Source organism: Drosophila elegans, unplaced genomic scaffold (genome assembly GCF_018152505.1).
Source record: "Drosophila elegans isolate 14027-0461.03 unplaced genomic scaffold, ASM1815250v1 contig_208, whole genome shotgun sequence".
NCBI classification, from domain to species: Eukaryota; Metazoa; Arthropoda; class Insecta; order Diptera; family Drosophilidae; genus Drosophila; species Drosophila elegans.
Genome location: NW_024545578.1, coordinates 4,560,379 through 5,061,836, shown reverse-complemented (window position 1 = coordinate 5,061,836; position 501,458 = coordinate 4,560,379). Strand labels below are relative to the sequence as shown.

Below are 501,458 nucleotides of genomic sequence, written 5' to 3'. Positions count from 1 at the left end.
CGCGATCTTTGAGTGATTCTCAAGAGGCGGAGCACAAAAACTCACCGAAAACCACTCAACTTGAAAAGAGAGAGAAAAAGATTGCACTCTAATAAGAGAATCGTGGGCATCTGCAGATAAAAAGTAACCCCCGAGTGGAAACAGGGAAGCCAATGTCCTACGTCCCTCATTCCCCCTCCAATTTGTTTTGTTTTGCTTTGCTTTTTATCCCTGATTTTAACCCTTTTCGTCAGCATAATTCTGCCCAGCTGAAAGAAAACGAAAGCGTTCAACACTCGGGTGGTCTTCGGGCGAACTTCGGGTGGATTCGTGGCTTGGCTTCGGCCGCTTCTGAAAAAGGGTTCCCGAGATGTCCGTTCTGGGGTTCGAGAACAGAAGTTCCTCTGGCCTCGAGCTGAGCGGATCGCAAGAGATCGTTGAAAACTACCGCGCATCTCGTTATTGCATTCTTCTGTTACATTCTCCTGCGAGAAAATATAACTATTAATAATATCTAGTGTAGTTAAGCGTAGCTTGTAGTACTCACCCGATCCACGATCCTCGATCCTTGATCTTTGATTCCCGATCCTAGTTTGCATGCATTTCGTATTGGTTCTGTGTGTTTGTGCCTGGTTTTTGTTCGTCTATCGTACAAGTCGCGTACATTTAATTCGGCATTGTGTACAATTAACTTGTGACCGAAATGGAGGCCAATTCGAATCCCACCACTCCCACGACGGCGGTGGCCACCACCACATCCACATCCAGTCCATCGCCAGCTGCCAGCACCAGCAGCAAAGGACACAGTCAAGCCGCCTCCAGTTGCTCCGCATCCGCATCTGTATCCGCATCTGCATCCGCATCCGCCACACAGTCACAACTGCTGACCACCAGTTTAGAAATGGCCAAGGCGGAAGATCTGTACAACCTGTCTTTGGCCAGTGGATTATCCGAGGGCCAGAGATCGTTGTCAGGTGCTCCGTCGGCCTCATCCAGTCCCATTATGAGTCCGCAGGGCAAGATCTTCGGAAGGAATGCGAATGGAACAAGTGAGTAGCATATATAATAATATCAGTGTTTATTTAAAAGGGTTAAGAAAAGGGTTCCCAAGTTCAAAACAAATCATTATCAAATAGGGATTAAGAAGTACAAAAAAATTAACTATAACATTAGGTACAGTTCTGGACAGAAATTTAAGTACAATTTTTGTTTTGGTAAGCAATAGATTTTATGATGGTTAAATCAGGGCATAGTAATCCAATTATTGAATAATGTTGTGGTTAGAATTAAAAGGTTAAAAAAGGAATTTCTTAAACCAATTTAAGCTTAGAATTCTAAAAGTGCCAACCAATATAAGCACCAGTTGGGTTTCCAGTGGCTTAGTCCGTTTTTGGTTTACAGAAAACAAAAAGCCGATGTTAATTGCACTTTGATATCTACATCAAAGATACAACGATTTCTAAGGACATATTTTTTTTAAATATTATACATTTTTTAAATTGTTTTATGTAGGTACCAAAATGTATTCATGCAGTTTTGAATTTAATCAAGCTTCATAAGCTCATTTTTGGAAGTGGCTTCAATTATATGATAGATTTTTTAGAGCAAGCCTAACAAAAATATTAACTTAAGGTCTCTGCTCAAAATGCTGGGCATACTTTAGACCTTAAAAAAATCCACCACCATTTGATGACTGTAATGCATTTCCATTCAGGTTTCAAAGACAACCATATAAACCAAATATATACGTTATTAAGCAGTGCAGATGTATCCTAAAATTCAACTGTTATTGTGCCCAATCCTGATCCTTCGACCGCATCAAATCCTTTATAAAGCTTCCCTGCAACCAAACAAATCTCCTCCAGCCACATGCTGCAATTTTCGCGCTCTTTTCTCGAGCTTCCATTGTTTGTCACCATTATGTAACGGAAAACGCTTGGAACCCAAGAAGCTTGTCCCTGTGTTCTAAGGTTCCTTCTCCTCTGACAACAAAGGCTGCTGAATTGTTGCCTTTGCTGGGCAATTTAATTTCTTAAAAAAATAGCGGATCCTGTTCCGGTTTCCATTTCCTTGGTGCCCAATTGCTCGGGGTGTCTTGTTTTGCATAACTGCTCAAGGTCTGGGATTTCTTTTAGGCCGCAATGGCAGACTTCATCCAATGAGGTGTGCCCAAGACCCAGGTAAGATGCCTTTTCCTAGGCAGCCGTTAGATCAACCGCGTGATGATAGGTTCTGTCTTAGGGGTGACAGGCAAAAACTTGGAATTGAAGCGGAAAAAAAACTCACCCCAAGCGATGAGGGTAGTAAAATATTTCCATAAATCTCGGTTTGGAAAGAGAGTCGACCAACGAGAAGAGTTCTCGTTGGAAAAATGTTCAACCTCCGGAAAAAAATGTCGCCACACAGGAAAAAATATTATTAATAGGGTGAGATTTGACTCAAAAGGTTTTTTTATTTACCTAAAATTGTTCACCTTTTCAATAAAAGTATTGGATTATTTTAACATATAATTTATAAAAATGTCACAATTTCATGAAATATTCTATCTTTGTACTAGTAACCGAAATAATATATTCCTTTTTATAATTGTTGGAAAGCCCACATGAAAACGAAGTTAATAATATGTAAACAGGGACTTTAATCATCTTAAATTTATTAGATTAAGATCGTAATGAGCCCTAAATGCAATGCATTTTAAAATTGAATAGGCATTATTCTTTCGCTGTGCAGGTTATGGTTATGGTCCGTCTGCTGGGGCCATTGGCCATTGGCACGTACGGGCCAAGTTATTGCCACCAATGGAATTTTGATCGACAAGAATTTGGTCGTTGAAAAAGTTGGCTTTTAATTTATCGTTGTATATGAGAAATAGTTTCGGTTACTTGCCCATTGCCGATGACGAGTTATAGGGTAGTAGGAAGGGGGAAAGGGGAAAAGGAGGACTCAGACCCAGAACCCAGTCAGTCCCGAGTCCCAGGTTCCAGGTTCCGATTCCAGGTCCAACTCTTCTCCAAGTCAAAGTCTGCAAAGTCCGGCGTCTACTTTTTGCCCATAATCGAAGCGATCGCACGATTGACTGCTCCGCTCCATACGCACACATTAGCCCCCTCACAAACACAAGGGCACTCACACGCATATTCTGAATGCACTCGAAAAAAATTTGTTAATTTTAAAAAAAAGAACTAACAAAAGTACGATACGCGCATATAGCTATAACCTCCCTTATTTCTTATTTAATAAAACAAACAAAACAAATAAACACTTTGAGATGGTTTATAAATAGAAAAGTTTTATAGCCATTTTTAATCTGATAAGAAAACAATTCCTAAGGCGCCGAATAATTAAATTTATTTACTTAAATAGAACAATTTGAAAACAAATGAAATAAATAAAATAAAATATATTTATCTGATCCCATAATTGCCAAAAGACGAAATATTTTTTCTGCGTGCCGATCCTGCTGCCTGTTCGCGGTTTTCCGTTTTCTGCTCCTGGCTGCTTGGGCAGCTGCTTGGTATGTGGCGTCGAATGTCATTATTGCTGCCAAGTGCCAACTAAAAAGTTACTGCAGTTAATTTTTTGTCCATCTTTACCATTTGCCGTTCGCATAAAAACAGCATATTTAGCAAATGACAACAACAGCAGCGGTCCAAGCATTGGTAGTGGGCAAAAAAAAGTAAAAAAAACCCGCAAATTAAATAAATAAAAAATCAGCAACAATCCGCAGAAGCAGCGGAGCTGGAGCAGCCACAACAAAGTGTCCCCAGTTCCCGAACCCTCCACCTCCTACCGATCCTCCGATCTGGCGATCTTTCGATCCTCCCTGCCCGGCATTATTTGTGTATTGAAATCACGTCTCATTTATTTATTGCTGCCACCGTATGCCCCTCGCACTCGATTCTCGATCCTCTTTCCCCAGACTCCCGACTTACGCAGGTTTGCGTTAAATACCCAAGTTAAGATGAGGGAGTGCGACGACAAGTGGTCGCATAGAAAAGAAGAACATTAACCCTCCAGAGGGCATTTTATGATAGGTTATATTATTAGTTCTTAAAACAAAAAAATACCAAAAGTAGTAAGACAATTTTAAACATCCCAGACTCTATTCTCCATAAACTAAATATAAAAACTTAAAACTAAAAAAAAAAAAAAATTATAAAAAAAATTATTTTCCTTACACCTTTTATGAGCTTTACCATTTGGGGTGTCAGTTTATTTTAAACCTTATTTAGGGAGTAAAGGTAAATACTTTTTAGACTTTTCCCGTAAATTGTATAACAAACTTTCACCAAGGCTTACAAGTGGCAAAAAAAAAACTTTACAATCTACTAAAACGAGTTAAACTTACAACCTCGTCACTTGTTTACTAGATTAAGCCGGCATTTATAATTACTTTTAAGTCTCTAATACAGTTGACACTAATTTCACAACTTTCAAGTCCAAGTGAGTGGCCTGATATTTCAGTTTTCAAACTATTTATGATATACCCAATTAAGCGGCTAAGAATGCGAATTATTCTTGGGCCCGGGCCATAAATCGTAACAACCCCATGGCGCGGAGCGTGGGTTAATGGCGCGAAGTGCTCTGCGCATCCTTGGTGTTGGACGTTACGTTGGTGGATGCGCTCTGTGGCTTTCAGTAGTTGGCCAAAGGCAGCGAAAAATAAATAAAAAAAAAAAACAGAAATACAAACAAACCAGTGGAGGATGGCCATCGATGTACGCGGCTTTTTCTGCCCAGAGTTTGTTATAATTTAGCTCGGCCAGCTAGCTAGCTCGTTTTTCTATTAATTAAAGCCGGCTGGAGACGATGATGTCGCCGCCGCCTGAAATATTCTCACATAATTATTTACGATTTGACATAATCATCATCCTCGTCATCGGCGTCGTCCATTTAGAGCTGTGCTGCCATAACAGTAACAGCCTCGTCGATCGGGGGATTCATTAGTATGAGCAATAAATCGCTGCCTAGTCTTGTATGATTTCCTCTGAATTTCGTTGTATTCTATATAAATATATATTTCACACGATCTTTCCATTTTTTTTTTTTGGCCAAAAATCGAAAGTGATAAAACCAAAAAAAAAAAAAAAATGGAATAGAAGTAGAATAGAAACCAGATTAAAATGATCCTGGCAATCCTTGACGACGTCTTGCCGCATGCGTGACGTATTTCTAACGAGTTTCGCCGACTCAAATCGGATCGTATCGTATGGGATCCTTGTGGTCCCTTCGCAAAAGGGGTTGAACCACCATGCTTATGCAGATGAGTTGGTTCCCAGCTCTTGCCTCATCCTTTTTGTATGCTTTTCGAGTTTTTTTTTTTTTGCTTTTCGCTGGCTCTGAAGGAAAAAAGGGTTCAGGGTCCAGACGTCCGTCGAGTTTTTTTCTTTTTTTTTTTTTGGGTAAAAAGCGAATTTAATTAAAATTTTTTTCTTATAGCCTGACAGCATTGTGAGAACGTCGCAGGCCAGAACTTAATAAATATCATTTTTTTTTTTAGCGAAAGTTTTTTAGGCCTGTTCTTGACTGTGTTTTTTTCTGTCGTGTCTTTTTCAGTGATCACCACATCGCGACCGGGCAACGAGGCGGAGGTGCAACTCTACCGGGTGCTCCAGCGGGCCAGTCTGCTGGCCTACTACGATACACTGCTCGAAATGGGCGGCGACGATGTGCAGCAGCTGTACGACGCCGGCGAGGAGGAGTTCCTCGAGATCATGGCCCTGGTGGGCATGGCCTCCAAGCCGCTCCACGTCCGCCGTCTGCAGAAGGCGCTGCACGAGTGGGCCAACAATCCGGGCCTCTTCCAGGGTCCCCTGCTGCCACACTTGGGTAAGGATCATATTTGCACTATAAGGGTTTGCTCTTGGAGCCATCCAGTCTATACAAAAAAAGACTTAAGATATCTTTCGCAAATAAAAACATATAAAAGTTTTATTCTTATCATTAATGTATGTACTTACATTTTTACTAATTTTTTAATGCTCGTATTATGCTTGTTCTTAAAAGATTAATTTAAAAAAAAATACTTAAATAACTTGACAATTTATAGTTATCAAATCTGAGTATTAGTTACTTAAAAGTTTTTATGATATCTTTTGATCAAAACCTTTCTCTTACTTTCAATTTTACTATTGTGTTTCTATATTATTATTGTACTAATATATATTCAAAAATATACAACTTTTCAAAAAAAAAAGAAAAATATTTTAGGAAACTTCTTAATTTTTAAAAATTGTATATTATTTTTGTTCATTTAATCCTTGCTTCTCTTGAGAATATTTTTATTAACAATTTGCTATTTACAGGTCTTTGCGAAACGCCACCCAAGCCGGCGTTGGTCTTCAATCCGGACACCACTCCCGCCCTGCCCCGCCAGAAGTTTCCCTCTTTCAATGCCTCCTCCGGTTCCAGCTTCCAGCCCTCGCCGGTTCCACCGGCTGCCCCACTGCCCACTTCCGCATCCACTGTTCCGGCATCCACGGCGGCTCTGATCACCCAGATCAGTTGTCCCTCGGTGCCGTCGGTGGCCATGCCCCTGGTCCTGCCCCCCACCAACCCGCTGACGAGTAGTCCGCATGCCGTCGTTAACAATTGTAGCCTACCGGCTAGCACCGCCCACCAGGTGTCCTCCAGTTCGCCCCAGCTCACTCCCGTCCTCACCGAGATGCAGATCCAGCGGATAACGATGTGCGCGGACAAGATCGGGAGGCAGCTGCCGCAGCGGGAGCCGCGAGCCCAGACCACCAGGAAGCGGACCACCCGGGAACTGGAGCAGGTGATCGCCATGGGGGAACAGGATCCGCGGCGCATGGACGAGATCCGTAAGTACTCGGCCATCTATGGGCGATTCGATTGCAAGAGGCGGCCGGAGAAGCCGCTCACTCTGCACGAGGTGTGCGTCAATGAGGCGGCTGCCCAGTTGTGCCGCAATCCCCAGACCATCTGGCTGCTCACCCGTCGCGATGAGCTCTTCCCCCTGGCCCGGCAGATCGTCAAGGATGCCGGCTTTGGCCATTCCGCCAGCATTGCCCGGTACGGTGGTCTGCTCACCCAGCTGCCCAGCTCACAGGGATCGGGTGGATTGGGGGGCGGAGGACGTGGTCCTGGCGACACCGACTGCGAGTCCAGTGACGCCGCCACTGTGCCGTCCAAGCGGCAGCGACTCTCCTCCACGGAGGCCAACCAGCTGCCACTTGACTTGAACAGGGTAAGGAAGCTAGATCCCGTAGAGCCGTAGGTTCATCGCCCATGGTGCAGTGCTTCCGCTACAGCTACAGCTACAGCTTTGCTTCAGAGTCCTCCGGACTCCGGAGGAGCTCCCTGTTAACCCAAAAATTTGCCTTGCAGCTTTCGCGATCGCCAGAACACAATATACTAATCCTGGTCGAGAGGTTCTTTTCAGAATATCTTGACCTGTGGAAGGGGATCCAAGTTCAAATTATAGTATTGTTTCCGTAGATATCTAGTCTCTTACTTATATATAATCCTAAAGTTACTAAACTAATGTAGAGCTATATTATCCTAAATTTACTAAACTAATGTAGAGCTATTCTTACACATAAATTTCTCCTCAATTTCTATTTCAAACTTCTATAGATTAACTACATGGTCTTAAAGGCCCTTTAAAGTAATATACAAAAAATAATAGAAAAATCTGAAGAAATCATCACAATTTCTTAAAGATTTTGTAGTCATTTATTAAAACGTAAAATATACAAAACTAATCCCTTAGTATTTAAAACTAATTTACTAATTTGGTATTATTAGCATGATTTTAATATATTCTTATATGGTTGTGTTTCCAGTACTGTTTTTGTTGATATTTGATATTTGATATATTTACTAACCCTTAATTTACCTTTAACAACTAACCCCTAACTCTAAATTATAGTTGAATTTTTAAAATTTTTTAAAATCAAGTTATTTAGTCAGTATTCGTTTTGCAATATATTCTTGTACCTTTTCCCATTGTTGAGTCAATAAATAAATCCTACAAAATTTGCCAAAACCAACGATCCACGTGTCTTCTTCCTTGGCCTCCAAAAACACATCTTTCCACGCATATCTGCCTTCTTGCCTCGCTTAGCTTCCATTTGGCTTCCACTTGGCTTCCTTCAGAACGAGAGACTCTAATCCCTGATCTTGTTGATAAATCCCACCAATAAATAAAGGAAGCTGTCGAGGACTCGCGCTACAATCTGTTTGCCATGTACCAAAAGTTTGCCAAGCCGCCGTTCGACCTTACGGAAATTGCCAAGTTCTCGTGAGTATGAAGATCAAACAATTACATATATGCCAATGTTTATAAATTTATTAGCTTGATTCAAGCCTTACAAATACATATTTGAATTTAAATGAACTTGTGCTCTATAGTTACACTCTTAAAACCCCTAATAACCAAAATCTGTTGCAAAGTTTTTTAGTACTTTTTAACTAAATGTCCTAAAAGAGCGTCTTAATACTCTTTACGTTAGTTTGATGTTAAATTTCTATCCATTAAATGTGTATTTTGATACCAGCAATCTAAAACTTCAAAAATAAATTTGACGTGTTCTTTAATATAAAGCACAACATTATATCTATATTATATTTGATAATCACAGCTAAAAATTAAGTATTTAAAATTTTCTGCAATAAAAAAGTACAACCAAATGATCTGAATATTGTTAATTGTTAATTCCACTAAAATTATTTTTAAATTCCTTTTTTTCCAGACTTGGCAAGGCGGCTGACTATGAGGACAATGATTCGCGCTTCTCGTTCAGCAACTCCAGTTCGCCGACCATGCCAGTGAGTATGTGTTGGAGCTCTTGGAGGGCACTTCGTTGCCCGGGAAAAGCCTAAGGATTAAAGAAAATTTGTGTTTCCCCCACAGACGCCCTGCAATGGAATGGAAAGTGAGCGATCGCCCAGTTCCCCGCAGATGGAGCCCTCATCGCCGCCCCGTGAATCCGTGGACTTGAGTGGCACCTCCTCCAATCCAGCTCTCAGTGGGGTTCAGGTCATATCCGCGGCGGGGGACAACATCATTGCGGTGGCCAATCCCGCCCTGGCACTCAGTCCCACTTTGAACGAGGTGCTGTCGCTCAAGAGGAACGCCGCTTCACCAGAGGCCTAGCTGGAGAGGATCGGGTGGATGGGGCGGGGGAGGGCCATAAGTAGTGGCAGATTTGGATACCCAAATCGTTTCAATTCCAGTGCAATTCAATAAGTTTAGATGCGTCTAAGTAAGAATTTGTTTAAGAAGCATTAAGTCAAATAGTTTGTAGTCTCTGTGATCTATTCTAAACACTGTAATAAAATCATTATTTATCCATCAATAAAAAGTTCTAATATTGTTAACAACAAAATTCTAAAACTGTTTTATTTATTTATGCGTTAATTTGTGTACAGTTAAAAAACTACATATGGAACAACAGATAAGAAAGTGCATTTTTAGTTTTAAGCTGTATTTTACTATAAATTACTATGAACGGCACGCTGCAATTGAAAATGGTTTTGTAGTCAAACAATTTAAATACCTGACTGAAGCGGTCCGAACGAACGTTAAATCAATTTTCGACACTACATTTTATATCAGAAATTTTGTATGTTGGTGCGATCGTCACGAATTTTTTATTTCGTTAAGGCCTGTTTAATATTAAAATTGAATTCTGATAATTCTCTAGATAAAACAGGTATAGATCAAATTTTTATTACAATCTTTAAGATGTCTAAAAGTTCTGCATACAACAATTTTACAAAACAATAAAGAAAGAAAGACATGTTGAAGAGAAAGCGATAATTTATTTTAAATAATATAACCAAATGGATATGTACTTAAGAGCTATAAAATAAAGTCTTATTTAACTCCTGCCTCACACAAAAGAAAACGAGCAGTTAAATATAACGTGGCGAAGAACAAAACCAGACAATTGCCCTCATTGATCATGGCAAATTGAAAGATCATCGAGATCATAGATCACAATTGCACCCATTGATATGATGACGGATTGTGTTTACATTTGCGATTGTGGGCAATTCCTTTGTGCGCCCTTTTGACGCCGCCAAAAAGGTAAGATCCTGGCAAAACTCCCTCCGATCCTTGCGAACCCTTGCGAATATTTTCGGGATTTCGACGATAAAGATGTCTAAGCTGGGAATCGGGTAATGAGGAAATTAACACCCTTGTGTGGCATCGGCTTTGGTATGCAAATGTTTGCCAAAATCCTGGGGCATGCAAATTTACTTGCCATTATTGATGATGATGATGATGATGATCGGATCGATATACTTTCGCTGTTGTGATTGCATATTAATTGTTATAAGATCAGAGAATGACATTTCGGGGTATGCAGTTTAATGAACTCTCTCTCTCTCGGTTTATGAGCACTAAATCATCTGCCAGATGCGATTTGAATCTTAAAGGAAGGCCGACCATGTGGCCACAAATGCGCGGGAGGCGTTTTGACTACAAAAAGGATTCGTCTTGCTTTGTACTACGGCATTTGATTTGTTCATCTGCTGCGTGGAGCAAGAAAGAGAATAGAAAAGAAAGCGAGTGAGATTGGGGGAAAGTAACCCTTTGTTCTGCTTCAGGAGATGGCGCCCTAGTGATACCTTGAACATTGGACTACTTCTGTCCCTGAGGTATGCAAATCCGCTTGTGGCTGCCGCAGCAATTAAAATGCAGTTCATGTCCAGGGACGCAAGCTGCCTTCTTTCCCCGCATTTACATAACACATAACCCTGCCTGCACCCAAGACGCGATCATTACCAGAATGATTGATGGGCGTCTTGCGCTTGATTTGCATAAGATGCTGTAACCCTAAAAGGGATCTTGCTGCTGCCGTTGGGCAGGCATCGCATTCAGGGATTAGACATCCTGAGAACAAAGCAAGGAGTGTCAATATTTGCACTCAAGATAGCCAACGCTCAGTACTGGCATTAGAAATAGTTGAGGCTAATATAGAATATCTACTGGCCAAATGTAATATTGTTTAAGCCAATGAAATGTAAGATTTAATTGGAATTTTGTATTTGATTTGTTTTGCGGTGATCAAAGTTGTAGTGAAGGGGATCATCTTTAACAGTTAGATATATAAATTAATATTTTGTCAAAGATTTTATAAAAATATGAATGTTTGCCCAATTGGGAAATTAAATTTTGTATTTGCAAATACCCAAAAAGTAAAGGTCATTGTTTGGTTTTAAAAAAACCCCATTTATTTTATCAAAAAGGCTAAATTTGAATTTTTTAAATAGGTATGAACATTTTTAGAAAAATAGTAGTTTTTAAGTTATTTTGGTATACGCAACGGGTTCTTTATTTTTAAGGATTTTATCTTTGTCAATTTTCTTTGAATCGACTTGAAATTTTAAATAGTTTTATTTCAAAAATATGCAAACAAAAAATATAATAACTTTTAACTTTATTTTCAAATCAATTTAAAAAAAAGAGAAATGAAAAACCAAAAAAATGCTTTTAATTATTTTATTTATAAGGTTTAAAGCTAGCTTATTTTTAAGTTCATGGAAGCCCATTGTGTTGGTTTTAGAATATCAATCGTTTTATTCCGACTACAGATTTATTTTGATAAGATTAGTTTGGCTTAAGATGGCAACTTAGGGCGTCTGCTGGACCTGGCTGATGATCCAGTCCATGAAGTACTGTGTGCTGGAGTAAACCCCTGGCACATTCGGACGGGCACAGCCGATGCCGTAGGACACCACGCCGATCAGGTAGAAGTGCTGTCTGCCCTCGTACGGTTCCGGCACCATCAGTGGTCCGCCGGAGTCGCCCTGGCACGTATCCTTGCCGCCGGTCAAAACTCCGGCGCAGATGACGGCGCTGTCGAACTGATCGGCCGAGAAGTAGCGCTTCTCCTTCGCATAACTCTGCTGGCACACCGCATTGTCGTAGACGGGAATCTGGAGTTCATTGAGCACGGTGGCCGACTGACCGCCCTCCATTGTCCTGCCCCATCCGGCGACGAAGGGCATGTAGTCCACGTAGGACTTCTGGCGCAGAGCGGCCGTGTGCGGCAGGCAGATGGGCGAGATCTTGCTGGTGAACTCCACATTACGCTCCAAGTACAGGATGGCCATGTCACTGCGTCCATTTTTACGATTGTACTCAGGATGGGCCACGTACTGAAGGGAAAAATTTTAGGTTATTCCAACAAAAAAGTAATTTTAAAGCTCATGTATTTTATAGGGCATTAAAAAAAATCAAAAAAAGCAATAATCAATTATAACAGCAATTAAAAAAAAAACCTTTAAAGATTTTAGATCTCATATAATTTTAAGGAATACAAATAAATATTTGGAACATTATAAATACGATTTCAAAAATCTCCTTTAAGCTTTGTTTATTTTCATTTACTTGTAAATGACTTCGATGTTTGTTAGTTCTTAATAAAATTTGGTATTTAAGGTAGAATGTGGAATGTATTCTTTTCAGTTTAAAAGTCTTATTGCTTTTTGGGCTTAGAACGACTTTCTTAATGCAAAACGAATTTAAATTTTTTAGTTACAATACAATTGACTGACTTTTTCAATTTACAATATTTAATTATAAAAAAAAATCTGTAATTTTCTTTTGGAACGTGAAATATAAAAACAAAATATATATTTTAAAATTCTCAAACTATGACTTACCCTAGCAATCTTAATATCCACATGGGGAGTCTCCGTGTTCGTGGACAGATCATGTTCTCCCAAACGCACAAATTGCCTGGAAATGAAAAAAGGATCAGACTAAAACATAGATCATTGAGAAAAAAATATGCACTCACAGATCACCCCTGATGCAATGGGCCGCAGTGAGTACGTGTCTGGCGGTGATCAGGGTTCCGCCGCACTTGAACGGCGACGAGGAGGCGTCATCATATCCAAGTAGTGCTATCCATGGCCACGCCCCTTTGCGGCTCACCTCACCGCCCACGATCTTCTTGTAGTAGCCGACCGTATAGCCACATCCCTCCTCCACATTCAACAGCCGACGAGGCACTTCGTCCGAGTTCTTGATCAGAACGGGAGGCGGAGTGGTGACCGTCTGTCCGTTGGGACAGCACACCCGGGTGCCCTGGTTGCCACAAATCACTCTGGAGGCACGCAGGAAATTGGAAAAGGTCTCATCCCGCTGCTTTACCAGCAGTTCATTCAACAGCGAAGCACATTCCTTGAGTTCTAAATGGGTTAAGAATATTTAATAAGTTACGCGTGAGAACAAATGTACACAGAAAATTTGTTTAAAAAATTTGGAAAAATTCAGATAAATCTACTTTAAGTGTAATTTGGCTTTTTCTCTGTTAATCCTTATCTTGAATTATCTTAAAATTTTATCCTTAAAAGATTAATATTCGAAGTATATTAAAATCGAATTCTAGTTCAAATCAAATAATTGATTTTTTTTTTGTGTTACTTAGTTAACTAATTTTATAATAAAAATAACTCCAGAGAACAATCGTGATTTGGTTGGCGCCATCTGCCGAACTGCAGGGTCAACACTACAAGCTAAGAGCGAGAAGTAAATGTCAAATGTATTATAACTTCCAAAATAATGATTCGATTTCTATAATTTTTGGTGCATCGATAGCTATTGACCGAATGACCACATATCGCCTAATAACCGGCCTATGCCGTTTCTTAGTTTCACATGACAAAGTAGACACAACTAGAATCTGCATGTTAATTACAAAGACCTGACTTATAAAGTTAGATCACAAGATGGACATTGAATGAGATCAAGAACATATAATTATATATATTTTTCTGTACGTGTTGCACAATTCAATATACACTTTTACTATTCAAATAACGGGTTTAAACATAGAGTACTTTCCAAAAAAAAACTGGTTACTACTTATGAAAAGTGTACGTGTTTGGTACTTGTTTTCTCGAATAATAAGTAATTTTAGTTAAACCAAATGATATTTGAAATAAAAACTTAAAGTCATAAAGTTGATAACCAAAACGTGTATGCATATATTGATAAAAAAAACTCTCTACCTTTAAATTTAACTTTGTGCAAATAAAGAAAACTCACCCACACAATTTCCGGGTTTGGTGTCTGGTCCTCGGCACAAGGGTCCCCGTTGATCCACCAGTGGCGCCGATGAGGTGATCGGTAGAGAAGCTGGAGTGGTCGTCGTGGTCGAGGTGGTCGTCGTAGTTGTTCTCGGGATAGTTATCAGAAAGTCATTATCGTTCACTTCGGGCGGAGGCGGTGGCGCTGTGGGAAAGAAGGGGTTCGGAGGTCGCTCTGTGACCTGGTCATATCTGGGTTCAGTGCAGCAGATCTACGTAGGAGACAGGCAGGGCAAAGCTTAGAAAGGATGGAAAGTGAGGGGAGGAGGATGTGTCCCTACCACCGGATCCCCGTTGATGTTGCGGGTGCCACAGCTGCGCTGCAGGGCGATCACATAGCGCTGGGCCCGATCCCTGTTGGTGGTCCTGAAGATGTTCACCACCTGGGGGCAGTAGGTCAGGGTCACGCAACTTCCATAGTAGTTCTCGGGGGTGATGCAGTTCTGGCGAACTTGACAGAAACAAAAAGTTGGCTCACTTTATTAACTTTCCTCGTACAGTTTTTGCATACATTTAATAATTACTTCAATTGGTTTTTGGATCGAATTATAATTAACTCATTTCTAATAAAAACATTAAACTTAACTTTTGTTAGAGACAATTATAATTTAACAACATTTTATTTAAATTAATTAAATGTATAAATCTTCAATTTAATTTGATTGTCTTAAAAAATGTCCATTCCTTTTTCATGAGTGATAAACGATTTAACAAATGGTCAAACCTTAAGATGAATCACTTATAGTAATGGGGGATTTAATTATGTTCTTCACACCTCTAACAAAGCCAAAACTCTACAATGAGCAAGAACACATAAACCTACACTAAAATCCGCACTGTCAAAGCAGTAATTCTCTATTGTTATACTCAAAAGCCTCAAAAAAATATATACAAAATGATTTTGTCTTTGTTTAAAATGGTTTTTTAAAATTCAAAGCAATTTTGTAGTCATACTTTGTATGTGCTTTGTTTATGTTGGCTTGAATGCCATAAATGGTGGCCGAACCTAACAAAACAAAAACGCTTTCCAATGGGATGCATGTTAAAGTATTGAGAAGCAGGCAAAAAGTCAAAGTAATTAGTATTAATTAAGAAAGATTTACATTGACATTACAACTATATAAAAATGTCTAAGAACTTTCTACTTTGTAATGACAACGAAATAAACTCTAAGAGAAAACTCTATTTTAACAATCACTTGTGTAAGTCCCAAAGTTTTTAGATTGGCGTAACGGCGGGTGCTGGTCAAGCCAGTTATTGGCGTCTATAGCTCAAAAATGACGAGTACCGGTCACTCCCGATAAAGGGAACGCCCCGCGGGTAATAAACACCTGATCGAGTCGGTGTCCGAGACGAAGTCCGACCTTGGTGACTGGTTTTGCTGAACTGGAATTGAACTCGAACACAATGGGCCAACAAATTTGGCTGTTCACAACACGGGATTATTCATTATTTGGCAGCGCTAATACAAATTGCCGCCTTTGGCCGGCTGTCAAATCGAAAGACTTAGGCAACGAACTTGCCATTGAACTTGAAGATTTTGTTATATTTGTACCATCTGGGTTAAACTCATTTAAATGCGTGTTGATGTGTAGTTTATGGATTTGATTAAACTCCGAGATGCGTTGTTAATGGAACTGGTTTGTTGTTTGCTTAGACTTAAGTCGTAAACGTTCTACACAGATATTAGATAGAAATAGATATGGCGAAGCGGAAAGCTCTCGACTAATTAAGTGGCTCTGACTACCTTGCCGGCGCTGGTTGAACTGGGCATCGGTGGGTCTGGAGAGGAGTACGAGGGGCAGGAGTGTAATCACAGCACTAACACAGCACATCGACTTCATGGCGAGATCGATCTATTATATTTTTGTTCACTTATATATTTGTTCACTTATAATATGTATATATATATTTATCCGAGATATCGAGAACGGCGCGTTCTTCACCGTCCGGCGGGCGTTATCAAACTGAAAATTTTGGAGAAACGGAGAACCGGAGCCGCGGAAGCTTCTTCGGAGATTGCCGTGTGCGTCTTTTGTGGTGGCCTGCGTGACCAAAGCGTTCGCGTCTTCGATTCGGCTGAGCGAGCGGCATCCAGAGCCGAGCTTTATATGCAGCTTTCTCATCGGATCTGCCGATCTATAGCTCTCTCGTACACTGATAATAAATTGAATAATATAAATTAATACCTGCACCCAAAAAAAACATGAAAGATTAGTTTAAATAGGGGTATCTTGAAAACAAACTGCAGGCAGTATTAAACAATTAGTTTTAATTCAATAACTATTGATTAACAATAATTTCATTTCTATACCGAAGTGGCTAAATTATTTTTAAACCACATAAAATTTACTCTGCTACTTGCGTGGTATTAATTAATACTCATCTTATTGAAAATAAAATACTCATCTTATTGGTGGAAAATAAAGGATTTAAATTTGGTCCTTGGGTATGGCTATATGATATCTATTATATTTATGTTGAATATGGTTTTAATTTTAATTAAACATTTCATATTAAAAGGGTTCTACTTATTCCATAGGTATTATACTTAATTTAATTGAGTATAAAATTTTGCTATCAGTGTACGCTCTCTGGCCGTGAAAATGGATGCAATAGAGAGCATTCAGATGGGGTTCACAGCGGTGATTGCCTTCCAAGCACATTAATTAAGGTGGAAAAGGCACCGAATTCCCACATCAGATTAGGAAATGATTTTCCCAAGCAAGCCAGTCCGAAAATGGCAACAAATATTTATTTATTTTCATAGCAGCCTAATAACATGCATCAGTGGATTTGGTAATGGTATAGGACACAACCTGGCATTTGTTTCGGAATAGGGAATTTTCAATTTAGGCGTGAGTCAAATGCGGCGCCAAAATGTTGACCTCGGGCTGCTCTCAATTTGTCATAGATCCAGTCCCGAGAATTCTGTGACTCAATTAGACGCTCGTCTAAACAAGAATGATAAATGCCATTAATCAAGGTAAATTAAAACGGATCCCGTTGACATGTCAATTGGGAATCACTTAGCCAACTGACCAAAGACGCCGGCCACATTCTATCGCAAATTCTATTTCTGTGTCATGATTAGCAATCTGAAATACTCTCATACTTTTAAATTGCATTCGTATGCGAGTACCGTAAAAAGCTTTCGCTGATTATATAGATAGCAGCCTCCCATAAAGCATACGTAATTATTGGAATCACAGTGAGGATCAGTGGCATTTAAATCGCTTAAAATTAATTTTACCTAATATTTAATCGTAACCAAAGGCTTAAAGTCTTAATTATAATAATTACTATTTTTTGATAGAGATAACAAGTCAAACAAATAATAATTATAACTAAACAAAATATATTAAACATTTAATTTTAATTTATTTTAATATAGACTATAATAATTACGTTCTCTGCTTTTTATTCAAAAATAAATATTGAGACAGTCTAAGATTACTTTAGAGATTATATATTGTATTATTTCAGACTGGGAGGGAGAGTTCGACACGTGACGCCATATCTGTGTGCATAATGCATCTGATGTGAGATCACAGTTAGCACACACTTAGTTTACCCCACTAAATCTCCGCCGATTGGTTGTGTATTCCATATATTTATCTGAGATCGGGGGGCACTCAACCTGATTAGAATTCCGGGGAGCCGTCGCCGAAAGCCAATTGGCATGCGATCGATGCAACCGCTGGGGCATAATACCAGCGATCGTTCTACTATAATGACTAATACGGATCACTTGGCCATGCAATTCAGGTAGAAACAGCAGGGGGTCGAAGTGAAGTGCGGGAAATTCCAGACCCTGAAGACGAAGAATTGCTCTTTTTAGGTTCCGGCTCGACAGTTTCATTTATCAATGTATAATATCGCGAACTTGATACTTTGTAGGAAATGTTCAATAAGCGTGACATCGAATTGGGTAAATAAAGCTATAAGTTAGGTGATATTATTAAGCAATGTGATAATTATAGTTGTGATAAGCAAAGCTTTTTTACCAAAAACACGTTTTTAATCACATCTCTTAGGTATTTGCTTTGATAATTATCTACATTTTAATCATATTATTCTAATGACATTTAATTGTTTTGTAATTGATTAAATGGGAAATAAATAGCTGGGAAAGCACAATCAATATTGTGAAGTGTATTCAAAGTAAACACACAAGATTAACAAATGCTTACATTAATATTTATTATATAATTTGAACAATCAATTTTAATCAAACCCATATTAAGTAACACAACATTGATAATTATTTGTTGATGGCAATAAAGAGTTATCAATTAAAACATTTTTAACTACATTTATCAGTTTTAAATAATATAAGAAATGATGTCAAAGTCAAGTATTTAATTAATGGCAAAAAAAGGTATTTATTAAAATTATATTATAAGATAAGAATTGATGTAATAGTTTGATTTATTTTTATGGTGAAAACAAGTCTCACAAAAAACTCCCTTACACGGCAATTAAATTCAATGGATTGCAAATTAAATCAAACAAGAACATAAAAACATGAAATTTATTGAGGAAATTCCGGTGGGTATGTGTGTTTGGGATTTAGGATTTTAATGCAAGTGTTTGTTAAGTGCTCTCAATCTTGGATGACACATCAAAGATAGACGTCCAATTTGACATGTGTCATGTTCTAAGCCAACGAGAGGTGTTTTTTGATCCAAGGAACATAGGAGGCGACTCTTGTGTAGACCCCGGGAAAATTGGGACGAGCACACTCGTAGCCAAAGGAAACCAGTCCAAGTAAGTAGAACCTATACCCATTGGCCTCCAGCTGAAAGAATTGACAAAAGAGGGGTTACAAAATATACCATAAAATTTAAAAATTCTTATCTGCAAGTCATCGACATTTTTCGTAAACCAACGAAATCATATTTGCGTCACGAAAATGGACAATTAGCGGGCGGTATTCACCAGCAAACCACCTTGGAGACAGAGCTCAAGACTGGGCCAAAACAGGTTGGATGACTCACAGACCGCAGAAGAGATTGTAACTGACCTGGGGCATCATGAGTGGTCCACCGGAATCCCCTTGGCAGGCATCCACACTCGAACTGCCCGCACACAGCACCTGCGAAAAGGATTTATTAGGTCTGCCATGTTCGCCTTCTCTCGGGGATTCCCCCTTCGATTTTGGGATGACAAGCTTACCTTGTCGCTGAACTGGACGAACTGGAAGACGGACTTGTAGCTCTGCTCGCAGCTCTGACGGGACACTATTGGCACCTGGGCATCCCGCAGCACCTGTGAAGTGGGTCCCTGGTGCTTCACTGCACCCCAGCCGGCCACAAAGGGATTCATTCCCACGAAGTCCTGCTGCAGGAATTTCGCCGAATCGGGCAGACAAATGGGGGCTATGTTACCTGGGCATTACAGAAACATTAGGCATTGATAAGGTATTGTAAAATAAATAATTTTGTTATTAAATTAAACTGAAAAATATGTTTATCAATATAATAATGTTGTAAAATGTAATATCATTTTTCTTTTCACATTTTTTGTTTTTTTAAGATTTAAAATGTACACATGTACATTTAAAAATGTACACATTTTTAATTCTTTTACTTTAAATCCCATTTTCTCATATTATTTTAACTGGATTTTTTTATGGCTCGGTTTCGGAAAATAAGTAGAGCGTATTTTACCTGGCAAAGATGATCCCACTCCATTTAGCTCAATCAACGCTATATCATTTGATATAGAATTGAGATTAAAGTGCTCGTGAACCACAGTTCTTCGGATGCGGTAGTCCATTGCACCTGGTTCAATGGATTTGGAGAGGTCATGAGCTCCCAATCTAACCAAAGTCAACATCGGATTGATGCAGTGCGCCGAGGTGACGACATAATGCGAATGGATCAAACTGCCACCGCAGAGAAACTTAAGTGCATTCCGATTGGACTCCTCAAAGTAACCCAAGGCAGCTATCCAGGGATAGGCTCCTGAAGGGGATTAATGATTAAATAAGTGGGAGAAAGGTAAAAAAGCATATGGATAAATATTTAACTAAATTTAAATAATTAGTAATTACCTCTCCTGGCTTCCATTCCACCCACCACCCGATTGGAAGTGGCACCACTAATGCCACAAACAGTAGCCAATCGTGGAGTATTCTGTGGTGCTGGAGGAGGAGGAGGTGGATTAAAACTGGGGCTCACCACCGGATTTAGGGGCGGAGTTGGCTGGAAAACCATGGGAGTGACAGTGGGGCCACCACTTAGCGGTGAGAAATGAAAGAAGCCAAAGGGTGCAGTGGTGGTCAGCAGCAGATCCTTCCTGCTCCTGGCATTACCACTTCGATCCGAGGCACAGCATACCTAAACGCAAAAGAAATCTTTACTTTGTTAGCCTCATCTTAAATGTTAGACGTTCTTGCTTTAATTTTTTCACAATTTTGACGATTTGAATTAAGGAGTCTTAGCTTAAAAATAGTTAATTTATTTGTCAATGTAAATTTAGATGTCTTTATTTAAAAATATTTTATAATTCTATCGTTCTAGAAATAGTAAACCAATTAGCAATAAGTTAAAAATGTTTAAGTTAAAACCCAATGTTCAAAAACAATCATAATTAAATAGGTTATCATTTGAATGATAACTTTTCTTTACATAAGCCAATTATAAATTTATAAAATCATCATAAACAATTGTTTAAGTGCAATTTAATGCGTAGTTTATTTTAAATAGTTTTCTAATGAGCAAAAAAATATGAAATTCTATAAATAAGTTTAAATAAAAACTTTAACAATTATGATAATATTTTCAATCAATTAAATCGGACAAAAGTAAGAACCAAAATAGATCTAGGGGATTACCATGAAAGTGGAGCCATCGAAGCTACATATGGACTGGCCCAGAAAGGTGTGGAACTCGTTGCCCTGCCCCTGCCCCTGACCCTGATACTCCTCCATGAGCTGGGGGCAGGAGGTGAGGGGCAGGCAGTTTCCAGGCCGGGATCTGGCATCTTGGCAGGATTGGGCTGTAAAATAAGCATGTGATTGGGCGGGTAAGGAATGCTCTTAAACCAGTTTAGATTTGCCAATTCGATTTGCTTTGGATTTCGTGATCGTTTTTATTTTTGTTGACTAATTTTGCGTATATTTGTGTGTGTAAATGCAAGGATTTAGGGATAGGTTGTGATGTTGCTAGTTTTTGTTATTTGACGGGGTGATTTTAGTAGAGTATCCGGCGTTTACGGCGACGACGTCGCCGGCGTCCGCCATTCAGCGGCATGAAAACCATCATGTCCGAACCGATCTGAGGTCCCGTGGAGGAGCCCAGCGGGGTGTTCTGCTGCTGGCGAGGATCGATGCAGGGGCAGTTGGGCAGCGGACGTGCTCCGCCGGGCAGGCAAACCAAGGGCTGCGACGGACACGTGGGCACTGGCACCGGCACGGGCAGAGTGGTGCCAGCGGTGCTCAGGGTGGTCAATCCCGTGGTGGAGGAGGTTGTGCTGCTGGTAGTAGAAGTAGTAGTAGTACTGGTGGTACTACTCGTGGTCGTGATCAGTGGTGGCGTCACCGGCGGCGGCTGGGGATTTGGCGGCGTGGGCTGGAACGTCGGTATCACTGCAGGTGTGGACGGAAGAGCGGGTTGGTTCGGTATTAGTGGACCAATCGGCTGGAGCGGCTGCAGCGGCGGCGGCAGGGCGTAGATGGGATAGTAACCTGGCGGATACAGCGGACACCAGCCCTTCATGCTGGCCAGGTAGGACAGGAATGGCCAGAAGTACACCTTCACACAGAACTCGTCCAGCAGCACCATCTCCAATCCGTATCCGTTTATCCGTGCTTTCTGCTCGGCCACCAGGTGGCAACTGTCCACAAAACTCAGCTTTTTCGGCCAATTGCAGGCACCTTGGCCAAGTGGAGCACGGCGGCCCATAATGATTATAATTCAATTGTATTTTAGTGGGGCACAATTATCCAAAAGAGTCGTCTGAAAAGCCCAAGCCCAGGAGCGGATCAAAGGTTTGTGGAGGGGTCGAAATAAAGCTTTATAAAAATATATTATCCCATCACTGTCGTAAAAGTGGCTAGATAGTTATAGTATGTCATAAATCTAACTTTTGTTGTATAGATAATTGATAACAATAAAAGTAAAACAACGCAAAAGAAAATTTAGAAAATTATATATTTGAAAATTTTAAATTTTTAAACTATATTTCTTGCCATTTATATTGAGTTCTGTACTAAAAAATTACTATATTAGTAATAATATGGTAAAAGAGTATATAATAAAATAAAACTTTTTTTAATTTTGTTCTATTTGAGCTACTAGACAACCTATCATTTGATTCCATTTTAATAATAAATCATAAAATTATTGATTTATGACTCACACAAAATTGTAACTTTTTTAAATAACAAGTTAAAGGATAATTAGTCTAAAAAAACAATGAAACACCAAAGTGCAACAAATGAAAATATTTGACGGATGTCAATGACTAACCTTATCATCAAATGCAAAACAAATTAAAATCATCAGCGAAAAAAACCGAATTAAGCATATTTTATGACCAATTACTCATATTATAAAGCGTTGACTTTATTGTAGCACAGAATTTAATGATCACCGGGAAATGCACACTTCAAAAAAACTAAATTTAATGCCAGTGCATTATTCAAAGCCTTAATTGCAGTTGAAACGAATTCACACCGAAATGCATCGTTAATTCCCGGGGGGAATTAAAATAACTGGGCCAGTGGCGCTTGAAGTGCGATTAAAATCATTTGGGGAGGTCTATTTGAATCATTTGCTGGGTGTTAGATGAATGATGTGGGGATTTGTTTATGTTGACACATTTTAAATGAAATGACACGATCACATAACTCAAACAGATCTATTGGCACGATCATGGTGTATTTTTAGGCCCAATGGAAATTAAATAAAGAATTCACACAACTTACACTTGACGGGCGTGAAAATGGAAAGGCACACAAGAATTATAAGAAATTTATGAACTTTTTGGGAGCCAGAGATCGCACACATTCTGATCCAATGAACTTCGCCGACGAACTGAAGCCGTGGGCCACTGACACTCCTCAACTTAAGCGCCAATGGAGTGGGTGTCATCCAATGATTTAATTGCGGCAATTTTCGAAATCATATTTAATTTAATTGACACTAGCCACTAGTCACCTATTTTTTTGAGGTATGAACTTGAAAAGTTGAAGCACCCCATTAAGGTCAAAATTCCCCTTTTGCTGGCAGATGGGAATACATTTTGGATGCGCTTATTTATTGTTGGGAAAGAAAAGTTCCATTAAATCTAAATGCCGACTACGACTACCTTGATAACGTGCTGTGTATATGCATATATATGGTATATATATATGGGTACATATAGATAGTGTATGTGTGTGCGTGCTAGACATCGTCCGAGATCCGAATCGGAATCAGGATCAGGATCTGAATGGGATATAGGTTACTCCTACTCGCGGTGCTTGCAGTCGAGGAACAGCTGGGCCTGGGATTGCACGAAGCGAAAGATCTCGAGCAGCATTTCGTTGGAGGTCTTGCAGTTGCCCTGCTGCGACTCGAAAAAGGATCCAGGACCTGATCCGCCAGCGGAACGCTTTCCCCAGTCCGGCGAGAAAGTCAGCTAATATAAAACATACGAGTATATGAAAAATAGGGTTTTATATGCATTAAATCACTCTACTCACCTGACACTGAACACAAGCCAGGAGAAGGAAAAGCACGGCTGCAACGAGGACTTCGCTCTTGGGATTCATTCTGAGTTCTATGCTGCTTCCTTCTCGGTTTAGCCTGCTTTTATACCCCTTCAGATGCGAAAAAATAATCATCTGGCAGTTAATTAAAACCACACTTCTAGGGATTCCTTTTATAATTAGTCCTGTATTCAATTCCAATCGGCAGGCAATCGAATTTGCGTCATTAAAACATTCATCTAAGTGGAAGCGTTTGTGATTCTCCATGTGTTTATTAGAATTGCGCATATGTTTAATATTAAATATAATTATATATTTATTTATATACCATTAAATAAGTTCGTTAAATTAAGCAGTGTATAAGAGTTAAACGAGATTGCGGCTTAAGCAACTGTTGCAATACATTTGGCGAACAATAAACCATAGAATTCGACTGGGGACATGTACAAAAATATCGTTAAGTGAGTTTGCGAGTTGTGCGCCTGGCAGCTGACTATATATAGTACAAAAATGTTGTGTGCGGGTGTGTGTGAAAAATACAGAGATGGATGTGTGTGTGTTTTTTTTTTAGTTTTCTACGCGCGAGAACGAGGCACTCAATTTGTTACAACAAAATCGGATTGTAAGCAGTTTATATATGTATACGTTTATATTAGTAGTAAATAACAATACAAATTACAATAACACATTATTACGTTTTGGCTTAATCGAAACAAACGTTCTGGGTTTAGTTATTGCATTATAAAAACAAATGGCCTGCGAGCCACGATTGGTAATAATCATAGAAAACATTCGTCCTTAATTGTTGTCGTTGATCAACAAATAATATTACAAAAATATATGTAGAAATATATATATATAAATATACATACATATATATATTTATATATTTATATATGTATATATATGTTATCCGTGTGAATCTGTTGTATATATCTAACTATGTTTCGTGTTTCTGTTTGCATGTGGCGTTGTTTAGTTTTTAGTTTTGAGTTTTTAGTTTTGAGTTTCTAGTTTTAAGTTTCTTCGTAGCTATTTGAAAGTGGCGAAGCTTATTCGATTCGTTCGTTGAATGCGGCATGCACCTGGGCAGGTAAGAAATGCACTTCGTTTGGGCTCGTTGACACGTTTTGCGCGCTGGTTTGCGGTTACTGGTTTCGGCTTTCGGCTTTCGGGTTTCTGGTTTACTGGTTTATCGTCTTCTCAACGGAATTCAAAGCTCAGTCGACGCGTGTTTTTTTCACAAAAAATTTGGTGTTATACTCGTTAAATGTTGGCTCCTGCATCCGCTGCGGCATCCAGGAGATTGTCTGTGACGTGACCCATCCGCTTACATCAGGCAGCACTTCCTCTTGCCCTTCTTCTTGTACGACTGCTCGATGAAGGGGCGCTCGGCGATCTGGAATTTGCGCACGATCCGCACCAGCTCGTGGAAGGCCTGGTCGACATTGATCCGCAGCTTGGCACTGCACTCGATGTAGGGCATCATCAGGGTGCGGCTGGTGTTCTGCGCCTCCTCCAAGGACACCTGCTGCTGCTGCTTCAGGTCGCACTTGTTGCCCACCATCAGCATGGGGAACTCGTCGCGGTCCTTGACGCGCAGAATCTGGCGCTGGAACTTGGGGATCTCATCGAAGCTGGAATGATCGTTGAGCGCGAAGACGAGCAGGAAGCCCTCGCCGGAGCGCATATATTGCTCCCGCATGGCACTGAACTCCTCCTGACCGGCCGTGTCCAAAACTGGGTTATTACAGAGATTAGTAAAGTTTTTTGGAAGGGATAATTTTAGAGTACTCACTGTCCAATTTGGCTGGCACATCGTCAATGACGCACATCTTCGTGTACGAGTCTTCAATGGTGGGATCATAGTCCGTGACGAAGTAGCTCTGCAAGATAAAGTATTATTATATTTTGGTTTGAGATATGCTATATTAAGATTATAAGACGGGGTGCGTTTATCATTCCGCCTTTGATTTGTTTACACACGTCACTTTTATTATCATCCACATCCACTATGCTCTATATATCTTCGGGAAAGGCTACAGCTCTACGGCTCTACAGCTCGACAGAATATACACGAAAGATGTGCAGATGACGCAAATGACTAAAAATAAATGGAAACGGGCGGGCATTGTGGTCGTGACCATGGCACACACGCTCGGAATCGATCGGCACACACCCAGAAAACTGGGGGCTCTTACTCCCTGGCTTTCTTGACCACTTGGATCTCCAGCTCCCCAAAATGGAGATACACACGGGGGTGTGGCCCCCGACGACAACGACGTCGAAGACGAAGACGATGATGTTGATGATGATGATCTCTGCTCGAAACTATGCACACGCATGTCCAAACACAGACGCACAGAAATCGGTCGCTTGTTGCTTGTTTGTTGCTCTGGCCAAAACAAGGGACGCCCCGCCCCCCGCCCCGCTCCACAGACTGATCCGCCCCTGTTGATGGCGACGTCACCAGGGTGTCGGGTGCTCCTGGGGCCTCACCTGGATGAATTGTATCGTTATCGCTGACTTTCCCACGCCGCCGCCGCCGACCACCACCAATTTGTACGTTTGCATCTGCATTCCGAGTTTATTTCGACCAGTTGGCCAACTAAAAATTCTTTTATTTTCCTCCTCCACTGATGCAGTGTGACCAGCTACGGGTTACTAAAAAATATACCACCAACATATATGTATAAGCAAGGACTCAAACCACGGATTTAAATTCAAATCGGAATTTTTATTTGGCTTTATTGTATTTGCTTAAATCAGACATCGCAAAATACAGCTAAAAAACTGTATGGCGAATGTATAATACAAATTCACTCCATTATTCCATTTTCATTGTAAGCAAAACTTATTTTTCCAAAATTGATTTAAAAAACATAAACTAAGGCCAGCATATATTAATGTTCCTAAATAATAAATTAGAATTTATGTTTCCAATTAGAAAACGTTAGTAATGCAACACTTGAGTTGCTTGATATTAAATTTTTGATTTTTACTTAGCAAATGTAATTATAAACGTAATAATAAAACTTTTTGAATTTAATGTTGGGCAAAGATAAAATATTCTTATTTGAATTTAAGAAAATAACCCGCCCCACCCTCTGTTAACTTAACAGGGGTCGACAAAATATACCGACTTATTGGTAAATGTTATAATCGACTCTACGCACCCTGGCCACACTGTGGTATAGTCATCAAACGAAAAAAATACAGAAAATTGGCCAAGGAATAGATAAAATTCTTTAGGACAAGAAAAGACACGGAAAACGAAAAAGACAAGTCCAGTGAATCATATATTAACGCTTTGTGTGTTCATAATCGAGTTGCCTTTGCGCCCGTGACCAATAAAACGCAGTGAAAATGGCCTTGAAAGTGCTGGTGGGCCAGAAGCTGATGAACGAGGTGGTGAAGTACAAGCCTCCAGCCCCCAAAAAGCAGGGCGTTACGTCGACGGCGGCTGCGGGGGCGGGTGGCATGGAATGGAGGGTCCTAGTTGTGGACAAGCTGGGAATGCGCATGGTCTCGGCGTGCACCAAAATGCACGAGATCAGCGCCGAGGGCATCACCCTGGTGGAGGACATCAACAAGAAGCGGGAGCCACTGCCCACCATGGATGCGATTTACTTGATCACCCCCTCGGATGAGTCAGTGCGTGGGTTGATCCGCGACTTCGAGAATCCGGCCAGGCCCATGTATCGCTACGCCCACGTCTTCTTCACGGAGGTCTGTCCCGAGGAGCTGTTCAACGATTTGTGCAAATCGTGTGCTGCCGGGAAGATCAAGACGCTGAAGGAGATCAACATCGCATTCTTGCCCTACGAATGCCAGGTATTTTCGCTGGACTCACCGGACACCTTCCAGTGCCTGTACTCGCCAGCATTTGCCTCCATCAGGAGCAAGCACATCGAGCGCATTGCCGAGCAAATAGCCACTTTGTGTGCCACTCTGGGGGAATACCCCAATGTGCGTTATCGCAGCGATTGGGACAGGAACATTGATCTGGCTGCATCGGTGCAGCAGAAGCTGGATGCCTACAAGGCCGATGATGCCACCATGGGCGAGGGTCCGGAGAAGGCCCGCTCCCAGTTGCTGATCCTGGATCGCGGCTTCGACTGTGTGTCGCCACTGCTGCACGAGCTGACGCTTCAGGCCATGGCCTACGATTTGCTACCCATTGTGAACGACGTCTATCGCTATACACCCGGTCCGAATCAGCCCGATAAGGAGGTGCTGCTCGACGAGAACGACGACTTGTGGGTGGAGCTGCGCCACGAGCACATCGCTGTCGTCTCCACCCAGGTGACTCAGAACCTGAAGAAGTTCACCGACTCGAAGCGCATGGGCTCGGCCGACAAGTCGTCGATGCGCGATCTGTCGCAGATGATCAAGAAGATGCCGCAGTACCAGAAGGAGCTGTCCAAGTACTCCACCCACTTGCATTTGGCCGAGGACTGCATGAAGTCGTACCAGAACTACGTGGACAAGCTGTGCCGCGTGGAGCAGGATCTGGCCATGGGCACGGACGCCGAGGGCGAGAAGATCAAGGATCATATGCGCAACATTGTGCCCATCTTGCTGGATGCCAATGTCTCGAACTACGACAAAGTTCGCATTATTGCCCTCTATGTGATGATCAAGAACGGAATATCGGAGGAGAACCTAACGAAGCTCTTCACCCACGCCCAGCTGTCGCCCAAGGATCAGGATATGGTGCGTAATCTTAGTTGCTTGGGCATCAATGTCATTGCAGATTCGCGCAAGAAGGTGTACTCGGTGCCGCGCAAGGAGCGCACCACCGAGAGCACCTATCAGATGTCGCGCTGGACCCCGGTCATTAAGGACATCATGGAGGACTGCATAGAGGACAAGCTGGACTCGCGCCACTTCCCCTTCCTCGAGGGCAGGGCCCAGAACACCAACTACCATGCCCCGACCAGTGCCCGCTATGGCCACTGGCACAAGGACAAGGGACAGGCGCAGGTGAAGAACGTGCCCCGACTCATCGTCTTCATCGTGGGCGGCGTCAGCATGTCCGAGATGAGGTGTGCCTACGAGGTGACCAGTGCGGTGCGCAACTGGGAGGTCCTCGTCGGCTCCTCGCACGTCCTCTCGCCCGAAATCTTTCTCAGCGACTTGGGCAGTCTCTCGAAGGAGGACTAAATACTTATTGGATCATTATCTTGTTAACGATTTTGTCACATTTATCGTGTTGTCGTAAAAATAGTTTGTTATTCCTTACCGAAGGTTCAAAATGATTCCTTAAGAAATTATTATACTAATTACATATTGCAATATAAATATTAAAATACAAGACATAAATTATATACGCATTACATAATATATTAAACAATTATATAGTATTTTATTCTTAGCCGAATATAAATAAATATTAACTTCAATAATACGAGTAGTATTATTTCAATTAAGCCCCTATACTGGCTCTTATACTGTAGCATGATAACTAGAAAAAAGAAAAAGAAAAACTGGACACGAATATCACAGCACCATATAATATTCACCTCGGATTACTTCAACCATTGAATAAATTTCCGAACTTAGTCAAATCGATCAAATTATGGATGAGCCTGTGTGAAATTATATACATATTCGGCCAATTGACATCAGAAAATATTTAAATGTTAACATTAAAGATAAAACACTAAACCAAATTGTCTAAAAACCATAAAGATTTCAAAAACGTATGATATTTTGAAAGTGGTTCAATAAAAATATGTATTTGATATAATTCGAACTATATTTAAATGCAAGTTCAAATTTTTTGCACCCGAGGCATCTGAATGTATTGTAATTTCGTCAATACCCAATAAAGCTTATCAAAAAAAATTAACAAATTGTTTCCAAATTAACTTGAACATTTTTAATTTTATTATTCAGAAAAATATATTCGCTTCTTATCAAAACGTTAAGTTCATTTTAATCCGAAGAACAGTATTTTGAAAAATATTAAATAAAACATAAAAACTAATAGATTTATTATTTATTTATTAAAACATTTTTTAATAAAAATCATATTTTGTTGAGAAAACCATTTTTGAAAACTTTGAAATGATACAAAAAACTAACGATTTCTTTCCAAAGATTTGTAAAATTAACTATTTGAAAAATCTCTAATGTTCTAAGCTAAAGGTTAGTTTTTAATTTTTAATCAGACTGCTTAAACAACTTATTTTAAAATGAGTCATAAACATGTTTCAAAATATATATAATAAACGTTAAAATACTTGATAAAAAATCGATGAAAAGTTTAAAATCATAAAAGTGAAAAATACCAACCATTCGTATTTTGGCGCCCATAGTACGGTCACACTGCAGTCCCACGCCATCGCTTAAATTTGTTTGGTTTGTCTCTGCGAATTTCTGATAATTGCACGAAAATGCCGGAAGAACCCGAAATTGCCGTAGACGACAAGCGTAGTCACTTGCCATGGATTGAAAAGTACCGCCCGGTGAAGTTCAAGGAGATTGTGGGCAACGAGGATACAGTGGCGCGATTATCCGTCTTCGCCACACAAGGAAATGCACCCAATATAATCATAGCTGTGAGTTCTGAAGGATTAAAACTCGGTTAGGGAGTAATAATTTTGGCTTATAGGGACCGCCAGGCGTGGGCAAGACCACCACGATCCAGTGTCTGGCGAGGATTCTCCTGGGAGACAGCTACAAAGAGGCTGTGCTCGAGCTGAATGCCTCCAATGAGCGAGGAATCGATGTGGTGCGCAACAAGATCAAGATGTTTGCCCAGCAAAAGGTGACATTGCCGCGCGGCCGGCACAAGATCGTGATACTGGACGAGGCGGACAGCATGACGGAGGGTGCCCAGCAGGCGCTGCGCCGCACCATGGAGATCTACAGCAGCACCACGCGCTTCGCCCTGGCCTGCAACACCAGCGAGAAGATCATCGAGCCCATCCAATCGCGCTGCGCCATGTTGCGGTTCACCAAGCTATCCGATGCCCAGGTTCTGGCCAAGCTCATCGAGGTGACCAAGTGGGAGAAGCTCAACTACACGGAGGACGGACTGGAGGCCATTGTCTTCACCGCCCAAGGAGATATGCGACAGGGGCTGAATAATCTGCAGTCCACCGCCCAGGGATTCGGCGATATCAATGCGGAGAACGTGTTCAAGGTCTGCGATGAGCCGCATCCCAAGCTCCTGGAGGAGATGATCCAACATTGTGCCGCCAACGATATCCACAAGGCCTACAAGATTCTGGCCAAGCTATGGAAGCTGGGATACTCGCCGGAGGACATCATTGGCAACATATTCCGCGTCTGCAAGCGCGTCAACATCGATGAGCATCTGAAGCTGGACTTCATCCGGGAGATTGGCATCACCCACATGAAGATTGTCGACGGCATCAATTCCCTGCTGCAGCTCACCGCCCTTCTGGCCAAACTATGCATAGCTGCCGAGAAGCATTAAGTTTTATTTACAGCTTATATAGGGTCCTTAGATTAAGGTCGTTACTGAATAAATTACTGGAAGGATTTTTGGCTAAGGCGTTTACCTGGTACCCGGTACACAATAATAAACATATATTGGATAATCCAGAACTATTTTTAGGAAGTAAATTAAATAAGTGGAGCAATACAAGAGCCTGCAAAATTGTACCTAACTTTTAAATTAAAAGGTACCACATTAGTCAACAGCGTAGCAGACTGTTGACAACCCTGGTAGAGTATTCAGAATATACCACCCAAATAACGGTACTGTACAATGGATAACTTAACTAGTAAATTAAATCAAAAATGTTATTAAATAATATAATTTAATTCAACAATACAAAACTTTAAAATCATTTGAAAAAATGGTATATTACTAGTATTTTCATTAAATAAAAAAGTATTTTCCCATGAGCTCGTAGCATGGTATATTTCCACACCCCCAAGTTGGTCACACTGTTTGCAGCGCTAAGTAAAGTGAATATGGCGAGTCTTGGGGGTCAACACGAAAATATTTCGAATAATCCAGAAGGTACGCATTGAAAACAGTCCCCAGCGAGTGCGAAATCAAAGGATAAAGCCCGGCGCTTTGTCGGCGATCGAAAATCGGCTAGGATATACGCGTTTTCGGTACATTTTACATGGCCAAAAAGTGCTGGTCGACTGCGCAGCAAAACGGCACTCACACCACGGCCAAAAAAAAAAAACCAAACGGAGTGAAAAAAAAGAAAGAAAAAAAGCGAGAGAAAAAGAAAAGTCTGCCCCCTCAAATGGGTGAATGTTTCGGTTTCCCCCGATTCGGAGTTTTGAGTTTATAAATAAGTTCCAGTCTGACATAAAAAAGCGAGAAGGAAACATACATTTTCCCCTATTTCTCTATGTCTCTCGCTTCGTCATCGCAGCTGCGCTCTGTTTGTGTGTGTGTGTGTGTGTGTGTGTTTTTGTGTTCCCCCTCCCCACGCTTTTTCGCCTTTTGCCGTTTTCCTTTGCCAAATTGATTTTCCCCACAAGTCGAGTCCCCGTGTAAAACTCCGGAAAATCCCGAAACGCACTTCTCACCTGCCCCCATTTTTCGTAATTCTTTGCAGTGGAAAACACATCCAAGCGATCCGAAAGTCGCGAGGGCAGTGCCGAGCGAAAAGGTAAGCCTATCTATTGGGACTATCTATTATCTCGTCGGGGGTTACATAAAATCGGGCTATATCTATATGCACTTTACACATATGAAATCACTTGAATATCAAACTCCAGCCCACGCACTCGCACCTGAAAAGATTTCAAACTGCAGCGCCGGCGCAACTTTGCATTGGTTCGCCCAGGTGGGCGGTCAAATCGGCGCTAAAGAAGACGACTCTCAAGGTAGTTGGCATTCCGTTTCTCTGGTCTTTGAAAGATCGAAAGCCACGCCCCATTCCGATCCGCCCCCAAGACGAATGCTCCAAATACCAGTCGCATGATCTCACTAACAAATAAGACCCATAAGCCACCTTATCGCGATTTTAACCCCCCGAATACCCCTGTCACTGGTCTATTACAGGTCTAGAAATCAAAAGAAATCTTAGTTTTGCTCATTTGTAAATCTTCTTATCTATTTTCCTTGGTAAAACTGGCAAAGCCGCGTATCCATAGTGCAAACACATTGGCTATTTTTAACATAGACTCATTGCTGGAGCATAAATATGAAATATAAGAGTTCTTTGACCTTTGTAAGTTTGCTCTTACATTGCAATTTTCAAAAATCCTTGTTAGGTTTCTATTTAAATTTAGTCAACTTAACTTACAAGAGTGACACCTTCATAACTTTTTGGACTTAAGTGCATTTTATTTACTTTAAAAATTAGAGGAATTCTTTATTTAAAATTTATTTCCAACTGAATTAGTATAAAGTTGTTAATTACCTTATTATGAGAATATTTATCACTACCCTAATAAAGTATTCTGTTTTAATTTTTATGTAAACTAATGTCCAAAAAGATTTGTTAAATGGTAAAAAATAGTTGCCAACTTTTAACAGTTTAAGAGCTATTTTGTGCCAGACGAAAAAAAAATGCAATAAATTTGATTTTCCCAAAAAAGGAAAGAAAACGCACAGGCAAGCACAAGAAAAAAAATACAAAATTGATTTTCTCAAACGAAAATTCAATGCAAAATAATTGGCTTTCCAAAAATTAAACCAACAGGGGGTTTAAATCCACAAAAATTTGACTGCGACCTTGGCCGCTGATAATTTTTTCATAAGCTCCAAATTTTCGCACCTGTAACGAACGATGAGATTGACTTGCAGTCGTGTTCCTTTGTAGTCTCACTTACGTCATGGAATTCCAAAAATATCTTAACCGATAAGGCGATAAGAACCGGTTCCCAGTTCGATTATGCAGACTTTCGCATTCAACCGCATGCTAACAATATTATTATTATTATTGTTTATTTTTGCATTTTTCCTCCCCAATGTCATTTCAATAGAACAAAATGTGCGCTTGCATCTGCTATTTGCTTTCTATTTTTTTTTTTTGCACATAGGCAAATTTCATGCGGGGGCGGCGGCTCTTATTGTCCGTGTATTTGTGCCATTTGTTATTGTTGCTGCTAGTTTGTCAATTGACCCACAAAATGTGAGCGTACATCTCGTCGATGACGTCAGGCCACCTCTTGTAAATAACTTGCCGGCAAAGTCGAAAAATGGGGTATATTAAGTAGATATTTATTGATTTTTGTTTTTCGGCCACAGGTAGCAACAACTGCGAAATATATTCCCACTTTTATTTGCCTGCGAACCGTAACTTGTTTATCCAAATTTAATTTATTCCCTTATATGTGCGAATCTCTATTAATTTGATACGCTTTTAGCGTCCAAAGACCGCGAGGAGAAGCTGAAATATGCCCGCGATCGACAAAATGAGGAGCGGCACCGGAAGATCGAGGAGCTGCGCGCCCAGGCGGAGGCCGCCCAGCGGTATCGCGAACAGAAGGAGGAGGAGCGCCGGCGACGGATCGAGGAGATCCGCATCCGGGACACAGAGAAGCGCCACCAGGTGGAGGAGCGCAAAAAGGCCATCTTCGAGGCCGAAAAGGAGCGTCGCGAGTATATTCTCAAAAAGAATCAGGTGCGATTGCCAATTAAATATGAACAAACTCTTGTTATAATGAATATTTTACACTTAAAGGAACGCGAATCCCGGATAGAAGTCAAAAGGCGGGACAGAAACTCCATCGGCTTCGCTTTTGGCTCCTCGACTCCCCGCCTGCTGGATGTGCCCGCGGATTATGGTCTGGTATCGCCCAGTGCCTTTTGGGGTCAGCGGAGGTGAGACCCCAATGAAAGTTATCTCAGCACAAAGCCAACAGCCCACACAAAACACACATATTTGCTTTTTTAGCCATTCATGTGAACTAGTATTATGAACGATTTTATCTGTGCTTTGTGTTGCACATGACTAATTATCGCTGTACTTCGATTGACATGCTAAATTATAGCCTAGAATTTATTATTTAATTTGTTTTTTTATCAGTATTTCAATGACAAAATTGTTTACTAAAATTAAGCAAATGCAATTTGTCATAATAATAATAACTTAGTAGTTGCGAATTAATATATAATACAAATCAATTAAATAGAAAGTATTAAAATTAGTGTAGCATGTTATGTTATCAATATTTGGTTATTATTTCCTATCAAGTTAGTTAAAATTTCACTATGATTAGACAATATTTTGATTAGAGCTATGTATTATTTGTTCTAAAAGTACCTAAATCACAGCTTTGAATAACAAAGTATAGGATAGCAAATCTATTTAATCGATTTGTATAAGTAATTTTCAATTTTCCCCTCCAGATCCACATCTATATCGAACGTAGCGGGCGCCTCGCTCTCACGTCGAAGTTCAGAGCGTGAACTTGCCGACAGTGGTGCTAAGAAGCGTGCCTCCTCCTCGACGGACAGACAAGATGGTGAGTCCCGATGCCTCCGGCGGCACTTCAGTCACCCCCGAGAACAGATTTACACTCTATACACTTGAGAACACTCCACACTCGCCGAGACACCAGACACACATAATGAGATTTAATTTTACTTTGCAGTTATCGTTATCGTTACCTTAGACACTCGTAACTCTTGTAATTGACAGACCTCAGTTATTGTTTATACATGTGCCCCGCAATTTAGAGATTTCTATAAACTCCCCACCCCCCCAAACTATGTTATCTCCCACTGTGCCCAGATGGTGTACATGTGAACTACTTTTATTGTATTGTTGCAAACCCCTGGCACCCACAGACTTCCCTCACGGCACAATCACTTTATATTTCCTTTTTTAAATTTTGTTTTCCAATATGATTTGCACCCAAAACGCAAACGCCAACAGCAATCACACCTCTGTAACGTTCACTTCTCTCTCTATCTCTGAAAAAACAAATCGAAATACTACCGACTTCACACAGATCACCGACGCAAGTCTTCCTCCATGTACGAGGTGTTCAATTGGGGCTATTCCAATGACGAGCCGCCAAAGCGGTTCTCGCTCTCCATCGCCGGCAGCGAGATAAATATCGATGGGCCGGCCAATCCCAATACGCCGCCCACTTCCAACAAACAAACAGCCAACGCGCACAGACCTACAAATCTCACAACAACCACAGCAACAAGCACCTCAACTGCAGGCCACAACAACTTTAACAACCATAACTCGTATCGTAAGGGTGAGGGCTCTTCTTCTACTCCTCTCAGCTCCTGCTCCTCCTCGTTCTTAACTACTCTCGTTCTGACCACGATTATTGTTTTGCCGTAACCCCAAATGCAACCCCTAACCCTAACCCTATACCCCCCCGTAATTGTATTTGTAATCGTAACCCCCGCCGTAAGCTCTTAACTCGTTGTCTCTTACCCCTAACCCAAACCAACCATTGGCATGTCTTTTGCCCCTCAGTTTTGCATGATGTTTTTACGCCCTCCAGATTGTACAGATTCCAGCGCTCTTTGTTGAACCTAACCCCTCGAAAGCAGCATCGGTCGTCTATTGAGAATTCAACGTAGATCCCCAACAGCATGGTTTTTTTTTTTTGGTACTGAAAGTGTTTACACTGGACTTAGGATTCGTAATTTTCTATGAAAAATAAACTATCAAAATTAGAAATCAATATTTTCTTTGTAAGATAAACTATCAATATCATAATTCAATCTGTATAAAAGTAAAATAAAGTCAAACATTCATTAAAAAGTTTGTCAAAAAGATATAACTATAAAAAAACTTTTCATAGATAATATTTATAAGAATAAATAATAGTTTGAGTTTGATCTAAAATAAAAACAATTATTAAATAATTTAAAACAATAATAATTAATTTACAACCCCATTTATTAGATCAAATTATGATAGTTATCATCAAATTTACAGAACTTTTAAGCAAATAAAATGAGATTCCAGTGTAAACACTTTCCGAATTTTAGCTATTTTCGCTTTTGGTTTCTCTCGTTCCTAGTCCTTAAGTTATTTTTTATAATTTTATGGCCGAAATCGCAAGTGAATCATTTCGGCAGTTGCATCTAAAAATCGAATATCAAAATCCAAAATCATGTACAAAACAAAAACCAACAACCCCCAAACCGAATATTGCAGAAGATAGTTGCGTTGACACATCACCCATGGTGTTCCGAAGCGTTTACCGCAGGAAAACGGACCTCATGCCGACAATACCCAGCCCCCGAGACGGGCACTATGGTTCGCGCAGCTCCCTGAGCACCACGCCGGCCAGAACCCCAGGTAAGATGCCCCCACTACGATCCACCTCCACATCGCACCCCAAATAGCAATCATGCCCATCCAGCGATCAGCTTCATCGTCCAGCTACGCATCATCAGCTCTTCATTCGACATCCTTCCATTCAATTAGTTGCGTTTCCTTTTGGTTTAGCCCATTCCGGACCCGGACCAACAGTTGCCCCTAGCCTTAGTAGCCCCTTTGACTTTATTCCGTCGATTCCCGGGTTCGTTCTTTGCTGCTTGGGCAGAGAGAAAGTGAGAAAAAAAAAGAAAGGGAACACACACACACACACTCTCCTCCAGGCACCTGCAACACCAGAACTTTCGTACACGCACACGGAACACACTGTACAAACTCACACCAGCCACTTAAACACACCTTCTTAAAGCACACCCACTAGTACACACCATTTTGTAGCCCAGTTTGTACACATATTTTTGTGACGTCTATCTGTAACTGCAGTTGCGTTTGAAATAGTAGGGTTAATTTGTTATGATTTTAAGATATTGTGTAGATCCTTATTGGTATTAGCTTTCTTTTGCCAAGAAATACAATTTAAATTTCGTTAATATCCAAATACTTAATTTTCTTGGAAAAAAATATATATTTTAAACAAATTTTTAAGGTTAACTAACTTTCAAGATAATTTGAAAATATTTAGTGATATCAGCCTGTCTTTTCCAAGAATTAAATCTTAAATTTCTTAACTTAATTGGTTTTGAAATTTTAAAAATATATTTTTACTAAATATTCATAGTACAACTTTGTTTCAAAATAATTCAATGCTATAATCTTACTTTTCCCAAGAATTAAATCTTAAATTTCTTTAATATCTAAATACCTAATTGGTTTTTAAATTGGAAAAATATATTTAAAAACAACTTTGTAGGGTACAACTATATTTCAAAACAATTTCCATGATTCTTATTGCTATTGGCTTACTTTTCCCAATATTACTTAAATAACAAAAAATATAGAATTAAAACAATTTTGCAAATCAAACCTTTAAATAAGTGTAGTAGTTTATCATTTTTGAAAACCACCCATTATTATTATTTTGAGCGCAACTGTGTGTAGATAAGCATAGCTCCCTAAGGATCCGCAGCCAGAGCCAGGCTCGAAAAGATTCACGAAACCAATTTCAACTTTCAACTGAACCGCAGGACGGGCGTACTCGATGAACCGCTTGGACCAGCTGGCGCAGCCGATTCGGCGGAACGGGGAGCACATGCGGGCCATCCTGGAGCGGGAGCGGCGCGAGCGGGAGCTGGAGATGCTGGACGAGACCGCCTCGCTGGGCGGCGGTGGGCGACGCGGCGCGGCGGCGTCTCGAGCCCGTCGGGCGGGAAGCGCCGGTAGCGGCAGCTCCACTGCCGCCGGCATCATGTCCCGCAGCATGACCCATCTGGCCGGAGGAGGAGGAGGAGGTGGCCAGCGGGAACGCGGAAAGTACTCGCTGGGCGGCGGAATCTCGACCAGCTTCCGACCGCTGGCCAGCGGAGCCGGCGGTCAGCGGGACTCCACCAGTAAGAGCATGACACAGATTAGCAGTTGGTCGGTTTATGGCAGCACAGCACCACCCAACCACCAAATGCACCACTACCTGCGACAGTCCACACTCGGCCTGCAAACTGCGGCAACTAAGAAATACCTCCAGTCATCATTTGCCTCAGCCTCAGCCTCATCCTTCAACTCTGCATCCTTACGCGCGAACTGGGCGACTGGGCGTGGCCAGCAGCAGCAATATGCGATCTCTACTAACCCCCACCGTTTTCTCGATCTCGATCCCAACTCATTGTTGCTCATGAACTCTGCTAGTTTGTTAGTGAATGCAGGTGTGTGCGATTAACAAACAAAAACCAAAATTAAACATCTCGAACTACCAACAAAAACAAAAAAACCAAAAAAACCACCAATCCAAAAACACACTAGCACCACTACACACAACACACACTAAATCTAAAATCTAAATCCGGATAGCATTGTAGCCATCTTACCCATTTTCGCGATTACTTATCGATAGCCACCCACTACAAACCACAAGAACAACAATGCGCGCACCACAATTGGCTAACTTGAACTTTCACCACACTCCAAAAAACTACACAACCACACTACACACACGTACACCCGCATAGGCTTTGGTTTCCCCGTAGATCGATCCACAGAAGACATACGAAGAACGACCGATCGAGGTTGTCTTTAGTTCATTTGAGCAGCAATTTGTGATCCACTTTTCATTGCATTCGGTTTTAAGATCTTATATCCTTTAAAATCAATTCAATTTCCAATCGCAAGTCCATTTATGTAATAATAATATTAACAGTGCGTCTTGGAACCACTAGATAATTAAGAAAGGCAAAAACCAGAGAATTTAAACTTTAAAAGTTCCTAAAACTAAAATTCATATTTGAGAGAAAACCCTTTTTTTACCAAAACTAAACAGTTGATAATTTTAAAAACTATAAAGTTGAAACTTAAATGGCATATTATTATAACATTTTTCAAATAATTTTATATCCAAAAATTATATTTTTTATCTATTTAGTTAAATTAAATAAGGTTTATTGCCAAATGAAGTATAGAAAGTACTTTTATACATTTTATTTTATTAGATCTACGAAACAAACATTTCTTTTAAACCATATCAAGATATTAGCACCAAAACGCACTGTAGTTGTCAAAATTCCTTGTCATTTGGTGACTTCCTTTCATCACATTATCATAATAGATCATTGTTGGGGATTCCCTGGTCCATATTGTTGGCTGCCTGTCGCCGTCTGTCGGTCGTTTAGTTCGTATGTATCCACAAATACACTATTTTATATCGGTTTTTATTCCATGGTGAAGTGAAACATTCATTTTTTGTTACTTTCATTATGATTTATATTTATTTTACATTTTAGCCATCATATAACATTAAAAACACATATAAGCATAAGTATTATTGGGGCTCCTTTGAGCCTGGGTTTATCTCATCCTGGTAATAGGTATATGTTGTTTGGCCCCTTGGTTTATTTTGTGTCTCCTCTTCATTATGTGCGCTCGCTATGTGTTAGAATAATTGGAATCTATCTTGTCTGTTGGTACTTTGGTTAACTTGTGTCCCACACTTGGTTTTGTGTTTACTCCTTGTGTTTCCCTCCCCCCCTGCAATAATGGTATACTCTGGTGACGGTCACTACTCACGTACGCTTTATTTGGTGCTCCACATAAGCTCATCCATATTGACACCCCCCCTAAAAAAAAAACCCTTGAAAACCCTCATCCCTTAACGGTTCTAATCTAAACTTGATTCTGTAGGCTCGCGATCGGGAAATGCCACGCCCGGCGGACACTTTAACAGCTCAAGGCCCGGCAGCGCCATGTCCACATCGACAAACATGTCCACATCCGGGCTGGTGCCCAGGCGACCGGCCACGGCGCCCCGGAAACCGAGGCCCGCTAGCATCGCCGGAACGGGCATGTCCCTCGAGGGTAAGTCTCCTTGAAAGTACTTTAAATAAACCAACTAACAATCAGCTTTTAACCCCGCAGAGATCAACAAACTGAAGAGGGATCAAAAGCCACCCGTGAAGACGACAGCCGCCTCGCCATCCGCACAAACGACACCCAAACGAACTGCAAACCTGATGTCCACCTCCCTGATCGTGACCTCCAGCTCATCGCGGCTGAGCAGTGCCGAGAAGAAGACGCCTTCAAAGCGGGTAAGATTAGACACTTCAAGGATGAAACCCAATGGAATCCCATTAAATCTGTTTTAACATGCACAGGAACCTCCGGTGCCCAAGGCGGCATCCGCTTCCAAGGCTCTGCCAAGTCGCACGGCCAGTTCGGAGCGCATCAGCCGGCTCAGCAAGGAGCCGAAAACCAAGGACAACTCTGCGATGACCAGGTCCATGATTGTCACCAGCAGCAGTTCCACTACAACCACCACAAAAGCGGCTCCTGCACCGGCACCGGCACCCGTACCCGCACCCATTTCCGCCCCTGCTCCCGAGCAGAATGGCGTGGCCAAGGAGGTGCTGCCTGAGAAGACGCCCGCAGAGGAGCCAGTTCCTGAGGCAGCACCAGTTCCTATCGAGGCACCTGTTGCCGTTCCTTCGGTGAGCAAGGCCGAGAAGGAGGCTCTGAACTCGGAGAAAACGGAAGAAGTGGTGCGCCAGGTGGAGGAGGAGCAAACTTTATTAGTGGAACCCGTGCCGGAGGAGGCCTTGATAGCCTCAATTAATGTAGAGGAAAAGTCGGACGAGGGCACCGAAAAGGAGACAGCCAAGGCCCAGGAGCAGGCTGCGCCCAAGAAACCGTCGCGCAGCAAGGAGAACTCCGAGGTGCGGGAACTGACGCCGCCGGAGGGCGCCGATCTGATGACCGCATCGATGATGGCCAAGAAGATCACGACCGAGGAGGAGGCCAAGGCCGCTTTGGCCGAGAGACGACGCCTGGCCCGCGAGGAGGCCGAACGACAGGCGGAATTAGAGCGCCAACGACTGGAGGCTGAACGCCTGGCAGAGATCAAGGCCCAGGAGGAGGAGGCCGAGCGCCAGCGCCTGTTCGAGGAGGAGTCCACTCGCCTGGCCGAGGAACAGCGCCGCGGCGAGGAGGAGCGTCTGCGCAAGGCCATCGAGGTAAGAGGAGTTGACGCCCATCCACGAACAAAGGCAACTAATTACTTACGATTTTTGCCTGTAGGAAGCCCAGCAGCGCGAGGAGGAGGAGAAACGCAAGCGCGAGGATGAGGAGAAGCAGCGTGTGGAGCGCGAGGAGGCCGAGAAGAAGGCCAAGGAGGAGGCGGAGAAGCAGCGCGTCGAGGTGGCCGAGCGGCTCAAGCGGGAGGAGAAGGAGCGCGAGGAGCGCCGCAAGCGGGTGGAGGCCATCATGCTGCGCACCCGCAAGGGAGGTGCTGCCACCACACCCTCCAAGGTAAGGATTTACATTTTCTTTTCCAATATTGGTTAAAAAAAAAATGGATTTTACCTTACTCTCTCTTTTGCCAATGAATTAGTTCAATCTGAAGAGACTTTGAGTTAGATAAGATGGAACCATAAAAGTTTAAAAACTAAATTTAGCATTTCAAAAATACACAAGTTTGTCATTAGTACAAAAAAAAAACAAATGTGACAAATGGAACCGTAATAAGTGTTCGTTTTATTTCAAATTATATTTATTTTAATTATATTATTCAAGAATTATTGTTGTTTCAAGCAAGAAAATTAAAATCATAAAGCAATAAATATATTTCATCAAAAAAAAAAAAACAAAATATATAAATCAAAAGGAATGCGTTTTGATGATTTTTATTTGTTTTTGCTTAAAATAAAACTCCGACTTTCATCAACATATTTTTGATTATTATTTAAATACTTAAAATAATTATTGTATTCAATATTATATAATTAAAAATCTTGTATAAAAATTTATGGAGTGTATGACTTTTAAGTGACTAATTTTTTAATTTAAAAAAACACATAAATAATCATCATTTGCAGTCCCTGGCAATATTTACTTTTTTTTCATGATTCAGCTGAGTTGTTAATAAAATATTTTTGTACAAGTGTTTTGGGATGGCAACTTGCAAAGTGTATGCCAAAACCCATAATACAAATATTGTATAACAATATCAGCTAATGTCGCAACTATTAATTTAAATTTATTCTTCGATTTCATTACTTAAACAAAACAATTTGTTTACAGGACGCTAACGACAAGGCCGCTCCTGCCGCATCAGCTCCGGAGAACAATAGCAGCAGCAACAGCAGCGTCAGTGGCAGCAGCAACAACTCGGCGGAGGGCTCGCCCAGCACTGCGGATTCCACGCCAGCGCCCACGGCCACGGAAACGGAAACGGAAACGGTGCAGGAGCCACCCAACAGCCAGGCGATGTACGAGCAGTCGGTGCTAGACAAGGAGAACTCGCTGATCAACAGCTTCTCCACAATGATCATCGATGAGAACGCCAAGAACCTGCAGCAGGTGAGCAACGGCAAGTTGCTGGTGGACTTCGAGGGCACCAATACTGTGAATACTGTACCGGCAGTGGCCAATGGCAATGGTCACATCGAGAATGTCAACAACAAGAAGTGAGTAGCGGGATTGGTCTTCGTTTTATGTTGTGTATTAACATGGCTGTTCATTTTCAGTGACATCAATCTGCTGCAGGACGCAGTTGCTCCGGTCGCCACCCAACTGATTGACCTGAGCATCGAGTCACAAGATCTACACCTGAACAATAATAACAGCTTGCTGACGAGCACAGCGGCAACCACCACGCTAGTCACTGCTGATAGTCACGAGAATAAAGGTACTTCTTAGATCATTTATTTCACCAAATAGTCCACTAATTTTATATTATTTTTTATTGCACTCAGATATATCGCTGCTGTGAATTGGATGAGGAAAGCAAAACTAATTGTTTTCTAAACCTAAATCTTGATATAGCTAAATGTGTGTGGAGTTGGAGTATTTATTTATAGGATGAGATCTATATAGGAATGCGAGTGGAGAGTGCGACAAATTATGGTTACTAAAAAAACAGGAAAACATAAAAGCTTATAAAAACCTATATATTTAAACGTACACATTATATAGATAGATCTGAATCAGAATCAGAGAGAACGGGGATAGGAATGAGACCGATCCCAAGCGAATCGTGACGGAGCAGCTGCAAGTTAAAATTAGTTAAGAACTAAGACAAACCCTAAATGAGAAAGCGTGAGAGATGGAGGAGATCCTCCCCAGAGTTCGGGGATCGTTTGCGAAGCAATTCAATATCAAAGAAATCTATTTGTGAAGCACTACAACTAAGCTAAAAGAAAAGGAAAAGGAACATTTGATGCAATTTTCGACTCGATTCGATTCGATGCGATGCGTTTCGATCTAATTTAATTACAAACTCGCTTCAAAAGTTGAAAGTGCATGCTTACATTGAGTATAACTTGAGCCAGAGAGCAGGATATAATCGCCTGCGTCGACGTCAATGCAGCGTATATAATTGAAAATTATATAAAAATTAGTAGAGACAAACCCCTAGTTTAAACAACAATGCGAGATTCTACGGGGCACCAGATCAAATTATGTGTGCCGGGCCCCCAAGCGAGCAATAAACGTAATCGAACATGAAGATAAAGATAAAGATGAAGACGAAGACGCGGTATCCACATACCATTAACCCCATCCACATCTACAGCGCCTCACTGCTAGGAGGGCATCCGCTCCCCCCTTTATTTTTTTCCCAACTTTGCACAGTTGTTCTGTAAGTTAAGTTTACTACGTTGAGCCAACGAATCGTGAGGTATTATTTATTAAAAACAAAAACGAAACAAACGAAAAAAAAATAGGAAAAAAAAATGAGAGGAAAGGAAATTCAATTGAAATTATTTGCTGATACTGTTTGCAGTTAGTCGAGCAGATATAGGTAGCCTGTAAACAAAATAAACAATTATATACACCCACTGTAATCACAGATGTCAGTGCTTGATATACACATCTAGTGGAAATGGCAGTACCATGCTGTACTTGTTTGTAGTAGGAGTCCAAAATCTGATTATGCTTATGTCACCTTTTATTATAGTAAAGTTCTCTGTATATTATCTATTTTGCGTCTACGTATATATTTTTTGGTAAACAATTTTTTATATATATACACATTTATATTTGTAATTTGTATTTATCCATGTGCAAAAATAAATTATGATGATTATTTTTTAAAGAGTCGTTCACCTCGAAGCATGCATAACAGATTGTAAAAAATAAATCGATTTATATAAAGATATATATAAAAAATCATCCCCATAGTCTACGAAACTCACACACCCACTTGTATCTGAGCGAAAGGGCCTTAACAGTTAGTAGGATGCATGATCGATGCAGATCGATTATAGAACGTTAGCAGACAGAATCGGAAGGAACACATACATTTTCGAGCGTTTCGCATGCGAAAACCGTTAATAGATTAATATATTATAATGGCAATATGTGTATGCAACTAATACGCCCTAACTTCTAGTTAATTACTGCTTTCCTATGTTATAAACCTAATGGCGATATAATCAAAACAAAAGACAAGCCCACATAAAACCAATGTGTATGCTACCCAACATAACAAAATCCTTTAAAGATCAAGCTGAATTATGTATTTTTAATATTAAATATCACACAACCCACACAAAAGAAACGAACACGACAAACAGAACAACAAATTATACAAGCAATTCCCCCTATTTATTTAGAACCACACTGAAGCACTTAAGAAATTCGCTTCTTATCGTAAAACCACAATTGCATAATTTATACGATTAAACAAAATATATATTTATGTGAATAAACTGTAACTAATTCTCAAGGCAAACCTCTGAAACCTCTGCGATTTGCTAACTTTCTGGCTTCCAGAAAGTCCCTGAAAATGTCATGGTCATTTGAATGGAATGCTGCTGCAATACCCTCTCGATAAGGCGGAACAATAGTAAGCAACAAATGGAATTTTACTCTGGCGAAACTTTATCTTATCGTTTAGTTAGTACCTACACTCAAAAAATTAACCTGAATGGAGGTAAATGTGATGTTATGCCTGTCAAATGAACAACGAATCCTCCAGGAACAATATTAAAAATCTCGAAATACAAAAAAAAACAACAGAAAAGTTTCCAAACTTAAAAAAAAACATTTAACCGACAAGCCATTTTCTCAAAATTTTCCCCAAATCAAATTTCAAGAGCGAATTGTAGCTTAATTTAAAACGATATACCGAATCTTACAGACTCGTTGTCATTACATTTTTTTTTAATTATTAACGGATTTTTGTTTCTACGCAATGAAGTTGCTCAAGGACTTAAGTACTTTTTTTCAGTGTACAATAGTTTAGGCTTCCGATTTTATTTTTGAAAACAACTGCCGTTAAAAAAAGCGCTATGACATCATCAGTTCCATCACATAAAAACAGCTGACGCTGATAAGCCACACAAATACAGAGCAAGAGCGCAGCTTGGAGCTTTTATGCTCTCCCCCTCCTTTTCGTTCTCTCCCTCTCTCCAGTGTTGGGGAACTCTTAGGTACGTACCAAGATACAAAGCTGACTAAATATATGTTTTTTTATGCACCTTTTGTATCTTTTTATTCGAAAAGGGATTTCTATCTAGAAAGATGATGTCCTAGCTATTATATAACATAGTATTTTAATAGATAATATATGTTTTTTTTGATATGACAGTTCGGTTCAATTTATTTTTACCTCGGCTAGGTACAATGTGCCGGTTCTCTACCCAACACTGTTTCTCGCAGAGCTGTTGCGAGGTTTCCTCGGTCTCCCCGATTTCGACGCCTTTCAAAACGCAGTAAGCTCTCGTTGCGAACGGACGTATCTCAAATAACTTGGCTTTAACCCTTGCGCTCCCTCCGTTTCATTCCGCGGCAAAACATTCCAGTGGACAGTGGTGCATTTAAGCCATTCGAGCCCAAGACCAACCTACATTTTAGCTCCCTGCAAACCCGTTTCTCCAGCAAATAACAAAAATGGCATCCAACCGAGCTGCTAAGTCTGGTTTCGCCGCCGAGGCCCAGCGCAAAGTAAGTACAACAAAAAAAAACACCCAAAAAAACAAAAAAGTAAAACCAAACAAAACAACACAATAAACAAATTGCCCCCAAAAATCCGCTTTGCATGGGGGTTCGAGTGAGTTTGGAAGCTGCATTGACTTTATTTGGCGCTACGACGCCAAGTTTTTATCTGCTCGCGCCAAATGCCAAAAAATTAGCTATAAATGGTCTTGAAATTGCCAGCGTCTAACAAGGAATGACCTCATTTCGTTGATAAGTCGAACGAACAAGTATATATGTATGTATAGTATGTAAAGATATATACACATGTGTGATGCATGCGTAATTTGAAAGCTTGAAGATGATTTAGGTGATTTTAAGGCATTGTCAGTGCAGGTGATTCAGTTCGAACTAGGGAGACACAGATGTGCCTTAATAAATCAAAACATTTGTTGTCAAAAACAAACAGCTATAGAAATTTCGAGTTCTGTATAATGTCTTGGTGAACATTAGATCTTTTAATGATGAACTCATATCCATAGTTATCATAAATAGTGGATGATCTAAAAACCTTTCATTAAACGAATAATAAGAAATACTCTATATTCGGGACAATTCCAGTAGTCTAGCTTTCCCCTTTTGTAAATTGACAACATTAGTTCCGTCCATTAGCAGCACTTTGCATTTAATGCACTCATACAAATGCATCGGTTTTTTTTTGTTTTGTGGGGGGGTACTTGTAGTACTCGTACCCTTCGACAATTTCGCCCTCGTCAAGTCGGGGTTACGCAATTCAAGTCGCCCCTGGGCAAGCCAGAGTGAAATTGTATATGTCGCCGGCAAAGGGGATTAAGTGCAGTCCAACAACATCAACAACAACTACAGTTACAACATTGCCCAAACAAAAAACGAAATAAAAATGGGTAACAAAAATGGGTTTACCATATCCGAAGTTTTATATACCCTTGATGGGTTTACCATGTTTTACTGTTTTACCATGCAAAAATATTTGGGTTTTGTTTTTCTTGTGCTTGCTTATCTGAAAGTTTGCTACCCGGATTTTATTTTCTTGAGTCAGCCATTTACTAAAAGACCTTGTTTATCGGTATTATCTACACTGGTTCATTTTTAAAGTACACTTGGGCTTAAAATAATAGTATACGGTTAAAGTTGCTTATATACAAGCTAAATTTAAATTGTAAATAAAATAATTTCATATTAAATCGCTATTGTTTCTGAATTTTTTTTTTACAAATCATACTATTTTGAAACCTACTTAAATTTTGACCTTAGCTTTACGTTTGTTGCGAATAGGGATAGGAAGAACCTTGGCATAGGGTATAGTATACAAAATAGAGAATAAGAATCGAGTGTTTTTCAGTTTCCGCGATGCCTGAAAGCGCAGCTGCTGGTGCGACTTCAAACCGCGATCAAATGGCTCCCCAGGAGCAAATGGCGATGATGTCATCCCACCAGCTGCCTTTGCTTGGTCCTCCTCGTTTCCTCCCCGATCCACCAAACTTATAGCGTCTTTAGTTTTGAGCAATTTTGAATGAGTTGCCGGTCTCTCAGGGAATCGCTCATTTTTAGTGGGGGTTCGAGTTTGGGTTTGTGTTCGGGTGCACGGGTGTACGGGTGACAGGAGGAAGAAGCGATAGCAGCACCTTTTCCAACACAAGCACTTTAAACTGAGTATGTGGCGTAAGCAAACAGCAAAACAAAAGTGAGGTAAAAACGTAAGAAAACAAAATTGTTGTTTGCCCCTTTGGGTTCTCTATATGTTAGCTTGAATGCTTGCGTGTGTGCTTTTCCCGACTTTAACGGCGGCAGTCACCGACAAATGGTCATGGATCTCAAATTTCGGCCAAGGGATCAGTTGCCCATTTAGTTTAGTTTAGCAACCCTTCCATCAGATCGCCAGACCACCTTAATTACGGACCCACTTTTCCAACTCAAACCTCCACCTGACCACCCATTGTTCTAGTTATAAAGGTTTCAAATTACTCAAAATATTTATACCATGTTGTAAACAAATATTTAAGAAGTAACTTTAAAGCTTAGAAAGATAAATTCTTTTTAGTACATGTTTGAAAACTAAAGCGGAGAATTAAAAATAAAAGATTTTAGGTATCAACTTGAATAAGCAAAGTTTGAATATTTAAAAACTTTTTAAAACTAAAAACTGGGCTCTAAAAAGTGAGATTTATTTAAAATCTTGTTATTTATCAACTTATTTTTTAAAATTATTTAAAAGTAGACTTAGTTTTAGTACCTAAAACCTGTATGTTAATAGATTTTACTTTAAAATTTTAATAAGTAAAATGTGTTCCAGTAATTACAAAAAGTTCGACTCTTAAAAGTCTGGCTGTAATTGTAATCTTGTCCGATTCCCCTCATGTTCACTGCTGTATCTCAGCCATTGGAACATTGGCCACGTACTAATCACCTGGCCGCTTTTGGAGCTAAGAATCCACACTCAATTAGCGTGAATATATAAAAGTGCCGTGTACATTTGTATATCCGCAGCACGCAACGTAGCCACCGCCACCTCTCGCTATATCTATATAGGCATAGGTATAGGTATTCTCTATCAGTGCGGGCGACACGTAAATGGAACACTTGGCCCACATGAACTCCGTACTCGTAGTTGTAGCTGAAGTCGTAGCCGAACTCGTACTCCCCTGCCAGATGGGGATCGGAAAATAACCGCCTGAAAGCCCCGTTGACGAACCCCCCTACAAAAAATAACACTTGTTGGCCGTCAGTCACCGTCATTTTTAGATAAGCCATAAAAAGTCGCGGGAGGAGGTCGACGACAACAACGGTTTTATCATAAATCAAATGTTGTTTTGGATTTCCGGTGAAACTTCCAGTACCGAAAACACCTCGACAAATAACTAGTAAATGGAATTCTCTCTCACTTTACTATATGTGTCACCCCCAAACGCCGCCAGAAAAGGCACTCGCGGATCAGGGCTTACAACTCACTCAACCTGGCCATAAACCAGACTTCAAAATCATATAATTGACCTCGTTACATTTTTGCGGATTTTGTTTATGTTTTCGCTGTGGCATTTTTGTCGTTTTTCCATTTATTTACCCACCCGAAAGATATTGGTCAGCAATTGTCATGGATCATGACACATCGCGAAAGAAAGCGAAATCGAATTCGGTTGGTAGTGAATAATCGCCAGATCTGACCATTCCAATGGATTGATTTTTAAAGCCATGCTTACGCAATTGAGTGAAGTGGAGTGGAGTGGAGTGGAGTTTGTGTTTGCGATGCGTCAACTTCTGCCAGCGCGATCCCTTTCAAAGCACACATTTAACTAATCATCACCATCTACGCTAAAATATTGCCAAAGTTCAAATCCAAGCCATAACGATGCCATGACATCATCGGCTTCAAAAAGCCATCAGCCAAGCAAAACGTGCCCCTGTCTCTTTTCTCTGGTATCCTACAATGGATTATTATGCAATGATCATCAGTCTGGGTTCCTCGCGGGTTTTAAGCTAAATTTATACAGATATACTCGTCGGATGGGCGGAAACTTCCGTCAAATTTGCGCCTGGGATTTATTTTGAAGCAAGAAACGTTTGTAGAATTTTAGAACTACTAATTTTTGCAAATTATTTCTAAAATATAAATTTATATTGATTTTTTAAAAATTTCCTTTAAAGGGATTTTTAAAATATTTTTTATATAACACTGTTGTAGATATTTATTGAAAAACGTCAAGTAAATGATGATAATTCCTACTTGACGTTTTTCAATAAATATCTATAACAGTGTTATATAAAAAATATTTTTATTTCTAGAAGGATAATTATTTTTCAAACCTCGAATTTGTAATATTCTAGACTACTTGTAGAATTGGTTATAAAGCTGTTTCAAACTATATCCATATACCCTATCATTAGTAACTATTTTCAAAGTACCGAAAAAAACTTCCATTACTCTTTGATCTTTAATTTGGCGTGAACTGAGAATCACTAATAGAATTCTTGGAACTCTCACTCAATTGTGAAGACTGAATCATGATAAATAAATAAATAGTTATGTGGTACCCAAACATTTTCACTTTTCAAGTGGCGTAGGTGTGAATTAAATTGAGTTAACGTGGGTAGGCCCTCTCCCAAGATATTTTTTATTTGAAGTTTGGGTTTGTGCTGACCCACAGTTTTTTTTTGGTCTTTTGGAAAGCGGAGAGGAGTATGCGGGAAGTTTGTTCAGCCAGTGTCTAATTTTAATTTTAATTTCTCTAAAAGCCAAACCTTGGCTTGGCTTAGCATGTCTCGGCCACTAATGCGCATTGCGTGTGGAATGCCATCCACCCAGAACGTACTTGAAAAAAAAAAAAGAAGAGACCCAACCCCATATTTCATTGTACATCATAAGCTGGGAAATTAATTAGGTTCTTTTGAGGCTACTGAGCATTTCATTGTCACGCCGTTTTGTAATCGTGGTTAATTCATCAAGTGACCCATAGACCCAAAAAAATGTACTCAGGAAAAACATAAGGAAACCGTTAAACAGACATCATTTCTAACGGCCAACGATGAGCAATTTCAAAGTTCCGCTTCTAATTATTATTTTTCATGTTTTTTGTGCGCCTATCAACCGGCGGCTTTCAACTGGAATTCCTCACTCTCGATAAGGCAGCACGTTCTAGCCAGCTGTACATATGTTTTTCAGAAAAATATATATATGAAAATATTATGTACTGCTGTACTTTTGCCCCGGCATTCGATCGTCGTTGAATTTCGAGTCGAACTTATAGCGCTAAACCAAACAAAAAACACAAATGAAGCTCGCTGACTTGCTGCTGACTCATTAAAACAGCAAATTTATTTTTAGCAAATATTTTAATAAGCGATCCATCCTTCATTGCTTCAAAGAAAAGACAATAACTTGGCTATTCTCCATCATTTTTCATTTAGTTCCGAACATTGTTTGTCTGCCGAGCAGAGACCACCAACTGTCAAATTTGTTTTGGATTTTGGTTTGGCGAGATTTTCGCTTCGAAAAACGTGTAAGAAACGATCGGAATTCATTAGGCTCTGAACGGCTTTTGGTTTACGATATTATGTATGAGAATAGTATGCATAAACTGGCCGCAGAATCCCATAAACATATTTAATTCTAATCGAAATTTATTCATCTGCCCCGAGGGTGTCAATTTATGTGCCATCGTCAGGGGCTCTAAGTTATGATCATCAACTTGTGGCTGCGGATTCCCTGATTCTCCAACGGAATGTCAATCAGAGTTGCTTTTATTAATGGTCTCACGCCTCTCGACGGTTTTCTCCCCGAATTCGATGATGAATGATGCTGTTATTTCGGTTCCATTCTTTTCTCTTTTCAAACTCTAATGAACTGACCGCTGCTGTTAAGTGGTAGACCGTTATGGCCGAAAATTCGGACAAAGCAATTTGGCCAACGGTCGATTGCAATTATTGATAATCTTTAGTTTCTGTGATAAAGCCATTTCCAACTGATTTCCATATTCTGCGCTTCTATTTCGCATATCTCGATGAGAGATCTACGGTTTTTATTGGGCTCGAACAGCGAAAAGGTCGTAAATTGTAATGTTTCGATAAGCCTCGACTACCGCTGATGAAAAGGGAGAGTTGAAATTAGATGGTGTGGGATAATAGAAGTACACATAATGTGTGCAAAGTGCATTCACCTTCATTTCAGCACACACACAATCACGGAGAAAGCTTCTGGTTGTGGTCTGTATTTCACTTTTTTACTGCATTGCTCCTCCAACTCCTCCGCCCCTTCAGTTGCCTTCAATTTACGAGTTTGCATTTCCCCACGGCCAGCGATAAGGAGTGGAATACAACTCAATTGGCGACAATCGTTCCATTTGTTTTCTCTGAGATCATTCGTTTTAATAGACCTGCCAGTCAGAACAAAAATCACACAAATACTAAAAAGTAATACAATTGTGGGTAAAATTTTAGTGCTGCTGACTGATTATTGATAGTGGAAAAACGTCAGTTGTGCTATTAATAAATATTCTATCAATAGACTAATTTAATGACTTATAAAAAAACACTCAGCAAAATAAGAGAAATATAGACACAAAATAAAAGAAAAAACAAACAAATAAAAGCTAGATAACTTTATCCTTGCTAGCTTTATAAAAACAAACATAAAATGTTTTTTTAAATGTCAAAAAAACACTTCAAGATTTTATAGAATATAGTATTAAACGTTACATACAATTTAACTTAATATCTTAGCTAAAACAAAGCATTCTTTTAATTTAATTAAATTTGGCTTAAATTATAACAAGTTTTTAAACCTCAACTCATATAATTTTAACCGCCATTGTCTATAGTACTTGAACTTTCTTCTAAAATGGCAGCTAATCTAAAATCCGTTAGCGACAGCAATTCAATTCAATCAAATAAAACTAATAAATACGTGTTAAGTGAGTCGCTGCGATATGACCCAAAGTTTGCTAAACATTTTGATTTTGATTTTGATTTTTATTGGCAAGCCGAATGGAAACCCAACACGCAACGCTTTTGCGGTTTGTTTAGGGACTCCGGCTTTTGTGGTTTTGTTGGTTTTTTTTTTGCCAATCGAGTGGAAATGGCAATAGAAGCTAGCTGCTCAACAAGTGGCTTTTGGTCTATGGCCAAAATCGGTGCGAAGGACGCCCAAGCGGCCGGCAAACTTAAGGCCAAATATGGTCAAGACGCTCAGATATAAATATATACATAGTAGAACAGCCTCCCAGTCGAAGCTATCGGCATTGGCAAATATGGTTACTTACTATGCGGCATGAGAACATTTGAACGTGACTGACTTTTATAATTCAAGCAAATCGAATAATGGGGAGTGGCTGGCTGGCTGGCTGGTGATCAGGGAGAAATTAGAAATGAGACTGAGAGCCACAATCTTATCCTTATCGGAACTTGAAATATAACCGCCCAATTGTCACGAGGGAAATGGTGGAGAGAGTTGTGTTTTTATAACCAATTAATGATAAGTCTGCTATCAGCAATATATCATGAGATAAGCGGGAGGAAATGGTCTGTACTTGATTTAACCCCCGATTGGGGCGCGCTTCAGTCTACCAAGTGCAGCAGCCAGTGCCAGATTAGCCAAAAATGTACCAGTCCAAGGTTATTTTACCCCACCATAACATATAGTAAAACTAAAACTAATCGTTAACCATTTACCCCCCTTTTTCCAGATCAACTCAAAGTACAGCGAGGAGCTGGCCCAGGAGTCCCTGGAGTGGATCAAGGCCGTCACCGAGGAGCCCATCAACACATCCGGCGACACCGACAACTTCTTCGAGGTGCTCAAGGATGGCGTCATCCTGTGCAAACTGGCCAATGCCCTCCAGCCAGGCGCCATCAAGAAGATCAACGAGAGCAAGATGGCCTTCAAGTGCATGGAGAACATCTCGGCCTTCCTCGCGTGCGCCAAGAACTTCGGAGTGCCCACCCAGGAGACCTTCCAGAGCGTCGACCTCTGGGAGCGCCAGAACCTCAACTCGGTGGTTATCTGCCTGCAGTCGCTGGGTCGCAAGGTGAGCTGATAACTCCTGTTTACATTGAAGATTGGGAAACAAATTTGCATTTTATAAGTAAAACAATGCATTTTGTTTTCTTAACAAACCGATGAAATTTACGATACTGATACTATATATTGCAAATATCCGTTAAATACGAATATATTTTTTTTGTTTGCATTTAAATAAAATATATTAAATATCCGTTTTTTATTATTATTATAAACTTGTTAAACTTATTAAACTTGCTATCTAATAACCAAATTTAAAAGATTTAAAAAAAATAATTCGATGTATTTTAAAGAATTTAATTTAAAAAAAAATGTATGCTGATATTTCTTTAAAAAGTAAGGCTAAAGACAACTAATTTAATATTCATTCCTTTGGAAATATGTTTAATGATTATGAAATGCAATGCACTACACAAATATTAACTTATCCATGACCGGTTTTGAACCCTTATCCCATGCCTAGAAAAAGTTGATAAGTAAAGCTCATAAAAACTCGTTTGGTTCTTCTCATAATCAATTCTATTTTTAATGATATAAATAACTAAGCATTACAGAAGTATTTATTTATTACTGAAAGGTTTTAACTCTTTTCTCTTGGTTAATAATTTTTAAAATACTTTTGTGAAAATATATTAATATATCGTATGTTTCTGCAGGCCTCCAACTTCAACAAGCCATCGATTGGCCCCAAGGAGGCCGACAAGAACGTGCGCAACTTCAGCGATGAGCAGCTGCGCGCCGGCGCCAATGTCATCTCCCTGCAGTACGGATCGAACAAGGGCGCCACCCAGTCCGGAATCAACTTCGGCAACACCAGGCACATGTAGATTTGCATCCTGGATCCAGGATCGTCCGCCCATCCTCCGCTCTCAGACATTCCGCAATAAAAGACCAAACCAAAACGCCAACATCTTCCGCAGCCGCTTTTGGGTTCCACACTTTTTCACGTTTTGAGCTTGATTTGGGAAAGAGACCCGAAATGATATGATACGGATATATATTTATGATACCAATTTGTATTTGTATTCCAATTGACCAGGCGTATGCTGTTATGTAATAACATAAATTACTTTAATTTAATATTATTAAGTACTCGTACATACGGATCTTAGGATGATTTATTCTATTTTCAACATTTGCATTTGTCACACAATCATTTTGAATAGTTTCGTTCTATACTATCATATAAAGAAACCGCACTCAGATTCTGTGCCATCGAAGACAGTTGAAAAATTGTCCCAATGCAAAGTGAGATAATAAGTGATCAACGGATCGAAAACGAAATTAATTGTGTTTAATGAAAGTGTCTTCTATCGCGTAGAGTAACGATTACAACGTTGTTTCGAACTAACCACCTGAATATCAATCAAAAACACCGAGCATTTAAAGCAATGTATTTACAGACAGAGAAAATATATGTATTACACACACTTTTGAATGATCTATTTTAAATAATGTCCCCTGTTGAAAATAAATAATTATTCTATTAACATATATGGTCGTTTTTATGATTTTGGTTGAGTATTCAAATGGATATCTGGGTGGTAAATTAAAAATTTTGAAAACCTTTTTAAAATAAGGGGGAATATTGACTATTACAATTTTGATTTGATAGTAAATATACCTTTAGATCAATTAAAATATGTTTGAAAAAGATTATATACTTTCATGTTTTAAATAAATGCTTATAACTTTAATAAAAAAAAAGTTCAATTCAAAAATAATTAATTATTTAAATAAAATAAGTATATCATTTTATTTTCGAAAAAGTTCGATATGGACCAACTTTTTCCCACTTTCCGACCAGTCTTTTTAATTAAATGCTTTTAAATAAAAAAAAATATTGCCAAATTTTATAAAACGCATTCAAGAAATTTCCTTTTTTTGACCATATCGGTTTTATAAACGAAGTTATGAGCTCAATGCCCCCTCGCTACACCCATGAATCAGTATTATTTCTACAGTTAATTGGTATATTTCCACATAGCACTGAAGTATGTTTTTGCAGTATATTTCTAGACCTTCCATTTGGCGGCAAATTCAAAAGGCAACTTCGTTTTTGTAACAATTACATATAATTTATTTGATTTCAAAACAAATTAATTGTTGCATGCGCTGACATTCATAACCTTTCGCGGTCATTTTTTCGAACGATTCGATTTCGCTTGTAAATAAAATTTCCCGGGGCATTTAAAAATATGCAGACATCGAATAACAATTATAAAATAATTTTATACGATTTCGCTTATATAAAATAGAACATATTGTACAGTCGTTGACAATGTGTGTGGTTTGCATGCATGCATTCACCTAGGAGTATTTTGATAAAGATTCGAGACTTTGTTGGCTAATTATAGACGAATATTCAGCAATTAAAACTAAAGCAATTATATTCGAGGCATTCTAATACATGGTTGTTGTTATGGTTGTTGTTGTTGTTGTTGCTTTCTTGTTTGTGAGTTTAGCCTGCGTTTGTGGACTGCAGCAGTAGTTCGGCGGCGACCTCCAAGCTCCAGTTGGTCTGCTGCAGGGCCTGTTCGCACTGGGGTCGCCCAGCCACGCCCAGTCGCGCCAACTGATCGATCTTGTAGTGCCTCGTGGCCAGGGCCACATCGCCGCTGGCCGCTCGCAGGGCATTGCGCACATCCTGCTCCACCGCCGAGCTGCCCAGCTCGTGCATCAGTTGCTGCAGCTTCTCCTGCTCGCGTCCGTAGTCCGAAGGCACCGGAGCGTACAGCTGATGGGCACCCTCCAGCTGCTGCTGTTGCTGCATCCGCATCTTCTCCATCCGCCGTTGGATCTGCTGGGCGGAGAGGGGCGGTGGCGCCAGTGGAGCAGGTCGCGTGGGCCGCAGGTAATCATCCTGGGTCACCTCATCGTACAGTACGGCGCCACTGCCGTTCGGCACTTGACCGTAGTAGGTGGATCCCGCTGTGCTGGCGGCCACTGCATCGTACAGAGAACCGGAGGAGGCGTATGCATTGTTCTTGGGTGCCACCACCCTATTCGATATAGCCACAAACGAATGGTTTGACTCCTGATGATGATTCTGATAGATCTGCTCTTCTGGCTGCTCCGGCGGTGGCTGCGCATAGTACTCGGAGGAGGTGGAGGCCACCTGCTCGTACCAGATGCGGTTTACGACGCTCTGAGTTGTGGCTGCCGCCGCTGCGGCTGTCGCCTCCAAATTGTTTTGCTTGGGCGAGGCCGTCGACGAGGGACTGGAATGATTCGAGTGGCCTGTGCCGCCGGCGGCCACTCCGTTCTTGAGGGGCGTGAGGTTCTGTTTGTACACCATGTCCTTGCTGGCATACATCTGCGTGGAGTTGCGTTGGTACTCCTCCTGCGCCCGGTTCTGTCCATTGCTGTACATGTCCTTCTCCAGTTCGGCAATGAAGGATTTGTCCAGCAGCTTTCCATCTGCAGGAGGAGCCGCATTCAGCTCCAAAGCTTGGCTACTCATGGTGTCATGTCGTTCCAGGGCAAGATTACTCAGATTTAGCTGCATTGCCGCTGACTCCAGGGCAGGTATGTTCTCCTTGTTCGAGTTGGAGCCACCAAAAAGGCTCTTCCTGACCGAAGGACTGTTGTAGACGGGCGCTGGTGGTGGAGGAGGAACTGCCTCGAGGGATTGATTGAAATTCGAGTAGAGTGCCACGGCAGTCTCCAGATTTGTGGTGTCGAAGGGATCCCGCTCCCTTGCAGGCGTCGCCAGCTGCTGTTGCTGAAGGTCTCGCTTCTGGACAAACTCCATGGTGTTCGAGTAAGTGGGTGGCATCTGATACGGAGGCGGTTGAAGGCGACCAGGCGATGCTTGGATGTTGGCCGGATCAAAGTCGAATTGCGGCTGCTCGTTGTAGTAAGTGGGGGACGCATTCAGTTCCCCCGATCCACTGGATTCGGCCAATGTGGGCACATCTATGGGGGCATCCAGCAGGCAAAAGGAACTGTCCGCCTGCAGAGATGAACTATCGCCTGCTCCTTCGGCTGCGCCGGGTGCTCCACCACCACCGCCCAAAGGTCGCATTTCGGGCGAAATGTCGATGAGGATGCCCTCCTGCAACTGAAACTGCGGCGGCGGAGGACGCTGTGGACCCACCACGGCTCCCTTGTGCTTCACCGCATTGCGTCGCTGGAGTCCTGCCGCCGCGGCCGCCTCGTTGACCAGTTTGTTGTAGGCGAACTGCTTGCTAGACGTCGACTTGCGCTCCTTGGCGTGCGGCTGGTTGGCCAGCGAGGCGCACTTCCGCTGCCGATCCTCACCGTTCACCATGGCAGCCGCCCCGCCCCAGCAGAAGCCAAAGGGCGAGGATGACGTGGAACCGTTGGCCATGCTGCTCCGCATCGCCACATCCCCGACAGCACCCACTTTTCGCTGCTCCAGCAGATTCCGCGGAAAGATTCCAATGTCGAAGGTGCGCTGGTTCTGGCCCTTGATCAGCTTCAGCTCGTGGCGGCCATCGATGATGGCAATGGTGTCGCCGGGCTCTATCTGGAGGCCCTTGGACTCGTGGTGGCTGCGGCAGGCTCGCATTACAGGTGGTGACATGCTGGCCAGATATTCTCTGTATAATAAGTAACAAAATTAGCATTCAACTATAACATATATCTAAAGCTTAGAAAACCTACTTGAGAGCGGCGAAAGTGGGTCGCTCTGCGGGCGTCTTGTCCCAGCACTGGAGCATCATGGCGTAGACGTCCGGTGGACAGGCGTCCGGCTGATGCAGTCGCTCTCCCTCGCGATCGATCTTGCGCAGGATCTGTGAGCCATTCAAACCCACCCAGGGATCCTCGCCGAAGCTGAACATCTCCCACAGCGTCACGCCAAACATCCAGGTGTCCGAGGCGTGCGAGAACTGCCGGAAGCGTAGCGATTCCGGAGCGCACCAGGGAAACGGCACCTTCTTGTGCTCGGACATCACATAGCAGTCGTCCTCCTGCGGCAGGGCGCGCATCAGGCCAAAGTCGCCGATCTTGATCTTGTTGCCGGCGGCGAGCAGGACATTGCGGCAGGCGAGATCGCGATGCAGGAAACGCTTCTGCTCCAGATAGGCCATGCCAGTCACAATCTGCACCGACCAGTTCCAGATGATGGTCAGCGAGGTGTGGCGGCACTGCTTGCGCAGCGTGTCCAGCAGCGATCCCCGTTCCGCCAGCTCGGTGATCATCATCATGGGCTGCGACAGCACCACGCCGTACAGCCGCACCAGATTGGCGTGATCCAGGGCGTGCATGGCCTGAACCTCGCGAAAGAAGTCGTCGATGATGCCCGGCTGGGTGAGATTGTCCGACTTGAGCACCTTGACGGCCACCGGGATGACCTTGCCCGCCGGCGAGGCACTCCACTCGCCACGTCGCACCACGCCGAAGGATCCGTCGCCCAGCTTCAGACCCATGGTGATGTCCTTTTCGTGGATGAGGCAGGTCAGCTGGGTGCCATTGCCCTGGTTGGATTCCCGGGCGGAGGAGGATTGCTTCTTGGACGAGGGCTGCTTGCCGCCACCGATCAGCTTGGACAGGATGTTCTTGCGCCACTGGTGGGCCTTCTTTTTGCGCACCGCCTCCATCAGCCGGCGAATGGCCGGTTTGCCCAGGCCACAGCGCTCCAGGTCATCGGGCAGCACGTAGTCGAAGTGCGCCAGCCGGGTCACCTGCAGATCGTCGAGAATCCTGTCCAGAAACTGCTCCAGCTGCACCTCGCGCAGCAGATCCTCCAGCCAGGCCGTCTCGCCACTGAGGCCACCGCCACCGCCACCGCCATCTGCCGCCAAAGTGGAGGTCATATCCTGGAAGAGCACACAACGAAACCCAGTCAGTTGAAGGCAATCTCGAAAACATACTGATCGGTGAATGAACTGTGGCCACGGCTACTCCTACTCGGTCAGTAGCGCGATCACGTAATCCCCGCGCTGAGCGATAAAAAATGCTAAGGGGGCAACGAAAGTGTGCAACATTTATGGGCACAAATAAGCAATTCCACATGTTGCCATTCATAACGGGTGACGCAAAGAATTCAGTGATTTATGACGACATTCAGCATTTATGGTACTAAAAGTTAAGTCTACTGGGTTATATATATTGATTAGAAATTGATAAACCAATTCCCTAATAAATTCAGTCTGATCCATATAAAAAAAAAAAAAATTTTTTTAACCTAAAAGAATTTTAATGTAAAAATGTAGACCTCGGATTTTTAATCTTTTTATGGTTTCGTTATCAATAAATTTATATTTTTATAGTCCATGCTTCTCAGAAAAAATCGAACATAGATAAGAAATCCCAGAGTAAACCAAAGTTTTTAGAACCAAATGATTATCAAGCGAATAGCAATAACTTTAACATTCCTAGAACTTTATCATGACCGTTTTTCCGCTTATTTGGCCAGCGGATGTGAGCGGATTAAAGGCTAAACTATTTACTTAATTTTATGAACTTCGACAAAGCAGTAGGCTATTTTGAGCAATACTTGTTGAACATCTGGCTGTTTCCAAGAGGGGCCAATGCACACAAATGTGGATTTGTGTAAATATGTCCCCACATGACGTCACGTTTTCTTGGCAATCCACGTAAACGCGTTGCGTCACCTTGTAAACCCCCAAACGAGATGAAATGGTTGTTAAAATATGATGGGGGGAAATTGAGGGGATCTCAGAAGGCGGCTTGAACTCTGGCGCGTGCTAAAGTGGAGTTTATTTATAGAGCGCAATAGAAGGTGAGCCGATGGGAGACTTAAAATGAAACCGATATGCATGCCCCTAGGAGTCCTGCATGATAATGTCTATTGTTAACAAGCGAATAATAGAAATTACACTTTGCGGCGACAGTTTGACTAATTATTGGGGCGGAAACGGATGCGAGAGGCAGACAGTGATGGCGAAAAGAGACAAAGCAACGCCCAGTTGAGAGCAGGTTATCAGCTGTGTAATTAGATACAGTCAAACGTCCATAACTAACCATCTGTCGTTAAAAAGATATTTCAAAAATGGTGACTCCGAGGTACACAAATAACCCAGGTACAAACACTTTCCTGTTGCATTGTATATGGCGATTTGAATACAGTCGAACTTCCTCAACTCAAACAAAACAGAATTGCTATGGCGTTTAAGGATTTTAATTTGTTCCCCCTTTTCCCCGTTATTGAACTTATCTTCAAATATTCCACTGTCTATAATCAAATTATGAGAAAAAAGAATTGGTGCCATTAAATATTTACACAAATAACGAGAAAGGGTTTGAGTTTTCAAGGATCTAGTTTTAATTATGCCATGTATGGATCAAATATTTAAATTACAATTCCTCAAAAAAATTTTTTTTTAATTATGAACAGATACATTTTAAACCTTTGTTTTGTATCCAAAGATAGTTTTGTAAGAAAACAAGATTTGTATCTAGAAGATATTTTAAAATATGAATGAATATATTTTAGTGAAGCTACAATACAATTAAATGTATGATATAAGATATTTTATTTATCATCTTGCAGTTACATTTAAATATGATCAGATCAATAAGTTCACTGAAAACTCATACCTTTAATATATTTAAAATTTTATTTATGCCATTATAATTTTATTTATGCCAGATTTTGTCCCGCAACTTAAGTTGTAAATATTAAAATTATTATCTTTTCAATATGTACAACTATGAATGCCAATAGTTTAGGGCGATTTAATCAGGTGGGGGGTTCCACTGTATGACAACTATCCCACCCTGAAATCAGTGAAGGGGCTAGTCCGTTTGATGTGTTTTTTCAACATTTGTTTAATTTTCCCGGGGTATTCAAAAGGGCTTTACTTTATACTCACCAAATTTTAAGAGGTTATTGTTCCGTTTACAACTTTACAGCTGCTGCTGCTGCGATGCTGGCAGCGCTGCTTCTGCTACTGCTTCCGTCGACGTCGCTGCACTTGGATGAACTTGCCAAGTTGGAAGATACTTCCTGTCTGGATGCGAACAGGTTGGTCAGACAAAAGATGATGCGACGGTGGCAAAATGGAAGTGGATATGGAGATTTCGTGGCTTAAAGATGCGAAATTCGATATGCGAGGGCCAGCCGTAGTCGTTTGCACGTGTATGTGTGTGTGTGAGCGCTTTGTTTACACTCGCCAAATGAGCAGCTGTCTGCTGGGTTTTTGGATTCGCTGGCGAGAGGTAAGCGGTCCCCTCATGACGCCGCCACTTTAATATTAATTTATAGTGCACACACAAAAACAATGAATATATTTGCTTTCAACAACGCCAGCAAACCCCCCTCCGCCCCCGCCCCCTCTGTCGTCACAGGTTTTTGCACAATTTCACACAGACACGCGTTCGCTGCGAATGTATTTGTGAAATGCACGCAGAAACAGCGACGCAAATCGCAGGTGCCACGAAAACAGGTAAAAACGTAATTCTTTTTGCTTAAATTCACTTGATTCGTTAATTTGTCTACGTTTACTTTGTTGTTCGCGGAAAGCGGGGCTTAAACAATAAAGAGCGTTTAATTTGCGATTGAATTTGAAAACAGAGGTGGGGAAACAACGATGTTTTTAAAATATTGATAATCGATATCGTGGTGTAATCGATGATTTTCCATCTTTAGCGGGTCATTGCTAGTCTTGGATCAAGTCTTCGCTAACTGCGGAGTGAGTCCCCGCTACATTATGTTACGAACGCTTCTAACGGACTTTTTCTTCCGTTTCGTTTTAAATTCGATTTAAAAATTGTGTTCTGTTATCAAAATTTAAGTATAATTTATAATTGTAATTTTATTTGGTGGTTGAAAAAAAAAAAAACAATAATGAATTTAATATTTCTAATAGTACTTAAATAACAATACCTATTTGTAAGTCAAAAGAAGACCTTTTTCTTAATTCAAAGGCGATCATTTTAAAATATAAATAAATATTAATCATCCTAATTTCTGTTTTGAACTTAATTTAAAAATAACTTTTATTCTATCGGAGGAATGATTCAAATTAAAGAATTTTTGAATTTTGTTTCCATTTTTAAAGCAAGCCCTTTAAGAACAAAGCTTATTTTGCATTAGTCACAATTTATTTACACCCGCATTTTTCTTCCATAAGAGTCACCAAAGTGGTTTCTTAAGCAACTATTTACATTTGTTACAAATAAGCAACATTCCTTCTGTGTTACCCCTCCCTTTTAAGACTCTTTTTATGAAACTAACAAATAAAGAGTTAAGACATTTCTTATGTAGAAAATAAAATATAAATAAAAATATGCAGTTGTTTGTTACACAAAAAATATTTTTTTTAAATGTTTGTTATCATACATTTTTAAAAAATATTTTTTGTATAACAAGTCCTCTAAAAACAAACATTTGACTGATTATTTGTTTGTCATTCCTTTTTCAGCCACATCCGGAATGTTTCACTTCTTAGGAGACAGTGTCACCGTGCTTAAATTAAATTAAATTGAAGATTTCGCAAGGCATTGCGTGAGAAGTTGCCCCATTCAGAGGCACATAACTCTACGATCCGATGTGGCCATCAATCAACGGTATGGAACGCGGAGCTTCCTATAATCTCGAATCCCCATATAGCGACGAATGAGTCGTGCTCGGGTGCTTATCAATTCAATTGAGTGCGCTGTTATTAATAACAATACCCGTGCTTTATATTAAACGCCCGAGAATATTGCAGCAACGCCCCTCTGGAGGCTTATAACCCTTTTAAAAATTGGATGAGTAATCCCCTAGGGCGCGCGAGATCGGGTTACCAGCTGCCAATTGGAATGCAAAGAAACGCACCATCGTTTACGATCATTAAAAACATATAAAATAATTTATTCTGCTTATTAATTTGTTTAATAAATATACAATATGTAAAACTGCGGGTTAGTCGCGCCCAAGTCCGCACAAGTGTGGTACAAAAAGGACTTAAGTAGTGTAAACTTTAACGCTGTGTTAGAAAAACAGACAACACAGAGAACACAGGACATTGACTTGGACTTGTTTTGGGTTAAGATTGCTCTGGCGAAGGCACAACATCGTTATCATAATCGTTATCAGCGTGCTGATTGCTATTAGTCTAGAATTCCACTTATACACACAACGCTTACGCTTTCGATTAGGGTGCTTCGACTGACTGGGTTGATACAAATTGGAGGTAATCGTTGGACAATTTCAAGCAACTTTCGTTTTAAAATCAAGTTAATTATTGGCCTAGATTTTTACAGCACAAATACCAATACTTGGATGTATTCCAAGTTTACCTAATACTTTTAATAGCTGTTCTGGCTGCCATAAAGTAAATTATTCTTTAACGTAAATGCCGGCAATGAGAACACAAAAATAATTTTCAAAGTAGATACAAATTTAAGCTACAATATAAACCAGAACAGAAAGAAGACCTTGTTAAGTTTTTAGTATTGAGGAAGCTTCAACTGGTGTTGCTTAGCATAGTCCGCTGATTACTTTTCAACCCATAAATCAACGCACCCTACTTTAGGTAAATATAGATAAAAGTGCAGAGCATGCGACGAGGTTTGTGCTTGGCACTCGTAAGACTCCACTCCACTCCTCCAGATTCCGGTATTCGGTAATCCGTTTACGACCAGCCGCCCGTCAGCTTGTGGAACATCTCCTCGTTCAACGTCTGGTTGTTCTCCTTGGAGCGCATGGACATGAATATGTAGCCGCCGATGAACTCGTGCACCACCTTGCAGTCCGCCGACTGGACGGAGAAGATGATGTTCTCGTCCTGCAGCTGGATCATCATGCACTTGATGCCCCAGTTGACGTTCCAGGCCTTCATGGTGTTGTAGCGCCAGGTCTTGATGTGATCGCCGGTGGCGAGGTCCATGCGCATGATCCGGTTGTTGGCCACGCCCAACAGCTCCTCCTTCTTGTGGCCGTCGAACTTGATGACGAACAGGGTGACGCCGAAGTCGGGCAGTGATTGCCAGGCCTGGATGTACTTCATCTTGGCCTCCATCAGTGGCAGCTGACGCACATTGGCGTGCGCCTCCAAAATCCTCTGCACTGCCTTGCTCGAAAGTTTGCGCATCATCTTGGGCGATAGGTAGTCCATGGGCTCCACACTCCGGGGATTGACGGTGAGCGGAGCTCCCTGGGCGGGTTTCTGCATCTGGAGCAGCGAGCGAATGCTGCTCACCTCGCTGTCGTAGGAGCTGTCGGCCAGGGAGCGACCCTTGGCGGCCAGGCGACAGGCGGCCATCCACTTGGCGTACTGCTCCTCGTTCTCGCATCTCACCCAGACCTCGCTGTTCGGCCCATTGCGGCCCTCTGGCGGCACCTCCAGTCGGATGGCAAACTTTCCCTGGGCCAGATTCACGTCGGGCGTCACCTCGCAGCCCCGCAAATTGATGCTGATGCTGGGTGCTCCTCGTCGCGACTCCTCCTGCGATTTGTACAGGTGCAGATGCAGATCCCTGTAGGTGAAGAAGTAGCGCTTGTATCCCTTGAGGGTGAACCGCTGCGGCTTCAGGAATTTCAGATAATCCGACAGCTCTGGTATCCTGGTAATGTTGCCCTGATCCTTGCCACCGCCCGGACCTTCGAGCGTGATCTGCAGCTCGTTGAGAGCCGAGTCGATGTCGTCCTCGCCGCCAGTCTCCTGACTGGAGGTGTCGATGCCAGAATCGATGCCTGGCGGATGCAGATCCGTCTGGTGGTTAACCTGGAACTGCAGGGCGGCGAACATGAGGGTCTCCTCCTCGGTGGCATCCAGTTCCTCGTTGAGAATGCTCCATTTGGCCTGCTCGTACAGCTGATTGATCCTCACCTGGTCGTACTTGGGGTTCAGATCGAAGAAGGTGTAGTATTTGAAGCGCAGACAGAGGGTGTCGTACTCCCTAACTCCCTGCTCCATGATGGAAAGCGACGAGTCCAACCAGCCCACATTGAGGCGCGCCTTCTCCACTCGAGACTTGGGTCGCACCAGGCGAGCTCTCACATCCGGACTGGGTGACCTGGGCGACATGGCCAGGTTCTCCTGGAGGTCACCGAAACTGGAGTTGGAATCGTAGCTGGCATAGCCCGTGGAGTTGTGCTTCCAGGTGCCCGTCGGCGAGCTAATGGGCGTGCCCGGCGCAGTGGCTGCCCGCCGGGGAGTGGTGGCATACGGTGAGGCCGGAGCGCACAGCAGATTGCCATTGTGCGAGCGATCCAGACTGCCGTTGCTGCCGTTGTAGGCGCCTGTGATCGGGACAAATGAGTTGGTGTCCGCCGCTGGCTGCAAATAGGACACGCCATTCGCCTCCGCCACTGGAATCTTGCGTTGCGGCAACTTGGAGAAGTTCTTCTTGAGATGCTCCGGTTCCAGGGGTTTGCACAGCGACAATTCCTCGGGATAGCGTATGTCCAGATCCTTGCACAGACTGACAACGGCTCCAAAAGTTTTGGCCGAGAAGTTGACACGGTAGTCGAGATAGCGAAGATCGGGCATCTGGACCCTCAGTGTTTTGTGCATGGGTGTGAAGTGCAGAAAGGAGTCTGACTGGACTCCGGCCTGGTCCAGAGTGGATCGTGTCCTGGTCAGCCAGACATTCTTGGCGGGCCACCATAAGGCGTGATCGGACCAATCCTTGGGCATCTCCGGATCCACCAGTTGCAGCATTACGCCGCCAATATGCTGATCGCCCTTCACCCTGAGCGTCTTCTCCACCTGCAGGTCCGTGATTAGGATCCGCAGGTTCCACGTATTCTCGCCCACATGAATCATCTCGCCAATAAAAACTGTTCGGATGCGCGGGCGTCTGTTGTGTCCAAAGGCGAAACTATAACTGCGAGTTATATCTGTGTGTATATATGGCACAATCAGAGTCTAAAATTGCCCTCAAACGATGACGTAATCCAACTTACGTTCAGCGCGCCGCCGTTTTTGCAACCAAGTTTTTTTTTTTCGTATTCGAGGGGGCTTCCGGAGTGGGGGGGGAATGAGGAGGTGGCTGTCTTATATAGGCCCTTATCTCGCCAGATGTTTGCACGGAAACAGAAACGCCAGCGGAACCAGAAAACAACAGTTCCAACAGCAAGCCAAGTAATCCAGATCAAATCGGATGGGGGCGGGGGGTGTGGAGGGATCACTCGATTAATACACGCCCAAGGTTATGATTTTAATGGGTTGCTGTTGCTGCTGCTGTCGCTGCTTGGGATATGACGAGATGTTTTGTTTTCTCCGATCTCGCGCAATTCGCAGCGTCGCTTTTCCTCGCACGTCAACACACCGACCAACACTAATGCACGCGCTATAAAATGCGATGCAAATTTTCACAAAACAACACGTCGCGGGCGACGAAACAAAGCGAGAAACGATAGAGAGAAAATAATTTATAAATAAATCAGCACGATTTAGAGGTGGAAGCATTGAGGCCAATCGATGTCATCGATACTACTGAAATCTATCGATCTTAATCCATCTCTAACGAGTTTAGATCACGTAAATTATACTAAAATATTGGTATATACCAAAACCAAAAGTTTACGTATTGGTGGTTTCGGCACTAAAAATATGAATTAATTTGAAAATTCAAAATTTAAATTGAAGATTTCTTATGTAAATAATTAAATGAAAGTTAATTTACTAGCGCTTCCTACTAACGTGACTTTTTTATATTCTGTTATTATGTAAGTTTGATTATTTATAAAAATAATTTAAAGTTTACTATATTATTTTACGCTTAAGTTGTATTGGTTTTGTAACGTATCCCTTCAGTTGTTTATTTCAAAATTAGTTGTATATACTTATATAATAGTAAAGGTAAGCTTCTGTAATGTTCCTACTTGAATTATTTTTGTAGTCAGAAAACTTAATCAATGTTATAAGTTTATTTTACTGCATTATAACTTACATTTATTTTTATTTTATGCGCCAGATTTTCTTTATTTTTATCAGTTTATTTTTAAAACAGCCACTAGTTGAATAATTTCAAATATGTTTACCAAATAGTAACAGTGGTAAATACCAAAACTGCTTCGATGGTGCTTTCCTTTTCGCCTGCAAGGTCACACTGGTGGCAAATCTGTGAAACCGAAAAATATTACTATTCTGCTTTTTTATAATTCTGCTTCTTTTAACTAGTTAATCTTAAAGATTATCAATTAAAAGTAATATATAATACAAATAATAACTATGTAATGACATACACACACGCACCTTCACAAAACAAAAAAACAAAACTGGTTGACCGCCCACGCTCTCTTTCGCTCTCTCCTCTCTTCCTCTTCACACCGCATTCGTAAACAAAGACAATGAAAGCTCCAGTTGGACGGCAGAAAGGCCCCAAAGCGCCCAGATTGTTTCTCGCCGTCGAGCCGAGCGCACGTACCATCGAAAAAAACACAATTACTAATAGTATATAATAGTGCAGTATTGTGTAAAACACGCGCGTCTCTGCTGTCTCGCTCTGGCTCACACCTATACACTCTCGCGTGCTTACATCTACACTTGCATACATACCTTTGGGAGAGAGATACGAAAAAAGGTGCATGGAAAATCGGAAAATCGGAACTGAAAAAGTCTGAATTTTGTTTAATCTCAGTTAGCTTTACATTCGGTTGTCAGTTTGAAATGGAAAGTGTCGGCATACAGTGTTCAGTTGGTGTAAACGTGTAGCAAGTAAGCCGATAAAACACACCCACTAATCCACGAAAAACGGGCAAAACGGAAACATCTGGGCGCGCGAAAAAATCGATCCAGACGATGTGAAATTGGCCAAAAATTTCTCGTACCTCCCAGTGCAAGCAACAATTTTTGGCAAAAACAACAATACTTCGAGCATGAAATAAAGAAACAAGATACAGATAAAGATAGTGCTGGTACAACGGCCAGTTACGTTTGGATATAGTAAAAATAAAAACAAAAGCGCGGCGCAACAACCCGAGATTAGTCATCCGTGCAGGAGATACGCTTTACATAGCGGCAGATACTACGAGATACAAGATATAAAATACCAGATACCAGATACAATAGGAAAACGGCAATCTTGAAGCGGCTAAAAACTTGGAAGCGTTAAGACCTACATAAGTGCAACAAATTATCAAGCGGTTGATAAACCCGAATCCAAAGGAACTTGAAAACCTGGAGGCCTACGTAATTACATACAAATTACAGCAAAAATAAGGCAACGCCTACGACACGCCAGTGATTACAATAACAACAATACAAAAAAAAAAACATTATTTACCTAGCCAGCGTAACCTGTTGTTGTAGTTATTGTTGTATTGCATTTGCTGCTCACCTCTCGCCATCTAAAATTGGGCATTCACAAGCGGCTTAAATACGTGGTTAACCATCAGCCATCAACCATCGGCGGTATTTTATACACATATAGACGGAATCTGCAAGTGGCACACCTGTGGCCACGGGTCAGTTGAACACCAGTTGGACGACCAGTTGGAGCAACAGCAAAAGCAACAGCAACAGCATCACCATCGCAACGGCCATCACAATTACAATCACAATCAAAATCACAATCACAGACAATGTCGAGACTAACCGAGGAAATGGTGATTGCGCGGGCCAAGCAGTCCGATCTGTCCCTGATCAAAAAGTTAAATTGCTGGTAAGTACTTGGTCTAGAACACCAGGAAAAATGATTTCGAAAACCTTAAAATCTTCAAATTTAAAAAAGAATTTGTTGCAGAACTAGTTAAAATTTAATTTCAAACTTATGTACACATATATTTTGCTTCGACTTCGTTTTTTAAAATTTGTTTCGATTAGTCACCACTCAAACAAAAATGTTAAATGAGTAATTGTTATTGTTTGTGTTTTATACAAACAAATAAATAATGTACATTAATCATTTCTTAAACTTTATATAAATTTTATAATTTTATACCACGAAATAGGTTAAACATTTTTTTTTGTTGGAGAACGTAGACATTGAGGCTATTTGAAATATATTTATTTTCATCTATGGTTTTTTCATGTAAGCCCATATATGTAAAGTTAATTTGGTTAATAATAATACAAATAATAATAAATTGTTTAACAAATAATTTCATATTATTTTTATCGATGCCATTATCGTGATGAATCAATAACTTTTACCCCACTGTACATTAAATCGATGTTCGATCTAATTTCCGCCCGTGCATTGATCTATTGCTAATCGTGCCGGGGCAGGTGCAGTCAGTCGTAGTGAAAGCTTCGATCTGTATAGGTCTACGATCTGGGGTCTGGGGTCTAGGAGATCTGCCCACTTTGCTGCTTACTTCTACTGCGCCGGCTGCTTTCACTCGACCCAAATCCGGGGGCAATCTTCTAACCAGTTTAGAAGTGTCCACTTTGGAGCGAGTCACGATTCCCTGGGCTGGAAAAACACGCGCCCCTCCAAAGAAAAACGCTTGGAAAAGCGTGAAAAGCAGTTGAGCTACTTTTCGAGATGGGCCCCCCCTCAAACTCTTGACCCATCTGCGATAAGAGCGCGTGATGACTTCAAAGGGGGCTCCACTGTACATTTATCTTTATTAAAATACCATCCATTCTCTGTTTATTTCAGGGGCAGTGATCTCAGCGATGTGTCCATCATCAAACGAATGCGTGGAGTGGAGGTTTTGGCTCTAAGGTAAGTCGCTAGTCGTGGAATAAATCTCATATAAGGATCATCGCGATTATCATTTCCTGACCCGTGCTCTGATTGATCCAAAGTCGTCGTCGGGTTGCCTGCCAAGAAAGCGGGAAAGATACATTTAACCGCTGAGATATTTGCTTTCAAGTGATGTCATCGCCCCATCATTAGGCAAGCTGAAATACGAGAAATACTTTGGCACGCTCAAGCGCGTAATTAATGCAAAAAGCAGCGGCAACAGCGGCCACAGAAAACTACACAAAATATAGTAAGCTAAAAGTCGTGGGAGCTCCAAAATTGGCAATAGCAACTGGCCGCGTACTTTTCCAAGTCGCGTAGGCCATTGCGTAGGGGCAGATACTGTAGTTATGACTCGTATCTGCCAGATACTTTCGTCTGTGCCCCTCGATGAAGTACAATCTCGTACTTGTTACTTGTACTTGTTGTACTTGCATGTCGCTTGATAACTTTGCATGCGCTGCTGCTGCTGTTTTTTGCTGCTGATTTTGCCTTAAAAGGCGACAATCATTTTGACTGCCAAGGTCGCCGAAATCGATTCGCCGCCAAACTTCACCGTCATCTGCTGGCAATATGCTGACAACTCTCGACTCTCTGACGATTCGTTTAATTATGCATATGGCAGAGATATGGGAGGAGGTGTACACAAGAGCTTGTGGCCTTAAAAGGAGCGAACTTGGGGCGATTTGCCAATGAACTTGGGGGGAAGAGAACCGTGAGAATAGCTGTTCGGAACAGGAAATAAAAATGTGGGTATGGGCGAATCAGTTGTTTCCAAAGAAATTATCAAAGGAAACAAATTCTTAACAGGAAACAATAATTATTGTATAGGATATATATATACCAAGTCATAAGAAGTAATCAGGTTTGGCAAAGAATTAATATGAGAATTATCAAAAAGATAAATCATAAATAGCTAATAAATTCTTAAAATCGAATAAAAGAAAGACATTTCTGTCTTAAGCTCAGTAGGTCTAAAAGATTAAATATATTACAAGAGTAAAGAGCTCAAAATTATTTTATGTTAGATCAGAACAGGAAAGACGTGGTCTTAGAAATTAATCCTATTGTGAGCCAATCTTGATTAAAAGCAAAAGTGCTCCTTTTATGGCAGCTTGTTTTTTGGCATTTTGTTGGCCCTTTTGGCTCTTACTTAAAAGGCCTTGAAATAAGATGACTCACATAAATAAAAGACAGAAAATATAGCATGTTTATTTAAAAAGACCTATACAAAGAATTACTTTGTCATTACTTTCAATTTCTTTAAAAGCAATTAAGATTTTTTGACTTTAGTTGCTGTTGTCAAAATGATAACACGAATTCTGCCTAAAGAAATGGGGAGCAAACATCAATTAACTTGATTTAATTTTAGACGAGCCACAAATGATATAAAAATAGAAGCAATAAAATGCGAGCTCTTCTTTTATTGGCTTTTCTAGATATATACCTCTTCAAATCCATTATATCTACTGCTCTTAAGAGTCTTGTCTTTTCATTTCTGTTATCAGGAAGCTATTACCGCAATCGAGACTACGCAACTGTCGTAGAGCTTTATCAGCCGATAGATAATGGCACCAGTTTTCTATATACAAAAGTGAATGAACAAATTGATATGGCAAGCGTGTAATCCAGAGGGCAATAACTTCTCGTAGAGGGCTGCTCTGCTTGCATTACTTTACTTGGGCTTTACATTATACAACGAAAACCTTTTCAGTCTCAACTCGTTGGGCATTAGTTTTACGTGGGGTCCTCTCAACTTTGTTTTGTGCTTTTTTGTTTGTTGTGCTAGGCCTGGAGTAGTGTACGGAATAAATGAGCCATAAATCAGTTTGCTTAACAATGATTCAGGTAAAATGCGTTGGCGTAGTCTCCATTTCTTGGGTGTATATTCGCCCCTTATTACCATTCCGTTTCCTTTGCCTTATGAGTGTGCATATTGATTTGACTTGCGTGCTGTTAGCACTTTTCTTTTTTACTTCCCCAACGAGCCATCAATGGAATATCCACTCAGTAGTACTCAAGTGCTGGGTAACCTTGACTCTTTAGGGGAACTTTGATTATGTATATTTGAGGTGGAGGGCCACTCATTATTGGCCCTACTCTCGATTGGCCTGATTTATTTGTCGAACTATTAATAGGGGAAGCGGGGCCACAAATTCCAGATACCAGACATTCACTGAGGCAACGCACTCGTGTGCCATTTAGCGATCTTCCTGGCTAAGTTTAGACAGTTGTTTCTGTCGTACCCGCCGCCCTGCATGGGAAAACAATGTTTCTAGTATCAACACTGGGAGAAAAACGACTGGAATGTGTCATTAAACTCGAGATTTATTGATAGAAAATAGCACTGAAAGTTTAATTTACTTTATGACAATTAAAATCAGAATAGTGGCACTGTTCAGATCTTTGTTCTACGGATTTCTTATATTGTATAGTTGTTGATAGATAAATAGCCCAGAAGATTTTATTTACTTTATGACAATGTGTATTATAATAATGGTTTAATCAGATCTTTACTGTTAGACAGATTTCATTCAGCATTTGTTGTGTGATAAATACATTTTACTGCAACTCAAAGCTTTTATGTTTATTGTAAATTTTATATCAAAACTTCAAATAAAGAAGTAATGCAAAATTTATTAAATTATAATAACCTTCTTTGAATGTTTTTTAAATTACCTTTTTTTTTTAAATCAATGATTTTTTTTTTGTTATTTCGTAGTTTGTTTTCCCTCAGTGTGGCAAAATATCTTTCCTTTACTTATTCATTTAGGCAGCCGCCAAACAAGGCACGCTTTTGGCCATCGGCAATTGGCCACTTCAGACGGTAATTAGCGTTGTTAGGAGCCGAGGTGCTAAGCGGGGAATCGCCCGGAACACCAGTCCAAACCTGACCTAGACGCAGACAAATGATGACAATCAGCTTTTCCCCCTGCCGAGCATCTTTAACTGTTATTTGTGGGCAATTCTGCGAAGAATCCGACGAGTTAATGACCGCACGCATCTGGCGGAGAATCTTTTGTGTTGTTTTGAGCATGATTCACGGCAGTTAGTTGTGCTGGCGCCTTTGTCGCCTCCAAGAGAAAGTTTCTTGAACCTAAAAGTTGTATGTTTTTCTGGTTTTCTGCAGTGTCAACAAGATCAGCACACTATCGCCTTTCGAGGAATGCAACAAACTGCAGGAACTGTATCTGCGCAAAAACAACATCTCGGACATCAACGAGATCGCCTATCTGCAGAACCTGCCGGCCCTCAGGTATCTCTGGCTGGAGGAAAATCCCTGTTGCGATCGAGCTGGCGCCAAGTGAGTAACTCTTATATAGCGTTCAAATTATTTAAATATATATATTTTACTTTAAAAGGCAAACGATTCTTAAGATACCATTAAATAGCTACAAATATAACCTTTTTAAAAGTGATTTATTTTCTCAGTTTTGATACATTTGTTACGAAAACCTTTGTTGTTGGAAACCTTCTACTTGATTTATTGCAATATTCATTAGCTTTAAAACGTGATTTTGTCCACAAAAGCTTTAAACTGTAAATCGTGTAAAATCAAATTATTTTTTTCACTTTTTAATGTATTTTAAAGAAGTTTTTTGGTGATCATTATATCTTGATATCATTTTGATTTTTATTTAGACAAATGGCAATGCCCCTATAAATTGTATTGTTAATTTCAAAACTAAAAAAGTATTTTATGTATTTTTCCGAGTCTTTAGAGCTCAAGGGCTTATATAAAATGTAAGTCGATCTGACTATATTTATTTGAAATTACATTTTTATGGGAGTTTTAAATAACTCATAATGTTTTTAAAATTACTTTGAGGTATAGTTAGAGAAGTGGCAATGCCCCTTTTAAATTCTGTTGCTAGTTTAACAAATAGCACTTACCATATATGTACATTTATCCGAGTCTGCGGTTGTTGTGCTAGCGAAGCCCCTAATGATCGATCTCGCCTCTGTCTAACCTCAATTGCAGCTATCGGGCGGTCGTGTTACGCGCTTTGCCCAACCTGAAGAAACTTGACAATGTGGAGGTCACACAGGAGGAGTTGGACGACGCCCTGCGTGGAGGAGGCGGTGGCGCCGCTCCGGAGGACGAGGTGTACGAGGATGCCTACCAGCAGCAGCAGCAGCAGACGGCGCGTACATCGCCGCAACAGATGCCGCAGCAGCAACAGCAACAACACAACTACCCGCAACACTCGCCGCCGTCGCAGCAGCAGCAGCAGCAGCAGCAGCAACAGCAATATCACCACCAGCAACATCAGCAACCGCAGCAGCAACAGTCGCAGCAGCAGCGCCGCAGCTCCAGTCCCATGAAAGAGGTAAATGGCTCCCATTGTCTGCGATTTGTGGATTTTCCCACACCACGCCCTGGTTTTTAGCGGCTATAATCTCCCGCCTTCGTAATGAACTCTCGTAATCAACTCTCGCCCCTCGTTTTGGTCTATTTCTGTTCCCTCCCCCAAACCCAAACACAAACCCAAACCCATTCCCATTAACTCGGCATTTTGGTAACAAGCCGCCGCAGTTGGCCAGTCCGCTGGTCAACAACAGCAGCGAAGGAAACATCAGCCACAGTGCCAGCGATCTCTACCACGTGCAGACGGCTCAGCCTTTAAAAGGTTCTCAGCCACCCACGCCCACCAAGGTAATGGATGGCCACAAAGTTAGGTGGAGTTTAGAGATCACTCAGCTTACAAATATTTAAAGATACCTGGCATATTCCGTATTGTTGTTTAATTGCAACCAGTATTTTCCCAGATTTTTATATTATTTAATTTAGACATACGGAGAAGTTTAGAGATCACTCAATTAAAAAATGTATAAATCAACCTACCATGTTCCGAATTATTGCAATCAAATTAAGTTTTTCCTAGATTTTTACTATTGTTTAGTTCTGAAGAATTTTTGTTATAAAAATTTACCTACATATTTTGTTTACAAAAAGTTTATTTAATCTATGTAAGCCAATATTTCTAATTACACAATACAATTATTCTAGATTTATTTTGTATTTAATTCTGAAGCGTACCGTAAAATTGTAGATCATTTTTTCAACTTAAAAGTTTTTTTTTCAAATTAATTAACAGAAGGGTAATTTCCAAAAATTTAATTATAGATAGGAAAAATAATTTTCCATGACCTTTTGCATAAATTCTTTTAAAATATATGTTTGCAGAAGTGCTGTCCATGAAATTACTTACATTTTCCGATGTTTAATTATTTTGTTATCTTTATTTTGCTTAAACCCTTTTTTGTGTTCCGAGTAGTTAATACATTTTTCGTTTCGCTGAGAGTTAATAGCCTTCATCATCATAAATTACAGGCTCTCAGAAGATCTGATATCACACTCCTCCCCCCTCTTTAACAAAAATGCCCACTAATCTCGTTTCGGCCTTCCCCCAGGAACCCGTGCATCCGCCATCGCCCATGTATAACACCATAACCAAAGAGCAGCGCACCTCCTACCACCAATACGATGTAAGATCCACTGCCCCTTCACCGCCAGAGAATACTAAACAACACCCTAATAGCCCCACGCATCCCACATGACAGAATTGAGCTTGTTGTCGGGCCCACTTTCGAGGGCCCTATTTTCGAGATTCGAGTTTTGAGGTTCGAGAGATTCGAGGGTGTGGGCCTGTCACACTCGAATGGAAAATGGAGGAGAGGGTGGCTATTCCGGGGGAAGAGGGACAGTCACGCGATGGCTTCGACATGTTTAAGGTTCTCCTATTTTCCCGCTGCTTGTCCAATAAGCCATTGTCTGTTTGCCGGCTTTTGTGGGTTAAGTCAGTCAGTTGACTTTGGAATCAAGTGCAGAGAAATAGATGGGAACTGGGGGACGAACAATAATTGCCAAAGAGGCCCAAAACAAAAGTCCAAAATGAACCATATAAAATGGGTCATTACGTATTCATACACGGCAGGAAAATGGTTAACATGTTTGCTGGGAATAATCAGAAAATAGATTAACTGATTAAAATATTTTCCATTGAGAAACCACTTAGACTTCAATTGCTTTGTTTTACTTCATAAATGTTTTATTAAATTCTGAGAACATTTTAATATAATTTTAATAACTTGCTTTTACTATAGTAAAATATTTTGTTTAATAGTGAAAGCATTTTAATATAACTTTATTTACCTTAGTTTGCCACATAAAAACTTCATTAAATGGTGAAAACATTTTAATAAAGTCAATTTGGTTGATTTTCTATTGTTAAAGAAAGAAATTCTATTGCTTTACTTTTGTTGACCATATTTTCATGTCTTATTTTCCATTAAGAAATCAGTTAGACACTTATTACCTTATTTTACTACCAAAATATTCCAATAGAAATCTAATTAGCTTACTTTACCAATCAAATATGTATTCAACTTTGAGAACCTTTTAAGAAAGTAAATTGGGTTGACTTTGTACTGTTAAAAAAAGGAGTTTCTTTTGCTTTTGTATAGATTACTATTTTTTCAAGTGTATTATTCTTTTCTAATTGTATTTTAAGTGGTAGTATTTTCTGTGTGTCTCTAGAGAAAGGGCTAGTCCCTCCGAAAACCACTGAACCAGTGTGAAATTGCCCCCTACTCTCCGAATGGCTTGCTGAGCAATTTGTCATGTGTGGATTGCCCTGGGGAACGTGTGTGGGGTGATATCAACTCGTGTCTAACGTTTCTAATCTGCTGCCTTTCTCACCAACCATGCACCGCTCCCAAAAAAAAAAAAAAAACCCAACTAAAATGCAAACCGCACAACTAACGAAATCACTACCAAACCACCGGACTCGACGAGCAGCGCTCGCCGGGATCCGACCAGGAGAGTAGTCCGCAGACCTACAGGGAGGTGCGGCCCACGCCGCTCCCGCCCAGCATTTCCGCGCACTCGATGAAGGTAAGCCCGGCCATCCGGTGTGGAGGCGAAAGCGTGGATCGCTGGGTCTGGATGAGGGTCTGGATGAGGGTGAAGCTATCTAATTGTGGTATTCCCGCACAGGAATACTACCAGTCGGACCGGCCCGCCTACCCGGCGCACTACCGCCACAGCCAGACGGACCTCACCGAGTGGGAGGAGCACCAGCAGGCGCCGCAGGTGCACCACAATCCCTACGGCAGCCAGATGCAGTTGCACCACCAGCAGCGGCGCAGCGCGGGACCGGAGACGACTGCCTACCGGAATGGCAGTGCCCGGGAGAACGGCGGCGAATGGGATCCGGAGGACAGGCCCAGGTCGAGGTGAGGTCATCGCTCGGGGGTCAGCGGTCAGCGGTGCCAATTAGCATATCGTGGTTTCCGTTTATTTTATCATGGGCAAACAGAGTGCGACATATCGCAGATAGCCAGGCAGTGTTCGTGTTTACTTTAAATGTTTACTTCATTTATTTGTCAATGGGTTACACGCGCTTTGTGACAGGAATTTTAAACAAATTCCATGGATTTATATTTAATCGTTAACACATATTGTTATGTATATTGCATCAGCAAAAGGGACTGATGTTGATATCTATAGTCTTGTTTTTGAAATATTATTTCTTTATAGCACTGATTAAATGAAGTGCATTTGGAGCATTTAATTTATATATATTTGTTTACAGGTATTGTTGTGTTAAATGCATTAGCATTGTATTCAAGTTTATTTATTGCTTTTATAGCACATTCTAGTCTTTATGTTTTATATTGTTAATAAGTGTATAGCAATGTTATTAGGCGAACAATTTTAGTGTTGCCTACCAACGGAATTTGTTATTATTAACTATCGCGTTAATATTAAACCATTATTTGCAAGTTGATAAACAAAAATCGATTATCACTTAGTATCTAAGTGTCTTAATTAAATTGTTTAATACTTTAAACTAATTAACGTATTTCTTTTGCAGGCGACCCGAGGGTCGTTATAGTGACTCGACCACGACGCTGTCGGCCTCCGTGATGAATCACTACTCGGGCTACCATCGCAGACCCGTTAATAGGGTGAGTGTATATGGAATGTGACACACCGTCGATAAGCTCGATCGATAACTGAATCATATCCCTTCTTCGCAGAACTCGAATCTGCTGTCCGCCACTCTTTGCTTGGTGAAGGAGTTGGATTACGCCAGTCTGGAGGTGCTGGAACACGCTGTGCGATGTCGCATCGATGAGATGGCGGGCGAATGATGAAGACGGCTCTCTAATCGCATGTCGATTAGCTAATCCAACACACAAATGACCAGAGAAAACACTTAAAAGACAAGCAGCCAAAGCTGCAGATCAGAGGAGATCTGAGGAGACAAGGAAAAAACTGATATTATACTAACGTCTTAAGCAACAAACAAAAACAAATCAGATACTTAACGAGGATAACGATTCATACTTGCCAATTGTAAACTGTCATAGTGTAACTAGCAACATTTTGTAAGCATTTTTGTCACGTAACGAACTTTGCTAACGGAATCAAAAAAAGAAAAAGAAGCAGAAACGTAGGAGATAATCGCTGGATGGATGGAAGTTGATTTATTAACTAACGCTTAGATTGATTTCCGCCTATTGATCCCAGATCCCGTTCAGTTGATCCCCGATCGAGCACAGGCCACAAAAAAAAAACTAGCCTTCTTTAGTACTTAACTCGCGAAGATCGAAACTAACGAACTAATGACGCCCAAGGCGCCAAGCACAATGTATCTTCCTTGTTTTTCTTTGTAAGATTAGTTGAAATTTACACCCATGACTTTGTTAAATAATTGTACACGAAAGCAATTAACGCTAAACCCTAATTTTAATACACTTACCTATAATGCAATGAACACGTCCAGTTTATGTTTGCCGTTCTCTATTTAACGATTACGTTGGAAACTACTATGCGAAAAATAAACAAATTAACAGTAGCTAGAAGTTGGGTATGTTTTTGTTGAAGCGGGAATCTGTTTGATTTAGCTGTTTTCAATATTCAGGAACTCATTTTGACAATAGTGTAAATTTTCAATATTGTAAGGGCTACGGCTATCGAGTTTGCTCATATATTGAATGTGTTGGCAATCAGAAGTCAAGTTTTTCAATTCGAAGCTCTTAAAAGTTAACAATTTTAAATTAATTTAACCACCCAGAAGAGTAGTCATAAAAGTTCTTTATTAGATCCTTAAATCTAACTGCTGATCGATCCATTCCTGGAACATGGCTACATTTGTATAGGTTGCCCGGACGATTTCCGTACCACAACCGATGCCCCAGTTGACAATGCCGGCCTGTTGGAAGCGAGCCGGGTACTCCGCCATGGAACAGAACACGCAACGCCTAACACATCACCGATGCAGGGATCCTTGTCCACTTCACCGCCGTCGCAGATGAGACTGGAGTGCATCTCGAGTAAAGTATTGTATATACCACACAATGTATATGTATCAAGACAAAAATTTAACATTTAAGTTTGGACGACAATTAACAAATGTTAAATCGGTATAAATCGTTTTTAAAAATCTGCCGAATAAAAATAAATAAATAATTGTACGTCACTTTAGCGCGGTTTAATTTGAAATACTGCTTGAAGCAGTTCAAGCGGTTATGGACCGCTTCCAACACTTTAAGCAGTGCATTGGATTACAATATTATGGAACGACCAACAATTTAATCAAAACAAAGAAATTATAATCTCAGAATTCAGAGCTTCCGCATCCTGGAAACCCTTTTGCCCAATAAAACAATTAGATGAATTTTTTTTTTGTTTAGAGGGGCTTTACAACATTTAACGTATATAAGATAATAATGCCTTTATTTGGTTGTGTAGTTGTTTGCTTGGTTATTTGTTGTGAAATTGCCTTTAAAACTATTTGTTGTGTTATTTTTTTGACTATGACAACGGACATTACCGGTTACGATAATGCCCGGCCACAGGATCGAACTCAAATAAAAACGAAACTGCGAAACGGTATTATCGGTTCGAAACGGTTTTCGACTCGGTTATCGTAATTGATGATGATGTGTCTGTTGGTTATAAATATTATGGATATTATTCCGGCATAATCCGTCTGATTCTTTCGGTTCGTTTTGGCCGTTGTATTCATGGCAGAAACGCAACGCCTAACACATATACATATACATAAATGTAAAGTGCATTTCGTATATTATGTTTTTTTTACTGAGTGATTAACTTGCTACACATCGATATACATACTGAAGCCGCATTAGGTTATCAATGAATGTGCTCTGAAAATTGCCTTAAACATTGCGATATTCTCTGTAATAACTTTGGTGCAATACATATATGTACGATATATTTTTGATTTGTTATATATTTTGATAAGTGCGCGGTTAATATTAGCAATAGAGTACTGGTATATAGACACTGAGTATGCGAACTTTCTTGCCTGCTATTCTCCTCCTAAGTTATAGGTAATTATTGTCAGTCACAGCGTCGCGTTTGTCACAACAACGTGTGCTTTTTCCATTGACTATATCTTCGAATTCGAAAATGGTATTGTTATTATTATTATTATTATATAATAGAAAATCTTAGAGACTAATGGCAGATGGCGAGATGTTGTTGCCGCTGCCGCAACGCATGTCTTCCAGAATGCGTTTTGCTGAAATTGTCTTCCATTTCATACAATGCGAAAAAATGTCTTCCAAACACACAGATAATATGCATATGATACCTCATATGCGATTATTTATGCTGAACAATATGACACCTAGATAGTATTATAATAATTATAAATTATACGGGTCTGGTAGATCCAGTATGGCCCGTCTGAGTTTCTGATTTGCAATCGCAACTCATTGTGTGTGGTGGATATATATAGACCAATTACAATTTTGTTAGTAAGTACATGTATATTGTTATATGTTTAATGGCCGTAACCAACACTAAACTCTTGGTTGGCTAATTGTGTGGCCTAATTGCGACTCTCATAATTGATGCTGATTAAAATGTATCAACGCTTTTGATTCGCCAATAACTTGTAAGCCAAAACAAAGGAAATTCTTTGGATACCAACTTCTTGTTTTCGCCTCATGATGTTAGTTAAATTGATATGCTGATTCCATCGAACCATGTGTTAATGCTAAAAAATGAGTGGCTTGTGGGTAGTTGTATACCACGATATGTTGTGTACTTTGATATTAGTTGGCTGTTGTTGTTGTTATCTGCTTAGACCAATTCCTTGACTAATCACTTAAAATTGGGTTGTGTCCTCCACGGAGGACTTTGGATCCCCTTTGGCTAGGGATCCTCGTCCTCCGAGTTGGCGCACTGGAAGCCCTGTGTGATTCTGTTGTTTTCGAGGGGGGCAGATCCCCCCTTCGCTTACTTTTCTATATAGTTATTTTAATTGAAATTAGTTACAAATTAATTGATTCGCATAGGGAATTTTTTGCTTCTCTCCTTCTCCTCCTCATATATATTCTTCTCTTTATATCTTTTTTTTTGTGATTTTCCTATAGTTTTTTTTTTATCATTACAGTATTGAACTAAACTTTTGTAACAAGATTTTTGATATCGGCTACATGGAATACCATTTTCATATGGGATACCACTATTTAGACAACACTAGCACTAAACTGAAGTCCAAAAACAAAGAACAACAAAACGTAAATAACGTCATATAATTCTCGATCTATATATAATGGGTTTGTGATTTAGCACCTCCATCGGGAGCGATCCCCTCAGGAAGGTGGGGATCGCTCAGCTGAAGAACGGCGATAAATCACAGTTGCACAAAGACCCGCCATCGCCAGTCTTGCAGAGCACCTTGCACACTTCGTTCCAGTCCGGAGCCAGAGTGGTGGCATCCGTATCTAGCCCGGCTACAACAGGAGGTACGGAAGCTGCGTCGACCGTTCTCTGTATGATGTTCGTCTCAGAACTGGGACCGTGTGCTGGATCTCCCTGCTGTACACTGGCCATCGTCTCCTCCTTCCTGTCCTCCATCCGGACATCCTTCTGCTCCTTCTCCTCCTGCTCCTTCTGCCTCCTGCGCACCTCCTGCTGGCAGGGACTGCAACCGGGCAGGCGGCGATCTCGCTGCTCGCAGAAGCTCGAGCAGACCAAGTCGCCCACAACACCTGCAATAAAATATTAAATGGAAGTGTATGAAATATTTGTCATATGAAATATTATTCACACAATGTTTAAAGAAACAGTTCAGACAGAAGTCAAGATTGAAGAGACTTGACTATCTATTTTTATATAAATTGTTATATAATAATTCAATAGTAAATCAAATTTAATCTATCAGTACACACAAATGTTTGGGTTAAATCTACTAGACTTGACTATCTATCCATATACAAATTTTGATCAAATTCAAGGCCAATTGGTTTATAACAAAGACAGAATAATAAATAATTCAATTTGACGATCTATTTATGTATATATATAAAATTCTAAGTTATTCAATTTATTTAATTTTAAACAAGAGCTTAGACAGATTATATGGATTGGATAACATTGACTCGATTTTACTTTCTATTCATATGTAAATTTGTATATTAACATGTTATCAACTTTGTGTGCAATAAATAAGCGGTTAATAATATTCGAGAAAAAATTATTAGGCATAATAATTATTCCAATAATATTTCAATTGTTTAAGGTTTGCATTCCTTTTCCAAAATAGTATATATTTGAGAATAAGTAAGCTTCAACTAAAAGCTTAATATATTTACACCACTTTTTGGGCGCTACGATTTTTTAAGTTCTAAATCTAGAAAATAATTTTTTGTTTTAATTTTTTTTTTCTACTCACCCCTAGGCAGTCCACACAGTTGCCGGCACTTGGCCACTTCAAACTCCGGTCTCAGGATTGGATTTTTGGCCCCATCAGGCGTTGAGGCAACGCCCAGGCCAGCTCTGAAAGGATCAACAGGATAATGCTAATTAACCGACTATATAGGAATCCTTTAGAAAAGCACAGACATTTTAATAAATTGTTTTAAGCAAAAAGAGGACTTTAAACATGCTCATTTTATTGTAATGGTTAAAGTGATCTTAATTGTTTAAAGCAAGTTAAAAAACATTTAATATTTTTGATCATTTCTAAAGTGTACAATGCGCGGTTCAAGAAAAATTAAATAAATGATAAGTTTTAATCAAAATTCTCGTTCTCCAAAATGCCAATGATCTTTGCAAAAGATCTTTTTGATTTTGGAATTTTTTTTGTTTCGGGCTTATCTCATTAATTCACGTAAAGGTATAAGTGTGTTCAATGTTTTGAGTACCACTATAAATAAAAGCAAACTTAAAATGCATTGTTTTCTATTAATATTATTGTTTTTGACTGGCGCCAATTTTTTAGTTAATTTTTTTTTACTTTTTCACGTTAGCACAGTAATTAAGTTCATTTTGATAACAGTTTATAGGTTAAATTTTCACACTTGAAAGAATTTAGTACGCACGACGTGATAAACAAAAACAGATATAGTCACCATCAGGAATTTGTATTATTTTTGCCTGACACGCGATTACGGAAAAACCCTTGATAGGAAAACACTTGAAAAGCCGACGCATTTCGCAAATGATTTCTCATGGCCATCGACACACTTTTTGTTTTAGTTTTGTGTTGTCATCATTATTTCGTATTTTTTGGACAACAGCGTTACACTGGCAGAAAACACTTGAGTCACTTGAGGCTCCAAACTCACTTTACATGGCTAATTGCAAGTGTTTTGGATTGCTGTTTATCCGAAACTTACCCGCAGAGCTCTTTACACAGCAAACTCCAATCCTGAACTGCGCTGATGGTTTGGCCGTCTTCAAGGATTTTGACTGCGGTTCGCGATGGCAGCGCAGCATCCCCCAAACCATCGTCCTTCGGGACCGGCGATGACGTCACTGTCTGCGCCGACGCAGAAAGGATGAGGACACTGACCAATGGCAGGGCGAGAATCAATCCATTTCCCCACATTTTTCTCTGTCTCTTTTCCACACGCTTTCCCATCGCTGGGCTGAAAAGAGAGGGCAGGATTACAAGATTGGGGGATGGGCATATTGGGGCGCATTATCCTTGGGGGACTGGGCCAAAATGGAGGCTGTGTTTGGCCCCTTACAATAGGAGCAATTGTGCTCGAAATGCAATTATCGCGCTCTCGAAAATAGGCAGCAAAAAGCAAACTACGGGGGATTTCCCCCGTGGGGCCTAATCCCTACACCATTGTTATCCCGAGTATTTGCTATCCGAATTTCATGCGCTTGATTTGCCAAACCCAAAAGGGTTATGCAATCGCCTGTCTCTCAACTAAAGTTCCTAGAATATCCAGGCATCCGGGTAACGCTTTTGAAAGTCCATGTTCGTCTAAAATACTTGACAAAAATACCTGAGCTAACCAACCTGCTGGAATCCTGTTTTGTCAGCATAATGACAGGCTAAGCAGACAGCGGGAGTCTCCCGAAAAACTCCCTGTTTTGGCAGGCGGAAAAATGTTTATGTTTATGGCCCTCGGGCGAAGAGCATTCTCTGGTCCTCTGGTCCTCTGGTTGTTCGCAGTTGAGAGTCGAGTGCGAAAGAGGACGCTTCGCCCAGGCCGAATTTAACTCCCACTCTGAATTAACTTCCCGACCATCTAATTCCACACATCTACCCATCCGTGGGTGGCCCCACGCTCCAAACATTTTCGCCTATCTGGGTTACAGGGCCTACTTGCGCTACGTGCAATCACAGCCAGGTGAGCATCCCACTTTCTGCTCAATAGTTTGTTTCATTGCACGATTCCGTTCGCTTCCTATACCCTTCCAAAAGGTACACGTGATTTTTCTACTCTTAAGTTCTTTAAACAAATAACAATAGTAAGTGCTACTCTTCTTTTATAAAGCAAACCAAAAGTGTTATTAAAAAAAACGTTATTTTAACTAGTTGGTTATATAAAAAAGTTTTTTTATTAAAATATTTTAAATTTGAATTGATGATTTTTGTTGTCTTTTAGAGGCATTGTATTACTTTAAATTGATAACTTATAAGTGTATAAATCCATTAGAAAGAGATCTTTTTTTACAAAACATTGAATAATTTTCCTATATCCATGTATCCATAATAATGTTGACTAAAATGTTAGTTGTTTTTATAGGAATATATGGCTTTGTTTAAAAATACAAACTCTCAAAATAAATTTAAATTAACCGAGAAAATGCTAACCAATATTTACTAATTTCATTTCTTTCATATTAATAAATGAAATATTTTTTCGAAGAATAAAGTATTTTAAGCGATCGTAAGTTAAGAAAATATCTATAGAAACTAAGGATATTTCAGGGTACTTAAAGCATCGGTCACAAAATTGTTTAAACTTATCCTCTTTGTTGTCCATGTAAGCTGCTGTATCCGTTTCCCTTTACAACTTACTGTGCTTTTCAAAAGTTCGACTCAATTAAATCCGATTGTGCGCTACACCTGCTCCTCTTGAAATGCTTAAACTCTTAACTCGGCTGGATTTATATAAAGCTGTCCGATCCAAATGGTAGCAGTTGGTGAACTGAGCCTCTGGCCCCAACGAAAGCCTCTGCCAGAATCCCACTGGCTAATAATAAAGGCTTTTGATGGCCTTATCTGCCGGTGTCATAGATTCAAGTGCGAATCAGTGGATATGCTATCGCAGATTTCCACAGCCATATGCCCAGGGCCCACATTTTCGGTCTGGGTTTGGCCAAAAATATGCGATAAGTTCAGACGGAGTGCCTAATTATTATTGGTAGCACATGCCGCTGAGTGGCTCCAGATAAGCACCGACTTTATTTCGCCATATTCAGTCAGTCTAAATACCATAAATACCTGGCTATCAAAAATATTTGTCTGACACTTGTGATGGATGAGCTTTGTTAAAGGGTTCATTTCAGGTGGGTTTAATGAAATCAGCGAAAATGTTGATCACGTGATTTTAAAGTTAAACGGAGTTACACTTAATCGTCATCGATTCTGTTTTCGTTGGCAATCTCTTCTACATTTTTTTTATATCTTTAAATGATATATTATTTAATTATTTTAAAAATATAAATTTGCTTGCAATTTTTAATAACAGAAGCTCAATTATATTTAAAACTTTTTATTTCCTTGCCGTTTTTTGTGTTGATGTATTATTATTGCTTCAATTTAAGGAAAACATACTTAATAGTAACGATAATGAAATCATTAAAAACAGTTGTTGCCCCATTAAAAGCTATAATTTTTAATTGGATTTCTCTTTTGTATATGAGCAAATGGCTTATTTAACTCTTAATTACAATTTATGAAATGGTGATGGGGTCGTTTTAAAACTGTTATTGCCTTTTTGCCTTCTTTATAATGTATACTGCCGCATATAAACGCTTTTAAAGTCTTGTTAAATAAGCACCTACTTCATTTTATAAATCTTGCAAAATTTGCGTTAAATAAAAGATTGATCACAAGGTTTTCCAACAGAGTTATTGCTACTGTAATGTCCCCCTTAAGTTGCAATCAGTTACATCGAAAGACACTTTTCAAGTGCCAAAGCCTTCGAAACGAATATGCTGACGCAGAGGATCCTGTACAAGGACTGAGTACCAAGGACCGAGGACCAAGGACCAAGAACCAAGACATCCTGGGCCAGCTGCTCCATGTCAGATAAGAGTGTGAGAGGCTCTGTGTTCGTGGGAAGTTTTTTTTACTGTTCTCGTTGTTTCAGCTCCTCCGGTTTGATGTACGTCATTTTAGTCCCCATCTCCTTTGGTTTTCATCTTTTTCCCAGTTACATAACATTCCTATATGCGTTCCGACCCTCAAAAGTATGCTATGAAAAGCGTTCTATTAGAAATGATGCAATTTCACTTCGAGATACATATCTTATTCGCACATACATGGCTCCTAGCTTTGACCCAAATTTCGTTTTGCTCTATATACTAGGTTCTATGTTTTGGGTTCTACATATGTAATGTATATATATAGGGAAAACTGGGGGAAATGGAAGCAATTATGTATTTCTTTTCGCTGTCATTCGACAGGAACTCTCATAAAAAGTTGTGGGTCATTGTAAATGTCAGTAACAGTGACAAAATTAGTTTGTTAATTAGCTTTTCATTTGGTCGCCCCTTCGCAATCTTTATTTCCTTTAGAGCCCATTTTATTTTTTTTTTGTAGTATTTTCCAGTCTTGCGCACATATTTTATGGCTGTGTGTGTATCTGTTGGATACTTTGGGGCGAAAGTGTAAGCCACGCCCACGCCATTTGGCTCAACAAAGATGGTTGCCGAAAAATCAATGACGTCACCCAGAGAATTTCCCGCATTTTCCTCTGTCCTCTGTCCTCTGCCGTGTTGTCCGTGTATTGTGTTGAAGGTTATGCAAGAGTTGGTGGCAGCAGCCATTTTGTGGGGCTGAAAAGCTTCGTAGGCAGCCCAGTCGGATGCTGCTGCTCATAGCTCCGCAGATCGTCAGCGAGTGTAGGCTGCTCAGTTCCCTAAGTTTTCCACTCAGTGAAAGTAACCAAATATATATATATATATATATTATATATAAAATATATATTTTAAATTCAGAAAATTAAAGTCCGTTTAATCAGTGAGTTACAGGCTCCGTCCCGCGAGTGTTTTCAGTGTTTTGTTGCTTGAAGGAACTCTGTAAGTTGTCGCTAATTTAGACCACAAACGTAGTATCGCAGCTCCATCTTAGAGATACATTTCGATACATTTCGTCCTCGTCCACATTCCTCTAGTTCTTTTTGTTCAAAAGGCAACGTCGGTGATTCGTCGCCCCCAGCACACAGTCAAAGTGAATTATCTAAAGCAGTATATCGACGATATCCGCAGGATTATCGGTAAGAGTCTCACAGATTATAGTCTGACTTTCGTTGCATAAGTTACGTACTGTCCAAGGTTTTCGCCATTAACAGCAGCTGTCGCGCTGTCTGTATCCCTATGTAAATTCCATATTAATATATATATATATATATATATATATATGTATACAGTCGCAGGAAATTGGCTTAACACTGCGCAATAGCAGATGGCGCCAAAAATGGGAAAGGAGGGTCCCTGAAATCAGTGTATATACACAGTATATAGAAGATATATACCTCCCACTTGGAATCTGCCCTTCAGTTGTCCTTGTACCCTGAAACCCCAACCAAACAAACCCCACAAACCCCAACTCCCCATTCCATTTTCCACTCTGTTTATTTGCACGCCCATTGCATTTTCACACCATTTGTTTGTTTGTCTTGGTTATGCAATTTGTGTGTGTGTGTGTGTGTGAGTGGGTGGGTGTAAATATGTGTGGTGGGGGGCTTTTCCTCGCAAAGGACTTATGTAACACCTGCTTTGGGGCCCTCAGGTTTCGGTCGATTGCATAACATTGACTCACTTCATTTGGCCGAGCTCCATTGTTTCTAACTAAGCTGAGTCTTAACTTTGGGATTATCCCTAGTAATTGATATACTATTCTTATTTTTTATTCCTTGCAGAGGAGAAAATGTCGCTCAATCCGAACGGGTATAAACTGTCCGAAAGGACGGGCAAGCTGACGGCGTATGGTAAGTACTTCATTTAATTTATTCAAACTATATAACTTTAAAAAATGGGAAACAGGAATGACGAAATTTATTTAAACAAGTTAGTTAGAAAAAAATCTTGTTAGGCAAGTAAATATTTTTATTTTCAATATATGAAAATTATAAAAAATCGAATGAATGAATGAACGAAATCGTGATTGTAATCAATAAAATGGCAAATTTTCTTTTATTTAAAAAAGTCATTATAAATATTCTTTTAGATAATAAAATTAATACACTTGACGCATTTAAATTATTAGTTTACTTCTACTTTTTTTCAAGAAAACATTTAGCGCTATTTCTTAATGAGCCATTATTTTAATATACTTGGCTTGTAAACTATGAATACGAAAATTATTTTGTTTTATTATACTGTGGTCAAAAAGATTTACTATTTTACTTTTAAACGAGCTCAGAACATAAAAATGCTTCAAGAAAATAGTAATATTTTGGGCTTTTATAATATGACTAAGGAAATATTTTATTTAAATTATTCTACTGATGCACATTGTAAATGAATAATAAACATCACCTGTGAAAATGTGCAATAATTTATCAATAGGTAATTAGCTTTCAAGGTTTTAGCCTTTTTGTCATAATCATAAATTGTACACGTACAAGCGATAAATTTTAGTTGATAACCAAGATTTATACTGCGAATGTCTTGCTCAAGCCTGTCACATTCCTGCACAAGAAACATATTTTGCGAACATGCTTCCGAAGGGGCATTACTTCGCTATGCCTAGGTACGTGTAATAATCCTGGCAAATATTGGTCCTTCGCATAGTTGCACTCGAATCGCTTTTGGCTGGGCAAATAATAAACGAGTGCTTAACTGACACGGCCAGGGACACGAACAGAAAGTGGGCAAACTGGAATCTGGAGTCTGCTGGCAAGGACATGGACAAGCAGTGGGCTGTCCAGGACACTCATGTCCTTGATAAATGGCCACTGCACTCCGAAGCTCCTTTGCACTCGATTCGTTGCTGTTTCGTGTGTGTTGCCGTTGAAGCGTGAAACTGGCGACTGTTGTCCTGTAACAGATTTTCATCGACAAACACGAAACAAACAGACAGAAAGTCAAACAAATCCACCACCAGAAAAGGTGGCAGGACTTTCCCCGAGGCGGCAGACGCGTGCCTCAAATTGAAAGGCCAACAAACATAAACCGTTTAGTCACAGGATATTGCTCACGCTCGATTCCAGGACTCGTGTGTGACGGCTGTTCCTAATGCTCCTTCGCAGCAGCACTCGCAGGACTCACATTTCGACTGCCTTTGACACTGAGCACCCACTGAAGCAGTCGGGCACATTAAAATTGTATTTAACTTCTTGGCCGTAAACTCGAGGAATTTTTGAGCTTGCTACAATTTATACTCCACCACCAAAAAAGTAACTCTCCTTCGCAAAATGGTAATCATGCGCAACGTTAAGTTTCCAATTGATTTCCAGCGGGTCTCGAATGGGGAGCTGCTCCCATTTGCTCGGTGGCTTAGTGGCCACTGCTGCTGATGCTTAAACAAAGCCCCAGTAATTAATTGCAGCCACCGCAGAAGTAAAATGCCAAGGACAGTAAAGGATGTTTATGTATAGTAAAACCCAATGGGGTGCACTTGGAAAATCTGGCTAGTTGGATAATAATCTTAGCTTGATATACAGCATTTTAATCCTAAGTTTTCTGGTTTAAAATTTAAATGGTGCGCAACAAAGAATGATTTTTTTTGTTTATACATAAACCATATGACGTTTATGAGTCTTCTTATTCTGAAAAATTCGTTTAATTGTATCTTATATAGTGTATAATATTACACCTTTCTTTGAAATAAAAAGGATTTTTATTATGCCAGTTTTTTGTAAGGTTTTTAAAAACAACACTTTGAAAAATCGTACGCAAATATTAATTTAAATATTTTAAATAAATACTGCTCATCTTTAAATAATTGAACGATAAAAAAAGTTTACTTGTAAACTAAAATAGATTTATAATCAGAAAGTCACCAAAAATGTCAACATAATTTTACTTTGGGTCATGATTTTTTTGATTGAGATTTATATATATAAAAATATTTCTTGCTGGTAAACTGTAGGTAATGGTTATATAAGAAACAAAAAATTATAATTTTATGAATACAGCTCACTAAAACCGTTACCATAAGTTCTTAATTAAAAAATAAAGAATTCTACTCGACTTTCTCAGTGAACGACTGTTAAGGTCCAAAATAATAATTGAATTCTCAGTTTGCCCATGAAAAATTTCGACTTACCTTGTCTCAAAGCCAGTCATCTCTTTTTTACGACACTGCCCCCCCACAAATCATGGCAATAATAATAGCCATATATCACGATAAGAGAGGAAAAACCATTTTTCCTGTCAGCAGCGGGGCACGCTTTTCATATTTACCGATAAGGTATTCTCATTTGGTTTTTTCCGCACCCTCTTTATTTTTTTTTTTTCCTATCCAGATCTCATGCCCACCACAGTGACCGCTGGACCGGAGACACGGGAGTTCCTGCTGAAGGTAATCGATGTGCTTCTGGACTTTGTGAAGGCCACCAACGACCGCAACGAGAAGGTCCTGGACTTCCACCATCCCGAGGACATGAAGCGACTCCTGGATCTGGATGTTCCTGATCGCGCCTTGCCACTGCAGCAGCTTATCGAGGATTGTGCCACCACGCTGAAGTATCAAGTCAAGACGGGTGAGTCAAGGTTTATTTATATCTTATATTCTATAAAATAATACAAAATTATTGAAGTGGATTTAATTTAAAAAAATTAACAGATTTCAAAAAATGGAAATAGACAATAAAATATTAAAAACAATTTTACTCTAAAATGATTTTTTTAGGCAATAATAATAGCAACTAAAACAATGCTTAAATGTAAAATAAATTATTATTGTAACCTAATTCCGGTTATAAATTTCAAAGGTGCTATAAATTCAATAACTTTAATCAAACTGCAATTATTATTATTTTGTTTATTTGTTTATTTTTTTTTTTTGTTTAAATTTAGTTTCTGCTGGTGATAAACAAATTTTAAAATAATTATGGCTTACAATAGTCCTGTCACAATAAGTAAAAACAAAATCTCAACTTTTAAAGCTGGTATGAATATTCAAAGGTGATCTAAGCTTTATAATTTCCAACCTTATCGTCACCCCGTAATGTTTGCTCAGTTGGGGATTAATCAAATTTGTCCCTGCTTAGCATATGCTTTTTGTCCGTGGCATATTTTTTTAAGGCAAAAGGGCAGGACGCGTGCCTCTGGACCTTGCGGTCGTATTAGAACACAAAGTGTGCAGCCTTCTAGATAAGCACATTAGCATATTGATGGCACTCGGGGAGATACACGGAGTACACAGCAACATCAACAGCAACAGCAGACATCAGACAACAGACAATGCCATTTTATGGCCCATTGAGCTGCGGCCCCGGCTTGTTTACACCTTTCAAAAACACTCGCCTCGGGGTCTGTAATCGCAATCCCCCTGCGATTCAGCCTGCCATCAATCATAAATCAGGCAAAGGGTTCTTTGTGTGCGCGGATTTAGCAGCCAAAAGTCATTCGCACGTTTCACTTTTAACTTTTTCATACCCACTACTTGATAATCAGAGGAGAATATTAGATGGTATAAAAATTGGTAACTCCAATTAAAGAAGATTTTATATGTTATATTTTTATTTCAAGTTCAAGTTTTTAAGATACTATATTTGGTATATAAATTTATATTATTAACAGTTTCTAGTTATACAAAAATAATTTAAAACAAAAAAATTTGATATAAATTATTTCAGATGATCAGAAATATATTAATTGCCAAAATAATATTTCTTGGCCAATACAAATAATCGAGTTATCTAAAAAATCATAGTTTGGAATATCTATGGTATCTCAAAGTCGAAAAGTTATATCATAGTTTTCTCCAGCTTGTTTTGAATGTCCTTACTGATTTGATTTCATTGAAAATTAATGCGAGAGGCAGTCTGTCCCCAGTCGTCCGTGGCTGTCTTTTGTCCTCCGATGTTTGTGCAGTCCACGCACGTGACCGCAATTGTGTTTGGAGTATCGATAATAAGCGTATTTACTAGAGCCACCCCACACCACCCACTCCACCGCAGAAACACCACCCACCCCCGGAAACTGCGGCCTTGTCTCGGAAGCAGGCGTTGCTTTCCTTGGCAGGAAATGAGGATGCTGCTGTTTATCCTTCTGCTCCCCATTTGGCTTGCCAAAAATTGAATTAAAACTCAACGCAATCAGAAGAGCCACTGAATAAGCTCAGATTGCATGGGAAACTTTTGGGAAAGAAGGAATAAAAATAACGTAATTAGGATGCGAGTCGCATGTTACATGATGGGAAGTTCAAGTTTTGGTTCAAGTTTCTGTTAGTTTTTCTATTGCAAGTTCAGTGCTAAAAGGAAACATAATTAAAATAAACTCACAAAATGGCTGCAAAGTTATAACGAAAATCTCATTAAAATGCCATTATATGGTAAACATTTGTGTTAGGAAAGTTTGGTTAATAAGTTTCTAATAAGGTGGAAGAAGATTTGGCAATTACAAATATTTATATTTTGTGTGTTTAAAAATTAAACAGAAGTATTAAATATTATTTAAAATATGATCACAAGCAAACCAATTTCCTCTCCAAAAGATAGTGCTGTCAAGCTGTTTTTCCGCACTTGCCTTCCCTGCAGACCCGATAAGAGTCCCATTTATGATCCGTAATCTCACATAATGCGCGCCCTGTCAGACTGGCAACCCGATACGACGGATACGACTTCCTTCTCCGAGGACTCCATAAAAACGAGGGGAGCTTTAATCAAAATCCGTTGTTATTTTCTGACTCGCTGCATTCCTGATCCTTTGATGCGAATGAATGGCTGCCGGGACGAGGGTGACTCCGCTCGAATCGAGTCCTTCCAACGAGCATATCCTGGCCACATGCGCAAATTGAAATGTTTGGATGCCGACGCTCTGTCAACTGGCATACAGAACAAAAAATGTTGGCAAAAACTGGTAGCTATTAACTGAATAAAAAAAGGTTTAGTAAACGATAAACATGTTTTTAAACATTTTATTTTAATAGGTTCTGAATATTGAGTTAAAATAATGCAAAACTGGTAAAGAAAAACCTTGTAAATCAAAATATTTTGTACTGAATTTCAACATTTATTAATTTTCATTCATTTTTTTAACAATTTCTTTCGACTATTTTTGGAACTGATCTTGATAACTGAAAATAATACAATTTTTAACTAAAATAAAATGCATTCAAGTCAATATTAACTCATGCAATTTGATATTCATTGTATTTAATATGTGATCAGTATCGTTTAATACACAAAGATTTCTCTCCGTGCATATGTATTTTATATCTGTGGGTGGATTTAGCCTTGTGGGCAATGGGATTTTAATCACACGACTTATGGCACTCAAGATGTGAACTGACAGACGCCGAAGGGTTCAAAGTGGAACAGGGAGGGGAAATGTACAAAATTCGAGGAGTTGGACAGCTTCCTGATGGTGACTGAAAGCATTTTGTGATTCTTCGTGGGAGTTTTGCCCCAGTCTCCACAGATAGCACCCCCAAAATCGAAGCTCGGCAAGTCGCAATTAGCTACAATAAATGAGCAATTTATAGAGATCAGCAGGAGCAGGGGCTCAAGGATTACAGGGCTAAACTTGTTGAGCAGGGGAAACGGATTTTCAGAGCAGACTATCCTCCATCGATTGGCCAACAGGACCTTGTACCGTCTGCCCTTGAACATATGCACTTCCGGCCGTCTTCCTTCGTCCTCCTTTTATTCCTATACATTTTTCCCTTCGAGGCCAGTCAGCCGTATTTCGGCTCGGCCTTTGTTTCAGTTGCCACTGCCCTCGAAAATATATTTTTAATAAAAACAAAAAACACTGACAGAAAGCTGCTGGATGGAGGGAGGTTGATGGGCGAAGGAAGCACAGCTGCCGCCAGACACATCTGCTGTCAGCTTAGAAAAACTCGGAAAAGCGAGAAAAGTCCCAGTGACTTGAAGAGACAGCCGTTGCTAAATGGAAAGCATTTTCAGCTACATTAGGCAAGCACATACAGAATGTCACAAGTATTGGTTCCGTCTAAAAGTGTTAATTAAAAAGAGGAGCTTAACTTTGAAAGAGGTCTTTGTAGAAGAAAATTAAAAAAATTATGCAGATAAACTTGAAGTTTTTTCAAGTTTTTTACAATATGAGAAAAGAAAAAGAAACAAACGTTTAAAAATTATATTTTTATAGAATTTAAATCAGAATTTCGTGTATGTATCTTCAATGACTTGGAAACATGTTATATTTAAAATTAAATTTTTAAGTGAGATGCAAACCACAACTTCGTAAAAAATAAGTTTAATGTGGCTTATGTTGGGGCTTACTTTCAGAATTTTAAATGTGTTTCGAAATTTTAAAAGCAAATAATATAAACATTAGTGATTTACCTAAAAGCCTCTAAAAATTAAGAAGTGGTTTTTGACTTACAAATTTATATTTTATATTTTCATTGTAATTTTCAGGACATCCCCACTTCTTCAACCAACTGTCCAATGGTCTGGACCTGATCTCGATGGCCGGCGAGTGGCTGACGGCCACGGCCAATACCAACATGTTTACCTACGAGATTGCGCCCGTTTTCATCCTGATGGAGAATGTGGTGCTGACCAAGATGCGCGAGATTATCGGCTGGTCAGGTGGCGACTCCATTCTGGCCCCCGGAGGTTCCATCTCCAACCTGTATGCCTTCTTGGCGGCGCGCCACAAGATGTTCCCCAACTACAAGGAGCACGGCTCGGTGGGATTGCCCGGCACTCTGGTGATGTTCACCTCGGATCAGTGCCATTACTCGATTAAATCCTGTGCTGCCGTCTGCGGACTGGGAACCGATCACTGCATTGTGGTGCCCTCGGACGAGCACGGCAAGATGATCACCTCGGAGCTGGAGCGTCTGATCCTGGAGCGTAAGGCCAAGGGTGACATCCCCTTCTTTGTCAACGCCACTGCCGGCACCACGGTCCTTGGAGCCTTCGATGATATCAATACGATTGCAGATATCTGCCAGAAATACAACTGCTGGATGCACGTTGATGTGAGTATCTTCGAAAAAATTGAAAAAGACTTAGAATTTTCAAGAAATTTAAAGTTTATTAAATTTTAAATTTATAATATTAATCTCAAGATATAATAATTTTATTCTTATTTTTTAAAGGCTGCTTGGGGCGGTGGTTTGTTGATGTCGCGCAAGCATCGTCATCCCAGATTCTCTGGTGTTGAGCGGTAAGTTACAGAGTATATTACATAATTACTTTTATATCTATGTAGATTTTAAGATATTTTTAAGAGAGTAAAAGACCTAATTCATATTTTTTTAGGAATTCTATTGACAAGTGTCCTATTTAAAATGTTCACGAAAATCCATACATCCCTTTCTAAAAACACTTTAAAATTTATTCATTTTAAATTTGGTAATATATAAATTAGTATAATTTTCTAATGTAAATTTAAGTCAAGATATGGCGAAGTTTTTTATAAAAATTGTTTAAACGTTTTTGGAAAGTATTTGAAATTAAGAAAAATATATATACATTTTATATTATATATTTTTTTGGTAGTTGAACTTTGTAAATAAATTTTTTTTTAATTTATTTTCTTAGTTTAAGTGTATTCTTAGCTTTCTTAGCCTTCATAAAAAGAGTGTATTCCCTTAAGCTAACAATTCTTCGCAGTTTCTTTGAGTACTTTTGAAGTGCCTTAAAAACCCCTTCGAAAACCTTATCTTTTGTCGCAAGCAATTGTTGCTCTCATTCATCATCGTTCTTGACATGAACTTTGTGCCTTGGGCGCCCTCATCTTCCGGCCAGTCAAAACAAAAATTGAAATCTCTAGTCGTGTTGGGTTGGGTAAATTTAAATCTAAATGCTCCCAAATGGCCCGCATTGCTCAGTCACCCTCCCTCTTGGAAAAGCGATTCGAGTTGAACATGTGGGAAAAATCTCAATTTGTCATTTAGTGCCTCCATCAGGTGTTCAGAGCTTACAGGGATTACAAGGCACAAGCCGAGTGCATTTTGGCCCGAACAAACAAATGAACAAAGTGGATTTCTACTGTGGCCCCTTCCAGAAGCAATCCATCTAGTCCAGAGGGGTGTTTTGGATGGGCATTACTTACACAACAATTACGCCAAACAATGAATGTGAGGGCAAGTCAGGAGTACGGATTCATCCCCGGTTGAGGAATTTTTAATTTTAAAGTCGCAACCTGAAATGCACTTTACTCCATCTCCGTCTCCATCTCCAGTCCATATCCACATCTTTAATTCCGCTCAGTCTTCAGGAAGCTTAGGCAAATGCGGCAAGTGCAGCTGTCGCTGTATCGACAGCTTGCGGTCAAGCAGCAGACTCCATAAACACTTTCAAATTGATTGCCCTCCATGGCTGGATATCCGGATATCCATCCATCACCCAGCCGTTCGCCTTCAATTAGTTTGAATGGATCCTAAGCCACGAATTGCTGTGGCATGCAAATCGAGGTCCTTAATTGAAAGGCTCTCAGCGCGAATTAATCATTAAAATGCCCATACAGCTGACATTTTGCGGCCTACGAAGGCTTACGCAACTCTGATTAATGGTACTTCGATGGAGGCTTCGCCAGAGGCTCTTAAATCCGCTGAGTTTCGTTTCCGGAAGCAAACTTAAAACAATCGAACCAAAATCTCATCTTAAAAGTTTAACTTCACATGCTGCTGCTCAATCAAATACGTATTGGATGAGAAAAAGGTGTAGACTATAAGATACCTTACTAAAACACGAATTAAAATCTGGTTAAGTTTAATTATAATAATTTTGTTTTCTTTTCAAAATGTTATTTTATTTATAAAAAATATTAATATATTAATTTTTTTATAAGATAAAAAAAAGTAATGATAAGATAAAAATACCTAAATAAATAAATAAACTTATTTAGTAAATGGACTCAAAACTTTTTCAAAATATTATTGTATAGGGGCTTTAATAATTGTCAATAATTTATATAGGTAAAATATTTATTAGATTTCTTTTGAAGAATTGAATTTCGAAATATGTAAGTTATTGTTGTATTTAGTTATTGTGTTTTGCAATAATTTATAAACAATACCCTATCAAAAGTGTGATTTCTATCCAATCAATATACCCCTTTTTTCAAAGCAAAAACGGTGTATAAAAAAGTGAAGCATACTTCCAGGCACTCCATAAGGATCATGTTTATAGACACCCACTCACGCACACTCTCAAGGACACTCTCACTCACACACACACACTGCGCCCACATAACTGTAAATAGCTCCCCCAGGGATGTTTAACTGTCAACCCTCCGAAGGCCCACGGGGGTTGTCCTCGCCGCTCTTTTGAATTCAATTAAAGTGCTGCGGCCTGAAATTGCCACAATTTATGGCACTTGCCAGGACCTTCCTTATATCCCTCCCCCTTTTTTCAGCTCTTGTCACACAGCGGGGGTTGGATTTAATGTTTTTAAGGGGATGGGGCTTGCACCGCACTGCGGCAGATTAGTGTTAATTGTTTGTAATTCGTAATTGAATGTCCATTTAACGCTATGATTTGACTCTTGCAGTGCCGATTCGGTCACCTGGAATCCCCACAAGCTCATGGGAGCCCTGCTTCAATGCTCCACGATCCATTTCAAGGAGGATGTAAGTATACTCATCTATAGATAGATCCTTAGCATAAAAAAAATATTATAAACAGTTTTCGTGTTCAAATCTGAATATGTTAGTAATAAGGATTATTTATTTAATATTTAATATTTAATTTGCATTTGAGAAAACAAGTATTTTAGATTAAGAGCTTGTTTATCATAGAGTATATATATTTTATTTGAATATTTAACATTCGACTTTAGGTTTTAAAGGTTTTTTGTTATTAACGTTATATAAATTGTATAAAGATTGAATGCCACTGAAATATTTCTGTTGTAAAATGTGTGGTTGGCAGACTCTACATTTTGTTTAATTTGTTGGCAGCTCACAATTGCTCAACTCAGTATTTGGCAAGTGGTAAACGAATATGGTTTCTGCAAGTTCAAAGTTAAAATAAAAGGCCAGCCTGTCATGGAAGTTAAAAGTTCATCGCTCCACCACTGCCATCCTGCAACCAAGTGAAACAAATTCGAGGCATACCTCTATCCCAACCCCATGGTTTAAATTCCTTTTCCACTGCCCCGTTTACCCCTGGGTTTGCCCAACATTCTTCTGGATGCACATCGAACAATGTTTGTGTAAAGAATTCCAATTGTACTCCGAACAATTCCTTGTTGTTCGTCCTGCCAAACAGGAGCAAAATGGCCAAGGGTAGTCGTAGCCCCGTCGTAGTCGCACACACAATGCGTAATGAAATCTTTGACGAGCACGGGCCGCATTTGGCTGAGTCACCCTGACTTTTTTACATCCCGTGCAATATGTTACCATCGGTCACAGTTGCGTCTTTTGGCAGGCGGAATTTTAATTAAAATTTCAACTTGACTTATGGACAGAGCTATACAGCTATCGAGCTAAAGAGAGAGAGAGTGAGATATTTCATCCCGAATCGATGTCCTTATTCCGCAGGGCCTCCTCATCAGCTGCAACCAGATGTCGGCGGAGTATCTGTTCATGACCGACAAGCAGTACGACATTAGCTACGACACCGGGGACAAGGTGATCCAGTGCGGCCGCCACAACGACATCTTCAAGCTGTGGCTCCAGTGGCGGGCCAAGGGCACCGAGGGCTTCGAGCAGCAGCAGGACCGCCTCATGGAGCTGGTCCAGTACCAGCTGAAGCGCATCCGGGAGCAGTCCGATCGCTTCCACCTCATCCTCGAGCCCGAGTGCGTCAATGTCTCCTTCTGGTATGTGCCCAAGCGGCTGAGAGGAGTACCACACGACGCCAAGAAGGAGGTGGAGCTTGGAAAGGTAAGACAAGTATTTCAAGAAACTTCTGAGAAAAAAATGATAAGTAAAATCAAAAAAATGTTATTTAAACGAATGATAGCATTTATTCCATTTCGTTTCAAATTTCATAAATCTAAAAAGTAATGTAATAAATTTTCTGTTTTTATTTTATTTACTCAATAAAAATTTATCTTACCATTGATCAATTAATTCTACTAAAAAATTGAGAATTTACCGTTCTGAGCAAAAACTACGTTCAATTAGATAGATCAATCAAATTTGTGCTTTTTTTAAAACCAATAATAGCATTTAAGAGTATAAATACATTACATTTTGTATAACATTAGTAATCTTATTCTTTAAAAATATAGTAATAAATTGACAATGTGATAATAAAGATATAAAGTTTTTATTCTAAACTTTCTCCTAATATTTCTATATTATCCTTGCAGATCTGCCCCATCATCAAGGGCCGCATGATGCAGAAGGGCACGCTGATGGTGGGCTATCAGCCCGACGATCGGCGACCCAACTTCTTCCGCTCGATCATCTCATCGGCGGCGGTCAACGAGGCGGATGTGGACTTTATGCTGGATGAGATCCATCGTCTGGGCGACGACTTGTAAGGGGTTTCAGTGCGGCTTGCATTGGATTGGTAATGAGACGTGGCACAACCAAGAAGTATCGTTAAGGTAAAAGCATATCAGGAGACCGCAATGAAAGACCCGGAAAGTTAAGAGACGGGGATCGATGAAATCCCGCTTATCATCAGAGTTCAATGTTGAATGTACATTTGTTTGTATCTATAACGTGTTGCTAGATGTTCCTTTACGATTTCTCATCCCGTTATCCGTTAACCGTTATTCGTTAACCGTCGTTATCCGTTCGTCCCGGAGTTGACAAAAAAAAATTTGAAAACTATGTATAACCGTGGCGTTTCATTTCCGTTCGTTGGCAACTATATCTAAATCGAAGGGCACAGAGAGGAGTCTATAAGTAATATTTGAATATCTATATGTATACCGCAAATAATGATAGAGAATTCAGAGCATAGAAGCCACCGCTCCACACACGCACCACCAAAAAACACGGAACAGTCCCAGCCCCAAACTCAATAAAACTACGAAATATATACGATATAGACACTGTTGGAACGCTATCTTAACATATCAGGAGAAGATGAAAGAGATTCGAGGACTTTAGTTCAATTCGTTGAGTTTTGCTTTGTTTGCAAATAGTGAAATAATAGTAAATGTTTTCATATATCTATGGCCATGCGTACCTTTATAAAAAACGAGATCGAAAGAGACCTGTGCTTGTTAATTGTATAGACAAAACCAAAGATATGGGGATCTAAGCTCCAGATCCCATTTAGTCCATGTATCGAACTGTGCTATATATAGAGACATGAATACGTATAATCGAATTAGTTGGAGTTTAGTTTCCAGCAAAGGGCTGACAAATATATATATGAATGTCCGGTGTCAATTAAAACTCAATTACGAATGTTGGAAGATTCTGTTTTCAGTTAAGATCGATTCGGTTATTGGCCCAGGTTGGAATGGAAAGATCCCCCCAATCAGAAGAACACAATCAGACATATTACATTCTACCTGTGCACAAAACACGTTTGTCAATTCAGCAAAACTAAAAGATTAATGGTATAAAAATAAATTAAACATATATTGTATTTTAAAGCGTGTTATCTAAGTTTATCCAGCATCACGCTCATTTTATGTATGTATAAATTAATGTATATGTATTTGCAGAGATCCAAATCAAAACCAGAACAAGAATTATTCCAACATCTATATAAAAGCAAATGAATATATTATATATATAAACATATGGGTAAATAAAAGTAACCAAAGCGCAATCTGTGTGTTTCTCTTTATAAGGTTTCAAATGCTCTTTTGCTTTGGGGGCTTGGTTTCGCTAAGAGAAGTGAGAGATCTTGGGGTCTGGAGAAGCTATATAAAGCGGATCGCGGTGTGCAAACCCCTCAGTTGTTATCTAGCTCACTCTGGCTCCGCGCACACTTTTTACGGTTCTCTGCGTTAGTTTATTGATCCGCACCCACCTACCCAAGTTGTTCACTTTGAGTGCTTTTAAAATGTCCCAGAGTTTTGTGCCAGTGCCGGCGGGAAGTGATTTTCCCCTGGAAAATCTGCCCTATGCTGTCTTCTCAACTGAAAACAATGTGAGTGAATATGATGTCAAATAAACTGTCAAGAGTGTTAAAAATGAGCTTATTGTTTTCAAACAAAACACAGTAATAAAAGAAACATTAGGCTTAAATTGTTAAAACAAAATTTAATAGACTCTAGGTTTTTCTTGACTTGTATTACATTCCATGTGACTTGGAAATCGTTCCACATGTTCTAGAAATCAACTCTAGATCAGAAACCGCTTTGAGGCATAGCATTTGCATACATCATCCAACACAAACTAGTTTGTTTACGAAAACAATATGCTAATCCAATCTTTAATAACCCAGCAACTAGCTCTGATAAGGCCCCCATATCATACCATATCGTATCTGTATATCGTAATTGCTGTTTTTCTTGCCACCACCCATAGAAAGTTCACCGTCTTTGTGTGGCCATTGGTGAGCATGTCCTGGACCTGAAAGCAGTCGCGCAGCTGTACCCTTTCCAAGTTCAGAAAAGTCTGCAGGCGGAAACTTTGAATGAGCTTATGGGATTGGACTTTGAAGCTTGGGATGTGGTGAGGACACAGACTCAGAAGCTTTTGGTCCAGGGTTCCGAATTGGATCAGAATGTGGACTTGAAGGCGGTGTGAGTATGGTTTGGTATGGGGCTATAAAATGTAATAGTATAATATATATTTCACCTGTCATTTTAGTGCCATTGTACCTCAGACGGAGATTAAACTGCATTTGCCTGCTCAGATTGGTGACTATACCGACTTTTACTCATCCATCCATCATGCCACCAATGTGGGCATCATGTTCCGAGGACCGGACAATGCCCTCATGCCCAACTGGCGTCATCTGCCGGTGGGTTATCATGGTCGTGCTAGCTCCGTGGTGGTCTCCGGAACTCCCATCCGTCGTCCACTGGGACAAACTCTGCCCGAGGGAGCGGAGAAGCCAGTCTTTGGAGCCTGCAGACTGCTGGACTTTGAGTTGGAGATGGCCTTCTTTATCGGAGGTAAAGGCAATCAGTTGGGAGAACCCATTCGCGTCGATGAGGCCTGGAAGAATGTTTTTGGATTTACATTGATGAACGATTGGAGTGCCAGGGACATCCAGAAGTGGGAGTATGTTCCGTTGGGTCCATTCACAGCCAAGAATCTGGGAACCACCATCTCTCCCTGGGTGGTGCCTACAGCTGCCCTGAAACCTTTCCTACTGGACAACTTCCCCCAGGATCCCGAGGTTCTGCCCTATCTGCGCCAGAGCATTCCATTCAACTTTGATATCAACCTGGAGGTTTCTTTGAAGCGTAAGTCGGAGAACGGTAATTGAACGGATTTATTCTAATATACATCCTATGCTTGAAGCTTCCGACCAGAACGAATCGCTCATCTCGAAGTCCAACTTCAAGCATCTTTACTGGACGCCACTGCAGCAAATCGCTCATCATACGGTCACCGGTTGCAATCTGCGTCCAGGTGATCTGATGGCATCGGGAACAATCTCCGGCGAGACTCCAGACTCTTATGGATCACTTCTAGAGCTCTGCTGGAAGGGCACCAAGACTGTGGAGCTTCCGGGTGGCAAGACGAGGAAGTTCCTCCAGGACTTCGACGAGGTCATCATCCGGGGTCATTGCGAGAAGAACGGACTGCGAATTGGATTTGGGGAGTGCGTTGGACAAGTGATACCCGCCCATCCTGTGCCGGAGTAGGTTTTTTGTATAATGAGTCTCCTTGAATAAAGAAATTTTAAAGCAGATTATAAAATTTCTTGGGCTAATTTTAAAGTTAATAATTACGTATGTTATATATTAAAAAAAAAAAAAAAATAGAAAATACCATTTCAAAAATTTCGACAAATAATTCAAAATTCAATTCTTATTTTTGGAGCATACTTTTTAGGTTTATTGAAGCGTATACGTAATATTATTATTTTTCTCAGTGCACTTTTATAAGTTAATACGCTCAACAAGTGCTCGAAGCTGGCTCTCCCGCTGCCTCTGATTTGCTACCTCTCTTTCAGCTGCTCTACTCTCTTGCTCCAATCGCTCTCTCCTCCATTCCATGTAGTTTCGTAAATACACGCATGCCACTGCTTCTTCATCAGCCCCAAATTGAGCGCCAGCAGCGCAGTCGGCGTCGCAGTGGAGCAGAAAGTGAGAGAGCAGAGCAAAGAAGAGAGAGCACCGAAACCAAAATCGCATTCATTTCTCGAAAGTCGGCGGGCGAAGGTGGCGAAAAATCAAACGGCAAAACGGCAAAAGCAGTGGCCCGCCTATCGTGCAAACTTGTTTAAAGTGCCATAAAAAAGCCACAAAAAAAACAGAGAAATATAAAAAAGAGCAGACGCGACTGGCGCCGGTGCCCCAATAATAAATTTTCCGGCGAGTGTGCAACTTTTTTCTGTGTTTTTTAAAAAACCAGTAATACAATTAAACTGCAAGTGCAGTGCTGAAAATGCCCTGAATTAAGTGTAAGTGTGTATTTAAAAGCTGTCCAAAATAGTGCATATAAGTGCAAATGTTTCCGCAAACAACGCTGGAAAATGTCTTGGAAAAATCAATTTTTTACTCCACTCTGCGCAAGTACACACACACAAATACGCAGGCTAGCAGAAGGGCAGACGGTGGGCCACCCACCCTGGCAGAAAACACTGTCTGCACACAGTCGACATGCACTAAAAAAAACATTAACCACTTTTCTGGGATAGAAAAGAAATGAAAATTCAATCCTTCGGATCCTATTAGACGATTATATAAGTCTCTAGTTGCTTCTATAGTTTTTCTGTCCATATAGATTCAATTTGATCATTGTTAAGGATCAAGTTTATAATAAAACTTTTTTATGTTAATCGCTAGTCTCCATTTAATAATATCCTATGACTAAGGTCTTGAATATTTGTATGTACAAAAAAAAAATAAACAAAATCATTTTTGAAATGATAAATTTTAAGCCCGTCATCAAAACTCCCCCAATTTTTTCCTTGTGCACAAAAAAGTCAACAAGAGACCTCCGAGCCCATTCCCATTCACATTCCCTTAACCATTGTTGTTCTTGCTGTTACCCGTCTGCTTGCACTTTTGTGTTTTTGCATTGATTTTCTACATCTTTTTTTTTTTTGCGAGTGCCGCAGTTTTTCCAAATGCAGCTGTAGAACGAAGATGAATCCCGAATCGCTTGGGCTGCAGTTGGCATTCTTGTAGGGATGGGAATGGGGATGGGGATGGGGACATGGACAAATGCACACGCAGCACGCAAAAAGTTAATCAGGCCCCAAAGGCCAACAACAAATGCAGGGGAACACAAAGCACCAACAGCGAAAGAGGAGAATGAGTTTCGATGACATTTTCATGCACTTTACGAAATGATTTAATTAGAATCGATCTTAAATAATTGATTTGAGGATTGGATACTTAACATTTATTTTTACTTTATATCTTTGTTAGGTATTTATTTGGTTATATTTCCAGAAATTCTATATGTACAATGCTCTTTAATTTTGGTTGTCGTTTCGAAATCGACTGTTTTTGTAATAAATGTTGTTTAGTGTTTTCAAGTTCTTCAACACGCATTGTTGTAATATTTTATTGCTCATTAAATAAATAAAATTATTAAAATATTTCCACTTGGGCTTGCTGGTCTTTCAGCTATGCCCTACCACATGTAAGGTATCAAGCAGTATTTGCAATTAACTGGCGCCGTTGGCTATCGTGCGAGAGCGCCCGGCGGGTCCCTCTCCCCCTGCCCTGCGGTTCGCCCCCTTCTGCGGGGCACTTGAGACAGCGTCAGTAGAACCTGTTTTGGCGCGACAGAGTCTCCGCTCTCTTTCTTCTCGGACTCTCTTCTGCGCATGTGCCAAAAGTGGAGAAAGGCGAAGAAAACAGAAACAAAAGTTGAGGGGCGGAGGGAGCAGAGATAGCGCCTCTTAAAATTATATTGGTGGAATAAATTTGAGTATTATGAAATCCATGTAGGTGTGTAGTTATGTATATTGAAGCTAGTGCATCATTTATCGTATTCGGAACTGTTTTGCAGGGATCGCAGCCTGCGACGCAGCTTCCGCTTTTCCATTGTTTTAAGGCGCTCTTCAGTATTCCTTGGCAAGCACTTCTGGTCGAGAATCTCTAATTGCCTGTTTATCCCTTGCAAGACAACCCCGATCTGCTTTGCACGCAAATCCTGATCAGTGACGGTTTCATCCACTTCTGGAAATACAAAATTTGATTCCAAATTTTCTTCTGGGTTGTCAAGTGGCGACTTCTCGTTAGAATCGCCTGCGATGTCCTGTTTCTTGCTAGCACGAGGATACGTCTGCTTGTAAATGTAGAAAATAACAATCACAGGCAGCCAGGCCCAAGGCAAAAGCCACCACACTATGCCAATCATATTGAAATAGGGTTATTTTGGTTTTTTTTTAGTAAGACGCTTATACTTGAGTACAATACCGAAACGAAAAACGAAATAAAAATGTTACTTCTGATAAGTAACACAAAGTGTACTTGTAATTAAGATTTTGGCAACCGTTTAACAATTTATCAATATAATTTAATATAAAAACCTAATGTTACTTTTCTTTTAACATTAGGAAACGTTTATGTTTTGTTTTCAAAAGTATATATATAAGTTGTTCCAAATGTACAATATTACTGTCTGTATAATAGTTCACTATTATTTCAAGCATCCAATATCCAAATTTTATAAATTACACAAGGACTACTTCAATTTAGCTGCGAAAGAAATGTTTTGAAAATGTATGGGAAAAATATGCGATCCTAGAATTAATAATCACTTCACGACCCATCTCTAGTTGAAAACGTTATCAATAAAATGCAAAAGAGTGAGATACACCCTTTTTCTTTGATTCTTAATTCATTAAAAAAATAAATTCATGAATTGAAAGCGCCATAAATAAGTGCTGTAGATAGCACACGCAGATTTTATTGTCGTGTGATAAGTGTATCCTGGTGTGTCTGATAAAATGCTTATCTTGGTTTAAATTTCATGCCTCGTCACACACATTAACCCAAATTTCGCAAATGCAAATTCGTTACCAGCACATTTCTTATTTGCTTGTGTATGAGACATATTCACTTACGTACGTGCCCTATAATTAGAGAGGATTAGAGCGTAATAAGTTAGACCCAGACACATAATTAATGCTGGCAAAATTTTCTAATCAGCTTTCAAGGGGAAAAGTTGGAGGAGGCGAGACTTAGGAAATGCGTGTTTAAATACCTCTAACTTGAGGGGTATATAAGGTATAGAGTAATGTGAAGATAAAGTGGGTCTAATTTACAACAGATATTTTAATACTGTTGGAGATGATTATTTATATATTTTATATTTTAAAATATTATTTTATATTTTAAAATTTTAAAATACAATATAAATTGATCCACTCCATTTTTGTTCTACTTGACATGGGTATTAACCAGTCGAGATCCTCTTGGTTGCACTCGAAGCACAACTGAAATGAATTTGCTTATTCTGGCGGCGCCTGGTTCCAAATGGGTTCCAAAGTGCAACAGTTCCCCGGAGACTTGGAGTGGGTGGGTGCTCGTAGCTTCCCCATGTTATTCCCCGTAGTTCCCCCGACCCCCTGTGATCCATAGAGACTTCGACGGAGACACTTCGTGATCGGTTCTGTTCGTCTTTGGGGTTGGGATTGGTGTTGGTGGAATTGTGCGAGTATTTGGGTCTGGCCATTATCGTCGGCAGTTGTGGCAGTTGATAAAGTCGCTGAGCTTGCGAATTGTCATCATCGCCTTTTGATACGCAAACGGAACGTGAGAGTAATGACGAGTGTGTCGCAGACTATTGATAATACTTGCTATTCATTAAGAAGGCAAGAAGTCCAAGATTTATAAACATTTACGATCTTTTAGCAATTTCAGGTTGTACAAAATGCCGTAACATTGGCTAGCAGTTGGGCAATCAAAGTGAGCCAGTTAATATCATCTAGAAGTTCGTCTATTGAAGAATTACAGACATGAATTGGGTTATCTATAGCTGGCCTTGGCTACTTTTGGCCCTGATCTCACTGGGCAGTGCATGTGAGTACTTCTTAGACTATGCTTATCAATGGAATATTTATGAATCAAATTGTATTTGAATTTGTATTAGCACCTGTTCCCAGTCGCCAGTATAGCTGTATGAGCTTCCAGGAGAATGACAACTACCTGCATGATGATGATGGCGATCAGGACTCGAGTGGCGAAGTGCAGGAGCAGCAGATTGAGTCCACTCCGGTGCCCAGCGAACCACATAGACGCACCTGCTCCGATGGCTATACCTTTTGCTTTACCCTCTGGAACCAGTCGCCCAATGGCACCAGAGTTGTCAAGCAGGGTGAGTTTTAGGGATTTTATTAAATCATAATTTAGATACTTATTCCTGGGTGTGAATCCCTTTTTCTCAGGTTGCTGGAAGGACAATACTGATCGCCCCTCGATCTGCAGCCAGTCGGAGTGCACTAGTTCGGCACCCACCACCACCACCAGTTCGTTGTACTACTGCTGCTGTTCGGGGGATGTGTGCAATGCCCAGTACGCCGTGGTGGAACCTGCTCCCCTGGAACTGGGCTCCAATGAAGCGAGGAATTCGATTACAAATCGGGCCACTGCCAAGCAGCATCAATCCTTTTTGGCCAGCACAATGCTGGGCTTGGCCGGCGTCCTCACAGCCCTCATGATTGGCATCTTCCTGGCCGTTCAGTACTGCCGGACAGCCAAGGAGAAACCGGAGCCGGAGGAGTCGCCTCTGGCGCCATCGGGCCCTGGCTACAGCTCCAATCTTCGCAATGTGGACAACATGAATTTGATCGGCATGCTGGGCAGTGGCAAGTATGGCACTGTGATGAAGGGACTGCTCCACGATCAGGAGGTGGCAGTCAAGATCTATCCCGAGGAGCATCACCAGTACTATGTGAACGAGAGGAACATCTACGCACTGCCTCTGATGGAATGTCCAGCGCTATTGAGTTATTTTGGTATGTTAATTGATCCTGGGGGTTTTTTTTTAGTTAAGAATACTTATATAATATATATAATTTATTTTGTCATGTTTAATCCACCTTAAAGGCTACGATGAACGCTGCACGATGGACGGACGGATGGAATACCAGCTGGTACTTTCGCTGGCTCCCCTGGGATGCCTCCAGGATTGGCTGATAGCCAACACCTTGACCTTCAGCCAATGCTGTGGCATGCTGCGATCCATTACACGTGGTATTTCCCACCTGCACACGGAACTCCGGCTGGGGGATCAGCACAAGCCATGTGTGGCCCATCGCGACATCAATACCCGGAACGTGCTCGTCCAGGCGGATCTGAGCTGTTGTATTGCAGATTTTGGCTTTGCCTTGAAGGTGTTTGGTTCCAAGTACGAGTACAAGGGCGAGGTGGCCATGGCCGAGACGAAGAGCATCAATGAGGTGGGCACCTTGCGCTACATGGCTCCCGAATTGCTGGAGGGAGCTGTAAATCTACGAGATTGCGAGACATCACTGAAACAAATGGATGTTTATGCCCTGGGACTGGTGCTCTGGGAGGTTTCCACCCGCTGCTCGGATTTCTATGCCCCCGGACAAGTGACGCCACCGTACAAGGCGCCCTACGAGCAGGAGGTGGGCTCCCATCCCAGTTTCGACCAGATGCAGGCACTGGTGGTGCGGCACAAGGCGCGTCCTCTGTTTCCCGCTGGCTGGGGCGGTGGTGCAGCCGCCAAAGTGGTGCGTGATACCTGCGAGGACTGTTGGGACCATGATGCGGATGCCAGGTTGACCTCGCTGTGCGCCGAGGAGCGGATGCAGGAGATGTCGGGTCTGAGGCCAAGAGCCCAGGCTCAACCCGCCAGTCCATTGCTGAACACAAACAATCTGGTGGCCACCACCAATGCCGAACAGGTAGGGAAAATGTACCACAAATGTCTTACAAATAACTAATATTTCTCTTACTTTGCAGACCCTAAATGTCATAACCACAACGACAACGGCGGCTGCAGTGCATCACCAGATGAGCTCGGATGCCAGCGGACTCATACAGCCACCGCCCAATCAGCAGTTGCCTCTGGCCGCCCTGGAGCGGGAGAAGAACCACCTGAGCTACCCGCAACAGCAATTGCAACCGTATCAGGGCCGGAATCCCTGCCAGGAACGCAACCTGGCTCCCCTGCCACTGCGAACGCCCCCTGTGCTCGTGGAGCGCAGCAAGAAGCACAGTTTCCAGACACAGCCGCAGGAGAACTCTCTATCCTGCCTGGAGCACGATGTGAGTGTGGAGGAGCTGATAGCCAGCCATCACAATCACCAGCAGCAGCAGCAGCAGCATCATCATCAGAAGAACACGATTGTCACCGCGAGTGGGAATAGCAATTCCAACTTGGGTCAGGGATTTCCCAAGCAGCAGAACACGGACCACAAGCTAAGGGGATGGCATGGCGTTCGAGCTTTGATCCACAAGAAGCTCTTCCGCAAGGAGCATGCCGAGGAGCTGTGCCGCCAGTTGCAGTTGGGCGAGGAGAAGTCCAATCTGGTGACGGCCCTGCGGCGACCCAACAACCTGGACTTGAGTCCACGACTGGTGGACAAGCCCATGCCCACGGTTCAGCTGCGGAGTGCCGAGCAGCGGACGGGCACTCCGGCCCACATTGTGCCACGCTCGCTGTCCAGCAGCCTGATCAAGCACATCAACGGCAGCACCAACAACAACTCCATCCAGAGCCATGGCAGCGAACTGCAGACCCTCAGCCGTCCGGCTCCGAAGCGAAGACCCGGCCACCTGCGCACCAATTCCCTGATGGCCACCACCACCACCAGCGGCACGGGTCAGGGTCCGCCGCCCACGGAGCAGCAGATGCGCCGCCAGCACAGCCTGGAGGTGTTCCGCGAGGTCTTCAGCGGTCGGGGGAGCAGCGAGCGGTTGAGGGATCCCAGCGAGCGGGTGAAAACGCCCGGCGATGTGCCAGCATCCGTGAGGAAGGCCAGGGCCAGCAAGACCCTGAGCCTGTACGACGATCGGATGATGGACTCCTCCCTGCTCAACATCCTCTAGCATGAGGAGGTTCTGCTGCTGGAGCTATAAACTGAGCGCTGGCAGCAGGACTTGCAACCGCACCCATATCTCATCCTTCATCGAACACATATTCAACGATAGCCATGGGGCAGAAGACTCGAATCGCTTCCTGGAAAAGTCTTCTCACAAATCAGCAAAGAACTCAAGGGCTGTTTTGGTTTTCTCTTTAAATTCATTTCGAATTCAAATCAAAGATAATCTTTTACTTGATATATTTTATATCTATGAAGATTCATAAATAATTTAGGCACAAAGATGTATTAAAAAATTAACAAAACTTTGTTTTTTAAAACGAACTATTTGAAATCGAAAGAATTTACTGAATTTAAAAGCCCAAAACAGGCCCCACAAACATTTATTTTTCGAACATTGCAGAAGTGGAGTTCAAAGTATGTGTATATCTAGATGTATTTTTTCACCAATCATCCTAGCGTGTAGTGCGGCAAACAACCAAAGTCCTTATAGGTTAGATCAGACTAGAATCGTACGTGTATCAGTATATAGCCCCCACACACATAAATATATATATTTTTGACTTGAACTTGAACTTGGACGAGAGCGAAACACAGGTAGTAGTCTATATAGTTTATATATGAATGGTTTTCACTCGAGTTGAGCTTAGGGCAAGCGGGGAAAACAGGAGCAAAGGGGCTTAGTCGGACCACTTTTATAGAGCCATATATAGTAACGATCTGCATTAGGAGTATATCTTCAACTAAGCATTGTACTGGAATATTTAGTCATTACATAATTACACATTTAAGCCCCGGAATGGGTTGTCATTATACTGCAAAACGTGTATACAAACAAAAGAGCACAAAATACTCGAAGGAAAATATCTGGTTAACAAATTATAAATTCTTTTTTTTTGGGATGACATCCCAAGACACATGCTCAAGTATTCGGCAACCCTATCTAGTATACCCCATTTGGAAGAATTTTCGATGAATGCCTTTTTGTCGTTCTCTTTAGTACTTAGACCAAAACACCCGCAGCCTTTCAATCACATTAAATGCAAGTCTAGTTATATATAATTTACACTTACTATAATTATAAACTAATTTAATATAATTAATAAACGAATTATTTAAAAGTGATACACAAGTCTGTTGTCTCTCAGTCTCTTTCCTCTGGTATCTATTATATCTAAAACTTATTCGGTACGCGATCGCAGCTCAATCAGCACTGGAGCATCAGGTTTATTTATTAGCAGGGTCTTGACATCCAGCTCTGCCTCAGATCCGCTCCAAATCAATTCGTATTCACGCAGCAGCTAAAATATGGAATAAATAATGTGCCATAAGTTACACACCGCAAAGTGTTGATCCGTTTTTGATTTCTCACCCTGAGGAGCAGTATGTGCATATTCTGCTCGGCCAAACGACGGGCAATGCAGGCCCGCATTCCATGGCCAAAGGGTAAAACTAGATAGGGATTTAGGGCGCTCCGGTGCTGGAGCCACCGATCCGGCTGAAAGCGAAGCGGATCCCGGAAGTGCTGTTCCAAGCGGCAGGCCACCATGTTTTGGGTCACCACAGTGGTCTGGTAAAAAATTATTTATTATATTAGTTTTGTATTTAAATAATATTCAGAAATACACTGATAAAATAATGGAACAGTAAAAAAAATTATCTGAGCATCGAATCCAAAATGTTATAATTAATATTTAAATTTAAAAACCTTTGGATTTGATTGGGATATGCTACTCATTTATCTGTGAAACAAACTGCTTAATCAAATTAAAAATTTATAAGGCTTAGGGAAGTTTAACTAATTTTTTTTTTGAAACTTAAAAATGTTTATCTATATTTTCACTGTTGAAATAGAAGTTGTTTTGGTATCTCAAATAAGCAAATATTGTGTAACTAATCTGCTGTAAGTGCAAAACTTACCCCCTTGGGAACAAAGTAACCACTGAAGACCGCATCCTGGTTAAGTATTCTACCCACTCCCACGGCGATGGGATTCAAGCGCAGGGATTCCTTGAGGACAGCCCTCGTATATGTGATGTCCGTTCTGAGGGCATCCATAGACAGCTGCTCCTTGGGATTGGGAAGCACTCTTTTGGCCTCCTCGTAGAGTCGCTGTTGGACCTCCGGATTCCGGGCCACGTGATAGAGCAGGAATGCCGAGGCATAGGAGGTGGTATCGATGCCAGCCAAGAGCAAATCGGCAGCGGTGCCGACCACATCGCTACGATCCAGCTCTGGATTCTTAAGGTAAGCCGAGATCAGTGAGGGTCCCACTGAGCCGTTCTTTATGTTCTCCTCCAGCAGTTCCAGGGCCACGCCCTCCATGTAGAATTGGGCCTGGCTCAGTTTCCGATAGCTGGGGGTCTCCAGGAAGCGCCATAGTTGAAGACCTTGATCGGTGGGCAGGATGCAGCTATTGGTGGTCTCCGCTGCGTCCATCAAGCGGGTGGATCGGGACCTAGGATCTTGCTCCTCGGGAGAAAACGACTGCAGACGGGCTCCAAAAACTAGCAGGCAGGTTACTAAAATATAATATTTATTAAAAATATTTAATATAAATTTATACAATCCCTAGCATAAGCTTACAAATATTTTTCAGAACTTTAAACTACTTTCCATACCAACGAATCCTGAAGTAAGTCTTGAGTCTATTTAATATATTGAGCAGTACATGTTAGCACTTTGACTTACAAAACTAAACTGATTTTATCATTGATCCTCGAACAGTATTTATAGAAGCAACTGGGTTGAGTTTGAATTACAAAAACGTAATAGAATATTTATTAAACAAATTTTGATAAATTCAATCCTTTATAAAATCACAATTTTGAAGTCACCAGTTAGTTGTAACATATTTGGAAAAATATGTAAATTAAAATAGTGCCATTATCATAAAGTTGGGAACGGTACTTTAACAAAAAAACCTTGTCCAAGAAATTCAAATGAACGGGAAATTGCCACATTCGAATATTTGCTTTTCAAATACTTGCTTGAATATTTCATTTATTTTGATGATGATGATCTGTACTCACATTCCAAATTCAATCGGGTGAGTTTGGGCAGCATGTCGATGGCATCTCGCTCCCGCGACTCTTGTAGGAATCTGAGGAACTCCTTGGACACTCCATCCACTTGGCAGACGAAGTTCCTCACACTTTTCGGGGCACTCAGCTCCTTTTGCAGCTGGGCACGCAGACGCCACCATTCGGGACCATTGGTGGGCAGCAAGCCGGTGGTCTTGTAGACATCCGGTCGATTTTTACGATACTGGGCCAATGCAAGGTGACTCCTTCGCTGCGGGCAATCCCGCTCGTTGAGCAGCGATGCGATGTCCCGGGGATCGTAAAGCCATACTATATCCTGGCCGGGCACGATGGTCTCCCTGACGATTGCACCATATTTCTCGTACTTATCCTGTCCGGCTTGGTGCAACTTCAGCCAGGAATACGATCCGATTCCGGGCAAGTAGTTGTAGAGGTTGCCCATGCCCAGAGGTCCTCGTGGTCCGGGAATCGCTTGAAAGGGCTTGGCAAAGGTGCACTGCCTCGAAGTGCAGCTAATCTTCAACAGTTTGGTCAGCATTTTTTTTTCTCTCGGTTATATATTCTTTTCGCGGCAAATTCTACAAATGCACTGAAGGCTACGTGGGCTCGAAGGTATTTATTGCTGGCTCAGCATTTTGGCAAAAGACAAAAAAAACGCACTCGGGACTGAAGATCGTGACTACCTGTGGTGAATCTGTATCCGATGGACTTACCTGAAATGCCATTCTCTTAGGTAGTTTTCACTCTTTGCTATTTAAGAGAGTCAAAAAGAATGAAGTGTATGGAATAGTATACTTTTGGGATGCTTAAGAAAATGTATATGTTAATGATATATTTGTACAAAATATTAAATAAATTAAATTCTTTGCTTTAAAAAGAATTTAATCGAAATCAAAAATATCTTAAGCAGTAAAAGATTTCTAGAAAACCTAAGCTTTTTTTGATATACAAAAAAACATTAGTTTTTACTTTAAAGCAAATACCAAATGATTTTGTACTGAATAATGAGATTTATTAAAAATGTCTTAAAATTCTTTTAAACCTTGGTACCAACCAGATTTAATATATCAACAAATAATGATGAGCAAGCTTAAAATTTTGCCTTACATGATTTCTCAACTTATTATTCGATTAGCATTTTAATGGACTTTTATCCGAATTTGGAAGCCCCGCAAGAAATTTCATACAATTTAAATGTAGTTTAGTAGGTTAAATGCCCGAAAAGGAGTTAAGCCAAATGAATATGTCAATGTTGTGAAGATTGTTTAATTTTATTTATTGGCAGTCTTTCTTTGGCATTGTGTTCTACATGGAAATAGTGAGAATATAAAGCAATTTGATTAGTCATATTTTTTCTCCAGCGAAGGCTTTTCTTCCTCTTGGAGTAGAAGCTCCTTCTCCCTTTCGAATATCTCATCTTTTAAATCTTTAACCGAATCGGTGGCAGATTCTTTAAGTGTAATATTCGTTGGTGCGCAACTCTTGGAAATTTTCTTTAGCTTTTTGCGCTTTTTAGGCACCTCACTTTTGGATTCCTCATCCAGAATAGGATCCTGCTGACCCTTGGACCCCCTGGTGAATAGGACTATGACCAAGTGACCTACGTTTACGGCCACAGCCAGGATGATAAGGACTGGAATCACAATCACATCCACGGAATGGGCCACAATGAAGTTCTGGGCTAGGGCCTCAGTCTGGGCAAAATCCTTGTAGAAGCGAGGTTCGGCGATCAGTTGTTCGGCATGCCATACTGCCAATTCTAGAGGGGATTGCGGACGGGTCCGGAATTTCAACTGAGCCTGGTAGAGGGCACTGCTGATTGATTCATCATTCAGGACTTGCTTTAGAGCGATAGCCAGGGACTTCTTATTGAATCCGCTGGCCTGAACCACCACTCCTAACTTGCGTTCCAATACTCGCTGGGCATTCTGCAGAAAACCAGCATATATAATTAAATATTATAAATTGTTTAGATTTTTTTAGGTTAACTCACATTAAACTCCTCCAGTTTGAGGGGTAGCACAACCACGGGCACACCATTATGAACAGCCTCCTGCAGACTGAAACTATCACCATGGTTCAGGAAGCCCTTTAGAGATGACAAACCTATACATTTAACAGAGAAATTATTTTAAATCCTTATAAATGTTGCTAGCCTTGAAAGCCTTACCTAATATATCCTGCTGCAGTGACTGATCCACATGAAGTGTTATTAAATTAGAAATATCGGCTGGGATCTGCTCCAGCTGCTCCACATTCCAAATGAACCCACAGTTGGGATTGTTAAGTATCATCTCGGTTACAGCCTTAATTCCCTGGCCATTCATATACTCAATATAGGGCATGTTTATGTATACAATGCCATCGCTGAATTTCTCAGTGAATTCCTGTATATAAGTGGGCAGAGGATCGACCTTGCTTTTGATGTGGAGACCACCCACTTCGATTACGCCTGGTGGAAGATTTTGAACGTAGTCCAAGGTTGGATGTGTGTTAAGCAGTACCAGTTGTAAAGTGGGAAAGGCATTTTCGTTGGTCACCAGGCCATTGAGCACTGGCCGAACGATCACGAAGCGAATGCTGGGTATTATGATAAAAACAACTACTTTAAAGACATGATATAATCGGATTAGATAAAGAACTCACAGTGGCTCTGCATAGAACATAATGTGATTGTGTAGGCGATTCCAGAAGCCCATCTTCTTGGGCACTTGGCTGATATAATGTGGTGTCCTGGCCGGGTTAATCGTGTTCTCCGCCTGAATCAGGGAGATCAGATCCGGGGTGAGTTTGCCGGCACTCAGCCCGAGAATCGGTTTGGAACGCCATATGGGAACCGCGTCCATCAGACACTCTATTCCGTGGGTGATGTCGGTGATTATCAGATCAAAGTCCACGGCCAGTTGGGCGGTCAACTCGGGCATCATGCTATTCATGGCATTCGAGTTGAGGACGGCACGACAGCTGCCCAAAAGGACCTCGTACCACACCAGCAGCTGCTTGAGGGTCACCATCTCCTGGTACTCCTTGGTGTCCTCGCGGATGAAGTGCTTCTTCATCACATCGTAATCGTTGGGCAGGTGGTAGTACAACAGACCATCCACCTGCTTCTTTGGCTCCGGATTGGGAGCGGTACTAATCACCAGCAATGTATGACCTTTGGCCACCAGGGCATCAAAGAGGGGCTTCGACCAACCGGGATTATTGTGCTTCGCGGTGCTCACCAGGCACAGGATATTTGCCGCCTCCGAGGGGCACAAACTGCCCAAAAAGAGGAACAACGGGAGCAAAATCAAGCCCTTCATCGCTCCACTTTCTTCCCACAACTGATTCACTTTTTAACGTTGTTTGGGAAGCTCTTCGCGATAAGATTCGCCGGGTTATGTGTTTGTCGCGCTGATAAGGTTTCAATCGGGTTTGTGTTCCCAACGATATCGGTGTGATTATGAAGTATCGAAACCGAACAGTGTCACCGAACTGAAGCTTTGCGCACAGGCTGCTTTAAATTGTAACTTTTATAGGGAAATGAATAACTGATCAGAGTCCAAAAAATATTACACGGAAAATTATGAGTACAAATGGAAATATTCTTGTTTTAAGGAATATTACATGTTTTGGATAGCTGCAAGCATATATAATCTTAAACTTGGAGAAGTTTACTACTTTTCTAAAAAAATCAGTATTTTGCCAGAAAAATTGAAAAAATTTGCATACCTCTTTGAACTCCAATTTAACATCGATTTTCTGAAAATTTAATTGAATTTCCCTTTTTTAACAAAACAAAACACATCAAATGTGGATGTTTTTCATTTAAATAATTATTTTTATTATTTTCAAACTTCTTAACACTACACAAAATAATCGTTCGCACTACTTGGCTAAAATTTCCAGGCAACGGGTGTTCATTCCTACCAAATGAACAGCTATTGGCCAAGAAAGGCTATCTTTTAATCGGTTTAATTACGCTAAGGGGCGAAAGGGGAGTTTCTTGGGATGAACAGAGGACTTTGATATATTATTTACTTTTCGTTAATATGGCAAGATTAATACGTGAAACGATTTCTCCCCAATCACTTGCACAATTTCATTTGTTTTGGCAGTGAGTACCCCTAAAATACCTATGCTAAGCGCTAATTGCACATAGTTTCGATTTATAAATAATGTTACATTTAGATGTGATTAAGCATTAAATTAATTAACACAGATGTCGTTTTCTTTGTGTGTGCGTGCAGAAGAGAAAGGATAGAAGTGGGTTCTTGAGAAGGTGAAGATTTAAGCGTGGTAATATGTACAGGTTAATCGTAAGAGGGGGACTTCCCCTGGCTGAGGTTCTACGGTTAGTTTTGGTGCCTCATTGAGTGAGTCGGGAGTCGGGTTAAGTGCAGCACCTGCATTAGCATGGGTCGATTTCTGGACTACAGGGTATCAAGTTCTAACAGATCTTTTGAATAATTCCAGTAGCTTTTCCAATGAAACTATAGTTCTTATATTGAAAATTCTAATAAAATTCTAATGAATGTTGAATAAATAAACATCCACTTTAACTATTACATCTTGCATCTTTCTTTTAAGATTTCAATGGATATTTTAATTGGTTCAGTTTCTAACAAATTGATAAAAAGTAAAAATTTGATAATTATATTAAAAACTTTCATTACTTTTCCTTTGAAACTATTATCTCAGATCTTTGAGAATTTCTAATAAATATTAAATATTTACATGCATTTAAAATAATTCTATTTTAAAATAATTTTCTTTGAAGACTGGAATGAATATTTCAATGTTTTCAGTTTCTAATAATTTGATTAAAAGTATGCGTAATCACGATTCAAAAAAATCATATCAAATCTATAGATTCCAAAGGTAATTTCCCTAGATCCTCAGCTAGTATGATCCCCATAACTGTTTGCCCCAGAGATCGACCCACACTAACCTCCATCAATGATCCTGTTCCCTTATCTCTATTCGTTGACCAGCTGCGCTGGACCCGGAGCATCGTAGGGCGCTCCATTGGCGCCCACAAACTGATTGTTGTTCCGATGGACGAATCCCCGCCCAGGAGCTGCATTGTAGTAGACCACCCGCCGGATGCCGAAGGGATCCACGTAGCCGAAGCTGCCCGCCCGCTTGCCGTCCGCCGGATTGGTCTCCTCCTCGTGATACTGCTTGGGCAGCACGTAGCGGAAGCCATTGCGCGTGGTGCCCACGCCATCGTACTCGGAGGCGGCCAATCCCTCCAGATGGTTGCCCTGGACTGGCCTTGGCCGGAGGCGCCTTCGGTAGCCATGGGCGGAGGGCAGGGGCGGGAGCAGAGCCGCCTCCAGCGAGTTGACCTCCAGTGGCGACTGCGGCGGAGGATAGTACCCGTATCCGGTGCTGGAGGAACTGGCCGGCGGGGCAAACTGATAGGGAGCAGGGGCGACAAAGGGCTGCGGCGAGGAGTAGCCATACAGATCCCCTCCAGAAATGGGTGCTGGGGTACTGGAAACAATGGCTATGGGAGCAGGAGTTGGACGCGGACGCAGGCGTCGCCTGTGGGCACTCAAAGGCGGCAGCATGTCCAGCGAAGGTGGTCTGGCCGTGGTGGAACTTATAACCGATCCAAATTGGCCATGGCCAAAAGAGCGATCCGCCTCGGCATCGTACACATTGATGGCATTCAGTTCCAAGTCCTGGACAGGCTCAGCATTGGGGTGAATATCCACCAGCGGATTAAGGGGCGTGGCTGGCAGAGGCGACAAAAGCTGACCGCTGGCCCGAGGCAATTCATCCGGATAGTGATCGAATCCGAGTTGTGATTGCGGCAAAATTTTGGCAGCCTGTTCGGGTGGCAAGTAATTCAGTTTTCCCACGCCCGAGTCCACAATGTCCAGAAGAGATGACTGTACGGGAGCGGGAGTGGTGGTGGATGTGGTGCTGGATATGTAGCCATAGTTGGGACGCTGATAGCTGCCCAAACTGTTGGCCGAAGATCCTGAGGAGCCGCCATGGACCAAGACCCCCGATTGCGCAGGAGCTGCCTTGGTGGATTTAATGGCATCCTAAACAAAATAATAATATAATATAATTTATGGATTGAAAAATATTTTCAAAATAACTAAAATAATTCTTACCAAAGATTTGTATTAAAATAAATAAATTGGCAAATAGAGCTCTTAAGGCCCCTAAAGGTTAAAGTTCTTAGCCGTTTATATCATATTAATTTAAATTTTCATGCTGTGAACCATTTTTTAAGAGAGTGTTTGGAGTTTCTACTTAATTGTTTTAATAGAATTATTTTCAATTGGAATTATTTATTTAATTATTTGTTATCATTGTTTCTAAATTATTACTTGTTGAAAACTATAAAAGGTTTCAAAATTATCAAACCTAAAGCAAAATTAAGTTATCTGAACAATAAAATCGAGTAATACATTATGTAAAAGCTTTTAATATGCTTAAAAGCCACTGATTGTATCTGACTGTTATTATTTTTTAAGATTTCGAATTTGTATCCATTTTTTGTGTATTTTATTTTACCTCAACAGCTCTTCCAAGGCCCACATAAATGGTCTTGGACTTGAGTATCCTGTATCCCTCCTTGTCGGCTATGTAGTCCTTCTGGCGCAGATAGCCCGCTGCATCGATCCAGGCCTCAGTGCCTGTAGAAATAAATATAGCAATTAAGAGGTTCAATGAACTCTCTATCCGTAAATGCATTTAATCACTCACCGATGACGGTGCCATCCTGCAGCCGCTTCTCCTTGCGGAACTGACCGCTGTCCGTTTGGAAGCGGAAGTACCGCTCCGGTCCCTCGTCCGTCTGGATGTGGTATTGATTCGCACTTGGAGTCTGGCTGCCAGAAACAACCGCTGCCAGGGCCACCAGAGCCAGCTGAAAAGCAAAGGAAAGTGTCTATAAGTTGTGGGGAGGATTGGGATTGGGTATTTCTAACTAATCACATCCGCCGGCAGCTGCCCCAAACCAAAACAGGCAGTCGTCAAATCAGTTACCGGCTTTCCGGTGGGGCAACTCTGGTGCATAAAGCAAAATTACACGAGTATTATATTTATTTATAGTCAAATAATTAAAATCCCCTTAAACGGTTATTTGGTAATTTCCCACAATTGGTTTTCGGTAAAAACAAAATAGTTGTTTTAACAAATCTCTAATAAAAAATAGTATTGCATGAAAAAGAATGCAATGAATCATTAAATCTCAATATAAGAAGGTACACATTAATTTAGAAAGATATTCAATAAATCTGAAGCTATACACGACTGCTGTAATTTCTAATCAATCAATAAAAATTATAAATTTGTTCAACATGTATATTTTATGCCAAACAAATGATTGTATTAATTATTTGAATAAAAAAACTAAACAAGTTTTTAATAAAATTATAAATAAAAAAATAATATTATTAAAAAAAAAGAACATTTTCATTTTCAATAATTATGGTTTTTTTTGTTTGTCGTAATGTTGCCTCTTTCTCCTCCACTATTTCCCACAGTGTGTGGCACCTTTCAGAGTCAAGGTGACACTGGCCAAAGAGGAATCAATGGCACAAGATGCGGTTGTGCAACATTTCAGCAGGCCGCGTGCGGAAATGCAGTATGTGAAAGTGTTTTCCACAGCAGCAGCAGCAGCAGCAGCTGAATTAATAAAAACAGTGGCCTATCGAACCGGTTCACGTGGCGTATGCGTAATGCAGATGACTCGATTTGGCTTTACTTGGGGGATTGGCATTACCATTACTCGGCTTTGTCCGCATTCATGGTTAAGGTTGGAGCTCGAACAATAATACTTCTGGCAATTATTCTAATGTATGAGCCACCCGCACGTTTAATCATTTACGCTTCAATTACTTTCAGCATTCCGTCATAAATTTCCATTGCCTCGAAGGAGGGGTTTTTTTGGTGTGGGTGGAGCAGCTCTCTGAGCCAAGTCTACTGGCCAATTTCGGCTGCCGCTGACATTTTTATTTTAATTTCGTGCTCGTTACTCGCTTATTATACGAGTATGTACGTCTTGGCTCGACGCAATTTATGGCGCTTTAATTAATTGCTGTTGAGACACTTTTCGGAATAATAAAAATAATTGAACCGCAAAGAATGAACTTCCTTTAAAGTGGGATTTTTGTTAGCCTCTCTTTATGATATTGTATAAATGCATATAATATAATTGATTTATGGCTTTACCTGTCACCTAACTAAACTTAGCTATTAATCAAATGTTAAGGAGTCACAAATTACATCACCACAGAAATGCACTTTCTCATTTTTCCCACACAAGTACTTTTTTGGGAACAGATCAACAAAATATTTATGACAATTATTAAAAATTAAAATGACATCACTAAGAGTTTTTTGAAACATAATACTTTGAACTTAAAAAGAAAAAATGCATTAGTCATGGATACAAAAATTATTGTTTTGGAATGTTTAAAACAAATGATATAAACGGAACATGAAATAAATATGTCACAATTACCATAAGGTTATTAAACTCCAAAAAATTTGGAATATACTATTTTAAACCTTTTCATAACTAACAAACAATTTCTTGCTCTGAAATTATTATCTCCCAAAGCTAATTGAATTTCCACCCAAAAACCAATGACATAATCTAACAAAATACAACCCTCCACTCCCCAAAAAAAAAATCGTTGCAAATTGCCGTCCATTTGTGAGATATTCGCGTGTCCGAGTCGAAGTGCCCATAACTGCGAGTATCTACAAGCTCCGTGCGAGCAGATGGAGATTTATTGGATCGGCTAACGCAACGAAATAAACTGCGAGCAAATTATTGCGACTGTTTCCGCTGTGTTTGGCCAAAACGAGAGTAAAAGTGGCCACCGGCGGGGCCGAACTCTCAATGAAATTTGTTGGCCCGATTTGGGAGCTGGGGCTGCCAGTTTAACCAACCGGTTGGACTCTGCAACATATGTTGCCGATGCATTTGCTGTTGCCGCCGCTGCGGCTGCTGCTGCAAAGTCTTTGGTTACGTGAGAATCGAATGAGATGACTCCCGACGAGGCGAACTCCTTTTGGGCGCGATCAAAAGTGGAAAATCACGTTTTCCTTGGCGCGCAATTTTGTTTACTTTATAGTCAGTCGTTAGTTGCTCCGTCTGCCCGACGAAACGGTAACAAAAAACAAGAAAAACGTAAAGAGTTTCTTTCTGTTGCGCAACCACCGCCCCCGCAGCCTCTTCGTCCACTTTATGGAGCCCCTTTTGTAACTTACGCAACCTAAAATTGCTCGGCTGACCCCAAAAAATGGAGTTGAACAAAGAACTCTGCAAAATGCTAGAAACAAAGCAATCATAATTCCCCATTGTTGGTGACCTTCGCCCGATCACAGTTCACTTTTTAATTAAAACCCACTTCAATTACGATCACAGTTCGCTCCAAATTTACCAGAGATGATAAATGAAGCGAGGAAATTGTACATGATTTTTTTGTTTGCCTGCATTCTGAGCACGAACAAAGAGCTAATGAAGCCCATAGCCTTTCAAATCGATCCCATGCCCGAATCATGTGGATCGTATTTGTTTTTTGGCTCAGTTGGGTTGGTTCCGATTTGCTGGTTTTTAATCTTTTTCGGGGAGTGTTTTTGCATACTCGCTGGGGAGTGCATGTTGTGATGGATTTCCATTTGGCTATTTCCACGTATTCCATTTGATTATGCAGCTACTTCCGCCTGGGGGATGGGTGCCATGAATCATAAAGGCTTCAAAGCCCACAGAAATCGACTGAGGAAAATCTAGTTCAAGTGTTGAATGTCCAGCAACCGAAAGCCATGCCGATTTGCGGCCAAATCAGCTTCGAATAAATAATTTGTAAGACGAGTAGCATGATTCATGTGGCAAGAAAAGCCACAGAAATTGAGAGTGGGAAATCTAGTTGAAGCTGAAAATATTAGCCTACAGCTTTAGAGGAAAAACTAAGATGATTCATTCTTAGCAAATGTATTTTTTTCGTTTCTGAGAAAAACGGTTTAAGTCATATGCAAATTATATTTTTAAAGCCAAAAGTACCCAAAATGGAAACTCTAGTTCAAAAGACTTTGAATCAAAATTGAGAACAACAAAGATGATTCATATAAACAAAGTCCCCCGCAAGCGCAAAACATGGTTCTTGGCTAGCAAATAATGTAAAATTCAACTTTATTCCGAATCAAATTTTATTAAATACGACTAAAAAATGTAAAACAAGATACCACACAAATTAAAAATATATTATACATTTTTTTCAAATAATAAAAACTTTGTTCCAGGTCATTATTTTTATAAGAAAATGTAAGTAAAAAACAAAAGACTTAAGACACAAACTTGCAGGATTAAAGTTGAAAAAATAACTCTTTGAGTTAATTTATTATGCGATTTAGCAGATATAAAAGATATTAAGATATAACATATACAATTTTATTTTACAAATATCATTAAAAATAATAAAAATAAACATTATAAATTTGACAACATAATTTTATATAAAATTAAAAATGAAAAGACTTAAGACACAAACTTGCATGATTGATGTAGAAAAAATAAATCTTTTGAGTCAATTAATTTTTTTGATTAAGCACTAAATTTATTGAGATATAAAAACTATTATTCAGCAAACTTTTATATAATGCCAAAATTGTATTAAATAATTACAAGTCACAAACATCATGTCAATAAGCTCCGTCAATGGGTATTGTATCGGTATTAAAGCCCCTCAGCTGCTAACCGAAGCAAATAATAATTTCTAATTGCTCAAGTTCCACAAACACGGCAGCCGCGCAAAACATGAAACCCTATATTCAGCTAATGAAACATTTCATTAGGCACAATCAATTCCAAGAATGTGACCCGCCAACGGCAACCGGCAAATATTGAATTACACTGAGAGCAGCCGAAAGATATTCGAGTGGCTCACGGAGTGAACACACCCACTCGGATATTTCCGAACGGGGCAAATTGGAGGGGAATTCTGACTGACAGCTCGCTGTCAGATTTCGAGCAAAGCCCGCAGATTTTTTGGCGGTGGGAAGTAGCTGACAAACAACAACAACAACAACAACATCGACGGTCTGCCGTACAAAATTGTATTAAGTTTCGTTAGTTGTTTGACTTTTCGTAACTTGCAAAAACAACTAAGCAACAAAAAACTATAAGAGTAAAAGCAAAAAAAAAAGTGTTTGCCTTTTTCGGTCAACGGTTTTTTGGCTGCGGCATTTCCTGTTTGTCTTGAAGCCCCACCAAAAAAAAAAAAAAACAGTACGAAAACTATATAGGAACATTGTAAGCAGTTATACAATCCACTTAATGGTGTCTATGAGCAGCAGCCATGCCTTCGGGCCAGGCTCCAACTATGGCTAAGTCGCGAGTGTGGGCTTTTAGAACCCGCCCCTGAATTGAATAACGAATAAATGCGACCACGCAGCAAGCTGCCTGTCTTGTTTGTCCCAGTCAAAAGCCACTCCATCCGATCGGTAGGGGTCTAAGTTGATAAATACTTGATTTACAGCCCCTAAATAACCCAGTTTTCTATCTACCGGACAGCTGCTGCCTGTTGCTAATCTCTATTTATAGAATTTATCAGACAACTGCACTTGAAGAATTTGCAAACTGAATCAGATCTCACTTTCGATCAAGTGATGACAATGTTTATAAATATGAGAAAGGTCGGAAGATCAATAAGATCAATTATAGTGCACTTTATATTATATTATTTAAACAGCATATATATATATATGTACGAAATTCAGTGTCAGCATTAGTAATAATTTAAAAGCATGAACATAAATAAAAAATAATAGTTACAAAACTAAAAGATACCTTTAAAAATTTATTTTGTATTTATTAACATATTGAATAGTTTAAAGTGTAATAAATTGTTTAGCATAAATTACCTACGTTATGTTTTTCACATTGTTTAAGAACTGTAAACTTCTTTTAATTTAATATTTATAACTCGTTTCATTAATTTTAAAGCTTAGAGAACCCTCTTAAAAATATAGCTTAAAATCATTTGAGAATTATTAAAATAATAGTTAACGATTAAAGTATACTCAAATCGACTCACTTAAATTCTTTGCATAACCGGCACTCATCTAAACCAGCTTTAACCGCAGCTTGCATTGCAATTTATTGCATCATTTCCAAGCTGCTGCTCTCCATATTTGTGGCACTCGGGGTGTGATAACTCGATTATGGGAGTGAGTGTTGCGTGAACGGGTGTTGTAATATTCGGTGTGTGTGGATGTGACATGTGAGTTTCCCAATAGTCACGCATAGAACCAAACAGAACGGAACAAAAACACCAGAATGGAATTGATAATTAAGCGGTAATCATGCAATTGACATGCATGGGGCGGCTGTCAAAACAAATGTTCATTATGAAGAGCCATAAACAATTATTGAGGCATAAATGGCCATATGCATATGCTTAATGCATGCCGCCCCAAACCCACCAAGGTCATCCAGAAGCGAGGCACGTGGGCGGACCACTCAGGGGCAGAGCTGTGAATTCAACTCAACCGAAAGCACAACAGCTGGCAACCGAAGCGGCGCCAAAAGTTTTCCACCAGGCGACACTTCCGACACTTTTCACTTTTATTGAGTTGACACATTTATTAAAGTTGCATAATGAGTTACACAATTGCATAGGCTGAATGGGAGCCAGACTAAATCAGTTGATTTTAATTTAGTTTTATGCTTGTTTCAGCTCTAAATAGCACCCACAATTCATTGTTAAACTTGCCATAATTGGAAAGCTGTAACAAGTCGTATAAAAAGATTAATTTATGGGTTCTGCAAGTTGATCTTTTTATAGATTTTAGCTGCAGTGGAAACTAAGCAATATGGGTTTCTATGCATGGAAAACTTCTCTACTAATTTAATTTTGGGTAAATCAAAATATATTATGAAATCGTAAAAATTACTTTGGTTTAGATTTAATAAAAATCTATTTATTTGATTTTGTTATGAAAAACTAAATAATTTGTTGATAAAACCACTATATCAATTATTAGATGTTTAAGAAGATTAATAACATTATAAGTTTAATAACAATTCGATAAAAGACAATAGAACTTATTATTTAGATCAATATTCTGTAAAAAACAAGCTTATCTATGAATAATTTAACAAAAAAAAGTGAATAAAGCAGATAAATAAGATAAAAAACTGAAATAAATATACTAATTCACTTTAAGAATGCCATTTATGGGTATTATTTTTCAAATGTTTTTTTATGATCCACAACTAAAAGTTGGATTATATTTTATAAGAATTTAAGATGGCTTAGTTGCCCAATAAATCAGTTGCTTAACAAGGTTCTTGGCCAGACATCGCCTGCTCTGGGCGTCTGCGGATCTTCCGATTCGGCTGCGCCCAATTTGTCGAGGCGTGAAAGAGCGGAACCGAGCGGAGTTTCTTTGAGTTGGTCGGCTGGTCGTTGGGTAATGCCCCATGATGAAGGTCGACATCTGGTGGCGGGGAGTTGAAGGAGAGGAAAAGTGTGGCCCGCTAACCAAGTGGAAAATCCACCTGATGTGGCACCAAACGGCGCCGCCAGCTTGTGATTCAAGCAGCCATCTCCGCCAGTTCGTGTCTTAAGTCTTTTGTATTTTTGCGTTGATTTTTTTTTTGGTTTTTGCTTCGCGCTTCGTCGCCAAAATTGTTTCCGCAATTTGGCACTGCACTTGGCAGTTGGCAGCTGTGGGAGCTGCTCTTTGGCTGCTCCAATTTGTCAGCCAAGGAACGACCGCCCCAGAAAACGGTGGCCAAAAAATCAAAAAAAAAGAAGCGAATCGAAATGCCCGGCTGACATTCGGCCCCAAAAGAGAGTGAAAGCTGCACGAGCACATTCGGTATCGCATTAAATTTCAGCTCAGCTGCCACTTCGATTCGACTTTTTCGACTTCGACATGGGCCAATGCAGCAGGCGCAGTTGTTCATTGCTCGCTCGTGTTTTAATTTCGTGTTGTATAAAGTGTTGTTTTTAACCCCCCCCACCCCCTCCTCGTCCCTAATTTTCATTGTCAGCGTGCGGGCATGCAACTTCTTCTCTGGAGTCCCCACCTCCCCTCTCCCCACTTAAATGCTAAGGCGTATTTCATAATTGCGCCTGAGCTGGGCCGCTGAAAAGCCACCGAGTGCCGAGAGTCCAGAGCCCGATGCACATATCAAGCAAGAAATTAATCATAGTAATTGCCGGCACTGAATTTGGCTTTTGTCTGCGCGCTGCGTGTAAATGAACTCCGGCGTAGAGCTGAGCTAACCAAAGCAAAGCCAAGCTAAACTAAACGCTGTGGGAAAAGCCGCATTTTTTGGCAGAGACATGGCCCTGCTCGGGCGCCATCTGTGTCAGCGTTATATGCAAAAATGCCAGCTATGTGTGATAATTGTTGTGTTTTACTTTCGAACTGATGCACTTGGGAAAATATTTATTAAACATAATTTGGCTCCTTATTTTTCAATTGGCTTTGTAAAGTGGTAGTTAGCATTTTAATCAATAAAAAACATTTCAGGTTTCTGACTAAACCTTTGGGTTTACTACTAAATTTTAAAAACCACAAACAATTTTCTAAAATGAGATTGTTTTTATTTAAATTTTTTCTTTAATTTATTAAATTTTTTTTTCTGAATTAATTAATTTTGTTAATGAGGATTCTCATTGAAAATCTGCTTATTCGTTTAATATGTTTTTTTTTGTTAATTCTGCAGCAATTAAAAATTAAAATGAATATTGATTTTAATTTTTTATTTTAAATTACTAAATGATAGAATATATTTAAAACTTTAATAAAATTTAAAAATTTATTAAGCCTTTTTGAAAAATAAAATGTGATTTAAATAGTTTTAATATATTCTAATTAAAAGTGATCAATTAGCTGCCGCTTTTCCGCTGTGTGAAGTTTCCATTGCCACTGGGTTGGGAAAATGTGAAAAAGGGCCAGGCCAGCCGGCTGACGGCTGACTTTGGCATACTTTCGATGCCAAGCGGATTGATTAGCATCTCTGCCCCGCTGCAGCTCCCTCATCTGCCATTCAACTGGCGTCCCATGCGTGGGACTCACTTATATTATTCGTTGGATATCTGTGCATATATTTCTTATTCTCCTCGATTAACTGGCGACATTGTTCCTCGCTCGCTGTCAGTTCTTGTGTGGGCAAAAGTGTCTCCGTTCGCAAGCGTGGTTGCCTCGTTTGCACTCTAACAACTGCAAAGTGTCAGAGTTACCAGTTACCAGCTTTATGCGCAGTCTGAAATTCGGGGCGTTACAGACAGAAGTGGGACAAGGAAATGGAATTTTGAGACGAAGGATTCTAATCCTACACTCAACATACATTTAAATAATGTTAATAGTAGTAGCCAGTTAAACCAGCAGTTAAAAAACTAATTTTTGCTCTCTAAAAGTATATATAAATGTAAAACAAAAATGTTTTGTAATAGAAATACTTCATTATAGGGAAAATAAAACTAAGGTGTACTTTAATTATATGTATCATCTTCAAAATTATCTTCAAAATTATTGAAAAAATAAAACATAAATAAATTAAGAATATATGTATAATTTTTCGGAAGTACCCACTACATTTTTTGGGAAAATTCAATTTAAAGTTCTGTAAATAAATATATCATCTTTCAGGTAGGATATTGGTCGCTCTATTAAAATATAAATCAAAAATGTTATGTAACTATATGGTATGTATTATCTTTCAAAAGTACCTAATAAATTATTAAAAAAAAACTTATCGGAAATTAAATTATCACTATAAACAATAACTTAAACTACTGTATATAAATGTATCATCTCTCAGGCAGGTACCTTGACTAAATTTTAAATTTTTACTAGCTGCACTCACATGAGTGACCTAATGGCTTAATTGCTATTGAGTCTCACCCAGAACATCTTCCCACATCACTCACTTGTGAGGTGACCCGCCACTTATGGCTGTGACCGCATTCGGATTCGTTTCCCATTCGACTGCAAAACAGCAGCTGTGTCTAATTTGTTAAGAAGGCCATTAAAAAAAACAGTGCAAAATTCTCTGGCGGCGTGTGAATCCCACTTATAGAATATATTGTAGAGTGGTCAGATAAATTAGCCACCTCGTCGGAACCAATAATAACAAAAGGAATTGGGTCAGTCTGTGGGATAGAAAGATATCTCGATGTGGCGGCGGAATGTGGCCCGAACAAAAAATTGCAGCATCATCGATGGTCGGTCACAGGGTTAAAAACAGTTTATGGGTAAATAATTTATGCGTGAAATGCAGAAAAACAACATGCGAATTAGCCGCCGGCAGAGGCGGGTTCCATTTGAAATGATATTTAATAATGGGTAATTGTGAAATGGAAAACATGAGAAACATTAATCGCCCGCCCATATATCAATCCATCTGGGAGAGTCTTGCATAATTATCGTAGGGCAACTAATCTGTTTTGGTAGTCTGGTCTTATATTTTATTTTTTTTTTTGCTTGGCCCAAAGCGAAGGTGAAGAAAAGTGCGAGACAAAATGGCAAAGACAATTTGAATTTATTTCTGTCACTCTGCCATGGCTCGTTTCTTTCGCTATCTCTCCTCTTTTTTTTTGGACCTGGCTATCTCCCTCAAGGTCGCATAAATAATAAAAGTAAAATGTGGCAAGTGATTCCACTGCGCTAATTAATTCAGTTGCGCTAATTTCGCCCTGCTCTGTTTTTGGTTACTCTGAGTGCCCTGGAATCGGGTGTGATATATTTATGCACACATTTGCAACAAAAGGGTAGGAGAAACTTGGACACATATATATATTACTTTAGTTTTACATTATTATTATTTTTCTTTGTTCAAGTATTAAGTTTTCAGAGTTAATTTAGTTGAACCACTAATTGGACTGAGCCAATGATAGTAATAAAAGCTATAAAAGTGTTAATAAAATATCTCTACAAAACTAATTTGAAACATGAATTTCTGAACATTTTTATTACGTTATTACTTTGGTTTGTTGGATCGTTAATTTATATTAATAAATAGATTTTCTTTACATATAATGATTAAAATATGCTTTCCATTTATACAATTTTATTTATAAATAAAATTTTAAGGTATTGTCATCTTCGTTTCCTGAGTTTTACCAAAAATGCTCTGTTATTTTGGGGTCTTTGTTTTCTGTTTTGGTTTTTTGATGCCGCAAAAGTGATTTGCATATACTTAGCCAGCTCTTTTTTTATCTCTTTCTTTTCTTCTCTAGAGATTTGCGTAATTGTGGTGTGCAGTTGGGTTTTTCTCCTTGGCTGTTTTGTTTTGATTTGTTGGCCCTTTCCGTAGTTCCCTTCGAAACTAACCAAATGTAAGGCCCACGTGCTGCTGCCCACTTATAACAAAAAATATAAAAAAGATACAAAGATACACGGAGTGAGTTGGAGTTCGAAGTATCTGAATAGACCATAATCATCTGAGTCATCATCATCGTAATAATCATTCAAGATGCCAGTGACCTTTGGCGGGCTCTTCATCTCTCTAGCTTCTTTTCGCTGATCAATATCTGGGGGAAGCCTCCATGTAATGCACGATTTTTGTCGAAACCGAATGATTGAGGCCTCCGAAAACAGTTAGGGCACATAGTTTTACCCCCCTTCTGTATTTGCCTGCTGACCGCTTCTATTCGTATTCAAATTTCTGGCCAAATTATCTCAAATATGGGTCAAAAACTACAGGTTTCTCGTTTCTCGCTGCGAAATATGTGTTAATCACTTCCCATGAATTATTCAATAAATTTTCGTATAAACACAGCGACAGATTTATAAAGGAAGGTGCGAGTGTGTGTTTTTTGATTTACAGGTGGCAATTAAGAAAAGTGTTGCCAAAACATAAGCGAACAATTTAGCAGGCGATTCTACACTGATTTTACGACTCTTAGAACATGTTTACAAGGCTACCAAATGTGTGGATTATGGAACCTCGCCAATCAAGGGTTACCCCATAGCCAGCTGGCTGTTTTTTAAATCAAAATTAGCGACAAGTTTGTAAGGGGGCCAATCATCTGCCGCCAAGTGCTTAATTAGTTGCGGGTTACTTAGTAGCCACTTAGGAGTTAATTGCTGTGGATAATTCCCCCTGACTTTGGCCAACCCGTAAAACAAACCGAACGATGCTCTTAAATCTTGTCCGCTTCACATAAATTTTGGGTCGAGGCCAGGCGGTTATCTATGGGAGTATGGATGAATTTACGACCCGTCTAAGGGTGATTTAAATTCAAGCCGAATGTCGGCTACAATGTGATGGGAAAACTCTGGCTGACATCATCGAAAAACATCAATACAAACTAAAGTGGTGACAACAAAAAACTGTATTCTTTCAATTCCCAAAAACAACATTCTTTTAAGCCATAACAGATTTCTCTTTCTCCTATAGATGTAAAAAAAAAACTATATTTATTGTTTGAATAAGAGTGGTGAGAGTTCTAAAAATTTGTTTAATATATAATTAATTTAATTTATATAAAATTGTTAATAAAAGCGCATAGCTAATAACAGGCAGGCATTTTTAATATTAAATACTTTATTAATTTCGTTAATTTATGAATTATTTAGTTGGGTATTAGGAGTTTTCCTAGCCCATCAGTTAGTGCTCAAAGGATTACGATTTTTTTTAGCTTACTTTCTCTTTGAAATTAAAATTAAATGGGGAAAAGATTTCTTATCTAACCCTTATTCATTCACAAATTGTGTACTTTAAAGTAGAACTTGATTTTGCATCTACATTTTATTTTATGTAGGTAAAAAAAGCAATACTGATATACAATATAGTATTTCAATTACTTAGCAGGCCATGACTTTGATTTCAGTAGTATATGAAAATAAATCGTATAAACAGATCATTGTACTAGCAGCATTCAAAGCGGTTGGATCTTAGATCGAATTGTAAACTAAATTAAAAACAAATATTTTTCTGTTTTCTATTTCATAAGGTAAATCTTAAGAAATTAAGAAATGTTTGTAAAACAAATAGAAAAGAAAAGGTTAAAATTGGAGTAAAAAGTTGATCAAAAATTAAGGAAAATTTAATGTTAACTAATATTACAAAGTCTATTTCACAGCCTAAGAAACCAATACTAAAGATCCCTACTCCTCAGCCTAAACATGCCGATGTCTCATGGGGATGGAAGCTTCCAGGGCGGCGGAGATCTGGCCAAGAACGAGTCAAACTCGCAGCAATCGGTGGGAGAAGCCAATGCATTTGCCGCCTGCCAGAAGCCACTTCTGGACGCCAACTCGCTGCCGGTGCGCCAGTACTTGGACCAGACAGTGGCCCCTATCCTGCTCCATGGACTGCAGGCCCTGGCCCGCGATCGACCCGATGATCCGGTCAGCTACCTGGCCACCTATCTCCTGAAGAACAAGAATCGCGCCCTGGAGGTCAATGTGGATGAGAGTTAGCCACTGTTCGCACTTTTATTGTAAAACGTTTGTCAAACACTCTGTTGTATGCCGATTTTCAATCCCCTGAATTTATAGTACTCTTTGTTTTGTGCACAACTTATCGCTGATTAAAAGCTGGCAGCCACTTACCAGCCACGATTTCATGGTGATTTCCCGGTGTTTTTCCTTTGGTGTTTTTTCTGTTTTTAATATTTTTCCGATTTAATTTGCAATTTATTTGCCGTTGGCTTTTCACGGCTCTGTACACACGCACAAGATTTTCCAAATTATATCTCGCTCAGCGGTTGCCAATTTTGGCAATCTTCATTATTGGCAATAAGCCCAGCGAGGCTTTCAATTAGTTCCAGCTCCAGCTGGTGTATGATTTGGATATTTAATATTATTATTATTTTTTTTAACACTTGCGATTGCAGCCCACGCTCGTTGCAGCAATATGCCTTTTGATCGCTTTTGAATTTGCGGTTTTGAGTTTCAGTTTTTCAAACTCGCGCTCGTGTGTCTGGTCGACTGCCTGGCTCGTTTGCCACTAAATTCGCAGCGCGCTTAGTTGACGGTTTAAAAACTTCAAATTCGAAACCGCTTCGGTTCAAAAGCGAGCGCCAAAGCTTCGGCTCTGGGTTCGTGTGTATTTTTTTAGTTTTTGTGAGTTCTGCTCTGGGCCCCCTCTCCATTTAATCTACTTTACGGGGCGTGTAAATCGGCTTACAAAGGCCCACCCGCAATTGTCACGCGCCAAAATCGAACTATAGCATACAATAATTGCATCTAATTGGTAGTTTGTTGGGGTCTAAAGATCACACAGTGCATCTCTGTTCCAAATCGAGTGATAAATACTTCAGGTGCTAAAGCGGCTCATTTTCGAAAGGGTTTTTAAGCGAGCGGCCTTGGCATGTTGGATCTTGAAGTGCGAAGCGGGTTCAAATCAAAGTGGAGTTAGATAACTTCACGTCTCGACAGTTTCCGATCAGTTGAACAAAAATTATTAAAATACCCCCCCAAGCAATATGCGAACAATTTTTATCGAGACAAATAAACACATCTAAAAATACAAAAAATACAAAAAAAAATCTCCAAGCAATTCGCAATTTGAGTCAGCGATTTTTGCTGGAAAAGTAAATATTTGATAGTCAAGGGAGAAAGGCCAAGTGCAAAGCTTTAGGTGATACCCTTCGCTCGAGGGAGAGGCATTATCTTATTAAAAGCGGAAGAGAAGGGGCTCTAGATTCCGTTCCCTATATCAATGATTCATTTCGGGGCTACCCACCTAATTAACACACATTAAATCGCCTACTTAATGGCTGCAACTTTGAAATTTAAGTGGAAACCGTTTTGTAAAAATAAATATATTTATTTTAAAGTGTTTACTTGAAAGTGTTTTATAGATTACTGTAAAAATATTCACAATTAAAATAGCTTCGTTTGTAATTTTATTTTAAAAGTTTCATATTTTTGCCAACTCAAATTACTATAAGAAAAAATAAAATGTTTAATCAATATCAAAACTTAAAAATATATTACATATTGTTATGCCGAATTCATTAACTTTCTTTAAATCAAGTTGACATAAGCATTAGGCGACAACATTTATTAAATGATTTAAAAGCTAGCTAATTGAAAAATTCTATTTAGTCTAGAATATCTAACTTCATAAATTATCTTCGATTGCGAAATTGTTTTCGATAAATTTGTAAAACTCTCAAATAGGGTATGCAGTCATATTAATAATCCATTAGAAGCCAAGAAAACAAAAAACAAACAAACCTAGAAACAAAACAACAACCCGCCAGCCCACACGGATAATAAAAGTCCGGCATATGATTTCTGGTGGCGTATCTATGGCCATCTGTATCTGAATCTGTATCTTTTTGCTCGCCTTGTGGCTCGAATTAATTAAAAAATCAAAGTCGTTGTAATTATTTGTCTCGACTGCAAAAAGTGTCTGCCACTCGATGGTATCTGTATCTGTATCTGGTATGGTATGGTATGGTATGGTATGAGCCACAAGACAACTGCTCTTAAGATCATAAGACCCGAAAGTGGAGTTGCAAATTGAACTTGCTTTATTTTGGCGCCAGAGCTGCCATTGTTGTTGGTAAATACCAACAAAAACCAAGTGCGTGGGCGACTCGGAGTCGCTTGTCTAATGGAGCACCGTACTCCAAGGCCTCGCAGTCAATTTTTCTGATTGACTGGCGCTTGATAGACCGATCATATCGAGCCTACTGACTATATAGATGCAGTGCTGACGTCACACGGCATATGAAATCATTTTCGAAATGTAGGGGATAGGGATAAATCAGCGAGCATTCCATGAATAATCATAGACGACCGACCGAACGAACGAACGAACACTAGATATACAATATATATTTGCCAGCTTGTTCAATAAACAAAGCCACACGGCGATTCAATTACCAATGCAGCTCACAGCGTCTGGACTTTGACTTTGACGACCCACTGTGCGTATGAGCGACGCGGAACAAAACTATTTTGAGTTTCGGTTTGGGGGTTTCGGATTATTTATGCGTTACATGCGAAACACAAAACCAAATTTGAATATTTCACATGACGCATACGGTTGACATGCGTGTCTACGACAAATGTCGCTCCAAACAGAAGCAGCCACGCCCCCCTCCCCAATTTTTAAGTACAGGAAGAAATATATTTAATTTGTGGTTACCTCACATAATCATTTTTAATGACAATATTTAATTATCTAGGAAAAAGTTTGGTTTTTCAAAAAAATATAACCTTTTGTTTAAGATATTAATGATAATAAGGGTGACATAAATGTAATTAGTTATTTTAAAAGACTTTATATTTAGCTTACATTACTTTAATTAATTTAAAATAAATCTTGGAAGAAAACAAAATCTTAGCTGAAAACACAGAAGATGAAGCACTTAATGGTTCAATACGCGTAAAAAGAAATGTAATTTGTTTTAAATTTAGTTTCTTGCATTTTAAACCATCTACTTTTTCTATGAAATATGTTAGTATTGACAAACAAAATCCAAAAATGTGTAAAAATGTAGTCTTTTTATTTTTTTTAGTGCACTTCATACCCCTCGAACCATTGACAATTGAAATGAAATTGATTGAAATGCGATTAGCAAAATGAATATCAAACTGCAGCTACAACAACAAAGACTTACTAACGCTATAAATGTTTTGTTTTGTCGAATTGAATTGAATTGAATTGAATAATCACACATATGGCGGCAGGTGCTGTAAAAAAACGGGGGGGGAAAATGATTTTGGCATATTTCAATTCGGCAAACTGTTCAGTAGGCCATTTTTATGGCCCCGACTTTGATTGTTTTTGGCCATTTTCCTGCAGAGTCACGAAATCTTTGGGGCGCTGTGACAATTTTATTTGTTTACTTTATATAATGCAATGAGATAATCAAGGCATTATGTCAGCCCAACTGGGCCAAGCTCGGCTCAGGTGTTTTTTTTTGTTGTTGGCAGTGGGAGAATTAGCACTAGATAAATCATATTTAGAGACAAGATCCATGGCTAAGCTATGATCTCAGCGATCGAACTGTGAAAGTTCTAGCTTTTTAGCTTAGACCCCCACGCAACGCCAGCATAAAATGGAGTGGACGATGGTGCTCCACTTCGGACACTTTGGAGCGCAGACCTACACTCAAAAAATAATTAGAAAAACAATCGCTATCTTTAAACTCAATCGATTAATTTCTTCCTACTTTTACAAATTCTTTATTTAATTTAAAAAACTGTTCCATTTTGTAGCAATAAAAAAGATTATTGTATTTTTCCAAAAACTAAATATGAAATTAAGTATGGTTACAAAATTACGTTGGTTTGTGGAAGTAAGTGCCTTTATGATTAGAAAGCAGTGAATTAAAATAAAGAAGAGGTTTTTAAATTTATGAAACTTTACAAAAAAAAACATTGATTTCAAAACTTATAATATATTTTGTTGATCCAAGCTTAAGAAAAAATATTTATTTTTTAATAGAAACATTTTTCTAAAACAAATCTGATTTTCTGAAACCAAGTATGATTTCCAATTTTTTTCCGACTGCAAGAACAGCATGACCTACGCTAATAGGGCAGAGAAAAATCTGTCGAAATTTTAAACTAATTTTAGCAGTTGCGACATCGCCAAAATATCGGAATCTCAGGCCAGCAGCAACAACAAAAGTTCGCTGAACTGCACAAAGGCTACAAACTATAATAATAAGACAAAGCCGGGCTTCATTAGTCCCGACAACAGCACACCATCACCATCACCATCACCATCATCGCCGAAGAAAGCAGCCGCTGAAGAAGATTGGCCGGCGGACAAAAAATGCACACAAATCAACGTTAGAATTTGGAATTCCAGTGGGAACAAAGCGGAGAAAGATGGAGAATTCAGCGAATTCCCGGTACACGGACGAGGTAAATTGACTTTTTATAGACAGTGACAACAATTAATTATATTTTAATATGCTGCGCAGCTTGGCTTATTAGTTTATAGTATCAACAATACAAATTAAAGAACCCCTCGGATCGATCGTATCGGTGGGGAATCCAAACGCAAACCCAAACCGAGAGTCGACCTCGAAGAAAGGCCGCCGCAGAAAGTCATCGAACTTTCTCCCTGTTCTTTCGCCGACTAATTTCTATATTAGGTGTCATGGTCCCCGGCTGTCGGTGGCTCAATTAATTACCCAAACAGCTGCGATCATTTATAACCCAGACGGCGGGTAGTCAATCTCCCCCACCCGATCTGTGATTTGTTACATTTTGTAAGGGGCTATATGTGCGGCTGGGCTCCCAAGGCGCAAGGTCGAACCAATTTGCCCGAAACACAATCACAAAGATCAGCAACTGAATTGCCGTGACAAGTGAACCTCTCCGGAGTTGGAAGCCCAAGAGGTTCTCCGGTAGAAAGAACATTATACAATCGCGTGAGTCTTCTCAGAGCTGCGAATCTTTGTTGCTTAATTCAGCTTTGTAAACGGTGACATGCGAACAGAATGGCTAGATGGATGGATCTTTGGATGGTGTGTGAGTGGTGGCGGTGCCTCTTAGCATCTTAGCATTTTAGCAGCCACTTTCCAGCGACTGAGCCGTAATTAATAGCAGCTTACGGGTTAGTCGCAAATTAGCCGCATGACACAGCATCGTAGGAGTCCAGAGACCGAGCCGAGACGGTTTCTCGTGGGCAGAACTGACCCCATCCGGGCAGAACTCTTAAGCTCTTTTGCCACTTCCCTTCCACTTTACAATCGATGGTCGATGGTTGAGTAAGTCGCCAACAGCTTCCGTTCGATTGGAGGCGTTGCGGTTGTCGAGTTTGAAGCGTGGGCGTTTGTTTAGCACTCCAAATTACTTGGAATACATAAAGTTTGAAATTGATTTAAGTCATAAATATGCTAATAAAAACAATTCAATTGTATTAAAACTAAATGGCTATGAAAGATTTAAGTGGAATAAGCCTAAATAATTGTATATCAAATTATAAAAAACAAGTTTTAGTTTTCAAATTTGCCATATTCTATAAGGATATCGAAATTTGATAGGCTAAGTACATTTTAAAATTATATTATTATTGTTTTTAAAAAGTATTTCAATGTTTCTTTTCCAATTTTACAAATAAATTTAACTTTAATGTTACATTTACTGCAAATGATTGATTGACTTTAAACATGAGTAATTAGTTTTATAAAAACAGCAACCAATAATTTTTAAAACTAATACTAATTTTCATAGGAATGGTATTAGCAAAAGCCAATCGAAACTTCAATAATGTTTATGGGTATTTATGGCATATTGTCAATATGCTGTTTATTCCAGAATTATCTCCTTGCTGCTTACTAAGTACTTGTATACATTTAAGACTCGCCATCCAGCCCGCTCCAAGCGCCGCTAGTTGAGGGGATTCGATGTCTTGGCGCTCTCCTGGCGGATGGCGTTGATCAGCTCGTAGTTGACCAGGAAGGTGAAGCGCAGTCCGGAGATTTCCACAGTGCAGTTGTGAGCCAGTCGGGCTTTGTTGCCCGACAGCAGCGGAGTGCTGTCTATGAAGATGGCCCTCTTGCCCTCGTTGGCAATGAAGAAGTCGCCGTTGCTGCGCAACTTGATTGTGCCCTGGCGTCGCGAGATCTTGGCAGCCGGTCCTTCGAGTCCCAGATCCACGTCCACCACACAGTCCTTGGCATCGCGCCCGAAGGTGATCTCCTTGGAGCGCATAAGGTAGCGCACATGGCGGCCGCACAGACAGGCCAGCGTCTGGTTGTCGAACTCGGAGGCGGCCGTCGGACTGAGAACGGAATCCACCAGAACGCCCCAGCGCGAGAGCTCGTTCTCCAGCAGGCGAATATCACGTTTGTTGCGGCGATCGGCCAGAGCCTTCTCCATTTCCAGAGCCTCATCGCGCGGCTCGTTCAAGTCGTGCTCGAAGATCTGATCCTCTGCATCCGAGAAGCTGAGTGGCTGCTGATCCGTGCCGAAAAGCGGCTTCACAGCCTGATCCGGCAGCAGGCTGTACTGCTTGAGGAGTAGCCAATGGTTGTGCAAGGATTTGGCAGTGCGGGCGCAGTAGAAGATGGAGGCGTTCTTGTCCAGCAGCTCCTGGAACTGCTCCAGCTTGGGTTGCTCCGACTGTATATGGGATTAAGTTATAGGTAAGTAATGGTTTTATTTACAAATGGAAGTAAATATAAACTCACGCTCTTGATGGTGCCCAATAGGTCCTCCTCCTGCACGCTGTACAAGGCCTTACGCTGAACGGACTCCACCAGCTCGGGATGCAGGTTCCTCATGGCGGACACGGCAATCCTGGACACAGCGGGCTCATACAATAGGGCATACCAACGTTGCTGAAGTTCCTGCAGCGTAAACTTGCAGGAGAACTTCACGCCGCGATGGATAATCCTCAGATCGTTGGTCTGCTGGATGCCAATGATGAGGGCCAGGTCATCGATGGGCTTCCAGCGGCCCAGATCCTTGGTGGCCATCTGGCCCATGGGACGTCCATTCCGGCGCTGCGATTTCTTGCTGGCCGGACGCACTGGACGCGAACGCCTGTCGCTGGTCGTGGGACGCTCCATAACGGGCGGTTTGGGATGATGCACTACGGCCGAAACGATGGGAGCAACGGGAAGGGGCGTGGCCAGGGGAGCGGGCGTGGTGGGCGTGGCCAGGGGCAGCAGCGAGGCAACGGTACTGGTACTGCTACCCGGATGCACCAGGGAATCCGCGGAACCCGGCGTTTGTGGCGCTTCCGGCGTGGAAATGGGTATGTTCAAGGGCGCTAACGTGGTATGTGGCACGCCCACCAAGGCGGGATAGTTCTGCGATGTGGTCCGTGGTCTGCTGCTGCGATTGGCGTCTGTTCCTCCGCGATTTGTGGGCACTGCGATGTTGTACTCGACTATTTCGTCATCAAAACGCTTCCTTTTGATCGTCCGCGATGAACTGTTCAATGGGCAACGTAAGGGTTAAATGATTACCATGCACTAATTAGGACAAAATGACAGTTGTGTTATCGGTTTACCTCCTTCGTTTCTGATCGTTTTGCAGTTCAATCGGTAGATTGTGAATCGGATTTCGTAGTGGTGTCGAAATTACAGTTGAAATGTTAGCTGTACTTCCTATTATTGTTGTTGCTGGTGTTGTTGTTGGTGCTGTAGGGGCAACGGTAGTTGTGGTTGTTGTTGCTGCCGACACGCCTGCTTGGATTAGTGTGCTCGCAGTTGCAGGGGGGTTAATATGAACTGCGGGGGGATTGGTGGCGGCAACGGGCACTGCATTTCCAGTGCCAACGGTAATTCTTGTTGCCTCCATGGCTTTAAAAGGCTTTAAACAGGCTAAAAATTAATTATTTTCGCGACGCACAACACACACAGTGTGACCGCAGCAGCAGGAAAAAAATATATCGCGCGCAGAGGGTTGCCAGACAGTCGGAATAAAGTGCCACTGGAAGAAAAACGTTTTTTTAATTTATTATTAATTGACTTTTCAGTCCGTCGCGGTACTAAGATAATCTTATTGATTAAAGTTAAATCGATTGTATAAGATATGATAATTAAAATATTTCTTATTTATAAATTTTGAACCAAACGGAGTGGCCACATAGCTCGTCAGACAGATGGTCCGCGAAACCCACGCTTACCAACACTTTCACCCACACACACGCAACGGTCTGGCAACCCTGGTGCTAGATCCCTCTCGACAGTGCAAAATTTGTTTACTGGCATTTTAATATCCTTAAATTTTGGGCCACAACGACTGACTCATCAATCAGAACCGATGCCCGGAGCAACCAGATGAGTGCCTGGACGAGCGGGCGACCGAAATTTCGCACTAGCCACTCGAATAACAAGGGAAACTATGAGGTAAATGGGTCTGAGCACACAAAAACAAAACAGTGGGTCTGACTGTATATATGACTAATCGATTTGCAGTTTGCACTACACGGAATCGGAATCTTCGCAGTCAGAGAGCAAAATGGACATCTCGGAGACGCCGACGGACTCCACGGGTGTCTCGCCGCTGGCGGACGATGCGGTGTCCACTGCTCCTGAAAAGAATATCCTGGAATTGGAGCAGGCAAAGGACCATCATGACAAGGTTGAGCTAGAGTTCAAGACGAGCTCCGCCCTGGACAATAGAATACTGCGTCCGGAGTTGCTCGCCCTGGACGCGATGCCACAACGACACACCATCGAGCGCACCCTGGCCAACAGTCATCCCCTCATGATGTCGCCCACAAACACGGACTCCGATTCCGAGCCCTTTCAGCTGAAGAAGCAGGAGAAAACGCCGCCGAGGAGCAACTTTCCGGACGTAGTGCCCGCCACGGAGACGGTGCAGGCGAAGAACTCCCTGAATCAGGCACGAAACAAGCCGCAGGATGCCAAGGTCAGCCTGCTGAGGGCCAACAGCCCGGACATCCTGAGCAGCGAGTCGGATGCGGATGTGTCCCAGTACTTGGCCGCCGTGGAGTCCAACTTTCAGTCAGTCTCCCTGATGCCCAATGGCACTGGCAAGAAGACTAACAAGCGTAGCACCACTCTCCCTGGCGGCGAGGACATATCCAGCTTGGATTCCATCTCCAATCACAGCTTCGATGACGACGAGGACATCGAGCACAATCTGGCCTCCTTGAGTCCCTCAAGCTCGCTTATCGATGGCTTGGACGGCGAGGATGACGACGACGATTGCGAGGGTCCGGAGCTACTGCCCGACCACGATGACGACCTGGAACTTGACCTGGAGTTCGGCCTGGCCACCACGCCCACACCCAATGCACCGGCATTGGGCACGGTTGCCTCCACTCTGCCACAATATACGGCTGCTGAGGAGAGACGTGACTCGCGGAACTGGCAAAAGATCACTCTGCCGGATGGACGCACCCGGGAGATCGATATGCGTGTTATAGAGCCCTACAAGCGTGTGCTGTCCCACGGGGGATATCTCAAATCTGGCGGCCAGAACGCCATAGTCATCTTTTGCGCCTGCCACCTGCCGGATAGGTCGAGGGCCGACTACAGCTATGTGATGGACAACCTGTTCCTCTACGTGGTCAAGACGCTGGAGCAGCTGGTCACCGATGACTATGTGCTGATCTATCTGCATGGCGGCTCTAACCGGAGGAATGTGCCGCCATTTCCCTGGCTCAAGAGGTGAGTTTGTTGCTGCCATTTATTCTTGGGAATCACTAATGGAGAGTTTGGCTGACAGATGCTACCAACTGCTGGATCGCCGGCTGCGTAAGAGCCTGAAGCACATGTATTTGGTGCATCCCACGTTCTGGATAAAGTCGCTGGTGTGGATGGCGCGGCCTTTTGTGAGGTTAGTTAATAACTATCTTGCTTAATTTTAGTTTAAATCGAATAATGTATCCCACAGCACAAAGTTCTGGCGCAAGCTGGTCTATGTGAAGTCCCTGGAGGAGCTGGGCCTGCACGTTTCCGTGGAGAAGGCGGCCATTCCGGAGAAGGTCAAGCAATACGACGCCAAGCGGCACTGAGGCCCCAGACTTGTTTCACTCAAAACGCTAATGCAAACGCAACGCATTCATGCCACACTCGCTACTCGAGCCTCTGCATTCCCCATCTTCAATACGGACTAGGACTAAGGCTAATCCTCCAACCGATTGTTTGCGCTCTCTCGCTATGCTTTAATTTAAGATCTCAATCTTTGTGATACTTTATGTTTGCCTTCTCTCAGTCGAGTCGAGTCGAGTCTAATCGAATTGAGTCCCAATCCTCTCCTGCATTTTTCCGGTGTGAAGCGTGAAGGCGTTCAGAAAAAAACATCGAACAAGTTTTTGTAGTTCTTTATTGGCAGTTGTAGAAATCGTATTAGTAGACACAGACTCATGTGCTAGGATCCTATATAGATATACACACAACAAACATACATAATGATACCATGTAGTTATCGTGTAGCTTCCGCTTCATATATATTTTGTAATGGAACAGACATACATATGCAACCAGAAACCACCAAACTTCCGATCATGTTACCTTTCTTTGTAGTGACAAAAAGAGTAAACACGAAGTTGCAACACCTAACTGAACTTAAACATAAGTAATTGAAAATCTTTAGCTGAATTTTGCATCCAATATCGCATTGTATTGTATATTCCAAGCGTTCCAAGCACTACACGACACATTCGCTGACACTGAGTGGTGACCCCATGCCAGTCGACAGAATAGGTGCCCCCATTTATCCCAAATCTCATCCTCATTATCAGAGTTAACCCAATTAGGCTGTAAGTGAACTAGCGACCATTCTTTGTGGAATCTACACAACGGACACACGTAGAATCTCTCTAGCGGATAATGTGACGTACAATTAGGCAATGTAACCGATTGATATTAAGAGCGACATTTTGTTGGTTTCCTTTTACCGCTTTAAACAAACAATAATAATAAAGTGCAAGATGATTTTTTATTTATTATGCAATAAATCTTATGAGTAATAGCTCTGATTGCAGTCCCACAAATCGTTGTCCTCATGAAATTGGATGAGTACGAGCTCGTAGGTGACAATGGTGCCAGCAACCTTTATGTTTTCACGGGATATCATACATAATATATAATATGTAAACGTTTCAGTAACTTACACTCAACACCAGTTTTCTTGTGAGGTGGAAAAACTTCATTCCACTCAAGGCCACCTCATCGCTGATTACCTCCTCCGAAAATCTCTTCACCTCCGGACACCAGGATTCTTTGGGAACACAGCGCAGATACCTCAAAGTTAACCGGGATTCGTCATGAACGTTGGAGGAGTACAGTGAAACCGCCAAAGTGCGGCCGATGAGAAAGATGAGTGAGAAATAGAAGTACACAGCATGTGCCACCGAGGGCATGGTGCTATGAAAATATATTACAATTAAGGATATTAACTTTCATCTTCAAAAAATCTCACTTTAAGCTGCGCAGCAACTGCACACAAATGAAATACAAATTATTGGAAAAGGAGACCATTGTTATAAGGGATATGGCATTGTCCATTTTGTCGCATAGAATGCATATATTCCTGTATTGAATGCGACGTTCCGACCAGTAAGTGGGTAACATATTCTGCAAGTAATCGTTAACTCTTTTTTTTTTAAATAACGCCCAAGAAGTTCCCTTACCATTCCCTTAAAATTTCGCAAATCATCGTTGAGCTGTTGAAATTTGGAGGCCAATCCAATGCTGACAATCATCACAAATATGTCCATATAGTTCCATATGAAGGTCGAATAGACATTCTGGAACTTGCCCCAAATAGCCAAAGGAGTGGAGTAGCTGGCCACAAAGAAGATCTCGTCGTTGGTGCGTAGAAAATAGTTCTGGATGGGATCAGCGGTGCGGTTGCAAAACGAGGCATAGTTTATGGCCGATACCATGCTCAGAATGTGCTCCGCTGGTATGGAAAAAAAGGTTATTAGTCCTCTAAATACAAAAAAAAAATTATTTAAAATCAAAAATTAAATTGCCCAAACCTTTGAAAAAAATTATTACCATGAAAGTAATAGTTTGCCTATACAATTTTAAAATACACAGAAAAATGGTAATGGTCCTAAAAATATTACTTCAACTATTTAAATCGTGTTTTAATTGTTTTCATAATTTATTTTATGTAGTTTTTGTTATTCTATTATTATTATAATAATTGGGATTGTAACGATATCGACTTTATAAAACAATTCAACGGCTCAAGAAATAAAAAAAAACGAAATAAATTAAAAAAAAATTGTTCCCATGGACTTAGTAGTTTATTTATAACATTTTTAAGTACACGAAAAATAAAAAATGAACTATTTTTGTTATTGATTTTACATAAGGCATTAAACTTACCAAAAGACAGCATCATTCCCACCAGCATGACCATTGAAATGGTGTGACCCATCTTCCACCTGGCCAACTGCGTCTTATACTGCGGCAGATCCTGCTCCACCGTGTGCCAGTACATCATTAGCTGGGGCCACTGCCTGGCCAGATTCAGAGCCACCATCAGCACCACCAGAACAGATCCCCGGAATATGATGGGCTTAACACTGTTGAAACTAATTGGGTTGTTAAGGACCTTAAACAACGATAGTCCAAAGTTGGCCAAGCTCGAGGCGATGAAAAGCAGAGAGAAGCAGGTGCGAATGCTACGCCACGAGAAGCTCAGATTCGATGGATGTTTACCCGTCACTCCCTTAACTGGCATCATGGCAAAGAACTGGGCCACGAGGAGCACCCTGCCCACTGCCTGGTGGAAGGTTCCATCGCTGAGGAATGCCTCCTTGGTGCTTCGCGATAGCTCTGTTTAAATTAAGTTACAGATTAGATTTTTTTTTAATTTCTTTAAATACTTGTTACTTACTGGGCAATTTACTCGGCACTTCGAATTCATTCTCCATATGATTTTTGTAAGTTTCGCAACTTTCTTGTAAGGCTTTCTTACGGGCACTTAAGCAAAATAACAATAGGTCAAAATAAATCTTTAAAAATTAAACTGCACTGTAGAATATGAAAAGTTCAAACCGGGAAATCAGAGTTTAAACAAGAAAGGAAACAGGTTTCAGCAAAAAGAAGATTATACTTGTATACCCTAGCTGTTACAAAAATAAAAATCTTAATAAAATGATTATATTGTTTTTCGATTTTTGTGATTGAAAGTTTAAGAACATGATATATGTTAAGATTTTTATACGCATTTTTCGAACGTTTCTATGTTGGCTATATAATATATTATTCCGATTTATATAAAAAGATAGCCATAACTCTAAAATAGTAAAAAATAGTAAAATAGTAAAACAATTTAAAAACATCAAAGTTTTTCTATTTTTTCTATGGGTATATATTACCTGGAATAGTACGACAACTTTTTAAAAATTTCTATTTAAATAGCTTTAAAACTGAAAGACTTATTTTGCGTCGAAAAGTACTGATGGATTATAAATGTAACCTTAACATCATTGCAAAGTTTATAATTATAATCCCCTCTGCAAAGGTTTATACCAGATGATTTTTTAACACTCTTTGAGCCTTAATCGCTGTAGTCATAGATTTTCCAAATAGATTCCAAAGTGTTTTGCACCCACCCACCTCTCGTGAACCAAATCCAGTTTCCTGACCTTCGTTTTCAACCGTCGCAATTTGCGCCCCATCTTGGGCAGGAATTTCATCCTGCGACCTGCTGATTCCACTCCCAAAGGCAAACTGCTCCAAAGGATTTGCCCGGCCAACTGAGCTGGCACACAGTGAGCTGGCCCAGTGACCATTAAAAACACCTGTTGTTTTGCACTTATCTATAATTAAGGTACAGCAACAATAAAAGCACATATTTTGCGGGCTTAGCCTTTTGTCCCTCCCACAAAGTTCAACTTTCAAAGCAGCCGGCCACCTTTTTAGCGCCGTTGAACTGCAGCAAAATTAATTCGTAGGTCACGATTGTACCAGCCACCTAGAGATATAAAATATATCTATAACTAGATATCATTGCAATTTTTGTTTTGGAACACAAACCGAAATGACTACGCCGCGTGTGAGACGAAAGAACTTCATGCCTGTCAGAGCCACATTGTCCATCTGAACTTCTTCCGAAAATCGTTTAAGCTGGTAAATTCGGGAATGATTATGCAGTTTTGGGTAATAATTATAGCTGTTTACCTCATCGCACCAATATTCTCTGGGAACCAGTCGAAAGATGACCAAAGGTCGCTTCGATTCATCATTGATACTGGAGCTATAAAGCAATAAGATGAGAGTACGACCAAGTAGATAGGCTAGGGAAAACCAGAAGTACAGGGTATGCATTATCGAAGGTTTAGCCCTGGAAAAAATGCATTTAAAATACTGATTAACAAAACGAATTTTTATATCATATAGTTCATTAATTAAATTAAAGTTAGCTAAGATAGTATTTACTGTAGACTGTATGGAAGAATATTACTCAAGAGAGTGTTACTCTTAGAATTTTAGAAAATATTTGTTAAACTAATTATAAATTATAAAACTTTAAGATTAGTTACTTACTGCATGCTCTTCAGGATTTTTCCACAAATAAAATACAGATTGTTGCTGAAGCAAAGTAAAGTAATGAGGGATATGGCATCGTCCACCTCCTCGCACAGTTTACAAAGATTCCGAAAGTTAATCCTGCACTGCATCCAATGGTCTACACTAGTGGGCTAAAACATGAATGTTTTTTTTAATTTATGGTTGACTTATCCTAACGAAGGCCTCACCAATCTGGCCTCCCTCATCATGTAATCATTTAGCTGCCGAAAACGAGCAGCTAAAGCCACACTAACAGCCATCACAAAGATATCATTAAAGTTCCAGGCAAAGGTACTCAATACATTGACAACCTTTCCCAGGAGCCCCAGGAAATGGGTGTAGTCCATAAAATAAAACACCGAGGAGAAGTTTAAGTACAGGAAACTGTCGATGGGATGACCCGGAAATCGGGGACAGTCGTTCACATAGTAGCCCATAGACAGCATGCTCATTATGTGTTCCACTTCGAAGTAAATAAATATATACTAAGCATATTAAATAAAAAATATTCCCTTACCCAAAGAACAAGTGGTGGCCACAAAGGTGATTATCTTGATCTGCTGAGCCAGAGATTTGCTTTCCTTGGGAAATTTAAGAGGTGGTAACTTAGCCTCCACCAACTGCCACTCCTGAGCAATTTTGGGCCACTTCCTGGCCAATTGCAAAAATGAAAACGAGATTAGGAAAATGGATAAATAGAAGACCAGAGTCTCCACGGAATCGAAATCGAATGATACATTCGTCACATAGGCCACCAAATAGCCGGAGGTTATTCCAAAACATAGGATGGTGACCAGGGCATAATAGGTTCGAATACCGAACCAAGTGAAGGTCAGATCATCAGCGAATTTGGAACCGATTCCTCGAACTGGCATTAACGCAAAGATTTGGGCGATGATGAGGACTGAAATATACAGTACATAATATCGGAACTAAGAATTATACAATTTTTAAAAATATTCTTGAAATAAAATAATGAAAATAAAAAAAATCTCCAATGAAAAAGGTTTACAAATATTTATTTCATTTAAATTCGTTGTTTTCCTTGTCCCCTTAAAATTACCTGGCTTGATGGCTTCTTGAAAAGAACCACTGTATTTGTAATCCTCTTTTCTGATCCGAAGAAACCAGGCTTTAACTGCGTTAAAAAAATTATAAATATAAATCTTAAGCAAATTTAAATACTTACTTAGAGAAAATTGAAATCGTCTTGAGGGATTGGAGACTACTTTGTACTTAATGATTCCCAGAGTGACACTAGAAATTGAAATTTAAATTTAAACTTAAATAAACTTTATTTCGAATCCACCCACTCGCTGCCAACGCGTGATCTTCGCCAGAATTTGATGCGAGCAATGCATCTCCGCGGCTTGACAGGATCCCCAGTGGTCCTGGCCATGTTCCGTGCTCGACTGTCAAGCAATCCTCCCCTGACAAAGGGTAAACCCACAAATTGCTACCGGTTACCACTAATTGATGGCCTCCATGCCAATTGTGCGCTTATCTGTGCATAATCTTGTGCAAATACGAAAAGTTGACAGCCCTCGAAAAGCTTATAAAGTATGTACAAAATGAAAATGTGAATGCTGAACGGAAATAGAAGAAGAAAATGTTCATGGAGGAGCCATTTGCAGCCGCAAATGCTTTTCTGCACCACGACACCTTGCATTTGTCGGAATAACACAAGTTTCTAGGCCGTTAAAACACCAGCCATCTAGAAAAAGTTGCATTATGTAAAGTATTTCAAAACATTTACAATACCCACTGCAAAAATGAGCCTTCTAGTCAAAAAAAGTATTCCTTTCCACTGAAAGCAAAGGTTTCATTCCGAAGCAAACCCTAAACACCTTTTACATATTTTTGTTTAACACCTCCTATTTAAATACCTTACCTATAGTGTAGAGCTGAAGGCCGTTGCTTAAAACCATCTTAGCTGAGAACACGAAATCGCCGATGACAAGAATGGACACCATCACGAAAAGCAGAATAACCTCATAATGCAGGATATTCTCATGCACGGACCGCTCCATCTGAAGTCCCTCGACAAACAAATGGCTCTTCAGCATGGACGTGATAATAGAGACACTTGCAACTAAACGCTTCGGACACGCTTTTTGTATTGATAGATAAAATCTGACAGGTGTGATTAATTGTGTGCCATTACAGAAGGTGCAAAAAAAAAAATATATATATATATGTAAAACTAGAACTAGGAAAATATGCTCTTGGAGGAGCCCACGCCGCCCTCGCAAAAGTTCTTTTGCACTTCGGAGCCGGCCATTTGGTTGATCAGCACCAGTTCGTAGACCATCAAAGTGGCAGCCATCTGTAATGGATTATATATTAAACAATAGTTATTTAATATTTTTACAAACTCACCGCAAATATCAAACGTCTAGTCAGTAGAAAGTACCCCTTGCCACTGAGGGCAAAATGATCTGAGAGAAAAATCTCATTAAGGCGCCTTAGCTCCACACTCCAAAACTCAGTGGGTATTTCATAAAGGGTATAAGATATTTTCCTGGCTTCTTGAGGAATAGAAGATGCAGCAAACATCATGTTTAGAACTCGAATAATGACATACGAGAGGCAAAACCAGAAATATAACTCATCCGCATAGTTGCCTTTGGATCTGAAATGGTAAAACATTGAAAATTAAAATGGGAATTTAAAATGTTAAATACAGAAACAGATTAATATCAGTCCAAATTATTATATGGAATTTAAAGTGTTATATTAACGTTTACATCATTAAAAGCATTAGCATACACAAAATCTTAGTGATAGGAAAAAATGTTTCTTACACGTATATACCTTAGAATAATATTTCAAAATATAAAAAAAATTATCAAAACTCACTGAAAACTGTGATATATCTGCACGCATATAAAGTACATGTTGTGGGCACAGGAAAGAACTATCAACCCAGATAATTCCTTGTCGTAAATCGCCAGAAGATCACTAAGATCCAAGAGATCAGAGCGTATCCTTTGCCAAAATTCATTTGGCATTTGGGTTTTTGCATGCTGTCGAATGCGCCAGTGCAACTGCTGGAATCTCATTTGCATACCGCGGCAGATGAGGATCAGGAAAATGTCCACAAAGTTCCACACAAAAGTCATCGATAGAGTAGTCCATTCAATGAAGGGTACCCACCAGGCGCTGAAGTGCATGACAAGGAATAGTTGCTGACGCTCCCTCTGGAAATAGTTTTGCCAAAAGTCCACCTTCAACTTGCACTCCACAATGGCCAGATGATTGTTGTAGAGGGCACTTCCCACATATGTGGAGTGCTCACAGAGGGCAAACACCAGGAGGCAGACGCCCCAAAGTCGGAGGCGTCTAGAGTAGCCACGCCCATACCTGCAATCGTAGGCGGGCTCCAGGAAGATCTGCTCACACTCCGCCGTCCGGCGGATGATGTATGGCCAACGGCGGGAAAGCAGCAGGAAAACCCCGAAGCAGAAAATGCAGATAACGCTGAAGCTAAGGGATCCTGGAAAACAAATGAAGTATATTATTAAAAATATTTTATATAATTCTGTTTTTATTATGTTTTTTTAATGGTCCGAAAAATATATTAAACGATAGAGAGAAATTCCCTTTTAATCAATTTAAAAATGCACCATATTAATGACGCAAGTTTATTTCAATAGAATTCTGTGAAAGAATATATAATAATTGTAAATTTAAATTATTATTTTAAATATCCTTGTAACTTAAAGGGGGAGGCATGATGAAAATATGTTATTATGGGTATGCTTTTCCAAATTGTGCAAAAGTTCATTAAAGATCAGTTTTCATTCGCCTCCAAAACTTAAACATTTAAATTTAGAAAATTTATTTATAAAATTTAAGTATTACTTTACTTGAAACTAGAGCCTGTTGACTTTGTATTCCAAATTTTAAATTAAACAAAAATTATAAGCAAAATATTACGATTTTATAAAATAGATATATAATGAAATAGTTGTTTGAGAATATCATTCTTCTTAAGAGCTTAAATACTTCAATTAAGGAAATTAAAATTTAAACAAATCATAGAATTGCAAACAAAAATTTTAGAACTAAATAAAGTAAACAAAATCATTTAAATCTCTAAAACTCAAAACTCACCTATGGTATAAATTTTCAGACCATGATCGAGCACAATTTTGGAGGATAAGGCGCAGTCCACAATTGAAAAACAGAAGAGGATGAGAGCAGCCAGAAAGGATGCAGAAATCCAGCGAAAACGAACTTTCTCCGGTCGCGAACTTGGCCAAATCCCCGAAACTGGCAACACGCCAAAGAACTGCGCTACAACCAAAACTGAAATGGGTAAAATTAATAAATTTTTTAATGTAAATTCTTATTGCCAATCTCACCAGGACCAATTCCATGCTGAAGTGTGTTTCTGGTGCCTCTTTGTCCCGACTGCTTCATGGCTGGGCTGTTTGATGGCAAATGCAAAAAAGGTCCTTTAAGTGCAAAGGACACACCATGAACAAGGGGGCGTATGCCAATCCATTTGCAGATTAGGATCTCGCGAATGCTGATTTGGTGCAGGTGCATGGGCGTGACACTTGTGACTAAATGTGCTTTTGAATTGTAATTTCGAGTGCTAAATTCCGTAATCTAAAACTCCCTGCAGTATTGAGTCTTTTGCCTGATGGAACCTTGGTTGATGACATCCGATATCATGAGCTCATAAGTGATAATTGTGGTGCCCATCTATGTTGTGATAAATATTGGAATAAATATTAAATTGTTAAGTTAAGAGTTTTAACCTACAGCCAGGACAAGTGAGCGGGTGAGGTAGAAGAATCCGCTGCCGGAAAGAGCTGTCATATCGTTGCCCAACTGCTCACTAAAGCGCTGAACCTGTATTAATTTAGATTTATATTTATAAGAATTTAGAATGGTTGGTAATACCCACTTCTATAGACCAAGCTCTGGAGGGCACATCCCTTAAAGCCGTGACAATCTTTCGCTCGTAATCATTTATCGAAGAGGCCACAAAAATAGTCAGCAAGGTGCGGACCACGGCAAAACCTAGGGAATACCAAAAGGCCACCATTACCAGAAAGTCCACTCCTATGTTTCTGTTACAAAATATATAACAAGAGTTGAATTTAAGTACTTACAAAACTTAAAAAGTTATTTAACTCACTTGAAGCTATTAAACAATTGAAAGCAAATAAAGGACATGTTATTGCCAAAGGCCAGGAGCACTAATGGCGCTATAGCAGCATCTAAAAGATGCACAAGTCGCTTTAAGGCCAGGTAATGTTCCCGAACTTCTGTCCAAAACACAGCTGGCATTACTTTCCTATGAACAGCAGCAATTCGACGATAGAGCTGATGAAATCTGGCAGCCAAGCCAATGCCAATGCACATGATAAAACAGTCGGTGAAGGAACGCGGATAGGCAATTGTCTGGTTAACCCACTAAAAAAATTTTTAAAAAACAGTTAACAAATTAAAAGGATTTTGTTTTTAAACTAAAAGTACCTCTAAAATGGGCAATAGCCAAATTTGGTAGGGCAGGATTATGTAGAGATGTGGACGCTCCCACTTGTAGATGCTCTCCAAGTAGGTAACATTGATTTTGCACTGGGTACGTTCCAAACTGCTTAGGTGAAATGAATTGAGCAGCAAAAGACAGTGTTCCACTGAAAGGAATGTTTAAACAGGGAATTTAAGAATTTTAAAACCTAAAAAATAATACTTATTCCGACGTTACAAATTAGTAAAGTCTTTGGAGAGACATTTCATATAAAACTAAAACAATGAAAAGCGCTTTTCTGTTTTATAAAGAGATTACACCCCTGGCAAGTCTCTCACTTTGAAAAAAAATAGCAAATTAACAAAAAGAAGACAAAAACAAAAAACCAGTAATAAATATTGTAATTATTATATAATAGCTAAGTTATAATCATAAAATATTTTAATTGTAAGTTCTTCCTATAAAAATGAATATTTTAAACTCACCCAAAGCAGATGACATGACTATGGCAAACACAACATAGATGCGTTTCTTCATCTTGTACTCCCCGTAGAATCGATAGGGAACCTTTAAGAATAGCTGCTCCACACTGCTCCAAATGCGCATAATCCTGGGCCATTGGAATGCCAGTCGCCAGAAGAAGAGGTGCTCCAAAAGACACACGATGTACAGCGAAAGGGTGCTGGAGGTGTGAAAGTTAATGGCCACCTTGATGACATAGTTGATGACGGTGCCGAATTCGCAAAGATTTAGGATTAAAATGAGGCAGGAGTAGAAAATGCGCGGGGAAAACCAACGAAATCGAATATCGGACACATCCAAAGCGCGGACATTGCTCACCGGCAGCAATCCATAGATTTGTGAAATAAAGAGAACTTTTTTAAAGCAGAATATTTCGATTTTAATTTGTAATTGTAGTAGGTTTTACAAACCTTTCGAGACCGCCCGATGGAATGTCTCGCCCTGCGGCATGGCCAAACTAAAACTAACCACTAACTGGCCCATCTGGCGTGCAGAAAGCCCCCCATATATAGCCGAGGGGGGCGTGGCGGCCTTAAACGATTTACCAACTATAGTAAGTATTTACAACTAATTGCGGCGCCTGTCACATTCAGCTGACATGACAAATGGCCAAAGGAGTGGGTTGTTAGTGCATTGTTGTGTTCATCAGGCGCACAGGGGCTGCAGTCCTTTGCGTCGATTGGGTTCATCGAATTGCAAAAGGACCAACTCGTAGGTGACAATGGTGCCAGCCATCTGAAAAGGGGTGTAAATGTTAAGGGGGAAACCAGAGGTGTGAACTTAAAGTAGCATTCTATCTACTCACTCCAAAGAGCAGGCGACGCGTGAGGAAGTAGAACTTCTTGCCGGAAAGGGCCACTGTCTGGGTAGTCATCTGAAATATCAGACGCTCCACCTCCACGCACCAGCTGCGACTCGAAACCCTCCGCAGGACCCCCAATCCCCGCCTGGATTCCTCATTGATGTCCGCCGCCGTGAGGAAAACAAAGGCCGTGCGTCCAATCAGATACAGAAGGGAGTACCAGAAGTACACATAGTTGATGGGCCAGCGAAGTTTGCTTGGGGGTTATAAATGGTTAATGTTTAATAAGTATTATAATTAAAATGCTGAAGATAACATCTGTTGAATAAATATTCTCTTTAATCTGGAATCAAACATTTAACCAGTGAAATGGTAAATAAAATATATTTGTTTGTTCGAATTACCAAGCTGGTTGAAGCATTAAATCAGAGATAGTAATAGTTATTACAGACTGATATATATTTTAAAAATCTTATTTAAATTTTAGTCATGACTTCCATTTTAAAAGTTTTTTATAACAACTAAAATAAAAGCTACAAAATAACTTTAGGAAGGTAAAAATGTTTTTTGTTCGAATTTTAAATAAATTTAGAAATCATATAACTGTTATTTTTATAGAAATAAAATAAATAGCTACCAAATAATTCTTGATTTAGAAGGTACAGTATTTTTTTAAATTTTTAGATGAATTTAAAAATTTTGTAGATTTTATGGTTTTTAATTTTCATTTAATTGAACAATATTTTTTAAGTAGACTTACTTGAAAACATTTAGCAGCTGGTAGCACACAAAGTATAGATTATTAACACACGAAAGCAATATTAGACTGGACATAGCACTGTCTACAAATTCCAGTAGTTCGCACATCTTGACATAATGCTCCCGAATTTGGATAAAAACCGATTCCGAGACCTCTTCATGTTCCAATTTTCGAATGCGAGCAGTTATTTGCTCAAATCGATAGGACAAACCCTTGCTAATCATCATGATAAAGAGGTCCATGTAGTTCCAAACAAAAGTGCAGGCTAAATTGATTAGCTAAGAAAATAATATCTATTAAATTATATATTTTGATATATTGCAGGAAGAACTTGCCAACATAAGAGCAGCTAAGATCGGACTATAAGGCAGTATTTCAAACACATAGTCGTAGTTTCTTTGTATGTAATTATCAAAATTGGCCACTTCGGTTATATTGGTGCATATATTTAAGCGGCGCTTATAACTCAGTATAGCCGATACCTGATATAGTGTGTGTTCACCTGAAAGTTTTATTTTATTTATCGATTAATATTTTAATATAATATAACGAAATATTCACCTAAGGACAGGCCAATAATGGCCAAGGCAGCCAACTGCACTCGACGTGAAAGATTTCTTTTGGGTAATTCATAAGGTGGTTTGGTGAAAACCATTTCCGTTTTGGTCCAGTAGCGTATAACTGCTGGCCATTTATTTGCCAGTCGAATGAATACCACATAGGCAGTCAAAACACAGCCAAAAAACACCAAACCCACTGAAAAGATTATTAAATACTTTAAATAAATACCTTTTATAATACTTATAAATTAAATCTCACCAAAATTTTTAGCCGTAATACCAATATTAACTAGGCGAGTAAACATGCCCAGAAATAATGTAGAAGTGGCCGTCATGAAGATCACGGTGACAAACATGGGCACAGATTTGTAGGCAAATCGAACGCGTCTTGGATTGGACTCCCGAATGCCCAATAAAGGCATTACGGCAAAACATTGGGCCAAAAGCATGACTCAAAGAGGGGATTGAAGCAATTAAAATATTTTCCAGTTTATTAATATTTTATTTTCAATAACCACTTACATGGATACACAGCTCTATGAAAGAGATCCAGTTTCGCATAGTTGGGCAGCCTCTCGCTGGCCAATATGTTAAATTCCATATTAGATTCCTCCATAAACTTGGGTGGTGGAGTTTCGGGCTTGGCCAAAATCTCCACTGATTTAATGGCATTACCCTTGCTGGGATTTCTACGAAAGTTCAATGTAGGTCCTTTCATGACGCTGGTCCTTTTTGCACTGACACGAAATGCGAAATTTGAGTAGGTCCAAAGCTTGTCATGGGCGGAATACTTAAGTTGAGCCACCGAAAGCCCCACAATGGTTTTGGCTGCACCGTGGTGACCGTTTGAAGTGCCACTAATTACGGGTTTTAGACTAAGCTAGTTGAAGGATGTAAACAATAATTAAGAGACACGACCTGGCTAAACGGAATAGGCGGAGGTCAGTATTGAGCAGCATGTCGAAGGCTGCGGATAGCATCCTGAAGCATCTGAAGGTGCAACGCCAGAAACAGCGGGCCATCCTCAAAATGAGATGGCGATGTGCCCAGGGAGGATTCGAGTTCGAGCAGCTGGACACCTTCTACAGAGCCATCAGGCCGTGTAAGTGAGCCAAGCAAAAAAAGAAAGGAGGGAAGTTTACTTTAAATAGATGTGTCTTAAAAATAAACTACAGACAGTATTAAAGTATAAGAATTAATTCAATACTAAATAATATAGCCGCTACACTTTTTAGCTTAAGACCTTATTTACATAAGTTATATTTTAATATTTTCGTGGCTTTAATTTAATTTTATTGAGTTATTTTTCGTACCCAATAATCATGTAAGAATACTTTAGTTTCCATGACATTGGGCGCAGGAACTATTTTAGGGAATCCATAAGCTTAAAACCTATTTTTGGTAGGCAAAGTAAGCCCAAAGGTCTTTTTTAACCCTTGTATGAATTAATCGTTGATAAAAAATAAATAATAAATATTACAAGAACAGTTTTTTTTCTTTCAGATCTTTGTGTGGCCCAGTTCTTTGGCATTATGCCTTTATCGAATCTTCTCAGTCGCAATCCGCAGGATGTTAAATTTAAAGTAAGGAGCATTAGCCTGGGAGTCACAGGACTATTTCTACTACTGGGTGGAATAAAGACCTTAGTTGGTGCCAATGTTATCTTCAATGCTGGACTCAATGCTAAGAATATGGGTTTGTTTTATCATTTTTATTTTAAATAATAATGTTCCCCTTTATAATCACTTAGTTGGTTTGGTCTTTCTAATTGTGGGCATTATCAACTGGTTGAATTTTGTTGGCTTTGCTCGATCCTGGTCGCATATAATGTTACCTTGGAGCTCTTTGGACATCCTGATGCTGTTTCCACCTTATAAACGTTGCAAGCGAAGTCTTCGGTCAAGAGTGAACCTCGTAGTGATTACAGTATTCTGTTTTGCCATAGGTAGTCATCTGCATTGTCCCACTTATTGTTTTTATTAATAACCTATTTTAGGAGACCATGTTCTTTACTATGCCTCTGGATATCGCAGCTATAGCATGCATATAAAGCAATGCCAAACAAATCACTCACGAATTACCTTTGAACACTATTTCGAGAAAGAGTTTTCGGACATAATGTTTCTGCTGCCCTACAACATGTTCTCCGTTTGCTATGGATTTGTAAGGAATTTTTCTAAGGTTTTAGTTTTTTATACATTTTAAAATAAGGTGGTTTTAATATTTTAGTGGCTAAATGGATCATTCACCTTTTTGTGGAACTTCACGGACATCTTTATTGTGATTACCAGTATTGGACTGGCTCAAAGGTTTCAGCAATTTGCTGATCGAGTTCTGGCTTTGGAGGGTCGTGTAAGATTCCTTTTAAAATATTAACTTTATATGTTTTGTTAGTAAAAACCTTTTCCTTTAGCATGTTCCAGATGCTCTTTGGTATGATATCCGACGTGATCACATACGCCTTTGTGAACTGACCAGTTTAGTGGATGACAGTATGTCGAATATTGTTTTCGTATCCTGTGCTAATAACGTATATGTCATCTGCAACCAGGCATTGGCTATTTTTACGTGAGATAAATAGTTAAATATATATTTATTAATACCATGAAGTAATGATAAATTTCTTATTTTAACCAGCAAACTGCGAACTCCCATTAATTACGTATATTTTTGGTATTCGCTGATATTTCTACTGGCCAGGACTAGCCTTGTTTTTATGACCGCCTCCAAAATACACGATACCTCGCTGTTGCCACTGAAATCCTTGTATTTGGTGCCCAATGGTCACTGGACTCAGGAGGTGCAAAGATTCGCCAATCAGCTGACCAGCGAGTTTGTGGGATTGTCCGGTTATCGTTTGTACTACTTGACAAGAAAAAGCCTTTTTGGAGTAATAAAAACTTAAATTTAAAGCTTATTAATATTTATATTTTCCATCCTCTATAGATGCTTGCCACCCTGGTGACCTATGAACTTATGCTACTGCAAATGGATGCAAAGAGCCCCAAGGATTTACGCTGCACTTAAGAAATTAACGAACAGCAAAGTAAACCATCAACCCTGATCAATTTACTAACGAAATAGAAATCTATAAATAACAAATCTTTATCTCATAAGAATAAAATGCATAGTTAGAACTTATTAACCACTTTTAAAACACCATAAATATATTTTTAAGCATTTTAGGGCTTTTGGTAGTTTACAAAACAAAAATAAATTTAGTAAGTAATTTGATTCAATTATATTTGAGTGTGTGAGTTCATCAAACCCACCCGATTTGGGTGCAACAGGAGGGTTACTGGTTATTAAATGGCCAAAAAGCTGCCGGATAATTGGCCATTTGAAGTATCATTTCAATTTTCGGCCCAGCTGTCATTCACAGAGGGCGAATCCACAAATGGGAGGGCAACCAAAGTCGTTTGCCATTAGTTTCAATTAATCTTACACATGTAGACAAACGTAATGTTTATGGCAACTCAACGACTTTGACAAGAAAAAGGTAAAGTTACCTAAAAGTAAGTAAAGTTACCAAAAAAGAGGAGAGATGGGGTAGGAAAAATAACCTAAAAAGTGGTACACTGATAAAAGAAAATTGGAGAAGTAACATTAAATATATTCATATTGAATTATATATTATTATATTTCATAATTAATTGAATATAAAATTAAAATATTAATAACAATGCATATAAAATGCTTGATTTAGTCTTAAAAACTTGTAATAAACGTACAAAGGTTTTTCTTTTTAAATTAAATTAAATATTGCATTTAAAATATCTATTCCAAAAAAAATCAAATAGATATAACAAAAAATGTTAGTTCCATAGTTAAAAAAAAACTAAGGGCAGCGAATGGACGAATTAAATTAAGCATAAAATAGTTAAGAAATGTAATATTTTCACATTTAAAATAACTAAAGAAAAAAATATTCTATTTAAATAAGAAATACATGGACTTACTACGTTTATTTTACGAGTGTAATGTACCCAACCAGAGGAGCAGAAATAGGCAAAGTTACCAAGTCGCAGCAATGCGAAATGGCTTTTCAATTTCAGGACTCAGCCTTTGACACTTTGCCAATTAACACTTTCCTGGTTACCAGCTACCATTTTTGTTTATGTTGGGGCCTTCGGGTTACTGCCAATCCTTTAGTGGGTTGGAGCGGCCCAGGAGGCAATTATCCTGTCAGGAAGTTTGGCGTACGCAGCCGAAGCAGGTAGCAAAACAAAATGCCAGCAAAAACAAAGAGAGGTTCATTTAACTGGCACTGCCGGCACCCCAAATTTCCGGCCTTTCGCACGTGAGTCAGTGGCAATGGCAACCCTTGTTTTGACCCTAATGTCATGGCAACCGCTCGGCAATTCGAAAGCCAAAACGGGAGAGTTGTGTGGAAAATCGGGGAAAATTTTCACTCAGAACGTGAGGAACCGCGGCGAAGTGAGGCCATGAGCCACCGGAATGAGCATGGAAATACCAGAAACCGTGTCCCTGCGCAAGTTCCGCGACTTCTCGGCCCGCCAGAAGCAGGAGCTCTACGAGACGCTCCTCGAGCTGGCCGAGTCCATCGAGGAGCTGCCCAAGAAGTCGCTGCGGAAGACCCTGGAGCTCACACTGGCCGTCTTGGAGTACAAGGGCGAGCAGGTGCAGCGGATGCAGGACCAGAGTGCTGGCGCTGGAGGATCCTCTGACCGCCGCCTGCAGGACGAGAATGAGAAGCTGAAGCGAATGCTGCAGAAGCTGGAGGACGAACGCGATGGCCAGAAAAGCAAGATAAAGGAGGTGCCCACTGGATTACATAAAATAGCAGAAGCAACTCATTTTAACCCTATATTTTCATTAGTTAGGGGAGGAAATCCGCCAGTTGGAGCTGCGTTTGAGGGAGGCAGCCCAGCAGGCCGAGGCCAGCGACAAGGACTCGTCCGATCCCTTGTCCGAGTTGGACAAACAGGAGCAGCTACTCCAGAACATCGACTCCAAGAACAAACACATCAAAAGGCTGCTCAAGGAAATTGAGGTGGGTTAGCTTTACCTTTGGAAATTAATTATTTAAATGATCAAGTAAACAAAATAAATATAATTTAAATCTTTTTAAATTTCCAAATAAAAATTTACAACTGTTTCAACTGTTGCTATTTAAGCTTTATGCTCTATGTTTTTAATAACACATTTTTAGTTAACTTGAGTAAAAGTTTGTACTTTATTATGTTTATAATTCTTTTTGAATTTGAATTTCTATTAATACACTTATTTAGTTTGAAGGTAATATATTTATTATATATAATGTTTTAAACTTTTGAAATACTTTGTATGTTTGTATATTTAAAAATTTTTTTAATACCTTTTTAGTTAAAATTAAGAAAAAGCTAATTAAAATTAGATTAATTTGAGCCATGTTTTGTATACTTGTTTTGTTTTATTATAGATCCATTTTTGCCTAAGTTAGTAATCTTAAAATAATTTAAATATTAATTTTTGTAACAATGGGTCATTCTAATTGATTTGAAACATTTTAAAACGTTATTTTACAAAAATTAGATATAAACCAATTAAAACATTTAACTGACTTTCTCTTTTAGTCACTCCAAAACCAAAACATAGCCCAATCCAAGACCATAGTGCTCCACGAACGAGAGCTGCAGAACATCAAGGCCAATCTTGTGCAGCTCAGCCAGGACATCACCAAAGTGGAGCAGGAGCGGAAGTCCCTCAAGCAAAAGGAGCAGCAGCAGAGCCTGGAGATCACTCGACTGGAGGGCAATGTGACCTTCCTGGAGGTGGAACGTGAAAAACAAGAGCTCGAAATGCGGCAGTTCCTGGACAAATACGAGACCAAGTCGCTGGGTTGGAGGCAGGCGCTCGAGGATCGGGACAGGGAGTTGGAACGCCTCAAGAAACAGCTGGAGGGCAAGAGCATCAGCTCAGTGCAGACCACTTCCTCCGGTAGTCACAGTCAACAGGAGGAGGAGCACGTAAAGCTAAGACATGTAAGTAGAATTTTCTTTTAGAAAAACAAAATTTTCAATTTTCTTGTTTCAAATTTGAATCAGAAATGGAATATTATAAAAATATTTCTAGCAGAAGTATAAACGTAAAAATAAAGCTTAGATCTTAATTTCTTTGATTTCATAAATTTAAATTACAAATTTGTAACTCGAAATCCAATTCCAATCCCGAACAGCTCCTGGAATCTCGGGAGCAGCTCATTGAGAAGCTGGAGGCGAGGCTCAAGGCGATGGCGGAGGAGATGGTCAGCTCCACCCGGGTGATGAACCAGTTGAGCCTTGAAAAGGAGCGATACCAGGATCCCGAGCAGCCGCGTCCCTGCTGTCAGATGATCGAGGAGCGGCTCCGAGTGGCCAATGCCCGCAATCTGGAGCTGTCGGCAATGCTGGAGGCCTCCGAGCAGGACAATGTCCTCAAATCGAAGCAGGCACTCCATGCCCTGAGTGCCCTGGAATGCTACAAAAAAGGTGAGGATGGCTTGGTGCCAGCACTGCGACGCTGTTCGGGATTGGAACAAAAGCTAGCAGGACGCGATAAGCAACTAAGGACCTACATCCAGGAGTTGAACTCCCTGCACGAAGTGGTGCAGGAAAACGAGCTGCTGCGAGCCCAACTCAAAATACCCAAAGATGTGGTCATTTTGGCCAAAAATGTGCATTCCAAACAGCGCAACAAGGACAAACAGATCGAGCGGTTGAGCCTTAAATTGCGAACCTCCGAGGAACTGCGTCTGCAACTGAAGCTGGACAAGAGTGAGCTGAGGTAAGTGGGTTTCTATTATATTTATTTCAGTTACAACTAATTTCTTTGGCCAGACGAAAGCTCCTGGAGCTGCAACAGGACCAGCCACAGCGCTTGGACGAATCCATGCAGGCGCCCAGCGAAGTGGGTGAAGTTCCCGCCAGTGTGGGAATTCCCCTGGAGAATTCCCCAAGACGTGGCCAGGGCGATGGAGCAGCCAGCTCGGAGATGCAAAACCGATACGATGAAGTCTTGGCCGAAAATGAGACACTGCGCTCCGGCATGTACGAGATTCTGGAGAAGTTAAGGGAGTACGATGGTGAGTTTAAATATAAAGTTATTTTTGCAATATAAAATCAATGTAAATAAGGAAATATATTTTTAAATAATACTAGGATATTTGAGCCATATATAAAAAGTAAACGTTGTTCTGAACAATTTTGTCAGTTATAAAAAGTTTCTTTGTTAATGTGTTATGTGAATTTACATCTCAAAGAATTTGTCGTTAAACTCGCGTATAAAAAGAATTTTTAATTTCTGTTTTTTATTGATCCATTAGTTTTTAAAAAAAAATATTTTTTAAGACAGAAAGAAAACATGATTTATTTTAAACTAAATAAGACTATTTTTGAATTTCTTCTCAACATTTATTTTTAGTGCCTTTTTTTGAGAGCACCTAATTAAGGTCTCTGTTTTTGAAATCTGTTAAACTCATTTTTTTTTTGTAAACTGCCCCCTTTTTCAGCCACTTCCGAGCACATAACCATCGACTCCGAGCTTCTGCGCCGTCTAATCGAAGCTCTTCCCAGTGGCACGGCCACTCCACAGCGCCTCCAGGGTCAGCTTCTGGAACTGAAGGCCCGGGAGGAGGCACTGCGTCAATTGCTGCAGCAGCAGAACTACAGCGACTCGGAAACGGGTGAATTGTCCTCCGTCCAAAGCCTTTGCGATGTGCCTGAAATGCCAGAGGAGCATGCCGAAGTGGAGGATACCCATATTAATACAGCCACAAGGCCAAGTTCTCCAACTGAAGCCACAGAGGGATTACGAAGACCTACCATTCCGGATTCCCCACCAGAACCCAGAGCTGAGGATCTGGCAGAACTCTCCATTCTTCGAAAGCATTACGAGGAACTGCGTCTTCACATGTCCGCCGATGGCAGTGAATTAATGAGGCAAAATCAACAGCTTCACGATAAATTAATAAGTTTGGAGTTGCAACTGGAAAAGCAAGGGAATTCCTATAGTTATATGAAAAGAGACTACGATCAATTGCTCACAGAGTCGAGAAAACAGGAACTAAGGTTTATAGAGGACAAGGCATCTTTAGCCATAAATATAGAGCAGCAAAAGAGTGAACTGTTAGCCACCAAGAACCAATTAGAGAAGGTCACAAGTAAAAATTTATATACCTACGAAGAGCAGCAAAAGTTGGAGCAACGCAATGCCATTTTGAGTATGCAACTTGGTCAGGCGGTGGAGCAAATGCTGGGCGAATTAAAACCCTTGGATATATGTGCCGAGTATGGCATTATCAAGGAAAACTATCAGTTGGATTATATCACAGCTGAGGACTTTGAAAAGCAACAACAGGAATTGGTCAATTGGCGGAGTAAACAGGAGGAACTGCAAAGGGAAACCAAACAGTTGGAGGGTCTTCTTCAGGTGGCCAACGAACAGGTTGGTTTTCTATCTAAAATATTTATTATTATTTACCTTTAATTTCTTGGTATTCCCTAGATTCACTCCCAGCAAAAGCTACTCAATGAGATCACCGATAACCACATTAATCTGCGTCATCTGGTGGCCGATCTTCAAAGTAGTTCCGATGAGAAACTTATGTTGGCCAAGGTTCAAAGGGATTTGGACAATGGTAAGTCTCTTTTTCTTTCTATATAATTTATTAGAATCAAATGGAGCTAAATTGTAATGATACTATGTAACTGAATTTGGCTTTGTGGTGATTAATTAATTAAGGTGAAAAGTTTTGCATATATAAATCAAACAGTTTGAGCAAAAAAAATAATAATAAAATATTAATTAATAGAAGGCCCCTATAAATCAAAAACAATTTTAAAATTTTTAATATTACTCGAGATTTTTTGGCCGAAAAAAGCCGATCGACTGGCTAAAGGGCCTAATGCCCAGAATTATATTAAGAAGTCCATCGTTTCTCTCCAACTGAACTGAAGAATAATATATATTGAAAATTTGTAAAAGTTATAATAAACTGGATTTTCCTTGGCATTGATAATAATATTTAATAAAATTATTTTAGTCAATAAATATATTATATTTAATAATAATATTTCAGTCAAAGCTGAGTGCTCTCGCTTGGAAACAGAGCGTGAGCAACTGCAGCAAAAGGCGGACTCCCTGCAAAGCCAACTCTTGGCCAGCGAGTTATCCTTGAAACAAACGCAACAGGACTTCCAGCAGGAGCGCTCCAATAGCGATATTAAGCACAAGTAAAAGTCAATAATATCTAAATAAACTAAATACATTTCTAAATTAATTTTTTATTAATTTGTTAGATTCCTCCAGCATTCCTTGTCTATGCTAAAAGATAAATATGCCAAATTTACGCCACTGGTCTTCCTCACCAACTTTGTGTTCGCCTACCAAAAGTTCCTACGCCGCTTGGAGGAGGAGGAAGTGCAGCAGCGTCTGGCAGATCACTCTGCCCTAATTGAGGAAGTAACCACGGTGGTTCAGGCCAAGATTGCACCCAACGAGGAGAGTTCCCAGCAGCTGGTGAAGCTCATTAAATCTGAAACGCAGACGAGACTCTTGGAACAGCGTTGTGAGATCCTGCAGACCAAACAGGAGGAGCTCCTGCGGGAACTGGGTGAATTGAGGCTACGACAAGCCACCGACACCGAGCATTGGAGTACCATTCAGGCTTTGTTCGGTGAGGGAGTAAGTCAAACCGAATCCAAGGTGGATGCAGAAACCAACACGGAAGCAGTGACTCCAATTCCGGCCATGAGGAGAGCCGCCCAACTGATAGACAGGCAATCCTCGCCCATTGGCTCACCGCTCAGGAAACATCCGCAATTGGATAGTGCCACTCAAACGCAGGAGGATACAGTGAAGCTCTCGGAAACGGCAGTCCAAACGAATGGCATTCTCAGCCAGCAGAACCAATCCGTTCAGACCGCCGATGCAGTGGAGGATAAGGAAACCAGGAGAGATTCCTTCCTAGAGTTGCAGAAAATGCAGGAAACGTAAGAGTACATAGAGCTACGGTCAATATAATAGTAGTTTTTCTAGCTTATGGAATGGATGTTCATTATACGAATACATTTTACAAAGTTTTAAAATTTTTTTTATTATTATTTTGACCGCAGCTGTAAGTCATACAAATTTGTAGACTATATTTATTAATGAACCATAATCTAAAATAGCCTCCTGGAAGCCAATCAACGCATCGAGGTCCTTGGCAAGCAGTTAGAGGCTTCCAGATCGGTGAGCCGCGAATCCGAGAGTCCTCACAGTGGAGTGGTGGAGAAGACCATACTCTCCTTCCACACTCTACTCCTCGAGAAGGATCAGTCCATACAGAAGTACCAGGATCTCCTGCAAACTGAAAGGGATCAGAGTCAACAGGCCATCAGTAAACAGGCGGCTGAAAACGAATCACTCAGGGCCACCGTAAACAACCTCAATTTTAATATCAAAACCAAGGATGCGGAGATTCAGGAGCTCAAAGGGAAGTTGGAACTGAAGACCAAGCCAGTTTTGGAGCGTACTCCAACCACAGACTCGAGTTCGAGTTCCGAAAACTCAGTTAATGAACTCACGGATGAGAAAATTGAGGAATTATTCGAGAGCAGCTCGGTGGAGAGGCCTCCAGAAGAGGTTGAAGTGCCTGTGGAAATTCCAGTTACTGAAGAGCCCGAAGGCGAGGAGGAAAAACAAGACACTGAGGAGCTCAAGGAACTGCCCACACTTCATAAGCAAATCAAGGATCTGAGGGACAAACTGGAGTACAATGAAAAGAGCCTGAAAACTAGAGAGGAAGAAGTGGAAATACTAAAGGACAAGTGAGTTTTCAAGTAGATCATAATATGAAATAATAATCCTTAATTTTGGAAATAGGCTAAAACTCTGCCAGGAGCGTGAAAAATCCGTGGAGAGCAATGTGAGTCCCGAATTGGATCAGCTACGCAACTTTTTGGATGAAAAAGATAGGCATATCAAGGATTTAATGGATACTCTTAAGAACTTCCATGTAAGTATGAGTTCATCTAGAGATAAAACATTAAGTATTTTCGAAACATATTAAGAGCTTTATAAGAAGCTAATTTACAAATTTTATTTTCGTACTTTCATATATAAATTAAATATATATAAGTTCATATATAAAACAAAGTGTCAAAATATTTAAAACACTGAATATGAAAAACATAAACAGCAAGTTTTAAATATTTGTTACGTGGAAAAAATGTTTCAAAAAAAGTTGTTAAATAAAAATAATGAAACCTACAATTAACGTTTTAGTCAACCAATTTAATATGTTTATAATCAGGTTTATGTTAAAAAAAATATGTTACAATCGAATACGTTCATACTAACCAATTAAATTTGTTTGAGGTAGTTTCAAGCAGTAAAATATTGGTTTTATTTATATTCTTTGGTTGTAATATTATAACTTTTTTTTACTTTGAAAATGATCCTCCAGGACGACCAGCAGCGCTATATCAGAGACACTTCCAACTTCTCGGAGGATCAGATAGCCAAGCTGGCAGCCGATCTCAATCGCACGGAGGCCACCAACAAGATCTACCACACCCAGATGGAGGCACTGCGTCGCCAGCTGGCCAATGTGACCCAAAGGGAGAAGCAGGCCCGGGATCTGAGTCAATCCCTGCGGCAGCAGTTACTCAAGCGACCAGTGGTGTCCATTAAAACGGAGTTGAATGCCCGGGTGAAGAACGAGAATCAGCAGAAGCGCATCCAGCAGCTGGAATCCGATCTGGACGAGGCACGTGGTCAGCTGCAGCGACAGCAAACCCTACTGGAGGCCAAGCGGACGAGGAGTGCCAACGAGGTCCAGCTGTGGGAAAAGCAGAAGAGGTATCAGCAACAGGCGGAGAAGACCAAGGCCAGGCTGGAGGAGACGGAGTTGGCCCTGGACAAGACGAGGGCACTCCTTCAAGCTGCTCGGACCACCATTGCCCGTTTGGAGAAGGACAAGCAGATACTCGAATCCAAGCTGGGCAGGAGTGGACCGGCGAGCAATGGCTCCACCAATAACCTCAAATGCTGCCGCACTCCATCCTGCCCGAATCTCCAGCATGTGGGTGTCAATAAGTTCACACCGTCGCCTTCGGAAAGTCCGGAAACCTATACGGGTCCCAGTAGCGAGTGCAGCTCTCCGGCTCATCATCCCCAGGCCCATGAGAGTGCCCATGACCACTTCTTCGACCAGAGCCAGGCGGATCTCATTGGGGCCCTCAAATCCCGCATTGAGTTGCAGCAGCGCAAGATCATCGCCATGGAACTGGAGGGCAGGGGCAGCAATGCCCTCACCACCGAGTTGGAGAAGATGCAGGAACGATGCCAGGCCATCGAGGCGCAGAACATCCGACTGGAGGCCCGGAATCTCCAGTTGCAATTGGACTCCGATCTTCTGCGGCAGGGAGACAGCAGCGATCGCTTGCAGAAGAGGATCAAGCACCTGGAGGAGTGAGTATTAAGTTGGGTTTTATGATTGGAGTTCTTTAAATATATCACATATAATGCACTTGCAGGAGTGAGTAGTAATCGGGGTTTTTTGAGCGTAGTTCCTTAAAAGATTGACAAGCACTTGGAGGAGTGATTATTAAACGGGATTTTATGATTGGAGTTTTTTTAAAAATCCATTTTTTAAGGGACTCATAAAATATATCACTTAAAATAAGAAAATTGAGTCTCTTTGGATGATCTATCCATATTCTTTAAGATTTAAAAATTTGTCATTTTTATTGTACTCTTTATTTGAGTTCAGTTTTTTTTACTCGAAAATAGTTTCTGTATTTCGTTTGCTCAACAAAGAACATTGTTTTTATTATACTTATAATATTATTATAAAAATATTTATTTGTAAAAGAAAACCTATAAACTTTTCCTGCATTGTGATTTGACTTGCAGTTGCTTATTCAAACTTTTATACCCATTTTCCTAGCTATATCCTTGCCCTGAAAGAGGAGATGGCTCGCAACGAATCCCGGCGAGAGTTGTGCAAATGCAGTGGCCTAAAAGTGAGTACCAATCAGGGCCAGTCGGCGGAACAGACGATCCTGTCGCTTCGCAACCTGGTTGAGAAACTGCGTTCGGAGAACAAGTTCTTGAAGGATGGCCGACGATCCACGGAGTCCAGGAGCTCCACGGATTCGACACCGGCAGAGGCGACGCGATTGCAGCAGCAAAATGCAGAGGCGCTGGAGAAGATAACCGCACTGCAGCAGGAGTTACAAAAGCGAACCAAGTGCAGTCAATGCGGTGGTCGCAGTAAGGTAAGTGCTAAATAATATAGCTAATATTATTTATAAATTTAAATGGCTATAATCTAAAACAAGGACGCCGCCAATGAGGAACTTAAGTTCATAAAGGAGCAGCTGCTAAAGAAAACGCAACTCCTGCAAAAGGCGAAAGTCCTGTTGACGCGTGCTGCCGCCAAGGAAAAAGTTTTGAGGGAACAGCTGGCCTTGTGGAAACGAAAGTGCTCCGAGCTGCAAAATGTGCCCGTGATCGATGAAATAAGCGAATAACCACTTTTGTATCATAAGATGAATGTTGTACAGCGAAAAGAAAAATAAAACTAATGTTTTTTTCACTTCTGGTGGTGTTTTAAACTTGGCGCCTCTTTACAGAGTTGCCAGATCGAACTATCGTTTGTCAGAGGTGGCAACTAACGTCTTTTTGAATTTCTTTATTTTTAAAATCACTGGTAATTATGAGTTCAAAAGAACTTAAATAATTTTGTATTTAATTTTAATAAACTAAAAAAACTGGTTAAACATCGTTTAGCTAACAAAATTATCATTTTAAAAGCATTTGTTTATTTCACTTCATTATGGCAAAAAAGTTTAGATAAAATTTATACTATTGAGAACTAAAGAATAACTATGAAATGATTAAAATTGAATATGACTTAAATAGATGTAGACAAAAATATTGAAAATGAGACAGTAAAACCCAACTTACTTTTTAAACCGTGACTTGATCACCAATCATCGCACATCTTTAGGCTTATCTATTATGCTGCGTAGGAGTACCCCTAATCGATTGGATTAAGCAACAATAAACACCGACAATCAAGAGTTAGTTAAATGAAAGTCTGATTGGACTTTGCATTTCATTCTTTTCGGAGCTCTGTGATCGCGATGTCGTACCAAGGATACCAGCAGCTACTTGTGGAGCAGCAAGGCAAGCTGCTCGTAGTGAAGTTCAACAATCCAAAAAAGAAGAACGCCATCAACAGGTTCACCTACCAGGAAATGACCCGGGTTCTGACCGAGGTCAACGATGATGAAAGCGTTAGCCTGGTGGTCTTCACCGGAGTTGGCGATATCTTTACGGCGGGAAATGACTTGACACAATCTGCAAACAGCGATGATCTCGATGCCTTCTTCAAACAGTCGAATGCGACATTTAAGGCCATGGTCTTGAGTTTTGTGAACTGTAAGAAGATAGTGTTTGCTTTGGTCAACGGACCGGCAATTGGAATTGGAGCCACCATTGTGGGATTGAGCGATGTGGCCTGGTGCTCAGAAACGGTGAGTTTTTATTGGGTTTCCTGGTATTTTAATATACTTATTCAGTAATTATTATTTCAGGCCTACTTTCACACCCCTTTCACCAAGTTGGGCCTTGTGCCCGAAGGTGGTTCCTCCTATATGCTGCCCTTGATCTTGGGCCGATCCAAGGCCTCGGAAACGCTGCTGCTAAGCGAACCCCTTTCCGCCCAAGAGGCCTATCAGTTCAACTTTGTTTCGCGTATTTTCAAGGCCAGCCAACTGGATTCTGTAGTGTGGCCCAAGCTGCGTCAATATTCCGAGTTACCCCAAAACTCTCTGCTACAAGGAAAACGCCTCGTCAAGGAGGGATTCCTGGAGAATCTCCTTAAGGCCAACGAAGCCGAGTGCAAGCAACTGCTACTGCAGTTTCAACATTCCGAATTCGCCCAGGCCATCATTGATTTCGCCAGCCGGAAAACCAAATCCAAGTTGTGATTAGTTGTTTAGTTATATTATGCTTGTGTAAATATAGCTCAGTATGTTTGTTTAAAAAGAGATCAAACAAATGAACCTCTTGCGATTAGATTAAAGGTATTATATGCTGTATTTTTAGACCTATCGCAATGGTTTAATCTTCTTGAATGTGCCAAAATATATGTACTTGGAAACCCATGCAAGAATGCCCCTGAGTGTGGACAAACAAACATTATCTTTGCAAATTATATCAGTTCGTTTAAACTGTGTTATACAAAGAGATTATAAAAGAAATGGTTTTGTTCAAGGCCACGATACTTGAGCTGTATATTTAAAAATATCTGTTATTTAATTCGTGTTTTATAGTGCATAACATAATATAAGACAGATAAGCATAAATTTCAAATAAAAGTCAACCATCTGGCAGCCCTGCCAAATTCCAGCCTCGATTTATCGGCGCGCCTATCGAGTTTTCCCGCTCACATCGCATTTTGAATTCAGTTGTCGCTCATTTATAGTTCACTTTATTATTGCATACATACGAGTATTCATTTATTAACATATCATTTCGTTCGTGTGTGTGTGAGTGTATGTATATAATATGTATATGACCGTATTGCACTTTATAATAGTTCAACATTGGAGTAGTTCCCACAGGAGTTCAAACACCTGCTGCAAAAGCTTCGTGATAATGAACTTGTAGTGACTTAGATTACGCTATGCTTTACATTCCTGTATCAACTAGATCTCGGCCAGATCATAACTCTGACATTGTGACATTCTGCTAGGGAAATTCGTTGGCCTTTATCTCTCTTTTCCGTTTTTCCGATTTTCCGATTTTCAGAGTTTCATTCCATATACTCCACCTTAATAGTACACTTAATCCTAGGCGTGCCTGCTCATGTACAAATTGTTGATAGACGTAGAAACATATCTATAATAGCCAGTTAGACTTAGGCTGCCTTTTTTTTTAGTTATTTCTAATAACTGCCCTATCCAATTCAGAATCTTTACAATTAATCAACAAAAAGTGCTACAGGTTAAACGATGTTATCTCAATTTGTTTACTCCCACTTAACCTACCGAAAGTAATCGGGAACCTTAGCTAATAAACTCCCCCCTTAAATTACTTAGCACTAGAAGTGCCACAAGCACCACCAGATGCCACCCCGTTTTCCTCATTCCACTCGCATCACCATGATGCAATTCGGCAAAGCTTTCGCCTGGAAAGATATAAATGATTATCTATAAGTTTATTTAAGTATACCCCACTCACCATTAAGAATGTGCACCACTATGGTAAAGTTCTGGAACTCGCTGATGGAGCATGTGTAGTTGCCAGAATCTGTTTTACTGATCTTAGCTATGGAAAGCGTCGAGTTGGCTCCATCCTCCATCAGTTCCGTTTTGACGCTAAAATCAGGTTTTTAATAACATTTTTTAATAATCTTGATACTTCTAAAATTTTTTGATTTAAAATGTTTGATCTTTAATATTCTCTTTTCAAGTTTCCAGTTTCATGTTTTTACCTCCAAGTTTTAATTTATACAACTTAGTCCAATTTCCATTTTAGATATGCTTTATAGAATTACTGTCTTTTCACAAATCGCACACTCACCTCACTCCCCCTCGAGTTACGTCATAGTTGAGGATGTTGTCGATGTGCTTCCAGAAAACCACAGAACTGGTCATGGCCACATTTCGCACCACACAAGACAGCTGCAGGGTGGAGTCGATCTCGTAGTATTTCTCCTGGAGCGGATCCCCCACCTCGTCCACTATCATCACCTTGGGAGCTAATTAAAGTCTTCTTTTGCCATTGTTCTTTTTTAATTTCAATGTTTAGATTTTACCATTCACATGCAGGTTGATTTGAATGACGCGGGGTGGATGGGTCGAGATCTGGCACTCATATATGGCCTCGTCGTCCTTCTTCACGTTGGTTATCTTCAGTCGCCAGTTGTTGGGGTACTGGAACTCGATTTTGTAGCGATTATCACCCGTATATGTGTGCATGCCCACTGTCAGCAGGTCCAGGGCATTATCCTCAGCCTGCGTATTGTGGCGCACCCAAGAGACCTAATATCGGAGGAGATTTTAAATAGATATATCTCTAAGTAGTTACAAATTTAGGAATCGGGTGCTACATTTTAAAGCAGGTTACATGATTCCTTATAACATGACTTAAAAATATTTTTGAAAAAAGTATTTGATTTGTACAAATTACTAGACTAGATACTTGGTTTCTTCCTATGTATATATTTGACTGTATATCAAATAACTTTTAATTTGATAATAGGTGTAAAGAAAACAAGCTAAGAAACGACATTTCTTAAAGGGCAGATATTAAGACGACATTAACAAATTTATAATAAAATTTTCTGTAAAATCTAAACAATTTTTCAACGGCATGGCTGACAAAATTCCTAAATTAGTTGCATTGAAAAGTTGCACCAAGTTTTGCGGGCTAACCGCAAGAACCACTTCCGTCTTTTGTGTCCAGCGACAGCGTCAGTTTTTTGCAGCTCTCTTGAAAACTAAAAATTTCACCAAACCAACTTTATCCAACATTATAGACATAGGGAAGGGTAAAAAGTTTTGTCTATTGAAAATAAAAAATCGTTTTTATTTTCCCCCTTTTCGCTTGAAACGCGAAGTGCCTTATATCTTATTATTCCTTAAATTACTTAATCCAAGTGCCAAACAACTTTTATATATTGTATAACAAAAAAATAAATAAATTGATAAAATTCCGTATTATTATAATCTTGGTACTTGGCGTTTCCCTATAATATTTTCAAACAGAGATAGAATCCGATAATTTGTTATATTAATTTTACATTATTTAATGGTTTAGTTAGAAAATGATACATGTTTGTTAGCAAATGACATTGGGTTTTTATTTCTTTGTATCTTTTAAAGAAAAAGTTACACAACTTAAACACAAAAAACTTAGAAAAAATGTATTTTAAGGAAATATAATAAATTAAGTTGCTTTTAAGCGAGAAGTCAAACTTACAGTCTTATCCTGCAGCAGGGAGATCCTGCAGTTTAGGTGGATGCTGGAGCCCGCCTGCACGGTGAGATTGGTGGCCTGGCCCAGTCGCTGCACATCCTCGAAGTGGGGTCCATACCTAAAGGTGGTCATCATGGAGATATATACACCCTGCTCTCTGAAGGATCAAGATTACCCATCCCAAAACTCACCTCTGATCATGATGGTGATGCTTGTTGGCCGAGGAGAACGTGTCGAAGATGTAGTTCAACATGGGGGCATCCGTTTTCTGGCCCTTGAACAGCGGATGCTTGCTGTCCACCTTAACGGCGGAGTTGCGGACATGACCAGTACTGCGGTTTCTCGCCGCCTCCGTGGGCGTGGCCAGGGCGGAGGACGAAGTGACGGTGGCCACTGTGGCCGGCACTAAGGCGTTTACATTCTGGCTGCCGATCTGCTGGAAGGAGTTCTTCCGCCCCGAAGAATCGGGCGCAACTGTGCCCGATCCCGACTGCAAGGATAACGATTCCAGATCGTGGGCCTTGGATGGGCTGTCCTGAGGATCGAGGATCGGCACCGAGGATGTCTGGCCCTGGGGGATTACATAATCCGAATCATCCGCAGCCTGACTGCTCCCATCAGCTGGAAAGGAGTTATCGATTTCCTTCGAATCTGGGTTTTGTGGTTGCCGGGGGGGAAGAAGAGAAAGTAGAAAGGAGATACGGCGAAAGTTGAGAATTGATGACTTGGCTCAACCATTCATGTGTGTAACTGTATCTGCATGTCCATATGTATATATGCTCATGTGTGCGGGGAAGTTTGTTTGTTCGTTGCGGGTACACTGAAACCCACCGGGACTAGACAAATGTTTTGGATTGCTTCAACCAAAAGTAAACAAGGAATTATTTTCTCGGTCATCGGTTGCATTGGTGTTTGTCAAAGTCAAATGTCTTTTCTGGCATATCTAAATTATGGCTTAAAGTTTAAATTTTTCAACGTGGCTGAAAAGTTTGACAGTCAAACTTCTCTAGCTTGGAATCTTTATGAGTCAAACTAGTTTAATTGGCCATAAAAGAATAAATACTGATAAAATCAACTCTATAACTTGTGGTCAGATAATATTTCCAGTTTTGGAAGTTCGACTGAATTTAAAATTATTTGAGATTTTAATTTGTTTTCTGGCTATTATGAACAAACCTTAATTATGTCAAGCAACATATTGTTTTTTTATTTACCATATAAGCTGTTTGATTTTAAGTAACTGCTTGGCCCTTGGTCTGAACTTATGTAGCTTGAGTGTATCCTGATTAATTATTATTATTTTATTTCCGTTTATATACGAATTTTTAACATAACTCTGAAAAATAATATAATGTAGTGGCTAAATGAAAGTCTAAAGGCAATTTAAGACAAAATAGTATCGTGTATCGTATTTGACATTTATCATTTTAAAAGTAAACAAAACAATTGATCAAAAGGTTGTCTACTTTGTTTTTATACAACCATAATACATAAAAAATTTAATTTTATAAGGCTTATAATTTCGTTTATTATTCTAATTTTATTGTTTTTTATATCATGTTATATTAATACTCCCTTAAATTATGCAAAGTTTAAGCTTTATAACATTCTAGTGAACATTATTGCAGAATTAACAATTTAATACAATTAAATTTTTAACCATGTATTCATACATTTATCTTATTAAAAATATTCTCACAGAGTGCTTAAAATTGATTAAAGTATATTAATTATCGCTTCAACAACACCACTTTCAATGTTTGCATAAAATGCGTTTAATTTAGCACGAATATTGAACATTAATAAACAACAGGTTTCGCTTGATGAGCTAATAATGTTGACATTGACCCATTTAAAAATCTTTGACTTGCACAAGCTTACGTTTTTGGAACTTGTTTTGTTCTACACCATGTTGTTTTAAGACCACTAAATATTCTTTAAGCTGATTTAAAATAAATAAAATATCGCCAATTAAGTGTCTGAATTGGGGTACATATTTCTAGGTACTAACATCTACAGTAGTTATACTTGTACATGTTTTTTAAGACACCTAAACATTTCTTAATTGTATGAAATATACATATAATTGAATTGAGCTACCTATTTCTAAGTACTAACAGCTTCAATCTTTTTTTAGACCTCTAAACTTTCCCTAAACTTATGTAAAATTTCACTAAAATAAAACCAATTAAATGCATACATATTTTTAGATACTAATACCTTCACATGTGTTTTTTTAAGACCCATAAACCTAAATATAATAAAAAATAACACCGATTAAATTCCTGAATTGAGATACATATATTTAAATACAAACACCTTTAATAGTCTACACATATTCTTTTAAGACCCCTAAACACTGTCTCAACTGGAGACACAAATTTGTATTAAGATTTAAATAACCCTAGTAATGTTGACCTCCTTTCTGCAATCACAGCTACATCAGTGTTTAAGAAATTTATCCCAATTAGAACATGTGGAATTGCACAATGTATATTTGAAACCGGTATCCAAAGACAATAATGACTGCCAACCGATTGAGTCAGCAGGATAATTGAAAACCAATTATATAATTATGCATTAACCGCATTTGAGGCTTGCAACTAGCAATTTTGCAATTATTTGTGCAGATGGGGCACCTACCGTACGTACTCCGTAACGTGGACACCCGGAGGGTGGCGGTGGCGGCAGTGGGCGTGGCAGCAGTCGCTTGCAGGGCAACCTTCGAGGTGTCCAAGTCGAGGTTGGATGGCTCCGGGTCCTGCGGAATCCTGTTAACTGTATCTGTGTCGTGGATGGTCTTGGCCTGGCAAACGAATCCCCAGCCCATGATCGTTGTGATGAGGAGGAGCAGCCTGATCAGGTTCAGGTTGTTTGTGGATGTGGATGTGGATGTGGGACATTCGAGGTGAAGGTCACCCGATGACAAGAACTTATTGCCTTCTATCGTTGATTTAGTTCTGGGTCGCGTTTTTTCAGCTGGTTCATTCAAACGCATTTTGCAATCTGGCGTAGTCGGCTCTAACTAACTGCATTGGACTCGATTTTTTTTTTTTCTTTTTATTTTTTTTCTTTTATTTTATTTTATTATATATTCCCTTTTTTTGGGGTCACCTATGGCATCGCACGCACTTTGGCCATTTGTTTTTTCGTTTTTCCCTTTTCGCAGTCACGTAAATATCAACTTGATTAATTCACATAAAGCAGGGACAGGATAAGGATATATCCTTATTGATTAACTTAATATGTGTGCTCTAGGAACGATCGTTAAGAAAACTTCACTTTTTTAATCCTTAAATGAATATATATTCGGGATTCACATAGTTTTGAGGACCCACACACACCGACTTATACACACCCGATTAAAATATGCACATGGAGGCGAGGACACACAGATTGAGATTGGATCGAGGAAACGGAAGTTGGGGAATGCATTTGGCAGCGAGGAGCTTCAATCCTCATGCATTCTTCAGTTGGACCGAAACGAAGGCAATTGCGAGTCGCTGGGACAACTGCATCACGTACAACAGACGACACCGATTTGGTCGAAATCGGAATATCGGATTTCGGCATCCGGCTCCTTGCGAAGAACGTCAACGCGATTGAAGACTTCGCCAATGACTGGCCATCCAAATCGCGGCAGGAACCCAGTTGTTGTTGATGTCCTGTTCGCAGCTCGACAGCCTTTCGTCCTGGCCGCTCGGCTTCCCCACAGGACGCTCTCTTTCGCTCAAACTGCGCAAGTCCTTCTTTCGTTAAGTTTTTACCCCTAAACGTGGTGTTCTTCTGCTTTTTGGTGGGTTCACCTTTCGGAGTTTGGTAGGGGAGTTCTGGGTGGTGAATTGGGTTCGGAAAAAGCAGTTTTAGGCGGTCACAAAACAAAATATTGGCATTTAAATCATAAAGCAACTCAATCAAGTTTGAAATAAAGCAAAAAGTCACTAGAAATATCCAATTCATTGGCAGTAGAAATATAATAATTCTCAAGAATATATTTAATGTTCTTTTTCCGGTTTACCGATACAGTAAGTTCAAGCAGTTTAAAATAAAAATTTAGCTGCCCTGTTTGATTTTGTTATCAGAATACAAATTACCAATTTAGTTTTCTTTTTTCGGTTTTATTCAGGTACTTAAGCAGTTTGATTACTTTATAAGAATTTCCGGTATATAAACATATTAAATATAAATTTTATTTTCAAAATTATATTTAGTCTTCATTTTCCGGCTTACCAATGCTGAAAATTAAAGCAGTTTGAGTACAAGAACATTCCATAAAATGTTTATAAATATTAACACATTTTATAAGAAATGTATAACAGACGGGGTTAAAAAAGTATAGAAGATATTTTGTATATGATTTTCTGGTCTACCACTTAAGCAGTTTAAGCAGTTTGAGTATAGGAACATTCCATAAAATAGTTATGAATACAAATTATAGCACTACCATAAAAATATAACAGATATGATTGAAGAAGTACAACAGAGGGCGCTAGTTATGTGGGTCACAGTAGAACCTGCCTTATTTTTTCCCTTTTCAGCTAATAATATAGGGGTAAAACAGGGTTCGCTCGCGAGAATTACCACTGTACATTTCGACCAATCTTCAACAGTGACTTGGTGGATAACATGAGGGATGATTGGCCTGTGTTATGGCTCTGGTTTTATTTTTTTTTTTAGACATTTCAAATGGACCTCGTCTTATCAGACGCGCGTGGAAGCTGCTCGTGTGCAGACGTCTCGCACAGCTGGCAAAATCGAGTGAATAATCAACTGCCTGCGGGAACAGGTGAAAACCTGTGAAAATTAATCACATTCTCGATTAGCTATCACCCCGGAGTCCATTGACTGGTGAGGCAGCTTTAAGCCAGAATGCTGGCCACACAGTTCAAGAGCCAGCGATGACATTTTGTTGGCTGTCCTACACTCCAAGTCGCGAAAATATATGCACACGCCAGTATACATACAGATACAGACGGAGCGAAGGCAAATCTGCTTTTAGGTCACACAAAAGGCTCTCCCAGCAGCAGCATTAAAGCAAAAGCAACAACCAACAGCAACAGAAACATTGACTTCGACGGGAGCAGCCAAGGAATTCCAAGAAACGAGCCACCAAGTAAGTCATCAAATGCCATCCTAGACTTCCTGGGCAAACAAAGTCCAGGAGCGTTTTCCCTTGAAATTCCCCTGATTTCAAGAATAATTTGAGCTTAATTTAAAGACTAATACTCGCGTACTTGGCTTATTGTAACCTGATAGGTACTTTGATATAACTTATGCATCAATTTGCCATTTCGGTAAATAAAGTTCATCTAGTCAAAGAATTCTAGAAGTGTTTAAATAAACGTATGAAAACTAGGATGGGATTTTTAAAAAACAGTAACAAAAGAACTTAAAACTAAGTTAAAACTTTTATTAAATACACAATAATTAAAATGCGTGTATTTCATAGTCTAGCAGTTGTAAATCAACATTAAATATTTTAACCGATGAATAACTAAGGCACAAAAGCAGAAATAAAACCACACAAATGCTTGAAATACTTGAAAAATAAAAAATGCATGAATGCAAAAATGTGGCATTTGGTTTGCATGCATGCTTAATTTTCCAAAGAATTTTTATCCTTGAAATCTGGGGCGTAGAGTGTGGTTTTAGTTCAAGTTTAAAATCCTTTAAAGTTTACATTTCCATGCCTTTGTCATTATGATGATTTTAGCTTAAGTATAAACCATAAGGCAGCACAATGGTTAAGGTTATTTTCTTAATTAGAAAATTGGTAATGTTACTATTCACTGCCATTTATTGTTTTGAGTTATCCTTTTTTATCGACTTCTAATTTGTTTTAATAAAAAAAATTAAAAACATGAAATCAATTCAGTTAAAATATTTAACTATTTAAGGATGTTAAACAGATTTGGAATATGAATAATAGAATCTAGCTAAAAATATATAAATATATACTGTAAATGTAAATGTATGTATTTGATATTGTATTTTGTGTTTATTATTTAAAATTGTTCCCAAGTTCATGAAAATATTATGGAAAAAACATTTTTTCTTTTATTTTTGCTATGGAAAGTTATAAAACTATGAATGGAAACTATTTCATTAGGCTCTCTGAGTTTTTCAAATACCAAACTAAGTTTTAGAAAATCAAAAAATTATAAATTTGATTTTTAATTGCAAGAGATTAATATTGAAGTTATTTTTCCCTGATATTGTTGAAAAATCCAGTGTGTGACCTGCAATCAACTCAAACGTTAGTTGAAGAATGCAATGGTTGTCTAAATTTAAGCAGCAGCAGATTCTCGAGGCAAGCGTGTCAAGTGCCACACTCGGCGAAAAAACGGGGGTTGAAGGCAAATGACGGGCCTTGTTATCAGACTTTCGTGCGTTTTGTTTGGCTTTAATTGCGGCTTTGGCCGACTCTGGGTCCTTGAAGGAGTGTCGGCCATTCTTCTGGCCATTCTTTGAGCCCCGTCACGCGGTTGTCAGCCGCTTCAGCTATTCTCGTAGTCGTTGGCATTGTGCCTTGGATTTTAATTGTTCGGCATTCGCAGGCTGCACCGGCGGGTCCACGTCCACGTCCTCCTCTCAGCTTCTGCCCCTCCTCCTCTGGCAGAGCAGGTGCTCTGGAGTCCACCTACTGTTTTGCAAACAGCCGTGAGCACCGCACATGGTGACCTTCCTCGGACAACAGGTGGGGAGGTGTTAGTGTCGAAGCGGTTTGGCTTGGCTAAAATGCCCACTTCTCCATTGCTTCATGTCTATTATAATAATTTTTTTCAGAATGTAAATTTAAAACAAGACCAGGATAACATTTACTTTAAAAGTTAGTTTTATGCTAAGTTCACTTAAAGAATTCATGCAAAGTTATCTGATGTTGATCTTACAAAAAAATAAATAATTGCCAATATAAAACGTAATAAAGGATTTATTTTCACTTCTTCGTAAACAAAAATTTGACACAAATAAATCTTACATTTATTTTATCTTATTTTAAGGCGTAGCTCTTATAAGTATAATCAACTATAAAGTAATTTTTAATTTTTTTTTGTTTTAATATTCCGCTTAAAGCATTTTTATATTTGAAAATGTATTTTTTGTATGTTATGTTCAAGTGACGATGAATTAACAAATATATTGCGATGGCTTTATTAATTAAAATACTTAATTATTCATATGTTAATTCAAAGTCAAGTGTAAGTTATTTATATTATTTGGATTTCAATTGTATATATTAAAAGTGTTCAACTTCATTACTTTAAGAAGTAAAGTTTTTAATAATATCTACATGTTATACATTGTATAAAACTCCAATAAACCATATAATATCTGCTTTCCAGAGCCAAAACTGATGACCACCGTTTTGGGCCAAAGGAATTGAGGAGGAGTCATCGCGATGCCATCCCGTCGCTCCGGTGGCGGAGGCACCACCAAGCGGAAGCACTCGCTGGGCAACCTGCGGCGGGCACATCCCGCATCGGGGGCCACGTGGAACGTGCAGGTGGTGCGGGGCAAGATGTCCTCGAAGTGCCTGTGGCACGCCTGCCGAGCCCTGATCCTGGGACTCACGCTGATGCTCCTGGGCGCGGGCATGGCCACCCTGGGCTACTATGCGGATCACCTGTCGATGGGATCGGAGTTGCGAGGCAATGTCACCGTTCGGGTGAAGAACGACCTAAAGGGCTTCCACCTGAACAACTTCGCGTACGTGGGCCCCATTGTCATGGGCTTCGGCGGCTTCATCGTGGTGGCCTCCTGCGTGATGACCTTCGAGGCGCGCGACTCCGCCGCCAAGGTCGTTCCAGCCCGATTGAGGGCCGGCGGAGGCGGCAGCACCAAGAATCCCTCGAGGAGCAACCAAGGCAGCTCCGCTTCACAGCGACGCGGGATGGGTGAGCATTTACGGGGATACTGAAAAGGGGGATTTCGAGTTGAAGTTTTTATATTAAGATATTGGAGTTTCAAAAATAAAATCAGGAGATTTAAATTCAATCAAACATAGAGTATTCTCATGATCTTCGTTGGATTCAGCTCCGAAACACCCCACAAATTAAAGAAACTCAATGTAAATGGTCCTTAATTGTTTAAAACTATTTCTATTGGCACCTTAAATCACCCTAAGAATTAAAGAAACTTAATGCCAACAAACTTAAAAATTTGCTTTTAAATGTATATAATTATTCTTGACATATATTAGCTTAAATGAATATTTATTTTGTTTTTATGAAGTAGATTGGGCCATAATTTAATATGAAACACAAGTAGACTCTTAAAAGAACGTAGTAAGTAGTTTATTAAAATATATGTTTACGGAATATATTTAAAATTTAAGCCATGGTAAACTCATATTCCATTAAAAAAATGGGACCCATTCTAAATCTGATATTTTTCACATAAAATAAAATATTAAAAACATTTTTAAGCTTTCTGAATGAAACTTGAAGTCAATAAGTTGATTTTATAGTTCATTTAAACGTAAAATAAAAACCCAAAGATTCAATATCCAGATAGTTATTTGTACTATGTCACTTTTTTTTGGGAGTGTAGGATTAACTAAATCTTTCTGACCTTCAGGTGCCCAGTACCAGTCAAGTCGTTGGGATCAGCACTTCGGGGTGTTCCGCTCCTCGCCGGGGGATCCCCACCAGCAGCCGCAGAGCGCCCTCATTTCGGCCACGCATCCGCATCCGCATGCACATCCGCACATCCAGCAGCAGCAGCAGCCGTTCGACCGCGAGGCCCTCACCGCCGAACTGGTGAAGTTCTCCAGGTCACTCAGGTACAATCGTGGTTAGATCACTGGGATCATTGGGAACATACTTACTTGGTTTTGTAAATATATATATCAAAATTCACTTATATACAATTGGCTATTTCTCGCTCTTACCGCCCGCTTCTCGCTTTCCGCATTTCGTTACCTGAAATCTGAAATTTGATAACTGAAATCTGATAACTGAAATCTGATAACTGATATCTGCCATCTGAAATCCGCATCCGCATCCCGCTTCCGCCAACCATCCAATGCAGTGCATCCAATCGCTTTTATCCCCGGTGGCGCCGCCTTTCGGGGGCTGGCTCCGCTCCGGATTTGTCCGGATCCGGATCTCATGTTCATGCCAACACCACCACCACCACCACCACCGACTCCACCACCAACACCACAAACCACTGCACCACTACTAATTACTGCAATTTGCTCTCACTGAACCGCTTGTCGCCGCTGGAATGGGAATTGCATTGCTCGCACCGCCGGCATCGTCGTCACCACCATCGCCACTCGAACCACTCGCACCACACGAATCACCACTCGAATCACCACCAAAAATCCTCAAGCAGCAGTGTGCGACGAGTGCGTCAAGTGCGTCCCGGTTCGGGATCGAATTCCAATCCCTCGGGAGGAGGAGGAGGAGGAGCAGGAGGAGCTGGCTCCTCGTCGTCGGCCCGCATCATTAGCAACTCCTCCAGCCTCATCCAGAGGGCCACCAGAGAGTGCTCCCTGCTCCAGCCGCCGGCCGCGAGTCGCGTCTACTGGCAGGCCTCCTCCTTCGACGGGGGCAGCCATCCGCCGCCCGGATCGGGCATCAGTTCCGGGGCGGAGAGGCGCAGTGAGCGGAACAAGCGATCGGACACCGCCAAGAGGCATGTCCTCGCTCGCCAGAGACCCATCGAACAGGAGGAGGCTCGCGATCACAGTCGAAGTCCTCTGGGACACAGGAGGTAAATTACATTTATAGCTCCAAAAATTATACTGGTAAAGCAAATAAGTAAATTAGTGAATTTATTCAAAAAACGGAATAATTAATTAATTTTTTTCTCATATGATTTTTATTCGAATAGATTTAAATATTTGAAAATTTAAATCTTTTAAAGCTTATATTGCAAATGGTCTCTGATATATGTACCATATCATCAAAACACCTAAATTAAAAAAAATTCCCAACATTATTGAATAAATAGCTAAACATTTCCCCATTGATTCAGTCATAGCATAAAATATTTTTTTTCTAAAACTAGGACATTCTGGTTATAGATGTGATTAACATGTTATATACAAATAGTACATTGAGTTTTAATTTTACATTCATTTTTAAAAATTAATTAAATATTTCCTAATACTTTAAATGAAATACCTTTAAATGTAAATCAAGCCCACACACTTTTTTCATGAAAAACGGAATTAGAAATAAACATTTTCCAAACAAGCGTTAAATATTATTCGATATAAAAAATATTTTAATTGTGATGCTAGAATGACTCTGATATAACTTTATAGACTTTTTTATAGAACTAAATAAAACTAGAGTGAAACTAAGTTAACTTATTCTTACAGAAACTCGACCATGTCGGACTCCTCGTATAGCGGCCGCTGGACGGCTCGCTGTGCGTCCATCGCCAGTCGAACATCTAGTATCGAATCCCGGCGTGTCCAAGTGGATCTCCATAGTCCCGAGGTGATGCCGAAATCGATACTGCGATCGCCCAAGCGATACAGTTCCGGGCCCTCAGCCACGCCCTCCGTGGAGAAAGAGTTTCGGTACTTCCTATTTGCATTTACAGTCATAAAAAATAATAATTTAAACAAAAAATTAAGTTTCTTATTTTTGAATCCAATTATTTCTTAATTAAAATTTTATTCAATCCAAACGCATGTTTTTTAGTTATTCAATGATTGCGACTTATTAAAAGAGACTTATTACAAGAGAGTATAATTTTACCCTTTAGTTATGTTTTATAATCTCTTCCATAATCTGAAACAACCCCGTTTTTTAAAACCTATCTTTTATGGCTTATCTATTTATGGCTTAGGAACCGTGATTTTACTTAAAGTGCTCTAATCTTTCTGGAATCAAACTGGCTTAACATGAATTTTTCTGTGTGTTTAAATTAGCATTTGTTTATTTTTTAATTTAATTATTTTTTTATTTTAAGACCCAAACTTTTTACCTTAAGTACTCCAATCTTTCTAGAAACAAAATGAATATAGTTTCCGGTCGAATTAATTTTTTCAAATGTGTTTAACCCAGTTTTTGTTTTACTAGATTCAAAATGTTATATATTTTTATTAAATAGAATAAACTCCCGGTTTGATATCCCTTGCAGTAGCCAGTTGTCTGTGTGCTCGGAGCCACCGCCGCCGGTGCGTCAGTTGTCGGGTCAGTCCAGCATGGAGCCGGCTGTGCCCGAGGAGAGTCTGGACCAGTCTGAGGAGCAGGAGACGACGACCTCGCAGCCCAAGACGTCCTACGAGGAGATCACCGAGCTGCAGCACCACACGAGCACTTTGCCGCCGAAGAAGGTGCGTCCTGGTTTCCTACCCCTCGCCCGCAGCGAGCAGGACGAACAGGATCAGAGGCCGGTGGCGGCGCCGCTCTACAGGAGCAACAGTTCCAGGCAGTTCTACAGACCCAAGAAGGAGGTGCCCAACGAGCGGGATGACTCCGTGTTCTACATACGATCCATGGAGCGGGGATTGGCCGGCAATGGTGGCAGTGCCAGTGCGGATGAGCAGATGTACGACTCCCTGAGGGTGATTAACGAGAGGAGGACCACTCTGCTGAAGGCCGACTCACAGAGCTCGCTGGGATCGGCGGAACGAAAGCTGAGCAGCTTTTCCCTCAAAATGCCCGAGATTACGGAGCGTGAGAACTCGATTGAGATCGAAATGGATGCGGACGAACCGCCGTTACGTGCTCCTCCTCCACCGCCACCTCCGATTCCGCCTTCTTCGCCACCGCCTCCTCCATCGACAGCCAAAATCCTGAACGAGGATTCCTAGGATCCAACGAGTTGAAACTTCACTTCATAGCGTTTAACCAGCAGCCATCGACAATTACTTTAGCAACTTGATTGATGTTTGTATATGTATTTTTGTGCGTGTGCGTGTCGTTTATTTTTATAACCCCTAGATCGTACCTAGATAAGTGTTATATATATACTACATATATTACATAAACCAGCAATAATATCTGTGTTGCCTCGGGCCTAAGCAATGAGCTAAAGAATCTTCAACGATGTCTATTAACTTGAATTACTGATGTTACTGTACAAATAACTGCAGTTGCGATGCGATAGAATGTTATTTTACTGAATTTTCTATTGTATTGCGCTATAATTCCCAACTGGTTAAGCAGCAAAAAAAATGTATTTTTGAAGTTATACAGTGTTACTTTTCTATACAGTTTTTTTTTAAAAATTTTTATTAAGTTTTCTAAACTAATGTTTTATTATTTATATGATATTTATTACGGTTTATTATAATTTTTAAAGTTATTTCATTTAAGAATGATTTCCAATCGTTTCGATCGCAGCTGTGAGCACTAGTCTTCCTATTGTTAGAATATGAGATATATCACGTTATTACTGGGCCTATAACTTGGGCCAATAAGTTCTTATGGGTGTATCGTTGTTATCAATACTATTTATCGGTTACTGTTAATGCTATTCTCAAAGAGGAAACGTAGTCACAACGATCTAAGTACGAGGGCGAGAGGACAAATAAAAGCCATACTTGTGCATACCCTGTAAAAAGTACAATCAGCTTATAGTAAAGACTGATTAGGCAACTTGATTTACTGAATTGGTCAACAGCGAAAATGGAAAATATGTCAATGAAAAGCAATCGGAACACAGATTAAGTTCGATACACATAATTAGTTTTACGCTCTCAGTGTTAATCCCCACATTAAAAGGTACCTATACGATTATATATCTGAGTGTTTATTTGTAAGCCAAGCAATTACATCGTTTCTTGTTCCATAAGTGTTGATAATCCCACATAAGCCCACAAATCAAAACGATGGAGATAGTTTAAATGGCAAGCCGAAATCGAAACCCTGTTGATGTGCAGCGAATTTTGTAATAATGTTCATTGCATGATTAATATTGCATAAATAAAATCAAACAATGTGTGTCTAAAGTATGGAGTTTTAATTTAGTTTTAAATATCATCGTTGAATACTTTGCAACATTTTTTTACTATTGAAATATTTTCTTAAATAAAATAAATTAACTTCTCTTTATTTTAATTTTCATTAACAATTATGATGATAGTAATGACTAAGAGTTTTTGAATTACGGTTTTAATTATTCAAATCGGAAAACTATTTCATATAGATCAATAGGAACCATTGAACACTTGAGCTAAAAATCATAAATACATACACATACACGCATATAAATCGAATTTAGATGTTTCAAAAAATAGCTTGGCAATATCTGCAAGGGTATGTAATCTTCGGCGGCTGAAGTGTGCTTGTTATGCTTTAGAAAGATGTCTACTATGCGTTGATAACGTTAACCCAGTGAATACACGTCTGGAAGTAAGCCATATAAAAATCTTTTATTTATGCTTACAATGTAGTTAATTTGTGAGACTGTTTGATTTTAACTAAACATAAGAGTCTGATTGACAAATATACCTAGCTTGGTAGTTCCATTTGGTGGTAGTGAGTATGCTTCCCCCATGAATGAAACTGACGCAGCTCAAGCCAAGTACATGGCAGTCTTCTGAACTCAAATCAATAAATGGTAATGGCTTGCCGGAGGCGTCAGATACGAAGACATCCTTTTTGTCCATATTGTTGATCCCCAGCCAGTATGCTTGATCGCTGTTCAGTTTCCCTTTAACTTTAACAAACTCATTGCGGCTTGAGAACGATGCTAAGTAGCCACCCATCTCACGGCATGAATTTTTAGCAGAATTCCAATCTTTGAAATTTGATCTCTCGATGTAGAAATGTCTGTATCCGATTAGTTCAAACTCTTTTCTATTTATTTCTCTGACCAGGCCATTGTTCTCCATTCTCGAATGTTGAGCCTCCAATTTATCCAGCCTCTCTATGGGTTGATTCAGCTGGGTTGTGCCATATTGATAAAGTTTCCAGTCCATAACTATATGCCAAGCCAAGAACAAAAAACACACCGCTAGAGTTCCGTAAGTAATAAAACTATCCAGCCAAAGCATTTTGACTGTTCCGAGCGTGTTCTCTGGAAGAACTAATTTAAAAAACTTGCGAATTGCCCTTCACAGATTGCTGATAAGCTTATCTAAAATTCCAGCATTTAAGATGTACATTGAAGCATTTTTGACACTAGTTTTATAGGTCTAAAAATGTAAGATTTTAAATAATAATAAACATAATTTTAGATTTTAAATAATATCTATAATAAATACATGATGCTTACATTTAATGTACGTAAGGTATAAACAAATTATAAAATTTATTAATGGGTACTTTTTGTTTGGCCTTTTAAAAATACATTTCACGCCAGAAAATTTAGCATATTTTTTGATTACAGGAAATTCATACAAGAACAGCTTTATACATATCTGAAGTTGTATGCGTACATGTTGAAAGGCTTTAAGATATAAGTATATATATTTTATAGAAAATTAAATGATTATCTTGTTCTACTGTACTTTTTAGTGAAGGAAAAGATTCCTGCTCTGCAGGGGATACTGTTTCGCTCGGACCGAAAACTATTTTGTAAAGCAATAAAAACAATCATGTTCCATTAATTTAATAATATTTAAAAATTTTTTTAATTACATACAGATTTCGAAAATTCCAGCTCTTTAGCCGTTTAAATTTGCCCGCCCAATTGCCGCGGCGCTGCCACCTGATCGATTTCGATGACTTGCCGGGCTGCCACCCAGACTAATCGATAGCATGCACCGCCAATTATCGCACTGTCATCGATGTGCGACAACCCTGGCAGCAGGAAAAGGTTCTTCGGCCGAAACGAAAAATAAAGAACAATAAAACGATTTGTGGGCCCGCAGCAAAAGGGATCGCCAGCGCCGTGCCAATCGGTGACCTCTCGCCCCCGTGCCCCGTGACCTGTGACCCCGCGAGCGTGCGTGTTTCAGTGTTAATTTGTTGGAGCACCAAAATTGGAGCAGGAGCAGGCAGCGTGTAAAAACTTGCGGAATTATCGTGGCACCGCGCGGAGAAAGAGAGAGTGAGAAGGGAGAGAGAGAAACCGAGCGAGCGAGCAAGAGAAGAGAGAGATTGCCGCACGCATAAAATATGATCAAATTGCAAAATTGATTTCAATTGGCCACTCAACAAAAGGTAAGTTCGATAAAGTCGTCTCCCCCACCCCTAGAATTCCCTCAAAAACATTGAAAAGCCCGGCACACTAATTTACATAAACCCAAAGACCCTGAAACTTGTGTATTTCCTAGAAAATACTTGAAATACTTAGCCTTTTTACTTCCAGCAAAGTTATTTTCCAATTTCTTTCATTGGCCTGCCTCTCCCTCTGTGTGTGTGAATGCGTTTGTGTGTGCGTATCAGTGTGTGTTGTGTTCGGCAGAGATGAGTAATGTTCGTCTGTTAAAAACCAACAAAAATAACTTTTCAAAAGCCTCCTACAAACAAATAACCCACTAAACTAATACATATTACTTTCTCCTACTTTTTCCCCTTACCTATATATCTATTTACGTAGTAAATCCAACAAATTAGCCCTTTGAACCTGTTACATTCGTGACCGATATTATCGGGTGCCGGCAAATCGTACCTATTGCTCATCTCTAGCGGGCGGCGTGTGGCACCATAGGAATTGACCAAAAACTATGATTTTAAATCGCCGGCTCCTCGTTTTGTTATGATTAATATGGTAGTTTTGATGTGTCGGACTAATAAACACCCCCATCCATTATCGCCATCCCCACTCCCCATCTCTTTTGCTCTGTTTATTTGATTTTCTTATTACACCGACAGCTGTGCGGCGTTGCCAGACTGGTTTGCGGCTGCGGCACGCGGAGTGGCGTGAAATGAAAATCGCATTTAATTAGAATTTAACCCGTGTCTGAAAACGGAGAAAATGTGCTCCGCCGCCCGCAGATGTGGCTAATTTGGATTTATATTTCCATTTTTTTGTATTTTTAGTTGTGCTTGTGTAGAAAATGAACACCTGGTGCGCTCCAACTGTGCTCCATATATAGTTTATTTAGTATTTATGCAGCATTTGTTACTTCCTATGATTATTTTTATTGCAGTACATAGTAATAGAAATAACTATAATGCTTAAATTTTGACCTTGATTTCCTTCTACTTACATCCTAGAATTGTTTTCAACTTTTTAAATATTTCTATAGGGCCCTTACTCTAAATCCCTTACTTTCTTTCATCCTAAAAACTCATATTTGGAACGACCTCAAATTTAAAACATTTAATATGGTAAAATATCTGTATAATCTGCAAAATTTATGTTACTCATTATTTATTCACACTTGGTATTATGGGTTGTTTAATACTTTGTATATTATAAATAAGTCGCCCTACCATAGTTATTAATTAGTTTTCGCTCTCTTCCTTAACAGCAAACAGCAAGTTCAATGTTTGGCGCCTGCTGCGACTCTTGAGACTCGTTTAAGCCACAAATAATACCAATCAGGACCTGAGCCAAGTTCCGAACTGAGGCTTTTTGGCCATGGCGCAGCAAACGCAGCCGCAGCAGCAGGCAGCGCCGCCCACGTCGACGGCGGCCACTACGGCGGCGGGATCTGGACACGGATCCGGAGCACCAGGTGGAGGAGGTGCAGCAGGAGCTGGTGGCGGAGCAGTCACGCCCATCTCAACGCCCTCGACGCCACAGCCGGCTGGAAGCAGCAACAGCAACAACAACAACAACAACAACCTGGTTTCACCCTCCGGGAATAACAATCTACTGACGCCCGTCCAGGCCTTCACACCGGCCGGACAGCCCGTGTACAATCCACCCGTATACATGTCCGCCCACGGAGGACATCCGCACGCCGGAGCCCACTATCCGGCCATGATCCCCGCTCCGACGCCCAGCAGCACTGTCTACGTGAACAACGTCACTGCCAATGTGAATCTGCATGGCTGGCCGCACACAGTGCCCGCCTATCTGCCGGCCGGAGGTCAGCACCATTACATCGGACACGGTGACATGCCGCAGGAGCAGGTGGGTAGCTGGGCGGGAACTTCGTTAGTACTTCCTTATAGCCGGGTGCTATTTGGAGCTGCTAGGCAGTTTAAGCAGTATAGCATATAAATTAAAAACTATAATTTATGCTATTTATAAATTAATTCAAATTAACATTGATTCTACTGGTAACAAGTAATTTTTAAACTAACAGAGAAACTATACAATCATCAATACTAACTCCGAAATGAATTATCCCTATAGGGCAACACCGTGATGCCGCATCTGCAGCCCTTGCCCATCAACTTGGCTCCCCAGGGAGGCTCTCCGAATCCGCACACTCCTGGTATGGGTGGACAACGGCCGCGGGGACGCGGACGTCAACGTGGAGGCGGTGGACCGCGACGCAATGACTACCATGGGCCACGTCATCTTCAGCAGCCGCAGCAGCAGCAGCTGATCACCCTGCCGCAGCAGCAGCAACTGCCGCCGCCGGACGGATCTAATCCCGGATTGCAGCTGCAGACCGACCAGATGGGTCAGCAGATGCCGCCGCCCGAGGCGCATATGCAGCACCTGCCGCAGTACTACGCCCATGCTCCACAAGCCTACGCCTATCCATATCCCTCGCCCTACTTTGCGCCACAGCATGCGAATCTGCAGCCTCCGCCGAATCCCACGGCTGCCCAACAAGCCACCGGATCACCGCTCTTCATCTCCGGTCCGGTGATGTACAATCCGGCGTGGTTCAATCCTGGCGGATATATCTATCCCATGATGCATCCGGCTGAGTACCAGTACGTGCCGGAAGATGCCGGCCAGTCTGGTGTGGATGAGCGGGTCGCCCAGCAGGACGGAGGAATGACCCAAATCTGGCATACGGCACCCATGTACGCCGAGGATTTCGAAGTGCTGCAGCAGCAGCAACAACAGCAGCAGCAGCAGCAACAGGTGGCACTACATCCCAATGGCGGAGTGGCCCATGTGGGCGACGAGCTCAACCACAACAGCTCCTCGCTGCCCTCGTCGGAAACGTCGAGCATGCTCAGTCCGAATTACCCCATCTACGATCCCCAGATGCACGAGATCCAGCACCAGATGGGTGTGATGCAGATCTTTGAGGATGGCCAGCTGGCAGCCCTGCAGCCGATTCATCCAGGAGCAGGTCCTATGCCGCAGGTGAGTGGAGCCCTTAAAACCAATTACTTTCACGGTTCTCAATGCTAAGTAGCAACTATGTTCTTAACAAATTAAATAATTATTTAAAACTATTTAACAAAGAAAAGAAAAGACTTACTAAAAAAATACTTTTTCCTATGAATTTGAATGCTGTAAATGGTTTGCCAAACCCTACATAACATGAGAAAACCGAAAAAGAGCTGATATTATCTTTTTTATCATTACAATATTAAACCCTTTCTTAATTTTTACAGTACGAAGACGAAATTGCTGAGTGCGGAGCTCCGCCGCCTGGCGCTATTCCCGTGGCCTGGACTGCTGCCATGCCCCTGCCACCGGAAGGCGTCCAGCCAGCTCTGCTGCCCCCGCCGCATCACATCTTGCAGCAGACATCGCCAGTGCTAATCGAACAGGCTCCCCCGCCGCAGCCCCCAACACCAACTCCGCCTCAACAGCAACAGCTACAGCAACATTCGCAAGCGCATCAGGAGCAAATGGGTGAGTGCTGCAGTGCACAATATTGATTAGTGATTCATTTGGGTATTGGAATTCATAATTCAAATGGATTGCACTTTGACTAATTTACTACTTTCCATTGTTATTGTTTGTAATCTCATTTCCCTCGGTGCCAGTTTATAAGAATTAATTATTCGTTCATTGAAGGAAAGCTGCTTCGACTTTGAACAGTAGTTGAATAATGCTTCAGATGAATCATCAGGCTTAGATTTATCTCCTTGTTTTGGGTCAATGACATTAGTTGATGTTTTAAGTTATTATAGTTTCAGCAATCTAGAAAATGGAAAATGTTTAGTTTACTATAGTTAGTTTCGAATTGGTTTATTAACTTAAACTATTTTCAAGAAAAGAAACTAAAGCTTTGATATATGGCATATTATTTATTAGATTTAATTTTCCGCCTATTTAATTTTGGCCAATATTTTGGTTAAAATAATTCTCCCTTGATGATTTATTCAGAATTAATAACTACTCATACATAATCTAAACTTAATTTGTTCGATTACCGCTGATAAGGTTTAATTGTTCAATCAGTTCGATACTCTTTCAAAGGGTATTATTCTTATAAAATGTAGCTTAAAATGATTTAATTTTATCCACGATTTTGCCTAAAATAATTCTCCCTTGATGATTTATTTCGAATTAATAACTATTCATATATATTAAGGTTTAATTGTTCAATCAGTTTGATACCCTTTCAAGGGGAAATACTCTTCTAAGCTTTAGCTTACAATTGTGCCACATTTTCTCGGCATCATGAAATAACTTTCGATTTATCTTGTTATTGTTTTGAAGCGAGGCCACGACTAGTCAAAGATAAATCCAAACAGAGTGGTTTGTGGACTTTCAACCGGACTGATGACCAGAGTATCTGGAGCTCGTGTTGCTCCACGCTTATTGTTGTTTTTTGGAATTTGTCATGGCGTGCCTTCGATTGCGTCGCCTGGCCATCGTGTTTATATGCAGTTTTTCGCTTACTTTTGCCTTTCCTCGCTCTCTTCTACTATATAATATTCTCCCTACTTGGCTTACACTCTTCTCAGGTGTCACATGATATATATGTATATATAGTCTCTGGGGAAGAACGTTGATGTCAACACATTTTGCCATAGTTTCTGGGCCTTAATTATTCGGCCTGCTTGTTGCCATGCCCTTGGCTTGCCTCCGATTGTTTTCGGTTGGGATTTCACTTTGGATGTGGGGTCTTTGGCTGGACTATCATCCGTTCACCCTTCGTGGAGCCGCCAACAGGTGTTGAGCTTGTTGACCACTTTGTTGTGCCCTCCACAACAGCAACACCCATCTCACCACCCATCCACCCACTCACCCTCTCTCTAATCAGCAGCACAAGTGGCTTTCGGTCAGCCCTTTGTTGTTATTATTTTTGTTTGCCCGTTTGGTGTGTGCATTGTTCACGCTTATCAATCGAACGGACGTCTCTGAGTGGAAATGCCGGAGTAGGCGTCTCGACCACTTGCATACTAATCGTAATTGAGTGTGTCATGTGGCCGGGGCAAGGGATTCATCTTAGCCAAGGGACAGAACATGTTCTATTAGCTGAATGTCGACTTAATTGCTTGACAAAGGCCAAATAGGCGGACTATTTGAAGATTCTATTTGAAATTTAAGCTATACTTGTAAAAAATTAAAATTGAATCAAAGGGTACCTAATTGACACACTGAAAAAAAAATAAAGAAATTATGATGGATTGGTTATCAATAAGGTTTATAAATAAATTGTTCTTGGGTGTTAAAAATAATGCGGAATTTTAGCCAATATATATAGTAATTGGATATATTTACTTTTGAATTATATTTATAAGACGGCTAACATCTGATATTTATGTAAGTAAAGATCAATGAGCCTGAGCAGAAGGGCTATTGATGTTTTCAATATAGTTCTAAAAATGATAAATTACGATGGATTGGCTTTTAATAAATTTGATTATTAAATTAATCTTTGGCTTTATAAATGATACCAAATAATAGCCAATAGACATTGTAATAGGATTCACATTTATAAGATCAAAGTCAAAAGGCTCAAATAGGATGATTTTGTAAGGGCATATTTAGATTAGAAAAGATGGGCTTTTGATGTTTTTATGCAGTGCTATTACTTTGATGTTGTGACAACTATAATTGATTTATGTACAGGCAATTATAAAGATTACTTCATAGAATTCACATAAAACTCAGCACACATAGCAGGTTACAAGGTTTTGATTGATTTATGGCTATTTGAGTGTTATTTTCTATTACCTCTTGCGTTTAAATGCACGTGGAACAGCTAGGAATATCACACGTAACAGAGAAGAGGTCTACTGATTGAGTTCCAGTTGGTTTTCTACCCGTTATCTGGTTTTCTACCCATGTCTGGGTTTTGGTTCAACGAGCTTCGTCTATCCGAGAGGTTTTTCTTTTATGGCTGTTTTCGAAGCACTTGGCATACAAACAGCAAGGCGATACTGCCAAGTGTTTGTCCAGAGACTAGATTGATAGGCGATATTATTCCCCCGGGTCGCCCACAATTAGTAATGTTGATTAGTGCAGTCATAACTCCCCCGTGGCCCATTGATTAGCCTAATCATATTTGGGGCGAGGGGTTTACGAGTAAGCACGCCATGATCTGATTTTCTGCGACATCGAAGGCATTTCAAAATCTGATACTGATAAACGCAATATTTTAAGTCCAAGGCGAGCTTTTGATCGATGGTTTTTAGAGCGCCACACGCTCCCCCTTGGAGATTATAATTGTGCCGAGGCTTTCACGAGTTTCCTCTTGATATAGGTACTTATTTAGTGCTTATTCAAATGGAAACGTAATCCGTAGAGTTCATGTTTGCTGTTCTGTTAACCGAACGTTGCGAAGGTCGTGAATAAAGTAATAATTTTAAAGGAAAAACAAAAAAAATAATTAAAGAAGATATAATGGCAAATAATAATAATATTCAAGATAATAAATATTTTAAATAATTTCTGAAAGCCATTTTAAATCCATAAAACTTTGTAGAACATAAAAACCCGCAATCCCCATAAATAGTCCCACAAAAACACTTTTGTTTCTTACAGTTTTTAAAATGTATGGCAATTTCTTTTATTTCTATTCTTGCTGCTTTTCTCATTCCTTCAACACTTATTGTTCTAAATGTTACTTTTGATGTGTTTCCCACTCGTTCACTTGTTGTTTGCCCTGTCCTTATGCGTATAACAGATTTAGAATATTTCTTGTGGTACAATATTGTTATATATAGTACTGTTAATTAGTTAGCCGCGTGAACAATTTCGTTTGTATTGAACTGCACTTCTGCCGTATTGCTTATGGTTCGTAGCTACTAGGCTATTTATTTGGATAGTTAAAAAACAGACACATACAAGCCTTAAAAATTCATTTACTCTTGGTTTTTCTGTTGCTGGACTTTAGTTTAGTAACTTACAAAAATGAGCCGTAAATTTGTATTTTGAGTTGCGCCATCTAAATGATTAGTGTAAAATTGAAAACAATTTTAGCTCTTAATGCGGTTCATTTGTGTTTTCGCCTTTGAGTTCTTTTTTTTTGTGTAGCGTTCCGTTTTTCTCGTTCTTCTTCCTTAAAAAATATACAATTTATTAGTTTCGAAATATAGTTGCTGCTGCTGCTGCTGCTGCTGCGCTTCGCTCATTAAGTTAATCGGGCCACTTCACTACTTAGCTACATTTTACAGTTTACACACACGCTATATATCGCTATATCTCTATGGTATGACACATTTATAACGGCTGGCCAACAACTATGTAGTAGTAGTAGTACACAATAATCTTTAATAGTAATCATAATGATAATCATAGTAATCGTAGGGTTTAACAAACAAATAATAATAATAGAAGTTACTTTACAATATTTTGTGGTTGCTGTATAACAGTTGCAATCTACCAACGATCGGTATCAGTTTTCGATCGGTATTTTATGAGCGTAGTATAATTTATATATAGCCAAAGGTTTTTTCTATATCTTATCGCAAGCTAAGCTGAGTTCTCCTGGTAGAAAAGTGAATTTTCCGCATCCCATCTTCTCCGCTGTTGCCTAGGCTTAAAGGTGTATATATATATATACCATATATATATATATGGCTTGGGGCTGGCTATATATATATCCATCCGCCTCCTTCTCTTTGTATATAGGTGTGCTCGATCTCTGATCTTCTCCTCCGCCTCCGCCTCCTCCTCTGCTGTATAAGTAAATAGAAAAATATCTCACCGGATCCTCTTGAGCGCTCCGCAATGCCCCGTAAATTCATCATCCGCAACCCGTTTAGAGTTTCGATTCGCTTGTCTTCTGGGGGAACTGCGGATGTCCCTCCTCCTGCTGCGGACTCGCCAGTGTCTTGATGATCTTGGGCACAATGGTGATGGGCTGATCCTCGTCCTCGTCCTCGGCATCCTCGCCCTGCTCCTCGTCGATGGGCGTGAGGGTCTCCGCATGCACGGGCGTCTCCTCGGCGGGGCTGCATCTCTTCAGGCAGGGCGCCAGGAAGCTGGTTAGAGTGGAGATCCCGAACAAGGCACCGGCCATGTAAAAAGGCAGGTCGTAGGTGTGCGTCATGTCGTAGATGGCACCCGCCAAGGGCGTGCCGATCAACGCGGCAAATCCTCTGAACAGGATCAGCAGTCCGAAGGCATTCGTGAGCTTGTCCAGGCCGAGCAGATCGACCAGGATAATTGACGTCAGCGAGATGTATCCCGAGATGGCCAGTCCAAAGAAAATGGACATGGTGATGTAGGCCGCATAGCTGTAGCACAATGGAGTCAATGTGACGGCTATCGTGGACACCAGAAGGCAGCAATTGTTGAGCAGCAGCGAGTTCACTTGTGGCAGATCCGCCACCCATCCGCAGAACACACGGCCCACGGTGTTGGTGATGCCAATGATGGATAGCAGCATGGCGGCATCGTTCTTGGGTATGTCGTGCTCCTTGGCCGCATCCACCAGGTAGACAAAGGGCACATACAGACCGGCCATGCCGAAGACGTTCGACACTCCAATGAGCATAAAGACTGGGTCCTTCAGCAGGCTCACATCCAGCATGGTGTTCACCACGGACTTCACGGAATCGGGAATGCCCAGGCAGGGACACAGGTCGTACTCCTCGCGGTGCTTCTCGGCCTCCGCCAGGGGATCCAGTTTGGCCACACTCTGCATACTCTTCTCGTACTTGGTCAGCGACAAAACCGAGTTCCTGTAGTTGGTTAGCGATTTCTGCGATTGATATTGCGGCAGATTCGTCACGGAGCCCGAGTAGAAGATATCCTTGCGGGACATGGGTCGCACCATCCGGCCGCTGCTGCCCGACTGACTGCCCTGCCTTTGCGATAGCGACAGCTTGGAGGAGACGAAATCCCCGCCAGCTCCGGCCTCCAAGTCGCCGCGAGATGAAGCCCGAATGGCGGCCAGCGAAGGTTGATAGCGCTCCGAGGCGGAGGTCTTCCTCACCCGCGTGAACGAAGGCACGGATCCGTTTTTGGGCAGACTCTGGTGATCGCCGGCCAGGAAGGCGGGCTGCGAGGCATTCCGTGTCATGGCATCTTGCGAGTGGTAAGGACTGTTCTCCGACTCGGAATTGCGATGCGGACGACGAGCGGATCGAGCGGATAACTGGCCATTGCTGTCACCGTTTGGAGGGGATTGTGCGCCATTCTGCCGATGAACATCAACCACTTTGGATTCGGTGATGGTGGGCAGGGTGGAAACGGGATGCAGTCCTCCACCGCCGCCGCCCGCCTGTTGGGCCAGCAGCTCCAGATTCAAGCTGGAATGAACGCCGGGATCCGCATTCAGTGGCATCTTTAGCTTGCGCTCCATGGTTCCGTCCGGTAGCTGCACCATGAAGTGCGAACCGGCAAAGGATCCCCGTTCCAGCTGCAACTGCTTCTCCTCGTACATGCGCTGCATCAGGGGCTTCTGCTTCTTCTTCTTGGGATAGGTCAGGGGTCGCATCATGGCGCCAAAGATGGCGCAGTTGAGGATGAGGCCCGCAAAGATGAGCAGGGCGTTCTTCCAGCCGTACTCCTCCAGCAGATAGGTGGCCAGTGGGGCAAAGGCGAAGGTGCCAAAGCCGGAGCCACACACGGCAATGCCCGTGGCCAGACTCCTTTTCGTTTCAAAGTAATAGCCCACGGCCACGACAGCCGGCAGATAGATCATGCCAAAGCCGAATCCTCCCATGAAACCATAGGTGGCCATCAGCATGCTCACGTTGCTGCTGAAGGTGCTCAGTACGAAGGCTATGCAGGCGATGATGCTCCCCGCTATGCAGACGGCTCGACATCCGTACTTGTTGGCCAGGGCGGAGACGATGGGTCCGGCACTGAGGTAAACTCCGGACAGGAGACTGCCCACCCAGGCCACCGTGCCCTTGCCCTCGTGGAAATAGGCCACAAACTCCTCCAGGAAGATGCCGAACGTGTACGCTATGCCGTCCACGATCATGTTGCACATGAAGCTGGCGAAGCAGATGACCCATCCGTATCCTCCGTCCGGCGGAGGCGGAAGTTCCCCGTACACACTCTCCTCATCCTCGTCCTCCTCCTCGTTGTCCTGATTGTCCTCGTCCTCGGGACTCTGTTCGGCTGTCAGTCGGGCGGCCTCCTCGCAGGCCAGCTCGCTGTCTGTCCTCTCGAATCTTCTCAAGCGGGCAGATGATGCGGAATTGCCGCCGCCGGCATTGCCAGGATTTGAACTGTTTATATCCACCATGGTGGCGGGTGGGTGGTGGTACGCTAAGGGTTAAGGTTTCCCAAGCACACACGCGGTTTTGGTGGAGTTGAAAATGTGGAGCGGGCTAAAACGGAGAGGAGGAGGAGGAACGTCCGCTTGGCGTCGCTGTCCGCGTGCGAATGCCGAAGCAAAAAGAGAGCCCAAGTTTATCTGGCACTCTCTTTGATTTTATTTTCTTTTCAGTTTTGCTGCTCTCCCTCGCTCTCCCACTGCAGTTGTGTGCTGCCCTGGTGTGCGTGTGTCAATTGTTATTGAGGTTTTGTTTTTGTTTTAGTTTGATAAATTCATAAATTCACAAGCGATAAAAGAGGCGTGGGCTGCCTGCCTGTATTTAAGTAAATATTAGATGATAGTTGCCTTTAGCCACGTAAATAAATACTTATTGCAGCTCCAGTTTTAGCTTAACTTTGTTTTGTGCTGGTTTTAGCTTAAACGTTACTGTTTGCTTTGCGGTTTTTTTGCCTTTGTGCTTTTTATTTTTCGGTTATTTCCGCTTTGTTTGTATATTTTTAACTTGCACTTGCAGCTGCAGCTGAGGTCACTAGAAAATGTTTGTTTTCCTTAGATTTTCTTAGATGTTTTCCTCCTTGCTTTTTCTTTCTTGCTTTTTACCCCCGTCTGACTTTGATTTTGCGTTTTGTGAATTTCCTCAGCTTTTTTTCGGGGGTGCTGCTGTACGTACGTGTATACGTCGTAATTGCGAATATGCAATTGTATAATTTTCCGATTTTCAGCTTTGAAATTCGATTGGAGAGAGTAGGGGGCTTAGGTGAGAGTGAGAAAGGGGGGAAGTGCGAAGCGTGTGATCGATAAAAAGAGCACACACACACACTCGCAGACACACACGCACACTACTTGATAACTTTTAGCTGCAGTTGCATTTTAGTGACATTTGATTTTTTTGCGGATCATGCGAAAAAATAACAATCACCGATTCGTATAAACCGACTTTTAATTCCCCGATTCTGTTCTGGACTGCTGCGCCGTTCGCTGCGAAATGCGAAATGAAAATGAAAATTCCTCGTAACGGCAGCAAAAAGCGACTGTTATACGATATACAAAGACAAATTCTAAATTTCTGTAAAAACACTCGGTCGCTCTCTTTCGCTCTTTCTCTCTCGTTGCATTTGAAGTTCAAGCTCACAGAGCGCAAGCTCCACTCGCGGTCTCTCGCTCGCTCCCTTGGCCCCTCAAAAAACAGCTGATTGAAACAAAAACAAATCCCAGAGAGACCGAGAGACCCCAGAGAGAGAGAGAGATATACTAGACAATCAACCCCTCTTTATTTGCCTAAGGGTTGTCTTTATGTCGTTTTTATTTTTATTCCCTCTTGTTTTCTTTGCTTTTTAAAAAAAGTAAAGCCTGAAAAACCGGTAACCGCCTTGCCACATGGTTACCATTCTAACTGCCCTATCATATAACAGTCGTATAACAGGACAAGAAATATCAAAGAGCGCCGAAACTGTTGCTCTTTGCTGGCGATTTAGGTTAAAGGTTAACTGTATTTCGCCCCCCGAAAGACTTTTACTTTTCAAAAACCCACGCTCTTTTGTACAGGACATCTTTTATCGTACTGAATATTCTGTTTCACTTTTCTCTATAAGAAGAATTCATTTAATTACAAAGCTTCTCATTTCCAATTCAATAATGGCATAATTTAGACTCTAGCTGTATTTAGTCTTTCAAGGTTTATACTTAAAACTTAAAAATTGAACATTTTAAACACAACATTTTGAAAGGCAACCCTTAACCTTTAAATCTTAAAAACCAAATTGGCACCACCCCACTTTCGTTTTAAAGTTCCACTTACAGAAGTCCCACTGTTTCTTGGAGTTAGTGTTTGAGTGAAAGTGTTATTTTTGTCTGCCGCCTTTTAGGCGCCGACAAATTGTATAATCCGCGCATTATCTTAACAGTTGGCTCACCTAAGTAATAAAATGCATTCGACACGCAGCTGATAAGAAGGCCTTTTGAGATATATTTTAGTGATTTTGTTTATCAACTTTGGTCGACTGTTGCCAGGTCGTAAAATCGTAAAAATGTGCTTTTTCGTCTTCTGGTTTATAACAGTTTTTCAGCTTGGTTAGCACATTTTTTTTTGTAGCTGTTTTGGTGATACGTCTTAAGAGATTGTTACCAATGTGCTCGAACCTTCTCTTTGGCACTCTCTTTTCTTCAGAGGGAGGGTTGTGTGCAGTAATTCTTCTTCTCGGGTGGTTGGTCAATGTCATTCATAAAAATTCCATGTCAAATACACGCAAACACATAGAGAAAAAAAGAAAACCATTGGCACACATACACTTACCCGGTATTGTGGGTCAACACTAGAGGGCGCCACTTGGCTCTTCCTCCGGTAATTTTCGCTTTTTTTTTTCTTTTCCGTTTCCCTTATTCAATTTGTTTGCCCTGTTATTAAAGCATTACGTGGGACTCAAATGACCAACGCCTCCAATCTTGGCCAACAATCTGTGTGTGTGCCTGCGAATTACGCTTAACTTGATTTAAACTTTAACTGAAATGTAATACGAAATAGCGGTAATCACAGCAAAACTGTTATACCGCAATGCGTGTGGCTAGAATTTTCATTAAAAATGCATGGGGCGCAAAGTGCAATGCAAACTGCACAAGAGTTTAGGAAAATGAGGAAGTAGTGGGACACCCGACACGTGGAAAAAGTTTTTTAGCTTGTTACTGCTGACGAGGGGGTGGGTATGAATGCAGGGGGCGGACTGATGGGCTTCCGCCAGGTGTCTTTGTGAATTAGCTGCCCCATTTAAAACAGAATTCTGCCCGCAGTCTGTGCCAAAAAATCAAATGCACCCATGTGAAATGGCAGTGAAAAAAGAGAGGTACATTGCGGAAAATTAATCAAAACGCTCAAAGTATTATATTTAAATTTAAAAATAACTAATTTATAAATTTTTTAACAGTGCTCTTTTAAAAAGGCAATAAAAATGTATGGTAAAATGTATATTTAAACTTAAACAGAGCAAAAGCTTTAAATATCCCAGCAAAATTTAAAAGATTAAAGCTTGCACTATTACAAGAAAATTAGTTTGTCAATGCTGTAATAAAAGTGCTTGTTACTTTTAGTATTCCACATTTTTACACTGTCACAGATGTTCACTTTGTGTAATGAATAAACTATCCTTGAACTATTCAATCTTTTGCGGAGAGAAAAGGGCCTTTGCAGAGACAGGAATATAAAAAGTCTTCTCCAGCTGGCCAAGAGCTTTCTTTATTTCTTTCTTTATTTCCTCGTTACTAAAAGGTTGAATGAACCAGTGATGACTCTTCAATTATTGCACCCCCACATCTTTTGCAGCACCCCATTAAGACCACCCAATCCCCCCCTCTTTCTTAGACCCCGCGCTTTCTTTGTTAATGAAAATGAAAATTGCGCATACGCCGTGTTGTGCAGTCAATGCTTTTCTCGCTTTGTTTGGCTGCTAAGCGTTTTTTTTTTTACGCTGACAACGCTTTCCTTGCCACTGCCATTGCTCCGACAGATACAGATACATGGGGACAGATACAAAAATACAGCTTGTAGAATATTGTGTTTTCAAAATGACGCAGTTCGCTGCTTCGACTGCCTGTGTTTTACCTTGTCGTTTTTTGCCCGCTCAACTTGTTGCGTGGCTTGGTATGCATCGCCTGTATTTTCCGATGAGCCTGGCCTCTGTATCTGTCAGATACATCGCGTATTTGGCATCTACAGTCGAACTTGGTCGAGAATCAGTCTGGCATTAAAAAAATGCTTTAAAGAAGGCTTTTCATGTTCAAATGCAATTTCATGAAACTTTAGTTTTGCTTAAAAATCAATTCAAAAAATATGTTTTCAGATTCCGAGTAAAACAATAAACTTTTATCTTATCTTTATTCCTTTTAATTTTATTTAATTTTTGTTAATATCAGCAATGATTTAAAGAAGTTCGACTGTATCCACATGTTCCACTGAAGCGAGCTCTCGTCCTTTTTAATCTGTTTCACGCATTTATATGTTAATGTAGGCAGTGGGGGGTATGCGAGTATAGGAAGTGGGCAAAAGGATACATTTCAACGTGTGTCCTTGAAAGCCTCGGCTGTCACTTCACCTTAACTTCTTTGCGTTTTTCGTAGCACCATCGATGTTTATCAGTTGATGCTTTAAAGCCACTTGGAAATAAACCGTCAACAGCCGCCCACTCGTAAATAATTCGGCGATAAGGTGGCGGTACCTTCTTAACCCCTCTATCCGCACTGAAAACTTTATAGTTTGTTTGTTTTTCTTCTGCGACGAAGGTCGCGTGGCTCATAGAATTATGCAATTTTCGTTCGCACTCAATTTCACTTATTGTTTTTAGCTTCTCCCCGCCCCCATTTGCTCGCTGCTTGTGTCTTCTCTGCTTTGGGTATTATTTATTGTAAATTGACACAAATGAATTCAATTGAATTGCTGCTACAATTCGTTTTTGGCCCTGTTGCCAGGCGGTGCAAACTGTGCCCATTCTTCTTTGTTTTGTATATGGCTTTGCATCCCGCAATTCCCCTTGTTTTACCCCATTCAATGATCCAACGCTTGAGCAGATTACTTATCAATTTCAATGGGGCAGCGACAATTAAAGCGCTGGGAACAAGCTTCACGATGAGAAACCCACTCGTTAAATCGCATACGGGTCAGTTCAATCAATGTTGAATGAAGGGAATGTGTGTGTGACTCACGTTACGCATACGCCTTGTGGGTCGTAAAATGAATAACGCTCCTTTGCACCTCATCCTGCCAATCCCGGATTTTTCTCCATTTACATGCAATTGCTTTTAAGGAACTGAAAATATAAATTTTCTACCCTGAATATCTTTTTTTTGAAGTCTAATTAGGCTGATACGTCATTCTTTGTTTTATTTAAACTGACCTACTTTTTTTTTAATATTATTTGTGTCTAATAAACTCTTCAGTGTCGCACTATATAATTTACTGTGCATATAAATCAATGATTCTACAAAGAAGTGCAAAGTTTGTATAACTAAAGTATATAAAAGACAATTCCACGCTATCTATATGTGCCATAAATGCATACATTGCAGTATTCTTTATACTGATTTCTTTGTTCTCCAAAATAAACTTTAACCACCCCGCACTTTGGTTTGCGTTTATTTTTGTTTGTGACTCAGTTGAGGATTAACAACTAATCAACAAAATGAATAATTTCTTGTGCTAGGGGCGTAGCCATAGAATTATATTACAAGATACACTTATATGCTGACTATTATTATTTTATTTCTTTTGTGGCCAGTTCTCTTTTGTTATTAATCAAAGAAAACTGGAATGCTTTTTGATTATTATTTGATCTTTTTATGGAATTTTTAATTCAAATTGTTTTTTTTTTTGGTAATTTATTTAATTGATACATTTTCTTAGGCCCATAACATTTGAATTGAATTTTGCTTTTGCCCTTACTTGGAGTTTTAATTTTACTTCTTTTCAACAATTAATGATTGTTTTTGTATGGTTAATGCTTTTAATATAAACTTAGGCCACTGGATTATGGTTTATTTTCTTTTAAAATCTTTAGAAGGTTGCATTTTATTTATTTTTCGTATTCATCAAATATTTTATATCTTGTTAATTGATTTGTGGTCTGTTTTACTATATTTAAAATTGTTGAAGCGCTGGGAGGGAAGTCTTCTATTTCTTTGCTTGTTGTTGATTCTCTCAATTAAAAAGCGCCCATATCGTGTTTACAATTTGTAGCTCTCTCGGATCGAATCGAATCGAAGCTCAATAAGCGTAAATTACTCATAGACCGGGTCTCGGTCCTCCCTGTTCCCCCAATTTCTGTTGCTAGCTAATAAAAAATTGAATAAAATCGCGCGTTCAATAACAGCAACAAATGAATAGTGGAAGATGGGGGGGAATGGCTCTAGGAATGCCCGTAAATGAACCAAAACTTGACCCATTTTCATTGGATGTTTGTTTTCAATTTAAGAAAAGGGAAAACAATTACAAAATCTAATTTAATATCTCCTAAAAGTTATGGTTACGGCCTAATGAAGTGCAATTTGAGACTGGAAAACAAATTCATTTGAATTAATGAAGCTTGGCGGGCAAACTGTTATACAGATGAAACCGAAAGCGGAATTTTTCAAGACGAGTCGGTTTTTTTTTCGAAAGGGGAAAATGGGGAATGGGGTGGGGGATTATTCTAATGAATTGACATTGTTTTGGACCACCCCTCGACCCCGACCCCGTTGATTTTTCATTTATCACATGGGACATGGTATAACAAATGGAAATTAAGTACAGTCTCACTGCGTTTCTGTTTCGGTTTCTCTTTGATATTGTTGTTGTTGTTGTCGTTGTTGTTGTTGTTGTTGCTGTGTCGTGCCTGACAATTTCCTTGTTTGCTTTTGTTGCTGCAGTCAACTTATTGCAATTTACCTGTGCACTCAGGTCTGTAATTATCCATCCAACCTTGTGACAGTGCCGATCTCTCTCTCTCCCTCTCGCTCGCTTTCCCACAATCCCAACTCTTGGCGTCCCGCTCTGTTGAATCGTTATGGCAACACGTTCGAAAAGCTGTTGTTATTGCACCCAAACTGACACCCTGGCACAGATTTGCCCCCCTTCTATATACATTTGTAACTATTTAAATGCATTAATCTTAGCAACATTTCCATACAATATTTGCACTCGATTTGCTCGATTTCACCTATATTTCTTGAATAACATTGCGCGCACACTTAGCTCTCTCGGCTTGTTAGTCGCTAATTGAAATTAATTAGCACACTCCAAAATTCCGGAGCGAGGGAAAAATTGAGGGGATGTCATTGTCATATGATGCTTTCAAATCGGGGGCCTCGCGGGGTGGAAATTCACCCGATAAATGGGCGTTTAGCACCGCCTACCAATGGCCAAATCAAGTGCTTCAACAGCACTTAGTTAGTGCCTCCCAGCTAATTCCCCGCCAAACATAAAACCCTTGTGTGTGGGGGTCATCAAAAGAAGTTGTTTAAATATATATTCGATATGCCTCCTGTTTTGGCACGTTTCAAATGCCGAATAGATATAAATAATAATGATAACAACAAGTACAGACTGCCCTGGGAAAGTTGTCTGGGAGCTGTGGAGATTGGATCGAGGAAAAATTCCCAGTTTTTAGGAAAATTCGTGAAGGGAATTTGTATTTAAGAAAGGAAAGCCGGAAAGGTATGTAAGCCATTGATGGAGGTTACATTTTTAATGGTTTAGATGTATTTCCGGTTACTCTTTAGGGTCAAATTTATCAGATATTATAAAACTAAACATAAAATATAAAATACTTTAAATAGGCGTGGCAAAAGAAATATGTTGCAACTCTCTTATTAATTTAACATTTTCGTAAATGTTTTTGTGTCGTAAAGCACACTTAATTGCAGAGTTCAATATTTAGAGAACATCAAGCAAGCTTAAATGCTTTTTAAAACAAATTTATTCGTTATGCAGCTTAAACATTGCAATTATTACAATTTTATCCGTTATGTACTGTAATATGCAATATTTTAGCTTATAACATAGCTTCCTAAACATGTTTCAAAATAATATTGGCATTTCCAGTACTTAGCCTACCCTAGATAACGATATTTCATTATTGTTTTCATAAAAAAAGTGCAAATTCTTGTCTCACGAAAAGTAAAGTACAATAAAATAATGTTGTAATTTGTAAACAATTTCAAAGAAAGCAATTTTTAGTGTATATATAATGGCAATAATAATCCCAACCCAGGGTCCATTGTTTTCCTTGTTGTTTAAGCTAGGCGCGATCTGTTTGAATTGAATCTGGGATGGGAGATCACATGGATATTGACTCTCAATCCTCTCTTTGTTGGCTTAACCTTGTTTCTACTCCACATTGCGGCCCTTATCGAATCGGGAATGGCCGTTTATCTTGTGCCCCATATCAGGGTCGAGTGCTTAGTTCAAACACCTAGCAACAGGCCAATCGAGTAGTGATTTAATAACAATTTGTCCCATCGAATGGCCGTCGAATGAGGTCTACTCTCAATTGCTCTCGGGTATTTTGTTTTTTTTGTCCCCTACTTCAGTTTGACATGGATTAGTTATGTTTTCTATTTGCACTGATAGCTGCAATCGATGGCCCGCTGCTTATCAGCACAAATAAAGCAGAAAAGCGGACATGAGAACAATGCCTGGGCAGTTATTCGACTATCTATCTACTATATATGTATTACCCCCTTTACATGCGATCGAAAAAGGGGGTATGCTCTCTTTTTGAATCTGCCTTGCCAAGATTAGCCGAGTTTATCCATGTTTACTGTGGATATTGTTTGTAGTAATTTTCCCAGTTCTTACAAAAATAACACATCAATTAAGAGTTTAATTAAGCATTAATTGCTTATGGCTCCCAAAAATTCCCTTTTCGTTCCGCACTCATTGCCATCCAGCAACATTCCCTCAGATCTCGTTGAAGTTATCAGCATTTAGCATCAATTGGCATCAATTATGATGATTTTGTAAATTAGTTTGCATGCGGCAATTGAATTTCTTCTCATATTTCAAAAGCAACTGCTGGAAAATGCTCATTTAGGGCCAAAGTAAAAGTTTTTATTGATTTTAATTTACCTTCTTGGTTTCGTTTTGCAGTTGAAAAGAGTTTGATAAACAACAACAACGAGGTGGTGGCCTTGGATGAAAAGTTGGCCAACGAGAAGCAGCAGCAAATTGAATTGGAGTTCCATCAGCAACAACAGGAGCAATTGCAGCAGCAGCAACAGCAACAGCAAGAACTGCATCAACAGCAGCTACAACAACAGCAGCAGCAGGAGTTACACCAGCAACATCATCAGCAACAGCAGCAACATCAACAATTACAGCCGCTTCAAATCGAAAAACCGCCAACAAAAGTGCCAAACCTTGTAGTAGCTACAGTGGCACCTCAACTGCAACAGCCACCACCGCAGCAGCAGCAGCAGCAACAGCATCAGCCAGCACCGCAGCAACATCAGCAGCAGCAAACATCGCCGGTTGTAGTGCCACAGCAGCAACAACCACAGCAACAGCAGACCAGCTACCATGAGCAACATCAGATGCCGCAGCAGCAGCAGCAACAACAACAACAACAGCCGCAGCCTCAGCGCAAGCCACCGCAGCAATACAATCAATCACAGCAGCAACAGGTGCGTCGCAAGTACTCCTCGGAGTACAGTCACCATCATCACCAGCACGGCAGCAGCGATACGGGCATCCAGACCACCAAGACCATGTCCTGGACCAATTCTGCTCAGCACAAGAAGTCCACACAATCGGTTTCGGTCACCGCTTCGCCCAACAATGTGAACAACGGATCGGCAGGAGTGAGTGTTGCTGCCAGTGGCACAGTGGGCAAATCCAACTACAGTCACACCACAAAGACGTTCACCAACCAGCAGCACTACCAGCAGCAGCAACAACACTACCAGAATCAGAACAACTACAACAACAACAACAACAGTGGTGGCAGCAGCAGCAATAATAGCAGCACCAGTTCGAACAGCAGCAACAATCAGCCGCAGGTGCGCACCTATGGCACCATGAAGGTGCCCTCATCGCCGGTGGCGAGTACAGCTCCCACGCTGGAGCGTAAGAACAGCCAACAGGGAGCAGCAGCCGCACCATCGGCAACAACAACCGCCGCTGCAACTGCAACGCCTGTGGCAATCACAACAGCAACTACCTCAACGGCCAGCATTACGGCTGCCCCAAATCAATTCCAACAGGAGACTAGCAACATAAGTGCACCACTAGCTGTACCACAGCGGCAACAACATCAGCCTGCACCACAGCAGCAACATGTGCCCACAGCAGCAACAGCAGCACCACCACCAACCAAATCTTACAGCAGCTATGCCACCAAGAAGCATCAGAGCTATGAAACCGTGGCCCTGAGCTCCGTGGTGGCCTCCAGTTCGTCAGCCAACCCGCAACCACCGCTGAATCTGGCCCCACCTGCACCACCAGCATCGCAGAGCAGCAGCGACAGTGCCCAGCTTTCGTGGGCCAGTCTCTTTGCCAGCAACAAGCCCGTGGCCAAGGTGGCGCCCTACGAGGCCAGCAAGCCACTGCAGCAGCAGCAGCAACAGCAACCACATCCAGTGCTCCAATTGGCTCCACCGCAGCCAGTCCAAGTGGCAGCTGCTGCTCCAGTTCTTCAGTTGGCACCGCCGCCGCCGCAGAGTTTGCCACCTCTGCCCACGGCTCACCAGCAATCGCAGTTGCCGGCTCCTGTGCCGGCGCCAACCACTCCGCTGTTCACCCCCGGAGCACTCTCCTATTCGGCGGCCTCTGCTCAGGCTGTTCCGGCGCCCAGTCCCGCCTCCGCTTCTGTTAAACCTTTGAAGCCGGAACCCCAGAGACCGGTGCAACAGCACCTGGACGAGTGGACCAACAAGTACGCCGAGTATCTGACGCGCCATAAGACCAACTTGGTGCCGATCAGTCTGCGTCCGCGGGGACTGACCAACAGGTCCAACTACTGCTACATCAACTCCATCCTGCAGGCCCTGCTCGGCTGCTCCCCGTTCTACAACCTGCTGCGCTCCATTCCCAAACAGGCCGCTGTCTTGAGCGAGGTCAAAACGCCCACTGTGAATGCCATGTAAGTACCTCATGGATGATCAATTGTAGTACTGACTATATATGTTTGTTCTGTTCATGTTATAAACTTTAATTCAATTCTTACTGTAAGCTAGGGATAGCAATCTAACTTCATACTTACTATAATAGGGCATACTTACTGTGATAGTGTTTTTGATGCATCCCTATGAGCAATAAGTTATGTTTATAGAGATTTATCTAATTATATTTACTAAATTTTCGTTTCTAACTCGTTGTAACACAAATATAGCGTTTTAAAAACATAGTATTTAGTAAGTTAGTTTTGGTTTAAGATATCTTCGAGGTAACCATTTCGTAAGAAAAAATTTCTTGGATTTGCATTTAATTTAATATCATATTTAACGTACAACAAATATTATAGGTGTTTAGGTAGACGTGTGTACCTTAATTTCCAATAGTTTTGATGTGTTCAACAGGCTTTTAAAAGTGTATATTTAAAAATTTATATTTAGCAAGCGTAGAGAGTAGGCACTTTGCTTTCGTTAAGATAAAATATAGGCAATTTGTTGTCTCTTACAAGTCTCACTTTGTTTTCCTGTGTAACTAAAGAAACCCAAGCCACAGGCAAGTCAACAGACACTTCGGCACCAATTGACAGCCGTCGTCTGTGTTACGTTCGTGGAAGATGAAATGCCACCAGCTCCGCCTGCATTCCTTGGCTTCCTCCGTTCTGGCGGAAGCTGCTGAGTGTTGGGGTTGGTGAAAGTGTTCTACTTTTAGGCAGAGGATCTCTCTTTTAATGGTTTTCCTTAGCCAAAGCAGGCACAAACAAGTTATTATTAAAATTTAACATTTTTTAAGGTTATTTTAGAGTTTTATATGCCTGAAAAAAGGGTTATGATCAATTTTCTTATTCAAAATTCCTTATTTTTTACCCCCTTTAGGATGTCTTTTATGACCAACTTTTCATCGCTGCCCAGCGGACTGCGGCTGCGTCTGAACAACCTCAACAAGGGACCCCAAAGCAAGGGCAAGGATGAGTTTGTGGGATCCGATCTGCAGTGCGACATGGCCTTTGAGCCCACAGAGATCTACAAGCTGTGGAACGACAGTCGCGAGGAGCATGTCGAAGGTCGCCAGGAGGATGCCGAGGAATTCCTGGGATATGTGCTCAACAAGCTCAACGATGAGATGCTAGAGGCTAGTACTTAATAATATTACATTTGAAAGTTAAGTGACTGTTTTTACTTGCAGGTGATTAAACTGATTGACAAACCCACATCCCAGCAAAATGGCCAGGAACCGCCGGAGCCAGAGGATGGCGGCGATGTCTGGCAGGTAAGCGAATGGTGTACTTATGATTTAATTTAAACTAATCCAATACCTCTTCCAACCAGATGATTTGCAACAATCGTAACAAGGGCAGTGTCACCCGGCAAACCGACTTTGGACGCACTCCCGTGAGCGATATATTCCGGGGAGAACTGCGTTCTCGGCTGCAACGCGAGGGAGAACACTCCACGGATGTGATTCAGCCTTTCTTTACGCTTCAACTGAACATCGAAGTGAGTTTCCTGAAATTCAGAATATTAGTTATGATAAGGAAGATATACCTTTAATGATTTACTTGTTTGAATAACCATTGTAACAGATTTTATTAATCAGAATCTTAGTTGAATAACTAACAGTTTACATATCAAAGAAGATAATTTGTTCTATAAAAGTCAAAGTAAACATAAACATAAAGTTTTCTGAAATTCTGAATATTATTTCTGACAAGGAAGATGTATGACTTAAACTATATACTTTTTTAAATAACTATGATCACAGATTTTATTGAAAATAACCTTAATGTAATATCTATTTGAGCTTTATAAAAGTCATTAGTATAAAACATCGAAGAGAGCTTTTTAAAATTCAGAATATTCTATTATATACTGACTATAACAACTAAGGCCTGTTTAAAGTCATAAAATGCTATTTTGTTATTGAACACTTACTATACATAGTTTAAAAAATGCCTTAGTCGTAACTTTTCTTGGTACTAAATCATTGAAAGGTCGACCACAGACAAGTCAACAGACACTTCGGCAGCATTAACCAGCCGGCGTCTGTGTTACGTTCGTGGAAGATGAAATGCCACCAGCCCCGTCTGCGTTTGGTGATTGTCTCCGTTCTGGCTACAGTCACTACTGACGTTGGGGTTGGTGCACGTGCTCCGCTTTTTATTAGAGACTTTTCTATTTAATAGGTTCTCTTTACAACAGTGGGCACAAACAAATGAATATATGGAATAGCTTAGTTAGATATATTGATTTAAAATATGTTTAATTTAATGTTTTAACTTTTGTTCCTTTTAGAAAGCTGCTTCGGTGAAGGAGGCGCTAGAGATCCTGGTGGGTCGCGATCAACTGGAGGGCGTGACCGGCAGCAAGACCAAGCAGGAGGTGGTGGCCTGGCAGCAGATGACACTGGAGAAGCTGCCCGTCGTCCTGATATTGCATTTAAAGTATTTTGACTACCGCTCCGATGGTTGCACAAAAATCTTGAAGAAGGTGGAGTTCCCCGTGGAACTGAAGATTGATGCCAGTAAGTTGCAATGAAATATTCCCTATCCTCCATTTATATTTATAATATTATTTTCAATGTATTATAGAAATCCTCGGCTCAAAGAAGACCTCACAGAAGCAGCGCGCCTATCGCCTGTTCGCGGTTGTCTACCACGACGGCAAGGAGGCCTCCAAAGGGCACTACATCACGGACGTGTTCCACACGGGCTACAGCAGCTGGCTGCGCTACGACGACAGCTCGGTGAAGCCGGTCAGCGAGAAGCACGTACTCCAGCCGCATACGCCGCGGGTGCCTTACCTGCTCTACTACCGCCGCTCCGACACTCTGCCACCGCAGCAGCAGCAACAACAGCAGCAGCAATCCCAGCAGCAGCAGACCACCAACGGCGGTGGATCGGGAGTGGTGGGCAGCTCCTCATCATCATCGAATGCCGGGGACAACAAGTGAAGGCCAGGCGTTGTAGAAATACATCAGAACTTTAAGTGTTAGGCGATAGAGAGCGAGAGCGTATATATTTTTTTGTGTCAGTGCGAGTCAGTGTGAGCGAGAGTGCGAGTTTGGTTTTATATGCATATACTTATACATATACAAATTAACAATTAGATATATTCGAGCGGTATATATTTAAGCCCAAAGTCCAAAGCGCATGTCCGTGTGTGAGAGTGCGATTGTGTGAGAAAGAAACTTAGCTCTAAGCTAGACTAGAATTAAGCAACATTAGAAGCAGAAACATAGGCATCATAAGCAACATAAGCAACAAAACTCGTTGGAACGAAAACTTTGTACAAAGAGTGGGAGGAAGAGAAGCTCTGTAAACTAAACAGCGAGCAAATTATCATATTATCATAGTGCTAAATCTACAAACTCTTTCATTTATCTGAGGCACAAAAAGCTCTCCCAGCCGTTATAGTGCATCATAGTTGTTAGGAAAGAATTTTTATTTCGATATGTTCGATTATGACAAACGCTTAGAGCTGTAAATATACACAAATAATCATATATTGTAGTTGATCAGTTTCGCGGCATGCAGCATGCATTTAGACAAACCAACCCAGCAACAATATATCGAATGCTTTGATTATGCTTTAAAGAAATCTACATTTAGAACCAGGGTATGTTCGACACAAAAAGTAAATAGGTAGGCAGTGGTGTGGTCAGAGTAATAGCTGGATAAATCACGAAATCCAAGAGCCAAATTGATTTACTTTGAAAATGGTCTAGAAGACCAAAATCAGCTAGAATCTTCCCTTACTAAAGTCTTGATTGTTTCATCGAGTTTTTGCTCATATAGAAGTGTAAAAGTTTTTAATAATCGGCTAATTGCAAAACAAAAATTTAAAGTAATGAGCAGCAATCTTCAGGCTATTATTATGTGGGCCACAACTGTGCGTTTCATTATTTCGTACACGTTTATAAGCAGATTGTAAGTTAACAGCGCGGTCATTTTGTAATTTATTTTATATGTTGTTTAGTTTTACACGCAATCAGTTAAGCCAGTTAACAAGCAGATTCATATACATATTGTTATTCATAGTTAGTGAAACTTTTTTGGGAATTCGTTGTTTGCCTTCATGATATTCGAGTTCTTCTTAACTTGCTTTTCATAGGTCTAGAGCATTTAGTTTGTATTTGTACATCGTGTTAGAGAATTCTGTTGGGATTGAAACGAAAGATTTGAAAGGGAAAAATAATTAATTGTAATCGGGTCAGAACTAAAACTAATCAATCATACTAGTTGATAGCTATCTAACAAACGTATACACCCATATATATTTTCTTAAGCTATATAAACGCATATATATTATTTATAGATATCGTGCCAATGTTAAAACATCTAAAAAATTTACTACAAAAAAAAAGGAACTTGAATAAGAAAGCTAATTAATTGTCACAGCTTTGTATAGTCAGCGGCTAAACGAGAAAGGAATATATTCAATTAATCTATTAAGAGTAATAATCTGTTTGGGGACTTGCTAAAATTTTCAATGGCTTTAAAAATCAATAGTTCGGGCGTCAAAACTAGGTAATGGAACATTGTTTTTCTATACAATATTTTATTGCATACTTTTGGACCGCTATATGCTTGGATTTCTTGGAGTCTCAAAGTTTTAGAGATCTCCATGGATCATGGATATGCGTGGCTTTCCCACAGGAAAAGTGCTGGCTCTTAAATGGATTGTAATCCCATAATCTACTTAAGTGCCAGGACTTGAGTGCTGAAGGGGCAAGCGAAACATCTTAAAATATTCTTAAGCTAATCGTATACTAGAGAAATGCATTGACATATATGACGTATATTATGAATAGGACACAAAAGCGAAACCATAAATATAAATCTACATATATATATATATTTTGATGTTATACAAATATGAACTAATTGTAAGCCAAATTATAGGAAAACATTTTTATAGAATCGTGTACGCGTCTGCGTTTTGCTAGTTACAAATAGGTTCCTAAAAACTATACGAAAAAAGTAAAAAAAAATATAAAAATAACAATAATGCAACCACAAAACGTAACGAAATGTTGAAGCAAAGGAATATTTAAAAACAATAATAAAAATACTGATATATGTAGTCTAAAGCCAAGCTAAAACCATAAACACAAAAACTAAACTGAAAACAAACAAACATACAAAACATAAATTTATAAATCCAATTTATACAAAAACCAAGCAAAGCAAAGAATGAAAAAAAAAGATTGAAAAAAGTTGAATTACCATTTACATATATTTTTGCAAGCGAAATTAGAATGTCAAACATAAACAAAAAAAAAGAAATATAGGATTAAAAATACAACTAAAGACGTAAAATTGTAACATTTTTGCTTATATGCATATTAATTTTTTTTTTGTCATAATTGTTATATAATTTATGGGATACTCCAAAAAAAAAAAAAGGTTTATTCTTATTTTAAAACTAATTTACGAATTAAACCAGCTCTAATTGTTAAGTCCAATCCGAAGAGTGTGTTTTAAAGCTATTTGGAAAACGAAATCGAAAACTGAATTTATTTCATATTTAACCATGTAACTTTTATTTTCTGTAAACTTACTGCCTAATAGTCTTGAAACGCACTGTTCCTATGTCCATTTTTTTGTATAACCAACACATGATTTTGCTTTATGTCTTTTGATAAATTTTTGTAATATTCTTTTAACATTTTGTTGTCCCCAATTTATGTATGTTTTAATTTTTAAGTAGTTTCTAAGGCTGTGTAACTAACTAAAATTAAGTACTAACACTTTTTGCGTATGGTCAGGTGTGGAGAGGGATCATTTGCATTAGCCCCGATTGATTGGTTAATTGAGTTTGCCGGACAATTTTTGTTTATTTCGCCACATTTACCTTCATTTTAAGGCCTCTGGCGCGAGGCTCCTCCGATAAACAGAAATTGGCAAGTGCACTTACTAAACGTATAATGAGAAATAGATAGCGTGTAATCGGGGAAGAAATCGGAATAATAAAGCAGCTCTAAGTACGTTTAGCCAGCAGACAAACTAATATTAAATGTTTTGTAACCAAGTTTTCTACGGCCAGACATGATGAGTTGAAAGCAAAAAGCGCTGGCCCAAAAACAACAAAAAAAATAAAGAAACGAGAATAACAAGACACTAGATGTTTAACAATGCGAAATGATTAACAAAACAAAACACAAACAAACTGAAGCGAAATAATTAGTCCACATTTAGTCTAAAGAAACCATGCTAAAGTAAATCTACAATCTAAAACGAATTCAGTTGTACTAAGTAAATATATAACAAGCGGATAATATTGTACCATGGAAAGCTAAAACATAAACATAAACAAACGAAATGAAATGAAACATTATCTAGCAATAAAAAAAATAAATTGAGTGATTTCATTGCCACAAGCAAAGCGGTTCAGTTCGGTTTGGTGGATTAAACTGGGATTACACAGTGGGTGAGAGGCGCTAGTTTATGACAGAGTGGGTCAAGAGGAGGCTCCAAACCAAACCGGTTGGCCCCAAAAATAGCTGCCGATGCTCTGGATGATGATCGTGGCTCCGGAAAGGGAAAGGGAAACCATTTGGCGGCTGGTCAGTCAGTCGATGAATGGCATCTGCCTTGGACCAAAGTGAGTCTTGTTTTGATTTCCTATTGTTGACTATTTGAAAGATCTTGGCTTTAGTGCGACAAACGCTTCAAGAGCGAAGACGAACGCACCACGTGTGACTCATTACAAATGCCAATCACAAGCCAAATTCGAAAACTCGTTTCAGCCTGGCTGAGAGTGTGTGCACTTGAAAGAAAACTTACAGGATGCAATGGTAAATATAATATTTCTATATATATTTTTGGTTCATTTATAATTTGTCTTTAACACTATTGCATATACAATTTCCTTGAAGAAATACGTTCCGTGTATAGTTATATGATTTTATAGATAAATCTGATTAATGACTTGCTTGGTTTCAATGTGTAAAAACTTTTGTAGGAAACTAAAGATTAAATTATATTTTGGCAGTGAACATAATTGATTAATAGCGTTAAGATGATTTAAAGATTGACGGTTTTTTTTATTTTCCGTGAAAAAGTTTGTTATAGCAAATTATTTCCAGAGATTTAACTTATTTGCCTTATTAAAATTTAAACAACAATTTTCTTGTAGGGAATTTTTTTTTATGAAAAAATCTTGCATGTTAAAATAGTTACTTAAGTTAACTTTATTACATTTTTTGGAATCCTTAAAGTGCGAAAATTAAAGAGAAAATACATAGTTTATAAAGTTTGTGAAAAGTTATACATAAAGTTTTCTATTTTTCAGCTTAGGAACAAAATATATATATTGTTTTCGTAAGTTTATGAAAACTATAAATAAAGATTTTATATTTTTCATTTAAACAAAATAATGGTAATATAAAAATCACCTAGTTTTAGGTGCTATTTACACATACACACACATATTAAAACAAATATATGTATCAATAGTAATAATTATTTTGAGATTCTTTTTAAAGTTAACATAATTTATATTCTTAATATAAAATGAACAATTTTTTGCAGTGACTTTAATTACCAATTTCTTTCTCTGTTGGGGGAGACTCTTTTTAGCTGTTTGCGAACGGAGCCATCGAACAGTCGTTGATCAGCTGGCGGCGATGAGCGACGCCGCGAAATGCATTCGCTGTGCCCGCGGCTCGTTTTGTAAGAGCTCCACTGCCACTCCAATCCCCGTTCTCCGCCGAGTGCCCACAAAATAATATCCCATCCGGAGAAGCGCCAAACGAAATGCCAGCTGGTGCTGGTTATTCGCTGTCTGGAATACACTCGGAATGTATCGCAATATACTCTGCCTGGCACTTGGCCTGATCATCGGCATCCGGCTGACGGACTTCTTCGAGTACTTCCAACTGACCGAAACGCAATTCGGCAGCACGGCCATCACCGAGATCGATGATGAGGCCACGCCCCAACTGCCGACGGAGGAGCAGCTGGCCCAGTGGCTCCACAACGAGACTCGGGTGCTCTGCATGGTGCTGACCATGCCGAAGAATCACCAAACCAGGGTGAGAAAAGTGAAGCGCACGTGGGGCAAGCGCTGCAACAAGCTGATCTTCATCAGCAGTCAGCAGGATCAGGAGCTGGGCGCCATCGATGTGGGTGTTCCCGAGGACCGAAACAATCTGTATCCCAAGATGAGGAAGGCCCTGGAGTATGTGTACAAAAACTACGTCGAGGAGTACGACTGGTTCTTAAAGGCAGACGATGACACGTAAGTACACTGATAGTAAAAATAGAAAAGATAACATTGTTTTATAATAATATGCAAACTCAGTATGTAACAATATATTCAATATATATATTAAACATATTTATGCTATATATTATATTAATATAAAATTACATGATTTTATATTAAAACATAAAATATCTTATAAATTATACCTAGAAAAGAATGTGACCTATTTGGATATAATGTTAAAATTTTAAGAAATTAATAAGGCTTAAATTAAATATTCAGATTTAAATGACCTACTAAAAAATTACTATTTTAAATAACTGAATGTTTTTTTTTACCAATGTAGTATTTTGGTATTTATACAATATATATTTAAAATTTTACTTATTAAATATTACTTGATTACAGCTTTGTGATAATGGAAAACCTGCGGCTCCTGCTTTACCCCTACGATCCAGAGGCAGCGCTCTACTTTGGCCACCGATTCCGCACTACTTTTCCGCAGGGATATATGTCCGGAGGAGCTGGCTACGTGATCAGTCGTGATGCACTGCGTCGACTCAATCTCTTTGCCTTCAACAATACCCGCTTCTGTCCGCTTAACAACATGTCAGAGGACAGACAGATAGGCTTCTGCCTGCAGAATGTGGGCGTGGTGGCTGGCGATTCCCGAGATGAGGAAGGTCGGGACCGATTTCTGCCCATGTCTCTCAAAAATATGCTGCCCAGCTTCCCCACCGACAATTGGTTACACAAACTAACCTTTTATGAACCAGTAAGTACAAGAAAATAACTAATTTTATCAATACTAAATTATTTAAATGTTATTAGGTTAACGAAACTGGCTCTAGCTCGGGAATAAGCTTTCACTACGTCAAGAACCACGAGTTCGAAATGTATGAGTTTCTGCTGTATCGACTGAGGGTATTCGGAACTCCTTTATCGCAGAGAACGCTGCCACCCAGATTGGATGACAAACAACTGCAGAACCAGATGAATTACTGGTCACAGGAGAATAGCACCAATCCATACGCTTGGTTAGGGCAGGAATAATATTATATAGTTTATGCGTAGGGGATATTTATGACTCATACTAGACATAACCATAGTCAAATAGAAATAGTGTTCGAATTTTAGAAACTACTGACTTTTTAAGTGTAGATTGTAAATAAAGTATCGAATTAATTAATACCTAACGTTTTTGTTAATGTTTTGTTGCTTACTTATTCATTTGAAAATATGTTTTTTTAGTTCCTTAGGGATTAATATTCTTTTCTTTTTGTATATGTTTGAAATATCTAGATCTCATTCTTATTTTTGTTTTTTCAAGTCTTAAACATTTTTTAGAATTTATGTATGTTTTCGACACAATATTATAGTAACTTTGATGAATAATGAACTGCTCTAAGAAAAGTCCTCGTAAGACTGAATAAATAAAAATGCCGAATGAAATTTAAGACACTATGACCTCTCTAATTGAAAATAAAAATGAATTTGCTGCGCCAGTTAGTCACAGCGTGGGATCTCTCTCCAGCTGCAAAATGCTATCAACACAGTATATAATGATTCTGGTAATGGTGCGGAACACCTTGTTTTTAGTATTAGGCATAATTATAGGCGTGCGACTCACGGATTTTGTAGGCTACCTGAAGCTGTGGAGGAATAACGACTTAGGGGCGAGTGAAAAGGCGGCGCTGCTGCAGTATCCGGTGGCCACGGAGGAGCACCTGGCCATCTGGCTGAGGCGGGAGGTGCGAATCCTGTGTCTGGTGCTCACCATGCCATCTTCGCACAGCACGAAGGCAGCTCGTGTCAATCGCACGTGGGGAGCACGCTGCAACAAACTCATCTTCATGAGCACCAAAACGGATCCCCATCTGAATATTCTCAAGATTAACATATCCGAATCTCGGAATAATCTGTATGCCAAAGTACGCACTGGGATGGGGTATGTCCACAAGCATCACTTGAATGAGTACGACTGGTTTCTGAAGGCCGATGATGACACGTAAGTGATATAAATCGCATTTAAGTATGATATTTATATAATAAGGTAGGATATTTATATAATATATTATGATATTTATGTTATATACTATGATGTTAAGGTATGATATTAATATAATTTACTATGATGCTATTTTGTATTTAAGTGTGATGTTTAAATAATATATTATGCTGTAATTTGGTGTTTAAGTATAATATTTAAATAAAATACTATTATGTAATTTGATACTTGAGTATGATATTTAAATAATAATGCTAGATGTAATTTGGTATTTAAGTAATATATATAAATAACATAGTGATATGATTTAATTTGCTATTGAAGTACGATACTTAAATAATATACCATGATGTAATTGGGTATCTTAGTATGATATAATAATAATTCACCTTTTCAGTTATGTTGTAATGGAGAACTTGCGTCTGTTCCTCTACCCCTATGATCCCGAATCGTCTGTTTACTTTGGCTGTCGCTTCAAATCGTCTTATTCCCAGGGCTACATGTCCGGTGGCGGAGGATATGTGCTAAGTAGGGACGCCCTGCGTCGTCTGAACTTATTCGCCCTGAACAGCACCACCACCTGCAAACTGAACGGCGATTCCGAGGACGTTCAGATTGGACATTGCCTGCAGGACGTGGGTGTAGTGGCTGGAGATACGCGGGACTTTCAAGGACATCACCGCTTCCTGCCCGTCAGTCTGTGGACTTTAATTCCCTTCATCCCATATGGCTCCTGGATGGATAGCTACTTCTTCCATCAGCCAAATGTACGTATCTATGATTTTAAATATTTACCAGCTTTGTAATTTATCAATTGTTATTTTTAGAGAAGCGATTGCTGCTCTGCATCGGCTATAACCTTTCATTATGTCAAAGACATCGAGTTTGAGTTTTTCGAATTCTTTTTGTACTACCTGAGGGTCTTCGGACTGCATAGGACACAAAGGGCACTTCCTTCGCGTTTGGGCTTCAGGCAGATGAACGAGCGTCTGCAATATTGGGCCCACCAAGTCGCCGACCACAAAGGATAACTTAAGATGTCAAAGATGATCCTGCCAATCAACACGTTACCAAGCATCAAGATTTTAACCATTAGCACAATTAAATGAATATTATTTTTGAATCGTATTGTTTTTAATTGAAAATATGTACTTGTCTATTTTTAATCGCTCGTCAAAAATATCAGTTATTTTAGAATTCATTAATTATTATTAATAACCTCGTCATTATGTGTTAAATATATTTAAATAATAACCTTAGCGAGAACTATTTCCGATAAAGATAATTAATAACTTTAAACAATTTATAAGGTAATTTTCCAAGCAGAAGTACAAACAATTTTCAGAAGAGCTTTAAAAATTGATAATAACATAATTTATTTATATGTGTATGATGCGTTATGTTAAAAGAATTGATTGTTAAATTATTTCTTGTATTTCAGCCCCACGCCTGCTGCTCCAGTTCCCTGATCAGCTTTCACCCGGCCAGGGAGTATCCCTTTGACCTCTGGGAGTTCTTCCTGCATCGCCTCAGTGTTTTTGGCCACCCAATGGGGGCAGTGGAGCTGCCGCCGCGTCTGAACTTCCGGGAGATGCATGCCCAGCTGCGATATTGGTCCCAGGTCGTGTCCGATAACCATGGCTGACTTAATGTAATTGCTCCACCTTGATAAATAAACCAGAAGCTGGCAGACGATGGCAGACGATGAAGATGAAGATGAAGATTTATTCGAGCAATAAGGCAGACAATGGTTCGTCTTCCTCGTCGTGGGCTGTCCTCTGGAGCTGTTTTGGCCATTTGTCAAGACGTTTGCTCCAGAAAGAGAAGCAGCAACAGAAACTGAAACAGAAACCCAAGCCCCTGCGCTTTAAAGCACAATTTATCAAAAAGGACGCGTGCCTCAGCCAGCGACCTTCTTTTCCTGGCGGATTAGTGCAGAGAATTGAGGGAATCGAGAACCGGAAAATCGAGTGAAACGTGCCAAGCACGTGAAAAATACCTGGGGATCATTGCATTGTTATTTATGAGCAATGAAATGAGCTCGAAGGGGGAGGTAACCGGACTGAACTGACGGCACGCGAGCTCACAGAGTCCTGAATTCGTTGGATAAGGATAAACTCGTTTTTGGCAAAGGCAGCTGCTACTTCGATATGCCTGTTTGTGTGTAGCTATCTAAGCCAGGGTTGGCCCTTTTGGAACGTGCCCAACCCAGTTTCGGTATCTGAATGTTGAACCCCAGTTGCGCCTGCGCTGTTTGCTTTCTTTCCCCTAATAGTTTGCGTTTTTTTTTTGTGTGTGTGTGTGGAGGGAGCTTTCGTCACATTGAGCTCCCTATTCCAATACCTTTTTCTATATCCTATCCCTTTGTGTGTGCAAAGTATGCTAATGCAGCGACACACGTGTCCTGGTTATCGGGCCGTAAACAGGCTCCCGACAGATTTCTGCCTTGTAACTGCTATCAGTGATTGCGATAAGGGCTCGGCGGTGCCAGCTGCTGACTTTTCCAGCCAAACAGGAACAGGATGCAGTGGGGCGGGGAAAGTCAGCGGACCTTTTTATAAAATTTGCATTTGATTTTATATTTGTTCGACTATTTAACTTTGTAAATATAAATGTGTGGTGGTTTGCCTTAGTTGCAAGCTGTCAGTCAACCTCTTTTGCTAAGGAACATTTATACAGTTACCCTTTCTCTTAAAAATATTTTCCATTTGTTCACTTTAAAATTTAGTATTTCGTAAAATATTGTATCCTCTTATTTCTAAGTGATTATTTACTATTCAAGTTGTATCACAAAGTTATTTCTGCCAATTTCCCTTTAATATATAAATATATTGAAGCTGTTTTGGTCTAGAAATCCTTAAAATCTTGAAATGAATAAAACTCAGGATAAACTATTTGTTTTTAAGATTGACAGTGTTTGTTTTTTATACAACTTGTTGTGTTCTTTGAAGTAAGTTTAAATATTTTTAATTCATTTATTTATTTTAGTCCCATTTCACAATCTGAAATAAATACAAAGGGACTTTAAAAAACCTTTCATTTTAGAAGAATTTTTAACACATTTTTAAACAATAGAAACTATTTTATTCCCATCTCAAATCTTAATAAATATAATGGTAAAACGTATTTATTTAATACACTTTTAAGTAACATGTAATATATTTATTTATTCTTATATGTCAATGGAGTCATCAAAAACCAATCTAGCTATAAAAATTGTTGTTAACACGCCTCTTTTTACAACAAAAACATGTTTGTTCCTTTATTTATTTCTTAACCCTTTACTGTTATCCCAAAAATCCCTTTCGGCGATCTTCGTTGACACCTTGATTCATTTCCGTGCGTTAACCCCATGAGCAATGCATTATAAGCTGTGGTTTCGCCTGGCTTCTCCGGGGAACTCCTTGGAAACCGGCTCAGACACACCTTTTTGGCTCAATAAAACAGCAATGACTCCGTTACCTTCATTAACCCCTTGAGGTGAGCCCATTACCAACCCAAATGGTCCATCAACACCTATATTTTTTTCTTCTTTTGTAAGCAACCATCGTTCTTCCCCTCTAATTAGTTGAATTCCTCAGCTTCGACTTCACTCAACTATGCCACGCCCTCAAGAAAACCCACACACTTATGGGGAGAAGCTGAGAAAGTGAGAAACTGAGCAGGCGAGCAAACACAGACAGAGAAGCGGAGACAAAAAAAAGGGGACTTCCCTCGGCGACCGAATGTCTGAGACGGAGCAGTTTACACATTTCAACAATGTCTTATAATCAATTTAATGGCTTCCCCTTGAGGAAGGGGATGGCAGACCGAGAAAAAGGTAAACAAAGGACGAAGGACGAAGAACGAGGGTAAGAAGTCCTGGCAGGAGGCGTTTCAATTTGTAGCCTAAAGTGAAACCTACAATTGGCACTTACCCGGCAAAAGGAATTGCCCCTTTATGGGCTCGTTCTGGTTTGTCCTCCTCTCAATTAGGTGACGAGGGAATGAATGAATGAGTGAATGAGTAACTGAATGAAAGGACCCTAAAAGGACAAAACCTCAAGGAAGGCGCCTCCGATAAGAACGATGATCCCGACGGTTGCCCGGATTCCTTGAATGGAAATAAATGCCGGCACACACAGGGGTAAAGTGTGGATGTGAAGGAGGTCTACGGGGGTAATAATAACTTCAGTGGTGACTCAACAATGTCTTGAACGTGTTGCTTTGCTTCTTCCGGCTAAGGAATGCTTCTTATAAGAAAAAAAAACCCATCGAGCAACCCCTAAAAAATGACTTCTCGCCCTTCGGTTTTTGACGCGTGCCAAGAAGAAGGGGAGGGGTAGTTATGAAGAAAATGAATAACCCCAAGACATACCTGTAGCTAAAAAGGACCTCAACTCTGACTCATTGGCATGTCATAAGGCGGAAGTGCCTGTTCTTGCATTTTACTCACACATATAGTATACAAAAATATTATAATTTATAGAAAAGAAAACTTAAAAAGGACACGTGCAGGACTTGCATGCAAAAGAGGAAGTGGCAGCGAAGCGTTAAATTGAAGCCTGCCAAATCAATTAAAAACGAAATATTTTCTTCGTTTGTTTTTTAACACACACTTACCATGGCAACACTGGTTTTTCCGACTTTCCGCTGCCAGCATCATGATTTCCATCTGCAGCTGCCGCTAATCGAACGTACTATACAACATATATAGAACAAAAACCCGAAAAAGTTTGTACAAATACCTTTACACATGATTTATCAAGCACTGCAAGGGGGTACGTTTTATAGTAGATACACATATATATTTTTTTTTGCAGCTGCCAACCCAACTCCCCTTACAATTCCGATAACCAAACATGCGATCGCCCCTGGCCAACAAAAATACTTATGCTCGGGCGAACTAAAACCAACCCCCTAACCAAAATCACCCTAAATCTCCCTATCCTCCCAGTTTTTGTTTCTATATTCCTTTTTTTTTTTGGGGGTGGCTTTGCCCTGCATCTCTCTGAATTCTTCAGTTCTACAGACTCTCTCGAAAGTTTTATAATTTCGAAATTATACAGCAAATCTGTCAGTTTCCTGCTCAATTGGAATTTCGTCCTTTGTTTTCGGGCACAGAATAGAAGGCGTGTCCTGGCCAATCCTAATTACCATCGCGTCTGCGTGTGCATGTAACATTCCTATAGGACTCCCCTCGAGTGGAACTAATGTCGGCTGAACCGGATACGCGATCGGGCAGTGAAGGTTACTAACTAACTAATTATCCACTCACATCTGTCGATTTACATGCCCACTGTGTCCAATTTTCTCCCAGAATCCAAAGGAGTGCACTTGACCAAAGGGAGTCCTTCAAATGTTGTGATGGAGATATCAAATGGAAATTATAATCTCGCTTTCATCTATTCAATTCATTTATTCAAATGAGATTACAAAAAAATGGAAATTACATGGAAATTAGTCTTGACTTTAACAATATTTCTTTAATATTTTTTTAATAAGTGTAAATCTTGCTATTCCGATTCATTTAAGCATAAGACCTCTTAAGCTTTTTATTTTACTGATGAAGGTGACATCTCTTGAACTTTTTATTAAGAAAATTGTAAAGTCTGGACATTTTCCTATCTCGACTGTCACTTTCCCGAATTTCACCGAATTTTTCTAGCTGAGTCCAACGCAATTTATTGACTGTGAAACTGTGTTTGCCTTGAATAGTTAGAATAACTTGTTTGATTGTTTTGCCTACGTTATCTCAAGTACGTGGTCGAGAATCACTGTCGTATTTAAATCTTTGCTTTAATCAAATAAAAGCTGTTTTTTACATGCAAAGTATATTGTTCTATTTAGATTGCTTTTTTGTGACTTCCGGATGAATGAATTAAATTTATTTTTTTCGTTTATCTTATTTGTCTTTGCTTAAGTATTTGCGGAATTATAAAAATGCATATAAGATAAGTTTAATTTATTTTTAGAAATTTGTCATAACAGATTGATTTGTTTTCTCATGATATTAAATATTGCAATATAAACTTTCAAAAAAAGAACCTTACAAAATAATTAGCTAAATGTTTAGAGGTATAACAAATCTTTGTTTTTTTGTTTTGCTAACCATTTTCCCTTTTATCATCCGTTTTCCAGAACCCTTTCACTGAATTTTCGGATTAAATTGTAGACGTGCCGGAATAAGTGACTAGCAAATCCAACTCTCTACCGTTTAAGAAATGACTAAGTGTCGTAAATAGACTCCCTTTATCTTGGCACTTGCCGGTACACAGATCTCTCACCAGATATTGTAAAGCAAACTGTCTCCGATAAGAGTGTCCACTGTGGAAGCTAAGCCACAAACAAAACGGTCAGATAACAGTCTTCTCATTTGGCTATAAAAGCGGCGAGTGGATTGGCAAAGCTAACTAGTTCTAGAAGTGAACACACAGATCAGGATGCGGTTTATTGGTTGTACCACTTTCCTGGCCTTTAGTTGCCTGGTGGCCTTTACGACTGCCACACCAGCTCTTTTGGCTCCGATCAGGCCTTTTAGCCAGAATGGATCCTTAGCTCTGCAGAACAACTTCGCCTTGGAGCTGAAAGGAGTGATTCGCATGGTGCCAATCAGCCAAATCGAGAAACTGGTGCAGACCTATCTGCTGAACGATCCCGAATTCCAGAGCCTGATTCGGGCTATCAACTCGGTGCCCGCTTTTCGATTCTACCGACAGTTTGCCAATCAACCCGAAGTGCGACAGTTGCAGCAATGGATCGTCCAGCAATTGGTCTTGTCCGGTGGTTCCCCCAAGATTTTCGAGTACCTGGAACTGGAGATCAAGATCTTCAATAAGTATCCCTACTGGTCGCAGATTGTCAATGGCATTCGCGGATTCCAGTCTGAGTTGGTGCAGATTTATCCCGTGGAATTGATTCGATCTCTTTTGGAACCGAGTGCCACTCAAAAAAGTGCTCAACTCGCGGAACTTTGGCGTCGTCTGGTGGCCTTGCGTCCAGTTTACGAAAGGGTTTTGGCCACTCAAGCCGGCAAGGTCATCACCACCGAACTGCAGCGATTGGGCGTGGATGTGGGTGGCCTGGATGCCCTTATTCGCTATCAATTCGGCTGGAGCAACGTCACTTTGAGTAATAACTTTCCCAACTACGATTACTACTACTAATAAGTTATTACGGAAATGGATACGATAGTTTATGGACCCACTGACTTTTCAAGTCTTTAGACCTTTGCCACAAAAAAATCAGAGGACATCTTGAACTCCTGAAAAGTGTAATTTTAATATCATATTTAATCAAATCTGTCAATTCTGGTCTTATGTGTATGTATGTAAAACTATTTAACAACCTTATATCAATATATGTGTCGACGAACATTCTTTAACTATTTTATTATCTAGGTTTATATTTATTCATAAAATTTATTTAATATCTAGTTTCTACACCTAGATAAAAACGAACATTATAATATCCCATTGATATAAAATTATTTCTCGCTTATGCTGGAACTGAATTCAATTAATCACTTTGGGACAGAAACTTTTATACCCCAATCATGCTGTCATAAGCAACTATAAATCAATCAAGGAGAGCATTTCCACTTGAATGGGAAATTCAAGAACTGGGAAATGCCACCAAATCAGAGTCCCAACAGGGCTTTAAGACAGGGTTTCTCGAAATCTCGTTCTCCCCCCGGGCAATAACAATAAATATCCGTATTGTGGCTGCTCAAAGGTCGAGCTCAAATACGACACCCTCGCAGTTCAAGGTACGCGGCGTAGCCATGTAGCCATGTATCCATGGCAATGCCATGATTAAGTAACAGATGAGCCATGTGTCCTGCAATGTGTCCTGTGGATGGGCCTCTGTTTTAATGCCAGTGCCAGAGTCGGTATCCTGCGCCTGTTCGTCGTGGGTCGCACATGCGATTTAATTGAAACAAACCAAACAGGAAGCGGCCGGGAAAGGGTCCTGCGAATGCGAATGGGGTGCTTTTGTAATGAAGTTCCCATTTCGCACTGCTCCGTGCACAGTTACTCATTAAAAGTGGAACCCCGGCATCGGCATCGGCATTGGGATTGGGCCAGGGATTGGGTTCGGGTTCGGCACTGGAACTGCGATTGCCATTGCCATTGCGATGGGAGTGCAGCGGAAACTAGTTAATGTGAGGCCATTGTCAAAAGCAGAAGCGCAAGTCGTGCAATTTTCACACAGCAGCAAGGGGGCACCGCGAGAAAATATTGGCAAAATTTTATTTAATGTAAAAAAATTTCAGTTTATAACTACAGCATTAATAACTGTCATTTAAACTCTTAGATTGAACTTATTCTGGTAATTGCCGTCTGTAAATAATAATGATTTAATGTAATAAAGGAGCATACAAAGTATAATATTTTTAAAAATAGTTCATTACACAGTTACGTGTGTAAGTCTAACCTATTCAATAAAATATAATAATTTTAAATCATTTTAGACAATTAATTAAAAAAATTTAAAATATTTAAGACGAGCCTTAAGGGTTCACCTGCTATACCTAAACAAAATTGTACCCATACTATATTGTATTTTTAAAATTTACATACAATCATTAGATTTTCGATTATTTCTCTAAAACAACAAAGTCCCAAACAAAATAACGTATATTTAATAATTGTCAAAAGATATTTGCCAGTCAAGATTAAAAACCAAAAACCATTAAAAAAGTGAACAATTGTTTTTTATATTTTTTTATTGTGCAGCATCTGCTTAAAAGGGGAATCCTGCACAGGATCTTGGCAGGCTTAGGCATGAAACGCGAAGGGAGAATTCCGGGCCCACCTCCTTTTTTAGTCCTTCGTCCTTTTGCGGTAAACGCGTCCAATTGGAATTTTATATGCATAGTCTGATAAGTGAGCTAAGGGGTAAAAATGAAATATTTTATATTTCGCTGCCGCTATAAACCCTCCCTAGACATTCATGCACTGTGACTGACATGCGGATATGCGAGCGGAGAAGCTCGCCCCCCCTCCCCCCTTTATTCACCATTCTCGGTGCATTTAGCCACCCCTAAGGGCGCAGCGCTTTAAAAAAAACCCTATTCGAAATCAGCAACAGCCCAAGACCCGAGCGGTATCAAAATCGCGCCGCGCTTGAACTTTGCTTTATAGCGTTTACAGTAAAACATGTATCAATAAACTTATTTGGATTTACAAATATAAGTAAAGGAGAACTTAATATTTAGTTGTGAAGATGTGATATTAAAATGATAAAAAAAAAATATTAAAATCTAGCTCACATGTCTAAAATATATTTTTCTTACAGATAATTTTCCAATATTAATTTCACAAATTTATTTCCTCTTTAAATGCTATGAAAAAAGATACCTCTAAACCTCAACTTATATATCTATAATTTTTAAGTGAAAAGCGTATATATTTATTATAAATCTATAAGTTATTTTAAACTGTAAGTAAGAAATTCGTAAGACTATAAATTTTATAAAAAATATTTTTCTATATCATAAAAACATTTGAAAATTCTTTACTATACAAATTTTTGTTTGTTAGCAACATGTTCTGTTTTGTATTTTAGGGGTGTAACAAATTTAAGAATTTTTATTAAAACCATTGTAGTTTCGTAACTCCTTTCCCCATAGCCAGTCCTCACTGTATGCCCCTGCCACCCTGTTCATAGTGGTGCTGCTATGTGGCTCGTGTGTTGTGTTTTGGTGTTTGAAAATGCACCTGGCTAAATTTTCGGCTTCGATTGCTGTGCCTAGTACTTTGACTTCTTTCGAGGGATACTTGGTACTTGGGCACTGGGATTCGGAATCGGAATCGGTATTGGTATCGGTCTTGGTCTCGGTTTTGGATTTGTATTGTGGACTGTGGACTGTGGTGGTTGCATTGTGATTTCCATGGTGCACATGCCGCCGTACATATGTGCACCGGACCGATTCGCAGTTTACAATCCTTGGCAGAGGACATTAGCAGCAACGGCAAATGAACGTTGGTCGACGGTCGCGTGCCCGGAGCACTTCGACACCCGACTGAATTGTGAATTGTGATTGTTTTTTTTTTCCCCTATAAATATTCTTACTTCTCTGTCTCTATCACACTCGCTCTGTGGGTTTCTGTGTCCTGCGGCGCAAATTTATTGTGTGTATTTATATTTATGCATGCTGCACAACTGGAGGAATACGACCATAATTATGCCAGGTTTTCCTGGGTTTAGTCACTCGACCTTTTTCGGGGAGTTTTGTTTACTGCGAGTGGGATTTGCGAGCAAATTCCTTAAGCCCAATAAATAGTCCTGTCTTAAGCTAGCCACACATGCTGCAATTGGCCTACAAAAATTTCAATTTAAGATGCAGTTGGTTAAAGTAATTCGGTTATGGACTTATAAGGCAACCCGTCATCACTCATCTGAAATGCAATTAGAAGTGTTGTCACCCCTAAAATTTATAGCTGCATTTGCAAATTGCATATGATTAAGGGAGCTAAAAAATTGTAATTGTAAATATTTAAATTTGTGCTGAAGGACTATTATTATAATTATGGGATTTTACCTTTCTTTTTTTAATTTGAATTTTTTAGGGGTTGTTTGCTTAATTTTTTTAGTGGATAAGTATGTAAATTACCTATAGCCCCTAAACCTCACATTGCTTTATTGGCAGATCGATCATTTAGAGGCTTTATTTTTAAGACAGATGCTTTATTTTCTTAAATTTCAAAATAAAGAAACCTAACTTCTTTGATAGAATACTTAAGGTATTTAATATTTAAGTTGCAACTTAATACAAAAATAAAACAACAATTTTGAACTTCGATTCCATTAGTTTCAGCCACCAGCTACTTTCGAGTATTTTTGTACACTTCAATATGGATAAGCTTTCCCTAAACTCAATGGGATATATATTTATTAAGCCACACATGCTGTGATTGGCTTATTGGCAGTGGAATCTCCCGGAGATACAGCAAATTGGGAGCTTTCAATTTTAATACCCAATGGAGTAATGCAAATTGGTAGCAGATTTCTCGCTCCTTCCCCAGACAAATGAAATGCAATTAAAAAACCTTCACGCCCTGGAAACCGAATAAGTTTCCTGCTGAAGCAGAAGCAGAAGCAGAAATTGCATGAAATTATGAAAGCGAAAAATTTAATTACAGCTCAGTGGCAGGCCGTGAAGAGTGGATAAATCCTTTCCTTTCCATTCCACCGGATTGACAGTACAGGACTCAGTCTGAACCCCCAAAAAGGCAGCTTGGGCAACGGCAACGGCAACGGCAACATGTGCTACAAGTGGAGTGGATCCTTGAGGAGCTGCCCAAGCAAAAGTGCACGCGGCTTGTGCTGGCTCAAAAGCCTTTTGAGACACACACACACAAACACACACAGCCAGATGAAAACGAAAACGAGAATGGAAATGGAAATGGAACTGCAAGTGAAAATGAAAATGCATTATGCCGCATAAACGATGCATTTTCGAACATTAATTATTGCCAAGGAGCCGCCAGAGGGATACAAGGATGGCCATGCCAGCCAGGACATCGCCGCTGCTGCTCTTGAAATTACCATAAAAAGATGCACTTAAGGGTTAGCACTGGAACAAACAACAAACAACAAACAAAATGCGTACCTCTCTGTGGGGGACATGTGGCTGATTTGTCGGGGGACGATATAAATCTGCACGGTTGGTTTTTCGTGGGTGTTTGTCGAGTGCAAATTTGTGCCAAGAACGCCTTGGAGCGCAGAAATCAGAGCAGTCGAATGAGATGACAAACGGTACACGCTAAGAAAAAAAAGGAAATATTTTTAAGGGGTCAAAACCAATTTAATTGGAAAAGGAGAAAATATTGCTTTTTTACTATATTGACAAACAATAAATTTAAGTTTTATTTTTTATCGCATTTCTTTTTGTTTTCTTTAACCTATTCAATACACAATTTCTCAACTTCTTTATAATTGCATTTTATAACTTATTAAATTTGGTGTCAAGTATTGATACAGTTTTAAAAAAGTTTAATATTATCTTATTAAACGCTTTTAGAATTTACCATTATTTTTAATATTCTTGAATTTCTTAGTGAAAATAGACCAACTATAAACTACGAAAGTTAAGAAAACAATTTGTTTTTTGGTGAAAAAAAAACCATGTATACTATCATATTTTCGACTCTTTCAACATATCAAATTAAAGCGTATTTGCCGGAAAATGCTTTGAGATTATAGATTAAATCAATTTAAGAGACGGAAGTCTTCATTGTTCCTAAGTGCAGAGATCATATTCATAAGAAATAATAAAAGTGCACTTTGAACTGATGGATAATGATAACCGTGGAGAAACCTCTAACCAACACGCACTAATCCGCTTGAATAGGCTTGTCGTCCCAGATTAATCAAACTTCATTCTGTTGATGGCTTGATTTCTCGTGTCCTTTTTCTCTCACTTTATCGAATCGCAAATAAGGCGGCATTTGTGAGTGACAAGGATAAGTTGGCAACGCATCGCTAGGAGGGGAGGACATTTGCCACCCGGCGGGGTTGGAATTCGCAGCCTCCGTGTATCTGCGATGCTTTTCAAGACCTCTGGATGGCAGGATGGCAGGACGGCAGGACGAAAGGACAATGCTCGCGTGGCTGGCGCACTTCTGAGACTTTTGTTGCCTTCTCCGATTCATTCGATGCCAAGTTTGTGCTTGGATTTGGCCTCGGATGCGTGCGCTATTTTAATTCTAAGCTGCATGGCAAACAACATCGATTCCCCTGCCGAATGGAACGGCCACCCTGCTGCGAGTGGATCGCTTTGGGAATACACTCTGCACTCTCAACTGTGCACTGAGAAAAATATTACAAAAATATATAAAACTTGCAAGATATTTAAGTACATCTTATAAGTAAACACGATGCAAATATAAAAACCAAATTAAACATAAAATGAATCTAACAAAATATTTATATTACTATCTATGTTGAGACATTGTATTATTTGCGGTTAATCTTATAAACTATTAGTCTAATGTTAGATTTTAAAATGACCAATTTAATCAGAACACTATTAATGTCTATTAATTTACAATCTTGATCACTTAGATACTTATATGTTGTGATTTAAAATGCAGCAAATTTCAATGATTTTTTCTTTCAGTGTTTACTTTGTCAGCCCGTTTTGGGGTGGCATTCGTTGCCATGCACGTGCCTACCGTAATACAAGAACAACAACAATGGCGGCGTGTTCAACATAATATGCCATATTTCCAGGAGCGAAGTCCTGCGACGAAAGGCCTCGACGGGAATCGAAAGTGCATTCCCTTTCATGGCAACCACTGCCGACTCAGTCGGCGACGCATTTCGATTACATTAATGCAAAGCACACACACCGACACAGATGTGTGTGCCCAGGATATTTCCACACAGACGCAAACGCAGACGCCGACACTGATACAAGGATATATGGCTACAAGGATTGTGCCCTGTGTTTCGGTGGTGAAGTTCGAAGTTCGAACCCAAGTTGTGTCTGTTAGTCTGCTAGTCTGTCGGTCTGTTACCTACCCCACCAAAAGCAAACTTGACAAGCTTAGCCGCCGTCTGAGGCCGCAAAGAGCTGATAAATGCAGTGCCAGCTAAACTACACTGAAATAAATTTAATAAAAACTAACTAACGAAAAAGCTTTATTAAATAAAAATATATTTTAAGTTTTAAGGATTAAAATCTTTGAGGTCTATTTAATTTTCTTTGCAAGGCTTGGATAAAAAGTCTCATTTCAAAAATAAACATGAAAACCATGATTTTATCTTCCGAAAGAAAAAAAATTAAAATCTAGTACTAGAAAAATAGCTTAAAATGCCAATGTTTAATTAATTATCTATCAAAAATAATAGATTCAAAACTTAAGTAAGAAAAATATATAATTATAATTAATATAGTTTAAATAAATGTTGTATCTCCCATTGACTTGACTAGCGCTTTAAATATAAGTGTAATCTTGCTGCGCTGGAATATTATTTAAAATAAAATAAACAAATATAAAAACATCAAATATAAAACATATTTATGGTAGCTCAAAGTAACTTATAACTTGGGAGAAGATTTTAAGAGCTTTTAGGTAAAAATAGGTTTATATTAAGAACCTGTTTAAAAATAAATTTATTAAGCACGGAATAAACATGAAACCATATCGAAAAAATATTTAATTTAATATATATAATATATACATACAACACTTAATACTGGAAAAAAGAAAAAATTTATATGTTATGTTTAAAATTCAAAATAAATCCTAATTATTCTAATGAATTCAGCTAAAATGCTGAGCAGTTTTGATTTGTTATGTTTGCAGCATGATCTTTTTTCTAGGGTCGTAGAATTCTTACTTGTTACATTGTTTACCTTCCCTAACCATCTTGCATCCAATTGCCAACAGCTGTTTTGGGCCAAATGGCAACAAAGACACAATTCTCCTTCGAGCGGTAGGATACCCGCTGTCCCATTGAGGAGCCCTCACCGCCGACCCTATGGTTACACGCTCAATTAACGACTTCATGGATGTCAGCTGTTTTGGCAAAAATTGAAGAAAAGAGCAGGACAATGTGCAGCTCCGATTTCCGCAGAATATATATGTTCATATTTGCCTGCGATTTTGGTGCGTGGCAATTCGTGGCCCAAAACAACAGCTGTCGCACACTGATTTCTCCGAGTGCATTGTCCTTGCTGTGTATGTGTATGTGTACGAGTGTGTATGCGTAGTGGGACTTTCACTAACAGCTCCCCGTGCTATAAACGTATATGCGTGTGTGTGTGTGTGTGCTTGTGGAAAAAAGGGTGACTAATGTGTGTGTGATTGCTAACAAAAGATTCCGGCTTTTGCGGCTCTGCCGGCGTTCAAAAACGTTCGCTGCCGACGTCGAAAAAGGACAACGACTTGGCCCGAAAAAGGGGGTTGAAATGAGCGACGCCGGCACAAACAATGATTTCGTTTGGTTTGGTTTCGCTTTCCTTTGGCCCGTGTGGCACACATAAATAGCCGACGACGCAGCCAGTGAACGTCATTCGCAGCACAAACGTCGAGCCGACTGGTGGTCTTCTATTAAAGTCCAGTCCGCAAGGATCAGCGTTATCAGTTTGTTGTTAAGTTTGCTTAGTTCCCGTTCTACGTTTTCTACGTTCTCCGTTCTACGTTTTCTACGTTCTACGTTCTCCGTTCTACGTTCTACGTTTTTTGTTTGCCCACGTTCAAGTTTTAAGTTAACCAAATCGATGCCATGGCCCAGACACAGACGCAGACGCAGACACAAGCCGAGAAGCTCAACCACCCGCACAGCATTGGCATCCAGCTGCAGCACAAGGGCATGCCCCATGGGCTGGGTCTGCTGACCACGGTGGCCTCGCTGCCGCCCAAGTACCGCAGTCGCTATCTGAACCTGAAAACCAGGTGCGAAATACCCCTGGATTTGACGGTGAAGCTGCCCTCGCCGCTGCCCCAAAGCGATGTGCCCATGGCGGCCACATTCGCCGAGGTGTATAGCGAAAATGTGATGGAAATTGCACAGGAAGGGGATGTCAAAGAGGAGAAGTTGCCACTAAAACCCCCAACGCCACCGCAAAGTCCATCGGGAAAGCGCAAATTGAGCTGTGACGATGATTGCCGGCGACAGCCCGCCAAAATGGCCAAACTGGAGGAGAAGGAGGAGGAGCCACAGCCAGCAATAGAGGCCACGCCAGCCAAACCTGTTAAAGTAAAGGAAACGGCACCCAAAACCAGCAAGGCAAGCACTTCCTCGGCGAAACCCTCCCGCAATAAGGCCACTCGCAAACTGAAGTTCGATGAGGAGACCAGTTCACCAGTTTCGGGCACCATAATACGACCCCTCGAGGACATCACCGATGGCTCCATGCAGTACAGCAATGGCGACATCGACCCCAAGTACAACATAGTGGAGATCACAGATGAAACCAAAGCCGAGCTGGCGGCCATCAAGAATGTGATTGGGGACTATGTCTGCCGCTTGTGCAAGATCAAGTTCGAGGATGCCTTCGGCCTGGCCCGCCATCGGTGTGCCTGCATAGTCCTGCTGGAGTACCGATGTCCCGAGTGCGGCAAACAGTTCAATTGCCCCGCCAATCTGGCCTCCCATCGCCGCTGGCATAAGCCCCGAAAGGAGGCCGGCAAAAAGGAGAATCGCAATACCACCAACCAACAGCAGCAGGTGGAGAAGAAGTCGGCCACAGAGGATCTGGCATTTGACTGCCAGGAGTGTGGCAAGAAGTTCAAGAGGGCTGCCTACCTGCGAAAGCATCAGCTCACACATCAGAAACGGGAAAAATCAGGGGAGAAAGTAGTGGAAATGTTGCCGCCAGCCAGTACGACCACCATAACAGGCAGTTTCCACTTCAATCAGGCGGGATCCAGCACCTCCTCCTCCTCGGCCAGCAGTTCCCACTCCGATGAGGGTGTCTATGTGGCGGGGGCCACTGCCAGGAGTAGCTACGACTACGACAATGACTACCTCTCGGACTCGAGCTCCTCCGCCTCATCCGCCGGCTATGGTCGTCTGCAGATCGTGGAAAATGGTCTTACGGAGGAGGAAAGCATTGCCGCCGCTGCCCTCACGAACTTAAGGAACTGCGCCTCCGTCATCCAACACACCACCATGGCCCATTGAAATCGAGTGAGATTTTTGTACTATTAAGTTTAGTTATTAGTTATTGACATCACTCAATTAATGTCAATAATGCAGCTGAAACAGACCAAAGAATTAGTTTTATTCAATGGAAATTTGCGTTTCCTCTTCATACACTTAGTTAGCTATAACGTTTAGTTCTTAAACCGATTTAGTTTCGTTCGCAAAATGAGTTCAATTCTAGTCAGACTCTGATTTGTATCCGTACTTCGGTCCGCATTCCATATACACTTTAGTTCTAGTCAGTGAAACCAAAGCATCTGGGCACTAGTCAGCTTCAATACGATCTCTCGAAAAATAAGTGTCATTATTGGCATTTTTCTAGTCAGTTTAGTTTTAGCTAGTTTAGGAACTTTTGGGAGTGCAATGAACTGAACATGTAAAACCAAAGAAATCAACCAAAAATTCATTACTAACCATTTGAACAGGCTATCTGGTACTAACTAGTCATATAATCTTAGCATAAAAATACCAAAGACTCAATATTAACACTCTGTAAACTTTTTCTAATACCAACTGCTTTTTAACATTTTATATACTACTCTGTCACACATATTTCATTCATTTTTCATACATACTCTCATACTTCATCTCTAATAACTCCTTCATCAGTCATTTTTCACCTTTCACCTTTTAAAATACTGTCAACATTCGAATTTCACTCTTCATGACTCATCTTTCCCCGATAATCTTTATTCTATATAAAATTCAAGCTCTGCTTTTCCCCTAACTCATCTTCTCACTTATAAGCAACTTAATATTCAACCCTTTTTTCGCTTTTACCAAAATAACTCGTGTTATTCTAGTCATAAGTTCTTGCATTCCTTCTAGTCATTTTAGGTAAATAATTTCTATAAGTCAGCTTCATTTCCATCTTACTTATTTTGTACAAACATATATCATTCTTCAATTTCGGATACAGCTTTAGTCATATTCAGGTTATATACCGAAACCAAAATTCAGGCAAAATTGTGCAGTAATAGATTTTAAGTTCGAATCAAACCAAATATGCAAAACCAAAAATCCTAGTTTAAACAAAAATCCAAACCCAGTGTTGGTGAACCAAAGTCGAGTGTGAACTCTAGTCATTTTTAGTCACCTAAGTGGGAGAGAAATCAATTAATTCTCTGTTTAATTTAGTTTAGTTTACTATAGTTAGGCATAGAAACGGACATTGGACCAGCGTCTCACTACCAGTCAAAGTATTTAACAGTACAACCTAGCTATAAAAGCCACAGGCTTCAGAACCGGCGGTTGTGTACTTAAAGCAATAAATTAAGAAATCCCTGAATCGGGTTCAATATCACAGCGCTATTGTTCCTTAGCATCTGTAAATGTAAATTGGTTGTAACCGCAGAGTACAACGAAATGGGAAACTTTCGCTCAATCTAGGAATTAATTACCTTATAAGCTATATCATACGGAACCATATCGGTTGAGATTTTGTGATACTAATGCTAAGCCTAAAGTTTACAAGAGCATCGTTGTGCTCATAGTGCAGTAACAATAAGTGAAAAGAAAACAGAAATTTGTACCAAATATTTTTATACGTAATATACACATAAACAGTAAATATTTTTATACAAAAGAAAAAACTTTGGAAAGCCCATAAAAATTGTAAACTACGATACACTTTTAGAAAAACAAACAATTTAGTTTTATAAAAAAACATTTTTATACAAAAATAAATCTTGAAAGTCGAGAAAAATTGTAAATTATAAAATCTCTTGAATAAAAATGAAAAACTAAAAAAAAATTACTTGTTCTTTAAAAATAAACAAATACCCATAAAAATTTTAATCCACTCGTTTATAAAAGGTAAAACTGCTAAAAAATTTTTAAAGTCAAATATTTTTATACAAAAACACACAGATAAAAAGGCTATAAAAATTGTAAACTATCAAAACTCTTGAATAAAAATAAATAATAAAAACTGAAAAAATATATATTTTTGTGGGAGTAAATAAATAAATAAAAATTGTAAAACAGGAAACTCTTAAATAAAAAATAAAAATGGAAAATATTTTTTATTAAGTTAAATATTTTTATACAAACACACATCTTTTAAAAGCCCATAAAAATTGTAAACTATAAAATCTCTTGAATAAAAACGAAAAACTGGAAATGGAAACTTCTTGTTCTTTGGGTTGTCTGGAAAATAAACCCTCCATGATGGGTTTATAATTGTGGCGAGGTGCTCGTATATCATCTACCAGTATGTGGGGGTTGCAAGTCTCTGGTAAACAATAATGATGAGTGCTTCTTGGGTGATTCCTCATAATCATCAAGCCCAAATAACGCTGCAGTTCGGTAATGAAATGCCATTAAGGGCCATTGACATGGTCCATCGATCGGGGACCGACTAAAACAAATACCAAAACACACTTATTATACTACTGGCAAGGCGGAAAAGCGGAAACGGACTTTCGGAATCGGACAGATGCAAGTGGGAAAAGGGAAAAGGGCGAGGAAACTTGATGACGGGGTGGATGTACTGGGTGTGGGGGTGTTTTTGGTTTTTGGTTTTGGGCACAGGCTCAGGCTCCCTGGACCAGAGTGAAACCCTAAACGGGCTAAAACTAATGATGCCCTCAACGGAAACGCGTAAAAAATGTTTAATCAAATACAAATGCATGACAGCACGGAAAAAAGGCGAGTGGTGAACAGGATATGCCAGGATAAACTAGGATACACTAGGATGCGAGGGTGCAGCGGCATAGAAATTTTTGAGGTGCGGGGGTTGCGTGCGCGGTGTGAATCAATTTAAAGCGTCAAAAGAGCCATATAGCATTTAAGGAGATGTCCTGCTGCAGCCCATCCCCTGGCACAAAAAATTGTGTAAAATCATGCCCGCAAAACTACCCTTCGTTGTTTTTAAGGGAGTGATGCAGCAGCCTCAAACATCTGTGTTCAAAACATCAAAATACAGCAAACAATACAGAACTAAACTAATAAAATGATCTCGAAAAGCGATACGGCTTGCAGTTTGCACCTTGGCACGGGGCATTCCTGTACAGTGGGACCCGCATAGGGTGGCAAGGAGGAGTAGGACCAACAAGTTCCCGTTTCTGCGGGTCCAAGGCAGCTGCCTTCGGGATCGGAACTGCCTTTCGAGAGCCTCTAGGTTATTATCCTGCTGCTCTGCTAATTTGCACCTTGAGAGGCTGCTCGCCTTATGCAGGTCCTTTGTCCTTGCCAAAGTGGCCATGTGTTCTAATGCTACTCCTCCAAAGAGTTGACAGATTGATGAGCCTGATTGGCAGATTTTGAGGACTCGACACTGAAGTGCCGACCACTCGAGTAACCCATTTGATTACCATCATCGTTGCCCGCCCAAAGGGGTTATTCAAAATCCAAAATGCAAATTAATTATGTAGTTTGAAGATCATGTAAACGATACGAAAAAGCTCCTATAAATGGAGCACAAACGCAAATCAAATCGTACGGGCTTTTTATTATTAAGCTTTAATATAAATCTGTTCAAGATCTATCCTCTTCTAATATTATTTTATAAATTTGTTTTATAAACATTAAAAATGAAAATCAAATACTTTTCAGTTAAATATACCATACAATTAATTGTTAAAAAAATTTTAAAATTACCTAAATTCTAGTTGAATATTTTATTGAAATTATAAAAACTAGAAAAGTAATTTGTTCGGATAAATAATAAAATATTTTAAAATAACTTTTGCTGCGTATAAGGCCTGAAAAGCTTTCAAAGCTTGGGGGCATTGTAAAAGCGTCCAAATGCAACCGTGCGATGTCGGAGGTCCTGGCAGCTATCGAAAGCAACCCTGCTTCAAGTTGGCAGCCCCAACTGTCCGTTGAAATAACGGTTATCGGGACATTTTCTCCGGCGGAGAGACGGCTACGTGGAGAAGGACTTGTCACGAAGGACTTCAGCCGGAACGCATCGTGGAGCATCGCACACCTGACATTCAGACATTCATGTTGTGGCCAGGCTGGCAGTCAGACGTGTGGATCGCAGTCCGGAAAACGATTAGCCGATAAACCGAGCCGAGTCCAGTGCAAAGTGGAGGAAAAGTCTCACACAGATATTTCGCCGTGGCGTTGAGTCCGTGAACGGTTTACGGTTGTGGTTAACGGTCGGGCTTTTCCGGGGAAAAGTGAGTGTGATTTTCGTTGTTTAAACGCAGGGAAAAAGAGGAAAATCACGGTTGACGAAAGGTTCAAAACTCAGCATGTGCTATGGCCCCAGCGGGTGGTGGGTGGTTGGGCGGTTAGGTGGTTAGGTGGCGGGTGGCTGACTGGGGGGTGTCCTGCCACAAGAGAGCAGCTCGACTTATTGATTGAGCTTTCCTCGCTCTTGGCCAACCAACGGAAAATACTGGTACTTTTTTGGGAGCGTGGAAAAGCTTTCACAGTTTTCCCGCTGCCACTTGCCTTGGGTGAAATTTTCAGCAATTTTCATTTTCAGTTTTTCTCCCGACTGTTTTAGGGCGGTTCCGCAAGCAGCAGTGACTCCTGCGATTTAAGCACACTCCACACTCGAACGCGTATGAAAACTCCGCTTTTCCCAAAGAAAAACACCATAAATAGCATTAGTAAAATAAAATAAAATACCCAAAGCTAGCTGAAACAAAACAATGACATTTTGCGGTAAACAAAAAACTTGAAACGAATGTGAAAAATGAAAGTCAAAACTCGCAGGATATTATGAAAATATTATGACAAAAAGTGTTGTTATTGTTTGGGTGTGTGGCCTGCTTCTGTGTACATGTGTGTGTGTGTGTGGCTCGTTTGTGTTTTGCGAGTGTGTGTGTTTGTAAAATTCAATAAAATGCGAAGGATTGCAATTGCCAAAATGGCAAATTACAACAAAATGCGCACATACACAAGGAAATTTGTCAGAAATTTCGTCTGTGTGTGCGCGTAGTTTTGATTTTCTCTGCGGGCTCTGTGGCTTACTCTCCTCTGTATTGGTTTCTCTGTGTAAGTGTGTGTGTGTATATGTGTGGGGCTCTCCGAGTCCTATGTGTGTGTGTCCGTATCTGTGTGAATGTCCTTCGCTGCTTACGTACGCAGACTGAGTGACTCGATTGAGGCGGCTGCCTGAATGGCTGGCAGGTCCTGTGCTCCTTTTTCCTTTGTGAAATGAATGCGTATTCAATGAGCAATGAAATCCGTGACACATTCGCGCCTTCTCTTCTCTCGTTCTGTCTCTGTCTCTATCTCTCTCTCTGGCCAGGATTCTCTGTGCATTTTCCATTTAATTTATTTTTTATTACTCGACCCGCCTTTGTTCTTTGTCCGATATCCGTTTTAAATAAAAGCGACATTAACACCATAACTTCTGACATTTATCAGTCTCTCGGTCTTAAATGCTCACTCAGACATGCCCAAAATGCCAGAGAGAAACTTGCCACATGTGCGTCCTTTGTCCTTCATCCTTTATCCTTTGCCTTGAGCATTCCTCTGGCCTACGCTCCGTGCACGAACATTCCTGCATTCCCATTGTGTTAATTTCAGCTCGAAAGTTAACCCATTAATTGGCTGGCAAAGTGCTAAAATTCCTCGGGCGTTCGCGTGAGTGAGCCGCAATAATATCAATAAATTCCTTAACAATAACTATGCCAACTACAGCGCAGCTCGGCGCCCCGTTCGCTCGTTCGATCGTTCGTTCGTTCTAAACTAAGTCTAAACTAATCCAAACTAAACCAAGCCAGAGACCAAACAAAATAGAGAAAAACTTGTTGAGGTACTTGATTGATGTGTGTGCTCAATTGGCTGCCGAATTGAGCGAGCGAAAACGAGAAGGAGACTTCGCTGTGCCTGGCAAAAAGGTGAGTCAACCAAACTGTCTGTTTATGTTAATATTGGGGAAAATTCGGGGGAAAACTAAGATGGAAAATGGCAAGCATTTACAACCTAGGAAACGGAGTGCAGAAAATTCGTGGGTTAACCCAACTTTGATAACGTTAAATAATGAAAGTTAACAAATATCGTCAATAACCAAGTATACTTCATTTATAACATCTATAAATTGTTTTACTTTTGTTTAACCAAAAATCCTAAGTTGAACATATTGTAATAAACTCGAGTAATAAACACATAATAATAGTCAAATTTATTTATATTTATTTGCTTTATATTTGACCGACTTTAACACACTTTGTGAATATAAATAATATTAGTTTTAGACCTTTAGTTTAAAAATAAAAGATCCAATTCTTCCCTAAAAATAAAAGTCTTAAATAACGAGTAATTTTGTTCTTCACAAACAATGCTTAATAAAAACTTATATCTCGCTCAATAAAAATTACTTTTAATGTGAAAATTAATTTAATGATTATTTAAATCGAGGCAAAAACATACATAATGTTGTACTAAATTTATCAATTTAATATGATAATGAGTTTCCAATCCCTTTTCAAGTCATTTTAATCACTAAACCCCAATGGGTTACGAGTTCTTTAATGAGAACCCATAGAGAAAGAAATATAGACTTTATTTCAACCGCCCACCGAACACAAGAATTAATTACTCACTTCCCAGAACCATCACTCCGGACCAAAAATGAACACGAATTTGGGTCTCCGTTCGGTTTTCAATCAGCAATCAGCGGGAATAAAAAGTTGTGAACTTCCCAGCCCCATTCGAGCAATCCATTCCCCCTGCCAAAATATCCATTTGCGGATTAGGCAGACACAGAGCATACAGCTGCCTGCTTGCCAGCAAATTTATCCTTTATAAACAGCCGCTGGACCTGCACTCACACACTCACACACATAAACTGATGAAAAAGGGTTTTCCAGCATGTAGCATAATTCGAAGTGCACACTTCCGACGGCCGAAAAAATATTGTTTGGAATTTTACAAAAACTCTATTAATAAAAATAAGCAAAAAATCACTGGGCATCCGAAAATGACCCGAACAAAAAGGGGAAAGGGGGGTGAAAATAAGAAAAGCCAGCGAACAATTTCCCAGCCAGCAAACTTCAGCGAATCAACTTGGCCAAGAAGCGTTTTTGCCTGCCCCGAGTGCGTTTACTTAAGCAATCAACTCGACCTCAAACACACACACACACACACAAGGTCCTGTTTATATACGTATATATTTTTTCGCTGTATTATAACAACTAAAGGAGGCCGCAAAGTTTGTGTGCACACAAAACAAGGAAAGGGGGTAAAAAAAAAGGGGAAAACCCTTTCCATCGAAACGAATTTGGAGCAAAAATCGCAGTGCATTTGTGGGTATCTCCCTGACATCTTCGAATGTGTGTGTGAGGATGTTTGTTTGTGTGCGGCAGACAAATAAAACAGTTGCTCGCTGGCAAAGTTTGTTTAGTTTTTCAATTCTTTCTTTCGGTTTGCAAAATGGAATCAGAATCAGAATCAGAATCAGAATCCGGTGAAACATTTACACGCGTGCATAACAAAGGACGTGCAAATTCTCACGTCAACACACATAAACCACTGGCAAGCACACACACACGCACACGCATTGTCGTGCTTATACGCTTACGCACACACACGCACTCGCGCGGGCAATGTCAACATGTGTAGCATACTTTTTGGGGACTGGCATTATTTGCACCTTTCGCCTTTTGCTTCTGTTGTCATCTGCGGCCCTTCGCTATCCTTTTGCCATCCTTACTTTCCTTATTTTCCGACCTCTGCTTTCCGGGTTTTCCCAGCAACTTCAAAGATTTATATTACACGGCAAGAAATTATATTAAAAATCCTCAATAAACACAATCTTATTTATTCAATTTCAAGTTACTGTATGCAAAATCTTTTATTTGTAATAAGTGTTTAAATTCCCCAGTTCGAAGTTTCAGACTTAACTGATCTTCCAATTAAGATTATCTTGTTTCTATATAAGCTATTGCTTGTCAGTAAGAAATCCCAAATGTTTATGAATTTTATTTCCAATCCATTTTATAACTTAAATAGTTTACTCGCCAGATTGTACTAGAAATTACCTTTTCAAACAAAATAAACTTAGAATGTTCTTTTTACAGCTCTGAATGTTTTAACTAATTCTATTGCATATAAAAAATAAATATAAAATACTAAAGATTTTTATTGTTAATCCATTTAATACGTTAATAATTTTATTCGCCATATTATAACACAAAATTTGTGTATAACTTTTATAAAATTTAACTTTTTTAATAATAATTGTATCATTTTATCAAAATAATATTTATTTCTAGAGCAATACTTTCTCCCCGTGCACGACTCCTTTTTGTTGTTATTTAGTACCTTCGTTGTTGGGTTTTATGCCTGCTCTCGCTTTTGCCCAGCCTTGTATATGTTTTTTTTTTCGGGGCCTGCGATTTGTATCTAGCTATCAGCGAGATACTCGCCATCTGAAGCCGTTTCCCTACTGCCCGCTGCCCTCCACTTGGCTGCAGTCATCCGCTTTTGGGGCGTCCTTTCTGCGGTTCCTTTATGATGCGAGCATAAAATATTTGTCATACATTCTTCAGAGAAATCTGCCCCATTAATGTGCGCCTGCAATCCTTTTCGGTCGCTTCTTTTGGGGCCACGCCCCAGCGTGCATAATCCACGGATCTGTCCCAAAAATCCCCACGTTGCCATCTGTCGCAGCTTCCCATCTGTCTATCCGTATATCTATATATCTTTGTATCTAGTATCCAGCGTCTCGATGTCGCGTTTAACGAACTGTGTCATTTACACTTTTTTGACAATAAAGTCAAGTTTGCCGGGGATTCAGGACGAGCAGCAGGACCTCCCCATCCCCATCCCCATTCCTCTCCCCCTCCCCAATCCCTCTTGCCGTGTTAAAGTAAAAATATTTGCCTTCAATTCGCTTGACTGCATGCACGTTCCATCCACAGGCTGCAGGATCCTTGGTGTCCTTGGTGTCCCTACCCCATGTCCTTTGGGCTACTCCTGCTGCTGCTGCTGCTGCCGCGGATTGCGGGTTGAGGATTGCGGATTGAGGAATGCGGATTGGGCTCTCCTTTTCTCCGCTGTTGACTTTTGGTCGGGGACGCTTTGACGTCGATTACGCAAAGCCAATAATGAAATGACTTTGGGGTTTTGATTGGCAAAACATTGCGGGCAATAAATGCGCACACACAACGCCCTCCAGTGCATGTGTGTGTGTGCTGGAGATTGTGTGTGTTTGCGCTAAAATTCACGCTCTATTAATGACGCTTTGGGCCGCCCCGAAAACATCGAAAACGCCACCAGACCAACAGGACTCTCCATTGTGACTGGCCTGTGTCAACACTTACTCGGCCCCGCCCTTTGAGTTGCCCTTTTAATTAGCCACCAATCAAGAGTCCAAGTGGCCAGTCCAGCGAGAAATCAAATATGGCTATTCAGAATTTTTAATGCGATCGAAATTGAGGGACTTGATGCCTATAGACTGAAAAAGAGAATTTAAAGACTATAACGCCTAACATTATCGGTGACTTGAATATATATTTATAAAAATTTAACTTTCTCTTTAAAACAACTGATTATTTAAGTACTTAGAAATAAAGTTGATATAAATTCCAAATCATTTTTCACAATCATATATTCAAGAAATTAATTTTGAACTTTGTGAAGTCAGTTCTAAAATACTTGATTACACAATTTCTCTCAAATATATGTTGTAGTTTTTCATGGGAGATTTTCTGCTTGAATACATTTTTAGGTGAATGTCACATGCAGTTTGTCAATTAAAATTTGGACTAGTTTTGTTTAAGGAGTTAGATTTTTAGTCTTTTTTAGTCTAATATGTTTTCACTTAAAGGTTTAACTCTAGTTATTACTTTTAAAGGTTTTTTATACATTTTGTTAGGGCCCAATAAAATAAATTTAGTCATAATTTAACTTTTTTAAAGTGTAGTTTATTTCCTTCTTGACCATAAATAAATATTCCATGTTTGCCTCTGGAATCCGTTAAAATTTCTCTTTATTTATGTGTTTTGCACAAGGTGCGTTTGCCGCTCGCAGCTTCCACCTTTTCCTTTTCCCCTTTCGCTTACCAATAAAAGATCTACTTCTTTTCCGCCCCTTAAAATGCTGGCAAGATTTGCTTTTTGGCCATAAACAAGCCTTCTTTACTGAGTCTCTGCAACTCTGGCCGCTTAATAAATATATCTCAATCGCATAAACGCGGCAAACGGCGCGGCGCCTGTCCCCGCCCTCAACCTGCCACGCCCCTGCCACTGCCCCCTTCCTTTATATATCTAGATATGTATATATATATCTATGCATGGCTTGCCTGCTCATTGCTGGCAAGCGATCCGATGCCCTGAATGTTTACATAACGCCGTGGCACAAAAGCTGTAAGCCAAAACCAAAAGTCGAATTCCTGAATGCCTGAATGGTCGCCGTCTGTCAGTGTCTGTGTTTGTGTCTGTATGAGCATGTGTGTGTGTGTATGCTTGGCATATTTAGTTACCTATATGCGAGCATGATTTGATATCTCATGAATTTTATATAAAAATAAATATAAATATAAACATAAATCGCAATTGGCTTGCACACAAAAGTCGAACGATTGGCGGTCTCAGCACTTGTTCAGCCTGTTTTCAATTTTATTACCCAATAATTGTAGAGCAAAAGGGGAATATACATAGATTGCTACATTTTTTGTAACATAGTTAATTTATATTTATATTTATTTATTTATATATTTGAAAATGGCTTATATATTATTCAACTATTTTGTTTGGACACTTTCTCATAAAACTATTTTAAAAATCTACATTTAGACAAAATTATATTTCAGAAACATAATAGTCTAAAATTACTTAATAAAAAAATTATGTTTATGAATTATGTTTATACCATATTAAAAACCAATGATTATATAAAATCGAACAGCAATCAAGAATATACATAGAAAAATTATATTTCTGAAATATAAGAATTTACAATTAATAATTAGAATTAGGTTCTTGAGAAGTTTTCTCGAAATAAATTTATTTCAAAACCAAATAGTTATTTAAAACTTTTAAATTTTCTTGAAAAGTTTTCCCAAAATAATATTATTTTAAATCCTCAAACCAATTGGTACTAAATAGTCGGTGTACGTATTTTTCAAGCTCTCTTCGTACTCGCCTGGATTTTATAAATAACATTTATTTGGCTCATTTGGCTGTTTATGGGCAAAAACATCTCCAAGCTCCTGGCCGAGTCGCTTATCGTAATTACAATCTCATGTAAGCGATTCGCGCGATGCTGTTGCACAACTCTGAGGTCATAAAGTTGGGCTACTTTTTGGCCAGATATGGATATGGCTGTGGATATGGATATATGGGGAATTGGTAGAAGGAAGGAGGCAAGACCGCACAATGCAGCAGGCAACTAAATTAGACGGCATTTGAATGCGGCTCGTCCTCTACTTGGCCCAAAAGTTGCTCCGTTCTTCCACATATTTTTTTGTGTTCGGGGTTAGTTGTTGGTCAAACGCTTGGGGAATAATAAATAAGTATGTGTATGGGTGTGCGGTCTTTGTGCCAAAAGAGGAAAAATAGAAAAAAGTCCAAAAAATATGCACGATGTCCCGGCCACTTTCATAGTTCATTTGGGCAGCCTCCTTTTTCGCATAGGTCAGTGAAGCGTGTTTTTGGGTTGCAGATTGTGTTTCGGGACACACTCAGTGCTCTTGTCGATGAAGTGTGACGTTTATTAAACTCAATTTAAAAGAATGGCGGCTCATTTATTTTATTACTGGTCCTGTCAAGTGCGGCTAAAGTTACCAGCACGGCGAGTGTCTCGGAAAAGGCAAATGTGAATAGGATAGTAGTGGCCCATTTTCCGGCCCCTCCCCCCCCAAAATTAGTAAGCCAACCCGTGTGAGTGTGTGTTGCGGGGAAAACCGCCTTCCATGTGTGTGTTTGTTCAAGGCATAACAACCATTTGTTATTGATATTGACAGCTGCAAATAAATGAGCAATTTACCGGGGGCCATTTTCTTTGCTTGCCTGTGCTAAATTTAGCATTCTTCAAGCTGAATTTTTATGCCCACTACTCTGGCAGTGCAAGGGTGTTATGTGTTTGCCAAGAGGGTATCATAAAGAGTGAATATTTTGGTATCAAAATTATTAGCCATGATGGTTCAATAAATTTAATAATGTTATTTATGGACCTTAAATATATTTATTGATCTAATATCTATTTATGTTGAGACTATTTAAAATGATTAAAATTCAGATTTTAAAATACCGTGAATATATGACATAAGTATTTAGTTGCAACAAACTTTAGAACTTCTAAATGTTAAATTTTTATACCCTTGCAGAGGGTATTATAATTTCAGTCAGAAGTTTGCAACGCAGTGAAGGAGACGTCTCCGACCCTATAAAGTATATATATTCTTGATCAGCATCACTAGTAGAGTCGATCTAGCCATGTCCGTCTGTCCGTCCGTCTGTCCGTCTGTCCGTCTGTCCGTGTGACAGTCTGTCCGTCTGTCCGTCCGTTTATATGCAAACTAGTCTCTCAGTTTTAAAGCTATCTGCATGAAACTTTCCCAAAAGTTGTCTTTCTATTGCAGGTAGTATATAAGTCGGAACGAGCCGGATCGGACGACTATAGCATATAGCTCCCATAGGAACAATCGGAAAAATAAACGAAAAAAATTATAACTTTTCTGTTTTTTAATTTTTTGCTTAGCCCTTCGACATTTAGTAATGGTAAAATATTTCCGATTTACGTTTTAAATTATATCAAAATCGGACGACTATAGCATATAGCTCCAATAGGAACAATCGGAAAAATAAATGAAAAAAATTATAACTTTTTTGTTTTTTAATTTTTTGTTCAGTTCTTCGACATATAGCAATGGTTAAATATTTCAGAATTATGGTTTAGATTTTATCAAAATCGGACGTCTATATCATATAGCTCCCATTGAAATAATAAAAATATATAAAATAACTATCAAATAATTGAGTTGCTAATCATCATAGCTTTAATGTTTTTAAACATATACGCAGTAAATCATAATTTTAATGTTTTCAAAAATGTTAAATTCTTGCAATAGCTGCAAGGGTATATGAACTTCGGCTTGCCGAAGTTTGCTTTCTTTCTTGTTTTAGGTAACAATACTAATATGTATATTAAACCTAATTTACTGAGAGATTATAAATTATATTTAAATATAAATTATTTGAATTGATTAAATACATATACATAAATAAGTTTTGAATTAAAACAACCTTTAGAATGCCTTAACTTTACAAATTTGTTTAGGTAACAATAATAACAAGTATGTTAAACTAAATTTACTGAGAGACTATAGACTATATTATATATGCAGACTTTGAAAGGCACTTTATCTGACTTAGTAAACTTATGATGAAATTCCCTATTTGTGGGTACTAAAAATGAGCACTTCAATGCTGGCAATCTAATTGCCTTGAAGTAATTAAGCCCAGATGATCCCGTTTGATGTGTCTAACTGCTGTCCGAAACCTGCTGGTCTTGTTATCCTTGCGAATTACCAATTCCTTAGTGGGCAGTCAACACTTTTTGTGGTTGGCGCTGTTTTTCTCTGCCATCATCTCGAATTGTCAAAAGGTTTCTATATGGCAGTTGGATACCACCCCTCTTACACCCCCATTTTTGTTTTTTGCGGGTTCAAAGAGACACAGGACACGGGACACAACACAACACTTTTTCAGGCTCAAGCTCGTTGCGCTGCAAAGTATGCAACACTTTTTGCACTTCGCCAGTCGCGCATTTTGATAGATGAGTCCTGGCGGCCATTATGCAACACATGTACATGCACACTGCGATGCTCGCCTCGTTTATCCGTCCGTCTGTGTTGGTGCGGTTCTTTTGGCATAACTCACATTGCTCACTGCTTACTTATTTACCCGAAAATGTAAAAAATGTACAAATGTAAAAAATGGTGCAATAACAACAGGCGGGGAGAGCAAGCAAAACAAGCAACACCAAAGCTATAGAACAGCAACAATCCTGGCTGTGTGTGTGTGTCACTGACAGCAGCCAGCGTGTGTAACAATTTCTCAAACAGTGCCACACATAAGTCTGTCTACCAGCTGCTATAATGTGTTTCCTGTTTGTGCTCAACGTTCACACACCACCGGATATGAGGCGTCCATCGGAAATGTGTTTCAATGGGTGTTTTCTGGCCCCAGTTCCTCTCCGTTCCCCCCATTCGACCCCTCTTCCTGATCTAAATTTTTTCCATATTTCGTGTTTTTTTTGGTCTTCGGCTAGGTTGCATTGCCGGCTATGAAGCACTTGACTCAGTCGGTGTCCTATTATCTTTGCGGGCGACCAAGAAATATATGACCAGGCACCCTCGGTGGGCATTAAAAAAACAACTACACCTGGAGAAAGTATCACCAAAAATAAATATCTGTTTATTTAGTTTTCTTACCATTATATGTGCTAGCAAAGAAATTTTTAACAACCAAAAACAACATTATAAGAAACCTTGTTTTAAACAAATAAATACAAATTTAAATCCTTAACTTAGTTACAAATCTTCTATGCTACTTTTAATAGTAAAAAATATTTTATATTACTCAGTAGTTAATTTGTTTCAATATTTGAGTCTAAATTTCTATGAGAGGCTATAATAAAATTAAGTTTAATTCATAAATTGACAAATGTCAATTTTTTCTCTCTGTTTATCTGAGGAATGTGGGTGTAAAAAATGGAATAATAAGGCGTAAGGTGAAGGAGGTGCCGGTGCCACAGAAAGCGGTGACAACTATCCAGTGTTTATACTGCTTCGCGTTTTTTCCCCTTTTTAATTTTTGCACTAGCATATTGCCAGCATCCTGCTTCCTTCGGCAACCTTCGCTGCGTCCAGCATCCTGCGTCCTGCATCCTGTATCCTTCATCCTGCCGTTGTCATTGGCAGACCCCCTATGGCAGTCTACACTTTTGCAGCAAAATTGAAAAATACGCGCGATAAAATGCTTGACATGCCACGTAATGCGTTGCAAATATATTGCCAAAGTTTTTTGCCATTCGCCGCTGTGTTGTTTGTTGTTGTGACAGCCCAGCGGGTAACAGAAAATCGAGGGGCAGAAGTTTTTAACTCGGCCCCGTTATTATTCATTATTGAACTGCCAGTTTGGCCTGACACACGCCAAACGCCATGAGATGGCGACCGAGTGGCCAAAACGACGGGCAAAACGGGCAAAATCGGACAAAAACGGGCCAAAACGTCCAAATGGCCAAATGGCCAACTGGCGAAACCCAAACTCAACTGAACTGAACTGAAAATGCGATTGCCACTGTCCTCCGATGCATTGATTTTTTAGTTGGTTTAATTTTGAAAGCGCAAGGCTAAAACTAATTTCGAATTATTTGGCATTGAACGGCGACTGGTTAGAGAATTGAGAGGGCAGTGAATTGGCGGGGGCGGAGGCCATTAAGTGGTCACAAAACTTTGTCCGCTGACATCCAATTTTTGGCCTTAATGGCAGCCAACTAACCAAGCAGTTAATAATGCAGCGGACGGGAAGTGAAACAGCGCACAGATGTGGTTCACTAAGTGGACTCTGATTGCACTATGCACCGAAATTTCGGTTTGAAAATGGTTTCTATTTAAAATCACGAAATCTTTGTTGTCCCATTCAAAAATGGGATTAAGTTGATTTTATTTATTTTGTTTATTGATCTATTGCCTAGCATGGACATCATTGAAAACTTATTAATTATTTTACTAGTCGCAGCAGAGTTTTATCAAAGTGAGTATTTAGTATTATATATAATCTACCGATTAATAATTAAGCAGGTTGCCTGGAATAATAATAATATTTATTAATTTTTATCTTTAGGTTTTTAGATTATCCCATGGCATTTCACTTTATCTAAATAAGTGCAAAGCATTTTATAGCTTCTTTAACAAAATTGATTAATGTTGGATGATTTTCTAATCAATTTTGGGCTCGTTAGTTCTTTATAGATAAATTAATATGTTAGTTGATAGTTATAACAGTTACTTAATTGTAAATTTTTCTTTTGATTTAGATTATCTAATGTCATTGCAAAGCATTTTATTTCTCATATAACAAAATGCTTTAATATTGGATGATATGAAATTAATATGTGTGTTAATAAGGACTATTAAAGCTGGCAAAGACCAATAAATACATATTTATTTGAAGTATTTTTTACACTTTGCCAGCAAAGATTTCTTGTTTGATTTAGATTTTCCTTTGTTATTTCAATCATTAAATAATTTGATGCAAGGCATTTTATTGGTAATTTATTAGTGATTGTGGGTTTTTAATACATCCAAATTTTTGTTTCGGAGTAATTTACTAAAATGTAATATGTTAGTTAGTAAAGATTCTTGAGGTTTTCTTTTAAGAGTTTCTTAAGTGTAAATACCACTTTTCCGGTAAAGTGTTCTTGTTTGATTTAGAGATCGTATCGAATCGCTTGCTGTGTCCCATATGCTGCGTCTCCAGATGCAGTCTCAGAATAAAAATGGCCCATAAATATGCGGCTGGCTGTGGAGAAAGCATCGCTTTTCTGTGTGGTGTGTGTGTGGCTGACTCCTTTAGCTTCGCAGTTCGCAGTTCCTTTATCGCCTTTTGGCGCTGTGCTGCCTTTGACGTCACCTTAATTAATGGGTTAATGCGACGTCGACAGCGACAGCGTTTGGTAATTAAGCGACTTTGTCGCCGGCCTCTTTCTGTGCCAAATGAATTATGTGTCCCTGCTCCCTGCTTCCTGTTACCCAATTCCCACGACCCACTGGACCTGCAGAAACTAAACAGTGAGGCAGTAAAACAGTAATTTAGCATTGATTTAATATTTTATTTTAATTAAAATTTCGCACATTGCCAGCGAGACAAAACGTGACTGTGGCGGCATTATCATGCTAGAGTGTCATAAATTAATTGTACTGCAATTTGGCAGTGTGTCTATATGGCCACCACCCAAATCGCCCATTCTGCGAGGCGAAGCGAGGGCAATAATTTTTGCATGGGCCAGCGCTGCGTATACGTAATATTCTAGCGCCTTGATGACAGGCAGCGATAGAAAAGGAGACAGTAGCAGCAGCAGCAGCAGCAGCAGCAGCAGAAAATTCGCAGGACAATGGGTACATGGCTGCATTTCGCCTCTTCATTTACGTAATGTAAGCAATTTGCGGAAATTGCTGGCAATTTCGCAGATTAAACTGGACCCAAAGTGCAATTGGGCGCAAATTTGCAACCTCTGTTTGGGCTGTGCAAACTTTTGTGGCTCCTCGAAAAAGCAGTAGATTAAGATAATGAAGATGCAGCTTAGAGACGGGTCCTGGAGGTCCTGGAGGTCCTGGAGGTCCTGGAGGTCTGGAGGTCCTCCAAAGAGCGGATGAGATGACTGCAGTGGCAGCCACTCCATCACTTGCAAATTAAAATTAAGATGAGCTATGAGCCTGCTCCCTTCGGCGGCGATGAGAAATTCAAGCTTAATGCCAGCTCCATAAATCAGTATCCGTCGCCTCGGCTCCGATGATCAATGACTGGCGATTGAAGGAGATTGAAGGCACGTATCGAGGACGAAATCGAGCACCAGGACGATGAGTCCACCCTTCCGCTTCGAGCGCAACTCAAAGTGTCGGGCCAACAGCTTCATCATGGAGTGTGTGTGTTCCGGTGGGAAAAGCGGAAAAGCGGAAAAGTGTGAGGTGTCAGGGGTTGGCATTTATGGCAGGGCAAATATAACAAACAATCTGCAGAGTGATAAAACGACTTTAAGACTTATAAAATAGTTGCTCCTAGATTTTTTACTCTGCCTAAAATTTAATTAAATTAAATTTAAATAAATAAATAATAACAAATTGAGTTTATTGAGTTTTGAATATTCTTTAGCAAAACAAAAAATATTTGTTAACCTTGTCAAAACAAATATATTACTTTATTAATTTTCAAAAGTTAAAATATTTTGTAAATCGCAAATAAACTCACAACTTTTCAGTAAACTGAAATGTAAAATGTTAGAAAATACATACAATCTCTTGGCAGGCTAATATTAATAATAATTAAGTATTGCAAAAGTAAAATTATGTTATTATATAATATCTTATGCATATAAATATAAAATCTTTGGTATTGAACAAGCTTAATAAATTTCTTAGCAAAGCACACTAAAATTTGTATTCAATCTTAGTAATCAGCAAAGTGATTAAAATTGATTGAGTGGTCGGAACATATGAACCCTGTGCTGAACTGTATAGTGCATGCATTTCTAAAGACCACTTAAAAGAATACTCCATAAATCAGTAGGCGCACTCCACTTTTACCAGATTCATTTCATTTTGAAAAAGCCAGGAGAAAAAGGGATCACTGGAGGGATCCCCGTTAAGGCTTTAAGTGCGAACATTGATTGGTAAGACACTAATCCGTTTTTGGCAAGTGCCGGGGTCCGCGACTTGGCAAGGTCCGATGGGAAAAAGTGCAATAAAAGCGGGCAGGATTTGCCATATACACCGCTCCCCCTCCCCTTTTGAGCTTCTTAAATGGGGCCGCCCATTTGAGCCAGCATTGCACACTATTAGTTGCAGCTGCCAGAAGTGATGAATGTGTGAAATGTAAACTTTGTTACCGAGGAATAACAGCGGCGAAAGCTCAGCGCCAAAACGAACGGAGATGTGGAGTCACTTTTTGGTTGAGGATGGGGCATGCAAAAAAAAAAAAAAAAAAAACAAGAGGAAAAATAAAAGTGAGGGAAGCAAAATGCGAATCGAAACCAAAGCGACAGACGCCTGTCGAAAATTGCAATTCTCCTTTCGCGGGTTCTTTCATTCGAGTTTTTCCCGGCTGCTCTTTATATTTTTTTTGTTTTGGATTTTTTGCAGCCATTTCTTCGTTTTGTTCTGCGGCCACAGTAACGAAAATCCAATTAAAGCCCCTGTCGCTGGGTGGGCGTGGCAGGACGTCGGGGTTGTAGGGAAAACAGGATCAGGACTCACCCTGATTGAATGTCAGAAAGCGCGCTGCGATGTATGTGTAATAAAGCGGAGATTGTTTAGCTTAGCCGAGCGGAAAGATGGAAAAAGTCTTCTTCGAGCTGAAATATCCTTTGTCAAAATTTCATATTGCATATCCTTCACATTCGCGGCACTCATTGTGTAATAAAAGGGAATTTGCTAGTTGTATGTTTGCTCGTAATTGGATGTCCTTTGAAACCCGAAAAGGTGAAGGGATAAAGTCACGGTTAATTGATTTAAGTTGTTAAAGAAAAGCAAGTTTAGTTGATTAAAGTTTCAAAAAAAGTAAAAAGTTTTAAAATTTTTCATTAAAAAAAGGCGAAATAAATTAATCTTAAAGGGATCAATTATTAAACAACAAACAAAAATGTAGAACAAAAAAAGTCAACAGTAGAGAATACAACAATAGATATAAATTAATCGTTCCTGCTTATTTGTGCCTAAAAAACAATTCATATTAATGTTTATTTTAAAATTTTAAACTAGCGTAAGATAAATACATTTAAATGCAAACATTTCTAAACAACGTAAAAATAATACGCTATAAATTTTACCAATTTTGTTTGTTGAAGTCTCACTTAAAGTATACTTTAACATTTTGTGGGTAAGCTTATTAAAGGTTACACATAAATACATTTAAATTTGTAAACAAAAAACCGTAGAACTAAAAAGCCCAAAAAAAGTTGTTAAAGCTGTGCCCTAAAAATCAGCCAAGTTTGTTGATTTAGCCAGTGCGCTCAGCCAGGTTGAGTTAGTTGCTTTAATATGTTCGCGGCTCATTAACTTTTTCATTAAAAATTAATTAAAGTCGCCAGTTAATTAGGTCTAAGCGTATTTATCATTTCCCGCTCGAGTTCCACATTCCGCGGCCTGACAGCCGGGCTCCAAAAGCGAACCGAAAACTTTTGCCTTGCCAATTTCCCGCCCCTCTGTTGGCCGCCCTTTGAGCGCCCCTCTTAAAGCCCCCTCCCCGCTTTTAGCCATCACCCCTTTTTAAGCCCGTTTGTAAAGTGTCATTAGTCTGGCATAAATTAGTTTCGCAAAGCTGGGGGACGAACGGCGGGTAAGCGCAACATTTTTGTGGCCTCACTTTGAGCCCTCCGGCATGTGATTATTGATGAACGATCCGGATGCCGGATCGGAGATGGATCTAAGAGGACCTAGGCGGTTGCTGCTGCTGCTGCTGCTGCTGCTGCTGCTGCACAAAGAGTGCCTTTGAAGTCCGGGCAAACAATGGCCAAGACGAGTTGGTAAGACGCTTATGCGGCAACAAAAGCTGGGCTAATATTGTAATAAAAAACAATGGGACAAGTGCCTTAATCGCAGCAGCTGATTATGTTGCTAGGGCCAAGTGGTAGTCAAGGGTCCAAGGGGAAACCCTGTCTTGCCAGCTTATTAGCCGTACTGCATTGTTGGCCCAGCCCAGGTGAGCCATTGTCCTGCCTCCTGCCTCCTGAATCCTGAATACTTCGTCCTACGTCCCGAATCTGGTTGACACGATTTACTGCGCTTAATAGGGTGCTGAAGCCGAAGCTTAAACGCTCATTAGACGGCCTGGCATTAAATTAATTGGAAGCTGAAGCTGAAACTGCAAAACTATGCACAAAATGGCAGCCAGCCCAAAAAGGGGAGCTCCCCCCCGGCTGAAAGGCAAAAACTTTACAAAAGGCCAAAAGTTTGATGGCAACTTTTGTACAGCCAAAGCACTCGACTTGCATTCATTGCTAATTTGGCTTTAATTGCATAAATGTTGCGCTTTTTGTGCCCGTAAAAAGAGGGGCCAGTGAGTGGCAGGGCCATAAATTTAGTTTGCACAAAAATAAATGAAAAATTGAAAATACTTTACGCACACAGAAAATTATTGTGTATATATGATGATTAATTTGGTGTTTTATCAAGGGAATTTTTTAGCATAAGTAGGTAGGTATATTACTGAAATAGTTACTAAGAAATATACCTTTTTGATTACACATTTTTGCACATTTTTGTGCAGAATTCGAAATGCCTTACATGTAGGAAATTTTAATACTTGCTTAGTCCACCACAAGATATATTTTTTTACACAGAACGTATATTAAACACATGCCAATCTACTACTCAAGGGTAGCTATCAAATTGATAACTATCTTTATTTTTCAATGTGCATGCCAATCTTTTCCTGCCATTTTTTGCGTATCTCCGGCAGGCAGAGAAATTTTTGTAAAATTGTTTGGTGAGTGCTCCTGAAATTGAAATTGTTGTAGAGTGGGTGGTGGGGTGGTGGTCAGCTAGATAGATAGCTGCCAGCTAACAAGTTCGTTCTCGTCCTTATCGAAGTAAAACGAAAGCACCTGAATGGCCGAATGAGTGACTGGCAAACTGGCAAACTGACAAACTGCCCGATTGGCAGACTGAGCTGAAGCGTTGCACAAATATTTGAAAAAGCACAAAAATTTGCTACTTAAATACGAGGCAAGTGCTGAAAGTTTTTGGGAGCCGAGAAGAGATCTGAAAACTAAATTTAATGAATGCTGCCAGCATACAAACAGAATTTTCCCCCGCTCTGCTCTTCGTATATTTTATGAATTGCAAACTTCACAAAGCCAAAAGCCCTTTCAGACAAATATTATATTCATATGTGTTTTTATATTTTTCCCTCTGTCTGTGGGTTTGTGTTTTCTTATTTTTTTCTCTTTTTGGGTAAAACAATAAAAACTTTTGCTGCATTAGGCTGCATTTTAAGTGAGCTTGTGTATGTGTGTGTGTATGTGTGTGTGTGGGGGGGTTACTGGATAGAGCAGGTCCTGGCTGGCTGACAAACTTATTGACAAAACTGTCATTAGCTTGTCCAACTGGCAAACTTTCAACGAAAGGGATTTAAAGTTAAGCGACCAAACGCAAAAGTGTATTCAAATATGCAGCAGTAACAACAATAAAAACGACTCGAAACAGGTGTACATGAAACGACATCATTGTCTCTGCCCCGCCCCCTTCTTTCCCGGCCCTCCCAGCCCCCATTTTTGGTAACTGCGTTTTTGGCTCACGAAAAATGTTTTTCTGAGGGAAAAAAGGGGAGATGGCAGGTGAGAGTGGGGCGGAGAAAATTTATAATGCGATAAAACTTTAATAAAGGCAGTAGAGCCCAGCATCCCCCCCCCTATCTGTTTCTTCTTCTTCTCTTTTGGTGTGTGTATGTGTGTGGGGGGAGGGGGAAGAGGGAGGAGGGGGCGTGGCATAAAGTAGTTATGAATACAACAACAGTTAGACAGCTGGCAAAAGGAGCCAGGCACGAACGCACTCAAAATTGTATGTAATTGTGCAAGAGTGTAGACGGTGGGGATAAAAGGGGGGGCTGGCAAGTGGTGGGAGGCGTCCATAGCAGTGCAAGATGTACACTGGCAAAAATAATTACAAAGCTTCCTTTCTGCAAATTCATATATTAATAGATTTTTTTGTTATTTACTTAAGATTTCCAAAACTTGACAAAAATGGCATCATTAATTTCTTATACCAAGAACTAGTATGTTATATATTATATTATATTTTGAAAACTTAAATAAGTATAAATAATAAGTATAAGTAAACTTATTTTTGCGATTGTCACAAACGTTTCTCATCTTCTAACGAAATTATTCGTAATTTTTCTAAATTGCAAATAGATGAGCTTCTTAAAGATTTCATAATTTTCTTGATAATTTTTAACTGTGCCATCAGCATTTGCGTGTGTATGTGAAGGTGTGCGAGAAGAAGACGCGGTTAACTAGAAGTAGCAAAAGTAGTTATAGAAATGACAGACAGCTGCAGACTGATGAGGATTGGGAAGGGAAAGGATCCCACAGAGGGTGGGTGGGTGTCCTGGGACTCCTTGCGGTGGCTCAGGACCAATACCAAGCCCACGACCAAGCCCAAGCCCATGAGGTGTGTGCTAACGAGCAGACGACGACGACGACGACGACGACGATGCCACTTGACTGACAACCTGGGAGAAACTCTGACAGCGCTCGGGGAAAAGATGGAGAAAGCAGAAGGGGCCGAGAAACATCTCTATGCGGACGGAAAGTGGGAGAAAGTGGCAGAAAGCAGCGCCACGCACGAGAATTGTTTTGAAATGCAAGGTGAGGATTAGAGAAATGTCGTACAGAAAATTGCATAGAAACTAAAGTTTTGCAACTAATGTCTCACAAAGATATGAGTAAAGTAAAAAGTCCAAGGGGACTGCAATTTATGGAGATGCATCTGCTAAGTGAATGGTGCAAAATCTGTCTTTTTGTTTTGTTATATATATAGAAGAGAAATGGAGGACTTGTATTTAAATACATTTGATAAGATAACAAGTACTTTAGTTTTTCCAAATATCAAACAAGGATTTCATATCGTTTTGAGTTTACCAAGAGGCAAAGCGAAAACCTTAATTTAATTTGTAGAGCCCATTTAAATCATTTTTTTGGCACTGAGTTAATAAAACAAAAACTATAAGGCTATATTTTCTTATTTGAAAAATGTTTATCCTTTATATTTTTTATCTAATTAAAATAAACAAAATTAAAAATAAGCAATATCATTATTAATTTTCAAATTCTGACAGTCTTAGCATTTTTTGCTATGAATTTTTTTGGTCATGGAATAAATTTAGGTAAGACAAAGTTCAAGTTAAAGGAATAACAACAAAAGTAAATTCAACCAAAATTTATATTTTGTCTGCGTTGACTATCCCACTCAACTCTCTTTAATGAGACAATTACCAGCCGATTCTATCGTCAACTGCATCCCAGGCTCATTTCAGGCCTTTTATCCTTTATTCCGGTGTGTCTGTGTGATACTTTCAATTTAAATAGCCATTTAAGTGTTAAATAAAATGCCAGCTTCGCCGCTTTTAATTTCGTGTTAAATTGTATAGGCAATTACCCAATGCAAATGCAATAAACACGGCAAATTTATTTTCATTTTTATCCAGGCAGCCCAAAGGCGCCGCGATTATCAACACGTTGGCTTGGACCGTCCAAGCTGAAAGCTTTTTACGAAATGAAAATCGTCGAGCAAAGGACTAGTCGGAATGCATTCCGCAGGACACGGAGGATACTGCAGCGACTGCAGGACGCTCCAAGTGTTTGCCATCAAATTAATTGGCACTGAAATTAGCACGAGGCATCCGGTCGCAGCTGATTTAGCTGACTGCGTGTCCTTCTGGCTTACAGCACTGGCGGTGGTAGTAGTGGTACTGGTGTCCTGGTACTGGTGTCCTGGCCCCGTGGTTCTACTCTCTATTTTGCCGTTCGCACTAAGTACAGGGATTTTGCATTAATGCACCACTCACATGAATCATTCATTGATTTAATTACAATGATTGCAACAGGAGCAGCAGTAGCAGGTGCCAAGTTCCAAGGCGGCGGTACTTTCAAGTGGCTCCCGAGGAGGGATAGTTTAATTAAAAGTGCTAATGCAAAATAAATAAGCCCAGCTGCCGACAGGAGAAATCAATTTGTGCTAATAAGCAAAGCATCGATGGCTGGCGGAAGGTGAATAGCGTCGGAAATTGGAGAGGAAATGAATTGGCGTTGGGGTGATTTTGCTAAAACTTTAGCAGGATAGTCAAATTAATGCTGCCCTAGGAAAATCGAGCTTTGAGCTCTCCCTTTATCACAACTGGAAATTCTGTCTTTGACAGCTCCCATTCGGTTGCCTCAAAGGACATTAAGCACACATTTTCCTAAAGGCACTGAGCAAAACGGATATAAACTTTAAATGCCTGAGAAATACAAAATGTAGACTTCAATTTTAATCATAAAATATTAAAAAAAATAAAAAATCTTTAAAAGATTTAAATATTAAATAATTATAAAACAACCAAATTTTTCTATTAATGTAATCTTTTCAGAGTTCTTGTCTTTGTATTTATTATAATTTATCTTCCAAGTGCTAAAGTTACAGTACAAGTTAAAGTAAAAGCACAAGTTACAACATTTTGTTTTTAACTTCTTTTTTATTTTAAGTGCACTTTTACCAGCTGCTCAATGACATTTTCCTACTGTCCCTTGGCACCTTTGATGGTCAAATCCGTAACCGAGTCCCACATACAATAATATTTTTTTGCAATTTCGTCCTTTGTGTCGCCTTCACCCTTTTGCTAATAGCATTAGCCGCATGTTGCAGAGGGCTTAAGCTATCGTTTTCATGTTTCTGCCACTGCTACTGCTACTGCCACTGCCACTGCCATGCCCCCTTTGGCAGACCCGCCCCTGGTCGACAGTGCGCTTTCATGCCACTTTGATTTCGCTTTGTGCTCTTGCCACGGACGTTTAATGGTTGAAAGGTAAATTGCACAGTGTTTTCCTGCTTGGCTTTGCTTCTTCTGTGAAATCGGGGAAAACACTTCCGCTGCCATGTCTTGCCCTCGTTTCGGCTGCTCCCGTTGTCGGCCAGCACGGAAATCATTTGATTTTGCCCCGTTCGTGCTGGCTAAGGCGATCAAAGTATTTTGCATGGCCTGCGAACTAAATTGGTTGTGGCAAGGGGAAAGAGGGGAACATTTAGGCCGATCTTTATGTGGAAAGAGCCATTTTCCGACAATCTGTCCGCCGATAATGCGCTTAACTCTGAGAGCTGACAATTTTGTGGGCCACGATTTTATTGTGCCACATGGGATATAGATCAAGATCCAGCGGAACGGAACGACATATATAGTATAAATTGCATATTGACATTTGCCGCCCGAATTGGCAGCGGGAAAATTATGGACGTATAATTCAAATTAATAGCAGCTTATGGCACTCGAGCGGTTTTAACGGCCAAAAAGTCAGTCGAGCAGCAAACGCGAGTGCTGCCAAGTGCCAATTGCAAGTGCCACGCCCACTGCCCCTGCAGCCCCTCTGGCCACGCCCCTTTGGACCATGTCACAGACCGCACGCTGAGCAAACACAGAAAAAAGCAATGGCAAAAATGGCAAAAAATGCAGCAAAAGCCATTCGAATCCCTATTCATGAAATGTTTGATTTAAAATTGAAATTATGACATCAGCTTGCCAGCGCAATTCCAATGTCGATTAGGTCTGCGCGAGTTGAATTGATTGATTTAAGTCTAAAACAAGTGGCTTTTAAATATGGCTTTTAAATAACAGAAAATACCTTTTATTTGGAACACACAAAATTGTATATATAATTTTTAAAAAGTTTTCGCTTGCTTTCGTTCTTTTGTTCTAGTTGCATTTTTAATGCATTATTTAGAAATAATTCGTTCGCTTTTTAGCTTATGTTTTGTTTTACCTTTTTAAATAAATATGAGTGCAGTATTCTGTGCTGAGCTTACAAAAAAACAACAATTGTTGGCTTGGTTGCTTTTAAATAATTTAACATTAAACACACAATTGGGGATTTAAATCAAATTAGAATTAGAGCTGAAAGGAATCACAATTTAGGAGTAGTTCACATCAGTATTTAATTTTATAAATTTTTATGATAGTTGATTTATATTTTGTTAAAATTTGAAATGCATTTACAAAACTGGTTTAGTTGCACTATTTGGATCCATATAGATTTTTTACAAAAACATTTTTAATATATAGAACTTGTGATATTTTTCCCCTTAAGCCATAATGATTTAAGCTTTAAGCTTTTCTAATTTACAAACAACATTCATATGTTTATTTACGGTCTTAAAAGATTATTTTATTTCCCGAAATTTGTTTAATGCCATCTAAATCACTAATGAAATCGACGCTTTTTGCTTTACCAAGTCCTATATAATAAACATCGTTTGTTTATTTAATGAAATAAAATATCTGACTGTTGACCCAAATTTTGCTGCTCTTTTTTCGAATTTGTCAGCTTCAGTGGGCGGCACACGAGGCGTATGCGTAATCCGCGCTTAGTCCGTCTGGCCGCGTTCAAAAGTCAGTCGTAAAACGGCCATCGGCTTAAACTGTTGCGGCCATAAAGGTTAACTGTGAGCGAGCTAAAAAAAGCTGCGAATCAACTGCTTAAAATTTAACGAAACAATGAGCTAAACTGTCCAGAGAAAGAGAGGGAAGGCCATGGAGTGATGGAGTGACGGAGAGAGAGAGAGAGGTAGATGGATGCATTCCAAAGCCGCACGCAAGTGATGGCCATGAAAGCGTAAAAATGTAAAATTAACACGCAGCTTCTGGTTTTAGTTTTGTGGCAACAACAAAAGGCGGCAAGGGGTGGCCGGGGGGCTAGGGGAGTGGCAAGAGGGAGTGGCAGCTGGACAACCGCAGCCATAAAAACCACACAAAAGCAAGAATGAAGTTGTTGCCGCTGCCGCTGCTGGCCACAAAAAGCGCTTGAAAAATATGTTAACCACAGTTAAAACAGCGCCAGGTCAACCGTGCTTACTCACACATATATAACTAACACACACAGACTTATACACACACACACACACACACAGGGAAACAAAAGAGAGTGTTAAGGGGGGTAAAAACTCGAGTGAGACACGCTTGGCATGTTGACAAATGTTGCAGAGACTGCTGCTGCAGCTTCCCCACAAATGAGCATCAACCTGGAGCTGACCTCCTTGCCAGCCATGCCCCCTTCGCAGCCACCCAGCCAGCCACCCCCTTTTGTTGCGCCACCCCTGGCAGACAGTTTTAGTTGCGCTTAAAAGCGTGCTACACTTTCTAATGCTCGAAGCGTGATAAGCTGGCCCCAGCTGACGTTCGTTTTAATGCGAACGTCATCCTCCAGCAACCTTCGTGGAGTTTAGCAGATTTCCGCGCCCCCCGCTTTTCCATCCCCCCTCCCCTAGATAGTGCTGAAAACTTTAGCAACAATGACATTATCAAAGCCAGAAACAATGGAGACACAAAGAAAGCAAGACAAGAAAGTTGAAGCATGAAAATTTCAGCAAAAGCTTATGGTCAACTGATTGATATCAACAATGCAAAGAAATAACTAAAAAGGAGGTCAATAATGTAGTTCTTTTATTTAATTAACTTTGGAGGGTGATTTCTTGGTAAAAGGTTAAGCCTTTGTATATAATTTTCATTTAAATAGCATTTATGTTTATCTAATGTAGTTCTTTATGCTTATTTAATTTGGAGGAAGATTCCATTATCTAATTTTTAACAGCATTTAAGTAGCTCTTTACATGAAACAACATATTGTAGCCTACTTTAAGGCAAAGTTTTTTATATAAACATAATTAGAAGCGGGGTCTATAAAATATTTTTTTAGCTGGTGATTTTTCAATAAATAAGGGAAGGCATTTGGATGCTTATTTAAATAAAAATAGCATTCAAACGGACTTAAACTGTTTAACAGCATCTCCAAATTTATACAAAATATAGTGGCCTACTTTTAGACATTGTTTTTTAAAGAAAGAACTCTTTATTTTGTTCAAAGAAATTGAATCCGCTTTGAATTTCGCTAAGCCATTCAAATGGGACCAATAAAGCCAGAAACTAGTTTCAAAAGGCTGCAATTTCGTCTTGCAGCCATCTGATAGTTCTCTTCTGTTCCAAGTTTATTTGTGCACTGGCTTAGCACACATGTGCCAGCGAGGAAAACTCTTATTTCAAATTCTTATTCCTGGATTTTCGCCCCCTAAAATCGCATCGCATTTCATTAGTTGCACTCATTTGGCATTCAACGGGCGTTCGCATTCAACTGCAGTTTCGCATTCGCAGGCGATTTTTATTGACGTTTTTAATCAGCAGATGCAGTTGCTTCCAGTTTTAAAACACTCTGGCAAGTGGGGATCGCCCCCCTGCCGTTTCAGCCGCATTTCCTCAGCTCTGACATCAGCATTCAACTCCACTTAACTTTTATTGCATTGCTCTCTCACACCTATTTCATTAACAAAGTTTCACACTGATGATGCATGTTCCCTGCACTCCACCCTCGAGATGCCGTTGCTGTCCTGGCCAGGATATCAGAGTACCAGAGTACCAAAGTACCAGAGTACCAGAATGCCAGGATACCAGAGAGTAGAGGATCTGGCAGCAGGGCATCTTCTACGCTCTGCGTGAATTCAATTTGATTGACGTTACGAGCTTCTGCTACTGATTCCAATTGCAATCAATTTACTTTTGTGTGCCCGCTCCGCATCCAAGTTGCAAACTTCATTAGAAATTTTCTCCTTTTTTTTGCCAGCAGCCAGCAGCTGGAGCATTTCTATCCTCTCGCTTTTCCCAGCCAGAAGTATCTTCGCTTGGAATTTTCCGGGCTTTTTCCTCGCTGCAGTAAAGTAGCTCAAAGAAAGTGCAGAAAAGTGGCGAAAACAGGGACGCAGGCTAAGTGGCAGCAAAAGAAAACTTGTCGTCATATGTGAAAAGTTTGTCTGCGGCCTGGGTTTATTTTGATATGGCCAATAAATTGGGGAAAAAGTTTTCCTCGCCTACCCTGAATTATGGTAAGCTCCGAAAAAGATAGAAATTAGCTGGCCATAATGCGATTTCGATTGCAGAGCGGTTAGCTCAAAAACTTTTATTTCGCTGCATTTAATGGAACAGCAGTTGACAATGACAGATTGTCATGACTCTTGCAGTGTTGATGATATGAAAATGTTTTGGACAAAAAGTTTGTTTAAATAACCAAGGTCTTGCAAAAAGTCTTAAAAAAAATAAATTCCGATAGGAACGAAACAAGAGCATGATGTTATATCCGGGGAGCATTTCTCTTATCATATGTTTTTGCAAAGTAAAAATATCCTACAACAACAAGCATGAACAAAACAGGGAGTCCCGACTACAAAGTACTTAGTTAACTAAAATACTTTTGAAGAATCACACTCGATTGGTGGTTAGAAAAATGTTCAAGAATTTGAATCATTGCATCTAAGACTGATTTTTGCATCTTATGTGACTTTTATACTGATTTGAGTTTTTTTGGTAACCCATGGAACCCAAGAATTATAAGAAAACACTATATGACTAGGCTATGAAATCTAATTACTTAATGAATATTAGTAATAAGTTGAAGTAGTTTTAATGACAATTTTTTTTTGCATAACTTTGTTATTTTTTGTGGTTTCTGGGTCCCATACGCTTTTTTTTTTTAATTGATAAGCTTTTGTTGTTCATAAGTCGAAAACACTTTAACATACTCTTTAAGTCCATGAGTTTTATTTTTAAAAGCGCTTATCTCTAGCATGAAAAGGGCGCTTCGACGGTTAGCGAAAGAATTAAATTCAAAGAATTAGTTCCATAAAAGCTCTCGTCGGTAGCACACACTTAAAGTCGAAATGATCAAGTCAGCAAGTACTTTTGTTTTCGGATTTATTGTTCTGAGTCTGATATGTCTTGCCAAAGCCGAAGAATCACACTGTGTATTAAAGGACGCCCCAAATCAATGTGGCGCCTTCTGCCTCTCCGCACTTCATCCAGTTTTTGATCACCATGTGAAGCATCAGCACCAATGGAGTTCCATAGCTTTCTTGTTAAATGACACACGCGTTAGGTTGGACAAAATCCAGAAAGATACACAGGATAGGCTGAAGAAAATTCAAAATGATACACAGACCAAGCTGGACAAAATTCAAAATGATAATCGGGCCATACAAGGCCAACTATCTGCCATAATGGAAACCTTAACTGCGTTAAACACTTCAATTAAGACAAAGGAAGCGATATCATCGAGCATCCTATCGGGGAAGTTTGAGCAGATCGGTTCCAGATACTTCTATATCGAACGCAATGAAACTAATTCTTGGGATGATGCTGCAAGTAAATGTCTTGGGATGGGCGGCTATTTGGCGTCATTCCGGAACCAAGAGGAATTTGACACCATCCAGCCAAAACTGGATGCGAATCAAGAGTACTGGCTGGGCATCAACAATCGTGTCAATTTGGACCAGTTCATAACTGTGGCTTCTGGCAGGCCAGCAAAATTTTTGAAGTGGAAATCGCGACAACCCACTCTATCTTCAGGTTCCTCAAGACGCGTCATTTATATGAGTAACGGCGAAATGGGCGTTGGATGGTCACCCATCAAGTGTTTTTTCATTTGCCAAGCAGACAATGAGGTTTAGTTAACGTTATTTAAAAATATTGACAAATACTTTAGAATAAAAGTACTTAAACAATATAAAAAGTAGGAGGACTTAAACAAAATGTATTAAATGTAAATATTTTTAAATAAAAGAACTGACTTTTAATAAATAATATTTCAAATAAAAATTTTTATTTTATTTTGGAGTAGCTTTTTAAAATTGTGTATTAGTTTCAGGCATAACCAAAATCATTAAAAATGGCATAAGTTCCATTTGCATTGCCAGCGCTTTATAACGAAATCGAAATGAAATTTTGTGTTTAACTGGCTTATTTACTTTTAATTCTTCACTCACTGCCATTAACGATTCCGTCCTGTTTATTATTCATCTCTGGGATAACTTTCGTAATTTGCAAATCTTTTAATTGAACTGTTGCCACTCGCGCCCCCATTTATTTTCCGTTTTCCATTTTCCAGTTTTCCCTTTTTGTATTTTTTTACAGCTGCTTTTGCATACTTGCCACGCACATACAGAATGTGTTGCAATCTGCTGGCGCATGATTTTTCACGCTCGTTAGTCGAAAAGTATTGTGTTGCCAATGTCCTGCAGCGTCCATCCAGGACCTTGTTATGACCGTATGCGATATGCATAAATATACACTCGCGCCAGCATAAATATATACACATGCCTGCCATCTGACCGACGTATGTGTGTGTGTCTGTGTGTGTACGAATTCTTTTTAATTAAACAACATGTGTTGGATTTTAATTTGTAAGGCAAATAAAAAGTGGACACCGTGTAAAACATTTGCCGGCTGAACGGTTGCGCTCCTTTTGTCCACTGGTCCTTCGACCAGGTGTCGCATCAAATTGAGCAAGGCTCGCAACATGCGGCAATAAACGCGCTGATGCCATTGCTTTTTTGCAGCCCTTTGTTTGGCCCATTTTTTGTCGGTTCTGCTCTGCCCCACTGAAAAGTGGCTCTAATCTGTTTAAACTGCAGCGACAGTCGAGGGCCCGGCGATTGACATGCCCCTGAACCATCAATCACTTCGGTAGTCACTTCCCTGCGCCCCTTTTCGGGTGTCCTTGCAGCAGACACTCACGCCCACTATATTTTTTTATTAAGGCACTGAGAAAAGTATTTTAGAAATTATCATTTAAGCATACAATAATTTAAAAAAATATTTATTTAATTTATATAGTGCTTTAATCTATAATTAATCATACTTATAGGACTAGAATTATTAAATAAGTTAAACCGATCTTGAAAATTTAAATTGAAATTCAAGTTTAAAATGGAAAATTGAAAAAAAAATAGTAGGAGAAATTACAAAGTGAAATAAAAAAATTAAACTTAAATTTGAAGCCGAAAATAGAAATTGAAGTAGACAATTTGTTTTAAAATTTTGTGGCCTTAAAGTTTGAGTAAATGTTTTTAATTGAGGCAAGTAAGTACATTTTTTTGTTCCAACGAATATGATAATATATACGTCAATTATTTACTTTTTCAAAATATTTTCAAGCCCACCACAAATAACGATTTTTTTATTTGTGTAGAGCTCCTATAAGTCGTTGAGCAGCCATTCCATAACCGAGTGATAAATGGGAGAACCTCCCCAGCAACCTCTGACAATAAACAGAAGCTGACTCGAATTTCCATTTACCTTTGCCCCTTCTCAGGCGGGAAATAAAAGTCCTTCGAGAGCATTTCAAAGGGTATTCAACATTTGGACAGGGCCTGAAGTCTGTTATCGAAATGGTTTCTGGACCACCGCAAACAATGCAAATTATGAAAGCAAAACGAACGTTTATTTCGACTCTGCTTCTCTCTGTTCGTGTGTTTCAAGTGTTGACAGGGCCCAGACCTTTTTTATATCCATTTTTTGGCCAGGCCAACGGCAATCAGGCCATTCTGCTGTCAATAAAATTGTGGCCAAACGAGAGGGAAAGACTGTCAACATTTTGCAGTTATTTTATCTTTAACCCACCCACAAACAATAGTCCCTTAGGTGACAGAAGGGGAGGAGGCAAACATTTTGGGCTGTCCTTTTATTTTGCCTGACCATTTGACTTTTTGCAACATTGCGCATACGCACTGTTGCATTTTAATTAAGGTCCAAATAGATCTCAGCGCCCAAACGAAACGAAACGAAAACATACACGCATTTGCACACGGACGAAAACCAATTAAACCAAAGCAGCGACTATGGCCAAATAAAATGCAATTACTGACCGGCCAACAGGGCCACTAAATTAATAGCCCTGCCACGGGTCACGCGGCGTATGCGTAATGCGAGATGGGTACTGCGAGATGCGAGCTGGTCTCCTCTGCTTTTGCTCCTCCATGGGAAAACAGATGGGGAAAACGATAAAAGTGTGAGGATTCGGCTGCTGCTACTGCTGATGCACTGTTGGAAAATCACACAAACAATAGTTTCAAGTTTTTCCAACTTTTAAGGTGCCTTAAGATACTTTTGATGTGCTTGGAGAATGTGGCTACTAATCTTAACAGTGTTTGGCCAATGTAAGAGTCACGTACGACTTTTACAAGTTACTTCATTTAAAATATTTCTTACAACTTTTGTGCGTTAAATAGGAAAAGCCTGGGAAAGAAAATTTGATTTGAAAATATAACGATGTTTTAATTATACTGCCCTTAAACTTACATTATATTAACATACCTATGACATATATTAAAAAATTTAAAAAGATCTATAATGTAAAACCTCAGCTACAGAATTTAATTCAATTATAGTTATAAAATAAAAACCTCTACTTTAAAAGGGAATGTTAACTGCAGTGATTCAAGATTTTTGTAAAATTTTTGCCAGTGTCGTGTTTGTTGCTGCCGCTGTGCTAACCGCAACAAAGGACACACAATTTGCAGCGTTAATGTCCTGGCCTGGTTCTTTGGGGCGAATGAATGCGGGGACTAAATGTCCCCGGCTAGAAAACCGAGAATGGAGAATGGAGAGCGCAGGACCTCGCAAGTAATTGCAATTGACGATGCTGCTGATGGGGAGTCCATGCCATCAACCAGCAGCCACCGTGCAACCAGCAACCTGCAGCCAGCAACCTGCAAGCAGCAACCTGCAACCTGCTACCCATTCATAAATGCATTTAACGTGTCGTGGCTCAGGTTGAGGCTGAATCGCAGGGCTCAGGATCTGGGCTCAGGTGGCAACTAACAAGGAAACAATTACGCGCTGAAAGGGGATGGCAAATGGCATTAGGGGGCTCGTTTCAATCCCGTTCCCGATCGTGTGTTCACCGTGTGCCCGCAAACACGCACTGCCATCTGCCTAATGAGCAAATGAAGTCGATTAAAGGTGTGTCGCTTGGAAAATGCGAAAAGTCCCGACTCCATTCGCCCAGCTCACCGCTGAATGTAAATGGTATCTACTCAACTGCAAATCGATTTCGCTTTATGGATCAATAAATTCTATTTAAATATAGAAGTTAATAAACGAAAAGGCTTTTATCTTTACCTGTCTCCTCTTGTTTTAGTACGACATTCGACTAAACATTGTTTAGGTATATTAAATAAAGATATTTAGTCTAATCTACTTATTTTAAAGAGATTGTGCATGCAAACATACGAATTTTGATCAAGATATATATCAAGCAGTTTTATATAGAATTGAATCATTAAACGAATGAAACAAATGAATTTAAAAATTAATCTCAGCAATAAATATCTACATTTTGTAATTGAATTTCCTGAATTCAACTTATTTTATAAGATTCGGCCAATAATCTTATTAATGCTAAATTACAACTTCCCAATGGTTATCTCCATTACTGCAGAATATAATAAATATTAAAGCAGGCAAAGATTGCAATATTTAATTCAGCAATAAATTGCTCAATATTTAAACTGAAATTCATTCACACAACCATTTTAATCTACTTATTTTGTAAGTATAGCAAGAGAATCTTCTGCCTGCAAGCTTAAAAATCCCAACGCGAGTCTCCATTACTGCAAAGCAACAATAAATATTAGAGTAGGCGGCCTCAGTGCTCAGGGTATTTCGCAGGTAAACTGCATTTCCATACGGTCCAAGTCCAGGCTTAAATGAGAGCACATATGCGTGATGGAGGACGACCAGTGTCCTTGGGACGGGCAACGCATGGCAACTGCATGGCATTGTGTTTTCCCCAGCCGCTGAGAACCGAACCCGAGGATGCATAATGAGCAATAGTCCAGCGCTGCTCCGATGTCCTTTGGATCACGTCGGTCCTCGTGGGGTTGAGTTTGTTTTCCTCTGGAGCGATTTATGATTAACTCGGGGACTGGCCAAGTCTGTCCGTCCACCTCTAATCGCATCGAACTTTATGTGGCTAGATGAGGAAACTTCGAGAACGTAATTACGCAAAAAAGTTGACTTTTTAATTGGCTTGCTCTGTGTTTTTCCAGCAAATACCCATTTCTCTGGCATTAAAGTTAAAGGCTTAAGGCTTGAGTGTAAGCCAAGGCAGATAAAGGCCACAACTCATTTAACTGTCATGCACTAAATAACGGCACACGAAATCTGCATGCCACACATATATGGCTATGGCTATGGCAATGGCTGGAGGCCTTATATAATGTATGTTTTATGCCCACCCCAAATACACAAGCACACACACACACATATATCTCAAGGAGTTTTGGGGCAGCCATAATGAGATGACATGACACATAATGAGGTGTACTGAATGTCCGTGTGGCTGCAGTTTGATGGCAGCGGCCACTAATTGCACAGATGCCAGCGATTCGAATTCAATTATTCAGGGAATTCCATTTATTTCAAATTAGTTGAACGTGATAGAGCCAGAGCTCGGGAATGTAAGCCACACTTTCCATAAATACCCAACACACACACCACACATAGTCACCCACCAAAACCCAAAGAGCCACAGCCAACAATAAGCAACAAAAATCCTTGCTGTGGCCTGGATAAGGTTTAAACTTTGTTTTATGCCAGTTTTTATTGTTTAATAGTTCAGAGGAAGGGAGGTGGAGGTTCGATGTAATGCTCAAATCGAAGATGTCCTGCCAGGTGGATGACAAGGCGGCTTACCGCCAAATGACCGCAGCAGGCTCGGTGGAAATGGGAAAGGGGAAAGGGGGGAACTTCTGAGGGGCACTCCTGGCCCGCCTTGCAGATTGCAAATTGCAATGTGTGCAGGTTCACACAGAGGGCTTTTGTGCAGCCCCCATCCCCCATTCCCCTCCCTTCTGCTCTTTTCACCCACCGGATATAAAGTCAGGGCGACAGCGGCCATGTTGGTCGTATTTTAAGTCCGACCATGTGCTTTGAGTGTATACAATTTGGGTTAAAATAATAGCTAGGGATTTTGTATATTTAAATGGTTCCGAGAAAGCTGGGAAACTGGGTTGAAATTTAAATTTGAATTCTTTAAAATAAGTTATTTACAAGCTGAAGATAATACATTTTGGGGAAATCTAACCAAATGGTGGTAAATATATTGATAAGCATTTTAAGAGAACAACCAATATTACTTAAATATAGGTCAATAAAATCCCATACATTAACAAAATAACTATAATAACACAATTAATATTGGCATTTATTAATGTGAATTAATAATGTTCTCTTTTGAAGTGCCGCAGAATATAAAATGATACGATTTGTGAACAGTGTTCTTATGACAACAATGATGAATTATATATTTAGAGATTTTTCTCTTTAAGAGACAATATATTTGATAGGTAATTTAAGTAATTCTCCATCGATTCAGTGCTGGTGCTGTGACCGCAGGTGTGAGCTGTGGGATTGGGTGGCTTTTGGGTGGTTGAGTGGCTGGTCAACTGCTGAAACTGGACGCGGCCAGGTGGCGAGTGGTGAAAGAGCCACGGGGGCATGTGGCACTCCCCTCAGGCCGGTGGCGTGTGCATTTTTTATGCACCCACATATCCACAGCTGTGGGGCAGGCTCGGTTCGGTTCGCTTGTTTTTTTTTTTTTTTCTGTGTGCAACAGCACCGCACCCTTCACCACCAGGTGTCGGAGCATGCAGAATTTTGTGGCTTTTGATTGGCTTTTTCGGGCGTTACAAAAAAGTTATAAATGGAGTTTAGAGTGGGGCCGAATAAAGGGGGCGAGGAGAGATGTCTGCGGTCAGCTCATAAATACATCAAGTGCGGTTAGTCCCTGCATTATGGATCAAATCCTCAAAGTAATTTTAGCATGCGAAGCGGAGAAAATAAAAAAAAAAATAAAAAAAAACGGGAGCAGATGAGGTGGAGTCGCTACATTATTTGCTCACGAACTGCGGCAGTGCAATGAAAAAACACACGGCAAAAGTAAATAAAATCGCTGGGAATACAATGTGGGAATGTGTGCCAAGCCGCAGATAGCAGGGGAAAACGGGGAAAATTGGGGAAAAGGGGAAAAATGGGAGTTCCCGAGAAATAAGGGGTTTCCCCACAGCACTAAAAACCAGCTACGCCAACGGCAAATAAAAGCGTGCAAATAAAACTAAAGCAAGCACAGGCAACTCGCGTTATTTACTAAATTTTGCATATAAAACAAAGCGAAACCGAAAAGGAAGAGAAGACGGTGGCGAAACCATAAACAAAATCAAGTACAAATTGTTACAGTAAAGTTTTTAGACTGAAAGATGCCCCGCAATTTGTAAACTACAAAATATTTGGATATATTTGTAAATATATGTAAACAACCTTTGCTTAAAAATGCGAATAAAGTGCAAACCAATTTAGAAAAAAATTAGGCATAGATATCATTGAAATCATACTAAATCACTACCACAAGATAAAAACGGACATCTTTAGGTGCATTTTGTAGCATACTTTGTGGCTGATACTGGGGCAAGATCTCTCGTTACGAAAACAGCCAAAAAAGCCACACCGCTTGGCAAATAAAATAGTATCTGGTGGAAAAACAAGGGGAACAATAAAAATTTACAACCAGCCAAAACAGGCAAAATAAGCAGTTACCCCGCTAGGAAAAAGTGGTGGGGGGGAGGTGGGGGAAAACCCCGAAAAAGACAATGGAAAACAAGGGGAACTCAATAAATTGTCATGCAGTAAAATGTAGTCATGGGAGTAGGGAAAAGCGGAAGGAAAGAAACCACGCGCGACTTTGTTTCAGGCGATGAGAAATGGCCAGGGGATTTTCCCCCGGCAAAAGGGGGTCAGGGGGGTTCAGCGGCAGGGCACGTAAAATGCCAAGAAAGTAGCAGAGTGCAAGTGGCATGCAGATACATGCTTATACATCCTGTCACCCCTTTTACCCCCGCCCCTCTGTATGTTTCCCTACACTGGTGCAGTGTCTGACCGAAAATCGCATGTTCTGCTGTAGCGGGAAGGATGTGATTTAAGTTGCAGTGCAACAGCGAACAGGTACTACCAAAAAAGCAACAAATGAGGCTCGAATCCTGCCTAAAGAGCCGTATGCCGTTTGCCGTATGCCATGTGACATTCCGGCATTTGCAGTGGCGGCCTGCTGAATTTTTCATGTCCTTCGCGCGGCATAAACTTTCCTCAGCCACTGTTCCTGCCTGAGGACTGTAAATTAAGGTGACTCTCGCTTTATTGGCTCTTGCTTTCCGTGGATTTTATTATGCCCTTCCCGGGGGTAGTACATGACTTTAAAAAAAAACATCAAACAATTCTAAGCATGGCAAGTTTTAATCAGTTAAAACCTATTCGGTTTCTAAGTTTCTTTTAATTTACCATAAATACGTAGAAGCGGGTATAAGTCTGTTAAAAATAATTATAATGTCTCAAGTATGAGATGATCCAGTTTTGGTTTTTAATATTGGAAATTACTTATTAACAATGCATTAAAAATATATTTTTTAAAAGTGCTGTTTTTGTAAGAACATCGACCCAAAATTACAATCTAAAAAACAATGCAGATTCGTAGAAAACTAAACCACAAACCTTAAGAGGTATGATTTTAAAATGCAATATCTGTAAGAAAAGTTATGGGCTTAGAAGTGCAGGTTTTAGGAGACTTATCTGCTAAGCCATTTTTGGAAAAATGGAATACAAACAGATGGTATTGGGTCACTTATCTGCCATCACATTTAGGAAACTAAGCAGCTAGTACGCAAGGAACATCGAAATTTTATATTATTTTAAAGAGCATCCATGAGTCCTCACCATTCCGTTCTAATTTCTGTGGTAATTGTCGTTGTTATTGCGGCTTCATTTGGCTTTCAGGTAAATGGTCTCTTAGCATGGCCCTGCCTTTCGAGTGCATTAATCCTTTTTTATGGCCGGCGAGGAAATTGGCGCAAATTAAGTATACGTTGTGGGGGACCGGTCAGAGGCCATTTCTTGACGCGGCGTTTACTTTGGCCAAATTGCATTAAAGTTGCATAAGTGCACACGCTTTTAATATTTAATTTGGCAAAAAGCTTTCGCAACACATCGCATTTGCAGGATCTGTCTCTTGCTCCTTTCGTTTCCTTTCGTTTCCTTTCCTTTCCGACTGTCTGTATGTCTGTCCGACTGTCTTCCCGTTTTTTTTTCGTCCTTATATTTGGTGTCCTGCACTTAGAGCTGCCCTGGCGATAACGCCGCTGACATCCACGCTTAATAATATCCCTTTTCGCGCTGGAAAAACAAAAGCGCAGCCTTGTCTCTGTGATTTTTCCACCCCCCCTGCCCGCTGCCCGCTGCAAGGGGTGGAAAATGGAAAAGCGCAGCTCGCAAATGGAGATAAAAATTTGCGATGGCAAAAGCCAAAGGAAGCGACAAAAAAATAAAGCTAGAAAAAACAACAGCAGTGCAAGCAGCAAAGTGCAGCAAAAGTATTTACAAAGCGTTATCACGCTGTGACCCTCTGTCACCTCCCACCTCCCACCGCCCATCGCAACCCTCGCCCCTTTGAACTTTGCACCCCGCCCCCTTTCACCACCCACTCAACACGTTCGCTTGTTTATTTTCGCCGCTGGCGTTCGCTTCTCTAATTTCTGATGCGCTGCAGTTTTATATAGTTAAATAAAAAGGCGTTTAAGCAGGCGATAGAGTGTAATCATGGCCATAGAATGGATTTCAGATGTGGCCAGCGGGTGAATTCGGGGCAAAAGATATATACGCTGGGAAATACCAAATTAAATGCGCATTCATCTTGGCCTGGAGTAATGCTACAAAAAGGATTCTTTAAAAATACTGAGCACTCACTGAAACATTTATTTCCGATAATTCAGGTAATAGTTTAAGAAGCCAACAATAAGTCTGCGGCTTATTTACTTTTTTAGAAACACAATATTTTGTTTGGGGTATTAAGTGTAATCCAAAATAAAATTCGATAGATTTTCGAGGATTTATTGAAATTCAATATATTATTTAAGACTTTTCAGTAAAACTAAAAAATACACAGTTAGTATTTAATGCTCTCTTTCTTTAATATAAATTTCCGGAAATTCAGTTCAGTATGATAGTTTTAAAAGACAACAATAAGCCATTCAAACACGGCTTAAAAATCAGCTGCTTATGTACTTATAGGTTTTTAAAGATTGATTAAAATCCAAGAGAATACTCAACACTTTTTTATTAAAGTAAAAAAGTATCCAATTAGTATTCAATCCTCTTAGCCTGAAATATAAATATTTATAAACATATAGTTCTTTGTGTGTCTGTTCATACATGTTAGTGTTTAAGTGCTTCGTAGATAGATAACCATAAATTAATTAATATTGATTGGCTTTTATTTAAGACAATTTTCTACTGTGCATTTAAGGGCTCTTGGGGGCACTTTTAATCGCCTGCCCTGTCCATCAATTCCGGATAACTGGGTGGAAGGATCCGCTGGAAGCCTTCGGTGTGGGAACATTTCCTGCTTTATCACTACACTTTGTACTCCTCTAAATTCAGCAGCTCATCTCCTATTCCATTTGGCCGAGCTTTACGAGCTGCTGCTCAAATTTAAAGCACATCAAGGGAGATGCTTGTCGAAATAGTTTCGCATTTTATAACTCACTTAAATGCGACGCCGGGCAGCAGGCCAATTAAAATGGGCAGACGAGCAGCTGATTAACCTTGGCAGCTGCCACGCCCACCCACGCCCACTTTGCACACACACTACTCATATTTAAAGTGAAGCCCAAGTGACCGTCGCCAGGTCACGACGTCCTCGTCTTTTGCTGTTGTTGCAATGGTAATTGTGCGAGTGCAGCAATGACGTCAGCACACATACACTCAAAGAAAATGGGGGTCGGACCACGCCCCTGCCTAGTGGTGGTGGGCGGGGGCAGAACTGAGTTGCCACGGTAATTGTGTGCGCTGCTCCACGCTTCGGTTGGCAATATTGTTATGACCAAAAAACCAGGTCACAAAGGATCTAACCCCCTTTACCCCATTTTACCTCCATGCCCCTTTTTCCCCGACGCCACTGTCTTGGCCTCAGTTTTCAGCGTGAACGCGCGCATATTTTATTTGATTTATTTATACAAAAAAAAAAAAACGAAAATAAAATAGAAAAAGACGTCATAATTTAGTAAAATATTTAGCAAAGTGCGGGGCAACGGCGAGCGCATTGCTAGAGGCGAAAATCCCTGCTGGCAGTTGGGGATTTCTCAGCTTCAACTCTTGTGCTATTTTGCATTTAATATTTATGCCACTTTTCCCTCTCTTTTGCAGGCATGCATCGGCTTGCCCAGCATCAGCCCAGCTGCTCAACTTGTCGACTTTCGGCCCAAACCGCTGACCAGGCCAGGACTTCTCCGGATCCAGGACGAAACGGGACGAGGACTAGAACCAGAACAGAACGGGACACGGACGGGCCAGTCCTCAGCCATGGCTGCTGAATAATTAATGCAGTTTCGGTAAGTGCATTTGAGAAATACGTTCCCTTTTTGGCAGTTTTCGGTTTTCAGTTTTCAGTTCTCAGTTCTTTTGCCTTAGTTCAGTTTCAGACAAGTCAAAATGCAGGACGGCTCATTTAAATGCGCACTGAGAAATTCAAGCATTCTAAAATGTCTATTAAGTGAAATAAAAATAATACAAGCGTTTTAAAAAAGAAAAAAAGGCTATGATATAAAATAGATTGACTAATGTGCACTCAGGGAAAATTATTATAATATTTAAGACTTTGCCTTAAAACTCCGAAAAACACTGAAAAACACAAAGAGTAAGATCATAATTTTTTTAAAAAGTTGATTAAAGAAAATTTTATAAGTTTGAATGCAAAAGTATTGGGAATTTTTTAACGATTTCATCGACTTCATCATCATGGCATACTTCGTTTAATATCTTTATTTTTATATATAAAAGAAAATAACCTTTTAAACCACAAATATTTAAATGTTTAATATTATTGTATAATATACACATATATGTGGGATAATCTAAGTTTAAAGTCTGTATCCGCAGTGCAAGCTGGAAATCCACTTCTACTCCTGCTTCATCTCCTCTTTTGGCCAAACTAAGCTTGACAAATGAAGTGTTCACTGCTCACAGTCTTCGAGGGGGCGTGGCCCATTGTCGCTCAGGCACAGGCTCATGCATAAACCAATATGCGACATAGCTTCGCTTCTTCACTTCACTTTAGTTCAGTTCAGTTCAGTTGAGTTCGCTTCGCGATTCGCTTTTTCTTTGGCTGCGTTCACGCGCCGGAAGCGGAAATTGTCCGGCAACAATGGACACAAAATGGCAGCGGCCAAAAGAATGGCCACCCACACAGGCCTGTGGTATGCTAATGTGTGCGAGGGAGAGGGGGAGATAGTGGGAGTGGGACAGGCGGTTCGGAAAATTGTCCACTATTTTCACACATTTGAAGAGCTCACGAGGTTGGGGTATGGCAAATGAGGGTATGTTTTTTAGGTCACTCTCGAACCTCACTCAATGTATTTTAGAGGTTGGTAATGACTGGGGAAGGATAAGGCTTTAAGGATTCCATTTTGGCTTACCTTAAATATAAAAAACTGAAGGATAAAAAGGTCTACAAGGCTTTCTTTAAAAGATTTTTGAAAAATGGCTTAAAAAAATGCATTCAATATTATTAATTCTTAAAAATAAATTTAAACAACTTAATTTTAAAGCCCCATTTGCTCAAACTATTTAGATATATTCTCGTTTTGAAATAACAAATACTAAATGTTTGGTAATAAGCTAACATGTTTTTATTTTTAATTCAACAATGTTAAGGCTTTTTGATTTTAAAAACAAATTAAGTATGGTTTACTACCTGTTTCCACAACCCAATTTTTAGCGAGCTGCTTTTTTTGCCGATGAAAAGGATTTCCTTTTCATGTAGCTCGCCCAGATTATCTCGTGTTATCCATCCTTTGTGAAATACCTTACCAATTTGGCGCTCCTCTCTTATCTATAATATCTTTCAGCCAAGGATCCCAGAGAATCACCGAGTTCGTCATCCACTTCGCTTTCCCTTTCCGCTTTTCCCGCCCAGATCTGCGTTATTTATGCCCTGATGCTGTTGCTAGGTTTATCTTAATGCTGTCCTGATACTACATTTTCATCGTTGTCGTTGCTCATCGTCGTTGTTGTTGTATTAGCACGCTTATTGCCATTGCCACTGCTGTGTATGAGTGCACTGAGAGAAAACCTATTAGAAAATCTATTTCGCATTGCCAAAAATCTTGTTTTTTCAGTATTACGACATTTTACCAAAATTCATACTTTATTTAATTTTCAGTTTTCAATTTTTTCATTTTTTATAAGAGGTTACACAATGATTTTATTCAAAAATTTGACATTAATAAATAATCTTAAATTTAAATGCAAAAGTTATATAAATCTTATATTTTGGGGAAAAAATAAGAATTAAAAGTTTTCACCAAAATAAATCTTTTTTGGCTAAATTTTGCCAAAATGAGCACCCATAGCTCAGAGGAAAATTGTTTTATATAGCCGACGATCTAAGCAATCCTTTTTTATCACTTTCCGACTCATTCGGAAAAGTTTAATATTTCGCCAATTTTTGCTTTTTTTATAAGGGGTTACATCACCAATTTTTGCGAAAATTTGACTTAAGTGTAAATTAAAAAGTTTGAATGCAAAAGTGTTGGGAATTTTATAACAAATTTATCGAGGTATGGCAATCCATATCTGGTTCATTATTCGTTTTGCTATGCCCAAAAAAACGATTTTTTGTTACCAGAAAATAGTTTTCTGTATATTAGTTTATAAAAAATTAGTAACGCCGAATCAGTATTGTTGATTTTTTCTGTCTGTGTTTGTGCACTGCTTACCCTTATCCGCAACATCGCCGTGTCCTTCTCGTTCGCCTTGCCTTTGCCACGCTGTCCGTCGTTTGTTTTGTCATTCAATTCAATGAGGCTAATGTCCGTTGAGGCCCCTGCCCCGCCCCTTTAAGCCCCCCCACCGCCCCTCTAAACCGTACTGCACCCCTGTTCTCGGTTTGGTGGCTCTTCAGCGTCCATTGCTTCATGCTGTTGTTGAAGTGCCATTAAGTTTAGTTGTCACTTAGCCTCTTTGCTTTTATATGCCGTTCTCCTTCTTTCTCGTCTTCTCCTTCTTCTTCTACTTCTTCTCTGTGTCCTGTGAACTGTCTGCTGTCCGTTTGTCGCTTGTCGTCTGCCGACCGTTGTTGTTATCCTTTTGGCTTGAACGTCTTAAGCGCCTAATGCCAGGGCCATAAAAAGTCCAACTAATGCTTTAAAGTGTGCCACACACACACAGATAGATAGAAGGGAAGAGGTTGGGGAAGGAGAAGGAATGACAGAGGTAACTACGCAGAGGAAAAAATTCTGAAGGTCCCATAACCATTGTATCAATAATAAATATGCTTAGATATGTACCGTCATTTTTAATCACTATGAGTACATGAAAAATGAAAGTGCAGTAAACTTACAGCGTTGCAAAGAAAAAAAATGTTTTCAAAAAATAATTAATAGACACTTTAAATTGATTCAAAATGATTCAAAATTGATTCAAATGTTGTTTAAATCAGAAAAAGTAAACAGAAATTACAGTGTCGCAAAATATTTCTTTTCATCATAAAAATTTTAAATTTATAACCCTTTTACCCTTTGTAAAAATCTTACATATATTACAATATGTTAGACATGTATATTCAGGTTCTTTTTATTGCAAATGTTTGTCTAAAAACAATTGTAGTAGACATGTTTTATAATTTTAAAAATATTTATTTCCAGAATTATCAGTCTTTTCTTTTCTCTCGAATCAATGGTTTAGCTTATTTTCTCGGTGCAGCAATTCAGTTTTTGGCGCAGGACAGCTGAAAATGCCAACTCTTGCTTTGGTTCGCAAAGGACCTCTCTTATCTGGCCGGCTTTATCGATCGTTTTGCGTGTTGTCTTTTGGCTGTTTGATTTTCGGCTTTAAGCGAGTCCATTCTTCCTTTTGCCACTTGTGTTTTTATTTTTATTTGTATTTGTGTTTGTATTTTTATTTTGATTTTTATTCGCTTCGCTTTCGCTTGTCGGCCTGAAAATTGCGTGTTAATTTTCACACAAACAGAGACAGTCGCATTTTACTCGTATTCTGTTTGGGCTTTGCGGTTTTTTGCAGTCGAAACGTTTGTGTTTGAGCGGCTTACGTTAAACGTAACATTTGCATTTTTATTGTCCCCTTGTACTTCATTAGCCGTTTGTCTGTGGACACAGCTTGGTGGCTCGAATTTTGTATCCCTCTGCGTATCCGTTGGCGTATTGTGGCCAAAAGTTCATCTAAATTAAGTGCAAGCCATTTTCAATTAACTTTCGACGAATTCAACTTGCCCGAAAACTTGCAGCCAAAAATGCAAAAACTTTCGCAGCAACTTTTCCGGCACTTTTCGTTTTCGTTGTTGTTGCCGTTGCCGATGAATTTTCATTACGCTGCATATTTGTTCTCCTTGTCAGCTTTTCTTTCTCTTTCTCTTGCTCTTGCTCATTTTTGTTTTTTTTTTGTTTGTTTCGGTTTGCATGTAAACAAGCCGCGCCAATTTGTTGCCCTCTAACAAAAGCAGGGAGAACATTTTTCGACTTCAAAAACTTGTCAAATTCTGCAGAAACAACAAAACCGATTCCGAGTGGCAGGACATGGACATGAAGGGGTGGAATAATTTAGAGGGCAAGTTGAATACATTTTGCCCTTTAATGGCAGTGGAAGAAGTGCATTAAAAATGCAGATACAATGCCCCGAAAAATGCCTGACAGGCCAAACGAAATGGGGGAAATGGCTTTGAGGGCGTCTCTCTGTGTGCTTGTGCAAATTTCAAGTTGTCAATTTATGATTATGGCACCTCATGAAGCGAGGCAAAATGTAAATTATACGCCAGCGTCGCAGAGAAAGGAAAACTCAAGCGAATAACAAGCCAAATTGCATGTGCGATGTGGCGATAGGCAAAAAAAAAATTGGAAAAGCCCGAATAAGGCTGGTAGTTTTAAAGTTGGCTTGTTACATTTAACGCTTTTAAACGCCAAATTGACTGCACTCACTCAATACACTTACGAATACACTCGCTGCAGAGTCGTTGTTATGTAAATGAAAATCGCGATTTACACCCCACCCAACGTTCTTTTTTCCACCTGCCCATTTCACTCTATCGACAGGCAGCGCAGGTGCAATCAAATATTACGTATACGCCGCGTTGTGCACAATAGTTAGCAATAAAGTCGGCCTGGGCAGGAGGAGGAGCACCAAAAGCAGCAAAGGCAGTGACTTGGCTAGCAAACTGTCAATTTGGTCGTTGCCTCAACCGTTGTTGCTGCCATTTATTGCTCTTTACCTTATAACAACGTTAAGGGGGGCACCGAGAATATTGAATTACTCGAAATGTGTGGAAAATGAGCGGAAAGAAATGGCTTTACAAGCGAGAATGGGACTTCATTGAAAGTTGCGGAAACTTGAGCTTTAAAATGCTATCATTGGAATGGGGTATTTGTGTCTCTTAAAGATAATGGCTATGAATATAGAGCAACCTTTCAATCAAAAAGTTGTTATAAAGTTATTTTGAGCTTTGAACTAGGTGATATTAATTAAAGGATTTATTAGATAATCAAATACAAATTTAATTATTTAAATGGTTAAAATAAAATTCTTTATAATTTCATAATTGTGTTTAGTGACTTTTATTTTAAAAATTTTTTGTACTTTCATAAAGAGCAAACTGAATAACCCTTTTAACATTTGAGGGTTCAATCTTTATAAAAAAATTCAACTGATGAATTTAAGCAAATTTCAATAAATTTGGTATAAATATGTTTATGTATATATTTTGGAGTCGCTTCTTAATTTTGCACGGTTTTCGATTGTCTTATCGAGAAATTAGACATAGATAAAGAGAAATTAAAATGTTAGATGGTAAAATATACTAATTTTAATATTTAAATGGTTAAAATAATCTTCTCTATACATACCTTCATTTTAGTTTTGTGATTTTAATTAACAAATTTGTATTTAAAATTATGTATAAATACATGTCATTTTGCATGGGGTTTGATTTATTATCCAAAAACTAAACATAGCTAAAGAAAAATAAAAAACTAATTCATTAACTATGGTGGAAAGCAAGGAAAGCAAGCAAAGAAAATTCATCCAGGAGTATCGCATTTCGATCCCCGTCATCACCATCAAAGAGAGCACAAAGGATTCGACTTAGCCCGGCTTTGAGTTCTTTTTTCCGGCAAATAGTTGTTGTGTTTTGGCAGCGGAAACCGTACGGTATGCACTCGTTTGCGAGGAAAGCTCTCTATTTGGCAGTGCCCATGTGAGTGGCATAAAATTTGATTGTGATTGAAAGGTGTAGCCTACTTTCGGGTGCATATGAAATGCATGTAATCAAGCGAAATGGCAGTGGCGCTGGAAATGAGATCGTCAGCAGGGGCGGGAAAAATGGGGGTACATTTGTACATTTGCATTTGCAAATAACGCCCCTTGGACAATAATTGAAATTTGATTTGATTAGTTTCGTACTGCGGTTGTTGTTGATGTGGCCGCTGTAATTGATGTTGTGTACGCCATTTTGTTAAATGGAAAATGTCAAATTAATTTAATTGTACTCTTCCTGGCGCGCTTAACTTCGACGCCTTGGCAAATCCCTTTATAATTAAGTCGCCCGTGAATGAAAACGAGCGGCGGCGGCAAGAAAGTCATTTATCATTATGAAAAGCTGCCTCGCTCCCACCATAATTGAACTATTTGGTTTTCATAATTGAAATTTTCCCCAGACAATTCAATAATAATTATACAGAGATGCTCTGTCTGTCTCCTGCGGCACGTGAAAAATTTAATTAAGTAACTTATTGCTATTATTTGCATTCCTTTCTGCGGCAAAGATAATTCGCAGCATTTTTTTGTGCGCAACTCGTGCCTTTGTCCTCGCCGTAATTAAATAAATATTAAATATTTGGCATGCGACAGCAGCAAAAACTATAATTTAATATGTATATTTCCCTCAGCCAAAGTTGTTCAATATTATTGCCGAGATATTTGCGCATATTTGAGCGCTTTAATGGGGTCACATTGATAAGAAGGTGAGGGGGACGGGAAGGGGAAAAACCGGTGACAACCGCCTCAATGGTAAATGATGAAAAATGCTCTGCATTTTCCGCACCTTTTTGTGTGGCCAAGCGAAATAAAAAGGAGCAGAGGAAAAATTCAAGAAATAAAGAAGCCAACGCACAAATATTGGCTCGCTATTTTTCGGAATGAATTATGACTGCGCCGAGGGTCGTTGAGTGGGTGAAAAAAATGGGGGGGGGTGGCTGAAAGCAACTCAGTGGCGCGGAGTGCCGGAAAAAAGAAATTTTCAAGAGGGTCGATGATTGGACGAGTGGCCAACCGAAAGGTGTTCGAAGGTAGTTGAGCAAATAGTTTTATTGAAACCGATATTAGCATATGCCAGGAATCGGGGGAGAGCTAACAAAGAGGAATCGAGAGAATATTGGGGGAAAACTGACAGTTTGTGAGGGAGTTAATCCCAGGGGTGGCTGTTTTCGATTGCAATTTATTATTTTAATGGCATATACTAGAGACTTTATATCTTGGATGTATATAAAGCCTTTTAATAACAGAAGCAATAGTTACGATGCTTTTAATAACGAAGATGTAACGAAGATTTTTGTACAAATAAATATTTTATTCTTCCCAAAGAATAATAATGTTTTAATAACATCAAAACTCTTTTAAATCTGTCCTTTTTGAACTTTTTACATTTAAAAGTAATCTTTGAAGGCTTTCAATAACAAAGATGGTATCTTACTACATAAAATTTGATAATATATTTTCTTCAAAAAGAAAAATAGTAATTCAATGATAATAATACTCTATTATGTCTGTTATTGAACTTTAAAAGTAATTTATTGTTTACTATATTTTGCTTAAATCGAAATATTTCTGAGAGTTCTTGCATTCCTGTTCTGGGCTTTGGTGCAAGTTATTTTTTGTTTGTCCACCAAAGGACTCTTTCTGAAAATTTTCTTGAATTTCTGGGTTATCCTGAAATATTCTTCGCTGATCCTTTGCCTCTGATTTCTTTGCACTGCTCTCATTTTAGCTTTCTTTTTGTTGTTTTTCCTTCGGCACGCGTTGGCCTCTTTGTTGTTTGTTCGCCTTTCTTCCTTTTTCTTTTCCCTTTCCCGTTTTCCATCAGATTTCCTCAGCTGCTCCTGCTTCTTATGGGCAACCATTGTTGTTGGTTTCTTTACTGACAACATAATAATAAGTTTTCTCACTCTGCCCCCTATATGGTTTATGTTGTTTTCCCCCTTGGTTGTTGTATTGCGGGCAACACTTTCAAAGGCCAACCTGCAGCTGCTTCTGCTGCTTCTTCTTCTCCCTTTTCTCCTTTCTCCAGACGTTGTTGTAGTTGTTATTGCTCTTGCGGTATTGAGCGCAAAAGTTTACGGAACGCAGAAAGCGGGAGAAGAAGGAGGAGCATCGGGAGGTGAAGAGGGGCCACAAAATATATAATGCACGCACATACAGGACACTAAAAAAAATGGCAAGGATATAATTTGGGGGGTGTTATTGTCAATAAAAAAAACCAACTTATTATGACAGCTTAAAACTGCGTAGGAAATTTATTGCTTATTTATTTTCAAGGAGAGTAAAATTATACAGAAGTAGTACAAAAATCTTCTTCAATGATTTCAATAAACTTTTATAAAATACCACGATACAAATCAGTGAAAACAAAAAAATAATTGTATTATTGTCAATAACAAAAATCAAATTATGATGACAATTTCAACTTAAAAAAATAATATACAAAATGAAAACCAAAGGTTCTTGAAAGATTTGACTAAACTTTTATAAAATACCAAGGGGAAATAATGATTTTATTTCAAATGAATTTAAAATTAATATTTTGAGAGTAATTTACCTTTTTACACAGCGTTCTCTAAGGCACTTTATTATTAAATATACATAATTAGTGATTTTTATGATTGGAGTTCAAATTCTTTGAAACTACCGTGCCATAAATATTATAGCTTTTAATTTAAACACGAAGTGTTGTAAAATTATTTGTTTTCTTATATAAGATTAAATATTTTCTTTCTGATGAGATTATAATTAAGGAGGCACAAGTGACCGTTAAAGTCTTAAGCACCAATTACATGAGATCACCCAATTTTTTTTTGCTGTGTAAGCAGGGCAACTGTCCATAGCTGCATGCTTTCCCTGTGTGCTTGTATGCGTGTGCGAATGTCCTTTACAGGAGAGTGTGTGAGTGTACCGCCACCATTCCGCCAACTTGGATTTCCCTTGGATTTCGCCTCCGCTCAGCGCTTTATGGCGATGGCCGCCCAATGTTTTTCGCAGCCGTGTCCTTTACACACACTTTAAATTATTTATTTTTACACTTTTGCTGTAACACATTTTCCGCTGTTCGTGTGGCGTAAGCTGTTTGTGTGTGTGTGTGTGTGCGAGTCTGAATTGTTGTAGCAGCCTACAAGAGCGTCCAAAGTTGCTCGCTGTATTTGCCTTCGCACATGTTAACGCTGGCCATCCTCTATCCCCGCCCCCAATTTACGCCCCCGACCCAACCCCCCTTTTTGGCTGCAGAAACTTGTAAATTATTTGCCTTTTGCCTTTATTCCTTACACATACGCGCACAAATTGTCTTGAGTTTATGTGTTAAACTTTACATCCCATCCTTAGCGGGGGCGGAGAAGTGGGTGGTAGGTGGTTGGACGATGTTGGTGGGTGGTGCGTCATTGTGGTGCTCCGTGCTTCTGCCGCCTACACTTTCAAAACTTTACAAATTTCACAAGAGTTTCTGGTCTCAATTTATGTTTTTAGTGGTGGCGGTCGGAATTGAAACCATAGGTTTCCTATTCTTATAAATAACTAAAAGCTATTTATGGGTAGCATAAAGTGCAAAAATCCACGGTCTTTGGTTTAATTTAAATTTCATCTCTCCAAATACTTATATCTTTAGTTCAATGTTTTTAAAATATTTTTGCTTTAACAAAAAAAACATTAAATGATTTTTTAATACATTTTGTTGTACGCCAATGATTGCCTTTTTTAAAGAAATTAAAAATTAATTTCTTCTATTTATTTTTCTTTTATAAAAAGTGGGCAATGAGAGGTTAAAGGCATACATTTAGATTTCAACAAATGGGATATCAAAATCGTAACCAAGCTAATAATTTCTCCCAGTGCAGCTGGGCTGGCATGTAAATGATATGTTCCCTTCGGCCACGTCCAACACCAGAAGACGGAAGCGCAGAAGACGTCGACATGGTTGTCTTTTATTGCTCCTACGCCTCTGCAATGCCCATCCCCCTTTCCCCTACGCCTTTCTGTTTTGTTCAGCTGTCGTGGCCGTTGAACAAATGAACAACATAAATAATTGCAAAGACACACAAACACACACTCGTTCTTGGGAAAATCGCACGCACACTGACGAAGAGTGGGAAAATCGCAAGTTTCCCCAAGAAACGTTTGCAGCCTTCGAATTGAGATTAATGAGCAGCAAAAGTGATTCAAAGTCAGCATCCTCGCCAGCAACAATTTGTGCCCTAGAACGTTAAACTATGGCGCTTTATCTTAACACATTAAATGGATTTATTGGGGGAATAACTGGAAACTACTTCTAAAAGATAGTGCCCACTATCTGCTGATGTCCTTGTGGCATTTTACTTCAAACAAACTAGTTTTCAAGCCAAAAAATATTTAAGCCTAATTAGGATCAATAAGTTTGACAATTTTAAAAAGTTCCTCTTGGTTTATGAGAAAAAAAGAATTAGTTAACTATATAAAGTAACGTCGTTTTTCAGATAAAATTGAAAATTTTAAATATATATATGTATGTATGTATGTAATGATTTAATTCAATATAAATTATTCTCCATACTAAAATATAAGTACTGCAATATATTATAACCCGACCAATTTTTGGACAACACAAAACGCATTGTAAAGATTACCTTAATGGTTAATGCTGCTTGTTAGTTACTGGCCGTCGCTATCAATATCCACATAATTGCAAATACTCCAGAGGCACGCGCTACTGGTTACTTAACTCACCCCCACCCCCACCCCGATTTCGATTTCAATTTAATCGGCACTTGAGAGTTGACACCCTGCACACTAATTGCCTCAACACCCTCGTGGAGCATTAAGGTCTTACCTGCCCCACTTCACTCCACTCCACTTCCCCTTGCTCAACTGATAACATGCCGCAATCGAAACCGAAATCGAAATGGGAATCGGAATCGGATTCCGATTCAGAATCAGAATCAGAATCCATTCCGAAACCGAATCGCAATCAAAAGCCCGACGGTCGTGTAATTGCAGATACAAATGCGATTACACTAAGTAGCTTGTCTCGATAATAAATGTGCCAGCAAAAGGGGGTGGTGTGTGGGTGGTTTGAGCCGTTACCTTGTCTATGTGGAAATCGAGTGTAAGCCTTGCTTTCACTTTCCGCTCGCCTTGCCCGCTGAGAATCCAAGTTCGTTTTGTTCTCACATCGTATACGTAATTAACAACACGGCATATGCTAAATATATTTTCTAATGGAAAACTTGTTTCTCTTTACTGCTTTCATCAATTTTTACAATCATTATATTATTCTAGGTAACACTGGTTTAACTATATGCCGGTTCTAAAATGGGATTGCCCCATTAAATAGGATTAATGGCTTGTATTTACTAACATATATTTTATTGTTTGAATACACTTTTTAAAGGGTGCACTAATTAAGTATAGAAACTTACTAAGAATTAAAAAAAAAATATTTTGAACAAATATAATTGGGATCAAAGTTAAATAGTTAATTTATACTTTTGAAATTCTCAAACATCAAATTAACCACTTAAAGTTCTAGGAAAGATACATGTACATATGTACATAAAATCTTAATCTAAATTGCAATATTTATTTCTTTTGTATTTTTCTACAAACAATGTACAATGTAAATACATTTTTTGAGAGCGCACAAGTTGATTGCTTGTCGAACTTTCTTATTTCTGATATATGTAAATCGTTTTGGAATGATCATTCTTCATTCTTAGAAAATTCTTTTCCACACAATTTTTGTGAGCGTATTCCAGTCTTCGGCTGGAAATGTCATTCTCTCTATAGCTCTCCTTTTTCCGTACCCTTCGCATTGTTTTTACCTCTCGCTCGTCTCGTAAGCATATCACTAACAACTCTGGTCTGGCAGGTTTTTACGGTTTAATGGCTCTCTGGCTTACGCTCTGCCACTTCCAATCTTCTCGACAGCTCTCTCCTCTCCAAGACTCCCACTCTACACTTTTCTTCGGTTTTAACGCTCAGTTTTATCTGGAACTTTGCCGCCGTCAGTCAATTCCAATTTCTATGCGGTCGTGTTTCGGTTTCTAACTTTTCGTACAGGTGTAAACAATCTTAATTAGTATTGTTTTTTTTAGTGGTGTCGTTACTTCCAATCTTCGTTATCAGTCGCGTAGTGTTAATCGTTCAGATCTCAAGTGCTCTTGTCCCGTGAAAAGCAGTCTCAATTCTTTATTTGGACAATCACTTGGATCAATAAATAATTAGGGGTTATCGCACTGTGTGTATTTTTAAAACATACATAAATTAAAACGAGTCATCAGCAAGTGAAATCAATGAGAGGTAAGCTGTAAAAAGAAGAATGTGCATTAAATCTTATTGGAAGTGGCTCCCTCTCTTCTCCCTTTCACTCTGACAAGTGGCAATGAGAGTGGGTGAGAGGGAGACAGAGAAAGGCGGTGAAGTTGAAAGAACGCGACAAGATAAAGCAATAAACGAAAATTGCAACAAGTTTGCGCATTTAAAAACAATTGCATTTCCATTTAATTTTAAAACGAAAATCACGATGCTGCACCAACAGCAGCAACAACAAAAACAAAAGCTCAACTCAATTAAAAACCTCCAGTGGCCGGCAAAAAAAAGATGAATTGAATTGTGCAAACACAGCGACAGCAAAAACAACAAACATAAACTTCAACGCAGCATGCCGTTACTCTTTTTTCCCCATCACTTTTTGCCCAATACATATGTACATATATATATCGGATGTGATTACAGTAAATATCGAGTAAAACATTCAAGCGAATAAGAAAAGTGTTTCGTAAAAAATTTACATACAGCATCATGGTGGTACAAACATAGAAAAAATTTGCTCAAGATCAGCTTTACTTAAATTTTCCATTTTTAAAGAAAAATAACTTCAAACAATTATGAAAATCCATAATAGTCCATACATTACTTAAACTTAAGTTAAGTTCTGTCAAGTGCTGAACGATATCAACTCTAACTGATAAGTTTAATTTACAATTCCAAAGTTACAAACATAAATTAATGAATGACAAACTTTGCGTAAATGCCGAGTGCTTTTTTGTTTGCTAATGGCAAATACAATTACTGATTGCAATTAGATTGTACGTTGTGGTTTATTGTCAAAGGTGTTATCATATCATTGCTTAAAGTTTGCAAAAAAGCTTGCCATTCTCTTTAACAACGTGCTTTAAACTAATTATATTGGCTGAAATACTTTCGCAAAGTTGCTTCATAAGATTTTAATCAATTAACCTTTGATCATTGTTGGAGTACTTAAAAAAAAAACAACTTGAATTTGATATTGTGTTATTAACATGATGTGCCAAAACTTAATCTAACAATAATGAAATAAAGTCGCATGTCTTATTATACTAAATAGTAGTATTTTTAGTGAACCAATTTTAATCTTAGTTCTGGGCGTTGCTCTTCAAAAAATAATCAACTAAAATCACGTATTTTCCTGAATTATTAAAGTTTATCAATTGATTGAATTTTGTTGCTCTATTTTTAACGTTATTACTTAAATTTTTTTGGCTACCTTTCCTGCTGTTTATGATTTTTATGGGCCTTCCACTCGACTAAACAAATTCCAGCCAATTTATAGGTGAATCTATCAAAAACAATTCCCTGCACATTTTTCACTGAACATTATTATATAATATTTTCGTGGGTTTTATATGGCCACGAAAAAAATGCAGTTCTGTTTTGCCCTTTCATTTTTAATGCGTAATCGATTCAAACTCGATGACAGTCAAATGTGGGGTACTTGGAAATTAAAAAGCAAAAATTGGATGCATAATCTGACACAGAATTTTAAGAGAGCAGTTAGAATTTCATGAGCTGCTATGAAATTCCATTAAAAGTGCGGATTGATTGGCTCAGGGAACTCAGGGAGTTTGACAATGGTTTCAATTTCGAAAAACCCATTCAGATATTCTGAGTGCCTTGATACGCATCAAAAAAAGGGGGTGCGATATCATGGGGTCTAGTTATACACCGAAAAAAAAATAGGATAGCTTAAGATCAGAATACTTTATTTGATAAAAAGTCCTACACCGTGCTCTATAGTTTCTTTAAGTTAAAAAGAAAGATACATTTTTCTTTAAAGAATACCACGTTTTAAACAAGTTTCTGTAGTATTTTCTGCCTGTTTAGAGCAATTTCCCCGCCTTTGGCACACCTACTAAGGTGAAGAGGAGCGAAACTGCTGCAGTTTCCCCCAAACATCGAATCATCAAAATTGCATTGAAACTATTTCAACTTTTCCGAGCGAAGTGGAAAGTCGGGAAAGGCAGGAAAAGGATGGGGACTTGGTGTTAGTTGCTGTTTTCTGGCAACTGCAGAGATGCCGCTTAAAAATTCATGAGTGCGAAAAGCCACAGCAGGAAAAGTCGCATATAGAAGCAGTTGAGAGGGCAAGCAAAGTTTCGACAGGCAAACAAAAATCATAACGGAACCAAGGAGGATTGTGTCGGCGGAATTCCCCCCTCCCCCGCTCCTTTTCCACTTCTCGGCCATAGGAATGAATGTTTATTGAAAGACAATGTCACTACGGAGGGAAAAAGAAAAGCTGAAAAACATTGGGTCGGAAAGGGGGGCGAAGGACGAAGACAAGGATAGCGGAGCTCTCGCGACCAGAAAACCTCAAAAAGGCATGAAATGTCAGAGATTTGACGCTCGGGGAGATCCGGGTAGTTAGGTCTTTTGGTCCCTCCAGGAATTGCTAGCAGCTCATATGCAAATCCGAGTACAGTGGAGATTCTTCTAAAAAAAAAATAGAAACCAGTCGGTGGCCTAAAATCTAAAAAAAATTAAAATCAACGATCAAAGTTCACTAATTTCTTCATTTAACTTTTGGAGCTTTTTAAATAAATAGATAGCTACTGTATGCCTATCTGTATGATTGTTTAGAAGACAATAAATTAATAGGTATTGCCGCATAAATTGGTTAATAGTCTTCACGTTATTTAAATAGGTACACGGTTTTAGTGCTTTACATAAGTTAAATGTGGGTTTTGTTACTTTCCAATTTCTATAAAGTGTTAATTTGAGCGCAGCTTATTATTTTAAGAGTTTCCACTGTAGGCAAATGCGAGAAATTGGGCTGAGGCCTTTTGGCTGCTGTCATTGTCGTTGGGCAACAAAACAAACTGCAGCGGCGCAAGAAAACACTGCAGAATACGAATACGGAATGTGGGCTCCTGGGTGGAGAATGACTTGGGTAAATGGGGCTGGGGCAGACTTTTGCTTTTCATTCATACGAAATTACCTGCGGCCAAGAGCTTAATGCCAGTTGGACTGCAAAATCCACTTAGGAAGTTGATACAATCAGTTCCTCTCCGGCCAGAGATGGAACCCCACATCCTGCGCCTCCATTTCCCAGTGCATACTGTGGCCTGCATGGAGAATGAGGATGGGGATGGGGTCGAGAACGAGAACGAGGTTCTGGCTGTAGATGTAGATGGATTCATTAAAACGAATTGCTGTGAGCTTTAAGGCCTGCCTGGCAACGAATGGCACCCAACGATGCACATACAGAAATCATTGCTAGGTATTTTGGAAATAAATAGTAAGCAGGTTCAAAAATAAAATAAAAGAAATATAAGTTTCATGAAATTTAAAATTATAAAAACAAATTTTATAAGAAGATAATACCATTCAAAAAAACAATTAAAATTATACAATTAAAAAGGATTTAAGCACTGTTAATTTAAAAGTCTTCTATTGGTTTAAATTTATATATTTTATTAATTTGCATACACCATATTTAATAAAAAAATATGGTAAAACTTTTTTGACTTTTGTTTGCTTAACTATTTAAAGTGTTAACTCCAAAAAGAAAATATTTTACTTTGATTTGTTGTTTTTGCGGGCTTATTATTTATTATTAATCTGTTATTTTGTATATTTTATATCTTTTAAAGTGGTTTTTATAATTAATTCTTTCGGTGCCCATATATATTCTTGTCTGAGTGTATGGCTGGCAGCAGTCTGTGTGTGTGTGTGTGAGTTGTTTTTGGGGTTTTGTTTCGGGACTCATTGACGTGCAACATATATGGTGAGGGGGCGTGGCCGGTCTGCGGCTACTGGGGATTGGTTTTGTTTGCGCCGCAAAGTATGCAACGGCTGCTGGTTGCAAGTGCCCATGGGGAAAAGGGGCAAAGGCGGACAAAAGGGGTTAGAAAAGGGGCAGGGAGTTAGGTGGTTGCGGAATGAAATTTGGCTTGGCTGCCTTATTTCGGTTAAAAGTTTCGCCCCACCCACACCGCCTCAACTCTAGCTGGCCACAAGTGGAAAACGCATTAAAACTGCAAATTAACTAGAGAATAGAGCTGATGATGATCAGACGGCCCTGCTCTAATGACCCTCCTAATTAGGAAGAGAGGTTCCGCCCTTCGAATTGCAGTCGTAAGCCCAGCTCTGAGGTCTGTTAATTATTTATGCTTTACATTTAAATGCACAGCTTAGACTAAAACACACACACTCGAAAACTTAGCTTGTTCCTGTGCGCTTTGAGCCGCTCCATTTTCAAGTGGTGGAGGCAGCTGCTGGGGCAACACTTCCGCATCGGGGAAAAGAAAGCATAAAGCATACACCAGACACCCACACAGCCACACTCACACACTGAGAAGGCCAGATAGGCTGGCATATTGTGCTTACGCATACATTTGCACAGACAAACAGACCCAAAGAGCATCCAACATCCAACATCCTGCATCCCAGATCCCAGATCCGAAGTGGAACGGAGTCGAGTCCCTAGACCGACTGAAGTCCATGTAACATGTTAATGAACTGCGCCAACTGTGTTTGCACAGAACTTAGTGTAATGTAATCCAGCCTGGGCACAGAATCAAACTAGGAAACCCTTACATGCACTGGGGAAAATGGGGGGATTATGCTGTTAAAATCGGAAGCGAAACAGATTTATATTTAAAAGGCAGTAGACGGTCACTATAATCCAACTCTAGAAGTAATAAATTAGAATAATAAGAATTCAATTTAAATATTATTTAATAGTAACTTCTTTAAAATTGATATTTTATCAATTGTAAATTTTTCAAGGTGTTTATTTGAATCCCGAATAGATGATCCCAACTCCTGTTTCCTTTTCTGTTTACCTCAGTGTACATATGAGTGTGCCCACGCACACCCTCACACACACCCAGAGAGGGACCCACTCACACCTCAACGCCTGATGTGTCGAATGTTACGCTAAGGAGTAACTTTGACATTTACCATTCAAGGCTTATGAGTGCCACCGCAGCGGGGGTAAAGGGGGAGAAGGGGGGGTATCCAAAAAGAAGGTCCTGCGAGGGAGAAGGATATGCTGTAACCCGCCCGGGCAATTGCCTTATGGTTATTTTCATAGCCCTGGCCTGGCCACAAAACTGCGAGCCAAGTGTGACACCGACATGGATAGGGAATGGCAAAGGACCAGGAACTTGAATGGCGGCTGGGTGGCCTCCGTGGGTGGCCTCCGTGGGTGGCAAAAGGACGAAAACGAAGGGCGCAGGCAGGGGCGACAGAAAAAAAAAAAGAGTTTGCAACGCCGACAATCCAGCTGGGATTTTCTCATTTTCTTCTTCTTGTCGTAGAGGTTGTTCCTGTTGTTGCTTTTGCTGTGATGGGGAAAGACACGTAAGTGCAAAGGCCTCACATAGAGGACATCATCAGGTGGAAAATTAAATTGCATTTAAGGCAATTGACAGAAGAAGACGGGGCCACATGTGCTGATGAATAACCCTTGGAAGGTGGAAAATTCCTTGCTAAATTATTGGACGCAAATTCAGCAAAAGGATGTGCACACATTGCAAATTTGAATAGATTTTATTGGTTGAGGAAGCATGCTGAAATGAAGAGGAAATGCTCTCATAGATTTCCAGTTCACATGGTCAAAAGTGCCTGCCTTTATTTATAAATTAGTTTTCTAATTATAGAATAGGAAATTTTTGAATCACATTAATGTTAAATTATACAATGGGATTGTGATATTTACGGGTTTTAATTAATATTTAAAAAAAATAAATATTAAATAATAATAATATCAATTTTATAAACTTTTTTTAATGGGTTTTTCTCATTAAAACCAATTTAAATGGCTATCAAGAAGAATTCAGTTAGTTTTCCTTAATTTAAACCATGTGCAAATCAGGAAAAGTAGTTGAACGTCATAATTATTCATAATGTTGGCCGAAAGTTTGGGAAAAAGGACGAGGAGTAGATAACAGTGGGTGGGAAAAGACAAGTCCTGGCCACTTGCACTTGCTGCAGTGTCATATTAATTTAGTCAAGTGGCCACTTAAATTTTGCCACGACAACACAACAGAGCGAGCAGGGTATATTGAGGTAGAGAGTGATGGCTATACAGGGGGGTGACAGAGAGGGAGCGAGCGGAAGGATGGCGAGGACGTTAAATGTGCAAATGGCAGTGCCAGGCTGTCCCGACAACCGTCTCTTTCTACTCTTTAATCTCGTCCCCTCTCTTTCTTACCACCTCCTGCCGTCTCTTTCTCTTTTAGGTTGGAGTGTCTGTGTGAGATTTGCATAAGTGCATGGGTATTAGTTTGGGTAGAATGTCACTGACTTTTGTCAGCCGCCTGTCAAATGGGCGCCCAAAAGTATGCAAAGCGAAAGCGGTGAAAGGAGAAAGAGGCAAGGAGAGGTCGAACCGAAGAGACAGAGACAACGACAAAGGGACAGAGCGACAGCAGCGAGAATGCCTAATGATTACAAATTGCCAGTGGCAATTTTAATAACCGCCACGACCGCAAGGCAATAAATAAAATTCACAATAAACACATTGCAACAAAGGAAATGCGGCGGTGGGCGGAGGCAGGAAAATCTAGAAGCTAAAAGCGGCTTTAATGCATAGCCGCGATTAATATTAATATCAAGCGGTGCAGCTCACAGTTGGAAGCCATCCAGCCCAAGTCAAGTCAGCCCGTCAGCGGGGCTTTAAGTGTGGCATAAAAGCCGGCGAAATGCAGTCCTGCTGATGAAGATGCAGATGCCGCAGAAAAGTGAAGTTGATGGGCCTGAAAGGAGCGGAGCAAGGGGGCACAAAGACGAGGACAATGTCGCCACATCATGCGCATCATTAGCCGAGGATGCAAAGCCAACTGTGGAGAATATCTAATCTACACGCAGAAAAAGCAGAGAAAACCATTGTAAATAATATAACAGTTCAACCTTCAGTTAATTTTCTACATTTTTTATTTATTAAGATCCATAACTAGCATAATTTTTAATACAAAGTTAACTTACCTTGAGGAAGAAGGTATAAAAAACTGTTTTTATATTTTAAGTATAAGATAGAAGATATAAATTCATAGAATACTGTGGGATACATTACGGAAACTCAAATCGCACATTTTCCGAAGTGCACTCACATTCATTGCAGGCTGCTTCGTTTTCCCCCTCGCATTTTCCAGCTCATTTCGGCTGCAAGGGATTTTCCTTGTTCAGTTTTGTGCTTAACTAGCGGATTCAGCCCGAAAATCGTTGCTCCGCTCGATGCCAGATAACCAGATTCTAATTGGTATCCATAACTGTGGGGCGCAACCCCAAATTTGATATACTCGAGAGCTCTCGTCTTCTACGTGGCCACAAAACACCACTCACCAAAATACACTCGCACGGTTTTCCCCCATTTGCATATTCATTTTCTACATAATCATCATCATCATCGTCAGCCCCGTGTGTGATCCGCACTGATGGAAAACTATCAAATTCATGGAGTAATTAACAAAGCTGCGAGCGGGGGGAAAATGGAAAATGAGGAGCAGATGGTTTCGCCAGCATTTGGGCGCCTAAAAATAGAATTTAATTTGACTTTTGCCAGTTGGCAGCCGTACACCTGTGGGGAAATGGATAGGGTTTGATGCGAAGTTTCCCCACTGATGTGCTGACAGCACAAATTTCAATGCGGTTGTGTGATTTTGCCGGTTGGGATGCTTAAAGCCACGAATAAACATTGCAAATTAATTCGGGAAAATCCTTTAACCAGAGTGTGAACTCTCGCATACGAAATTTTCACTTGAACCGAAATGCACTTGGTATTATAAAATTACTCAAAACAATTAAATTAATAGTGACGCTTGTCTACTTTTATTCTTCTAATATTTCAGGTAATTTATGATCTTTTAATGATTATGAGTTTAAATCTTGTCTGAGAACTTTCTACTACTGTTGTAAGCTTAACTTTTGTTCTTAGTTTTGAAGAGAACTTAAAAAGTAATGTTAGAATATAAAAGGAAACACTTTGCCTAAAAGCTAAAATTTAAGCTAGTGTGCTAATGGAATCAGGCGATTAGTGCTAAGATATACATACAATATACTCTGAAACTTTACATTAAAAAGCTGCAGTCTGCAGAATAGAGCTGCTTTCATTTTCGCATTTTTGACTCACTTCTGTTCCTTTTTTTGTCTCTTTGCAGCTCTTCGGTGCTCGGCAAACGGCAAAACTAATTTATGGCATTAAAAATGCATATTTTCTAGCAGTGCGTTGCCAGTTTTTATCATTTGCCAGAAAGGCAAAAGGCGCATTCCACCAGCAGCTGTGCCAGGAAAAAAAGAGGGGAAAGGAAAGCCGAGCTAAGACGACACGTTGGTCGAAAATTGGATTTGACTGCGGACGAGGCTGCGTCAGAGGATTTTGAATCCCAGTCCCAAAGTTCTTTAGTCAGCATTCGAAGGAACATAGGATAATTCACATTTTTTTCACGGGACTGGCAACGAAATGGCTTTCCTATGTGCACAGGTTAGATTTGTTTTTTTTGTTTTTGGCTTCCTCTCCTTTTTCCAAAATTCCCCATACATTAAGTCTCGATACTGCAGTAAAAATTATAAGAAAATGGTTTGCACTTATGGCGAACATCATTCATAACATGCCATACGCTGCGTATGCGTGATATTTTACCCATTAAACTTTTCCGCGCTCGTCACTCTTCGTTCGCAAGTGATTTTAATAATGTGAAAAATGTCAGATCGTTATGCTTAAACTGCCGCATGAAGTGTTATGGTCCCAAAACTCTTGCATTGATGGATTGCACGGGGCGAAATGAATCATACGCCGAGTGTTCTGCAACAGTTATGCCTCTTTAAGTGCGCCATATAATGTGGAAAAGGGGAGGATGTGCGAGCATCTCGTCAGTTGGCGGGTACTGGTAAATAAACACATGCCATAATACGTGCAAACTCTGGCAAGAATAACGAAAACAACAGCTACGGCTGGATAGATAGAAGTCGAAAATGGAGAGTTTGCTTTGTGTTAACAGCTGTCCGCACTGTCAATATTCCTCGTAGATTTCGAGGCTCCCAAGGATGCGGGGCGCTGCGAGTTGGTGAAAGCAACAAGCAATGACAATGGCGGCATCCCAAAAGCCAACAGCCAAGACAAGCTGGAGGCTCATCTGCCGAACGGTGGGACAGTGGAAATGCCAAACGATTTCGATGTCCATTCGGATGAAGATACAAAAAGAATTTAATTAAATTAAGCCTTTGCTAGAAATCAGGGTTTTACTTAGTTGACAAAACAACATTGATTTACAAATAAAAACATTTTGTATTTTACAGAAAGTTTACAGAATGTTGTTAGTACCTGCCTAAAAGTAGGCAATGATTTTGCTTATTTGTAAAAAATAAATTTTGAATTTGTAACTAAAGGCGTTTGAAAGAGTTTTATATTCTTGTACTTCACAGCATTTGCAACATTTGTAGAAAGCTAAATTAAAACAAAATATTCCTACAATCGGCCAAATTAAATTTGGCTTTCAAAGTAATAAGTCTTACATTATTTTCTTTTCACTGTTGTAATTTTTTGCGAGTGCTCCACTGTTCGCAATTCGAATCTTTGGTCTGTCTATCCCTTTTGGCCGTGCCGTCTGCTCTGCCGGCTGTTGTGAGTGCTGATTGTCAAGTGCTCGACCCAGACACGTGCTTACACAGCTATCCACAGCTATCTTGCAGCTGCCACGCCCCTTCGCCTCTCAATATTTGTTGAATTTCGAGTTAAGCAAACGTGCAAGTGTATTTAATTTGTGATATCATCGAGGGGCAGTGGTGGGCATTGGTGGGCAAAGTCCGGGCAGGAGAGAGGTCACTCGGCTTACCCCATCCTTGGTCAAGGATTTCTGTGCGTATGTGTGTGAGTATGAGTGTGCTTGGTTGGCCATTAATGCAGCATTTAAGGATTTTGCGGTCTGGGCAGCATGCACTTCAATTCGAGCAGAGGGCGAACAATGCCACATTCAAGTGCATTTGAGCAGCAATAATTTTTGCGGTGAGCAAAGACAAAAGCCTATTAATGAACACACAACAACAACAACAGCATCAGCTCGAATATCCTGCATTCTATCTATGTACACAGGTGTACGGGTTTCATTTAATCAATCATGCATTTAGTGGACAAATCATTTAAGACAAAAGCCACCGACGAAGACGACTTAAAAGGCTTTTCATTATTGAATTCGTATATGATTGTGTCTCTGAATAGGAGGAATATCTCACTCTCTATATCAAGGGCGATGGTGGGTGGCAAACCCTTTTAGTTTGTGCGTCTAGTTAATTGAATTTTAAATTACTCCCCTCTCGAAAAATGATTAGCGGTCTCTCATGCATAAATAAGTTTTCAATTCTGTTCGGTAATTTGATTTGCCGTCGAGAGGCGGTTCCACAGCTAACAAAGGGTATCAATTATCGTGGCCAGCCTAGAATTATGCTGCAAGGATGGCATAATGCCCGATTACTCCCGATGGGCAGAACGAACTGGGGGCCCAGTTGGAGGCCACTTGTCACAACTGTCAGAACAGGACAGTCTGGGGACTGCAGGCAACTTTTAGTCAATGACCAGGCCTCAAAATTAGTGCACCAAAAGAAAAATGGGAAAATACATGCAAACTAGGCAAATATGAACCTCTAAGAACCTCGAAACTTTGTCACAAACTGCCAAAATTGTTCTGTGTAATTAAATCAAAAATACATACATTTAAATTAAACTGCTTTAAATGTTTATAAATAATCTCAAAAATATGGGAAGCCAGAAATTAGACGCAAAATCTAAAAATATATTGTTTAAATATTCGATCTCACCTTGTAAAACGATTTTAGGCTTATTGATATTTCCTAATGCAGCTTTTTGGCTCCTAAGACTCTTTAGCATACCCTTTAAATACAAAACATATAAGAATCATTTGGGTAAACTAGTCCAAACCATCATCTTGAATCTCGTTTACGAGATCCTGACTAATAACTTTTGCCTTTTTGACTTTATCAGTTTCAATCTTGATTGGCTATAAAGTTTGGACCCTAGCAGGTTACAGTATATGCGAAATTTGTGATATTTTTCTGTGTGTGTGGAGCCAGGCACTCACACACGCTCTCAGTTGAATAACTGCTCAATGCTGGCACACACAACACACACACATCCGCTTGGCTGACTGCTTGCGTCATCAGCATCGTCAGTGGAGTATCAGCCTTGGCATGCAGTCAAAACGAAGCTCCTGCCCCCCAAATCACCGCCCGATACTTCTGCCCATCTCCACAACTATTTTTCTATGTCAGGACGTGGCCAAGCGGATGCAACTGCCCCAGACTGCGGCGGAGGCCATTGGATGTCATCAACTTTGCTCTGGCGAGTGCCTCCGCAAAGGCGAGGCAAACAAAAAGCTTAACCTCAGCACAAATTTAAGCAAATATTTGCCAGGCCTCCACCTTTCCCCCTCATTTCGCCCATTCCTCTGAAGGCAACTCCTCCTTTCCGTCCTTCGGTCCATTTCCATTGATGCAATTGAAGCCGGAAGCAGTATATTTTTATTTTCCCTCTTCTTGCGGTGTCAGCAAAGAGTTTAACATTAAGCAGGTGCAAGGAGAGCACAGAGTAAGAAATAATCAAAAGGTTTTAATTATATTAAATGCTTGCAACTATGCTCTTAAATATTTCCAAAATTATTGTTATATTTGATAAACTAAGCAAATTCAGTAAGTGATTTTTAAATAATGGTCATTTTTAAGCCTTTAGTCAATAGTTAAGCGCTTACTTATTTAGTTTATTTTTTTCAGTCATACAAGTTTAAATTTTATTTGAATTGGGTGACTAGTATAATCATCATATGATAATGTTTGAATAATTATTTTAAAATTATTTTTTTCGTGCTCTTAATTAGTTTGGTTTCAGGTCGTTTATTACTATTTAGAATTGTAGACTTAAATCATAAGTAATATGTATTTTAATTTCTATAACACTAAATTAACCCGTTGCAATCGAAAAACATAATTTTTTGTAGCGTGTTGGGGGACTTTTCTGCTCACCAGGGAAAACGACATTCGCTTGATGCATGCACGATTTTAATCGGTTAAATGCCAGGGGTAAATGCAGCCCATATCTTCCGAGCAGTGCCAACTAATGATGCGCAAAATGTTTACAAATCATTTTGTCAATAACGAGGAAGGGATAAAGGGCGGAGGATCCTCCGACGGGCCCATAATTTGCCCACATTTCTTGCATTCATCCGTTGGATGGAAGCGGCCATGAAAAGGTCATTAGTGTGTGCGTGTGCCTTTCTTTTTTCTCCATACGCAAGAGTGGGTGTGTGTGTGAGTGTGTGTTTGTGTGTGACACAAATGGCCATTCAATATGCCAAGAAAATGGGGAGGAGGGAAAAGGACATGAGCTAAAGCCAAAGCCATAACAGCCACATGCTTTTTTCCACAACATTAACGCAAATTGCAAATAATAAAAATTCAAAATACCGAACCGTAGAAAAAGCAGCACGTGTTGCTGTTTTTGTTGTTGTTGCTGTGTGCCACTATATGGTGTTTGTGTGTGTGTGTGAGTGTGGGTCGAAGCTCAAGTGGGTGGTAATGTGGAGGGCAAAAGGGATGGGAGTCCTAAGGCAAAACCACAACAACGAGGAGCCATGGGCACATTTATCGCAGCCAACGAGGCATTTTTTAAGTCCTGCAAAGGTTTACATATGGCCGATGCAGAAAAAAAAACGTGGAATAGATGGAGAAAAAATCATGCACTACAGAATGGGGGAAAATTGTGTACGGTTTCCCAGGGTAAATTTCCTGCCATTGAGCCTTGATTGATCCTTTGCGAAGGAAGTCTTGCAAGAACTGCATGTTGAACTTTTGAAATGTCCGTTTGCATGGACCAGTTAAATGGATGAAAAATATAATGCATTTATTATTTTTGTCGACATAAAGGATGTCTGTGGTCCACAAGAATTTAAAACACAACAAATTCATTTGCTAAAATCATTGTGTTTTTAAATTGCTTACCAGAAAAAAAGTTTTCGACTTTTTGGAGAAATCTTTAACCTACCATTTTAATACTGTACTACAATATAAGAAGTAAAATGGCCCTTAAAATAATTATTGTTGTGTTTATAATGAATTCAATTTCATAAAAAAAGAGTTGTTTTTACAGAAAAAAACAAGTAAACCTTGAACACAAGATATGCGGTTATATCTTTGCACACCGTAAGCTTTACTTGCAATTTTTTCCGTTGCCAGCGAATCAAAATGGAAATCTATTTTATGCAGTGGCACGCAGCATGGCCGAAATACTGCGGATCGCCCGCCCACATATGTGGCAATATGGGCGGGGCATCTGGGACCGCTTTCCCCACCCATGTCTCCATTTCTCCAATTCTCTTCTCCCTTTTCCGGTCCGTGACTGTCGAGGCGTTGGCGTAAATGCTTTGCGTATGCATCCATGCATGGGACGCCATCTCGTGCAGCTGCCTTTTGGTCTTCGTCCTGCGTCCTCTTAACCGGACCCGGATCCGGAGCTGGAATACAATTTATGTGCGAAATATGGCGCCGCACACCTTTTACTTTGCGCTACCTGGCTTTTCTCTGCCATTTCCTTTGCCTTCGCCTTCAGCCCGTACTTTACCCTTACTCTTACCCTTACCCTTTTCGTTTGCTGTTGTTTGTGGCCAACCTGCCACGTGCGGGACAAAATTAAAAGCCTTTGCATGCTCCACTTCCAATCCCACCACAGTCCTGCTGAACTCGCATTTGATGCAGCAAAGGCGGCTGCACTGGGAAAAACTTTCAAGTCCTTTAATATTAAGAAGCGATTAAAACTCTATTGAATATAAGATTAATTTCAAAGACTCCAAAGACTATAGTAATACTTCTGGAATCCTCCTTATATATTATTTTAAAATAATGTTGACCATAGAAAAAATAATCTAACAAAGATATCTATATTTCAAATTTTGTTCAACAAGACTTGAAATGAATAATAATGTTCCTGACTTTAAATGCCTTTTTTCTTGAGCCAAGTGTATTATCCTAATGTATTGTAATTTGTTCCCTCATTGAACTATGCAGCAGGCCAGAGTAATGACATGGCGACCATTGGTGACATATCGATGATCTCACCGCCCACGTCTTCCATCTCGAACGATCAAGATCCGTTTGGACAGCTGCCACCGCTACCACCGCCACTGCGTTCCACCCAAGTGCTCCAGCCGCTGAGCGTGTTTCCAGGTGCCCGCCAATTATTTTCGGATCTTTTGAATTATTTTATATATGTGCTGTACATATATGCGCCAATTTGTGTTTGTTCTTCTTGTTGTTTGCCTGCAGTTCTTTACCTTTTGTTGGGGCGTTATTTGTTAGTTTCACTTTTATTTGATGCCGTTGAGTTTGACGGAGTTTTTGTATAGCTTTTTCCGCCCATTATAAAGTTACTGTTGCACCTTTTGTAAAAATTCTTTTTTGGTGTTTCTTTTCTGTTGTGCCATTTCCAATTGATTGCAACTTTAATTGGTGTGTAGATTGGGTTCTTTGATTGGTCGGTTTGTTGATTTGTTTTTCTTTCATACACACTCACGAACCCACACTCGAACACACACACACACTCACACCGCCTGCATCACGAACACACTTCAACTCATAGTTCACCTGTACAGGTGTACACCTGTACGAATACCACTAGCTACACTCGAACATTGCCACAGAGAACCGCATTTAGTCCCAAAACTTTTGTTTAGCATTTTCAGCGGCATTCAGTCAATCAATCAATCAGTCAAATCTCAAAAACCAATCAGTCAAACAGTCGTCCATTAATATATCGATGCTGTCTCCCCCTCTCTTTTTTTCACACACAAACACACACATGTTTTTTCTCTCTATCTCTATCTCTCTCTGTCTCTCTATTTGTCTAGTTCTACTATATTTGCTTGCCGTTTGTATTGCCACTTTTTGACTATATAAAATAACAGTTTTGTTTCTGTTGCCACAAAAACCCAATCATTTCAAAGTTTCGAATTTTTCAAGTAGTTTTCAACGCTGCTGCCTCTGCTCTGTGTGTGTTTTTTTGAAATTGTTTATTAGAGCGAAACCCAAAAAAAAAAGAAAAAACTTAAAAAGAAAAGGCTGTGACAGCCGCTTTGTAACGATTTTTTGAACGCAAAAATTACCTGTGTGTCCACCTTTAGCTGCCTTTTTGTGTGCTGTGCAAAGTGAAAATCGAATTCCAGCTAACAAACTGCCACATTTTGTGCTCTCTATTCTTCCATACAACCAACAACAACAACTACAACAACAACGAACTACAACAACAAAATGAAAATGACAAAATCTCGACAACTTAAATATTTACCTTGGTTTATATGTTTATTTTAATGTTTGTCTTATTTTCGACAATATTTGTGTATCATATATAATGTGTAGAGTGAGTATACGAGATAACCAAAAAAAAAAGAAACAAACAGCTTGTGATATTATTTTTGAGTTTAATTTAATTTCGGTTGAATTTGTGTCGCTCTGTGTTTTCATTTGCCCTCAAAGAGTGCTCTTCCTTTAAAATGTAATTCTAAAAAACAATTTCCCCATGCCTGGCAGTGTCCAATTTGAGCGAAGATTCCTACGATTATGTTTTTGGTGGTCGACGTAAGACTCCGCCCACAACAACGTCAACACAACTCAAGCTGACCTCACCGCCCGTGCGTTTGCGACCCGAAGGTGGGTACTCCTTCAAGTAGAGTAGAGTCCTGCATGAGCCCTGCACCATTTAGATTTTGAAGTCACTTATTATGAATAAAGTTAAAAATAATATAAATGTAAAAGGGTTTACCTTATTGGATAATTTCAGATCAAAATTTATTGTAGTTCTTAGTTTTTGTTTGCATTAAAATGTATTTTTAATGTGTCAATCAGTGTGAGTAAGAAGAATTGTTATCTTAAACTACTTTTCTTATACACAAAATGGGCTAATGGCAGCCAAAGAATTCCCTGTATTAACGTGCGTCGCGGTACAACAAAATTAACATTTCTAATCGTTTTCATAATGAATATATAATATATTCCAAAATCATATTTCGGTCTAATAATAAAAATATAGTCAATTGTAAATATTTTAAGAAGAAGGTTAACAATGATTGCCCCTTACGAATATTTGTCTAGTTTTTGTAGTATTTATTGTGCTTATAAATTATTTTAAAGTCATGCAGGGTTCTACACCTCAACCACGTTGAGATCTCAGATATAACCAACTTTCCCTGTGTTCATTTACCAACATTTCCTGGAACTGTAGACGCCTATCGCGGAGCTAACATAAACAACGGAAGGTTCTATCGTCACTCCTTCAGCTACGCCCCCAAAAGGCAGCGCCACTCGAGTCGGGATGATCGAGACCGCGAGTCTAGGTTGAGATGTCATGGCGAGGACGAGGCCACACTGCGCCAATTGCTGCTCGAGTACGTAGAAAGTTGATCCTTGAAGGGTTACACATAGTATATACAAATGGGCTGCAAAAGCCACGCCCTCCGATCCGATGCCAAGTGACCTCGTAATGGACTCGGTGGCTTTTCGGGGCCAGGAGCTCATTACGGGTCATTAATTTGCAGGCGCGACCGGAGGACGATTGCCGGCCATAAATATCCGCTTTCAGTTAGACAAATAAACAGCAATTATTTGTGTGCGCCATGTTTATTTAATTTATTAAACAAATAATGAACGATATATATTTAGTTTGGGCGTAAATAAATTTTAATTTCCATTTTAATTTGTGTGTTTTTGTGTGCTATTAATGTGGGTTGTGTGTGCTTACAAACAAGGTTGAGCTGAGCCAACCTTCCAACCCTTTTCTTTTTCGGTTTTAATTCTGTGGCTTGTGATATATTAACGAGGAAATATGCAATGTATATGTTTAATGTTCTCCTTCCACACAGATTTGCGCAAGTTATGTTCAGTTAAGTGTCCTGCGTGTGTCCTTAGACTGTCAATTATTCATTGAGGGCCTTTGTGTTGTGTTGTTTTTGTTGCGCAACCTCCCCGACAAAATCAAACGAACAGATATCATAAATAAACCCAAATAACTCAACCGCGGCCACATACGACATTCACCAAACCCCGAAAAAGAAAAGAAAAGAAAAGCGAGAAATAATAGAGCGAAGAGAAAGCCAAGCGACTATATGAACGATATGAAATAAAGATATAAGTATAGTATAAGAGACTCTAAACTAAATCAATCTTTATTATCGACGGAGTCCAAAGAAAAGCCAGCAAAATGATGGGCACAATGCCACCCAGGTACATAACTATAGAGTAAATCTAAAAATTAATTAACTTTAACATTAATAATAGCGACCAGATCGCAATGCGATTAAAAACAATTCTAACATCACTCATCCGCCATGTATGCAGAGCACACGTTTGGTTTTATTCTTTCGTTTCATTAACCACCATTCATTCGAGCTGATTGTGCGTCATATTAATAATTGTGTGTTGGTGTAAAATTAAATGGCTTCTCATCGTTAATTAAAAAATGTTAATTAGCAGCATTTGTTTGTCGTTTGCTGCCTTTTTGCTTTCACAAAACCACCTTTGTTGCCATGTCACGCGCTGTACAAAATTGCAACTCAATTGAGAACGTATTTACTTTGCTTAAATGTCACCGAGTGATTGAGCACATGTGTCTGTAAATTCATTTCCATACCACCTGTCAATCACTCGAGTATATACCAGGGATGAAAAACTGCAGGAAAACTGCATAAAAATGCAGAAGACAAATTGATATTAAGGTAGATTACGCAGATTATATTGAAATTTAAAATTTTGAAAAACTGCTTGACATTAGTTATTTAATTTGTTTTATTTTAAGCCTAAACTCTTATTAAAAATGTTCAGGTAAACCATGTCAAATTATCAAATTAAATACAAATAAATAAACCAAAGAGGTTATTTGTTTCAATGATAACTCTGATTGATTTCATCCCTAGTATATACCATATATGTATTTATTGTTCTGTGTATATATCTGCAATCGCCGCAAATGCATTTTGGCAAAATTTATCGATGAAAACAGACGAAATGCATTTCTGGACTGCACCTCAAGCTCCCTGCCTCACAAGTTGTACAATGTCTATACGTGTTCTTTATCATCCAATTCCCAATTCCCCTTGAACCACAAAAAAATGCCACAATAACTCCATGAACAACAACAACAACAACTCAACCACCGATACAACAAAAGCCACACGCAAAGTGGCCTGGTATTCACGCCACTCAATGAGTATGCAATTACAACCAACTAACTTCAATTACGAATCTAAATATTTTTACTCCACCCCCTTCGTCATATTGTAATGCAATAATCCAATGAATTCCCCTTCTCATCTCTTTCTGCACTCTGCACTACTCTCTATTTTGGCACTCGTAGCCCATCAAATTGATTTGTTAATTATTAGAATATTTACCCAAAAACCAGACACTCCGCTCTCCATTTGCATGCAATGCAATTAGAATTCAATTATGTTCAAATAAATTAATTTAGTTTTCAAAACGTGCTCACCATCTGGATGGGGAAAATAGAAAGAGAGAGGGAGATAGCGAAGCGTAGTGTGGGCGCCATAGTGTGAACACCCCATTTGGCACTACTCAAAAAGCACTCGAGAGCAGTCACAACAATCAGATGCTTACGCCTGCACAGAGAAAAATCAAAGAAATTTTCGTAAAAAACGAGGAATTTTTAAAAATTTCCCATCTAGTTTAGATATTTAACATTTATAATGTTAACTATTTAATGTAAAATGAAATTCATTTTGCAAGGTAATCTTATAATCTTTAAAAACAAAATATTTATTGATTAAATGTCGACACAATATACAAAATAAATTTATAATAATCAAAGCTTTTTTGAAAAATGAAATAAAAGAAATGCTATATTTTTCCCTGTGCGGTTGCCAGGATGTTGTGTTTTTTATGACATGCCGAAGAGTGTTTGAGGGCCATTAAGTCGCTGTTCGTACCACACACACACACACGCACACACTAACTCACACTCGTGCGCGGCCATGTAAAGCCATTGACAAACATCCTTTGGCCAGGCAGTCAATCAGCCTGCGGTTGGCCACTTCGGCAACTCTGTCTCTCTCTTTCTCTCTATCTTGTTTTCGCATCCACCCACAACCCCAGCCTGCATGTCATCAAGTTCATAATTAGCTTAACCCCTCAAAAAACCCCTTTTCGTGCGTAATCCCTTACCCAATGCATCACTCAGTCAGTCAGTCAGTCAGTCAGTCACACAATATTTTCAGGATTTTTCAACTCGTTTAATGTCCTCTCCATTTGTGTTGTTTGTGTTTTCGGTTCCATTTGTTTCGTTGCTGCAATGAATTACTGTACACTTTTTATGGTTTAATGCTCGATGTTTAAAGTTTGCATACAACAGAACCCCAGACTAATTGGCGTAACGGTCCCTTCACCAAAATTAAACAAAATTAACAAAATGAAAAAAAAAAATGAAAACCTAGAAAAAACTGTAACAACCAGAAACTACGTTCGTAGCGACCTTTGTATTCCGTTCATCCGTTTATTTGGCTTTGCATTTAATTAAATAATTTCATAAACCAAACAAAATGTTAATCATGCCAATCATAAAATATTGCCTCACAAAACGAAATCCACGAGAACACAAATAAATTTAAATTGATTTACAAATGCCATTGCAACGCGAGCTGCTGCAAAACTTTATGAGAGTCAACAAAAAACGGGCTGAGAAACAAGCATTTGCAACGTTTGGTGAATGTCCTATATGCCAATTGGTTTGAATACCCCGATATCCCGATTTCCCGGTTTCCCTAATTCCCGATTCGATCTGATTGATGTACTTTACATACAGCGATATGAGATGTATGATTTTAATTTTTTTCGCTGAATTTATTGTGTGCACTGAGATCTGAGCTGAACTCTATCTGTAATTGAAGCGCGTCTGAATATTTGACGGGTGCCGAACTCTGACTGTGGAACTCTTTTCGGAGGGATAATGTGATTGAAATCCTGCCAAAGGATAATCCGCTAAGGGCACGACAGCTTTTTGTCTTGTCAAAAATTTGATATTCCTAAAACTGTGCGCGGCTTTGTGACAAAATGAACAGCCCCGAATATATATGGAATCCTTTTAGCCGGCGGAAGAACGGGGCATGCACGTACTGTGCGCAGCCTTTAATGAATGCACAAGCCAGGGAGAAATTGGCAGAAAATTTATTAAATGCTCACGTATACAAATCCCTTACACAAAACCGAAAATTCCTGCATCTGACACAGACGATGCACGAGCGTATTACACACAGCAATTGTTTTCGCAGAGAACAATAACTTGCACAGGATGCGCTCGAATCTCTCGTCCTGGTTCTGGTTCTGGTTTTGCTCTCGATTCTCATTCTGGTACTGATTCTGATTCTGTGTCGGATTCTGTTTCGGTTTCGCTGGCTGATGTATGCATAAAATAATCCTTTTATGCTCGGCACAACAATGTCCGTGAAATGCAAAACAATAACACTACTAACGATAGCAAACTCCCCTCCGAACCGACCTCTCTTTGGGCATAGGCGTTGCGTTGCATTAACATAATGCGCAGGCAACTCAAGCACACGGCCTCGCCCGCCCTGGCCCACGTGTCGTATGCGCATTGTGCGAGGGAGTCGGCTGTGGGGCACCATATCGGCACATCGCCCATCCGCTGGAAACTGTCGCCCGCAACTTTTGTTGCCATTTGATTTAGATGCCACCCCAAAACAAACAAAGCACAAAGTGCACCTTCCGATTCGCCCTGATATTCAATATATAGATATACAGTCGAGCGTATCAATATCGAACTTATATATACAGCTTGTAGTTTCTCTTTACATTCAAGTTTTAAAGACATAAATCAGTTATATCTATTAAGGAAATAGTCTCGTTCAAATTACATTTTTGTTTCATAAACAAAAGCTAGTTGTTTGAAAATACATTAAATATAGGGATTTGTTTTAAAAACCAGTAATTATTTTCAGGAATTGCTTGCCAATTTTAAAATACTTAAAGCCAAATTAAAGAACAATCAGAAAATCAAAATAATTATCTGTTTAAAAAATGTAAAGTTAATTTTTAAAAGTTAAAAGTTAATTAGTTAAAACGCAAACAATTTTTGAGATGTCTTATTATAAGTGATTATTTCTTGACTTAAAAAATTTATATATATATATATTGATAGAGAAAAGTCACAAATTAATATAAATCAAATCTATAAGCCTTGATTTTAGTTAGAGAACTTTGCAAACCGCTCAGCCGATTTGTTTTCACAGGCTTTGCGGCTGATGAAAATGTAAATTTGATGCATTCGAAGGGGGAACTAGATATAAACAGGATTATAAGTACAACTTTGACAGGGACGTCTATCCATCCATCCATCCATCCGTCCATCCATCCATCTATCTCTCCGAAAGAGTTGCCATCCGACTAGCAAAATAAATGGGGCAGTCATCCCGGCCAGAGTTCAGAGCTGAGCTCGCTTAAGTATATATAATGCCGTCAACTTTTCATTCTCGTGCATTGTACATTACTCTTGCCTTAACCTTAACGAAATATGCCAACAATTTACTTTAAGTTACTTTTTATGTACTTAGTGGCCTGGCTCGGTTATTATTGCTCTTCGTCCGTCCGCCTGCGTGCTGTTGTTGTTGCTCCTGGCCCAACACAGAAATCCTTTCTTGGACTTCTGCCCAAAGGAGCTGAGTGACTACGGAACTCGGCAACTGGCGTGCGTTTCTGATGTTTCTGTTTCTGCTTCTGTTTCAGTTTTTGTTGCCGTTTTCAGTTTCGAGCTGTGGCCCATAAAATTTATGTTGCTTCATTCCTCAATAATTGCATAGCTCAGTAAATTTTAATGCAAGCGGTCATAAATAATTTCGTTTTGTGTGTTTCGTTTACGTTTTGCGTTTACTTTTTTGGGCCAGAGCGAAATAAATAACGTATACGCTAAATAACTTTGTCTCAGTTTCGGTCTGTGTGTAGTAGCGAGCGTAGTGGAATAAGTACTATATATAAGGAATGAACTCAAAGGCATTCTCCGACTGGCGAACTACTAAAATGCATTTTTGCTTTAATATTTTCTTTGACTGCGACCCGCAATCGGCAATCTTGCGATCTGCAAACCGAAACACGACTCCGACTAAATACAAACAATAAAATGTAACCCGATTTCGAATCCGAATCCTGGCGTGACCTGGCATGCCTTCATCCACTGACCCACAGTTTGCAAAAGCAAGTTAGCGTGATGAGCATGAATCTGTCAGCGAAACTCGATGAGCTGCAGCGGGGAGATCGACACCTGGAGACGACGGTCGCCCTGTGCGAAATCCGCACCCAGCTCCAGGAGCTGACCAAGTCCGTGGAGAGCTGCCAGAGCGAAGTGTCCGAGGTGAGTTGGGAGCTGAAAGTCGATGGAAACATAAGATCACAGGGTACGGAAATGCTGAGCAATGTTTCTTAAGAAACTAAGTATTTAAAATCAGACAATTAAACATTTACAACAATATTATTAAGAGGCTGTTCTTAAATGTAAAAATTTTATATATTTGGTCATTTATTCCAAACAGATTTGCGGTACAACAATTCTATGTATTTAAATTAATCGTAAATAAATAAATAAAGACTGTTGAATAATACATTTTTTTTGGACTGTAAATATTTTCTATGTTTCTATGATAATATATTCCAAACATTGGTTTTTCACAAGAAATTTTTAAGAATAAACTATTTTAGAAAGGAGACAAGTTTATCTCTAGAAAGATTGCTTGTAATGGTATATAACCCCTGTGATTTGTTGCCCAAGAACTGTAAATAAAAAGGTATATTTTACAAAAAAAAAACAGGTGAAGCGTGATATGGTCGCGATCAAACACGAACTGGACACCGTGCAGCAGGTGAAGGAGGAGATCGAGGAGCTGCGCGAATACGTCGATCGACTGGAGGAGCACACGCACAGACGGAAGCTAAGACTTTTAGAACAAGTTTGTAGCTTAAATTATTTGCCATGTTGTGTAATTAAATACTTGAATTTCATTTCTCTATTCATGTACAAACCGAAACACCAAGAACTACCAACTACCAACAACCAACAACCCAGAGCCAGACAACCACACGACCAAAACCACCCAAAACCACCCGAACATCCATCCACCCAGCCACACTCAACCTCAACCACTGACGGCAAAAACTGCTACCATGATGGACAGATGCAAACGCTCTTCGGATTGGTTTCAGTTTTTGTTTACACTCAAATGAATTTGTCATAAAAATAACTTCAGATGTGATTCAGTAAAAGTATTTAAACTGTTTGAGATCAATTTTAACTTTTTTCACTATCAATTTCCATATTTTAAAAGCGAAAAACCACAACAAATTGATTTTGAAATTGTGTAAAATCAGCAAAGATTTATTTGAGTGTACTGCACACGTACAGACGGCTTCTTCATCAACGTATTTTAAAGAAACTTAATATTGTTGGTTTGTTTACGTTTTGTAGCGAAAATGAAATGAATAAATCCGAAAACTATTTATGAGATATTATTTTGTTTTTATTTCCTTGTTTATAATAAGTATGATTTCCAGCATCCAAACACTCTCATTCATTCAGACTTTATCTTATGGTTTATTTACCTCTGAGTTTTGATTGAAAAATTGGCCTTATCCAAAGAGAAAGCTTTGGTTTCCGCACACTCGTTTGCAAAGCGTTTGATGAACCCGCCCGCACATCCCCCACCGAATCCCCGCCGTCCCGCCCCCCGATCCCCCCCAAAAACGTTCACCACTAATGGCATTTCTAAATCGAACTTTCCAGGGTCTCACCTTCTTCCTCACCTACTCGATTTTCTCGGCGGTGCTGGGCATGCTGCAGTTTGGCTACAACACCGGCGTGATCAACGCGCCCGAGAAGAACATCGAGAACTTCATGAAGGACGTCTACAAGGACCGCTACGGCGAGGACATCAGCGAGGAGTTCATCCAGCAGCTCTACTCGGTGGCGGTCTCCATATTCGCCATAGGCGGCATGCTGGGCGGTTTCAGTGGCGGCTGGATGGCCAACCGCTTTGGCAGGTTAGTACTCTAATAGTTTATTTTATATTTAAGTCAAATACTAACTCACAATATTTATTAAACTCATGCTATGAAATTAAAACATTTGCTTTAATTTGATTTAGATTAAATTGTTTAAATTTCAATAAAATTGTCACATATTAAAATCAGCTCTAACAATGAACAATTAAAATGCACAGAGAAAACAGAGCTTTAAAATTCTACGTTTTGGTGCAAAAAGAAGGTAAAAACATTTTAAAAAGTAAAACCAAACATATTAGAAACAATGAGTAAAAATGAATTTGTATGAAGCGTTTGACTTTTTATATCATATTCTGTTTTTGGCACCAAAACTTTTACTAGTTTTTTCTGTGCATGAAAAAAGAATTTAATATTAAAATACTTTTTGAATTACAGAAAAGGCGGCCTACTGTTAAACAATGTGCTCGGAATTGCCGGCGCCTGTTTGATGGGATTTACCAAAGTTAGTCATTCCTATGAAATGTTATTCCTTGGCCGATTTATAATTGGTGTTAATTGCGGTGAGTACTGAGTGTGGCTGTGCCAAAGCTGTTTGAATCATGTATCTATATTTGATTTGTAGGCCTCAACACGTCGCTGGTGCCCATGTACATCTCGGAGATAGCGCCACTGAATCTGCGCGGTGGCTTAGGTACTGTTAATCAATTGGCTGTGACTGTAGGTTTACTATTATCCCAAGTGCTGGGCATCGAGCAGATTCTGGGCACCAACGAGGGCTGGCCCATCCTCCTGGGCCTGGCCATCTGCCCGGCAATCCTGCAACTCATCCTGCTCCCCGTCTGCCCGGAATCGCCCAGATATCTGCTAATCACCAAGCAGTGGGAGGAGGAGGCGCGCAAGGGTGAGATTTACTAATTATATGTAATGGTTTATTTATGAACAAAATTATAAGCATTAATGGCAAACATCGAGCTACGAGTTGGAATTTATAATGCCTTTGTTTGATTTCAATTGTAAACAGCAAGGATTTTTAATTAAAACTGTTTCATATTTAAAATCATTAAAACTATTCATAATTAGTTTCTGCAGAAATAAAGAACCAATTTGTAGGAATGAAAATTTTATATTAATATAGTCCCAACAACTACTTAAATAAAAATTTAATAATAAGACTATTTTCAAAGATTAAAATGTTTTGTAATATCTTTATTTAAAAATTTGTTACTACAAACAGAAAACTTCAAAGAAAACCATCTATTTCCCAACTAAAATAAAACGTAATAGCCTACTAAAAGCCTGATTTCCTGATGAATTTTTGTTGGTTAGGAAATATTTAATTCACTTCGTTTGACAAGTCTCTTTCAAAGTAAATACATAAGCTTCAATTGTCTTGAGCTCTTGTCAGTCTTGAATAATAACTTTAATGGCAAATTGTAGCCCTGCGACGACTGCGAGCATCTGGCTCCGTGGAGGAGGACATCGAGGAGATGCGGGCCGAGGAGCGGGCCCAGCAGTCCGAGAGCCACATATCGACCATGGAGCTGATATGCTCGCCCACCCTGCGTCCACCACTGATTATCGGCATCGTGATGCAGCTGAGCCAGCAGTTCAGCGGCATCAACGCCGTCTTCTACTACTCCACATCACTTTTCATGAGCTCGGGATTGACTGAGGAGAGCGCCAAGTTCGCCACGATAGGCATCGGCGCCATAATGGTAGGTCTCTACACTTCAAAAGCACCTCGCATTTGAAATGAGAACTTTAAAATATTAAATGTTACATATTTGACAAAATTTTATAAACTCTTTGGAAAATAATTAGCATTAATACCTATACCTATTTACAATTTAATATTGATTTGCTTATAAAGAAAAGACTTATTTAATGATCAGAATATTAATTCGCGCTTTACATTTATATCAGTACAAACAGCCAATGTAAAAGGAAATCACTTATTTCCTGAACTATTTATTATTAAAATTTTAAAATAAAGAACTGTTGAGAAATAACTATTTACTATAAATTAATAAACATTAAATGGATTCTGAACCGAGTTGCATTAAAATTGATTTGCTTATGAATCTCTAATCTAATCTTATCTACTGAAACGGAAATGAATGCAGATTTAAACTTTTTTAGTGGTAATTAACCAACGCTGTGTTCATTCAACATTGAAATGTATACTTAGTCATTCAGAGTAGTTATTTAAACACGAGAAAGTCATTTTATATAAAAGTATTAACATTGAATTTCACTCACAGGTTGTTATGACCCTCGTGTCCATTCCACTGATGGATCGCACTGGTCGCCGGACCCTGCACCTTTATGGCCTGGGCGGAATGTTCATCTTCTCCATCTTCATCACCATCTCGTTCCTGATCAAGGCAAGTAGAGGGGTGTCCAGGATTTTTAGCTCATGCTCCTGTACATTTTTGAGGACCTGCCTGCGAATGTGAATGCTAAAGTGCCTGCCTGTTTGGGTTTGCATTTGTTAATTCCCCCGTCCATTTAGTGATTTGCATATGACTCTGAACTTCTAGAGATGCCTAGAACTTATCCCATACATTCCAAATACTCCCAAAACGAGTGCGTGTGTTTATAAATATTTGAATATTGATATAAATATTTTATGCATGAAGTTGTGTTTAACCCCGTCGTGCCCTCAAAACAAGCAAACAAAAAAATAGAAAAGAAAAACAGAAAAAAACAAAAAACAAAAAACCAAAAACACTCTCACTCACACATACAGTCAACACTTAAACACACAGATACAAAGCATGACAGTTGTCCCGCGCGTATTTCTATAAATTATTGCTGTGAGATATATTTGAATTTATAACAAGTTGGATTTATGACTCTCCCTCAGCCATTAAATGTAGCTTTTTTTTCTGTGTTTGCGTTGATGCATTGCATTTAAGTCATAGACGTATATGTGTTTAATTTATAGGCCAACACTTGGTCGCTTTAGTTATTAATTATGTCATATTTCTGCGATGGCAAAATATGTTTACGCAGATTGTGGCACATGCATGATTAGCTTTGGAATGCTTTAGAATTAGTTGTGATTATTTATGAATTTATTACGCATTTTATACACTTTTTGCACGTGGCTTGCCTCTAGATATATTGCATTTTTCAGTTGCCTAGGCTAAGTTGTTGCACCTGAGAGCTGGCCTTAAATTTGAGGATTTAATCAGGCATTTGTTCTTTACATATGTGCAGCATTAAAGGACAAATGCCTGGTGTAAATTGTGCCAGCTCTTTTGGGCAACTGTCCCCCGCCCCTTTAGTTAGAGCTATTCTCGACTTGGCAGGCTTTCGCCCCACAAAACACTCACTCGAAATCAGTTGACGAATTCGTTCTGTTTATGATTTATTGCTTTATTCTCGCTAGAAGCAAACCACACAGTTTCAAAGGCAAGCAAAAGTTTCGAAAAAAACCAAAAAAAAAAAAAATATCAACACACAACTGTGCAAAAGTTTTTCGGGCACTAGTTCCACCAGCTCCCTCGAAATGGAGACAAAAATAGAGCAGAGCACCGGCGCTGAACTCGCTTTAGAGGTCACCACCTCTCTCACACACGAAGCTCACACAGAAACACTCTCAATGTGATCTCAAGCCTTTATTGTATTTGATTTTTATTTGGTTATTGTGTAAGATATAGCTAACTTTACGTACCACTAAGCATTCCTAAGCATTCTTCGGCCCCCCAGAAAGACTCGAGCGGCAGTTAAAGGGTCAACTCTTTGAGAACCAAGAAAACGAGACCAGCCAACAACTTCAATCCACTTAAATTACTACTTTCAATACGCTAACCAACTCATGCATAAAAAGAGATCACGTTTATCCGGGGGTTATGTGTTTAGTTTACCCATATTATTTCGGAGACAGTTCGTTAAACGCGAGTAGAGAAAAAAGCCTACATCGAGAATGCGAGTACTATGCATTTTGTATAGGAGTTCTTTGGTTATGTGCAGGAAATGATCGACTGGATGTCCTACCTCTCGGTGGTGGCCACCCTCGGCTTCGTCGTCTTCTTCGCGGTGGGACCCGGCTCGATTCCCTGGATGATCACCGCGGAGCTCTTCTCCCAAGGACCCCGGCCCAGTGCCATGGCCATCGCGGTGCTGGTCAACTGGATGGCCAACTTTGTGGTCGGCATTGGTTTCCCCAGCATGAAGGTGAGTGGATATAGATGCCTATTAAGTTAAAAATAAAAATTAATATAACGAAAACAAATATATTTTGCAATATTAAATAACTAAGAATTTACTACGTTTCTTTATCAGTGTATAAAATAAATAATGGATTTGATTTAAATACTGAAACAATGCAAAATTTAATATGAATTCAACACTTACCAAGAAGAATTTTAAATTGTAATAAATATCGTATATATTTGTATAAGCTCTATAAATTTTAAAATAAATTTTGGCAAATATTGTTTTCTAAGTAAATATTGTATTATTGATGCCCAAACAACATAATGAAGTTATGTAATTTAACAAATTTAAATTGGTAAATTGTTATAAACTCTCTTAATTTACTAAATAATAAACTAAATATTTAAATCAACCAAAAATCAAAGTTTATGAAATAAATAAAAAAATTTAGATAAACATTTTCTAATTTCGTTAGGAAAATCGTTTCATTTTTCAAACAATTAGTAATATTTTCTTTCAATTCATGACTTTGTTGTTATCTTGTTCAACAGACTGCCCTGGAGAACTACACGTTCTTGCCGTTCAGCGTTTTCTTGGCCATCTTCTGGATATTCACCTACAAGAAGGTGCCCGAGACCAAGAACAAGACCTTTGAGGAGATTCTGGCCCTCTTCCGGCACAACAACGGCAGGTATGTGGCCCCAATCAATATTGCTCATTTCCCAGCTCAAATTCTGCACACAAATCATGGCAATATGTCGACTAGTTCTTCAGCTCTCATAACTTGAACTCAATTTTTAAGCAAAAAAAAACACAAGAAACGTTAACCACAAACTAGATAAAAACAAAAACCGAATATGTATACTCTGCCCTCGATTACCATTACTTGGAAGTTTATTATGCGGTTTGCATAGTCACTGATCCACTGAACCGAATGCTTCGGATCGGTTCAGGGCTCAGAAGTTTTTCGTTGTTTTCCGTTTTGAAATTTGATTTTGTCTTCTGTTCTGTAACGCACCATAAGTTCGAAAATAACCCTCTGCCTTGAACTACGTTCCATGTATGCCCCAAGGACCTTTCGAGATAGTAGACTGTACGGGTAAGTTGCATGAAGCCGCCGAAAAGGATCGATCGATCAGACTCCTAAACTCCGTTAACTAAATGCCCCACAATCAAACCAAATCCGATCCGATGCGTTTCGCTCTTCAAACTTCCACCTTTTTAAAAATGTAGCTCGTATTGCTGTACCTTATATAGCCACTTTATGTACAATTTTTAACCGACTAAAAAAATCAAAAAAAAAAAAAAACAATGAAAATTAATCGAATTGAAATTGTGATTTCCTGCGCTCAAAGTTTCTATAAATTTTTCGGCATGTTTGCTTAACTTTGCCTGTACTTTGTTACGACTCGTTACTTTGTTACTACAACTACAACTACAACCCATAAACAACTGGCTGCCGTAAAAGCGAACTAAATAAGACTCATACTAGCCAACTATATAAATACCCAACTATTTAATATCAATTTTAATACTCTACTCTTCAACTCTCTCTCTATGCATAGCTATACCGTTACCTATACTTACTACTATAATTAAGAGTCGCATTTCATCATTTTCTGCCCCCATGTCACGTCATCTGATATATCTCAGAATCGCTCTCATTGCGCCCCGATCCGCTCCCCTCATCGATCATAAACTAAATTAAATTGGTTAGATTAAAGTGGTCCACCCATAAAACCCATATGTTCATATAAGACCCCCGCCCCCACGAACACAGCCACACCACACACGCACACACTGATTTTGTTGCCCGATTCTTGTCCCGATTTTCAACCATATTTAGCGAGGATAATGCCAACGAGAACAGTATTGCCACCTCGGACATTGAGTTGTCGCAGGGCGAAGTTGATGGCAATGGGAAAAGCTCTGCGCACCCCAAGGCGCAGTGAAGCCCCGCTAAGACAGGCGAACCAGCGCGACCACCAACCGACCCACCAACCAACCAGTCCAAACCTTCCAAGCCAACTTATAACTTATAGCAATCAATCGACCTTCACTCATAGCAATTCCTGGAAGATTCTGGGACGAAAGGCGTGTGGGAGCCATATTCCAATTTAGTACTAGTGCTAGTTTAAATCAATTTAATTTCACGTTATATGTTTGATTACAAATAAATGTTATTTTATTACCATTTTCATTTGGTTTGGTTTCTTATTTATGATTTTTAAGCCGCGCCTAATAACTTCCAAGCAGCCTCGAACTAATGCACAGAAATATCGCTACTACAGTAAAACCTCTCAACTACAAATGTCATTTGTTAAATTCAAAGTCAGACTTTTGTTTCGGTGTATTCTCTGATAAACAACAACAACAACAATAACAAGAACAACAACAAGCAGAACAATCCTGACAAAAAAAAAAAAAAATAAATAAAAACAAACTCTCGAAATTGCTCTCATTAGTTGCAAAGAAATTAAATTTACCAAATACGTTTACACTTAAAACATAATCGTAGAGTGTGCGAATTTCAGGAGTATGCTAAACTGCACAAATAGCTTGGAGCCACAAAGTATGAATTCTGGCATCGAGCATGCCGCCTTGATGGTATCTGAGGAGAAGACCCAACATGACTCACGTAAGAATCCAAAACACGCCAAAGTGCCACCTAGAACAAAGTTCCTCCTCCCTCCGATGTAATCCTGTTAACCAGAAATCCTGAATCCTGAATCCTGAATCCTCAATCCCGAGTGCTGAAACCACAACCACACCTCGATTGTGTTTCAGTTTCACTTGCAGTATCCGTTTGAGTTTTTAATTTCCTCGTTATTTGTTGTGCAAATTGCTCGAATCACACACACATCCAATATTTGCATATCCATGAACACAGGTTGTGAAGCACAAACACAAGCCAGCAATGTCCTTTAGGTAAACAAAAAATAACCCTAATTTTGAATAACTTGTTAGCTGTTTGAGCCTCACATCAAGGCACACAATCCAACAAAACAAAATGTATCTATGTAAATTGGTCCATAAACGACACTTGTTCAACGTGTCGCATAATTAATTTTTTGTTTGACACAACCGAAATTATCCCCCAAACACGCAGTTTGAAATCTGTAGGGGCTTGAAAAATGCAAACTATACAGTGAAATACGAATTTAAATTGTTTTCTCTAATATTCTTGAACAAATTTTCAAAATAAAACTAATATTTACAAAGATTTTTAGGTTAACAAAAATGTTACATACAAACTAATCCTATATATTATATTATTTTCTACATACTTAAAGCTGTACACATTTTTTCGAGCAATTAGTCACACGTTGTTTTTATTTCGTTACTACACATGAAATATTGCATTACCCCGATCCATTCGAAAATCTCTTACTAACCTCAATCATCTCCACTCATTAATATAATTGCCTGTGTGTGTGTGTATCTATATAAATTTTTAACTCTTATTGTTTGCCTAGATTTTTCTGAATTATAGTTTAAAATGCCACCATCTTGTGACTCTTGTCTCAATTATCTAGCTGCTTGTTATATTGTAGAAATTCGATCTATGCTGTTCTATTCTAATCTGTAACCAAAAACTGATGCGATGCTCGCGTCTCTATCTCTTTTTGAATAAATTAACTATCTTGCATTGTTTATTTCCATTCGGATTTATGAATTGTGTTTTGAATTAAACAATTTTAAACATTGGAAAACCTATCAATCAATCGATCAAAATCAACCATCAACTTGGGCCCAACCACACACAACCAACACTCAACTATTGTATGTAACCAACTCGACAACAACAATAAACAACAATCAATATTGGCGACTATCTGATCTTGCATGAAACGAAAATGAATACAAAAAAAAAATCGAGAAATCCCCATACCATTCTTATACCGTAATAATCAAGTGTTTGGTACGACCTCGTTTTCCCTGACGGTTGAAGGCATGGGTCCCTATCCGCTGAGCGATAGCACCAATCTGCTGGGACCCGGATCGAGCAACTACGGTCCGGGCGGAGTCCTCGGCTTGGCCGGATCCGGATCCGGATCGGGATTGGGATCGGGATCGGGACTGAGATCGGCTGGTCAGTGCTACACGAATTACGGCACCAATCTGCAGACGCCGCAGGCGCCGAGAAAGTGCCACTACGACGAGGTCGACGACTACAATTTCCGCCGGCACTCGGCGCACGGAAGGATGTCATGTAGGTTGACCCAGCACCGCCTAAATAATAATAAGCAAACCACAACTCCAAGCTAGTCAGCCACTGAGCCGCCACGCAGCCACTGAGCCACTGAACCACTGAGCCACTGAACCACTCAGCCCATCACGAAAAGCATTTACATGAAAATGCTCAAATTTAACCAAATGCACCCAGTCGAATTTATACCATATATATATATAGTCGTTAATATTTAAAACTAGACTAAGGCTCAAGCTGACGCTAAAACGAACCATCGACAGTTCGGATCTGATGAATCGTAGCTTATATTGTTTTCCTTTCGTTCCTTTATAGTACGCAAGTGAAGGGGAAACTGCTGAACTTGGGACCAACTATCAAAAACGAATCAAGCGAACCGATTGGCTAAGTAAAGACAAGTCGCACCACTCTCCAAATACTATACACAACAAAAACTCACACCCAAACACCCAAATCACCCACTCGCTCAAAGATCAGAAAGAAAAGTGCCAATAATGCGACTTAAAGTGTGCCAAAATAATCTAGGAAATCAACTTTCAAGGCAGTTGAGACACAAATTAAACTCAAATCATTCCAAATCATGCAACCTTACCATTATAAATAATTTTTTATGTTAAAATTCAGCCAATTAAAACGCAATCATTCACTATCGTGCTTCAAAAAAAAAATCCACTAGGTATAAACATACATTTCTTAACGTTAATCAGCTTTAATAAAAACCAATTGGCTCTTATTTAGTGAAATAATTTTAGATTTAAAAAAAGTATTATTTGTACCGCAGCTGTCCTAAAAAGTATGCTACAAAAAGTGGCAAATTAAAATCATTTCAGTAAATTAATTAATCAATCAGACCATCAATCAAGCAGCCCTTTCGACTCCATCAACGCCATGTGAAAGTTGTGTTTTGTTTGGTTTCTATAGACTGCATGCCCTTTCAACTGCATGCGTATTATTGGCATGGACTTTTTGCATGCACTGTGTTTTAATTAGCAGCAGTAGTGAATGAATCGCAGCTAAAAACGACCAGCCCGATAATAAATTAAATACTAACGATGCAGCGAAATAATTACAACAATTGGGTGCGCCATATTAATTGCTTTTTTCGTATTTCGTATTCCCAACTTTGTTTTTGTTTTGTGAATTTTGTTTTTCTTTTGGTTTTGCCATCGTTTTTGGGTGGACAGCTGCATCCGAGCGATTTTTAGAAGGCGGCCGAAGTACACACCAGGGCCGGAGCGCTGCCTCTGCGCCCCATCCCCCTCGTCAGCCTCCACCTGTCTGCCCGAGCAGCGGGCCTTGACTGAGGAGCGCCTCGCCTCCTGACTCTGCCAGTGTTCGTTCCACGAGTCGCGCTGAGGAGATGCCGCCAACCAGCAGCAGCAGCCGGCAGCAGCAGCAGCTCCACCAGACGCATCAGCAGCAGCAGGTGCACCACCAGACCCGCTATCCCACACACGAATACGTACACTGTAGCTATGAGAAGGAAGTCGTTTGTGATCAGGCCAATCCCTCGCTGGCCGAAGCAATAGTGCCAGTACCAGTAGAGCCGTTACCGTTCCAGCCACCGCCAATATCGCACCACTGCCAGCAGCAACGCAAGCACAGCCACAGTCACAGTCCGCACCACAGTCGTCACACATCGCCGCATTCGCCGCACCACACGACGTCATCAGTCAGCCAGCAGCAGCAACAGCAGCAGCACCACCAGCACCACTCGCACCACAGTCGCCACCGCCGGAGGATGCGCCAGGGCAGTGGCAGTCTGCCGGGCGCCCACCAGTCGTCGGCCAGCCACTCGGTGGTGCGAGCGCCCATCTGCAATAGTCGGCGCCACCGCTCTGTGACGGATATATCCCTGAATGCCTGCCAGGATCCAGCCTGTTCGGACAGGGAGGTGCAGGAGATCCTGGTCAGGCGTACCTGTTGCAACACCGCCACCAACAGCTCCTCGCGCACTGAACTGGCCCAGTGTTTTGCCGAGGAGCTGTATGGATCCTCGCGCAGGCCAAGTAGCTGCTGCACCAGCTCCGATTACTGCTACCAGACGGACTCGACCAGTCTGTATGGGTCGAGATCTTCGCTAAGCCGCAACAATTCCATCAAGTCCGCTTCGGCGGTGGCGGTGCGCAAACATCACAGAAGTCAGCGAAGTTTGTTGCCAGAGCATCGCCAGCCCAGCTACACTTCGATATCGTTGAGGGGCCTGAATGCCAGTCGCCCCAACAGCCAGTTGGGTTCGCTAACATCGATTTTCGATCGAGCCAAGAACATGGCGCCCGACCAGGGATCCACTCTCGAGCGTCAGAGTTCAAAGGGCGCCCTGAGCAGCACCGAGCTGCCCGAATACGCCTGCTCCCCGTCGCCCATCCGCTGGAGCTTCCTGGCCGATGGCCGTTCGCCCTCCGAACTGGACGGAGCTGTGGGCGGCGGTTCGGGGGGGCTGGAGGATGAGAAACTGGATGCCTGGCAGGTGAACGAACCGGAGCCCGAGAAGAAACCCTGCAGGAAGATGACGACCAGCAGCACCTCCGTGTACGATGAAGGGCCCAGCACTTCGGCGGCAGCGGCGCGCAAGCGTCGCGGCAGCAAAGGGAGTCGCGGCAGCAAGGGCAGTGGCAGTGGCAGTGGCAACTACCACTGCGAGTTCGAGGACGAGGACACCACCACCACCACCACCACCACGGTGATGTTCCATCAGGATGTCGGCGAGGCGTACAACAACTGCTGCAGCAACACCAACTACAACTACATACAGTGCAACAGCTACTTGGATCAGGATCTGCAGATCACCAGCGAGGACATCCATCAGTATTTGTCCAAGGGCGATGCCACGGCCAGTGATATACTGAACAACTCGAAGAACTATCCCTTTCAGCCCTCGAATGCTCTAGAGTTTCAGTACAAGAACAATTTCCAACAGGGTCAGAGTGCGAACAACAATAATACGAACACGAACACAAACACCACCAATACGGCTTCCAGTGATGCGGCCGAGTGTTTCCAGAGCTACAGGGCCAGCTCCAAGGAGACGAATCTGAACCAGAGCTCCACGGAACAGCTGTCGCCCACAGACATCAACCTGTCGACGAGCTCGAACAACATCAACATTGTGTTTAGCAGCAGTCTGGAGAGAAATGCCAACGAGGTGAAGTTCATCAACAACAGAAGTGCTGGTGCTGGCGGTGGCGGTGGTGCAGCTGGCAACTCCGAGGTGGGCTGTGAGGGCCATCATGCCGGGTACTTGCCGTACACCTATCCCAGCTATGACTACACCAACATGTCGGGCAATTCGCACTTCGACAAGCCACTGGGCATAGACGAGCTGCCCAAGGAGTTTGCCGGGGCCGGTGGCGGAGGTGCCTCCACCACCAGTGAGCACTCGTCGTCGCTGCCATCGCCGCAACCGCTGACGCACCACCAGCAGCTGCACCACTTTGAGTCCTTCGACGCCGCCTCCGAGCACAACTTGCTGGCCCAGCCCATGTCGCCGGGATCCCCGCTGTCGGGGTCCATTAATCCCGCTGGGGATGATTTTGTGCAGATGCATCACTACCATCATCATGCCACCTCACCACCACAATCGCAATCGCAAAAGCACCGGCAATCGCTAACGCAAACGCAAACGCACCCGCACCACAGCCACACCCATGCCCACGCCCATGCGCACCAACACCAGCACCAGCACCACCTGCTGAGCCACCCGAGTGGGTCGCATCACGCATACGATCTCACCGAGGAGCAATTCCGCTTGGGATCGGCCCTCAAACGCGTGCGCAAGCGAGCACGCAAGTACACCGACTTCCTGCGCAAGAAGTGAGCGGAACCGGGACTCACTGTGCATCCCGCCTCCTCCTCCTCCTCTGCCCTCCCTTTAGATTCACCCTACTTCGGGCGCAAGTATCTGGTGGTCTCGAAGCGCCGATCGCAGAGCCTGGACGAAGACTAATCACGTGGCGACTGGACAAGCAATAATCACTGAAGCAGCGCTGATGGACAGCCCTCGATCGAGGAGCGTACTTAAATTTAATTACAATTTTTACACTGCCAAAAAAATTAAGAAAATTAAAGTTAATTTTGTGCTAAGCCAAAACTCTGTTTAAAGCGAGGATCACACAGAAACACGAACACATGCACAATGGGGAGGGTAGATTTTTAAGGGGAACATAAAGCGGGAATAATTGTTTTTCTTTAAAATTATAGGGATTACCTCTCCAAATTTACAATCGAAAAGTCAAAATAGTTAAGAGATCTAACGAGACTAGATAAGAGTAGAAAATATCAGGTTTTCTTTAGTTAGAAAAGGTAAATAAAAGCCCCTATTGTGTTTTCAATAGATCTTTTAACACCTGGCTTTATGTTTCCCCTCGAGAGTTGCACTCCCCCAAATGCACAAATCACACACACGAATCACATCGGCTACAAACACAAGAGGAAGATGAACAACGACTATTTTAAATAATGAAAAGAAATACTTAAGCTAACAGTGCGTATACATAATAAATACAAGCGATAGGTGAGAAGGACATTTGTATATTCAACTTAAACATTAAGCGAAGGTTTTGAATTTGCATATTTAAATTGACTAAACCCATATACATAGTTAAGAGCCAAGGCAAATGGAAATAATAATGCACACCTACTCAAGCCTAGATGATAGAAAAACCAATCTAAAATACCAGTTAAAGCTAGCTATAAGGATGCGATGGATCAGATCGGAGCAGCGCCACAAGATTTAGAGTTTCAGCAACTGCAACTGCAAAAGCAACTGCAACTAAATAATAATATTAACCATTAATTAACAACCGAAAACGGAAAGACAACAGCAACTGTAGTTTGGCACACAAAAGGCAAAAGTTTAATGTTAAAAGGGAAAAAAAAGAGTTAAGATTACACAGAAAAGTGAGAGTTTTGTTAGCATTTATTTGATATGCGCGTTTTTTCAGGGACTGCTTGCGATTTTTGTAACAAAGCAATAAGCCGTTTTGCTCAAGGATTAAATACATTTACGTTTTTTCCCAACCCCACAAATCTTTTCGATTTCCGCCAGATTCGTTTCAAGTGTATTTTTATCCCCAACAACTGTCTTCCAATTATATTTTCTAGTCGTATCCATCTGTAGCCTCAGTTGCTTTCGAAAACTCAAATAACTAAATGTAAACTAAGCACTCCAACTTAATTTAATGGCCGTTGAATCAGACGTACCTTGCGTGAGAATAAAATGAGAAAATTGTAAATAACTGCTGTTGATTAATTAATAACCTAATTTACGAGTAACTAACTAAATGAACTTAATTTGTAGTCATTAGCCGAGGCGAATCATTATGAATTAGTGAACCGAAAATAATAAATATAAATGCACTGCCAAAAACAAAGGTTTTAAATAAATGAACAACAACAAACAAGAACAAGATCGAAGTGGAGACACCAAAAACTCCAAAAAAACAAACAAAGACGAAGTTCGCAAAACCAAATCGAAAATGAAAACTGCTGTAAATATAAGAATGAATACATATAGAGAAATCATAGACATTTTTTAAAGGCACATTAATTAACGAGGAGCATGCAATTTGCAGATTTTCTACATTATTTTAATGAACTAAGCAAAACAATAATGAGTTTAAAGGAATTACGAAACCAAAACCAAAACAAACAAAATTAAAAATGCCAAGCGGCCGCGCGATTTTGTAACAAAATCAAAAGACAGAATGTTAACATTGCGTAAAGTTAAATCAAGCAAAAAGTATAGACATAAAACAACACTAAATGGCAACAACCACTCAAACACGGCACCGGAAATAGAAGCGGAAACGGAAACGGAAACGACTACTTATTTGTGAGTTCGATCCGATGGTCTGGTGATGGACTGGTCTTAAGTTGTGTGCACTATTCGAACTGTAAATAACAGATCAGAAGACGTAGCAATTAGCCGTAAATACCACCCCCAAACAAACAAACAAAAACAAAAAAAAACGGACAGAGTTACAGACATTATCCAGTAATAGGAAATCGACTATGGAAAATAACTAAATCCGAGGCAAACCCTTTTCAAGTTCACGTAGCCAAGACACAAACTTACCCGAAAGTTACCCAAAAGACCCTCGAATCGGAGAGATTTCGATCCAGGGCCACGATAATCACACACACACACACCACAAACCAAAACCAGCTGCAAGAACTAGAGAGATGCCGTTTGAAATATATATAGCTGAATTAACACAATTAACAATGACATAATGCCCTAGCGATTTTTTTTTACCTGTTTGTATTTTAGTTTGTGGTTCGGATATGTTCTAGCATTTGCCATAGCCACATATAGTTGTGTACATAACTAGTTAAAATTGTGCATACAGAACGGTTATATTAAGTATATAAATACACGCAAAGGTGAATATTAGAGAGTCCCACACAAAAACAAGCAAACACACTTAAAAACCGATACTGACTTGACACAGATTTAAATTCTGATACACTGGGAGAATCGCGAGCCCCAATTTAGAGGCTGGATGGAGAGGACAATGCGGGGAAAATAATGCGAAATAATAATTATATTATTAATATACAACAATAAACTTGAACCTAGGTATATGATTCTGAATTTAAATAATTTTTAGTAAAGCAGAACAAAGAAAACAAAAACAAAAGAAAAACCAAAACCAAAAACCGAAAACTCTAAACACTTGAATGAAATTAAAAGACAACTTATTAAAAATACAAATAAAAAATTGATGAATTAAGTAAAGTAAATTGCTCAATTTAGCAGAGAGTATAAATAAAGAATTATACGTTAAGTAATAATTTCAAAATACAAACTTGTCTTATTTCTGGGAATGTGGAATTCAGGGTAAAAAAAAGAGTATAGCTTACAACGGTGGAATGAGAGAGCGATGATCGAGAAAAGAAAGAAAACTTGGATATCGTTTTCTTCGTTGGATCAAAAATTGTTTGGCCGATAAGATATTTTACTTTTGGCTTTTAAATACTAGTCATATTGCTTATGTGGCCGCCTGTTTAACATTAATAAATACCGAAAAAGTTTTGAAATGTTCTAAATTAATAAAAAAAATATTTTTACGAAACGTTTTTTAAACAAAATAGATATGTTGTTTTTCAAATATTTCAACTGTTTATGTAGTACAGAAAAAGGATAAATAGCTATTCTACAATTAAATTTAAGAGATTATTAAATACCGAAAAAGTTTTGCCATGCTCTAAATTAATAAGAAGAAAACATTTTTATAAAAAGTATTATTTCGTTTACGGAACGTTTTTTAAATGAAATAAATAAGTTATTTTTCAAATATTTAAACTAAGGATAAATAGCTAGCTCTGGTTTCGATACACACCGATAGTCAGGATTGCTGTGCGCATGTCCAGGAAGTGTCAAAATTTGGTGACAGCTCACGGAGCTTCAAGTGTATATACCGTATCTTCGATGGGGTGTGTAAGCGAATCGAATAAAATGGAAATCTTAAGCATTTAAAATGCTAACCGCCCTGCGTCGGAAAATTCGGTTTGGAATGCAGCGCACGGTTTTAATTGCGGTCCTGCTGGCGGTGGGCATTTTCAGCTACGCCTTCCTTAATCTCAAATTCTGCTTCAAGTTGATGTCCCACCGGAGCCTCAACTTGATGGTAAATTAGCCACAACTACATATTTCATTTAATGGAACACTACACTTTTTAAATATACCCCAACTAAACAGTGCCAAAAATTCGAAAAGCATGAGTACAGCGGCGCTCTGTGTGAAGAACTTTGTGGTTCTCAGTCTTCCTTCGACAACTTTCAGTGTCCACTGAACGATATGAAAACTATTCTGTTTACGGCCGAGAAGAATGGCGATATGTATGCGGTGAAGGTAGGTCGCGTTTTCCGGCTTTGCTTGACAAGAATACGGTTTCCTATTTCCCCTTTAAGCTGGCCCGGCACAATGATGACGAACTGAGCTGGACGAACAGCAAAGGGGAGTCCATATATCCCAAACTCGAGGAGTTTCATGAGATCGTAAAGCTGCACATCATACTGGCCTATAATGTCACCCTGGACGATAATATGGTAAGGCTCTGTGAAAAGTATTTATAAATATTAGGGTCTAATCGACATGCGATCAGAATAGTAGCTTATAGAAATAGCAATCAAAATAGTTTGTAAACAAATTTGTATAACACTATAAAACATAAAAATAATCATTTGACAGAAATACAATTTTTTTTTAATTTTCCTAACATATTTTTATAAAATGTTAACAAAAAAAGTTTTAATTTTTAAATTAAATATAGGGTCAAATATTGAAACCATTTTTATTCCAATACACAGTGCAGGTGATTGAGGCTAATTAATTAAATCACTTTCTTAAATTGTTAATCAAAAAATGTTATCTAAAAATGCACTACATTGGAGGGGTTATTTTAGGGAGTTATAAACAGTTTTCATTTTTTTGTAACAAATAAAACAATACCATAGTTTTTTAATATCTTATTTGTAATTGGTTATTTAACGTAATGATATATTAAAAGATTAGTTGTTAGGGCGATACTTTCATTTATATTTATGTATATATTTATATTTATTTATTTATATTATATTTAATTTCGCATGAGTATTTTATTTTAAAAACATTTTTTATTAATTACTTTCAGATCCGTGCTCTGGTTAACCAGGAAATATCCGATGATAATTCGCAGCAAATGGTTAGTTTTTGGAGGCTGTTCAAGGACAACAACTACATGATGGGCAAGCTCTTCGACGAGGAGTCCATATTCCCGGCAGTTCTGGGCTCCTGTGGACCCTACTATGCCACCGAGGGATTGCAGATCGTGCAGTCCAACCCCAGCATTATGCAGTATCTGTGGGTGATATGAATGTGCTCCGGCTGATCGACTGATTGTGAGTGTTTCTAACCCTTTCAGGGCCTCCAATCGCCTGCAACGGCTGAAGCACGCTCTAAACATTATGGAGTACATATTTCGACTGGACGAAATGAAGCCGGAACCACTGAAAATGTGCAAGATGCAGGTGAATCGCTTTGGAACCGCCTCCGAGCGAAGGCTGAAGTACCAGAGTGCCGAGCATGTCTATGTGGAAAGCCAACTGGACAAGCGTTTGTCGAGGGGCGTCAAGTGCCACGCCCACCAGGACTGCCACTTCCACTCCTGCCGTGGACTGTGCGACGAGGAGAAGCAATCCTGCACGCACGTCCAGCAGAACAACAACTTTCAGATATTCTGCGAGCACATCCTTCTGGGCGGAGGAACCTTCCAGCCCGGCCTACTCAGCGGCGTGCGCCTCTCAAAAGCGCTCCAAAAGCTGGTGAGGATGTGCGTCCAGCCGCCCAAGGAGCATCAGGTGCCGGGACGCCAGTGGGCGCCCAATATGCAGCTCGCCCTGAGGCTCTACAACGAGCTGAAGCAACTGCACCAGGCAGCAGCCACATCCGCAGGATCCGACATTCCCGACGAGGGACAGGCTCGCCGGGGAGTCTAAAATGCCCGGAAATCTGAAAAAACTCAAAAATCGACAGATGGTAGATCAATTGGCGCACAGCTTGCTCAAAACTGGTGGCATTTTTACAACTAGTCTTAGTTAAATAAACCCAAATAAAACAGAAAAACGCTTTTAACTAACTACATCCAATCCAGTTTCTCAGCCCAAAAAATTAGCTCAAAAAGACTAGACTGTTTAAAAAGTCAATTAATTGATTCAACCTTAGCATGTAAGCCTTTATTTTATTGTAAAACAACTTTTGACTAAGCCTGCACAACATTTTGAAGTCTAAAGTTATAGGAATGATATCATATCGATTTTATATACTCTTTAGGAACATTGTTTTTATACCCTTGCAGAGGGTATTATAATTTCAGTCAGAAGTTTGCAACGCAGTGAAGGAGACATCTCCGACCCTATAAAGTATATATATTCTTGATCAGCATCACTAGGCGAGTCGATCTAGCCATGTCCGTCTGTCCGTCCGTCTGTCCGTCTGTCCGTCTGTCCGTCTGTCCGTCTGTCCGTCCGTTTATATGCAAACTAGTCTCTCAGTTTTAAAGCTATCTGCATGAAACTTTCCCAAAAGTTGTCTTTCTATTGCAGGTAGTATATAAGTCGGAACGAGCCGGATCGGACGACTATAGCATATAGCTCCCATAGGAACAATCGGACAAATAAATGAAAAACAATTATAACTTTGCTGTTTTTTAATTTTTTGTTTAGTTCTTCGACATTTAGTAATGGTTAAATATTTCCGATTTACGGTTTAAATTTCATCAAAATCGGACGACTATAGCATATAGCTCCCATAGGAACAATCGGAAAAATAAATGAAAAAAATTATAACTTTTCTGTTTTTTAATTTTTTGTTTAGTTCTTCGACATATAGCAATGGTTAAATATTTCAGAATTATGGTTTAAATTTTATCAAAATCGGACGTCTATATCATATAGCTCCCTTAGAAATAATAAAAATATATAAAATAACTATCAAATAATTGAGCTGCAAATCATCATAGCTTCAATGTTTTTAAACATATACGAAAGTAAATTATAATTTTAATGTTTTCAAAAATGTTTAATTCTTGCAATAGCTGCAAGGGTATATGAACTTCGGCTTGCCGAAGTTTGCTTTCTTTCTTGTTTATTATAATTTTTAATAAAAGAAAGAAAAAATATGTCTTAGGAAGAGGAAAATATTATACCACATCAAAGTTTTGGCTAATATGTATTCACGAAAATTCTAAATAATTATGAGAATAGTTAACCCTTTAGAAATCATTGGTGTTTCAAAAAATATCAGCTGTCATAGTAATTTATTCAGAGTACTCAGATTCTTCACCATCAGAACCATTTTTAACTTCTGCACCATGAGTTTTATAGGAATAGGAAACGTTTAAATACTCGTCATCAATGTCTTCTACCTGCAATACAGAACATTCTTAAATTTCGCTAGGTAAGTGTCTTTATAGTACTTACATGAAATCTCGGAAAAGTTGATTCGTGATGTAGAGTAAGTGTCAACGGTTCTTGAAGTGCAGGATCCCTTACAGACTTTAGAATGGTGTTAACTTCGCTTACAAAGTTTGGGGCCTCAGCCCCTTCTTCTGAAAATTTCAATGTCACGCAATCGAGCTTTTGACAAGATTGAAAAATCGGCAGTAAGCCATTGCTTTCTATTCTGGCCAATTCTACACCATTCTCAACTATGGACAATGATTTAAGTTCGTTTAGTTGACTTAGGTCTGACAAGTTGTCACATGTATTCATCATGAAGTCAATATTTAATTTTGTAAGCGATTTAATTTGCGATATTTCACGGATCTCAGCAGAACACACAATTGGTGTTTCCAATTCTCGTAACGTTGGCTCAGTTTTAAGACTAAAAGCACGGAAAAGTTCATTGACCGGGTGCCATGTCTCACAGATGATCAGTTCTTGAAGATTTTTTATTTTTGCCAAAACATCTAAGCCCGGCTCACTGCGCAATATGCATTTTAAAGACTTCAAAGATTCCAGCTGGCTCAAATAGCAACATTCTATGAATCCAATTGGGGACTGCAAGTCCAATTTTTGGAGAGTATATGGTGACTTGTGTACCAAATCTCGTAAAGGATTTTCAAAATTAACAATTTCACCTCCGTAACAACTTTTTATTACCAAGTGATCTAGATTTGGCAGTCGAACTATCATTTGAGCACATTCTGAACTGCAGAATCCTGCATCCAATTTTGTAAGACCATGTATTTTAGAAATTTCCGACATTTCTGCTATGTTAAGAGTTTTGTCCGTAATTTTCAAATGCTTCAGCCTATTTCTACTATTTGAAGAAAACGCTGCAAATAAAATATGTAGGGAATCATCGCTATCATATAAACTGTTTATGGTCAATTCTTCAATATGCGAGTTTGCTAACTCGGACAAGGATTGGGTGTCTTTCACTTCAGAGAAATAGCAATCCAGTTTTCTCAGTGACCTGATTCGGGAAACATTTGCAACTTCTTCGGGAAGGAATTCTTTGGTAATGCAAATACTTTGAATTATATTCTTTTCTGAAAGTTTTATAAAAAGTGGCGTCAGATTTATTTTTGAATCTTTTGTAAAAACTATCCCAATATTTTCATCTTGAAATATATTCAAGTCCTCAAGATTATTCAAGTTTCCCAATTTCTCAATTCCATTCAGATTTGAAAAGGAGCCCGTTAGTTTCTTAATAGTTTGTATTTCAGACATTTTTGATATGTCTTCAAAATCTGTTTCTTCTAATTCCTTTAGATTTAATTCTTCAATGGCGCTGAAATTGCTGGTGGCGAATGCTTCGAAGAGTGAATTAAGTGATTCAAAAATTGGCCACCCTGAGATTTCGAGGGTGCTAACGCCCGTAAGTTGAGCCAGAGGAGTCAAAAGTTCGGCATCAAAGTTTACTCCCATATATATCTCCAGCTTTTTTTCCTTTTTTTTAAAGACAATATGAAATCGTTCGCACTTTATGGAAGCTTGCACTTGACATACGGTTAACAGTTTGGGTATAAGCCTTGAAGTATTGGAATCAATAACATCGTGGCGAACTTCGATTCGCAGGTGTTGCAGGTTAGTTAATTGATTTAAGGACTCCATTAAATGCCATTTGGAAAAATTGCACTCTAAAAATCGAACTGACTCTATTTTCGCAAGTTCTATGCACTCTGATTGATCTAATGTTTGGTAATTCATTTTAATCGATTTCAAAGCAAATGAACCTTTGGGGACCATTGATTGTAGAAAATGTGCAATTGTGTTGCATTTTTGTTGTATAACCAAGCGACTTAGATTGGGTAGCTTTGATAGAGAACCCATTTGGCTAATGTACGACTGCTCATTTAATTTTATCACAAGTTCTCCATCGCGACGGTCAAACTTAATCCTTACTTGATTACTTGCTATGGTTGCTAGTGATTCCTCTACTGAACAACTGTCTTTCAATTCTTGATTTAAATCGTATTTGCTTCTAAAAAAAAGGTTCAAATAAGGGTAATTACAAATGTTACGCTCATCTAAAGGTTCGTATATCTCCAAATAACTTAACGAGTCAAGAGTCGCAAACGTAATAGGCTGACTTTCATCCCTTATACGATCTTCGGTGGTCAGGGTCAAAGGTCGAAGACTTCTGGGTCTGTGCCATCTTCTTAAATCATTAAAGAAAATCAATTGTGAACCGCTTTTTCGGATTCCAATTATAGTTATTTTTTGTAGGTTCGGCAACTTAGCAAAGGATGCAAATTGGGTAACATCGCATCCCGGGCCTAACGTAATTCTTAGCTCTTCAAGATTCCCACAATGGTTTACGATACTTGAAAGACTACCATCGGGTACAATTTTATCCAAGTTCAACTTTTTTAAATTTGGGATAAGCATGCAAATGTTATCTAATGCTTTTTCTGTAATATTTCCATTTAACATTAGCTTCCCAAAGTTTTTAAGGTCCGTTGAGAATCCTTAAAATAAAATTAGTTTAAGGCATATAATATATATAAATGCAAAAGTTGTTCATTAAAGTTGTTAAATAAGGGATTATAAATATGATTATAATATGTTGTTGCCTTCAAATACAGTGATATAATATTTAATTTCGTTCTCGGCATATCAATTTTACAAATATGTATGTAAATAACAAGACCTTGACATACCTTTTATTCCAATGATTACGTAAGCGAGATCCCTGTGTTTATCTCTACGATGGCCAAAGTATAGCTCAACAGCAAAAGGATTTTTTTCTCTGATAGTTTTTAGGTGGGATATAAAAAATAATTCGTTTCTGTTTGATGACTTGTTGACTCGTAGGTCTATCAGTAACTTTGTGACTCCGCACGCAAGAGCCCACTCAAGTTCCTCGTACAGCTGTGTGTGATGAGTTTTAAACAGGTCCAGGAGGTGTTCATGGGCCAGCACGAGATTTATTAAATCATCGTAATGATAAGCTTGACTCAGCCAGCTGCATTGCTCTTTCTTCTTGCAATTAACAATCACGTAATTCATTATCTCCAAAAAGCATTTTTCGGTAAGTACAAATTGGCCGTTTGCGTCCATTTCGTTTACTGATCGATGTGTCTATCGTTTACATAAATAAAGGAAGAAAAATAAACCAAATTATATAAATATTTAAAATTATAATTAAAAATTGAAAAGATATAAGAAAATACAATTTTTTAAATGTTTTCGACTAATCTCGGTATTCTTACATGTGTATTTTTGACAGTGACTTATTGCTGTGATTTTTAAAGAGAAATCAAGCTTAAAAATATATGTATATTGTTTGTAAGTATCTCGACAGTAGCACATACATATATATGTATCTGATAAGTCAATAAATATTTGGGTGTTTGTTTACATGTATTAATGCGCATATTGCGTAATTTCGTGCTTTGTTCAAAGGAAAGAGAGAATGGGGAGGCCTTGGTTTTTTTTTTATAGCGTATACACAAAGAAAAATAATTTTAAGCAAAATGAAATCGGTGTTCTTTCATGTTTTTTTAAATTACCCCGTATTTTAAATGAAACAGTTTTTTCTCTGCGTGGAGATACGACTCATTTCGTGGTTCTTAAAAATTTTAAGAGTCAACCAAGAGATTTACAATTTCATGAGAATGAAATACTGCCTTTTTATGTGTTTTTGTATATGAAACATATGTATTTACATTATGGTGGTCTAAATTTGTAAGGCAACTTTAGAATTCTACTCAACAATTAATACAATGCGCTTTGGAATACCAAAATGAATTTTTTAGAAAAATTACAATGTGACGTTTAGGAATTGGATTTCTAATTTTTACTCACAGGTTCTGTTAATTTTAATCAAAAAATGTATGTTTTTTAAGTTAAAGTTAAGTTTTTTTAAAATCAATTTTTAGCATTAAAAAATTTAACCACAACTCTAGTTTTTTGACCACCCTAATGTTATTTTAGAAATATTTTGTAGGCCCGTATTGAACACGCACATCCACCCGCAAAAATCGCATAATCGGAAGTCTTGTTGCAGAGCTTTCACACCAGTGCAGGTGCAGTGCAAAACCGAAACAAACATGTACAGTACTCTCTCTAAAGAGTTAATACTAGAAATGCAAAACTGCAGATAATAAAATAAATATTTAACACACTTTTAAAGCACTTAAAAGAGACAACACCAAGTAAATACCTGCTAGATTGACGATAAAGATCCTATTCACTTCTTAAATTTAGAGGCACACGTGTTGGATTTTTCAGGGAAATGAATAGCCTTGCGCAAACTTCTAGTTTTGTACTCTGAATGGGGATGAAACAGCTGATGAGGCTTGCGACATTTCTTCTTTTTTATTAACCATTCACATACAAACGCATTGACTGTAGTGTAGCGCCAAAATTCAAAATTTTCTTAATATTTTTTCGCATTCTGGGTTTTGGTTGAATTTTAGGGAAAACAAAAAGTGGGATATCATGAATAAATAAAATGCAAACAAGCTAAACCAAATTAAACATTTCAATTGTATATTTTTCAAAGCATGTGTATGACGTGATGAAAACCCAAAAACATGATTTTAACGTAAGCTGTAATTGACAGGGCCCATAGCTGACAAAAAGCTGGCTGATCCAGCACAAGGCGCCAAATTCAAAAAGTTTGAGTTGAGTATGTTAAGTTTATTCAGCTACTTTTGCTTTATTATTATTCACTTTGAAAATTTCAGATTACATGCTTTGTTGGTTACATACAATTTGCATATTAGTTTCTGGATATATTTATATTTTCAGCCACCGCCGGGGTCAACTGTTGATCTCGACTGGCATTTTCCAAACGTTTTCCCGGGGGAAAAGCCACGAGGGCCCGACTAGCTTGCCTGCTTACTTGGCTAAAACACAGATTAACACGTTTACTTCATGCTGTTCGCATTGCACTGGCGTACATAATGTCGTATTTGTAAGTAATAATTAGATTAGTTAGAGTAATTAGATAAACTAAAACACACACATTTCAATTACCACAATTATCTAGAATTTCGACTGGGGGTTTAAGTACAACAATTAGTTAATCGGTAAGTGCCATTAATATAATCGAAAAGAATTCAGTATGTTACATGTTGCGATCGATCGACTGTGAGTTGAGTAGCTCTACGAGTAAAGTGCAAAAATGTAGAAAATGTTGTGGCCATTTGAGTTCCTCTCACTGTGCGTTTGCTTGTCATCCGATCCATCGATCCTACGATCCGATCCATCGTCGCGACTTTAACAATTAATTACGAATTAAGCCGGAGGTTCGTTTCACAATTTTTGTAAAAAAATACATTTCATGTTCGCTTCCTACATTTAGCTATGCTAAATCATTATTGTTATTCTCGCATTGATATATTCAAATTGCATTCATATTCATGTTCCAGACTGTAGCCGGTGAATCCGTGTGTTTGGTTGCTTTCAGAGACAAAATCGATTCCAAAGTATCGTATGTGTGTGTGGGTGTGTGTGTGTGTGTGAACAACCGCTTAGTAACTTTGTCTCGTGTTTTTTACAATTATTCGTTTAATCAAATCCTGGTCCTGGTTGAGTACTTTTGCTTTTGCGAGCGACACTTACTTGTAGCTTGAATGACTCTGACTTATCCTCGTATCCTACACTGTACATTATCCTTACTGTCTCCTGACTACCAACTAACATAAACGCACAGACACCGAAGAGAAATATGCTTTGAAAAACTGGATATTGGGTATACAGGTTGCTTTCGCTTAAGTGCTAGTTTTAAGGTATTAGGGTTCCATTTTTGATGACTGCTTAATCTATATGTTTTGTGTTTCTCTTTGTTTTTCTGGTGAAAAGAATAACTGAAAATAGAACAAAAGTTGCTAAAATCAAAATCAAAATACAACTGAGTAGGCTTTTGATTTATTTTGGGCATTACTAAAAATTAGGATAGTTAAAAACTTATTCTTTCTGGGTTTGTTTTGATTACGTTTAAAGCTTACATATTTTATTTGTAAAACATAAAGTACAAATACGCTTTGCATTGCATTCGTAAACTAAAGTTAAGCTTAAAAATATTTTCACGAAGTTGCCGCACTCGAATTAGTGCCATTACACGAATCTCTGCTTTAGTTATCCAAAGCAAATCATAAATCATTATCATAAGTTTAAACTATAATTAACATTTAGCAGTTAAACTAAAACTAGGTATCGAACTAAGGCTATAATAGTTATACTCTTACTCTGCGTTCAATGCGAATACAAATACGAAACGAAAAGGTAAATTGCTTTTGATTCTGAGTAGTTCTCGACTGTCGTTCGTTATGAAATCAAATGTGGAAAACTTAAACTAACAGCAAAGGAGTCTAATTAAGTTAAAAATGCACACAATGTCGAGCAAATAATACTTTGCGATTCATATACACAAATCCGGAAACAAAAAGCAGAAAAATACAGAACAGAAAGGCGGCTCAAATTGGGAACTAAAAAAATTGACTGAACGGAAACGCAGGCGATGACAAATAAATAAATTACAATTACAAGTTACATACAAATTAGGATTGAGTATGCGTGTGTATCTGGGTGTGAGCAAAACGATCAGTGAACAGCAGTGCGAGTCCAATGCTCACTTGGGTGGCGAAAAGGAAAACCCTTTGCCCAAAACACATTACAATATCATTTGCTGCTCGCTTGCTTTCAAGCATTTTGCGCACTTTCATTTGGAATTGGAATTCTTCCTCAGAGGGCGTTCACTTGTTTTTGGTCGACAGGGGATTGGAGAGCATGAAGATCAGGTCGTTCTGCTGTTGCAGGATCTGGTTCAGCATGTCGCGCCATCCGGCGTAGTTGTCCTGCGAGGCCGCCTGGCAGATGATCGTCATCTCCGGAATTTTGGGGTCCGTTGACCTGATTTGAAAGCGGCAGTCGCCCAGTTCCTTCATTTGCATGTGATTGAGCTGGCAAGAATAAATATATATTATTAACTATTATTACACGCTTCCTTTCACTATTCTCACCTGTATGTGCGATCGGTATTTGAATGTGGGGCTGGTGAACTGATTCTTGGCCTTCTCAATGTCGGCAAAGATGATGATCTGCTGGAAGAGGAACACCTGCAGCTCGCGGTGCTTTTGCGCCGCATCCACCAGGCAGTTCATGGGTCCCTGCATCAGCAGACTGCCCTGCGCGGTGATCTCCCCCTCAAAGTCCTGCAGGCTGCGCAGCACCACCATCATGTCGTTGACCGTCTTGACCACCACCTTCATCTGCTGGTAGGCCTCCTGCAGCATGGGCACCTCCTTGTACAAGCCGGCTCCCTCCGTGGCCTTGATGATCTCCTTGATCAGCAGCTCGTATTTGGTGATGCGCTGCACCGGCTTGATGATCAGGTTGCTCAGCTGGAAATTCAGACAAAAACGGTAAAAATTAATAGCACCTAATAACCAGATAACGGACACCGATATTATTAAAATTAAAAATAATTTACTTTTGATTTTTTTTTTGGATAATTGAAATTTATATTTATGAAACATAATAAATATCAAAAAATAGTAATTATTTATACGCGAAAATAATATCTCACAGAAATAATTAACGATTTTATTTCGTCTTAAATTATAAAAAATAATATTCTAAACGGACAAAATAAAAAAGGTAATAAAATATAGGTGACTCCTTTATATAAACAATTTCTAATATTTTAGTAAGTTTAATACTGTAATTTTAGCTGTCTGTCATATGGAGTTATTTATATATAGTAAAATTGCTAGCAAGATAATAATCTTAGCAACAGAAATGATTTTGGGTAAGTGTGTTACTACGCAGTTTGTTGCAAACGAGTTTGATTCCCTCAGCCATCATAGTTTTTACTCATTCATACCCATTATTTTTAACCAATCAGAGTGTTTGTGATATTTTTAACCAAAATAATATCCCTCAAAAAATAATTATAACTTCTAGGCTTTATTTTTTGGTCGCTTAGAAGTGATTATATAAATATAATAAATACAACAAAATAAAAATAAATAAACATATGAGAATATAATCTAAATAGCAGGGAAATGTTATAGTTCAATTAAATATGCTTTGATTTGGATGATTTTGTAATTTGAGAAAACCACGATAATGACTATTTTCTGACTTTGAGCATAGCCAATTAAAATCGTATGCATTCATTGGGCAAATCCAATTAATAAAACTGATCAAGCTAAGTAAACTTACATCCAGGCGATGTCCCAGCTTCTGGCGTATGCAATCGAAATACTGATAATGGGCACTGACTATATATTCTGACAGCGGCTTATTGCTGCAATAGGTGTAGTACAGGGCGAACTTGGTGGCCGAGCGCGCAATAAGTGGACCCAGATCCGCTGGTGATTTTTGGCAGGTGCGCAGGGCCCTCAGAAAATAGCTGCGAATATAATTTTATTAAATAATAAGATATATATATATATATATATATATATATATATATTTATGTATACTCACTCCCTATGCCACTCGTAGATGTCTTTGATGTTGTTAAAGACCAACTTCATTTTGCCTCCCTTCAAATCTTCAGGCATGGGTATATCACTGTTCGTGTTGTTGATCTCTGTCATGTAACTGGAAACGGAGGGTATAATAAAAAATTAGATCAGATTTGTTTTTAAGGAGTCAGGCTGTTTTACATACCCATCGACAATCTGACGGAGATCCTGTACATACGACTCCTCCGTGGACACTAGCTCCGCAAAGACGCATTGTCGCTTCTTGAGGGCACCAGCTTTATCCGAACCCTTTGACTGGCCCTTTAAATAGTTCATTATATAAATTATAAACCAAGAGGAATGCTTTTTAATCACTCTTTTACCTCTTCATTGTTGTCATGGGAGCGTCCATGGCCATTGGTGCTGGCATTCTCAGCTCCTCCGCTTCCATCCACGCGACTGTTGGACTCGTGTTGTTCCTGCAGATTAGAAATTAAGAAAAGCATGGGTTTAGTCCCGCCCACGGCAACATAGTCCAAAGCACTTACCGTTGTCGTCTTCACAATTTCCTCTATTTCCGATAATGGATTGTTGTCCATTTTGCCGGTGTTGGCCTGCAAATGTGGGAACAAAAGGAAAAGATGATTAAATACTTAATGAAAAAGTTTGAGCAACGATTGTTGCATTATCCCCTTGTGCAGCAGGCGACTAATTGAAAAAGTTTTTGCGCCATCCGTTCACTTGATGCAATCACTTTTTTTTTAACCAGCAATCTCTGTTGAAATTTAATAAACTATGTGTTTTATTGTGCAGCGTGGCCGTAAATAGAGTTAAGGGAAAAAAACCTGTATCATTTTGCGGCCATTTTCACAATAAACATTTTCTAGACGGTTGCATGTTTAGCTCGAATTGAATCACTCGCTTATTTTTATTTTTCCACACGCGCATTCGCACACAGGGCCCCAATTAATTCAGTTGCATAAATAACAAACTTAACTAAACACAAACACACTGATGGCACACTGTTGGTTTTACTAAATTTATAAGTTGCTAAATTTGCTTTGTCAGTAGATAATATTGTGTAACAATTGTTTCTTTTCTGCTGCTCAACTTTCCATTCTTCGTTGGGTACTTGATTTTCTACTTTGCGATAAGATAAAAAATGGTCAGCTGTTTGGGCTTGGCGAAATTCGGAATTTGTCATCGAAAGTAAATTACAACAGCGAGGAGAATGCAGCTTACAAATAAACGGAAGAAACAGCTCATGGCACGTGTTGCTTAAAATTCCGGACGTACAATGGATGTTTTTTTTTTTTTCTATTTTGTTTTTGTTGTTTTTTTTTTCGACTACCGTTTATGGAGAACTGTCTTTCGAAAATGTGGCCTTTATAAGGACTTTGCGACGTCGGCGCATTTTGGTAGTGCCGAGAATGCCGAGAATCTCGAAAAGCGACTGAGCGCCGAGCGATGAACGGAGCGACTGGCTGACTGGCCTAATAGTTTTGCCTGTTGCCCAGCATGTTTTACATATGTAGGCATAGCCCGCCTCTAACCACCCACCCACTCACGCACACCCACACAAACTCACACACAGAGAGTGAATTCCCCCCCCTTTCGACATCAAAAAGAAACTCTCAATCAACGCTTCGCAAAGAATTTCGTCGCAGTCACTTGAGGAAAAGCGTTGAAATAATTGTATGGCATATACATATAGTATCGAATGAGCGAAAGCTAAACAGAGAGGTATAGTGATATGGATATAGGGAGGTCGGTCGGGGATCTCTCTTTGTATTCCCCGTGTGCTCAAAAGTGTGTGTGTGTTTTGTGTAGCTTTGCTTTGCACTGTTGTTGTTATGAATTCTTAAATACATAAATTAATTCGCATTTTGCGGCGAAATGTTCTAGTGGGTGGCAGTGATCGACAAGGAAATACCTTCGGCTATAAAGCCTTACAAAATATTTTAGCCATAATATACGAAATGTATTGAATATTTGCTACAATTCTTTAATACCAATTGAATCAGTTATCTAAGATTTTCCGGTAATTAAAGCAAAATATATTAGTAATATATGGTTAGCTAATTGTTGTTTGAAAACCCAAGAAAAATATTTTCAATTTTCTAAATATCTAAATTATCAAATTTTAGTCTAATATCTCTGGCATGAAAAATTTAACATTTACGAACAATAACATTTTGTTTAAGTAAAGAAATTCATGCTGTAACCTCTTTTGGCAACAAAAAATGTAACAAGACAAAATGAAAAAAACCTTTAACATTTTTCATCAACACTATTCTTTCTGTCAAAAAAGGATTACTTTTTAAGGCTATAACAACTTTTCACAAATTCCAAGTAAATATATGTAAGAAGATAAATATTAAATTAAACAAATTATAATCTACATTAGATATATAAGATATTTTTCGTAGAATTAATTTTATCAGCAGCATTTAGCCCACTTTCGTGGACAATCTTATTTCAGGGGATTCCTAAAGCTTCAGCTCTCCGTTTGTGCATAGGAAGTCTGATATCAGCGGACGTTGAGTTTTACATTATAATTTCATCAGCGGAATAGGAAAACAGTGAAACAGTAAAAGCAACAACTAAAAGCAACAATAAAGGAATAATAAAAGCTGTAACCAAAGCAACAACAAAGCGGCCACGTACCCACGCAATGACGTACCCACATTTAAGTGGTGTGACATTTAATTAGCCTGTTCGGAAAAGACGGAGGGAGTCGATTTGCAACGGCTGATGTCACATATATCCCTATACTCATATATATATATAGGTAGACATACATATAGAGCATTTGCAAAGGGCGCGAAATTCGACAAGGAGAACTATTAAAAATTAATGACAATGCAAATAGGCGAACTAAACAAAGGTGGCACAGGAATAAGGCCAAGACCCGAATGCCAAGTAGGCCAAAAAGTTAACACAGACGGCATACAAAAAGCTAACTGGGTTAAGAAGTTCGCACCCAGGCGATACGATACAAAAAAAACAAAATAGTACAGAATTTGTAAACAGGAAAGAATACAATTAAATGTTGACGCATCAAGGCGAACAAAAAAGAAAAAACGTGTACAAGGCAGTCGAAAATTTACAAGTCTTGCGAATTCAGCTAATAAGCCATCATCATCATCAGCGAAATAGAGAACTCGGAGCAGTATAGAACAGACCAGACGACATTCAATTTATTGACGGACAAAGTGGCTATAGAGATGGCGACGTTCTGGCGACGGACAATTTGGGATGGAAAAAGCTTCAAATGGATGCGAGACAACTAAATTGGGGAGCTCTCAAAACAGAACAGAACCGAAAAAAACGAATCATTAATCAATTTCAAGGAGAGTCAGAAGCAAACTTTAAAACCCCTGAAAGTGCAAGCACTAAAAATATGCAGCAATTGGGGAATTACGTAAATACGTGACGAATATATTTTCTGAAATTCTGACATTTCAAATGACAGACAAAGTCAAGAATTCTAAGAGATATCTCTAATTAAATATTTTGTGAAGCTGACTTATACCAAATTTGGTTCAATTAATCTTAAGTTCCCTTTATTTATTTTACAGGAATTAATTTTGGCAAGAATAAATAATCAAGAGGTAAAATAAAAATTCAAATGGCTTTTGACATATTTTCAGCTTTCATTGAGAACGCAACACCGCACCCAATTAAAAGGCGAAAATATGAAATATAGAAGAAAGAACGAATAAACTGAGTTGGATTTGTAGTAAACACTGAGAAACTTATATTTGAAAAAGCTTGTAATTAGCTAAGTGAAAACAATTCCAAGATGAATAATTTTAAAAAGCAAAAATACAGGAGTTGACTAGATCATGTAAACCAAAAACAATTCTGACTTTATTTTGTAAGGGATAAGGCCCTAAAGTAATTTATTGAGTTTTGCTAGAATGAATTCCTGTAAAATAATAAAGTTATTACTCTACCAACTTGGATTTATTGTAGCATACACTTGTTCATTTAATTTAGTAGCACACACAAGAAGCAACATTGTTTCGAATTCTGCAAAACTTAAGACCACGTTCGCCACCATGAATCAGCCAGCCATACTCATTGACTATATCCTTTCCCTGTAATTTGCTCTCAAAAGTACCAACCAAGTGGAAGTCCCGCCCCCACGCACATTCAGCCGACAAAGTCTGTGGGTTAATTTGACTGCCGAAATTTATGCGTCGTATCTGCGTGCTCGAGTATCTGTGTATCTTTGTATCTGTGTATCTTTGTATCTCTGTATCTGAGCGTTGCGGTCTATTCACTCTCCTGCTTCGAGTGTAAACAAAATAAAGTGGCGCATTTATGGCAAAGGTGGCTGGCCCGGAGAACCAAAAACCGAAAGCCGAAAACCGGTGAACGGAGGAGGATTTTGTGCCCCCTCTGCCACCTTCTGTTGCTGTTCTCTAATTGAGCAGAGACCGTGCTCGGATTGCCGATGACGTCGATGGAGCAACGGAGCGGTCCAAAGTCACAATAAACCGCTTTGATTTGTGTGGGAAACACATATTAGAGGAGCTGCGTGCTAAGCAAACAAACTTGAAGCCCTCGAATGGGTGGCAGATTGGACGAGAGGCACACGAAAATCATTCACGTTAGGGTGGGTCAATGCTTTAGTGTTTCAGCGCCGAAGGAATATTTTCTAATTCTGATCTTATTAAATATTATGATGATTTAATGAATAATAAAAATAATTTAGAAATACTTTAAGTAACATTATTTCTGAAAAAGTCGTTTATTCTATTACAAGTGTTGGAGAACACAATTTTAATTTTTAAATATCTATTACAAAAAAAATCTAATTAAAAATGGCTTGGTAAAGGAAATCTAAATGCTACAAATGATATTTCATATAACAAAATTATTTAATATATTTAAAATGTCTTCTGTAAATATCGAAGACCAAAATTTCTAGATCAAACGCTGTCTAATTTCAACCCTTTTTTTGCTCTTCATTCAAAAATCCTGGTAATAAATCTAAAACAACTTGGTAAGGGAAATGGCCAATTATTACAAAAGATGTTTCCTGCTAGCCTTGCTGAATGCTGAATAGCCCACCCGCGTGAATTCCTGTGGGAAATCTACGCGAATCCGTGCCGGACCTGGGTACTCACCAAATTGGCCGAGCTCTCCTTGGCGTCCTTGGTAAATGCGGGCGGTCCGTTGGCAATCAGGTGCGGCTCCTGAATGGGCTTCATGGGCGGCGGCAGCTCCAGACCGGCCTCCTCGTCCGGCTCATAGTCCCCGCCTGGATGTTGAGTGGAACTGGGGAATTGCGATGATGGCACCAAGGTGGCGGGACTGCCACCTGGCTGCTGATTCTGCTGCTCGGCCAGCTCCTCGGCGTGCTTCTGCGGTGTCTAAACGCAGACGCAAAATGAGAAAGAAAAGCAATGAAGAGACGTCAAATGATATAAATAAACGCTCGTTAAACAAAATAAAAAAACCCCACACTCACTCTCAGGTTTTTCTCCGAGGGCTTCTTCACCAGCGGTTTGCTATTTGGCGGCTTGTCTCCTCCCTTGCGATTGATCAGCGGCAGCCAGTTGCGCCTGAAAGATTCAAAACAATTCGACAGTTAAGTGACAGTTCGTATACTTTATAGCCAAGTGTTGTAGTAGTAGCAGTAGTAGTAGTAGTAGTAGTAGTAGTAGTAGTAGTAGTAGTAGCAGCAGTAGGAGTAGTAGTAGCCTACAGGAACTTGCGAATCGTTGTTTTGGTTTGAACAAATTCTTCCATCTCATGACGTGCCAAATAAGAAATGGAAATAAAACAAAAAGCGAGGGAAATGCTTGATGGCTGTCCAGCTGCGTGGCCAACATCAGACTGTCGCCAGCATCGACTGCTAACTTGGCCAAAAAGCGCCCGCTGTTCGGTTGTCGCCGCCGTTGGCACAGTGGGCGCAATTCAATTCCCCATTATCATTTGCCTCTTTAAAGGGCTACAGCACGCAGTTGCAGCATAAAACCAATTTTAAAGTCAAATTTACGTTTATATCTCTTTCATTTCGCTTTTTATGCTTCAAGTTTTTTACCGCATTTTCCATAAAGAAAATATTTCTTTCAACGCTCCTTTGATTAATTTGCAGCCAGAGCAAAGTTTATGGGTCAAGTTTCGGCTTTTTGTGAGGAGCGCGTCATTAATCAGCCACAGTGAACACTGTCTGTGGAGGACGAGTTCTGCAGCAGATGGCTTGGGTTTCAACAGCTCATTTGGGGGCGGAAACGTTTTACGGTCAGTGGAAATGCAGTAGGGAAAACAGCAAAGCCGCAAAAAAAGCTCTCTTTAAATATGCCATTTATAAATTATTAACTAAGCTTAATTAACGAGCAAACTAGTTGCCTTAAACGCTTCAAAAATCGATATCAATTAAACAAAACACAACAAAAGGAGCTGGGGAGGTGTGGAGGTGGAACCCAATGGCATGTAACATAATTTGAAGTAAAAATAAACATTGACACAGACGACAAAGAAGAGGGACGCGGTTTTCGACAACAAGGACGACTGACTGGTCAGTCAGTCAAATTAAACAAGACCAGTTCAGTTCCAGGAATTGTATTTAATTTATTATAAGCTTGTCCACATTCAAAATTCATTTGGCTGATGTAATGTTTTAGGCAAATAGCCAAAGTGCCAAAGTGTCTCCATTTTCTATCAGTACTGATGGCCATGTTTGTTTGGGTGTGTATTCATGGGGCCGCCGCAAAATATGCAACAAAGCTAGCCGGCAAATTTGCAGTTTCCGTCTCCTGCTACTCGAAAACAAATTGTGCACGGCAAGAACATTTCCAATATTTCCATTTTTTATTATTTAATGTGCTATACTGGTGGTGCTAGGCTTTCAAATAAATAACTTATTTAATTTAAAGTTTTGAACACATTCAAACGGCTTCAAATAATTACTTATTTAGGTACGTTGTTCAAAATAGAGTTAAATTAATTACTTATTTATCCTATTCTAGAATCATGCCATTTTATTTAAGACTCATTTAGCATGTGATACATTTTTTTATAGCTACCCCTATTTGTTGAGGAATATAAGCATTGCGGTTTTAGTGATAGTCAAACGAAAACAACTCGGCAAAAGTCTTACGATTAAAATTTTAAGCAACTACTTATTATATAAACAAATTTTCATCACTTTTTTGGATGGTTTAAATATTATTAATTACAGTTTTAGAAAGATGTTTCTATAACTTTGAAAGATAATGTAACATGCAAAATATTATTGAAAATGCTATAAGCAAGTTTAACAAATTTAAATCTATTTTTTTGGGCTTGTTAAATTTTAATGCATTTATTCATTTACTAAATTTGGCTCAATTTTTAATAATTAAATTAAACTCATAAAAACGTTTCAAATAGTCTGTTTGCTTCAAAAATTATTTGTTTTTAACATTATAAAAGCATTATTATTAAACTGTGAACAATTTTTTCAGTGCCTTTGAGTATGGTTGGAACACAAATACCGATGCAGGGCAAGTCCACTTAGTTCATTGGACTTGGGAGCACGCGCTACTGAGCAGGATCCTTTTGCCCACCGCAGCAATATAGCATATAGCAAATAGCCACCCCGGTTCTTTGCATATATCCTGGACAAACACACGCGCATATTGACACAGTGCTTGAGACAAAGAGTCCTGACCAAAGTGACAGCCATAAAGAGAGGTGGGTCGGAGTGAGTGGGGTAGTAGTAGTGGGTGACTTGGACAATAATCTATATTCATGTTTGGCAGGAATAAGGCGATGAGGAAAAAGAGGAACTAACATCACTTAATGCTCACTCGAGTGAGCCAGCAGCAAACAAAGTGCCCAATTAGTGTGCAAATATTGAAAGTATTGTTGTGTAATTGCCACAGAGAAACAAAAATGAAACGAAAGCCATGGAGAAATAGTTCCCTTGCCTTTGTATCACCCACAGTTAATGCTAAAGCGCGATAAGATTACTCAAAATGAAAGAGAGCTATTTAAAGTCTAGTTGCGCCTGAAGGCGTAATTATAGGAAATAATACTGCATAGAGCTTTCGATATGAAAACAAATCAAAAATCAATCACAGAGAGTGGCGTTCACACCCCACTCTCTTTTCTTTGCGGGTCCCACGAGGCGTATGATTAATACGCATGGTCTCTTATCGTTCAACTTTTTTCCTCACACACTTATCTCTGCCATATTCACAACTAATGACGAAGTCCAATGCTGACTAAGAAAGGACAAAGACGATATAGTATATAGCAAGGGTTCCACATTAATAGAACTTTACCTTTAAAGCCAGTCAGAAATAAACTTTAATCACTTGCAGCGCTCACACAACAGGTTTCGATCGAAGCTGTATTAGATAATTGCGCAATTATCGTAAATATTGGTGGGAAAAACGCAACCGGTTGCCAAGCCATACAATACTTATGGGCATTCCCATTCCCTATTTGTTTTGGGGATTATCGTGCGAGTGGGTAAAAAGATGCCCCAAATACAGAGCAACCCGTTTGTTCTTCACAAACCCCACACTCAGAAAAGAAAAAAGATAATAACTAGCTAGATAAATATTCCACAAGCGTTTCGGGGAAAAATGGTATCGTTTGTAGGGTGAATCCGAACCCTATACTCATTTATCTCACCCAAAAACTAAATGAAGCTCAATTGCTGCTGGACAAACAACAAACAACGTGTCTTTCTAACAGCAAACGAACGTGCCGGATTCGTAACTGCAGCTGCATAATGAGCGATAGCCAACCGGAATGAGCAGATGGACTCATGTTACACGTTGGTGTCGATAAATCAAGCCCCGGTCTTAATCTTCGTCTGATGAAGCTTACTCATGGCAAAGCAAACAGAACTTGGCGAAATGAAAACAAAATTAAAGCAGCAAGCAAATCAATACTTTCAATACTCTACCAGAACTATAAATTAAGTTTTCTCCTAAGTACACACTAAAAATTAGTATAACGACAATGAATAAGTTTAAACGCTGACTGCAGTGTCGAGCCAATAACTTGAATAAGCAATAAGTGTCAGAAAAAAGATGTTTATGCTACGTTAACCTCGAAAAAATTTGTAATTATTTCGTTTAACGATTTAAAAGTCACATTTAATACATAAACATTGAGTTTAATTGGCAATTTGCAATTAGTTTTATGTTTATAAGTAAACAGGTCGTAATGCCTGCAGATATTTCCCATGAACAAGGCTGAAATTACTTTTTATATTCCAGTCGAGCTTGACAAACTGTAGCCTAAAGCGTTAAACCCTCTACTGATAGTATTGAAAAAACAAAAACAAAAACAGAATTAAAGCTGATTTAAGTTGGGCAATTGAGAAGCTGATGAGGCGCACAAAAAACATGAGCCACACATGATATCCAAGGAGCTTGTTATTGCAATTGAGACGACGAGGGCGACTAATTGAACGTGAGGCTAACCTAAGGCAGTCTTATGAAATCGGGCTGCTTTTGTAGCTCTTTGTTTTCATAAATTATTTGGAAAACTGAAGAGAAACCCTGAGTCTCAGATTTACATTTAAGACTGGCCTTGACTCATGTTAATTTAAAGCCACATTTGATACACCTTTAGTATCATACTCTTAATAGAATAGAAATAATATAGTTGGTTGGATTTTAGCAATATAACTCACAAAAGTTCTTAGTCTTACTTTTACAACTTTGTTTTGAGTTCAAGTTCCTTTAAATTTCACGCTCTAATGCGTATAATTTCTGGACATTCTTGCTAACCTGAATAATGAATATCGTCGCTCTGTGTTTTTGTGCTTCTTCTCGGCGACCTGTTCGCAGCAGACACAGGTGAATCCCGACTTTCCACCCAGCGATTGCTGGTGATGAAGCACTGGGGTGGATCCCTTGTCGTTTTCGGCAGCCCTCAGCGATATGGACTTGATCAACTTGTGCACCGATTTGGATCGCGAATGGGTGGGAGCCGAACTACGTTTCACTTGAATTGTATTGTACTTGGACTGCGAATTAGGATTCGAAGTCACATTGTTGTTATCGCACTGGTCAACGCCGCAAAAACCGGCAGTTCCTGGTACGTCGGTGGCGTTTTCATGACCGTGGAAATGTCCGTTTTCGGCCATGTTATCTAACCGGCTCCGGTGGCCGCAGTCACTACTATTGTTATTGTTGCACATGAAAGATAAGCGATCCGCCGAGGTGAGCACTTCAAACACTGTGTGGCGTTAATTGTTGAAAACCGCTCGAAAAAAACAAGCACCGCAAACGAGAGACGTTTCCAGTACTGCGTCTAATCATAAACTGAGCCGAAAGCCGACTGCGAGCGACAAAGAAAAGGTTCTCCCCATGGGGCTTTCGATTTCTGGAGAAAAAAATAACGCAAACTCGCACTCCCACTAAAACAAACTCAAAGTTGGGAAGTGGCGACAAGTAATGGGAGAGTACACTTTAAAAATTAAGTGTACAAATAAAGTATAATTCTATTTTAATTGGGGAATAATTTATTCTGCGACTAAGAACCTTAATAAAGGTAATTTTATGTCTTATTTTAGATTATTTTTTATATATTTAAATCACAAACTTTAAAAGAAATTGGTTTTCACTTTAACTATTTCAAATGTATAAACGATTTTTTTTAATTGCTATAACCTTATTTATTAACATGAAAGTTTTTGGTAAATAGTGCGAACTTTAAAACTTTTTTAAAAAAGGTTAAAGGTACACATTTTTCCATTAAAGGCCATTTTTTGAGTGTATTGTTTGTCTTGAGTGTATAAAACTCGCCTTCAAAGAGCGAAAAACAAAAGGCAAAACAATAACAATGAGCAACAACTGGGAGCTGGTAGCCGTGTTCTTGTGATTCTTGTTGAATTCGAGCTTTTTTTTCGCTCACAGCTGAACTTCTCATAACTGCTGTTGATATTTTTGTTGCTGTTTCGCACTGTTCAGTGTAAATGGGTTTATATCTTTATGACTTGCGCCTGAGCCCTACGACACGCGATTAATACCCCCAGTGCAAAAATATTAGTACACTCTATTAGTCTGAGGCACCAGGTTTAATCGCAAAGTAAGCGTGCAGTGCACAATCATGATGGTTATTTTTAGCTATCCTAATTCTCAGTAAATTTATTAACTTTTCCAAGAATAACATTTGCATGTAATTTAATCTATATAATCTTTTAAAATGATATATTAATAACTCAAAATTTGTTATAATTATTATTTCTTACTTGATTACAAGAACGACTTATTAAAATATCAGAGTATTATTAATAAAAAAAAATGTAGCACATATGTATAATTAAAATAATTTTATATTTAATAAATTCAATTCAAGAAATAAAGTTCTGCCTTAAGCTCAGTAAAGTTTTAACCCATTGCCTTATCCAAAAGAACATGGGAAATCCCTTTACTTATACTATATTTTGACGTTTATCTCCATCCTTCCCGCATGAGTCCCACATCTGGTATCATGGGCCTTAATGACTCATTAGAGCAGAACCATTTAATTCAAAAAAGAATTAAGAGAGAAAACTGACACGATTTCCTCGCATGGTATCGCACCCTTCAGTTTCTACCCCTTCGACAGTTTGGTAATAAGGCAACTGGCGGTGACTCATGACAAATGGTTTAAATTGAAGCAATTCTATTGGAAGCTAATTGCATGGTAAAAGGAGAGAAGAAGTGCTCCCTTATTGTACCATTATAGCAGTCTTTTAAAGATATAGGCTCTGGCAATATTTGATATCAAGGTTCCCCAAATGACGAGCTCCCAGAATGAGTTGATTAATTTTATGAATTTGTTTTTGCCCACCCCTTTACCAATTGAACAGACAGTGAAGATAACACCTGGTGTATCTAGCTAAACACCTGACTACACTGATTTTGAATAGGTCAAATAATTAAAAACAAAATGCTGTCAATAAGATAATGCAATCTAGTACCCAAAATTAAGCTTTAAAAATATATTATGAGTTTTATACCCAGAGGAGTTTCGATAAAATAATTACTTATCTTTTAGCAATTGTAGTTCTTCAAAACTCTCTAATATTATTGTAGCACAAAAGTTTGCCTTTTTTATGCTTTTTTATAAGTACCCAAACAAGAAACAAAAAACTTCTTATCTGGTTAAAATACAAAAATGAAAGCTCTGGGGAATGAGCGCAGAATTTGGAACACAAAATATAAGTTTGACAGTGATTTGTCAAGGAAGTTTCTTAAAATTCAAAACACCATTGAGTTTTGAAGCATTTTGATTCTTTTGTTTGCTAATGTTTCGCGTATAAAATATATATAGACTTTTCAAAACTGACTGATTTCACTGTCATGATATTTGTACGTTACTCACCCAGTAAAACCGCGACGTTTAGTGGACGATGAAAGGGCATCCGCCTTGTTGCGATTGCCTATAAAAAGTGGAAGAATAAAATGAATTTAAAACAGCATTAGATATATGTAAAATCGAATGATTTACCCTGATCCTGCATGTCGGATTTCTGTGAGCCCGCTGCTCCACCTGCATTCGCTCCGGATCCGGAAGCGTGTTTGTGAGCGCCCGGTGGCGGTTTGAGCACTGAGACTGGGACGAGTCCTTCCTGCACGGCGGCATCGTCGTGCTGTGGATTCAGGCGCACCAGGCAGAAGTCCGGCTCGCCGGCGGTGGGCGGCTCTATAATCTCCACCTGCTGGCCCTTGCTCACGCTCAGCTCATTGGTGCCCGAGCTGGCGATGTAGTCCGCTACCACCCATGTGGCCTCCTGGTTGCCCAGCTGGAAGGGATAAGAGAAAGGACACGGGACGAGATGAGAATCGGGTGACGATTTTCGTTCTTGGGCAGTTAACCCGTTTGAAATTTTTTTTAATTTTTAACTAAATTAAGTGGCAAAAGGGTTTATTGACTTGATTTTACTACTTGTACTAGTCTGTCTAGATAATAAATAAACATTTTTTTATTTCAAATGCATATTTAGTTTTTGTTTCGGAATACACAACTAAAACCAGTAAATAAATTTAAATATTCAAACAATGTAAGCATCCATCAATATCATTTTCTCAAAGCTTACATTTAATATTTTTCATTTTGAAAAGGTCTAAAATTAAATGGCAATAAGATTTAGTGACTAGCTTATCATGAATATCCTATTCAGTTTTTTTTTTAAATACTATTTTGAGGGGTTTATTTTTAGATATAAATGTCTCAAAACCTAAAAATACATAAGAAACTTTAATAGTAGATGTGAAATGAACTATTAAAAGTACCGAATCAATTTAAATTTTCAAACAATGAAAGCCATATTATTCAGAATGCCCATCATCAGGAAAATGATTAAATGAGATTTTATGGGCCATAATAGTGGCATCCTGGCATACAAAAGCCGTGTTAAAGGCGCCTTCAGAGGGTTAACATCGTCGAGTCGAGGTCGAGGCCTGACTGAAAACCTTATTGATTGACCGCCAGAACAAAGGCCGAGGACTTTGAGGGCCTCAAGGATCATCGGCAAAGCGAACGAACTAATTAGAAAGCCATTCGAGCTTAGCACACGTCCATTGTGCCATGGAAAACACAAGGAAGCGGAAGGAGGTTCACTTCCGTCAATTTTGATTGGCGGCAGGCCACCAGAACAATCCACCTAATCAGCCCAGAGAACAGAGAATCCACCTCCTCCCTTTGGGTTGTGTGCATTAATAATTTATAAGTTTATTAATTTACATGCGGCCACAGCCAGTGTGGGTGTCGATGTGGAGGCGTCTATCAACTCTTTAAATACCAAGGAGCAAAATTTTGCGAGGCGACAGGGTGATGCATGGGAAAATTGTGGTTAATCGCTAATCGATGCCATTGGATTCTCCAAAGGATTGCCAAGTGCACAGAGCAAAACGGCCGCTTAAAATCAAATTGAAAGCTAAGAGCTGGACAATAAAGCTTTTAATAATAAAAGTATACAAAGTTGTTTTTAACAAGTTTACATAAATATTGGTTATATCTGACACAACAATTGGGGAGCTTACTTGCACCAATAAACTGATAAATGATAAACTGATTAGACCAAAATTTTTGGCTAACAACAATTACAGGCATGATAAACCGATTATCACAGAACATTTAAATACCCTTATATTGCTTGTGAATGAAACAATTAAATGAGTTTATGTCGAAACATTTATCTAATTTGTTATATAGAAAAACTAATTTGTTGTAACACTTTAAACTATTTTATATGGTTTGGTTATTCAATTATTTTTTTTGTATATAATAAATACTTAATATTTCCGCATCAAGATTTATTAAATCATTTCGAAGTGACAATTGATAGCAAAATATGTTCTTTTTATGTCCCAAGCCATAAAAACAATTCAAAAATACTTAAGTATAATTAATCTATAGTTCTAGCTTGGATAAACTTTAATCTAGTTCCCGGTGACAATTAAAAGCCTGGATGTTCTGCTATTTTTCCTGTGCACGCATGAGGCTGAAATATTTCAACTCTATATGAAATTCCTCAGCGCCGTGTGATGATATTTATTTCGCATACAATATTTATGTGGGACACGCCATAAACTGACTGAGGGAGCACAGGCTGCATGGAAACACCTGTCAGGTGGGCTGGTGGATGGGTGCTGGGGGCATGGGGGCATGGGCCAAATGGCGAAATGATGTCGACAAGGCAAGCGGCGGTTGACGAGGTGGTGGTGGGTGGCTTGGGAAGCGGTTGAGGGTGAGGGTGAGGGCGAGGGTGTGGGAAATGGGAAATTAAAGGAGGGGGAGGGGTGGCTGGCGCTCATAAGCGCAATTAAATCAACTTCATCGGCGGACAGGACCAAGAGCAGCAAGCACAGAGAGCTTAGTTTATTATGCTCGCCTCGCTGCCTTTACCCACTGCACGAGTATGTGTGTATTTGTGTGTGTGAGGAAGAGAGAGCTTCATTTTTTGCACAGAAAACAAATCTTATTTATAACATGTCTTTTCCAATTGAAAATATCTCTATTTTCCACCAAAAGAATTATTGCTATTATTTTTGATTTTAAATATTTAAAAAATTTATTTAAAACTTCTAAAATGTTGGGATAATGGATACTAAATATAGTTCAAATTGGCGGAATAGTAATAACTTTACTGATTTTGAACAGTTTTTTTTAAATAAATTAAAATGTTTTTTGTACTACTATTTCAATTTTATTTCCAGTGTAATAGCACACACATACACATACAGGAACTCAGTTTCCTTTTAGGATCCACAGCTATGGTGCTGTTAATTAAGCAGCACTGACACGGAAACGTGCCGCGCTCCCCTGCGCGAGTATTAGTGAGAGAGTGTATGTGTGTGTGTGTGTGTGTATGTGTGCGGTAAAAAGCGTTTGTGTGTGTGTGTGTGCACGTTTCCGCTTGTAATGCAATTAGTTGAAAAGTTTCCGAGGCAAAGTTCTGAAAAAGTTTTTCGACAGCAGCTCTCGCAAGACGAGAGGCTCAAGCTCCTCAGGGGTCGGATGCCAAATAATGTTTTTATTCTTATTTATCTAGGCTCTTAAATTGCCTCTCAGCCTCAATGAAAATTGATTGGTGGCCAAAATAAGAAAACAAATCAGAATAAGATGTTTTTAAACTTAGGTTATGTATGTATGGCTTGAAGCTTCCTTCGAAAATTCCATGGTAAGTGCTGCAGCCGGTGGCGTATACGTAATGCGTATACGTAATGCGTATACGTAATGCGTATACGCAATGTAAGACTCATCATAGCCGTCATCGTCCTCATCATCATCATCATTATTATGGCGGGCTGCAAATTGCTGCAGTCACGCACATCCACCCACACTAACAAACGCTCTAATAAGCTGCCATCGGGCAGAATTTCCCCTCTCATTTTCCCCGCCTGATGTTAAAGCCCAGTGGGTGGAAAGTGAAAACTAGGAGCTAAAGCAGCTGTCAGAAATCGGGAAAATCAACTGAAATAGAGAAGCTCTTTAAAGCTACCATTTTAAATCGCATGGCAGTACCATTCAGCAGCCACATTTCTTCTCAATTTTCACCGAAAATTAACTCGGCTTTCTTTTACCGACTTTTCCATTCCATTGTACTTAGCTACAAATTAAGTTCATGTTCACTTTCGTTTTCAGCTTTTATTTCACCTTCTGACCGGGTCTTTCATTAAAGTAATGAAAGGATATTTCAGTACGAAGCAATGGGAAAATCGAGCAAACGGAGGGGAAAATCGCACGAGTTTTTCCAGCTGCAAAATGCAATCAGCGCCGCCTTGATGGGTTTCGCCTTTGCCGCCCACGTTTTTGCATAAAATAATTAACATGGCTTACGGTTTCCTTTGCGCATTTCCATATTTAATAGGCGGACGCAAGGCTACCAAACTAAATTTACAATTCGCTTTAAGAAACTTGAAAGAGCAAATTTAAAAGCTGTTCTTTGCTCTGAATTGGCAGTCACAAACAACCTCATCTATTTTCCATAGGCAATTGAAAACTTTCCACGCAGATTTGCATAGCTAAAAAGGGGGAAAAACAAACAGAACGGAAAACTCAAGCCTAGAATGCAGCCGAAATTGCGTGAAAGTTGGTAGATTCAAGTCCTGGGATAAAGTCCAAGGACGAAATTCGTTGACAGTCCGGCCTTTTTGCAGTCGACACTTCGACATTTCGAAGGCAAAGTTTGGCCACCGAGTTTTCCCACTCTCGCTGCTGATTACACGCTGATAACAATAATAGCTCACACTCGGAAAACAGACTCAAAGCTCGATTCCTCTTCGAGCTCAGCCGGAAAATGTGCGCCTTCCTTTCTTCTCTGCTGGGTAAATTGTAAAGCGATTTGGCAAAATGTTTACGTTATTATTGATGGGTTCACTCGCTTTGCTACTCTGTTCTCCCTGACAAGCAGGATTTAGGAGCGTTGGGGCAGGTTGCCTGGCCCAGAATGTAAGCTCATGTCTTTGCCTTTCGAGAGGCATCGTAAAAAGGCAATTGCTGCGACGACGACCCAAAAAGCCATCAATTGTTAAGTCATTAAAAAATATGTTTAGGTAAAGGGGGGCACTCGAAGGAGGGCACATAAAAGCAAACGTCAGGGTTGTCAAGTGAAATTACAAACATCATTTAACTGATTGGAATAATGGGACAGCAAGCTGTTCCTTGCACTGAGAAAATACGGTCTCCAAAAGCAGATTAGCTTATCAAAGCGAAGCCTTTTACTTTTCTTTTTTTCACATTTACAAAAACCACATTTCAGTTCTAGTTCAATGTTATATATTTTTTTTTTGAGACCGCAAAAACGGATGTTTCTTAATTCCCTAATATAATTATAATAAAAATTAAAAAAAAAAATAGGCAAAAGATAAGAACACATAAGAGTGTTATAGTGGAACGCCTTTATGGTAGTATACCCTATACACTTATTTATCATTTTGAAATAAGCTTGATCGTTAAAACTTGAATATTCAGTAAATCTGAAACTTTAGAGCCAGACATTGTTTCATATACCCTTTAGCTTAATGACTTTCGGTAAAAAAAAGAAAACAAAATACCAGCAGATGATGTTTTTAAATGCTATCGACAACACTTATAGTGCCTTATTGTTCAGCCAATCCAATTCATAAATTTAGTTTATTAAAAGCTCTCGCCTTGAGCAGTTGTACACAATTAAAATGTTCAAGTCAAATACAATTTTGTTGTACTCATTTGCTACCCTATGCATTTTTGGCCTGACAAAGTCAAATCAAATTGATAGGATAGAAGACTTACTACATAATCTAGGACGCAAAATAAGTAGGATTGAGGATTTATTGGTGGCCCAAAACCAGGTGTTGGACAAAAACATCCCTCCAAGGTTTCAAAAGATTGGATCTCGATACTTCTATATAGAGAGAACACAACGCGAAAATTGGACATCTGCCACCAGCACCTGTCGTGAAATGGGTGGCTATTTAGCATCTTTTAAAAACCAACAAGAACTGGACGCCATTCAACCGAAACTGGAACAATCAGCTAATTACTGGATCGGCATCAAATCCAAGGGCTACTCGTTTCAACAGTTCGTATCTGCTGCCAGCGGCAAGAGTCCAACATTTTTGAAATGGAGATCGGGAGAACCTAATCCTGATTACGGTCATGTTCAATTGAGGGACGGTGAAATGGGCACTTGGTTGGAACGCTCTGAATTTCTTTTCATTTGCCAATCGGACAATGATGTTTAATTAAAAACAATCAAAATAAAATAACAGTTTGTTAACCACAGAAAAATATATACATATATTACATATATCAAAAAAAATAAAATTATTTAATCCATTCGCAAAATCATTCCCATAAAAAGACTGATGCAATTGTACCCTTTCTTAGGAACGCATTTTCAGAAGGCAAACTAACCAAAAATTAACCTTAGGTGTAATATTTTTTTTTTGTCACAAACAAATCGTATTTATAATGTTTTCAAGACCATTTTTTCAAGTGGAATCCAATTCACATTTATCAAATAAAGCTTTAAACCGAAAAATCACTAAGATGCTTGCAGGAAAGTAGAGAACAAAAACTGCCCCCTTCGATCCATTTGATTCGATGTAAGATATTGAGTGGAAGAGGGAAATTTTAGACAGATTTTGTATGCCAGTCAGTTGTTGCTTTGTCGGAATTTGTTCGCCTAAATGCCCTCATGGGCGCCATAAATCACACAGATATGCCAGCGCATACAGAAAAATATGGAAAGGGAAGGAGAAATATATATAAGTATATATATTCACATTTATGTGTAAATAAATGTGTGTACCAATAGATAGCCACAAACTGGCTGTGTTTTTGCTGGGGTACATAAAACATAAACGTCTATTATTCAATTAACTCGCACAGTGGGTTCGTTCGCCGGCAGGTGCAGCAGTCAGGGGTCGTTTCCCGGGTCCCGACATCAATTACGAGTACGTTGTGGCAAACAGCCAGTCGACAACAGAGTAGAAATGAGAAAGGAGCCGGATTCCCACCATTGGAAGGATGAGGAGCAGTAGCTATCGCTCTGTGGTCTGGTAATTGTACGACAACATGTTAACACCGAAAGCAGCCACATTCCCCTCCAATCCACAGCCACATACCCATCCGCTATCGGTACAGGCCCATTGGCCAACCCCGCCTGCTAATGTTCCCTTACAGTGGGTTCTTTGGGTGGAGTGAAGTGGAGTGGGGATGGAGATGGAGATGGAGGCGTGGCTGCCAAGTGGGTGTAAGTGCTGAATGAAACTCATTTAGAGCGCAAATCGAATAATATTCTAAATCAATTACGTGCAACTACGACATGATCGATAACGCAATCTAGCATAGGAAAAAGTTAACTACTCCTTACCTAAATGTGCAGAAAGCTGTCTAAGACTTTAATTGATTTACAAAGTTCCTGGGTAAGTACACTGACAAGGTAATTGATATGGTGTTTATTTGCACTTTTTAAACGAGTTTTTAGTGCACTTTGTAATTTGTAATACAACGAAAACTTAGTTTTGCATACCCAAAGTTTTATTTTTCAGAAAATTTTGTTCAACTAATTTAAAAGTTAAAATTGTTTACTAACTACAAGAAAGGGTCAAGTTTCATCGTGTTTTTTTTTTTTTTTTTGAAACTGTCATTAAATATATTACATAAAACAATTTATTTTTAGACTTTACTTTGATCCAGCGATAAATTTATCAAACTGCAAAAGTAAATGCTAAATGGTTGATAATATATCTTCACACAGAATGAATTATTGTTGTACGCATTATTCAAAACAAATTTTCAACTTGATTTCAAAAAGTCACAGGACACTTAATGACTGTGAACGCAGGAATTAATGAACTCTGCCAGCATTCAGCAGCAAGAATTTTGTCTCCTTATGGACCAATCAACCCGTTATTCCAGATTCCCAGGCCACAAGCACCCAGAACAAGACCAACATTTTGGTGCGAACAGCAGGCAAGGCAAACAAAACCAAGCCGCCGGAAGCCTCGAACTCGGAGCCTTCGCCTCAGGGGCTCAGCCTTGACCAGCCCAAATGCTGTTTGGGATTTTAAAAGAGTTGGCCCCATGTCAAGTTGGGTGTACATGCAGCCCAGTCGCTCCAACCAACAGATCCCCTCTTTAAACCCAGAGAGCTATCAATGCGGGGAGCAGAGGACAAACTTTTGGGCAGAGATGCAACAAAAGCCAGGACATCGGCAATTTGTGGCCGGCAGAGACTCTCTTATGTCCATTGGATTGGATTGGATTGGATTGGATTGCCAGCGGGAACGGGAACTGGAGATGACAGATGGGACGTGGTGCCGCCCACTGTCGCCCACTGCCTCGTATTTTCCCGCTTTTCCTCCATGGGGAGCAATTGTGCGAGAGGCGGGTTTTTGGTTTTTAAAAAATACACGATGTCTATCGATGGGCGTGTCACAGCGTTTGCCATTGATTTTATGGCCGAAAAGGCGAAGCGTTAGGGCAGAAGACAAGAAGGGCAAATAAGCGAAAAGAACAAGCCCAAGGCATCGAATTCTGATGGACATTCTAGTGGCATGTGCAGTTGGCCTTATTGGGATTACGACCTCAAATAAAACGGGCAGCCTTTAAATCGATTAAATCAGCAGTTTCTTTTGCTTGCCTTAGACTGAGCTAGAAAATTAATTATTAAATTAAAGTTGTATAAATAGTAGGTTTAAAACAAATTAATAAAATATTAAATTCAATTTTAAAATCACTAACTTTAGTTTCACTTTGTTGATGGTTCGCTTAGCTTGCGGATTATCTCAGTCTGCATACGTGATATTTTATATTCATCAATTTTAATCTGTGATACGAATTTTGAATTTTCTTTTAACGTATGCACAGTTGTGTACGAAATTGATACATTTGCCTTTTCCATAATTCTCTTTATTTGACAGTTTTGTGTGTTATTTAACTTTTCGATCTGAGATGAGATGCATATTTGTGAGCATGGATTTATTTCCATTTGCAGTTATTTAAATATGAACATAGTTTATGACAAATTGTTACAATTTAGGATTTGATTTAACAGTTTGATTTAAGTGCAAGCCACAAACCAGAAACTGGATAGCTTTAATGTATATGTGGGCCATTTTCAGCATTAAATCTTCCACAAAATCTTATTGTTAAGTGTGCCCTTTAAACGCTTTCCCTTTGCTCTTGTATTTGCTTGGTGCCCCCAATGCCAAGAATCATGTATCTAGTGGGTCTGCAGCTAACATCTCGAGTTCTGCTGACAATTTAGTAACAAATTTGTTTGTTTCTCAGCCTTCCAGCAGCTTGGCATTGCTTTGTCTGCTATTTTTCTCCTCCATTTATATTTTTTTAGCACACTTTCCATCGCAATTTGCATATCAGTGTGCCGTTGAGGAAGCAACGACAAGGGCTTTGTCTGTTTGCCATGTTCTTGAAGAGGGAAAGTAGTTTCTATGCGCAGGTAACTTTGTCCCCAAGTTTTGCAGAATGATGGGATTTATTAAAATTGTTCAACATTTTCAGCACTTTGTTTGCCTGCATGTTTTGTGCAACGCTCAACTACAAGACTTTTCAACGGTTTGCTTTGCTCAACGTTTTCTCATCCGACTAGAAAACGTATTTTCCATTGTTAGAGTGCCAGCATTTCTTGTGGCTCTTGGAAATAGGAAAAATAGAAGGAACCCCCCATCTGTAAGTCAACTGCAGCTGACAGCAGCAGAAGCTGGAGCATCGTGAGACATATTTTTGTGTGGCAGCAAATTTCCTTTTCAACGCGTCAACAGAGAAAAAATAAAGGGGGGGTAAAACTGCTCCTCCTCCACTTCGCTGGCTGCGATTTATTTTGCGTGTGCGCTCAAAAGTATGCCATAACAAAATGCATAAAGTATACGCCCCGTAGAGTGCGCCCCACAAACGGGCAAGGAGATGCCCCACTAAAGTTTATGCCCCACACAAATTTGCTGGGAAAATATTCAACAAGCGCATAAATAATTCCGTGACACCAAATTAAAATCTTGCAGCTTATGCATATGCACAGGAAGAAAAGTGACTGCTTAAGTTTTCGTCCTTTTAAAGTAACTAAAGTTAAAAAAGTTTGATCTATGAACTTAAAAGAATCATTTCTGGATGGTCTTTGGATTAGATAAGACTTAAAAAAGATCTTCATTTAAATGTACAAGGTCATAGCTTGTTAATTTAAAATAAATTATTTAAAAAACTGCCGTTTAAAACTTTTTCTCAATTATAATTAAAAATTTCGCCAAGCAGTACTCCTGACTAGTATCATTAAATATATATTTCAGTGTTAAATATTTATATCTCAGTGTCAAAAACATTTCTCACTGCTGTTAAATGAACTCCCACGACAACAGGAAAACTTAAATGAAGCAGAAATTTATGAAAGGCCGACATCATCAGCATCAAGTAAATTGAGTAGAAAGGGCAATGCGATTATAAGGGGACCAGGAAGCTGTCTACATCGCAGAGACATCACTCAAACCCCCGAACTGCCAAAAGAAGTTGGGGGAGCAGGGAAAATGGAGGCAGGGGCAAGGTCAGCACCAGACACAATGCAGCACAGGAAACGAGATGGAGGGGCAGGGAAGGGCAGCAGAATAAAATCCAGGGGAGAAAACGATGATGATAAGGCTTACATGGCCTGATGAAGTGATAAATACATTATGTGTTGTGGGCAAAAAGGAAAGAACTAGTTGGTGGGTCAAGGGAAGTGGGCGGGTGCGGTAATTGAAGCGGTGACAATGGTGAGTAGCGAGCAAATAAATTAGCGCGCCACACTGCGTATGATTAATGGGCTTATTAAACGGCGTCGCTGCTGTCTACTTGGGTCAACAACCAGTTTATAGGCGAAGCGGGCACTTTTACAAGTAATCAAAATAAATAGCACAGCACACCAAAAAGTCAAAGACCCTTAGTTAAAGAAAGAAATGGTAAGTGGAAGAGTGAGAGTGGTAATCTTTAGTTGAGAATGGGGAATTTCATACTTTTTCACTGCAAATTTATAAAACGCTGTAAAATTTTTGAATGCAGCTAATTGCTTTTTACCACTTTAGGATAATTTAAATGTCTTTAACACTATTTGACACCAGGATATGTTCACAGATTACAAAATCGTTATTCATTCATTTTTAATTGATTGCTTTTTCTGATGGTATATGTATTTGTTAACCACATTAGATTATCTAAACAAATTCTTTCTGATTTATGCTAACATAAAAGGCTTTGAAAATTGTTTTAAACTGCGGCAAGGCATTTTATGTATGTCAATATTAATTTTTGCGCAGGCAATTTGACTAGTCAAACCAATTAGGCGTATTAAATTTTAAACGCTTCACTTAAGTTCCCATTAACACATTATGCTCTAAACCAATCAAGCATAAACTGCAGTGAAAATCAGATTAACAACCTCTATTGCAAGCATCATTTCCCTTAGTGATTGGTATTTTCAGAAATAAAAGCTTTAAGCAACATTAATCGTAGGTCAAGTTACGGCACACTTATCGAAACGCATTCACTGAGTAAAACTGTCGTTTGGTTTGTAGTGGGAGGTTTGAGTCAGCAAAGCCGAGGATATCTTGGCCACAAGAAAATCCATGCCGCAAGCTGGTGACCTTTGCACTTTGGGCCGCCAAAGGAGGCGGAGTGGAAAACTTTTGCCACAGCTAAATAAAAGATAAGCTGGGCAAGTTTCCGATAAGGTCAAGGCAATCGCTAAGAAATATTAATGTCGTAGTCGGGAATAAATTCTTGAAATCACCATGGAAAATTTCTTCAAGCTAATAAGATGCAAAAGTAACCAGCTAATTCTTAAGACCATTTATCAAAATCTTTTTGGTTTAAAGCTGTCATCAATAAGTTAACTTTGACTTAATAATCATAATTAAAGTCATACTTGACTTCAGATTACAAGAATTCTCAGATCTGCAGAGCGTAAGGTCACACTTAACATTTTTAAGACTGGAACAAAAAAGCCTCAAAAGTTTTATAAAGTTTAGTAATTAGTCAAATATTTATACTTGAGTATACCTTGAGTCCACTGCTGCTGGGTTGGCGAAAGAACCGAAAGGAGCTGGGCGTATCGATGGTATGTTGTCGGGCCAAAACTCCGTGCCCGGTTACGCTGGACTGTCGGAACCAGGGCAGCGAGATTTTGCGGCGACTTTTCCGCTGCACGGGAACAGGATTGGGGGCGGGATTGCTGGTGGGTGTGGCCACAGCGGGAAAGGTGAACGGAGACTGCTCCTGCTGGGTGTGGCCATTCTTGCCAAGTGTGGTTCCGGATCCAGCCGGCGGTGGGGATGTGGAGTCGTCCTCCTGCAGGGTGCACAGTGGAGTATTTTGAGCGGAGTCCGCTATGGACGGCGACGGCGAAGGATCGCCCACGGCGATGGGCGCACTCATGGGCAGTGGAGTGTTGGGCAGGGAGACATAGCCCTTGGTCGGGGTATCGTCGCCGCACTTAAGCCGCTCCAGCGAGCTCTTCTTTCCCCCGGCGGTAACGCCGTCGGCGGAGTCCACACTGCTCATCCGCTCATTGAGAAACTTCTTAACACTCTTCATGATGCCTTGACTCCTTTGTCTCCTCCTCCTTCTTCCCTTTTTTGCTCTATCCAATCAATCTCATTTTTCGGCTAAATCACAGTCCAAAGAAAAGCGGTGGGCGGTGGGCTCTTTTATTTTATTTTTAAAACAAATTCGGGGCTTTGTTCGCAGCCAGCTGCAAATCGATAAAGTTCTCCAACTCCTAGACCGAAATGTTTTATTTTTATTTTTAATCCAACGTATGTGCGAGTGTGTGTGTTAGCGAGAGAGAGTGCCTGATTGGATTTAACATCCTGCAGGATGCTCACACACACAAACACTCGCACACGCACTGTGTATCTATATGGCTTTCACTTATGGCGGTGACAGTTTTGCTGCGGTCTCGGTTTTCGCTGTCTTTGACTTTCAATTAGCGCAACGCGGCGTATGATTAATTTTAAGCTCGCAGCCTGCATTTTGCATTTTAATTAACAGTCATGTTTACACATTCTGTGCTACTATTAATTATGACCTTAATTTGATTGAATGTTTTAACATGTCGATTTTAAACAGTTCTTACGTAAGCAAACAAAGCTGCACAAAATGTTTATATTGATTGGTACAAAGACATTTATTTTTAGGATACAAAACATGATTAAACATTAACAAGTTAAAGTGTTAGAATTGGTTGTTATTAAACAGGATTATTTATCTCTTTGTTAGTTTCATTTAGTTATTCTTGATTTATAATTTCTTGGAATTCAAAGTCATAAATTGTTTATTTAATTGCTTTGATTATTGTTCAAATTAAAGTGAATTGAGTAAATTAAAAAAGCAACCGCCGCTTTCCTATAGTTTTTATCTGTTACCACTTCTCCCGCTTCTGTTTTGATTTCACTTGTTTAGTTATACACGCATATGTATTTTATTTATTTTATTTGCATAGATAAAATGCTGGCCACCGCCAAACGGCGAAAAATTTATCTTGAATTTTCTTAGCGCACGTTTGTTTACCCCGAACTATTATATGTCTGTATATATGCCTATATCTATGCACATGGGTTTGTTATTTTTACACATTTCTGTTGATTGCTCGTCGGACGTAGCCAGGCGTTTAGCGCGTGTTTCCGAAAAAAATAAACCCAAGATTCGGAAGATGCGGCAGGTGCGCCATAGCGACTGCCACTTTGCCCGGTCCGCCGATCTTGAAATTGCGGACGAGCAATTATGATTGGGCTTTACTCTGATTCTATGTGCTTTTCTCACTATTTTGGCACCACAGTCCCTATACCTCTATAATAGTTCAGGGGAAAAACATTTTCGAATAAACGATAAGGAGGGAAAGGCGAAGAAACTAACCAATGTGAATCGTGAAAGACTCTTTCTAAGTCGAAATTGGGAAAACGCTTCAATTGTAAAAAAAATTGGTAGCATTAAGTTTTGAGCTTTAACAATTTAATAACAAGTTTATAGGCGCTTAAGTGACTTTGTGGAATGAAAATATCTTAGGATTATTTACTATCGGTAAATAGTAGGCATCAAATAATAATGAAATGAAATAATATGTTGTAAACTTTGCTAAGTTTGATTTAATAGTTTCTGGTTCATAAATTCTTCAAAATTATTTTTCAATGCTTGCAATCAACTATGAAAATAATATTCTGTGGCACAAAGGAATTAATTCTTCTTTTCAAGCACAATAGTCTTTGATTTGCTTAGCTCATTGAGATATACATATCTGTATCTTTAGGCATGCAAAATTAATCCACAAAGGTAAGGGTATTTACAAATGTTCAGCATGAGCTGATGCCCGTGAAAATTTGCATATGTTCGAGGAAATTCGCAGCCACCATTTGTGTGACTGCGTGTGGGGGTTTTGAGCAGCTGTTGGCTAAGTGGCATGCCCATCAATTTTGGCCAGACGCTGGTGGTTCGGTTTCTGCTCGTGATGCCGCCTGTGTTTCTGAGACGCGAATGGCATTAAAAAACTTTTCTACTTTCCAGGGGCCAGGGTGTGTGTATTTACATTTACACCCACTGTAAGGACTCGTTGACATTTTGTGGCGTTGACAAAATGCCAGAAATATTTTCCATTTTCCTTGCTTACACCATTTTTCTCCTAATACTTTCTTTTCATTCACTCAAAAAGCCAACCTAATTCAATTTTTGCAAATGAATGCACACAGTGGGGAAAGTGGGAGAGTTGGTGAGTTGTTAGAGCAACGCTCAGATTTCAAACTAATTTAATTTAATCTCGCGTCTAGGAAACTTAAAGTAAGCTTAGCAACTTTGGCACACTGCCGTAATGGTATAAAAATAAAAGGGGAAAAGCTCCGTCTCCGCATTTCAGTTTGGTTTTTAGTTTATAAATAAAAAACAAAATAGCTAAAATCAAACGACAACAAGTGTTTAAAGAAAAAAACTAAATTTGAAGTTTATTCAATAAGTTCGACATCATTATCTCATAATGCTTGTCACTTGCAAAAGAGTGCTTTCCCATTAAACTCTTTCTCAAACCTCTAGAGACTTACACAAAACTAATTGAATCCTGCCTGCAAAACTTAGAACAAGCTTTGAAACTTTTACTTACTTTCCTGAAGGGTTTAAAAAAATGCAGGGAAAAACTCTCTTTGCGCAGAAAAAATCATCCCACTGAAGTTCAGAAAATGTTTTTTGTCAGCATTGAAAATGTGTTTCCCTTTGTTCACTTTTGTTGGGTTTACTAAGCGATTTTCATCGACCACAGTTCCCCATTTTTGTGCTGTTCGTATGCTGTTTTAATTGCTTCCGGCTGCAAATTGGATTAGATTAGGCCAACAAACTGGCCTTTGGCAATGGGCTGGGTCCATTATGAAAGTGGGCAGAAGGGAGACAAAACTAACAAGGACTGCCAGTGACAACTGATGGATATATAGGAAAGGGAACAAGGTTGGACATTGCACTCGCTCCCTCCCGCTGTTTGCAATCCACCCAACTGGCACTCAAATTAAATTGCAATGCATCGACTCGATAATTATAATGACCAAAACATGTCGTGTCTACATCAGCCGCAATACTGAAAAAAAACAAAAAACGAAATACCCACATTACACTACACACACACGGGAAGAAACCGCATTAGCCAAACAACGGAACCGCAACCCTATCGCGTTGAAATAAATATTAAAATGCAATAGATAAGCGTGAAATTAATGGCTCCAACTTGGGTGAGTCGACGCCCCTTTAAATGGCCAATTCGGGCACTTTAGAATGGCGTTAGCCATCAGATACCCTCTATGAGAAAGGGCACAAGATGTAATTGGGGAATTGCGATGAAAACGAAAACCCAAAATGCATCTAAAAAAGATCTCCTAAAACAAAACATGCACACAAAGCTCAAAAAAGTAAAGACAAAAGACAAACACAAAGGGCAAACTTTTGAATGCTGTTAAAATATATTTCTTAGGGTGTTGGAAAATTTAATCAGCATCATACGATTTCTATAAAGGGCTATTAAACCTATTGTATTGTGTGTGCATGTGCATTTTAGAAACAAGCAAGTCAATAAAGGAAATATTTGAATAGTTAATCATCAACAATTTCAATTTGTTGTACTATAATTTGTAGATCTACCCTTTTTAAAGCAATAATTTTGTGAGTTATTTTACTTTTAATATCTCTAGTCTATATTACATGTTTAAAAAAGTGTGAGATATTAAAAAAAGTCAAACATTCATTATAAACCCACAAAAAACTGACTGATAAGTAAGTGTAAAAACAAAATGAATCTATACAACTTGAGTTATAATAACTTAAGCACTTGTGTCATGAATTGAAAACTTATATCCCCCGAAAAAACATATCTTAAGGTGTGCTACCTAAAAGATGTGCTGCTGTTGATGGCTCACACTCACAATTGCTGCATAGTCACAGTGCGATCGCTTTGCAGTTGACAGCAGTACTCGAGGGCTTTTTTGGGGGCAACGAAACGTCTAAATGGGGGGAATGAAACTGCTACTCAAGTGACTAAAGGCGTGAAAAAGGTCAAAGGCAGCAGCGACGGAAAAGTGGGTGGACGGGAGGCTTTTCGCCTGCGTCTGCTGCAGATATTTTCATCCTCAGCTCATTTTTGTTGCCCTCGCAAAAATGCTAAAAAGGGTTCCCTCCCGCACTCTTGTGTAGTTTTCGGCAGCAGAAACAGCTTTTTATCATATTTATTTGCATTACTCGGATTGTTGTTTCACTTTTTTGTTTCTAGTTATTTATATAAGCCAGGTCTTTGTTTACAAGCCATTTTTGTTTTTTGTAGACAGTTTAAGGCCCAAACAGGAGGCTGTCATTTATGTAATCTTCTTTGTTTTTAAGTATTGTTTGTAATTTTCTGGGGCATTTGCGGTACTATTATTGTTTGTTGTTTTGTCAAGCAGCTGACTTTCTTTTACTTTTTGAAGGGGAGAATGCGGTTGAATCTTTATCTTTATAGTGCGGTGCTATCATGGTTGTTCTTATCATTGTGATTATGGGCGATTTTCAATCACTTGACACCCGAAAGTGGTTGTTTTTCCTCATACAAATTGTGTACGTTGACTGATGTATGCGTTACGGCTCCTCTGAAGTCCGCTCACTCAAAGAAAAGGAGAATATAAGTGCAGTTTCAGAGCAGAGGAGAGGAGATTGCTGCTGCTACTGCTGCGTTTGGCGTTTTTTGGCCGGGCGGCGCGCATCTGCAGGCAGCAGGCGATGGAAAATCCGAGAGGAAAACTGAGGAAAACCCGAGTAAACCCGGCGGTGAGCGAACGAACCTCTTGGCTGAAACTCTGCGGAGCAACTGGAGCAGCTGCCCCAAACGAACTCACGAATCCACGAATCCGCATATAAATCCACGAGCTCACGCAGCGACGAACGCACCGAAAACATTCGCAACAGCAATTGCCTTAACCCACTACCCACAAGGGGGGTTCAAATTGGCAAAAGGAAAACTCAAAAGCTTTTTTCGGATACTCAGAGAATGCTTCGGCACAGAGCTTTCACTCTCTCAGTTTGTTATTGTTGGGGTCTTTGGGCTTTCAGATGGGCGGGAATTTCGGTTTTCCCAATGAAATGTGTTTGTTTATTTAACAGAAAATTATTTTTGATTTATTAAGTATACAAAAAAAACTATTTGTGGGCACAATAATTAAATAAATAAAATAAAAACAATCAAAGAACAAAGTACGAAATTGGTAACCTAAAAAGTTGAAGTCAAGCACACTATGTGAATTCAGTTATAACCATGATACCATATAAGGAAATTCAGAAAAATATTAATAGACGAATTGAATTTTAAGTCAATCTACCTTTAATATTAAATACTCATGATGATTATTTATTTAATAAATTTAATGACTCTATACATATATTATTTTCCACTTTACTTTTCTCTAATCTAATCACCAATACCAAAAGTTTCAGGACTAAATATTTAAACTAATCTACCTGAATCTATTTCAATTTAATATAATTATTTTCAAGACAAGACATTGTCTATAGGACATAAAGTAACTATTTTATAAAGCTTTTCACTATTTTACCGGGTTTGTTGCTATCGTATGGCAACCATATAATATAATTAAGACCAAATAAACACTGAAAATAGTTGTTGGTTAGAAAGGCATAAAAAACTAAGAGAGAGTGAAACTCTTAACCTCGTCAACCTACTGCACATAAGACAAACGGTTATGTGGTCGTAAAACCGCTCGAAATCTGCGCTGCTTAGCCTTAGTAGCAAAATCTGGTGGGGAATGTCGAAAATGCTGGCCGTTGACAGTTCGACGACGCGGGTAGCAGACAGCAGACCTAACTATAAAGAAGTGTCACATAAAATTTACATTAAGCAAATGTAACGAAAGAGCGCTAAAAGCAGTCATATATAATCCAGCACACACTCGACCTAGAGCAGGGATCCAATTCATCCGTGTGCGGATACAGAATACTGCTGCTGCTGCTGCTGCTGCTGGGAAGTGCCGACAGCCAGCGGTCTTGAGCGCCGAGTCTTGAAGACTTCCACGCAGCAGCGAGGAAAATCTCATTAAGCCCTGCTATGAATTTTAAACATGAAGCAGGACCCCGAACCGAAAGGAGCCGAGTCCTGGCGAGTGGGAAAACTAGTTCAGCTGGCCAATGGCAGCGGCAGCAGCATCCACAAATCTGGAGAGAGATGGATGTGTTGGTGGTTGGGGATGAGGGTGCAAGCTGTTTCCATGTGGGGTAGGACCAAGGGGAAAGTTGATTCGGAAGCTTAAAGCTGCCTCGAAAATAGTGGGAAAAGTCAGTTAGAGGAGAGAAAACAAACAAAATAAAGGGAATACTTTTTAAAAACTACCAACCGTTTGAATACAAAAAAAATGTTCCTTTTACTCATATATATTTGAAAAGTACTTTAACAAGTACAATCTATTTTAAAGGTTGCGTTTTAGGAATACATAAATATTGTAAACAAAATATAAACATTTGCCCATTAATAAGTTGTGTAATATTTTTTATAAGTTTCATTAGGTATGCTTATATTTTCTAATATTTTTAAAATCTTAGGGGATAGAGTCAGTAAGAAAAGAGAAGACAAACAAAATAATAATAATACTCATATATTTTAAAAACCCTTAAGAACTTGTTTTAAAGCTTAAGTAAAATATACACACTTGCCCATAATATAATATGTTTAATATTTTCAATGTGATTTTTGAAACTTAGTGGGAAAGTGATTAAGAAGAGAGCTGTCAAACAAAATATGGGAACACTGATTAAATCAAGTTTGCTCCTTTACTAATACTCGTAAACTTTAAAAGTACTTGTGAACTTGCTTAGAAGTTTAAATTGTTGGAATGTGTATACATTCTATAAACAAATTATATAAGTTTGCCACTTAATTCAGTTGAAATTATATAATATTTTCGAATAATTAGGTTCAATAGTTCCGCTTAAAGGAAAATCTCTTTGAAACTTACCTTATTATCACTATCTGTGGTATTACCCGAACCGAAACTAGCCAGAGAGCAGCGATCATGATCGTTCTCTGTGAGCTGTTCGTCCAAATCCCGAGAGGATCTTTGCGAGGAGCCCGAATGTTTGGCTGGTGACTTGGGCAGGGTCAACGAGGTGCCCGAGAAGCACGTCTCCTGCATCACTTCGCGCAGCTTCTTCACCCAGATCTGAAAATGAATAAACTCATTAAAAGCAACTCATTGTTGTGCAAGGCAACAAACAACTAACCTGCTTGGTTTCCAAGCTCGTTGCCTTCAAAACGATCCTGCAATCCGAGAGCATGGGTGAACGACCCGTCCACACGGCAAACTTGGTCTCATCGCCTTCGATGTGCTCCGTGATGCCCATGTCAGTGGTCATCAGCTTGCTTTTGAACTGGTACTTGACTACGCTGTAATCCTTGACCTCCTTGGCGAACAGCAGATACATCTCGAACAGGAACACACGCCGCTCCCGGCCCTTGCGGATGATTTGCTTCGTGTCCCAGGCTTGGAAGGCATCCTGCAGCACCACTTCGCCCAGTTTGTCCACGGACACATCACAGTTTTCCAGCAGCGACAGATGCATGGCATCGTTGGCCTTCTTGGGAACATTGAGCATTACCTCGAGGCCCTCCTTGATCTCGCCATGGCTCTCCTCGCAGCAGGAGAGCAGATCCTTAAGTAACAGCTGGTATTTGGTGATCCGCTGCACCGGTTTGATGAGATAGGCGGGCAGCGGGTGATCCACCTCCAGGCGTCGCTGCAGCTCCTCAAAGAAGCTGCCGCCGTGCTGGACCAGCAGATTATTCGATGTCGGCTTGTTCTTGCAGTAGTGCACATACATGTCGAACTTGGAGGCCCAGGTCACAAAGCAATGGCCCACATCCTCCGGCATTGTCTCGTACTTCTCTAGCTCTCGCAGGAAAATCTTCTGATGGAAGTGGTGTATTTCCCTGATATTGCCAAATATCACATCTTCCTGGCCAATGAGTGCGGGCGGCACATTTCTACCCGCCCTGAACTCCTCCAGGAAGCACTTGATGCAGGTGGCCAGGTCATTGACATAGGCCCGTTCCGTTTGCATCAGTTCCGCCATGATGAACTCTTTCCTTCGCGCCGACTTGCGCTTCTCCTCGTTGATTTCCTTGCACTCCTTGTTGCTGCTGTTCAGCTTGGCCTCCAGCGTGGGATCCGAGTGGCGATCGCCGCTGCTGACGCCCGAGGAGGAACTCATCGAGCTGTTGCCATCGGAGGCCAAAAGTAACTGCTGCTGGGACATGCCCAGCGATTTCTCCAACTGCTCGCAGTAGCTGTCCATGCGGTTGCTGAAATCCTTGTATCGCTGATCCACCGAGGCCACCCATTGCTTGATATCGCTGGCATGGGCATGACCCTTCTCCACCAGGCTATCGGCCAGTTGGATCAGCAGCTTAACCCTCTCACGCGTCTCCTTGGCAGTGCTCCGGAATTCGTTGTGCTCCTTGAGCAATCCCTCCGTTTCCTCCTTGCTTATGCCCACCAAATTGGATCGCGAGGAGAGGTATGCCTCTCCCGTATTGTGAATCCACTCGATTGCCTGCTTGGCACTCCTCTCGAAGAGCACAAACTGCTGACACTGATCCAGCGATTTCTTGCGCAGCGTCCAGTAGTCGAGCACTTGATTCTCCTGAGTCAATAGCTTGTCCAGTTTGCTCTTCACATGGGCCTCACAGTTTCCCTTGTACTGATAGCACTGCTGCGATCGGTTGGCATACTTGAGGAAGGTCTCCGCCGTGCGACGCGCCAAGGTGCAGGCCTTGAGGAAGGCCTCCTTCTGCTCCTGATGCTTCGAGATCAGCTGGACGATGGTCTGGGCCTTGTCGCTGCCGCCACCACCGCCACACCAGTCATCCTCGCGCTTGTACTCCCGCTCCAAGCTGTCCAACACGGAGCACACCTGCTCGGCCGTCTTGTAGAAGTTTATGGAGGCGGTCACCAGTTTGTGGCGTTCCTCTGCGTAGGTCACCAGCTGCTGCCACTTCTTCGTCACATCGTCGCTGATCTCCCTTATGGACTGCGGATCGTAGTGGTTGGCATTGATCAGGGCATCCGCTCGGTACTTCACCTGCACCGCCGAAGTGTGCGTCTTTTCAATGGCAATCTAAAATGAATAAAGTTTTATCAGGGACTGTAACAATTTTAATTTTTATTATGAAATTAAATGAAAATTATTCTTTTCATTTTTTTAATCATTTTTACTTATTAAAATTGATTTAAATAATAAAAATCAAAAAAAAATTTCCATTTCTATATATCATTTTTTTTTAGATATTCTATTTTTGTTTTCAATTTTTATAATAAAAATTTAATTTTTAAGTTTTAAGTTTGATCTATAACTTCAAGTTTTAATTTGTATTATAAAAATTTAAAATAAAAGTTATAAATCAATTTTTATTATTGAAAATGAAAATACAAAATAAAATTAAATAAATCTTTTAAATTTTAATTAGTTAAGTAATTTTTAAAAATTAAAAATGATTTAATTATTAAAAATTAAATTTTGTATTGTTTTCGAAATCGCTTTGAAAGAAAGTTTTTTGGGGCAATTCAATTTGTTTGAAATCATAACTATGATTTGCGGTCCCCGAGAATTATTTATGTGTATCCTAACCTGGAACTGCTCATGTCCCTTGCGCAGCTGCTCCGCCTCCTGCAAACTGTTCGGCGTGACGAAGCTGGCTATCAGCATGGCCTCTCCATTGCGGATCCACGAAATCACCTGGTTGGCATCGTTCTGGAATTGACACAGCTGCACCGCTTGCTCGAGCTTGGCCCGCTTCGCCTCGGACATCTCCTCCAGATCGATCTCCCTTTCCCGCAAGAAGTCCAGCAGATACTCAATCCTAGCCTGAGCCGTGTGCGTGGCATCCGCCATGGAGATGAAGCCAGCGTTTTCGAAGAGCTGCAGCAGGTCCTGACCCTGCTGCAGTACCTCGTAGGTGTTATTCTGTATGTCCGTCACCGATTCGTTGTGCATGCGTATGAGCTGTTCGGCCTTCTTGTAGTCCCGCGACAGATCGGCATGCTGCAGTTCCTCGGACCAGATCTCCAGCTGCGAGGACAGCTCCATGGCGTCCCGCTCGAAATAGCGCAAACGCAGGATGAGATCGGCGCGGAACTTTCGGGCGGACCAGAGCTCCTCCAGCTCCAGTTTCTGTTTGCTCAACTTCTCGAGGGTGGCCTCCAGAGCGGCAATGGAACCCGTATTGTCGGCATACTCCAGGGATCGCATCTCCTGCAGCAGAGCTTCGCCTTGGGCAATGGTGGTCAGGCACACATTCACGGAGCTCTCCTGCTGATCCCTCTGATACTGCTGCAATATGCGTTCAATGCCCTCGAGGTTCTCCTGCGAGAGACGCGTCTCATCCGTGCTCACATCCGTCCGCAGCTTGTCTATCCAGGCGGTCACATCCTTTTCATGTGTATAGAAAATAACAGCCATCTCCAGGCGGCGCCTCCTCTGCTCCACCCGCTCCGCAAAGCTGCCCACCTGCATTTCCAGCTCCCTGGCCACAGAATATATCTCATTGGGATCGGCTTCGCCATTGCGGGCCAGTTCGTCGGCAGCTGCCAACAATTTCTGGGCATTACTATACGTGTTTTGCGCTACATTCTCGAAGTTATCGTGCGAGGTCTGATACACCCTGGCCTTGTGGAAATTTCTGCCTATACCCGTGTTTTTTCTCAGGAAAACTTCGCCATGGTTTTTCAGCCAATCCAGGACCTGCTTCACATCCTCTTGGAAGAGCCTTAGAGCTAGGGTCTGATGCAGTCGCAACCTTTCCTGATGCCACTTGGCCTCCAGGGTGCGATGGTGTCCCAGAATCTGGTGAATCACAGCCAGCACATGACTGGCGCCTTCGCTGTAATCCGCTGCCGGATTCTGTCGCTCGTACTTGTTAAAACTGCCACCGTTACCATTCTTTCGATGATCGGGTACGCCCGGCGGCGGCGGTTGATTGCAGACCTGCACCAGGTGGTCTAACTGATAGAGCAGCTTCTTGCTGGTCGAGTGAACCTCCGTGTAGGCCTGGCACATGGCCTCGTACAGCGATTGGTGTGTCCGGATGGCCGTTTCCAGGCTCTGGATATCCGAGGGCAGAGGCTGGGAGGCCTGACAAGCGGCTGCCCAGCTGGCCACGCTGTTGCAATACTGCTCCGCCTTGTGGTGGAACAGAACACTAAGTTGCAGGACAGCAGTTCGCTCATCCAGGCCCGCTGCAAAGTCCTTCCAGGTGCGGTCCAATCGCTGAGCCAGCGTCTTAATATGCTGCGCTGCATAGTGCTGATTTTCGATGAGTCGAGCTGCCACCGCCAAAATCCGATCGATATTCACGGACACGTTCATCGAGGCCACGGCAAACTTCTGGTGCTCATCCTGCAGAGACTTGGCCACCGAGTAATTGTGGCCAATCTCCACGTAGCTCATCTGGAACACATCGCGGTTGTGCAGGATCCAGTCGAACATCTTCTCGCAGTCCTGTTCGAACAGGCGCCACTGGAAGCACTGGTCGAGTTTCACCTTCTTGTGCTGCCACAGCATCAGCAGCTTCTCCTGACCCGTGTGGATGAGGTCGATCTGCCGCAGGGCTTTGTTCACGGCAGCCGACATGTCCGGATTGCCGCTCACCGAACGCGATTGCTGCGACGGCTGAGATTGCTGGCCGGCGGAGGAAGTGCCCGAGTCCATATCCGAACCTCCGGAACCGGCTGGGGGCTAAAAACGATAATCCGGATTAGAAAAATGTGCTCAAAGGTAAATAAATATCAAGGAATTCGTAAAAAACAGCTTTAATTTAAGAGTTTCAGTTTAAATTCATTAGAAAATCGAAATAAATCTATTGGTTTTATATTTTTTAAGCTTCACATTTTAATAGAGCAACCATGTGAAATAAAATAAATATTTATCAATAGAAAATGTATCACTTTGTTTTATTGTTCTCCAATTAATGATTGAATTATTCATTATATAGCATTAATTTAATTACATTTCTGCCCACCTGACGACAGACAAAACAACTCATTTGCATAAAATAAAACCAGAAATGTATTTTGGCATACATTTCGGCAAAGTGAACGCTAGACCAAAGGCTATTGACTTTTTCTGTTAATTTATTGAATGTTTATTATGGCCATACATATAAAAAACTTAAAACACTTTTTATTTGTTTACATTTTGTATTTACAGAAGAAGTGGTAGACCAAAAAAGTCAGCATGTAGATTTCAACAAAGAGCAGAAGTTCTTTGTTAATCGCTTAACAATTCTGAGATTTATCACCTACTGGTTTACAACAAAATAGTTGTATTAATAGAAGCAATAAGAAAAAAAAAATTGTTTTTTTTTTTAATTTGATAGACCTATTCTATTGTTTTTTAAAAACAAACTTATTCCCCTATTTTAAAGTACTTTTTAGCCTGTGGAACTCAAACTCGGTTTCATTAAAACTTTAATAACGACTTCTTGAAAAGAATCCTTAGAATGGTTTTCTCACCTGACCGCCTGGCGGTGCCACCGCGTTGATCTTGGCCAGCAGCTTCTTGCCCTGCATGTCGAGGTCCTCGATGGGCAGCTTTGTGATCTTCTTGCGCATCTCTTTGTGATGCTCGATGGCGTGCTGGGCCAGCGCTACGTCCTCGGCAAAGTCGTTGCGATTGAGGTCCTCCTGCAGATCGTCGATCCGATCGGCCATGTCTCCGGCCTGCCAGAAGAAATCCTCGATGGCCAGCCGGGCATCCGTCCACTGCTGGTGATCGTACAGCTGTTGGCCCTCAAAATCGCCGGTTAATTGATGACTTTCCGCTATTTTATTGAGCGACTCTATCGACACCGTCGTCGTCTCGAACTTGTACTTGTGCGAGGAGATCGAGGCACGCTGCTTTTGCCAGAAATTGTCCGGCTTTATGATCACCACGTTGTGGATATTGGCGCTAAAGTGTTCCTGCAGCACCTTCAGTATCGTCTTCACGTTGGTCGAGCAGTTGCCATTGCCGCGCATGTCAATGATGACTGTGAATCCGAGGTTCTTGGCGGCGTCGCTGCAAAGTAAGCCAGGTGAAAGGTATGTTTGTGGTTAGAGAGAGCGATCGGAAGAGAACTGTTGAAATGGTGAGCGTACACTGGGGGAAAATATTGCCTAATTTGGGCAGCTATTTATACTAATATACTATGCTATACTGCTATTTTCTAAATATTTATAATAAATAATTTAAGTATTCTAAAAGAGAACTCATAAAAATGTCCTTCATTTTTTAATTTAATATTTATGTCTAACTTTAGGTACTATTTATTATAATTATTTTAAATAATCAATAATTTCAAGCCCATTATGGTTACTAACACATAAATAATAAAAAGTATCTTTAGTCATCTTAATTGCTTTTATATTTTCTTAAAGATATATTATAAGTTTTGTGGTTCTTTTAATCCAATAAAAATCTGGAAAATAAATTAAGCTTATGAATTATATGTGGAAGAAAAGTTGAAAGTAACTTTTCTTATTTACTTATTTAATGCATTTAAGACCGTTTTTGGGGTATCTTATTGAAAGGTTCTGGTATTTTAAAGCTATACCAAAGGTTTATATCTGGTTTGAGATTTTGTGCTTTCTATTTATAAGTTTTCTTTGGTGATGACATTGTTAATTTTTATTTTGGTGATCCTATTCCAAAGTTTTCTATATTTCCCCGAGTGCAGCGTCTTCCCTGAAGTACGTGAGTGAGAGTGTCGTGAATCGCTCATGGTTCGTTGCTCTGTTTACGTCGCTTGCATAAATTATGACCGCACGGCTTCGTATGGTCTGAGGTCGGTTTCTATTGCTCTGACACCAATTTCAGCTAATAATTTCCTACACACCTCACATCCCTCCCCCCAAGAGGCCGCCCAACGCTCTGATTTGCATTCCTTTTGAATTTTAATCGCTCCATTAACTATAAATATTTCTTTCATTGATGTATGCGCAACTCCGCCTCCTTCGATTCCGCCTATTATTCCTATTATTCCCTCTGTTTTGCCGCTATTTCTTGGCCCGATTGTGGCCGGTTCTGGTTTCTCAGTTCCCGGTTTTAACCACGTTATCTTCTCGTGTTTAGATGTACATATATACACATATCGTGCGGTGGCTTGATGGGCATTTCTAGGGGTTTGAGCCCCCAAAGAACAATGCGAAAAGTGAAGAGGCGTCTTCCCAAATGCATTTTAAATCCAACCAAGTTGTTTCCCTCCCAACACGAATGTCTTTGGGAACCCAGAACTTTGGTGTTCCGAATGGTTAAGTCTCATGCAAGTTCTCAAACCCTCCCACAACTTCTTATCGTGTGACATATCTGAAAATTTGTGTATTTGTCTGAAGAGGCATGGGCAACTTTTTTGATGACTAATAAAAACCCTCGAAACGGGCTATTAAAAATCGAAATTAAATCCGTGAAAGAGAGACAGGAAAAAGTGTCGCCGCCCGCATTTAAAAATCGACCAAAAACCAGGCACAAAGTCCAATCAAAAATCGTTTATTTAACCCATAAATCCGAGGGTTTATTCAGGGAGTGGGGCTGGAGTAATACCCCCAAAGGAAGTCCAGGGAATGTACGTGTCTAAAATGCTGAGAACTCCCTCGATTCACTCGATTCACAGAATTTGCATTGACGACAGCAGTGAGAAGACGCCTTGACTTCAGTTGCCAATTTGGCCGAGTCTCGGGAACCGAGAGACAAAGGCACAAACAGGCGCAGAAATAAACAAAAAGTGTTTCACGCCAAAGCAAATAAACAGAAACAAAAGCGAAACATAAACGCTGGCAAAGCAAAACAAAAAAGAAAATTAATCTTTTGGGATCGCAGTTTGGAATACCCTGGAATGTTTGATAGCATAACGTTGATCAATTTTAAAAAAAGGATATTTAAAATATAAAAAATTATTAATTCTATAAAAAATGTTAATGCTTTGTTTGAAATTGATTTAAATTAAAGTGTAATAATTTGGAATTACAATTTTGTATTATAATTTTTGTTCACAATAATAACCTTTGTAATTTTAAGGTTTTAACTAATTTAACTAATTTCATAAAAAAAAGTTCGAAAAAAATACTTGGTTCTTAGATTGATTTAAATTATGTTGTAATTATTTGGAATTAAAATTTTTTATGTTTTAACTTATATAAAAAGAATGTTGAAAATATATATGTATGAGTTGTGTCCAATTAATTTATTTTTGTCTTAATTTTCTGTAATTGCTACACAGAAAAAAATCTGCCCAAGTTTTAGGTGCACCATCAGGGTTGAAACATTTTAAAAGGTAAAACGCTTCATACCAATTTATTTTTATTTAGTGCTTCTAAAATGCTTTGTTTTAATTTTTAAAATGTTTTTACCATCCTTTTTCTCTGAGTAGCTCCTAGTTTAAAAACTTCATGTTAGGGTATGTTTTTTAAAAATCAAAACTAAGTCAGCCAGCGGCAAGAGAACCCGAAAGAAGGAAAATCAGCGGATAAAGCAAGAGCACAGTGGGCAGACTGCCAGAACGGACCACAAATTCCGTGGATGGCTGCGGTGCGATAAGGGAACCCCAGCAGTTCCATTTTGTGTATTTGGAATATGGAATATGGACTCTGACATCGATGGCGTCGTCAGCGAGTCGATTTGCTTATCGGCGGTGGCCGAACCTGAAGTGTCTCCATTACTTGTGTTGTGTTCCTCGTTTCGAGCGTCTGGGTGGGGGATCCAGTGAAATGTGGGACACTGATAATACAATGCTTTGCTTGTTACCCGGCTGATAACAACTGAATGGGATAAGGCGTGGGAATTTGCCTACACGTGATTCATGGCTGGCGAAAACTTGTTAGCGCTTCAATTTAGCTGAAATAACCCACTACATCTGCCTATGATTGCGCCAATGAGCATGACTAAATAAGCGAGGAACGTGCGTTTCTCCCTTTCTCAATGGCTGTCGCTGTTTTGGCCGCTTTTCTACTTCTTCAGCAGATACTATTTTTCATCAGATACTCTTGTCGTGTGTCGCAATCTTGGGTCGCCATCATCATCAACTCCCGGCTCTGTTTATCATTCCAAGTTTGTTGCCGTTGGCAGACATCGAGATAGCAGTTTGTGGGGATGCCCTAATCATGAGAGGGAGTCCACTCACTCGTGGATTCTGTTAGTTTAGAGGGTATCTATTGAACACACTTGAAACTCTTTTCAAAATAACTTTAAATAATGTTAAATCAAGCATTGCTGGAGACTTAAAGAAATAAACTTTACTGCCATTAAATTACATACACAATTTAAAATATAATATGGCGGAAATGGAATTCTTTTAGGTCAAATCAATGTATGGAATTTCCAAAATAACTTGTTAACATATTATATTAATTTTAAAGATTCCTTGCTTAACTCTTAAGATATTGAATTAGTAAAAATCCCATAACCCATTGTTCAATTCTATTAACCGATTAATAGCTTTCAACTTTTACTTTTAGCATCTATAAAGTGTTTGTCGCTCAGGTTTATTATTACCGAGGCACCACTGTTCGCCAAATTACCCTTTCTTTTCTTTCTTTCTTGTTTCATGGCTCATTTTGGTTTTTGTTGTGGTTTTTTTTAGTGTTTGGAGCCGCAGCAAAAAATATTCGCATTCTTTGAGCTTGGGTCTTAAAGTCTTTGGAAGCCGGTCCCCGGTTTTTGCCCATATGTATGCGGTCGTATCTGTGTTTCTTCTGCTGCTTCTGCTGCTTCTTCTTGGCTCTTGGTTCTTGGTGCTTTCTTTATCGCGCAGATTTATGCAACTTTTGTTGCTGCTGGTTTTTATTTAAAAATATTTACTTTTACGACTTTTTTGCCCCGCCTGACCCTCTTGGGCCACCCATTTTAACCTCACCCTCTTGCGATTCAATGTCAACGGCAGCGGTGAAAGAGATGGCAAAACATGGAGTGGAAGAGAGAGGGCGAGGCAAGAACAATGTGCGTGCTGTTCTTGCAATCGTCTGACGATGATGATTCATAAAAATGCGACTGCAGGCGGACGACTATAACAGGAAAATCAAGTGGAATGTGGCACTGCAGCTGCAGCAGCTGCTTCCCCCGCCCCTCCGCCCTCGCCCACCCCCTGCATCCTCCCCCTATTCAGAATATATATACGATATATAGGTGCGGGTGAGGCGACGACGTCGCCACTCTACCGAAATTGCAAACGAAGCGCAGCCAGCGACGTCGCGACGTCAGCTGACACAATGGATGGCCATTGTGCTGGTACAGTGAGCCCCAGTAACACGAAACTGCTGTTGTGAGGTCTAAGGATTTTCTAGAATTCGGCTGTGTCAGTTTGCACTTTGCTTGCTTCGTGCAACAATTAATTACATTGAATTAGAGATTTAACTATTAAGTTCATTGCGATATTAGATCCTTAATTTTCTTATTTATTTAAATTTAAAGTTTAAAATATGTATTTAAAAGTGAAAAATTGTTGTAGTTGTTAGCAATTAAGTAATTGCAAACTATTCTAACAATGTACCGATGTATTGAAATTACTGCTGAAAAATATGTCGAGCTTGTTTATTTTTAAGAAAGACCTTTAACCCCAATAGCTACAATAACTAGAGATCACTGTACAAAAAATACGAAATTCAAGAGGCTGGAGAAATTTATAACCAGTGCCGCCAAAAGAAAATTGCAGTATAAAAACCTAAAAACTTGACGTTTTCAATTCAGATAAAAAGAAAATAAAGCAATACACTTTAAAGGGAAACCTTAATTGCACTAAACAAGGCTGGACGCATTTATAAAGAAAAACGTGATCTAATAAAAAAAATATCTATTCTGTCAACTGAAAAATTTAAATTTTCATTAGGTGCCGCATGATTTGGGTGAATCATTATAAGTTCTAAGAATTTAGATTCTTTTAGTGGTCGTAAAATGTCATAGTGATGAAAAATATCTATAAAAAACCTAGATGCATACGAAGCGGATTATGTAGACTAGCTTGTGTCAAATCCAATAAAAACTATAGTAAAATAAAATATTAAAATTTTTGAAATAGTTTAAATGTTTGTAGTCCAGATTAAGGTCTGACCCAATGTTCTTTGAGTAAAAACTCTCATCTGTAAATATTAGCTAATAAGTATTATTGCTATTACTTTCTAATCGGGGAACCGTAATCAATGTGTAACAGTTATTGAACAATAAGTAATCGTAATAAAATGAGCTTTACATAGGGTTTACTACATAATTTTACTCTGTTTACGTCTTTAATCAGCCACTTATTTATACATTACTTAGCAACAGAATGTAAAATAATAATTTTAAAAACAATTTAATTTTCTACATGGTCATACGATATTGATCAATTTAAAACATTTTTTTTATTGTTACTAATATAATATAAGTTAAAATTTAGTTTTTTAAATTGGGAATGCTGATAATATAATATAATAAGATTTAATTGATACTTTGTTGTTACAGCATCAAGAACTTGTGATTTAACTAATCTGAAATGTTAAAACTCCAATTAGGAGTCCTGCCTAATTAGTTAGGACTTATTCAAAGCCTATACTTAACAAGCTAAAAAACCAAAAGCCTTGTAATATTGGGATCCAAAACTAGTAACTAAGCTGTTATTTTTAGACTTGTCAATTAGAATTGTGCTTACCTGGGAATGCTGATCAGGTAGCTGAGGAGTCGCCGCAGATCCTCCGGCTTCAGTCGATCCCGACGGGGCGTGGCCGGGAAGCAGAGGAGCGGACCGCCCCTTCGATCCCGCCCGCCGGTTAAGAAGACGACGCGTTCCTGCAAAAGGGTCAGCAGATCCCTGGCCCTCTGCCCGTCCATTCTGGCAACAGGGGGTTAAGCGGGACGACGAACACGAGGGTTAAACACTGGATCTCCACCCGATTATGTTTTTAATCCAACGCTGGGCACTGCAGCATAACGAATTCCAGCCTCGAATTTCACTTGGCTAACAGTATTATTAGTTATTATTATGATCCGCTGCTCGATGTTGTTGCTTTTTGGCTTTTATTCATTGATTTTCGCGAATTTCTCGCTGGCATTTTCATGGTCACTCTTTTGTTGTTTTGTTGTTGCGGTTTGTTTGTTTGTTTGTTTGTGTGGGTGGACATGGATGGAAAACGAATGGGTAGGTGAAGATATATATTAGCAATCGTTATATATTATATATTTTGCACATTATTTGCATATATCTAAGCAATTTCTTTTGATTTCTTTTTTTTCGTTTTGAACAGAAAAGTGGAGTTTTTTTCTTCAGTCACCCTCGCGTTTTAGTGGGTGTCAGAGTGAGAGGGAGATACAAACAGACAAACACACACACATACACATAGGGGGTGGGGGTGCATATATGGTATATACACATATGTACTCCCGTTAAATGTCATAAATCACAAGCAAACCTAAAACCATTAAATAAGACTCGCAGGCATACTTATTAGCAAACTTCGTTCTTATTTTTAAACACACACACACACTGGGCAAAAATCCACGTTTTTTTTCGCTTTTAATTGCCTTAATTATAACACAAACTCCAGACCGAACAGATGAACACACACATAGGGATGTATATATAGCTTGTGTATATATATATAATCTGTATCATCACATCATCCGCAAGTCTCTGCGTCTTGACTCTTCTTCTTGCCACTGCTTGTGCCACCAAATTGATTTTTTTCACTCGCGCTGCATTTGTATTCCACTGGGTTTTCGCTGGGAAAACCATAAGTTACCGTTGAGAGCAAACTGCGAAGCATTTCCATACATTTATGGGTTTTTCATTTTTCGACGGCGGCGACTTTCCGAAGAGCTCTCTCTGTTGTTTAAACAATTCTTTTTGCGAAATCGCCTTTTCAATGTTTTATTACTCTCTCGCTCTCTCTTTTGACGAAGCGACGATAGAGGTGGAGAAACAGATGACAACATCGATGTCATCGATGTTTTTAAGACATCGGCTATATCGATGTTGCTATCGATGTTTCTCCACCTCTAGCGGTGAATTTGCGTGCTCATGGTGGGCTTGTTTTTGACAGTGAAATGTTAGCGAAACGTAAAACTAACAGAGAAATGTTAGCAAAAGGCGAACTAACAGAAAAATGTTAGCGAAACATCGAACTAACAGATAAATGTCAGCAAAAATATCAAACTAACAGAAAGAGCGAGACATACTGAGTTCTCTCAATCTCAGAGAGCAAATTTGAAATATGAGTTTGAACTTCCCGCCAAAAAAAGTAGAGTGTCGAAGCAAGCAGCTATGTGAATCAGTTGCTTATGGTTTGAATAACATAATACAAATTCAAAATATATACACATTTTAAATTTGTTTGTTTTCTTATATTTCTTATAACATAAAACCTTTAAGAAATTAAACATCATAAATAAGGCATAAACAATTTCTAAGGCTTTACCTTTAAATTTAAGTACTTTTTTTGGGATATCCGAATTCGGGAAAAATTCGTGACGATCGGACCTTCAACATTAAACAAATATTAAAGCAAGATCATTACATTTCATTCCTTAACAAAGAATTTATTATTTAAAAATACAATAAATACAATACAACATACACATTTATGTTTCACAAATATTCTCAAATAAAAAAAGCTCCCGTATCCCCATTGCCCAAATGTTTCTCCGTCGAGCATATTTCGGAATTCAAGAGCGGAGATTAGTCCATTATGTTTGCGAAGCTTTGCAAAGCTAAGACACCATTTGTGTATAATCTGTGTTCATTTGAACATTATCAGTTCAGTTTTCTTCTACAACCCCAGCAACTAAGTCAAACCTACTTCAAAGAGCTTTGTCGGAAATGCTCATTTTTATAAGCATGTGTTCATTAATTTAAATGTGTTATTTTAAATTATAATTGTAATTTAATAACGTGTTTTTTTAAAAAGCAGCAAGAGTTACATATACCAAAACCAATTTCAATATATTCATATTAATGCAGCCCTTCTAAAATCGAAATACAATCCTCGATTCTATATTATATATTCCATATATTTCGGCATATTTAATTCAAATTGGAAATCATCTGGTCGTGAAGAGATCTCTAAATATTTTACCAATCAACCCCAAAAATGGACGAGAGTAACGAATTTATACTCAACAGTGACTGCCTGCTGGAGATTTTAAACTATGTGATTGCTGATTGCAAGTCGAATTTCACAACCGACAGAATGCTAAAGTATAATGATTTAATCAACTTTGTGTTGTCGCATGAGTTTTTTCTGGAATCGCATGCGACTTATCACAAACTTCTGTACGAGGAACTTGAGTTGGCCATTGCGTGCAGAATCACGAAGATTCTTATAGATCTGCGAGTCAATAGGTCAGCACACAGGAATGAACCTTTCTGGATATCCCTTCAGCAATCTATAAGAGAAAAAAATCCTTTCGATGTCGAATTGTCTCTTAACGATGTGTGCATAAGAATTGACATTAAAGGTAAGTCGGGTTTATATTAATACCCCAACATATTAATAATCTGATTTTATTTCAAGGCCTCGCAGAGAATCTCTCATACAGTGAAGAAGTAGAGATAAATGTAGATATTACTGCAGAAACATTAGCTGACATTTGCATACTGAACCCAAATTTAAGGAAGTTGACACTTGATGGCACTAAAATTCATAGGATTCTCTCCGAAATCGCACCGCATTGCGAAAGTCTTGAGGAGCTGGAAATCTACCCAGACCCGGAACTCGGTGCTGCCCCATATGCCTCGTTAGCTAAGCTACCCAATCTTAAGACTTGTACTTTCAGTCGAGTCCAGGAAAACACTTCAAAGTTCTTTAATGATTTTAGAGAATGGCACAGACCCAAAAGTCTAGAACCTTCAACTCTAGCAATCGAGTACCATGTGGGCGAAATTACGTTTGCGACTTTTGACTCGTTGCAATCTCTGCACACATACATAAGTGCTAAGCACCCCTATGATTATATTTTTAAAGTTCAGTACGACTTAAGGGAGAAATCGATATCGAAAAGCAGTAATTCAATTGAGGAATCTCTCGCAACCATAACGTTCGATGAAAACGTGTTCATTAAGTTTGACAAGTCCAATGGAGAGCTTCAGTTAAAGCCACTAGAAGAGTCGGACATTAGCAAAATGGGTTCCCTGTCAAAGCTGCCAAATCTAAGTCGGTTGGTTATAGATAATAAAGGGGTACGACTTCCATCACTTGCCAAGTTTCTTCGATTCATGGTCCCGAAAGGATCGTTTGCTTTAAAGTACTGCAGTATAAAAAATCCTATAAACAAATTTAGTTGCATAGAACTTGCTAAAATAAGCTCGATTCGATTTCTGGCTTGTCGTATCTCCGAATGCTCTTTACTTAAGTATATAAATCAATTAACCAACCTAGAGCACCTGGTCATAAAGGCCCGCGACTCCTTTGATCGCAGTACTTTAAAACTAATCTCCAATCTACTAAATAAATGTAAGGTACAAGCAACATTATGCTGCCAAGACTTTTCCATCTCCTTGAAAAAGAATGAGAAAGAGCTGGAAATTGAACTCGGAGATGGGTGTAGGATTGACGTTCTAACACCCCTCGCTCAACTTAAGGACGTTAAGAGCCTGCATATCTCAACGATCCTGTCATTTAAAGGATCACTAAATCCACTCTTTAAGGCATTCGCCAGCAGCAAGTTATGTGCGATCGAGGAACTAGTTATCGTCTCAATGGATAAGTTACGTTTCGAAGATGTCTCAAGCATGGCAGATATTAAAACTATTAAAAAGTTGGTGTGCTCGCTTTCAAATTGCACTGGAATTGAGAAACTGGCCAGCTTGAATAATCTCGAGGAGTTGCGTGTTTTTGGAAAAGGAAATCTTGCCCAACTTTTTACAAAACTGGCTGAGAAGAATGTAATACAAAAAGTCTTACATTTTACTGAAATTGTTCCCGAAGAGCTAATAGCACTTTCCCGAATTGGGTCACTGAAAAAACTACAGTGCTATTTTTCTGAAATGCAAGATCTACAAGCCCTTTCCGAGTTAGCTAACTCAAGTATTGAAAAACTGGTTGTTCACGTATCACGTTCAACTGGCAAGAGTTCCCTACAGAATTTATTTGCGGCGATCTCTTCAAATAGTTCAGCCAGATTGCAGAGTTTAAAAATTGAGTTTGAATCTTTTCAAATTACAGAAATGGCGGAAGTTTCTAAGATACAAGGTCTTAAGAAATTAAAAGCTGAATTCTGCAATTCCGAATGTGCACAACTGTTAGTTCGCCTGCCAAATCTAGAACACTTGGAAATCAAAAATTATAACGAAAATGAAATAAAATTGGAAAATACCTTAAGGGACTTGGTACTCAAACCACAATCTGCACTTCGAAAATTGAAGATTAAAATCCCGATTGGCTTCAATGAATGTAAATATTTGTCCCAAATCGAAACTTTGGAGTCCTTAGCATGCAATTTGCGCGATGAGGTCGGCATAGAAGTTTTGGCGGACATAAAAAAACTAAAAGAACTAAACATTGATAGTGCTAAGGGCTCGCTTAGTGGACTTTTTCGGGCTTTTGCAAACAACAGAGAGTCAACTCTACAAGAACTGAATACACAAATTAGAAATTCTGATGAGATCTGTGAGATAACGAAAATTAAGTCTCTAAAGAAACTATTCACTTTTAACGACGAGAGTACATCTGGCAACTTCTCAGACCTAAGTCAACTTACTGAACTTGATTCATTGCACATAAAGAGTACGTCTGTCAACTTCTCAGACCTAAGTCAACTTACTGAACTTGAATCATTGCACATAAGGATAAGCGATCCATTCGAAATGCATAAAACTAGTCTGTTGCCGATTTTTCAATCTTGTCAAAAGCTCGAATGCGTCAGATTATCTTTTGGCGATATGTTGATGGAGACTTCAGAACTTGTGAGCAATGCTTACACTATTTTAAAATCTATAAGAGATCCTGCACTTCAAAAACCGCTAAAACTGGTTCTGGATGTAAGCACTTTTCCCAAATTCCATGTAAGTCTGACACAAATGGCAGAACCTATCAGCAACTAATAGTTTTTTCTTCTAGGTACAAGACATAGATGAGGCGTTCTTGAACGTTTGCTACAAGTCGTGGGATCCGTTTTATTTTTCAAATTTCGACTTTGATTTCGAAAACTCAGATGTCGACGATTTAGATTTCGACGATTTAGATTACGACGACTCAGATGTCGACGACTCAGATATCGATAACTCAGATGTCGACGATGTAGATGTCGACAACTCAGATGTCGATAACTCAGATATCGACAAATCAGATGTCGATACATCAGATGTTGACAATTCAGATATCGATAGCTCAGATGTCGATAGCTCAGATGTCGACAAATCAGATGTCGATACATCAGATGTTGACAAATCAGATATCGATAGCTCAGATGTCGATAGCTTAGATGTCGACAAATCAGATATCGATAACTCAGATGTCGACGACTCAGATGTCGACGATTTAGATTACGACTGCGATGTCGACGACTCAGATTAAAAATTATGTCTTATAAATCTTAATAAATCAATGTTAATATTTTAGTAACGAATTGGCTTTGTTGGACCTACAAAATGTATGTTAAAACGACCAACAAATAAATAGCAGGTCGCTTTTTCAGGTTCATTTAATCCAAACTAGAAATATAATTCTTACTATATGGCGGCGTAGTTGAACAATTATTTTCTTATTTGAACCCGAAGTTCATATACCCTTGCAGCTATTGCAAAAATAAAATAATAAAATAAAAAATAAAAAGATCTGATGATTTGCAGCTCAATTATTCGATGGCTCCTATGGCAGCTATATGATATCGGTTTCCGGTTTAAATAAAATTTACAGCGTAACTGTCAAATTATTAATATGTCAAAATGAATTTAAAAAAATTTCAAAATAGAAAAGTTACATTTTTTTAAAAGCCCATTAGTTAACAAGACTTTTGGTCTTTAATTTGAATTTAATCAATAAGGTTTTCTATCTTTAAAATTGGATTCACTTTTACAAAAATTTCAGTAGATTTTGTAATACTACTATTCATTATTTGGGTACCAAAACTTTTGGTCTTTAATTTGAATTTATTCAATAAGATTTTATATCTTAAAATTTGTATTATTTTATAACAAAATTGCAGTAGCTTTTTCAATACAAATATCCATTACAAAATATTCCTTAAGTATATTTATCTTCGGTCCCTGGAATGGAAAGGGAATACCCTTAGCAGTACTTTCTTGGGTATATTTATCGATTTTTCTATCGATGGCTTGAGAGCTCTAACAAGCTGGATGATACATCACGATCCAGGGTCACACTGTTTCATTGTTTTGCTTTTGCTGAGTTTCCATGTAAAATAAATTATAGAAATATAATATATCTGCAAACATTTTACGCAAGATCAAGAACTCGTTTCGCCAGCGCAGCAAGAAGAATCGACCGCGGCAGGCCACGCCCCCACTGCCAGCCGCCCCCATTGCCGGAAATTCCGCCTGCTCCTCAAATTTTGTCCCGCGGAGCACCCACTTTCCGCGGGAGGAGCACCCGGTTACCAAGGACACCGCCGTCGCAATGGAGAGCAACCTGAACAGGATCATCCGGGAATCGGCCAAACTGAAACTCAGTGGCCAGCTCAGCAAATACACCAATGTGATGAAGGGTAAGAGGGGTTTTCATCTGGGGGGGGGATTAACTTTAAGTAACCACTTTAAATAATCTACATTTGTTTTCCCCTTCAGTTACTACTTGAGTACGACTCATCTCTGGCTAAAAACTATATAAAATTCTGTATATAAACATTGTCTTTACTTTAAGTTTCATCTTAAATACAGCTTACCCCTGCCTGATCATTATTAAATATCTTTATTAAAAAAAAAAACAGAATTATAAATCCATCGATCATCTAAGTAGTTGAAACACTGCAAAACTTCTAATGTTTTCGACCTAAAAAAAGATCGGGAAATGTTTACCTCTTCACCTTTACCTTTTTCCAATTTTTGATTTTGAAAAAAATTTATATTTACAAATCATTGAAATGCCAAACATAGGTAGTTTTATTGGCAAGTATTTAAATTAAATTTATAGAGTATATTTCCATAATTTATTTAGCTTATATACAAAAATAAATGAGAAGCTGGCTTAGCGACAGTGCTAAAATACCAATATACTAATGGTTTTTATTAATCATAATCTCTTAATGTTATTAACCCATGTAAGCCAATAACTAATTGCTCCTATTTTCCAGGCTGGCAGTATCGCTGGTTCACTGTGGACGCAAAGACGGGATCGCTGAGCTACTACTTGTGCGACTCGTCGACGGTGGGCGATGACATCGCACCCTCGCCCCACGTCCTGGCCAGTGCTCCAAGGGGCCAGGTGCAGCTGGCTGGCGCCGTGGTCTACCCCAGTGATGAGGACTCCAGGACCTTCGCCATCGCCTGCGCCTCGGGCGACACGGTGAAACTGCGGGCCAACGATGCCAGGGCCAGGCAGGAGTGGGTCTCCGGCCTGCGGGCCGTCGTCGAGAGCCACATGAAGGCCATGGACATCAGCAACTCCTCGCCGCTGCCCCCGCGCGAACTGCTGGCCGCCTCCGATGCCATGGTGTCCGCTCGTCAAGCCCTGTTTCTCACGGAACAATGGTATTTACACATTAGTTAAGAGCTTCTTGAAGAGGGCGAAACAATTGGTTTATTCTTTCGGAGTTAGAAGTCATGAGACAGGACTACTTTTTTTACTGAATCCAGAAGGCTGCAGTGATGTACTTGTATACAACTTAATTGATTGGCATTCTAAATAGCCAATAGTGAATTCCAGTTTAAATAGGATTTGTATTCTATCTACAGTAATCAAATGACTTGTTTTTGTCAATCAGGAAAAAAAGGATTGGCATTTTGTAATTTCATAGATAGAAACCATTTGAGTGATTCTGCTCCATAATAAAATATACTAAATTGTATATGATGTAGTGTTCATACTGAATATTACTTCAATATTTTGTAAAATTAAATGTTAGATTCAATTAAATTAGGATTTTTATGTGAACTACAATAATCAAACTTGTTGTTTTAGTAATTCACTATAATTCACAACTGATGTTGACGGAATAAAGAAAGGAGCGAAAATCAAATAGATCATATAAAGTAATATCAAATTGTATATAATGTAATTGATTTCCGTACTGTAAAGAGTATGCTGTAAAATGCTTAATGCTTAATGTCAAAAATTAATATTTTTTTTTGAACTTTACTTTATCTAATCAAATGACTTGTTTTTGTCAATCAGGAAAAACAATTGACACTTTACACTTTCAAGGTAAGAAGTCTTGTGAAACTACTGATCTTGCCTGGATTCAGCAAATTATATTTTATTTTATATGGCGCAATTGATTTTCATACTGAATTTGTAAAAATTAAGGCCCTGTCATTCAAGAGTCAATTCAGTTTAAATAGGATTTGAATTTTATTTATTATAATCCAATTAAATGTTTTAGTCTGCAAAGAAAATTAAATATTTGTAAAGAAATTGACTCTTTTACTTATTTCTTTACAGACTAAAACCAATTACTAATTTAATGACATTTTTAATGAGATATTTTGAATGCCATTTCCGGCAATCCTTTGCAGCAATGCTTCTCTGGCCAGGGCCATCGAGAGCATCGACTGTGCTTCCTTCTCGCCCACGGATCCCGATCTTCTCCTGCTCAAGGCAATCTCGACGGCCAGCACCCAGTGCCTGCACCAGTGTTTGGGTCTGCTCCAGCGCCACCAGGAGATCAACCAGCCACCGGCCGAGTCCGTGCCCCTTGTGCTCTGAGATCCAGAGTCGCTATCCAGTATCCACCACGATGTACCCCAATAAACACTAAGCCAAAACTGCATTCCAAATGCATATATTGGTAGGCAATGAGAAGACTTGCTGGGTTGGGTTACTTTTCAATGTTTTTATAAAATACTTTTGTTCGTTTCGATTTTCCGTTTTCCATTTTTCGTTTTTTTTTTGTTTTCTTGGATTAATTAGAACATTCATTTCGACATTTAAAGTTAATTTGAACATAAAGTTTGCACTAAAGTTGATAGAAAATGTTGAGTTTTGGACCTGAACTTGGACGCGCTGGTCCAGATCGTACAAAGATACACATATCCAGGAGACTTTTAACTGCTAACTCTTGCCACTGTTTACATTTACATCCTATTCCGAAAGTAACTCGTTAAGATTTCGATACGTGTACGTGTGGAACATCAAAGTCTATGGGGGGACTGGGGATTACATAGATGCTTATATATCGTGTGTGTATATATACGGGCTATGGCTATGGTAGATGTTCTTGCGTATGCAAAAATAGTTGTGTTTATCCATTATCGTAATTAACTCTTGTCCGATTAATCAATTGTGTGCTTGCCAGAAAAGAAAACCGAGTGCCGAAAGGTATGCCTAAAGGGGTCAACCAAAGTAAATATGTTTTTTTTAGAATATAAATACTTATAATATCGCCAGACTTGTCAAATAAACCAACGAATCCTGCTGCGTATCCGTGGACCGACTTTTGGGCCGGGACAGAAGTGGAGCAGAGTCCAAATTAAGGCTAGAAAAGGCACTTTAGAAGGGGATGAGTGGGGGCATAGAGGGGTTAATACTCGGGGTATACGTTGGGGAGCCAATAATCTTAAATCAGGGGCCACAAGTTCGACCGGATCGCAGCAGTAGTCGTTATAAAAAAATTTTGATCCTAAATTTTGTCTAAAAATTTCGCTTGTATAAATACGTTTAAAAAAGTTCACTTGTTTTTAGTTTTAATTGATTCATTCTTTTTACAAATTTTGTTTGCGGTGTGTTCATCGCTGAATTTAATTCCGAAAGGCATTTTTTGTGAATTTCTTTTTTTTTCGTTAAGCCTAAACATTAAATTTAGTTGATTCCATTTGCGTTTGAAGCCGTTCCAAGTGCTTCGATTTCTTTTTTTTTTCTTTTTAGTAATTTTGTACATTTTCCTTTTCGCTTCTTATAAATTATAGACTAAACAAAATTCGGCCACACAATTGCCAAGTTAAATCGCCTTAACTCTTTTGATTTCTTTTACATTTAATTAATGTGCTGCTGGTATCGGTCTCTGTTCCGGTTCAAATTTATTTTTCATTATCTGTCGGATGGTTTTTGGAATGTTACGGGTTTTCTCTTTCCACCTCCGCTGTAACTTACAACTAAAGAGATCGATCGCTATTTATTTAGTTAGACTGCTGCACTATAACATAATAATACTTTCAAATTTTGATTCAATAAGTACGCTAGGAATAGAAACTAGGTAGAAACTAGAGGAAAACTGGCACATGTATACACATACCTTGGGCTAGTCTTACATTTTTAAATAAAAAAATAATAGTATGTAAAGCTTATGTTTAAATTCGGTTGGATATAGGTATGGAAATTTGTTGATTTGCATTTTTTTTTTAACAAATAGCCAAGATTAGGAGAAACCTTTAAAATGTATTTATAGTTTACATTCAGTTTATTTACAAATGGAAAATGCGGATTTGATTTTTCATAAAGTTAAAAAAAACTCATGAATATATTATGTATAATGAGATTTGATCTTGTTATAGAGAATAATTTTATTGCTAAAACTTGTTGCTTAAATAGTTTGATATATTGTGTTAAATCAAGTTAAACTTAAAAGCATTTGAAGCAAAAGTTGTTCTCTATTTAAAAATAAGATTTTAACCAAAATGTAGTTAACTAACCAAGGTATAGGTGCACATGTGTAGAGTAAAGCTGCTGGAGCTTCAGATTTTAGTTCACTCATTATCAATTCATTACTCGCTAGTGGTGGTAATGGGTTCCACTTTGATGCCACCGCCACTCGAGGAGCTGGGCGCATCTGTTCCCGCCGCCGCCGATCCACCTCCTCCCGATCTTTCTGGCGGAGCCGATGCCGATGTCGCTGCCGCCGAGGACGAGGATGATGAGACACTGGCGCCCACCAGCTCGGCCAGATCCTCGGCGAAGAGGCGACTGGGCGAGAACTCCCGCTTGTAGCCGGCCATGTCCAGGCCAAGATCGCCCAGCGGTGAGTGCAGTCGGGGTGTTTCGCTGCGCAGCGGACTGCCTTTGGCCTTGGGCGGGTGCTGACCCATCGCGGAGGAGGCGGAGGAACTGGAACTGGCACCGAAACCGGACTTGTGCGGCAGGCCACCGCCCACCTGGTGGTGATGCTGCTGCTGCTGCTGCTGATGCTGCTGCTGATGGTGATGATGGGGGCATGGCCAAGGACCAAAGGGACAGCCACAAGGTCTACGCTCCTGCAAAGATTTAAGCAAAAGGAGAGGAGGTCAGGAGAGAGGAGAAAGGTCAGCAGTGGAATTGTTTTTTAATTGTTTTCCAGAAATTTCAAGAAAATTTTAATCATTAGCTTTACAGCAAGGAATACAAATTTGCTTGTGAGTAATAAAAAAAAATTTATTAAATTTCTACAATGTAAACTCCACCGCAAATTCCTTGACCAAGTCTAATAATGTGGTTTAATCATAAAGATGGACGACTTCAACATACAACACTTCCAATAAGAAATCCATTTTTTTGTATCTCCTCAAAATACAGCCTTTTAAAATCAAAAAATCAATTCCTTTAATTCGACAAATAAAAAATAAAAATTATTTTGGTAAATTGGTATGTTTCCGAAAAGCTTTTAATTTCTTAATTTTATAGCTATATTATATATATGTATACATATAACATTTTTATTAAAAAAGTAAACGTTAATATTGAGTAACTCAAGAAAAATTAATTTAATGATTTTGGTTTGTCAAATGGACAAAACTCAAAAATAATAATTATTCATAATTTGTACTTATTTTCTCAAAATAAAATTTATTTTGTATCTGTGCAATTTGACGATATTATTGAACAGGACTACAAAACGCCTCCTGAGGCAAAATTCCACTAAAACAATATTATCATTTTTCAGAAATTGAAATAAAAAAGTATTAATTATTTCCTGATTTTTAAAATATGACTATTATTTAAAGATAACACTAGGATTCCCCACCACCCCACTTACCCCGTGCTGATGCTGCTGCTGTTGGTGGTGCAAGGCGATGGCCATGCTGGGCGGCAGATTCGGGACGAGTGGACCGCAGGGCGACGGGGCGTGCCTGGGCCCGGAGCCGCTGCTCAAGGCCGGCGAGATGCTTGCCCTGCCTCCGCCCGCCCCCGGCACGCCCACGCCACCGCCCACGCCCGGGTGGGGCGGCAGGTTAAATAGGCCCGGCGGCACCGGCTGATGCTGAGATCCTTGATGCTGGACGGCCGCTGCCATCTGCATCTGCTGCCGGATGTTGTGGGCCACGGCGGCCACCGCAGCGGCTGTTTCCTGCGACATGTGCTGCTCACCGCCCACGCCCACGCCCACTCCCGCCTGCGGACCGCTGCCATTTGGACAGGCCAGGGAACTGGGCGCTCCTGCCAGGGCGCCACTTGCGCCGGGATAGCTCAGCGGCAGGTCCTGCAAGGGAAACGCGGGCTAACCCGAGAGCAGTTAGTTCAGTTCAAGGACTCGCACCCCCAGTCACAGTACACCTCGCAAAGCCGTCGGGCCACTTAAACTATATAAATAAATTTAGAATTTATCAATAACACCAATTAAACATTTAAAATAATAAGTGAGTCCCATATCAAGCACAAATGTTTTGTTTAAATGCAATAACTTGATAAGTTTTGAGAAAACAGTCATTTAATTAAATTCAAAAATGTAAATAATATATGTGTATGTATTTTAAAGCCTCACTTGTATTGTAAGGCAGGGAAAAATAAGAAAAGACATTTATTTTTATAAAAAAAATCCTTTGACTTCAAAGAAGTTTAAAGAAGTTCAATGGAAGTTCAATACAATGATATAATATGAAACTAATTATATTTTGGATCTCTACAACCTTTAATTTAAAGTCAATTTTTAGTTTTTTCATGTGAGTAACAATTTGCAAAGAAGGTTAATATAAAAAGTCAAAAAAGTAAATATTAATAAACAAATTTACATACAAGTTATTGTAAGACCAATGCTGCGATTTAGATTTTGTTTAAAGAAGTATTGCAAAAGTATGTTGACAATTAATAATAATAATATAATAAGCAATTTTGGGTTGGCTATTTAAATTACTAAAAGAATAGCTTATGTGTAAGCTACATAACATTACAAATTAACTCTTTAATTTAATATAACTTAATTTTATGTTGAATTTAAAGTGAAATGATTTCAGCGCGGTGCTCGAGAATCCAGTTCAATGCCGATTTATGTTGAAAGCTCAGCGAGATGTACTGCTGTAATTACCTACCGAATGTCGACCGTAGGGCGGCATGTGAGCGGCCAGGCTGTCGTCCTTAATGTCCTTGGTGTCGCGGAAAACCACCGTCTTGATGACGCCCTTGATGTGCTCATCCGGCCAGATGCCCAGCAGAATCCTCTGCGGCCTGCCACGCCCCTTGGGCCGCAGATCGGGCCCACCGTCGATGGAGGGTCCCAGCATGTTGTGCACCCGATTGGCATACAGCACGAACGTGGGATACGGGATGTCGTATTTGCGGGCAGCCTGCGACAGGGATAAGCCCTCCTTCAGCACACTGAATATGGCCTCGGCCATGGTCTCGGGTCGCCAGGACTTCAGCGGACCCCGTTCCCGGAAGCGCATGTGGTGCATCAGGTTCTGGTTGGTGTTCCAGCACTTCTGCCACATCGACTGCAGCTGGTACTGGTAGCTGTCTGCTGAAAGTTCAATCACACGAAAAGGCCCACGATCAGATGGTTTCGAGCTCGAGTTCGCAATGGCTCCTCTACAAACCTGCCAGCGTGGACCCAGTGGCGCCCATCCAGGCATGCGAGTTCTCCATCATCTTGGCCTGCGGAATGCAGACAAAAGAAATTCTAGAATCAGTTAAGTGAGAGGAACGAGGAGCTTAGCTGGCCAAGTGCTGCTTCAATTAATTGTGTGACTCGCTTTGGTTAGCGCTCGATGCGCCGTCTGCTCTTGTCTCGTCTCGTCTTGTTTCGAGTTCCCATTCCCATTACCATTACCATTTTCATTCCCATTCCCAATTCCATTTCCGCCCACCTTTTGCCATTTGATTGACATGCAAAATCGACCTATTTTCGTTTAATTTCATTTTTTCTACTTTGATATTCATGGGTAATAAAAGGGTTTTTCAATTTCTGGGGGTCTTTTTGTAAGAAAAATGTCGCTGACTTTGATTATGGGTTAATAATAAAATTTTTTTATTTATTTAAAAAGGTTTCATAAAGAAAAATTATACAATAAATTGAAATAAGACGAGCTTTAGTATTTTTTTTAAAAATATTAATATGTTAAATCTGTTTTAGGAGGTATTTTAATTGAATAAAGAATGTGAGCTTAATGAATTTAAAAAGGATGAGCTTTTATGGTTACTTTAAAAATATTATTATTTTTAGCATACTCAATAAGTAAAATTCTTTTAATAATATATATGTTATGTTTGACATTTTGTGTTTTAGAGACATTTAGTTAATATTTGTAGAAAATTGAAAAAATTAAGAGTTATTCACAAGAGTAGAATAATAAATTATAGATTATTGGTTGATGAACTCAAGTTTGTATAGACAAATGTATGAACATCATTAGTGGGAAAAAATGAATTTTAGCTGTAAGACACCAGCGTAAGCAACAAATCTTTTTTAATACTTTTCTCAAGCTTAGAACTCACCTAAACTCAATACTTTCGGGTCTCCTCCTAGTCTAGTATCTTATGTTATAAGAGGGAAATCGTCTGTTCAAACTGTAGTGGCTTTTATGCATCGATGTTCTAATTCAAATTGCAACGTCAACGATACATTTAACTGGCTGACTGAACCTTCGAGTGGCGACTTGGCTGTCGTTTGCTGCGGTTGTCTGTTTGCCGACCGTCGAGTGGCTTGCATCGAATTCACTAATTGCATAACAAAGTAACATTTGCATATTGTTCTACATATGTTAGTGGCTGGATTCGGATCCACCTTGTCGATAACTTCATTACAAAAATTTCCATGCACGAGGAGTGTAGAAAAAAATCTAAAAAACACACACCCATCGTCGGACTGAAGTGGTACTGGCTCAGGTGGGCACTTGTGCCCATTTAGCGTTAAGTATTACTTGTAACTTTTTGCCATGTGACTGACTGAGAGCGCTCCTCTCCACTTCGTCCTTTCTTCGTCCTTACACTACCCATTCCCCTTCCCCTTTTGCAGTTCCTCCACAGGCTAGACAATGCTAGGCGATGTTCTCAGAAATCGTTGCCTACTTTTATGGGCCCCAAACATGCAATGGATGGATTTACTTTTAGCTCATTACGCCGCAAATTATATATTATTCACAAGTTTTTCTTTTTCGCCATGTAAAATTGCTTTATTTGGGGAGGATGACTAATCCATCAGCACTATTAATTCTTTAACCGTTTATATCCGTTCTCATGTACAAAATTGAACACGATTTATTAACTTTATATTGACATTCGAAGTTGTTCATGAATAAAATAAAGCAAAAAAGAAACTTACAAATGTTTTCATAGTTTTTGGATATTATAAATTGAAAGAATAAATTGTTATATTAAACAAAAATTTTTATAAATTTGAAACATTTTGCAGACAATTTTTAAAATATTGTAAAATATGGAGAATTTTTACAATTTATTTAACCTTTAAACAAAACTGGTTTGACTAAGGTAAGTTTCTAGTTAATAACTTACCTGTAAAAGCTATAATTTATATAGTTTGCTGATCTTCCCTTTGCCAAGTTTAAGTTTTGCCCTATGATTACGAGGCTGTTGTTGCTAAATACTAGCGACTATTGAGACTAATCACGCTAATGCCCAAATCTGTCTCAAAACGCGGCCGACAGATGGCGCTGCTGTGCGACTGTGTGTGCCCGTGCGGAAGTTTGTGTGTTTGTGCGGCCATCCAGCTGCAGTTGCCTTCAATAATACGCCACGCCAAATGCCAAATAATTTATTTATTATATGTGCAGCTGACCAAAGCTGACTGGACTCCACACACACCCACACACACACACACGCACACAAACACAGAGGTAGAGGTACATATATGGCCAGAGTCCTGAGTGAGATTTCATTACAACTCATTTGACAGTCTTGGTGCACTCGACGCTGCCAAAATGTCATAGCTGAGTGGCATGCATCGAAAGGGGGTTGCGGGGGGGTTGCTGGCACAGGGAGTTGGCTGCCACCCACTGAACACTGCCCACCACCCACCACCCACCATCCATCAGCCACCGCCCACCGATTCCCGATCCCATATCCAGCGGATTAGCGGACACGCATCGCGTATTGCCCCCTACACCACCCCCTCTGTTTACAGTCAAACCTCCAATTATTAAACTTTCATAACTCTTACATTTAATTTTTTAAGTCCATGTTAAGCACATGTTAATTGAAATTACCAGTTGCTTCATTGTCGTACCTTAGCCAATAAAAAACAAGATGCATGTTTAAAATCATATTTCATTTATAAATCAAAGTAGCTAACATTTTAAAACCAATGTTTATCAAAATTATTTATTAATTTAATTTGCTATAGCTACAAAAATCAATGTCTTAATATAAAAAATGACTTTATTATGTCCTTAAAATGTCTAAATATTAAATATGTTTTAAAACATTTGGTAAATCTTTTAAATCTTAATAATCTTCTATAACTGGAATGCTTGGGTTTAGGTCTATTTGTCTTTTAAAACAATGCATCTAAAATAAATACTTTTTTTTTGGAATTTAAGTTTCTGTTAAGTATTTTGTACTGTACCTCATTTGTGAGCCTGAACACGAAATTAAGCGAAATGAAGTTGACCACGCTTCGATTTTGGCATCAAAGCGAACCGTTACCGCTTGCTGCTTGACCCACCGTCCGCCCCCCACACCACGCCCCCTTGCCGCCCACCTTTTCATGCTGGTGCACTTGCTGCATGCATTGTTAATACAATTCGAGTCCAACGTCAATAACCAAGTGCCACGAATGGTCCATTAGTTGAGTTGCGTGGAGTTGAGCTGCGCTTCGCCTGATGCGGGCGCACAGTCTACATGTCTATATGTCTATGTGGAATATCAGAAACACACACGCGTTTGCAGTTTGTGCATCTGCATTTATGTATTCTATATATAATTATGCGGCTTAGCGATTGCTTGTCTTGGCGGATTCCTCGAATAGGCCCCAAAAGCCATGGCTCTCACTGCATTTGATGTCTTAGACGTGCAGCGAATTTAATCAATAGTAAAAATAGTTTCTTAATGGTGGTATGGTTTTCTGGAGCTCAAGTTTTAGCCTCTCATAAACTAGAAGACATCAGGGGAAAGATTAAGTTAATATTCTTTTGAATACGTCTTAAACTAAACTTGAATCAATGAATAAACATTTGTGGTGAGTGCGTTGATTTGATTGCAAGCAAAATGCAATTAAATTATATTTAATCTGTACTTAAAATGCTGGCAAGCTTGAAGTTCTAGATAAATATACTGGTTTATCTTATTGTCATGTTTATAACATTGGGATATTTTAAACTCGGTATTTCCTTAAAGTTATAATTGAAGCTGCTGGATTAAGAAATATGTATGTGTTTCTAGCATCCATAAGCAGTTCATAATTAAACAATAATTGTATGCATTGCGCTAAATGCTAAACAATACATCATTTTCCTTGAAATATTTTGAAATATTTTTAAAGTTTGATACAATGTAGGGTTGATTTAAATTGGAAGCCGATCAATGCTGTTCAAAATCGCATCGATCCCCCTCTTGGAGCTGACTTTCCGGGTGGCCCCCAAATTGGATTATCTAAAAACGATGGGGCGTTCGCATCTTCCGCCATTTTCTGTCTGGAAACGCCCCATGTCAGAGAGCCAGGATGAAGGCGTTCCGTGCGAAACCGAAACCTTTTCTTCTATATTTTTTTTTGAGTCAACCTCGGCCTTTTTGAGGGAGGTAAGGATTGCGACCTAAACCCTCTGCCAGATTTCTGGCCTCTAGTCAGGCGTTAAGACCGCATCAATTGGGCGTGAAGGAGGAGTGATTCCCATCCAATCCCATTCCCCGAAAACAGTCCGAGTCAAGCGGCACTTGTGCGGCTCTTCTGCGGTCTCGGCTGCGGGGTGGCTGCCACAATTTCTGATTCGCCCAAGCAACAAGCCTCAGACTCAGCCTCAGACGCAGTTGTCGTGGCAATGCAATTTAGCCAAATTCACAGCAGGAAACGCCAGCGGATGGGCAAGGGCAACAAATTCTCTAATGTCTAATGTGAGGAGAGTGTAAGAAAAAATAAATACAGACGCTGTTTGGTAAGATAACGGAGAAAAAATACCCTGTTCTTGTTTTTTAACTATTAGTTATATTATTTATTTAATTACCAATAAAATACAGTGTTAATTAAATAATTAACTTTTAGGTCCTTATGTTTTTTTTTTAAATTCTATATATTCCTTTGAAAGGAAATGTATAATACCAAATTGTTGGTAATAATTAAAAAAATAAAATTGTAAAACAAATTTGTAAGTCAATAAATCGATATTTCGCTACCCAAAAAGAGTTATATTGCTTTGCTTTTAAATTTGTTACTCATTTTACACCACGTATAGCCCTCTGGTTTTTGAGTACCTTATAAAATAAAATTGTATTCAAAATGTTCAAGTTAATATATCGATATTTTAATTCCCAAAAAAATTGTATGGTTTTGCTCTAAACTTTCTTACCCATTTTACAACAAAACAAGTATACCCCTCTGTTTATTGAGTACCTCTTGCAAAAAAGAATCGAGTTTGAACAAACTCTCCATCCCCCAGAGTAAACAGATTTTCCGTGAATTCACCCCTGCTTATTTTTTCAAGAAATTCCCAATCTTTTGACGCTCAGGAAATTGTCAAGTGCCGGTCCAAAGTGTGTGCGGGTGTGTGAGTGTGGCTGCGATTGTGTGCGGGTGTGATTGGGTTCGTGTTTGTGTAAAACCGAAAATTAATTAGCGTGAAAAGCATTATTGAAACCCAAGTCAAATAGGCTGAACAAGCGTAAAAGTGTGAGGTGAACGGGTTGGGGTGGCTGACAAAAACTTGCATTAGTTTTTGGGGCTAAGCCAAAAGTCGGGCTCATTTCCTAGGCTTTTCCTTAAAAGCAGGAAGGAGCACATGTGGTTTAATTTGATTTAGTCGCAAAACTTGCAGCCAATACTCGACTTCATTAAAATTCTGCAGCAACTGAATCAAAATCAACTTGGGCCTGGTAGTTTTTGGCGCGCACTTTGCTACTTGAAACATCAATTACATCGCGGGGAAGTGGGTGGTGGGTGGTGGGTGGTGAGGTGCTCCCATTTATAGGAATATATTTCCTATATCCTCTTGGTGCCCCCCATTTTTCCCCATACCCATCCAACTTGGCGATATCCTGCAATGCTCAGCCCTTAGGCGCAGCCAACGAGTCGTTGTGAAGTGTGCTAGGATTTCACTTGAAAACTGCAATCAAGTGAATTTTGATATATATACACACTGCGAGAAGAACTAAAAAAAAAATATTTTAATCTAAGAAGGTTTTAGAATTGACCTAAAGCTACATATTACGACTACGAGTTTGATGTGAAATATTGTTCTTAATTGAAATATACTTAAAAGTATTTTTTTCTAAGTGATTTCAATTAACTAGAGTTTGTATTTTAAATAGATTCTTTTATATTTTATTGATAAATTATAAATTAAAATATTCTTTTCTAAAGGGTTTTAATTAACTACAAATATTACGATATCGAATGGTTTCATATATATTTTATTAATTAACTATAATGTTGTTTGCCCTAAAAATCTTATTCATTTAACAAGGTTCGGTTTTATAATGTTTGTCTTACTTAAAATCATTTAAGTCATTAAAAATGTTATTATTTTGTGTATATCAAGATATCTATAAGAATTTTGCCTTACAACTCAGTGGAACACTGGTTTCTTTTTCTTGAAAATGTATTTTCCCAGTGCATCTGCATGTGGAAAAACTTCATGGATTTAATAATCAAACCATTCGATGGTTAAAATGTTCCTCGAGCTGCTCTTCAGTTCCCTCATCGAGCTTTCTCCACTCTCGACTTGTTCGTCATTTCCTGTACAATTTTATTATATTTCATACATAACTGTTACCCCGTTCTAGCCCTTCCCCTCTAACCCCTCTCCTCCCCTCCCTCCAGATATATATATATATATATCGACGGATATAACCCAGCGATAACAACAACACGAATAGCAAACGGCGAACGTTGCCTGTAAAATTTATACAAAATACAAATCGTTCGCTACATTATGAGGAATACAGCTCATCGGGATGGGAAGGGTTATTCCGAGGGGACGGGACAGGAACCGGGGTTAGGATAGTATTTGCTCATATGTTTGTTGCATTTAGCGCTCGCTCTGGGTGAGTGGAAATAAAGGAAAAATCAACGAATGCCGAGCATGGAAGTGTTCAATATATTTTTACCGCTGAGTTAAGCTTGAATGGGAATCAGGGGTGTGGAAATTGTGGAAAGGGGGTCAGCAGTTGCAAATGGGTAGGGGATTTTAAATTAGTATTTGCTTATTTGAAAATATTTGTAAGTCGTAAACTAGTGGAACAGTATGGCTTGCAATAGCTGAAAATAGAAATGGCTCACCAATTTGCATCTTTAATTATTTAATTTTTAAAAAGTGGTTTCTTTTCAGTGCTTAAATTCGTTAAGCTATAATTGTTTTATGCCAAATAAACCAAGTTTTGGTATATAGTTCCCAATTTTAAGGTGTATGTTTAGAAGGTAATTACCCATTCAACTCCATATATCCCTATAATTAAAGTTGGTGCTTTGACTTTGCTTCGTTTTAAATGCTCTGCACTTTCCAGACTAATTGCGGCAATCATGTTTAGTCAATCTTCACTGCCTCCCCCTGGCAACTCCACAAACTTTAATTTTGTTGTGCGCACAATTTTTTATCATTGTTTTGTTAAAAAACTGCAGTAATTTATACATCGGGCATAGAAAAAAAGAGAGAAAAAGTTTTGCAAACGCAGGCAAAAATTGAGTGGAATTGGATTGGAATGGCAGCCGGCGATCAATCGACAAAATAATGCGTTAACTTTTACGTAAAACAAACAACAGGGCCAACAAACACACGCAACTTTCCAGCAGACCAGAAAAACAAAAAGGAAAATGATTGGCTTGTGGGTTAAGGAGGAGTAACTTTCTGCACCTCAAAACAGGCGGAAAAAAGCGATTAGAAAAATTATTGCATACGCCGAGAGGCCTCGATAACTGGCGCAACAAAAAACAAAACGCGAACAAAAAGTTTAAAATATCGCTAAAAGTTTAGGCACACGCAGATATAGTACGCATTTTATAGTTGCGAGCTCAACTTTAAGAATCGATTCCGATTTATCAGGAAGTTATTTTTAAATGTTTTGGAATTTAAAATTGAATGCTATTAAATCCATTATCTTGTTACTCCAACTGCATACTATCTTTTGAACATAAAAGGCAAATTTAAAATCTCTTTTCTACGAAAGGGATTATTTATATATCTAGTTCTTGTCACTAAAAACCCATATTTTATATCGATTAAATTTGCAATAAATTGGTATATAGAGAGACTTCTTATGAACAATATATATACTTTCTAACTCATTAGTTGCAGCCATGAAAACGTTGTGTTGTCACTCAAAATGCATCCTATCTTTTGAATAAAAAGTACGATTCATCAGGGATATATAAAATTCAAAGCGATTAAAAGCCTCAATAATAGAAGTAGTTCTTCTATTTAATACAAACAAAAATTTAATAATATATTTTTTAGAGAGATTTTTTTTATCAACAGTATATACACTTTTTAACTAACTAGCTGGAGCCATTAAAACTTAGTTAAGTGTAGTGCATTGAATATTTTCGAATTCCTAAATGATTTGCCCCTTCAATGTTTTTCACTTTTGTTTAAGCTAGATTTGGTAAAATTGTTCCATAAGCGAAAAGCCCATCAAGCTGTCAAATTATGTCCTGGCCAAGAGCTACTAAATGCCAATTAATACAAATATCCATAAAGAAAAATATATTCAATTATTGGCAAATTAAAATGTAAACAAAACGCAGCCAGTTTTGGGTATCGGTTTCCGATTCGTTTCGGCCATCATAAATTGCGGCACCTAATAAATTGACACTCTGTCATTGTGCGGCATTTACAGTTTATAGTATGTGCAGTGGATGTGTTCACACCGCCCAACCACCCACCATTGGTGACCTTCCACGCCCACCCCCTGCAGGATGTTTCCCTTTTTTTGTGCCACACTTTGGCAGGCTGTGTGTAAGTGTGTGTGTGTTGCATGCAACAATTGTGTGTGCAGCCGTACATGAAAAAAAAGGCCAACAGCCAAAATGCAAAATCCACCCCAACTCCAAAATTCATTCGATTGGATTCCTGCACCACCACCCCAACCAACCCACTGATTTTGCCGGTTGTTGTTGTTGATGTTGTTGTGTGGTGGCTGCTGTGGTCGAGTTGTGGTGCACCGCAGCGTTTAAAACGGTTTGCCAGTCATTTTTTCACATCATTGATTGCTTATTAGATTATAAACCGCGCCACTGACTCGGACCCTTGTTTTTTGTTTTTTTTTCGGTTTTGTATGCACATTTTATTCCGCTCGTGGCACGTGCTTCGATGCCTCCCTACTCGTAATGTCCTGCCAACAACAGCAGCAACAACATCGCAATCAACATCAACATCAACAGTAGCGGCAGCAAAAAGTGCAAAAAATAAAGTATATATATGTATACAGCAGCCTGCATCTGTTGCAATTTGTGCGCCCGAAAATAGGCAGCACCATTTTATATTGGCCAAATATTTTGGCACGGCTTTGGCATATTTTTTATGGCCAGCGACCATTAAAGATGCGTGATTTATAACATCGAACTGGATCTGCAGCCACTTTGCGGACGGTGTGTGCACTTTTGCAGGGTGAATAAATAAAATAAGGCATAGAATTCCGCGGAGTAATTGAAAGTGCGGCTGGACAAGTGGCAGTCAATAAAAAGCTCGTAATTTATATATCTAAAAGGTTTTTATAACTAGATGACTTGGTTATAAAGAATACAGGTTGTTCTTAAACAAAATAACTGAAATAAAATATGTATAAATTTACTTAGGCAAATGAAGGCACATAGAATACTTTTTAAATTGAATATGCTGTCAGATACAGAAAAACCGAGACAAGTTAATGAACCTCTTGGCATTTAAATATTTACCCTGAGCTCCGTCATTAGCCGACTTTATTTATATAAATAAATTAAAATATGCAAATGCACATAAACCTGAAGAGGTGGGCAAAAAGGAAATCCCTAATTCTGGGATACTTTCCCGCTAGTCTTCTGATTAAGGACTCGCTGCCTTTGCGGTCTCAGACTTTTCTCCTTATCTCACCTCGATTTTATGTCTGAGAAATGGCGAATCGTTGTCTGCGGGAAAATGTCTACCCTGAGCTTTTCCTCTGGAGCATGGCTAAATTTAATTTTATATTTTATGTGCGCACATCAAAAAATCCTTGGCGGGGTTGTCTGCTCGGGAGAAAGTTGTGTGGCCCTAAAATATGAAAAACAATTAAGCCGCCGTCTGGCTCTAAATTCGGGTGGGTTAAAAAGTGGGTTGCGGTGGGTGGTTGGGCGGTGGGCGGTTGTAGGAAAATGGCTGACTAACTGAGTGGTTGAGTGGCTCGGGGCTGGTTCAGTTTCATTCCCAGTGCAACATTCAAATGCTGCAACAAAATGAGTATTATGTATTTCGATTCATAATGAATTATTCAACATTCGGCTTGCATTTTTTATAAGACAGCGCGGCACAAACTTCACCTGGAAAATGGGCAAAACTGGGGAAAATGGGTAAAATGGTGCCAGAGACAAGACACTTGCTGCAATTTGGCCATAAAACGAAACGAACAACGACAACCGACACAACAGCTACATCAGGCAACAAAGAAGGCCAGACAAAACTGACACTGGCAGTCTCAATTTCTCTGCTCATTCCAACTCTCGTTCTCAGTCTCAGTCTCAGTATCATTCTCGTTCTACCTGTCGTTCAGCAATAAAATTTAATAAATTATTTACGCTGGCAAAATGCATATTTGTTGCATCATCAGAGTGGAAACCAGAGGAACTAGCCGAGATTTTCTTAAAGTTTCGCGCAGCTCAATAAGTTTTCGACTCTGTGTTCAATGTGCATTGTTTTTGGCACTCAGAGAAATCTTAGTGGGATTTTTTGCTTTATTAATCAGTGTTTTTAGTGTGTATGGCTTTTTTTATTAAACTTGTAAAAAGCATTCAAACAAATAAATTGTCAAACAAAAATTATTTTTTCAGTAAAATATATATTTAAATTTAATTTGTATAGTTTGTTCTCTTTATTATTTACTTTTTTATTATTTAAGTGCGTTTTTATGTCAAACCAAACATTATTATTAATTTTTTTTAATTTGATAGATAATTAATGAATAATAATAATAATAATAATAAATAACAATATAATAGTTTGGCTTTCCTTATCAGTTTGCAATATATATTTTATTACTTCTCTTGTTGGTATTGTTTTTACAGTAATCCACAATTAAATGGTTTAAATTAAAATGGTGTACTTATTTTATATTCCAATGAAAACTTTAAATTATATATTTGATTTCTCGAAGTGCTTATGTTGTTTTTACAGTAACCCACTCTGAACCCAATTTTCCGACGAGGGCATTCACAAAAAGTTTAGTTCGTTAATCTATGCAGGCGGGGCGGCGAGCTAAAGCAAAAGTATTTTGCATACGGGGAAAGGTGGATGGATCGTTGTTGATGGTCTTTGGCTGTCCGTCAGTTGGTTTGTTAGTTGGTTGGCCGCTTTCGTTGCCACTTTTCAGGTCATAAGACGCTACGCTCCCCACCTGCTCACCTTCTCACCATTTCACCGCCCACGATTTCGAGTTCGAGTAATATTGTAGTGGAAGTCGCTGCATTTCGTTCTATTTTAAAGACATTTCATGTTGTTGCCACTGCCGCCGTCAGTTCTCGAGATTGGCACTTGATTGGCGTATATTTCCTGTTGCATATTTAAGTTTTAGCTTAGTGCCGATAAAGTTTTCCAAGTGCATTTCTATTTGTATAGCAAAACCAAGCAGGCGGTTTGCCCTGCCATATTTAAAACTGACTTTAACTTAAATGCGCACGAAGTGCAATATCTTTTTGGGGGCTTTGTTGAGCCCATTTAATTAAATAAATGAAATAAGTAAGAGTCGCCATGCATTGACATTTCATCTGTCGCGTAATTTATAATTTCTGTTGCCATTATGGTTGCGACTCCTTCTCCTTTCAGCCCTCTTACATTGTTGTTGACTGCGATGCGAATATTTCGCATTAATATGGCGGAAAATCCATAATCGAATTATAGTTCTGCGGCTCTTTTGTTTACCATCTCACTGTATCTGTATTTTCCCGAACGTGTGTCTGTGCTCGGCTTTGTTTGTGTGTGTGTGTTTGTATCGCTTTAATTGAATCCTTAACACTTTTGAGCTACTTACGTCCAACACGTTGCGTATGCGTAACTTGTTATTATTGTCGGCTGAATTGTTGGTGCCATTGATCTAGGGCTGGCAAACACTTTCCGGGAATTTAAATTAAATAAATTGTGTCATCGGTAATCCTTTCAATTCAGGGATTATCCCTTAAGATGTTTTATATTAAAAGGGAATTTTCGTAATTGGGTTGTTGGCTTGTTTGCTCTGCCATATTGAGGTTATTTCGTTTTTCTTTGCAATTAAATAGTCGGTATTTATTTAAATTAAATAAGTGAAAACATCACTTAAAGTAAACCTTTTTCTTTTAATATTTTATTGCCTTTTATGAGTTGCTTTTGCTTTGAAAATCGAAAAAAATATATTACTAACATATGTGTAAAACACTTAGTTTGGTAATATCTAATTTGATTTATAAAGGGGGTACTCAGTAGCAATAATAGTTTGAAAAGTCTTATAACTGTTGATATTTCATGAATATAATTAAATTTTTTATTTTTTTTTTTTTGACTTGTACAATCTGTCATATTTTTAGCACCTAAAAAGTCATTTAATTTTATAGTCTCTCCTTTTTGTCCTCAATATTTTCGGACGTTTGCATCCCTGAACCGCTGACTCTTTTCCGATTGATTTCTCTGCTTTCAATAAACTGAAACAAACAATCACTTTCCCCCTTCAACCTTGTATGCCCCTGCAACGTTTTTGCAGCTCCAGGTTGGTCGCTTCCTCCCCGGCATTCGATTATTTTTATATACATATATTGCCACACGCAGCTTATTGGCATATTGACAATTACACGGGCGATACATATAAATTAAGCAAACGGCAGATCGGTTGAAAATGGGGAGTTGGGTGGGTGGCTTTTTGGGGGGTCAGAGGTCGGGAGCTGGGACTGACTGACCAGAGACGTCGGCAGAGGAAGAGGCAGCGGCTGCTTGATGTGGCTGACCAAATTTAATTGACAACTTACTGTTGCATTTACCAGCGGGGAGGAGTGGTCGAAATTCTGGGGCGTGGCAGGGGCGGCGAAGACCGAACCTGGCAATCTGTCACAGCTCAAAAGATACACTCACACAGATACCCGCTGACCTGCGCCGGGCTTACAAATTAAAATTCAATATTAACGACACACACCAGCAATGCGGGCCGAAAAAATGAAGTTTAAAAATAAAATGAAAATAATTTAACAGCTGCATCAGACGGACCATTGATGATGGAGTGACTGGCAGTGAATTTCCATAATCGCAGTGACTTCATCAAAATTAAGCCACGATTTAAATATAATTGCAATTGGGGCAGGGGATAAAAAGTGTGAAATAATGAAGCCGAAATTCGGGGAACACAATTTATTTAATCCCTTACCAAATTAATTGATTAAATTGTATAAATTAGGAAAAATTAATTACATTTTTATTTGCTCTTTGAAAAACTGTCACCAAATTTCTTTAAAAAGTTTCTGATTGTCTGTTTTATTTTAAAACATTGCCTTTGCTCGGTAGGATTACTTTCATACACACACAGTTGTAAAAAATATCATGATTATTTATAAATTGAAAATGTCTGAGGGAAATTTGTTGCTCTTGAACACCTCAAAAAGTCGTACTCTTTTGCCATCCTTTTTTTTTTTTCAGATCTGTGTGTTTGCGGTTAAATATTTTTAAAACGCGTCGTATCCACCGCAATACAAGGCAATTAAATATTTCGAAGCAGAGGCAGAGCAAGTCCCTTTTCCTTTCCCAATTTTCCGGCCTTCAAAGTGAGGCAGGAAAATGCCTGGCAGCGTGAAAAAACCATATGGCAAACAGTTTATCCTGCTCCTGCCAGTTGGCGTCCATGGTCGAATGCTGTTTCAACTGCATCTGCATCTGATTGTCACTATCTTTTTGTTTTCACTGCTGTAGTAAGAGGTATTTAAAAGGGTGAACAGTGTACTTTAAATAAGCATTAAATTAATATTTTATAAATATAAAAAAATATGATTAAAAAAATTGCAACATAATGTATTAAACTATTTAATTTAAAGACAGTTGTTAAGCCTCAGAGAACTTTAAATTAAATTTAAGAAACATATTTTAAAATAACATTTAAAATTGGTCATGGAGTTAAAAATCATTTAATTTTTTTGAGCTAATTTTTTTAAAGGGCATTTTCCATTCGATAAAATTCACTGCTTATCCTTGTTTTCCCCGCTTTTGTTGTTATCACTGGCGGCTGCAGCAGAGTTGAATTCGCATCCGCATCCGCAGTCTCCTTCGTTGTCTTTTGTTTTAATTGGCGGCCATAATAATCAAATAATTTGTTTATTGAAAACATTTTTTACAATTATGTAAACAACAAATTGATATCCGAAATGAAAAATGGTTTCACTTGGCGATGCCGCAATATTCTTGTTTAATCGTCTGCGGATTGTCATGGAAAACCTGGCTTTTCTCGGTGGGGAATGCAATTATTATAATAATGCCATCTCGCTGCCTCTTCCGCTCTTCTCCGCCCCCTTTTTTCCGCCCAGTTTTCCCTGCCCAGTTTTCCCTGCCCAGCCCTTGCTGTTGCTGCTGCTGCAGCATGTCTGGCGTCAAATGTCGCACTTTCGGCTGGCGTGGAAAATTCGTCGCGTGTCGGATGCCTCAAGTGTCAAAGTATGCGGCGGATGATTAAAAAATTCCTGTCCTGCGGCGTGTCCTGGGACAGGAGGTTAATTAAATATTTATCGGCACATTATCAATGCAGCGCATACAATTGATTTGTGTTATTACTTAATGAAGACATCCTGCCCATTTTCCTTTCCCATTCTCTCGGATACCTGATATCTGAGATGCGTTGCCTACTTTCGGGCTGCTGGGAAATTAAAGGTTTTTAGGATAATTATTATGTCTTTTGCATTTTCTTTAACTGCAATACGATAGTGCCCGAGTTTAAAAAATAAATAACAATAAATAGTAATTTAAAATACTTTATTAAAGTGTATACCATTTTACCATATTTAAAATTTGAAAGGAATTTAATTTAAGTATAATTTGTTTGTGTCAAGCATAAATAGCGATATATAAGTTTTTTATTTCATTTTAAAGTTGAAATGAAATATTATGTTTGCAGGATAGCAAAACGGCAAATAATACAGAATTATTGTCATCTAAAAATACTTGGCCTAAATTATGCATAAAACGACTTTTCTTTTTCTATCTCATAGTTAATTTAAAAGAGTACCGCAGCTCGCAGGAAAATTAGAAAAGCCTCACTTTTCAGTGGTTTTTCGCTGTCCGGAACACACAAAATATCGCGGCTGGGTAATTGCAAACGCGTCTAAGTTTCGCAGTTTGGCCTTTGGAAAACGATTTTAATATCAAATTACAGGCGAAAGTATTCATCATGCATACGGTCGACAATTATCCGACGCAGATTCGGAATAGTTTTAGTTTTTGGCTTTTGCACTTGATCGAATTTCCCCCTCCCCTCCCCACTTCTTCCTGTTGTTACCCCATCCCTTAAGCCACGCCCCCACCATCAGCTGACAGTTTGTTGCCCTGCCATGTGCCAAACAATTTGCTAGCTAATTTGTGCTATGCGTCCGAAAAGGGGGGCTGGGAATAAGGTTTGGGTTGGGTTGGGTTGGGTATGCATTTGATAAACTGTCAGGGAATGGCAACTTCACTTTGGGCATATTTAATGAAAATGTTGCCAAATGGGTTCCCCGAAACGGACTGCACCGGAAAAGGGGGCGAGGTGGTCTGATTTTGACGTAACACTTTGGATGCGATTTGACATGACAAATATGTGCGTTGGGCGATGGCAAACAGCAACAAACTGGTGATGGGGTGGCTAACCTACGCACTCTCGCTCCGCCAAAACAGAATCATAATCATCCACATCGTCATCATCTTTCGGTGATTATCGTCATTATCCCAGGACCCCAGCGATGATTATGGTGCTTTTGACTAACGGGTAACTCTAGAACTGGCGCTGCAACTGCAGAGCTGCAACGTTTCGCATTTGCGCATTGCATGATTCAATAATGATTGAATTAATTGCGTTAATAACTGACACTAGCTTGGTCGGCAGGAGGATCCTCGAGGACCTCCTCGTCACATCCTGTCCCGCTCAAAGGCGCTTTGTGTCGCCTTCATCCCCATCCACTTCCATCCACCTTCATCCACATCGATTTGAGCCCATCTTAAGTGTGCGCGTGGCAAGCCGTAGACAGAATCCGGGCTCGCAAATCGAATTTGTTGCTAAGTAGCCGCAGCCTTAAAGGGGATGCATTTTGGTGGCGAGATTGGGGAGTGGGCAATTGGAGGTCTCGAATTTCTGATTTTGATTTGCGCATTACGCATACGCCGTGTGTGTGGCATGTGGTCTCTGCTGAATGCGCCTCGACCACCCCTTCGGTGTTTGTACGGTTCAGACTGCATAATTGTGCCATTGTGGGGAGTTAAACGTTGTTGGCTTATGTTTCTTAATGTTATTAGATCTGAGGGATTATCTAAACAATTTTTAAACATTAGTTTTTCTTAAAAATTGCAAACTAACTCTATATAAGATTAAGACGTTCAGAAAACTATAGTTGTTTTAAATATTTGATATAATTATCGATTTTTTGTTAAACTATGTTCGCTTGAAGAAAATAATTATATTTTAAAAGGATTTTGGACTTCAAGGAATTCAAAGTATTTAGTTTAAAGCCACTTTGCTAATTTATTCGAATGTTTAATTTTGTTAAGCTATTTTTGCTTAAAAATCAATGTTCTATTTATTTTGTTTTTTGTTTTATTTTGCAAATGATTATCAAGCTTTACATTTCACTTAAGCAGGTTCCACTGCACTTGCCTTTGGCTGAGTCCCGTTCAGCTTCGGGTTTTGTCTCTGGACACTTTGTGGGAGTGACATTGGCAGTTTGTAGTTGTTGTTTGATTGATAACATGCGATTAATAAAATATTGAACGGAGAGCAACACCCGCACACCTCCGGCACACCGAAATTTGCATGCGACATCGCAGCAAAAATGCATAAATCACTAATCGGGTGGCTGGGATTCGGGATTCGGGGATTTGCGGGGATTCGTGGCCCGCAGCAAATCTATAATAAATTGATGAACCCTGGCCAGTTTTTGTGTGCGGTAATTATTAGATGACTAATATAATTTGTTTATTTCGCCGTGCACTCTCACATTGATGGATCTGTGCCGACTGTCTGGCTTCGAATTGGATGGGAAAACTGCTGTGATATTCAAACGCCTCCGAATGCTGGGAGCATCTTGTCCTTTGTTGCATTTTAATCAGGCAAATGTATATGTTGTATATTAACATATGTGCACTGTGTACAGTGTTCTGTGTACAGTGCACACCTGCACCGACGCATCGAAGTATCTCCTCGAGCTTTTGTATCAATGATAATTATTTTTCTGCCTCGTCGCCGTCGGCTGCACACACAAAAGGAATCAAACAAAACTTTGTCCCTTTGTCTAACATTGATATAGGGTTGCTGGGAGGAAAAGGGAACGGCGTGCCAAATTAAAAGTGAGAAACAAATGCGAACACACAAAGGTGCCAAAGGTTTCCCCCCTCCTCCCTGCTCATCTGTCTCAGTTTTTAATATTTTTCTGCAGTTCGCGAGTGAGCGAGTTCTGCTTTTCTTTTCGGAAAAACTTATATGCATATGCGCGACAAAAGCAAATAATAATCATATAGGACAATGGCAGTAGACAGGCTGAGTGGAGTAACACTACACTGACAGGAAATCCTTAATAATGTCCTAGATAAGCGATCTTCAATGCCTTTTAGAGCCCAATAATATGTATAAAGGATGTAGCATTACATGCGCTTCATAGCTTAAAGCTACATTTTTAGGTGATTTGGTTCAGACATTTAAATAAATCAAATTTGCTTATTTTATTTTTGGAGAAATGACTGATTGGTTCTAAAATAATATTTCATATTTGTCAAACAATTTTTGCTTACCAAAAAAAATATGCTATGTTTGATTTTTGACATTTATTTTTTTGTTAACAGCTTTAAGTTAAATTAAATTAAATTAAGTTACTTGGTCATTTAAGGCCCAAATTTTTTTTTCTTCCATATATATATTTTTATTTCCTTGATAATCTTTCTTATGCTTTTTACAACCCGATAATAATACTAGCAAGTATAGACATCAATATATATATATATTTATAAATTGAGTAAATTTGTATTACATTTCCAATGAAATGTAATGTTAAAGCGAAGTGATAGCTTGTCTATATTAATTTAAGCATTCAATATGATTATGTTTAGTCACAACTATGTGAATTGTGAGATAAAATAGTCATAAAAACTTTACTTATTTACTCTTCTAATATATATTTTTTTTTTCAATGTCATATTTTCTTGTTACTTTAGTACTTTTAAGAGTTTCAGTTATTATTATTATTTTTACGCCAAAGACTAATAATATAAATTTCATGTAAAATTTGAATGAAACAATTTCAGTTATATAACTAGAGCAAGGTTATATTTAAACACACAAATATATACACATTTTTAAAATATTTTTGTATACCTTCTTTCTCCGTGCATTCAGAATCTCTTTGCAAAGGAGCTGTTCTCCTCTGTCCAGTTTTGCTGGCCGCCCAGTCGAGAGTGCAGCAAATGTGCAGCCCCCTTTTCCCCTATTTTCCACCCGAGGAGTATGCAATGGCTTCCCCAAGTCAGAGTCAGAGTTTTCCCAAGACTTGTGTTCGGTTTTGCAGAGGAATGCAGCTGTGCTACGGCCACTTATTTATTTCAGCTTCCCTTTTGGCTCGCCACTTTTGCACTCGACTTGACTTTAAAGCCCCGCTAAGAGCAAGCTCAACAAGTGTTTTTTATTCGAGGAGTTCTTGTGGTCTGGGAGGTGAAGACAACAAAACAACACGGCACAAGGAGAACGGAGAAAGGAGAAAGGAGAAAGGAGCACAAACAATGAAAGCGTGAAAATATCATGTCGACTGTGGAAAATCAACCTTTTTTGAAAGGGACGAAGGGGAGGAGTGGAGGGTGGCTGCTTGACTGTTTGGCTGAAAGTAGCAACCACATTAGAAGCCCCTCAGCAGAGCGCCAAATGTAACGCCCCCTTTTCCCACACAAAATTTTCCTCCCAAAGGGGGTTGGAAAATGTCTGCGATGTCTTTTCGTGTCCTGCGTTTGTCTGCTCTGCTGGCTTTTTATTTCCCTCCCCCCCCTTCTCTTTTTTCTTTTTTGTGAGGGGGGTTGCTTGGCTTGTACTTGACCTTGAAGCCCCACACAAATGCAATTTGCTAGCTTGTCTGTGTGTGTGTAGCACACTTTTTGGGGCTGCCTTTTGTGGGTTGATGGAGAGTTTTGCTGCTACTTGGACTTTTCGCAGCATCCTTGCTGCAGAATCCTGCTGCCTTGGTGGAAACTGTTTGCGTTGATTTCGGCATATTTTTGCTGTGTGCGTGTGCGTCACAGGCCTATGTTTAAATTACGCAATGCCACAATTGTCCTGTCCTTTTAAAGCATTTCTCTCTCTCCCTCTCTCTCTTTCTCTCTCTGTGTGTGTTTGTGTCAAAATATTTGTGGTTTCCGGGTTTTTGTGGCTTTTGCCAGCGGCTTCAACAGATTGAATCCGGGGCAACATGTTGCCGTAACTTGTTGCTTTGGACAAGTGCAGAAATTTTAATTTGTTGATTTACTGATGATATTAAAAATGGACAAAAACACGATAGCAAAAAAAAAACAACGATAATACCTATAGTTTACTCCCTCTGTGTGTGTGTGTGTGTGTTATTTATGTAATGCATATTTAATGGGCAATTTTTTTTGTGCGGCCCCTGCCATTTGTCAATGTTAAATAATTTGCCAGCATTTAGTTTTTGCCCTGTTTTATTCAACTCGTGCGTGGGCTGAGTTTATTAATTTTGTAATCCGATTTTTTGCATGCGCTCTGCCTCTAATTGCCGGCAATTGCATTTAGCCTAATGCGACATTTGACTTTTGTTTGGGGGCTGTGATTTGGCATTTATGGTTTTTGCCATTTACGCCAATTTGTCACACAAAGACTAATGCGATTTGTTGATCAGGTTCGAATGTAATTAATAGAAACTGATAGCCGATTATTTATTTGCCACCCAGGAGTTGGCTGCAGAAAAACACATTCGAAAGTTAATACACAGTTTTTTATTAATTTACCATATTTATTTAGACGCTCTGGTTCATTTAGATAAGGTGTGAATTGTAACTAATAACCTAAGGATTAATTTAATTATACTTTTGTATGACTACTGATATGTATTTATATTGAATTGAAAGCCAAACTCCATATTGATTAATTGGTTTGCTATTCGGTTTCCATTTTTATCTATTTTAGTTTATTAGATTAAAATCTAAGTTAGTATTATACATTTTTCTTTGTGCGAGGCCAACGATTTTTCACCCACCGGATTGTACAACTTCCTGCAAAACGTTTGAATAATTCATTCCTTAACTCCACCAACTATCAATTGCAACATGCTGATGAAAAAACGCTTACAAAACACTGCAAAAATAATGGGCAGCAAAGCGGCGGCAGCAAGTAAAAAGTGTTTCTCTCTGTATTATAATAATAAAGTGGCAAAGTAGCAAGTGGCATAAATTGCAACCTCATTCAAGCGATTCGAGGCCGAGGCCGAGGCGGAAGTTGTCGTCAGTCGTGGGCCAAGCCAAACTGAATTGCGTAGACCCAGTGTACACTGTGCTACTATATATGTATTTATAATAATTGTTTTTCTTACAGCCCGTTGTTTCTGCCGTCGCCTTCTGCTAAAAACCCAACGTCAGAGCCACAGATATTTATCTTTTCCGTACGAGTGTAAGTAAGTAAGTAAGACGAGTTCCTACGCCCGTCCGCTGTCCGTTGTCCGCTGTCCGTATGTAGATTTGCAATCAACAGCAAAAAGTGAGGAAAGCAACATGGAACACACATTCACAGCACACAAAACACTCATATGAAAAACATAAAAAACTAAAAACTTAAACAACAAGCATTTCTACCTCCGGTAAACGAAGGTTTTTATACACTTGCAAATGCAGGTTTGTGGCCACAATATATCATAAATGATGGAAATAAATTTGTTATGGGTACTACTTGTTTTTTATAACAGTCACTAACTTGGGAAAGATTGAATTTATTTTATAAGCTTTATAGCTTTATAGGCCTAATAGTAATAAATCTGAAACAAATTAAATATTAAATATATAAAACATTTGGAAAGAGTCTTAGAAATTGCGTTTTAAGTTTTAATCATTTAAATGTGCTAGCTAAAAAACATTTTTAGAGTGTATTTTGAAAACAATTCATTTATAATTAATATAAAGGAAAATCAAGAACATACATTTTAGAACTGTATTAAAAATATTTGAAAGCCCAAAAATAATTATAAATGTAACTTACCTACTTAAAAATAAAATATTTGGCTTATCCTCCTTAAATCCTTCTAAAACTTATAGAAACTATTTTTTAGGGTATTATAAAAACCGGCAACAAAAATAAGTGTAATGTGCTCTGTTGCGGTAATAATCACTGCCTGTTGTTGTTATTGTTTTTGTAGTTGTTGCCTATGTTGGTGTTATTTTTGTTTTTTGTTATTGCTGCTCTGTGCCACATATGAATGAATGCCCCGGCATTGTTGTTGCTACACGCCACTAGATGTCGGCATTTAACTTCTCAACTTTTTTGCATTTGACCGCATGTGGGTGGATAAAGGGGGCGGGGATGGTAGATGGTGGGTGGTAGGTGGGTGGTTGAATAGTGGCTGCTACGTAGAAGAAGCAGAAGTAAGTGCAGGAAACTACTTTGCATTTAATTGTCTGTAATGACGTGCAATATAAAATGTTAAAAATCTGCACTAAAATCCAAACACACAAATGTTCGGGGGATGTGAAAGAAAAGCAGAGAACCAGAAGTGTTTTCTTTTTCAGAGCTGCTAATTGAGTGAAAGACGTAAAGAAAGAATAAAGGAAATGACCCAGACATTTTCTGGGTTTCAAGAAAAAAAACTGTATCTTTATTTAAATAGTTTTGCACTAGTTAAGTCATTTTTTAAGAAGAGATTTTTAATAAAAAAAATACCCATAATTAAACGTCTTTAGGTTTTAGCCTCAACTAATAAAAAGTTTAATGGAATTTTAGACACTAATTTTTATTTTATTAGTTTCATAAATATTAATAATTTTATTTTACTAAGCAGTCCTATTGTCTAATATATTTGCACATATTTTCTTTCCCACAAATTTGCACTTTAATTGTTTGGGATACTTATACTTATTTGTTCAATTTTCAATTTTACTGACAATATCTAAGTTATAATTTTTTCTCCCTTTAATTGCCTGCGACAAAATTCAGGCGGTAACCTTGGCTGTTTGCCGAACAGTTGCCATTGTAAATTCCGGCCGAGTGTTTGGCTCAAAGTGTGAGCTCCATAAATAATGCAGGGCCAACCCTTGCCGATCTCACTTCTCGAAGCTCACCCCTCCGAGTCTATCTATACGTGCGCAATTGTGCGCTAAAACCAAACATGAATATTTTCACTTATTATTTTCATACATATAAAAAATATGAGGGGGGTGGACAGGAAATCGACGCACTCCGTCTCTATTGAGCCGTGAATATGTTGGAATATATAATCAAGTGCCGCCGGGGGTTGTGCTCGTAAGTCAGCCCCGGAATGGAAAAATAGCAGAATCGCAGAATGGGACACCGACACCCCCACGTTTTCACTCAGACTCGAAGCACTTGCTTCGTTTGGCGCACAAGTGTATCATAATAATATTAAATTTGATTTCCAGGCTCTGAGCTGCGGTAGGCGAACGAAGTTCCCTTCGACGTCGTCGCACACAAATTGCGCTGATTGCGCAAAAGTATCGATGACTTCTTGACAAGGCGTCTCGCCTCGAGTAGATAGGGACATGCGGAGCGAACGCCAAACGGTTTGGAACAGAACGGAGAACGGAACGGAGCGGCGGGCTCTGATTAATCAAATTTGCGCAAAACAGTGGAGAAATCAACTTCCCGGCCGGCACACTCACACACGCACACACTCACAAATAATGCAATTTTCTGAGCAGCAGCCGCCAACATTGTAGTTAAAACACAGCAAGGACTTTTATTATTGGGCCAGGCCAAGGAATAACATAAATAAATGGCAAGCGTAGGGAGCTCCTTCGTCCGCCTGCATTTTTATGGTTAGCTTGCATTTTATATAAAAGCCGAGTTCCCTTTTTACTGCTGCACCAGCAGCCAGGTGGAAGATGGTACACTGAGGGAAAAAATTTCAAATCGTTTTCGGAAAATTTATTTTAAGATCAAGTTATCATTTTTTTTTTGGGCAAAACCTAAAATGAATTCTTCTCAAGACACTAGCTTTTATAAGGCACTCGAAAATATATAAATAAAACTTTGTTGAACTTAAATATTATTTATACTTCCAAAGTAAATGATTATAAAAAATTTCTGAATCATAAATGAGTTTCCGGATTCGGTATTCATATTTTTCCCCCAGTGTAGTTGCAGTAAATTTGATTGTAAATGAAGGCAAAGCAGTTCCTGCTGGGCAACAACAAAGTTGCTTGAATGATTGCCTCTGAATCCGGACGGATCCGATTTTGGGCTATTCCCCCGGAAAGCGCCGACAAAATTTTAAGGGTATTCCGTGTTTATCGTAAAAGTTTCCCACGCAAAATTCTCGGAAATATTCGTGAATTTTATTGCCTTGTCACTTGGTCCAGCGTCCATAGTCCATCGTCGTCTGCTTAATATTTTTTGCATACTTAATTATCTCCCCCACGTCCGCTTTCGATTGTCGTGTGCAGCTGCATTTGAACATTTTATTATTTAGCGGATGTTTAATTGTATCTATTTAATTTTCGCATGCCGTTGCATTAGCAACAGCAGCAGCATGCCGTATGTTTTTAATTTTTCGTTGCCATTCCCATTTCCATTTGCAATCGCAATTGCAATTGTCATGTTTTTTGCTTTATTATTTCTTGCTGCAAAAGCAGCCCCAGCAATCGGGCTACCGGAGAATAACAATTAAACTAAATTTAAATTATATGTGTGTGTAATGCTTGCAGTTGGCTGGCCCATTTTTTTCTGCCATAATTATACTAAAAATACAGCCGACCAGCGTCAATGTTGAGAGTTAAAGTCGAAGGCACTGAAATAAATTTGGCTTAATTTTTAGCATATAAAAGTTCATAATAATTTTACCAGGATAGATTTACCTATTTATTAAAATACTAAAAGCTGAAGTTTGAAACTTAACCACGAAAAAAGTTAATACCTCAATTTAGTCCATTTTATTATGGGATGATTTTTTTAAAGAACATCTTTATAAGATTTTTTAAAGAAGGTCAACCTTTCCGAACTTTTAATTTTAAAAAGTGAAACATATTTTTTGTGATTGCAACATTAAATATATTAAATCGACAATGAAAGGGTAACCAAATTGTTTTTTAGTGTAGGCCCAACTTGTATTTATTTATTATTTTATAGAGTTCGGGTAGCGTGAGTCAGAGCTTCGGGCTGTGGCACTTGATCGAATGTCCATGATGAAGGGTATTCCACTCTTCGATCTCTTGATATATCCGCCGTTTCTTGTTTATTGTTATTTGTGGGCCGTGCGTTGCTTTGTCGGCCTGTTCGTTCGCTTGGCCTTTTTGCCTTTTTGCCTTATTGCAGTTGCTACTGCTGTTTTTATTGCATTATAATTTCTACTTAGCCGCGCTGAGGATGTGATGCAACAATCTGTGCCTGTGCCCCTCTGCTGCTTTGATTTCATTAAAAAAAAAAATGTTTCTGCCGCTGCGGTTATTTCCCAAATAAATCGCACACATTTTGTATGCAATTATTTGTTTGTTTCTCCGTTTTTACATTTCGTATTTCGTATTTCGCTGACAAAGGCAACGCAAGTCAATGCGAAGAAATGTTGCCTCGCTCGCTGAGATTTTTCGCTGTAAAAAGTCATTTGCATAATGCAGCGCCGGAAATTGTTATTAGTAGGTTCGCAGTATCTGTATTTTTTTTTTGTTTTGTTCATTTTATTATTACTATGCCATGAATTGCACTTTTAAATGCTTTTGCCTTTGACTCGACATTTTCGGAGTTTTTGTTTATTATTGTATTGTACACGAAATTTATTTATATGCAAATTGAAAATGCAAATGGGATGTAAGGTAAACAATAAGTGTCTCACCGTTTTTCACATGTGATAGCGATCGCGCCAACTCGAGCCGACTATATTTAATATTATTTTAACTCATTTATTTTGAACGGCGATCCGTCTGTGGCAACTTAATGACACTTAATTGCCCGCTTCCCGTTGGCCTACCTCAATGTATCGGCCTTATCGCCTCACGGCCACTTTGTCACATGACACGGCCAAGTGGGCGAGCATAAAACTCCATGCTCAAACAAAAGGGAAGAAAAGGGCCACTGTGTGGAGCGGGAAAAAAGGGAAGACAAAAAGCAGAACCCAGAAAAAACTGGCAGCAGTTGGCGCCATCAGCGGACTAAGAAGTCGAGTCCTGGCAAAAGTCCGAGTGCTAGTCCTGGTCCGAACAAACTGTGAACAAAGCTTTAACTTTACAGCTTTCAACTAAATTAATTTACGTTTATGGCCACAATGGTGGTGGGGACAATGGGTCGTATGAGCGTTGTGGAAATACTCTTCAAGCATAAGTAGATGTTTTAGTTAACCAGGTTATTTGAAATGAGAATCAAAAATAAATAAATAAATAATTTAAAATAATATTCATTTAAGTTTTCAAACTATCTTTAAGGCATTGTAAATGCTTTAATTAATTAAAAATTTTAGAATTTCTCTTTTAATGCGTTTAAAAATAATTTAAACAAGTTTTAGTTAGATATTATTCGAATTATTGAAGTTTCTAAATGCCTTTATTTATTTCTTTGACAAGCGACAAATTATTTTGCATATTTATTTATTAAACTAATTATTGGGAATCAAAATTTCTAAATTGAATCTTTTCTTGTCCTTTAATAAAGGAATTCTCCTCTCCATATGCAGAGCATCTGGGTACCAGCTCTGTAATCGATTGCTTTGGTTGCCTCTTTTCTCTTTACACAAATTGTTATTAATGAAATACAATTAAATATCGCAGAGCCGGGGCCAGGACAAATGCAGATTACGTATACGCCGCGGTGAGCTGAGCCTGGCTGGCAATCAGAGCTTTTGCTTGGCCAGTTTCACTTGGCTCCTTTACTGCTGTCCTGGTTGTCCTGGTTGTCCTGGGTCACAACTAATGCAGTCGGGCAATAAGTCAACGAGGAGCAAACAAAAGGCCACCGCAGTCCGCAAGCCCACAAAGTGTCCGCAGTGACGACCGGCGACCACAAAAACACCGACAACAACACCGCCAACAACAATAGAGGAGAGCTGGACAGGGGAAGGGGGGCGTGGCCATGGGACCACCGCTAAGTGCGAAGTGCAAGCTCTGACTGCCATTTTTATTATTTACTAAATTGGCGCCAAATGCAAAGCAAAAGTAAAACAAGGCAACAAAAGGCGGATGGGCGGAAAACCGAAGCTCGGATTTCCTAACTGTAAAAAAAATAAAACAGGTCTTCTATTTATTTCAACAACGTAAGGATAATATTGAGAATATTTAATGTTTGACAAAAAAAATTTACCACATTTATATATTTAACCAAGTTCAGCAAATCGGTTACCATTGTTAATTTAAAATACTTAAATATTATTTTAATATTAATTAACTGTTAAAATACAATTTAGCATTGTTGTACGCTTTGTTTTTCTACATTTAAAAAACACTATTGATCTACAAATAAAAATAATAATCATAAAAACAAAACATTATCGACTTTTATCAACTTTGAAATATAAGACTCGAAGTGCAAGTATTTTTAAGGGTATCTGAAGAATAAAGGAAATCTCCATTAAACTGCAGTTTGGTTGTTACGTCCCCAGCTTAGTTGGTGTTTGCAGTGGCTTTTCTTTCTACGCCACCCCCCAAACGCCGGCGATTTTCACATCGCGCTTTCCTTCTCCTTGCTGCGGTGTGTGCCAATAAATACGGCGACAATAAAAAATGCAAAGGAAATTGCAGAGTAAAGCAAATAAAATTAATTGAATTCCAATCAACTAGAAATTGCAGCAAAAACAAGAAAAATGGCAGCGAAACAAAGCCACAGGGAGAAGAAAAATGTATAAATTCAGCAGCGAAACAAAAAGCCAAAGGAAATGCAATTTAATTGAGGGGGGTCTTTTGGGGTGCGACCAACTGACGCCAGCATAATAAGTATTTTTTATTATAATGTAATTTTATGATTTCGCCGCCATTTTCTTGCTAAATTAAGGCAAAAATAGAAATAGAACACAACAAAAAATAAGAAATATATACAAAGAAAGGCCAAGGAGAGACCGCGAAGAAAGGGGGGCAGCGCAGTCAATTTGCATAAAACCGATCGATATTTTTGATTACATTTACAATACAGAGAGACGGTGGGTCGGACAAAATCCAGAGACAGTCCGCGGGTGAAAGGGGGTCCCCGCCAATCTAGAAGGTTGCCCGCCCGGACACTAAATATATAATTTTGTCATTTAAATTGCCCAGTCCACCCCCGTTGCTCCTACTTACTTGCGACTTAAAATGCGCTTAAATGTAAAATAAATACAATTATATCCAAAGAAAGGCCAAGGAAAAAGTGCAAAATTAGAGGGAGAACAGGGGGTTGAGGGGGCGCCAAAGTGACGGCATATTAATTACTACACAAGGCATAATTTATGTGGGCGTGGCCGGCAGGCTGTAAAATTATATAAAAAGAATGTAGGAAACAAGAAAGAGGGCCGGATGTAGCTGCCTCATCTTCTTATTATTATTACTACAAAAAAAAGGGAAAATAATAAATTATAATTGAGCTCGGTGCGCAGCGCAGCGAGAAAAAGCGAAAGGTCAATGGAAGGCGCCAAAGGACTAAAGTCAAGCCAGATGGGCGGACGTGGGTTAAGGTGGCAAAGCACGGGTTAAGACAATGGACATGGCGAATGGCAGAAACAGAATCAGAAACAGACCAGAAATTGAAGTATTTAAAAATAAAAATTGTATTTTAATAATAAAGGTCGAGCGATGGCAGGACAAGCGAATCCTTAGGGATGAGAAAGGGAATCGAAGGAGTGCAGATTGCTTACAGTAAAAGCCGCTTAAGACGGACGAATTAAAAGCTCAATATTAGTGAAGTGAAAAAATATTTTGGTAGGGAAGGAAGAGAAAATTCTCTCCGCTAATTCAAAAATATATATCTTTAAAATGTTTTTATATTTATTAACCGCATAAATACGTTTTAATACAGTATTTAAATAATGTATTTAAGAGGAAATTAATAAAAATATTAGTAGCAATGCCTTAATACTTAAGAAACATCTTAGAGCGATTAGGACTTTTAATTAGTTTTCATATTGCATATAAATTCTGAATGAATGAATTTAATTCAAATAATTAAAAGAGATTTTAAATCATTATCATTTAAATAATATTGACAATTAAGGAAGTTTTAATGACCGATACAAATTTCTCAGTTGTTCAAAATATATTTTCAATATATTGAATATTAATACTTAGGAAATTATATATTATGATGGATTATATTTTAATTTAATTGTATGTGGTAGTTCAAGTATGTCAGAGTTAAATCTTATTCAAGCTGAACTGTACCCAAATCGCCTGCCAATTCAATCGGGAATGAATTATTAAAATTCACTCATTGTTTAATTTATTGATTCTACTTGACCGGGGCTGGTCAAAAACATTCCCAATCATCGCTCTTATAAATGGTGTCTCCTCCAACTGGCCCTTGGCATTTCATAATGAGCTTTCCGTGTTTCGAGCTCCGCCGGACATCTGAATGCTATATTTCTATATGCTATATGCTAAATGCGATGTGTGTGTTTCTATATCTATAACTGTTCAGCTTTTCTCCGCTTGCTGTGTGTGTGAATATGTGTGATGGCCATAATTATATTTGTGTTTCTAATTACATCCACTTTGCCTGGGTGTCCGAATGTGTGCGTGTGTGTGGGGAAACAAATTTAAAAATTCAATATAATGAAATTTACTTAATTGTATAACGCTCGTAATTAATTCACTTTGTATGCTAATTCGTGCCTAAGTGGCGTATTAAATTTTAAAATGTCTTCAATATTTATGTCCCCCCGCACGTGTCGATTGATGTAAATCTATGTGTGGGCATCGCGTCCATCGGTGTTTAAGCCCGATTTAATGCAAATTTCGGCACACATTTCTTGGCAGATTATGCAATTTAATGCGGCCAGCCAGCAATAACAATTCTCGCTCTGCAATTATTTCGTGTTTAATTAAATCAATACAGCTCCTCGAAGAAGAGGCCACACTCGAGGGCCACCTGGGAGGACCAAACAAATGAAAGCACTTGGATTAGGCTGCAATCTAATTAAATGTAGGATTCGAAGGTTCTTAAGTTTTAGAAAGGGGTAATGTTATCCCCCCCTGCCCCCACACACATATATGCATGGTCATGTGCCACACTTCGACTGACAAACGGCTTTGGATGGTACAGAGTGAGAAATTATGATGCTCATGCTAGAATTGTATTAACGCAAAATAATAATATATATAATTAAATCTGTTTTCTCTGTAAACAAATGTTGTCTTCTTTGTTCTAGATATTTGCTTTGTTAACCATTAATTCTTAATTCTTAACTTAAGTACAAAATCCTAGGGAAAGGTACTGAAATTGGAACAGAAGTATAGATTGATAAGCTATGCAATACTTATTAAATTATACTACTTATAAGATTTTATAAGTTATTATTACTGATTTTTGCCAATATTTTTATTGAATTCCTTGTGTTTACCACTTTATTTCTAAGTGGAGCGGTGAGCACAACTCGAGCACCGTAAAACTGCTGAATTTACAACGCAACTACTCAGGTCTGAAGCGTAATAAAATATTTGCGTTTTTGCCGAGTGCCCACGTACATGTACCGGAGTCTTCTGGCCGTGCTGGGTCTTATGAGGGGGGTCCTTCGAGGAGTCCTTCCTGGACAAGCCCATGTGGCCAGGCATGACTCAGGCCTGGTCTGGTCCTCTCCTGACCCCCTGACCCCTGACCACCCAAAAAACCCCCCTCTGTTCGCCTGTCAGCCAGTTTACAATGTAAACGCGAAAATGCGACAGCAGTGCATAAAAATCCTTGGCCCTGGACGATGGCGATTTTTATGCGTTTAAACATTTTCATTACAAAAATTGCATTGCATGCGAGGGGGGCGGGTTTCGGTGTGTGTGTGTGTGTGTGTGTGAGTGTGTTGCCAAGTTTTTCGTTGTCATTAAATCTGCGGCGATAAAATCAATTTATGTCAATTTCCACTTTCGGCGCTACAGCCACAACTACAGCAAACAAAGACAACGCCATTGCTTTTTAATTAAAAGTGAAAAACTTGAGTGACCAAACAAAACATGGTCCAAAAGAACGGCAGCAGACAAAGCAGCGCCTGCCACCCTCATGTTTCATCAATTTATGCAATTTATAAAATAAATATAAAAATACAACAATAAGTAAACGAAACGAAACGAAATGGGGACGCGCGGCCGACGAAAAATTATGGCCAAATGCACGGGCAAGGAATTTATTAATAATGCAAATACATAAAAACAGAAATCAACCCCTGATTATACAGATACTTACTACCGGGCCACCGTTTCCCGAATCTACCACCCGTCAACGCCGGCACTCGCGGTCTCCTGCCCCGGCTTAATCTATTATTTAAATATGAAAAAAATGAAAATAAAAATGAGAATAAAATGGGATCGGCTGGGAACAATGAATTCAACATACCCTTGGTTATAAAGTACTATATATGAACCTGAAAGGGAAACTGATCGAGCTGCAGTCTAATCTTATGGAAAATCTCTGTCACGATTGAACGTTAAACCGTCACATATGAGAATTAATAAATTAGTAAATAAATGTGTTCACATTCTGGAAATTACATTAAAGATTTGAAATAAATGGGATCAAAGAAAAAACATCAACACACCCTTAAATATCAAATTAATGCGATTAGGGGATAGACTTATCGTCTGGAAAATCTGTGTATGTCATTTATTTTATTGTTGCTTAAGTCGTAAATATGTTTAACAAAAAAATACAATAATATGCAATTTTTATAATTTCATTAAGGACTTCACTTCAATTTCAAAAACTTTTTAAACTGGGCTAGCATGCAATCTACAAAAAATATAAAATTCGATGATAAAATTAAAAAGTACACAAATAATTAAACAAAATAAACAAACATTTTTCAAAAATTTAACACAAATATCTTTTTTCACACAAAAATACATTTCAAAGGGTCAGTTTAAATTGAACTTGATGAAAACAGTAAATGTTAAATATATGTAAATTTCTGGACATTAAAACCTTATCCCTTTTGAGGTCACAAATAACATTAAGAACGATTGATGCTTTGACAAAATACTTAGCATATTTATGAGTGTGCCTGTGTACCTTAGTTACGAACGACATGCCAAAGTCCTGATACCCTTTTGAAAAGAAATGGAAGTTCTGCCTGACTGGGGCGCGGTGAAAAATTGCCGACATTGCCATCATCTAATATTTATATACGTAATATAAAATATAATGATTCCCGGGCTAGACGCGCCCAGCACAGAACTCAGAAACCAGAACCCTGGGCCAAGGGCCCTGCGATTGCGACTTGCCAAAATGCGACGCGGAAAATATTCAATAATTTATAATTTAAATAATACCCACTACAAAGGGGTGGGGAGGGGTGAAGGGACTAGACAGGAGCGGAACCCAGACCGCCACAAGGTGAACTATGCTGGCTTCAATTTGAATATTCCCGACTGCGCCAGCGACGCCTTTTATAATTTTTCATTAAACTTGGCAATAAAAGTTTTCGCCTTTTCCCCATGCGAGCGCGAGGAAAATGCAGAAACGAGCGAGAAAGAGCGCGAAAAAAATAAAATGAAAACGTATATAATAAATGACATTATGGCATATTTATGACTGCTAATAATTTATATGCAGCCATGGACCCCACCTCCCATCTTTTCTTCACCCAGTCTGTCTCAGTTTTTCGCCCCAACCTCAAGAGAAAGTTGCTTTCCTTTTGTATATATATTTATGTTCTCTCTGACGAGCTGAGGAAATTTAATTTTGGCACACATTTTTCCACGGAGCGTGGTCCTCTTAAAGATTTTCATTCAGAATAAAGAATAATTTATATATTTATTTATTATATTTCAATGGGGGCTTTCTTGGCTGCATTTGTGGATTATCGACAACAGTTGTCTGCCTTCAATATGTGTATTTAAATGCAAACATAAAATTTATGTCAAATGTCTGCTTGACACGAGATATTTAAGCCAAATGAGCCGCGCTACCAAAAGCCCAGACAGGGTAAATACAATGTTATAAGTGACTTGATAAAAACAGCTCAGTAACGAAACGAAAAAAAATACAATAAAATATGGCAAAAACAAATACAAATGCAGGGCAAGTTGTTACACAAACTAGCGATGGAATCGTGATCGAATTTTGAAACAAAATTATTTGTGTTTCACGAAATGCAATGTACTTAATCCAAGACTTGTGATATATATATAATTGTTTTTAATATTTTCCTGCTATTATCTTTATTAATGTTCATAATATATATATTTTTTTTTGTTTTATCTAAAGCATTGCTAATAATCTGTGATTTTCAAAGATTTGATTTTTGATCAATTTGAAAATTAAAAGTATTTAAATCTTCGCAAGTAAGATAAGTTTTTTAAACAATTGTGACTTAATAATCTTTTAATTAATTCTACAAAACTGTTCGCGTCATTAACAATTAATAAATCCCTTTATTTACATGCACGACAACATCTCTAATACCAAATATAAATAACAACAATCATGTGACCGTGTGGCATGTTTAATAATTTATTGTAATTTGTGGCAGGCGAGTGCGGTCCTCTCTTTCTGGCAATCTAGAACAAGGTAAAAATCGCCTGTAAATTAAGTTTTCCTCGGTTTTCTATTTGCTCTTCTTAGTTGATTTTTTTTCGCCGTTTGGTTGATTGCCATTTGCCGGCTGCCGCTTTTGTTGCTCTTGCAATATAATTAACTCAAATATGTGTATAATGTTTATAGTAAATGAGTCTCAATTTGTAGTTGTGTGCATTGTCCCCGTATTTAAACTAAATGCCGGCATTTTGGTTGATTTTTTTTTTGTCATTTCCGTCGGTTATTGTTATTATTGCCCCACTATGCAGTTTGTCTGTTCGCTTTTAGGGGGTTGGCCTGGCTTTTCTTCCAATTTCCCCGTGTGTTTTTTTCCCGGCTATTCGGTGTAATTGTTTGTTGTAATTAGGGCTGAGCAAATAAAGTGCTTCCGTTGATTTGTTTCAAAGGCAAATAGTTAATTGCCAGCCATAGGCAAAGTCATTCTGCCTACGCAGCGCATTGATTCCATTCCCGCCACCTCGACATTTACCATTTTGTTTTCCCCTAAAATTGTTGCACTTGTTCTTGGGTTTCTAAGTGCTGAAGATTGGGGCATGCGGCGTTGTAAACCAGATGGGTAATAAAATTAAATGGTATTTAAAGGCAACAGATTACAGTAAAGATTACATTTCATACAGAAGCAGGTTGAAATTATGTTTAAAATGGATTAAAATAACGCAGGGAATATATAAACAACATGATTTCTTCATTTCAGATTTTTTTAAAATAAATACTCAATTTCTAAATAAAATGTACTATTAAGTGACTAAAATTATTATGAATAACGTACAAAAAACCTTTAGCGATAAGTAATTTGCTAATGAAGATTAAAAGTTTATATGTAGTAAATGTATTCTTTTATTGTCATGTGTATTCTAAAAAGCACGCGAAAAATGTTAACATCGTAGATATTTATAGCTTGTACATTTAAGACTTTCAAAAGTAAATACTCAATTACTTCTTTACAATAATTGAAGCTAAATAAACTAGTAAGTGCACATGACTGAATGTGTTTTTAATAACGTACGAAAAGCTTTTAGCGATAAGTAATTTCCTAATAATGATTAAAAAGTTTGTAATAAATGTATTCTTTTATTGCCGTATGTAATTTAAATAGCAGGCCCATAAACGGTTTTTATGCTAAGCATAAAGACAACTTCACAGCACTTAATTTTTTGCCGTGTGCAATTTCGGTCTCGTTTGGCTTTGTTTTTGCCATTTAATGCGAACTGCAGCGGCGACAAATAAAAACTAAAAGACCAAATGAATGCAAACTTAAACTATAAAATAAACATTAAACAAGCTAGAAATGTTTTTATGGCCGCCAAGACGCCCGACGCTCGATGACGATGACGATGGCGATGAAAATGAAATGAAAATGACGATGTGGCTGTCTTCTGTGTGTTTTTCTTTTTGTTTTCCTTTCGACCAGTTGCCAGTTGCTCGAGTTGCGTTTACAATGCTGTATTTTGTTGCAGGAGTGCAATATGTGTCGCACACACACACACACACACACACACAATGGTTTTATACTTTAATGAAGTCGGCGTGCAATAAAAATTGATTAAATATAATTCAGCAACAAAGTATGTTTTATAGTTGCAACATTAGAAGTGGAAAGGCCATAAGCTGCTGCCTCTGCACTGCATTGTAAAAGTTTAATTGTCTTAGGGGGCCGAGTTGGTCGAGATGGTTTGCTTGTGGGGCAGGTGCAGCTGCCACAAAGTTACAACCAACCATGTGCCCCAGCCCAGAATTTCCCCCGATGGGCAAAAGCACTTAAATGTCTTCGATATACTTTCAGCATTTCCACATTTCATTTGGATTTATTGCGCCTAATGTCAATGTCTGAGACTGGTGTCTGTACTTAGTAGAACTACAGCAGAACTTGTTTTATTGCTTAAACAATTTGAAAAACAGTTCAAAACGGTAAGCTAGGCAAACAACAATTTATAAAAATACACTTTAAGCGTATTCTACCAAATTTGTAAATTTTTAGGCAATTTAGGCAAAGAAGTAATATAAAAATTAGAGCACATATAAAATTAATGTCTTTTTTTTTTGATCAAGTTTGCACATACAAAATTTGTAAGCTTTTGGTTAATTTAATGTTGTATTAAAGAAACTTAAGCATTTGGCATTATCCTATAATTGATTATATTTAGTTGATTGCTATTAAGTGGTTAACAATTAAAAAAACAAATGGGATCTTATAATTATGAATTAAAGTAAAAAGTAAAAAAAATGGTGAAAAAACAATAACAACAATTTGAGTAATTTATTTAATATTTAATTGATGAACTAAAGTAATAGCTTATGAAAGGCTTATTTGTAATCCCAATTTATTTATCATTAAACTTGATTGATATTAATATCGTTTAAAATTGCCATAATATAGTTCGATTTATTGAATTTGGACTGTAGATAACTATATTTTCTCGCACACACTGCACTTAATTACATGCAGAGTGGATGGGCATGCCTTAAACGTAAATTTATTTTAATATTGGTGCGCAATTTATTTTAATTGGAATAATTTTATTTGTCTTTATGTTTATTCATTATGCAGACTAATGAATTTTCCTCCCAATACATGGGCACTATCTCTCTATACACATCTATTGGGGCGGAACAATAGATTCAGAGGAGGGGGACCTATATAGGGGGTACTCTGCCATTAGTGGGTCTGTTGTGGGTGCTTGGCTTTTGAATAATTAACGAGGGTGCCACTCTCAGCCATTACACATGCACATATATTGGGAGCGAGCGTGTGCGAGGGTGTACGCTACGCACGTTATGGCACATAATAATATTATATGTTATTTACCAAGAAAATGCTTAGTCAGCCTTATACAAATGTCTATGAATGTTCAAAATATAATTATAATAATAATTGAATTAGATTTATTGATTATTTGTATAGGACAGCAGCAGTGGCACGAACACGACATGCAACAACAGCCATGGACAAACAGGGGCTGAAATTTGAGGAGAGGGCTGCGGGGTGAACCAAGTCAATCGGGTTTTCCCCTCGGTGGCACTTTTAAGTTTGTGGATTAAATTGCTTTCTTGCTTAACTTCGTGATGTAATAGGGCATGTTACTTTCTTTTAAACATTAATGGCTTCGATTTTTGAGCAATTTAATTTGGGTGACATTAAAAAAAAAGGAATTGTAAAGAGCACGAACTTGAACTATATTTTATGAGAAAGGAATAAATACGGTTTGGTCAGCTGGGTTCCTTATAAAATATCTTATTATTATCAACTGATTTTTTTATTTTAAGTCTTGAAACTGATTAAGGATTTGCATGCAATTTATTACTTTTTTGCAATTAAATGCCTTCAACACATTCTTAATTTATAGTGCTTAATTTAGGTGTATGCATTTTTATCCGAAAATAATCTATACATTGTTTTAGCCGGCTTTCATAACAAATATCTCACTAAAATCAACTGATATTTTTACTTAAACCCTTGCAATTGATTTTGGTTTTGAATGCAATGAATTACTTTGTTGCATTTCAAAACACTCAACACATTCCTAATTCAAAATTTATTTTAAGTGAACTAGAGGTTGTACGTAAATATTACCATTTTACGAAGCAAAGAAGAACATTTATTGATGATGTTGTGACGAAAAAATAATTAAATTCGAATGATTTGATTCCGATAACTATTATTGGGGAATCACAATTTCATTCAGATTATGTTGTGATTGAAATGCCTGTATCAATTTATAACTTTAAATTCGTTCAATGGGCAATTACCAAAAAAAAGGTAAGCGCCAAGCACTTGAGTAAATTCCAAGAAAGTGAAAACCAGTCTGGGTTGCAAGTTCTCGTTTCCCGCATTTCTTTTGTGCGTTGCAAGTGCGTCAGAGGACCTCTCACCCTCAAATCCCGAACGCATTCAATCAGAAAACTTGCCCCAAACTTGGATTACACACACAGATACTCACACACACACACCCATACACACCACACACACACAGCGACACGGGGCAATAAACACAAAGAGGCAACGCGAATTTTGCGCGCGCTTTTCTCCGACTTTTTGGCGCACATCTTCGGGGTTTTGCGACTTCGACTTCGACTTGTACTTGCTATCGCACTTGTGCTTGTACTTGGAACTTGGGACCTCAAACTTGGAACTCGGAACTCGCAACTGGAAACCTGAAGATGCAGCGGCAGTGCAGCAAAAGTGCCGCTGTTTTCTTTCTCTGATTTCTGGGCGCCTGTTCCCGGCGCAGTCTGTGCATTCGACTGCATTTTTGCGAAATGCAGTCATTCGGCGGGGGAGAAAAAATTCGCACACACCACCGAGGGGTTGGTGTAAAAATGCATTGCCAAAAAAAGTTTTGGGCAGGGGTACAGAAATATATATATATATAAAAGGATGCATGGGGCAGTAACTGCTGCTTCCTTATTTTGTATCCCCCCCTCCCCATTTTGCAGTACTGCGTGCGTATTGATTTTATCCGCTGTTTCTTCGACTTGCAGGTGCCGCCCTTCCCCATTTATTTTCTTGGTTTGGCTTCTCCAAAAATTGCTTTTGTGTGAGTTGTTGAAATCTCTCGTATTTATGAGTGCGCGTTTTCAAATTTATGCGTTTTTTTCGAGGGAATGTGGGAGAAATGCTGGTCAGGGGGCAATGTGTAAGAAAGTTTTCCGAAAAGTTGCAATTTAGATGCTGCGCGAAGTATTTTTGGTGGTACTGCTCAGACAATGTCTTTGTATTTATAATACCCTAAGTTTAAATTGGATTGCTTGGGTTGGAAACCATAATGTAAGATATATGAATGAATAAGAGTTTTTATTAGGATATTTTTATAATTTAAGGAAAACTTTTAAAATTATACCTATATAAGGAGTATAACTATCGCTTATATTACCAAATTTCAAGGAACTATTATATCAAATTATTTATCATTTTAATTTTGACCTATGCAAGAAGTAAAATGTAATATAATTATTATTTTAAATTATTTAATTTTTGCCTAAAAGTTACTTTTTTATAGTTTACATTTTACATATATTCTGGAGTATTTTAAACTGCAACATTGAATCCAACAATGTACCCGCGTTATTTTTCTAACTTGAATTATTATATTTGCAAAAGTTTTGCTTATGAATTATTGGCTCCGTGGGTGGGAAATGGAAAGACCAAAAGAATATATTGAAGACAATGCACTTTATGAGCTCATGGGATCAGCGAAGGTCAACAAGGGATTTTTTTTTAGCTGACAGACGTAAATTTAGCAACAAAGTTTTAAGCTCTTCCGTTTATAGTGTAAACATTTTAAAGTTGCCCTATCAAAGCGGCACAATTAAATAAAAATAACAAAACTGGACGGACACATGTGGCAGAAATATGTGCCCAACTGCTTGGAAATTCAGACCACACCAGAAGTGGAGGATCGGGTTGCTTTTGATGATTGTGAATGCGAAATACATTTAAATATTACACATAATAAATTCACAAGTGCAACCACCGCCCTGGGCTCGTTTCAATCGTATCAGCCATCTCTCAGCCATCTGTGAGGAGTCACTGGCGTTTGTTTTTCAGGCGATTACTATGTATATTGAAATATTTTATTCTTTTCATACACCGCAAAAAATTTTAATCCTTTCTACGTTTTAAAAAATAACAAACATAAAATTGTGATACATTTTACAAAAACATTGTTGTGAAATTTTTAGAAATAAGTTCCTTTACCAAGATTATTCTATTATAAAGCTTAAATAAATAGTTTATGGTAAAAAATTCTCCATGCAAATATAGCAAAAATGATGTACACCAATTTCAATCCTTTCTTATTTAACAAAAATTAGAAAACATAAATTGCAAAATACTCTATGCAAATACGCCACAAGCCAAATTGAAGATATATATTATTTTTCAGTGTAGATACGAGTATGGATGTTCCATATATTCCTGATACCAAAGCTTAAAGACCAGCCCCGAGGGCTTTTGATCCCCGTTGCGTGGCGGTTTTTCAGGGGTTGTCCAGTCCCCAACCCCTTTTTTAAAAATCCCGAGTATCTCTGTCAACTCAACGCTGGCTTATTTGCGATTTCTACTTCTCATATTTTACATATTTCACACCCCTAACCCAGTCCAACCCCCTGCACCTAATTACACGTGGTTATTTCTTCCATTGCGAGTGCAGAATGAGGAGCAGAAAAAAATAACGCAAATTACACAAAGATTTCTTAGAGTTTTGGTGCATAATCATGCACCGGATATGAATTAATTTCTTCGCCCCTTCCGCAGGTCTGTAGTTCTGCTTTGAGCTGCCCTATTGGGAAAGGGTATAATTATTTTCCTGTTAGCAGTGGGACAGAAACTGGAGGGGCACATAAAGTGGACAGTCATCGGGTTTGGCGTGGCACGATTTATAATTGCTAGGGCATTGGAAATTCTGTATTTTGACGGGGTTTTTTCCTAAATTATTAAACCCTTATTTAACCGACGTGTAAATTAAGGTCTTTTGGTAAAGCTGCTGCTAAAAAAAAAAGAAACTCATTAAGCGTTTTACACTTTTTAGTAATTTTTGTTTTTTTCTATTAATAACTTATTTTAGATACTTTCTTTAAATTTTGAATAATGTACAGCAGCTACTTTTTTTATAAAAACTAATTTAACTATTTTATCAACTCTGTCCAACTATTTCTCCTAAAAGAGCTTTATATTTTGTAGTCTACTATTTCACTAATATTAACCATATAATCTACTATGAAACATAAAGAAAAATTTATTTTAAGGGCAGTTCAAGCTACGTTTTCAGAAACAATCCCTATTTTCTTGATTCCATTTGGCTTTTCCGTTGTGCCGCTTGTTGTAATTTGTTATTAGTTTTCTGCAGCTGTAGATGTAGTTATAGTTGCGGACAAAGCGCACAGTCGACTGTGCTGGGCTTCCATTGAAATCATTTACATATCGCATATAGAAAGGGCAGTTAGGATCGAGGAGGGTGAAGGAGGGACGGGGGGAATGGGATTTGGGTTGTGTGCAGCTTATTGCATTTACTATCGACCTTAGCCGGCTATTTGTTATTATTATTCTTGTTTCTTGGCGCCGCTGTTCATTAACTTGCACTTTACAGAGCCCCTTTGCTCAGGTCTTTAATTGCTGCCCCTTTCGGGAGTTTTCCCATTTCTCTCATTTTTCTTTGGGAACCCCATATTTAACCTTACCAATTTGCACGTCACAATTTTAGTTGCACAGTGTGCAGTGTTGTCGTCAATTAGAGATTATTAATACAAATGTTTGGTACTTACGTTGCGACGGTAAGGTCACCACGATAACTTACCTGTAACGATAGAGAGAAATGGATGGAAGGATTTTAATAATAGAAAAATATTGCTGCCTATTTCTAGGCGCGAATTTTGGAATGTGTGTGTGTGTGTGTGTTTTGGGTGGGTGATGTGTGTGATTGCATTTTATGTTGCGTATACGCAATGCGAACAAAATGCCGTTGCTGTTGTTGCAATCGGCACTATATACTCCAGACTACAGTCTACGTTGCGAATGCGGCTTGAGCTCCCCCCTGCCTCTCCCCTCGCCCCCCTCCCGGAATTTTCACCATTTCTCCACCCGCCGGAGGGGAAATCCCCGGAATTTTTCGTTGCGCGCCTGCCAAAAACGAGACAGAACCCAACTCTCTCCCTTAGCTGAAGTTGCAAATTCGTGCCCAGGCAATAGGCCGAGATAAATGCATTTTCCTAACGTGTATGCTATCAAATATATGTACAGTGGAAACTATCGGATGGGAAACTGTAAGATAAAGGTTTCACAAAGTAAAAATTTTCTTTAAAATGTAACAAAAAGTCTTGCAATTTCAACAATATTGTTCATCGTAATTATTTGTTTTTAAAGAATGCAAACCATCTTAAACACATTATCGTAGATAAAGTTAATATTTTTAGAAGACTATATATTAATTTAAAGATTTATCTTGTGGAGAACTTAAAGAAAACACAATACTAAAATGATTTTTATCACATGATTAAAAATATCCTATGGCTTATAACAACATAATTTTTCATAAATAAAATGTCTTTTTTTGGATAATTTATGGAATACGTTTTAGTTAATATTAAATATATATGTATACATTTTAAGTGATATAAATACTAAACCTGAAGAACTTATAGAAAACATCATAGTTGAAGTTTAAATAATTTGTTTCCTTTGATTAAACATGTGACTAGTAGAAGGTCTTTTTAAGATGTATTTTTAAGAAAAAAGTCACCTTTTTCTGATAAGTTACTCAATTGATTTTCAGCTGTCAGTACGATTTGAAGACTTTTTTTCACCAAGAATCTGTAAGGACTGGTGATGACTGTATATGGAAAACGCAGCGCCGACAACGCGTTGCTGACGGCGACCGCAGCAGACACACGGTTCAATTTGGTTAGACGATGGCTCCTAAACCACCCACTTCACGTCCTTTCCACGCCCCCCGTTTTCCACCGCCTCCGCTCTCGTGTGTGTGTGTGTGTGTGAGCTTATGTTAGTGTATTTGCATTAGGTGCATGTGCAACTCGAGGCTTTTGGCAAAAGGCGCAGAGAAGAGAAGCCATGTAGAATCCAGGAACTGGCTGTGCCTGTTGGCCATGTTCAAATAGCCGACACTGAGGGGGTGCATGTGTGTGTGTGTGTAGCTGTGGGTGTGAGCCGCACACACACACACTTGCTGATACAGAAGTTGCCAATAACAGGCGTAACGTTTTGTTCGTTCAGCTTTTTTCCTTTGACCAGACTGGAGGAGCAGCCCCCCCGAAACCCATTTCCCTCCCAGGTTTTTCCAACTTCTCGCAATAGCCAGACGCATTCATTTGTAAAACTAAATCACATGGCCTGCGGGATGCGGGAGTGGGTTAAAATGGGTATTGGAGGATCCTGGACGAGGCTTTTACGCACCTTTTGCCAACGTGTTAATGAAACGCATTCGAGAGCCATAAAACATGCAGCACTCTCCACGAAACCCCCCTTCAACATTCCCTCTTTTGGAAGCCGACTTAAAGGTGCACGGAAAAAGAAGATCCTTTAACAATAGCCAAACAATGCACTGAGAAAAAGTGTATTTTGAAATACTGATTAAGAAAACGTTAAGAACTTTATGATGCCTACATGGCAAAATGATTATTTCGATTGCTGCCAATTTATTTTGCAATTTTTTCTTTAATTATGTAAATAATATAACAAAACAATAAGAATAATTTGTTTTAATATTATAATTAATTAAATAACCTAACGAAACAATTATAATTTCAAACTAAAAGTTAATTCATTTAATAAAATATTAAATATAAATATTATTTCATAAATAATGGATAGCTCATAATGAATATTTTTAGATAAATGATTTTTTATAGTAGTTTAATATAACAAAAAATCGATCGGAAGCAGTCCAGACTTAATTCAAGATCACGTTCACTTCTTTTAAGATTAAACGTCTGAAAAAACGGAAAGAATTTTCATTTCCCCGTTGGAAAACTCTATTATTGGCTTATTCTCTTTGTCCTTCGTCCTGGACAGGATATATGTCATCCGCCGGCATATAATTTCATTAGTATTTTTCTAAATCTCACCAGGCAAGAGCCATTCTTGTTTTTGCTTTTTTTTTATTCGTGAGCCGTTCTTGACCGAGCTGAATCCATATTTTTTCTTGGCCTACACAGCCTGGCAGTTATTGCCACTCTATCCGTCACTGTGTGGGTGTGTATCTGTGTGGTGTGGTGTGCTGGGTAAGAGTGTTGAACATTCCAGCAAGTTGCCAAAGCGGACGACTACGAGGCAATGGCAAAAACGCGGCATAGAAATCGAATTAGATTTTTCCGATTGAATTTTCTACATTTTTAATTGCTTTCGACATTTCAACTTGTCGACGAGCCGGCAGAGGAATCCCCACACACCCCGAAAAAGCCCCCCTCCCCACCACATTTTCATCCATGAATTGTTGCCGGCTTTCCAGGCGATTCTGTGACGTGGCCTGACATTTATGGGCTTTTAAGGCTTCGGCATCGGGGGGCCGCCGCATATTAAATTCAAGTAACAAAATCAAATATGTGCGCTGCGCCTAATTTGCTTTAGTTTAGTTGCATTTTTGCCATCTGCATATTTGATGGCAAATGTATTTAAGGAAAGAGAAAATTGAGTGGCGAAATGGGCAATGAAAAAATACTATATGGTATATGGAAAATGTTTATTATTTAAGAAATATTTAAAAGTAGTTAGTTAAAAGGCAAATGGACTTGACATATTGTGTATAACAGAAAAACAGGCTAAGGAACTTATAATGCAATGTTCAAGTTAAAAATTAAATATTATAAAAAATTGAGTTAAAATTAATATGACTTAACATCTTGAGAATAAAAGATTGTTGGCTTTGTATAATTTTTAAAAATCTAAATAAAAATAATGCAAAATTAAGGAAAAAAAAGAATATTAAACTTAAAATCATATATCATAAAAGGCAAGGTATTGGAAAAGTGTACATATTAATTTTTTTTAGAAAATGCTATACATAAATATTAAACAAACACAAGCCATAAGCATTTGCCTGAAGTACAGATTTTATAGGGAAATGAATTCATATTTCGATTAGACCACATCGCATGCCAGTTGCCATTCGCCACTGGCTGATGGATCTGCTGGCGAATTATCCGCATTATTTCCCCATCTTTGCACCTTCTAGGAGCTGCACTCTCAATTTGCCATCAGCATCGCGATGCCAACTTCAAACGCTGCCACAGCTCGTGGCACATCTAATTGATGATGAGGTGCAGCAGGCACTCGTGCAGCATCCTATTTCCCATCACGATATATGTACAATATATATGTGTGTCTGGATCGGAGCGGGAATAAATCGTGTGGCAGATGAGTTGCGTGTATGCCATAAAGGGTTTGCCGCGCATTAAAAATGTATTAGAAGTAAAGTAAATAAATAATTGAATCGGGCCAAAAAGAAGGAAGTGCAGCTGGTAAGGGAAAGTGGCGAAATCGGAAGATATTTATCTAAAAATAATAAAGATGGGCGTCTGGCAGCGAGGCCCATCTAGGGCCACTCCCTAAGCCAGCTGCCTTAATTTGTAAATCATTTCCCAGCCGAACGAATGCTGGCAGAGAGATATTTTTTAATATCAAAATCAACTTATAAATACTTTCGGCTGCGGCGCGCTGCATCTTCCGCATTTGTTTGTAATTTACTTTTATGCTTTACTTAATTGCATCTAGATGCATTTTATAAATTACAACACATGGTCTGCAATCCACAGCCCACGATCCCATGGCCTCGAGTTTGAACATCAAATTGACGCCGCCGCCGCCGCTGAGCACTTATGATTTTTATTAAATTTTATGTTTTCTAATGACTCACTGGGAAAAGCAGAGAGGCGGCAGCAAATGAAGCGGATAAAGCTGACTTGGAAAAAATTCAATTAAATATTACAACAATTTCTCTTGGCCCCGATGAGCCCCGCCCCCTTTTCGGATCTTTCGATGTAGTTTTTATGGCCCGGCTCGTCTGCATTTCCCGACACTAATTACGCCAAATGTAACTCGCAGCAGAGTGTATTTGTATCTATGTATCTGTGTATCTATGTATCTGTGGCTGTGTATCTTTGTATCTTTGCATCGCACAACATGCTGCATAATATTAATTTTCGTTGTACATTATTTCTAAGAAAGCAGCGGCACAACGGCACAACATCATATAATAATAACCATAATGAATCCAGATACAGATACAGATACACAAGCAGAAATGAAGCAAATAAATGAGCAAAGAACAGGCTTTCGTCTATTTCTTTTCTTGAGTACGAGTTTGTTTTTCATTCTCCACGCATTTGTGGGGCTCTTTTGTTAGTTTCGTATCTTGCAGATAGTTGTGCCGCGGCTCCTACAACAAAAACAATTAGCCTACTTTAGTTTGTTGTCTTACAAGTGGAAATAAAATTAAATACGAAGTGCAGCACTTAGTTAAATGCAATGTATCTCCATCGGTATCTGCGTGCGATTGCCAACTGTTTTGGTGCTAGCGATGGGATTCTAAAAGAATTTGATTAGCCACTATAATGTTTACTAACGTTTCAAGCAAAGTAAATATTTATTTATTATACAAGCCTCAATGAAAATATTGGTAATTATTTAACGAGAAATTAAGAGCAAAAATGGTACATTTATTATGTATTAATAGTTATTCAAAATCTTAACTATCAGATGATTATGATACGTTTGAAAAGAGCTTATAAATAATATAGACACTTTTTTACTTAATTATATTATTTCTTGTTTTTAAGGTAGTGAGTTTAACATTATTATTATTAATCACGCACGAAACTAAGTCAAATTCTCATCTCCAAATCGTGTTTCTTAGATGTACCCACGGAATATGCAATTCAAATAAAGACAACAACAGTTAGAGGCACACGAATTTAATTACAGCGTTCTGTTGTTCTTTTATTTTTTCCACCTTGTTTTTTGTGTTCTGCGTTCTGGATTCGAAACGTTTCTTGCGCCGCCTGTCATCGTGTATCTTTGTATCTGATGGGTGCGCATTTGCCGCTTGTCTCAAGTAGTTTTTAGTTATTATTGTTATTATTTTTCCATTTCTACGTACGTGTACCGCTCAGATATTGAAATTTATCGCCGCTATTTTGTTTGAAATAATTGTCTACCGACTTGCTGACTTGCACAGTTCGATAAATGTGCTTCCACGAATTTGTATCTGTATCTGTTTTTGTATCTGTATTTGTATCTGCTGAGCTGGCACGGCAACAGTGACATGTACAGACACTCGTACCGCCACATTCACGTTTCTCATTCGCATGTATTATTTTCTATATCTTTGGCCAGGCATCTTATTATAATTTTAATTACAAGCTGTTATGGGGCCACGTTAATTGCTTCCGTTTACGAAATTGTATCTCAGTTCGACTCGCATGGATATACACATTGCGAATATGCCGGCTAATTAGAGGGATCGGGGCGGAATGCGGGCCACCCGGGCACCTGTCCACCTGTCCACCTGCAATTAGCCAAAAAGCTAAGCTCTTGTGGGCCAGCTGATGAGATGCGCTGCTTTCTCGACCATTTGCTGCAGCTCACATAAAAATCAGCAACAAACTTGCCCTGGCACCATAAAAAATTGCAAACAAAAAAGAGAACAACAGAATGGCATGGAATAAAATTTATATGAATAACAAAAAGCAGCTAAAAGAAACAACAGCAACAATAACAGTTTACTGCCCTGGCTCAGAAGTACACGGAGGAAAATATTGATATGATATTTTATTTTATGTCCACTACAAAAGCTCATCGAGTAATTTTTAGTGCTCCATAATATTGTGGAGCTTGTACTTGGGGAACTGAAAACAAGTTTGCTTTTGGGGAAAAAAGAAAATGAATTTTAGAATAATATACGGAAACCTAAAATCTTGTTCAAGAATATTTTAGTTGAATAAATTTTTTAAAATGATTTAAGAAAAAATTTTTAACTTGACGTTATGTTTTTATAACCTTAAATAAAATAATAAGAAAAATATAAATTTATTTCACTGTTAAAAAATTATTTTCTTTAATTTAATGAAAAAGTTTACTACCTAATCTAAAATTAAAATTCTAATACTGCCCTATATTTCATACAAAATCTGACCACAAGCTATGTAAATTTCTTTAAGTGTACAGTAAGTGCCGGAGAATGCGAATGCATCTCGGGTTCACAGGCGGGTCGAGTTTGTTGCAACACCCGAAGAACTTGCAGCGTGCGTCCGGCATTAAAATTGTGTTTATGCGTGTTTGGTAATTTTATAAAAGTTAAATTAGTTTTAAGACCATAAATTCAGCTCACTCTTTGGCACAGTCTCTGCCATTTTAACTTTTATTACTTTTAATATAAAAAAGCTGGCTAGAACCGGGCCAGCTGTAAAAATGCACGCGGTCATAAAAAGTTGCAGGAGGCATGTTGCTGGTAGCCGTTAGCTGGTTAGTTGCCAGTTGCCAGTTGCCAAGTTTCCAGTTGCCGGTGGTTGCCTGCAACATCCACAGAAACAGAAAACAGAAACTGAAACGGCAGCAACATCGTAAAATAATTTCTTGCTCTGCGGTCTCCATTTGGCCGCAACAATGTTGCTGCATTTATTCGTATTATTATTACATTTTAATGATTAATTCTAATTATATGCGACTTGAATAAGGCCGCTGACTGAGCGAAAAGGCCAATAAAAAGTGCCGAGGCAAAGTGGAGTGGAGTGGATTGGAGTGGAGTGGATTTTGGCCGAGTGGCGCCCCGCGCCGCTGCTAGTGGCACATAAAAATTGGCGCAAGTTAATTGTGGTAGTTATTTGCTGTTTTGTGCCATTTGGCCATTTTACCATTTTACCATTTTACAATTTTACCCTTCTGCCACAACTTTTCGCATTGCTCCGTTTGCCTGGCGCAACAATGTTGCCGCAGTCGCTGCATTCCCGCACTTTTACGAGGCGTTTTTTATATCACTTACTTAGTTGATTAAGGGCGTGGTCGATGGGCCAGATATGTTTAGATTTGCTCTTTGTATCCGGGCATTCTTTCACGAGTGGGTTGCATTTTACGACCCTTCTCCAAAGCCGATCGAAACGGAAACAGAAAAATGTATGAAATGGCCTCTGGGAAATCCGCTTATAGATATAACAACATTACAGACATTTCGATCACATTTGAATTACGATCTTATTTAACTTTCAAATGATTTAAGTTTATTGCTTTCTTTAATATTGAAAGGTGAAATGATATTAAGTTTCCTAATATCATATATGTAATAGATTGTTATTTCTTGAATTAAATTAATTAATCTAAACCACAATGTTATTTGACTTTTAAATGATTTCAATTCAAGGCTTTATTTTATTATGGAAGGTTAAATAAAAGATGGCAATGAAAACAAGCTTACAATCTTTCTTACACTTTTTTTTGTCTTTTTTTTAAATTTGTGAAATAAATTAATCAAGAAATTGTCTTAAACAGTTATTTCTTGATTTTTTTTAATTGACATTTTTATTAAAGGTGCCAACACAAAACACAACACCTAAAGCTGTTCGTTCAATTAATTGGTTACTAGTGGGCCTTGAACTGAAATAAAGATATCTACGCATCGATTTTCCGGAGCCCTTTCCTCAACCCCCTTTCCCCTTAACTCCCTCAGCCTAATGTTTGTTATTTTATAACGTCAACGCGTCGCTAACCGAGAAGGCCTCATAAAGTGTTCGTAATAAAATATATTGTGCAATATTTTGCTAAGTTATATAGCCACTCATATACATTCTATATATATATATATATTTATATATGTGGGCAACTATTTAGATGTGTGTATATATATATATATATATATGGCTATCCCATTGCTTATCGCCTTTATAGGTAGAATGTAATTTCGTTTTATGCGCAGTTTTGTCAACGGCTTTGTCCTCGTCGTTTTTGTGGGGCAAAAAGACGTAGGGGTTCCAAGGGGAAAGGGAAAAGAACCCATAAAACTTTATGCATTTTGTTAGAAATATAAATAATAATTATCTTGCGACTTGTATTGGATTTCCAACCCCCTAGACACAAGCAGAAATTCAAATAACCCAGAGTCGAGCTCCGTTTTGAACTGTCGCAAGCAGTAGTAATAACGTTATTAATGTTATTGTTATAATAATAATTCGAAATCCGTAACTTTTGCCATTTTATTAATGGGTCGAACGTGTACGAGCGGTTGTTTTTTCAGTTTTTTCAGCTTTTTCAGTTTTGTCAGTTTCTTCATGATGTTTTTTATTTTATTTGTATACCATTTGGTATCATTACATTAACTGTATGTAGGCCTGTGGGTTTGTCGTAATAGGAAAACACACAAAGATACACACGCATACTGGCTGGTACTGGCGATATTTACCCGCGTTTCTATTTAGACAATAATTTTAAGTTTTAAAACGCTAGAGGGGCAAATATTTGATCAACCCGATGGCAAACTAGACACAAGGCAAATAAGACTGTCGGAGATGGAGATATGGATATATGGATGCGGGGATCGAGGGAGGTCGTCATCTCTGTGCCATTTACAATATTTACCCGAGTGTTTTTAACTTATTATTTATTTGCACCTCATATTTATTTTAACGCTTTCAATTACGCTCCGCTTTGAGTGTTTTTATTTAGATAAGTCCGTTTGTCTTGATGCCAATGGAAACTTTTTAATTCTGTCACAAGTTCGAGTTAATTATGGAGATATTATGGGGCGGAAATTAGAGATGAGTTCGTGACTGTATTTTAATGTTGATTTATGCATTATCTACCATTATTATTATTTTTTTATTTAAATTTTGTTTGTTTGGTTTTCAGTGTAACCGTGATTTAATCATGACCACATTCCAATAGGAATTGTCATTAAATTTTAGAAAACTCTGCCATCTCTAAAACAAAGCGTATGATTTTCTAAAAGAAACCATCCATGAAGATTACTTTGTTATTCACCAATTCAATGGCCAATAAATCGAGCTCATAATTTTTCATTGCGATGGCTCTCCTTCCCACCGAATTGAATTGGGAAAACATAATAAATAAAATATAAGTAGTGGTCCAAGTACAAGTAAGTCGTTAAGGAATTGCAAATAAAATTTAATGCACCCGAAAATGATGCGAAAACTATTTGAGGAATTCGCGCCGAGTGGCTTCTGTGTGTGCCCCTTGCGTATGCGTAATTTATTTCATAAGCGCATAAATATAAATTCGGGCGGAAAACTAAATGCAATAAAAATGCGAAACGGCCAAAATACATATTTAAAATAACAAACCAATTGCGCACAAGTAATAATTTATCAAATATATATGTATGTCGAAAATCGCAAGAAATCGAAAATGGGGAAGCAGCAGTCGAAAATTTATTGGGCCACGTATATTTCGCCTGTACTTTCTGGCCAAAAGGTAACGAACGCTGGTCTAGAAAACTTTTGCGGACCCCGAGCACCGCTGCAGATACAGATACAGATACAGATACAGCTACGGCTACAGAGATACGGGCTGCAGCCGCAGAAACAGATACATTTGAAAACTTTTATCCACAAAACAAATCGCACAAAATCGAAACGTGCGGACCAACCTCGTCGTTGTCCTCTCTTCTTAACCCCTTTTTTTTAGACCCTGTCCCCCTCTTGTTTTAAGGCCAAGTCCTGCGTTTCTTGGCTGCCAACTGCGGATGGCGTATGGATAATAATTTCTGAATTCCTGCTCATTTTGATTGCCCCTAATAACTGAGTAGAGTTGCCGCCTCTGCTCTCCAATTCCGCCGACTTCTTGGGCACCAAGTCGCAAGTTGCAAGTCGCAAGTCCCGGCCAATTTGTTTGAGTGTGCGTGTCCCTGTCTCTAAGATTCACAACTCTAAGATCCCAACTCGTTCTGGCTCTGCGTTATTATTGTTACAAATATTTTATTCCAATGCCATATATTTTATTCCCCTGCTAACCGCTCTCCGCAACGTTTCCCCTCGCATCGGTTCTTTTATTTTATTGCATTGTTTATGCAGCCCAAAGTAAATTATGTTTTCTGTTTTTGCAGTCGCCGGGCATCGAAGTTGAAGTCGACGTAGGAATCGCAACTGAAGAAAGACAAGGCAATTGGCTTGGAAAGAGGTTCAGGCACTGAGGAAAATGAATTTGACTGTCGAAATTGGAATAATATAATTTAGCATTTCTATTTTCAAATAAATTTAATTTAATGAGCTGTGTTTTAGTTTTATTTTCAATAATAAACATTTTAAGCTTGTTTTTTTTATTTACGTAATAGACTGTTGAAATTAGAATAACATAAATTTTCAAATAAGCAGTAATCAATTTAAATTAACAAACTTTGTTTCAATCTTATTTAAATGCCAAGAAAGCATATTTTAACAAAAGGTAATAACATTGAAGGTTTTAGTTTTAATTTTTTTATTTCCTTTATTATTATCTTTTATTTTAAATCTTTTGGAGTATACCTTTTGTAAAAATAAATACAACGTTTTATTTTCATCATCTAATATAATGACAAAATTTGGAATGAAGAATATTGTGGCAAAGATTAGTTAGTTCAAAAGCTCACATAATCTATTAAAATTACAATTATTCTTTTTTTCTTTTTATGTTCTAAGTTGAAATTTTTTCTTAGTGTTCCTCTGCAGGGTATCCCCACTTCGTCCTTGGCCAGCTGTTCGCTCCTTCTGGCTTCTCAATAATTTTTTGTTTGTTCGCTGTCATTTCAAAAGTTATTATGCCAGTTGCTGCGGCTGTTTCAGTTTCAGTTTTCTGTTGATTGTGGCCACCGGTACAGTTGGCCGAGTTATTGTTTCACCCCCTGGCCTCCGGCTCTTGATGAGTGTGTGTTTGTGTGTGTGTGTGTTTGAGTGTGCCACATTTTGAACAATTGCTTTGCATATTTTATTGCTAAATAATAAATGCCTATTAACTTAATTGGCAAATTAGGCAACAAACAGCACAGAGGCGACTGCAACTGCCACCGCGATGGCAATTGGCTATGAAAATGGCGAGTGGAACTGCAGCCGAACTGTGAGCTCTACACATTTTAATTGAGTGAGCCCTGAGCAGGAGAAAAGAGTCAGCAAAAAATGAGGGCACTTCATGGGCAGGAGGGAAAAAAATGATTGTCCATTTGTTGCATGCCTAAAAGTTTAATGAGGCGCCCATTACGCGCCATTTGCATAAGTCAACTGCGAAAAGTTTAGGAACAAAATCGATCGAATTGCACCCACTGGCCGAGGTGATTCTCCCCCGCATACAACGCATTTCAATACTTTTCGCCTTTTGGCCCATTCTTTTGGGGGAATGACGAGGCGGAAAGCGCGTGTCTGCCGGTGCCAAACAAGCAAACACAATTAAATGTTATGCAGATGCAATCTAAAATGTCATTATATCAAATTCATTAATCCCTCCCCGCTCTTCTTCCTCTACTTCTCCGTCGCTGCCAGCCAGTCAACAACAAATGCCCCACAGCACACGACTCACAGATGCAGATACACAGATACATGGATACACGGACACAGATACAGATGCAGATACTTAGGCCGAGCCCAAAGGCAGCGCCCCAGCAACATTGCAACTGCAACTGCAACATCGTCATCTGTCCCTGCACTCGATTTTTTTTCTTACACAGAGGAAAATTTATATGCAATACAACTAAATTGTCTTACAATTTATTATCCCTTCTAACCTTGCATCACACAAAATAATTTATAATTGCATCATTCAAATCTTTAGAAAAACAATATAAACAAGATTTAAATCCTCTTTTAAATCCAGAAAATATATTTATAAGTATTGAATGTATAACAACAAAGTAGTTTCTTTAAAATAATTAGCCTTATGTTGAGCACCAAATTATGCAAATTAAATTAAACAAACATTTTCCTTTCGAACACTTTGTAGATCTTTATCGTACTCTAGTTATTAAATGCTACAAATTATACAAATCCTTATTACCTTCAATAATTGTTAAACAATTACATTTAAAATAACGTGTTGCAAAATATGTTTAAAAGATACTCTCTAAGATTTTAAAATATTTAAATTTGTATATTAATATATATAATTATATTTAGACGGTACCTTAAATGAATATATTTAAGTAAAAAAGAAAACACCTGAGGCTGATCAAATCCATTTAAGATTTCTTTAAATATTAAATTGACAATCATTTTCACCGTGCACTTCTTCTTTTGCTAAGCTCCGCACATTGAGAGACTCGTGTTCATATGGTTTTTTAATAATAATTATTTTTTGCATAGAGAACTGAAGAGTGGCGAAGGAATGGGGCGAGCTAGCGATTAAAATCGCTGCATGCACCGCTCGTGAATATTTTAACGTCAGTCAATCAAATGGCTTAAAAATGCTTTGTCATAGCTGCATACCCCATGGATACTTGTACTTCAGCTGGAGCAAAAGGGGCAGAGGTTCAGATACAGATACGGGGATATCTGCGGATGTGTGGGACTGAGCACACATATCACAAATCACACACACTTTACATTTCGCATGTGCATGTGCCTGTGCATGTGCATGTAAATCGTCTTTGATTCGATTTCGTTTGATTTGATTAATCGTGCGACGTCACTGCCGTCTGATAATGAGATAGCAGCGGCGACTTGCACGCAATTAAGCCAAATTGCAGTCACTGCCAGCAGATATAGAAATATACATATTTAAAATGCAGCCATAATTTCGCGGTACTCTGGCTTTTTCCGGGAGGAGAGTTCAATGGCCAACTTAAGTTTACAGCGCTTAAAATTATTGTTTGTATTAATATAAATGGTTGTGGTAAGCACTCACACGCACACATTTGCAAGCGATGTGTGTGGGGAGCAGATATAAGAATAATAATAAAAAAAAATTATTCTCATTCATCGTCATAAACTTCAATTTTCGAAAATCATTTCCTTAGCAGCTGCGCATTAAAAAAATACAGAAAGCTGAAAAATAAAGAACGGCAACAATAAAAATGAATAAAATGAATTAAGACTCCACACAGTGGGCATGATTTGCAATACTTTCCCGAGATATTGTAAATCAGATAGCCCCATTCCCGATTTTCGATTCCCTTCACCTTCCTAAAGTCATTTGTCAGCTGGCAAGCTGCTGATTGATGTCCAAGCAAAGCACAAGTTAGGCAAATATGTCCAGGAATGAGGGTAAATAAATGTTGTTACTATTGGACGCATGCTTTGAATTTCGACAGTTTGGTACTTAAGGAAAACTTTCCATCATTACCTTTGAGTAATAGGAAATGAAATTCACATAATAGATAAATTACTTGGGATTATCCACAAACACAATAGTGGCTGCACACTGCTGTAACTTACAAATTTATCAAAGGTATATATTTTTATAACATTTTTTTTTAAATAATATTGCAAACTAATAGGGAATGTCAGCAATTCCTAAAGGTAATATTTTACTTATGACATATACAAATTAACAAATATTTAAATATATTTACATACAATTTTTTTTTAATTAGCTTAATGTGAAGTTTTTTCTTAAAGTAAATCACTTATGTTTTCTTATCTGAGACCCTTACTATCTATACGTTATATTTATTCAAAAACTATTTTCAGCCAGACATTAATTATTTCACCACATTTTTCCATCATTAACCCCACTGTGCCCAGCTTGCTCAGAGTTTTTGCCCTTTGCACATCGTTAAGGAATATTATAAATTACTACAGCAACAACAGCAACAACCGCAGCAACATCGGCAGCAACATCAGTGGCAGCAGCAACAACAATGCCAAGAACAACAGCAGCAGCAACCAAGTCGAGTTTCTTGAAATATTTATTTTATATTACGCTTTTCGTTTTATTTTTATTTCCCTTTGCCTCTCACTCACTTTACTTTATTTTCCGAACAGGGGCGCGGTCTAAATTAAAGAATATTTCTTTGCCAGCGTCTTGAGTCCGCTTCTCGCTTCCCCCGCTCCCCATTTTTTATTTTATTCACATCTCTTTTTTTTGTGTTATTTTATTTATTATATGTATTTGCTGTTGCTGCAGCCCCGTCTTCATTTAAAGTGCGGTTTCTTGTCTCTCCCCATATATATTCATTATTATAGCCGCGACGGCGACGCTGCTACACATAACTTCAACTTTGTATCTGTATCTTTGTATCTCCGCATCGGCGAGTGTGTGTGTGTGTGTGTGTGTGAGAGTCGTGTATTTAAGGAAAAAGAATGATGCAAAGACGATAAAATATAATTTCGGCTTTATATTTTATTTTAATGATGAAAAATGTTGAAACTTTATTACGAACTCATAAAAAATTTAAACGTAGGTACACACGCACAGACACAGACCGACAGAAAAGCAAGGGAAAAGCGACGGCGGGGGGTTATAACTTCTTCTCCTCGGTTTCTTCTTCTTCTGTTTCGTTGCCCTCATAAATAACAAAACCCAAATGCGCTGTGAACAATGTTAAATGTTATAAAAATCCAAAACGTATTTACTTTTATTGCACAATGCAGCCGTGGATTTTAGTGGCAGGGGCACATAAAGTATCGCGCAGATACAGATACGGCACAACCAGCTGTCGCAGCTGGATGAAACAACAACAATAATTAAAGAAAGCGCACAAGGTGTGAAAATACATGTCATAAGATACAAATGTATCTAATTGAATGAAAGCGACGTAGCGAGCGATTTACTCCAAACACGCAGCCGCAGCTCACTGCCCATTCACCACCCCCTTAGCCCCCTAATGCCCCCTTATGCCCCCTTAACCCACTAATGCCCCACCCCCTGCTGTTAGTAGAGCGTGCGAATGAATCGCATCTCGGTGGCCGTATTGTGTGAACGCCGCGAACGAAGCGTGCGGCCAACGCATCAAAGTCAAAGTCGACGACGCCGCGAATTTTGATTTCCTCCTTTTCGGTGGATGCCCATTGATAACATGGGGTCCATCAGCTCATTTAGAAACTTCCAGAAAATATTATATTTTAAATATTTTAAAAAAATTATAACCGAGCCGAATATTGCAAATGTTTGATAAGAAGAGATTGACATTTAAAAACAGTTAAATATTTGGTGTACTACGCTTATTAATATTTAAATTTTAAAAGTATAAAATAAGTAGCACAATTTACTTAGATTAAGATATAAGAGTTATTCCATTTAATCACCAAAAAATTCCATCTCAATGACCCGATTAGTTAACCTAATTAAGATTACTCAAAATACTTATAAACAATCAATTTCGAAAAATATTTCATTTATTTTTATTACCTCTTTATTTAATGTTGCCTACTTCGAATTACTTATCAGGTTCAGTAATAAACCATAATTTATTGCTTCTCGTTCGACTTTAACATTTAGCCCAGATTAATTGATCTTTCTTCAAGTCATTTTTGTTTTTGTGTCACAAAAAAATCTTATCAAGAAACAATTTTGGGAAAATTATTTCAATACATTTTACTACCTCTTTAGGATTACTTGTGCTATCAATAAACCATATTTTATGGCTTCTTGCTCAATTTTAACATTTACCACAGAGTAATTGACATTTCTAAAAGTCATTTTGATAAAAGCTTCTTATCAATTTAATGACAGATAGGCATTTGCTTTAATGATGAAATTGTATTTGTAAAGCATTTAAATGAACGTTTAAATGTATTTGTTAGGACTGAAACAATTAAATATTTAAAACAAATTTATTTATTCAAAAAAAGATGTACGATTCTTTATCGATTTAAATGAGATCGGCTGTTACTAAATAAAAAAGGAATCCAAAAATCTGAGGCAAACAAAAATATTCGTATTTAAAATATATTATCAAACCCTTAATAAAAATATTGATTATAGTGACTTAATTTTGTTAAAAAAAATTATGAATTATAAAATTAGAATACTAATGTATAATATATATCCCATATTTAAAGTTCACTTGAGAATTTTGTCGGCTAGCACATTAAAATTCACCCTATTTTTAGGGAAGTTATTATAATTATATTTGTGTCATGCTTACATATTTTAGCTAGTGAATTTGTCAGTTAGATCTTAAAAATTCACCCTGTTTTTTAGGAAGTGTGTTGTGGCATCGGTTCTGGATTTTCGTTGGCCTTTCGCTGCCGCTTCTGCCGCTTCTGCCACTTCTGCCCGCTGTGTGTGAGCTTTCGTGTTGCGGCAGGTTATGGCCCGCCACAAGCACACTTTGCACACACAGCGCGTCACTCATTCAGCCGCAGATACAAAACACCAGACACAATGGCCAAAAGCGAGGTGCGACGCGTCGTCAACAGCTGTTGAGGATGATGATGACGATGACGACGACGGCGACGACGACGACGACGACGACATGACGATGACGAGGGCGACCGCAAGTATCTGCGGGGTTGAGTATCTCGGCATCTGAGTATCTCCCTGTGCCAGAGTAACTGAGCATCTTCCGGGACACTTTAAGTGGGCTAATCGGCAAAGCCAACACCTGAAACACCCCGCTTTCCCAATCTCTATCAGCCCCGGGCACTACAATCCACTTCTTGGGTTACCCAATCCCCAGCCATCGCTATCTTATCGCTGCATTGCCGGAATGACGGGTCAAAATTGGAAATTCAATCGATTTCTGATGACAATCACGTGTGTGCTCTATAAATAAATAACAGACAAAACAAAAAAAAAATAAAAAAAACAGAAAGAAAAGCCAGCGCGCAATTATTGTAAATAAATAAATGCAATTATAAAAATTGCCGATGCCGCCGTTGACTCAGTCGTCTTTTCATAAATTGCAAAACAAAAGTAAACGGCAAAAAATATGTGTATTTATATATATATATATATATATATATATGCCTGCCTCTGTCCGCTCGACTGCATTTTTAATTAATTTATTTTCGTTCGATATAAATTTGCAATAAGAGCGGTGCGGGGCAGGGGATGAAGCGGTCTTGCACAAAGACAAAAGCCAAGACAAACTTGTATCTTCCAGATACTCGCACTCGTACACATGATTTTTCGCCTCCTTCAACGGCAACGGCAACTGCTGATGCTGATGCGATGCTGATGCTGATGAAGCCGATCTTTGTTGTCGGCCCGGGCAGACTGCCATTTATTTATTTATTTAATACTTTTTCGCATTGTGTGCCGCTCGCTTGGCTGTGCGTTTGATTAATCGGCCGCTCATTGTAAATATTTGTCTTTAGTTTGTTGCCAGGGACCTCAAGTTTATCCTCAGACCCTCGAGTCTTCGTTTTTCAACTCCTCGACGAGACTTGTTCTTTGTGTTTACTAAATGGAATTGGGTGCGGCGGCGGCGACGGTGTCCGCTTCTTTTTATACATATTTAAAATGCAAAAAGGAAAAATGGCAGCGGGATTAAGGCATTCACACCCGGGCGGGATCTAATCCGGGCTCATCAATAATTGATTGAGAGCCTGCATTTCCATTATGGCTTATAGAAATGGCAAAAAGCAGGGCCCACATCAATTAAAGGCGATCTCCCGCTCTCGTTAACTCGATGGTCTCCTCCATCATTCATGCACTTACTGTACAACTCCTAACTGCTCATTTCTGCTCACTGGCTTATGTCCTTTTCGATGATTCAAAGTGTTAATGCACTGGAGGAAATTATTGTTATTTATTCCCATACTCAATAATATAATGACTTAGCCAATATAATCATCAAATCAAGAGAGTAAATTAGCGATTGTCATACCTGTTCAGATTCCGAACAATGTGTTATGCAGATTAAAAACTTTTAAAAATATAAAGCATATTTGGTTCTAGTACTTGAATTAGTAGAATTTATATTTAAAATGTAATACTTTTTTAATATAAACTTAAAGAAACTTATGTTAAGTATCCTACCTAAGGTCTGAAACATCACCTCTATCATAATTTTCGTCTTGTACTTTATGCGAAAAAAAAGTATAAAATTCAGAAACAAAAAAAAGTAGTAGAAGAATTAATGTATAATTTTGGATCATACTTCAGAATAATTTGGGACTAGTTTCTGTTCTAAGAGATGTTTATTTAACTTGCAGTTTTAATGTTTACGAAACTTAATTGAAGTTGTAAGGTAAGATACTTTATGTGTGACTTTCAGAATGTTTTAAACTTCATTTTAGGCTTAACAAACTGTATTTCATATTTTTTTTGGTTTTTATTGTCATGTAAATCAAAGTTTAGGGCATTTTTATAACACAAAAATTTGAAATCTTTTTGGTTTTAATATATTGATATTTGTATATCAAGTGTTTGTTGACATTTTTCGCCTGGTGTAACAGCTTCATTCCACTCGCCAATCCTGACCGCACCTTCTTCCCTGCCACACTCCAGTGAGAATGTATCTCTGCCGAGCCGCCGCTCCCTCGCAGCAACTTTGTTATATTTTATACGGTAATTTATAATAAGTTTTTTCACGCACCTTTGTGGAGACACCCTCCTCTACAGTTTTCCCCTGGCCACGAGACCCACGCACTTCAAAGACCGGGAAAACGAAGGCATTTCGAGGAGCAGGAGTAAGACACTCAGCAGGCCACAACTTCCCCAGATGTATTTGAGTTGGAGCGCAGACTGGGTCTGACTTACAACTAATGCAATATAATAAATTTATACAGGGTTACAAATAAATGTGGGCAGACCTCTCCAACTTTCAATGTAAATGTGTTTGTGTGTGTGTGTGTGTGTGTGTGAGTCTGAGTGTGAGTGTTTGAGTTGAAAAATAAATAAATAAATATTTTTAGAAGGATACATGAGATTGAAAAGGCGGCCCGGCCCGACCCGCTCCTATTTCTCGTTTCCTGCTTGTCGGTGTGTGTTGTTTTGCTTTATGATGATGCCTCAGAGGGGGGTGCGTTGGGGGTTATTTATCAGCATAAATTATTTATGCCGCATTAGGGGCATAAAAATAAATAAAATAAATGAAGCCGGCCAACTAAATCCGATTAGAAAACGGCCCAAGCAAAAGGAGGCCCGCCAGTAATGGGCAACAAGATACTCGCACATACAGACAGATACAAAGATACACAGTCCATAGATACAAATTTATTTTTATAGATTAATCAACGAATTACTTGTGCAGCTGTTGCCGCAATTCCATTTTCCATTTTCCATTTCCCCATTTTCATTTCCACATCGTATACGATTTATTTGGCTTAGCCATAAAAATGAAAATTTTCCGCCAAGTATTTGAAAATATAAACATTAAAATCGCTGTTATGGCCGTATTTTCGTATTTAATTAAATGTTTATGCCAAGCATTTAAACTAAATCGACCAGGGCCGAAATCTGAATTTGTATGTCCATGTCTGCTTTGCATCTTTATGTTTAAGATGCTGTAAAAACTACTTGGGGAGTACTTGAATGGACCGCCTTTGTGTATATAGTATTCTCCATGTGGGGATCGCTTCGTTTGCTTCGTTTTGGGGTTTTGGGATCGGTGCGCATATATAAAATATGACTGAATAATATAAAACAGAAGGCGATACATCAAAGCGGATTATACAATTTATTTTTGCTTTTATTTCTCGGTTGGGGATTCGTTTTCGTTTTTGTGTTCGTTTTTGTATCTCTTGTATTCTTTGGCTTTTGGGTTTGTTTGGCTGTTCTCAAAATATATTTCTTCATTTTTATTTTATTTATTTACTTTCCACGAAGATTGTGTATACAAAAGAATACAAAAATATAAAATGCAACAGATGCAGCTGGAGATACCGAAAAAGTTACAGTCATGCTGGGCCACATAATAAATTGTATTATTTATATTATTTTATATAATGCAACCCCGAGATGTTAGCCGCGGGAATCCGAGAAACACAAAAGTATCTTTGAGATACCCACAGCGGAAGCTGTGAGGTCTTTCATCTGAGAGTGACGAGTGTAATGACTTTTGTCGATTGGGTTAAGTGGCTTGTTGGCTTCCTTAGCACACAGATACTTACACTCACACACACACTTGCCGGCTTCGAGATGTGAGATTCCTTTTTCGAGCTGTGTGCATCTTTTTCAATTTTTATGCACGCCACTCGCTCCCTTTTTCCTGATTCCTCACCTTTTTTCTGTGTTTTGTTCAAGTAGTTTGAATGTGGCACGTTTAGCCGTTTCCCCCCTCCCCACACCTTTCGGTAATTTGTCTGCAACGTTTTTTGTGGCAGCTCGGGCTGCAGTTTTTGCCGGCTGACAAAAAAAAAAATACAAGCGAAAGGTAAGCGACACACGCTAATCATGAGTGTGAGATTCTCGCAGATTCTCTCCCTTTTTCTCTGGTTTTTCTCCCCCTTTTCACTCTGTGGTTTGGCCCTCATCTGCGGACTAATTGAGTGGGAAAGTGGCCGGGAAATCGAAAGGGAAAAGGCTGCGGGATGTGCCATTGATCATAATCAGCAGAATATTGTATCTCAATTGTTGTCTTGGGCTTAAACATTTCTAAACCGGTTTTCTTTTGGGTTAAGCATTTCATATAAATTATTTTCTTACTTCAAAGACAGTAAACAGTTTTCAAACTGAAGTTTTTTACCCATTAAATCTTAAAAAATTTTATAAATATTGTTGGTAAAAAAAAAATACACCAAAAATGTTTGTATCTTAAGTATCAAAATTTGAAGAAGACTTTTCTACAAGTAAAATTGCTTACCTTGTAAAAGTGTATTCAATTACAAGCAAATTTTGCTATAAAAGATTCTCATGATATTACAGCCATAAGATAAGTTTCAATCGTCTTACTGTAAAATTATAAAAATCTAGACTTAAAAGAAAACCTAAAAATTTTCTACTTTTTTTTACATAAGAACGTCTACATTTTAAAAATATTTTTCTTGAAGCTAGAATAAAAGTACTTTCTTTGAAGGTAATTTACCTTTAAAATCATTCTTTTGTTCATAAAATTACTGACTTGAGAAAGAATGTATTTTCCCCTTAGATGAGTTTCAATCGTCTTATTGTGCCTAATAAAAACTTCCTCTGCGCCTACGCTCTGCAAAAAGTTCAGTGAACTGATCGAGAAGCGGTAGAGGAAACCAATAATAATATACAACCTCTAATGATGCACACTGCCACACACACACACACGCACATCTAAATGCGTTGGCAATAAAATATGAAAAACTGGAGAACAAAAAAAATGCGTAAAAGGAGAAAAAATGATTTTTAACAAAGGCGAAGGCAGACAAATAAAAGTGCAATTAATCACCAGAAAGCCATGGCCCAGACGGCCAGAACTGAGAATTGAGAATTGAGAACTGAGACTAAAAACCCTGGACCACGGCGACTGACACTTATCGGCTTTATCTGCTTATGTGAAGGGAGTGAAAAGGTGGGGTTAAATCGAAGGCGATGGAGATGCATTCACACAAACATATAAAAATATAAATATAAATGGAAAGGAATTATAAATATTAAAGAAGCTGGCGGAGCTGAGGATGCTGCCTGTCAATATTTGATTTTTATATATGGCATTGCCTTGATGCGATCGCCGCGAAGCAACGAAAAATGCATCAATTTTTAATAATAAATGAAATGTGTGAATAAACGTTGGTAAAATATGGCGGGGGATTGTTGTTGGGCGGGGGAAAACAATCGGAAAGGCAAACAGCAGGAAAGCATAAACACGGCCGGGCAACACTAATACCCAGGCAAACAAACAAAGATGCAGATACAAATGCCGCAGCGGATTCAGATGCAGATGCAGATGCCCGTGTAGATGCACATTTTCCAAAGAATTTCTAAGCACATAAAAAGCAAAGCAAACGGTCAGTTGGGAAAATATTTAAAAAAGCATAAAAACAAAATATTTATTGAAAAGAGACGCTAACGAGCCAACGCAGCGGCGTTGAGGCAAACAAACGGCATCGGCTTCAAAAATTGAACACATGAGCAGGCTAATGCGTATATACATATATAGTCGGCTATTTGATTAATGCACTCGAAAGCGACAATAAACACGGAACATGTCGAGAACGCAAGAAACTTAAGACAGAATAAGGAGTTGCGGTGGGATTTCCACAGCATCCACAAAGACAAACAAATATCGCATTCCGATTGATGTCGAAGTTGGCAACTTCGGGTTGGGATATGGCCAGAAACCGGGACTGAATGGAACTCCATTTCGCCGGAGATCGGGGTTCTTGAGTGAACGTCGTCGACGGCTATTGGATAAATAAATACAAATTTTTATTAAAGTGCGAATTCTGCGGTGAGCTGAGTTACTAATGCAGTCGAACTCGAACCGGTCGCTAAGTTTGCCCCCTGAAAGGAGCCTAGACTGACAGAAAATCTTGTATTTCAAATGAAAATGGCAACAGAAATTCTTTTACGCACCAGTTCGCGATAAAACTACTCTATTTGTTCTTGCTAAATTTATATATGCAATTTACGTTGCTATAAAATATATAACTTGTTGCCATAGTTTAGCAAATATAATGGTTACAATACATTATCAGATGTAAGCTTAAATGCTTTTTAGTATCATTTTCAACAGAAAATTATAAGATACCAAACGAAAAGGGTTTTAAAACAGTTTGGATATAAATATTGACTAACAAAAGAAAACAAGGTAACCTTTTCAATATTAAATATTGTTTTCTTTTATTCGATCCGTTTTAAATTTAAATCAACAGTAAATCTATAGATTGAAATTTTTTAATTTAAATAATATTATGCGATAATATACTAATAATCATATATTAATAGTTTCTGAATTTTTTAAAATTTTGATACAATGAGAAAGAAGTTTACAAGGTCTACAAATAACCTCAACATTTCTCCGTTCAGAAGTATTGCTATTTATTAATTAATTATTATTATTATTTAACCAAGCTGTATTTACTTTTTTAATTAAATCTAATTTTTGATAATTTTAGTTCAACCACAATAAGATGTAAAGTAAAATGTTTGGTCTTAAATGTAAAAAAAAATAAAGAGAACAATTTGCTAAAAACTCCAATTGAAATAAATTATTCTACAATATTCCCTCGTATAATTACCATATGACCCCCATATTTTCCCTGTGCAGATATCATTCGCCGTTGGCCTAATTGAAGCACACTTAGGGAACCACAACAAGTCACAAAATCACAAGATCACAGAATGCTCCATAGATCGAAATCAACCGCTGGCCACAAGAATTTCAATCACCTCTTGGTCACCAAAGCGTTCCAGTGAGTGCTCCCCGAGAACCTGGAACCCTGGAATCGGTGGCGGGGGGTCCGATCTGACCACTCTGGAGGGGGGCGGAAATATTTGGAACAAAACTCTGCGGGGGGAGAAAAGAGCGGACGGGGCGAAGAGAGCGAACAATGGGCGACGTGGAGCACGTGAATGCTGTCAATCATTCCAGAGAGAGAGTGGACAAAAGGGAAAGGTAAGGGGGGGCGAAAAATCTGTGGGACTGGAGCTCCACATTCCGCGCTGTGACGTCACAGCACGAGGCGAAAGGCCGCCGGCAGAATTTTGCAGCCGAAGAGCGGCGAACTGTAGATTGAAGATCGCCGAAAGGCGCGCGAATCGTGAATCAAAACAAACCGAGGGAAAAAAAATATCAGAGAGTAAAGCAAATGGGAGAGATATAGATGTCTATATAGTCTCTGAGCAAGAGCAAAGCAGCGCTGCGGCAGCGCAGTAGCAGCACGGCGGCAGCAAATGAGAGCTCTAAAACTCTCTTTGTAGAACCGTCTTTGAAAAATTGAAGAGTCTTTGGCAAAAGATGGTTCTCTTAAATTATTTTATAAACAATTTTTGAAAGACAAATCTTTTTCAATGCATATATCAATGTTGGTAATCTTATGAAATATATGAATGTTGTAAGCTTAAATAAATTGACATGCTAATCCCATAAGGCTTTATTTCAGGCCTTTGAAAATTTGACACTTGGCTATTTGCTCATCTAAGCAATTTGTTGTAATGTAAACAAATTGACAGATTTTAAGGCATTACACGTTCTGTTTATATTGCATTGCATTGTGGTTTAATGAAAGGAATTAAGCTAACTTATTTGAGTGTTGTAAATTATGCTTGGTTTTTAAGTATAGTGTTTTTTGTTTTGTTTTTTTTTTTTGTTTTTTTTCCATGTGATACGATGCTGTATAGATGGTATTTTTAATAAAAATTAAAACATTTTAAATTCCATAATTTTGTCTATATTTTTTCGGGGTGTAAGACCAAATTTAACATATGTATATATATTTTAACATATATATATTTTAAAAGCATTTTTCTAAAACGATATTAGGAATTTTATAAGTTTTATAGATGTTAATAAAAAATAAGAAAATGAATTCCATAATTCCTTGATTTTGGTTTTGGTTTCCTGGGTTATTTTTTTAATATTTTTTTTTTTTATATTTTTGCAGGTAAAATACCTATCAAAATTTATTGTCAAAATGTTGTCTTAGATTTATTGTTGTGTATATGTTTAAATACGGTTTTGATTCCACTCACCCTTTCCTCCTCTCGTATCATTTCGGCGATGCCGGGCTTGATCTCCATGTCATCGGCCAGAGACGATCCTCCGCCGGAGCCCACTCCTCCGCCCACGCCTCCGACCACGCCCACTCCCCCACCACCCACTCCACCACCACCATGGTGGTGCGGCGGTGGGGGCGGTAGGCGTGGCTCAGCGGGCGGTCCCGGTCCCAAACCGCTCAACTCCATGGCCGCAGCCATGGCGGCAGCGGGTCCCATTGGAAAACGCGATTCTCCAGCGGACGAGGGCGGATGATGTGAGGATCCAGATGACTGGATGGATGGATGTGGGGCAGGTGGTGCATGGTGGTGCGGGTGCAGGGGCAGGGGCAGGGGCAGGGGCAACGAGTGCTGACCCTGCTGCTGACCTTGCGACTGACCTTGCTGCTGACCTTGCTGGGGACTCTGCGAATGGGGTCGCGAGGATCGGGACATGGGTCCTGGCGTGGCAGCCGGCGAGGGCATGTCCAGTGCATGGATGGCGGTCTCCAGTCGCCGAGCCACCGCTGCCGCCGCTCCTGCACCACCGCTCAATGGCGGCTTCGGTGGTGGCGTCATCAGCGAGCAATCCCGCTGCCTTTCCCGCTCCTTTTGCTCCATCTCCAACCGCTCGGCGGCTATCAGACTGCTCAGCGGACTGGGCGGTGCAGGCGCATTGAAGATCGTGTCCGCCGAGGGCCAGCGTCGCTTTCTCACATTCCTGCCCTGCTGTCGCTCCAACGGGGAGAGTCTCAGCTCAGCGGGATCCCAGTCCGTGCGCAGTTTCTTCTCCGGTTGCATGAAGGCCAGCAGCTCCTCGGCCTCCCGTTCGTTTTCGGTGGCTCTGGAGCCGGAAGTGCCCTCCTTGGGCGAGGGCATTCGCTCGGAAGAAGCGGCCGCCGCCGCTGCCGTGGCCGCTTCCATGTGCGTCACATCCGCCAGGCCGCGTACCTTCAGCATCTCGGCTATCCTGAGGAGCGGACCGATCTGATCCTGGCTCACATTGATCTCGCCACGGTACATGAACTCCACGATGGCCTTGAGGTCCGACCAGTTGACATCCCTCATGATCACAATGGGATGCTGGCAGGGCGTTTCGGCCAATAGGGTTTGAAAGTAGGGCGAGCAGGCGGACAGGACCATTTTGTGGGCCTTCATGGAGCGACCATCGCAGGCCAGTGTCACATCCACGAAGCACTCGTTCTGCAGCAGCTGATCGAAGATGGTGGTCAGATTCGTCTGGTAGTTGTTCCAACGCAGGCAGAATTGCTGGGACGTGGAACTGGGCGACGCCACCGAAGAGGATCTGCCTTGTGGCGAACTAATAGGGGACGATCCATTTCCTCCTTGTCCTTGTCCTTGTACATCCTTATCCTCATCCTTCGAGGTGACAGGTGAAGTGCGATCCTCACTCTTCGTGCGCTTCTCCTCCTGCTGACTGGGCGAGTTGCGATTGCTTTTCGGTGAACCTGTGCCCGATCCCGAACCTTTGCGCTGCCTTTGGGTCACTGGTCCCTGGTCGGGCGCCACTGACAATTTCACATCCGCCTGCGCTGACGCCATTTTGTCTACAGCTGATCGTTGATCGTTAAAACGTTAAACGTTGGCACGCGTTACGTTACGTTACGTTACACGACTCGCTTCTCTTTACATGACGTTAAAAAAACAAAGCGTACGAAAAAATCGCGACAATTACGACGCTCAACTGAGAGTGGGCATGTACATGTAAGTAACTATGTGTGTGTGAGTTGCTATGTGTCTGTGTGTGTGTGTGTGTGTTTTACGTATTCGTTACGTTACGCGCACTACGTGGCCATTTGGCAATTAGCCCGCCTCGTTCTTTCAGTTCGTTTCGCTACTCGTCTCGTGTGTCGTGTTCAATTTGGTTTCAGTTCAGTTTTCAGTTTTCAGTTGCGTTCAGTGTTCAGTGTTCTGTGTGCTGTGTTCTATGGCTATATATGTGTTGGCCAACAAACAGGGCCAAAAGTCTTCTCAGCACGAGCGTCTGAATTAGACTGAAATCGTTTTGCACATTTTGATACGGAAAAACTCAAAACAAACTTAACACACGACGACTACGACGATGGCCACGAGACGATGTGGAAAACTGAGGGTCGCCGAGGGGCTGCCTACGTTCAACGTTGCTGTTGCAGCAACTGCTGCTGCTGCTGTTGCTATTGCTGCTGTTGCTGTTGCTGCCTTTTGCTGCTTTTTGTAGTTGTTGCTCTCAGGCTGCGACTGAGTTCGCGACGAAGTTGCGAATAGTTCGCGAAATGCGAGGCGAGGCGAGGCGATGCGAGTTCGCCAGTTTCTCCGCTCTGCCGGCGTTGTTGTGTGGCAAAGGAGGAAAATGCGACGGCGGCAGCGAAACGCGGCTGAGAACTGAGTGGCGAGTGTGTGGAGAATCGACATTCGAGAATGGAGCATTGCAGCACCGACGGCAGAGAAAATGAAATCGGCGAACTGTAGGCGCCAAAAAACGCCGGCAACAAACGGCAACAGCGTTTTTGTTGGCCACATTCCTTTGCTCCTGCGCTGCGTTTTGGCTCTCCTCGAACTCAAAGTTCCGATTCCGATTCGGAATCGGCTTTCGTCCTTCGTCCTTCGTCATCGGCTTTCGTCCTTCGTCCTTCGTACTCGCACTCGCACTCGTCCTCGTTCTCGGCCTCTCGCAATTGCAGCAACCCCCAAAAATTTTGGCGCTTTTGGCGCTGCTTTGGCGCTGGTGCACTACCACTACCACTACTGCGAAAAAGGATGCGTCGCTGCTGCAAGTGGCAAGTGGCAAGTGTGCGTGCGTGAGGAAACGGAAGTTGCCCCAAAATGCAGCGAAGAGCGAGCTTAGGCCTAATATTTTTCGGAGGCGCTGGGCAGGAGAGGGTGGGGTCCTGCCCCTCGGACCAGTACCACCGGTCAAAAAGTGAGGAACCAATTCCACGGGGTTCCTCGGGAATTGGCAAAGCGGCGAAAATATGGCTGATATTGGCAAGAAGTTTGCCGGTGATTTTTTGGGACTTTTCTTACATATAGTAAGATTTTTAAGAAATTTAATTTAAAAATGTAATTACAAAATGTTTTGAGATGATTTAAGATAATTAAAGTTCTCAATATAAAAATAAAATGTTTTTTTTATAATAAACTATAAAAAAGGGTTCATTAAAAAAAATATATGGGTTTGTTAAACCTTTCAATAGTTCATTTTGTTTTTTGAAGGATTTTGAGAAGAAAGTAAGTAGTTAATATATATAAAATCATTTATTAGTATTTATTAGTATTTGTTATTATTTTTTAGTATTTAGTAGTATAAATTATTTTTTTTTTAGTATTTATTATTACTAATTAATGCAAAAAGAGTTGTTCTTATTCTTGAAAAATGTTTAGATTTTTTGTTGATTTAAAAATAAAAAATCGAAAATAAAAATTTTAAAATTATTATAAGAAAGCGACAAATTTTCAAAATATATTTTCATAAGACTAACAAAACAGAGATCATTAAATCTTCAAATCTTCTCTTCCGAATCTCAAAGGCCCTTCATCTCTTTCTTCCTCACGCATATCTCACCCAACTGAGGAATAAAACTCGGCTGAAAGATGCTCCATTAATTAGTTCCGTTTGCTGGGGGTACAAGCACCCTACACCTACGCCCTACCGCCCCTCCCCCTGAACATTCACCCCACCCCGAGAAACTCTCTTCGGCCGACGCTCTCGGCGGCAGAGCAGTCGACGCCGCTGCCGACATCGCTGCTACTCGTGCATTGTAAACAAATGCTTAGGCGAAAAACAAGATGTGCGGCGAATTTGGTGAGTCGCTCTCTCTCTCTCTCTCGCTCACCAGAGGCACGACTCTTTTGCGCTTAAGAGACGTTTCTCTTTCTTTTGGCTGCACCTGCACTTTTCCACTATTTTTCCTCAATTTTCTCGCTCGTGCTGGTGGCGTGGTAAGGGGAGGGGTTTCTGGGGGGGTGTCCGGAAGGCAAAGGGGCGGGGGCGGGGCACTATCGTTTGAGACTGGTCAGCCTCGATTTTGCGCCTCTGTGTGCGAATTTCCCAATACATGTGTGTGGGCATTTTGATTATTTGTTTTTGCCTTGCGCATTTATAATATGCATAAAATAAAGAAATACAAATCTAGCGAAAATAAAATTCGCAAAAGTGCGAGCGAGACGAAGCTAGCTACCCGTCAAGGTGAGCGAGCGAGAGGGGAAGGGGGAGGGGGAACTCGACAGCCAGTCATAAATTATGCATAATTTTTTTCGTGACTGGCAAATGGCGGCTGGTCTCCCCAGTTGGTTACATTATAATAAACATCGGCCATGAATCGAAACGCGAAATAATGCAGGGGAAAAAATACGCGATCGGCAGGTATTTTCAGTATTCAGTATTCACCTGGCGACTCTGAATGAGATTTTTAATGCCTTTTATTCACTCATTTCCGGTGTGTTAATGCGGCTAAGTGATACTTTTGCTTATTAATGGCCAACCCTCAAAATAGTTTATCTGTTTTGTTGTTTCTCAATTATTTTAAAGATCAAATGCCTTTTTTTCTGTGAGAATATCTGGTGTTAATAAATTTATTGATTCAATCAAGTCTGCTTTTTATTTTGTTTAGTTAAATTGGCTGAGATACTGTTTCATCTTGAAATATATTTTTTTAAATTTTGTTTTGGAATATATATGTTAGTTTTTGAAGGATGCTTGGTCAACGAAGTTAAAAAGAATTGAGATTGGTATTAAAATACGCCTTAAATATTGAGTTATATTTCTTAATCTCTTGCAAGTTTCACAAAAACATGTGGAATGCGATAAATATGATAACCCACAATTATTTAATTTATTTTTTTTTTTAAGAAAAATACATACAAAACATTTTTGCATTGTATATTTATTTATTTATTTAGTAATGGCTTTTGCGTGTTCTTATAAAACAAGTCATGTTTGATGCAAAATCGATATTTTAAGTTTACCGACTTCAAATTGTCGTGTTTTTGACTTTTGGATATTTTCAATGTTCTCCGTGATGAGTAAAGTGCATTTTCATATTTCTCGTTATTTTCACCTACCAACTATCTTAATTTAGAGCCCAATGTGTTTGGCTTATGGCAACAAATGGATTGCAGCAAACCAAATTTGGATCAAACGCAGAAACATGAAAATGCATCACGCATTCTCTAAGTTGTTTGTTGTTGGTGGGCTCTATCTAGTGTGTGTGATGGGTGAAATGAGGGGGAAAGGCGAGGGAAAAGGGGGCACCGGAAAATTGGAAATGGAAAATGGGAAATGGCTGCTAGGCTCGCGACTGCAGAACGCGTTTATACGAAAATTTATGTATTTAACTGGTGACGACGACGCTGACGAGCAAAACGATGACGCGGACGTGAAAGGACATTTGGAGATGTGGACGCAGGACGCAGGATATCAGGGGATAGAATCCGGCGGAGGATGTGGCAGTGGCACTGGATGTGGATGTCCAAAAAAGCGACGAAAGCCTCCGCGAAAGGCCAAAACTGGGTGTGTGTGGGTGTGTAGTGTGTGTGTGAGTGTGTGTGTGTGTGTGTGTGTGCGGGGAAAGATGACAACATTTGAGCCAAACAGACAAAGTTGCGGAAGGGGTGAGAGGTCGCCGTCTGACCCACACACATGAGTGAGCGAACAAGCAAACAAACAAATAAAACGGTTGCCATGAGTGAGAATGCACTGTTCAAAAATGATTACTAACATTGCTAAGAAGCTGCCAAAGCTTGGAAGAAATCTGATAAAAGATTTAAAGTCAAAAATGATTTTCTAATTATTTTAATTTATTCGTTTCTTTTAAATGCAAAATAAACAAGAAAGAAAGCAAACTTCGGCAAGCCGAAGTTCATATACCCTTGCAGCTATCGCAAGAATTAAATATTTTTGAAAACATTAAAATTATGATTTACTTGCGTATAAGTTTAAAAACATTGAAGCTATGACGATTTGCAGCTTAATTATTTGATTGTTCTTTTATATATTTTTATTATTTGTATGGGAGCTATATGATATAGTCGTCCGATTTTGATGAAATTTAAACCATAATTCTGAAATATTTAACCATTGCTATATGTCGAAGAACTAAAAAAAAAATTATAAAACAGCAAAGTTATAATTTTTTTTCAATTATTTTTCCGATTGTTCCTATGGGAGCTATATGCTATAGTCGTCCGATCCGGCTCGTTCCGACTTATATACTACCTGCAATAGAAAGACAACTTTTGGGAAAGTTTCATGCAGATAGCTTTAAAACTGAGAGACTAGTTTGCATATAAACGGACGGACAGACGGACAGACGGACGGACAGACGGACAGACGGACGGACAGACGGACATGGCTAGATCGACTCCACTAGTGATGCTGATCAAGAATATATATACTTTATAGGGTCGGAAACGTCTCCTTCACTGCGTTGCAAACTTCTGACTGAAATTATAATACCCTCTGCAAGGGTATAAAAATAAAGATAACATTAAATATTTTAATTGTAGTTACAACTTGTGGCGTAAAAAAGGATGTTATTGGCATGCAATTTAAATTCTAAATCTGATAATGAATTTTTCATTTGTATTTTCTCAATTATTACAAAACTAATGTTTAAAAAAGGCAGATTTCTTTATAGTTCATGTTGTTACTTTTCCATTAAGTTACAAGTACACATAGGTGAAAATTCAAATAATACATTATGGTTTTATTAATCGAAACAAAATAAGAAGAAAAATTTAGTTTGTATTTAGAAGTCCAATTAATTTCTTGTAGACAAGTTTTAAAACTTTATGTGTGTAAGTGTTTTCCAATATTTATTATTATCTAATTTTATTTCTCAGTGCTCGAGGCTGTGACCATGGAGGTGACCAAACGTACACATGAGGGGGGAATAAATAGTGGGGGGATGGGGCAATGCCGGCGGGGAGATCAGCGGGAAAAAATGTTGCATATTAAAACGCCAAATAGAAGAGTGCAACAGCGACAACGACAACGGCGACGGCGACGGTTGCAGCTTAGAGAATGCAGAAAATGGGTGGTCAAGGCGGGGGGCGTGGCACATGGGTTAGCCCTTTGCTGATTCTTCGTCCTCAGCTGCTGCTGCTGCTGCTGCAGCTTTTGCTTTTCCTGCCTCTGTTGTTTTTACCTTCGACCATGTCTAAAAGTTGGCTTACACACAAAAGCGATGAGCGATGATGCCTCAAATATGCAAAAATGCCTAGCGCAATAAAACCCCCTTGAGGGCGTATGGGCAATGAAAAAGGGCTTAAAAAGGGGGTGTCCAGCAAGGGGGAGGTGGGTGGTGAAGGGTGGCGAAGGTGGGATGGGGCAAAGTCCGAGCTAGCTGACCATCGGGGTTGCAACGAAACTTGAAAATGCAGGCGAACTCCGAGAGTCGCGTTGCGTTGCGTTGCGTTGCGTTGCGTTGCTAACGATGCCGCTGGCTGTCTGATTGGGAAACGAATCATGAGCGGGGGGAAGGGGGTACCACACCAAGGGGCATCTGGGTGGAGCTGCGGGCCAGGATTGAGCAGTCGGGGTTCAGGTAGAGGGGTGCATGCCACAGACACAAACAGATAGACAGCCGTGCCCCGAGAACGAGAATGAGAACGAGACGGAGGACGAGCACGAGCACCAGGATGTGGATGTGGATGTGGATGTGGATGTGGATGTGGATGTGGATGTGGATGTGGATGTGGATGTGGACACGAGAACGAGGACCACGACGACTACGAGTCCTACGCCTCTGAGTTAGAAACAGATGCACCTGGAGAAATATTGCCTATACAGAATCTTTGGCAAACAAAGCAATTTTTCTTTAAAAAAATATACAGAAATGTCAAAAAACGTTTACAATATTTAATAGTAAACTTTATTTTCAGTCGTATTTTTAAAAACAATAAATTAAACTATTTATTAATTAATCTTACTATGACGAAACATGTAATATTTCAATAAAACGCTTGATTGTTTTGCTAAAAAAATAATTCCAAATTGTATATATCCAACTTTGCAAAAAAACTAATCTGAATATAAAATTGTATCTTTCAAATTTTAAAAAATTAAATATTGATTGTAATTTTTAATCATTTTGTTTAAGGTTCAAACAGAAATGTTAATTTTAGCACTATGATTAAGTTTAATTAATTTGATAAATAAATAATTTAGATGTGGTTACTTAAAATACTTCACTTTTAAAAACATTTCCATTTATTTTGGTGATAATCAATCGACATCGAATTCTTTGTATGGTAATTATATAAAAATAGTTTACACAATATAATTTACTGTGCCGGATCTTTGATGTATTAACGTTTCTTATAGAACAGTACCCTTTTTTTAAATTTCGCGCAGTGCACTCCCCCAATGGGCCCGCATTGATGGACAGTTAACGCGGCAAAACGAACGCGAAAACATGGTTAGAAATGGAGGTGGTGGGTGGTTCCCACATCTGGGAATGCTGCTCTTGATGCTCCTGCTGAAGCCAGCAGGCTTAGACGGCGCAACTGTACCCGAGGATTGTTTGCAGGAGCAGGAATAGGAACAGCAATAGGAATATGAATAGGATGAGGTCCTGGGATCCCGGTGGCCGGAGTTCCTGGACTTTCCAGTTTCCCGGCCGGCGCCCCACTGGCAAGATTTTCGCGTGCGTTGCAAGTTGCCAATGCCCGGTGTCCAGTGTCCTGTGTCCAATGTCCTATGTCCTGTGTCCTGTGCCTCCTGACCCCTGACCCTCTCATTTCTGCATGTGTGTCCATCTGCTGCCTATATTTGCCCATGTGTGTGCGCTTGTGTTTTTGTAGATTTTGCGCGCTGCGCCATTTGATTGCATTGCGTCGCTTCCGCTTCCACTTGGCCATTGTCGCTCCTTTGGCCGCCACCAAGTCCCCCTCTTCCACCCTCTCCACCCCCTCTTCATTTATATACAAATGAACGCCTCCGCTGCCACGCCCATTCCCCTGCATCAAGTGCAGACGCAGGCAAATAATTTCTTTTTTTTTGTATTGTATTTGTCGTGCAACGGGAATCGAGAACGTCTGTTGTTGCAAGTTGTTGGGCCATGTGGTCGAGGGGTTGGCTGGTTGGCTGGTGGGCTGGTTGGCTGCATCCTTTTTGCTAAGGATTAGCTGTCAGCAGGCGCACATGCGACCACTTGCGAGCAGCGGTTGCATCTTAAAGCTGCATCTTTAAGCCCGCGCTGACATAATTTCCCCGAATCAGAAAGTGATTACCGCTCGACGGGAAGAAAAGCCCACTGATTGAAGTCCTGCGCTCAAGGAATTGTCACAAAAGCAAGCTCAAAAGATTGCCAGACTAATTAGAAACCGCTGCCAGAAATATTAAAAACACAACAAAACGTACATCTTTGAGGCTGTGTGTTCATCCTTCCAAAGGGGAAGATTTCTTATAATTGCCAGCCGCATTTCACAATGCACGATTATTATAAGAGGCACAAAAATCAAGGGAAGCAGGGCAGGTAATTGTCAGGGGATTTGTTTGAAGTCGGGGTAGAATCGTTGCCAACTGAGTGATTCTTGTTTATGCTTCATGTTTTCTTTACCGAGATTTGTGCAAAGACAATATTATTTTACAATTTCTAAGACATTTTCAAAAGTAGCTAAGAAAAAATATTTTTTTTCTTTAATTTAAGTAGAATAATTATTAATGGGCACAAAACCAATTTTTGAAAAAGTTAATTTTGTGATTATCGAATTGTAATTTTTAAAACAATAAAAATAAGTCACAATGGTTGAAATTCTCTACACAAAAAATGTTTAATATTACGCAAGCATTCAATGAATTTTATTTAGTAAGTAAAAGTTTGATTTTTATGTATAGGTATAAGGTTATGGGTGTAATTTTAGGAATTATTCAATAACTGTTGAAACTAAATAAAAAACTTTGTTTCTTTGTTAGTATTCCATAAGCATTTAATTTATTGGCATTTATATTAAACAAATTTATCATAAGATTTAACCTACAACAACATGTTTGATGTATATATTTTAATATAATAATTTATTTCCTTATGCTTTTTGTATAAATCAGTATAATTTAAGAGAGGTAAACTTAAGGAGTTATTCGAAAAGTGTTGTTACTAAATAAAAATATGCAAGCATTAAGCAATGCTTAAGCATTTATTGAAATTTAAAATTTAATCTGTTTATGCTAACTTTTGATCTATAACAGTATTTATGATGTTTATATTTTGGTTTAAGTGAAAATGTGTAAACTTTTGAAAATGTTTATTAATTGATGTGCGGTTTTTATAAGATGTTGATCTTTAAAACTACGTTTTATGTTTATTTTTTAGTACGAGTTGAAACTTATGAAAATATTCATAAATTAGTGTGTAGCTTTTATAAGATTTTGATTAGCTGCTCAAGGTGTTTCCCAAGTAATCCGCATGCCAAGAGTCTTCCTTTGACTTCACACTTGTGTGGGCCGCGAACATCTGGCCAAAGTCAAAGCCACAAAGCGGCAAAAAAAAAATCAACTCTCTACCCTCCCAAAAAAAAATAAAACCCCTTCCCCACAATGCTTTGCATTCCTATGAATGAGGCATTGAAACTGAATGAATTTGCTCGCGACGCACACTCAAAATGCATGAATGAAAATTTTCCCGGTGCAACTGCGATGCCGGAGGGGGGAAAAAGCGGAGGGGGCGTGGCAAATTGGGGGGCTGACTACATGCAACGCGTGATGTTGTTGCTGCTACGGCTGTTCAATGGGCCACGCACGAAAACGCGACCCGAAAAATGGGGGCCGTGCCCCCGAAAAATGTTGCTCTGTGTGTTGCAGGTTGCCAATGACAGCGGCGAAAAAACAGCGATGCATCGCGGCCAGCAGCAAAGTGCAGCCGGAAAAAATGGAGCGGGATGATGATGATGACGATGATGATGATGCTGATGACGCCGCCAATTTGGCTGTCCATTCGATTGTTCAGCATGCGGCACACGCGTCAAGGTCGAAAGTTGCGAGATCCCTGCCCACACCGCCCCCATTTTCGCAGCAGCAGCGGTTGCAATAAGCTCAACAGTTGGCAGCCCATCGCGAAATGGGTGCACGAAAAAATGGCCAAAAGGGCACCCAACCTTCACCCTCTTTTTTACCCAATTTTTCACCCCTTTTTACGCCCCCTTTTCAGTCCCCTTTTCTGCTGCATTGCACTTTGATTGCACTGGCCGCGATTATCCTGCGCTGCATATCAATGTCCATGGCCATGGTGGTAAAAAAAAATGGCGTAAAAATCAGTGAAGGTCATTTCCATTCAAGCCTCACTTTTGCCCCCTCTTTGGTAGTCACACCCCCACACCATTTTTTCAGAATTTTTGCATTTTTTCCAAACGAATTTCCCCGGTTTCCCTGTTGTTTCCCTCTTTTTCTGTGTGTTGTTTGGCAGCAGAAGTGCATTCAACGCGATTATTAGGGATTTCAATCGACGCTGCACTCGCCGGTTTTCCCACCTGCCACGCCCCCCAACCTTTTTTGATTGACCCCCACCCTTTAGCCGCTTGTTTGCGGTGGACAGGCATTGCATTGATTTTTTCCCAGCACTTTTAACTTTCGCACGCGCCGATTTTTGCATGAATTTTTGCAGTAGGCTACTCATCTCGTTCCCATCGCCGATTTTTGGGCCATTTGAATTGTTGCACTTTTTATGCATCGGCCTCAGTGCTGTCGCCTTTTTTCGTTTTCGTTCTTGTTTTCTGTTCTGTGCCGTGCCGTTGAAGTGTGAAAATGCAGCGGGGAAAAAATGATTTTCCGAGCAGGGTCAATATCGGGGAAACGTGTGCTTATGGCAGAGAGGCTCCCATATCCGCGAGACTGGCTTTTTGGCCCATGCGTTGATGCAGTTTTGTTGCACATGCAGCCATTTATCCATCTGTCCGTCTGTTTGTCCATTGTTGCGGCAACAGGCCGAAAACCCAATTGACCGCAAATTTGTGGCTCACCTCATGGCTTTTTCAAACTGATTTTTATCGCAATGCTGTCACGGTGGGCGGAGTGAAGTGGGCGTGGTGCAAATGCAAATGGTTGCAGGACACATGATGACCGGTTGACACCGATTTTGTTTTTTATTTCGTTGGGCACTAAGCTCCCTTGATTGCCAATGCATATTTAGGCCTACTAGATTGCAGGCTGATTGAAAACGGGGGAACAAGGATACAAGGGTCTATGGAAATTATTTAAAACACTTTGCTGTTATTTTATGACATTTGATTTTTGTTGCAGCAGTTGCAGCAAGTAATTTTGCTTTATTTTGTCATATTCTTATTAGTAAAATGTAAGCAAAAACTTTATCAGCAAACGGTTTAGAAGTATAAGTAAAAAGTTCTTTAAAAATATCTCAAAAACCATGAAACAGCTTACTTTATTTAAGTTAAATCAAACTAGATATTATTGGCACATTTAAAAGTTTTTATCAGAATACAATATTTTTTTTATAAAATTACTAAACCTTTAATTAAGGTACACCAAAACACAATTGAAGTTTATAGCCATCATTTAGTCTTAAAATGCAACAAAAGTTGTTATATTATTTCGATATTTCCTTATAATATAAAAATTGGGTCCATAATTTCACAATTTTTTTGCAAGCGTAGTATGGACTTTATGTGTTTCAGATAAATGGTTGAATTTTTTTATTAGCTCCTTTTTATTGACTAGTCTTTATAAGTTAGATACAATTTTCAAATATATACTAAAGTTAATAAATTATTTTAGAAACTAACTTGGCTATTTTAAAACAAATTTTTGCAGTCTGGCCTCTTATGTATGAGTACCATAAAATAACCCATCGCTTATATTGCTGTTGGGCTGCCTGCAATCGACACCCCTGAAAAAAAACGGATGATCAGCAACACGTTGGTCCTGGCAGTTTAAGTGGTCGTTTTATGAATGAAAATCGGTGGCACGTGGAAACTATTAGCCAGTGTATAGCTATTAAATGTCACAACAAAAGCCACCAGCAGCAGCAACAGCAACAACAGCAACACACACGCACTCGGGGGCAGCTGCACAAATTGTGTGTGAAAAAGTGCACACACATGGCCATCGACACGAATACGAGTGCAAAAAACACGCGTAAAAAGTGTTGCTGTCATGCGGTTGTTGATGTTGTTGTTGTTGCTGCTGCTGCTATTGCATGCAACAGTGCGTTTTGCTGCAGCAGCAACACACAGCAACATATACACACATTGCACATGCAACTCACCCACAAATGCAGCTCTTTATTTTTATTTTTTTTGCAATTCACGCGAAATGCGCTTGAAAGCGAAAGTGTTGCTGGCACCCACACACTCATACACTCATACACTCGCACACATTCGGATTGTTGGTGTTAACAGCATGTTGCACGTGTCAACACAAAGCTGTTGCAGGTGGGCGCACCCCAGCCCCCTGCCACTCCCCCTTTTTCAGCCCATCAATGGACAAAAATCCGCGTGTAATTGATAGCGCATTTTGGCCAACTTTATCACTCACTCTTGTTTGATGCCACTGCTGCACATTTTATTTGCATTGCAGTTAGTCAGTTTGCGTTTCCTTTTTTTTTTTGATTTTTTTTTTGTTCAACAGTGGCAACAACAACAACAACAACACAACCGCAAATGTCAGGGGCGGTGGGGGTAAAGAGGTAAAGGGGCGAAGGGGTGATGACCATTAATTAGTCCGCAGTTCAACTGTGCGCTGTTGGTGATTAAGGCAAATGTACTATATAACACTGTCGCTGATCAGAGGTCGATTTGTGTGCATTTCGCAATCGAATCGAAATAAATAAACACTGGGTTATGTCAATTAAATGGAAGTATGCACAAAAAACACTACATTAACTAATATTTAGCTGGGGGAAATTTACCAAAGACAATGCAATCTTAACTTAGAAGCAATTATAAAAGGAAGCTATTTTTTAAAAGCGCATTTAGCATGCTGTTTTCTAATAACAATATGAATAACAAATCATTAGAATAGTACAACTTTAAGAAATATTTTTAATCATTTCAAAATATATATGGTTCACTTAGAATTTACTTAAAATTCAGGGACTTATTTTTAGCATAGGAGTCTTTAAAACACAAAAGATTTAAGACGTTTCTTTATCCAAATACAAATGTCAAAGCATTCAACTGATTGTAATCTTGAATACGTCAATTTACTAATTATTGCTTAGAATAAAGTTTGCTTTGAATGATTGGGATTTAAAAAATAATTTTAAGAATGGATGTTAAAGGATCTATTATTTTTACTAATCAATGAATCTAAAACTAATTTTTTGTTAACATTTCCAGAAATATGTAACACATTAAATATTTATTCATGGTAAGTGACAAAGAGCATGTTGAGCATTTTTCTAGTAAAACAAACGATAGGTAAATGATAGTCACTAAAAACTTTTTGTGGGGTTCAAAAAAATGCAAAATTTCATTTAAAGGGACTTATCTTTCTTCGAAATCCTAATCATAGCTTTCACTGAGGCGCTTTACGCATTATGATCTTCCCTTGGATTAACTGGAATCGATGCCCGTGGGCCGCCTTAAAGTAGGCAGTGCAGTAACTATGGATTTGGTTCGAAATTCAGAAGGCAGCAGCTTGGTCCTTTGCCGTAACAATTTGTATTTCTTTTCCAAAAATGTGACCAATTTCGATGCGCTGCCAATGCCTTTGTGGACACACCCCAGATATGTATATATCCCCTCGCTCCCGTTCCTTTTGAGGTCCTTTCGGACGAGGACGAGATGGTTTCGGTGGCCAAGTGGTCCTGCAAGAGGAGATATCTGCAGGGAGACAAACACACAACACAAAACACAAACAGACGCCCCCACACATGCACACTCGGATGTCCTTTCCACTCTGTCACATGTCAGGCCCTTATACTAAATGCGTTTTTTGCTTAGTTTTATTGCCGCTTTCCACCTATTTTTTTGGCAGGACGTTTGGAGAGGGGAAGGGGTACGGGGGTACTCCTGCAGATGCGTCGGCATAGAAAATCGACAGGCAAGAGCAACGCCGCTTTTTCGCTTTTCCCCCCAGCCCAAAAAGAAAGATTGGAAAATGCAGACAGCAACAGAGTCGCAGGCGGCGGCTCGAAGCCTGAGTGCAGTAAAAATCAAGCGAAAATCTATCCCTGACACAAAAAAATGTGCGAATCAAAGGATGGGACATCAAGAGGGCTGGTGGATTTTCTTTTTCTATTGCTTGTCCGTCCGTCCGCCCATCCAGCCTTGTTTTTTGTCTATCGAGTTTCGAATTTCGCAACGTACAAACGTACAACGTACAATGCGTCGTCGTGGCTCCTGCTGAAGCTGAAGGCTTTGATAAAAAATTTTTTGGCAAATGTTTTCTGAAATCCTTCACTCCCACATCTCGCCATTGCAGCAGCCCCTCGCATATAAATGGCATGTTTGACACATGGAAGGAGGGGTGGGTTTGCGAAAGGGGGGGTGCGACGCAGTCCAACTGCGTTTCAAACAAAATAATATGCAAAATGTTAAAAAATTAAAACAGCAGTTTGGGTGGGAAGGCTTTGAGTTTAGAGGGAGATTGGCACAAAAGTTGTCCAGCGTAGAAATTCGCGAATTTTTAGTTGATTTTCTACATGTGCCGACAAAAAGCCCCCTGTTCATGGGTGGCGTTTTGCGGAGGGGGCGGGGCTCCTGCACATGCTCGCCGTTATCTGGTTAGTGGAGGGGTTGAGCAGGAGGCTAGGGCATGCGTTTTTGTGTTTTGATTTTCTGTCGCCTTGCAAAAGGACAACGAGTCCACACATCCATTTGCTTGAGTCGCCCTTCAAAAAGCAGGGGCTTAAAAAATGGGAGGACGGGGCCTGGACTCGCCTCGACATTAAAAATAAATCAAATAAAATTAACACAACATCGTCCAAATATACTACACATACGACAGCCACATAAATTAATATTTTTTTGCGCTGACAAAAATAAAATGGGAATATTTAACGGCAACTTATTTGTTTTTTTTCGTCATGTACTACAGTCAAAGGCTCAAATGAAGGGTAGGTATTTCAATTGAAGCTTGGAGGTAAAAAAAATTGTTGTATTCCAGGGGACCCCATTTAATTATAGCTTTGGTTCGATCACAAGAAGTAAAAAATTGTCCAGACAGGAAAAGAGTACTTTATCATATATCTATCTGACAGTCCAATTGTTGTCTTTGATCTTTTTCATTGACTTAAAATTAAGAAAGTTAAATATAAAAGGCAGGTATATAATTTTTAGTTATAGAATTGAAATCGAATAGAATATAGAAAACAAAAGTTATACAAATATCATTAGATTTATCTGAACGCTTATAAAAAATCTTTATAACTATTTTAATATTTCTCAGCATTCAGTTACAAGGTCTTGGGTTCGATTATAATTTAAAAACCATGCTACCCCCTTGTTAAGTGCCAGAATATAATTGAAAATCCATTCGGCGACAGACACGACAAGAACAAAAGGCCATGCAGATGTCGGAGCGGTACAAATAATAAAGTATAATAAACATTGGCGATTAAGTGAACGGCTGCAGAAATGTCCAAATCGAGACTTGCAACAAACGATATGACGACAAAAACGACGACGCCACGTAGCCATAATATGCGAAATATTAACAATAAATGCGGTCCATTGAGGGTGGAAAAAAGGGGCGAGGGGCGGGGTGTGGGGGGGATAGGCCACAACAAATCATGCCCAAAACAATGGGCCACATTTTTAGTCGTTTCTGCTGCTGTTGCTGCTGCTGCAACAACTTATATCAAACAATTACACATATTTTGCATGCGGTAGCAGCTCGAAATTTGAACAATTGCCGTAGACGAAGACGAAGTCGAAGTCTCTCCTCCTTTTTCTTCGGCAGCAACAAGTTGCTGCTGCAATATGCTAAATCCGAGGCAGCAGCAACAATAAAAGTTGGTTAGCCACACACAATGCCAGATGCAAGTAGCTCACCCGGCATCCTCCTCTTCAGATGCGATGCTGAAGAAGTTGTAGCCATCATTTGTGGCAACAACAGCAACAGCACGGGAGCAATAGCAGCAGCAACAACAGCAACAGCAGCAGCAACAACTGCGACTGCTTTGCATGCATCGTTGGGCACGTTGATGTTGCTGCTGTGCTTTTGCTGCTGCTGCTGCAGTTGCAACTTGGCAAGTGAGACGCTGGCACAGTAGCAGCCAAAATAGTTGTCTTCGACTGGTGGTAGCCCCCATCTCATCCACATCGCCCACGAAGAAACACGACGCGTCTGCGGTGGCGTCGGAATCAGAATCGCCGACTGTGGTGCCTCCCCCTGCTCCCCTCCCATGCGAAAACGTGCGCCACCGCCAACTTGCAACCAGCAACCACCAAGCTGCAACCACAACGACGGTGGCTGCATCGCGCATCTCGTCCAGCGGCAACATGGAATCTTTCCGATTGCCCTATGTAATTGATCATACCCTGGACAAAACAGGGTGGCTCAGGCAGGACTAAATGCGATCATTAGAAAATATTAAGCATAATTTGATTAACTGAAAATAGTTCGTATAATTCGTATTAATAAAACGTGATAAATTTTAAATTTTAAAGGAAAGATTGTTCTTAAACTGTTTGTAAGCATAAAACTTTCAAAATTGTTCCAAGACTTAAGTAATAAAAATATAAAGATAAACTGAACTAAATTTAAAGATAGATTAAGTTATATATTAAGAACTTAAGTATAAAAACAGGTTTTTATAAAAAATTGTTGCCAGAGGTAATAAACTTTAAATTCTTAATGTATTTTTTAATATATATATAATTAGCTTTTTACCCAATTGTTTTACGACATAATGCACTCTGCAATTTGCCGCCCACGGTACCTGAAACTTCGTTGCCATTTTAGTGCCTAAATTTATTACTGATATTTTTGTTGTATCTCTGCCTTCGCCCATAATGTCTTTTTTACGCGAACCGTTTTGGTTAGGGGCGTGGAAGGGGGCGGGGCTGGGGCCAGGGAGCAGTAAGCAGTAAGCGAAGTGAAACTAAACCTAAACTTCATATGTTTGGCTGGGCGATGCCGCCGAGGCTGCCGAGCATTTTTGCAGTAGCAATTGACTTTATTTGCAATTGTTAGAGCGCCACCCCCACCGCCCCGAATTTTTCCCCTTGGACAGGTTTAATAAATATGTTCGAGGAAATGATGTTTGGTAATTGTTCGTTTCGTTTCGTTTCGTATCGTTTTGCTTATTTTTCCTTCGTTTTCGACTGAGAGAGTTGGGCCAAACAGGAAACGCCGCAATGGACCCTTACTATCAATCGTGAGATCTTTGAGTTTGGTCCATGTTTGGTAAGTGTGTTTTAATATGCCGAAAAAGTCTTTCGGCCAGTTATGTAAACATTTGCATAACTCCTCTGTGCGACGACTGTTTCCTTCGTTATTAACTGGGGAAAAAAGTGCTCGGAGTTAGGAAATTCGGTAAAGGTACTACTACTACTACTACAACTACCACTGCTACAACGCACAGAGTCTCGAATCATTCGAATGGAATCGGAATGAACTCACGCATTTTGACAGCACACCGGGGCCTACGTGTCGTATGCGCAACGTGGCTGAGGCTTTTCCTTTGCCGTTACTTTTGCCGTTGGCGCAGGTCAGTAAACCGCCAATAAAAACAACCGTTGCCAGTTGTCCAGTGTCCTGGCCATCCTGCAGTTGCCTCTGCCTCTGCCGAAATGAAAATTGAACTCATATTTATTTAACTGGGGCCTGCAACTCGCAGTCGGCATGGCAACTCCACTGCTCCACTTCCCCACTGCCTCCACCATCCGTTGCCACCTCCGAAACTCGGGTCCTAGGTCCAATTCATCAACAGACGACCTAGCTAGCCGGCTAGTAGCAGGCGTCCTGCGTTCTACATAGAGGGAAATATTTGAGGATGGAATGAAATAAATAATAATGTTACTTTTAATTAAAATTAAATAGGCAAAATAATGTAACCATTTCTTACGAAAATAAATTTGGATCTGCAGTAAAAAGTATCGAATTTAAAATATGGAAAATACAAGCCTTCAGAAATAACAAAATATTCTTTATTCCTTTCTTGTTTATTCCTTAAAATATTATTCTAATAACAAAATTTAAATATATTTTTTTTACAGCAGAAAATTCGAATAGAATACTTCAACTATTCGAATATACAATCAAAAATTAATATTATGTTTAAGTTTGTCTTAATTTTACTGATATTAATGTACTTCTGTAGTTTAGATTTATTTTTAAGACATTTATTTAAGCTCAGAAACCTCAGTAATATTTGCTGTGCTCAATATTTTTGTCCAATTTTGGCCTGGATTGAAGCATCTTTATTCTCCGTGTGGTTCCAGGATCCTGCCTAGTATCCTGATTCTGCTGCAGGTCCTCCTGTGTGTACTCTTTTGTCTAGGAATTTTTGAGTTTTGAGTTTGCATACAAGATGAGTTTCTGTCCGAGGAGCGGGGGAGTGGGTGGGTGTATGTTGGTGTTCTAGGGGGCGGCACATAAGCCTAGGCCCACGTCCACCCCTTCGCCCTCTCCCACGCCCACTCTTCGACATGTGCGTGCCCCTCTGGGTGCCGTAATAAAATGTCATTCGTCATTTGGTTTTTGCGTTGTGCGTTGCCGGCTTCCCAATTTTCCTGCCTCCACAATTTTCCAACCATTTCCCTACGCCACCACCCAACCACCCAACAGCCCAACCACCCATCTGCAACTGGCTCTTTTGCTCCAGCAGCAACGACAACGACAACTAATCGCATTGTCTGCGCTTTTTGTATGCACCACGCAGCCAGAAACGAAAATCCATATATACTACTAACTACCCGAACCCAAAAAAGGCCACCCACTTTGCCTTGCCCATTTTGCTTATTTGCCCATTTTGCCCATTCTGGTGTTCCTGTTCTCGTAGTCGCCACATTTGCCTGTCACATTTAACAATTCTATTAATTTGTTTTGTTCTACATAAAGCTCTCGGCTCCTGATTGCATTCAGTCCACCGTCCATCGTCCACCACCTACCATCTCTTTCTAGTCAGCTATACGCCTCTCTTTCACCTGCTGAATAAGGCATGGATTGTCGGCTATGCAGTTTTTATTATGACAATTGTGATTTGATTTTGATTTCTTATGCAATTTTCTTTCACTGTGTCTCGGTCCTCTTTATTTTGTGCGTAACTCATATTTTTGTTTAGTTTTGGATTTGCATTCCATATGCATAGACAGGGGAGTTGACTGGAACCTTAACCCCATTTCCCAAATGGGTTGTTTGGCTGTTATTTGGGGGCTAACGAAATCTTTGGGTTTTTGTCATAGGAAAATAGGAGGTTTGGCGAGTCGTTCGAACGCGGATATTGCCAACTGCGGCCCAAAGCCCTTAACCCATGTCCACTCCCCTTGTTAACCCTCTGCTGCCCCCGCCCAGATATTGTCTTCGCTTCGCTGACGACGCCGCAGCAGCAACAATAACAAATGTCGAACGGCGGTTGGCATTTGCGAAATTCTACAAAACTAAAATATATCACTGAGGGAATGACCTCGCTCCCCAGGTCCCTTCACCCACTTGTCCCCCTTTTTGTTCTCACATCTTCCTATATGCGTAATTTAGGTACACAGCAAATTAAGATTACCCATTAAATTATTTGATTTAATGTGTAATAATCAAATTATACATTAAATATAAACTATAACTTGTAATATTGGATTGACATTTTTAAAAAAATCACTCGAATACGAATAATACATAATTGTTTCGAAATTTAAAATAATATTTAATTTTGGGATTTCCAGAAAATATTTTATACAATTATTTTGGTAAACCATGCATTTTAACATCACATATAGGCAAAAATTGTGTTTGAAAGCAAAAGAACTTTTAAACGTCCTTAATGCAAAACCCAAAAATAAGTACTTACTAGTATATATTATATTAAACAAAAAAAATTAAAAAATTTATCATTTTCCCACCGTGTAAATTTTGCAAATGCAAAAGGACTCTGGTTTCTAAATCGTAGACCGCTCCTAACTGAAAATAATGATAGGCGCAGGCGACATTTCTCCACGAGAATGGGCGAAATGCGGGGAATGGGGGCGTGGCAGGCTGCATGTAATTGTCAATGCATATTTGGGAAGGCCCCCATGGAGAAGGGGACACGCCCCTCTCGATGGCTGGGATTGTTTGGCTTGGTTTGGTTGCGTTTGGTCACCATTGTCGCTCGATTTATGATTTTCTTTCTTTTTGCATTGGTCGCCATGGATGCGCAGTGGTTGGTCGGTCTGTGGTTCAAGTGGATTCGCAGTGACATTGCTAAATTAAAAGATTGATCGCCACCCTGATGGATCACTGATTGATGGCGGCGTTAATCAAATTAAACTGTTTAGACAGGCAAACGCACTCGCTGCAGTTTTTGGGATACTGCGAATCTCTGGACTTAACAGGTGAGACAGTAATTATGGGTGGACTACATAGATTAAATTAGTCAAACAACATGTAGCTTATTTTGTTAATTATTACTAAGTTTATTGTCAACAAATCAATATACAGAATAATAATAATTCGTTAGTAAGATAGCTCCATTATTATTTTTGTTTAACATTGACAATTTTGCAAGCAAAAATTTATATCAATAATGTCTTTAACTATTTATTGAATGGAATTTCTTAATAGTTAATAGATTTAGTTTTATATTAAAGATATTAAACGATTTCCCTTAGTATAAAGTATAAAGTTAAAAGTATAATCCTTTTCAGAATGCTTTATTTGCTTGTGTTTGCAAAACCGTAACGACAATTGTCATCAGCTGCATTATCGCAGCAAAGGTAACTAAGAGCCTGCCACAACAGGTCTCAGGTTCCACTGCTGCTGTTCACACAAGGATTCCTCCATTCTGAGGCTTCTGCAGGCTACCCATTTCTCCCCCAGTTTGTTCCCGAATCCTTTGTTTTATTGTTATTGCCCGTTCCAGTATATGTGAGACCTGAAACTCCGTTGCCTCTGCCAGAAATCTGACCAGCCAGCCTGATAATTCGAATGGTCATTATTTATATTCTTTGAAAGTGTTTTTGCGTATTCAAAAATTCTATTAAGGAAGTTCAAGTACAAAACTTTTGTTGCCTGCCTGGCGTTGTTGTTCATGCATGTCGAATGAATCGCAGGGGGAAAAAGGATCCACAGAGTGGGTGGATGCGAGATTTGGATGTGGATGTGCATGTCCTGCAGGCAGTGTCGTCGCAACGTCATCGGCATCGTCATCGTCATCCTGAACGTCATCATCTGCCTCCCAATCCCAATCCCAACTCAACTCCACTCCCATCCCATTCCGATTTTTGCATCCAGCGTCGTCGTCGTCGTTTGCTGTTGTGTAGTTTTTGCGTTTATTGTTGCATTTCTGATGTGATTTTTAGTATTGTCCAGCGACGAGTGCAATGTGCTCAGCATTTTTGCATGTATCCTGTGGGTGGCTGGTGCTGCGTGCTCCTCTGTTAAATTGTTTGCTTGATGCTCGATCAAAAATGACAAATGTAGCTACAGTGGCCAGCGGAAGTTCGTGCATCCAGGCTAAAAATTAGACAATGCGTGCAAAGAGTTTATTAAGAGGTTTGTTGTTTTTCAAAGGACTGAACAAATATTTATTCAACATTTTCACTAGGCTTTAAGTTACCTACTGATCCTTATGGATATAATACGATTCTTTTTATGGTGATTCTTATGATGAAAACTATCCCATAAAATTAAAAAACATTTTCAATTTCTTAACAATAAGTTAGCCTTTGACCAATATCTGAACATTTTTATTTATATTTTATTTGAAAAATACAAATAATTTCCTAATTACTTACATTTAACTTTAATCCGATGTTATTTTGTGAGTCTAAAAATAAATAAAAGTATTTATTTAATGTCATCCCGAATTATTAAATGTTGCACACTTTTCGCAAGCACTGTGTGCATCATTTTGGACAATACTCACTAGCGGCAATTTTGCAGCTTCGATGTCGCTGGGATTGCTGCAAAATGTTAATTTGAATTTGTGAGCATGTCATTAACACAGGCACACACACGTACACCCCGCACACACACTCACACTCACACACACACACACGCACACCCGCACAGATAGTTGGGCACACATGCCACGCCCATATGAAGGCGGTATGCATATGCGTTTGACAAATGCGTTGTTAATGATGCAAAATGCAATTTTCGAAAATTCAAAAAGTTTTGTTTTCGATTTCGTTCACTGACCGAAAAAGCAAGAACTTCTTTTACTCTTTTAGTTGTCTAGAAACTTCTAAATATGTGATTTAAAGCAGAAATTATAAATACAAACCAAGGAGATGCAGATGTGGAAAGGGTGTATTTCTATATAAACAAAACATAACTAAACAATCTGCCGCTTTAATCAGCGCCGCCCTAGACAAGCAACCGCATATACAGAAACAAATACAGATTGAGATACAGCCACGGCAACAACTCAATTACCAGCCACAAAAGAAACCGTCGGCTAACATTCATCACCACGAAATTAAATGGCCTTTGTTTATATACATTCTACACGAAGACGAAAAAAAGAAAAACAGGAAAGATCGTTTAGAAATTTAGAGAAATGCTGTGGTAAAAGGCAATGGTATAATATTTTTTCAACGCTCGGCATTTGTTTAATTATAAATTTCTGTCAAGAATCTGCCTGGGGTTTTTTTTTCCCATCTCAAAGAAGCGCCGCCGTCGTCACCCTGGAAAATTCACTGGTGGGACGGGGGTGGAAAATGCACACAGAGAGACACAAAACAAAATGCAAACAAACAAACGATTACAGAGGAGGGCTTCTTCGCCTTCAACTCCGGAGTTTCCATTCCCACTTTTCAGTTCGAGATGCATTTGCCAATGTTTAGTAGCTGTTGGGTTTTTGATGTTCCACGGGGGGGCAAGAAAAGCAGCGATCTTTTTGATTTTGTTTAGTTGAATTCAATTTTGATTTGTTTGTTCAAAATTTATTAAAGATCAAAGGCGAGGCTGAGTCAACTTGTCAATGCCTGGCAACGAGCACAAAATATCTGCAGGCAGGGGATTTGTCAATAATAAACCAAAACAAATAAACCGCTGATCCATGAGAAAGATATGGACAGGAAACATCCGAATACTGACAGAAATACTCTATGAGAGATCCCTTTTTGCCTTGTAGGAGTTAATCTGGTGTATGACTACAAAAATTATTGTATATAATAAAAACTTATGTTGTATAAGAAGAAAAATTAATTAAAAACTAAGAAACTTGTCATGCTATGAAGTAATTACGCAAACAAATACAACTTTTCATAATATTGAATATTACAAGCTGAATTATGCCAAATTGCAAATAAGTTGGAGAGTTGTCCTATCTCTGGTCACATCATTTTATATATGAACACAAGCCACGTTCATATTAAAATAAGTATTTATATCTGTTGTTTATTGGTAAGGGCATTAACTTTGCAGCTGTTTGCAACTTATCCATTCTTTATTAATAATTCGCTGGCAATTCTAAACACAATTAAAATCGCCGGCCATAAGCAATACAATGAAGTCGGAAAGAGGACAGACGCCTCGTTAAAGTTCCCGCTCCCATGGAGGCGACATCCTCGTCTTCCTGTTTCCCTTTCCCCTCTCCCACCCGCTTCGAAACTTCACGAAACCCATGGCATAACCCCTCACAGCCATTCTCGCTGGTCGTATACAAAACAAAGTCGCCAACTATAAAAATTATAGTTAATGTATAAATTTAATGGCAACTCGTTTATTAAAAATTTTATTTGAATTCTTTTATTTATACGTTTTATACGCTCCTTTGCACTCGCACTGGCGGACTGGCTGCAACAATGTTGCACAGCATAGGATGGCCAAGAATCAGACGATGGGTTGCTGGCTTGCCTTGCCCCGAGACCCCTCCTTCTGCCGGTTCCCCTCCCTACGTCCCTGCCATAAATCGAAAGAACAAATCGCCGCAGCAAAGGCAGTAAAAGCAAATAAACCCAAGTGCAGACATAATAAACTCGCTGGTGTTATGCGAGGGATTTTGCGGGAAAGCGGGGGGTTATGGTGTGGAAAATAGGGGGAAAACAGGCGGGGAGCGCGAGCGGGGGCGGGGGGTTTCGAGAAAAGTGCACTTGCCCAATTGGACAGCAGTGAGGTCATTATTGCAACTATTGAAATTATACCGCTCGTGGGTGGCTCAACTCGAGCTGCATTTCTAAGCTTCAAAATTTTATATGTACATGCAATTTCCGGCTGCGCTTTTTATGGCCCTGATTATGGCCAACTTTTTTTACACTTTCCGCCTTCTTTCTTGTACTACACGCAATTTAAAACTAAATGGATGAACGGGGATGAGATGGCAGCGATGTTTTTTGCAAATATTAAATGTTCCGGCAACAATGTTGCCGCTAAAGAAGGCCGCTCGAAAAAATTTTAATTACAGTGGAACAGACTGTGGAATATATGGCGGAATGTCAAATCTAACATTGCTCAATGTATGTGCCACTATCTGATTAATTTCGTATAATTTCCGATACTTTCCGTCGCTGCTTGCTCTCGTATCAGCAAGCAATTAAAAACAAGTTTATTTTACAACAATAAAATGACTAATTATTATTATTATCATCATCATCGGCGGACGACGGCAAGGCGACGACGACGTCGACTGCCTATCAATATCAGGGCGGCAAATAAAACTTAACATAAAATAGGTAAAAATCAAACGGCGGGTGGTGGGCTGGTGCTGCATGCCTATCGAACTCAACAAGTTTCAATTATGTGCTTGAGACACAGCGAAAAAAACACAAATGAGGGACAGAAACACTTTCGTAAGAAGTGCTCACATCGCGTTGTTCTTGTAATAATTAATTGACTATTTGTTGCTGTTGTTCTGCACTCGAGTGTCGGCTCCTCAGGTGCAAACTATGAGGCCAAAGGGGGTACGGAGTTGGCTGAAGCACGTTATATTATTAAATTGTAATTTTATTTATTTTAAGTGAAAGATATGATAACAGCACACACAGCGACAGCCAACAACGTTGTCCGTTGTTGATTGTTGATTGTAGCCTTACTATCAAAGAATGCCGACTGCACTGGAAAAAACTATTAAATTGTTGTTACCTTACTGTGTTTGCAATTTCTTTAATTTAAACTGTTCTGAATTTCAAGTACAACAATCCTTTTTTTTCAGCAGCAAGGTCACACTGTTTTTAACGTAATAAACTTGTTTTGAGCTTGTTCTTTGCAGCATGGTCACATTATCAAGTTTAAGTGTATTATTCGAAAATTCTTGTGTATTTCCACTGACTCATTTATTTATTAATTTATTTTATTTCCATCTCCCAGTGTAACTAAGCTTTTAGGAGTGACGAAGTGAGGGGACCATCAACTCAAACTACAGTTGCCAACTAAATTGCAACATTTCTATAAAGCAGTCAAGTTTATGACACTAAACTAATGCAAAGGCGCATGCTAACTGTGTCCCCTCTATTCGATTCGATTCGGCTCGATCGGCTGGTTGTGTGTGGCAAACGAGTTGCTGTTTCTACAACATTGTTGCGCGAATCTAGAACACCGTCTGCAGTCGTATCTTGAACTTGTTCCATGATGTTTTTTTGCAATTTGGGTGGATTATCTTTAGAGAGATAGATTAGCAAGGCACGGCCTAAGTGGTGGCTGCCAGGAGCGTAGAGGGGGGTTCTCGATGTGGGAATAGAATATGAGTATCTTTAATGGCTACAGAATTTATTGTACAATTAACATAGCTCTAACAGATATGGCACTTCACTTTCGCACAGTACAAGTGGATAGTTTCTATTGGTGAAGCTTCAAGATTCTTGTGAAGAATTTTAAAATGTTTTCTGTAATTTTCTAAAACAGAAAAGATTGAGAAATAACGATAAAAAGTACTATATGAATATGGATCGTTGTTAAGCTTCAATCAAACAATTTAATATGATCTAAAAACATCACGCATTCTTGTCAATAGCTGACATTCCTCGTGTTTCCTTGATTCCTGTCAACAGCTTGTGGCTAAAAGTGTTACATTAACCCAAATGCCACTCCAGTTTTAACCCGCTCGTGCCCCGCGTCCGCTCAGGAGTTTGATTGCTCTGCAATCGGCGTGCCCAGCCCACACCGTTCCTCAATTAGTGGCATAATTCATGTTTCGCAGCTGCCTCGCGACTCGGGACGAGTTGTTTACTGTCGCCACATATTTTGTCATTTAATTAAAGGCCAATCAAAAATGCAGACGACTGCCAGTTGCAATATTCATGTGTATGTATCTGGGTAAATGACAGAGCATAAACAAAACTTTGGACGCGTCTAAATTATTTCCGCTGCTCAGCTCAGAGTCAACGATCTGCGATCGACCATCAGCAATCGTCGATCGACCATTGACCATCGACGATCCACGATCAGCAGACGACGTCTAGCGGTAAACTTCCTTATATAAATTTCAATAAAAAGCATATTGACAGACAAACACACGCGACAAATAATGCGTAAATATTATTGAATTGCAAATTGAAATAAAAAACGATCAGAGATTGTGGGCACACGATATACCCTGGATATATTACGCCGATTGGTATGTTTTCTTTGGTGCGGAGATGAAAGATTGACCATTACAAATAAACTTAATGATGATTAACTAATAATTATTTAATATTGTATTTTTATATCTTTTTATTAAAGACACATCGTTTTTTCAATTTTAAATACATATATCCAATTTAAATAAATATATGCTTATATGAAACACTCCTTTATTTATTATTTATCTGGTATTAAATAAACCATAAATATAAAATCAAAATTATTTTAAACTAATGAATATGAGTTATTATTTTTATTACTTGTAGACTTATTAGTATATTAGATATTAACTACCTAAAAAATATATGCTTAAATGTGATTCCCTGGTATTATTGGCTCTACAAAATTTGTAGGGTACCATAGATTTATTCCTTCTGCCTTTTGCTTATTCATAGACAAAAGAAGTAGTGTGGGGCACAGAAGAACCGACTCAGGAGTTGTTTATGCATTTTGCCAGCAACTGGACTTGGACTTGGAGTTTGGAGCATGGAGTTTGAGTCTTCGACGTCCACGTCTCCGTCTCCTCCGACTTTTACTTCTTCGCGGCTGCAGTTCGCATCCACATCCATATTCACAGAGCCACATCGATATTCGCGTCCCCAGACATGCAACATTGTGTGGCAATGTGTGTGACAACGACTCTCTGGCGAACTGGTTTGCTGCAACATAATAAAATATTTTATTTAATGTTTAGTTTATTTTGTGCAGTCTTCAAATTTATGGGCTACAAAGTTGCTCCGGATCGGGGCAATGCCTTGGTCTCCAGCTCAGTCGCTGTCTTTGTCTCGCTTTCGGTTGCCCTTCCACGATTTGTTTGGTTTAAATCTGAACTCTTGTGTTTGCTTTGGCTAAACATTGTAAAAATATCCGCGGCCACATCTGGGACTCAGTCGAGCCTGAAAATCGCTTGGATCACTTGATCTGCCAGCGTCCATCGATCGACTCTCCGGTCATTAAAATTGCAACGTGCTGTTTACTGTTGCTGCTGCAGTTGCAGTTGCAGAGTTGCTGCTACTGCTGCCACATTTATTGCACTCATTCGGATTTGTTGCTCGCTTTTATTAAATCAGCGCAGCAATTGCAATTTAATATTAAAAATAATAACAAACAGCAGCAGCAGCAGCAGCAGCAACTCCGGCCGCCTTCAATTTGCATTGCTCGTGTTGCATTCTTGCAGTTAATTATTTGAATGGGGAACAGAGACCAGACCAGAAAAAATCAAAAGGGGGGAGCCGGGGGTTATAGTTTGAAGTTGGCAGTTGGCAGCTTGCAGCTTGCAGTTCCATTGAAAATGTTTTAATGCACGCTTCGTCGGTCAATGCATGTCAGTTGTTGTTGCTGCCACTGATTTGTTGCTGCCTCTGCTGCTGATGTTGCATCTGCGTCTGATCTTGCAGCAACTTCCTATTTCTTCGTGGCCGTTTGCCCACATGTAAACAAATTAATTAATTGCCTTTAGTTGCGGTCTTCGAGATCTCGCTGCGATGCGTTCTGCTCAAGTAAATGCATTCGGAACAATGACGGCTATTTAACATATAAAATCGGAGGATATTCCATTTTCCCTGCAGGGGCTGTATAATTTCGCAAAATACTCGCCACGGGTATTTTTTTTATTCCATTTATGGTCAGCAATAAACTTGTGCATGCATGTAGCGTGTTAAAAGGTAAAACCCTCATAATATTATTTATAAACGGTTTTAAATGCATAAACAGAAAGGTTTAACTATTTATTATATTGAAACAGTTAATTAATTGTTTTTGCTATAGGTGTTGTAAAATAATCAATTAAAAATACGAGGAAATCCAATTTATTGGGCATACTTTTATTTTTCGTAATACTATGTATATATACTTTTCTAAACTTCCTTTAAATGCATGATTTAAATGTTTTACAAATTTTTACTATTGAAAAAATAATTTAAAGCTTTGGGCTATGGCTTAAAAAACATACAACAAAACATTGGCAAAGCCCAAATTTATGAAAATTAAAAAATAAATAAATATAACACAATTTTTTGTGTTTCATTTAATTTGAATGTTCAAAAATCTCTTTCCATTTAAAAACCATTTTCTTTGACAAAACCCCATTATATTTGAAATTATCTTGCTAAGCAGTTTATTTTACTCCTACTAGACCAAAATGCAAGCTGGCAAATATTGAAATGGCTGCTCTGTATGGACAAATAACGGATTATCCAAATGAATTAAATAATCAGCACTGCGCCAGGCATCCCACATACGCCACGTATGGCGGGGCGAAAGGACGAAAGCAATCAAGAGGCGGCCATTGCCGAGCACTTGGAGCACCCTTTGCTTAGAATGGATACACATGCATATTCCAGTCCCCCCTCCCCCACCCCAACTGCTGACCGCCCACGCGAAGCGTGCTCGTCGGAGATTGGCTGCGTCAGCCAACCAAAAATCTTTACTGTTTCGAAAAAGTTGAACATTTTCGCACAAAAAGGCGCGGCATGGACGAAACTCGGACTCGGACTCGCAAGGAGCAGTGGCAGGACTAGGAGGACTAGGAGGACTAGCTGGATGCAGGATGCTCAACGAGAGAGCTGCATCTGAATTTGAAATTCAAAAAGCCCACACTCTTTTTGGGTGGTAATGGGTGGTGTTGGTGTTGGTGGCAGTGGCAGTGGCCGTCCGTCAATGTCCATGTCCATGTCCTGCTGCTGGACATTGGCGAAAAATGCGTTAGCCAACGCTGCCATCGCCATCGCCATCGCCGCCGAGGAAAAGTAGAAGGCAAAAGTTTTCGGGCCTGGCAAATGAAATGAAAGCACCGCGCCCCCAAAAGAGTCAGAGTGAGGAAGGAAATGGCCGAAAAGCAGGACCCAAAGGAGTAAGTGGGATGGGGCGAAGTGGAAAGGAGAAAGGAGCACCTAATGCGCAAGGATATTCGTAAAATGCAAATGTGCAGAAAACAAACACACACGCACAGAGACAGCCTGTGTTCTATGGTGTTCGGTTCTGTTCTGTTCTGTTCTGGACATATTCAGCAGGATGAAGGACGAAGGAGGAGTGAGGAAGGAGAAAGGAGAAAGCATTGGACACTGGGCACTCCATCTTGCCGGGCTGAAGGTGGCCCAAGTTGACGGTGGCGGTAATGGCATTTTGGGCCACGTTCGACGATTTTGGACACCCACGACAGCAACAACACCGTCTCCTGGGTGCCCGTTCTCTATGTGTGTGTGTGTGTGTGTGCGTGTTTTAGGGTGTGCATGCGTGTGCACTTCCGCCAAAGTCGCAAAATGGCGGCTTGAAAAATCGCCACCCATCGCCATTGCCAAACGCCATCATCTCGTCGCTGTCGTCATCAGCAGGAAAAGCAGGAAAAGCTGGAAAAGTGGGAAAAAGCAACTTTGGCAGGAGCAGTGGCCAAACAAAAGGCGGCGAATGAAATTTCGGGGCATGCCTTTTCAAATAGCGCTCAAGCCACGCGTAGATGGATTTTAGACGTGGCCATCTCCCATCCTCCAATCCTCTCATGTGTGTCCGCCGTTCGAGTGTGTGCGAATCTGGACAAGATTGTGGACAGTGGGCCGACAAGGCGAACAGTGGGACTGATTTATGGGTTGCTATTTGCTTTAGCACATGATGATACAATTAATTTTAACTGCCTACCACAATATTCCTTTATAACATATAATATTTCACACATTTATTAAAATGCGTATTAATAAAAATGATAAGTTAATAAAATTGGCCTGTACAGTCATATTAACAAGAAATATTAACCTCAAAATCTACATTTCAGAATAATCATGTTGAAACATATTAAATTAATATAGAAACTATAATAAGCTTATTATAAATAAATATTAAATTATATATGCAGCTATACTTTTTACTATTATTTTTATTTATTTTATTTTTTGATTATTTACTTTCAAAAAGCGCATATTATGATAAGCAATATACTTTTAATACTTGTTTGTATATTTCGATCCTCGCTAACTTAATATGTACTTTTTTTTTTAAATATTTTAAATACAAATTTTAAGCTTACTTTTAAAACATTTTTCTAAAAATTAATATATTAATTTATATACAAATTTTCTCCAACAATAAAAAAAAGATACTTAATATTAATTAAAGTGTTTTATAGTTGCTTATTCATACCAAATTTGTTTTATGGAGCTAGTTAAACGAGTAAATTTATAGAGCCACGGGTATTTTCAATCTTATAAATTTGTTTTATGAAGATTAAATCTTTTTAACCCATTGTCGCCTATTTCTGGATCTTTGTGCCGGGTGGCGTCTCTCCTGGACGACTCCGTTCGATGCCTCTGTCGCTGTTTGGTCATCAGCGATGTTTGCTGCACCGTTATTTTTGCTCCTGCTCCTGCGGCAACCTCCTGCCTTTACCCCACCGCCACCCAATGCCACCCCCTTTGGCCTGCTCCTCATTCTCGTCCACATTCTCATCCTGATTCTACTGATGTTGCTGCAGCAAGCTCCTCTTGCTCTTGGTTGTTGTTTTTCGCAGAATTTTCGTTTCCGTTTCCTGGGCCCAAACGTGCGTGCCTATGTGTGTGTGTGTGCGGTACGTGTGTGTGCGTGTTTGTCCAGCAGTCTAACCCCCATCCCCAAGCCCCCTCCAAAAAACCCGGCATGCAGCAACGACTGAACATAGAGAAAACAAAAACAAAAATCTTTCAAAATGAGAAAACGGATGCCAGCTTGCACATTTGCACAACGGACCAACACACAGGCGTCCCCATCTCAAACTACCAACTACTGGAGAGCCACCCACTAACCCCCTGCTAACCCAACCCCCACCTCTACGGATATGCGAGTGTTTTTGAGGCCTAAGCTCGATGCAGGGGCACCGCTCGAGGGCGCCTCATCTGGCCAAAGTCGCCGGACTTTTCCATGGGCCCCAACCGTTATCGATGACGATGACGTTGGCGATGGCGATGGCGATGACGACGTTGCCCCAAAGCCATCCTCTGCTCCTCCAAAATGCACCTGTGTCTGTATCTGCATCTGCACCACCAACACCACCACCACCACCAGCCACCTTTTGCACCACCAACAAAACTAGTTGCCATGCATAAAATTTCGTTACCTCAATGCCGGAAATGACGGAGCCGAGGCCGGCAAACAAAACGAAATTTCCAGGATTGGGCATCAGCATCAGCCTCTGGATTCTGGATCCTGGAGTCGGGAGTCCTCAGGTGAAGAATTATAATCAGTTGCTCCACAGCTCAAAGGGTTCGTTCAACTCGGATCGTGTGGTGGCTGGAACTCGATTGAGGGAAATTGGTATAATACCATGGTACCCACTTAAAGCTAAAATAATCCTTAAAATATTAAGAAAACCTCTCTGGGCTAAACTTTTGGTTTTGTTTATTCCCACTAAGAGTAGTTGAAATTGGAGTTTATCTTTTTAAAATATGCATACGTTTTTTTAAACAGAAAGTTGTATTTGATAAAGGCAAAAACTAGCTTTTTAAACTATCTACAAAATGTAACTTTTTAATATAAAATATTAAACTTCGAGCAAATAAGTTTTAGCTAACCAAAATTTTAAAGGATTTTAAGGTTAATTAATTGAGGTTTTCAATAATAAACTAAAAATTATTCAGAACTTATTTGATTAAATGCGAGCTTAACTACATGATTAAATAAAAGCTGTTGTATAGTTTTTGTATTTTAACACATTTTAATCTGATTTTTATGATTTCGCTATTTTGCAAAGTGTAAAAAAGAGCGGCTTGAACTTGCCGAAAAATTATGCGAGTTGCATGGGATATTAAAAGTCTGACTCGTTGGCCAATTATCGATACCGCAATGCATTGGTTGCGTTTTTCCCACTACAGGAGTGGTCTCTATCCCGCCCCCCAAAAAGCATTTCCCACCCGGAAAACTAAGCCCGCAGTTGCATCTGTGGATCGGCGGACTGGACCTGGGTGCTGTTTTCTGTTTTCTGTGCCTGGACCGCCTTTATACGCCTTCCTGCACTTAATTATTATCAGCAAATATGCAGCAGTCAGATCGACCCAATGCACCACCACCCAATGCACCACCTCCCAACGCCCACCGCCCCACCGCCCCACCGCCCACTGAAACCAATGTGAATGCCACGTTTGTCGCGCCTACAAGCGAAATTTTCTCTAAAACAAAATTAATTCCAATTTTTGTTTTTGTAGAAATTTTGGCGTTGGCCAACATTACAACAAGGCAGGAACCGTTGACGACGACGACCGCACCGCACAGCAACGTTAGTGACGTTGACTTTGCCGGGACTTTCCTGCAGGACTAACCTATGTCACCCCCCTCGGAAAAGCCTGCCCCCACCAGCCCCCTTTGAAAACTCTCCTAGTTCGTCTGTGCTTACGCATATGCAATTTTCGCCTGCAGGCTTCCAAAGTGGGTGGTTGGGTGGTTGGGTGGTTGGGTGGTGGGTGTTTGGGCGGCACAAGCCTTGGCATAAGCAATAGCAGACCCTCCAATGCCAATACATATGCAACGGACCGAGCCGAACGGAACCGAACTGAGCCAAACTGAACTGAACTGAACCCAAAACCGGACCATACCAAGCCCGAAAAGTTTTCTAGGTGCAGCAAACACTTTGCATGCGTATTTTGCACGCATTCTAGAATTTCAATTAAAAATAAATCACAAAAACGTTGCCAGGGCCCCGAACTGCATCCTGTCTACGCTGGGCTTTCCGTGTGCGAGTGTGTGGATCTACACTGGAAAGAATACTCTATCGAAACTTAAGGAATAGATTCGATTTATTTCTAAGTTATGAATGCATCGCAATAAGATAGAAGACTAGGGATATTTATAAATAAGAATCATAATTTATCATATTACATTTTTTTTTTAGAAAAATGTAAGCAAACCAAAGAATGTAAGGATAAATAAAATTTGTATATTCATAGGGATTTGAGATTATAAGTAATTTTTACATTACAATCGTTTTTAAAAGTAATCAAAATGCAAAAATTGATTTAAATGAATACTGTTAATAATAAAACTTAATATGACGCAAATTTTATTCTGCACGTAGAACTTATCCGTATGAGTTGAATGTCCCCTTTATTTCGAGTGTAAGTGTGTATCTGAACTGTGTGTGTCGGTGCATTTGCATCTCGCGCTGCATCGTCGTCGCCATCGCCATCGTAGCTGTGTTAGAAAATGCATTTTGCACACGCATCCAATTTCTCTTCTCCAGGCCCTATGCAGCGGAGTCCTGCTTCTGCACCACCACCAACTGGACCAGCCTATGCACCACCCACCGCACCACCAATTTCTGCCACCCCTTTTTTCCCGTTGCAGTTGCAGTTGCAGTCGCCGTTTTGCAGCCATATCGATGACGCGCTGACTTTGGCTTTGGCCTCGACTGTTGATGCTCCTCGTGGGCCAAAGTGGGTTGTGGGCTGCGATTGTCATGTGGACCGCCCAACTGCGCTGCATTTTCTTTGCCACCAGCCATATCCGCCAACAACAACAACAATGGCCCGGCCAAAGTTGGCAGAAAACTTAATGTGCACTCTTTCCATTATGGCCACCTATATCCTATTTCGCTCTCTGTCTGCCTGGCGGTCAAGCAATTAAGGAATGGGGTCTTCTGTCACCCTCTAATGGTCAATTATATGGAAGATTCAGCGCGAGAGGTGATGTCAGCCGATTATTAGGGTGATAACCTTTGCCGGCAAATCGGTTTTCTTAGGCTCGGCTTAGTCATTAATATGTTTAAAATAAATATCTTAAGATTTGCTTAGGCAATATATTCATACTTTTTAAATTTAAAAAATATAATTTTAAAAGAACTGCAGAATAATCTTTAGAGCTTACCAAGCATAAAATTCACTTTTATTTTAGAGTAAAAGTATAATAATTAACAAGGTCAATTTAACTAATTTTAATTTATTTTATTAAACTTTAAACAGTTTAAATTGAGAAAACTATATACAAATTGGTATTTTTAAGAAATCTAAGGCTTAACCAGTTTGAGAAAGGGTATTTAAATAGTAAAACAAAACCAATAATTATATATAATAAGCTGAATTTGAATTTATTTAGTTATGTCCTAACCAGTTTAAAAATTAATATTTAAATAATTAAACTAGATCAAACTTTGTATTTATAAAAAAGTTACGAAAATTTTAATATTAAAGATTTATAAAGAAGCTCTTAGTATTGGTTTACTAATTCCTTTGAAAACTTATAAAAAAAAGTAATTATATTAAAACTTCTTTGCTGAATAATAGATTTAATTTTTAAGTAGAGTTTCGTTACATTTTAACCCCGATCTTAATACATTAGTTCAGCTTAAACTGTTCTTTTGAAGAAGTATAATTCCAACTTTGACTTGTTCCAACTATTTGTGGACCCTCCTTGGCCAGCGCTATCTCTGTGCCGCAATCGATACGCCAGACCCCTGTAAATAATGAATTCGAAATCGTTTTTGTTGAATTGAAAATCCTTTTCGTTGCCGCGCAGCGATCTCCTGCTCCTGTGAATGCAGCTCCTGCGGCTCCTTCTCCGGCTCCGGTTCCTAGGACCTCGGCTCCGGCAACAGGAACCGGGCAGGAACCCATAACTGCGGCATACATCTACAGATACACACGGATGGATACCAAACCAGAAGAGGCCTAGGCCTACAAAGCGAGGAAATCATGTATAATGGTCAAAACATACAAATACGCATACGCATACGTATACGCATACCTATGTGAATGCGAACGCACACAGACGCACGCATCTCGGGGCACATATATATGTACATGTATAATACTTAGAAATGTGTCCCCCCAGCCACCGCCCACTGAATGGCACCACCCTGCCACCGCCTCCATTTGCCTGCACCACTCCACTATTTTATGTGTCCATTGCGCCTCGGCACCGAAAATGCAGCAAATGCCACATAAGTGCCCCTCGCCGGGTGGCCAGTGCCTCATTGACAGCAGAGAGGAGGGGAAAGGAGGGGAGTGGTGGGTGGTGGGTGGATGGGCGCTGCATTAGAGCCGCGTTTTGTGGGTGGTTGTGTGTGCGTGGCGAAAATTCGTTGCCACGATTTGCCTATAATTATG

General features: G+C 39.4%; 47 protein-coding genes across 77 annotated transcripts; 27 read left to right on the top strand and 20 right to left on the bottom strand.

Moving 5' to 3' along the window:
- The first annotated feature begins 590 nt into the window (after positions 1–590).
- On the top strand, positions 591–9,287 carry LOC108145673 (NGFI-A-binding protein homolog). Of its 2 annotated transcripts, none has more exons than XM_017271227.2 (6): positions 591–1,028; positions 5,536–5,808; positions 6,285–7,186; positions 8,151–8,242; positions 8,694–8,769; positions 8,855–9,287. In XM_017271227.2, exons 1-6 carry the CDS (start codon positions 683–685, stop codon positions 9,095–9,097), a joined length of 1,932 nt encoding a protein of 643 aa, XP_017126716.1. In that variant the 5' UTR covers positions 591–682; the 3' UTR covers positions 9,098–9,287. The 2 variants fall into 2 exon arrangements, with proteins under 2 accessions (XP_017126716.1, XP_017126717.1); XM_017271228.2 differs by having other exon boundaries at positions 8,694–8,773; positions 8,855–8,973.
- Positions 9,288–11,506: 2,219 nt separating this feature from the next.
- LOC108146438 (venom protease) lies at positions 11,507–16,098 on the bottom strand. Of its 2 annotated transcripts, XM_017272442.2 has the most exons (6): positions 15,797–16,095; positions 14,331–14,500; positions 14,009–14,261; positions 12,756–13,149; positions 12,619–12,694; positions 11,507–12,111 (listed from the first exon to the last, which is right to left on the bottom strand). In XM_017272442.2, exons 1-6 carry the CDS (start codon positions 15,891–15,893, stop codon positions 11,584–11,586), a joined length of 1,518 nt encoding a protein of 505 aa, XP_017127931.1. In that variant the 5' UTR covers positions 15,894–16,095; the 3' UTR covers positions 11,507–11,583. The 2 variants fall into 2 exon arrangements, with proteins under 2 accessions (XP_017127931.1, XP_041564374.1); XM_041708440.1 differs by lacking the exon at positions 14,331–14,500 and having other exon boundaries at positions 14,009–14,224; positions 15,797–16,098.
- A 2,472-nt stretch (positions 16,099–18,570) lies between these two features.
- On the bottom strand, positions 18,571–23,204 carry LOC108146109 (venom protease). 2 transcript variants are annotated; one of them, XM_017271940.2, is made up of 7 exons: positions 22,985–23,204; positions 20,891–21,054; positions 20,108–20,393; positions 19,722–20,018; positions 19,228–19,439; positions 19,076–19,147; positions 18,571–18,850 (listed from the first exon to the last, which is right to left on the bottom strand). In XM_017271940.2, the coding sequence occupies exons 1-7, from the start codon at positions 23,148–23,150 to the stop codon at positions 18,710–18,712; spliced, it is 1,338 nt and encodes a 445-aa protein (XP_017127429.1). In that variant the 5' UTR covers positions 23,151–23,204; the 3' UTR covers positions 18,571–18,709. The 2 variants fall into 2 exon arrangements, with proteins under 2 accessions (XP_017127429.1, XP_017127430.1); XM_017271941.2 differs by lacking the exon at positions 22,985–23,204 and adding an exon at positions 21,266–21,879.
- Positions 23,205–23,295: 91 nt separating this feature from the next.
- LOC108146113 (adipokinetic hormone) lies at positions 23,296–24,037 on the bottom strand. Its single transcript, XM_017271945.2, has 2 exons — positions 23,744–24,037; positions 23,296–23,679 (listed from the first exon to the last, which is right to left on the bottom strand). Exons 1-2 carry the CDS (start codon positions 24,035–24,037, stop codon positions 23,509–23,511), a joined length of 465 nt encoding a protein of 154 aa, XP_017127434.1. The 3' UTR covers positions 23,296–23,508.
- LOC108146112 (ras-like protein 2) lies at positions 23,990–26,402 on the bottom strand. The gene is made up of 3 exons (XM_017271943.2): positions 26,249–26,402; positions 25,548–25,635; positions 23,990–25,489 (listed from the first exon to the last, which is right to left on the bottom strand). Exons 1-3 carry the CDS (start codon positions 26,327–26,329, stop codon positions 25,080–25,082), a joined length of 579 nt encoding a protein of 192 aa, XP_017127432.1. The 5' UTR covers positions 26,330–26,402; the 3' UTR covers positions 23,990–25,079.
- A 524-nt stretch (positions 26,403–26,926) lies between these two features.
- On the top strand, positions 26,927–29,512 carry LOC108146108 (protein ROP). Its single transcript, XM_017271939.1, has one exon. The coding sequence runs from the start codon at positions 27,116–27,118 to the stop codon at positions 28,913–28,915; it is 1,800 nt and encodes a 599-aa protein (XP_017127428.1). The 5' UTR covers positions 26,927–27,115; the 3' UTR covers positions 28,916–29,512.
- Positions 29,513–30,071: 559 nt separating this feature from the next.
- On the top strand, positions 30,072–31,266 carry LOC108146110 (replication factor C subunit 2). Its single transcript, XM_017271942.2, has 2 exons — positions 30,072–30,315; positions 30,369–31,266. The coding sequence occupies exons 1-2, from the start codon at positions 30,151–30,153 to the stop codon at positions 31,197–31,199; spliced, it is 996 nt and encodes a 331-aa protein (XP_017127431.1). The 5' UTR covers positions 30,072–30,150; the 3' UTR covers positions 31,200–31,266.
- A 399-nt stretch (positions 31,267–31,665) lies between these two features.
- Positions 31,666–45,322, top strand: LOC108145928 (ensconsin). Of its 9 annotated transcripts, none has more exons than XM_017271620.2 (15): positions 31,666–31,751; positions 32,308–32,361; positions 34,067–34,323; positions 34,384–34,523; positions 35,052–35,167; positions 35,657–35,914; positions 36,832–36,975; positions 38,139–38,501; positions 40,279–40,452; positions 40,513–40,682; positions 40,749–41,603; positions 41,668–41,898; positions 42,670–43,055; positions 43,116–43,276; positions 43,344–45,322. In XM_017271620.2, exons 1-15 carry the CDS (start codon positions 31,703–31,705, stop codon positions 43,358–43,360), a joined length of 3,375 nt encoding a protein of 1,124 aa, XP_017127109.2. In that variant the 5' UTR covers positions 31,666–31,702; the 3' UTR covers positions 43,361–45,322. The 9 variants fall into 9 exon arrangements, with proteins under 9 accessions (XP_017127109.2, XP_017127106.2, XP_017127108.2 ...); XM_017271617.2 differs by having other exon boundaries at positions 38,139–38,810; XM_017271619.2 differs by lacking the exon at positions 32,308–32,361 and having other exon boundaries at positions 38,139–38,810.
- Positions 45,323–46,284: 962 nt separating this feature from the next.
- LOC108145930 (myophilin) lies at positions 46,285–55,549 on the top strand. Of its 2 annotated transcripts, none has more exons than XM_017271633.2 (3): positions 46,285–46,536; positions 53,721–54,062; positions 54,712–55,549. In XM_017271633.2, exons 1-3 carry the CDS (start codon positions 46,483–46,485, stop codon positions 54,880–54,882), a joined length of 567 nt encoding a protein of 188 aa, XP_017127122.1. In that variant the 5' UTR covers positions 46,285–46,482; the 3' UTR covers positions 54,883–55,549. The 2 variants fall into 2 exon arrangements, with proteins under 2 accessions (XP_017127122.1, XP_041564308.1); XM_041708374.1 differs by lacking the exon at positions 46,285–46,536 and adding an exon at positions 53,620–53,649.
- A 562-nt stretch (positions 55,550–56,111) lies between these two features.
- On the bottom strand, positions 56,112–62,292 carry LOC108146265. Its single transcript, XM_017272204.2, has 3 exons — positions 61,861–62,292; positions 58,685–59,841; positions 56,112–58,620 (listed from the first exon to the last, which is right to left on the bottom strand). The coding sequence occupies exons 2-3, from the start codon at positions 59,836–59,838 to the stop codon at positions 56,517–56,519; spliced, it is 3,258 nt and encodes a 1,085-aa protein (XP_017127693.1). The 5' UTR covers positions 59,839–59,841; positions 61,861–62,292; the 3' UTR covers positions 56,112–56,516.
- A 1,519-nt stretch (positions 62,293–63,811) lies between these two features.
- On the bottom strand, positions 63,812–67,383 carry LOC108146280 (unc-112-related protein). The gene is made up of 2 exons (XM_017272220.2): positions 66,882–67,383; positions 63,812–66,815 (listed from the first exon to the last, which is right to left on the bottom strand). Exon 2 carries the CDS (start codon positions 66,739–66,741, stop codon positions 64,606–64,608), a length of 2,136 nt encoding a protein of 711 aa, XP_017127709.1. The 5' UTR covers positions 66,742–66,815; positions 66,882–67,383; the 3' UTR covers positions 63,812–64,605.
- An 836-nt stretch (positions 67,384–68,219) lies between these two features.
- On the top strand, positions 68,220–79,479 carry LOC108145955 (putative uncharacterized protein DDB_G0291608). Of its 4 annotated transcripts, XM_017271671.2 has the most exons (10): positions 68,220–69,583; positions 70,526–70,591; positions 73,743–73,916; positions 74,595–74,943; positions 75,141–75,269; positions 76,028–76,102; positions 77,415–77,510; positions 77,613–77,851; positions 78,493–78,586; positions 78,659–79,479. In XM_017271671.2, exons 1-10 carry the CDS (start codon positions 69,504–69,506, stop codon positions 78,770–78,772), a joined length of 1,416 nt encoding a protein of 471 aa, XP_017127160.1. In that variant the 5' UTR covers positions 68,220–69,503; the 3' UTR covers positions 78,773–79,479. The 4 variants fall into 4 exon arrangements, with proteins under 4 accessions (XP_017127160.1, XP_017127161.1, XP_017127163.1 ...); XM_017271672.2 differs by lacking the exon at positions 75,141–75,269 and having other exon boundaries at positions 68,225–69,583; XM_017271674.2 differs by lacking the exons at positions 75,141–75,269; positions 76,028–76,102; positions 77,415–77,510 and having other exon boundaries at positions 68,226–69,583; positions 77,625–77,851.
- An 862-nt stretch (positions 79,480–80,341) lies between these two features.
- On the bottom strand, positions 80,342–86,049 carry LOC108145957. Its single transcript, XM_017271675.2, has 4 exons — positions 85,924–86,049; positions 84,281–84,532; positions 83,335–83,438; positions 80,342–82,651 (listed from the first exon to the last, which is right to left on the bottom strand). The coding sequence occupies exons 2-4, from the start codon at positions 84,523–84,525 to the stop codon at positions 82,272–82,274; spliced, it is 729 nt and encodes a 242-aa protein (XP_017127164.1). The 5' UTR covers positions 84,526–84,532; positions 85,924–86,049; the 3' UTR covers positions 80,342–82,271.
- Positions 86,050–87,966: 1,917 nt separating this feature from the next.
- LOC108145954 (glutamate decarboxylase) lies at positions 87,967–101,905 on the top strand. 3 transcript variants are annotated; one of them, XM_017271668.2, is made up of 9 exons: positions 87,967–88,151; positions 88,247–88,348; positions 88,994–89,062; positions 91,544–91,780; positions 95,627–96,195; positions 96,316–96,383; positions 98,715–98,793; positions 99,706–100,050; positions 100,482–101,905. In XM_017271668.2, exons 3-9 carry the CDS (start codon positions 89,002–89,004, stop codon positions 100,653–100,655), a joined length of 1,533 nt encoding a protein of 510 aa, XP_017127157.1. In that variant the 5' UTR covers positions 87,967–88,151; positions 88,247–88,348; positions 88,994–89,001; the 3' UTR covers positions 100,656–101,905. The 3 variants fall into 3 exon arrangements, with proteins under 3 accessions (XP_017127157.1, XP_017127159.1, XP_017127158.1); XM_017271670.2 differs by lacking the exon at positions 88,247–88,348; XM_017271669.2 differs by lacking the exon at positions 87,967–88,151 and having other exon boundaries at positions 88,230–88,348.
- A 141-nt stretch (positions 101,906–102,046) lies between these two features.
- On the top strand, positions 102,047–103,946 carry LOC108146130 (fumarylacetoacetase). Its single transcript, XM_017271978.2, has 4 exons — positions 102,047–102,229; positions 102,610–102,827; positions 102,895–103,496; positions 103,555–103,946. The coding sequence occupies exons 1-4, from the start codon at positions 102,143–102,145 to the stop codon at positions 103,899–103,901; spliced, it is 1,254 nt and encodes a 417-aa protein (XP_017127467.1). The 5' UTR covers positions 102,047–102,142; the 3' UTR covers positions 103,902–103,946.
- Positions 103,947–104,387: 441 nt separating this feature from the next.
- Positions 104,388–112,357, top strand: LOC108146127 (bone morphogenetic protein receptor type-2). Of its 2 annotated transcripts, none has more exons than XM_017271973.2 (6): positions 104,388–104,662; positions 108,084–108,242; positions 108,313–108,537; positions 108,608–109,177; positions 109,269–110,092; positions 110,151–112,357. In XM_017271973.2, the coding sequence occupies exons 2-6, from the start codon at positions 108,179–108,181 to the stop codon at positions 111,237–111,239; spliced, it is 2,772 nt and encodes a 923-aa protein (XP_017127462.1). In that variant the 5' UTR covers positions 104,388–104,662; positions 108,084–108,178; the 3' UTR covers positions 111,240–112,357. The 2 variants fall into 2 exon arrangements, with proteins under 2 accessions (XP_017127462.1, XP_017127461.1); XM_017271972.2 differs by having other exon boundaries at positions 108,075–108,242.
- On the bottom strand, positions 112,295–114,867 carry LOC108146129 (cytochrome P450 302a1, mitochondrial). Of its 3 annotated transcripts, none has more exons than XM_017271974.2 (4): positions 114,265–114,867; positions 113,153–113,754; positions 112,605–112,802; positions 112,295–112,533 (listed from the first exon to the last, which is right to left on the bottom strand). In XM_017271974.2, exons 1-4 carry the CDS (start codon positions 114,812–114,814, stop codon positions 112,414–112,416), a joined length of 1,470 nt encoding a protein of 489 aa, XP_017127463.1. In that variant the 5' UTR covers positions 114,815–114,867; the 3' UTR covers positions 112,295–112,413. The 3 variants fall into 3 exon arrangements, with proteins under 3 accessions (XP_017127463.1, XP_017127464.1, XP_017127465.1); XM_017271975.1 differs by lacking the exon at positions 114,265–114,867 and adding an exon at positions 113,854–113,925; XM_017271976.1 differs by lacking the exon at positions 114,265–114,867 and adding an exon at positions 113,819–113,910.
- A 666-nt stretch (positions 114,868–115,533) lies between these two features.
- LOC108146521 (UDP-glucosyltransferase 2) lies at positions 115,534–117,750 on the bottom strand. The gene is made up of 4 exons (XM_017272558.2): positions 116,923–117,750; positions 116,447–116,856; positions 116,270–116,382; positions 115,534–116,204 (listed from the first exon to the last, which is right to left on the bottom strand). The coding sequence occupies exons 1-4, from the start codon at positions 117,579–117,581 to the stop codon at positions 115,617–115,619; spliced, it is 1,770 nt and encodes a 589-aa protein (XP_017128047.1). The 5' UTR covers positions 117,582–117,750; the 3' UTR covers positions 115,534–115,616.
- A 328-nt stretch (positions 117,751–118,078) lies between these two features.
- LOC108146300 (helicase SRCAP) lies at positions 118,079–134,195 on the bottom strand. The gene is made up of 4 exons (XM_017272248.2): positions 133,810–134,195; positions 120,988–121,150; positions 120,796–120,917; positions 118,079–120,317 (listed from the first exon to the last, which is right to left on the bottom strand). Exons 1-4 carry the CDS (start codon positions 133,822–133,824, stop codon positions 119,238–119,240), a joined length of 1,380 nt encoding a protein of 459 aa, XP_017127737.1. The 5' UTR covers positions 133,825–134,195; the 3' UTR covers positions 118,079–119,237.
- LOC108146301 (protein dpy-30 homolog) lies at positions 133,082–133,829 on the top strand. The gene is made up of 2 exons (XM_017272249.2): positions 133,082–133,208; positions 133,374–133,829. Exon 2 carries the CDS (start codon positions 133,381–133,383, stop codon positions 133,675–133,677), a length of 297 nt encoding a protein of 98 aa, XP_017127738.1. The 5' UTR covers positions 133,082–133,208; positions 133,374–133,380; the 3' UTR covers positions 133,678–133,829.
- A 5,251-nt stretch (positions 134,196–139,446) lies between the features above and the next one.
- LOC108146453 (microspherule protein 1) lies at positions 139,447–141,563 on the bottom strand. The gene is made up of 3 exons (XM_017272464.2): positions 141,194–141,563; positions 140,367–141,114; positions 139,447–140,298 (listed from the first exon to the last, which is right to left on the bottom strand). The coding sequence occupies exons 1-3, from the start codon at positions 141,481–141,483 to the stop codon at positions 139,564–139,566; spliced, it is 1,773 nt and encodes a 590-aa protein (XP_017127953.1). The 5' UTR covers positions 141,484–141,563; the 3' UTR covers positions 139,447–139,563.
- A 277-nt stretch (positions 141,564–141,840) lies between these two features.
- LOC108146354 (protein prune homolog 2) lies at positions 141,841–144,600 on the top strand. Its single transcript, XM_017272331.2, has 4 exons — positions 141,841–142,034; positions 142,104–143,324; positions 143,383–143,493; positions 143,551–144,600. Exons 1-4 carry the CDS (start codon positions 142,030–142,032, stop codon positions 143,669–143,671), a joined length of 1,458 nt encoding a protein of 485 aa, XP_017127820.1. The 5' UTR covers positions 141,841–142,029; the 3' UTR covers positions 143,672–144,600.
- A 6-nt stretch (positions 144,601–144,606) lies between these two features.
- On the bottom strand, positions 144,607–149,285 carry LOC108146358. The gene is made up of 14 exons (XM_017272336.2): positions 149,254–149,285; positions 148,708–149,094; positions 148,379–148,653; positions 148,167–148,321; positions 147,801–147,963; positions 147,657–147,746; positions 147,516–147,594; positions 147,237–147,439; positions 146,512–146,629; positions 145,998–146,450; positions 145,292–145,563; positions 145,081–145,235; positions 144,773–145,025; positions 144,607–144,711 (listed from the first exon to the last, which is right to left on the bottom strand). Exons 2-14 carry the CDS (start codon positions 149,063–149,065, stop codon positions 144,619–144,621), a joined length of 2,667 nt encoding a protein of 888 aa, XP_017127825.2. The 5' UTR covers positions 149,066–149,094; positions 149,254–149,285; the 3' UTR covers positions 144,607–144,618.
- A 1,066-nt stretch (positions 149,286–150,351) lies between these two features.
- Positions 150,352–152,744, bottom strand: LOC108146355 (gustatory receptor for sugar taste 64c). The gene is made up of 5 exons (XM_017272332.2): positions 152,558–152,744; positions 152,307–152,501; positions 151,050–151,686; positions 150,570–150,822; positions 150,352–150,516 (listed from the first exon to the last, which is right to left on the bottom strand). The coding sequence occupies exons 1-5, from the start codon at positions 152,742–152,744 to the stop codon at positions 150,400–150,402; spliced, it is 1,389 nt and encodes a 462-aa protein (XP_017127821.1). The 3' UTR covers positions 150,352–150,399.
- Positions 152,745–152,963: 219 nt separating this feature from the next.
- LOC108146360 (gustatory receptor for sugar taste 64b) lies at positions 152,964–154,731 on the bottom strand. Its single transcript, XM_041708126.1, has 6 exons — positions 154,611–154,731; positions 154,164–154,553; positions 153,684–153,844; positions 153,343–153,620; positions 153,109–153,224; positions 152,964–153,053 (listed from the first exon to the last, which is right to left on the bottom strand). Exons 1-5 carry the CDS (start codon positions 154,681–154,683, stop codon positions 153,170–153,172), a joined length of 957 nt encoding a protein of 318 aa, XP_041564060.1. The 5' UTR covers positions 154,684–154,731; the 3' UTR covers positions 152,964–153,053; positions 153,109–153,169.
- A 114-nt stretch (positions 154,732–154,845) lies between these two features.
- Positions 154,846–157,040, bottom strand: LOC108146357 (gustatory receptor for sugar taste 64a). The gene is made up of 7 exons (XM_017272334.1): positions 156,845–157,040; positions 156,582–156,773; positions 156,324–156,518; positions 156,098–156,264; positions 155,763–156,040; positions 155,006–155,258; positions 154,846–154,935 (listed from the first exon to the last, which is right to left on the bottom strand). The coding sequence occupies exons 1-7, from the start codon at positions 157,038–157,040 to the stop codon at positions 154,846–154,848; spliced, it is 1,371 nt and encodes a 456-aa protein (XP_017127823.1).
- Positions 157,041–157,279: 239 nt separating this feature from the next.
- Positions 157,280–159,349, top strand: LOC108145616 (gustatory receptor for sugar taste 61a). Its single transcript, XM_017271152.1, has 8 exons — positions 157,280–157,424; positions 157,826–158,017; positions 158,073–158,267; positions 158,319–158,485; positions 158,552–158,674; positions 158,736–158,890; positions 158,960–159,212; positions 159,269–159,349. The coding sequence occupies exons 1-8, from the start codon at positions 157,280–157,282 to the stop codon at positions 159,347–159,349; spliced, it is 1,311 nt and encodes a 436-aa protein (XP_017126641.1).
- A 1,342-nt stretch (positions 159,350–160,691) lies between these two features.
- On the top strand, positions 160,692–169,846 carry LOC108146520 (centrosomal protein cep290). The gene is made up of 14 exons (XM_017272557.2): positions 160,692–161,101; positions 161,163–161,336; positions 161,899–162,306; positions 162,501–163,087; positions 163,141–163,385; positions 163,812–164,746; positions 164,807–164,939; positions 165,381–165,534; positions 165,601–166,293; positions 166,474–167,112; positions 167,168–167,300; positions 167,751–168,757; positions 169,236–169,566; positions 169,630–169,846. The coding sequence occupies exons 1-14, from the start codon at positions 160,781–160,783 to the stop codon at positions 169,819–169,821; spliced, it is 5,952 nt and encodes a 1,983-aa protein (XP_017128046.1). The 5' UTR covers positions 160,692–160,780; the 3' UTR covers positions 169,822–169,846.
- Positions 169,847–170,333: 487 nt separating this feature from the next.
- Positions 170,334–171,462, top strand: LOC108146376 (enoyl-CoA delta isomerase 2). Its single transcript, XM_017272366.2, has 2 exons — positions 170,334–170,829; positions 170,890–171,462. The coding sequence occupies exons 1-2, from the start codon at positions 170,437–170,439 to the stop codon at positions 171,283–171,285; spliced, it is 789 nt and encodes a 262-aa protein (XP_017127855.1). The 5' UTR covers positions 170,334–170,436; the 3' UTR covers positions 171,286–171,462.
- Positions 171,463–171,771: 309 nt separating this feature from the next.
- On the bottom strand, positions 171,772–177,910 carry LOC108146375. 2 transcript variants are annotated; one of them, XM_017272365.2, is made up of 7 exons: positions 176,933–177,910; positions 174,472–174,931; positions 174,284–174,398; positions 173,118–173,343; positions 172,883–173,060; positions 172,541–172,677; positions 171,772–172,487 (listed from the first exon to the last, which is right to left on the bottom strand). In XM_017272365.2, the coding sequence occupies exons 1-7, from the start codon at positions 177,276–177,278 to the stop codon at positions 172,366–172,368; spliced, it is 1,584 nt and encodes a 527-aa protein (XP_017127854.1). In that variant the 5' UTR covers positions 177,279–177,910; the 3' UTR covers positions 171,772–172,365. The 2 variants fall into 2 exon arrangements, with proteins under 2 accessions (XP_017127854.1, XP_017127853.1); XM_017272364.2 differs by having other exon boundaries at positions 176,924–177,909.
- A 1,090-nt stretch (positions 177,911–179,000) lies between these two features.
- LOC108146497 (cyclin-dependent kinase 12) lies at positions 179,001–187,199 on the top strand. 3 transcript variants are annotated; one of them, XM_017272531.2, is made up of 6 exons: positions 179,001–179,393; positions 181,624–182,175; positions 182,858–183,062; positions 183,620–184,000; positions 184,614–184,817; positions 185,384–187,199. In XM_017272531.2, exons 2-6 carry the CDS (start codon positions 181,680–181,682, stop codon positions 186,057–186,059), a joined length of 1,962 nt encoding a protein of 653 aa, XP_017128020.1. In that variant the 5' UTR covers positions 179,001–179,393; positions 181,624–181,679; the 3' UTR covers positions 186,060–187,199. The 3 variants fall into 3 exon arrangements, with proteins under 3 accessions (XP_017128020.1, XP_017128019.1, XP_017128018.1); XM_017272530.2 differs by having other exon boundaries at positions 183,311–184,000; positions 185,387–187,199; XM_017272529.2 differs by having other exon boundaries at positions 183,311–184,000.
- A 1,784-nt stretch (positions 187,200–188,983) lies between these two features.
- On the top strand, positions 188,984–214,717 carry LOC108145958 (ubiquitin carboxyl-terminal hydrolase 10). 2 transcript variants are annotated; one of them, XM_017271676.1, is made up of 10 exons: positions 188,984–189,357; positions 190,614–191,221; positions 191,447–192,361; positions 192,616–192,859; positions 208,249–210,238; positions 211,143–211,398; positions 211,453–211,536; positions 211,596–211,763; positions 212,559–212,787; positions 212,855–214,717. In XM_017271676.1, exons 2-10 carry the CDS (start codon positions 190,724–190,726, stop codon positions 213,214–213,216), a joined length of 4,746 nt encoding a protein of 1,581 aa, XP_017127165.1. In that variant the 5' UTR covers positions 188,984–189,357; positions 190,614–190,723; the 3' UTR covers positions 213,217–214,717. The 2 variants fall into 2 exon arrangements, with proteins under 2 accessions (XP_017127165.1, XP_041564291.1); XM_041708357.1 differs by lacking the exons at positions 188,984–189,357; positions 190,614–191,221; positions 191,447–192,361; positions 192,616–192,859 and adding an exon at positions 206,735–206,814.
- LOC108145959 (monocarboxylate transporter 4) lies at positions 195,956–200,637 on the bottom strand. Its single transcript, XM_017271677.2, has one exon. It carries the CDS (start codon positions 199,605–199,607, stop codon positions 197,166–197,168), a length of 2,442 nt encoding a protein of 813 aa, XP_017127166.1. The 5' UTR covers positions 199,608–200,637; the 3' UTR covers positions 195,956–197,165.
- Positions 214,718–217,871: 3,154 nt separating the features above from the next.
- Positions 217,872–219,665, top strand: LOC108146486 (glycoprotein-N-acetylgalactosamine 3-beta-galactosyltransferase 1). The gene is made up of 3 exons (XM_017272515.2): positions 217,872–218,507; positions 218,883–219,249; positions 219,306–219,665. Exons 1-3 carry the CDS (start codon positions 218,068–218,070, stop codon positions 219,525–219,527), a joined length of 1,029 nt encoding a protein of 342 aa, XP_017128004.1. The 5' UTR covers positions 217,872–218,067; the 3' UTR covers positions 219,528–219,665.
- An 87-nt stretch (positions 219,666–219,752) lies between these two features.
- Positions 219,753–222,097, top strand: LOC108146485 (glycoprotein-N-acetylgalactosamine 3-beta-galactosyltransferase 1). The gene is made up of 3 exons (XM_017272514.2): positions 219,753–220,482; positions 220,880–221,249; positions 221,310–222,097. Exons 1-3 carry the CDS (start codon positions 219,938–219,940, stop codon positions 221,511–221,513), a joined length of 1,119 nt encoding a protein of 372 aa, XP_017128003.1. The 5' UTR covers positions 219,753–219,937; the 3' UTR covers positions 221,514–222,097.
- A 4,763-nt stretch (positions 222,098–226,860) lies between these two features.
- On the top strand, positions 226,861–227,837 carry LOC108146547. Its single transcript, XM_017272591.2, has one exon. It carries the CDS (start codon positions 226,905–226,907, stop codon positions 227,625–227,627), a length of 723 nt encoding a protein of 240 aa, XP_017128080.1. The 5' UTR covers positions 226,861–226,904; the 3' UTR covers positions 227,628–227,837.
- Positions 227,838–235,501: 7,664 nt separating this feature from the next.
- On the top strand, positions 235,502–238,707 carry LOC108146541 (zinc finger protein 93). The gene has a single exon (XM_017272582.1). The coding sequence runs from the start codon at positions 235,702–235,704 to the stop codon at positions 237,100–237,102; it is 1,401 nt and encodes a 466-aa protein (XP_017128071.1). The 5' UTR covers positions 235,502–235,701; the 3' UTR covers positions 237,103–238,707.
- A 3,908-nt stretch (positions 238,708–242,615) lies between these two features.
- LOC108145847 (glucose transporter type 1) lies at positions 242,616–328,795 on the top strand. The gene is given in 17 exon segments (XM_017271466.2): positions 242,616–242,927; positions 278,568–278,752; positions 299,087–299,409; positions 304,995–305,153; positions 306,513–306,632; positions 307,204–307,366; positions 313,185–313,350; positions 313,805–313,942; positions 314,773–315,029; positions 315,426–315,550; positions 315,613–315,891; positions 316,428–316,705; positions 317,252–317,374; positions 318,969–319,172; positions 319,706–319,845; positions 321,689–321,792; positions 324,549–328,795. Coding segments are annotated over 15 exon segments (4,899 nt in total). The 5' UTR covers positions 242,616–242,927; positions 278,568–278,752; positions 299,087–299,399; the 3' UTR covers positions 327,182–328,795.
- Positions 267,174–268,086, top strand: LOC108145615 (accessory gland protein Acp29AB-like). Its single transcript, XM_017271151.2, has one exon. It carries the CDS (start codon positions 267,203–267,205, stop codon positions 267,986–267,988), a length of 786 nt encoding a protein of 261 aa, XP_017126640.1. The 5' UTR covers positions 267,174–267,202; the 3' UTR covers positions 267,989–268,086.
- On the top strand, positions 321,859–324,552 carry LOC108145849 (glucose transporter type 1-like). The gene has a single exon (XM_017271467.2). The coding sequence runs from the start codon at positions 323,109–323,111 to the stop codon at positions 323,421–323,423; it is 315 nt and encodes a 104-aa protein (XP_017126956.1). The 5' UTR covers positions 321,859–323,108; the 3' UTR covers positions 323,424–324,552.
- Positions 328,796–330,763: 1,968 nt separating the features above from the next.
- Positions 330,764–332,984, top strand: LOC108145683 (divergent protein kinase domain 1C). The gene is made up of 5 exons (XM_017271240.2): positions 330,764–330,995; positions 331,067–331,219; positions 331,279–331,416; positions 332,001–332,209; positions 332,271–332,984. Exons 1-5 carry the CDS (start codon positions 330,846–330,848, stop codon positions 332,842–332,844), a joined length of 1,224 nt encoding a protein of 407 aa, XP_017126729.1. The 5' UTR covers positions 330,764–330,845; the 3' UTR covers positions 332,845–332,984.
- Positions 332,985–333,974: 990 nt separating this feature from the next.
- LOC108146548 lies at positions 333,975–338,617 on the bottom strand. Its single transcript, XM_017272592.2, has 4 exons — positions 338,519–338,617; positions 337,014–337,434; positions 334,327–336,821; positions 333,975–334,271 (listed from the first exon to the last, which is right to left on the bottom strand). The coding sequence occupies exons 2-4, from the start codon at positions 337,411–337,413 to the stop codon at positions 334,164–334,166; spliced, it is 3,003 nt and encodes a 1,000-aa protein (XP_017128081.1). The 5' UTR covers positions 337,414–337,434; positions 338,519–338,617; the 3' UTR covers positions 333,975–334,163.
- Positions 338,618–338,991: 374 nt separating this feature from the next.
- LOC108145951 (triple functional domain protein) lies at positions 338,992–387,155 on the bottom strand. 6 transcript variants are annotated; one of them, XM_017271661.2, is made up of 17 exons: positions 386,996–387,155; positions 385,909–386,321; positions 379,769–380,312; positions 376,887–378,992; positions 374,484–376,376; positions 374,219–374,422; positions 355,236–355,530; positions 355,110–355,167; positions 348,259–348,352; positions 347,915–348,160; positions 343,325–343,390; positions 343,160–343,255; positions 342,982–343,097; positions 342,796–342,912; positions 342,529–342,718; positions 341,325–341,705; positions 338,992–341,264 (listed from the first exon to the last, which is right to left on the bottom strand). In XM_017271661.2, the coding sequence occupies exons 2-17, from the start codon at positions 386,085–386,087 to the stop codon at positions 341,058–341,060; spliced, it is 6,792 nt and encodes a 2,263-aa protein (XP_017127150.1). In that variant the 5' UTR covers positions 386,088–386,321; positions 386,996–387,155; the 3' UTR covers positions 338,992–341,057. The 6 variants fall into 6 exon arrangements, with proteins under 6 accessions (XP_017127150.1, XP_017127151.1, XP_017127149.1 ...); XM_017271662.2 differs by having other exon boundaries at positions 387,028–387,155; XM_017271660.2 differs by lacking the exon at positions 386,996–387,155 and having other exon boundaries at positions 385,909–386,967.
- Positions 361,334–363,743, top strand: LOC108145953. The gene is made up of 2 exons (XM_017271667.2): positions 361,334–362,140; positions 362,637–363,743. Exons 1-2 carry the CDS (start codon positions 362,093–362,095, stop codon positions 363,222–363,224), a joined length of 636 nt encoding a protein of 211 aa, XP_017127156.1. The 5' UTR covers positions 361,334–362,092; the 3' UTR covers positions 363,225–363,743.
- An 844-nt stretch (positions 387,156–387,999) lies between the features above and the next one.
- Positions 388,000–391,960, top strand: LOC108146529. The gene is made up of 3 exons (XM_017272566.2): positions 388,000–388,709; positions 388,766–391,254; positions 391,310–391,960. The coding sequence occupies exons 1-3, from the start codon at positions 388,343–388,345 to the stop codon at positions 391,763–391,765; spliced, it is 3,312 nt and encodes a 1,103-aa protein (XP_017128055.1). The 5' UTR covers positions 388,000–388,342; the 3' UTR covers positions 391,766–391,960.
- A 598-nt stretch (positions 391,961–392,558) lies between these two features.
- On the top strand, positions 392,559–395,135 carry LOC108146380 (oxysterol-binding protein-related protein 11). Its single transcript, XM_017272374.2, has 3 exons — positions 392,559–392,915; positions 393,501–393,897; positions 394,882–395,135. Exons 1-3 carry the CDS (start codon positions 392,828–392,830, stop codon positions 395,069–395,071), a joined length of 675 nt encoding a protein of 224 aa, XP_017127863.1. The 5' UTR covers positions 392,559–392,827; the 3' UTR covers positions 395,072–395,135.
- A 1,500-nt stretch (positions 395,136–396,635) lies between these two features.
- Positions 396,636–466,887, bottom strand: LOC108146379 (protein bric-a-brac 1). Of its 2 annotated transcripts, none has more exons than XM_017272370.2 (5): positions 464,802–466,887; positions 400,084–400,141; positions 399,580–400,007; positions 398,310–398,771; positions 396,636–397,551 (listed from the first exon to the last, which is right to left on the bottom strand). In XM_017272370.2, exons 1-5 carry the CDS (start codon positions 466,365–466,367, stop codon positions 397,066–397,068), a joined length of 3,000 nt encoding a protein of 999 aa, XP_017127859.1. In that variant the 5' UTR covers positions 466,368–466,887; the 3' UTR covers positions 396,636–397,065. The 2 variants fall into 2 exon arrangements, with proteins under 2 accessions (XP_017127859.1, XP_017127861.1); XM_017272372.2 differs by having other exon boundaries at positions 398,310–398,753.
- Between the last annotated feature and the right edge of the window lie 34,571 nt (positions 466,888–501,458).

What these genes read in the sequence shown, in the direction of transcription:
- LOC108145673 (XM_017271227.2), top strand. Translation starts at nt 683, where the DNA reads ATGGAGGCCAATTCGAATCCCACCACTCCCACGACGGCGGTGGCCACC. An exon ending in TGCCACTTGACTTGAACAGG is followed by an intron (nt 7,187 to 8,150) that starts GTAAGGAAGCTA and finishes CAATAAATAAAG; the next exon opens with GAAGCTGTCGAGGACTCGCG. An exon ending in ACGGAAATTGCCAAGTTCTC is followed by an intron (nt 8,243 to 8,693) that starts GTGAGTATGAAG and finishes CTTTTTTTCCAG; the next exon opens with ACTTGGCAAGGCGGCTGACT.
- LOC108146438 (XM_017272442.2), bottom strand. Translation starts at nt 15,893, where the DNA reads ATGAAGTCGATGTGCTGTGTTAGTGCTGTGATTACACTCCTGCCCCTC. An exon ending in GTTCAACCAGCGCCGGCAAG is followed by an intron (nt 14,501 to 15,796) that starts GTAGTCAGAGCC and finishes GTTTCTGTCAAG; the next exon opens with TTCGCCAGAACTGCATCACC. An exon ending in CAAACCCGGAAATTGTGTGG is followed by an intron (nt 13,150 to 14,008) that starts GTGAGTTTTCTT and finishes TAACCCATTTAG; the next exon opens with AACTCAAGGAATGTGCTTCG.
- LOC108146109 (XM_017271941.2), bottom strand. Translation starts at nt 21,839, where the DNA reads ATGGTGCTGCTGGACGAGTTCTGTGTGAAGGTGTACTTCTGGCCATTC. An exon ending in AGTGGGATCATCTTTGCCAG is followed by an intron (nt 19,440 to 19,721) that starts GTAAAATACGCT and finishes TGTAATGCCCAG; the next exon opens with GTAACATAGCCCCCATTTGT. An exon ending in TCGTCCAGTTCAGCGACAAG is followed by an intron (nt 19,148 to 19,227) that starts GTAAGCTTGTCA and finishes TCCTTTTCGCAG; the next exon opens with GTGCTGTGTGCGGGCAGTTC.
- LOC108146113 (XM_017271945.2), bottom strand. Translation starts at nt 24,037, where the DNA reads ATGCGCAATTCTAATAAACACATGGAGAATCACAAACGCTTCCACTTA. An exon ending in TGGCTTGTGTTCAGTGTCAG is followed by an intron (nt 23,680 to 23,743) that starts GTGAGTAGAGTG and finishes GTTTTATATTAG; the next exon opens with CTGACTTTCTCGCCGGACTG.
- LOC108146112 (XM_017271943.2), bottom strand. Translation starts at nt 26,329, where the DNA reads ATGCAGATGCAAACGTACAAATTGGTGGTGGTCGGCGGCGGCGGCGTG. An exon ending in TAACGATACAATTCATCCAG is followed by an intron (nt 25,636 to 26,248) that starts GTGAGGCCCCAG and finishes TTTATCTTGCAG; the next exon opens with AGCTACTTCGTCACGGACTA. An exon ending in TGTGCCAGCCAAATTGGACA is followed by an intron (nt 25,490 to 25,547) that starts GTGAGTACTCTA and finishes GTAATAACCCAG; the next exon opens with TTTTGGACACGGCCGGTCAG.
- LOC108146108 (XM_017271939.1), top strand. Translation starts at nt 27,116, where the DNA reads ATGGCCTTGAAAGTGCTGGTGGGCCAGAAGCTGATGAACGAGGTGGTG.
- LOC108146110 (XM_017271942.2), top strand. Translation starts at nt 30,151, where the DNA reads ATGCCGGAAGAACCCGAAATTGCCGTAGACGACAAGCGTAGTCACTTG. An exon ending in CACCCAATATAATCATAGCT is followed by an intron (nt 30,316 to 30,368) that starts GTGAGTTCTGAA and finishes TTTGGCTTATAG; the next exon opens with GGACCGCCAGGCGTGGGCAA.
- LOC108145928 (XM_017271617.2), top strand. Translation starts at nt 31,703, where the DNA reads ATGGCGAGTCTTGGGGGTCAACACGAAAATATTTCGAATAATCCAGAA. An exon ending in CCATAACTCGTATCGTAAGG is followed by an intron (nt 35,915 to 36,831) that starts GTGAGGGCTCTT and finishes CGAATATTGCAG; the next exon opens with AAGATAGTTGCGTTGACACA. An exon ending in TAGTTTGTTAGTGAATGCAG is followed by an intron (nt 38,811 to 40,278) that starts GTGTGTGCGATT and finishes TTGATTCTGTAG; the next exon opens with GCTCGCGATCGGGAAATGCC.
- LOC108145930 (XM_017271633.2), top strand. Translation starts at nt 46,483, where the DNA reads ATGGCATCCAACCGAGCTGCTAAGTCTGGTTTCGCCGCCGAGGCCCAG. An exon ending in CCGCCGAGGCCCAGCGCAAA is followed by an intron (nt 46,537 to 53,720) that starts GTAAGTACAACA and finishes CCCTTTTTCCAG; the next exon opens with ATCAACTCAAAGTACAGCGA. An exon ending in TGCAGTCGCTGGGTCGCAAG is followed by an intron (nt 54,063 to 54,711) that starts GTGAGCTGATAA and finishes ATGTTTCTGCAG; the next exon opens with GCCTCCAACTTCAACAAGCC.
- LOC108146265 (XM_017272204.2), bottom strand. Translation starts at nt 59,838, where the DNA reads ATGACCTCCACTTTGGCGGCAGATGGCGGTGGCGGTGGCGGTGGCCTC. An exon ending in CCCACTTTCGCCGCTCTCAA is followed by an intron (nt 58,621 to 58,684) that starts GTAGGTTTTCTA and finishes CTTATTATACAG; the next exon opens with AGAATATCTGGCCAGCATGT.
- LOC108146280 (XM_017272220.2), bottom strand. Translation starts at nt 66,741, where the DNA reads ATGATTCATGTGGGCGAGAATACGTGGAACCTGCGGATCCTAATCACG.
- LOC108145955 (XM_017271671.2), top strand. Translation starts at nt 69,504, where the DNA reads ATGTCGAGACTAACCGAGGAAATGGTGATTGCGCGGGCCAAGCAGTCC. An exon ending in GTGGAGGTTTTGGCTCTAAG is followed by an intron (nt 70,592 to 73,742) that starts GTAAGTCGCTAG and finishes GGTTTTCTGCAG; the next exon opens with TGTCAACAAGATCAGCACAC. An exon ending in GCTCCAGTCCCATGAAAGAG is followed by an intron (nt 74,944 to 75,140) that starts GTAAATGGCTCC and finishes TTTGGTAACAAG; the next exon opens with CCGCCGCAGTTGGCCAGTCC.
- LOC108145957 (XM_017271675.2), bottom strand. Translation starts at nt 84,525, where the DNA reads ATGGGAAAGCGTGTGGAAAAGAGACAGAGAAAAATGTGGGGAAATGGA. An exon ending in CTGTGTAAAGAGCTCTGCGG is followed by an intron (nt 83,439 to 84,280) that starts GTAAGTTTCGGA and finishes TGATCCTTTCAG; the next exon opens with AGCTGGCCTGGGCGTTGCCT. An exon ending in ACTGTGTGGACTGCCTAGGG is followed by an intron (nt 82,652 to 83,334) that starts GTGAGTAGAAAA and finishes ATTTTATTGCAG; the next exon opens with GTGTTGTGGGCGACTTGGTC.
- LOC108145954 (XM_017271670.2), top strand. Translation starts at nt 89,002, where the DNA reads ATGTCGCTCAATCCGAACGGGTATAAACTGTCCGAAAGGACGGGCAAG. An exon ending in GGGCAAGCTGACGGCGTATG is followed by an intron (nt 89,063 to 91,543) that starts GTAAGTACTTCA and finishes TTTCCTATCCAG; the next exon opens with ATCTCATGCCCACCACAGTG. An exon ending in CGATCCATTTCAAGGAGGAT is followed by an intron (nt 98,794 to 99,705) that starts GTAAGTATACTC and finishes CTTATTCCGCAG; the next exon opens with GGCCTCCTCATCAGCTGCAA.
- LOC108146130 (XM_017271978.2), top strand. Translation starts at nt 102,143, where the DNA reads ATGTCCCAGAGTTTTGTGCCAGTGCCGGCGGGAAGTGATTTTCCCCTG. An exon ending in TCTTCTCAACTGAAAACAAT is followed by an intron (nt 102,230 to 102,609) that starts GTGAGTGAATAT and finishes CACCACCCATAG; the next exon opens with AAAGTTCACCGTCTTTGTGT. An exon ending in CCTGGAGGTTTCTTTGAAGC is followed by an intron (nt 103,497 to 103,554) that starts GTAAGTCGGAGA and finishes CTATGCTTGAAG; the next exon opens with CTTCCGACCAGAACGAATCG.
- LOC108146127 (XM_017271973.2), top strand. Translation starts at nt 108,179, where the DNA reads ATGAATTGGGTTATCTATAGCTGGCCTTGGCTACTTTTGGCCCTGATC. An exon ending in GATCTCACTGGGCAGTGCAT is followed by an intron (nt 108,243 to 108,312) that starts GTGAGTACTTCT and finishes AATTTGTATTAG; the next exon opens with CACCTGTTCCCAGTCGCCAG. An exon ending in CCACCACCAATGCCGAACAG is followed by an intron (nt 110,093 to 110,150) that starts GTAGGGAAAATG and finishes CTTACTTTGCAG; the next exon opens with ACCCTAAATGTCATAACCAC.
- LOC108146129 (XM_017271974.2), bottom strand. Translation starts at nt 114,814, where the DNA reads ATGCTGACCAAACTGTTGAAGATTAGCTGCACTTCGAGGCAGTGCACC. An exon ending in CACCCGATTGAATTTGGAAT is followed by an intron (nt 113,755 to 114,264) that starts GTGAGTACAGAT and finishes ATTATATTTTAG; the next exon opens with TAACCTGCCTGCTAGTTTTT. An exon ending in GTTACTTTGTTCCCAAGGGG is followed by an intron (nt 112,803 to 113,152) that starts GTAAGTTTTGCA and finishes ATTTTTTACCAG; the next exon opens with ACCACTGTGGTGACCCAAAA.
- LOC108146521 (XM_017272558.2), bottom strand. Translation starts at nt 117,581, where the DNA reads ATGAAGGGCTTGATTTTGCTCCCGTTGTTCCTCTTTTTGGGCAGTTTG. An exon ending in ACTGCAGCAGGATATATTAG is followed by an intron (nt 116,383 to 116,446) that starts GTAAGGCTTTCA and finishes TTAAATGTATAG; the next exon opens with GTTTGTCATCTCTAAAGGGC. An exon ending in TCAAACTGGAGGAGTTTAAT is followed by an intron (nt 116,205 to 116,269) that starts GTGAGTTAACCT and finishes GGTTTTCTGCAG; the next exon opens with AATGCCCAGCGAGTATTGGA.
- LOC108146301 (XM_017272249.2), top strand. Translation starts at nt 133,381, where the DNA reads ATGCCGATGTCTCATGGGGATGGAAGCTTCCAGGGCGGCGGAGATCTG.
- LOC108146300 (XM_017272248.2), bottom strand. An exon ending in GCAGGATGGCACCGTCATCG is followed by an intron (nt 120,918 to 120,987) that starts GTGAGTGATTAA and finishes TTATTTCTACAG; the next exon opens with GCACTGAGGCCTGGATCGAT. An exon ending in GCCTTGGAAGAGCTGTTGAG is followed by an intron (nt 120,318 to 120,795) that starts GTAAAATAAAAT and finishes TATTTTGTTTAG; the next exon opens with GATGCCATTAAATCCACCAA.
- LOC108146453 (XM_017272464.2), bottom strand. Translation starts at nt 141,483, where the DNA reads ATGGAGGCAACAAGAATTACCGTTGGCACTGGAAATGCAGTGCCCGTT. An exon ending in AACGATCAGAAACGAAGGAG is followed by an intron (nt 141,115 to 141,193) that starts GTAAACCGATAA and finishes CCCATTGAACAG; the next exon opens with TTCATCGCGGACGATCAAAA. An exon ending in TATTGGGCACCATCAAGAGC is followed by an intron (nt 140,299 to 140,366) that starts GTGAGTTTATAT and finishes TCCCATATACAG; the next exon opens with TCGGAGCAACCCAAGCTGGA.
- LOC108146354 (XM_017272331.2), top strand. An exon ending in CCATTTCCCTGGCTCAAGAG is followed by an intron (nt 143,325 to 143,382) that starts GTGAGTTTGTTG and finishes TTTGGCTGACAG; the next exon opens with ATGCTACCAACTGCTGGATC. An exon ending in ATGGCGCGGCCTTTTGTGAG is followed by an intron (nt 143,494 to 143,550) that starts GTTAGTTAATAA and finishes TGTATCCCACAG; the next exon opens with CACAAAGTTCTGGCGCAAGC.
- LOC108146358 (XM_017272336.2), bottom strand. Translation starts at nt 149,065, where the DNA reads ATGCCAGTTCGAGGAATCGGTTCCAAATTCGCTGATGATCTGACCTTC. An exon ending in GGTGGCCGGCTGCTTTGAAA is followed by an intron (nt 147,440 to 147,515) that starts GTTGAACTTTGT and finishes CCTTAATTATAG; the next exon opens with ATAAGTGCAAAACAACAGGT. An exon ending in GGGAATGATGCTGTCTTTTG is followed by an intron (nt 145,564 to 145,997) that starts GTAAGTTTAATG and finishes TTTCCATACCAG; the next exon opens with CGGAGCACATTCTGAGCATG.
- LOC108146355 (XM_017272332.2), bottom strand. Translation starts at nt 152,744, where the DNA reads ATGCACCTGCACCAAATCAGCATTCGCGAGATCCTAATCTGCAAATGG. An exon ending in TCAGCATGGAATTGGTCCTG is followed by an intron (nt 152,502 to 152,557) that starts GTGAGATTGGCA and finishes TACCCATTTCAG; the next exon opens with TTTTGGTTGTAGCGCAGTTC. An exon ending in TCTGAAAATTTATACCATAG is followed by an intron (nt 151,687 to 152,306) that starts GTGAGTTTTGAG and finishes TTTGTTTTCCAG; the next exon opens with GATCCCTTAGCTTCAGCGTT.
- LOC108146360 (XM_041708126.1), bottom strand. Translation starts at nt 154,683, where the DNA reads ATGGGCCAGTTAGTGGTTAGTTTTAGTTTGGCCATGCCGCAGGGCGAG. An exon ending in CCATCGGGCGGTCTCGAAAG is followed by an intron (nt 154,554 to 154,610) that starts GTTTGTAAAACC and finishes GCTTTAAAAAAG; the next exon opens with TTCTCTTTATTTCACAAATC. An exon ending in GGCTATTGCCCATTTTAGAG is followed by an intron (nt 153,621 to 153,683) that starts GTACTTTTAGTT and finishes AAATTTTTTTAG; the next exon opens with TGGGTTAACCAGACAATTGC.
- LOC108146357 (XM_017272334.1), bottom strand. Translation starts at nt 157,040, where the DNA reads ATGAAAGGACCTACATTGAACTTTCGTAGAAATCCCAGCAAGGGTAAT. An exon ending in CATTATTGGCCTGTCCTTAG is followed by an intron (nt 156,265 to 156,323) that starts GTGAATATTTCG and finishes TAAAACTTTCAG; the next exon opens with GTGAACACACACTATATCAG. An exon ending in TCTTAGCTGCTCTTATGTTG is followed by an intron (nt 156,041 to 156,097) that starts GCAAGTTCTTCC and finishes TTATTTTCTTAG; the next exon opens with CTAATCAATTTAGCCTGCAC.
- LOC108145616 (XM_017271152.1), top strand. Translation starts at nt 157,280, where the DNA reads ATGTCGAAGGCTGCGGATAGCATCCTGAAGCATCTGAAGGTGCAACGC. An exon ending in AGTATTCTGTTTTGCCATAG is followed by an intron (nt 158,268 to 158,318) that starts GTAGTCATCTGC and finishes AACCTATTTTAG; the next exon opens with GAGACCATGTTCTTTACTAT. An exon ending in CAAGAAAAAGCCTTTTTGGA is followed by an intron (nt 159,213 to 159,268) that starts GTAATAAAAACT and finishes CATCCTCTATAG; the next exon opens with ATGCTTGCCACCCTGGTGAC.
- LOC108146520 (XM_017272557.2), top strand. Translation starts at nt 160,781, where the DNA reads ATGAGCATGGAAATACCAGAAACCGTGTCCCTGCGCAAGTTCCGCGAC. An exon ending in GAAGTTAAGGGAGTACGATG is followed by an intron (nt 163,386 to 163,811) that starts GTGAGTTTAAAT and finishes CCCCTTTTTCAG; the next exon opens with CCACTTCCGAGCACATAACC. An exon ending in AGGATCAAGCACCTGGAGGA is followed by an intron (nt 168,758 to 169,235) that starts GTGAGTATTAAG and finishes CCATTTTCCTAG; the next exon opens with CTATATCCTTGCCCTGAAAG.
- LOC108146376 (XM_017272366.2), top strand. Translation starts at nt 170,437, where the DNA reads ATGTCGTACCAAGGATACCAGCAGCTACTTGTGGAGCAGCAAGGCAAG. An exon ending in TGGCCTGGTGCTCAGAAACG is followed by an intron (nt 170,830 to 170,889) that starts GTGAGTTTTTAT and finishes TTATTATTTCAG; the next exon opens with GCCTACTTTCACACCCCTTT.
- LOC108146375 (XM_017272364.2), bottom strand. Translation starts at nt 177,278, where the DNA reads ATGCGTTTGAATGAACCAGCTGAAAAAACGCGACCCAGAACTAAATCA. An exon ending in CATCACCATCATGATCAGAG is followed by an intron (nt 174,399 to 174,471) that starts GTGAGTTTTGGG and finishes GACCACCTTTAG; the next exon opens with GTATGGACCCCACTTCGAGG. An exon ending in AATCAACCTGCATGTGAATG is followed by an intron (nt 173,061 to 173,117) that starts GTAAAATCTAAA and finishes GACTTTAATTAG; the next exon opens with CTCCCAAGGTGATGATAGTG.
- LOC108146497 (XM_017272529.2), top strand. Translation starts at nt 181,680, where the DNA reads ATGCCATCCCGTCGCTCCGGTGGCGGAGGCACCACCAAGCGGAAGCAC. An exon ending in TTCACAGCGACGCGGGATGG is followed by an intron (nt 182,176 to 182,857) that starts GTGAGCATTTAC and finishes TCTGACCTTCAG; the next exon opens with GTGCCCAGTACCAGTCAAGT. An exon ending in AGTCCTCTGGGACACAGGAG is followed by an intron (nt 184,001 to 184,613) that starts GTAAATTACATT and finishes TTATTCTTACAG; the next exon opens with AAACTCGACCATGTCGGACT.
- LOC108145958 (XM_017271676.1), top strand. Translation starts at nt 190,724, where the DNA reads ATGGCGCAGCAAACGCAGCCGCAGCAGCAGGCAGCGCCGCCCACGTCG. An exon ending in TCAACGATGAGATGCTAGAG is followed by an intron (nt 211,399 to 211,452) that starts GCTAGTACTTAA and finishes TTTTACTTGCAG; the next exon opens with GTGATTAAACTGATTGACAA. An exon ending in ATGGCGGCGATGTCTGGCAG is followed by an intron (nt 211,537 to 211,595) that starts GTAAGCGAATGG and finishes TCTTCCAACCAG; the next exon opens with ATGATTTGCAACAATCGTAA.
- LOC108145959 (XM_017271677.2), bottom strand. Translation starts at nt 199,607, where the DNA reads ATGGTGGATATAAACAGTTCAAATCCTGGCAATGCCGGCGGCGGCAAT.
- LOC108146486 (XM_017272515.2), top strand. Translation starts at nt 218,068, where the DNA reads ATGTATCGCAATATACTCTGCCTGGCACTTGGCCTGATCATCGGCATC. An exon ending in TTAAAGGCAGACGATGACAC is followed by an intron (nt 218,508 to 218,882) that starts GTAAGTACACTG and finishes ACTTGATTACAG; the next exon opens with CTTTGTGATAATGGAAAACC. An exon ending in AACTAACCTTTTATGAACCA is followed by an intron (nt 219,250 to 219,305) that starts GTAAGTACAAGA and finishes AAATGTTATTAG; the next exon opens with GTTAACGAAACTGGCTCTAG.
- LOC108146485 (XM_017272514.2), top strand. Translation starts at nt 219,938, where the DNA reads ATGACCTCTCTAATTGAAAATAAAAATGAATTTGCTGCGCCAGTTAGT. An exon ending in CTGAAGGCCGATGATGACAC is followed by an intron (nt 220,483 to 220,879) that starts GTAAGTGATATA and finishes TCACCTTTTCAG; the next exon opens with TTATGTTGTAATGGAGAACT. An exon ending in ACTTCTTCCATCAGCCAAAT is followed by an intron (nt 221,250 to 221,309) that starts GTACGTATCTAT and finishes TGTTATTTTTAG; the next exon opens with AGAAGCGATTGCTGCTCTGC.
- LOC108146547 (XM_017272591.2), top strand. Translation starts at nt 226,905, where the DNA reads ATGCGGTTTATTGGTTGTACCACTTTCCTGGCCTTTAGTTGCCTGGTG.
- LOC108146541 (XM_017272582.1), top strand. Translation starts at nt 235,702, where the DNA reads ATGGCCCAGACACAGACGCAGACGCAGACACAAGCCGAGAAGCTCAAC.
- LOC108145615 (XM_017271151.2), top strand. Translation starts at nt 267,203, where the DNA reads ATGATCAAGTCAGCAAGTACTTTTGTTTTCGGATTTATTGTTCTGAGT.
- LOC108145849 (XM_017271467.2), top strand. Translation starts at nt 323,109, where the DNA reads ATGGGTCCCTATCCGCTGAGCGATAGCACCAATCTGCTGGGACCCGGA.
- LOC108145683 (XM_017271240.2), top strand. Translation starts at nt 330,846, where the DNA reads ATGCTAACCGCCCTGCGTCGGAAAATTCGGTTTGGAATGCAGCGCACG. An exon ending in ACCGGAGCCTCAACTTGATG is followed by an intron (nt 330,996 to 331,066) that starts GTAAATTAGCCA and finishes CCAACTAAACAG; the next exon opens with TGCCAAAAATTCGAAAAGCA. An exon ending in CCCAGCATTATGCAGTATCT is followed by an intron (nt 332,210 to 332,270) that starts GTGGGTGATATG and finishes TAACCCTTTCAG; the next exon opens with GGCCTCCAATCGCCTGCAAC.
- LOC108146548 (XM_017272592.2), bottom strand. Translation starts at nt 337,413, where the DNA reads ATGGACGCAAACGGCCAATTTGTACTTACCGAAAAATGCTTTTTGGAG. An exon ending in CGTAATCATTGGAATAAAAG is followed by an intron (nt 336,822 to 337,013) that starts GTATGTCAAGGT and finishes TTTTATTTTAAG; the next exon opens with GATTCTCAACGGACCTTAAA. An exon ending in CAACTTTTCCGAGATTTCAT is followed by an intron (nt 334,272 to 334,326) that starts GTAAGTACTATA and finishes TCTGTATTGCAG; the next exon opens with GTAGAAGACATTGATGACGA.
- LOC108145953 (XM_017271667.2), top strand. Translation starts at nt 362,093, where the DNA reads ATGTGCAGAAAGCTGTCTAAGACTTTAATTGATTTACAAAGTTCCTGG. An exon ending in TTGATTTACAAAGTTCCTGG is followed by an intron (nt 362,141 to 362,636) that starts GTAAGTACACTG and finishes CCGTTATTCCAG; the next exon opens with ATTCCCAGGCCACAAGCACC.
- LOC108145951 (XM_017271661.2), bottom strand. Translation starts at nt 386,087, where the DNA reads ATGGACGGGCAGAGGGCCAGGGATCTGCTGACCCTTTTGCAGGAACGC. An exon ending in CTCCGTCAGATTGTCGATGG is followed by an intron (nt 342,913 to 342,981) that starts GTATGTAAAACA and finishes CTCCGTTTCCAG; the next exon opens with TTACATGACAGAGATCAACA. An exon ending in ATCTACGAGTGGCATAGGGA is followed by an intron (nt 342,719 to 342,795) that starts GTGAGTATACAT and finishes TTATATTCGCAG; the next exon opens with CTATTTTCTGAGGGCCCTGC.
- LOC108146529 (XM_017272566.2), top strand. Translation starts at nt 388,343, where the DNA reads ATGGACGAGAGTAACGAATTTATACTCAACAGTGACTGCCTGCTGGAG. An exon ending in CATAAGAATTGACATTAAAG is followed by an intron (nt 388,710 to 388,765) that starts GTAAGTCGGGTT and finishes TTTTATTTCAAG; the next exon opens with GCCTCGCAGAGAATCTCTCA. An exon ending in GCACTTTTCCCAAATTCCAT is followed by an intron (nt 391,255 to 391,309) that starts GTAAGTCTGACA and finishes TTTTTCTTCTAG; the next exon opens with GTACAAGACATAGATGAGGC.
- LOC108146380 (XM_017272374.2), top strand. Translation starts at nt 392,828, where the DNA reads ATGGAGAGCAACCTGAACAGGATCATCCGGGAATCGGCCAAACTGAAA. An exon ending in ATACACCAATGTGATGAAGG is followed by an intron (nt 392,916 to 393,500) that starts GTAAGAGGGGTT and finishes CCTATTTTCCAG; the next exon opens with GCTGGCAGTATCGCTGGTTC. An exon ending in CTGTTTCTCACGGAACAATG is followed by an intron (nt 393,898 to 394,881) that starts GTATTTACACAT and finishes AATCCTTTGCAG; the next exon opens with CAATGCTTCTCTGGCCAGGG.
- LOC108146379 (XM_017272370.2), bottom strand. Translation starts at nt 466,367, where the DNA reads ATGGCGTCAGCGCAGGCGGATGTGAAATTGTCAGTGGCGCCCGACCAG. An exon ending in CACTGGGTCCACGCTGGCAG is followed by an intron (nt 400,008 to 400,083) that starts GTTTGTAGAGGA and finishes TTGAACTTTCAG; the next exon opens with CAGACAGCTACCAGTACCAG. An exon ending in AGCAGCAGCATCAGCACGGG is followed by an intron (nt 397,552 to 398,309) that starts GTAAGTGGGGTG and finishes AAATCTTTGCAG; the next exon opens with GAGCGTAGACCTTGTGGCTG.